Source organism: Dicentrarchus labrax, unplaced genomic scaffold, assembly GCF_905237075.1.
Source record: "Dicentrarchus labrax unplaced genomic scaffold, dlabrax2021, whole genome shotgun sequence".
NCBI lineage: Eukaryota > Metazoa > Chordata > Actinopteri > Moronidae > Dicentrarchus > Dicentrarchus labrax.
Window position 1 is genome coordinate 2,218,717 of NW_026136717.1, and position 511,002 is coordinate 2,729,718.

A 511,002-nucleotide genomic window follows, 5' to 3' on the forward strand; every position below is an offset into this window, starting at 1 on the left:
AGACCGATTTCTAACCTCCCGTTCCTCTCTAAGATTCTGGAGAAAGTAGTCGCCAAAGAGTTGTGTGACTTTCTACATAACAATAGTTTATTTGAGGATTTTCAGTCAGGATTTAGAGTTCATCATAGCACAGAGACAGCTCTGGTTAAAGTTAATAATGACCTTCTGACTGCTTCTGACAATGGACTTGTCTCTGTACTTGTATTATTAGATCTTAGTGCTGCATTTGACACCATTGACCATGATATTCTTTTACAGAGACTTGAGCATCAAATTGGCATTAAAGGAACTGCCCTAACCTGGTTTAAGTCATACTTATCAGATCGTTCTCGTTTGTACATGTTAACGATGAATCCTCCATAAATACTAAGTTAGTCATGGGTTCAAGGTTCTGTACTTGGACCATACTATTTACTTTTATATGTCCCTTTAGGCAACATTATTAGGATCACTCCATTAACTTTCACTGTTATGCAGATGATACGCAGTTATATCTATCAATCAAACCCAATGAAATTAATCAATTATCTAAATTACAACATGTCTTAAGGACATAAATCCTGGATGACCTGCATTTTCTGATGTTAAACTCGAAAAAGATTCTTGTTCTTGGCCCAAAACCTTAGAGACTCATTGTCTAAAGATATAGTCACTCTAGATGGCATTAACTTGGCCTTAGACCACTGTGGAATCTTGGAGTTTCTTTGATCGGATTTGTCTTTAACTCCCATAAAGCGACCTCTAGGACTGCCTTCTTTCATTACGTAATATTAGAAAATTAGCCATACTTCCGACAGATGCGAAAATAATCCATGATTTGTTACTCAGGCTGGATTACTGCAACTCTTTATTATCAGGTTGCCCCAATAAGTCCATTAAAACGCTCCATTAATTCAGGTGCGCGGTACTGACAGGAACTGAAAGAGATCCATCTCTCCTGTACTGCTCTCTGCCTGGCTCCCTATAAATGTAGAATTGAATTTAAAATCCTCCTCCTCACCTTAAAGCTCTTCTGGTGGCCCCTTCTTCTTAAGGCTCATGTCCCTTTACCCCACTGACACTACGTTTCTGAATGCTGGGCTACTTGTGGTTCCTTAGTCTCTAAGTAGACGGGCCGGCCTTCGTTACCAGCTCCTCTCCTTGGACCGTTCCGTTGTGGTTCGGGGCGACACCCTCCCTTCGGTGGCTTAAGACATTCCTCTTTGTAAAGCTTATAGTTGGGCTGGATCGGTGAGTCCTGAACCATCCTTAGTTTGTGCTATAGGCCTGACTTCGGGGATTTCCATGGTGCACTGAGCTACTCTCTTCTTTGCACTTTCTCCTTTAATGCATGTTACTACTCCACTTCTCCGGGTTCTGTGCTTTCGTCGGGTTTCTCGTCCTGGTGGGCCTCCTGCCTGGTCTGCTTGTGCCATTGCCATACTGTTGTTGCTGTGCACCTGTCTGTGTCTGTGCCTCTTCTCCCCCAACTGGTGGACAGCGCCACCCACTGGCCGGTCTGTCCTGTTTCTGCCTTTTAACAGGCTTTTCCTGCCTTGTGCCGTGCTTGCTTGGTGGTACTGTGGGTCTCTGTATTATGTTGGTTCGGTCTGACCTGCTCTATTTGAAAGTGTCCTGAGATAACTTCTGTTATGAATTGGCGCTATACAAATTAAATTGAATTGAATTGAATTGAATTGTATTATTTTATATTCCCTGCAGAAATGTAGTGTAGTATAAAAGTATAAAGTAAATAAAATATTTAGATTGAGTACCATAGACATATGGTAAATGGATCCTTTCTAGTCTTCCGACCACTCAAAGCACTTTTACACCACATTCACCCTTTCACTCAGTGATGGTGTCCATCAAACAGAAACTAACTCATTCATACACAGATGCACAGCATCAGCAGCAATTTGGGTTGTTCAGTATCTTGCTCAAGGATACTTCCACATGTGGCACCAGGGGCTGGGGATTGAACCCACAGCCTTCCGGTTAGAGGACAACCTGCTTTGCCTCTGAGCCACCCGCCCCTATCATACAGAGACACACACATTTAGAAATACATCATTCTTTATTGGCACAAGAAGTTAACAACAGGTAAAAGTGCTCACACACACTGTGGTTAACTGTACATACAGTAAGGTCCCTCATTTCTGTCCATTTCTAACTTCACAGCATCACCTGATGGACAAAACCTGGAACTGTAGCCATGACCAACTGGTCTGATCCTTCATCGATTCAACAAGTCCGACCTCTACAGCTACTGAGCACTAAGAGGTTTGGCTTGTCCAGAACAGCTACTAAGTTTAAGCTTTTACAAAAATAACTTTTTGTCATATGTTCTGAAACTTTCACTATATCCTGACAGTAGTACATGAGACATTTAATCTGTGAAAATGTCAGGTTCCTCTGGCTCTTCCTAGTGCTGCTAATGGTATTTGCAAGAACCTACCGGGACTGAACGAAAGCAACCAATCAGAGCAGAGAAAGATGGAAAGACGCTGGCTTGAAAATAGTTGATCGTTGAGTCTCATTCCCAGCTTCAATATTTGATGTCATGGGCATGAGACTCAACAGTCAACTATCTTTCTTGGCTCTGATTGGTTGTTTTCCTACAGACCCGGTGGATTCTTGCAAATACCATTTGGAGCACCAGGAGGAGCCAGAGGAACCTGAATGTTTAGTGTAGTTTAAGTTTCAGCAAATGTGACAAAAAGTTATTTTTTAAAAATGTTTTAAGGCATGGCACAGTCCGCCTGTCAGCATATTTAAAGGACCAGTTTGACATTTTAGGAAATTTGTTTGCTTTAGATGAGACCACTTTAATTTTATAAATGCAGCTAAAGCCAGGAGACAGTCAGGTTAGCTTAGCATAAACACTGGAAACAAGATAAACTGCTAGAAAGTGGTTTAGCGTTTTTCCAAAAATGTCAAACTATTAATTTTAATAGAGAAGACATGGCGGTAGAGGAGAGATGGACTCCATTACAAATCTAATCAGGATCAGACTAGAATCATTACTGACCCACATAGACGGCCCCTCCCTTAATTTCTACCAAAACACAGCATTGGCTACACATAGTATGATAAAGACAGCAATCAGTGCAAGTATTGTTGACCAGGGAGAAATATTTCCTGACAAACGTCCTGCAAATGTTCCCTTTCTGCTGATTCATAATGCAAACACACTCAGTGTAATCACCTGTAAAGTGAGCAATTGGATAACTTCCCTTCTTTTTAAATTCCTGTATGACAGAATACACAAGATCTGATTCATTAAAAAACAAAGGAATAAAAAAACATGTAAACACATCATCCCAATACAAAGAAGAAAACTTTAAATGAAATTTATTGTGTATTTGCTGAGACAAGCTGTATATAATTTAGATGAAAAAGTTGTTAAAATCTGACTTCATTTGATTTTACGTTGTGATTCCACTGCTGTAATGTATGATGTGGGGTTAGACTGATTAAAGGAGCCAATGTTAGGTATTAAAACTGTCTGTCCATGGGAAAAAATAACCTCAACTGATTCTAATGAAATATTTTGGTCAGTTTTATCTCTGAAGATGTCAGTTTGTATAGTCCGTCATTATTAACATCAAGATTTTTAGTGTCTCAGCACAGAGATGGTATTTCACAGTCCACCCTGATGAGAATACATTTCTGGGGTCAAACACTCTCACCTATAATGACTGGCTATTGGCATGTTGAAAATAAAACATTTTGTTTTAAATTGGAGTCCAGAGTATGCCACAGGAATAATAAAACAAAGGGGATTATAAAATGATTAATTCATTTAGTATTTAAGTGATGGATTATTAAACTCAACAGAAATGAGAATTTCCTCAATCTCTCTATAAATGATGAATTAATAATTGTTTTCTTCATTAATTGTGTTCATTTGTTATGTTTCTTAAACCATATTTTCTCACACAATTAATTTGTGTCACACAGTTTAAATATTTTCATTTAAATGTAATTTAGTTTTAACATCTTGAGTTGGGATCAATTTAAGCATCGCTTATGTCTTTGTGTGTCAACTTCAAGTTTATCTGAAGTTAATTAAATTGAAGAAAAAAATGGTGACTCCACTTTAAAATTAAATGACTAATTCAGTATTTGAAGATGGAATAGAAGAATTAATAATTATTTATTTTTTTACTTTAGATTTATCAGTGCAACTTCTAATTGTTGTGCTAATTTGTTTAATCATTTTATAATAGCATTTAAATGGATCAATTTATTAATTGATTATGATAAAACACTTTTCAGTTCTACAACTATTCTAGTGTCACACTAAAGCCTCCATACATAGGACCCCTAATTAAAACAACTGTTAATACAGTAAATTGGGTAAACCACAGACAAAAGGACAGAAAAATGGCAGGTTAGCATTTAGTTGAAGTGCCCTTTAGCTCCTGAGAAAGATCACAGCCTCACTGACCCTTGTTTATAATGGGAGTGACCCCTGATTGACTTCTGCCCAGCCTCCCTCACAGAGACTGGTAGCCATCGGCCCTCTTCCTGCGGCTCAGCAGGTAGACCACCACCACCACCACAATAAGCACCAGCAATGTCACTCCCACCCCAATGGCAACACTGTAGTTGGGCAGGTCAGCAGGACACGGGTCAGCTGGAAAACACACACACACACACACACACACACACACATAAACACATCAGATTTGCATCTAATATCACTAACAGGAAACATCAAAATACAAAATACTTAATGTAAAAATGAAGTCAGTGTCAATTAAAATTGTTTTACCAAGATTGTTTGTTAATTCACAAAATGTTGTTAGTTTTACTTAAAATTTCAGTTCCAACAACTCTTTGTCATGGGTGACAGAATACAAATATTAATACATTATATTAATAACATTTTCATTTTTTTATTTGAAGACACATAATTACTACCAAAATAAAAACTCCTATGAAATTCTCATAGGTCTTTTGCAAGAAGGCCGGCCATATAAATGTTGACTGTTGTAAAAAGGATCATGAAAAGGCTATTGCAATTTTATTTTCAATAAAATGAGCTCAAATCAAGTTGGAATCCAAAAGTTGCAAAAATTCAATTTCATTTTCAAGTTTAGGTTGCATGTTGTTAAACATCCCGGTGCTTTGGGAGTGAGACTCAATGATCAACTATCTTTAAGCCACAAATCTAAATGAACAGCACTCTGATTGGTTCTTTTCTTTTTTTAGGCCCTTTGGATTGCTGTAAATACCATTAGGAGCACTAGGAGGAGTCAGAGGAACAAGATTTTTGTTCTACTGTCAGGATATAGTGAAAGTTTCAGCAAATATGACAAAAAGTTATTTTTTAAGCAGCTTTAAGTCAGTAATTCTGAAAACTCCTCCATGATTGATTGTACCATCCCAATATGGGCAAAAAATAATATCTAGTTATTTTTGGGGATTTTGGTGATAACAATAATCAGTCAATATCCTTTAAAATGTGATTGGAATTGTCTGAGTTAGGGCTTGTGTCCACCAAACGCGTTTTTTAGCGCTGAGAGCTCAAAAACTCATTTTCCGAGCGCCCAGCAGTGTTAAAAGTTGAACAGATTTCAACTTGAAGCGCTCTGAGCGCTGCGCTAAAAAAGTCTTTTCGAAACTAAACCATTTCCATGCCAGAGAGGTAGACCCACGTCTCGGCACTAAATCATCTGAAGTACCGGTAGCTTCAGGGACTGGAGGTGTTTGCATTTTCTCTCTACCATCACAACGCGCTGCTAAACTGTTGCAAGGAGGATGCTAGCGAGAGGTCATGTGATCACGTAGGCCCACTAGTGGTGTGACTGAATCCTGCCATGCTGTAGAGAGCGTTAATGCACCGTGTATTAAGTGGATGTGAGGAGTTTCCGCGTGCGTTTCAACATTTAAATACTGGATAATGGAAATTTGCACATCGTCAAAACAACAACGATATTATCGCAAACGATATATATCGCCAACCTCTAGTTCAAAGTCTGTAAGATTTGAAAGACACATAAGAGTGGGGTTTTCTGTAACTCTTCCTCTATTATGTAAAGTAGACTTATTAATTATTAGAGTTATTACACATTATTCTAAAGATGTCAGGGTGAGGTCGGCAATCACAGTTTAATCAGTTATCAGTTGGGTAAGACGCTTGTCCATGACCTCCGTAGCACTGATCACGAGCCACCTGCAGACCAGGAATAGCAGGTCTGACTGCAGTCTAACTGCACCAGCAGTCTGTCGTTGGTTGGTTGTTTACATAAAAAAGAGCTTGCGCATGCTTTAGCCTTGAGCTTTTTTTTTTTTGCACTGATAATAAGTGTCACTTTACAGCATGTCGCTCATGATAGACTGGCATGTAATTCATCATGATGCTGCAGTGTGTGACAGTTGTGAGGGTATATGCACAATTGCTCACAGCATGTATTTTTAAATAATTTATCAGACAACAGTATACAGCAGTCACAGAAAATATTGATCTTAGTTTTGCACACAAGTGGACAGGCTTCTACTGTTGTTGCACAATTTTTATGTAATACTGTGGGTCTTTAAAAGGACGAGTGTATTCTGCTGATGACACTTATATTTCACTTAATACTTTTAGTGAAATATAATGTTGAATGCAGGACTTTTATTTCTAATGTGAGTATTTTCACATTGCAGAATATTGTGTTGCTTACATGAATGGATCTAACAATGCATTTAAGAGACAGCTACATGTATTGATAATGAGTTCTTATTGCTCCCTGAGGAATTTCTCTACATGGAGACACTTACGCAAGCCGAACTCGTTGCTCTTGGTCAGATTGAAGGCCTGCATCCGGTCTTGAGTGACTTCCAGGTACAGTCCATTGCCCATGTAGAGTGACTGATTCTTGCAGGAGTAGGAGTGTCCGATCTTTGTAGGGAAGAGCTGCATTGACTTGTTGTTGGCAGAGTACTCGCCATTACCTGCAACAGTTAGACAAAGCAATGCTCACTTCTTTCCAGGTTAAAAGATAGTTCCCAAAAAAACACATACTGATGATCAGAAATAGACTGAACTTGTCAGACCACATTCTACTGAAAGCAGGTCGGTTGTTCCCGGCACCACGCGCTCAACAGTAGTTTCACAGATTATTTTTACACCACACAAACAAGGAAGTTGTTGGCTCTTGAACACTTGTTGTCTGTTAATATTTGCCAGTCTTGCACAAGCCCCACCTGGAGCTCGGAGCAGTGCACACGCAGTGACCTAATTAGAGGAGCCTAAAGTTGAATCAATAAGGTGATGGTAAATCATATGTAGCTTGACTGGAATCAAATGTGAGTATTTCTGACTTACCTCCTTTGCTGAAGGGGTAGGAGAGGCTAAAAGACAGGGTGTCAACGTAGACGGTGTTATTAGCAACACTCTGAGGACATAAAAGAAATACAGGAACATTTTTTACCAAAGTTGTTATCCAGAGCTGCTACATGGAGTAATACACACTTCACACTTGTGGACATGCAACAGGGAGAGAGAGATGGTGGAGTGATGGGTGCCTGTGAGCAGTTTTTTGGGGTTAGGTTGCCTTGCACAAGGGCACCTCGGCAGTGCACAGGAGGTGAAACTGGCACCTCTCAAGCTACCTGTCCACACTCCATATTGTGGTCTGCGGGATTTGAACAGCCCCCAAATTTCCAAGAAATTGACCCTTCTTAAGTCCCATCCTTTTGGAAACATGGTCAACTTCCTCCTTTCCTGTTCTTAGATATGCTATGTGCTAGGCTAGTCAATGTTGAAAAGACAACATTTTGTGGATGGTTAATAAAATAAATAAATAAAAATGTAGTATGTCCCTTTGTTGTATTTGCCGAAGTATGTTTTCTAATTAATGTTTCGCTTTTTAAAAAATCTACATGCTTGCTTTGGCAATATGTACAGTGTTATGTCACGCCACTAAAGCCATCTGAATTTGAATTGATAAAGTATATGTTGTTGAAATATATACTGTACACATACTGTATATAGTCACATCTTAAGTTAGCTAATGTTAGAAAAGGTTAGTTAAGTGGCTAACAAACAATGTATGTAAATTAGCTAGCTAATGATTGATGTAGATTAACTAGCTAATTAGCTAGTGTTTTGCTGACATTAGCTAAATTAAGATGTGACTATATAGCTATATGTCGCTTATAACTTTTAACTTTTAACTATCTTCAAAATGTGGTTGTCTTTTCAACAAAGGCGAGTAATTGTGCATTGAGCAGGATTTTAGAAGGACTTTCTACCATACTGGAAGTTATGCTTGTAACATAACTGAATAGATTGATACACACAATGTACAACTATATTTTTAGGTTATCTCGTCTCTATACAGGTTCTTGTATATTTCAACATTATTTGTTCACAGTAGGGTTGGGGTTTTAATCACAATCTTTCCTTTCACTTACTGAACCAGTGGTTGTTGGGCCTTTGCAAATATAATCAGTGTGAGATAATGGTACTATGCTGATACACTGGTGTTAAGCTTAACATTCACAACCTGTTCATCTGGATTGCAACTTGGAAAACCATAATCATCATAGTGTTGTGGCATGAGGCGGTGTGAGGCAGTCATCCTGTCACATGCTCTTAGAACAGGCTTGTCAACTAAACTTCCTGTTATTTAGAAATTCTCCTCTGATCCCATTTTCTATGTGAAATTAGCCAAGACGTTTCGTAAAATGCCAAATCAAAGACAAAGGTTTGAAGATTATACTTCCACGTTTGTGATGAATAGGAAATCAAAATACCTTGTTGAACGTGAAGGTGATGAAACCCTCTTTGAATGCGAGGGTAAGGTTAACTTTGGTGTCCTGACAGGTTCCCTTTGTTTTGACCATGTTCGGCTGAACAATGAAGGTTCCATTGGCCTGAGAGATGAACAGAGAGAACTTGTTTCAGAAGGTACCACGTCAACTGCATTGTTACTTAGAGAAACGTTATTGTTTTGTCATGTAGGAAAAGCAATTGTCACGTGCCACACAGATGACACAAATCTAACCTTCCACAAACCCACCGGAATGAGGAAATCAAAAGTTGCATGAAAACCTTTTCTCAATTCCTAAAAATAGGATGCTGACAATGCGTTGCTGAAAGCTGAGTCAGAGGTCCGTGCAGGAAGTTCTTTCCATGCTAACGAATTTCTACATGGCTTAATGAATCCCTAAATGCACATTCAAGATTCAAATTTGCTCAAGCCAGACCACGGAACTCTTTCCTGGGGCTCTTGTATCTATTTTGACTAATGAAGTGTACCTTTGGTGTTGCCAGTCGGATCTGTAGCGCCATCTGAGCCATCACGCACATCACTTTCTTGTCGTCAAGCAGAGTGTAGTTTCCTACACTCACGTTGGCCGCGGCAGTAGGTGTAGGAGAAGGTGTGGTTGTAGGCTTGGGAGTGGTGGTTGTAGGCTTGGGTAGTTGTAGTTGTAGGCTTGGGAGTTGTGGTTGTAGGCTTGGGAGTTGTAGTTGTAGGCTTGGGAGTTGTGGTTGTAGGCTTGGGAGTTGTGGTTGTAGGCTTGGGAGTTGTGGTTGTAGGCTTGGGAGTTGTGGTTGTAGGCTTGGGAGTTGTAGTTGTAGGCTTGGGAGTTGTGGTTGTAGGCTTGGGAGTTGTGGTTGTAGGCTTGGGAGTTGTGGTTGTAGGCTTGGGAGTTGTAGTTGTAGGCTTGGGAGTTGTGGTTGTAGGCTTGGGAGTTGTGGTTGTAGGCTTGGGAGTTGTGGTTGTAGTTATCGCTGAAAACTCACCCGCAGGGGAAACGGTTGCAGAAGGTTTGGATTTCTTTAGGTCTTCAGCCAATGACAGTGCTTCAGTCAAAAAAACAAAGGGAGAAACAAGTAATTATCTTCAATGTAGATGCTAGATCTTCTTACCCAGCTAGTCGCTGACTCTGTCTGCCTGCTGCTGCTGGAAATGTATCTGATGATAGCACAATTTAGCCTAATTTGATTAAACTTGTGAGGCAGCTGAAATCATGCAAGAATCCATTTGGTGGACCAAATCAGCGTCCTGTGAGGAACCACTGGCGGTTACTTTTTGAGCTACGGACGTGGTTTAACACTAGCTGTGTGTGAGAAATGACTGATCACTCGAATACGACAATGGTGGCTGCTAAAGAGGTTAGTGTAGATGCTGCTAGTGTCAGTTATATCAGAAATGGAGAGTATTTCTTCATTGAAAGAAGAACAAAGAAGAACGTTTTCTCCATGGAAAAGATGTTTTCTCTCTCCCCCCGACTATAACTGGAGTTTGACTACGTTATAACAACGAATCCAAACAAAACTCTCTCACTCTAGGGTGTTTTTCAGCCTGTTTTAGCATGGTTCAGTGATAATTCTCTGGGGGTTTATTAGTACAAGTAACCCCTTTCACATTACACGGTCGTTTAATTCACTGTTAATATAAAAGAAATACACTTTAGTGCAGCTTTACTGGTTGTTGACTAGAACTATTGATCTTTGAACTGTGAGCAACTTCATACAAACAGTAAAACAGCACACTCATTTAGTTTAATAGCGGCTGCTTTCCATGTTGACGTCAGACACTGCCAGCACATTTATGACTCTGCAGGTTCAGTGGTTATTTAAATGTTTCATTTTAGGATTCAGATAGAACTGGTGACTGGGCTTTATACACAGAGGGTTCACTTTAAATAAATATATTTTCATTAATTTGTCGATTATGTTCTCCATTAATGATTAGTTGTTTCGACCAAAAAATTAAAAGTTAAAAATGTTCTCCAAAGCCCAAGGAGACATCTTCAAATGTCTTGTTTTGTCTACAACCTTCATATATTCCGTTTACTGTCATAGAGGACTTAAGAAATCAGAAAGAAATTCACTCAGAGAAAATTGTTCTCGCTTTCATGCTACTGATTGTGTTGAGCTTGGGCCAGCTGTCAAACACAGGGATAAAAGAGTAAATACAAACTATGACCCACAGTCAGTGGTGAGCATTAACTAAACAACAACCAAAGCACAAATTAATCTTTTTTCAAAAAAGCACAATTCTAAACCATATGATTTGATATCTTATTAGTAATTAAACATACTTAAAGCTGCAGAAAGTAACTTAGTAAAAATAACTTTCTGTTATACGTTCTGAACCTTTCACTATATCCTGACAGTAGAACATGAGACAGATAATCTGTGAAACAATCAGGTTCCTGTGGCTCCTCCTAGTGCTCCTAATGGTATTTGTGAGAATCCACCGGGCCTGGACAAAAACAACCAATCAGAGCCAAGAAAGACACTCTGGGCTGTTGTCTTAAAGATAGTTGATTGTTGAGTCTCGTTCCCAGCATCGATACTTGACAGCTTAGGAATGAGAAACTATCTTTCTTGGAGGAACCTGATGTTTTCACAGATTATCTGTCTCATGTACTACTGTCAGGGTATAGTGAACGTTTGAGTGAACATGACAAAAATATATTTTTATAAAAATATAAAGTTATTTGTTTACTAATAAGAATTGTAATAAATGTATTTTTGTATATATGTATATTTATATGTATATTTCATTCACTGGAGTTTGGGCTTCAACAAGTTGCAGACTCATCTTCGAAAAAAAAAGAAAGGCCTACACTGCCAGCAGACATGTGACTCAAACCTGAAACACTATCGAAAGACTGCGGAAATTTCTGTTCCTTAAACAATCCAGGAAGTGACCACAGGGCTCATAAAAACATGAAGGCCTAATGTCTCATTAAAAAAAAATTGCTTGCAAGACTTTCTGATGAACGCATAATAAAGGCTGGACATGATAATTAACAGAATCCTAGTTCTGATATTTGTCACTAAATAAAGCAACACAACTGGTCTACTGTTAAATATTGAATACTTATTCATGCGCAGGAGCAAAACTTTTTTTGTTCTTCACTAAAGTGCTGAAGCAGATTGTTTTTGCCTTCAGTGTGTCCCAGTGGAAACAGAAGGGTCTTACCTGACAGAACACAGAGGCCAATAAAAGCGAACACAACAGCGGTCTTCATGGTGACAAGTTTCTGCTCTTCTCCTCACACTGGTTCACTGTGCGGCTGCCGCGCTGCGCCTCCGCTGATAAACAAGCGCCAAGCGCGAAGCTGCCGCAGGCACAAACCTGACCGGAAACGCTGGATTTATAAAAATAAAAGCATCTCTAATTGTCAAATAAAGTTGCAACAAGTAGCCTGTTAGACTACTATGTTATGTACAGTAAAGGGAAAAAATCGTATTTTTAAAGATCTAAATTACTATGTTAAATTTGACAGCATTTTACGCCAAACTGAGGTGGCCAGGTTTTTTTTTTTAAGGCTGGCAGATGCCGTCCCATACCAGCCCTCCAGGCCCTGAGTCCATGGTAAAAAGGGGAGCCAAAAATAAAAATTCTAAATACTTTTTGATACATGCATAACTAAAAATATCTATCTTTTTATATGCAGAGCTGTATTACCCTACTTAAACAAAAGTTATCTCAGGACACTTTTCAAATAGAGCAGATCTAGTACTCCTTATAAAATTGTTTACTGTATATTTCTTATAAATTCATGGATAATACTGTTTTTTCTTAATATATCAATATCTAAGTTAATAATAATAGTTAAATGATAATTATATTATGATATTAAATTATTAGGCTACCGTAATCTGGAGTATTTTTGAAGACACGCTGTAGACATATTATTTTGAAAGCACTAACCGGAAGCAGTAGTGTTACTTCTTAAGGGCTACTTGTTGTAAACTGTCCAAATGATATCAGTGTTCGGGGAAACGAAACTATTGAGACAGCAGGCAGGGGGCCTGTTGCTTAAAATGGGAGATAAATGTCACATGTTGTTTGAGAGCAGAATGAAACGAAACTGTGTGAAACAGGACTGACAGCTGCACTGGCCCCATGGTGATTTAGGACTACATTTACCATGATCATATCTCAACTACCTACATTGCATACAGTTTACTGGAGGAAGAAATTGGCTTTAGGCTTCCCTGTAGCCTACAGTACATGGGAACACACTCTTAACTGCAATAAGTCCTAACAGCACCAGCAGTAGACTTAGAACTAGTAGTGGTGGTAGCAACTGTAATTAAAGTAGTAGGAGTAACAGTAACAGTAACAGTAATAGTAGTAGGAGTAATAGTAGTACTGTCATAGTCTCGATAGTAGTAGTTATCGTTATGGTGTGGTAGGCCCAATAGTAGTGTAGGAATTATAGTCCTTCATACTGGTAGTTAGTTGTAGTAGTAGTAGTAGTAGTAGTAGTAAATGACTGGTAGTGGTAGGCTGGTAGCAATTATAGTAGCAATAGTAGAATTAGTATTGAGAATAGCAGTGTGATGGTAGTAGTAGGAAATGTTGGTTGTCACACTTTCACTTTCATTTGAAAGTCTTAAAAACTGGACCTTTAATAGATTCCCTTTCAATGAGGCTACTGGGCTACTGTAGCAACATGGCAGTTCAACATGGTGCACTCATTCTAAGGTAACAAAAACAATTCTTATTTTCAGGTGATTATACACTAATGAAAACATACCTATGCATATTTAACATATAATATTATATTTTACACATGAACTGTCAAATACGTCTTGACAGTTTGTTATTTCAAAAGTTTAATAGAAACAACACATCTCCTGCATGGAAAGAACATAAACATGACAAATCATTCCTATAAGTGCATTATTTATCCTTATATAACAACGTAAAGAACAATAACACTCATCCTTATGTCAGTCACAGAGGCAGAGGCAGTGGGGGTTGTTCCTTAATCAGAAGGTTGTGGGTTCGATCCCCGGCTCCTGGTGCCACATGTCAAAGTATCCTTGAGCAAGATACTGAACCCCAAAGTTGCTCCCAATGCCTTGCATCGGTGTGTGAAAAGATGGATGTTGTGTCGCCACTTCTAAAGGCTAAAATATCCCGAAAACAGCCGCTGCCATCTTGGCTTGTAACTTGATTTGGAGCCAGACTCTGCAGGATTGGCGCCTTTTCATAGCTTAAAATAAGTAATTAAAATGACATAAAACATCTTTGGGAAAAACGTATTTGACATGTACTTTGATTTTTTTGTTTGGCCCATGCGATGTCCCATCTGTTGTTATTTACTGCAGTCAGACACCAGAGGATGATCGACACGTTTTGGTTTCACTGTGGGAAGCTGTCATGTCGTCCATCTTTTATGTTAGTGTTATAAACCCATGATGTAAAAGCCTTGAGTGTCAATCTGAATACAAACTCAAATGCATCTTCTTTATATAAATGGTACCACCAAGTTGAATTTTCCTTTATTGCAAGAATTTCCTTTATTTTACATCATCTGTCAAAACAGCTGATGTAAAATAAAACAATTTATTATTAAATCATTATTAAAATGGTAGCCAATTCATTTTCTGTGTTTTTTCTATTTGACAAACATCAAATCTTTACACTTTACTGGCAGTAAACAGGTAGATGTACTGTAATGTTGCTGTTGCCATCAACAGACAATAGACAGGACACTGAGAATATTTCCTGACATGTGACAGAAAGAGGAAATAAGATATTTCCCAAATACGCACACACACTCGCGAGCATGTGGTTGACAGTGACACTGTTTTAATTATGAGCTTGTCTGAAGGAGGAACTTGCATATTATCATAGTCAGGCCTATTCTCACCTCAACCTTGTGACTCTGTGTTCAGCCTTTGAAGTGCTTTGGATAGAGCCATGTGTGTGCTGTCAGCTCGGTTCCTGGCTGATCTCATTATTTACTGGCATTAACAGCCAGTTCACTCCAGCTAATGCCACAGAAACATCCAAATTTTACTGGAAACGAAGTGGATCAGCATTATTAGAGCAGGGTTAGGGTGAGGCTGAATTGACTGTGGTAGTAAAGGTAACTTTCTTAGTCATATAGAGTACTAGAGGAGACTGGGAATGGTTGCAACACAATCAAGGGCTACATGTTAAAAATACATTCAATTTCCCGAATTAACTTTTGTTAAATTGTCTTTTGCACTATTATCATATTATTTGTTTACATGGTAATATTTACAAAATAACAGTTACTTTATGAGGTTTTTTTTATGTGTAGAATATCTTTGAGGCAACCTACCTTGAGTCAATGAGCAGATGTTACACTTGCACATATACTTTAGCGTGCGACAGGAAGAATGTAATCACTTACAATGCAAACTGGGTGAACTTGACCTCACTTCATGTTCAAAAATACTGTTGTGATTTCTGTTTTGATATGGCTGCTTAGTTTGCAACAACTTGTTGCAACCATCCCCACCCCATAAGCCATGACAAAACATCATGTGGCAGCTAGACACGCTGACCTTGACACATACGAGTCAAAAAACACAATGATTCAAACTAAGTTTTGATTCTTTCATACAAAAAGTCAGAAGAGTATGACAAAAATACTGCTCATGAAAAAATTACTTTCATACCTCCAAAATCTAGATATTTTCGAATAAATGCAGAAGCACATGTTTTTTTCCCCTGTTTTCCTGATAGGGTCTAAATGAATATGTGCAGTATGAGTGTCATCACGCTAGCATGTTTCTGATTAGAGGAATAAGACTAGTTGCAATCGCTCTGTTGCAAACGTCACCCATCTCCCCATCTCTGCCTGAAAAACTGTAGTAGAATGTCTTCTGTGGCTCTGGAGGGACAGTCTGAGGAAAATAAACCCTAAATTTAAAAAAAAGAGAGTTTTCTACTGAAAGGCACTATCCAGTTGCAATATAGCAGCAGTAGTAGTAGAAGTAAGGTACAGGATTTTCCCCCCAAAATCTGTCTGTCAAGTACTTCAATGTGAAAAATAAATATTTAGAACACTTTTAATACATATAGTTAGAGAATTTATTGTTGACATTTATAGTTTAAGGCCAAATTTATGTACAAAATGTAGAAGAAATATCAACAACAGCAAAAATCGAAATCTTAATTCTTATGTTGTTAAAAATGTTGGTACAATAATAATATACGTAAACCAAGGTTATAATATTTTAAAAAATGTTCAACAAAAGAAACCCACTCTGGAAACTACCTGAAACTTAACTACACTTAATTAAAACTAATGAAAAATGCAGAACTATACTGCAGTAAAACTGGTTTTTATTTTTCAATTATGACAAAATTTCAATTTGACTAATTTCTGTCTCGGAAACACAACTTGATGATTAATTATCAAATATATTCATAATGTCTGTATGCCAAAACAAGACTTTAAGGTTTAAAGTTGCTGCTGCGCTCTAATATGAAACAAAAACACAAGGTCAAATTTGGTCTCCGTCTAAACTACGGTAGATATGTGTTTTCAATTTCCCCATTGGTTTAATTTCCCGGGAAAATGTTATGATAATGAGGTCACTGTCCACCAATCCTGAGGCCGCAAACTTAACTGGCCCCGCCTTTCATGACGACAAACGAGAGGAAACTGTACAATCCCATAAAAGGAAAATACTCCCGCATGCGCAGTGGCTTGAGTTTTGTTTGAAGTGAACTGCTGCCTGGGACTGCCCTACAAGCTGCAAAGTCGCCAAGCATTTTGATTTTAACAGTATATTTTTCACATTTCGTCCATATTGTTTCAGTGCCTCTATGCATCGTAGAGACGATGTTAGGCCACCACTACCCAAATGCCGACAAGTCGCAACAACTGGTCAACTATGTGGAGGATTATCTGGAATGTGTGGAGTCCCTGCCTTTGGACATACAAAGAAATGTTTCTCTGCTTCGAGAAATTGATGCAAAGTATCAAGGTATTGTGTTTTCGTGTTTTTACCGGCAATTACAAGTGCGTGTGTAGAAGTGGCAAACATTAACGGCAGTGTGACAGGGTGTGCTCGAATGGTGGAGCAGGCGCGAGCCTTGTGTTCCCATTTAGCAAAAAAAGCCGAGCTAACCGAACCATATGTACTCCGACATACACACAGCGGCTGGCTCAAAGGTGGATAATGGCACTGACGAGACGAGTGTTAAAATAACAAGTCAGTCATCCGTCAGTTAGCGTAGCCCGGATACACTCCGTCCTGTTTTGTGTCTGCCACCAACCTCAATGAGGAAAATCCTGAAATGTGATATTTCTTTCTCTCGACAAGCGTACATATACATTATGACCTCACACACGCTCTGTTATGAATACATTGTGTTCAATGGCATATTCGGCATCAATATAGTGTGAAAACTATTCCTGGGTAATCATAAAATCGCAACTTTTTCAGTACACACTGCCGCCCACTACGGTGTTTCCGCGGTGGATTATTGTGCGAATACCGGGGAAAACAATGACTAAACTTGGGCATTTATTTGCTGCTTGGTGCATGTAATGTATGCCGAAGCCCAGAGCGTTGTGTGGAGGGGTATGAGATCATAAATTGTGATCACTGAGGTGTGAACCCTTGACCGGTGAGCACGGCTAACATACACTGGCGTTTTTTAACGTAACAACAATCCTCATTGTTGCTTTATGTTGACGCAGGGTGAGCGGAGGCTTACAGCCAGCCTCTGTTAACAATACGTTCCACGGCACCATCGACACATTATGTGACACACAGCGATAGAATGACCGACGCGTTAAATTTAGGTTGTTTTAAATCGAGATTACACATCTCCGAGGGCTGGTACGGTATCTGCCTGCACTCTGCTCCGTCGAGTGTGAGCCGCAGAGCCGGATGGCTCTTCTTCTAGGCAACCCCCTTCAACATCTGACTGCCGTCATTTCCTGTAGGCAGGGACTGACTGCAGCTCAGCCCTCCCTCCTTCTTCTTCTTCTTCTTCATTACGGTTTTACGGCAGTTGGCATTCTTAACGTTGCATGACCGCCCCCTCTACATAGATACAGTCTAATTGTTCAATGTTTACATTTTAAAGCTCCCCTCCAGTCAGGAATCAGTGTTTCTCCCTGTTCCTACAGTGTGCTGTTTGAATGCTGTCTGTGCAGTTTGACTCTAGAAGGATGTTTTCACATTCATCTGCTGAAAGTGGAAAGTTTCTCTGTGATCATTGAACATCTGATTTTAAGGGGCGGGGCCTACCAGCATGATTTGTGACATCACAAAAAGTTAGGAAGTCAGTCCTGGTCCAGTATCAACTTGTACAGTGTGATGTAGAAACTTGAAGCCACCAGTGAAATGAATGTGTCAAACAGACATCATTCAAACGTCACACTGTAGGAACAAGAAGAACTTTTTTGACATATTTCTTAAAAACCTCAGTGATTCTTGGGTACATTACTTAATAAAAACCTGTTTGTACCCTACTTTGCAGAGGTGCTAAAGGAGGTGGATGAAGTCTTTGAGAAGTACAAAGCTGAGCAGGATTCGGCTCAGAGAAAGCGGCTGCAGATCCAGCTGCAGAGAGCGCTCATCATCAGCCAGGAGCTGGGTGACGAGAAGATCCACGTAGTGACCCAGATGACAGAGCTGGTTGAGAACCGCTCCCGCCAGATGGACTCCCACTCCCTCTGCCTCCAGGAGCCAAGCGAGGCAGAGCGTCTCACTACGGAACGGCGCTCCAGTGTCCAAGACTCCCCGGCGCCCGAACGCACCTCGGCCCGTCGCCCGCGACGCCAGCGCAACAGCGAGAGCCGAGACTCGAGCCACCCGTCGGCCAACGGCTCCCTGGTGGACGACCCCGCGGAAGAGCTGTCCATCCCCCCGCCCCGGGAGAAGAAGTCCAAGTCTGCGAAGAAGAAAAAACGCAAGGCCAAACAGGAGCGAGACGCCTCGCCGGTCGACTTCGCCATCGACCCCAACGAGCCCACATACTGCCTCTGCGAGCAGGTGTCGTACGGCGAGATGATCGGCTGCGACAACGACCAGTGCCCCATCGAGTGGTTCCACTTCTCCTGTGTGGGGCTGACCTACAAGCCCAAGGGCAAGTGGTACTGCCCCAAATGCAGAGGGGACAACGAAAAGACCATGGACAAAAGCCTAGACAAAAACAGAAAAGACCGCAGATCCAGGTAGTGACCAGTCTCCTCGTCTGGAAGCCTGAGGGTTCAGATCAGCTGTAGTTGATAACAGTACTCGTGATGTTGTAAGAGCACAATGGAACACCATTAGTAGCAGTGCTTATTATTAATCAAGGACAAGTTGTGATTGAACTTGTGCTGTTACATCACTGACTCTTCCCACTGGCTATAAGTGTACTTTAGCCAGTGGGGCGTCCAGCTGCTGCAAGAATCATCAGCTCGGAGCGGCCATCTTCCTCAAGTTCTGCTTTTTGTGAGACCTTTCTTTTTCTTTTGACTTTTAAGAGAAAGTGAAAGCATCTTTTGGTTTATTGCCCCTTTTCATTCTGGACAATTAAAAAAAAAAAGAGGTATTCCTGCTAATGGTCATTATTTTCTTCAGTTTTGGCCAGTTCTTATTTTAACTTTCTTAATTGTACTCAATGATTTGAAATCAGTGTCTGTCTCTATACAATAATGGCTTGTAGAGAATAACCAACACATGTTATATGTTTACAAGAGGTTAATATTTAATTGAGGAGATGATTGTTGATGGGACACTGGAATAGGACGTCATGCTTGTGGACATAATGTTTTCACTGGTTCACTATTGTGTACATTTCTTTTTATATTCATTAAAACAAAGTATAGTCACTCAGTTCTCTTTTGTCCTTCTGCGTGAAGTGTGTAGCAACGTCTCTGTACAGCCTGAAACAAGCCCGTACAGTGTCCTGTGCCTTAGCAGAGACTTCATCGTTTCCTTTCATCAGCTCTGCTCCTTTTGGAACATCTGTCAACTTTCTCCTTTCCTATACTTACATATGCTGTGTGCATGTAAAACTACTCCATAACAATTAAGTCCTGCATTGGTCCTGGAGACATCAGAGCCTGTACCCCTTCCCTCTGGAGATTAAAAACCTGCAGTTTGTTGACATTCATGAAAAATCAAAGACACAATTAAATTTGTCACATCCAGATAATTTCCACATAACATTCCATCTTTTCCCCCTTCTCACTCCATGTGCCATGCTAAGGATTTAGTTTGCTCTTGTTCTTTCATGTTGCATTCTCTGATGTGTGCCCTACAAGTCCTACGAGTCCTCCTCCTCCTCGCTGCTGCTGGACTCTCCAAACAGGTCCTCGTCTTTGGGAGCTCGAGTTGCTGAGCTGACAGGATGACTGGACGTTGACCTGGTGCTGATGAGGGTGGGGCTGTGGCTGAGGCCGAGCAGAACGGAGGTCTCGCATCCACGGAGCAGCTTCATGCAGCGGACGCGTGCATCAAGAGAGAGCACCGACAGGACGCTGCTCGCCTCCAGGTCCCACAGGCTCAGCTGTCCTGGATTATTGTAGCGACATAAGAAGTCACATGAAGACATTGTGCTGCGTTTGATATGACAAATCAATGTATTTCATAAGATAGCAGTGTGCACAGTATGGAAGCCCGTTTCCACCAATGTGACAAAAAGAGAAGATTCTGTAAGTCGTTTGTGGGTGATGTGTTATAATCCCCATGTTTTCACTTCTTCATGATTTAGCGACAGCAAGTGCATTTTTTTCCCCAAGTGCGTTTTAACAATAAAGGTCCCACAGTTCTGTTAGAAGTCACACAGCTATAGACCTTTTCCACAGCAGCCATTTTGACATGAAATAGTAGGGTATAGTCTACTTGCCAACAAATTTAACACAGAATTTGTTGGAACCCGTGTTCGAAATGTACAGTATGCTGCTAGATGCTAATTTGCATATGTTGGCAATTGGAATCATTGGCATAATCACCCATATGAACAATATTTCAGCAATTGCTTGGCTGATTTGGACAATGTATGCATGGTTTTGGGGGTTATTGAGGATGCTGAATCCATGTTACATAGAGTTTGGGGACCTCAAATAATTCTCAGCATAGCTCTGTCCACCTTCAACAGGAGCATAGTTCTAATCAGGCAGAATAAGTCCAAACATCTGTGCCAGTGTGCAGGACCTTTAAGCTCTGTGTGTAGAGTATTTTAACAGTTTATCAGTTCAAATTCAACAACTGATGACTGAACACCACTGTGGTTCAGGTTCACAGCAGCTGTGATATCCAAACATCTTGGTTTGGATATGTTCATGAATTGTTATATATAGTCTCTAGATACACATATTAAACATCTACAGACACAACAGAACAGTTGAAATGATACAAACCCTCCCATCCAAATAAAGTGTTAATTAAGTTTTTTTTGGCAACCGTTGATTAACCCCCTTTAATGTCAGCTGTCATCTGCAAATGGGCTCATTTGAAGTTAATTAACGCTAATTCTGTCTGTTGTCCAAACGATAGGAAGAAGACTCTTGGCTGTTGCCTGGATACTATGCACTATGAATGTGAGTCTGTAGTATTTACAACTGTTAACCATGGAGCAATTTGTAACAATGAATGTAATATCTTAAAGCACTTAATATGGACAAAGCTGGGCAAAACCTTTTCTATAGAAAAGTAACTAAATTTAGAAGTTGACTTTTGAACCCAAGCAACTGTATTAACGAGAGGTATTTACAATTATGTTTGGTACAAATGTGTCTTCTTTAAAAACTATGTAGTCCACAAATACAGGCCTGGAAATTCATTTCTAGAAAATAATCACAATTTAAATCACCTGTTGGAGAGACGGACTCTGCTGGTAACAAAACAAATCGCTTAATACTTATTTGTAATTTGTTTTGCACAATAGTTCACCCAAATTACAATACACGTATAATTCACATAAGATTTCTAATGATTTTTTCTATATTTAAAAATATGGGTCAATCAACCCCTTAATGTGGTCAATTTTAAATATGATAAATCATAACAACAGCAAATGGGCATTATATAAAAATAACTGTATATATCAGCCTGGGAAGGATTTCACTTGCTTGGAAGTGTGAAAACATGATGCAATATGCCACCTTCATGTGAAACAGCCTTGAGGAAACAGTTGTTTTTTAGCAGCAGAGTGTGAAGACAAACACAGTCATATGACTGAGGCCCTAATAAGCCTTTCGATTCTTTTATAGGAGCTTTTAATAACTTGCAGTTGTGTTTCCTACCTGACAGCAGAATGGCTCTGGTTCCTCCTTCTGTCATGTAAAGCTCACTGGAGACTTCTATCGTCAGGTTCCCATAGCCACAGATGCTCCTGTAGTTCCTCCTGAAGGGATCCCACACTTTAAGCCTGTCAAAGCCAACATAGGCAACGCTAATGAATATATAAGAAAACATTTTCACATCAAAACATGTAAACGTGAGTACAGATAATACTGGATTTGCTTGTCAGCAAAATGCTAGTGGAACACAATGGCAGGACGATTAGCATCATTATCATCTCATTGAGTATTGACTGACGTGTGAAACATTTATGTTAGCATGTGAAGGCTGACAGCAGGACTGGATCAACCCAATAGGGGGCCCTGGGGGGGCAAATCCACTGTAGGTCCTTATTCAACCCCCTCATGTTCTCCAAAATAGTTTATTTTTGGGGGGTTTTTTACACTCTTTATTTGTGACCCCTTACTGTAGTTACTTTTCATAAAAGTAAAACAAAGCATTTGTATGAGAATAACTACTGTAAATTCCTTCCCACCACATCCCAACCTTTCAAAATAATAGCAATAATAATAATGGTAGCAGTAGTAATAATTGTAATTATAATAAAGTTACCAAATAAGTTAATAAGTAAAATAAGGTCAATAAAAAAAGGGTTAGCTCAGTAAAGAAAGTATTTATATTTTAATTTTATACGTCAAATTTGTTAAAGGTTGATTAAATGTATTAAATAATGTATTTATGAATCTGCACTCTGTTAGGGATAATGCCTGACAAGGTGTCCATTATCAGGAATTAATGAACACCTCACTTCAGAGGACTCATTTATATTTTCATGCGTTTTCAATCAAACTCTAAAGTTTTTTACAAGCCATAACTCTGTTTCCATGGTAACGCCTCAGAGTTTGATTAATACCTGAAAGAATCATCAATAAGGTTCTTTTGCAATGGAAAAATTATTCACGACTCCAGTAAATAGGACGGACCATAGTCAATAATATTTTTTCAGCAAACTCACAAAAATAAACAACGTCTCACTGTCTTTGTTAGCGAATAGAGTTTGCTTACTTTTCCTGAAGATAGGTCAGCTGTTATCACATGACCATGATAAAACCACTGATGAAGACTATGAGATGCTCCAGAAAAAACTTTAAGATTGTTTAAAAAATAATGGTTCCATGCTGAAGAATGAACTTTCATTCGCTCAAAACATCCTCCAGTTTTGTGGAGTGTGGTAGACCTCTGCTTCCCCTGCAGCAGCTGTGAACACACATCAGCTGCTGTGTGGAATTCATTATCTGAGTAAATGTTGCTGTCGAGCACAGTGTCACCCTGAAGAACTACAGTAGCATACAAAGTGGAGCTGGATGTTCCCCTGATGTATTAGAGCACTCTGAAGAAGAGGAGCTAAAGACAAGGCATCTTAGGTACAGTATAGATGACTAGTGTGGTGAAGGGGGCTCAATCTTATATTTAGTTTTTATTACAAAGCCAGAGCCTTCTCGACCTTATTTGTATCTGGCCTCAGACATAAAGAGCTAAACAGTTTTACAGATACTACAGGCTCCAGCTCTGTGGCTGCTACTGCAATACTTACACCTTGAATTACAACAAATAGATCAGATGCTGTCGGAGGCTGACGTGTGTGAGACCCGTTGTCTGACTGTCACAATCGAAGTGATAACATGATGCTAACGCGTGTTGAAGACCCTTTGTCCAGACGGCTGTTCCAAATAGCACACTGTTAAATATCAACATGCACGTCAATACTGTCGATAAATAAAGTTCAGTGCTCGCTGACGTTACAGACAGAGCTGTGTGCAGCATTCTGTACCGCTGTAACTGAAGGGGCAAAATACACACAGACGAGCTTTGTTGCCTCAATCTGGATTCAAAATCTTACAAATAAACATGAATTACACCAGATTATATTGTAATGTTTATGAGATCAGTTATCTGGATGTCATACACCAATTTGACAGTGCCTGAAATGCATAACCAGGCGTGTTGGAGACTTCAAGTTAAATAAGGCTGCACAGTTATCTTAAAGGGCAATACTAATGTGTAATAGTAATGTTTCCTCCCCTTTTTCATTACACCGGCCATGTCAGTGTCCAACTGACACACAAGCACAAATTCAAAGCACCACAAATTGACCCTTTCTAAGCCCCGCCCCTTTTTGCTTTGTGCTCCAATGACAGTTGAGCAAGCCTCGGTCAGAACCTTTCCTGTACTTAGATATGCTATGTGCTAGGTTAATCTATGTTGAAAAGATATTTTGAAAAAGGTTAAAAGATAAAAGATATATATATATATAGTTACATCTTAAATTAGCTTAAGTTAGCAAAACACTAGCTAACTACTGAGTTAATCTATATAAATTGTTAACTGGCTAGTTTGTTACAGTTTTGTTGCAGAGTAAAAACAGTCACTAACTAGCTAGCTAATCTACATTATTAACTAGCAAAGTAGCTAATTAATGATTGATGTAAATCTATTGAGCTAGCTAGTGTTTTGCTAATATTAGCCTTCAGTTAGCCAACCACTGATGTAGTTTTACATGAAGACAATTATTTTCTGTATTTAGTTTTCTTTCAATGTTATGTTTAAATATGCAAAGGAGGCATTATTTAATGATAACTTTTGGTCAAATCTACAGACACAAACAAAGATAAAATAATAAACACCTGATATGCATTTTAGTCTGAAAGAAGACATGTTATGGAAGCTAAATAGTGCAAAATCTCAGAATTGACCACTGCATGAAAAGTGTCTCGCCTTAAGAAAGCCGAACACATACCTGTTGCTTCCTTTGACCCCAAAGACAACTCTGTCTCCACCGTCTGTGATAGCTACGCAGCAAACTCCAGCCTCATTCCGCAGTTTTTTCTTCACCTAAAGGAATTTGTACCAAAAATAACCTCATGTCAATAAGACATCTCAAATCATCCACATGGCAATAACAAATGACCTATTTTGGTCATCAGACAAACACAAAGAATAATTGTTGAAAGAGTTCAATAAAGTTTAAACATTGCACAGTGACAACACACGGTTCCTGTGTGCAGGTCCCACAGGGTGATATAGGGGGTCTTCTGGTCTTGGTTGTAGTTGGTCAGCACCAGGTGGCTGCCAGTGTAGGTAAGGGCTGCAGTGTGGAGGCTCAGCAGTGATGATTTATCCTCCAGGGTGTGGAGGTGTTCCTGGGAAACCATGCTGAAGACGTTGAGGTGGTGAGCAAAATAGGAGCACACCGCCACCTATGAAAACAAACAAACATTAATGGTTTTGTTTTGAAGGAGGAAGTTACTTAAGAAAAAGACAACCAACTAGAATATCTAGTGGCCAAGTCTGAGAGAAAATAGCGACAAATCAGAGATCGGACTTGAGTATTAAACATAAACATTATCTTGTCCTGTCGCTGTGTTGCTCTGCTGCTGTGTACCTGTTCATCTCCACTGAGGACGTACTGCTCTATAGAGTTGTATTTCTCTCCATCCAGCCTCCGTTTCACCTCCCTCTCCCTCTGTGCCTCTCTCCCCAGCCTTTTCTTCTTTGCAGACTGGCTCTCGGTCCGAACGTCCCATGGCATCACTGTGACAAGGCAAGAGTTACTGTTCAGACCAGATATTAATGAAGACTGATCTAACAGGAAGTTTTCATGGTAGCAGAGCATCTATTATTTAGGCTATTTTTTATTGAGGGTCGATTGTTTTTATAGCTGCACAACTTCAAAAACAACCAAATCTGTGAGATATCTGTTAGAGGTTTAAAGGGCTACTCACACCTGCAGGACGTCTGCTGTCATTTTCTCCCATTATAACATCCAAATATACTAATAAACAAATATGAGTGGACATTTTGCCTATGTTCACAACTTTAAAGCCACTAAGTGAAGAATCCAGAGTAGGCAAAAGTACACACATTCCTTACTACAATAACCACAGCCTCTGAAATGTAGTACACTCTTTCTCTGAAAGACATTTTATACCAGCTGTTTCTGTGCAAAGCTAACTGAAATTTCAAACAGGGTCAAGTCTCCCTCTCTCATCTGTTTTGTCATGTTACGTCTGTAATGCGTGATATGTACTGGTCTTGGTGTTGGAACTGCAGGCAAGGATGCAAAAAAATACAAATAATTTCCCTCAAATGCATCAATAGTAAAGTAAGAAGCATGTTTTGAAAAAGAAAAGTAAGGAGCAGAAAGTACAGATAAGTGTGTAAAACTGTAGGGGGCAAAGAAAACCTGAAAAAACTACTACAGTAACAAAAGTACAGTAGAGGGGTTAGGGTTACTTCCCACCTTTTGTAGAATTTTGAAAAACTTTGTCACTGATATGGTGCTCTATTGGGTTTCAAATTAAAGCTGCAGTAGGTCATTTTTATAAAAAATATCCTTTCAGTACATAAAACAGGTAATCTGTGAAAAAATCAGGTTCCTCTGGCTCCGCCTAGTGCTCCTAATGGCATTTACAAGAATCCACCGGACCTGGATGAGAAACGACTGTAAGGATAGTGTTTCAGTAAATATGACAAAAAATATTTTTATATAAATGACCTACTGCAGCTTTAATACTCACAGTAAACGTGAATGTTGTTAAAGAGGCTGTTCACAGAGAGAGTAACAGGCAGCTCACATGTTGCATCCCTGAGTGCTGTCACATCAGGCTGCAGGTCTGGGACTGTGCTGCTACACAGGATCGACTCCCTGTGGGATGCTTTGATCTCATGTTTGATAGAGCCAAAGTCCAGATCCCAGAGGATCAGATGATCTCTGCAATGACACCAAAGAGACAGAACCTTAACTGGGCCATATGATATACTAATATACAGTAAGAATAGCTTTATTAAAATGTTTGATTTTTTTTTGTTTTTGTTTGAATTTCCAGGCCTGTATTTGTGGACTACATAGTTTTTTGTTGTTTTTTTTTCAACATACATTTCACATATTACATACATTTTTAAGCCATTCTCTACTCTTATGTGGTGTAGGGTATCCCTAATCATTGCAGACTTTGCCTGTATTTCCCAGATGAACTCCCACCTGGTCTCTGATAGGCCCAGAAGGGTCCGCCCATCCTCCAGAAGACGGTACTCGTGCTGGAGACAGGGAATCACCGCGATCCCAGTCTGTCTCCTCACGTAGCTCCGCTTGATCAAATCATACACCAGAAGAGTCTGGGAAGTCACACATGACATGTCAGTGTTTCTGAACAGGTGTTCCCAAAATGAGATGTCGAGATGAGAGTCTGACCTGGAATCGACATGGGGGGGCTTCCACGCTGCTGATAGTGCTCCTGTCTGTAAAGATGTAAAGTTTGAAGTTGTGGGCAAGGACTGTGTCGGTGCTGCTGTAGAGGCCGTGCTCTACTCGAACCGGTCGGCAGACGAAACGCCGTCTGCCCAGGTTCCACACATACACCGTCCCAGCTCTGATGGAGCGGCACACAGCATACCTGCCAGCAGAGGGAGCCAGAGTCCAGCAAAAAGAAGAAAATGCAAATAGGGACTGGACATTAGGTGCCAGGTTGGTGGAAAGTGCCGATCCTGATACCTATACTTCATATTTCCTGAATTTTTCATTCTCCTATGGTTGGAAAAATTCCAAAAGAAAACAGAAAATTCATTTATATCATGGCCTCCTGACTAAATATTGAGAAAACGTTTCCTGAATTCCCTCTTGGAACATCATTAAAGATTAAACTGGTCATCACATCAATCTTCCATTATAGTGGTTCCATTATGGCATTAACTTACTAAAATTAACATTTTATTCATGCTTGATTCTAGTGACTTAACGAAATATATAACGCACATGTGGCAACCTATACATTCAAATACAGGCATTTAATATGACTTTTTGAGTACAGTCAGTAGAGGCCCTAACTGTCACTAAACCTGACATTAGCTGAATATAAAACTGGCACAGTGAACCCTGGGTGCCCCAGTCCAGCTGAGAGCATGTTAACATCAAAGAGCCTTTAATTATAGGCCAATCACCTGCAACATGAGTGGAGTACTGAAAGGGTAATATCAGGAAGAAGGAAGCTGGCTTCTTAACGTAGGAGAAAGTGATCTTCAGGTAAAATATATTCAATATATTAAGAAATAAAGTAGAATAAGAAGATAGAAAATATGACATTTGTGCTTTTTTGTCTCATGATGGACAATTAATTAACTACTGATTAGTCTGCTGATCTGTAACATAGTCTATGGTTCTTTGTCCAACAGAAAAAATATATTTTGTCTTTGTCGTCTCCATCTCAGTATGTACCTCAGGGTTTTCCCCATTGGGATGACCTCCTCTGTGCCGTCACTCCGGGGCTTGTGGATGTTATAGGTCAGAGTCTGGTCGCTGATCCTGCAGGTCAGATCCCACAGGTGGAGGTACTTCTCTCCGCTGCAGATCCCCAGGCAGAAGCGCAGATCAAAACACAGACCTGAGGGGAAATTAGAATTACCGCACTGACCTCTACAGGCTGAATGGTAGCTCCAACAGACTATTGTGGGTGTAGTAACTCTTTAAGGAAAGTAAAGGAATGTGTGTCACTTTATTAATCCCAGAGTGGGAAATTCTTTTTTCACTCCATTTGCTTTTAAACACATACAGGCCCGAAATACGATCACACACAGGGCTTACAGCAAACGTGGAGTGATGGGCTGTCACGTAAGTGGCACCCTGGGAGCAGTTAAGCGTTTAGTGCATTACTCAAGGGCACCTCGGCATAACTGCCACCTCTGCTACCAGCTACCAGTCCAGACTCTATACTCCCAAGCCAAGTCCCTATGGACTGAGTTACAGCCATCTCATTATTTCAGTGCTCCCAAAAACAGATTTGTCCTTTCAGCTGACCCTTCTCATTTTCAGTCATACGTTGATTTGGCTGGCTATAATGACGACTGTCACTACGAGATTTAATCAGCAATCAGTCATGGAACCCATGAGCTAACAATGTGGACTCTGGGGACATTGGTCAATGTTCCGCAGCTTCCAGTGTAGCCAGCAGATATCTGGATACAGATAACGGATAATGTATATCAGGGCCAAGACTTCCTCTGCTGTCCGCTTAGCAACTTGATACAAAAGACTGACACATTTTGACAAATTCTGCATTCATATGCAGATATCTGTTTATAGAGAAGCTGGGTAATAAACATCTGTCGCCAGCAGCCTTCTTATTGTTTCCGTTTGACTTGAAATGAGAAATCTGGTCTTAAATATGCATTTGATGACTACATACATCAGGCTAACTATTGCTGTGTAATGACGCGAAAAAGATGCTAAAGCTGCACGTGTCCCAGGAAAAAGTCAGCATCATCACTAGTTGATGATCCATATAGAGGACATGGAGATAATGGAGCAGCATTTTTCTTCTAGATAGCCTTACTGTAAGTACAGTAAAAAATCATACATAACTCCATTGTGTGTGTGTGTGTGTGTGAAGAATTGCACAAGTTCCATAGACAAGAAACGCGAAAGTCAGCCTTTTTGAATGTTTTTCACCTTTACATGAGAAAACACTTGAGGAAGAGAACTAACCAATGATATGAAAACACTATTTTGGGAAAATGTGGGTAAGTGACCTGTAACCCCATCAAATAATCTAGTTAACTAATGAAATGCTAACTCTTAGCCTTGGAAGAGTTACTAACATAAATGGCAAGCTAGTTAGCCTGGCATGCTAATGTTAGCAGCTGACAAGAGAGCAGACAACAAACCCTTGAACCCCTTCTTTACACTTTTGCTCTTGTGTTTGACAGACCTGCAATGTCTAATCACGGTTGCTAAGCTATGATTGGAGAGCAAATGGTTAATGAATCATTCTGTGTGTGAGCAGCCCTGTGAGCACACACCTTTGGTCAGCACTGCGGGGAAACGAGTGATGTGTTTGTGGTCCTCTGTCTCCAGGTTCCAGGTGACCAGCTCGGTGATGCCGGTATGAGGGGAGGGGCAAAAGGCCACAACATGAGTCCCCGCCCGATTGACGGTGACCTGGGAAATGAAGTCCTGGCTGCAGCCCAGTATAGCGCGCTGGTAGAGGAAGGAGTCTGTGCTGAAGAGTTCGATGTGAATGATTTCACTGCCGCTCTTGTACGGGTATCTGTTTCAGACAAAGTACAAAGCCAGTACTTACTATCCTACAGGATTTAAGTTTTGATACAATACATTTTATTATAACTTAAAGCTGCAGTAGGAAATTTGATATTGTTTGTATTGATTATTGACATATTTGCTGAAAGTTTCAGTGTATTCTGATGTACATGAGACAAATAATCTGTGAAAAAAAATCAGGTTTCTTTGCTCTGATTGGTTGTTTCCGTTCAGATCTGGTGGATTCTTGCAAATGCCATTAGGTGCACTAGGAGGAGCCAGAGGAACCTGATTATCTGTCTCATGTTCTACTGTCAGGGTATAGTGAAAGTTTCAGCAAATATGACAAAAAGTTATATTTATAAAAGTTACCTACTGCAGCTTTAATCATCCTTACAATCCTACAAAATAGTAAATTTTTCCTTCTTAGCATTTTTTTCTCCAAAAAAATGTTTTGTTAGAGCTCCAAGCCATTCAATTCCTTGCACCCCATCCACTCCGTAATTTAACTTTTTCTATGATATATATATATTTTACAAATATGTACAAGACCCAGTGCAGACACAAACAAATTCACACAGAGCTGCTGGATGTTATGACATATACAGAAATTGCCCCTGTATTTTCAGTCTGTCTCTGGCGTTAGAGTACCTGCAGAAGAGCAGCAGGTAGTCTTCAGTCATCTCCACAGCTTGTATAGAGGCAGCACCATGCTGAGCAGACAGGACAGACAGCACAGCTCCCCCTCTGGCACTGAATACTGCTGCCTCATCACCAGACCTCCAACACAGAGAAGAACAAGTATCAAATGTCCCTATTCCAAATGATATACTAGCCATACACTACCAATTGACAGTGCAGCATTTTAGCACGTAGAATGATTTATTACACAATTTATTATTTATTTTGTGGTGTTCTGAGATGTTACTGGAGACTTGCAGACCCTGTTTATTTTTTCACTTTTTATCAACTGTGAGTGACTCTATATTTGTGTTATATGTTGTAACATGGGACAATACACATACATACATCCATGAAAAGTGTCCTGAGATAACTTGAATTGAAACTGAACTGAAAATGGAATATAATATCTATGGGTATGTTTTCATTGGTGTATAATTACCCAAAAGTAAGAATGGCTGTGTTTTCCATGTCATGTTGAACCACAATGTTTCTACAGCAGCTCACAAGGGATACAAACACTGGCTCTAGATAGGGCTGTTTCCCAAGTTTTGCAGCCAGGAAAGAAGGAGAGTGAGAGAGGGGATGGTATGCAACAAAGGGCCACAGGCTGGAATTGAACCACTGCAGCAAGGACTCAGCCTTAGTACATGGGGTGCCAGCTCTACCAGGTGAGCAGTCAGAGTGCCCCCTCTTTGGTTCTTCTTAAGCATAGCAAATATAAAGAAATCAGATTTTACTGATGCAAAAGATCTATCTGATGCACACTTTTTTAATCGTGGCGATCGCTTCTTTAACATTTATGTTGGTGCACCAGTGCTACCACCTCTAGCAATTACAGGTTAATGGTAAAAGTTATGATGTAGAGAGGATTTGTTAAGTCAGTGAACTGACTCAGTAATGTCATTTGCTGCCATTTGGATCACAAATTGTGCTTTAAGATATATTTTATTTGTGTTGTTTTCCTAGTTTAAATAGAACACAAAATATGGCTAGAATTAGTATACTGTATGCAAAATAGTTGCCTGAGAAGTAGCTGCAGTTAGCTACAGTGGCTAATGCAGGGCTACTGCCACTTGGGCTTGTGCTGCTTGTCCCAATATACACTGTTTTGCCAGATCCTACTTGATCCAGATCAACAAAGTTAGTGAGATCCAGATTGAAAATCATAATTTTCCTGTAAATAACCTCAGGAAAGAGATTTCTGTAAAAAAAATAATCATTGGAACATTGTAGGTTATTTACTACGAAGCACTTCCTTTTTCCGTTACCGTTCAAGATTAAGGCTTTAACACTGACACACTGAAGTGAGCCAAGTGTAAATGAGCCGATGCTCTGTCCCCGTCGTCTTGTATTTCTAACAACCTTGTGTATCTGATACCTCCTCCTGTCAGGTGTCAAGGTATGGCTTCTGTGCTAATTACTCTGAAAGCATTTCACCGTTTTAATTAGACGGTAACAGAATGAGAAACTCTTTTATGATCTTGCTGTTATCCCCTGCTCATCAGATTCAGAGTCACCCATCTATGTGACAGGAGCTGTGGCGTGAAGGCATCACTGCAGTGCTACGTTACACTGGTGAGGCACATGAGTAGTGGCCTGTCTTAATAATTCAGAACTGTTTTCAAAGCCAGTGGTGAAATTTGTGTGGGTACTATGGAGGCCTGATTTCACAGCTTGTTAACAAAGGGATATGTGATATTATTTAAGACCATGGTCAATCGCAGTGACACTTGTGACTCCTGCATTGTGAATGTGAGGTCACCATCATTTGATATTCATAGTGACCTACTGGGCTGCTGTGTAGGTGGGGGGTTTAAAGGCGTAGTCCGCCACCAAGATACATATTTCCTCTTACCTGTAGTGCGATTCATCTATCTAGATTGTTTTGGTGTGAGTTGTTGAGTTTTGGAGATATCATCACAATATATTCAACACATGCCAAAAGACAAGGCTATGGCCTGGTCTAACCTGATGCTGTCTGACCTGTAGGCAAAGAGGACGTAGTCTCTGATGCAGTTGTTGGACAGCAGAACAGAGCGGTTTCTGTGGATTGCCTCACGCTCCATGGAAATGTTCACACAGTGCAGCAGAGAGCAGGAGGCAGCCAGGTCAAAAACCTAACAAACACACCAGCGACACAACCTATATGAACCTTTTATAAACTTTATTTTAATACAAGGCGCTCTTTCCAAAGTTCCTAACAATCACTATGGACTCTCTTTCACACTTAGTGGCAGCAGAACACAATGTTATTGTAGTTAAGGGTTGAGCAGACATGTGCCTAGTCACACATCCAGCAGGAACAGAGCAACATTAGCATTCCAACATTCACTCTTTTAGCTCTCTTCTGGTCTTCACCAACTCCTGAGAGAAATATGTGGCTCTTTAGCAGCTAAATGCTCCACTGTGTTTATCAGCTAGTCTCTAACTGTGTCTGTGTGCTGTTTGATGCTCAGCAGGTAGCATCTAGCTGTTGTTACCTTTACTAGATGACTCCCATCATAGAAGACCACCAGCAGCTGTCCTTCACAAGTCGTGGTGACTATGGGACGGTCCACTGAATCACTCTCTGAATACACAACTCGCCCGGATTCAACCTCTCTCACCTGAAACACAGCAACATATATAACTCTTGGTGTTTTATTTTTTTCCTTTCCCACAGTGCTTCGTATCCAAATTATATTAATCATGTTAGAATATAAGAATATGTTTGAATACTTAAAGCTAGCAAGTTGTTTTTATAATGTGGTTGTCCAACCTGCAGACTTTGTCCCATGCAGACTATAAGCATTTTATCATTCAGACCGAGTGTGATGGAATCTGCCACCACTCCCTCCACCGCATCCAGGCTCCTGATGATCCGCCTCTGCTCCAGATCCCAAAACCTCAAGCTTCCATCAGATTCACTGGTGACACCCAAGGGTCCTCTCTGCCCTCCTCCCAGGGCAATCACACTGGTCAAGTGACCTGGTTAGTAAACACACCATCTTTCAATTAATTAATTATACAGTTAGTTATAGCAAGCAGCTACCCTTAGACTAATATTCACATAAATAATGTAGCAACATAATGTAGTACTTTGGTAGTAGTAGGTGTGGAGTGGACTAGCACGTACCTTAAGTGCTCTGTGTATTGATCAAGTCAAGTCCATTTCATTTATATTGGCCAATATCAGCAATCACAAATTTGCGTCAAGAGGCTTTATAATCTGTACAGGTATGGCACAGTATGACAAACTCCTGCAGAAACCTCTTTAACTGGGAAAAAGCAAGAATGATGCACCCGCTGTTAAAGTCAGGTGATGTAGTATAAAGAGCGAGAGAGTCTGCATATAGAGGTGGTGGGGTGGATAGATGGCCCAAACAAGCAAAACTTTAACCCATTAGACTGCTGTCCGTGTCCTGTGTGAAACCAAAAGTCTACTTCTTCTTATTTGTTTTAAGTAACGTAGGTAACTTATAATCTTTTCGAAAACTAAGGAAGTAGTTTTTGTGCCTATACCTAACCAAACTGGGACTGTTTTACGTTAACCACACAAGCTTTATTTCTTTTAGTTAAGTCCAACCGGATGCCACATATTTATAATTACTAACTTGACTGGAAGTTGCAGACATTGCATATTTATTCTTGCTAACTTGACCACGGAGCCCTGCACATCCAGAAATGATGCAAGAGGGAAACCTACAGCCTCACATTTTGAAGTGGAGGGCTACTGACCAAGAAGTAGTATTTGACAAGTTGAGAGTGGGAACATGCTAAAAATGACAGTAAAGACAATCATGATGACAACTCTGTAAAGCAAGGCGGTATATGTGTGATATGTTACCTGCTAGGAGGATGTGTTGGAGGCCTCCTGGGGGCAGCAAACAGGTGGAGGAGGGCAGCAACACAGGCAGGGAGGACTGTGTACACTGAGCCATTAGAGCATGGAGGTAGCTGAACTTCAGCGGGTCACCTGGGTCAGACACATGTTATGTAGCACAATACAATCTTAATTAATCCTAATGTCCCGCAAAAATACTTTAATTTATTGTTCCCCTGGCACAATTAGCATATTGGTATGACCCGCCTTTGAAAATATAAAATTGTTGGATTAGTCAATCTTTAAGGCAGCCAATGCAGGTTTCATTGCATATTTTACAGACGAACACCTCATACTAGTGATTATAAATATAAGCCCATTTTAATATATATTTATATTTATATATAATATACAACCATCATTAGTTCTGACTATTTTCCAAAGCTGACCAAAGTGTTTTTTTAATCTCTCTGAAAGGACCTATGTGTGGCCATAGGCAACTGTAAATCCTCCTCTACCCTTTGAAGTACCTCATGGGTCAGTCCTTGGACCTATATTATTCTCCATCTACATGTTTCCTCAGGTCACTCAGTGTACAGTTTCCTTTGATTTAACATTACCATCCATGCATTTGAGCACATCCATGACTCTATTACGGAAGTTTAAAACTGGCCATTTCAAAATGCCTGCAAATTCTAATAAATTTGGAAACTTTTTTTATAAATGACTATATAAATAATGTTATATTATTTATTTTGTTAATATATTGTTTTGGGGCTTTTTGCTTTTATAGAATAGTGACAGCTGAAGATAGACAGGAAAGGAGAAGAGAGAGAGAGGGAATGACATGCAGCAAATAATCCATGTGGTACCAGCTGACCTATCAGTGCACCCCATATTATCTTTTTTTTTTTCAAATTAAAAAGTCTAGTGGTCTAGAATCCTCATTCAGATTTATACAACTCCACCTCTTTCACCTGATATACATATGACATATACCGTCAATAAATAGTGACACTCACAAGATTCTGACAAATTATACCTTTAGCAACGGGGCGGTCCTCAATAATAAGTTTTCCCAGTCGACCCATAAGCTGGGAGGCCAACTGACAGGGGTCCTGCAGCAGCACCACTGTAGACATTTCAAGAGCACCCGACAACACCTCGACATCCACCAGCACCCTAGGTATTTATACAGATAAAGTAAAGGAGGGATATACTGCAACAAATAAGTCTGAATGCGTACGCCCCTTTCCTCATGTGTATGATTCAGTGCTTTGAGGCAACAAAGATGCAAAAGACAAAATTCTGTGATGCAGCCCAAGAGCAGGCTATGAAAGTCGGCATTTTAAGTATCGCCATTCAGAACAGGTAGCTATATAGCCTACATTTAGCCTTTTCACATGGTCGGGCAACAACAAGTTTTTATTCTTGTGAACAATGTGTATCTTGCTATATACTGTATCATCAATGTTAAGTACAGTTTAAGACAAAAAGACAGCCTTCTGTCTGTCCTCTGATATGACCTACTTGTCTGGCAGCACAGCCTTGTTCAGGTCCTCCTTGATGTCCAGGACAGACAAACCCCAGGCCTTATGCAGCAGGAACTCATAGTTGAAAATGCATTCAGACAGGAAAGGCAGGATTTGGTCTGAGTGGACCAGGTGGTAGGGCAACCCATGAAGCTTCCTCAAATTGAATTTATAACTTTTAGTCGTACCTTCACCATCCTCTCCCTCATTCAATGTCCATGCCAGTGGCTGGAATATGTGTGTGCGTTGCGACTTGTCTTGGTAATAGTCAGCGTAGTCTGCATGTAAAGCCATACGACAATCAACTGTTTTTATATAGTGGTTCATGCACACATGGCTCAGCTCAGAATGAGTCCAACGGTACACCCACGTCCCATCTGTCCTGACCTCAGTTAGGTGACGGCCGAGGCCACGTCTCAGTCGAGCCCACGAGACATAAGGCACCCTTGGGTTGCTGGAAGAGGAGTGACATGAGGTCACTTCCTGGAGCACCTTCCCATCTCGGGTCAGTAGGTCCAGTAACTCCTGAAGATAGACATAAAACATAAACTGAATCAGAATTTCAAATTGAGCCTGGATCCTTGTAGCTGGATACTGCTACTTGAATAATCCAGGTTTTGGAAACTATATTGCCTCATGACTGTAGGGTTTGAAGCTAGGACATTGTTAGCTTACCTTAGCACAAACACTGGAAGTAGGTGCCAGCTACATATGCCAGTTAACCTGGAAGTTTAAAAATACACCTGCCAACACCTCTAAAGCTTAATAATGAACACATTGGTGATAAATGTAGTTTTAAGGTCAATAATAGAAATGCCTTCCAGGCAGTATCTAGCCATTATTCAACCAATGCTGGGTGTCCAAGCCAGGATGGCCAACCTGTGATCACTGGCACAGGCTTTACCCATATCTGCATGTTGATTTCCAGTGTGCGCTAAGGAGATGCTAAACTGCTTGTAGGAAATGAATCTAAAAACACTAAGTGATTAGTGATAATGTGTATGTGCAGCTTGTGGTTAAATGTAGTTTTCCCCACCTGTTCAGTGACACCCCAACGTGAGATGGATATCAGAGACGCAGCCCGTCTCACCAGCTGCCTACCCAGCTCTCTCTCCAGGCGAGCCAACACACCAAGGTAGAGGCCCTCCAGGCTAGGTGGAAGGCTGAGGCTGGCCTGGGGGGAGTAGGAGGTCCAGAGCATGCTCTCAGAGTAAGCTGTTTCCAGGTACAGAGGACAGGGGCAGGACAGGCAGGCATTGACCAGCAGCTGCCACTGCTGCTCCTGCAGACACCGCTGGTCAGTCCGCAGCTTGGTCTCTAATGCAGCTGTGATATCCTCAGGACTGAGTGGGGGGATGGACAGGACTGTGGGAAGGGCTGACTGTTGGTTGGTGAGAAAGAGAAAACTATAAATCAAAGAAAGATGGAAATCATACAGGAAGTTGAGGCAAGTTGTTGGTAGGACCTGTGTGGTGTCATGTTTGGGGCCGCGCTGCTGCTAACGTTAGCTCAGCTTGTTTCTCTGATAACTTAAGATCCAGATGTCCGATAACTAAAATCCTTCATCCGGTTCAATCTAGAGTTAAAAAGCACCAAGATCTAAACAGTGGATGGTAAAAATGTGGCTTCAGGCCTACTGACCTGCAGAGTGCAGGGGGAGTCCGTGGTTGCAGATAGGATGAGGTGGACGTTTTGAGGTAGAGATGCTGAGATCCAGGAGAGGTCTGCACCATGATCCTCAGACAGCTCATCCAACCCGTCCAGCAGGATCACCAGGGGCCTCTCCGTTCCCACCAGACCCAACAGAGAGTGGAACTCATTGATCAGCTGTGGGAGGCCCTGGAGGAGACAAATACCCTTTCATACCTAGAACCAACATGTCTAATCTGAATCAAAACATTGTTAATTCAGGAATAAATGCACACAGTTCACAGGCAGACTGATGTCAAACATATGTGGTTAAATTATTTGTTTTTATTTTGGCTTTATTTTTATAGAGACAGGAAAGGTGGGTGGAGAGAGAGGGGATGACACTCAGCAAAGGGCAGCAGGTCGGATTCGAACCCAGGCCACTGCAGCAACTCTGTATATATGGGTCGCCAGCTCTACCGACTGAGCTAACTGGGCGCCTGTGGTTAAGTTATTTTAATCAAAATAATCTTGGTCAGTCAGGTGAGATATGATGAAGCTGTGTTTACTAGAGATGGTCCAGTACCTCTGACAGCTGTGTGTGGGGACAGTAAGCTTCAGCTAGCTGGACACAAAGACTCTGCAGGACCAGACGAATATTCCTGCTCTCTCCAGTGAGGCCAATAAAGTGCACCAATATCTTCACAGCCCTGAACCAACGAGACATACATATCTAACAGTCAGTGTCTGCAAATCTGTATATCGATTGCCACAAAACCAAAATACGGATTGTCTTCTCTACCAGAATCTCACCCAGGTAGCCACGAGGGTGCTAGCTGTGCTACTGCAGCCATGGTGGTGCTCTTTCCCCAGCCTGGTGGTCCCAGCAGGAGGATGGGTCTGGTTCTTGACTGCTCCACTGCCTTCTTCACATCAGCTAAGAAAGTCTGCCTCAAAGTACAACCCTTCCCCCTGAGGGATGGAGGGACATCTCCAATTAAATTAGAACTTTAGCATGTGTGGAAATAAACATCTATTCTGTTAGACAGGTTGGATAGTTGTAGATTAGTTGCTCTATAAGCTCTTAAAGGTCCATTGTGTAACATTTAGGAGGATCTATTGGCTGAAATGAAATATAATATTCATTCATGGAGTCCGCCGTGTTGAACCACCATGTTTCTACAATATCCCAGACAAACCAAGACTTGTTCTAGATAGGGGCATTCACGTTTCTCGCACATTTTGCAGCCACCATGGTTTCTCCTACACACTTAGGAGTGGTATTGAGTTGATTGCAAACTGCAACTTCACTGTTAGATGCCACTAAATCCTTCACACTAGTCCATTTAAGTAACATTTCTACGAGTGATAGGGGAGTGATAGGGGCACAGAAGCCCTTTACACTGATCATCTCTTTACAAACTAAACATCGTGCCATTCTGCTACAATCACTAAACAATTCTACACATAGTGACTTTGAATGAGACATTTCTACAACTACTTGAAGTTGCACTTGGAAAGATTTGAAAAATTAAAAATACAGCTGTCTTCTCAGCCTATGGAGGACGTGTGGATACAACAGAGAACTGTGAGTCACTGTGTCTCCAGCTCTAGAGAGGCAATGACCCACTCACAGATGGAGTCCATAGTTAACATGGCGCTGTATCTCCTCCTGTATCTGCTCTCTGACAGCTTCTCTCCTCACAGTGTCAAAGGGGCTGTGAGTTTTGGTGACCTTCATGTCTCTGGAAAAGTAAAAGCACATAGTATCGTAATAGTTAACTCATACAGAACAGAGACATTTACTAGTTTATAAAAAGCTTCCTCATGTGTGTACTTGTTGAGGGAGTTGATGACAGTCCGTTGAAAGTGGGAGGAGATTCGCTCGGTGTAGAACCGGTGGGACTGATTGTGTTTAGAGTTCAGGCCTCTCTTTCCCCATCCCATGTTACGCTCATAGATGTTGGTGTGGCGCAGCTTGTTGATGTAGACAAAGTAATGAATAAAACAAAAAAAAATTAAAAAACTGGCACTCAAGACATCTGAATGAAATGGGATCTGTTGGTACCCACAAGTCTCCCCTTTGCAGACATGCCAACTTCATGCTAATCTCACACAGTTTTTTGCAAGTGGTATAAATGTGTTTTTTTTTCCTAGTGTATACTGGGGTCCATGTACAGTTCTGGAATTGCATAAATTGGGAATTACTGGAAAACTGAGACACACACAATGATGCCATCCCGTCATAAGTCAGTGCCCCACTGAGCAGGGGAGGAGGAGACAACTTTGAATGGTGCATTTAAACACAACAATAGAAAATCCTGCAAGGTATGCATTTAACAAGCTACCAAACATCCACGGAACTTTGCAGGCTACATAACGAATTGTCTAGTCAGCTGTAGCAAAAAAAATAGTAGATGCTAAATTGTGGGGTCCTAGTTCTTTAACATCACTTCTAACAAAACACTGTCTGCCCTTAGTTTGTACTGTAAGCTACAGTTACCAGGGAAAGGTTTGATTTCGTTGTCTGTCTCTGCCAGCTCAACTATCAGTCAGACATGTACACCAGCCTGTCCTCTCAGAGCTTCAGTAAAGGAGCCTTTCTGATTCATCTCAAAATTCTTTTTAGCAACACAAAATCCTAACAATAACAAAAAGACATAACCAAATATGATTTCAGTTGGAGTTAATATAGCCACAGCAGCTTGCCCTAACAGTGAAAATACCTTTCTATGGAGACGGTCCATAAATTGCTGGTGAGCCGCGGTGAGGACGGGATCGAGTCGAGCTCTTCCCTTCAGGAGGTCAGCGTACTGAGCAACGTGTTCATTCTTCAGGTTGTAGTGAAGGTCTGGGATGAGTCTCTTATAGCAGTGGCAGTGCTCCTCTGGTGGAGCCCCATCCACAGACTGCAGACCTGTCTCCACCTCCCAGTCAAGAACTACACATAAAGAAATGAGAGATAATGCTGACAGCTCAGTCATTGTCTTGACATAAGAAAGTTTCATGTTAGAAATGTATCAACATAATGTCTCTACACTGACTGCACAGCAGTTTTTCACACCACAGAGGAAAGGAGAAACCTCTTTCCTAGGAAAGATGGACAAAACCAACAGAACCCCACCTGTTCTGAGTAACAGCGATGCCTCCTCTCGTCCTAGTGCCTTCCCAGTGCTGCGTTGAAGAACTCCCAATAATGTGAGGCAGGTAGCGCTCCAGTCCTTCCTGGCCTGCCTCCTGCGCTCCCTGTCCACGCTCAACACGTCAGGATGGTGAGAGCTGTCGATGTCACCAAGAGATAACGAATGGGTCTGTTAAACCTATGCTCATACTCCCCAGATGTTGAGCTGATTGTTGTGACAAAAGAAAGATGGAGTGATAGAGATTTCCTCTAAGCTAAGCTCATCTATGGCTGGATTGTTTTGAAAGTTGGATTTTCCTTACACCAAAAATGGTTGACAATGGCGACAGGCTGCCATGTAGGGCTGTAAGAAAAGATGAAAAATATTGTCTTGTGTATTGTTGTCTTGTGATACTGTATTAATTCTCGATTTTAGTGTTTAAACCCCCAACAGCTAGAGAGCAGGGTTGTAAACATACACCGGTCGGTAATGTCTGATACTATACGGACTACGACCATCTTCTTAAATTAGGGTAAGAGAAAAAGATTGCAATATATCGCCTTGCTTTCAGTATTCGGCATATATTAAATCATAACCCTGTAATGTACTGACATGGTATATTCTGTGTACATTCAATGTTTCCAAAAGGAAGAATTGTTTAGATTTGGTGAGGTGATGACCTGTTCTGTAATGAAGTAGCCGTTCTACTATTAGCCTATCATCTTCAGGAATCTAAATATACAGGGAAATATAAATGTGTACATAAAACACAAAAATTACCACATTTTAGAGCTCCTGCTAAATTTCTCAAATGACGGTTACTGGCTATCTTGTGTCTCTGTCAGGGAGCCGAGTCCGTATTTCAAACCCCGATTAAAACAAAACATAAAGCGCAGTTGAGGTCAGTGAGTAATTTGGATGGTATTTGTTCATAAGCTAAAGTATTTGACATAATCAAATTCTGACCTGATGATGGCACAAGATAAAAATTCAAGTTTACAATTACAAGTCCTTCTGTGGGGAACATGAATGTCTGAAACAAATTTAAATTTTAATCCATCTGCTAGGTGTTGAGATATTGCACTGGATTATGGAAAAACATGACCTGCTGGTGTTTGTTTTCACCTAATGGGCAGTAAGCGGTACACAGGAGGAAGGCAGTTCTCGTCCAGCTTGTAGCACATCTGGAGCAATGTTAGGTCTTTGTCCACATCCGCCCGGCCCCTAGTGCCCACTGGGCTGAGTCTGGCCTCCTCTCCATCTGAAAATGAGTCGTGGGAGCTCTGGCTCAGTAAACCTGAGTTTGTGGCCTGTTCTCCAAAATTCAGATAATGCCCGTAAATGGAATCCTGAGTGAAGCTGTCAGAGCTGCTGTCTGTAGTGATGCTGGACTGGGAGCCGGAGGCAGCGAGGTCCACCAATGGTTTGTCCCTGGACATCTGCTGTCGGTCTCTATCCAACACTCTAACTATGGCCTCAAAGGCCTCTCTCGTGATGGTAGAGGGAAGGCTCCGGACCTCATGCTTCTGTCCTACAAAGACCTGACCAACAGAACAGAGAATCATATGTGAAGATGTAGAAAAGCTGCACTTGCTGTCCAATAATAGTACAGGGCGATATCTTACAATCAAGTTGGGGCCCTTGGTTGTCTGACATCGCTGGAGATTCTCCACATGCAGCTCTACGGTGTCGTGGCGTTCAGCAAAAGGTGTTCCAATCCCCCAGCGGAGGTCGACCATGCTGAAGTCGTAGCCTCTCTGCTTACAGTACAGATACAGTCTGGGATAAACGTTCTCCATGAGCGCACTTCTCTCTGCAACTGTGTCTGGATCGAACACATATACACACAGAAAAATAACGGTTACATCTTCCTTTTACAGCATCTAAATAACGAGTGATTTTACTTTGTACTTTGTTCCCGACCAATTCTGAATCGAAAATACTGTTTTACTGCATTTTTAATCTCAACCCTTAAAACACCATTAATTAAGTAATTTATTTTGAAAGGCTAGTTAAAAAAAGAAAAAAGACATACAACTGGTATGTTAAAATCATCCTCTGTTTTTTTGAATGTGTTTGTAACACTAATTAATTGACCCTTCCTAAGTCCCGCCCCATTTTGCTCTGTTGCTCCAATAACATTTGAGCAAGCCGTCAACTTCCTCCTTACCTGTACTTAGATATGCTATGTGCTAGGCTAGTCTGATGTTGAAAAGACAACCACATTTGGAAGAGGCTTAAAAGATAAAAGCAACATATATACATATATATACAGTACATAGTGACATCTGAAGTTACCTAATGTTAGCAAAACACTAGCTAACTAGCCAGCTAACCTGAATCGTTAGGTAGCTAATTAGCTGGTTAGTTATTGTTATTCATAGATTCAGGGTTATTTTATTGTAATTTACCATATTATCTATTGTCAGAAATAGAAGATAATATCCATAGGTATGTTTTCATTAGTGTATAATCACCTGAAAATAACACTTTTGTTACCTTAGAATGAGCTGTTTTTATCTACAGACACAGCGGGTCACCTTCCATAGAGTCCGCCATGTTGAACCACCATGTTTCTACAGTAGCCCAGAAGGGACAAACCAAACACTGGCTCTAGACAGGGCCTTTTTGCAACCATCATAGTTTCTCCCACACATTCACAGCCCGTTCTCATTCCTAGGCTGTCACATATAGACGCCAATGGTGTTCAGCTCACACTAGATGCCAATAAATCCTACACACTGGACCTTTAATTGTTAGCTAGCTAGTTAGAGCTGATAGCTAATGTTAGCTAAAAGCTAGTTCCTGCTGAAATTTCCAGCTATACAGACCCAGAGAGGTTTCAGTCTCTCATCTGACCCCACACCAGAAAGCAAATAAGCACATTTCCCAAAATGTCACTATATTAACTATTCAATTAATATACCATAAAGACAGGCTTTAACCAAGAGTTGGGTTAGTATCATCTTGTTGAACACCTGCCAGTCATTGAGAGAGAGTCTCTCCCATGGTATAACCCTGGCACTCCTACCTTTGTATCCACCACATATGTACACCATGAATCTCCTCTCTTCCACAAGAGGAGACTCCTCCGTTCTTTGAACCTCACTGCTCGCCGTACAACACAACAAGTCTGTCCCTGGGAGTTTGTGTTCACTTTCTCTGTCCACATCTATGTTTGAGCTGACAGACAGATGAGTCCCACTGTCTGTCTCTCTGACGTCCACGATAACATCTTTGTCCTCTCCCTCTCTGTCCTCTTCGTCCTCCTCTTCTCCAGCCAGGGCCTCCATGCTCTTTAGTAACTGTGTTGAATCGTCGATTGTTCTCCTGTATTCGTGCAGGTTCAGTAAGGTGGTGGCAGCCTTAACCTGTTAAAAAACATAGTATAAAGAATCTGTCTCAGGTTTACAGCTTTATCTTCTTTTTATTATATTTTCAGCATTGAATGGTCACATTCTGTACAGGTCTATAAATGAGGTACCTTGAAAAACTGGCCTTGGTGCAGTATGTCAGTTATTCTGTCCTCTAAGTGAGGCTCATTTTGGGTTTTGCCTGTTCGCTGTACTTGATACTGGAGACAGACAGGATGATTCAGCTGTAAAAACTGACTTTGGGTTAGTCAAAAAAAATACATCTGCAAGGCATTCAGTGCTTCAGTGTTGGCCTCGGGCACTTACTCTGAGGTGATCTGTAATATTGGACTCCACATGCAGTTTGCCGTCATGCCCCTTCCTGTTTGTCCCCTGCAAATTAAGAGCATCAGAGAAGACAAAGAGATGGGTACTATAATACTTTTATACACAAATCCTGTTCCTGTTCAGTTTTCACTGAATGCATCCTGAATGTCTGTACATAATATTACCAATCCATCTAATAGTGGTTGAGACATTTTAGTAATGGTAAATGGTAAATGGTAAAATCACCTGACATAGTGAAGTTGGACCATTGTGTATAGCTGGAAGTGTTACAGCCTCTTTGTCCTCCTGCAAGACATAAATTGAACAATACCTCATTGTTACCACAGAGACTGAAATTCAGCTTCTATAAAATACTACAATTATAAAAATAGCCTACATAAAAAAATATTTGTATACAATATCTTAAAGATCCCCTCCAGACAAAGGTAGGTATGTAATTTCTGCCTCTCACATCAAAACAATAACAAAAGACTAAGATGACGTCATGAAACGCAGAATAACCTGAATAAAATGACAGATAACTCTGAGTTTGAACATTATTGGAAACATTTGGGATAGTGGAAGTACACAACTCAACTACATATAGAACATAGAGCTAGAGTTTATAGACAGTTTAATGAGAAGATGTTACATATAGCTATACTTATTCAATACTGAGTTTAACAAACAGTTTTTATTTTTGGTACAATTATTTCGAATTGCTTAAAGCTGTAGTGTTGCTGAATAGAAGCTTCAATAAAATTAACTGTATAGAGTTTTCAACACACAAAAGCCAGTATGAATAAAAACTATATCACTGGTTTGAAAAAAACACTTACTTTCTTCTTCTTTCTGGGAAAAAGCCCGTCTCTGTAGTAGCTCCACATTCTGTCACCTGCCGCCGATACTGGAGACATCCATCTGTCAAGCTTGAAACAATGAAATGACCAACTTCCGCTCGCAGATTTCAAAATAAAACGCAGACTAGGCCAACATTTAGATTTGGTCACTAATTACTGTCAATGGTCAGTACAGATATGCTGTTGTATGTGACTATTGTAATGTTAAACATTAGATGGTCTCCTACATGTGGTGTTTATTTCAGCTACCAGGACATTTCCTGCTGCCTTCTCTCATAATGCATTTCTGACAAATAAAAATAATGATAATTATTAACTTCTTTTATAAAGCACTTTTCAAAATAAAGTGCCTTACGTAAAAAAATAAACAAAACAAATGAAATATATAGCAATGGTGAACGGTGGCAAATAAATGTAGACAATTACAATTTTTACGAGATTAAAAGAATAATAGCTAATATATCATTAAATCATAATAATAATAACATAGATGAGACATAATGGTATTAGACCCTCGGGCAGGGAGTTCCAGAGCATCCCAGACTAGAAAGGACTGAAATCTTGTCTTTGTTTTATTTATTCACTTACCATTTCAATAAAATCTTCTGTTTCTATTCTGTTCCAGAAACATTCAAATGTGAAAATATCTAGTCTGTAAAGACACTTAAGTGTCATTTGTACTTAAGAGGAAACACTACAGGTCAATAGGGTGAAAATGTAACTAATAGATACAACCATGAACATTCCCAAGTTGATTACTTACATCAAGACAATTTCTGAAATGTTATCTTTAAATATGAAAAGTACTATCTAATTAAAATTATTATTATTATTATTAATTTCTGGAAAATGTTGAAAAAAATGCTGAAAGATTAGGCATTGTCTAAATGAAATCTGCAGATATATGTTTCTGTTTATAGAATTTTCTCATTCAAAAGCCTTCAGAAGAAGTCATTTATTGCCAAGGCTTTCTTCTCTTAATATGTCTCAACATTTTGCATAAATACGATGAACTAATAGATGGAAAAAGTGACTCATAGAAATCACAGCATTCATATTCATATCAGAGTGAATCAGAACTCATAGTATTATGATAATATTATCATAATATATAGTCTAAATCTCCCACACATCTGGCGCCATTAAAGAATCATCACTAACAAAGTATTTATTACCACATATTCCACTTTAAGTGTCCATAGATGCCCTAACATCTCAGTTGGGGAAGACTTACATATTACATTATGTTATGTTTTTTTGTGTTGTGTTGAATATGTGTTGTGTTATATTGTATATTATATCAATGTAATACTTAATAATCACTTTTTCTGTAAATAATTGTTGTAAACATATTTCTTTTGTTTTAAGAGTAGTACTATAAAGGGAACTACAACCTTCATTATACAACCCTGCCTTGTACTATGACAATTAAATAACCTTGATTGAATGAGATGCAAATGCATCTTGTTAATGTTTGTAGTCATATTTCAAAAAGTCATATTATTCAAAAAACTACACCGCTCCTATGAAATAGTTTTCTATTATTTATGATATATCATGAACCTGCATCCACTAATGATGCGGTTCAAAGTTCACCTAGAGTGTCTAAGTGCGCATGCGTGTACTATCATGGTGGCACTGGCTGTACCAGCTGGGGAAGTTGTGGAGATATTACATAGTAAAGTTTTAATGGTAGAAATGGGTTGTTAACTGTAGGATTTGAATAGGTTTGGAACTCCACACAGAGAGTACATCGCACCGAAACAGACGGAACACCATGACAGCTAACGAGGATCAAGAGGTATGAATGAATGATGATGCAGTGGCAGGCTAGCAGCTAGCTATTAGCGGCTAAATGCTAACTACAGGACACTAGCGTGACTGCTAGCATGTTAGTTCGGATTGAGGAGCTCAGCTCACAGCGTTTGTGTCCCTTAACGTTACACAGCAAAACAAGTCAATGTTTATTCAATGTGAAAGAGTTCAGTTTAGCTAAAACAGCAGTCAGGCAGTAGTGTCAAATGTCTTTCTAGCTGTTTTGGAGCCCTGAGAAGCGTCTTTCAGAACGAAGAAAACTCCATTCAATAATCTGCCACATTAAGGGTTTTGATCCTAGGGAAGGCAGTGCGACCCGTAAACCAAAGGTTAGGACCGTTTCTGAATACAAAACGTCCTCGAAACCATTCGGTGTATGTTCTATCCATGAAACAGCAACATTATACTAATTAAATATGAGTGTTTTACTGAAGCCAGCTGCCACCATACACCGTTAATAGGGAGCAGTGGTCCCAGGAAGTTAGAGGTTGAATTTAGTGCAAGTCCTTTAATGTCCAGAGGATTAAATTTGTGATTTAAAAAAATAGGTTATTGAGTCATGTTCTGTGTTTCATACTCTTGTGGAGTGTAATGTCCCATATTTCTGAGTGGATTCAGGACAAGCTGCTGTTGACTAACCGCCTGTCCCTCCCCCCTGTCCCTCCCTGTCTCCTCCAATCACAGATGGAGCTGGAGGCTCTTCGCTCCATCTACGAGGGCGATGAGTGTTTCAAGGAAATCAGTCCGGTTTCCTTTCAGTTTAGGGTGAGTGCTGTCCTCTGAACTGTCCAAGCCTGCTTTAAAAAAGACCCCCCCCCCGTTTCTATATATTGTTATATACTGTAATATGATGTATACTGTATGTACTTTTACACTCTCTTATTTTATATTTTTATATTTCCTATATATATTGTTGTTATATGTTGTAATTTGTTGCTCATTTAACATGCTCATTACTATTTCTATTTCTTATAATGTCTTGCTTAGCAACTTGAGCAGCTGTAATGCAACCAGTTTCCCCCGGGGGATCAATAAAGTATTTCTGTTTCTGATTCTGATTCAGATAGGAGACCTCGAGGACACCAAAGCGTTCATCTTGGACATCACATGGCCAGAGACGTACCCTGAGGCGGCCCCTCAAATCTGCCTTGATGCCTTTTTCAACAACAGAATGTAAGTTCCAAGCAATAGTAGCAATATCTATATGCAGAATCTTTCACGAGTGAGTGCGTACGTCTTTTTTCTTTCCAATAATTCTGATGGGATTCATTTTTGTTTGGAAATCGGTGCAGTGTATCAGGGCAGGAACCAGGATATCAGGAATACTGAGGTCATGAGTAATGTAACCCCCACCCCCCCATGAAGTTTTGACCAGACACCAGAAAAAAGCTTTTTAAACACATTCAACAGTCCAGTGTGTAGGACTTAGTGGAATATCGAGTTGGACACGTCCCTTGTGTGACGGTCGTGTTGTTTCTAACAGCTCTGCAGAGACGAAGCAGCTGATCCTGTCAAAGCTGGAGGAGCAGGTGGAGGCTAACCTGGGCACTGCCATGATGTACACTCTGTTCGAGTGGGCCAAGGATAACCAGGAGGCCCTCATGGAGAACCACAAGCCTGTAGTCACTGCAGTGGTCAGTATGTTTCAGTACATCAGTGCAGTTTCAGAGCAGAGGGCCATGTCTTGGCTCCATTTTTGGTACTAAGCGCTGATCGCTGTGGTATCCCGACCCCAGAGCTCTTGTCAGTCAAGCATTGTGTGATATCATCTTCCTTCAACTGGCTTCTCTTTGTTTCTCCCTACATTACAAATGTCAAAGACTTGCTGGAAACACTGTAGACCAGTTTCTGTTGCCACTGGAAGAAGGTTTAAAGATGTAAAAATCACAGCACTATGGCTAGATAAATCACAATAACTGCACCAAAGACCATACAATTACATATGGAACGTCACTTGTATAAAGTTGCAAGTTTCTCTAGTCTTGCTTTTAAATATGTTTTTGGGAAAATGAATATCGATCATGCTCTAACAAACTGATCCGGAACCAATACAGATTTTCCTTCATATCCTTTGTACTTTTTTTGCCAGGATGGATGTAAAATAGCTCTTAAATTGCATTCATAATGGTCTTAAAAAGTCTTAAATTGAATCCGGCAGAAACCCTGAAGTCAGCCACTGATTATTTCTTGTTGTTGCAGACATTGACATCCAGCAGTGATATGACGAGCACCACCTCAGCGGCGAAGAAGAAGGAGAAGAAGGAGCAGCTGACCAAAGCTCAGAAGAGGAGGATCATCAGCAGAACAGGTACATCAGTCAGACATATTCCATTATTAAGGACCATATTAGTGGCTTTCTATGTTTTAGCTAATAAACTACAAATACCATACATTAGCAGTAACAAAGAGCAGCTAGCAGCTCGTCATGTGTCACTGGTCTCTCCTACAAGTTCCTGATGGTTGCGCAGATTAAGTTGAAGGAACCCTCACAAAGATATGTCCACTGTAAAGCTCCAGCTCTCTGTGATCACTGCTGTGTGCCACAGTGGAGGAAACAACATAAACTCAGTTAATGCTGTGATTAACCATCACTGGGAAATCATCTCCATAAATGAGATGAGGCAGACTTTCTCAACAGTGCTCATATAGCTAAGTTACTAGCCATGCTTCCATCAGCGCATTTCTGTGTGCATTTTGAAGTATGGCGTTAGAAAAGGTTGATGGTTTTGTCCCTTTTCTAAAAAGCATTAATGCTCCTAATGGGAGATGAATCAATTTTTTTCTGGATAAGTTCTGACGTAGTGAACATTTAACTCATGGCTGATGAGCTGGTTCCTCTCTGACAGTCTCCTCTTCACTCCCATGGCTCTGTAAAACATCCATGATCTCTCCACACAGATCTGATGGAACCTTCTTCACATTAATGCGTGAAACTAACAGAAATGTCATCTTTCCAGTTTCTCATCGTTTTTTCACCATTTGAGCTTCGACTGGAGCATCAATGAATAGCCTGGGCTTTTATTTGCTTCAATCACTGAACTCAACCTGCCTTTATTTGGACCGGGCCTCTATATGGGACAGGCCTTTAATTCCTAATGCACAAAACTCTTGCTCAGCAAAGATAGGAAATACTCTCTGTTCATTTAAACCAATATGAATGTTACTTCTATCAGATAACGGATCAATTAAGATTCATTCATTTGATCATTCGATACTTTGGTGCTCATGGTTTCTGTAAAATGAACTGAAGGCTTGAATTGTGGAGAATCTGACTGATCTAACAATGTGTAGCATACTGACAAAAGTTTGAACATTACAACCACCTACTGCTTATCTCCTGAATAAACTCCTAATAATCACTAGTGGAAGGAAAACAAGCAGTCATTCGCATTCTCTTTTGCCGATTTACTCGACCTGTGGTTCAAATTTCCAACACATTTGGATGGAAACACTATATAATGCTAACAGATAACAGTGCCTGTCATTATGTGTTTCTCTTTCAGATAACAAAGGGGAACTACCAAGAGGTTGGAACTGGGTTGATGTTATCAAAGTAGGTACATTTAACCTTTTTTTCCCTTTACCTGCACTCAATCAAACCTGAAGTGTCATCCATCATTAACCTCTCCATGTTCTTTTTCTCCTTTGCCATCGTCGCTTCCCGATCCTCCAGCATGTAAGTGAAAACCACCTTAGTTAAAGCATATTTCAAATCCTTCACGCGCTGCCATGCCTTACTGTTTTCTTGTGTTGCAGCTGAGTAAAACTGGAGGGAAAGACGACGAGTAGGCCCGAGGGCAGCGACCCGGTTCTGCTTTATCCAAGGAAGTGAAGTCTGAACTCACTGATGCTGCTGCTCCTGTCTAGATGCCTTCACATCCTTCAACATTTAACACTCAAACATGGCTGCTTCCACCCTGAGAACCAAAGCGGGCTGGGGTAACTGTGGACGCCACCAGCTGAACTGAGCCACCGTGTCTTACGCGTTTTGTGGAACGCGGCCAGACATGTCGCTCAGAATCTTCATCGGGGTGGAGCGTGCTCGAGATACTTGCTGTCACTGCCATGTTTTCAGTCTGTGAGATTAGGCCCAGCTGCCAGGCGCTGGAGCCATTAATGTTGGAGTGCGGTTCTAAGTGGATGTGTCAAAGTGTCAAGTAGCTTCCCGCTGTTACTTTAAGGTATCATGTGACTTTGTGAAAGCAGAGACATTTTTAATAACACACAAAATGTTACTCCTTTCCCCTCGTTTTTCTTATTTTGACAAATGTTTCTTTCCCCCATGAATTGAAAACCTCAAAATTTTTATATGTAAATAAAACCAAAATTTGGTCTACTGCTTGTCTTATGTTATCTTATGTGAATAACTAGTTCCTCCTCTGCCAACTTCCCTATAAACACATCAGCACTGACCTTTTTCACAGCAGCCATTTTGACATGAAATGTTCTATAAACATAGGTGATATCAATGATACTAGTTCTGTTCCATTCAGGCCAAACAGGCTCACTGTAAAGGCTCTGCTACCCCAAATGGAACAGAACCATAAATAAATAAAATTGCTAGCACCTTACAAAAAACCTTTAATATGTAAAAACACAAACCTCTATTGCACATGTGTATTTAATGTTTAATTTATATTGAACTATGTATGTTGGCAACCACTGCAACATACAACACTGTAAAACCATTTAATTTAATTTAACTAAGAAAATTGTTGAAACTGATTACATCCAACTTTTTAAGTAACACAAACTCAGTTTGTTAGGTTAAAAAAGATTGTTTATTAGGCTGCTTTTGCTAGTAATTTTGAGTGACACTAACTTGGTTTGTAACTTATAAAAACATTCCTGATTAACAACTTTTTAGAAATAAAAATGACAAAATTAAGTCAAAATGAAGTATTAATATTTATTACTGTAAAAACAGTTTCAACAACTTTTTGAGTTAAATTAACTTTTCTGGTTTTAAAGTGAAACGTTTATGTAACAAATACTGGGATCCTTCTATTGGTCTGTCTTGTATTCATTTATTGAAAGAAAGAAAGAAATGGTCTCAGAAGGGAGCACATCACTGTTATTGACAATGTTATAGTTGTCAGAGATTCATTAGGTTAAATCCTTACACAAAAACAACACTGCCACAGCATATATAAAGTGCTGTGTGCTTTGTGAATTTGTGCTGATAACTAAATTGTATAATATATAAATTCTTATTACTGTACTTTTGCTGAAGTTTGTATCTTGTCATTTGGAAAGAGCTGTAAATGGAGTGATAGAGCAGGTTGTGGTGGATGTACTGCAATAATATTCTGTAACACTACAAACATACATTGTGTGTTAACAGCATCCAACCCACTCTGACAAACGGCTGGTGCAACTCTCACATAAAGTTACAGTAAGTCTGCTTAATTAAAGCCGCAGTGTAAAAGTGAATTAGCTTTGATGTACTAAACCAACAGTACAGGGACTGATGAGGGTGTAATGTTAAATGCCAGCAGCGCCATTCTGTGTGGGGGAAGCAGTGATAATTTCCACTGTGCAGCTGAGAATGACACATGGTATTTGACTTGTGATTATTCTGATCCTCTCAGTTATTCCCCTCAGGTGAAGAAGGCAGCCACGGAGGAGGAGGATCAAGAGAGATGAAGACAGAGCAGGTTGCTGAGAAGGTTCTGGCTTTCTGGTGAATTGAATTCAGTTATTGCACTCCTCCTAAGTCTGGGAAACTGAAGTGAGTGTTCTCTTATTACTGTTAGTAATGGACAAGGCTGGTAGTTATTAAAATATTTTTCTTATTGTCGGCAAGTCCCACATAAAGTCTATCAACTGTCTGATACACACAGGCTGCCACAAAACCTTTTTTTTTTCATTGCTTATTAAGGTTAATAAATCCTTTATTACGTACTTATCAATACTTAATGAAGCTCTTTAGGGGTGCCGGATCATATGTGGGATCAGTGCTTATCGAGGTTAATAAATCCTTTATTATGCATGCATATAATAAATCCTTTATAATTGACATACCTAAACTGTCATTGCTGGACCTTTATTAAGCTTTTGTTGTTGCTTTACTGGGATTTCTACACACTTTATTATGCACTTATTAACAGATAACTATAATGCACTTTCTAAGAATGTTCTCTTTGTGGCTACATGTGGCTGCCATTCATGTGAAACTGATGGAAGATGTTTTTTCACCACTAAAACATTGTATTTTAAGTTTTTTTGGCCTTTTATTGCTTTTATTTGATAGTGACAGCTGAAGATAGACAGGAAAGGGGGACAGAGAGAGAGGGGATGACACGCAGCAAAGGGTCGCAGGTCAGATTCAAACCCTGGGCTGCTGCAGCAAGGACTCAGCCTCAGTACATGGGTCGCCAGCTCTACCCACTGAGCTAACCGGGCACCCTAAAACATTGTATTTATCTGTAATATTGTTCACTTTTCATCAACCTTGACAACATGCTCATGATGGGGGAGCAGCAAAAAACAAACAACTGTGTATGTGCATAACAAAGTATTTACGAGGCATTGTTCTCACTAGAGATCCAGTAGCTGCAAGAAGCATGGGGTGCTGTGGTAGCTCACCCAGTAGAGGAACTAAGTCCTCACCACAGAGGCCTGGGTTTGAATCCAGCCCTTTAATGCATGTCATTATATGTCAATATAATAATAATAATAATAATAATAATAATAATAATAATAAAAAATGTCACCATCTCCTCCCCCCTCCTCTTTCCACTTACCACAAACACTCTCCATGTTTACTGTCTGATTGCAAATGTTAAAAGCGCATAAACTCTCTTCTGCTGCCAAGGATTAATGGAATCTGTGCTTATTTGCTTTTCCCAAATTCCTGAAATCTCAGAAACCTGACTCGACTGTGAATATGAAGTGCATTGTAGCAGCACAAAGTCAGCTGGAGGTTTGCTTTGTAACTTTGTTCACGCTGTATCAGAGTGCTGCTGACTGCACTCTGCTGTCAGTTCTGAGGCTGCAGGTTGTAGTGCGGTTGTGTTGTATGTATTTGGTATGTTTGCAGGCACTGGCTCTAGAACTGAATGGATGCCATCCCCTGTCTTAATAAGAAAGTACCTTTTAGTGACACAAGGGGGCACCTGGAGCTTACTTTTCATATGGTTTACACAGGACTGGAGGACTGGCTGCCTGATCTTGCAGTTTTATGTCTGCTGAATATTTTCATGCAAACAAAAATCATTACAAATTGGTGTGTACAAGCATTGCTACAACCCACTAAAGTTTATTTTAAATTTCAATAGATACCTAGTATATTTCAGTTTTCTGCGATGGCGTGGATGGGCTGATGTCGATGCTGGACCAAAAGGATAAGGTAGATTTTTCACAAGTGCTAGTCAAGTCGATGTTCTTTATATAACCCAATACCACAAATCACAGTTTGCCTGAGGGGGCAACAGCTGTGACACAGAAAACAGTCTTGGTTTATCAGAGCATTTTCTCTCTGTCAATAGGGGTGACTAACACAAATGTAATAATTGGATACTTGAAAAATGAAAATATTTTTGGTGCAGCTTTAAAGCTCCCCTCCAGTCAAAACATTTTCTCCCTGTTCCTACAGTGTGCTGTTTGAATGCTGTCTGTGCAGTCTGACTCTAGAAGGTTGTTTTCACATTCATCTGCTGAAAGTGGAAAGTTTCTCTGTGATCTTGAAAATCAGATTTTAGGGGGCGGGGCCTACCACCATTATTTGTATTATCAGAATTAGTTAGGAAGTCAGTCCTGGTCCAGTATGCAACCTGTACAGTGTGATGTAGAAACTTGAAGCCACCAGTGCACATCCACTGAGAATGGACTTTACAGTGAAGGAGGAGACATCTTGTGTCCAGCAGGAAAACTTTAGAAATTTAGGGAAAAAAATGCATATTCAGGGATTCTGGAAGTTTTAATGATAATAATAATATTTTTGCATTATGTCATTAACTATCTCTGTTTTAAAGGGCCAGTGTGAGGATATAATGGCCTCCAGCAGTGAAGTTGCAGACTGCAACCAGATGAATACAGCTCAGCTTTCCAAGCCTGTATATGAAACTACTGTGGCCACTGTTCTGGGCTACTGTAAAAACATGGCGGTTCAACATGGCAGACTCCTTTCGCTACATAACAGTAATTAACAACCTAACTGTCTACGTAATGATTTACGAAGGTTGGAGAGCTAATTAGTTTGATAGGGGATCATATATTAATGAAAACATACCTATGAATATTATGTTCCATTTCTGACAATAGATTCAATTCAGTTCAATTTTATTTGTATAGCGCCAATTCATAACAGAAGTTATCTCAAGACACTTTTCTCAGGCTCCTTCTAAATGTTACACACTGGACTCTAATCATACCGCCTTTGGTAAATAACACTGAGCTAAGGATCCATACTGTTGTGATGGCCTATGAGTGATCTTTTCTGACGTTGGGGGTGCAGTCTCTATTACTGTGGATTTTGCCGGACAGAAAAGCATAACCAGCTGAATCCAGTCACTGCCGCTACCCCCTAAGTTGAGATCGATTGGTTTGGTCAGAGCAATTCAACCTCAGCAAGCCTGAGTGCCTCGCTTTACTCCTCAATATTAACATTTACATGAGAGAAGATATGGAGCAGGCTTTTATGTCAATTTCAGTCAGATTGGATTCACTGGAAGAGGTAATTGAAGAGAAAGCCAGTGTTTGTTGTTTTGTTTTTTTGCTGAAGCAGATAGTGAGAGAAAATAGCTTCTGTTCTCCATCCTCTCCATACTAATGTGTTTCACTGTTAATATCAATGAAAGCTCAGGGCTGAATACACGTTGATTTCCATAATAGGATCTGTCCTCTACAAAACCGAAGTAGATGTGTGTCAATATTTTTGTATTGTACATGCTGATAAGAAGTATTTTGTAACAGCGTTTTTTTATACTTGACTCTTAAATGCCATCCAGATATCCAGTGTTTCCTTGTATTCTTCTTATCCTGTGTAAAATAATTCATACAAATATGGGGCTTTGGGGATCCAGTGTGTAACATTTAGGAGGATCTATGGCAGAAATGGAATATAATATTCATAGGTATGTTTTCATTAGTGTATAATTACCTGAAAATAGGAATAGTTATGTTTCTGGTGCCTTAGAATGAGCTGTTTCTATCTACAGGTCACCTTTCATGGAGTACTGCCATATTTCTACAAACAGTAGCCTATAAGGTACAAACTAAACACTGGCTGTAGATAGGGCTTTTTGCGTTTTTCAGGGCCACCATAGTTTCTTCTTCATTCTTGGTTGACTCAAGGGGGTTTTAGTTAGTTACGATCTTCGACTTTACCACTAGATGCCCATAAATCCTACACACTGGTCCCTTAAATGAATAATTTCTTACTTTCTTAGGTTTATTGTCATTACCATATGCAGTGATGATTGTTGGGTAGCCCTTATATATCTATATGATCTATGATGTTGTCCAATGTCAAGTCTATTTGATCATTTCACGAGACAATATGATATTCAGTAGCTAGGGACCATCACAATAGCTTGCATTAGGGTCTTGCACTGTTGTGACTTCAGGTGAGGCAAGGAAGTTGCGATCTACAACTACGCTACTAGATGCCACTAAATCCTACACACTGGTCCCTTAAGTCTACATTTGAACTGAAGTGAACACAAGCGCAGAGATTGAAGCCGGGCAAGATGGATTTTCCCACGATCTTGCGAGTCCAGCTCCTCCACAAGATTGAAATGTTTTCTCAACTACTGCTTAATGGATTGCCATGAATTTATGAACAGACATTCATGGTCCCCAGAGGATGAATCCTCTCCCTGACTTTTTCTTTAGTGCCACCATGAGGTTCTATTTGATGGTTTTGCAATATGTCTTCACAATTATTTGATGGATTGTGAGCATACCCTGATTTCTAGCACCACCAGCAAATCCATTTTGTCCACCACTTCAATGCTTACACTACATTTACTACTACTACTTTACTTGGCCTCATTTGGATGAAAATTCTGCTATTGGCATAGTGGCAAGAACGGCCATAGAAGGCCACAGCACAGCTGGAACGCAACAATGCTTTGAATGGTGAACATTGAATGTTAGGGAGGAGGTGGATGGTTGTTCTTACAGAGTGTCAGACTTTGACATTGGGGATTGGTATTTGCAGCTCGTCTCCTATTAGCTATCAATTTTGGCTCTTTTTAACCATGACAACAGTCTTTCCTAACCAAGCAGTTCTTGTGCCTGAAGTCAACCAAACCTAAACCGGAGGGTGAAGTTAAAAAACAATCACATGAGTGGTTTTTGTTGCAGTCATTTGTAACAGTTTCAGAAGGCACTGACAAACAATGTTGTCCTGCCAATAGGGCCAGAACAGAAAACTCTCTTATGGGTCTTTTTGGAAAGCAGTGACAAATAACCTTTTTATTGTTTAGGTTGGAGGGCTTATTGTAACCATTTCACCCCTTCCCTAACAGGGTTAAGGGCACTGTAACCTCATTTTACCTCTGCCACAGACTCAGATAAATGAGTCTCTAAACAATTCGCTCAATAGAGACTGAGGACTTTATCCCAGCTTTTGTTGCTTAAAACTGAGTGGAAACAATAAGATAGTTTAAATAAAACCTGCATTGCAGAACCAATTCAAAGTCTTTAGGGTGGGGAAATGGTTTGTGTGCTTGTAAACACTTTCGTACTATATAACGTTGCTCGGGACATACATTTTCAGTGTTTTAATAAGCTGATTTGTTATATCTGCAGTTTGGTTCACTGTGGAGGAAAATTGGGGTAGACCTTTGTTTCAGGTAAGGCCTGTCCTTTAAGTAGGGGATGTATGTTTGTTAACAGCCGTCCTTGCCAAGTGTGAACGTATCGTGACTTCACCCATTGGTTTGTGGAGGACCGTTTTGAAGCCTCGAGTGGCATTATGGTGTCGCTATATAATTTTTTCCAGCAGAGGTGGACTAGTGCCAGTTGAGCTGCTCTCTTTGGCTGCTCTTGGTTTCAGCTTGTCCGTAGCAGGAAACAATGGCTGCTTGCCTGGTAAAACATATTCTCGTATTATAGATTAAGCAAGAAACAGTCAACACAGTAACAGAATCTTGATTCACATTTGATCAGAATTGTCTAGTTTTTTTTTTTTAAAAACTTTATTTTGCAGTTTTTCAATTACAAACATACAGCTTACAAACATAAACATGAAAAGAAATATACCCCCCCCCCAGCTAAATTAAATAAACAGGAAAAACAAAAACAAATACAGAAATAGTCAGACAGGAATTGGGTGAATTGATAGTTTGAGCATGTTATAAAGTAGTAGTAGTTCAATATAACTAGTGTTAAGGTGTATCCAGTGACGGCTGGTGGAGATTTTGGGTGGGGGGGCTAACAAATGCATTACACTCATCAATACGTCACACAGCAGCAACAGCAGCAACAGCAGCATCAAATCAAGTTACAGCAACAACATTGTATACTTTGTTATAGCAAGGGCTCTACGGCAACACTGGGGAGACAAACCCAAAAGAATGACCTGATGCCAATAAAAAATCTCTCTCTCTCCTACACATCAGCACGTGCCAATTGCGCTACAACAACATTATAGAAAAGTACCAGCAACAATTTGCAACACCATGTACCAAAAATAAAACTATAAATCCAAAGCAAAAATAACAGTATTTGTAATAGAGAGAGTTGTTTGGGAGCTTGGGCATACCTTATTTAAAACGCCACTCACATCGACGGCCTTTCTGTGACGAAAAACAGGTTAATCACCATGTCAAACTCCACGCTGCTGTACCTCACCATCAGCTCACCTTTCAGTGTCTCCCTGCAGATCATTGGGTAATGTGCACATGCAAAGACAACAAGTGCTTGGCTTTCTCAAAGCGAGCCTTTGTTTTCTCCAGGCCCTGTCTCCTTTTGAGAGAATCTGTGGTCTTAGACGTGTACTTGGCAACCTGTGTGTTTGACAGGTGATCGGCTGATTGACTGTCTAAAAAACTGCTCCTGCTGGAGTGAAGTGGGAGATTCCTGGGACCCCCGCAGGGCGAGCTTGTGTCCCCACAAAATGTAATACAGTCCACAGTCCGTGATAGTGAATGCCTGTGTTTCTTTACCAGCTCGTTGTGTCTCTGTACAGCGGTGCGGTGACCCTCATTAAGCTGACAGCCGATGTTCACTTTACCCAGCAATGACAACTTTACGCTATTTCCAGTGTGGCTCTTGCTGCATTCATGTTTCCTAATATTGTCGGATAAATGTTTTAAATCCACAATTCCTTGTTGGGTCTAAGCCGTGTCTCCTCCAAAAAGCAAACATGGGAAACAGAAAAAAAAAACAGGAAAGTGAATTCCTAGCTACACTTGTTGTTAGCCAGTCCTTTAGCTGAAACCACGTAACACAAATCTACGATTTTGTCGTTTGTCCTTTTGTGTTATTTGAACATGGTTTGGATGATGTGTTCCCAATCTCTGTACTTCATTTTTTCCTCCAAACACTTAAAAGAAAATTGATTATTATATTATTATTATGGCCTGAGTCATGATTTGTGGCAATTTCTGTTGTTCAAAAATGTCCTGATACAACTGGCTAAGTATCGGTGCTAGCTTATCAGCAAATTCCTTATATATCTCAATTGAAAACCCATCAGGCCCCCCGGCCTAACCACTCTGCATTGATTTAATTGCCTGCGTTACTTCTCCCGCTGTAATCTCTCTATCTATCAGTAAACTGTCCTCTGGGGTTATCGTTGGGATGGTCAGCCCCTCTAAGAATGTAATAATATCTGACGGGTCGTCCGACCTGTAGATGGTCATATAGAATTGTTTAAACTCATCATTTATTGTATTAGGGTTAGTGGTATTCTCCCCCAGCTCTATTCGGATTTCAGGAATACTGCTTACAGCTGCAAACTGTCTAATTTGGTGGGCTAAAAGCTTTCCAGCCTTCTCCCGTGTTTGTAAAATTTTTGTTTTGATTTAAAAAATAACTATTCGGTTTGTTTAATAGAGAGGTTATCGAATTCAGTTTTTAACAATCATTTTTCTCTGTAGAGCTTGGGCGTTGGAGCGTCAGCATATTTACGGTCCACCTCTGCTATGCTGTAAGATAGGTCGCTCAAGCATTGACTGCATTTCTTTCTCTCATAGGCTGTATAAGATATTATCTGGCCCCTGAGATATGCCTTAAGAGCCTCCCACACAGTGGTTAGTGGCATATCAGGAGTGCGATGAATTCCAAAAAACTATCAATTTGTTGGGAGATGAATTTCTACAAGAGTCCCTAGATAGCAACAGAGGATCAAACCGCCATATGCAGCGTGGTCTATGCAAACATATATCCAGCTGTACCTGACCATGGTCAGAAATGACAATGCTATTATACTGACTATCCTTGACCATCGGGAGAGTTCTGCTATCTACAAGGAAGAAGTCGATCCTGGAAAAAGAGTGGTGAACGGGGGAGAAGAAGGAGTATTGCCTAGTAGCTGGATTGTTTCTCCTCCATGGGTCAAAAAGTGCGTATGTGTCCATAAGTGATTGGATAACTACATCTGAGTTTGAGATCTTACTATTAGGTCTTGGATTTGATCTGTCTAGTTTTGGGTGTAAAACACTGTTGAAATCGCCCCTATCAATGAAGTTGCCCTATCCAAGCTTTCTTTAGCTTTGTACATTCACTTGATCGTAGGTGAGTCTCCTGTAAAAACCCTATATCACTTCTTAATGTTTTCATATGCGCAAACACCCTACCAACAACAGAAAACAAACCAAGGTACCTATATATGACCCGTCCCTCTGGTTTAAATCATTCTCCAGGTACTTCATGTTAACAAACATCCCTCTGCTATACATCTGTATGTCTAATAAAAATTAAAAGTCTCACAATGTTATAAATACCCTTTCAAATGTACTTTAAGAAAATAAAAAGCCACTCTATATAGCAGGCGTTGGGTTTCAAACATTCATAATGGGTGGCAAGATTCCCTGAGGATATCGAGTTTTAAATTTAGCAAAAAATAAATAGCTATAAATAAGAACAACTTAAGAGGTTTATGTTATATTCGTGTGGCGCTAATCCTGGTACGAACAGCTATTATGGTGTTTACGTTTTACACATAAGGGCGCCATATTGGTAATAAATAGATGGTATGCATATGTATACACACACGCATGCGTACACAAAAAAAAGAATAGAATAGGAGAGAGGTAAAGCTAATAGAACAAGATGTTTCAATCCCTTTAGATGGAAACTCTTGACAGTAGCAGTCGGTGTGGAGTGGTGAAAAGGAGGGTAAGCTATGTCATTGGGGTCATCAGGTGGGCACCCTGCTTCATCAACATTTAATTGATTGAAGCCCACAACGTCTCCAGAAGGCTCAACGGTGTACCCAGCGTCCCAGGTACACCCCCCTCCATGCCATACCCTCCATATCCCTAATGGGCTCTGCATGGCAGGAGCGTCCTTTTCCCTGAGTCGGGCCTAAGATTGACCGCATACCATGTGTCTCTACCTTGCTGCCCAGTTGGGGTCCTTACACTTGATCCAGAGCCAGTTACAGCTTTTTTTCAGCAGCACTTGACATGGACTTGATGGCCTGTTGGAGAGAGCGACCCTTCACCCTTATTTTTCTCAGCAGACTGGTGGTAGATGTGGCAACAAATCCCCTGCATCCCACCTCTACTGGGAAGATGCCGTTCTGGGATGCTTTAGCTACCAGATCGGAATATTTGTTCTTTTTCCTCTTATAAGCCTCTTCAACCCCATCTTCCCATGGTACTGTTAATTCCACAACATATGCCAGCTTTGTTGTTGGAGACCACAGGACCATGTCTGGCCGGAGTGTGGTAGCCACTATTTCTGGGGGAAACACAAGCTTCTTATCAAGGTCCACTTCCAATTTCCAATCCCGCTGATTGCCGGATGCTTGTATACTTAGGTGTTGTGTAATGCTCTTGATGTTTGCCAGCTGGTACAAAATTTGTGAAGTTGACCTGAGTACTTGGTTATGCCACCAAGTATAGCGCCCTTGAGTGAGACTTGTAGTGCACCCTGATAGAATGTGCCTTAGGGATGCAGGTACTTGACACAGGGAACAGGTGGGATCTTCTCCATACCGCGCTTTCAGATTTTGGGGGGAGGGTAGCAGATCTAAACTCAGCCGCACTCCCTCCATCTGCCAGATGTCACACCAGCTGAGCTTTTTCTTCTCCAGGCCCTACCATTTAGTCCATCTCCCTTGCTTGGCCATTGAGACGGCTTTGGCATATCGCTCTCTCTCCTCCTGTCTCCGGACTTCTTCTACCACTAGCTGTCTCTTCTGCACTGATGTTGCTTTGTGCCACAGAGGAGTTTTTGGAATGAGTCTGAACCCTGCCCTCCCATGCTGTACTTGTCCAACCACATCTCTGAAGTGAAGCGCAGACTTTGCACTCTGAACAGCTTCTGATGGAATCCACTTCCTTCCCGCTACCACACAGGGGGTTGAGTGACTGCATCCTCGGATTCAGTTAGGGTCATGACGAGCCTTGCTTTGGTGCATTTGAACTCTTCCACGAGCCCTGTGATTGGTAATTCCAACTTGCCATGTCCATAAAGTCCGACGGAACTTAAACAACATGGAATTCCAAGCCATTGCTTCAGCTGTGTGCTTATCAGCCGTTCCAACTTTTCAACCTTGGTGATGGGGATCTCATACACAGTTAATGGCCAGTTAATGGTGTCTTTGAGCTTCGCATCATACCATCTTCCCAAGCTCTTTACTGGCATTTCTGAGACAGTTGGGACAGGTATTCCGCCAACATGAAATCTTTGGTCTGTGACTTGGCCTTTCACGATGGAGATGCTTCTGCACTTACTGGGCTTTAACTTCATCCTCGCCCATGTTATATTTTGATGAAGTTTCTCCAGCAGTCTCTGCAGGGGACGGTTGTTGTGAGTGTTGCTAGATCATCCATATAGGCTCGAATTGGTGGTAACCTCTGATTACCTTGTCGTCGTTCTCCTCCCACGATCCATTTCGAGGCTCTGATAATGATCTCCATTGCCATCGTGAAGGCCAATGGGGAGATGGTGCACCCCCCCATGATGCCTACTTCCAGCGGTTGCCAACTTGTGGTGAAGCCTGATGTTGTGAGGCAAAACTGTAGATCCTGGAAGTAGTGTTTCACTAGATTTGTGATTGTAGTCAGCACCTGGAAGAAATCAAAGGCAGCCCACAGAAATGATGAGGGACTGAACCATAGGCATTGGCCAGACTGAGGAACAAGACGTGGAGATCTTTCCCTTCTTTCTTTGCAGTCTGGATTTGATGCCATATAATGCTGTTATGTTCAAGGCATCCCGAGAAGCCTGCAATGCCAGCCTTTTGGATTGATGTGTCAATGAAGGTGGTGGTTTTGTTTTAAATATTGTGTCAGTCGTTGTGCCAACACACTGAAAAAGATCTTGCCTTCGATGTTCAGAAGGTTTATCTGGCAGAACTGTTCAATGGTGATTGAGTTATTTTCCTTTGGGATGAGCACCCCTCCCGCTCTTCGCCAGGCTTTCGGGATGATTTGCTTGTCCCACGCCACTCTCATGTTTTTCCACAGGATTTTCAAAACGTCTGGAGAGTTTTTGTAGACACTATACGGTACGCCGTTAGGGCCTGGTGCAGACGCCGATCTTGCCTTTTTCACTGCCTGCTTCACCTCGCACAGCTTGGATGGGCTGATATCAAACTGATGTTGTGGGGGTGATATTGGAGGGATGTCAGTGGGGACAACGATCGGTTCATCGTTTTTTTCGTCAGTATAGATGGTTCTCAGATGCTCTTCAACCTGATCTTTTGATGTTTTCAAGGATCCACTCTTCTCCTTTGTGAATATGCCTTTCACAAATTTAAAAGGGTCTTTATAGAAATCAGTTCTGGCTTTTTCTTTCTTCTTCCAGCGCATCCATAGGCTTTCTGCTCAGCAGAGTTTTGAGAGCCTGTGCTTCAGGTTGTCTTGAAGGAGGTTGATGCCTTCCCTTTCTTCTGCTGTCGCCTTTCTCCACAACTTTCTTAGCCGTCGCCTCTCTTTCACAAGTTGTTGGATGTCCATGGGTTGATGTTACTTTCGCCCATCCACACACGCAAGTCTGAAGAACATGTCCAGCTGCTGCTTTCTCAAGAGTCTTGCCACGTCCTTCATTCGTTGTCATGTCTATTCCAAGGGTCATTACCGGGAGGTCAGTCTGTGAGTCTTCTTGTGCCCCTGCTCTCGCAGACTCTAGGGCTATTCTACTTTTTGAATTTTTCGTCGCCAGATAAGGTGGCTCTTGTACCCTAAAGTGTGATGGAGCCTGCTGCTATACGTAGCTAGGCCATAACAGCCCTGTTGGGGTCTGTTTCCTCCTGTCAGCTGTCTCTCCATGCTGTCACACGGTCTTTCCCTTGTCGTGAACTGCACTTTCACAACAGTCACTGGGTTTTCTTCCAGAATAAAGTTTATGTATTTTAGCTTAAACACCAGGCATTAAGCCTCCATGAACTAGAAAATGTCAATATTATCTGAGAGCTTCATTGTTATGGGCATTGTAAAAAAGGAAAGTAAGTAAGCAAATAGGTGAAAAAATAAAGCCTGGTGTTCAGTCCTTTCACATTGGACTCACCAGTTTGTTATTAGTGTATGTGGGCGGCTGTGGCTGGTGCCACATGTCGAAGTATCCTTGAGCAAGATACTGAACCCCAAATTGCTCCCGATGTGTGTGATGATGCATCGGTGTGTGAAAGTGTATGAATGTTAGTTTCTGTTCGATGGACTTTGCCATCACTGTGTGAATGTGTGTGAAAGGGTGAATGTGGCACGTAGTGTAAAAAGCGCTTTGAGTGGTCGGAAGACTAGAAAGGCGCTATACAAGTACAGGTCCATTACCATTACCATTTGTTATTAACATCTAGTCTCCATTGTCCAATTGGTTAAATCAACTTACAGTGTGCTTGGGCTTCAAGCTCTTTTTAATATATTCCATCGCTGCTGGGTCCTCAAACCACCTCTCCTGACCAGTCGACCGGACACCAAACTTGACATTCTGGCAGCTCTGGAGTAGACGCATAGCTTCAGCGAAGGCCACTCTCTTCTTCGCCACCGCCACAGTGTATATGAAAAAGATGAAGCTATCAGTATGATACACTGGTGTTATTAAGTTGTCAGGGGAAAGCACGGGCTGTCTGAAGTTGTTTTACAAAAGTATTATTTTTTTAAAAGTTGCCACCGGTCGGTGGCTCTGTACAAACACGTCCTCACATGTCGCTGCTCGCTAGCGCCCCCCAGCGCTGTCTAGTTTGACAGTTTGATTTGAGTTTGGTACGTTGAGCTAGACGGACTCTATGGGAATGACCTGTCAATCACAAGGTAGCCACGCCCTAAAGCATACCCTGCTTTATGGTCTATTTTACTCTAAATGGGACCATAATTTACTAAATGAACATCATGCTGTATGGAGGAAGACTAAAACTAGAGACTGAGACCATAAACTCATTAGGAAACTGTTTACTGAGCTCATAAATCAAGTAAGAAGTCCGCTCATTTCTCCATTAGGCTCAATTCTATTGGACTTCTTTGCCTCCTGCAGGCCATTAGCAAAAGTGCAGGTTTAAGACAATTTCTGATCGTCTGGTATCCGCCTTTCATCATGATGATTTGCATGACCAGAAGGGGCCACTTGTCAGAAAAAGACACTTTGTTTGAAGTCTTTCAACAAATGATAAATTCTGTGCTTTTATGGATGAGGACAGAATCCCCAAGATCACCCTTCAGCTTCAGTTATTTGAAAATCATTCATGTACATTTGGGGGTTGTTTTGAGTATAAAGTGAAAAATCAGGTATAATTAAAAGCAAACGCAAACAGGTAGAAAAAAAGGTTTGTGGGGTTGTGTAATGCCTTTCTACATTCGGCATAAAAATCAATAGGTATTAAGTGGAGTCTCTGGGGTGCATTAGACTTTTAAATGAAGCATTAACCTATAAAACCTGCAAAAGCACAACTGAAACATTGCCTGTTGAATAAAACACTCAAATAAAAATTATTTTAAAATTTCATGCACTTGGGCTGTATTTAAACTCCAAAATCATAGCAATAGAAGCCTCATTCTGCTGTGATTTAAAACAGACAGTATTGATTGATTGATCGTCCATTAGCCTCTCTCGTGACATTTCTGTCAAAGCAGCCGATAAACATTGGGACCATCTGCTTCAGAGGCAGAGATTTGTCAGTCAGTTGGCTCCATTCCACTCTTCTCTTGTACAATAATGAGGTGTTTTTATCTTCTTAGAGTGCGGTCCTCCGATACACAATGACCCCCTGCCACAAATAGTGAGCATGAAATGCAATTATTGTACAGCGGGAGCAGAATACAAGGCCGTTATCATCCCCTCACTGTTCTTAATTAACTTATCCACTCTGCAAAAGATTTCTGGCCTATAGGGCAAATTCTAAATTGGCTGAGGGAGGCATGCTTCCCTTTCGAGATGTGATAATCCAAATAAACATCTCTCTCACCAGGATACCTTAGAATAACTCCGGGTTTTTTTGTGCTCCAGCGGAGAAAAGCGTAAGTAGGAGAGCTTTGTTCTTGTGTTTTAGCAGAGGAGGGGTAAACTTTAGGCAGACTTTCTGTCATTTGGGGATCCAACTAAGCCCTGATTGATAAAACTGGGCCTGTGTTGTGAGAAGTGTGTCACACTCCCCAGACAGGTCTGCTAATAACATTAGAAGGAAACATTTGACTCTATCTTCCACACACAGGATGTCACTCGCACATTTGATTCCTCTTCAGAGACAAGAAAGCAAATACACACAACACTGTGAAACCATATGGCGAGTATAAATAAGTTATTTGGTGGAGAGAAAGCATTTTCTCCAGGCTTCATTCAGCTAACAGCTTTGTGTTAGTAGTATTGAACTGGCAACCCTGTCATGAGATGGTGCCTACAGCTTACATCAGATGTTTTCTTTCTGCTGGCAACAACAGCTGAGAAACCATGTGCTTTGAAACAACCTTGTTGTCCCAACCGCTGGGGTTTACAGAGGCTGATACAATGTGAAAGTTTGCAACACATGGGACAAAACTCCTGCTGTTTTATTAAGGAAATAGTTTAAGTTAGTTTAATTTAGGTGGAAATAGCTTGCTAGCTTTCTTTCTGATGTAGTGAGGTGAGAAGACTAATTCAATTCAATTTCAATTTAATTCAATTTTATTTGTATAGCGCCAATTCATAACAGAAGTTATCTCAGGACACTTTTCAAATAGAGCAGGTCTAGACCGAACTCCTCAAACTTAACTAATATCAGTCTCATTCTGTGTGTGAAGTACAGAGCGTAAATACAGACAGTGCAGGCAGTGTAGTTGCACTGGAGCTTGTGTCTCTGGGGGGCACTTCCAATAATGTGCTGCGAGGCGAGGGACCCTTTTGGTGTGCCACAGGGTTTGGTTCTTGGCCCACTTCTGTTTATCCTCTGGTTTTGATACGTTTTCCCTTGCTTATTATCATTAGTCAAGGGGTTTCAGTTGGTAGCAACTTTGATGCCACTAAATCCTACACAGTCATTTAAATCAATCACTTTATTTTCATTGGTGTTTTTGTCATACAGATATAATTGCTGGCTAGCCTAATATTTATGATTTCCAAGTCTATTTGATGAGTTGATATGATATACGGTAGCAAGGGCCCATCATAATAGAATGCATTGGGGTCCGTCATGACTACCTTGCTGTTACTGTACCACTGTTAGCTTAGCTCAGCATAAAGACAAAACATGGGGAAATAGGTAGCCTGGCTGTGTTGAAAGCAAAACAGTACCACCTCTTAAGTTTACCAATTAACACATTATGTCTGATTCCTGTAAGCTGTACACAAACATAAATGTTAAAATGGCAAATATGTGCTAGAATTGTTATATTGTTTAACTTTGAAAAGAGCTAGGTTTTTTTTTTTTTTACCCACCCCAAACCAATTTAACCCCCACAGAAAAAGAAAACCAACAAACCCAACCCTTTTGGAAAAAAAGAAAAATAACAACAATTTAAAAAAAAACAACCAACCCCCCCCCCCCCCCCCTATCAAAACCAACCAACAAAAAAAAAAATTTAGGGATTTCAAAGACAAAAAAAAAAAAAAAAAAAAAAAAAAAAAAAAAAAAAAAAAAAAAAAAAAAAAAAAAAAGAACACCACCAAAAACAAACACAAAAAAAAAAAAAAACCCCCCCCAAAAAAAACAAAAAAAAAAAAAAAAAAAAAAAAAAAAAAAAAAAAAAAGGGGGGGGGGGGGCCCCAAAAAAAAATAATAAAAAACTAACCCCGGACGGGACGGCGGCGCCGCCCCCCCCCCCCCCCCCCCCCCCCCAAAAAAGAAAAGAGGAGAAGAGGAGCGGGGCAGCCAAAAGCCCAAACCCCCACCCCCCCCCCCCCCCCCCCCCCCCCCCCCCCCCCCCCCCCCCCCCCCCCCCCCCCCCCCCCCCCCACCCCCCCCCCCCCCCCCCCCCCCCCCACCCCCCCCCCCCCCCCCCCCCCCCCCCCCAGAGAAGAAAAAAAAAAAAAAAAAAAAAAATTAAAATTTTTAAAAAAAATTTTTTAAATTTTTATTTTTAATTTTTTTTATAAAAAAAAAAAAAAAAAAAAAAAAAAAAAAAAAAAAAAAAAAAAAAAAAAAAAAGAAATGTACAAGCCTTTCTGTGTTTTGGGCTCACTCTCACTGAATCACAAGGTTATGAATGATGGTATATTTTTTTTACAACCCACCTGAAACTACTTTTTAGCCACTATAGATGATGCACTCTTCTTCAAATCACTTCCCCCCCCTTTTTTGGGGTTTTTGGAAATGGCATCGGCACATGCAGTTCAACATCACGTCTCCTGAAGTCCTGTAATATTTCCTCATTTATGTCATCAACAATCCGTCATTACTACAATTAGCCTGAATATTTTGGGTAACTGTGTACGCTAGATTTATGCCTATTTTTTCACATCTTCATGGACACCACAATGATTTCCCTCGTGTGGTAATATTTTTCCTTGTAATTATGTATGGTTTGCAAAAATGGGAACTGCTTCCTTGTAGATGAGAGAAGCAAAGTGTATGCACGTTGTGCACACCCTACATTATGGCCAAGCATGCACCCTTAAAATAGCATCTGAATAAGGGCCACTGACTTTAGACTAGGTTTTTCCTGGTCTGTTGCGGAATGGTTTTCTGAAACAGCAAAATAGCACCAGGGAATGTTTGCGCCGGAACAGCCTCCTCTTTTCGCTGAACCGCTCCCGGGAGTGCAAGTTCATTCCCTAATGTAAGGACGTGCGTCTGTGGAGGGAAAATTCCAATGTGTGTCGAATGCAAAATAGGAATTATACAAGCGCCAGTGTACAAAGTCAATTGTGCTTGAGTGCAAGATAGAGCCCACAGACTCATAAGATGACATTTTACCTAATGTTTTAGGATACAGTGATCTGCGACTTAAAACAAATGTGAGCCAGGGTGTAAAGTGGGGACACCTTCCTTGACCCCTTTCCTACTTCCTGTCCCCTACTTCTGGCGCCCTTGCTTCAGCTACACACTTGGTGGTGTTTCAGGACTGCATCTTGCTTGGTTTTCATGCTATCGTACTGAGAAAATCAAAATCTGTCCACAGACAACACACACAGCTCCCAGATGCAATTTTTAATGAAGTTTTCTCACTTCTAGAACAGAAACTGAAAGTTCTGTATCAGTTCCACTCTCAACACTGAGCTACTGAGTGCTAAAGACATTAATAAGTCATTAAATGCACCCACAGCCCCAACCCATGAGGAAATCCGAAAACAACCCATGAGGAAATCTGAATACTAATCAAGGCTATGCAAAAAGCTTAACTTTGGTTGGTTGGTTTACTTGTTATTGTCTTGTCGTTTGGGAAGTGGACATAGTAGCCTAGGATGTAAAATCAGCACCCCTACTTCCTGTTCCTCTTCTACCCCCAGCTAGCTGCTAACTAAGCATGAATGGAGTTCTGCAGAGGTCCGTGGTAAACAGCTTGAGGACTTTCAGTGAAACAGATGCTACTTATCTCATGTAAAAAAACCAGCTCAGAGCAGTGTTGTGTAATGGCAGCGTGCCTATCCACCCCACAGGCCTCCTGATAGCTTCATCCTCTTCCCCATGTACCCCTCTTAATGAAACTGGCTGTATTCCACCCAACCCACTACCTTCTGAAGACAAGTATTTTGCTTTTTTAAGTATATGCACATTCCTTTCACAAGCAAATAAACATGCAGCCGCCCCCATTTTTCTTTGGGTGCTTTTGTCTTATTGTATTTTTGCAGTTGTATCTTTTTGTTTCTGAGGACTGTTAGTGTTATATTCTGTTTGATGAAGAGCTTCAGGCTTTCCTTTGCAGTTTGTTCTTTTCAAGAGGAAAGAATTCAGCAAAATGGACTTTAAAGCTTTAAAGTTGAAAAACTCGGGGGGAGAGAAAAATGAGAATATGTAATTATGTTGAAAACTTAAGCTACAATTTTGCATTTGAAGATTGTAATTTTTTTAAGATTGTAATTGTACTTTTTTAAACAGTTTTTCAGAGACATAGCTGCACTGAAGCCAAAGGCTATCATTGAATAAGTTTAGACTCAGAGGGTAAAGCCAAAGAAACACAGACTGAGGTAGGAGAGGGGCGACGCTATTATGAAGCATTTGGCACGCCCGCTACTTACTGAAAAACAAGTCTAAGAGGCTAAAGCCCTGCTAGCTGACTCCAGAGCTTCAGTGTTATTGATGATAAAAAAAGTGTTGAATTAAGTAAATGATATTGGTAGTTGAGGAAAAGGCAACGTGGTCATTAAAATTGGTTTGTCCCACTGGGAACATGAATGCACTCAACAAGTTTCATTAGATTATATGTTATTGCAAAGACAGCTTGTCCTGATGGTGGCGCTAAAGGTAAGACCAGTGGAAGCTTGGGTACATGGTTAAGTCACATGCTCCTGCTATGTGCTGGAGACAGATAAATCGCAGTACGAATATTAAATTTATTCTGCATGCTCTAATCTGGCTAGTAGATATTTTAAAGACCAACCAACCCTTCTGCTTACAGGACATCTGACCATACTACATGATGTACATTTTGGTTAACTAGTTAGCTAAGATGACCTCAGGAAATGTTTAGAATCAAATGTCTAATTCCACAGTTGTTCGTGTACAACTGTTGCCCCCATGTTTGAAAAAGTGCCCTCTTAGATGCCCCTATAGTAGATAAAACATGATAAAGGGTGCTCTTCATACGGACAAATCACGGTGCTCTCTAGGGTACTCTTCCAGTGGAGAAAACATGATAAAATGCCCTCTAAGATGCCCTTCTATTGGAGAAAACGTGGTAAAGTGTCCTTTAGGGTGCCCTTTCAGTAGACGTAAAAACAATAGTGACCTCTAGAGTGCTAATCCCTTCCGTGACCAAGCTATTTCTCAATAAATGCATCCCAACTTTCTGCTGTTTGATATTTTACGCACCTGTGCTGAAGAATAACTAAAAAAGAGAGTCTTCCACAAACTATTGAAATGAATTAATCAGAGTTAGGGTGCTAACTGTATGTTGTTATGGCTTTGAGCCCAACTTCCTGCATCCTGCCTTCTTTTTCCTTCTAACCTCTCTGCATCTCTGAACCATAGCATTAAAAACTTTAGAAACCTTTTTTAACTTTCTTGTGTGCTCCTACTTGAGTTAGCAATACCTGAATGATGAAATCTGCTATTTTGTTTTTCCTTTTTTTGAAGATAGCTGGTTCATTTCTGACAACAGCAACACAAAAAGGGGAGCTCAGCCTTTAAGTTTTTCAGCTGAAATATGACAGGCAACTTTGGGTGAATTTTGATTTCTTACCGATGTTGAAACACGAGGGTAGGCTTTAAAGTTTTAGAGCATAAAGTGATGGAACATATTCAACAGTCATATAAATGTCACTGCAGAGGGAAACAATTTAGCCACAGAAAGCCTCGCTCTGATCTTTCAAGCACTAGGATGCTCTCAAGTACATGCAAAACTGCAGGAGCGGGGTTATTTTTAATCCTCTGAGTCTCACCTCCTGTGCAACCCAAAGCCAAGTGAAGCAGATATGACACAAGGAGGAGGACTGCCTCCTTCTGCGCGTCCTTGATATTAACATTTGAAAAGCGGTGGAGGGAAACTTCTCATACACCACTAGTCCCCCCGTGTGTGATCAATTAAATGAGCATCATAACATTACAGGCAGAATTATCTGCAGCCAGCCACTAAAAAGCACCAAGAAACAAGAGACTACAGAAAAGCATCTGAAGAGAGCACAGATAATGAGACAATGCTTTGAACAAATGAGGACCTCATGGCCTGTAAAACAAAGAGGTGACTGGTTAACCACGTGATTAGAGCATCTGCTCTGCTCAAGAGTACTTGAGCAAAACACTGTGGTCTACATTCAGGATGAATGAACTTCAAGGGTAGTCTGATTATTTTTCTGCTCTTCATTAAGTCATGTTCAATAAGAGATTCATGCTAATTAAATTGTGACCCAAACAAGCCCATTTAAAAAGTGCAGTGCGAACTAAATAGCCCCTTCATCACTAATTTCAAGCACATATTACATCAGACTTAGCTGCTGAGGTTGACACTCTGGTGTCCTCCTAGCCTAGCACTGTAGGAATTACGCTCATATTGCACAAATCCACACTTCACACATTTACATATAATGCCAATGTTCACTGGCAGTGCAGGGGGGAGGGGGTGTTATATACATAACTACATATACATGTCCAGCTTTCATGTGGGAATCTGGGAATTGCATCCTGTAACAGACCAACCCGGTATCATGCCAAAGCATGTATTAAAATACCATGGCAGTGTCACATTTTGCCTCGCATAGGCACATTCATGTTATCAATAATAACTATGCAACATCTGGTTTGCACTTTCAAAAGTTGAGTTTGCAGTTTGATTAGGCTTAGATACCAAAAACTACTTGGTTAGGTTTAGGAATAGATCATACCTGACAAAATCAGGATTGACTTTTGGTTGTAAACAGGGGACCTGGGTCTCCTGGGTGAGAATCCTTTGAGCAGCCATCCACCCCAACCTCCTCCAAACGAACACTTTGGGTTAGGGTTAGGGTTTGTTATAATACTGCTGGTACTGCACCTTCATACACTTTTGACGTCTACAAAACATGACACTAACACAGTCCTCTAGTGCTGTGGCTCTGTTTGCTTTTTTTGTTTCAATTTCTTTTGTGTATTTTTTAAACTGAAACCAAGATCTTTACCTAACCATACCATAAATGCTTTTTACAGACATTCACATTAGAAATTACTAAAAATTAAAAAAAAAAAAAGTTGTTGGCATTGATCATTGAAAACAACGTTGGCTCTGAATGCAACCTGGGTTTTCCAGAATTGTCCAATATCTATGTGACTTAGACAGTGGTGTAGTGTGGGAGAACTGCATGCTGCTGCATTCTGGATGAGCTGCGGAGGTCAGATGTAGGCACACCAGCCAGAGGCGAGTTGCAGTAGCCTTGACACATGATGACATCAGCCTGGAGAAGAACCTGCCTTCCGGGATGAGGAACAGACGTATCCTCCTGGTGTTGAGGAGAATGAATCTGCAGGAGCAGGTTGTTGCAGCCATGTTGGCAGTGAAGGACAGCTCATCATGAGCATCATCAAGCCAGGGACACCACAGAGTTGTCAGTGGTAATGGAGACCTCCAAATAAAGTGCTTTAGATGATCTGGTGTTACTGTTGGCTGATCATCTGACTGCTTGTGTATCTTGCACTGTCAGCATGCTCACAGAGATCAGCAAAACCTGACTATAGTGGTGGCCTATTAGACACGATCATTTGAATAATTTTTGGGCAATCAGACCAGAAAATGCTCTAATGGCATTTTGGAAGGTCATAACATGTGATCAATTCTGTCATTTTTTTTCACAGTGCATTAGAAGCTAACTTGGATGTGGACAAAATCAGGGATTAAACTGATGGGATGTTGATAAGACAGACCTGACAATGACAAAAGTCATGGGAATTGATAGCACTGGAAGAAATAGATCAGGATTGGGCTTGGCTTCAGTGTTGCATTTGTGATGGGTCAGAATTGTTCCCTTTTGGTGTCCCACATGGTTTGGTTCTTGAGTTTATGGTTATTGAGCGGTATTCAGATGGCTGTAATCTGCAACTTCACCACCAGATGCCACTTAATCCTACACACTAGTCCTTAAAGCAAATATCAGTACATTTCTCTGCAAACAACACGAACCAAGGTTGAGAAGCTCAAGGCCTTCTTTGACATTTATTAATTCATAACAGCGTTTTGTGTCAGTGTCTTGAGAGCAATCTGCAATATAAGTCTCCTACAAATAAGCATTATGTGGGAAAAATATTAGGATTTATATTTAGGATATATTTATATATATACATGACAGCTGCAAAGAGGCTTTATGACCATCAATGTTTGACAAATAGCTCTAATTGTACATGGATAATGAATAGTATGCTTTCTGGTGTATAATTATGGTGACACAACAATTCTTTCCTGTTCAAATCATCTTAAACTGAATCTGGCCTGAATTTCTTCCTCTTCAGTTCAAAAATCGTATTCATATATTAACTGCAGTTTCTCTGGGTCTCCCTGTGACCCAGTGGTCTACCATGTAATCACAGCGTCCCTTGTTTGATTGCACCAAGGAACCTTTTTTGCATTCTCTCTCTCCCTGTTTCCTGTCTTTCACTGCCGTCAACTATCCAATAAAGGCAAAATGTCAAAAGAAAAAACAGCTTGTACTAGCTGCTTAAATTCGAAATGCCTATGATTATCCACTGCATCCTTTCAACTACTTTTATGACTCACGCTAATCAATAGGGTGTTTTCATATTATATGGACAGTAATGCCTACTGCCAGCAATAGTCTGGAAGGAATAAATGAGAATGCGTCTGACGTCAATAGCAGCTCTGTAAGCACACAACTCCCTCTCCCCAAAACCCCTGATCTGAATCACATCAATGACTTAAGGCAACAAAATCACTGTGCTATTTTCAAATATTAAATCCAGTTATGAAACCATAGCTGTCTATAGTCTATAGCAGTGATTCCCAACTAGGGGTGCTTGTACCCCAGGGGGCACTTCTGTAGCAGGGCACTTGGAAAGACTGAAGAGAAGCTCATTTATATCCACTTACTGAGTCAGCTGTAACACCTGAACACTAACATTACATAGAGCAAGCAGAGAAATGATTAAATGGTTGAGATGAATGGATAATAATCAACGTACTGTATCTATCTTTAGATAGCTACAGGTAATGGATAAATGGTTGACAATGTTAGCTGCAAGTATTAGAAGAAGTCACGAAATCCCTAAAGTAGTGGACAAATTACTGGAGATTGCTTTAAAGGGCCAGTGTCAGAAATAGAATATAATATTCATAGGTATGTTTTTATTAGTGTATGATCACCTGAAAATAAGAATTGTTGTGTTTTTGTTACCTTAGAATGAGCCATGTTAAACTGCCATGTTTCTACAGTAGCCCAGAACGGACAAACCAAACTTTGGCTGTAGATAGGGCTGTTGGCGTTTTTGACACGTATCGTGGCCACTGTAGTTGCTCATTCACACTTGAACTGGGAGGGTGAAGTGGACAAATTGCAATCTGCAACTACACTGCTAGATGATGCTAGATCCTACACACTGCACATTTAAGTAAAGAATAAGCCATTACAATAAGGCTAAAAGCTTTCGAAAAATTACCAGTTTATTATGCATACATGGACTAGAAGCCAGTCTTTACTTTCAGTATCACATTCTGGTGTATATTTCTCTCTGTTCAACACAATCTAAGCTTTCTTGGACCATCAGCTGTGCAAAATCAACCTGGAACCACCCAGTCCTCACTATAAGATCTTTAAACCCGATATTATCTTCTCCCCTCTGTCAACCAAAGGCATGATGTCTTTGGTTGACACAATGCTTTTCTCTCCCTGTGCAGTGTGAATGGGATGATGGATTTGAACGTGTCTGGGTCTAAGCTTTTGACCTTTCAGTGTAACAAGTAGCGGTGACAATATCCCCCCAAACGGAGCTGAGCAACAACAAAAAAAGCAAGCCATTTGTGCCACGGCTCAGTGAACGAGTGCAATGTCCACTCTCCCACTGGCAGGATAAAGAGTCACTGAAGTGGTCATATGGCAGAGGAGACATTTTCCAGATGAGGTGAAATAAATCCGTCTTATCCAGCATCCCCTCCTGCCAGCTAAGTCTAAATCCTCGCCATAATTCCAAAGTCAAAGAGAGTGAGCATGACACCAGTGTGCCGCTGTAGCAGGGGAATGGATAGACAATGACTCTGGGTTTCATCCTGGCCCGCCGGCATGCTCTGAGTGCTACACATCCACTCATTATAGAGTAAGCAGCTCGCCAGCACATGATCTGAGTCCTCTGGAAGAAACAGATAGCTTTTCTGAACTAGACCAAGCTGTGGATGTCATTTTGTGCCGGGCCAGATACAGCAGAGCGGAGGGCAATACAGCCAGTGAGCTGATGTGAGAGCTGGAACTGTTCAGATTGTTTGATTTTGCACAGGCCTGGGAGATGGAGAGGGCAGAAGGGGGAAAAAACACCACTGAGAGGAAGGAAGATATGTCTTATATTATATGTCTATATATGATATGTCTTATATTGCACAAAATGTTTATATTCAGTGTATATCAGTGCCTGTATACAGGCATAAAGCTCAGTGTTTGAATTTATATTGAACGGGTCCACTTACTCTGGTGGTAACTCAGGCAAAAGAAAACATGATGTAGTCTACTTAACAAGACCCAAACCCTTCCACATATTGTACAACTGAAGTTCATAAATTGCAAAAAATGTGTAAAAACTGGTGGAAAGAGTATTACAAGGCAGAATAATATCTCAAAGCAACAAAGGAGGAATTAGTATGGAGTTCCTGAGGTTGGAAAAATACATTTCATGTGCTAAGCAAGTTGTTAACTCGTTTGCACAATTCATCATCTTGTCCGCAAATCCTTTTTTTCTTGTCCACTCAAGTTGTCCTCTTGTTTGCACAACTTCTTATTGTCACAGGTTTTTGATCAGTTGCCAAGCTTCAAGAAGGCTGGTCTTATCTAACGTTAGAGGGCAGTAGAACGAGGGTAGAAGAGAGTAGCGATACAAGATACAAGCACATGAGATTGGCGTGCTGCTGAGGAACCTAAATAAAATGAAACCAGCACAGAGCTCAGAGCACAGCTGGCATCACTCACCCAGTCGAGTGAGTGGGGCAGAGGGACAAGTGGAGTGAACATGGAAAGTGAGTGAAGCTCACAGGGGTTCAGGTAAGACCTGCATCCTTTCTAGTTGTTGGCAGTCATGGTGTTCAGGTTCTGTTGTGGCCTGTCAGTACCTGGTACAGCTGAAAGGCTTGGTGGTAAATGGCAACTGAATTAAAAATGGAACCGCAAGTGGTGCCCTGCGATGCATTATTCATTCTGCCTCATTTTCATAACTTTATGCAAATTGATAAGTAATAATTTAAACACATTAGAGCAGAGGGAGGCTGTGCTGTGTTTCAGACATCCCACAATCCCACCTCTCACATTGTGGTGTCTCCCTGCTTTAAACCAACGCACCTTCCAACAGCTGATAGGGTCTTCAGCACTCAAATATTTGCATATTTGGAATTAAAATAGAGCTCCAGCTGCTTATATGATATATATCGTTTGCGATAATATCGTCATTGTTATTTTGACGATGTGCAAATTTCCATTATGGAGTATTTAAATTACTTCGCCAAAAATATTGAAACGCACGCGGAAACTCCTCACATCCACTTAATACACGGTGCATTAACGCTCTCTATAGCATGGCAGGATTCAGCCACACCACTAGTGGGCCTACGTGATCACGTCATGTGACCTCTCGCTAGCATCCTCCTTGCAACAGTTTAGCAGCGTTGTGATGGTAGAGAGAAAATGCAAACACCTCCAGTCCCTGAAGCTACCGGTACTTCAGATGATTTAGTGCCGAGACGTGGGTCTACCTCTCAAGTTGAAGTTTAACTTTTAACACCGCTGGGCGCTCGTAAAATGAGTTTGGTGGACACAAGCCCTAACTCAGACAATTCCAATCACATTTTAAAGGATATCGACTGATTATCGTTATCGCCAAAATCCCCAAAAATAACAAGATATTATTTTTTGCCCATATCGCCCACCCCTAATATGTATCAAGCTACAAATTGTGTCATGTGGTAATTTGACTGTTTGTTATTTCGGGTTTGTCTGATACAGGTTTTTGAAAGATGTTTCGATTATGTTCATGAAGATGCTGAGGACACATTTTATTTTGAGTTTATCTTTCTCTCCAGTACTTTTGTGAAGTGTCTCCGGCTATAAACAGATACGGTCTTTGAGCGGAGGTTCTGGTCTCTGTACAGGCATGATGGTACAAACCCTGGCAAACCTCACTGTGACAACAAGACTCTGGGAAGCTGCACACAGTCACTGCACCAGGCAGCTGTTTGCCAAGAGAAAGTTCCAACATGTGACTTCCCCTAACACAGAAAATGGTTTTAACACTTCTGTTTGTGTACAGATTAAACAAATTATATATGCAGTATTACTGAGCTGTAGAGCTATTGGTGTTTGTGAACTTTGGACAGAACCATACAAGTTGTTTCCCCCTGCTTACATTCTTTTTGCTAAGCTACGCTAACCACCAATGTTCATTTTATTGACTGATAATTTTTGTCATAGTTTTTGTCAACGCCATTTTTTTCAGTGGGGAAAATTAAATGATAACTTCATAAAAACTAATTTATGATGACCAAAACTAGGTGTAAATCTACTGACATTTTCATCAACAGCTAAAACTGGACAAATGTGTTAGGGAGGGACGAGATCGAGGAAGAGTTCATATCGGGGCAGATCTAGAGAAATATTAATGGGGTGTGCATGGAGACTTTAAGTCGTGCAGAAATATATTCGGATTTAATAAAAAACAATCACATATATCAATATTTGCTTAGAAAAGCCCCCAAACATTATTGTGGCACATTAGTAAAACATTGAATAGAAATATCTAAAGGTTGCATTAGAAATCTATACACGTTTCCAAATACATTACTTTTTTCATTGAACTTAAGCCTAAGAGTCTAAAATGTGGCCATAACATAGCATTCAATTATGTGTTTGTTTATATGGCTAAGATATGTTTTGCAGCTTCATAGAGAGTTTTATTTTAAGGGACGTTTTGCCCAAAATTAGCTTTCTCAATAGGAAAGGTTGTTGCATTAACTAAACTTGTAAACCCATTTTAGTTAAATTTACCGTATTTAGTTAAAATCCCATATTTAAATCTATACATAATATATATAAAAAATATACATATAAAACAATTCAGATGACTAAAACTAAATAAAAAATTGCTGTCAAAATTAACACTGCTGCTCACCACATGTATACATGAGACTGATATCCATCTTCTCATCTCAGTCTTGGAAAGAAAATAAATAGTATTCTCCATAATGTTAAATTTGCCTAATTAAGCCAATTATTTCAAACAGTATTACTATAATTACTGTATTTTAAAACTAAATGTGCTTAACAGTTTCAAATGAGACAAATCAATCAATCTACACTCATATAAACCCTACTGGAATGAACTTGACTAAACTACAGGATTAAATGGCTTTCTTTCAGGATCAGTAATTATGTTGGCCCAACTTAATTTAATGGGGTTGATTTTCACAAATTTTTGAATTGTAAAATTAGACTAGTAAATAAATAAAGTTGATCCAACCCAAGGAGATTAAGCTGGCCCAACAAAATAGCTTCAACCTGAAAGAAAGCCATTTCATCACATGGAAATACATTTTCAGGAAATTGTCTTTGAATCATGTCTAATAAATATGAAGCAATAATTTAACACTGACACACAGCAAAGGGCCACAGGTCGGATTCAAACCCATGGTCGCTGCAGCAAGGACTCCACCAGGTGAACTATCAGAGCACCCCGAAACCAGCACTTTATATTTATATATATTTTATATTTGTTAGCATTTGTAAACAAAGTTGACTCTTGAGAATTCTTTCTGCCACTTCCGAATTTGGATGAAGGAGTTTACAAGGAAACCTGAAAGCAACATTAATCAAATCCATGCCTTGTTTTCTGGAGCGCCAAGTCCCATCAAGTTCAACACAGTGAGATTACCACAGGATGGTAGTTGGTTTTGACTTCAAAATAAAAGTCTAAAAAACACTGTGGCATACAGTAGTCAGTGTGTGTCACTTGTGTAGTGTAATCATTTTAAATGAGATCAGACACTAGTTAGGAGGTAGACATAAATCGTGTAAATATCACAGTCAATGGTATTTGAGTGCCCCTTTAGTTTCTGTGGCTGAGGAGCTGCAGCTGTGGCCTGCAGCAGCTATTAGCAGCAGGCGGGACAGCTGCGGGTTATCAGGCTGATTAGCTCGCTGATAAATAGGCCAGGAAACAGGTGTTTACGCTCTCGAGCTTTGCAGAGAGGTTAGAAGAATGCATGGTGAAAGGACAGAGAGAACAGAGTGCGAGTTAAACTGCAGACTGTTCAGCTCGACGTTCATTTTGTGCACGCGAAAATAGTTGAATAAAGCGAATGTGTGTGCACTATCCAGCCAACTCCAGCTTTTCAAAGTCTTGTAACGTTTAAGGGACTCTGTTCAATGTCACTCGTACATTTAAAGTAACTCCCCACAGAATGAGCTTTTGAATTCACCCAGTGTCACATCTCTAACAGATTAAACTGTTAAATTCAAGTTTGATACTGTTAATACATTTCTAAAATTACCTAAACTTAGTGACAGTTACAGTAAAATTAATATTGGTTCTGTTATTTTACAGTATTTTCTAGCACCCCAGCTGCTCCCCAATATTAAAAAAACACTGGACAGCTGTATTATATATATTTGACGTGTTTTTGCAATTATGATTTTTTAAGAAAAGAAAAATGTGTTTGTTTTTTGTTTTTTTTGTTTTTTTATGTCTGTTGATGTGGTGCATTTACTTGAATCTGTGATATCTGATTCTTTCAGCAAGAATCCCCCAGACATGGCACCGGTTGTTATATTGCAGCAATTAAGACCGACATGTTAATCCCACTTCAGTAATGAAATGCATACATTATTTTACTGAACCGTTTTTGCAGTTGGTATACCAAAAATCAACATATTGACTTAAGACTTAAGTCACAATCGACTTGCGACTTCAGGAATTCCACTGCTAATTAAACTACCGTATATATAACATAATACGTCAAATGTAATATCTTAATGATATAAGATAAAAGTTATTTTAAAACAAAAAGCTTAAAATTGTAGCTGGTAATGACAGCTGGCATTTTCTACTTCTCTTGTGATATTTTCAGTCCTTTCAGGCCCATTCTATGGTGACATTGAAGTGCAACTTGCAATGGCAAATAGGAAAACACAAAAACAAATCACAAAAAGCAACAACAAATAACAAAACACAACATTTTTTTGTTTATTCAATTTGCTGTTGTGATTGGCACTTCAAGGCCAATTTTAACTGCTGTGTTTTTTTTTTCTTTTTTTTTCTTTTAGCATTTTGAGAGAGGCTTGTGATTTAAAGCTCCAGTGTGTGGGATTTAGTGGCATCTAGTAGTGTAGTTTTAGATTGCAACTTCCTCGCTTCACCCTCCCCTTCGAAGCACGAAGGAGAAACAACGGTGATGGCGACATGGGCGAAAAATGCCTATATAGGTTTGATTGAACTAATTTTACTGTTGTAAAATTACACTAAGGAGATTAAGTTGGCCCAGCAGAATGGCTTAATCCTAAAAGAAAGCCATTTCATCACATGGAAATACATTCCATGATTTCATTAAATAAACTGAAAGAATGACCATTCTAAATAAATAAATAAATAATATTATATGATGCCCAGTGTTTGCTGAAATGTTCACTCCTCGTCATGGCACTTCTGTTTCCATGCGTATTATTTTGACAGTTCGGTCCGGAAGTGGACTATTTTACTCTCCCGTGTTTGACGCTCGGAGGAGTCAGGCAGGGAGACAGAGTTGAACAACGGCGAGGAAAGGGAGGACGGTCGGCGCTACCGAGGGTCACAGGGATGTACAGTAAACACAGGCAGAAAAATGCCCAAATTTCACCGGCAAAATGCGGACGTTTGCTCGTTTTTCTTTCTTTTCTGTTGCTGAACGGCGCACTGGAACGAGCCAGCGGAAACACCGGAGAACAAGGTAAAAGAAAGGAGCGAACGTGCTGTGAAACTTCTTCTCGCATCTACAGGTTGCGTGTTAAATCTCAGCAGATACACTGTGAACGCTTTAAAGTGTGTCGTGTGATGTAAGTGGGTGTCAGCCGAAGCGGGAAATGTGTGGTGTGCTAGCGCTGAAACTTTTCTTAAGAGTAATTAACTCAGCCTTTCCGTAAATAGGAGCCACATTCCATTTAGAAATCTGCCAATTTAACGGCGCGTCGCTAGTCAGGCAAAGGCAAGGCACACATGACCCACAAGACCTTTCGTGAACAGGATGGATTCATTGTTCAAACTGCCATAGCCTGCATCCATAACACCGCTAAACATTACTGTGGTAACAGTGGTAGCATTTTACCAGCGGGTCTGTCTGCGGTTACTCCCTCATTCAGATTGGTTTGAGGGGGTAAATAAGGTGAAACCATTGTTAAAGTTGACCTTACTGAGTTGTGGCTTCCATGCCGAAATGAACACGGGACTTTACTTGTTCTAAATCAACTGAGTGATATATTTTCTAACGCGTTAGTATCTCGGTGTATGTGAGGCAACGTTAAATTGTGAGAGTTTTCAAGCGTGCTTCGGATGAGCGTGTCTTGATCTGAGCGCGTATCAGAGCGAGCGGCTTCCCGTTAGCCACATCTTTTTTTTTTTTCTTTTTCATTTAAGTTTAAGTAGCAGTTTGGCTATATTGGAAGAACGGTTTAAAGTGTGTTTAGTCTTGACAAATAATTGTTTCTAGTAAAGATATTGAAAGTATTCTTTTGTTCCAGCCAAACTACAGAATCAGCCCTGTCCTCTGAGGGTTGTCCATAAAAGGCAGCAGTAGAGAAATAGAGCAGAGCGGTACAGTAGAGCAGCCCACACTGAAGCCAATAATGAGCAGTCTCATTTTTATAGACTTTTTTTTTGTGTGAAAACACCACTATGTGTATTTCTAATTGGAATCTATTCTATGTAGTCTATATTCAGTGTTAAGATTCTGTCTGGTGGCACTCTGACATGACATGAAATTAACTTTTAAAATTAAGTTCAATGTATTCAGCACCTCCCTGCTCTCAGCCAGCCAGATAAAGGTCAGCCTGTGTGACAGTGGCCTGCCTGGTCATGTGGACTGAACTTCCCCAGGGCGAAGTAAGACTCAAAAACAATACCCCCCATTCAAAAAAATGGTTCCAAGTTAATGTAGTTAACAAACCGTGCGCGTGCGTTTGGCTGACTTCCACACAGTCCAGTTTTCAGTGAGAGAGCACAAATGTAGCTTGGATTAAAATGTCCAATAACATTGTCGGACTGTCAGATGCAATCTAACACAGCAGGCCTGCAGTCAGTCCGCTCCCTGTAACTGAACTGTGGTCAGTTTTGAGGCGGTGTTGCATTCCTACTGTTTGTGTATTGTATTGATAATTTGATTATCAAACCTGGTAGGTTTGGCATACATAACAGATTCATTTGAGTCAGTGTGGCCAAAGTAGCATATAAAATGTGAAGTTTATCATTTATTAGTTAACAAATGTATGATGATTATCATGAACACTTCCTGAGGACATATTGTCACTGCAGCCACTCTCGCCTCACCCCCACACAGGTCAGAGGTCACAGGTTAGCTACAGAGCTGCTAGGTATTAAGTGGCTTGCTAAAACACACTTGAGCAAATGTATGTGGGTGGTTGAACCTGGTTGTGTGTGAACTACCTGCTGCTTTGTATATCATACATGAGTCCTGAGAGGATAAGTGGATTAGTCAATCAGAAGAAATTCAGATAATGTTTAAGGCATTTATTTAATATTTACTGGTAACAGCTTCTTAAATGCCGTCTGTTGTTCATCAGTGTAACTGTGGGAATATGAGGGAAACACATTTTGGTGAGTTTATTGTGCGTCTGTCCATTTTGAATGTTATAGTGATCTGCAACCTAAAATTAGCGTTTTTGTCTATGGAGTCTGGTGGAGAGCGATAGCGTATAATCTGTTTCTGGTGAAACAAAAGTTCTATCTCTGTAGGGATCCTTTCCACAATGCTGTCAGACACTGACAATAACAATCTGAGTCTGTCAGTGGCAAAAACAGCAACTTTTAGTGGAAGCACTTTGACCGGTGCATTTGTCCCCAAGGATTAGCTAATGTTACATGTCAGCAGTTGTAGCCCGTTTTGTTGCTATTTTCTGATTTACCTTGCTGAATTAAGTGTTTATTTTGTCCAAACTAGCGCTGGTGATTGTTGGAAAGACAAAAAAAGATGGTCTTGGTTCTGTCCAGTTTGCGGTGTGTTTTAGTGCAATTTTCTCCTTGGCAAAATTACTGGTTTTGTCAGTGGAGCCTGGTCAGCCGTAAGCCCATTGTTTTGGTCTGAGATGCTGGTGTTCTCGTAGTACATCTAGCGGCAAGTGAATTTAGTATAAATAACCTTTTAAAGGGATGCCCTGGTAGTTAAGCTGGTTGTGTGTGGGCCACTATGTACCAGTCCTTACCGCAGTGGTTTGATTCCATTCCAGCCCTTTGCTGCGTGTCATTCCCTCCACCTCACTTTCCTGTCACACGTCAGCTGCTCTGTCAAATTAAGCCCCAAAATATAATCTAAAAAACACAAAATTTATAATGCAGTTCACAGCAACATGTAAATCATTTTCTTTTTTTAAGGAGTTGCATATGAACACAGTGACTAGTAAGCACTTAATTTGTGCTACTTGTCATATTTAATTTAACTACATGTCCCACACTTGTTTCCCACTGCTGGAAACTGGCAGCTGGTCCAACAGAAAAGGATTGTGCCACTTTTCCTCTCTGCTCCCCAACCAGTCTGTCCTCCTCCTCCATTTTACCATATTGTTTCATTTTTTTGTGTGTCAACCTAGTACTTTGTATCAGCATTTTCTTCTGCAGTGTGGTGCCAACCTGTAATGCACCAGTTAATTGGACGTACATCATAACTGGCCAAAACCCACTCTAGATAGAACAGTGATAATTGGCCGTACCTCTGTTCCAACTGCCTGCTTAAAAAAACCCTCCAAAATCACAATACGGCCATCAGGAGGTGGAGCTGATTTGCAGCCGTCAGCGGAACCACAGTCATCAGCCAATCGCATCATCCATCTGCCATCATCAGTTCATCTCTGAGCAGCGCCTCGGATCGTCTGAAGACAAGAGAATAAGCTGCACAGTGCAAACCTCAGCTACAGCGCTGACAGTTATTAGCAACACTGTAACATGTAGTGTAGGTCGATTCAGGGCACAAAATTAGCCCTGAAATATGCAAGTGGCTGGTAGAATTGCTCCACTCAGCAGTAAAAAAAAAACTTAACAATGGTAATGTAATGAGTGACTTGTCAGAAATGGAATATAATATTCATAGGTATGTGTTGAGTTAGTGTATAATCACCTGAAAATAAGAATTGTTTTTGTTACCTTAGAATGAGCTGTTTTTATCTACAGAGGGAGCGGGTTCCCTTCTGGCGTAGTCCGCCACGTTTAATCTGCCATGTTCGCTATAGTAGTCCAAAACAGACAAAACTGACACTGACTGTAGTAGGGGTGTTTTTGTTTTTCGTGGCCACCATAGTTTCTCCTACACACTTCACAGCCGTTCTTTTAATTTGATTTATCAAATGCAGACACGAGCGGCCACTAAATCCTACATACTGGTCCTTTTTTAATGAATGGTATTAAGATAAGTACTGTGCCAGATGTTTTACAAAGAAGAAATTATGAATATAAAAGATAAGCTTGTATGTTGATCACACTATATAATTATGTGACTTCTTTACAGGGTGCCTACAGGGTCTTAAAATGTCATGTGATTTTGACAGGTCTTAACATTTTATTGGACCAGTGAAGTTATTGTTACTTGTATGAAGTTATATTTTTCAGTCTCACTTGAAATGGGAAAAAATATTGATCCCGATTTTCCTTCATATCCTTCGTAGATTTTTGCCTAGTATGGATGTAAAATAGGTCTTAAATTGAATTCTTAATGGTCTTAAAAAGTCTTGAATTTAACTTGCACAAACCTGAAGGAACCCAGAAAGGACAGTACCAGAAAGTATTGAGATATTGAGGTTCAGTAACCAGCCCTAGTAATAATTGCACCATGATGTATTTACTCATTAACAGCCTTTAGTAGAATGTCATTCATTTAAATGTCAAATTCAGCTATTTGAATTGTTCCTAGAAATCGGATGAATTCTTCCCGCTGCGTAACACCAGCTTTGCAGCAATTTGTTTAACATTATACATCTGTGTACACCTATTTTGTATTAACCATATGTGTTTTTGCACATATATAAAATGTTAATACACATATCTTTAAAATATAGCCTTAAATATGAACAGACACATCTTGCTTACAAGGGCCATAGCTTATTGATTGTGGTGTGACGTGTAGGCTTGCTGGACAACCATGTGTGTGTTTGGCTCATCACTGCTGAATGTAGGATGCAAACCCATAAAAAATGTATTGTTTCAATATCTTTCCTCTTGTGTTCCTGTGCGGCTTTCTGTATGCTCCCCTGAGCACTACCTTTCTTTATGAACAGCAGAGGTTATGATGGTATTCCTGGATGAAAACATTTTATCTGCACAGTGATATTTGGTTGGACTAACCATGCTCACCCATCAGCACGGGGAGATGTGGGAGCTGAGCAGCCGTGGTTGCTGATGAGCTTTTAGGACCTGAGATCCTGCCTTAATTACCTCATTATGTGAAGATGACAAATGGTGTCCATATTTAGATTTTTAAGCCTGCTGTCCCGATCTAATGATGTAATTACACCGTTGTTCTGACATATCAAACATTGTTTTCTCGTAATCACTTATTAAACGTCTTAGCATGTCATTATTTTGAGATAATTATGGTCTGTCCAAGACATTGTGTGTCCGCAAGACAAACTTTGGTGTGGTCCAGAAGAGTTCAGAGCAGAATAGATTGTATAACATGAAAAAAGCTCCACAGTAAGACCAAAAGACAAGGTTTCTTCTCTTGACAAAATGCTAGAATTAAGCTGTCATCACTAGATGTACACCTATGTGTACAAGGCAGGCTTTTTGAAAATTGGTGCAGTCTGTGTTGTTTTCAGATGGCTTGCAATTGCCCACAAGGACTCCGTTGCAGCCCGTTTTGCGGCTGCAGGCTGCTCTCACTCAGAGCTGGACTAGATTCAGAACTTGTTGTCCCCATTAGTCACTTTGACACAAAAACATGAGAAAATAAGGTCCAGGCAGAAAAATACCACTGTTACCCTTTAAGCAATAACAGGGTTCCCACGTGTCCTGGAAAATCTGGAACACTAGTTTTCCAGTCATGGAAACATCTGGAAATTGATTTGAAATGACCAAATGTCCTGGAAATGATCTATGTTGTCCTTGAAATTATCAATTGTATTTTATCCACTCAAAATAGTATCGAAATCACAGTATGGCAGTAGTGCAAAATGTAAATTGCAAAAACAGCAATTTATTGATAAAGGTAAAATGTGACCAACAGCATTATAATGAAGTGCTGCAGAGATGCCCTGCACTACAAATCTTGTTATCCAGATGCCAGAAACTGATGTTTGTTTGGTACTAACCCATACAAAATTCATCATGATTTAAACATTTTTTCATTCAAATTCATTCAATCTGTGATGGAAAAATGATCATTCCCACACTAACCGTGAATCATATCGTAATATCTGTCAAAATAATCGCAATGTTTTTACCGTATCGTGCAGCCCGACCTTTTAAGACCAATGCATTGGCTGCTATATCAGCGATTATTTGACTTATCGCAGCTACACCTTGTTTGTGCATATGTTGCCTGTGTATAAAAAATTGCAGTATAGAAATGGTAAATGTACCTGTATGTTTTTAAGTTATTCAAGAACAATGATGATGTTACATAGTTTGTCCACCAGAGAGCACTGACATTGTTATTTTTTACTACATATCTTATCACAGTTCTTTTATGGTGGGGTAAGCGAATCTGGAGAGATCCAATACCATGACAGATACTGTGATATAGTGGGGTCAACGACACAGCCAGTAATGTAACTAACATTAGATATGTTGTGGGTTAGCTAACTGTCGCTAAAGTTGCCACTTTCAGTGGAAAACGTCTGATAAACCCACTGGATGTGTGTGTGTGTGTGTGTGTGTGTGTGTGTGTGTGTGTGTGTGTGTGTATATGTTTCTTCTGTTGCCAAATTGAATTTAATGCAGCTTTAACTTGAAGGAATCCTTAAGGAACGTGTTTGCCCATGTTCTGTGAAACTAATTAACGTCAGGTTACAAAGTTCTCAAACTTTTCTGAAAATGTAGAGGTGAGGCCTATGAGTGAATGTTCTTGTTGTCAATATCTGTACAAAAAAAGAGTGCAGCAACATTTCTGCATGAGTCTGCCCAGTAGTCCAGTCATGCAGGTCCAGCAGTTCCAGCTCTTGTATTCTATATGCGAGTCTGCACAGGTAGCTGAGAGGAGGATGGAGTCAAGGACTCTTAAAGTTTTGTTCCCTTCTCTCATAGGCTTTACCTAATGCATTTTAAAATCTGAAACTCTCTGATATTATCAAGCAGATCTCTGTGACCCTTTCACAGAAACAGTACAGATTCCTACTTCTCTGTTTCTTCTGTCAGTCGCAGCTACTTTGCGCACATTGTGTTTTGGTCAAGCACACGCTGACTACTCCCGCCTTGCCCACAAATTGAACCAAATGTATCCCTTTGAAATGTTTTACACCCGTGTTTCCAGCCTCAAGGTAAATACAGTACATGTCAGTGGGCAGCATGTTGTACCAGAGCAGAACTGGCAAGAGTTTTAATTCAGTCAGAGTGTTTGTTTGGACCCCAGATGTGTGGGTGGAGTTTGCAATGTAGACATGTTTCAGTTGAGTTCATTCTGAGTGGTATTCTCAACCAGTCACTGATGCAGCTGAAAGGTTTTTGTATCGCTGCAATTCCAGTGACAGCCTGTATTTACAGTATTCAGCATTTACATCAAGTGACTCATTAATGCTTCTGTGCTGCTCCTGACATCTTTACATAAAGTCCCAGCACCACAGCCCAGTGTCAGGACCTTCCAGTTAGCTGGCTCATCTCAACCTGATGACATCATAACCCAATGTCGTGGTGACATCATGGCCTGATGTTGGGACTCATATATGAATGGTGCTGCCTCCTGGTCCCGATACACTCTCTGATGTCAGCTTTAGTCACATGTTGGGTCAGTGTGTATTTGTACGAGTTCTCACCCTGCAGCTCAAAGGACTGGTACCTCTCTCCACATTGCTCCCTGTTATCAACGTGCCCTGCCCCGTCCTGATTTCTCTCCTTGTCAGTTTTCTCACACTCTCAATCTCAGACATGTCATCAAAAGGTTAAAAAAACCCTCAAAACTCCTAATGCACTTTTGCTCTGCCGGGATTCAAATAAACTCCGCGCTCAGCAGTTTCCCTACAATATCATCCAGCAACACGGCCCATTTACCAGGCTGTGTGAGCAGCCTGCCCAGGGCCTGTGCTCCATATGCTTTTGCAATGCAACGCCTGTTCTCGGAGCCCAGAGGAATCTGTAAGGAATGATTTGAGAGCTCTTGAAAGCGTGGGCTGTTATTTCCAGGGGGGGAAGCAGGGACCGGCAGCGCAGTCGGCAGAACTGTTGTGGCTCGACCTCCAAACAGGCAAACTTTCATTAGCGACACGTTCGCCGACAATACCCAGCTCACCTTTTCACACTGCCTCATTTTCTAACTGCAAACACCAGGCCGGCGTGACGGAAAGGTCGCACCCTTGAAGAATATTTTGTTTGAAATCTAACAAGATTACGTCGTCGTTATTTGAAACACCCACAGAAATAGCGCGCAAGGTCCTTTCTGGTCTGCTGTGTGGGCTTCTTTAGTCATTATTCATTTTCCAAGTGTTATGTTTATGCTTTGTGGGTCTGCAGTGTGTAGGTGAGGGTCTGCCAGAGAGTGCTGTGTTTCAGTCTAATGCTATCAGACTCATGCCAGGATGGAGCGTAATGTAGTTCTACATGTGAAGTTTGTAACCCCTTTTATGATGAACTGAGAAAAGAGCCCCTCTTTCACAACAGATAACTGAGCTGTCTCTAAGTTGAGAGCATGTGTCAGAGGCTATTTAAATAATTACATAACATAAAAGAACATCAGCACTGTTCAGTTTGATATCTCTATCTAGTATACATTTCTCTAAATGTTTGTGCAACAAGTGTCGACTTATTTTCTGTTGTTTTTAAAGACTAATTAGACACCAACTTTTAAACCTGATATTATTTAACACTGACAGTGGATCATTTTTTTCAATATGTTTTTCATACAGGACATAGGGATCCTGGGCTTGTCAGTGTATAGGCGTGGTCTCTTCTACAGTTTTCTTTAGCAATGTGTTTCTGTGTCTCTGCTCACATGTGAACTAGTTTTCCTGCTCTCTGTATCGCAACATGTGGTGTTGAGATGTTTACAACCGGCTCAGGTTGGTGGAAGATTGTCCTGTGTGGTCAGCTTATTATAACTGGTCGTTCATTGGTTATTGGGTCAAAACAAATGTTCTGAAGATCAACCTTACACCAACGTGCAGTCCTGTTTGTGCTTTTATTTTATTTATAGATTCAGCGGATGTATCTTTTAAATCCACCAACTTGTATTTAATAAAATCTCTAAAGTTGTTTTTAAAAGTAAAGGAGACTGTTAGCGCTCATGCACATAAGACATAGAAGCACCTCTGAGCAGATCAGTTTAAAGTTTAAATATTGTGGGGCGATTCCTCCCTCATGAAGACATGAATGGTTTGATTATATCTCTTCCCTGAAGGAAGAGCGCCAGGTCGACACACATTCAATACAAACACAACATCAGTGAACTTTAGCTCAGCCCAGGGGAACGCTGTTTGCATCCAACTCTGTTGTCACACTTACAAGTCACTAATCCACGAGTACTGGCCCGCTCTTCCTTCTGTGTAGAGAAAGACAGTTGGCAGGTGTACTTGAGCAGAAAGGAGCTGTCAATGAAACTGCACAGTGAGAACTGTGGATTATTCTTTCTTTGTGATTTCCAAGTGCAGTTACACACCAAATGTCATTGAGCTTCGTTGTGCGTCGATGATGGCAGACATTTCAAAATGTCTGCAACTAACCATTATTGAATGAATCAATGACTCGTTTAGTCTTTTAAAATGTCAGAAAATAATAAAAATGGCCGTCACATTTCCTCATAACAAAAGCTGATATTTTAAAATAGCTTGTTTTGTCAGAGAATAGCAATAAGTCCTCACATTTGAGGACTTACAATAATCAAATATTTGTCTTTTTGCTTGATAAATGATTTAAACGGGCAACGTTGGGTTCAGATAGGAGGTTCCATTTTTGCTATAATGGAACATTTGGGTGTTTTGTGGTTGAGGTGAGATGGTTTCCATGTCTGTGGTCACAAGGGTCCTTGCTACGTAAATTACATCATCTGCCCAAGTCGGTGGAGCCCTATGTGGACATCCACGCTCTGAATGGACTGACTGCATCTACAGGCTGCCTTGTCAGTGTGGCTACTGTAGAAGGATGTTAGTGCTCCCCTTTGTGAGTTTTGGGAACGTGGTGAAAAAGTTGGTTTCAAGCCCTGTACTATAACTCTCAATGTCCTGTCAAATAGAACAGAATTATACATGACTTTTCTTTGTTTTGATATAGGCATTACATATTGGCCATCAGCAGCCCTGTTCTTTAAATATTGGCCATTGAAAAACCCATATCAGTCAACCACTAACCTTGGTCATACCATTTTCTTTCTTTTTCTGAACATTTCCATGGTGTTCAGCCATCAGATTTTCTAGTATGTGAGTGTGTGCCTATATACAAACTCATGATTGGTTTGGGAAGTGCGAGCGCATCCGCAGCCATACTGAAGTTTGATAAAAAACTAAGTGGACTGTGTAGTTGTAGTTCTACAAGTAGAGATGTTCCCTTACCATTTGTCCTTTATATATAACAAGCACATACGGAGCCTGTGTAACTGCTGTCATTGTTGTATGGCCTGGATCAGGTTAAACCCTTTGTCAGAGTCAGGGTGGGGCGGGTCATGCTTGGACACTGCTTGCAAGTAGCAGGTTTTAGGGCTAATGAATTACATGGTATCGGATACCTGATACTGCATTTTAGTTGGTATTGGAGGACTTTCCAATACTTACTTACTACTTACTTACATATCAGTGTTAGAAAAACTCTATCAACAAGACCATTCCCTCTGAAATACTAATGAGCAGCGTATGACTTTCAGGACAGTATCCCAGTTAAAAATGAATACCATCATTAACTGACATATACATTTTTTTAAGACTATCAGCTTCATAGTTCTGACTCAGAACCTTTGGATATTTGGAGCAAGACACTTGTGAAAGATGAGGTGTAAAAGTAGGCAGGCTGTATGCTGTATTATTTCATCGTGTTGATACATATTTAAACGTGTCCTTTTGTTGCACATATCATTTCAGCTTGCCCCTACAAGTTAATGAACAATAATTGCGACTCAAAACTCTAACTCAGCCTTCTCAACCAACAAAATCTGATTAGAAATCTTTGAATCTTGCAAATGTTAAACCTAAATATATTTGTAAAGGCATTTGATGCTTGTTCAGAATAATTGTCAAATTGTTTCAGGCTGATATCCGATTTTCGACAAATCACATTCATGCTGACCATTGAATTCTTCTTTTAGTTTCTAATAAACCAGATACATAAAACTTACCACTTCCTGTGCTCCAGAGGCTTTTTCCTGATGTTCTGCCAAGATTTGACTCCCCTCAAGAAATTATCAAGGGACATTATTTAATAAATAACAAGCACACTGCAGCCTCACAGCTTCAATGACACATGGTTTAAGGGTATTAAACATACAGTAAGCAATTTCTGCCACTCACATCAAAACATTACCAAAAGATGAAGCTTGATGCTGTTGTGAAGTAGCGTGGGATCACCATTGCCATCATTGCAGTCAGTTCTCCCTGTTAGGATTCCTTCTGCGTTTATTGTTCCAGATGCTGCTAATGTTAGCTCAGCTTGGTTGTCTGATAACTTAAGATCCAGACATCTGATAACTAAAATCCTTCATCTGGAGTTAAAAAGCACCAAGATCTAGAACAGTGGATGGTAAAAATGTGGCTTCAGACTGGATAAAAAGTCAGTGTATGGCAGCTTCTGGCAGACAGCCACAACTACATATACGTAAGTGCACAACTCAAGTACATATAGAACATATCTCTAGTTTATAGAATTTTAAATGTGAAAATGTTACAGTTTAGAGCTTTAAATATCGTTGTTTTGTGATGGTTATCATTCATTCCATGTTAAAAGTTTACAATAGCACAACTCTGAAAATGCTTTTGTTATTTTCCTCTTTGACATGAAATTAAAATGAAAACATACAACCAAAGAGAGACAATTTTTAATAACACTGGGAAACAGCTTGTCTAAAGTAGGTGTTCATAGCACGTTTGAATGACTGCTGTGTCGAATCACTTGGTGATAAAGATGAGCAAAACCCACACTTATTTATATGTAAATGTTACAGCTTTTCAGGAATTGCAGGAATAATTTGTGGCGTATCCTTGGATCTGGTTATCATTCTGTCTCACACACTCAAAAAGGTGGCTCTCATTCTGCCAGCTGTGAGGAAAGGTGAACAGAGCCTGTAACAATCATCAGTGCAGACAGGGAACCACTTTCCCCTCGGAGAGTACTCAGACTGATGCGTCCCACCGCTTCACTTCTGTGGAAAAACTAGGAAGGAAGAGAGAAGGGAAGGAGACTCCTTCACTGCACGTCTCCTTAAGAATGGGACGAGCTCAGGAATCCATGAACTGGGAGAGAAAGAGATAAAGACTGAGGGGAAGAGATGATGTCTGTGGGGATTTAGGATATAGGAAATGTAAGAGTAAGCTGTTTATAGGGGGGATTGGGTTGTGATGACACTTATGTGGAGAGTGCTAGTTCATCATTGGCAGGTCCTACTGCCTGTATTTGTCACATGGCCCCAAGGGATTTTTTAAACCTAGTGTCCTTTTGATTTGGGTCAGATAAGCTTGCTGCATTCACACATTGGTATAGTTAAACGTCCTGCTCTTATTTATCTCTGATTTAACTCTGATTTTAAAAAGAAACAGTTGTTGTTTCTGCAAATAAGCCGAGAGAGCAGAAAATTGCTAATCGACTCAATGCACTCTCAATGCCTCCTGCTTATATCTAATGTGACAACTGCACATTGTATTGTACATTGAGCTCTTGAACTTGATACAACATATCAACAACATCATTCTCTGACAGTGTCCCATAATAAAGATACTGGATTTTGGCTAAATCAAAGTTAAATTAATTTTATGGATTTTAATATTATCCATGATACATACTAACAGACGAATCAATTGTCTGATCGGTGAATTAGCTGCAATGCCAGCAGTCTAAAACGGACTTGGCAGCAAATCAGGGCCAAGCATAAAAACATCCCTGTAGCTGCTGTCCCTTCATTGTTCTTTTAATTTCATTGCAAAAAATGCCTAAAAACATTGCAACATGCATGCAATTTTTTAGAAAAGCATTTTAGGCCGTAACAATTACAAAAAAGTCTGCAAAACCCTGGAGGGACTGCATAGACTTTACTTGGACGGGTCACCGAGGTATATTTGTCATGATGTCTGCAAGGGTGTCTGATTACTTAAGCCTTAAGGATAGGCCCACCATAGTGCCACACCTTTGATGTCACAGGAGAACTGACTTGGAGAAGCACTGTGCTACACTAGATGCCATTTGGGCCAAAGAGACACTCCCTGAATTTGTTATAATGACCATCAGTGCTCCGGAAGTGCAGAACGAATGCCACGCATAAACTATGGTGACTATAATGTCTGGAATTTCAGTTCAGCCCTGGTGCTTTTTACACTCTGTCAGTCTATTTCTTTGCATACGGTTCATGTATAATGCAAAACACGTACATTGACTGCTGGCATCTTGAGTCCATTACGAAAAATACAATTTAGTGCTAAATTAAATGTGCATTATTAACATTACAGAAAAGGTGTATTTGTCAACCGTAGTGGAAATATTAGTCCATAGCAGCCTTGGGCTAGTGCAACAGAGGATAACCTTGAAGCCTCTCTGTATTCTCATCAGTATTTACTATTTCCCTGTGAAGCAGCTTTTTCTGTTTGTTGATTGAGGGTTGAATTCCCATTTGAGGCATTTTGACTCAATACATTGGATTTAATCTTATAATCAAGTCTGTCTGTGTCATTCTTGTCCCATTGCCCTACCTACCACCTTTTCATTTTCACCATAACTTTCAAGTCTAATTCCCTACCTAATTCCCTACTTCACTGAAACTGCATAAAACCCCTTGTACATTTGTAATTTACTTTCTTTGATACCACAGACATTAAGTGAACAACATACAGTAGACTCTGTCATGAATTTTTTATGATGAAATCACAGACAGAGTGCATTTTTACTGAAGTAACCAGCAAAGTGAATGTGAGTGCCTCGCTTTTTGGAATAGTTAAGCAGTCATTTTGCTTTTAAATGAGAATGGTGCTTTGGGAAAACAGCCATGAACCAACAGTACAGGAGCACGAGCTGGAGCACGAGCTGGAGGCATTACTTAGACATGTTGATAGCATAACTGATGTATTCAGGGAACTATTGATTCATATGGTGTGTTTACAGTTCAGTGTTGGCTGCAGTAGTGTAATGGAACTTTAAGAAGTGGATATATTTTCACTGTATGTCCCATCACAATCCATAGAGAGGGACACTATAATTGTAAATGCTGCTCTCCCTGTTTGTAGTGGTTTGGATCAATGGGAGCAGTTATTGACAGAAATCATCAACTATTTTCAATTGACTTCAGTTGAGCTTTATTATAATTTTTGCATTCAACAAAAATAGTCTGGTCTTCAAGATTTTTACTTTATTAATCCCCTATTGGAGAAATTTTTCTTTTCACTCTTTTTTTAATGTTTTTATTCACGCTGTAATGCACACTCATGGCTTGTGGACATGCAAACACGGAGAGATGGGCTGCCACGTTAGCAGCGCCCCATGAGCAGTTTTTTTTAGGTGACTTGCTCAAGGACACCTCGGCAGTGCACAGGACGTGAAACTGGCACCTCCAGCTACCAGTCCACACTCCATACTGTGGTCTGTGATTGAACCGGCGACCCTCCGGTCCGTAAGCCAAGTCCAGTCACACTGAGCTACTGCAGCCCTTCCATGATAGTGAAGTAATTAAAATAATCAACATTTTAGTCATTTTTCAAATGGATGTGCAAACGTATCTCTGGTTCCAGCTTCTCCAGTGTGAGGATATCTGGTTTTCTCTGTTTTAGAAATTGTATAACTTTGGGATTTGTACTGTTATTTTGATGCCTTTTTAACAAATTATAAAAATTTTCACAATTTTGTAACATTTTCTTCCAATCAATAATTGAAAAGGAAAAAAAGAAAAGATAATTTTCAGATTGATTAAGTTAATTGATTAATTAACAAAGATATTAGTTGCAATACTAGAATGTAGTTGAAAGAGTAAGGTTAATTTGGTTGTTATGCATAATTATAGTAAGTGTTTTGTTGTTGTTTGTTTTTTTTGTTCTTTGCCCAATAAAAGCATGGAAAAGTTAAAAAAGAGAGGCCCAAGGAATAACCCATGGGGTAAGGCTGCTCAATTAATCAAAATTTTATCATGATTACGATTTTGGGGCCAAACGATCTCAAAACTAATAAAATCGGGGGGAAACGATTTTCTTTTCATTTTCTGTTGTGAAACGATTTTTTTTTCATTTTCTGTTGTGAAACATTGTATATAGAAAAAAGCCCAATTCAGGGATGCAGCCCCTGAATTGGGACACAGCCACAGTCTGCGTATTTCGCACATGCGTATTTCCGTCCCTCCCCCACCGCATGCACTGCACATGAGTCATGCGCTCGGTATACTCGCCGTTCCCGACCTGTTGCGCGACAATGTGAAGTCACGGGAGCGCCTTAACTATTTATACTTGCGCCGGTGGTCGCGACACTAGTTGCTGTCTTCTCCTGTCACGTTGTTTTCGTTTGAACAGGTAACGCGGAGACTTACAAATATTTATGGGGAAAGGAAAGTGTAACTGAGGACTTCCTTGCAAAGTGTTTTTGACAAATGTCCACTAAATGCAGCATGTTTCTGAAGTTTAAAAAAAGAATCGTTTGAATAATCGTGATTTCAGTTTTGACCCAAATAATCGTGATTATGATTTTTTCCATAATCGAGCAGCCCTACCATGGGGAACTCCTTGCACCATGTTGGTCTGTTTGGACCACTTTAGTACTGTGTCTGAGAGCCCAACCTGGTTTTCCAGTCTTGCTTGTCAAATTTTATGGACCACCATATCACAGGCAGCACAAAGATCCAGTAGGACTGACATTTTGCTTGAATATAGACAAATATTATTATGAACCTTAATGAGGACGGCCTCAGCACTGCTCTCATTAATCCAGATACTAAGCCAGTCATCCTGAAATCATGACCTGAGCATCTCTGCTATTTTTGTGACTCTCATCATGTTTATGACTTTCAGATATATTGACCTTTTAGATAGGTATTCATGCACAATGATGATGCATAATTCATGATGATAATTAAAACGGTAAAGTTTGGTCAGTAATAACAGAATCCAATAAAAAGCAAAGTTAGACTTTTATTAAAACTCATTTAAATATCTATTTTAAACATCAAATATAAATACACACACGCACAGCGTATTACACAATGAAGTTATGAAAGACTCGGACAGTTGGTGATTGGATGGGACAGGAGAGTTAGATGATTGGCTCTCTCCACGACTGTTGTCATTCCACAAGCCCCTTGGCTCATGCTTCAGAAGCCAGAGATCACAAAAATGAGTTTCTACTTTGTGGCGGATTTTTCTTTTAATGAGGCTGTTGGCTGCAATAGAAGTAAGTGTCCTCAATGCTCAGTGAAAAGGAAGCGGCTGCTCTAGTGTACACCGCCAGCCTTTTGGACTTGATGTTTGTACTGCAGGAGCTTTTGAATATATTTGAATACAGTGTTCAATCTCAGTTTGGGGAAAACCGACACCCTTCCCCGTCTATCCATCTAACTTTGTCTGTCCTACAAACTTTCCACCACCATTCCCAGTTCCATAAAAAGTCCCCAAAGTAGGTCAAAGCACATAAAAAGTCACATTCAATCTGGCACTGGATGGCAGAGAAAGCGTATGCTGTGCCATCTCAGTTCTCTGTAGTTCCACACTGGGCATTAACCCGAGGGGGAAGAAGAAGAAGAAGAAAAAGAAGAAGGAATTCCGCAGTTGAGTAGGACTGGGCATGCATGATATGAAACCGTAAAGCAGCAGCATCGCAAACAGTCCAGAGCTGTCGATAAAGGTGGTGTCTGTTGTCAGAGAGGGCACAAGGATAGATGGTAATAGGCCAAACAGAGGTGGGTTTGAATCCGATTACATAAAGCAGCTGATTGCCCCCCTCCATTGAAATTACCAACTTTATCTCTTCCCATTTTTGTCTCCCTAGAGAACCCTCTCCACTCGCTTTTACAAAGTGAATCCACACAGTCATTTCTCAAGAAGATAAAGTATTTGCCGTGTATTATTCCTCCCTTTTCTGCCCACCCCTCTTCCCCCACCATCCCCCCTTCTTTCTATCTTTCAGCTGCTGGAGTAGCTGTCAGATATAGATCACGCCTCTCATTGTTTTTCCCCAGCACCCAGCAGTGATAGCTCGCCGGGCGAGTGCCGGGCGCGAGCGTGGATCATCCGGCTTTTTCTCTTGATGTCGGCTGTGAGTCCCTCAGGGTTCACGGGTAAAAAGAGAGGGAGTACAGAGAAAATAAATAAGATGAGTGTGAAATGTGTGTGTGTATGAGGCATGGAGAAGCACAGGGTGTTAGTACTTGAATGAATAAGAGTGTAAAACAAGGACAGTTTTTTGAACAGGATGTGTTTGTACTTTGTGATTTTTTGAAAGCAACTGAATATGCACTTGAACAATAAGGGTTTCCAGGGCTGATGTTAATTAGACTACACCTGCCAGTGGGCTACATTCTGTACTGGTATTTATATCCTGATAGATTTTTAGCCATGGTCGTAAAGTAGTGTGGCTGTAGTGATTGCAGTGTTGGTTGGTTTGTTTGTTAAGAGTGAAACATCTCAGTGACTACTGGATGAAATTCATCATCCATAGTAGCAAGAGGATGAATCCTACCGACTTTGGCGATCCCCTGACTGTAGCGTCAGAGTAGGGCTGGGCGATATATCGATATAAAAAATACATCGATATATTTTAAAATGTGATATGGAATTAGACCATATTGCATATATCGATCTAGTTCAAATTTGCAATGTGATCCTTTCTCCAAGCAAGCTGCTGACCCGGAGCTCTCTGCACTGCTCCCCGCGCCCCCGCCACCACCTCCCCTCTTTCAATAACCTAACGTAATGTTTGTGTTCAAATCCATAATTTAGACTGTAACGTTGTCAGACTGTTAGGTTAGCTAACTGCTGAGTAATTCACTGATGTTACAGGTAACTTAACGTTAGCTAGCTTTAGCTTGTTAAGGTCGCATGATTCATGTCAGCAAAACCCAACGTTAATATTGAGTGTGGTTTTAGTCGGGATGGGTTGTTCTGTTTACAGGCAGCAAATCTTTATCATACCATTAATGTCCTGTTACTAACGTTACAGACACTTGTTGCTGAGTCAACCTAACGTACAGCTCAGTAATAACGTTAACTTACGTTACGTTGTTTTAACGTAATTGTACTTGCTTGTGTAATAACGGTAGCAGTTTAGTTGAGTGCTAACAGCCTTACTGCCTTCTGGAAATATTAATTTAAAAGTTATAATGCAGCCTAACTTCTGGTCACAACGTGTGTGTGTGTGTAGGTGTGTCTCTGTGTGTGTGACAGAGACAGACAGAGACAGACAGAGACAGAGACACAGAGAGAGACACAGAGAGAGACACAGAAAGACAGACAGAGAGAGACACAGAGAGAGACGGACAGAGAGAGAGAGAGAGAGAGAGAGAGACAGAGACAGACTGAACATTTGCTCTCACTTTGTGGAAAAAATATTGGGATATATATCGTATATCGATATTCAGCTTAAATATATCGGGATATGACTTTTGGTCCATATCGCCCAGCCCTACGTCAGAGTGAGATTTTGTGACAACTGTCGGATGGATTGCCATAAAATTTGGTACAGACATTAATGCTCCCCACAGAATGAAATGCGAGGAACGTGCTTTGGCATGTACCTTGGTGATGATGAACATACTCTCACAAGAAGCTTTGTATATTGCAGTTTCTGAGTGCACCATCTTCACACAAAATATACCAATAACTACTAACTAAAAAAATGGTGGTCTATGGTGAAAATGCTTGGTTTTTATGTTGCATTACCATGACTAACCACTGGGGCAAGTTGGCAGCAAGGCTGAGTGGCAGCACTAAATCCAGCTCTCTTAATGCACCCATGTGGGTGATGTATGTCAACCACTGTCCTATTTCCCAGCATCGACATCAATCAAATCAAGGAAAAGCACCATTATCTCATTTGCTCCCTGGATCGGCCCACCCTGGCCACCATACCTCGACTGCTGTAGTATTTATGTCTGTATGATGCATTGAATGTGTGCTACGGGTGTTAATTATCCACAGTAACAAGGACATTGTTTTTGAAAAAAGACGCTGCTCTTCGATTATTTTTTTTTATGTAATTTTTCCAGTGCCATGAATGAAATTATGTTGAAGGCAGATATCTCAGAGACAGGTATCTATAAACACTGGCAAATAAAACCAACACTATCTGCCTGCTAGATACAACCAGAGCTACGTCAGAAGGTATATCTTTGTGTAATTTAGTGAAACAACAGGTCACTGTCAAACTGAGATGCCTGTTGATTTTCCGTGTGAGAGAAAAGCCTCTCATGTGCTCCAGTAATGCATGGTCACATCTGGAGTGGTGAGCACAGCAGTCCAGGCTGCAGCAGCTGCTCTGTCTGCCCATTTCATGCTTCCTAAAACTAGATCTTACAGTTAACAGCATTGTCCAGGTCCATTCAGTCAGCACAAAGCAATGATGTTTTCCTCAGGGATTTGCATTAGGTTGTGTCCTTCCCAGACTTATTTATGCTATTTATAATTCTATTTGCTTATTTTTCTAAATCTAGCACTGCAGGGAATAATCTCTGCTATTGATGAATGCTTTACACGCACAAACCTCATTTGTCGTGGCCTGGACAACATAGTCTTCAGTTCTAAAACGCAGCTTGTTCATTTGTCCCTTGCAGTGTTCACAAGCATTACCATATGGCCATAATTGATCTGTATTTAGCCTATTTAGCAAAATCAAGGCAATTTGGGCCCTTTGAAATGTAAATGACTTCCACCTCATTTTGTGTTCTCTAATCCTTGTCCACTATTACGCTTCCAACTAACACAGAAAGCCTGGATGCAACTGATTTTGCGCTTAAGCGTCTTAGAATTGGGATAATCACATGGACTGAGTTCCCATAGAATGAATGGCAGGCAAAACGCCAGCCGGGAGAACCAGTTCAAACAACGTGAAAGCCTCTGTATAGAAATAATGGCTTTCTTCTCGGAGCATTTCACTCTGTGGAGTTATTAGAAGTTTCACAATTTTCTCACGGGTCACTGAGGTGTCTAATCTACTGTAGGTGGAGAAAATGAGTCCTAACCCCTGCTGCAATTAAAGGCAGATTCCACAATTAAGCATCAAATAAGACATGCTAGGACTGTCTATACAGCAGTGATGGCACATTTCTCCTTACCCTTCATTCAGATATATACATATAACGTGAAACGTCAGGACTGTGAAACTATGTGATTTAGTCACTTACTCAACTTAAAACTCTAATCTGTAATATTCCCTCATTAAACTGTCTATAAACTCTGGCTCTATGTTCTATATGTAGTTGAATTGTGTACTTCCATTATCCTAAATGTTTCCAACAATGTTGAAACTCAGAGAAATCTGTCATTTTATTCAGGTAACGCTGCGTTTCACTGGTCGCCTGTCAATGGAGTCATATCCCCTTTGTCCCTGCAGCAGCGTTGTGGTTGTCTGCCAGAAGCTGTCATACATTGACTTTTTAAAAAAAAGTATATTTTTGGGGGCTTTTATTGCTTTTATTATAGTGACAGCTGAAGACAGACAGGGAAGGGGGGCAGAGAGAGGGGATGAGACGCAGCAAAGGGCCGCAGGTCGGATTTGAACCCTGGGCCGCTGCAGCAAGTACTCAGCCTCGGTACATGGGTCGCCAGCTCTACCCACTGAGCTATCCGGGCGCCCATACATTGACTGTTTATCCAGTTTGAAGCCACATTGTTACCATCCACTGTTTAGATCTTGGTGCTTTTTAACTCTAGATTTGAACCAGATGAAGGATTTTAGTTATAGGATGTCTGGATCTTAAGTTATCAGAGAAACAAGCTGAGCTAACGTTAGCAGCAGCAAACAGAAAATGTCGAAAGGTTGACAATGAAAACAAGTAATTCCCTGAAAAATGGATGGATGACTTTGCCTTTATACCTCATACCTAAACCACTGTGCCAAATGACAGTTGCTCTATGAAAAGTTGCTCATATCAGGCTCCATCCCGAGTTTAACCATGCTAGCTTCCATGCAGCGTTCCCACCTGGTAGCACAGAGAGAAAAGAGAACGCAACAGCGTTGAAGTTCAATCCTTAAGTTTATTCATTTTATCTGATAAATATAATTTTTTTTATTTTTTATTAAGTGGCCTCCTGTCATTTTACAAGTGAACCACCTGCCATTCCTGTATATAAATGATACAATTGCCCTTTTCCTCCATGCGCTGCGTTGGCATATTTGTTGACATGGCCAGAATAAGTTGGTGAAATTGAGATTAGTCAATTTTGTCCTGAAAATCTGCGTGTATGCTAGCTTTTTACCTTTGGGTATTCAATGTTGGAACCTGTTTGACTTCAGTTTAGCACCACAAACAAAATACTGGAAAGGCACATTCCTTTCAAAGATCTAACACCGTCATTTTCCATATTTGCTGCCATGCTGTTCTACTCTAATTGCCTTCTCTACCATCACTTCTCTATAAGTCATATTCTTATCTATATGCTATTGTCTGCTGCTGCAATTACCCACTTTGCTCATGGGGATATTCATCTAATTTACAGGAACTTAACATTTTTCCCGCTCTGAGCTAAAAACTCTGCATTATGTAATATACTCCAATTACATAAATACCTTGTGCCTACTCTTGCAGACAAAAGACAAAACACATTGTTCCTAAATTATTCATTATTCCAAGATATTTCGGTGTATTTATTTAAATAAATGTATTCTCCCAAAGCAAACTGATAATTACTCAACCTAAATTTCACATTGGTAGGAAAATAAAATCTCTTTTTGACTTTCCACCCAAAATGGTAAAAGCCATTTAAAATCATCTCATGTGGTTGCATAGAATTCAAGTAGCATACAGAAAGAAAATGCCTGATTATGAACAAAGACCACGCTGTGTTATATTACCTTGATTTTCGGACTTCCATTGAATTTGCATCGTTTCATTAATATCAGTCATGGAAACACCTGGACACTGATCAAAATGAAGTTGAGTTGAAATGCTGCAGAGGTTCATATCAACATGCATTCAATCAAATTTACATTTACCTTACACAGCATTTTTGGCAGTATTGGAGAATTTGGGGGAACCAGAATACTGGTATCTGTATCTGGTAGCACCATCTTTAGCAAACCGTCACTTCTCACACACGTCGCCACACTGTTAAACCACGGCCGTAGCTCATGCCGTAGCTGCCATTAGTTCCTTGGGGGTGCTGATTGTTCTGAACCACTGCTGTTGGACACAAACCCATAGTTTGAGGCATGGCAAGATGGATTCTTGCATGATCTTGTGAATCCACCTGCCTCATATGGTAAATGGACCTGTACTTGTATAGCGCCTTTCTAGTCTTCCAACCACTCAAAGCGCTTTTACACTACGTGAGACATTCACCCTTTCACACACATTCACTCAGCGATGGCAAAGTCCATTGAACAGAAACTAACATTCATACACATTCACACACCAATGCACGGCATCAGGAGCAATTTGGGGTTCAGTATCTTGCTCAAGGATACTTCGACATGTGGCACCAGGATCGAACCCACAACCTTCCGATTAAGGAACGACCCGCTCTGCCTCTGAGCCACAGCCGCCTGGACATGGTTAAAAATAGCGAAAACAGAAAATCCCTGGGTAAATGTCAGAGGAAGCACAGTGTAGAAACGCCACCAGTTTGGAGTAAGATGGAAAAGGAGAGGTCAAAGACTTATGATGATGACGAAGGAATAACTTCTACCTTCGTTCACTTCACAGTTTAAGTATAAAATGGAAAAGAGATTCCCCCTAATCAGTGGCACACTTCCTTTAATGACTCCCAAAGTCCAATGATGGATTACGTCACATAAAACAATTTGTCACAGCCCTCTGGTTTTGTCAGTGTTTTGACTTTAAGTTGGGTTCAGAGCCTACTCTACTAATAATGTGGATTTTAAATCCAGCAAAGTGGGCTGCTGTTCTTTAGGGAGCTGCGAGAGGCTGAGCTTCACCTCTTAACCCCCTTCCATCAAGAGATTTTCCCTTTATGGAGCTACCAACTTGTAGAAGAGCTGGAAAAAACTCAGTGTATATGGAGTATAACACCTTCTTAAACATAAATTGATTTTCTTTGCACCCTGGGGCAGCCGTTTTGGAAGACGTGCTGAACTGCCTCTCTCAAACTTTGTCCAACTCATCATTCTCCTCCTGCCTCAGAGTGGTTGCAGAGGTCAGAATGCTGTGAAACTTTGAAGCTACTCGGTGCTCTGCAGCCTCCGCTTTTCTAACACAAGCAGACGTAAAACCATCCAATGCTACTAACAGAGCTCTAATGGGAGACACAACGAAGAGGAGGATGAGGAACAAGACATGAAAGGAAAACATTTAAAAGATCATTTACCATAGAGAGCTCTATCTTTGTCACTGAGTGTGAACGGATGCCCCGAGGTTGGCGTTTGAGCAGGCGGATAAGACAGTGTATCCAATGAGCTCTCTGCTAAACTGGGGAATGAGGTTTAGGATCTTGGTTAGAGGAGCGGCCCATCTCATCCTTTTGCCTTTCCTTATCCTCTTCCGTCCACCGGTCCATCCATTGGTCCATCTGTCCATCCGCTGCCGCTTTATTCTCCCCCTGCAGAATGGGGGAGATCGGCTTACCCGGCACACATGTACCACCTGACAGACACGCTCACACACGCTGTCACACAAAGTGATTTTGTAATTGAAAAGCTCCACCGGAGACTGGAAGTGTTACAGCCAGGAGAGGTGAAGCAAGGAGCGGCAGTGATTTGTTGAGTCGGAGGTTGGGTATCGCATCTGCCTGGTGTTTATTAAGCGCCCCGAAGCCTCGTCGAGCCGCAGTCGATCATTCAGGGAGGAGCGCTGTGATGGAGAGCCTCATCTCCTCCAACCTCTAATGCCTCTGCAGAAGCTATTAGCCAGCCTTAATGTTTTCTGCAGAGAGGATACCATAATGACACGAGACTCCAGACCAATGTGTCATTTGTTGATTCTGGCAGTGAATGAATATTGAATGCAGATGTTCATGTTTTCTGGGCCACATCTTGGGCTCCACCCCAAACACTGTCCCTGACTGTAGTTGAAAAATGAAGCTAAGACCAAGTGAGCTGTGAAAGCTCGGAAAATATGTGAAAATCTGCAAGCTCTTAGTGTGTTACTTGGTAACGTACTGTATCCTTTCACTAGGGATGAAAAGCAAAGTTGTGCAACAGCTGCTGTATGGAACTAGTGTAGACCACTTTATGTGAACAAAGCTGCTTTATTTTCTTGTCTCAGATCAATACCATATCTCTACTATTAGAGTGCTTTTATAAGCTCAAAGGCAAGGCCGCAATAATTATTTTCCATATAAACTCAAATGGAATGAGTAGGTGTCCTTATTCTCCCAGATATATGCAGAGGTGGGGGCTCAGGGGAGGACTGCATTGTGGGATGATAGTGGAGCTCAAGTGCATTTACAACTGTTTAAATTCCATTATATAGTATCTGTATTTACTGTGCTGCAATGTACGCAGCCATGATCAGAGCTTTGCATGATGTGAGGACAACTCAAGCATTTCTGTACAGGAACAAGATGGAGATTACCGTGATGGCATGTTGGCAGTTTGAATTCACCCAAACTGTATACAGTACTCCACCAATGTAGCATTGTACTCCTATAATATTGTCAGACTCACAATGGACAGTTAAAGCTGCAGTAGGTAACTTTTTTAAAATAACTTTTTGTCATATTTGCTGAAACTTTCACTATATCCTGACAGTAGAAAATAATCAGGTTCCTCTGGCTCCTCTTAGTGCTCCTAATGGCATTTGCAAGAATCTACTGGGCCTGGAAGAAATCAACCAATCAGAACCGAGAAAAATATAAAGACGCTTTGGGTTGAAAGCTTAATGATAGTACTGTTGAGGCCGATTCCTAGAGTCCCAAAGCATCTGTGACTATCTGGGAATGTGACAACAATCAACAATCTTTTTTTTGGCTCTGATTGGTTGTTTTCATTCAGGCCCGGTGGATTCTTGCAAATACCATTAGGAGCTCTAGGAGAAGCCAGAGGAATCTACCTTTTTCACAGATTGTCTGTCTCATGTACTACTGTCAGGAGAATTTCGGGAAATATTAAGTTATTTTTACAAGAGTTACCTGCTGCAGCTTTAAATAAAAGGTCAAAATCAATTCAGCAGAACCAAAGATATCTTTTTTTTTTTTTTTTCTTGCATTCTTTCTGCTCCCAAAAGTGTGGTCTAAGTTTTGGGTGGTATGCTAATAGCAGCTAATGTAGCCTGGCCTCTAGCCTGCTGCAGAGATGATCAGCACCACTTCCTTCTAACTACAACATGTTTTTGTCTTTTTCAAGCTTGTAGTCTTCGAACCCCAACTGATGCTGACTCAAGTGACATCACTTGAGGACGCTTATCAGACTTCACACAGGTGACACAAAATATGTACTTGCTGCAGTGCACGGATAGCTGGCCTGGTAGAGCAGAACAGATAAAAGCATGGATGGATGGATGGATAGATGGACAGATAGATAAAAATAAAATAAAATTTACTTATAACACAGTAGCCACAGTAAACAGTGCAAAATGACGAAGGATAATTCTACAAAAAATAAATAATAAATTAAAAGAGTTAAATTGGGCAGCCCTGTGACACCACGTATTATCTAAAATATGACGTAGTTATGAACAACAGCACTATCAAATTTGCTGCTTTCCCCGCTATTCCTCTTGTGCTGTTGCTCTTTGCTGAAAAACCCCCACAGAAACAAGTACCCAGATCTATATGCAGAAATTGTTTTATTGAATGAGCAGTTGGCAGGCGGTGGCTAATTTCTGTGACTAAGTCAACACCCTCTGTAGCTGCTTCATGAGTTGTTTACCAGATGAACAATTATATTGTGCAGCAGTAGTAGGACTTGTTGAGTCTGCATTAACAGCAGCAGTTGTTGTAGTGGTAGCAGTAGCGGTAAGACAGCAAAGGATCTGATCACAGTTCTGCACTGTATCTGTAAAAGGAAGAAAATTGAAGGAAAGGTTGAGTAAAATGGTATGATTTCTGCTTTTCACTGGAGGTATGAAACCGTGTAAAGCTACTGAAAGCATAGTTAGTGGGCAGCTGCAACGAGATGTGTTGCTAGTAAACTTATTGCCAGCAAAACCATGGTTTTCCTATGCCGTGCATTCCTCTCTCACATCATGTTTTTTCTGGCCGTTTTTACTTCTCAGGGGCCAGTACATGTGATAGAAACAGAGATGGGGAAAGGGGAAATTTATAGCTAATTTTGTAATTTTGTGTACTTAGGTTTGGGGTAATTACTCTTAATTAATTATGCATTTCACTTTGTAATCTTCTAAGTTACTTTTAAACTCAAAATTCACTACTGAGTAGACTTACAAATTCCAAATCTCCATCTACACTTTTACAGCCAATACCCCAGGGACGCAGAGCTCCGCAGCCGGCTCGTGATCTGCAGCGTCCGACCTCTGTTCCACGCACTGCAACCTGGGCAGCACACGGGGCCAATGAAAACCATGAAAAGAAACGCTGTGACAGGCGCAGGGTTTGGAGAGGCGACTGCACTGACCTAGAACAGCACAGGAGTTGGGAGTATTTTAGGGACTGACGTTTTGGAGAAACTAGCTGTTTGCACTGGGAGAAATGTATTCTAACTACATGTTATAACAGGTTCAAAAACACTTTCAGTAGCTTTTAACAGACAAAATTACTGCTTTATCTGTCTATTTGTTTAGAAGACAAACCTACCTTTTTATTATCAGAGGAATGAGTTGATAGTAGATATTTTCTACATGAATCTCCAATTTCCATTGAATGCCTGCTACTGCCTGCGCATTAAACAGCAATGGTTAAAAATTACCAAACACCCTACCTTTTTTAACACCGTTACTTCACTTGTAGCTGAGTAATATTCTACCACTGTAGGTTACTTCTTTTTGACAGTGAGGGCAATGGCAAGAGCTCGTGCATCAGCTGTTTTGCCTGACACACCTTGCCAAAGAGTTTTTGAAGCGGCTGCACCTGTAGCGTTGTGTCTCTGTCCTTTTAGTCTTTTGAAAATCTCTTCATTTGCCTGCATGAACACATTATGGCACAGCACGGTTGAGGACAGTCACAAGCCCTGCTCCGTCCTATCATTGTGGGTCAGCATGGTTGCCTTCTGATGTGTGATGGAAATACAAATGAGCACAGCATGCCACGCTATGGATGACGCGTGCTGTGCCTCACCAGAGGGGGAAAAAATGCTTGAGAAAACAGGATCTCCATCTGAGGCAACCACAGTCATCCACTTCTTTCCATTCCATTCCGCTCAACTCATTATTTTGCTTGCGCCTTTTTTGAAATCTTCAAATGTCACAGAAATGTTTCCCCCTCCCTGTCTGTAGCAATTCCAGGCCAAGTGCTGCTGACATTTTATGGATTCCCTTCACTGTTATCAGCGATTAATTGTGACCTTTGCTTGGGGGGCTAGAGCATTTGATCTTCCCCAACCTGAAGAAACAAGGCTATCGGCATTTGATTTCAGAAGTGAAATTGGGTAATTTTTTTTTATATCGAGCGACAGATTCTGTGGCTTACCACATACCCTTTTGTGGAGGTTTTATTTAACTATGCAGATTGCACAATACACAAAGCGCACTTGACAGTGAGAGAGCTTAATGGATTACTGTACAAACAGAGAGAGTGACAAAGTGCCTTTTAGGGCCCCGTGGGGATTCTACGCTTTTTAGGAGCATATGTGACAGGAACATGGCAGAGGCCCTGTGGTGACTAGTGAGGCGCCCTTGCTGAGCTCTATTGTTAAAGCAGTGTGATGGGCTTTCTCAGTGGGCTCTTAGCCCAGTTAGATGCTAGCTTAAAGGGTAAATTGCTAAGAGAGCAGTCTTGCTCAGCAGGGAGTTTGGTTGTGTGTTCTACGATTTGGCACCATTGATTCTCACGGCCACTTAATTGTATCAAACCTAGACATTTTCCACCAATAGTCTATTTCTGACCAGCTTTAAGACTTTGTAAGAACAATATAGACTGTATGTATGCATCAGTAATGGCATGTTTAATACCAATAGAATAAGGGTTTGTTTATTTCATTTGAATCCAGTGTTGAATCTGCTTTTGAATGGAACATATTTCAAACTTAAAGCTGCAGTAGGTAATTTTATACCTACCTTTTAATATATATTTACCTACCATAATCACTGAAACTTTCACTACATCCTGACAGTAGTACATGAGACAGATAATCTGTGAAAAAATCAGGTTCCTCCTAGTGTTCCTAATGGTATTTGCAAGAATCCACCGGGCCTGAACAAAAACAACCAATCAGATGCAAGAAAGATGGGGAGGGGTACTCATTCCTAGGTCCTCAATCCCAGGTCCTCAAATACAGACACTTTGGGACCCTGGAAATGAGACTCTATAATTAACTGTCTAACAATTCTCCAGCCCAAACCGTCTTTACATCTTTTATTGGTTGTTTTCGTTCAGGCCCGGTGGATTCTTGCAACCTACCATCTACCATTAGGAGCACTAGGAGGAGCCAGAGGAATTTGATTTGTTTTTTTCACATATCTGCAGATTCTTTTTTTCACAGATGGATGTCAGAACACAGTGAAAATGTCAGCAATAATAACAAAAACTTTGAAAAAAGTTACCTACTGCAGCTTCAACACTTTTACTGAAGAAAAATGGTAAGATGTTCCAAGCTGATCGTAAGCATCGGTATCAGGGCTGATCCAGGTATATTTGAATGGCTCTGTAAACTTAAGTTCTTGTTCTATCCACCTCAACCTGCTCGTTTTGCAGCTCTGCTGTCTTTCACCACAGTGTGAATCAAGTGAAAATTTGTGTGTGAATGTGAAGAATGATTTGGGCTCACCTCAAGTGAGAGTGTGTCCAGACACTGAGGTTGGCAAAATGCCTGGATTTGCTTAACTACACTAATTCTCGTATCATTAGCAAAGAGCAAACATTCAGCTAGTGGCTTCCTATTTTTAGCTGGTACTGATGGAATTTGGCTGAAGAAGCTTCTGAAAAATAAGGTTTGTCAGATTTAGCAGCTACAGCTGTTATATTAATGTTTCAGATTCATGTTTAATCAACACTTAATGGTGCAGTGTGTAGGATTAAGTGCCAAACTACAGTGGGCATGAAACATGCAAAAAACATGAACACCCCAATCTAAAGCCAGTGTGATTTGTTCCTTCTGGGCTCCTGTAGACACATGGTGGCCTCTGTAGATAAAAATTGCTCAGTCTAAGGTAACAAAAACCCAACGATTCTTATAATGAAAACGTACCTATGAATATTATATCCCATTCCTGCCTATAGATCCTCCTAAATGTTACACACTGGACCTTTTAAAGAACTAAAACTCAAGAATGACATTCAAAGAACCAACACTAGCAAAGTGTCTAATACAATGACTTTTGCTAACAAAGAGAGTGAGAGATTAAAAGAAACCCACGTTCAGTGATGTTGAAGGGGTTGTTATCTAATAAAAGCTTTGTAATTAACTGAACCTATGCAATAAATAGAATCAGTCTGACACTGACCTGACTGTATGTCAGCACTCCTGTCTTTAGTCTCTTACCCTATGCCAGCATGTCTTTATCTGGTTTGGAAACAATTCCTTGTTTCATAGTAGCGATTATCTCTCTGATCAACACTCTTTGTGCTATTTGGGTACATGATCAAACCTTCATCATGTTGTTGACCCCCCCCCGCAGTATCTCTCAAGTACCTGACAGCCTGCAGTCACAATCATTCATTTCACCATCAGTGTCGTGCAGAGCGCAGATCATTCCCATGTTTCTGTGAGTCATTAGCTGCTCTGGGCGGGTTGATTGGGTCCTGTGTGGACGTCAGAAGTTGGGAGATGGGAGGATACACTCTTCCAGGGAGAAATAATGAAGACATTTACAACACACATGCTACTACCGCTGTCCTCGTGCTGATGGGTAAATAACCGTTTTTGTAGTCCAAGCTGATTATTGATTCTCTTCATTGGCTTTGGGAAAGTAAACTCAGACAGTTTGTTCTCCTCGTTTCCCAGATGCCCTTTGTTAGCTCCTGGCTTAAAAAGTGTTTCTGTTCATTGGGTAAACATGGAGATCATTACAAAACACTGTCTTCTTCTTCTTGTGTGTTTGATTCAAATGCTTGATAAACCACAGACTGAGGTCTTTAGACGTCTGGTTCTGTTTTCAAGATGATATCAGCTAAATGTTCCACAGTGTTGAAATGAAAGTTCTAAAACCCCCGCCTTTGTTCTGCTGTGATCATTGCCACTCTGTTAAATATAAAACGCTGATGTTCCAATGCTATCTGTGACAGAATGTATAGCCGGCCAGGGCCGACGTATATGAATTACTCTCTTTTAAATTCAACGTCCCGAGAAGTGTTTTTGTCAATTTGAAGTGAGCTCATGATTCATCTGAGCTAATCTAGTCATCCTGTTGAGATCCTTGCTGGGTGAAAATGGGAGCCATTATTCCACAGAACAGCACCGGTGCATTGACTTAAATCAAAGTGGCAAGATAAACGCTGAAACAGAACCTGAGAAAATAGTTTTCCAATGATTGTGGCGTATTTATTTTGAGATTTTAATTAGCTTTTATGAAGATTGTTGGTGAAGGGCCATTGTTGTGCGTAGTCATAGGAGATTTGACTTGAATGATGTAGTTTTCTGCACTCGCAGCACCTGACACAACAGTGAGTCTAACAGTTGTAGATGTAGATGTATAAACAGGCTTCCCACACGTGCTGGAAATGTAGAGACTAGTTTTCCAGTCATGGAAATTGATTAAAATGACCAAATATCTTAGAAATGTTAGAATTTTTAGATCTCCTATGTAAACCTTGGTGTGTTTTCTGTTTGAACATCGACTGCTGGAAGGATAAGCTGTATGACGCTCCAAAGTAGGTTTACCAGATGTAAAGTGGAACTGACAGCAGTGATCTTTTCGGCATCAAGTCTGTTTTTTCCAGAGCTACAAGTGACATTCTCATATCTCCATGCATATACAGCCTGTTAATGATCACATTTCTTGTTGCTGTGATAAATAGATGCACATTGTACTGTGTGATAGTTTCTGTGGAATAAAATCCATTCTACTTGATTTGAACTCTTAGGGGCTTTGGCCAAATTAATGCAGTCAATTTGCCCATAACCTTAGCTTATATGACCGTTTGCTCCTGGAAATGATTTGTTAGAAAGAGTGGGAACTGGTAAAAAAGTGTGCATACAAATGTATGTGCATGTGGAGAACACAAGCATAGATGATGATAAAAGGGAGAGATGGTAAATTAAATAAGATATATAGAATTCCTGTTGCACAGATTATTCACTATTTTTTACAGTCTGACAATGGATAATATATATTTTTATAATAACACTGTCAAATGACAATGTGAAAGGTATGTCTGGTACTTCCAGAGAATAATTAGCTGAATCTGCAGCTCCCCTCAGCTTTACAGAGCTTTATAGTGAGGTCATTGTTCAGCTGTACGACCACAACTTGACTGTCTCATAGCGCTGTTTTATCCATATCTTGGAATATGTTTTGGTTATATGATCGATATATGACAATACAAGGAGGTTTGCCGCTATGTTTTTTTTTTTTAACCCAAATAAAAACCAAGAAAAAACTCTCAAAGCTCACACAGCTGTAGTTGTCAACTATTAAATGAATCTACAACTATTTTGATAATCCGTTTTGAGTCATTTTTTTAAGAAAACATTTCCAAATTCTCTGATTTTGTCTTCTCAAATGTGAATATTCTCTGCTTTCTTTATTGCTCTATGGCAGTAAACTGAATATCTTTGGGTTGTGGACAAAACGAGACATTAAAGGACGTCACCTTGGGTTTTGGGAAACATTGACACAAACACATTTTTCACCATTTTATGGACAAAACAACAAATCAACTAATCGAGAAAGTGACCAACAGATTAATCGATAAGGAAAATAATTGTTAGTTTCAGCCCTAATCCCTAGCGTGGGCACTCGGGACTAACACATGCCAATGTACCCGTGCAAATATATCGTCAGTCACTGGTTAATGGGATGGGATGACTTTGGGGCTGTTTTTGACATATTGTCTGCATCTGTGTATCAAAAACTGTGGGTTTTGGAATTAGGCCTGTGCAATAATAATTGAGATTTGAACGTACAGCCGCATAACTGATGAAAATAATGCAGTGCATATTTCTGTCTTAGTCATGTGTATACACATGGTTATATGTGTCTAACCACAGGAAACCAAGGTCATTGGTTAGCATAGGTGGTAATACAGGTGATTTTCAAAACAACTTTGTCTGTAGCTGACTGACTGGTATGTTTATTTCTACTTCTTCCAAGTCTGAAGCTTTGCAACGACATACATACATACGTATGTATGTATGTATGTACGTACGTACATACATACATACATACATACATACATACATACATACATACATACATACGTATCTCAGAAGCGTTCACGGACACTGTGCAGTAAGTTGACCCTGATGATTTCACTGCTCTTTCTAACCTGTTATTAACTCGCCTCACATGTAATGATGCAGTCTGTCCACACGGCCATACATCCAGTTAATCTCCTTCCTAATTTGTGTCCTTTAGGGCTGCGGGGGGGAAGGACCGTGGCGGCGCAGTGGCTTTCTCAAGGCCGGACCAAGAGGGAGGCAGAGGCCTCCACACAGGTCAGATATCTCATCAGCCTTTCTCTGTTTGTTCCACCCACTCTGACCCTGCTGCATCAAAAGCGGCTAAACACTCCGACCGCCTCGCCTTTGTCCATTGGTTTAAGCATGTATGATTAGATCGATACATCGGGCCTTCTAAAGTTTCAAGAGTTTGCAGTGATTATTACATTTAACAAGATTAAAATGTTGTACACAGCCAGCAACACAGTCCTTTTCCTATTGCTGGAGCCTCACTGGTGCTGGGAGCTGACATGTAAAGCTGCGGAAAGGCCATGGGTTCATCCGTACTCGGATGAAAATGTGGGCACACAATGGCACAAATTTGTAATTACAACATCTCTCAGAGCTTCTGTGCCGCCGTACATATTTAATAATCACAGACGACCTTAGATGCAAGGTGCTTTTTTTTTAAAATTTGGCTTAACGGATGAGTGAAGGTCGTCTGTTCTCGTGGTTCTTCGCTTGTATCCTGAGGGGAAACTTGACTCGGTGGTGTGATTATTGATAAGGAGGCTTTTTATTGCCCTCAGTAAAAAAAAAAATATAAAAAATCAGCCCACAGACCAGGCCTCATCGTCCGCAACCACTTCACTGGTCCACATGCAGTTGCAGGTGCACACATACATACTGCTGTACTGTACATACACATACACAGACAGGTGGGAGGACAAGCGCATTAAAGACTATGTGCCCTTTGGAAAAATGATGAGGAGGAAAGGATTTCCTCCAAAGAACAGTCAGAAGAACAGATAGTTTCAACTGAGCGCAGCATATTCCGGAAAGATTAACAGCGGGACATTTACAGTAGAAGGCTTAGTTTGTAAAACTGGAAATGGTCGAGTTGGAATAGTGGGGTTGTTGCTTGTTGCACAACACAAGTGTAAGTGTTGTAGTGTGCAAACAGTTGTGATGAATGTTGCTGATGAAAGCATTAGGAAACACAAAAGCAGCACTGATGCCAACTAGTGCTGGGCAGTATGACCAAAAACTCCAATCACAGGATTTTTTGAGATTCTGGCGGTTTCACAAAGGCTTATAACAAATATGCACCGATTGATTGCCTTTATAAAAAATAAAGCTTGCTGAGGTCGCAGTTTGGTTAGGTTCAGGCAACAGAGCTACTTAGTTAAGTAGTTTAGGAAAAGATCTTACATTGGACTGGAATGGTGGGCTACTGGGTGAAAGTCCCATGTTTTTTGCTCTTTATACTACTGCTGCTACTGCACCTTGGTACTTTTCATGTCTAGGTGAGGCAAAACGCGACACTGACACAATATCCTCTAGAGGATCACCGGGTCTGGCATATACGTAGAAAAAGATATAACTGAAATAAGATAATACTGGCTGATGTTTTAGCCTGTCCAATTTATCTATTGGGTTTTCATAACTTTCTTAGAAAGTTGCTAGCTTCATTTTAACATTTTACACTGCCTAACACATGTCAGCTCTCAGAATAGCTGGCTTCTCCTTCCTAATTCTTGAGGCATGTGTAGCAGATGTGCAGATGAGTAACTGTGGCTGGGCAGCTCAGGTCCAGGGCTGAGGGACTGACAACTCATTATGTCAGTGCTATCTCTTGTTGTTGACATGGAATTGGCTGGATTCATCCAGCTAAGCATGGAAAGGCCTGAGCCTTGTTGTACTGATGCCCCTGCTGGGTCTGCGGTCGCCTTTGCAAGAGAGAAAGCGTTGGGGGTGTGTTCGGAGAGGAAAAGCTTGAGGCTTGACCCCTTCAGTCTTATCGAGGCCCTCTGCTCGACAAGAAAAAGAGAACCAAATCATACTTCAGATAGCGAGACCAATATATGCTGTTTATTCATCTCTATGGTCAATTTTGAAGCTGAACCTGGGTTTATTGTCAACCAACAGTCTGAAACACAAAGATACTCCGTCTACAAAGATATATAAAAGCAGAAAATCCTTACGTTTCAGATAGTGAAACCTTTGGCCTTTTTGCTTGGAGCATAAGTAATTTCTTACCAAAATTGTTGCATATTGACAATGCACATGTAGTTTTATGGTGCAAAAGAAGATTATAAAATACATGGGGTGTGTTCTCCTCTGGTGTAACTTCTAAGTTAAGGCTTTTAAATAATTAGGTTAAACTGGGGATTTGTGTAAAGCCAGTCTGGTTGTCTGACAGCTCATGTTCCTGCCTAATCAGAATCTGCCTTTACTTTGTGAAGCAGATTCACTGTGTCCCCAGAAAAAGTAAAAAACTAATAAAGTAAGATCCAGTTTCTAAGAAACTGCTGTGGCTTTTAGGGCCACACTTAAATTAATGAATCCTCGGTTTGCATTGAATTTTTTATTTGGTTTTTTTTCAATTTAATTTGATTTCAAATCTGCCACAGGAAGGACAGAAAATTACTGGAGCTTTGGGTTGAAGCACAAACCTGAAATCGTCTAACTATAGCTGCACGTTCGGCCTTTGTCATTTCATCCTCACACATGCTGTTGATGATTCGCTGACAGGCTCAGGCCGGCTCCCCCGGCGGGCACCATGTAATTGATGGTGATCACTGTAGGCATCTGACTGCCTCTTGTGCATCTTAATGCTTACGATAATGAGAAAGTGGAGCCCTGCTGAGAAACAAGGATTCAGATCCACACGTTCATCTGCATGCCACAGTTCTGGCATGCTAACCGGCATGCTAACGAGTGGATATTGATACTCGACTGGCCGGTGTCCTCATTAGAGGAAATGAAGAGGGTTAGCATCAGTACAGTAGAGATCAATGCAATGAACAATGAGAAAGCAAGGTTGAGGATTAACGATGGTTGGAGACTTTTCCTTTACATGAGGAGAGTTTGCATAATGTCTTCCCTCCCTCCATCTGGTTGAATGGTTATCATCATCGTCATCATCATCATCATCTCATCGTCATTTAATAATAATTTTTCTCAGAGGGTCTGAATTTCAAACTCTGTGCCTTCTTAAAGGTCCAGTGTGTAGGATTTAGTGGCATCTAGCAGTGTAGTTGCAGATTATAGCATCCTCGCCTCACCCTCTCGTTCAAGGCATGTAGCAGAATCTATGGTGGCCACAAAACTCTTGGCGATGAAGATGTTTTCTGACTCGCTTCGGTTAGAATTTGACTACAGTATATGGTTCATTGATCTGATTGGTTGAAGTTCAGCCATGATAGATGGCGACGGACAGATGGTTCATCTGAGTTCTTGGCCTTTTCCAAGCAGTTTCCGACGCTGACTTCCCAGGTGTTTCTGTGTTACAAACCATCTGGCACAGCCCGGTTAGGTGTCATTGCTCTAGGATACTCTGACACATATGGCTACATGGGGGAATCAACCGCACCCCTCCCATTAGGGTTGATCGTACTAATTGCATGTCCAAAAAGTAAAGGTGTGACAGTCATTAAGTGGACATCTGTTAGGGTAGCATTCACCTTCGTTCACCTTTTTCCATTTTCTCATCCAGAGAAGAAACTGCCCAGTGTCAGAGGTTCCGTCTATCACCATTTGTTGTTGCAGCTTCATACTCTGCCTTATGTCCTTCAATTATTTGTTAGGGGAGTTGAAAGATTCGCTGTGGCCTCTGTCCTCCACCGCCTCGTTTTTTATCTCCCAGTCCTCTCAGTGCTCTGTGACATCTCCCAACCTACCCCACATCTACTTTCTGTCTCCCTAGTGATTAGATTATCTCTCACCTCGAGAGCGCGCAAGAGATGGCAATGACATTCACCCTGGCAAGATTAGAGAGCGCACACATGGATCCATGCCTGAGGAAGGGGGGGTTGTCTACAGTAGCTTTTATGCAGAGGAGCTTTTGCATGCACATCACACAGTCACACTGATAATACCCAGTAGGATTCACCTGATATGGTTTTAACAAAGCTGCCCAATGAAACCCAGCATACTAAAATCTAAGAGTTTCCTTTTAATCAGTTAAAGCTAAAGGCTTCCATTAGACAACTGTGTTAGTATTGATCAGTTCATGCTTGTAATATTTCACCGATCAGTTACTGTTATTGTATTTCCCTGGCGTGTATCCAGCCATATATTGATAAGACACTGACAAACCGAATGTGTGCAAACACTCTGCTGCCTAACGGGGACTGCCTAACCATGACAGGTTCATCTGTGGATTGTTTCATAATACGGAATTATAGATAGATTTTACATAACTGCCTCAGAGAACGTTTTTCTTAATTTTTTCAGTATGGTCTGGCATTTCTCCCCTTGAGGCATTTGTAGAGGAAGTTCTAAGGCACATTGAGCTGTCAAATGTAGCTGGATGGATTGATAAGTGTTAAGAGCAAAGGCGCATTCAAGAGACCCAAGGCCACTTAAAAGAGCAAAGTGACAAAGAGGAGAGGAGCCATGTTCGGGAGTTTTTGTGCACACATTTCTGCATGTTTCAGCAAACATTTCCCTGACACTGTGTGCTTCAATGTCTGGATTATTAACCTATATTTATTCTTACCGGCAAAATAAATGCATTTTGAATATTTATATTTTTGGCCATGATTCATCACAGTGGACTTTGCTGTCAAGCCCAGTTTTCCTCATGAAATGCATTTTAAGACATTCATTCTCAATAGATGGTTGTCAAGCTGCTGATTTTGGCAAATTTTCCAGTATATGTATGTCACCTCAGTCATTCTGGCAGAAACCTTTTGTATGTACACCAGCCACATTGCTGTCTAAAAAAGCTGAGAAGAGCATACAAGTTCAGAAATAATAAATAATTATAATTGATATTAATAATTATTAATTAATGTTTTTAAAATGGTTCTGGTGAACCTGGACACCTTGATTTTCCTCCTTGCTACAGTAAATAAAGACCACACTGATATCATGTGATTTCATTTAATGTAAATGGCACTGCTGAATTCTCCAATATGGACATAATTCTATCAGTCTGATTTGTGGACTAAAAGTGGTGTACTTCATAGAGAGGAACATCAGATAGTTCTTTCTGTCAACACTTTCTATACACCCTAGCAGGTGTACGGAGCATTTTGGAAAATGTTTCTGGTAATCTTGGCCAGATGGCTGTCTTTTTTGAATAGTTCAATCTCTTGTGATATAAGTTGCCCATTCCCTCCTATTTCTTCCAGTTCTCTGCAGTGGGAAATGCTTAGAGACACTGATTAGAAAGTCAGCCATATCTGTTATAGCTGAGGGAATTGCTCCTTTGCTCCGTATGTACATGGTTTGATATTTCCATTCAGTCATCACTTTACCTTTCTCTTTTTTCATGACCAAATAAGTGTGGAATTTAAAGGGGTATAACTTGGAAGTGTCTGGACATGACTCATCATCATGCTATTTACCCGTTGCCTTTTCTGACCAAAAGTATTCTGCTGCTTTTACGGGTCCTGGTTGTGGGGGCAGTAGCCTTAGCAAAGAAGCCCTGATGTCCTCCCCCGTTTCCCAGGCCAGATAGGATGGGTAATCTGTGTTCTGGGTTCTCCTCCCGGTTGGTGGTGTCAGTAAACCGTCTTAACGGAGGTGTCCATGAGGCATCCTTACAAGATGCCCGAGGCAATTCGGCTTGCGTCTTTTTGATGTGAAGGAGCAGTGGCTCTACCGTGAGCACCTTCAAGATGTCTGAGCTCCTAACCCTAACTGCTTGATTCTACCGGACATGGCTACAACGAGTTTTGACTGTGACACTGCCGCCAGAGCTGATAGTGGAATTGTTTCCACCAGAAGTAAGAAAACCTGAGACAGTTGTTGCATGTCAACTTCAACCATTCCCATCTTTGCTGCCTTGTCTAAAGTAAAAATTGCACCGGACTACACTGATTGCAATGTGTTTCTCTGGATTTCATTGAGACAGTGAAATACTATCCAGGAATGTGTGCTTGCCGGATGAGATTCCATTGATTTCCAGCAAAATTTGAGGCAGACCCAACCTTTTTGCTGGACCAACCTTTGTTTTGTGATCTCCTGCACCACCAACCCCTTGGTCTCATTGAAATAATTCAGTTGGTACTGTTAGTCTAAACATGGCTTGTCTTTGCTGTAGTAAGTATATAATTTAACAGGAATATATAAAATAACTGTCAGTATATTTACAAAGACCAAATCATCAATTGATTAATTAGAACTAAAATATCTCAGCAAAATCAAGGACCCTTTTTCTGTACAAACTAGTTAGTTATTTTAATAAGATTTTTGTTAATCGAAGTATTTTGCGAAGAAAGAGCTCACGCATTGGGAGTTTGCCTCCCAACCTTTCCTTTTCTCTCCTCGAACAAACAAAAAACAGCTGGCTCAGCTGTGGTACTGTGTAAAATAGTGTCAGAGAAACACAGTGGTGGTGAATTGAAGGCGAGAGACAGAGGCCCCAAATGTCTCTGGGGTGCTGCTGTAATTCTGGACTGCTATCCTACAGTTCCTCGCCGTTTGGACCTGACCTCACTGCCGGTCACTGCTGCCTCAGGCACTGACCCAAGATGTTAGTGAGGTGGGAGCAGAGGTGAGAAAATGTAGTTTATGGGAGGTTTGTCGAGGTGTCAACCTTTTTAAAATGTTAAACTTAAAATATTAAGTTTTTTTGGTGTAAAGATGTCCATTTTCTTTTTTTTTCTGACATGTTTGCTTGTTGTGAATGCTGTTCATCACATTGTCCTGGACTGTCGCTGACAGGAAGTAGCTGCGCTCCAGTCTGTTCACTGTTGCTACGTCCACCTTTTCCTCCCTCTTCCTTTGTGTACATCTGGCATTTGTACGCTCCCATGCCTTTCTGTTTTGTGTGTATTGCGCAAAGTCAGCAATAAGCTGCAATCTGTATTCCTGCCAAGCCCACCTCCCCACTGCTGTGTGCTGTGGTTTGGCTTCAGCTCAGAGCGATGTACTTAAATTGATACTTGGTGCTGATATCTTTGCATGTTTGAATCTAAGCATTTCAGGCCTCAAAAATATTATTTTCCTCCACAGTGTATTCTTTAAGGATGGTAAAACCCCTGAAAAAACATCACAAGATTATGGCTGTAGCCAGGAATTTCTACCATCACGGTCACCCCTCACCCTCTTACCCAACCCACCAGTTCAATTATTTGAGTTGGAGTTCTTCCAAGGGAAATCTAACTAACTATACCCTATTTTTTTCTTTTCCTGTTCATATAATTAGTATCAGGTTAAACAGTTATTTCCTGGAAACTTCCTAGAAATTATTGGGAAACTACAGACGCCTAAAGTAAGGCATTACAGTTTCCAATACGATGGTCAAATTAGGTTTCTAAATCTTTCTGCACACTGTCAGAAATACATTTCTTGTGGAAATTTGTTGTATTGTTCCAAAGCCACTCCAAATTCTCCCCCAAAACACAGAAACCCCAGTGTCCTCAATGGTAGCCACAGTCCTGCATGGGACACTTGAAGTTAAGGGCGTATTATATATAATACATAATATAGGGCTCGATCTTTAAATTGCTGTTTTTACATACATTTGACTGCTGGAATATTTTGTCAGTGTCTATCAGCCACAGACAGCCAGTGGATGTGTTCCCTGTCTGATAGTACAGAAATCTGCTGTCACAACATGCACCAACCGTGTAAGACAGTGTATACTTCTACTCAGATTCCAAAAGTCAGCAGAAACTCCAGCTGTTTCTCTTATTTTCCACCAGCGAGGTCTCCTTTTTACTTTGTATCTTTACCCCTTAAAGGGTTGGTTCACCCACATTACACAACCTAGTGGTATCTAGCCATACCAGTGCTTTTAGTTTCATTCGTCTAGGCTTTGAGATATTTGTCTTTACCCTTTTATATATATTTTTTTGTGGTGATCAGTTTGACAGATTAATCAACAAATACAACCCTTAATTTTACTTGTATTTGTACAAACCTCATAACTCCACTGAAAGCCAGAGGCCCAAAATAAATGCACAAACCTCTACATATAGCTCTGTGTGCTTTTGGTTTAGGCCCCTTAGTTCCTATGAAGGGAAGTCTTAATGATCCGGCATACAATGGTATTTTAGACAGAACAGTGTTTTTCCAAAAGTTTGTGTTTGTTTCGGGTTTTCCCAGTTTGGTGTGGAAGACCTTGACTGGCCTGCACAAAGCCCTGACCTCAACCCCCATCCTTCAACTTTGGGATAAACTGGAACTCCAACTGTGAGCCAGACCTTCACCCAAAACCAGTATTGGACCTTACTAATGGTCTTGTGGCTGAGTTGGAGCAAATCCCTGCAGCCAGGTTCTGGTGGAAACACTAAAACCACAAGAGTGGAGGTGTAAAGTTAGGTTGTTAAAGCGCGTGTACTAGTTAGTGCTGTACATGACTCAGAATTTTGTCAGTAGAATTGGATTTGGCTGTACACTAAACTCCTATCAGGAGTTCCTGCAGTGGAAACATGCAATTTTTGATATGAAAACAAAAGGTTTCTACACAGTCAGAAAAGAAAAGCCTGCTCAAGGTCTTCTGGACTGATGATTTAAATCATTGAGTTTTCGGGGGCAGTCGTAGTATTAATATTGGCCTAGGAGCTCCATTTATGGACCCTTTTCACTTTTAAAATAAGAGGGAGGTAGGAAGGAAGGAAGGAAGGAAGGAAGGAAGGAAGGAAAGCAGAAGCATGGAAGTGTCAGCAGTGAGCTTTCATCACTTTCTACCACCCCTCTCTTTCCCTCTCCCTGTATCATCTGAGTTCAGGCAGGATGTGTGTGTGTCTGTTGTGTGTTTTTTTTCCCCTCCTAAATCCAGATATTGTCCCAATCTTGGCATTCTACAAACCAGACAAAATTGAAACTGTCACTTCTGCAAGCAAATCCAAGCTGTCAGTCTTAATTTGAAATGTTGCAGCACAATAATGTAGGCTGTGTGGGGGCGGAAGAGCACTGGAAAATATTCAGGGGGAGGAATTACATTTCTAGAAAAAAAAAAAAAAAAGCAAAAGTCTGCAGCACTTCAAAGAACCAGATTGTGTTATACAAATCTAAATTAATTTACCGCTCATGTCAGGGAGGGTGGACTATTGTTTGATTCTTCGGTGGCTTAACATTTTGAAGAACCTCCGACGACAATGGAAGTCTTCACTGCACAACCCGATCAAAAGGATTCCTGCTGTTGCTTGAATAACACAGCAGATAATTGATTATTGTGTTATCTATTCATGCTATATAAAAGTGTCCAGTATTGCATGAGGAAATGTAAAAATTTCATTACTGCCCTATCATGAATACTTGTGCAGCTGCAGCTCTGCATTAAAAGGTAAATTATAGTTGTGGGTTGATTAAATATAAATTCACTTGCAATATCCAGTTTAAAATGCATGCTGAAGGTGTATTTCATGTTTTTCTTTATTATTGAGCTGCACATCTTGACTTAAAGTGCAGTCTTATGACCTGGGGCAATAAGTACCGGGCCGGGGTAAAATCTCAGCAAACAATTTATGACTTAAACTGTACCTTAAAGGTGCAATAATCAATATTTTTATTTGAACAAATTACTTTTGTGAAATGTGTGTTGCTCATAGTGAGTCTGAGACAGTGATCACCTAGCTCTGCATTTATACTTTCTTTTACTTTCTAAGCTCATAGTTTATTTTCCAGCTTCTCATTTTTCTGCTTTGGTTTTCTTTCACCCTGTTTCAAGCTAAAAAGCTCTGACAGACTGTAAACTACCTGCCTATCCAATCCAATCCAACTTTATTTGTTAAGCACTTTAAAACAACCAAAGTTGACCAAAGTGCTGTACAGGAGAATAAATAAGACATCATAAATAAAAGACATAACAGCTCACATGAGGTGCAAAATTACATATAAAATACAACAATAAAATGAAAAGACATATAAAACATGAGTAAAAATAATATACGCAATAAAAAGCAATCAAAATAAGAAATTAAATCAAGTAAATATAGTCGACATCTTACTAGGTGTCAAAGGCCACAGAGAAGAGATGAGTTTTAAGACGGGTTTTAAAAACAGACAGAGAAGAGGCCTGTTTAACGTGCAGAGGCAGATCATTCCATAATTTAGGAGCAGACACAGCAAGGCACGGTCCCCTCTGAGCTTCCACTTAGTTTTAGGCACACCAGGAGCAGCTGATCATCTGACCTGAGGGGGCGGACGGGTATATAGGGGTGTGAGCTCGAGAGGTAGGGGGGGCAAGACCATTCAGGGATTTAAAAGCAAATAAAAGAATTTTAAAATGGATCCTAAATTGAATAGGCAGCCAGTGGAGTGAGGCTAAAATGGGGGAAATGTGCTCATGTTTATGTGTGCCGTTAAAGACGGCAGCAGCATTCTGTACCATCTGGAGACGGGCGATGGAGGACCCACTAATCCCCACACACAGTGCATTACAGTAATCCAGCCGAGTGGTAACAAAGGCGTCGAATACCGTCTCAAAGTGCTGCCTTGATAGAATTGGCTTTATTTTGGCCAGCTGCCTCAAATGGAAAAAGCTTGATTTGACAACAGCCTTGATCTGACTGTCAAACTTAAGCTCAGGGTCCACTTTAACCCCTAGATTTGTGATGCTAGGTTGAATATACTGGGCCAAGAAACCCAGATCTACAGGGGGGGGGTCCCAGTTGTGCCACCAAAAACCATCACTTCCGTATTTTTTCCATCATTGAAATTTAAAAAGTTCAGAGCCATCCAGGCCTTTATGTCGTTGAAGCACTTAAGTAGCAGTCTGACAGAGTATTCATTTTTCTTTTTAAGAGGCACATAAATCTGACTGTCGTCTGCATAACAGTGGAATGAAAAGCCGTGCTTCGTAAGTATGGAACCAAGTGGGAACAAATAGAGAGAGAAAATGAGAGGGCCAAGAACTGAGCCCTGTGGGACCCCAAATGAGAGAGAAGCAGAGGAGGATACAGAGTCACCTTGGCTGACACAGAAAGTTCGATCAGCCAAGTACGACCTGAACCACTCCAGTGCTATGCCCCTGATGCCCACCCACTGCTTCACATGTGAGATCAATATTTCATGATCCACTGTGTCAAATGCAGCAGTTAAATCTAAAAGCACAAGGATAACACAGTCACCAGTCAGTAGCTAAAAAGATATCATTAAAAACTCTTAAGAGAGCTGATTCGGTGCTGTGCAGGGTTTTAAAACCGGATTGGAAAACCTCTAGGACCTTATCAATAAAAAAGTGAAGGAAGTTTTCACACACAGCAGGGGACGCCTCCATACAGGCAGTCTGTGGGGCATTCAGAAGTGAGTCAGTAGTGTTAAACAAGACACGAGGCTTGCGACAGTTTGACAGGATAATATCCGAGAAATGTTTTCTTTTAGCATCTTTCACAGTTTTTTGATAATGACGCCAGCAGTCCCTTAACATTTGAAAAGACACCTGCAGTTTGTCCTTCTTACACTTGCGCTAAGCTCTACGGCACTCACGTCTGACCGCATGAGTCGTGTCATTTAGCCAGGGCTACAGTTGTTAGTTTTAGGCTGCCTGGATTTTAATGGAGCCACAGTGTCTAAAACAGTTTGGCAGGTGGAGTGAAACCATGAGCTCAGCTCCTCTGTATTGCACACAGACTCAGGAAAGATGGAGTTCTGACTTAAAGCAACCGAGAACTGAACAGCAGTGGAAGGGTTAATAATGCAACAGCGCCGAGCAGCAGCGCGAGGTTTAACTGTATGACAGGCAAGCAGCTGCGTCACAAATCTCTAGGTTAAAAACAGGCAAACCATATGATAAGACAAGATCAAGTGTGTGTCCGTGTTCTTGTGTGGGACCAGACACAGATTGCACAAGATTAAAAGAATCAAAGAGGTTTAAAAAACCCTTTTACCATTGGCTTATCAGGACAACACACATGAACATTAAAATCCCCAACAATAGCATGAAACAACAGATAAGCTAATGCCCTATACACTAACATTCATTTGGAGTCATGTTTGTGTCAACTATGGATGGACCTCACGTTAGCGACCACAGTAGCTGGTGTAGAAAGTTGAACATTAAGACTAAAGTGCTAGATATTTTTCTCAGAGGTTGGCAAAGAAGAAACCAGCGCTAAAAGGACATTGAATATTGGAGTTCCATTCATCAGGTGGACACCACCATGGCTCCAAATGATTGATTGTGTTACTCTGTGTCAGACAAAAGTGTAAATAAGCAGCTGCTTACTGAGACATTTGCCATATAAACTTTATAAGGTCATGATATATCAAACGTGTGATATTCAGCTTGCTGCAGAGTTCTGTCTCCCCAAAAACTGATTAGTGCTGCTCTCACTGAACCGTTTCTAACCTAATCACTGAAACTTTTGGGGGTCATGTGGGAGCAATGGCCTCATAAATGTTTTTTTTTTTCTAAGAATTTTAAGGCATTACCTCTCTCAAATTCTGTATGATTTTTACCAAATCCTGACCATGACTGCAGTTGAAATAAAAAATACCACAGTATCAAGAGTGTTTTGTTTATTCCACCATTGCCAACTTTACCAACGACACACAGAAAAATAGCATAGCCTTATGTTAGCTAAGCACAACTGTTCTGTCGCATATTGAATGTAAAAAAGCATTAGCAATTAGGACTAGTTACAGTACTAATTATTTGGTCACAAAACAGCTTCTGTATAAACAGCAAAGCCAGATTAGCTTGTGAAAACTGTATGCATGCAGTTCATAGAGCGAATTCTCACTATTTAATATTTTGCCCATAAGCACCAAAGAGAAAACGGACAAATTCTTGTATAATGAAAGTCAATACTACTACTACTAACTGTATCAACCAACTAACAACTATCTTTCTGGTACTGTGTGTATTGTGTTTAAGTACCATCTGCTTTGGATCTCATTTGTTTAACAGATGAGGTGGAGTGTAAATGCTTTTCTTTGTAAAATGTATTGTTTGAGTTGGTCTTGAAACAGGCTTTTGTTATAAATTAAAAACTACATTGATAATTTATTTATAATTCTACATTTACAAGATTATCTCGCTTTTGGCAGATAATGTAGGTGTGATCCAGGTCGCCATTGTTGAGTTACCTCCTTTTCCTTAGTTTGTGTCAGGAAAAGATAGATAGATAGATAGATAGATAGATAGATAGATAGATAGATACTTTATTTATCCCGAGGGAAATCCTTTGTAGACATTTGGACTTGTCATTGCAGAGACAATATTCCATTTACTGTAGGTGTAGCAACAAAGCAGTCCAGTGACCACGGTACCAGTACCACTGGCATAGCTAAATGTAATGAAGACATTATTAATTCTACTAGTTACACCTGTGTTTGACAAATGAAAATGTCCGCCATTAGAGAGGTCTGTTCAGGGGAAGAACAGACAACTCAGTGTGCCACTCACCAAAACAAACTCAAACAGAGAATCAAAGGGAGAAAACATCCCAGTGCTGCCTACACTGTTTGATTGACAGCTGATCAAAATACAAAAGCAGAATAGCAGTGAGCTCCTGGTATGAAAGATGCAAATTAGATTTAAAAAAAAGGAAGATTCTAGCAATTATCACGTTAACTATTTACTTTACTAACTGTTTTGTTTTTCTTCTGTCTGATTAAAGAGCATTGATTGTAACTGAGATTGCAGTAGTCTATAATACACATTTTCTGTCTCTCAGAGTCTTACATTTGTATTGCATGGAGGTACTGAATTAAATTAATCTAAATGGAATTGACCCTCAGTGCTTCCTGTCGCCAACTGCTGGAGACACAGCTGTGCTGAAACTCTGTTTGTTTTCCTGCCTGATTGACAATGAGATGTTAAGCAATGCTGGAACTGCTCATTCCCAGTGTACATCTGGTTCCTTCCCCATATGACTATTGTTGAGCAATAAATTGGCAAACCATCTACACTAAACCTCCATCTGGACACAAACACATGACACCAGTAGCCAGATGCACAAATGACTGTGTGACAATTTACTTTTCAACTCAAGTCTGAAGCTCTGCTAGCGGCCCTTACAGGCAGAACATTTTATTACACTCTGCATTGGAACCAACAAAATACTATTTTATTATTCTTGGAGCCTAAAATGCAAAGTTCTGTCCTGAGGGTGCTAGAGGAAAAGCAGTGGATCCATTAGATAGAAATAGGTTTGTATACTTTATCCCTTTGGGAGGATTAATATGCTCAGCCAATTGTATGATAATTTGTATTTAGATATTGATATTTATATGTGATACAATTGGGGATTTTGCTCTGACATTTGTATTAGAGGAAAGATCCATTCTTTGGGCACAATGAATATCCAGCCATTTTCCCAGAAATACTGCCATTAGAATTGTGCAAAGGTGGCAGGTTGGATTAAGGGTTGCACCAGAAAAAAAAGTCTGGCAATTACAGTAGTTCTCAGGGTAACTTGTTAAGGAACAAAGAATTTGTCATGGGAAAAATTTGGCATAGGCTGATGAAGACCTCCGTGAGATTGAGATGTTGCTCACAACATGTACAGTGTCTTTGAGTATTCAGAAAAGCGCTTTTTAAATAAAATGTATTATTATTATTATTATTATTATTATTATTATTATTATTATAAAAAATGTATTGGTAGCTGTCTTAAATAAAGTGTTTGATGGATCGCTTCAGGTTTTATTCAGACTGACTTTAGCCTAGGGAGCAAAAACACGACCTGCTCTTTCAGTTGAAAGAGTGCTCTTCATTGTCGCAGCAGGGATACCAGTATAGAGGGCTCTGGCAAATAAATGCATGGTCATCCAGGAAAGAAGTTCAACCTGGCTCACCTTTTGCTGGATCGCAGTGCAGCGTCATGCTGCAGATGAAGTAGAATCCTCTGTGCAGTGTTTCAGTGTCCGATAGAGAAAGGGATCCTCCACCATGTTAAACACTGCAGACCCTAAACCAAGCACCGCCCAACTAGCAGTTTCCTCACCCACCAGCCAGAGTGTTCTGTGGTCCGGTGCCTCGAGATACGCTGTATTCTGTGTGTCTGCACCATTACTTGGCAAAATATGTTACTGTGGCCAAAAAGTTTTGAGACATAGAGACCTTCATGTGATTTGTGGTTATTTTCCTGTGTGGGTTAACTGATAATGAACATGTAATGGCCACATGCTGGATCAATACCCTTTTCTGTTAAAATTAATATAGGCTATCGTCCTTGACTGAGTCATCCATCTGCATAGTGCTCATCAGTAAATCTGCCAGCAGCAGATGCATCTCAGAAATGACATTTATTTTTACATTGTTTTCACTGTCATCCAGTTCCAATCATTTGTCACCAGTTGTTTATCAGATCAACCAACAATGAGCTCTGGTCATGAGTTTAGGAACAACACGGCTGTATTATAGTTAGAGGCGTGCAACTGCAGCTGTCTGTGCAGTATCCAAAAATCCTCTGTTTTTTTAAACATTGAGATAATATCTTTTAAATCCCTTGTGCTTGTTCACATCTTGCTGAAGGTTGGGCTTGTGGGTCTGATTCTCAGAAGAGATGCTGTAAAAGAGATCAGTGATACTCAAAATTGGGTCCAGAGGGCTCCTGGTCTAATTTAATTCTTTACAAAAATGATCTCACTCAGACAACATATAAGATAACTGTTGTAATCATATTGTAGGTTTTACTGTCTAATCTATTCAAATAGAATCTTTCCACTCTGTCCAAAGACAAATCTTATAAATAGGTGGCTTGTGTCCGTGTGTGTATCTGTGAGTTAATGACATGAGAACATTTAAGAATGCCTCTGTAAATGGTAACATATGTCATATATGGGCCATTCTGTTAGCATTGCTATTTTAATAATCAATTAATTTATAAAGCAGTATAAGTTCTCAATGAAAAAATAATTTGCTGCTTTTCTTAGTCTTACATTATAGTAAATTAAATATTTTAATGTTTAGGACTGTTTGTCAGACAAACAAAATATTTAAATACACAATGTGATGAGGACTTTTCTGGTGTTTTATGGACCACTTCATAATCAATCAATTAATTGAGAAAATAATCTGTAGATTAATGAATAGTGGGGAAAAAAGTTAGTTGCAGCCCTAAATGTAATCTAATGAATGAAATTAAAAATGGTAAATGGACCTGTCAAAGCGCTACATGCCCTTTCACACACAGCGATGGCAAAGCCCATCGAGCAGAAACGCATTCATACACATTCACACACCAATGCACGGCATCAGGAGCAATTTGGGGTTCAGTATCTTGCTCAAGGATACTTTGACATGTGGCAGGAGGAGCCGGGGATCGAACCAACAACCTTCTGATTAGGGGACGACCCGCTCTGCCTCTGCCCCACAGCCGCCCACAAATGCAATAAAGCACAGAATAAAAATGAAGAAAATGCAGTTCTGGAAAAATGTGTGATCTCTGATCAGCCTTGTTAGTGCCCCTACCCTCGGCCTATTGGATGTCAATATTTAGCCCGTCTCATCTAATTTTATAGATTTATTTTTCTTAAACATGTTTACAGAGGCTTTCACAAGAGGTTCTTGAAGTATCTACTTCTCTTCAAGTGTCAACCATGTTATTTTCTATTTTTGACTGACTGCTTCAAAATATTATTATTCCTCTATACTTATTTTTGCTCATTTCAAAATCATAGTTTATTTTACTGGGAGCAGTGCTTCATTACATCTTGTCATAATCAATTAGGCCCTTGAAAAGTGTTTCCCTCTTACCTTCAAAGTTCTGGACAGTTCTACTTTGTCCACATAATGAACACTCCGGGTAGCTTGAAAAGTTTCTTCGATATACCGGGTGAAGCTGAGACATGGCGTTTCCTCATCCGGTCTGTCCAACATTAGTGCCAGTCCAGTCCCATCACAGTCATCACAGGTTTTTGTGTCATAATATTGTTTCCATATGGCATGAAGTGGCGGCTCAAAATGTAGAAATAAGAGATATTGTTTATGGATTATAGATCAGGGGTCTCAAACTCAAATTTTATATCATCTTCTGAACAACAAATGGGTAAGGCCATTGCCATTTTTTGCTCAGACGTAATCTATATTACAAGCTATTATTTGTATTTAACTTGTAGCTAAATATATCCAGCATCATGTCCCTCTGATCAAAAAGAAACATGTGGGAAAAACTAAATATAGCGTGTCAAAGTATAAAGAATGCCTTCAAGGTCTTAAACTAAGCTTTTAAAAGCAATCATTGCTATTTATTTTGCTGGTGCTTATGTTCCTGCCATTCAAATCAGAAATTGAAGCTAGCTCAGAGGATAAAAGGATTTACAGTTTATATATAATGAAGTGTTTTGGGTGGAGAAAGGTAGGGGGAGAGAGACATTAACAGATGTACCATGGCAGCAAAAGAGAGCATGGATAGATCCGTTGGGAGTCTTGTTTTGATCGCAGCGGGGTCGGCTTTCTGAACGGCATGGAGGGTGAGTCTACAGCTGTGCTGTTCCAATAGGAGGCTCCTTTGATCAGGCTCTCTTTAGAATACAGAGACATCTTCGACAATGAGCAGGGAGATGTCAGTCTGCTGGGGTTTAGGGATATTTCAAGGAGCACAAATGGGATATGACTTGTTTTCAAAGCATATTTTCAGTTTGAATGGTGAGCAGTGCTTCTTTTTCTCTTTAAGCAGATGCCAACATGCACACAACTGTGACTCATAAAAAACAGATAAAGACATGGAGAATGACACCAGCATACCAGAACACAAAACACACACAAACATTCACTTAAAAAAACACTTCATTGTTACGTTCACCATGGCAACCAGCGGATATCCAATCCATTTTCTCAGGATAAGCACCTTCCTAAATCATCTATCTTGTCCTTCGAGATAAGGGTGCTGGCTTCCCGTGAACAAACAGGCAGCACATTAAAACACTGTCAGCATGAACAAGAATCAAAATTATGAAGAACCTTCCTTTGTTTCCTCTTGCCCATTCATCTTTATCAATGCTGACTTTTGGATGAGCTTTCTTAGTGATATTGTGAGGGAACTCTTGCCTTAAAGTAATTTACCACAAATTTGCATTAGCAAATACATTTTGATGGAAACATAATGCTGCATGGATTGTGTCTTTTATCAACATAATGTGGAAATTCATATTGAATGTGTCTTAACTGTTTACTACCAACCAAAATGTTAATACTAAGCATATCTCCAAAACGTTTTCTCTGTGTGTTCCTGACAACTACTTCTGGTTACATTTCAAATACAGCACTTGGTGCAGGTTAGGGATATAGGGTGGTTTTTGCAATCGTCATCGCAGCTTTGAGACAATGGGATGCACGATGCATTGATTTTTTCCCCCTAATATTTAACCAAAACCGCCAAATCTCTCTAAACTTGAGTGCTTTGAGTTTCCTAACGATAGCCATAAAAATGTTGATGAGGATGTATCATAGAGCAAACAAATGAACCTTGCAGATAATTTTTACCTGGTGGTCTTCTGTTACCGTACATTTAATCTCCCACATATGAGCCAGAAGCATCATCTTTTTCTTATGTAGCCTGTTCTTCACAATTAAAATCCAGGGTTTTTTGTTAAAATAAAAGTAATGGAATATTTTCACTGAATTGTCAACGTTTCCATCTTCCAATTTAGCTTCTGTCAGTACTCGTGCTGCAGTGTCTGAATTAATTGGAGCGTCTTAATGGACTAATTGGGGCAGCCTGATAATAAGAAGTTGCAGTAATCCAACCTAGAAGAAACAAATGTGTGGACTAGATTTTCTGCATCCATCTGTGACAGGATGTGTCTGATTTTGTTATGTAAATGAAAAAAGGCAGTCCTAGAGGTTTGCTTTATGTGGGAATTAAAGGACATATCCTGATTGAAGATAACTCCAAGATTCCTGACAGTGGTGCTGGAGGCCAAAGTAATACCGTACCAAGTAACTATATCTTTAGACAGTGAGTCTCAAAGGTGTTTGGGGCCAATTTTAAGAACTTCAGTTTTTTCTGAGTTTAGCATCAGAAAATTGCAGCTCATCCAGGTTTTTATGTCGTGAAGACATGTTTGTAATTCAGATAACTGATTAATTTCATCGGGCTTGATTGATAGATATAACTGGGTATCATCTGCATAACAGTAAAAGTTAATGGAGTGATTCCTAATAATGTTGCCTAAGGGAAGCATATATAAAGTGAATAGAATTGGTCCAAGCACAAAACCTTGTGGAACTCCATGACTAACTTTACTGTTTATGGAGGATTCATCGTTAACATGTACCAACTGAGAACGATCTGATAAATAGTATTTAAACCAGCGTAGTGCATTTACTTTAATGCCAATTAGATGCTCAAGTCTCTGTAATAGGATATGATGGTCAATGGTGTCAAATGCAGCACTAAGATCTAATAATACAAGTACAGAGACAAGTCCAGTTGGAAGCAATTGAAAGGTTGTTATTAACTTTAACCAGTGCTGTCTCTGTGCTGTGATGAACTCTAAATCCTGACTGAAAATACTCAAATAAGCTGTTGCTATGTAGAAAGTCACACAAATGTTTTTGGCGACTACTTTCTCCCGGAAGGGGAGGTTAGAAATCAGTCTATAGTTTCGCTAAAACTCCTGGGTCAAGAGTGGGCTTTTTAAGAAGGGGTTTAATTACAGCTACTTTAAAGGACTGTGGTACATATCCTGACAATAAAGAAAGATTGATCATATCCAGTAAAGAAGTGCCAATTAAGGGTACGACTTCTTTAAGCAGCCTAGTCGGGATGGGGTCTAAAAGACAGGTTGATGGCTTCAATGTAGAAATGATTGTAAGTTAGTTGATGCTCTCGATAGCAGAAAAACTAAATATATAAATATATATCTGATTTTACATTTGTCAAAATTCCTGAACTAGGAGATACAGTAATACCTATTTGGTGATTAATTCTGTCTCTAATAGTAATAATTTTATCATAAAAGAAGCTCATAAAGTCATTACTGCTGAGGTTTATGGTGATACATGGCTCAATAGAGCTGTTACTCTTTGTCAGCCTGGCTACAGTGCTGAAGAGGAACCTGGGGTTGCATTACGTTTCTTCAAAACATAAATTTGCTGATGCAAATTAGTTCTAAATGTAATTTCTAGGTGACAGGATTTGACAGTGATCAGAGCTGATGGCGAGGCTCTCCAGATACAGTTAGTAGACATATTGACACAATCTGCAGCATATATAATGGAACTCCATACCTTACTAGACTAAAAATGAATTGGACCTTGCCCAACTCGAGCCCTGGGTCAGGTCTTAGTTCCAAGAGTGTGGACACCTCCACTCTCAACCCAACCGTCTACACCTCCACCCTAGGACCCTATTATTTTACCCCCTTGATACACATCAATTGATGCACCTAACACATACAGACAGTGAATATGATAAACTGGCTGCTTTTTGAGAGTTGAAGCAATTTGATGCTTGGAAATGGGACATGGAGGTGGCATGACAAGTTTGGGTATGTTGGCTTTTAGAACGTCTCACTTACTGGATTGGAAAAGATGTTGCTAGTGGAGTCAATTCCAGCAGCAATTGCATATCCTCCTAAGCATATTTGCCTAAGCACATTAGTATGGAGTTGTGTTTTATAGGAGACAAGGTTGCATGAGGTTCAGTAAGCAGTCTTGACATTCAGTATTGAAGCAGTGCTAACTGAGGGACTGTGAGACCTCGTCAGTAAACAGCTTTGGTGAAGAGAGAGTTCCCAGGACCTGCAAGCAACAAAGTTAAGCAGGAGGGAGATTTCTCATATCCCTTTTCCAAGAAGTCGGCCAACTGCACAGAGAGCTCAGAGTCTGTCACACCGGGGTCCTTCCTGCTTCCAAATTCTGCTCTCTAGTCACTTTCCTGAAAACTGAGAAACATTTGGAGCGCACACGGAGCCAGCCAGAAACTGAATTTGCAGATAGCCTGCGCTGGCTCCGGCCTGATAATCCTGTCATGTCGTATTTGGGCTCAGTTATATCGACCAAGCTTGGGCTTTGTCCCAGTCCCTCAGCAAGAACCGGAAGCAGTGATCAGACAGCATGAGTACTCAACAGATGTAAAAAGGATTGTGATTCCTTTCAAATGTCTTGTTAGCCAGAAATGATGCCCTGATTTGCTCCTCCTTCTCCAGAGTACTGCAGATAGTTCAGTGCTACATCTTAATTCAAGCCATGCTCTTGGACTGCATTGTTTGAAAATGAAATGGACAGCCCCCAAAGGTCTTTTGTATGATAGGAAATTGATTGCCATTGGTATTGTGTGGTTGGTATTCAACTGTAGAATACAGAATTGGAAGAAAAAAAGAAGAAAAGGTAAGGAAGAGTGATGTCAATGCTGGCCCTTGTTAGAGCAAACTGAGTTGGAGGTAATTACAATAGGCCTCTCTTTCCACGGAATGGATTAGATAAAGATTGATACTGTAATAGTGCTTTCATTTCAATTTCATTCCAACGGTCTTTGTGTATGGACGTGTGTGTGTGCCGGTTCTGCTATTGTTTGTTTGAAAGTGATTTTGTGTATGAATTGTCTGATGTGGAGAATGAGCGTGCACATATGGAAGCGTGTGAATCGGTTAATGGTCTCACGGTGAAACTCGGTGAAAAGGAAGCATCAGAGAATCTATCATAACGATGAAATGAGGTGAGGAGAGAGACGGAAGCAGCACATTTGGCTGAGAGTCTCTGAGAAATGAATAGCACTGTATTTAATTTTGGGACGGTGCTCTATCAAAGTCTGAGTCAGTGACAGAATGTTGGACAGAGGTCGACTCTTCTCTGCGTTCACACGGGATGGAGGTGGGGGAGGATGGAACTTACTGAGTGTGGGTCATTTACTGGCCCATATGTGCACCATTATGCAAGGATTTCATCTTTTGAATACTGCCGATCACTTTGCTCTACGTTTCATTTTTGACACAGAATGTACATTTTAAGCCTGTTGAATTAGCCGTTTGTATGCTCAAAGCTAGTTAAGTGTTTACTATCTTAAAATGAACCCACTCTCTGTTGAGGTGTAGCCATTACTGTATGTCACTGACTGGGCCAGTTGGTAAACTAGTTTCTTAAAATATAGGCTGCTGACATCACAATGTTGTTCAATAATGATTTTACGTACTTCTCACACGGGCAGTGTGACTGCTCTAATCTGTTACCATGGGAGAAATAAAAATCAAGGCGTTCCGCCACGCAGACACGGGCGGTGTGAACGAGCTGTTAGTGTATGAGAAGTTCATCAGAGGCATTCAAAGTCAGTTTTTCTGCAATTGTTTATAAAAGATGACAAGAATAAACAACACTGCTTGGAGAAATGAGTCATTTAGGGTTGATAAGTTATGAAGATGCATTATTGAGATTTTACATCTCTTCACAACAGTGCGTAATATCTGAGACTTTTAAGCAATTTCATTTTCTTGAGAATAAATTAATCATGAACAATATACAATAGAAACCTAATACTTCAAATCCACAGGTGGCCCGATCATGGAACGTGGATCTCCTGGCTGTAATAATTACGTTTACGGGCAAAAATGGCAGGACATAAATGCAACACAAGGGCATCATTTAATTACATTTTTTTAATTATCTACAGCACCTAAGCTAAAACATTTACTGCTAGTAGTCTGGGTGAAAACTGCACAAGCAGACCACTACACACTGCAAATGCAGTTGCCCATAGCACTCCCTCACATTGTTTGCGCTGCCATGTGGACAAGTGAAACCTGAATCTCATGAACCCATCTGCAGCCCTCAGCAGCCTAATGCCAGTCCGTGATTAATGCCCTGCCACACAATAAGATAGGCTTGTAAGTGCTCTGCCTAGGATGGCAATAAAACAGCACAACTGTATTTGGGAGTGGGAGAAACAAGTTTTCCCATTGCTTTTAATTAGCTTGAGGGGGGCTAGGTTGACGCAGGCACTTAAAGCATTTAAAGGATGGGCAACACAGACCCCCGGATGGGCCCCCTGTAGCCCGCTGGAGGCTGGATACAGGATTTGTGCTGAGAGCCAGCTCTGGGCATGGAGAGCATGCTGGAGATATCTATTTAATTCAGAAACAGTTTTTAAGTGAATGCAATGCGCTTACGTACCACCATTCAAATATAAAAGTTGAGGTCCTTGACATTGGTGGTCTATGTTGGCCAGCGATCTGCTAGATTCTGTCCTCAACCATATAAGTGTGCGTTTACGCATCTAGCACACCGATAGGAGGCCGGTGTGCTGTAAGGCCAGTATATATAATAACTGACCCTTTAGTGCATCAGATGTCAAGCAGATATGATAACAAATATTTCCAGAGCTACAAACATAAAACCCAAGCATAGATTTGCTTTAAGACTGATGGCTACAATATAACCTATATGATGGTTAAAATATCCAGGCGATTTCTTGTTTCATTGTTGAGGAACATTGAGGATATCATTAAAGGAAATCTTTCATTCAATTCAAATCCTAACAGAACCTCCTAATGTTATGAAGTCAAAAGTCAAAAGACATGGTCTAGTCTGCAGCTTTATCAGCCCACCCACCCATGATTAAGCAACTAGTGTATTAAGACATAAACACTGGTAATGTAACATGAGTACGAAGATACATGTAGGTAGAAGTGCTTCATAAATGCACTGTGGGGATGATTAGTGTGTTTATGTGCTAATCACCACTGTCGAGCTTTGTTATTGTCAGCCATGTCCCAGCTGAAGGTTAATGAGGTGTTACATATTTAACAACCGCCATGATTAGCCATGTGTGGAAGCACAATGGATCACCAAATCCCTACTGAGTTGGGAAATGGTTTTGAAATAAGCCTACGACAAATGAACCATAGAAATATCCGATTGTATAGAGCAGTGCCTTTTATATCCATTTCCAAGGATAACACATTTAATAAAACCTGTTGTTGCAGCTGTGTTGCTGATCATCAGAAGGAGCTGATGGTGCCACTAAAGGAAGATACTGAAGCCTTTAAACAACATACCGTGTAAAAACAGGAAAATACCGTTTCCCACAGATTGACAGAAAATACTTGAAAGAATACATGTCCCTTTTTTTAGGAGATTATTTCTTATCACACCATTATAATGCTATTTAATTCTCCTATTTTAGTTGCTGGTCTTACTGGTTTTAACAGACAACGTCACATCACCCCAATCCTGGCTTCTCTCCATTGACTCCCTGTTGGTTTTAGAATTGATTTTACTGATCACTTCAAAAGCATGTCTGGGTCTGGCCCAAAGCTACATAGCAGAAATGTTGACCCCTTATTAGCCAGTTTGCAGCTTTAGGTCCTTAGATGGAGCCTTTCTGGGTCAGTGTACTGGCCAATGGATTTTCGTGTTTAAATGAGAAAACCAAAATCAGAAAACAGAAGGCCATTACCAAAGGAAAGAGTGTTTCCTGACTACCATTTATAAATAGGGCAACAAAAACAAAAAAACTACCTATTTTCTTTTTTTGTTTATTTTTAAAACAAAAAAATGGAAAATGGGTCGATCTTTGGTTTTTGTTCCCCTGCTTATAAATGGTAGTCAGGAAACAGAAATAAGAGAACCCGATTTTTGTTTTATCACTTCAAAACGAAAATCCGTACACTGACTCTGACTGCGTACACTGACTGAGATCTTTTTGGCGTTGAGTTTATCTCTTACAGAGCTGTGAGTGCAATTCTCAGAAAAGCCCAGTGGAGAGGCTGTAAACGGTCATATCTGCATGCAGACAGCCTTTTAATGATCACACGTTTGGTTGATGTTATTTGTACATGAGGACTTAAATGTGTCAGTCCTAGGCCTAAGTTTAAATTATATGACCGTTTTGGCAAGTGCTGTCCTATATGGGAAAAACTCATGAAAAATGACTTCTTAAAATAAAACTGGGAATCCTGATAAAGGTAATATATTAGTTTAGTGGTATATATTTTCCATAATTGATGTAATACATAATTACACCACTGAAAAGTTGCAGTTACATAAGTTCGTACATGTTTTCCTAACCTCTTCACCCACACAGAGGGACAGAGCTTTACATGTTGAGAAGATGTAAGATTATATGGTTGTTGTTACATTATCCATATCCACAGGCGCCCTCTTCTCCCCACTGCAACCCCTCCACGCTTCTCTCCGAACTCTGGAGGTCTGTGTTGGGGATTAGTGGCTTTTTAGGAGCTGAGCGCTCGCAGCAAGGTAACAATTCACCATGCAATCCGCAGGAAACACACAGAGGACATGTTTTAATTTGTCACCTCACCGGCTCTCCGCCCGCCGTCAGCACAGGGAGCAGCCAAAGCTACTTCGGAAGAAACTCCTTTACCCTCTCTTCCATTTCACAGGCTTTTATGTTCTAATCCACTGTCAGCTTCACTCATACATCTGATCTGGGCTCAGGGTTCAGGAATGTGTGTAAAGCTGTGTGTGTGGTTGTTCTTGTGCTTGGACTGAACGTTCTCATAAGGATGGAAAGATGATGAAAATCCTCCAGAGCGAGAGTATTTTACCATTGCTCATTTCTTCCTCATAACTAGTTTAGGATTAGTACTAGGGTTTCAGATTTACATGAAAATAATGGTGAAGATCACATTTCTTGTGCATTTTGCTGCCACCATAGTTTCTCCTTTACTCTGCTAGAAGCCACTCAGTTCTTTTTTTTTTTTTTTTTGGCCTTTTATTGGCTTTATTAGACAGTGACAGCTGTAGAATGACAGGAAAGGTGGGTAGAGAGAGGGGATGACACGCAGCAAAGGGCCGCAGGCCGGACCCGAACCTGGGCCGCTGCAGCAACTCTGCACATGGGTCGCCAGCTCCACCGACTGAGCCAACCGGGCGCCCCGCCACTCAGTTCTTTAAGCCTGTGTTGTCTAGAAAGATGTGCTTCCACCCTTACTTGAAATGATCATTTTAAAGACATTACAGCTAGTACTGTTGTTGTTCTTTGTGAAATGAAGCCACACTTTGGACAGTTTCTTACTCTCCATGACTCCTCCCTGTTGCAAGTTTCCAAGAATTCCTAAGAATGATATTTACAATGTGCAGGATAGAAAAACCATTGAAAGTGCATACAGGGTGGGTATTAAGTGTCAGTGGGGGTTCCGGGCCTTGTTAATGAGACCAGCTGCAGACGGAAAGAAACTGTTCTTGTGGCGTGAGGTTTTGGTCCTGATGGACCGCAGCCTCCTACCAGAGGGAAGTGTTTTCAAAGAGTTTGTGACCAGGCAGGGAGGGGTCAGCAACAATCTTGCCTGCACGCCTCAGGGTCCTAGAAGCGTACAAGTCCTGGAGGGATGGCAGATTGCAGCCGATCACCTTCTCAGCAGATCAATGCACAACTGTCAGATAAATCGATAATCGTATCAGTATCAGCCATGAGAAGCTGGCAATTATTGGTTATCGAATCGCTGATGATAATTGATGTGTGCTTTCAATTGTTCTGCATGATTCCCTAAACTACTCAGAAAGGAAAAAAACATTCATATTGAATCGCATTGTTACATCTCCAGTGTGTGTGTACATACTGGACATGTGTGTGTATTGCAGCAGTCAGCTCTAATGTGAGTCCAAGCCCAGCCTGGTATAACTGCTCATCAGAACTGCGGCTCATTAGTGGAGAATCCGCCGATGTAATATGACACCTGAAACAGCGTGGTCATTTGTACCTGGAAAGAAGCTCTGGAAGGAGAGTCATTAAAATCATCATTAATGGATTTTAACCATGAAAAACTCACACCTTTATCATAGGCAGCAGGTAATGACACAGAATACTAATAAAGCAGAGAGATACCCATCTCTCTCTAGAGTTACATGTAGTGACTGAAGGATCTTACAAGTGTAGTAAACACTCTCTCTCTCACACACACACACACGCACACACGCACACACAGTCATGACTCATCCCTTTTATCCCTGGTGTTAACACAGTGAGGCCTATTTGACACGTCCAAGGCCAAAGCACCGCAGCCAAACACCGATTTGAGTTTCCCTCATTTAGCTGCTCGACAAAGGCCAGGCCTGTGTGTGTGCGGGAGGGGCGTTCATGTGTGTTTAATTAGCACACAACACCTGCCTCCATTACAGGGCAATTAGACTCCACATCACATCCACACACATCACTGGTAAGCTTTCCACTCAGACGTCTCTGTCTCTTTAGTGCTCTGTATTCCACGTAGCTCTGTGTGGGTTGTTCTGCATTTATGCCATTACGGCTCTGTTTATTTCTCCCTTTATCAGACCTTTTCACTCTTTTCAATGTCTCCTGTTTTTTGTTTCATTGCCAATTTATCTTCAGCCTTCCACGCATTTCTGTTTTTTCACACACAGCGCTGCTTTGGCCTCGGCTCTAGTCGCCGTCATTTACCGTCTCTGGCTGGCTTGAAAATGAGAACCTGCAAGTGAATTAGCATAAAACATCAAACCGAGAGAATGAGAGAACACAGAATGATTTAATAGACAAAGCAAGACATGCAAAAAATTGAGAAGATGAATGGAGTTGCTTCAGCAGGTGCTCCAGATGTTCAGTCTGTTCTCGGAGGGTTGATTCAGTCAACATTCAGTTTGCTTTGTGTTAAACCAGCTGAAGAATTCCACGCAGGCTGTAGTCAGCAGCGTCTGAACAGTAATTAAAATAGGACAGACACAGACTCATCTTGTTATTCTGTGTTTCATGTTGTGTGTATTTTTAATTATGAACATGTTAAAGTGACACTGCTACTATGAGCTTTTTAGCTTTCGTACAGTAGCACACACTGGACACAGCGTACATAGGCAAGGCACAGTAGCCGGGATGTGCCAATCTGGGGAGTGAAAGTGACAAAATGAATGCTTTTCTGGAGACTTCTCTGGCGTATTGTGACACATTAACATTCGTCATGAAGATGCCACTGATGTGTAGGATCGGACTGGGCAGTATGTTAAAATTGGCCACCGTCAGCCCCCCTGTTGTTTCAGCTGAGTTTGCTACGTGCCACAAACTCTCTTAGCCTTAATAAACTAAATACACTCACAGAATGTCAAGAAAGGAAATGTTCTAACACATATTTCACTTACTAAACAGGAAATTGCAACCATACACCTTCTTCTGAATTCAAGTTTCTCTAGATATAATATAGTGACAAATTGGCCCAAAAAACCCCCACTGTTGATGGGCTCGCTGATAGCCGATATAGTCGTCCAATATGACACAGAAGAAAGTGCTTTACAGTTTTGCCTCTCATTCCCCAAAATCCCCACCGATGGCAGCAAGATTTCTTTTTTTTTTTTTTACCATATTGTGCAGCCCTACATTTATTACTACATATTGCAATTCTTTTTTTTTTTTTGGGGGGGGGGCTTTTATTGCCTTTTATTGATAGTGATGGCTGAAGATAGACAGGAAAGGGGGGCAGAGAGGGGATGACATGCAGCAGAGGGCCGCAGGTCGGATTCGAACCCTGGGCCGCTGCAGCAAGGACTCGGTACATGGGACGCCAGCTCTACCAACTGAGCTAACCAGGCGCCCCCATATTGCAATTTTGATAATATTTAATAATTGTTCAGCCCTACTACTATGCACTGTGCTGTTCTGACCACTGGGAGCAATTTGGAGAAACAATATTGTAAAAGGAAATTTCATAATAACGAGCTTTGTTTTACAAATGTATTCGATTATTCTGTCTGTATTCACTCATGTGATTATGTGTCTCATAGTGTCTGATTTATGTATTGAATGAGTCTCAATATGGCTTTAGTATCCCATTTGTATTGAAAAAGGCCAGTAGTGTGTATGTAGTGCTAGTCCAGGCTTTGTAGTGATCTTGCATGTTTATGGTAATTGCTCTAATGCTGGCGTTTTGCAAAAGATCTAACAAAAGAACTGTAAAACGTTCCAAAAACATGCTGCGAATTCAATTCCTTCTCCTGCTTCTCTTTCTGCGCTGTATTAACTTCTCTCTTTATTTTACACCCTAACTCCCCGCTTTCTCTCTCCCACAGTCTTGCGGTAGCTCACAACGCACTTTTCCAATCAGGAAGCTCTCCACATGTTCCCCTTCCCGCCCATGCTCATCTATTATTGGTAGGGCGTCAGCCGAGCGGCAGGATGGATGTACCCATTCTGCCCAGACTAACCTCCTAGGGTACATTCATGGGCAAATACATCCATTCCCTCACCTCATGCCTTCTCTTATTTTGAAGAATATCTCCACTGTAGAATATGTTGTTTTCTTCTCTTTTTTGGGCTTACCAATCCATATCAGCAGGAAGACGACAGAGTAGAAAAATGCGATGATGCAGAAGGACATTTTTGCATTTGTGTGCTTTCTTTGGTTTTCCTTTGTCCTTGCTCCATAAGTATAGGTTTCTCAAGTGGGCACAAGAGCGTCTTGTTAAGTGTCCTTTCTGTGGACAGGAATGATAGTGATTTTAACCCTGGCTTACACACACACACACACACACACACACACACACACACACACACACACACACACACACACTCTAACCAAAACTGCCACCAAATCTTCTTTCAGCTTACACTCAAAAACACTGCTCCTTCTTCTTCTTCTTCTTCTTCTTCTTCTTTTTCTTTTTGCTCCTCCTTTAACTTGTGTCAAATCACTGTAATTTCCCAGCCAAACCACACAGTGCTGGTTTTTTTATCGTTCTCTGAGGAGGTGGGGGTGGGGAGGGAAGGGAAGAAGAAGAGGAGGAAAAGAGGGGAAAAGCCAGCCACCGTTGACCTAAATGTGGCTCTCATTAAGATGGCCTGCACACGAGGGGAGGAGTACGAGCCAAGAACTGTTCTCTTTCTCTCTCTCTCTCTTATGTTGTACAGGTCTGCTTTTGCTGCTCTCCGTCATCCATCTTCCCCCTTTGTCCTCACCCTTTTATCTTTTCTTTATGTCTCTAATTCCCCCCCCGCTCTTCTCTTCCTCTTTCTATTTTCTTTCTATGTCTGAAGAGGCCCAGTGTTTATGTGTAAAAGTTAGAATAGGGGGAGGTTTGCAGCCGGCCGATGAGGAAAACAAGGTTACAGCACAGAAATGAAAAAAACGTAATAAATAAAAATTCCTCCTTTGCTGGCGCTGGAGATTGCTATACATCATGTTCTTTCTCTTTTTTGTGTGTCTGTTCTGCAAAATTGAGGTTGTAACTTTTTACCATTTTACCTGCTGCCTAATGTAGTGCTCCCCCCCCACCCAAGCCGCAGAATGTGATTTGCCATTAACATGAATATTAAAGTCGCCTGACCTACTTTGTTTCAGCCTCAGTGGCAAAAAAATCTATACAAAACAACAGTAGAATAATGAAAGCGGCGACAATGTGGTCCCCCGCCTCTGAGCCCGGATAATAACGTGACGAGCAGAAAGCAAGATGGAGCGGAGGCAAATAAAAAGAAAGGGCCATAACAATCTTGCGTTCGGCTTGAAGTCTTATAAGGTCCTGGCAGACAGAATACCCAAACAGCCTATTAACATTAGCGAGCGATGCATGTAGTGTGCAGACAGAGCAGGGTGGGTGGAGGAGCAACATAAGTACAAAAACATGCCTCTCTTTTGTCTGCCTGTTACAGAGCACAATGTAAACGGATGGTGTATGAGTGTCTCAGGTTACAGTCTGATGTATGTATTAACCAAGAACAGAAACAGGGCGGTGTCCACAGCAAAATGTCTAATGTACCATGGCTATTGCATCTGGAGACGGTATTCATAAGTTAGTGTTTATGCTGTCTGATAGCCTCTCTCTCTCTCTCTCTCTCTCTCTCTCTCTCTCTCTCTCTCTCTCTCTCTCTCTCTCTCTCTCTCTCTCTCTCTCTCTCTCTGCTGGGAGATGACTGAGTCTTTGTGCTCAGTCAGGGTCAGAGTCGGAGGCACGAAAGAGCTCAGCATCAAGCAGTAATGAACATTTTAATCTACATCCACACCGAACGCTGCGAGGAACCAATGATTATTTTCATTCCCACTTTATCTACTGATTATTTTCTCTAATTTAATGCATTAATTGTTTGGTGTTTAAAATGTCAGCAAATTGTCAAAAATGCCCAGGGCACAAAGGGACATATCTGAGTGACTTGTTTTGTGCAGTCCAAAGCCCAAATATATTCTCTTTACTAGCAGAGAAAAGCAGAAAATATTCACATTTGAGGCACATTTTGCCACGTTGCTTGGACTGTTACTGAGGTTTCTTCCATTTTCTGCCTGATTTGTAATGGGCTATATAATAAAACCTGATTTTACGTCTAGTCTAATCAAGACAAAAGTCCAGTGTGTAGGATTTAGTGGCATCTAGTTGTGTAGTTACAGATTGCAACACCCTTGCTTAACCCTCCTGTTACAAGCATGAAGGAGAAAACTGCCCCTATCTAGAGCCAGTGTTTGGTTTGTCCGTTCTGGGCTACTGTAGAAATATCTTAGTTTAGCTTGTAAGCATGCTAACATTTGGTTACCTGAGGCTGTTGGGAAGGGTATTAGTTTTGCAGGTATTTGGTCATAACCCACAGTATTGCACACATTAAAATGTTGACCTGATTCATCCAACAGTTGTTTCAACATTTCACTACAAAACAAAAATGCCATCATCATATTACAAGTCTGTAGGATTCATTCTCTGAGGACCTTGAATGTCGATTTTTCATGACAGTCCATCCAGTCCAGATATTTTAGTCTGGACCAAAGTGGTGGACAAACAGACTGATCAAAATTGCAATCCATAGAGCCTTGTTGCTAGCTTGGTAAAAATCTCTCCCGTGACTAATTGATTATCAAAATTGCTAACAATTTATTTTCTGACATCAACTAATTGATTATCACGAGATTTCTTCACAGTATTGTTCAAAAATGAACTTGCTTCTACTTTTTATCGCCTGTGTGTCCCCCCTGTTCCATGCGAGGTGAAAATTACACAGTCTACGCTGACGTTGTGTACTCTACTGATGGAAAATGTACCGATATGTTCAAGTGGTCCCTCCCCTTCCGCTACATAGTGAAAATGGCAACCACTGAGGGTAAGAAGTGTCCAATGTTCCGCAGTAATTCTTTTGACCGTCATGAGTGCACCATCCGGGTCCTTGCAGTGCACTCCATCTTGCCAAAAGGTTTGAGTTATCCAGTCTGGAAATATTTTGAAATAGATACAATTTTGTGTGTGGAAAAATCTGGGTTTACTGTGAATGAAATGCTAAAACAAAGAGGGAAAGATTAGTTTTCATATTTAACTGGCTTAGAGAAGCAGAACTGGGGTTGTTGGCACAGTCGTACATTCACCCCACTGATATTTTGCATGTTATTAACTTCGAGCAGTGTGCATTTTGAAATTTAGCTCTGCTCAAGGACCACTGTCATCCTCATAATGATTTAAAAGACACACAGAAATCATTCCGTAAACACTGCTCAGTTGCTAATGAATAGACTGCGGTGTCGAGGAAAGAAAGGGCAAGGTCTTTGACATTTAATGCAAATCACTTCACTCGTGTGTATTAACAAACTGTAATGCGTTCAGAGAATTAGTGGCCTAGTTTTGACCACGGGGCCACTCATAATCAACTGTTGCTTTTCAAACCACTTAATGTTGTCAATTCAAGCATACGTTGTCTTTAATAATCATTGTCTGGGCCAGGTGCCACAGCAAAATCAGATTATATCAGGGACAGGGAAGCCTAAGTGTAGCATAGAACCATAACAGGCATGGCTAAGGCTATAGAGGACCTGATAATGGAGAACCGTAATTTTCCTGAAATACTGACCATTTTTAGAAAGAAAAACAGCTCTGTTTACTCCTATGTGCTTATCGTGGCCTGCTTTCATGCTGCAAAGTTTCAAATTATTGTGAGATCAGATTTGCCATCATTTAAAGCTGGTCCCAGATCACATTCCTAAACTACATACATGAACAAAAGAACTACAAAAACAGCCAGAATGATAATGCACAAGTACACATATATAACAAACACCAAAGTGTTTAGATTAGATTAGATTATACTTTATTCATCCCACAATGGGGAAATTCAGTCGTCACAGCAGCAAGTAAGTAATTGGAGTGAAAAAAATAAATATAGTTATTGTAATGTGTTTAGTGTTGTTTAATGTGCGGTGAATCCTGTGAATTTGTTACAAAAATGATAATGAGGATGAAAGAGAGCCAAGGCTTTAACTCTGGCTTTTTATGGTGCAGTGACAGCTACTTCTGTGCAGAGGGATTCTTGGATGGGAGATCCAGGAACAGTGAGTGGTGGCTTTGTTACCTGGAAGAGTCTCAGAATTCATACAGGATTTCCAACCCGGCCTCACTCCCAAGTTGCCAAATACTGCTGCTCGCCCTCCTCTTCAAGCTCTAGCGTCATTTCTAAATGCGCCCGCCACCAAAGCCAGGCCGCAAAAGTGCCTTCTTGGATGCCCCTATGTGGATAAAACATGAGAAAGTGCCCTCTATGGTGCCATTCCAGTATTTTTTTTGCCCCTGCCCCTCAACCTCTCACCTAAAGTGATGTATAAAGAGCCAGTCCACATATTGAGGTAGAGGGCTGGATGGATGGCTCAAACAAACACAGGACTTTAACCCAGTAGAGTGCTGTTTGTGTTCTGTCTAGAAGTTAACAATTTATTTTAAGTAACGCAAGTTACTATTGTCATGTCCTTGAGTTACGTCAGGTACGTAATGTTCTTACAATCTTTTCCTAATCCTGTGTAAAGTGTAAGCAGACGTTGCATATTTATTGTTGCTAACTTGACCGAGGAGCCCTGTGCGTCCGAAAATGGCGCTAGATGGGGTACCTACAGCGTCATACACCGATTATCACACAGATTATGATCACCAGGGTGCCCAGGTGGTCACAATGTTGTGGCTGATATGTGTGTATTATAGCGGGGGGCTACTGATCAAAGCGGCAGTAATTGATAAGTTGTGAGTGAGAACTTGTTGGGATTTCAGGCTGCTGTCAGCAACTCTGTATAATGTTGTTGGAAAGACACTCACTTATAATGACCCATATCGCAGAGAAAGCATGCAGGCCCAGATTTGAATTATACTGCATGATTTCCACCATGCAATAAATCAGACACACAAGTATTTGGACAGCAACACATTTTCGGTCGTGTTACTCCTCCACAGTGGATGTGAACTGAAATAATGACTGTGTGGTTTAAGTGCTAACTCTCAGCTGATATTGTATTGTGTATTATTGGGTGCACCTCAGTTATGTGATTGTGGACCTACCAGTGTAAAAAGTTAGTCTGTAGCAGCGGTTGCATCTTGCTGCATTGTCCCAGAGTTGGGGAACACTGTGTATAAAGACAACTACAATGTTTCTGTTCTCCCAATATGAATGTAAACACCTTTTAAACATCCTTTAATCTGAAAGTGATTGACATCTTTTAAATGTAATGCACCCGAGTATAGCTAAACACAGGAATAATACACTTCCAGTGTTAAAACAAGACTCATATAGAAGTTTAACTCAAAAATTTAGCTTTGTCCCATGACCTTATATTTTAAATCCTTTTTAAATTAGGTTAGTTTCACAGGACTCCTTTTATACTAATCATTATCTTCTACATCCAAGCTACAAGCCATAATTTCAGAGAGCTCCTTTAAGCCTGACCAAAAGTTCTCTAGAACAACACACACACTGCCAAAACTAATTCAGCTCCAATTGGGGGAAAGGAGCGGTAGAAATCCAGGCTTCTGCTATGGACAGACAGAGAGAGTATAGGGCTTTCATGTGTCTGAGTGTGTGTTTGTTGCATGTCTAAATTGAAACACTAAATCCATTTTCATCCTCTCTCTGTCTTCCACCTGCGCTTTGGGAGTTTATATGTGTAACCCTATTTTTGGGGTTTTGGATACTTGTAGGAGGGTGTAATTGCTGGTCAGAGCCTGTTGGACGTCAAGTTCTCAATTAGAGAGCTGAGGGTTGTGTACTTCATCCAGCTGGACACGATGCAAAGTGACTGGGATGGAGATGGAGATGGACTTCCTCGTGCCCCCAAAAGCAATCTGTGCACTGGGTTCCTCGCTTTCACATGCCACAATGTCAGCACCTGGGAATTGAGCCTGCCACTCTCTGATAAGGGCTCAGCTGACTCCTTAACCACACCAGCGCTCATTACCTCATGCTAGATCAAATCCCTGAGGGCCTTCGGTTCCCCTCTGAATCCCTCTTTACAGCCCTCCGGCGACTCATTTAGAAATAAAAGTGGAAAGGCTCACCAGTGAAGGGAAGCTGCAGGTGGAAGGAATGGATGGGTTGCTGTCCCATCTTCACTCGTCCGGTATCTCAGGCCCTCATTGTGCAATTTTTTAATGTGCTTTCTCACAGTATCCTTTTTATCTCTCTCTCTCTCTTTATTCAGCACCTCTGCTCTTTTCTTTTGGTATATTCAATTCTAGTGGGGGAACACGTTTAAAGATTTCATATGGCAACTCTTGCCTGGAAATCCTGACCCTAAAGGGAAGGAGCTTTGAAGCTATGTCCACATCCTGTAGGTCAGCTCTGTATTTTAAACCACACATAAATTGTACTTTAAACTTCTGACTTCTCAATGAAGATATGAAGCCCTCTGTAGATGTCAAGAAAATTGTCTGTTTCCCTTAGGGAGCAAGAATTTTTAGCACATGAATTGAGTCGGTTTTTTTCTGCCTCTTACTAGCAACTTTTGCTGCTGCACACTGTATCAGTTTTAACTTGATGCACTGCCGTAACGAGGAATCATATTACTGCGTGTAATGAGGAAATGGTTGCTTAAAGTGATGAACTCACTAGAGGTCTTCTCAACCCAAAGTCAAACCCAGGACACCCAGTCACCCACTGTACCCACTGTACACTACCTGCTCAGCGCTAACTAGCAACTAGCTGGTGAACATATTGGAGCATTTAGCAGCTAAAGCGTTTTCTCCGGAGTTAGTGGAGCCCAAAGCAGAGCAGAAAGGGGAATGGATATTGTGGAACAAACACGACTTCAGACGAATGTTTCTCTGTCTGTGTATAAAGAGGCAGTTCTCTAACCCTTTGTGGGGTGCACAGTAGCTCATCTGGTGGAGCTGGCTCCCCATGAGTCCTTATCACAGCCACCTGGGTTTGATTCCAACCTGCAGCCCCTTGCTCCATGTCGTCCCCTCCTCTCTCTATCCTAGAAAAATAAAGGCATAAAAAGCCCAAAAAAGTAACCCTTTAAAAAAACAGGTGTGAATTTTGTCACAAATTGTGTTAATTTAGTTCAGGGTCATAAATTGGGCAATATTGAACAAATAGAGCTTCACTGTCCAAGAAAAAAAAACATTAGAAGTAATAGTATTCATTAAAGTAAACTTGGTTTTGCTTTACACTACCTCTAATTTTAAGACTTAGAACATCCTGTTGTCATGATTTGTTTATTCCTGGAACCTTCTCCTCTATCCCACCATATACAGATATATGTGTGCTGTTTTGTCCAGGCAGAAATCTCAATGATATGAAATTGTGTAAGAACACTACATCTAGTACCAGTGACATGCCAACAGACCTTTTTTTCCTTAGGTTTTAGGGCTTTTTATGCCTTTTATTTGATAGGACAGGTGAAGATATAAAGGAAAGGGGGGCGGCGACATGGATGGAATCAAATCGGGTAGCTGTTGTAAGGACTCAGCCTCAATGGGGCACTCGCTCTACCACATGAGCTACCATCCGCCCCCCAAAAGCCATTTTTCACAGGAGCCATTTTGACATGAAATAGTAGGTTAAACACAGAAGTTCCCAATTAATGTTTAATTCATTTTTCCATTCAATCAGGGTGCTGCCTTTGTACATGTTGTCTCTGGATACGCTCCTTAAAAGAACCGTAATTAGTGTCATTGGTAACACCTGTGTTTACCCTACTATTTTATGTCAGAATGGCTGCTGGGAAAAGGTCTATTGGCGTAATTTTCAAGCAGTCCAACTTCCTGAAAGTTGGGCAGTCCTGAAAATAACTATATATGGCATGCCTACCTAAGACATGTAGTGACTGCGCCATAAACCTGTCAATATAGCGAATGACTACCAAGCAAAAAAAGGTTTCAAGGGTTAAAGCGAAAGATGATCAAGCATCGGCTTCCCAACCAATCAACCATAAGCCAAGCTTGCTGCTTCCTCACTTAAGACCACTGCCTGCTGTCGACTAAATGGAAAACCTGTCTGTCTTTGGGGTTTTGGTAGCAGCTGGTAATATAGTTCACCGTAAGTAGGACAAATTATTGATCGGCAGATTTGTTCAAGGCAAAAGTAGAGAGATGTCTTAGGATAAAGTAAACAGGACAAAGGACAGCTCAGATATTTTCATATTAGCCTGAATGCTGCACGCTCTATCAATTGCCCACACTTAGTTCTCCTAACAGGCTTTTTATTTTTAAATGGCTTTGGAGGAGCGCTGTTTATGGTGCCTGGCTCCAGGTGAATATTAAATAGGTAAACACTGGAGCTTTTCAGCAAAGATAAAGTACCAAAGTTGCAAACGAGAGCCCTCCATTTCTCATATCAGCATTCATCCAGCCACCCACGTCCATTTCCAAAAACATTTCATGCTGCTTAAGAGTGAAGCAAGATGCTAAGCACTATGAGTGGGGAGCGACTCACTTCTTAGCAGATAAATTACCCTTAAGGAGTTCATCTTACCTTCTTTTTCATTGTGCTTAAGTATCCGACTACACATACACAAACAACTGAGGTCTTTATAGAAGAGATGATGCACTTTGCAAGATTTTCTTTTTTGCTTTGTATATTAGATTCTGTCTGTATTTTCTTAGTGTATGCAGAACTCCCAAACACCAAGGTGCCTCAATCCCATCCTTCCAGAATCTTTCAGTAGTGTGGTGAAGTTCTGTGGCCTAAAGTACAGGTTTAGATGATTAGTCACAAGTTAAACAAAAAATTGGAACTGTCTGGTTACTTTGTCCTTAGATGACTCAAACAGCTTTAATTGGGCATATGTGTTGCTTCTTTGGAGGTGGGTTTGTTTTCACAGGGCCATTAGTAGTGTAAAAGGGATTTTCATTTTCCTTAAAAGAGCTATCATGCTGTGAAGTTGCCCCATGAAATATTACGTACTGAGCCACAGACGGAGTAGGGTATCCAAGGGAAGAGGCAAGAAAACGTATGCCTTCCTTCGGCTCCAGCAGATTTGATTTGTATGGAAATGATTTAGTGTAAAATTATACTTCTGACTCCCCTGTTTTGAAGTAAAGTTGTTTTGACGATCGAGGCTTGAACTTATACAATGCTGGCACGATAAACTGACTTTACAATGGAGCTGCAAATCACAGATCTGGTCACAAGAAGTCCTTGCTGCAGCGGCCCAGGGTTTGAATCCGACCTGTGGCCCTTTGCTGCGTGTCATCCCCTCTCTCTGACCCCCTTTCCTGTCTATCTTCAGCTGTCTCTATAATAAAGGCAATAAAAGCCCAAAAAATATACGTAAAAAAAAAAAAGAAAATTGATATATTCTCAAAGGTCATTGAACATGCATGCGCTGTGTGCAAATGCTCATTGTTCCAGAGATTGGTCTGTCCACAGTCAAGATGTGGAATTGCAGTGAAGGAAACGATGGAAATAATCCCAATAGAGAGATCCAAAACAATGGCACAATGAGCTGATTAAAACCCCTGGTACTGTTTCTACAACAACAGAAATGGAGAGGGTTAATTCCTTCTACCAATCAAGGAACAGAGAGATTACTGTCTTGTAGCTAGAGATGGCTATGGGTTAGGAGGTGAATGTGTGTCTGCTGGGTTGGTGATCTTTAATACTAAGTAACTCCTTTCGTTAAGAATCTTGTCCAATTTGTTACGTTCAAAAGTAGACCAACTTAGTATAGTCCATTGCATTGTATTTTAAACTCCATTTGGTCCACTCCCTCTTGGCCATTTATTTAGAACATCAAAATTTACCTAAAACTACAAGTACTGGTGATTTATTCTGTATGTTTTTGGCCAGATTACAGTGGTACTGGACCAGTCCAGCGTCCCCTTAGGAAGTACTGGTAGCTACAGGGTTGGGCCCTAGCTAGGACGTAGTGAAAAGATACTGTTTGTGAAAAAATGCCGGCTGTTTAAGAGGTTAGCGTAGTTGCTGCTAGCATCAGTTACATCAGAACAGGAGAGAATTACTTCATTGAAAGAAGAGCAAAGAGTGGCACTGAAGGCATTCTGTGTAACAAACCGTCTAGCCAGAGAGGTGACTTTGCTGCGTCCTTGCCGAGCCATTCTGGGGTCTTGCTGGGTCATTTCTGCCTGGCCTTTATGTATAGAGTTTCCATGTTCCACATGTTGGCGTGGATTGTCACAGTAAGTAAATTAGCTACCCTAAAAGTGAACATTGGTCTCCCTTTGATATATTGGCTTCCTGTTTAGGGTGTACCTTAAATTTTGCCCAACTGTGATAGGCTCCGGATGCCTCTGACCTCCACACATGATAAGAGTGTGTAGATAAGGGATGGATGGAAGTTTGGCATACAGGAAGTAGCAGTTAACAGATATCTTTTTAATATTATTCTTAGAGCTTTTTGAATGAAATTGAAGCTGTACAGATTTGGGAAGTGCCTGTGCAACTGATTCGGAGGATGGATTTCTTTCCAAGTTGTCTAAAATTGATTAATCTCTGTCCTTCTAGACCAATAATTCTCAAGCTGGGGTCCTTGTGAATGTTCCAGGGGGTCAACAAAAAAATTGGGAATATTTTCACTGGCTAAATGTTAACCCAGTGAGATAATGTATAAGAATGACTCTTCTGTTTCACACTCTTCACTGGTAATCTACTACACAGTTACGGAATAACAAAATCTTATCAGACAGAGATCCCTGAGACTACATCAGGTACAGGTCCATGGCCTGAATCGTATCAATTTTGGGGTTGAGAACCACTGACCTAGCCAGAGTTGAATTAATATAGTTACAGCAGGTAAACTGGAAATGTGTTATGTGTAAGTCAACACACAAACCCAATTCTTAACACAAAATGTTGTTGACCAGTAGCAGGCACTGGTGCGTGTTGAAGGAGAAAGTGTGTACATTCTGACAGTTCGTACCAGATGATTGTGCACACTACAGCAGTGGCCATATTGGCTGTGAGAGCTCACCACTTTGGTTTTGTGACTGTAATATACTGTGGGCCTTGTTGTGAATGGAGTGTGTAGCCTCCCCAGGTGGCTTGTATTGCTGTCCAGGAGGAGAGCAGCATCACAAAAGCTCTTTCACATCTTCCTCATAGACGTTCCTTTGATTGTAAATTGTTCTGTCGAGAGTGAAGGTGCTGTGTGGGTATGTCAGTCTCCCCAGCAATGCAGGTGCAATCTCACTGCCAGACAGACTGGACTGCAGTTATGTACAGTCACGGTCAGAGCCTAGGCAAAGAATGGACTTATCAAAAGAAGTGAAACTGTGTGTGAAGTTTCTCTTCTTGGAATGTATTCTAATCTTCATTCCATCATGGCTTTGTGAGGATTTAATCAGTGATAAATTCTCTTTCAGAGCAGTTTGCAGGGACGTGCAGGGACGTGTCCCTGAACCCTCCTTTCTTCAATCACTGATTATGGCTTCGTCTTCTTCTTTCCTGTCTCCTGCATCGATGTCATCTGTGTGGCAGAAAGTGAGACAAAACGGAAAGCTTGGGCTGTCACCAGAGGCCAAATTAATGTTCATTACAAATGCTGATGATAAGTTTTCATTGGAAGTAATTGCAATCCAAAAGCAGAGTGCTTGTTGGCATCAGAATCAAAAAGCCTTCCAAAAATACAGTGTTGCCCAGACCTAAAAAAGAAAACTCTGCTGTATGGCCCTTTTTGTTTGACACAAATATCCAGCTGTGCGATCACAATAACATGCATTTCTGGATTCTGTCTAAGATAGATTTGGCAGTGATTAGGCAGGCCATTAGTTTTTGTTGTTGTTTGTTGCGTGAAAGATTCTACGATGTGAATTCATTGAGTGGATCTGGGTTGTGTGATGCATGTAATTAGCCTGGATACCATGTCTGTCACAGCATGCGGTAGAATCAGAGCCAGGAGATCCTGACAAACATCAACACACCCTCACACAAGCTGGAATCAGAACAACCACAGCTGTTGTAACAGAAACTGATATCTGGTGTCTGTTTGTTGGACAAGAAGTAAGGATGCGTTATTGTTTTTGCTCAAACGTGGAGTTCAACCTTTTCTTTGGTCTAGGGGAACCAAGTGAGGCCTTTTTAAATAGTATATCACTGGTAAATCAACTGATATATTATTATAAGTATAGAGAAATGAGAGCATAATTGAGAAACTTAGAAGGTAGGTAGGTTGGTCCGTGTATGTTTTGGTCATTGGATTTTCCTTTCAGAAAGGGGTAATAAAAAACAGAAAACGAGTGGTTATTTGATTTTCGTTTTAAAATACAAAAATGAAAATTGAAATACAAGGCGTTTTTCTTTTCATGGTCAAAAAGGGATGAGAGAAATTTTAAAAATGATTCGATTTTCATTTTCTATTTCATATAACAAAAATAAAATCACTAGAAAACAGAAACGGAAAAAGGCCTGTTTTTTATTCTGAGACCGGATGTTGTCATTTACAGGACGGTGCTGTGGAGAAGAAACAGTAGGCGTAGACTGGGTCAATCCAGCCGTGAGTCCGATCTGTGGTCAAATCAGCCGCACTTAAATTTAGAGTGTACAGTATTCTCAGCATTATGGTAAATGCGGAGAAACGCCGTATTTACTTCCGGTTTTCAAAATAAAGGTATTTAGAGCCGTAAGCTATAATTAAAATATGTTACATTAAAGTGTTGTGTGCCCCTGGTGAATAAAAAACACTTTGTATCAAGTATCTTTACTGCACCAGTGTGGAGAAATACCAAAATAAAAGTCCATATTTGTATCTCCAGTGGTATTTTCATATATTTGGCTACTGTAAAACACTTTGCTCAATAATTCCTGGCTATGGAAGATATATTTGACTTCTACACATCTAAGACTACAAGTATACTTAATATCAAGCATTTTTACTGTACCAATGTGGAGAAATTGAAGAATAAAAGTCCCATATTTATACTTCCAGATTCCATATTTTCTTATATTTGAGCTACTGTAAAAATGTAAACTGTATGTGGAACCACCTGCAACAGCTGTCACACTGAATAATATAAAAAATAATATGTGAGGAAGAGACAGTAGGTACAATGGTGTTTTGAAGTTAAAACTAATTATTTTTCCCTTTTACCTACAAATGTACACAGCAGAGCTGCAAAATAAGAAGAATGTGAACTGGCATTGCATTTTGTGTGAAAAGTAAACAAATTAGAATTGTGTAGGATTTTGTGTTTAGTGTTTAGTGTTTATATTATCAAGATGTTATTAAACATTTGTGTGAAATTTTGTCATTATTACTGCAGCATTATTGAAGTATAATGAAAATGCTTCACCCATAGCCAGGAAATATTGAGCAATATGTTTTTACAGTAGCTCAAATATATGAAAATACCACTTGGAGGTACAAATATGGACTTTTATTGTTGAATTTCTCCAAATTGGTACAGTAAAAATGCTTGATATTAAGTATGTTTGTAGTCTCATATGTGTAAAAGTCAAATATACCATCAGTAGCCAGGAAACACTGAGCAATATGTTTTTACAGTTCCTCAAATACTGTCAAATATGCAATCTCTGGAGGCATAAATATGAGGCTTTTATTTTGGTATTTCTCCACACTGGTGCAGTAAAGATACTTGAAGTGTTTTTTTATTCATCAGGGGCGCATGAAACACTTTAATGTAACATATTTTAATTATAGCTTACGGCTCTAAATACCTTTATTTTGAAAAGTGGAAGTAAATCGCTGTTTCTCCGCATTTACCATAATGCTGAGAATACTTGTACACTCTAAATTTAAGTGCGGCTGATTTGACCACGGAGATCGGACTCACGGCTGGATTGACCGTAGTCTACTAGCCTACTGTTTCTTCTACACAGCACCGTCCTTAAATGACAACATCCGGTCTCGAATATGAAACAACAGGCCTTTTTCTGTTTCTGTTTTCTAGTGATTTTATTTTTAGTTATATGAAATAGAAAATGAAGATCGAATAATTTTTAATTTGCTGGCCCTTTTGACCATGAAAAGAAAACGCCTTGTATTTCAATTTTCATTTTTGTATTTTAAAACGAAAATCAAATAACCACTGTTTTCTTTTTTTAATACCGTTTCTGAAAGGAAAATCCAATGACCAAAACATCGGACCTAGGTTTGTGGATCGTAGTGGTCATGTATGTGAATGGTTGATGATCCAGGATTCATTTGTAACAACCATACAGTGTGGTTCAAAGCAGTTTAGATACAATTCAGTTTAGTTCAGATTAAATAGGATAAGAAGTTTTTACTCAATAAATAAATATGTATTAAATCTTAGTAACAAAATACAGTCTATTAATATTTGCTCAATTCTAAATACAAAATGCCCCCAAAAGTTTAGAATTAAAGTTTAAGCTGCTTTTACCAAACGCCATTTCCCACAAACCTTAGACCCTAGTAGGTTAAATGTCATTATCTCAATATCTGTATAGTATATGTGCCATCCTGCCATGTTTTAACAGTAATACATTTAAAACTTAACTATAGCCCAACCAATACTGGATATTTTTGGTTGATGCTGATATTTGGGATCTTAAAAAATCATATAAAGATAGATCAGTTGATTGTCATTCTTTCAACATAAACACATAACATAAATAGGCATTTCTTTACAAGATACATGAGTTTTTCATGGTATTAATTTCAGTCTTTCTTTCCCTATTGGAATTATTTTAAGCGCAATTAATTATTTAATTGCTAGCTGGCAGTAGAGCCACAGAAGCACACAAAAATGAGTTTTTGATGAAGGTTACACAGAATTCGGTCTGAATCTGTTATGTGTCAATAGGTGAATCTTGTATTGGTTTTCCAATATCTATATTGGTGGATCTTTTGAAAGATAAATATATAAAATCACTTTTAAACCTACTTTCCATCGGTAAAATTAGTCTTTCGTGTGTTTGTAACAAATGATGGTACCATCTCAAAAATGGCAGGACCGTCTGTTATCACACAAAGACACCAAAATGGAAGTGATGGGTATTCTGTTGAAATACTGATACCTTGCTCCAGTTGCTTTTTTGGCTTGACAGATCATTGGAGGCTGTCGACACCCCACTTTGGCTCAGCGGGGGATTGAAGAGAACAGTAATAAGTACCTCAGTGTGTGTGCCCTTACCCATCCACCCCCTGCCTCCACCTCTCCACGCTGTGCTCCTCTGCCTCTCAGAACAAGACTTGTTTAATTTTAGCAGCTTTGACGCACATTTGACATAGATTAATTATAGAGGCTGTTCATGTCATTTGGCAAGTCACACACTCACAGTTCCAGAGGAAAACGGTTATTCAGTGCACCCTTTCTTCTACAACAAATCGACTTCACCCTCAGCAAACGGCAGCAGCCGCCCTTGCCTTGGCTCTGACACCTCTTCCACCGTCCTCAGCATCACTCCGTCGACCTCCTCCGCCCTCTCTCTCCAAGCCCTCTTGGGTCTCAGACGTGATTGCCTCCTCCTGTAAAGCTCCATCCACTCACACCTTTCCTGGCCCTTCTCCACGCTGCTTGACTGATCGGGAGAAATTGCACCGGAGACGACTGTAGCTTCTTCAACAATTTCATGGCCTAGTTTCACTCAGATAAGAAAAAACAGTCAAAAAAGGAAGGAAGAAGGGAACAGTTCACAGACAGACAGTCCCTCAGTCATCACTGCAACTGGAAAACTCCATCCTGGAACGCTCAACTTCTTTTATTATAGGTGTTGAGGTTGTTATACCTATTGCGCATTACTACAATTCAAAGATTAACCCTGATAATCAGACCGAATTGCTATTTTGTTTCACTTCATCATTCAGTCTGATATTGTGTTCATGTTAGCCATTTGTTGTTGGTGGTTGTGGGCGTTTTATTTTGCCCTTACCAATCATCATATTTAATCAACATGGAAGCTGCGGTAACTGTTGCTGGGAGCAGGCAGATCAACATTTTCCATGAAGATTGAAGAAATATGTTGATTTAAAAGATATCCTGTATGCCATTGTCAGTCTTTTCCACACTTGCCATTTTTCTGTTACTAATTTCCGTGGATGGAATTAGGTTGCAAGCTAGCTATGCAGGAACATGGCAACCTCATTTGTTATTCCTACAACATTCTGATTGGTTGATTGTCTTTAATGGGGGAAAATGGCTGTCAATGAGCACCAAGCCACACCTATTTGAATTGCTGAACAAATTAATGTGCTGTTCTTTGCTCTTCTTTCAATGTAGACATACTCTCCAGTTCTGATATAACTGATGCTTGCATCATCTATGCTAACCTCTTAAGGAGCTGCTGTTGTTACTGCATCACTCTTAGCAGTAAACTATGACCGTAGCTGCCAGTAGTTCCTCAACAAAACAAAAAAGCGGGCTAAAATTATCACCCAAATTGTCTGTTTTTATCAAATTCATTACAGTTTATACATCCACTTCTTGCTTCATGTTTAACCTGCCGTAGTGTTTAACCTGCCATAATGCAACTGCACACAATAATAATTTCAAGTGCTCACCTTCAGTTATACCTTTCAAATCAAGTGGTGAAAAACCTCTGGATAAACTGTTGGCTTGTTTCCAACCTGTCTGACCATCTGACTGCTCGTTTCTTGTCTTATCTGACTTTAGACAAGGCAAGAAACAGACTCAAAGATTTTGAGTTCAGTGTCACCATGTTCTCAGATCTCAGGTATTACTTTGGTCACTGCAGTAATAACCAATAGAGATAATGGATAAACTTATGAAAATAAGACCTGTGCTGTAATAAAGTCTCATGGTGCCATTTTGGGGCACCCATTGTGCAGAATTGCAGCTTAAAGTGCATTCTTGTGTCATTAAATGAACACACATTAGTGTTGCCTGGAATCTTGTATTGCATGGGATGAGCCTTAATAGAGCATAGTTATTGTCACTGTGGCAACCCACAGTCACATCAAAGATCTGAATAGCTCATACATCATCACATCTTTGTATGTTTACTGTTCATAACCCTGTATGATAATCACTGCCTCTCAGGAGGAATGGGAGGATTGTCAGGGCCCTCTCATCATATTCTTAGCATGTAGATTAGACAAGCTTTGATCCATCTAATAAGCCGTCCTCTGGCACAGTGTTTGCTCTGCCTCACTGGAGCACATAAGGACCCAGGCTTGGAGTTCCATCTGATGCATGGATGCTGCTGTCTTCATCACTCTCCAAGTCTTTCCACAGCCCCAAGCTGATGAGCATGGACCAAATTCAACAACTGTCCTTTCTTGTGTGGTGTCTTGGCCTTTTCTCTTTAAAAAAAAAAAAAAAAAATTTCTGATGTTTCTCACCATCGATTTGTCTTTTCCTGTTTCTTTGTTGTCTCGCTTTCTGTTTTTCATTCAGCGTCTGTTAGTGTCTCTCCAACTGTCTCTTTTCATCAAGTGTGCCTCTTGAACAGGACTTTTCTAACTTCTTATCCAGTGACTCCTCAAACTCTCCGTCCCTCTTAATCACCCCAGCCCGTTCTTCCTCCTCCTCTTACCCTTCAGGATGTGATATACTAGCAAAATCCAAATTGACTGGCATTGAAACATGTCACTACAGTTTAAATTTGCGTATACTTGATGCAGCTTTACGTTGTACATTTATTTGCTCTTTAAGCCAGTGGGGGTGCAGCATGAAGATTAAAGCTGTATAACCGTAACCTCAAGAAATCAGCAGTCACAGCCCAAATCACTCAGAGCACAAACACCAATGGCTGCTGTGAAAGATCGACAAATGTGGCTGAGGGAATGTGAGGATTTGGAAGCCCTTTGATCACTAAATGTGCAGATACCTCACATCAAACTCAGTAAGCAGAGCGTCTGAACCAATCATTTTAGAGAATTGACCCTGAGATGTTAGCCTGGAGATATGAAGTGAGGCAGCCAAGTGGAAAAGGAAATGGGGATGCTTTTCATAACTCAAAGAAACATTTTATATTTTGAGCAAGAAGGATGAAGTCTAATAAAGAGCTATGTATCTTAAACCCTTCCACAATGTGGTTCCATAGCGGGAACCTCTGTCTAAAGGCCTCAGCATGCTTCAAACCTTTGACAAGGGCCACATTGTGATGGCTAGGTCAGAGCATCTCTAAAACTGCAGCTCTTGTGGGGTGTTCCCGGTCTGCAGTGGTCAGTAGCTATCAGAGTCATTGCTTTTTGACATTCTACACTTCCCCAACTCCCTCCCTCCTTTATTTAAATGATCACACTCTTACTACTGGCTGTCACCAGTGCTCACCCTTCTCACCTTGTCCCACCGTATCACACCTCCCACTCACAACTAAAGAGCTGAAAATTATGCAAGAGAAGTGGAAGTGCGTCTGCTGAGCATGTGTCACTTGATGTTGGATGACAAGTTTAATGATTTGGAAAAGAATGGTCTTAAATTCAGAATGGGTTGTTTTCTTTGGAACTTGTATGTAGTAAATCATATCTCTATGCTCAGACTTAGAAAGAGGTGACTTTTTTAAACTGTATTATGTTATAGGGTTATACTTGCCCCTTAGTCCTTGGGACTGTTTTTCTTTTCAAAACACTGAAGATTGGGCCCTCATTTATCAAAATGTACATAAAGAAAGTTCTGAATTGGTGTGTAAGAAGTCTCCATATGATCAAGAAAGTTGGTATTAAAAGTGCATTTAGACACGCGTGCACAATGATAAATCCTTATCTATTCTAAATTCTACATAACCTTTGGCCTGGCAAAAACAATTCAGCAAAACTCTGCCTACGTTCACTGCCATTGCTTTCCATAATATCTGGGTATTGCAACTGCAGTATCTGTTAGATAATGATAGTGGATGTGGCAGTTAAACCAAGGTACAGTAAGGTACACTTAGAGTTGAATAAAACACTATTAAAATTAGGCAAAATTCATGGTCATGTTCAATTGAAAACATAAATGTTGATTGCAAGTCTGTCAAAGAATACAAACTATATTTCTCCTGCATAAAAAACAGAAATACTATATGCCCATCCACCTCCCTGAACTCCACAACCCTTCTTCTCTCCTCGCTACTTAAGGGACACATCACTTCCTGCGTTGATGCTGAATGTTGGCATTGAACGTTAATCAAGGTGGGAATTATCCAGTATGGAATTGTGGGCTAGTTTGTGCACAAACAGGCTATTTCACATAAAGAGACACCCCTAAAAAAGGCTTAGTACACAAACATTGCAAACAGTGAGGTTAATAAACTGCTAAATGAGGTTCAGTTAAACCAAAATGTTTTGACAGTGGATATTGGGCACAGAACCGCATCACTGTCTTTCATAGATAACAAAATAGTGTCTGTATGGAGCTGCTCAGTGATGCAGTTCTTTGAAAAACAAGATGAAAAAGAGGCATTCCTGGGTTAGGGAGGAACAGCAGTAACTCAGTGCATATTTAAAATTATTGAATTTCAGCTGAAAATGTTTGATTATCCAATGTCATTTGTACTGCAGCAATATTGGGTATAGGATCAGGTATGTCTTCATACAGCCACAGTGTGTTTCATAGACAGTCTGGTAACTTGGGTGATATACAAATTGCGTTGATGATTTCGTAGTAATGATTTTTCATAATAGAGTTTGAGGGCCATGCAAATTACAATCAGTGGTTCCCAACCTTTTTCCTTAAGGGAGTCCTTTTCTATCATTGAGTAAACTGAGTGTCATATTTTAAAGACATTTCCTATTATATTGAATGCATAACAGTGACAGTACGGAACAACTGACTGTACAAGGAACCCAAATAATGAACACAGTAACTGCAGGAAGGGTACATTTTGAGCAGATGTTTCCTGATAATTTTTAGGAACCTTTTGTGCAATTCTGTTTGTTTTTATGTTTGTTTTTAAACAATCATACAAACTTAATAGGCTTCTTCTTTTTAAAAAAAAAAAATAAGTTTTCTTGTCCTTGACACTTGGCTATTGTTCTACTAGCTCTGTGGTTGTTTTAACTACTTTTCTGATGCAGGTCGAGGCTGTTTATCACAGACTGAAGGCTCTGTGAGTATAGCTTGTGTTCAGCTTTTTTTTTTTCATTTAGTTTTCACAGAAATGAACCAAATGCTGACACATAGACCTACTGTGAATATTTCTTTAATTTTCTTACACCTCTTGTAGATCAAGAAGGCCTTGCGACCTGACATGAAACTTTGGCGACACCCAGTATGGGAACCACTGCCTTAGAATACGGGAGAAACCTGGGAAAAACAAGAGTGTTAGAAGATATGCCATAGAGAGCCTAGCACATAGCATATCTACATACAGGAAAGGAGGATGTTGACCGTGGCTTGCTCAGCAGTTATTGGACTGCAGAAGAAACTATGAGAGATTCTGACATTTAAAGCTGACAAGTCAGTTGCTGTACAGACTGACAGCACGCAGTGTGGGACCTGCAGTTCAAGCACGAAGGCCACATGCCTGTAACGGCATCAAACGCACCACCCCAACTCTGAGCTGCATGTTATAACAATGTATCGGTTAGGAAACAGTCTCTTTGATACAGTTGTGGGACTGGCAGGCATGCAGTGTGTCACTTCAGAGCACTCTGACAGAGACACACTGTTGCACTCAGACAAGTGTAACGATTTCACGGTGCTTGTAAAGAGTTTATGGCATTACAGACTCTTGTCAGCTCTGCTGCCGCAAACTTCCTTAAAGCAAACCCGTCTGTGGAAAAGCAGAATCACAGATAATTTTGTCGAAGTCTTGAATTTGCTTTGGACAGTTTTACCTTGGAATGTATTTCATTGCTAATTGTTCCTAGTGCACCATTTATTTTCTTTGTGTAGACACAAAAGGGTTTTGTGAGTGTGGAACAAAGTCTTTATCCTCCTCAGCTTCTTGCTTGTGGGATTTCACACCTTTCTTTGGATCCGTATTATTCTGCACAGCTGCTGTCAGTCAGCAAAAAACTGCAGAATTCAAAAAGATTTCATCATTCAAACATGATTTCCTCTAGTCGTACTCATGTCTATATTACATAAGATTCATTACAGTGTGTGATAAGAGAGAGTTGGTCTCATTTGCTACCATCATAGCATATCATAAAGTGTTGATACAAGATAATTTATTTGCCTAAAGCAGTTGCTGCACAGTTTATTGCTGACTGAATGTAGGGCTCAAGGTAGCAATTATTTTCACTATCCATTGATCTGCCAGCTACCACCTCAATCAGTTGATCACATGTTTGGTGTACAAAATGTCAGATAATAGTGAGAAATGCCCATCACAGTTTCCTGAATGCCAAGTTAATGTCATCAAATGTCTTGTTTTGTCCAACCAGTAGTCCAAATGTATGCTATCAGCTGTTACGTAAGAGAGACAACAAATGCTCACAGCTGAGAAGCTGTTTTTCCCTTTCCCTTTTGGAATTTGTGCATGAAAAATAACCTTAAACGATTAATCAAATATGAAATAGGCTTATATTCTTTTGGTTTTGGACATTTGCAGGGACCATCACCTTTGGCTCTGAGGAATTGTGATGGGTTTTGTTTCACTATTTTTTGACATTTCGCCAAAAAATAAATCAAATAATTGAGAGAACCCGTTTCTCTGAAATATATGCCAGAACAGCATTTATTCTGAAATACGTTTTAGGCAATAGATGTGTCTGTATTTATTTTCCTCTCAGGTTCCATGGCTCTACAGCTTGAAATTAACTCCCTCCAGGCAACTTGTTGACTGTTACCTGCAGGCTGAACACTCAGTCAAAACCGTGCCGTAAATGCACTTTAATGCTTTTAAATGCGCTTTAAGCAAAGCGTTTCTGGTGGGTACTGCTATGACCTGACCTGATCTCTCTTCTCAACCCGACAGGAAGAGTACCCAGTCAGAGGGGAAATAGTGCTCTCGTCCAATGACCTCCAGCTGGTGCTACAAGTGGAACGCAATCAGTGAGTATTCCGTCTCTCGTACTGTCCTTACAGCCATGACGCCTTTAACAACCTCCTCTGTCTTCCACCTGGGAAAGAGGAATTAATTGGCAGACAGAGAATGTAGAGTGAGGTGATAATAGGAGTATATCAAAAATCCCCAACCATTCTCTCTCAGCGCTGTCTTGACTTTTTGGTCAGTCTGTGCTTCACTACAGAAGCTCAAGGTTATAAAATGTTTCCACATCTTGAAAGCTTTTTAAAGATTGAATGGATGGCCCTAAGATATGGACGTGCTAGTACAAATAGCAGTTGGTAGCTGAATAACTGTAAAGCTACAAGTCAGTGCCCTTTTTTTAAAAGAATATATTGAGAACACAGAATTGTGTGTTGTCAGGTGTCTGAATCACTGATGCTGAAAAAGACAGCTAATGTTCCATTAGGCACATTATTTGATGGTAATGGAAAATTGCAGTCCATGACCTTAAAAGTGAAGTCACAGTTTCAACCAATAGCATTTGGAGCTTTTCATCTTCATCTCGAGAGAGATACATACGACATGCTCTTGAATCACGGCTCTAGCTGCTTATTTGCTTCTTTGTAATGAGAGCAGGAATTGTGTAACTGACACACCTCGGGGGCGCGAAGAGAAGCAAGGCTAATCGGGATGGGCGGTGAGTTCCACGGAGGGCATGTGGAACAGGGTTCAAGGCGAGCAGAAGTTGTGATGTTCCTGTGATAACATCGAGGGGGAGCTCCGGCTGGTGCGTGCACATTAGCTGGAGACGTGCCGAGACTCCCAAAGTGGACCACTTAACATGCTCATAAAGCCTGAACACCTCCCCTTTGTGCATCAGAGCAAGGATAACTGACCTAACAAATAGATCCTCATTAGGCTACGGACATGACGATTTCATTTTGTGCTCGCTCGTGGTGGGAACTGTTGGGTCTCTGTGGGGAATTTTATAAGGAGTGCGGTCTAGATCTGCTCTGTTTGAAAAGTGTCGTGGGAAAACTATTATGTTTTGGCGCTTTACAAATAAAATTGAATTGAAGATTCATAAGATCCAGCTGGAATAGAAATATTGCATACTTAAATAATTTAGTGGTTTGGAGTCAGTGTGTCAGTGTTTCATCAATGCTGTTTTCCAACAGCCTGGAACCCTACATATAATGTGCATATAATTATGTTCTTTTTAGATTATGTCATTAGCCAGCACATTACAAACTTAGATTCTCAGACAATGCAACAATCTCCATCTTATCAAGTAAGAAATGGGTGAAATGATTATTATGATGTATTCGTCCAAATTATCTCACAGCATTGAAATATTTCTGTCACTTAACTTTAAAGTAATTTCCAGTTTGGAATGTTTTGAATTTATTATTTTCCTGCTGCTTAGAAATATGACAGTAATCAATCGAGCTACATATGTAGCAATACATTATGTATTAACACTGCATTGTGTAATAACTTACAACAAAATGTAATACATTTTCACTTAATTATGTAATTACACCAGCATTTTGTAATAATCTGCCACATTTTGTGTTAAACAGCCTGAGCCATTTTGAAAAAAATTATGTCATATTATTATATTATCAAATGTGGAAGCGTGTGATTTGATAAGTTGCACTTCCAATTTAGTGAAAAAACATTCACTGAGGATTCTTGGTGGCAGGGAGGTAACTGCTGTAAAAGTTTTTCAAACTGCAGTTGACAGTTAACCGCATTTAACAATTGCATTGAAAATAGGAATATTGAATATGAAATTCATCAGAAGTTATATTTACATTTTTATTATTGGAATTATGCATGGCTGAAAATTAAAATAGAAAAAGGAATGTCATGTGCCCCCTGCAGTACTCAAAGTACCCTTAGGGGTAACTGGCTCAAAGCAAAGAAGTAGTAGACTTACCTTTTATTGGTAACCGTTACTGTTCATTCTTTCTGAAATAAGAGGCTGGGTTGAGCCTCTGGTGAATAAAGAGCAGTAGCCTGACTGCTATGTTCAAAGCAAACTTGAGAAAAGTATTAAGCCATGGTTTAACTGCACTATAGGCTGAGTCCTAGTTTACCTTACATTTGCACTTTGTAATTTGATTTTGTATCGCCCTGTTTTGATCCCTTAGAAAGGGCTGTTGAAGGGGCTGTTTGTGTGACAGAGTATTTTTTTCACCCTTTTATTGATGGACAGTGTTACATTGTGTGAGAGATTATTTGCTCCAAGTGAGAATGTTAGTGTGAAATTGAACACTACAGTATATTCCAATGTTGTTTTCAATAAAAACAACATTTGCACAAAGCAAGCCGATCCACTTTTCCATGGTGATAAGAGCATTAAAATGAGAAAAAATAATGGGACAAAAAGAAATCAAGGGACATTTAGAATAGATCAAAATGTGCGATTTATTGCGATTAATTGCGAGTTAACTATGACATTAATGCGATTAATCGCGATTAAATATTTTAATCGTTTGACAGCACTAATTGTATATAATAATATAACGTTTTGGTTGTTTATTACATAATGCACCTTATTATAATAATAATAATAATAATATTATTATTTTCACACAACTCCAGCATTTCGTAATAAGGACCACGATATGCAATAATTTATGACAAAACTGTATTGTGTTCATGCTGTTTATTATAAAAGGCTGGTGTTTATTACATAATGAAGTGAAAGTGTATTACATTTGGTCGAGTTATTGCATACATACATATGTTGCATCATGTTATTTTTGCCCCATTGTGGGACAAATAAAGGAATATCTTATCTTATCTCTTATCTTATTTCACACATAGGATCATACTTTTCAAAGAGCTATGTTTCCCTCGCAGCTGTCTGCTACAAGCTGGCTGTGTCATTGTAAAGCAGACTGTTGCATTCAAATTTGAACTGTGTTTTTGTCACAGTGATTGGTTGGTTGTTGTGAAGGAATGTGGGGGAGCACTGCAGGTGTGTGACTTCAGAAGGTACGAGCGTGTGCGAGATGCCTTGATGAGTGGCACATCGAGGATTTCAGCATTTGTAGCATTTCAGTTGCTTGGAATCAGATTGATGACTCGGAGTAAGAGGAGACAAATGGAGGAAGTGACACAGACGGTTAGGCAGAAAAAGAAAAAGCCCTGAGACAATGGTGGCATACATGAAACAGACAGGCAGTGATGAATGAGATGGAGGGAAGACGCACAGAGAGCTGACTGGTGATGGGCCAGAGAGCCGCAGTGTGTAATACAGGACAGAGTCTGGCAGGGTCTGTGCTTATTTTAAACCAGCAGTTGAGTCCCAGCGAAGCTCTCAAGTTTGGTCTGGACCCGCGAATGTAGGTCAGAGAAAGAGGGGCACATTCTGGGGAAGCGGTCGCTCTGTTGATGGAGGAGTCACTGGGAATGTTACTGGAAACTGAGTTTATTTTATCTACTGGGCCTCTTCCACTGGGACAGGACTGGAACGCGGCCAGGAAAGAGCAGGGTGTTTGAAGGCCGAGATCATTACTTTTACACTTAATCTCTCATATCTGGTTGTAATAAAACAAGATATATATATTAGACAAAGATAACGGTAAAAGTGTGCTATCACAGCAAAGAATTTGGTCATAAGGATGAAAGTCTCTATCTTACAACAAAGCATGCCAATAAAAAGAAAAAATACTTTTTTTAAACATATGTCATTATCAGAATCTTGTTACAAAGGAGAAAATATTTTATTATGACAAAATCTTGTTTTCACTACAAAGCAGCTCATAATTAGAGAATTATAACCTGTTATAATGTAAAAAGACCCTTGTTAGCACATATATCATTGTAGAAGCATTATCACAACAATTAAGTTGTCAGGAGAACATTTAATTTTGTTATGATGGAAAAAAAACACTCAAATCAAGAAAAGAGAGGAGAGATCAGGAGAAAAAATATCTCATAATGTTAAAGTATATTGTTATAAGGAGAAAGATCCATTTTCATAGTGATGAAAGTTTCTGGTTTTCACAAAGTATCCAGTCATTATGGAAAGAAATATCACCACAAAAGATCCCCTTATAAGGTAAAACCCATGACATAATGATATTACACTGAAGTCTGTTATTAGGAGAAAAGGCATCTTGTTATAATATTGACTTTAACTATCTTATTAAAACGAAGTATCTAATTAGAAGGAGAAAGGGACTGTATTTTATTACAATGACAAAAGTATCATGCTATGACAACAAAGCATCACTTCATTATTAGGGGAAAAACTTCTTTATTATGACAAATGTATCATGTTATAACAACAGAGTGTGTTCTTATTAGGAGAAAAAGTATATCTTTGTAATGAAAACAGTACCTAATTGTAACAGAAAATTAATTAATAGAGTAGATATTCTTTTCTATTAATTAATATCTCTTTAATTGTCCAGTATGCAATTTCTACCACTAGGGGGTCTAGTCTAAGTAGTGTGGGATTGTAAGAGCTGTTCTGAAGTCAGCTTCTCCTGGCTAGGAATCCTTAAGTGTTCATGGTTCAGGAGGTTTCTACCGGGAGCCCAATGATCCACAGAGGTCTCCTCCTCTCCAAAACAAACAGACCCGCTGATTAAAACCACTAAAAACACTGAATAAAGCAGTTCCACCTTAACAATCACTGTTTCTCCCACACTGTTGGACAGACAAAGGACGTCCCGGAGGGGCTGCGAGCCGAGCTGCTGCTAACGTTAGCTCAGCTTGTTTCTCTGATAACTTAAGATCCAGACGTCCGATGACTCAAGACCTTCATCCGGTTCAAATCTAGAGTTAAAAAGCACCAAGATCTAAACAGTGGATGGTAACAATGTGGCTTCAGACTGGATAAACAGTCAATGTATGACAGCTTCTGGCAGACAAAGGGGATATGACGCCAGTGACAGGCGACCGGTGAAACACAGCGTTACCTGAATAAAATGACATTGTTGGAAACATTTGGGATAATGTCTGTACACATCTCAACTACATATAGAACATAGAGCTAGAGTTTATAGACAGTTTAATGTCGAAATGTTACGGATTATAGCTTTAAACTGAAGCAGCATTAAATCGGGAAAAGAGCATCTCACCATTTACAGAAAAAATGTCTCCTCATACCAACAAACCATCTTGCTACAAATAGCAATAGATATCTTCTTTTAATGACACAATTATCTCTACAAAGCACCTTGTTATGAGGAGGAAGAATATCTCATTATAATGAAATATCTTGTTATTGCAACAGAATGTTTCCTTATATTTAGTTCTAAAGATAAAACATCCTTAAGCCTAACCCTTTTTATCACACAAAATGATGTCCCTTTAAGGATGACAAAATATCACATTATTATAAATATCTCCTTATAATGACTCTAATACAGACACAAATCTTGACATTGCTCATATTGTGAAGGGTTTCTCATTATAATGAAAATGTCCTGAAACACAATGGAGTAGTGTTAGTGTTGTTAAACTAACTGGATCGTAATAATTCGACAATGAGGGAAGCTGTCATCTTTTGTTCATCCTCTAACTCTTAGCCATCAGCATATTCTGCTGTCCATCCTCCACACTTTCCTCTCTCCAGCAGGGGAAACGTTCAGGTGAATGCTAAATCAGACTGATAGACTGGTCTTACAAAGTGTGACTCATTCACTTCGAGTGGTTTAAACAGACATGAGAGGAGGAGGAGGAGGAGGAGGAGGAGGAGGAGCAGAGACGGACGGAATGAGAATGAGACGGGAATGTGCCGAGGGGGGAGCTGACCTACACACAGATCCTGAGAATAGACTGAGCATGAGAGTGGGGAAGCCTGTGTGTGTGTGTGTGTGTGTGTGTGTGTGTGTGTGTGTGTGTGTGTGTGTGTGTGTGTGTGTGTGTGTGTGTGTGTGTGTGTGTGTGTGTGTGTGTGTGTGTGTGTGTGTGTGTGTGTGTGTGTGTGTGTGTGTGGGGGGGTGTGTGTGTGGGGGTGTGTGGGGGGTGTGTGTGTGGGGGGTGTGGGGGTGTGTGTGTGTGGGGGTTGTGTGGGTGGGGTTGTGTGTGTGTGGGGTTGTGGGGTTGTGGTGGGTCCTGGAATGCCAGCTGACGTAAGGCTGGACATGCCTGTGCTGGCTGAAGTACCCTGAACAGACAGATGACATAGGATGTGCTGGCAGTTAGTCTGTGACTCACATGTTTGTCAATCTTTAACAAACTGATGGAATGAGTAATTCATCAAAACAATCACTTGCATGCTTGCAGGAAATACTAACACTGTCCAAGTTCTCTACTACAAACCTTCAGCAGGTTCTGAGCATAGACTGACTAATTAAAAATGTGATGTCACCCATAGGTTTCTGAAAGAGCCGTTGTGAAGCTCAGCGTGGTCGGCTCTGGTCGTTGCCATCCTGACTCTGTCGGCTCCAGGCTAATCCGAAAATGGGCAAAGAGATGGATTGTGGATGGATTGTGGATAGATGTAGCTCAATGAAACCTGGTTACTGAAGCTGCCTGTGGCTTAAAGCGTCTGTCAGAGCAATTTGAACCTCTGCTTTTGAGCCAAGGGGTGTTAAAAAAGAAAACAATTAAAAAATATTTGGGGACGCCATGGTAGCTCACCTGGTAGAGCTGACGCCCCATGTACCGAGGCTGAGCCCTTGCTGCAGTGGCCATGGGTTAAAATCCGACCTGTGCCCACTTTCCTGTCTATCCTTAGCTGTCGGTTACCCAACCCTACTAACAATTCATGTAGTTTAGCTAGATAACAATGATAAATTAGCAATATATAGTATATATAGTGTTTTTATATTATACTTAATATATATATATATATATATATTGCTTTTATCTTTTAAGCATCTTCAGAATGTAGATGTGGCTTTTCAACATAGATTAGCCGAGCATATCTATGTACAGGAAAGGAGGAAGTTGACTGAAGGACTCACCAGTGCCTGTCTTGGACCAAAAAAGTGCCAATACCCTAATTCAGCATAACCCTAATCCAAATTATTTTGGTGTTTCTTACCATTTTTAACAAAGATACTTCAGTGCTTTATTGTTGGCGTAAAGCTAGCTATATGTTTACACAAAGACAGCTACGCAGGTGTTTAGAAGTACCTCACCAGCAATTATTTTATTTTTAGAAATACAGAAACTGAACTCACTAGGTGGGTTTGGGGCATTAAAGCAGCAAATATTTTTAGGTAATTATTTCACGACTTTTATTGTATACCAGTCAAAAAAATCCCTCAGTGGTGGATACAGCCATGCTGATCAGAGGGGGTGGTACACAATAAGAAGTAAGAGAAAATGCTGATACTGGTGAGTACCAGCCCATTGAAGACACTGGTTCTGACCGAGGATTCCTCAACTGTCATTGGATCATGGAACGAAAAGGGGCGGGGCTTAGGAAGGGTCAATTGCACACTCTGGATCAAACTCTGAGATCTGTTCCCCATCAATAATTATTTAATGGAAAGTAGTGCAGTGAAGAAAGCAATTTCCTTATGCAGTAGGACATAACAGCAAAACAAATTCTTAAACAGGGAGAATGGAGCTGCTTTCTAGGAAAAAATACAATAAATGGAGGAAATCATTTGTTTAGAAACTGACACAATTTCAATTTATTAAATCAAGAAAAGCTGCTTCACATAGAAAGTCAGAAAATAATGTTTTCTAATGTTACAGGTGACACTGTTTACCCAGCTGCATATCAGTGTGTACATTGAGCTTGTACAAGCAAGGAAAAAGAATTAAGCAAACATGTACGTTATCAAAGAAGTGCCAGCAGGGTAATCATCATGTATTAAATATTAATAGTATCAAAACAATTGGCCATATCATTCAATTAGTCTGCTGGTAGTGCTCAGCAGCTTTATCTCCTCGACGCGGTATATCTCGCACACACAGCTCGGGATGTTGGCATTGCACTTAAAGACCACATTTAATTGTAATTGCAAATTTCCTGTTAAGGGTTGCTAGATGAAGTGTAAGCTCTCTCTGCGTTAATGAAAGCCTTGATTACACTGCCACCCTGGGATGATACGTAATGAAATGGGCATCGCACACCATCCATTGTACATAATGATGAGGCGGACCCTTGCAAATGTGTCGAGTTGAGCTAAATGTATTGCTGTACTCCAGGCGGCAGACCTGACAAGGTGTTAATTAGTACTCGAGTCCTCCGAGAGTCTGACTTCACAAAGACGAGTTTAGAGGGAGCGGCACTTTTTAAGCACTCTCCTGGCAACGGCTTTTTATTATCCCAGTTCCTTCATCGATTTTCCCCAGGACACAGTTTGTTTGAACTTGGCTACGGCCCCACAGTGTCTCCACTTTAATAGTGATTAAAATCAATAATGAGCTTTGTTCTGTTAATCTGCTCTAATCCAGCTCAGGATGTCAGCTCAGACGATGACTGGCAGCTCCGAGCTGGCCGCGCCCGCCTCCCTTTTTTTTTTGCATAGGAAAATCCAAAGAAAAACTGCTCCGATTTGGAGCCTCTTCAGCTGGCGGGATAAAGGGATGAAAGGAGGGCGGTGGGAGGAGGAGGCGGGGGATGACGTATGAGTACCAGGAAACAGAATTGTCCTTCAAAGTCTCTGCGGAGTGTGGGAAAGACAGAGACACTGCGGAGGGTTAGAGAAGATCGCAGGAAACAGAATAAACCTTCAGTGAAAGTGTTCGGTGCTAGTCCTGAAGGTCACGGAGGGTAAGGATCTGGAAGAGGAGACGTAAATGTAAAAACTGAGTGAGACAGAGAACAGGTGGTGCTGTTTGGGTGATGTGAGCCTGGGCCTGCCAGACCTGAATACCCTGCAGACTCTGTAGTGCTTCCTGTTTGGCATGTGCTGAGGAAGTCCTGTTAGAGCAGCTGTGCAGCCTTGAAACATCATATATTTACTTCACATTTCTACACACACACACACACACACTCTCTTTCTCTCTCTTCTGACATGATGATGCGTGCACAGTACAGTCCCGTTCACTATTGTGTTTGCATCCCTAAAGACAGCGTAGCCTCATCTGTCAAAGTATGACCTTCTGAAACTGAATGTCTGAGACAGACCACGACCGAGGCTCAGTCCTGCAGGGCTTTGTTGCCATCTCTCATTTCACTTTACGCCTTAAGTCCTGGATGACTGATGGCCGGCACAAATCACACTTCACACACCTTTTCCACGTCCTCAGACAGCAAAATCACACACAGCAGAGCAACTATACACAGTCAGGAGGTTCTTGAAACTATTAAAGTGTCTTCAGTTTTAATCTTTGCTCAAAACTTTTAAAGGTTTTAATTACAATACAGCACGCAGTTGTTTGAGAAATTCATTATTTTATCTCTGAGTGTTACTTGGTGGATGTTTAACATGCTAATTAACACCCAGCATTTTAGGCTAATCGTTGCCATGAAAATGATCATGAACTGGGACCAGAAAAGCTGAATCACACTCAATTGATGTCTCCTTTATTTGAAATTTCAGATTTCACAAGGTCCCAGCATGGCATCTCCCAGATCCAATTTCTATACAAGCCTGTCTTGTTAGATATGAATTTAGCTGGCCTTCTTTTGAACTCCGCAGATGGGTTGGCCTTTCTCGGGTTAACATGTGATTACTGTATGTTTGAGTCTATGCAATTCTCTGAGATATCGTCCTTACTGCTGACTGTAATGATGCTGCTGAATGCTACGGAATGCACACTCAAGCTGACTTCAAACAGGAAAGTAAGCGGGGGATCACACCAAGATGCATTGCTACAAGCGCGGGCATTTCAAAAACGCCTTTGCAACACTAGTGCGCCCGTGGAGCACGGCAGCATGCATAACTGGGCGAACAAATATGATTAACAGAATAAAAATGGATTCAAGCAGACATTGACCTCTAGATGAACTTTCAGCCTCATTTCAAAGAGGGGGATGAACTGAGTTTACTTGGGTTTACCCCCCACTACGTCCTGCTCCGTAGACTAACAGCTAACTAGCTAGCAAACCTATTTACAGGGCTTAGTAAATGCCATTAAAACCAAAGGAAGTAAAGCCCGCCTCTTGCTTGATTTGACTGGCTGCCAGTACCACGTTTGACATATATGAGGGATCTTTGGCTCAGGAGGTAGAGTGGGTTTGATCCCCGGCTCCTCTCACAGCATGTAGAAGTATCCTTGAGCAAGATACTGAACCCCAAATTGCTCCCGATGCTGTGTCATTGGTGTTTGAATGTGAGAATGTGACTTAATGTGACACTGAAAAGTTGAGAATATTTTATCTTTTATGCACTTCTAATACCAGCTAGGAAAAAAATGCTGAGCACAAGAGAAGAGCACACGCCAGGTACGCTGTACCATTGGCAAAACAATGGTTCTGCTGGCAGTGCGTTTCTCTGTGTGATCGGCCCCTGAGGTGATCAGTCCAGCTGCAAGGGTTTCAGGCTTCAGTGGTAAGTCTGAAGATACAAGCGACAGTTCGCTGCACTTATAAACTGTCAATTTTGAATTTGAATGGGTCATTGTACATTGGAAATTAGCCACATTTGAAGTAATTTTTGAATTTCAAGTAAAAAGTGACAGCCCAAACACACATACCTGCAGAAAGCTGGGGTACAGCCCCCAGATGCAGTATCCCAATCGACAGGTGGCTACGAGATAAGATATTTTGTCTGTTGTGTTGCACCCATCTTTTCCCTCTCACCTCTGATATCTTATTTTCCAATTATAATGGTCATCAAGGTGAGTAAGTTGGATAAAATAGAGGAAGATCGCTTTGACAGTACATCAAGACAGAATATCTTGTGGCACAGCTACCCCAGCTGTGTTATTCATTCACTCCTTGGCACAACCCAACTGCATCACCTTGACTATTACTACTGTCTACTCAGCTCATCCAGTGTGTGCTATGGCATTTAATTGCGTTCTTCAAATGACTCACTGCTACGAGACGTGACCAATGCTTGTTGCACTTCACGTGTTCTCTGCTCCTCTCACAAGGCTCTTTCATGAGCCTCTCAGGAAAAGCACAGAGCTTCGCTTAAACTTGTTATTCTCCGATAAACATAGTGCCTACAGACTTGCATTCCTCCTGCCTCGTGCAATAACTTGTAGAAATCAGAAGTTGCGATGCAGGTGTTATAGAAGTTGATGCTATTTCTTTAGGTCATTACAGCACCTTAAATTAAACTGTGCATGACACCACTGGCAAGTTAAGACCAAGGTCTTTTTCCTTCCATTTTCTGCCACCAACATATATTTGCCCCGAGCAATCATAGCTCCTTTTGTTTTCAACAGAAGCCATTAACCTTGATCCTGGGACTGGGGCTCAGGGAGCTGACAGCATACTTCACAGATGGGTGACGGGCCATGAACAGGCGTTAGGGCCAATTAGAGCCAGTGTGACAAACGTGGAGGTTGCTGGTTGTCCTAGTTAAAGATTGTGACCACTGCATGTTGTCAGGTTGAGGTTAGCTATGAAGTGTGCCTGTCAGCTCACCCCTGACTTTGCTAGATGTGTGTTAAATAACCTTGTATCCTTGTTACTGAAAAGGACAAGATAACAGAGCTTCTTCATTCCTCTCCACCGGCGATAGCCTCGGTTGGTGGCATTATGTTTTCAGCGTGTTCGTCTATCCGTTCCATTCATGTGATAGAAATATCTCAGGAACGCCTTGGAGGAATTTCTTCAAATTTGGCACAAATATGGCCCCTAAATGGCTTCATTATCCCTGAGGGGCAATTTGTTGGCATATTTACACAATCAGCATCACCAGACAACAAACCAATGAGACAATAAGTAGGTGCCCTAAATACAATACAAATAACACATACAGTTATTTAAAAGACCAATTACTGCACAACTGCTGCTGCATGTCGCCATTACCAGCAAACGAAGGATGAATGTTAGTTTCTGTTTGTGATGGCCTTTGCTTTTTACTGTATGAATGTATGTGAATTTGGCTATAGTGTAAAAGCGGTTTGAGTGGTCCGAAGACTAGAAAAGCGCAATGCAAGTACACAGTCAATTTACCTTTTACCATTTGTACCTGTTGAGCCAATACATCTATGATAATCCTTCATCAATCAGTTCAAACATGTAAATTCACTGGAATCATACATATCAATCATATCAATATAGTGATAACTTCCATTTAGCCAAGAAATACTCTTTATACTGTCACATAATTCCTTTAAAGTCTTCACTACATATATATTATGAGTCTGGAAAGACATGGATGTAAACTGCAACTTTACTGGTTGGCAAAGGCATACGACCGTGCTTCATGTTGTCTTCATACTCGCTTCATCAGAGAGCCCATGGTGACCAATTTCCCTTCTCATTTACATATCTAGCGGACACATTAGCATCCAAAATATCTGTCTCTTTCTGCTCTTTTTAGCTGCTAAATGCTCTGCTATGTTACCAGCTAGTCTCTAACTATGTCTGTCTGCTGTTGGGTGCTGGAAGTAGTAGGTAGTGTACAGTGTCTTTTTTAGAGCATTTTCTCTGAGAACATCTGCCTGCTGGAACTGGAGAACAGGTTGCTACGAGCAGAGTTTATGGGCTGTAAAACCAAAATAATGAGCTGAAAGAGTCTAAAAAGCTAGAGAGTTGCGAGGAACTGCAGAGTTGAAGATAATTCTCTGTGTTTGTCGCTATTACACTACACATAGTCATTGGATCCGTTCTTAATATAAAAGTATTGATTAGTGCAGCTTTAATAAATATTCATACATCAACCCAATGCTCTGTATGAGTAATCATTTAACTTTCCTCTCTGCCACTTGTCTCTTGTCTCATAGCAGTCATGTGTTTTATTGATTGAGTTAGGTTGTCTGCTGTAGTGTGTAATCGCAGCCCCTCATCGGGCCCCAGATGCTAGCTCTGTTTTTCCAGATGTGTCTTAGAGGACTAGGGAGGACCAGGTAATTACATTAACTGCGACTCTGCCATTGATTTTTTTTTTCAGACGCCATTAAATCTACCTCAGGCCCATGAACACTGTAATTACGATGAAAGTATTTACATTCTCCGTACAGTGCACAATAAAAGGGCTAGCAATTTTTTGATGTAGCTTCGGGAAACAGCACCTGAAACCTGGTTGCTATCATTTCTTTGTTGCCGTCACCGTCCCCTCTCCCAGCAGCCCTTCCTACCAACATGATGAATGTCCCCTTGCAGCCCTCCTGTGTTTCTGTCTTTGAGGCTCAGCACAATAAGCTCAATTCAGACACACACAAATGTTCAATAACCCCTTCTTTTGCTTTTCTGTTGGCCTGTTGGTCATTTTTCTTCTGATAAAAGTGTTTGCATACATTAAGCCCTCTATAGCAAAACACAATTTATGGTGGCTTTAATGTAATTTAGGTCATGGTAGGTATGTTGTGTGTCGGTATAATCCATTATATGATATGATTATGCAAGCAAAAGAGGCTGTTTTTTTTTTTCTCTTCAGTGGTTGCTGTAAACAGGAGAGGAGCAAAGAGAGGGCAGCTCCCTCCCCATCATGTCAGACATTTATCAGCCCATCTCAATGCTGCTGGTGTTGTGAAGGCTCCCTGGGGGGGTTGGAGCTGTCCAGTAAAGTCTGAAGGAGTTCTTTGAATATGCGGTCAGCAGGAGGAGTTATTCTTAAACTACTTTGGTCTGGGTATGTGTAAATAATGATGGGTAAATAAAGAGAGAACATCAGATTAACAACAGATGGCAATACTTAATGCATGTTTTCTTTGTGTTTCTTCATGTCTTTTTCTGTCAGTAGGGCAATGGGTCACTGTCTTTGTCTCCCTCCCCCTCCCTAGCGTGTTACCTACCAGTATCTCTCTGCCAACTCTTGGCAGTAGTTCATTTGTAGACATAACTAACAGCTGGCTGGGCTCTCTGGCTTGTTGTGTTGTTTCAGCTGGCCAATAAATACTCTCTACAACAGAGCTAAAAGACATTAAGGCGTGCAATCAGTGTGTAGCATTGAATAGTGTAAAAGTCTGCCTCTGTGTATTGCAAATGAGCACATTATTGGTAAATCTCTGGTGAATTTCCCCATAGTTCAATATAAGGTTGAATGAATGAGCCCCACGAAAGAAGATCAAGTGAAACAAACAGAAAAACGACAGCATTAGTTTTGTGGTCTTGCACTTAAACTGACCTGTATTTACATTTTCCTGACCTGTATTTACATTTTCCTGACAAGCAGCCTCTTGTGGCGGTGCAAATAATTACTAAGTCTTTTAAAGGCAAAGGCTGAAGTAGTCTGACATTGTTATTCACCTACTGCATTTCAACATAAAGCACAAACCGGTGTGAGGTCCATATTGGCCTCTTAAAGAGCAGCCCCCACAGCACCAATGTATGAAAATCAGTAGGCACATCTATCATGACCAGACATAGACAAAAGCCTCTTGGAGCCATACCCCAAACCCAAGAGGTAATTTTTGCAATTTCCACGTGCTGTACTATAACAAAGTCCATCCTTCATTGGATCGACTTGAAATTGGATCAGTGCAATCTAAAGGCCATCGCAACAAAATGTATCAAAAGTTTGAGTTTTTGTTGAACAGTGTGTCTGAGACGTGGTGTTGAATTCCGATGTTTCACTGTAAAACTGGAAGTTGTTGAAATTTGAGTGGTGTTGAATTCCGATGTTTCACTGTAATCACATTTCACATCTATATGTCAATACTCATAGTCACACTGCCACCTACTGTCAACAGAAAGTACCATATTTTTTCCGTATTACCGTATTTTCCAGACTATAGGTCGCACTTTTTTTCATAGTTTGGCTGGTCCTGCGACTTATAGTCAGGTGTGACTTATATATGAAATTTAAAATGTTTTTGAATAATAATTCCGACATGAAACGAGGAGTAGCCTAAACATTACCGTCCACAGCCGCGAGAAGGCGCTCTAGGCTTGTGACAACCAGAGCCGTTATATATACAACTATGTAGGCCTACCCCTGAAATAATTAACTGAAACATTAACTTAAAGACAACTGGACTGGAAAGATTAGTCACAAACAAAATGCCCCAAAAAAGAAAGTCATACTCTGCAGATTACAAACTGATGGTAGCAAAATATGCAGCCGAAAACAGTGACAGCGACGAAGAGGACGAAGAATTGAATGGATGGTGAACTTGCTACCGGTAACATGCCTGTTGGACTGGCGTGTTAGGTTAATTTCTGTGTGCTATTGTGTTTAACTTGCATTTCCTGATTTAATGTCTGTTCTTGGTCTTGGATGCTGTAAAATAAATTTCTAAATAAGGTAGCCTCCCAGGTATTTGCTCTGCTGCCGGCGTTTGCCTAGACATCGCCCAACATGCTTCATTGCATTGCATTCTCCACATTTTTAGCAACATTTTCATGTACCACATCAGCATTTTTGTTCAGTGAATCTTTTATAAATTGGCCGCCTTCATATCGCCCAGCTCACCTCAGTTCACTCCTTCGCATTCATTAACATCCCCGGTAGAATTCTCAATCTTTTTGGCCTCTATTTGTCCAGTTACATAGTCTCTGTCTGTTCTTGGTCATGGATTTTGTGAAATACATTTCTAAATAAATGCGACTTATAGTCCGGTGCGACTTATATGTTTTTGTCCTCTTCATGAGGCATTTTTTGACTGATGCAACTTACTCCGGGGCGACTTATAGTCCGGAAAACACAGTAAGACTTCAAATTTTCATGTTGTGCGCTACACTTGATTTGCTGCAACATAACGCATAATTACTGGGGTAGTGCAACAGTGACATTAAGCTCCTTTGTGCAGTGTACAAAACGCCTGAGCTTTGTTGACAGACTGGCATGTTTGCATCTCGTCTCCTAACAACCTTCAGTGGTTTTGGTTTCCTTCCAAACTAAACCTCAACCTCAGAGGTGGCAGATCAGAAAACAGTCAAATTAATCTTTTTTGTAATGCTCACAGGTTTTGGAAGGCACTGACAAACAATGTTATCCTGACAATAGAGGTCCCACATTAGAAAACACTTATATGAATCATTTTGATAGACCGTAACAAAACTACCTGTTTTGTCGTTAAGGTTAGAGGACTGCTTGACAGAAACAGACCCCATAAAGTTATAAATCTGTTTGTAACACCTTAAAATTGAGAACATGATGTACAGCTTCCCGTTCTACAAATTCAAGAGGAACAGAAATTGTGTGTTCTGCCAAAATAGACAACATATTCAAAGATTATATCAGAAACAGCTACTGTCAAAGCAAGAACATGCTGTACAAATCCTGTAGATCAGATGCACTGCAGGTAGCAATATCAATATGCGAATACCACTGTAATGACGAAGGCATAACGAAGAAGAAGGATGTTGGATTGTTGGGTTAATTTCAAGGGCGGTCCAACCAGCCTCACAGAGCTAAATAAAAAGCAGGTTGAATGAACAGCATTAGAACAGAGATGCTAAAACACAGAAGGCTACTTTCCCAACATGGGGAATAAAGGCACTAAAATACAGATATATAAAAGATGAGACAATATGGAACCCAGCAGTTCCATGGTTGGAATTTTCATAAGCACACAAGGACAGAAAAAGAAGCATTTTGTAGATTTCTAAATAAAAATAAATACCTAAGTAGATTCAAAACGTCTCCCTTAATACAGAACAGTATATATATACAAAAAACTACTCTCCACACGTACAAAAATGTGTTCAGGAAACAAACAGGGGTCCAATTTTTATTTATTCTATTGCCTAATCAATTACAATAAAGCATTTGACTAATTGACACAAGAGTTTTGGAGTTTTTTTAAGTGGTTTTCAAAAAGATGCAAAGTCATCATTAAAGCTGTTCATAACGAAGACAAATGCTGCCTTCAAATGGATAATAAAAACAAACGCTTTAGTCAGAACAGAGGCCGTCTGAGCCCCGCATAATTCAACATTTATATTAATGAGTTGGCAGCAACAACTCTGCAGTCGTCTGCATCACCTGGGCTCACTGGAGGGGACCACGAGAAAAAATGACTTCTATATATGGACAACCTTGTCATGGTGTCCCCTACAGCACAAGGACTGCAACAATATCTGTCCTTGATGAAGGAAACGGCAAAGATTGGAAATGATCAATAAGAGCAGACAAGAAAAGCTTCAGTTTCACATTTGAGGAAGAAAGACTCCCACACACCATAGGTAACCTATTGTGCATTGTTATTTCTTGTTTTGTTTGTGAATTCAGTTTTCACACACTGGGCCTCTATGACCACGTCATGGTCCACCGGATTCCTACATACAGGCAGAAATTAAAGCTCTGTAAACCTGTTGTTAGGACATCATAACAGTGGACCAGTGAAGCTGCCGAGGTGTTCACAGACATCTTCAACACCTCACTGGAGACATGTCATGTGCCAGCCTGCTTCAAAGTATCCACCATCATCCCTGTCCCCCAAAAAACAAGGTCCACAGGAATCAATGACTACAGACTAGGGCTGGCTTAAAAAATAAAATAGATTTTTTCTTCCTTCTTGAAAACACACTACAAATGACAAAGAAATTATTCAAAACAAGTTTTGCTTTTATTTTGTTTAGATTTTCCCTTCTGGGATTTGAACAAAATTTCCCCTTAGGGCTAAAGTGCAACAAAACGCAAGTCTTGAAACAAGCTTGCAAACAAGATGGCAGCCCTGCCATTGTAAACAGCTGTGTAAATGGGAACCATATCTTTTGCAATATGCAACGCGACTGCATCAGTAATAGCTTTCCACTGGGTCCCTTTCTTATCATATGGGACACAATGTGAAAATGAAGGGGGGAGGGTCAGCGCACTGTGACCTACGGGAGCCCAAAGAGAGTGCTGGTGTCGTGGAAGTTCAAGAGAAAACCGATTTTAACTAAAAATAAATCGTGTTTAACTACAAATTCGAATTAATCAATAAAATCGATTTATCGCCCAGCCCTACTACAGACCTGTTGCCCTCACCTCTGTGGTCATGAAGTCTTTTGAGCGCCTTGTGCTTTCCCACCTCAAAGCCATTACGGACCCATTCCTGGATCCCCTGCAGTTCGCCTACAGTGCCAACAGGTCTGTAGACAATGCAGTAAATGGCCCTGCAAACAGGATCTTGTTTGTGGACTTCAGCTCTGCTTTCAACACCATCATCCCAGCTCTGTTACAGGACAAGCTCTCCCAGCTCACTGTACCTGACTCCACCTGCAGGTGGATCACAGACTTCCTGTCTGACAGGAAACAGCACGTGAAGCTGGGGGAAAAGTGCTGGAGACTAGTGAGAAAGATCTGTTATTTACTCTTTGCCACCAAATTAGCTCTTGTCCTTGAACCAGTTCTGTTCAAGATTCTTGAAACCTTGGTGCTCTCTAGCCACTGATCCCAAGTTTCCACCAGTTACGAGCCGAACCATTGTAGGATGTAAGGATGTGTCATCAACAGAGGGCGCTGCACAATGCACAACAACCTGTAGAATATGATACGCCTACTTTGGTTTCCAAACCTGCTATTTTTTGGTTCCAGTTCGGAACCAATTTATTTTTAGTGGAAAGGCTCCAAATTGAAACTATACTTAAGATGGGAAATAATCGTTTTAAAAAATCTATTATTGGAAGTTGTGAATCGCTTCAGAATCATAGAAGGTAAGAGTCTTAAGAACAAGAATTCTTACAAGAATCCTGTAATCTTACAAGTACCTGTGCTTCTGTACTTGTACATTTTCATGGGAGCTGTAGTGCTTTGTTTACTCAGAAAGTAATCTTTGTTTAGCTTAACATCATGAAGGCCTTCTTGTTCTGGAGCTTTTGACCATATCACACAGTCTTTATCAACAGTTATTAGATTTAAATAGTGCTCATTGATATAATCTTTTTTTACTGCCATGCTATCATGGCATAGCCTAAGCACATGCTGCCGCAGGAACCTGGAAATTGAGCTAAATTATTCTGACGGAATAGCTATCTGAAGCTAATAGCTATGTCAGAGTTGCCAGAAGTCTTACCAAGGCACTGCAGGGTGAATAATAATGTATAAAGTCTGATGTGACGACCTAATGGGCTTCAAAGTTAGTTTTGGGTTATAAAGAAAAAATATTTAGAAAATATGACTACTCTTAAACCCATTTTCAAAACTATTGCTTTACTTCTTCTTTCCCCACAAACCCTAAGGCCCAAACAAAGGACACAGCAGGAAAAAACAAACACTCTCCCCACAACTGTAATCTGCGCCTCCAAGAGCACCATAAAATCCCATCAGCCGTCATCATGACTTAAAGTGTTCCCAAACCTCAGCTGCACTGAAAGTACAGGATCACTTCTATAGTGGAGAAAGACAAAAATACTCAACCAAAGGACAGGCACACACAGGAAGAGCAAGAGGAGGCGACATTCTTCCCAAAGCTCTTGTCCACCTTTCCCCACCGCCCCCTCAAACATGCTTCAGCTGGTTTAACAAGGATCTGCTTTTGTTCCGGTTTTTAAAGGACCAGAAATGGACCCTTTTATTACAAAGTCAATGACTCACATGGGCTGATAACCAGTGATATGTCACCTTGACCAGATCCTGATCATGATTTGGTTGTAAAGGTGGCCTCTGAAAAGAAATGCTGCTAGCCCCATTTACACACATTTTTGTGCTTTCTCTTTGTATGACTATTGATTAGCCTTGCGAGATTAATTTTTTTTTTTTACTAATTACTGCTTGTCAGTTCACTATGGGGGATTTCAAAGCAGTTTCTGGGACAACTGTGCAGTTTTTGTTTTGTTGAAGCCACATAAAAAGATTTAATATAGTCCCTGGCTAAGCAGAAAACAGCTTGGTGATTGAACAGCCATCATGACTAACTCGTCTCATGAAAAACACAAAGAAAAGAGGCCAATTACTTTTTTTCAGCGGGAGCTATAGTCAGGTATGCTTCACTATCATCAGTGGAACGCTTTGAATTGTTGTAAAATTAAACAAGTCAAACACCTCTTCTCCAACATGCCCCCCAAAATGTCTTGCCTTGATCAGGGTGGTTTCTGAGCTTTTATAGTTTTTAGCTATGAAATATCTAAACCAATGGTTTCCAACCTTTTTCCTTAAGGCAGCCCTTTTCTGTCATTGAGTAAACTGGCAACCCCTGACTCAGTGACGTATTTTATTTCATATTATGTTGAATGCATAAAAATAACAGTACAGAACAACTGATAAACTGTACAAAGAACTAAACACAACAACTGCACAGTTTGTGTAATGAATTTTGAGCAGATTATATCCTGTGAGTATTGATCAGAGATGATTTTTCCTGATTGTGTTTTTTTAACAATCATATCACTTCAAAGTCTTCTTTTTTGACAAATGTATTTTCTAATGCAGGACAAGGCTGTTTATTAGACAGTGTGTGAATTCATTCTGTGAATATAGTTTGTGTTCAAGTCTTCAAAGTTTGGAAACAATTCAATTCAATTCAATTACATTTTATTTGTGAGGTGCCAATTCATAACAGATGGACACTTTTCAAATAGAGCAGGTCTAGGCCATACTCTTTTTTTATTGGAACAGACATTTATGGTGCCCATAAGAAGAATGATAATGTCTCTAGTGATAACTTTGAATAGAATATCACCAGCAGGTCACATTTTTTCACTTATCCAGTGAAATGTCACATCAACCAAAGATAACGTTTATAAAATATTTTTTTGTTATATTTGTTGAAACTACTACTAAAATAGTTGATTGTTGACTCTCATTCCCAGGGCGTCAAACATCGACACTAGGAATGACAACCAACTATCTTCAGTTTCCATCTTTCTTGGCTCTGAATGGTTGTTTACGTCCAAGCCTGGTGGATTCTTCCAAATTCCATTAGGATCACTAGGAGGAGCCAGAGGAACCAGATTTTTTCACAGATTATCTGTCTCATGTTCTACTGTCAGGATATAGTGAAAGTTTCAACAAATATAAGAAAAAGTTACTTTTATAAGAATACCTAATGCAGCTTTAAGCTGAATGCTTTAACAACTATTAGATGGATTGCCATGAAATTTGGAACAGACATTTATGTTCCCCTCTGGATGAATTGTAGGAATTTTGGTGATATGAAGATTACCCCATGGCCAAGCATTACTAACAGCACCATGGAAGTGACCAGCCGCAAAGCAGTAGGTGTAGTGGCACAGACTTAGAAATGTACTATCACTGGACAAAGTGTCCAGTTCTTCTATTCATGCTGGACTCGTAATGGCTCTTAACTTGAACATCCAAAATGTTTTTCTTTGTAACAGTTTCTTTAGTTTACCTCCTCCACTCTGAGACATTTCTATGGCCTCTGTACCGACTGCTTTGAGTGAGGCTGGTTACATCAATTGTGCTATTTATAATGCTTGGCCATGGGGTAGTCATTTCCTGTGTGAATGGCTCAGTGACTCTTTCAGTTATCTTTTTGTCCTCCCCACATAAAAATAACCACACGGACATTGTAGGTGGTGTACTACATTGGTTGTACTCCAGTAAATTAATCCTTTTATAGTAAAGGTTTCATTTGAGTGTACATCCTTAAAGTTGTTAGTAAGACTACACCTGTGACAATTATCTAGTGCTACTCTGATTGCCGGGCAGCTGACACAAGCCTTGGTGTATCTGTGAAGTGCCATTTGTTTTTACATGCCCTGAAGAAGACTGAGTTCAAACATGTAGGCGTTAAGCCCATTTATGAGAGGATTTTTTAGTCTTCGCAAAGCAGTGTGTCTTGATATGTTTGGGTTAAAACTTATTGATCAAAAAGCAAAATACAAGTCTAACCTCCTTTTCTTTTTTGGTCTCATGATACGTCCTTGGATCCAAAGAGCACCTGCTTTTTAATACCTGAATTTGTGAAGTAGCACTCCTCAGCCAATCTACTGGCACTTAATCTCTACAAATAATTAAGTCAGTTTTTTAATCAAAAATGGCACTGTTTGGTTCACTCCTTCCAGCTCCTAAAAATTATCTTGTAAGTGAAATGAAATGGCAAAGATGTGTTTGAGTTCATTTAAAAACTGTCTCCATTATTTGACTTGTCCACCAGAGATTAGTACATTTAATTTTACATTATAAAATATCCTGCTCAGTACTATTGGTATCTTGGTCTCAGTTCTTAACCACATTTAAATGGTGTTATTAAAATTTGTATGTGTTTATTTAAACAAACAGATATTGCTCGATCAGCCTCAAAAATTCATTATTGGACGGACTCTAAAATATAAATATGTCAAAAAGAGACTATATAGGTGGAAGCTGTGGCTTATTACACCTACACCTTAAACATGCAAAATGTTTCTAACCCTGAACCCTAACCCTACATGATAGCAAGTGCCATGGCCAGAATAAACTGGTAAAATTGAGATTAGTCAACTGTGTCCTGGAAATCAGTGTGTTTGCAACCTTTTTTGCCTTTGGGTATTTAACATTGGTACACCTACACCCTCTTACAATACAAACATTCATATATATGTATATATGCACACATGTGCAGTACATACACATTTATATACAAACTGTATATACATGCACCCGCATAGCAATATACAATTCTTAACCTCTATGGGAAAGGGGCTTTTTTTAAGTACAAAAAAGTTAATTCTATTGTCTTTGAGCACAACATTTTAACACAGAGTATAGGCAAATGCCTGTAACATACCTGAGTAGCTCAAGCTAATCTGTAAGTAAGTCTACAATTGGTCTCATCACATCCGTCTTACTAAATTAATATTCATTAATATTATTCTCAGAGAAGAATAAATAGAAAGAAGAAGGTTTTTTGAGAGCTAAAGTAATCCACTGAACTCTTCAAATTTAGTTTCTCTACTTGGAATAACGCATATTGTTTTTTCCAGAGTTGTGTTCAGTCTTGATGGACTGTATTGAAGCCCACTGTTGGCATGTTGCTGTGTTTGCAAATTTAAAGCCTGCAGTTAGAGGCTGTGGTTTACAGTGATTATAATAACAGCTTACACTAACATAAAAAGGTCCCAAAGCAAGTCTGTAGTCACTGGTTGCATTCATGAAAAGTTGGAAATACACCATCTTTCATCTTTTAAATAGTCATCATTAAATGTATTTTCAGCTTGCATAAGCAAACTGGTTGCTTATTGACACAAACTGTACACAATGGTGTTAAGTGGTGATTACCCATTTGCACTTGATAACAGTTTCATGGCAGTTGTCCTTAAGACACATCAGTGCTTGTGGTTAACCTCATCCTTGCTGAGATAGTGTCACACCTAAACCAGACTGACACAGCTGCTGTGTTTCAGAGAAGTGAGGCATCGCTTCAAAGCACCAAAGCGCAGCTATTAAAGATGTTCTAACACATATTGGTGAACACGTTGACACTCACTGTAACTCGGCATCTACACATATTCAAAACACAATAGCAACTCAACGGCAAAGTCAGTTAGAAGAAGGAACAACATCCTTCAGCCTTTCAGTTCTCACTTCCTCCATGCTTTAGCAGCATGATTTCATGGTCCGCTGCTAACATCAGTTACTTCTGCTTTGAGTTGTTGTTCTTCTAAATCAGTTCCTTAAGGTCCAGTGTGTGACATTTAAGAGAAGGTGCCACTAAATCCTACACACTGGAACTTTAAAGATACATGTAAAGTAAATCAAAACCATGAATGCATATGACCGGGAGCTTAGGGTGAAATGTGTTAAAATGTATCAAGACAAGCAAGAATGCTTCTTTGCCTCATATATGAACGTAAATGAAATGTTCTTGGGTTTTAAACTTGAGAACATATAGAATCCATGGAGGGCATTGTTGTCATTGCTAACTGCCTGTGTTGAACATAGCAGTTCTAACCCTAACCCTATGAGGATCATCTTCCATTTCTGCCAATAGATCCTTCTAAATGTTACACACTGGACCTTACACACTGAAAGTTAAGGTGTTCAGGACATCATCAGTCAGTGATATACTGTAGATATATGGTTTACTGTTGGCAGTTCATTGGATGGAGGTCAGACTTCTGGGACAAACTGTTTGCTTCTATATGCCACTGTGAAGCTTTCATTTGATGCCTGTATGTATTTCATGCTGCCACAAAGCAGTGATAAGGCAAGGCCAAGAGACAGATAAAGACATATTTCTTTAGGTTACAAAGTTTGACTACAGAGTTCATGTAGGGTTTAAATGTATTATGTTTTAGTTGATTTTTCACTGTGGTCTTGTTTTTGTTCAATGGACCTGTGTCAAATTAGGGGTTTTATTGTATCCTGAGTAACCTGTTCCTGATTGAGGTGAACTGCTCAGCTTTGTTTGGGCTGAAAGGGAGACCCAGGCCACCCTTTATACATTTGGCCTTTTATTGCCTTTATGATAGTAACAGCTGAAGATAGACAGAGAGAGGGGGATGACACGCAGCAAAGGGCCGCAGGCTGGATTCGAACCCTCGGCCACTGCAGCAAGTAGGTAAATGGGTCACCAGCTCTACCAACTGAGCTAACCAGGCACCCATGAATCAGTGCTTTTATACCAGCTAACTGAGAACTGAACAATAAAAGGTGTCCCTTGAATATGAACACTTGCATTCAGCTGACACTGCTGTGCCACATCTTAAAGCTACTAGGTAACAACCAATCAGAGCCAACAAAGATGGTTGATTTGTTATCAAATATCAACTATGGCTCAGCAAATATGACAAAAAGTTATTTTTATGAAAGTTACCCACTGCAGCTTTCACATCTAATGTACAACTGAAATATAATAGAATAATGACTGAAATCATATAACGATCATATAACCTACTTCTACAAACATTTTAAAGTTTTTGTTTCTATCATCACTTTACTAATAATGAACTGTTGAAAAATCATCACAGAGATTTGTGGTTCTGCTCTGCACCATCCAAACAACAAAATGATTTTCTGGAGAAGCTGATTCTTCAGTTTTCAAGCTGTCGTCAGGCGTCGCTGTGATTGGCTCAGCTGTTTCAGAGTGATGAGACCAGTGATGTGATTGACTACACACCTAGCCCTTTTGCACTTTGCACTGCTGCACGTACTTCTCTCTTCCTCTGTAAGTTGACATTTAGTAGCGAGGGCTTTCAGTCCACAAATATAAATGTCAGTGGTGTCATATATTTTTCACAGTATTCCTGACCCCATTTTGTGTGCGTGCGTGCGTGCGTGCGTGCTGCCAGAGAGAGAGATCGTTCTAAAATGTCTGTAAGCTTTGTTACTGACCGGTACTGTAGGCCTACATCAGTCCTTATAGAGTACTTATAAGCTGTTCTAAAAATCTGGTGTGGGACAACTGATGAAACTTTGCCTTCTAAGGTAACTCTGGTTCATTTGCGGTGTCTTGCTGGATATGGGCGAATATAATATATGATCTAATATATAAATATATGTGTTGTAATTTACATACACAGCTCAGATTGGGCAGTTGTTTTGTCACATTGCCATTATGCTGGTGCACAAACTTTTTCATATTCAAGTCCCAATAAAAGTTACTGAATACCACAGAATTGGGATGAGAGGTAGACTCTAGAGTTGGTGATTGTTGGAACAGTGGAAAGACTAAAAAAAGACGCTTTTGGTGAGTTTTATTTTGTTTCTGTCAAGTCTGAAGTCTGTTTTACAATGAGTTAACAAGACAATTAGGCTGGTCTTAATTTGATAAAAGAGGGTTGTATCTCCCTATTCCACAAAGAAAACAGGTGTTTGAATATTTTTTCCTTTTTTTTTTCATTTTGTGTGTTATTTTGTGTAATAAGGCTAAGATAGCTAAGTGCAAATGCATGCTGGAATATATTTGCAATCGTCAGTTGTTGCACTGATGGTAGCTGACTGGAAAACTTTAACATATTGCCCAACCCCAGTTTTCCAAGGTTCAGTTCACAATGAAAGGAATTCTCTCACATCTCCAGTGTTTAAGTGTGAACAGGGTGTTATAGTGTTGGCTTTATTAGTGTTCAATCAATACTGTTGTCAGTTTTGAGGCTCTTTTTATGTGTTAAGTATTAAGTAATTGTGTTTTATTAGGGTCAGGGTTATGGGGTCAGATGTAAAAACATACTACATTTTATCTTAACACTTGGTGGTACTTAATACATTTCCTACTTTTTGTAGAATTGCCTATGAACATGATTTTGAACGGATGACACCCTTCAGAAGTCAGCCACAGAAAAGGACATGTCGCTTGTGTTTGGGTACAACTATAAAACATGGTTAGATATATGTACTAATACCTTTTCATTTCTTCAGTTGGAGATTTGCATGATTTAGACATTTCTACAATCTGTCTGCTAAAGGACCTAAACACACCCACATAATAAATACTTCATTCTGAAGCTGAAAACACCTCAGTTCCTGCAACTCGTCCATTGCAGAAACACACCTGACAGCAGAGATAGTAGATGGTCCTTGGAGACTGTGATCTCTGTTGTCAGCCAGGAATGTTTAACTCATCCTTGTGCATTTATCAGCGAACCAGAGAGTGTAGCCTGATCCCTGGGATATCACCATGGATAATATCAAAGACGCATCTTCCTTCTCCATCCTTTAAATCTATTCTCTCCGGTCTAGAGCAGTGGTTCCCCAACATTTTTCCTTAAGGGATCCTCTTTCTATCACTGAGTAAACTGATGGCCTCTGACTGAAAAAACAACTACAAATAACAGTACAAAACAACAATATATATATATATATAATATTTTTAGGAACTTTTTATAAAATTATCTGCCTGTATTTTTTATGTAAGTACCACTATTTGGAAGATTGTTTTTTGCTGACTGTTGTCGAATCCTAAACAGAACTGGTTTAAGAACCAGAGCTAATTTGGTGGAAAAGAGGTCCTCCTGGTCCACACTTCTATTCCCATCATCTTCATTTTGTTTGGAACCACGATTGAGGTGTTTTTGAACCATTCATTTTACTTCCGCTAACTATCTTGCCATCACATTCTCATTACTAATAATGGATGTATGCATGTACTAGATATTCCACTAGAGGCAGCTCCATAGTTTGAGAACCAGTGGTCCAGAGACCAACAAGCAACCTCACATGCTGTAAACCGAAGTAAGAAGTTGCATCTCAATGCTTTCTGGGTGTATTAGGAAAAAGTCAGCACGTAGTATCTCTTTCTGGCTAAAGCTAAGCTACAGTAGCAATTCTGTATAGTGTTAACAGACAGCGTGTCTTTGTTGTGAGTAACCCTCCAGAAAGCTTCATTTATGAGCAACTATGCCTCAAGCACTTACTGTATTTAATAATCAGCATGTGATAGTTTCATTCAGCAACCCCGTACAATAATGAAGAGCTTTACTTGAATGGAGCCATTCACTGACTCTGGTATTCCCTGTTTTCCTATTAGTCCCAGCAGCCCCTTAGGCATGACTGTTAAATAAGACCTTCTCAGACAGCACAATGTTTTAGTCATTAACTATTAGTCATTTCCATGTGATGTGTTTGTTTAGACGGCTGTAACACTGGCAGCATTCGGTTGCGTTTGCTCATGAAGTCTGGTGATAGTTAGGAGTCTGTTTGTCTCACATTTCAAATGGTGAGCTCTGTGTGTCGTTGACTGTTGACATTTGGGTCTATCTTCTGCAGGATATGCAGTGCCACCCTTCCTGTCGGCTTCAAATGAGAGCACACCCAAGTAAACACCTGCAGCCTGTTGCTTTTAAAGTGGTACTTGCACAAGTTAGCGCTTATCTGCATTTTTTTTTTTTTTAAAGATTGGTATCTTCTCGACAGTAGATGAGTGAGTTCTGTTTTTTTCTGATGTGTCACATTAAATGTCACAAAAATGCTGGAAAACAGGGTTGGTAAACAGTAGAAATACTTGCCTTCGGCTCTTTCACTCAGCATTTGCAATATGTTGTTGTATATCACAGTTCCTGTGGTCTGGCATAGGCAGACCTATCTCCACAGCACTGTTCTGTACTCTTCCCCTCCAATCAGGAGGCATTCTCCCAACTTGCTGTCTTGCTGGCATTGCGTCTTGCATGATACGAACAAGAAATTTGCTATTGCATGTTGTTCCCATGGACTGTAAGAAACAATAAATAATGTAAAGCTTCAATGAGTGTCAGCAAAAGGGGCAAATATTAGTGTGTCCATCCATTCTAGTCACCTAACCATGGAATGAATGCTGATTGTACCCTTTCCCACTTAACACAAAAGCCAGACATTAATGGGTTTAAGTGGGTTTTTGGACTAGTGTAAAAAGGGCTTTGCTCAGCATGTAGCACTGAAGAATAAAATAATTTTTTAAACAACCTATCTAGAATGGCACCAGCATTAGGATTTTATTGAGAATACTACATTTATCAGTACTGCTTACTGATTCCTTTCGATTACTGTGCAAGAAAAAGAATTGAAGAACACAATTAAACATATATGACAAGGGATTTACGATCGGGCAGTCAAGGGTTGCTGGTCTCAGCCTGGAAGTTTCTAAGAATTTGCTAAAATCCTTAAGACACGTGGTTAATTAGGTCAAACACTTGCAAATGATTTAAATTCTAGCTGCTCAAATAAATAGTTTTTGCTGCTTTTTCCCCCTGTTTTATGTCATTGTTAATTGTAGAAAACATACAATTTGAGGACCTCACCTTGGGCTCCAGAGCTTTTCATTTATTTATTTTTATTATTCATTGTCTCAATCAACAAATATAAACAAGAGACAGAGTGCAAATAAAATAAGGGTTAGATAGAACAGTAATAATAGCGACTAAAGTGAAATAAAATATACGATTGGGAATAATGATGGTAATTTTCAACCATGGTCATCACAGTACATGTCTCTTTTCTACATAGAATCAAAACCAATCAAGCTGGGCTGGGTGGAGGTCAATAAGAGAGTCCCATGTTCTCAGAAAGATATCCCCTTTATTATTAAAGGTATAAGTGAGCTGTTCCAGTTGTAGTGTTTCCTTCAGAATTTGTCTGAACAAATAAAAATTTCTCTATATATGCAAGTCCTCTTTGCAGACTAGGTTTTAGTGTCCTGTCCAGTTTCCTGCCAAAGAGGTACCGGATTTGTGTAATGTTCAAATTTGGCAGGGTTCTAGAACATTTAACAGGGTTTTTGTTTTTAGTATTTCCTGACATTATAGATTACATGACTCAAACCCTAAATGTGTCTGTACTTCTTTTTGGAAAACAGTATTGTCTTCAGCATCTGATATCCATGTGGGGGATTTCTGCAGCAACATGTTTGTAGCGGAGATCTGAGAGACAGCATCCCTGCTGGTTTTTCATGTACCTCTGACAGTAACATCCTTCCTCTCACACATCATACAGCAATCGCTTCTGTGTGATTTCTCCTATAGCTTGTTTGACCAGCATATAGGAGCGTAGCTAACCAGTTGGAACCAAAAGGAGAAAAGATCATAAGTATAAAAACACAGTATGTGTACAGTATGTTCATACACGCACACACACGGCTGTGTCCAACTGTTTATCCTATCGGCCTGCTCATTAGAGCAAATTTTATCAACACACCAAAGCAAGGCTGCCTGTCTGCTTTCTTTCTGCCGCGAAGAGAACCCATTACTTTTATTCTTGGAAGTAGCACAGCGGTTTGACCCCAGCTACACTGTGTGGCTTTGCAGCATATGCTCTGAGGGGGAGAAAAAGGCTGGGTGTGTTTGTGTAATTATTCAGTATCAGGGCTGCTGATGAGTTGTTCCACATCCACTGGCACTTTTTTAATGAGCATTCATGGTAAACGATAGTGCTCAACACAGTATGTGGCAGAGTAAGATCTGCACACTTCCTCCCTTATAGAGGTTTGTAGAGAAAGAAATATCAGCTACAAGAATAACATGAGGTTGCTAAACTCGAATTGAAATGTGATGAAATCATCACATTTTCTGGAGAATGGTAACTCAACTTGAAACCAACTATAACTGGTCAGGGGAGAAGCCTTCCATTTGTGTTCTGTTCATTCAAGCAATGTGACATTTCAAAGTGGGCTGGAGAAATGGTCTGTTGTGTTGCCCCAAAGTAGCCACTATAAATATAAGATATCATTTACATTTCAGTTTTCTCATTCTCAGTCTCACTCTATCTCACTTCAACCAAAGGTCATTTGTTTTGGTACAAATGAAGTACAAAAATGACTTTGGTCAGCGGGACTGGAAACAAATCTTCTCTACAAAATCAAATACATCACCTGTGACCCTGATTCATTCAGGTACAACTGGGAAAATTTGCTCTTTAGAAACAGACACTGATAGATTGATCATAGTAGATGAACTGAATTTAAATGCGGCACCCAAAAAGCACAAGAAATCTTCGCAGTACTGAGGCTCCTGTTGACCATTTTATTCTGTAATCAAACAGTTGCACCTATTTTGTGAAGCACTGGCCATGCGCTCGGATATGTTGATTTCTCTCTCACACTTCTTCTTTCAATCATCCTCTTTCACTGAATGCAGCAACCTAAGAGGGACAAGGAGTCAAGAACAAGCCGTCAGACAGGTTGCAAGCAAACCACTAGGGTACTCAAACTTATTTGGAAGGATAAACGAAGCCGAACAGTAAATCGGTCACCCACACCATCTATTTGAAACATACATCACTCAACTTTGCTCACTTTGGTTCGCACTGTGCTGTCATAACTTAAAGAGCCAATGGCCAGAGCTACAAAAGTAAAACCCAGGTTGTAATAAACAGTTTTTCTTAAAAAAAAAATACTCAGCAGGTGATTGGATTCAACCAATCAGATCAACAAACCTTATGACATAGTCAAACTCTTACTGAAGCCAGTCGGGAGAAGAGAGAAAACATCTTTTCCATTGAGAAAAGCCTTCAGTGCCATTCTTTGCTCTTCTTTCAATGAAGATGTCATGGTTTTGGGTTTAGTTATTTCCTGTTTTACTTTGCAGTTCTAATCCTCTTGTGTGTTCTTTAAATTCACTTCACACTTGTTTGATAATCTGTCCCGGTCTGATTATTTTCACCTGTGTCTTATTATCCCTCTCCCTCACCTGCGTATTCACTGTTTGTTTTCACCTGTTTCAGTGTCAGTTCATCTTGCTTTTGTCCCTGGCTACTTTGATCCTGGTTGTTTTTTCCCTGTGTTGCTTTATTGGATTTTTTTACTTTTGCTTTGGACTAGTATATGTTGCCCAACCTGCCTGCCTGTACTGTACCTGCCATTAAGTTACATTAAATCACTAACGTTATCCATGTCAGTGCTGTCTTACTTTTGGGTCCAGTCCTGATTTTTCTGAGTCATGACAGAAGTTCTAACATAAGCGATTCTTGCAGCGTCTACACTAATCTCTTTGGGAGCTACCATTGTTGATTTTAAGCAAACACACGTTGTGACACACACCTTGCATTAAATCTAGCTCATGGTTTACTTGGCAGTAGTTTTATCATATGATACTGATTGGGCCCAGACCACTGTGGTTGAGACATAAGAACATAGTTTGAAACAGTGAATGATTCTCGCATGATCTTGTGATTCCAGCTGTCTCGCAAGGTAATCAGTCAACCAGAATCTATAAATCTTTGCTAAACAACTACATTCTCAAAGAGCAGAAGTTCCAGGACTTGGGGAAGTTCTCCATTACCTTTTTAATTCTCTGCTTTCTGTGAATCACGATCTGTCAACGCAGTTGGCTAGCCAGCAAGTGGCTTGATGCAGCTCCTTTGTTCTATAGTTAAACCTTAATACTAATATTTTTTATTGTAACCATACTATTAACACCTGAAGTATGCAGGTGATCGTTGCCTAAACCTAGCCTGACAATCAAGCTTGGGCAGCTAAACTCGCAGACCTCCACGCTGATCACACAAACCGATGAATGCCTGTTGTGTTTCTCCAGGAACGTTAAAGGTCATTTGTCATATACGGTAGGTGATCTCTGTAGGTGAACATTTCATCAATGTTTGCTAAGCTTCAAGGTTTTCAGACTTAATCACACCCTTTGCCAGTTTTTAATTAAGCCATAGGAGATATTTGACTGTGATCTTTGTCTCTACACCATCCTTCCAGCTTGAAAGACCGTCACCTGCCATGAAAAGCAATCAGCTTTTTATTCTTTCTCACTTTGATGAAAATGCTGTGTAAATACTGTCCTGAATAAGATGGAGTTGAATTTCGCACACTGCTGTCTGTGTACCAGCTTCAATCGAATTAACTTTAGAGGACTGCGACGTAAGACAGTCTTTTTATATTGCAGAGCAAATTGTCTGCAGTAAAAGGGGTGAGAAAGCTGGATTATGTTCCATTACGATCCCCCTCAATGAATAATACAATAGGGCCCCCGGGACCAAATGGAGATTGGGCTCATCTTTTCATATCCGTCTTCCATTTGCCCATTTCTGCTCAGGGATCTGCCGCCAGAGTGCGTCTCCTGCCTGGTCAGTAATTCAGCCACACACAGAGGCAGAATAAGGCCAGAAGTCCTCATGGAACCACTGATCATCCGTAACACTGAAGCGTTCGTCCAGGGACGTCTTGGCATTTGACAACCAACTCCATCGTCCCCAGACATGACAAATGTCACCTTTTCCTCTCGCAGGCTAAAATGGAGCCAATGCATTTTTGCTGTAAGGTGACCTTTCAGGAGACATCAAACAATAATCTCTTATTCTTTTGCTGCACTCTGCAAGCCGTCTGTCAGCAGAGCAGTAACGAAAGTGCAGATAAAGAGAAGTTTGGTTGCACCAGATAAGAATTTGCATGAGATAAGTAACTAGATGAATCAAGTTTGATACAATCACATTGAAGGCATTGGGATATTTTTTCCTTCTGTCTCTTTTTGTTATCAATGCCCAACTCCATCAACATGAAAGACTCCGGTCCTGCTGATCCAACATTTAATTTGGAGGAGATTATGCTTTTTGCAATCAAGCTTGGCAATATCAAAAAAATAATACAGGGATGTCAGCAAGTGAAGAAAGAAGTTATGAATATCATTGGCGCTTTATCTGACTTTGCACTTTCTTCAAAGTAGATGTTCAGTAGGCAAGTGTAGTATGAGATAGAATGGAGTCTCACATATCAGGCAATTGCTGTCATTACTCTCTGAAGTGTGGTAATGGTGAATGAGTTTACCAGTCAGACATATTTATAGAAACTGTATGTTGTCTGTTTATTGTGCTCATGAGCACCTGCTGTGATTATTTTGAAACATGAAATCAATCAGTTAACTTTAGAGACACTCCACCTCTTTTATAGCTGGGAGCCGGCAGAGTCAGGACTTCCAAGATGGCGATGGCCAGAGCTGACCACACTGAGCTTCACAATGGCTCTTCACAAACCTATGTCACAGAGATTTCCTCCACTTTTATTTATACGGGCTATGTTCTTCAAGCGCATCTGCTGTTTTGATTCATGTATGTGCAACAGCATAAAGTGCGAAAGGGCTGGTTTAAGTGGATTATAGATCAGAAGGTGTGCTGATTAATAAATACTCTCAGCCAATCACATCACTGGTCTTGTCACTCTGAAACAGCTGAGCCAACCAACAGCTTGACGACTGAAGAATCTCCAGGACTGCTGACAGCAGCATTTGCATCAACTAAAAGGCAGCAGTTTCCAGCTCTGATTTAAATTAATGAATTTAAGTGTTTATTTTATAATATGTATTCTGAACAAATACTGGTAGGTCTAGAGCATCTACTAGAGGGTGACTGGTTACCGCAGTTCAGGAAGACGGCCTTTGATCAATCTGCTTTCTCTGTGACAGTAGTAGCTTTGCCTTGTATGTATTGTGTTGTTTTATGCAAATTAGGTGTTAGCTAATTCAGGTACTGTTACTTTTAATTGTACAACAAACAAAATGAAAAAAATAAATATAGGGTTAAAATATGATATGAAATATAAAATGTCTGGTGATAAGTGCCAAGAAATGAGCAAATTTAAGAAAGCATAAAAAACCTCATTAGGTGAACTTTTATAAAAATAAGTTTTGTCATATTTGCTCGAACTGTCCCTTTTTTCTGACAGTAGTACATGAAACACATCAGAAGAATTGCAAGAACCCACCGTGCCTGAATGCAAGCAGCCAATCACAGCTGAGAGAAGATAGAAAGACGCTTTGGGTTGGAGGCTTGAAGGTAGTTGATTGTTGACTCTCATTTCCAGCGTTGGTATATGATGACCTGGGTAGACTCAACAATCTTTCTTGGCTCTGACTGGTTGTTTTTAGTGGATTCTTGCAAATGCCATTAGGAGCACTAGGAGGAGTCAGAGGAACCTGATTTTGTTCACATATTATATGTCTCATGTTCTACTGTCAGGATATAGTGAAAGTTTCAGTGAATATGACAAAAAATATTTTTTATAAAGCAGCTTTGACTTCGTAATGTCGCAGTAATTAATTGTGGTGTATCACAGCATACCATTTATATAATATCCCCTGTTCCCCTAATTATTATTCTAAGGAGTGGGGGTGAACCACACTGCCTTGACTGTCAGACTTCTGCTCAAGAAGCAGCTCAGGAAACATCTTCTGTTATTGCTAGGCAACTGCACAGTCAGCTGCTGTCAATCACTTAGCTATTGTAGCTAATGACATTAGCAAGTGTCATCAGCTAATATCATTAGCTGACTAAAGAAGAAAAAACTTTCCTCTTTCATTTCCATTCCTCATTCCCAGCCTGATGCTGTTTATTATATCGTGACTTTATCTAATGATGAAATAAGTTTGAGCAGACACAATTACTGCCACCTTTATTTTCTCCATTTGGTTACGGTTGATATAATGGCACTTTCACCCAAGCTAAAACCAAGATGTTCCAAATAGATAAACACAAGGTTCCCTGGAGTGTAAAGTAAAAATTGCTAAAACCTATGTGGTCCTAGCTCCAGACTGTGTTTTTCTTTGTTCTGTCTTATTTCTGCCCGCTGCTGCTAAGACCTAAATTACACAGGGATCATTAAAGTTAAATCTTGTCTAATCACCTGCCACTTTTCTCTCCCCTCTTCTCTTTTTGTTCCCAGGGAGCTTTTAGGTCCAGACTTTACAGAGACCTACTACACAGAAGATGGGCAGCCGGTGACTGTGGCTAATAACAATTACACTGTAAGTAAAACAGGTTTAACTAAGTATGTATTTCTTCTCACTCTCTTTTTAAACAGCTGCTTACCAGCACATTCCTTCATTAAGGGTTTTATTCCTATTAACTTAATTCTCTTATGAGGACTTGAGTTGATTCTAGTCATTCCTTAACACTAAACCAATGTCCTAATTCTAAAACACCCTAAACCATTAACTTAAATCCAATCCCAATTCCAAACTCTTCTTCAACGTACAGCAGTGTTTTTAAAGGACCAGTGTGTAGGGTTTTAGTGGTATCTAGCAGTGAAGTTGCAGATTGCTACAATTTGTATATAGTTCAATTTTCTAAGGGTATAGGAGACACTACAGAGGCTGCAAAAACCCCCAAAGCCCTATTAGAGGGGGGGGAAAAAAATTTTTTAATATATTATTTTTTTTTTTTTTTAAAATGTGCAAATTTCCATTATCAGTATTTATAATTACTTCGACAAAACAATGAAACCCCCCCGGAAACTCCTCACATCCATTAATACACCGTAATACAATGGGGTTCGTCACACAACTAGGGCCTACGTGATCACATGGCGGATCAGTCCTTGCTCTCCTTGCAACAGTTTAGCAGCGTTTGTGGTGGAAAAAAAAAAAAAAAAACCCCCCCTTTGTACTTCAGTTGATTTAGTGCGGGGAAACAAATCAGAGATATGGAAAAACTGTTCAACTTTTAACACCGCTGGGGCTGGAAAATGAGTTTTTGAGCGCTGTAAAGGCGTTTGGTGGACACAAGTCCAGCTCAGACAATTTATCTAATTTTGTAAAGGATATTTTATTTAAGTCCAAAACCCAAAAAAAATAGATATTTTTTTCCCATATCCCCCCCCCAGCCCTATCTATAAGCTGTATTTTATTCTTGATTTACAAATCAGAATATGGAAAAAGTATTTTGTTATTTCGTTATTCATTTATAAAACCAACAGATTTTTTATTTTTTATTTTCCAAAATGATTTTGTTTGGCAAAAAACACTGTTCAAGCTCATGTTCATACATTAAATGTATCGCCATTGGCCAAGTGTATTTAGACATAAAGAAGTCAGCATTAAATTACATACATTACATACATTAAATATCAAAATTAAATTCAGTCCGTGGTTAATTTTTTAATTTTCTATTTTTGACTTGAGCATAAATTCGAAAGTATGAAAAGCACTTTTTTGTGTTGGAATCAAAATGTATAACCGATTTTTAATTGAATCCAATTTTGGATTCTACATTGAATTAGAAGGAACAAGGGGTAAATGGATTTATCTAGAGACAGTGTTTGGTTTGTCCGTTCTGGGCTACTGTAAAAACATGGTAGTTCAACGTGGCAGACTCTGTAGAAGAGGACCCGCTCCCTCTGTAGATAAAAACGGCTCATTCTAAGGTAACAAAAACATATATTCAGGTAATTATACATTAATGAAAACATACCTATGAATATTATATTCCATTTCTGACAATAGATCCTCCTAAATGTTACACGCTGGACCTTGGATCCAACTTACTGTATCCTCAGGCAGCCCAAGATAAAAACCTTTAATTTATGTATGAGGTCTGGCATTTCATGTGGAGAACAAAGAACAAAGGATTTCTGCACATCATTTAGGATTTACATCTGAAACAATCTCTCTATGATTACATTATTGTTGTGTTTTTTTTTCATACATCATGCATACATCACACAAATAAAATTTTAATCTTAATATTGGCAGTCACAGTCGTCCATAGTAACTGGCAGTTGTTAACTCATTTCATCAATCTGTGATTTTCTAATCCTACAGTAAGCATCTTCAAAGAAAGCAGTGGGTTTAGTCTGGTAGCTGTAGGTATTTCAATTACATTTCACATTTCATAAGAGAACAATGAGGAAAAACAGGACTGCCAAAATCTTCCCTTCAGGATCACTATGGCTCCACTGCTCCTCTCCATTGTTCCATGTGCTCCTGCATATAATGTAGGGATAAGTTATACAGTGCATTAACATCACTTTATCTTCATATATCAAGAAAATGCCCAGTACAGCTTTAATTCATATTAGTTTAAACTTCAGTAAATGTGTGGTGTGACAAAGTATTGGCCGATGGAATTTTGTCCAACACCTTTATTAATAGATCAGCAATGAAAATCCAACCCCTGCTGAGTTTTCTTTACATTATGTAAAGGTTATGGATATGTTAAAGGAGGAGGAGGAGGAATATGTCTCACTTTGTCAAAACTGAGTTATCAAAAATTAACCAAGAGGAGTAAATATGAAGTCCATACAGGGGATCCCTTTTTCTTGGGGCTGCTGAAAGGCTTTTTTGGAAATGTTGGAACTAAAGTGCAGCTTGATAGAACAGATTGAAGGAAGGGGAATTCACAAAGTAAGAAAATTCCAGCAGTTCATAACAAAAGAGTGCTTTGAACACTGCAGATTAAAATCCTACGCTGTAGAACGGTGGATTTTCTTTTTAATCATATTTCTTATGACCACACAGGAGACGTCACAGTGGCACGGGTCCTCTGCTAAAAGGGATGCATAAATTATGAAGCACTTTATTAATGCTCTCGGCCATGTGTCAGACAGGTTGTGTGTGGTAGCTTTGGGAGCGGGGCTTGTCAGCCAGGTTGAAAGTGTGTTAAAGGAAATAGAAGCTAAATAAAAAAGACTGAGAGCTGCTGCTGGATCTCCAAACCAGTATCAACATGCACACACCTGCATAGCAACATGATGACCAGCTGCAATATAGATATGCAAATCAGCAGACACAAATGTATGTAAATACGTGTAACAGATATGTGCAATAGTGCAAACACTATAATTTCACACACTTTAATACAGACTGATAAATGTTCTGTGTCCATAAAAATACATTAACATATGCACAAGCACAAACAGACCTGGTCACACATGCCCAAACACACAAAATTCAAACAAACATAATATTATACATAAATATAATAAAGAACATAAAGAGGCTGCCATTCTTTAACCACAAATGGACATAAAATCCTCAGAGGTTTCTGACAGAGGCAGAAGGATATGCTTTTATTAATACCTCCACGAAGTTTAAATTATTATTTTTTTTTTTATGTTAACACATATAATGGAAAATGTGATAAAAAAGAATCAGTTATAGGTGCCAGTTTCATCTCCTGTACACTGCTGAGGTGCCCTTGAGCAAGGCACCTAACCCCAAAAAACTGCTAATGGGGCGCTGCTAATGTGGCAGCCCATCACTCCTCTCTCTCCCTGTTTGCATGTCCACAAGCCCTGCGTGTGCATAAGCGTGCATTTCAGCCTGTATGTATATAAAAATAAAAATAAAAAAGAGTGAAAAAAGGAATTTCTCCAATAGGGGATTAATAAAAAGTAAATCTTAAATCTTAAGGCTATTAAGTATTTAATACAAAGGTAGCCAATATATTGATATAATATATATATAGATATAGATATAGATATAGATAGATAGATAGATAGATAGATAGATAGATAGATAGATAAAATATATGATAAAAAAAAAATTATCCTATGACAGGTAACCAAGCGCTGCTGCCCCAAATAATTCTTAGTAAATGGAATCATAGCTATTGGTTAATGTTCCCGTCAGTTGTTGTTGGGACACTTATCATTGTAACATCATATCAAGCCGATAATTGAGCATAGCGTTAGTTCAGGCAGAGCACGAAGTCAGGCTTAGCTTTCAGTTACAGCTATATCATATGATCACAGCTAGTCATAAACATACATCAGCTGATTCCTCTAAGCTTCCCATTGGATACCATACACAGTCAGCTGACAGCTCACCTGATTTCCTCAAGCATCCAATTGGCTAACATCTACATGGCGCCTTATTTAAGCTGCTTTAGCCTGCCTGCCTATCTCTGCTGCTCCTCTACAAGCCTTTTTGCACCCACCTCCACCCCAGCTCCTCCTTTTTATATTTCTAATTAATCAATGTCATTTTCTGATTGCCATTGATGCTTGCTCTGTTCTGTACCCTGGGGGGTCTCTGCTGCCGCTCTCCTTGTCTTAAACTTTTCCATGTATGCACATGGAAGGGCAGGGAGGTGTGCTCTCCCTGCCTTAAGGTTTTCCACGTAGGCACGCGGAAGGACAAGGAGGTCCCAGAACAGAGCCATACCGCCAAATGTAATTCTGCTTGGAATATAAGATATTTTGACGAAAGTGGTCCTGACTGAAATAACATTTCACTTTAGCCAGGATGTGCATGATAAGGTAACATTAACGTCAGTTGTGTGGAAACACACCTTTTTGGTGAAAACGGGCTGATTGTTAATCAATCACCCATCAGTAATGTTAGCTATGATAGTTATCTGTAGTTAATTAGTCATACGTTCACTCTGCAATCAACATTGGTGCTATTCAGCTAATGTTAATGTTTTTATTACGTTATGTTTGTTAGATATCCCTCATGAAGTCTGAGTGTCAATCATTTATGTTGCCCTGGATGTCATTTATGTAGTCAGTAGTGGCTTTCATTTATTGTATATTCATAGTAGCATGGTATACTTGCTTATGATAAATAGCATCATTAGTGTGTGTTTGATTATAGTGCAAGCTGTTTTATTACAGTCTGTTCATTCACAGTGAGTGTCTTATGAGTAAGAGAAAGGGTGGCATTTGTCAGTTTTTGGGCAGCCTCATAAAAGAAAAAAGTAAGTTGAGAGCAGTGAGAAAATGAGAACTTATAGAAGTATGATAGAAGTAGGACGAGAGATGAGTCAAGGTTTCTTGATATAATAATCACTGGTTAGTAATCCATTCCTGAACGTCATGGCAGGAAACACCATTTAATAATAATATGTCTTCCATGTTCACTCTGGTGCGTTCAGAGTAAGTAACGAGAGAGCACAAGGAAGCCGACAGGGCAGGGAGAGGTGACATGGAGATGGGTGAGAAAAGAAGCAAATATTTATGGTTAAGGCCAAATAATGACATTGCAACAGTCTAATACTGTACAGCTTGGCTTGAACAAAGCACCTCTGTAGTATCTTTTTAAACCACAGAAACTATTTGTGATAAATTTAACTTAAAATCAGCATAATTACCCCAATATCTGTGAGGTCATTGTCCTCCCTCTTGCTTTTACTAATGTGTAGATGATTGCCTCTATCAAAGTCACTTGATTTCTATCTTTAAAGACTCATGTTATCAGGATCTTTGCAGACGTCTCACATCTCAATAGTTTTTGATGAACAGAGGTAGTTGAGCTGATTGGCCCTTTGATCAACGTAGTTGAATGCTACATCACAGGAAGCAAATCACCCATTTGTCCTCAGTAGACTTTTGACTGCAGTGCTGCCTGTCCAATTATGTATGCTTAGTTAAATGCTGAATACTTTATTCAAACAAATAAAAGTAGATTACAATTAGTGGTTGGTTTAGTTTTTGAGCTGCAACTGGCTCTCAGTTTCTCTTTTTTGAGGTAATGCATGTGGAGCCAGTCATCCAGTACAGTACAAGCCACTGTCACTTGCTTTGGAAGTAGTACAAGTAGTTCCTTGTAGACTAGTAAGAAACACTGAGATTTAGCTTACTAATAATGCTAAAGGCTGTCTCTGAACAGTGCATGCTGAAGCGTTAGCACACCCCTATCTCCTCAAATACTGCAGCTTGCATAATGGCCCTACGCAACCCCTCTCATGTTTCTGGATGCACCCATTGGGTGTAACGTCCCCACATGGAGGTGGAGGTGAAGGGATGGATGGATGGATCAAACAAACACAAGACTTTGATCAAGGAGACTGCTATTTGTGTCCCGTGTGGAACCAAAAGTTAACATTGACTTCTTTTTCACTTATGTAGGTTATGTAACTTGTGTGTAATGAAATGTATGGCACTTGGAAGCATAAAACCGAGTTTACCATATTACAACAAGTCGGAAAACCAAGCTCTAGCCAGGTTAGCCATTGTTAGCAATACCAGTTGGTAACAACGGTTACGCCGTATTTTGTGGTAAGTGGTAAATGGACCTGTATTTGTATAGCCTTTCTAGTCTTCTGCGGGGAATGATGAGGTTGGAGCCTAGACGTCTAAATATGCTTTATTGCTCTACCAACCATTAGGTGATGCGTGTTGTTGTCGTTGTTTTTGGCTCTTGTGCTGTTGATGGATAGATGGCATGACAAGTTAAAAGACCAAGCGATGGGACCACTTTCAGAATGAAACAAAGAGCTCAAGGGAGAGGGGTGCAGAGATATCAGCAAAAAGAAAGATGCGTTTTGTGAAACACAGTGCCTGTGTTGCAACATCTGCCTGAAGTTAAGATCAGTTTGCATGACGTGAACGTTCCCGAGTTGAATTCTGCTTGTGCTGTGATTCATAGAGCCTGACCGTCTTGCCTCACTAGCCCTGTCCAGACTACAGGGAATAAATTGAGGCTTTGCTCTGTGGTTAAGGTCGTAGCAAAACATATTTCTGTCCCTTTCATCAGAATATAAACAGAAAAAGACAGTCTTTCCCTTTTTTTTGTTCCAAACTCTTAAAAGAAACCAAAAAATAATACCTTTTTAGTTCGCTCAGTTTTTCTGCAATTCTGATCAAACCAGAGCTGGTCCAAACACTCACTTAGCTTCTTTATCGGACGTGGTTTGGTAAGCGTTTATGCCACAATCCACCAGATTTAAAGACTTTGATTTCAGGTCAGTCCTAAAGAACTCGATTAGGTGGGCTGCCCATATAAATTATTTTAAAGGGAGTCACTGAGAGCGGTTTCCTTAACAGACCCCTTGCATTTTGGGTCTGAGCTAGAAGTGGTTGAGATTATACTGTACCCCATGTTCCAACTTGCATTCGTGGGGAGTTCAAACTTGGCAAGTTTAACCCAGGAGTTCAGTCTCCTGAGAACAGGACAACAGTTCATACAATTTGCAATTGAGACAACGAATGTCATTCATAGCATACACCAGAGCTGAGTACGAAGATAATTCAGATCCACTTGGATGTTAGATATATTGACACCAACAACCTGAGACCTGACCTGAACCAACTAGAGTGAGTATAGAATGGACCTGGTCCAATTCAGGTACCGGGTCGGGTCTTAGCTCCTCAGAAGCAAGTGGACCTGTGAAAACCTTATTTTAATGAACTTTTTTTTAAGCTTTCAGCAGCATGTGCAGGCAGACCTCCTAATTAACAGCTAGGAGGATATCTTTTTTTCACATCCTCTACATGCAACCGGACTAATTGCAGAGGGTTGGCAGGGAGAGTTCTCACTGACAATTGATTTGTATGTTGGCTCAAACGGGGCACTCACCGCCACTGCTGCTTCAAATGAAAGGGCTCATTTTACTCTCTGATGAGCTGACAGACACTTTTGAATAGTCCAAAATCGACATGCAGGCACAATTTGAACCTTGTGGTGATAAATGTCTTTCAACATTAACTGTAGGTCCTTAGGCCCATAGACATCGTTGCTTTTAAAATCAAAGGTGTAATACCTTTGTTCTTTCAAGGTTGAAATTGTTCATTTTGTATGTCTTTTTTTTCTTTATTTTTTTAGCCTTTTGTACAAGTGTAGTGAGAAGAATGACTCGGGTGATCTGGCAGCTTTTCTGATTTTAATTTAAGGATATTAAAAAGTTTTTTTCCTCAGCCTTATTATTTTATTATTTCTCCAAGGAAAGTGAACTGAATTCTAAGGTTCCAGTTTACTGCTGCCCTTGTGTTAACAGGTCATTAAAAGTGTGTAATGGTACCCAAAACGTTACATACTAGGGTTGAGCAAGAGTATCCCGTACACTGTTTAAGAGTACGAGCATTAGGGTAATTGTGTCAATATCCTCAAATATAGCAACTTTATTTAAAAAAAAACCTTGTCTACATGGTCAGTAAGAAAATAACATATACACAAATATCAGCAGCAGTCCTGTTCACAAATTTTGCATAGTAAAGCAATGGATAATTCCTGGACAACCACAACTTGTATTTCTTTATATAGGTAAGTGGACAATTCCTGGTTCATTGCAGTTTGTGTTCAGTTAAAGGTTATATATTCTAAATGAATTTGTCACTAAATGTGAAATTAGAACACCAGTATCTCAGACTGAAACAAATGGGCACCACAGCCCACCAGACTCCATTGACAAAACCTGTAATTCTACACTTCAAACTGGCCAGAACCAAGTATAAAACTTATCAAAACCATCTTTGTTAGTCTTTCCACAGTCTTTCCAACTATCATCAACACTGGTATGGTTGAAATAAACCCTTAATTCAGCAATTTGTTTGTGAAAATATCCATGGAAACAACCTCAATGGCCACAACGCAAGCTAATCTAAATCCATGGGGACAAATGCGACCATCAAAGAGCGTCTACTAACAGTGCTTGTCTTTGCCAATGACAGGTTCAGATTGTTATTGTAAGTGTCTGACAGCATTATGGGAAGGATCCCTACAGAGATAAACCTTTTAGTTTAACCAGTAACAGACATAATATTGCCACCTGACACCATAGAATTATTTTTTATTTTGACCTCATATATCATCAACATTGTAACTTAATTGTGGACAGAAACAAAATAAAAGTCAGTTGCACACGGCTAGACTCGCATTCACTAATATACACATGCAGTCGGGCCTTGTAAACAAACCACAGAGAGGCTGGGATAGCAACTCAAGCACAGGACGTCATTCTCTGCTCAGGATGCCATGACTCTGTAGTAGAAGTGTTTATTTCACTCCACTATATCTTTACATATACTATATTAATGTTTTAAATCTCATATATAATCTTTAAATGTAGATAGAGCTCATTAATCATTTCTTGATGACTGCTGCTTGTTAAACAGAGGAATGGATCATTCTTTATTGGACATGGTTCGATAAGCTTTTATCCCACCATCCAGGTTAAAGAGTTTAGGTCTGCGATGTGCTAAGAATGTATTTGCAGTGGTTGACCCTGAGGGCTTGGGAAGCTGAAACATCTGGCTTTTCACACCCAAATTCTATGCAGACATTGGGTGTAAACAAATTCCTGGAACTCCAGATTGCGCTTGTTTATACAGGGTAGTAGATAATTGCAGGATGACTGACTCAGATGTGCTTGTGAATAAACATAATAGTTGAACTTAAGCCCTGTAATAGGGTGTCTTTGTTGATTGTGTTGTAAATGGTTTAACTGTCGTATGTGTGTTCGTGTTTGTAGGAACACCGCCAAACAATCGTTCTAAATCACATGAGACGGTCTTTGTTTTCCATAACATTCAGTCATTATGAGTTCTACATGTAGAGCGTCTAAAGAATGTGTCCAACCAGCCTGGGTTTCTAGCTGTTTTGAGTGGAACCATTGTAATTCGATGCATCGTCAACAACTTGTAGAATATGACACGCCTAAACTACTATTTTTTGGTTCCAGCTGGGAACCAACTTTTCAGGTTCTGAACCAATTTATTTTTGGTTGAAATGCTCCAAATGGTTTTAGAGTAGGTGCTTGAACCGGAACAGGGCCGGTTCCCCGTTGGTGGAAAAGGCCCGAGAGAGAGCAACATGATGTGTAACTTTAGATGCTAATGTGAGGGGATTCCACAGAGGTTATTTCTGTACACATGCCCCTGCTTACCTGGCCCGTAAATTGATTAAAATGTTTTAAGATGGCCCCTTCAGTGACTCCTGACTTCAGTCTGACACCCCTGATTTAGAGGCTAACTCAACTAGGAAGGTTTAGCTAATAAACAACAGCTGCTCCACCACTAAAGCTTTACAGGTGGAACACTTAAGATTTTATGTTGATGCACATGCAGACATTTAATCAGAGTGTATTCAACAGTGGTTGGTGTAGAGAACCAAAAAAAGTTAGGTACAAACCAAAAGTTCTGTACCGAATGGTTTGGGATGGGTACGTAAATCGTTACACTCTCAGTTCATCAAGTCTTTGTCGTTAGTTGAAAAAAAGACTACAAATTATTGTATATTTTACTGTATGCTTTGCATCTTTTGTGTTTTATAATATCAGCTTTAAATTCACACACGTTTATATGAACCTCCCGATCAACCTGTCATCTCATTATTAAAGTTCTTTAAAATATGCTTCTTTTGTGTCTGGTAAGTTCATTTCAAATCCAGGATGTTTGAGTGGCCAAGCTCCAACCTTCATTCATTCACAATGCCAGAGGAGCCTATTATTCAGCACTGATAGAAGAAAATAAGAACAACCCTAGGTTCCTCTTCAGCACTGTAGCCAGGCTGACAGAGAGTCACAGCTCTATTGAGCCACATATCCCCATAAACTTAAGTAGCAATGACTTCATGAGCTTCTTTTATAATAAAATTATTACTATTAGAGAAAAAAATAGTCACCAAATGCCCTCAACAGGTATCACTGGCTCTCCAAGTTCAGGAACTTTAACTAATGTAAAATCAGATATATATCTAGAATTTTCTGCTATCAATCTTCATCAGTTAACTTCAATAATTTCTTCATCGAAGCCATCAATCTGTCTATTAGACCCGATCCCAATTAGGCTGCTTAAAGAAGTCGTACCCTTAATTGGCACTTCTTTACTGGATATGATTAATCTTTCTTTATTATCAGGATATGTACCACAGTCCTTTAAAGTAGCTGTAATTAAACCCCTTCTTAAAAAGCCCACTCTTGACCCAGGGGTTTTAGCCAACTATAGACCAATTTCTAACCTCCCCTTCCTCTCTAAAATTCTGGAGAAAGTAGTCGCCAAAAACGGTTGTGTGACTTTCTACATAACAATAGTTTATTTGAGGATTTAGAGTTCATCACAGCACAGAGACAGTTCTGGTTAAAGTTAATAATGACCTTTTGATTGCTTCCGACAATGGACTTAGAATGATCTTAGTGCTGCATTTGACACCATTGACCATAATATTCTTTTACAGAGACTTGAGCATCAAATTGGCATTAAAGGAACTGCACTAAGCTGGTTTAAGTCATACTTATCAGATCGTTCGCAGTTTGTACATGTTAACGATGAATCTTCAATAAATACTAAAGTTAGTCATGGAGTTCCCCAAGGTTCTGTACTTGGACCAGTACTATTTACTTTATATATGCTCCCTTTAGGCAACATTATTAGGAATCACTCCATTAACTTTCATTGCTATGCAGATGATACGCAGTTATATCTATCCAAGCCCGATGAAATGAATCAATTATCTAAATTACAAACATGTCTTAAGGACAATCCTGGATGAGCTGCAATTTTCTGATGTTAAACTCTTGTACTCTTGTACTTGGCCCCAAAAACCTTAGAGACTCACTGTCTAAAGATATAGCTACTCTAGATGGCATTACCTTGGCCTCTAGCACCGCTGTCAGGAATCTTGGCGTTATCTTTGATCAGGACATGTCATTTAATTCCCACATAAAGCAAATCTCCAGGACTGCCTTCTTTCATTTAGGTAATATTACAAAACTGAGACACATCCTATCACAGACAGATGCAGAAAAACTAATCCATGCATTTGTTACTTCTAGGCTGGATTACTGCAACTCTTTATTATCAGGCTGCCCCAATAAGTCCATTAAGACGCTCCAATTAATTCAAAACGCTGCAGCACGAGTACTGACAGGAACTAGGAAAATAGATCACATCTCTCCTGTACTAGCTTCTCTGCACTGGCTCCCTGTAAAATGTAGAATATCATTTAAAATCCTCCTCCTTACCTATAAAGCTCTTCATGGTCAGGCCCCTTCATATCTTAAAGAGCTCATAGTACCCTATTACCCCACTAGAACACTGCGTTCTCTAAATGCAGGGCTAGTTGTGGTTCCTATAGTCTCAGAAAGTAGAACAGGAGCCAGAGCCTTCAGTTACCAAGCTCCTCTCCTGTGGAACCAGCTTCCAGTTGTGGTTCGGGAGGCAGACACCCTCACCACATTCAAGAGTAGGCTTAAGACATTCCTCTTTGATAAAGCTTATAGTTAGGGCTGGATCAGGTGAGTCCTGAACCATCCCTTAGTTATGCTGCTATAGGCCTAGACTATCGGGGGATTTCCCATGGTGCACTGAGCTCCTCTCTTCCTCTCTCTCTCTCTTTCTGCACTCATTCATGTCCCATTTATGCATTTTGCTAACTTTACTTCTTCCCCGGAGTTCTTGTGCTTTCTCGTCTCGCAGGTTCTCATGGATCCTGGTTGAGCCTCCTGCCATGGTCCTGCTTGATTACCATTGCTAATATCACTGATATTATTGTTATTATTAATATTATTATTACTACGGTTACTATTATTACTATTGTCACTGCTCATTGTCCCTCATCGTTGCTGTTGTCGTCATCATCTTCTTAATGTTCATCATCATCAGTCACTACTATTACTGTAGTTGTCGCTACTGTTGTTGCTGTGCAACTGTCTATCTGTCTGTCTGTGTGTGTCTCTCTCTTTTTCTCTTTCTCTCTCTCTCTCTCTCTCTCTCTCTCTCTCTCTCTCTCTCTCTCTCTCTCTCTCTCTCTCTTTCTGTCTCTCTCTCACCCCAACTGGTCGAGACAGACGACCACCCACCTAGAGCCGAAGGATCTGTCCTAGGTTTCTGCCTTTTAACAGGCAGTTTTTCCTTGCCCCCGTCGCCAAGTGCTTGCTCATGGTGGTACTGTTGGGTCTCTGTAAATGTTATAAGGAGTTCGGTCTAGACCTGCTCCATTTGAAAAGTGTCCTGAGATGACTTCTGTTATGAATTGGGGCTATACAATTAAAATTGAATTGAACTGAATTGAATTGAATTGAATTGAATATGAACACCATCACTGTTAGCAGCTTTGCCTATATATTATTGATTTGTCAGACTCATTGTTCAGATTGAGTAGGTGGTATTTTTACCAGCAGCTGTTGTCCTGAAACGGGAGCATGTGGCCGGCTTTAGGGACACTTGCTCTAACCGAGTCGATCCATCAGATTGATTCATCTGCATAAACATTATCGTAGTTCTTTAGAGCTTTCCACCAGATGAAATATAAAGTATTGATTGCAATCCTTTTTTTTTTCTTTCAGGATCACTGCTTTTACCACGGCCATGTAAGTGGACATCCCGAGTCCTGGGTGGCTCTCAGCACATGTTCCGGAGTCAGGTACATGAAACGGCTCAAGACTCATCACAGTTAAACTGTGTTCGTGTTATTTATGTTACCAGTTTGAGTTAGCCTGCACGGACTTGACCCAGAACAAATGCAGTAGGTTACATACTGTATTTAGTTAAAGTAATTTAGATGCTGTATGTGACCTATGTATGTGAACTAGTTGAATAAGCAGACACTTGCAAAAACAAACATTTAGAAAAAAAATCGATTTTAGCTGCTTTTGGTAATCAGGTATGAGGGATTAGAGAAATCTCATTGCCCCAACTAGATTTCTACTGGAGATTGCAGATTTATGCAGAAATACATTATTTTCGATTGTTTCACAGTGGTTATATTCTTAAACACCTCCAGGCCTCCACACAACCCTGCAGGAAGGAGCCATATTTCTGGATTTTGGGTGAATGCAGCCAAAGTGTAGCTACGACCCTCTTCCCTCAGTCAAACAGAAACTGATACACAGACCAGCAGCTGGTTGTGCATCCATGAAACTGACAGGAAGCAGAGGAGAGAGATATGTGGAGACACCAATGTAACGTTTTTGGGAGTCCCAAACTCACACCCCGCACCCAGAAATGTCCAAGCACAACAAAAAAGACAGGCAGAGCACTGCAGGGTCTTTGCAAATACAGACACCACCACATCCTTGAAGAAAAAATCCCACCTAGTATGCCTTTAAATGTTAGCCACTGAGCCCAGAAGTTGCCCTCAACACAAGTGGATAAAGTTTTGTCCAAATACAGAAAGTTCAGCTTGTCAGAACTCTCCTTTATTTCTTTAGATTGTCATGAAATGACTAATTTGATCCTCTTTGGGGATCCAGGCAGGAGTTTTAAAGTCTTAAATTTTCACAGCCTCAGACAGATTTTTGAATGTGGAACGCCTTGAATATTGAAGGCTCAGATTGAAGCTTTCTCCTGGCAAAGATGCCGCACGTCCTGAGGATGTGTGTCCCAAAAAATATATTCATGAATTTGATCCAATAAAAGAGACATCAAGTTATAGCTCAGCGGGGCTTTAGTGGGAATTAATTCCGGTAAATCTAAACCGATAAGAGTTTTTTCATTACGTTGTAAGAAAAAAAAATGTTTTTCTATCTGATAGAGGCTAGTTCAGTGCTGACACGTCCGTCGGCAATCTTCAGTCCCTCTGTCCTGATCTGGGAAGGTAGCCAGATGCTGCTTGTTGACAGCAGCTTTGATGGGAACAGAGCAGACGTGGGGGAGAATAGAGATCTGTAAGCCAGCAGAATGTAAATGCTTTCTAAATGTCCAGTCATTCACAGAGCTGTCCAAATATGAGCTGACCAACACCAGTTTGTTCTTGGACTGAAAACAAAGTGAGGTTAAATGAAACATTTTTGAAACATTCAGGGACATATTAACAGACGGCTCAATTATATCCTGCAGTTCATGGAGAACATATTTTAAGGCAATTTCTTTTTTTCATTTAAAGGTGCAGTGTGTAACATTTAGGAGGATCTATTGTCAATAATGGAATATAATATTCATAGGTTTGTTTTCATTAGTGTATAATCACCTGAAAATAAGAATCATTTGGTTTTTGTTACCTTAGAATGAGCTGTTTTTATCCCCACGTCACGGTTCCGCTTCCATGGAGTCCGCCATGTTGAACCATCATGTTTCTACAGTAGCCCAGAACAGACAAACCAAACACTGTCTGTAGATGGGGACTTTCATGTTTTTTCACACGTTTTGTTGACGCCATAGTTTCTCCTTCCGTGATTGGAAGGGGAGAGTGAAGCAAGACTCGCGAGATCATAAAATCATGCGAGAATCCATCTCGTCAGACTTCAGTCACTTCACACACACACACACACACACACACACACACACACACACACACACACTGTCACTTAAACAACATTCATAGCTCATGATGTTGCTGCCAATGGTTACTCAAAGGACTCCGATTGATCTGTGGATAAACACAAGCTCATAGCTTTAAGCCTGGCTACATGGATTCTCGCGTGATCTTGTGATTTTGTACTATTCAACATGTGTAAAAACACTGTAATGTGTAAAATTGGTGGAACTCCCCTTCAAAGTTATTTTGTCACTGTTCCCAATGTCAAAAATAAATTTCCATGCTCAGAAAAAGATTAAACAGCAAAACACTGCTGTTAATGCTGCAACTCAACCAAAGCATTAAACAGGTAAAACGTTTTTAATGTTTATTATATCAACTTTATACTGATATTCTATATTAATTTGCATAATTTTCAAAAAGCCTAATTCCCAAGCTCTAAATACAAGTTACTGTTTAGGTTTTAAGATTTATTAATAGTAGAATAAGCTTTAAATCCTACATCAGGAATGATGATGTGTTGTTGAACAGTTTCTCCTCAATCAACTTATTTATAATAAAATAAATTCATCTATTCTATGTCTTCTCTCGTTCTGTGTTCTTCTTAGACTCATAAATGATTATCACTTAATCACTCATTTTGAAGTGCTCACTGACCTTTACAATCCTTATTATTTTTGATGGTCATATAATCAAATCGTACTCTACTATTAACCTCATTATGAATCACGTTGGACCTCAACTAAATCCCCAAAAGTGTAAATGTTATTTTAAGAGGCAGAATAATAGCATAACACGATAATGTCAGAAAGATGTGGAAGGAAACAAATAAAATCAGCAGAAAGATGAAGGAGGTTTGGTGTGATTCAGTGGGGAAAAGGGCGATGTGTTCTTCCAGAAGCCATAATGAAAGCGTTCTGTCAAGGGTCACCTTTTATGCTCTGACATCTTTGAACATTTCCTCTGCTAGGCAACAGTGCTATCATAAGCTATGAATCAACAACATCTTTCACAAAATAACAGTGTGACTCCAGTGTCCGTCCCTATTGCTCTCATTACGAGATCATGATTACAGCACAAACAATGCCCTGGATTTTAACAAGGAGTTGTGAGGATGACAATGTTTTCTGATTTAATTCCTGATATATGCGTAGGATGTGTTCATAAGGATAAAAGAGTTTTAAAAAGTACCTTGATGAGACAATTTATTGTGCTCCAGCTGCAGCGCTTTATGAAATACCCTCGTCATTTTCTCTGTGGATTTGAGGCTTTTCTTTGGAATGGCCAAACTGCATGACCCCGCAGTACTCGCAGGGAACTGATGATTATGCAAAAGAAAAGTCTCATGATTGCAAAAAAATTGCCAGTTACCAGAGGCCCCCGCTGCCAGTATAACAAAGTTTTTCTGATCAGAACTTTTGTTCAGGTTTCAGCATTGACCTTCTCTGTTCTTATCTGCAGTCCTCCAGCAGTTCTGTGTTTTCATTTTCACTCCTGCCCCACAGTTCTCTGCTCATTTTCCCTGCCAGCAACTTTCATGCCATAACAAAGTGCTTTGTATTGACTCAGGATGAATTACATGGTTTTAAGAGAAATTGTTAAACAGCACTGGACACATAATTACTTAAGAAAAAAAGAAGAAAACCCACTGTATTTTCTCAAAAAGCGTGGCTCCGAGTTCAGCCATGCCCATATGGTCAGCAGAGTTGATGAACACAATAGCCGGTACAACTGCTTTCACAAAAAACAATTTGATTCCCTTCGTGCCTATTTTGTCTGCTGTGAAATAAATAGTAACTCTGACAAAATGTTCACAGACAAGGTGAAATAGTTTTTATACAAACTTCAAATGCATATTAAACCACTGCGAGCAAAGCCTGCATTAATCATTACTTCTCAACGTCAATCAGGACAGAGATGGATATTCACGAAAGGCATATGCTCTTAGGTATTACTTAGAATCTGTTTGGTTCCACAGCAGCACTTTATTATCTAAATAAAAAGAATCTTTAGTTTTCTACATTTTCTATCATTTTGAAGTTTCAAAAGCATTTACCAAGTGATACGGATACAAATGTCTTCTCTAGTTTAATAGTTTTTAATGTCCTTATATGGATTTAAAGTTTTTAATAAATGTATGATTAACCAAGTATAAAATATCTATACTGTTTGTATTAGACTGATATGAATATATGAGTCTATGATATATTGTTAGTAATATGAGCAGCTATGGCTCAGGAGGCAGAGCGGGTTGTCTACTAATCAGAAGGTTGGCGGTTTGATCCCCGGCTCCTCCTGCTGCATGTCGAAGTGTTGAGCAGTGTTGACCTTGAGCAAGATACTGAACCCCAAATTGATGCTGTGGATGAATGTGTGATGTGTGATTGATGATAGGTCATCAATCACTGTATGAAAGTGTGTGAATGGGTGAATGTGGCATGTAGTGTAAAAGCTTAGAGTGATCGTAAGACTAGAGAGCTGTTCAAGTTGGACTCTGTGTTGTGGTGGTTGACGGTCAATTTATAAGCCATCGTAAGCTAGTTAGCATTGCACACTGTAAGGAAGCGGAGAGAGAAGTCACTCGGGAGTGTGGATAAATGTCACATCCTTTGTATTTTTCCAGAAAATCAGTGCCAAAACCTTGCATAGAAATCAGTCCAAAGGCAGTTATTGGCAACTGAGAAAGTCAGGGTTTTGAGTTACAACCTGGCAATGAAAAGTGATTAATAAATCAAAATAATACGATATTTACATACCTTTTTAAAACGCTCTTTATTCTTTAACATGAAAACATATGAACTTATTTTTGATGGAGATCTTTAATATTTTGTTACTTTCTACAGCCACTTTTCAGGTCCACAGAGTTTGCATGATAGTAAAAAGACAGATTTTGGGTGGGACTGTGATTTTGGGTCTAACTTGGTTTTATAATTAAATTAAAATTTGATTTTGGCTGGTGAAAACAGTCTCTTAAAAGCCCTAAAAGGAAATGAGAGATGGATGGACACGGGTCATACTAAATATATATATATCCTCCTATAATATCCTCCCTCACTTAAGTGGTCAGGGGAGTTTAGATGTCAGGATAGTTATCTTCAGTTAGTAGTTCTTTTTCTTCAGGAGTCTGATAGAGAGTTAGGGTTATGGGTCAAAGGTGTGGAGTCACCTTTCAGAGTTCAGATGCCATCCTCTGGGACTGAGGCAGTCCAATTGGATGAGGGTTCAGAGAGGAATTGGGTCAGTAGAAAATCTTCAAAAGAACAGAAGTACAAGTATGTGTCGGAGAGTCTGTGGATTCCCAGTTACGTCTAACTTACAAACATAATACTTCTTCTCAGAGTTATACCTCAATCACATCTGAACACACCGACGTGAAGCACATATATACATAGTTTAAATGTGACTTGCACTTTCTGAGGATCTTTAAACTTCTGTTTAGAAATCATAGAAATAAGACACTCCTTAATAGTAAACATTGATTCACATAAGAATTTAATCGATTTGCAATTTCCATTTTTAAATTTCTCCTTGCTGCTGAAGACAATGTTGACTTCCCGTGTGCCTTTTCTGGCTTACATAAAACACAGATGCAGTAGGGAGTATGGCTACCAGCCAGTCAGCCGCTGCTAACATTAGCTCCTGTTGCAATCATTCAATATGCAAGGCTTTCTTAGCGCACTGGATTTAATCCTTAAATTGTACAAATGTACAGAATGGAGAATCTAATTTGAATCAGGAATATTTTTGAATTGAAATCTGACCCCAAGACTCAAAACAGAATCGTGTGGTACTAAAAGATATACAATCCTACTCCTTAGAACTCATTATAGTGTTTTATACTACAGTATCAAAGTAATCCAGTACACTTGTCTGTACATCCATGAATATAAGGCAAACAGGAACTGCTAATAGATAATTCAGCATACTTTTAATGGTGCCAATTGGCCAAAATGTAAACAACTACAGGCAAGTAGCCCATGGCAAGAAAGACAATTGGAGTTAAAAACAAAACATGAATATGAACTTTTTTCTTGTTGCGCTGTTGATATTGTTTTGACCTTGCTAAGGCTCAGAATGACCCTCTTGTCTATCCATTCATATAGAGATGTTTACCCCATGTTAAAGTTCTGTGTCTGTCTTGATTCTGCCCACAGTGTGATTTGATTTCAGTATGGAATTTGAGTAGCTGGCAGACTTGTCAACAAATATAGTGTTAAGAGAAGTAGTCAGATTACACACAGGGGACTGTTAAAGCAAGGGTCAACTTTTTAGTAGTCTCGCGAACAAGGTTAAATGCCTGTATATGTTTGAGTCAAACTAGTTTGTACAAAGTTCGAAGAGGTATAAATACTTTTGGCCTTCAATGTGGTCAGACCACATTCTAAGGTGGTGCAAAATGTGTCATAGGGGGCGGGACGGAATTAACTGTACACTTTTAATTTGGCCTTCATTCAGAGGTCACATCATGGTTAAAGAATGCATGTTTAAGGTTCTGCGTTCTCCAACAGCAAATACAGCAACAAATAACAGACAGCATTGTTCAGTGTTTCCGACCTTCTGAAGGTCATGATCCCATTTTGGTGTCTTCAACAAGCTCACCAGCATTAGTTCTCTTCTTTCTGTCTTCACACAGGGGCCTGATATCCATGAATTCTACTGACACCTACTACCTGGAGCCAATCAGCGGGGTGGATCCTCTCCACCATTCACTGTTGAGTGCAGAGGAACTGCCAGTTAAAGGTGGAAACTGCGGCCATGGCCATCACACCACACAGTCCAACCACATCTCCAACCTGCTCAGTTCATTTCATTCTAGGGTGAGTCTCCCATACACCGTTCATTTGCTACAAGTTGTGGTTTTGACAATATTAGTTTGTTTTCCTGATATGAACATAAGTAGTGTGACAATACTAGAATTTTGTCTTCAACACTAACTTTAGAGAAATAATCATCTATTTTGGAAAATACACTTGTTTGCTGTCTTGCACCAACACAGACAAGAAGATCAATAACAATTTCATCTCTGTGCGTCCAAAGATAAACAAGTGAATTCCCCAAAATATCGGTCTGTCCCAGAAACCTCTGAAAAATTATTACTATGGCAAAACCCCAGCAGAAATCAAAAGTAGCCTTGTAACAAGTTTTGCTCAAGGATTCATGTTTGATCACAATTGCCTTGTAATACAGTTTGATTTGAGTTTTGTGAGCCTGCTGCATTACACTGGATAGGCTTAATTAGCATAAAGTTGAGTTGTGTTAATGCAGCAGGAAAAAGCTGCTCACCCTGGCTCAGACCAAATGACAGTCATGTGGAGCACCTTGGTACTGAGGTCGTGGATCCAACTGTTGACAAAAAAGGCCTCCATACTTTTGTTTGCTTTCATCCGTTTTCTTGAGTAAAAGGATTTCTGAAGGACAAGGTTGTTGCTTATATCTTCTGCCTCATTTGCAGTCGTTCAAATCAGTTGAAAAAAATTGCTCTTCTTCATAACATAAGGATCACTTCCAACATAGTTGTGATGTTCTGTTTATACCTTTCTCTCATAAAAACATCTAAATTTGCACAATACAGACTTTCCTCCACCTGATTCTTTTTTCAGTTCCTGCCCTCCGTCTGAATTTCTGCAATGCATTGAACTTTTAATTTGTAAGAGGAAGATGGTAGTTACACAGTCAAACCAACCATATAAGACAACTTCATAACTTTACTCGAACACTTGAAATTCCTTGCTGTCCCCATACAAAACAACAAAAGTTTGAAACAAAATTGAGGGAAATCTGTAAGCCAATTCATGCAGACAGCTCAAGTCAGTGCTACATTCACATGGCATCTTCTGCCGGAAAGATGTACACCGATCAGCCATAACATTGTGACCACCTGGGCACCCTGGTGGTCACAATGTTCTGCAGCTCCATACCAACAAACTGTGATGCTCTGTGTGTTCTGACACCTTTCTATCAGAACCAGCATTAACTGTTTCAGCAGTTTGAGCTACAGTAGCTCGTCTGTTGGATCGGACCACACGGGCCAGCCTTCGCTCCCCACGTGCATCATTGAGCCATGACCCTGTCTCAGGTTCTTTTCCTTCCTTGGACAACTTCTGATAGGTATTGACCACTGCAGACCGGAAACACCCCACAAGAGCTGCAGTTTTGGAGATGCTCTGACCCAGTCGTCTAGCCATCACAATGTGGCCCTTGTCAAAATCGCTCAAATCCTTACGCTGCCCATGGCGGATTGGTGTATGCAATAGGCCTCCACGTCAGCATCCACCTGTAGGCTCTAATTGCATTTTCCTGTGAAGTGGAGGTACAGGTTAGTCAACGTCCTTTTAAAGGAGCTCTTAGTAGGGAGTGATGAATTCGCACATCAATAACACTGTGCCATTTGAGTTGGATGACTGAAATGAGCTCTATGCTATGGTTAGACACAAATTTTCCCTCCTCATCAGCTATATCATCCAGCCATGATGCAGCACATACAGTTAAACAGTACCCAACAGCCTAGTGCTCAGTATCTCTGGAATCTTCACAAGTCATCCCAACCTTTCAGCAGGACCATTCAAGCATTGTTTTGTTTGTTTGAAGCTGAATTTCACAGTGGGTACATTGAAAAGGACACAAAAGTATTTGTGATTCATTTACCACCTCTTATGTGATGGATCTAGTCATAATTTTCTTTTGGTTTGGTTTATTACGTAGTGAACTGAAATCACCATCCACATGGGGACACTTTGTCATATGGAAACACAATATTGAATAGGTCTCGATGCCATTTTAGGGCCCAGTATTGCTCTCGCACCACCTGGAAATGGAGGGAATTATGGCTTTGACTCAGCTCTTCAGGTCTGTTAAGGCCATGGCTTCCAGTCAATTTCCTGAGCCTTTATAAAGAAAGAGAACTAAACACAAGCCTAGTTTGCTCATCCGCAGTTATAAATGATAAAAAGGCTCCTCAGTGGGCCATTTTGCCTTCATCTGTCTCCACTGCTGGGACAAACAGTCATTCTTTGGTTTTCATATTTCTTCCCATATTTATCATTTTCCCATTTACGTTCTCAATCACTTTAAACTGTTCTCATCTTCCTCCACTCCTCATGTGCTAAAGCCCTCTTAGCTCTCCACCAGGGCCTTATCCTTTCCCCCTATTTCTTTATCTTCCTCCCTCCTGCACCATACCCCTTGGCTCTCCCAATTCCCTCCACTGCCACCCATTAATCCTGGGTTGTTATGCAGAAATGCCAGCCACAGCAGACTCCAGGCTCCAGTCCCAAGGCTTTTGCCACTATTTGCCTCTCAAATAAACAATGCAATGTGTTAATGCGTTAGTGTGGATATATGTATGTGCGCGTGTGTGTGTGTGTCTGAGCTCCACAGGCTGCCATCACAGCACCACAGATTCCCCACCAATCCGCAATATTGGTGCTAAGTCCAGACCAAGCCGAGGCAGCAGTCTCCCCGCACGTAAATCAATGAGTTTTAATTACAGCGGAGCCCTTCCCTAATGGCTGTAATCAAGAATTAGGGGAGTGGAAACTTAATGATGGATGGATGTAAGGAGTCGTAAAGCTTTGTAAACACAACAGCATGCATGGCTAGGAGGCTACTCATACATATTAGGTTTTTCACCTCTTTATGCACCACTTTCAGACTGTGTAACTGCAAGATTTTAACCAGTTTTATAAGGTTGAATAATCAGGTCTGGTTTCTTGTTCTAGTCCTATACTGACACCAGTACCTATTGACCTGCATAATTTTTTTTTCATGTTTTGCTACAATTCATAATACTGGGTTCACAATATGATTTTGTCATGATTTAAAGAAAACAGAGATAGAAGAGAAATTATGACTGAAAAAAATTCCATTCTAAAATTTATTTTTTAGACAAAAATCTACAAAATATATATTCTTTTATGTTCTTTAAACAAGATGGTGCATCCTCATTTTTAAAGTCTTCACCAGCAGCCAGCCACCATCATCTTTCATATTATATATCACTCCTAAGTTTCTCAATCATAACTCTATAGTTCAGTTTATAAAGCAAGTCTGATTGTTTGGGAACAGTGGCTCCCATGTACTTAATGTGCTAAGTAACTTTAACTGGAAGATTACTGAGAAACTCAGGATCTGGATATGGTATATTCTAACTTTTTTGTAAGGTCCAGTTGTGGTTAATCAGGTTCCTCAGAATGTAGGTGAAACACAATTATGTCATCAGCATACAGAGTTGTGCAATTATTATTTTAGGGTTATTTCTGATGTTGATAGCCAGGGGTTCTATGCATGTGGCAAACAGCAGGGGGCTCAGTGGGCAGCCTTGCTGAAAACCACGGTGTAGGCTACAAAGGGAAAATCTCTGAGCTGGTATGGACTGATGCAGTTGGATAGGCATAGAGCCTCTCTATATCAAGTGCAAGGACTGCAAGTTTCGACTCGTTCTGATTACTGTATACAATATTCAATAGTCTACAAACATCAAAAAGGGAAATCTTCATACTTCATACATTCTTGAATGTTTGTTTTACAGTAAGATAAACTGCTGTATCTTTGTTAGTACTTATTAATGTGAAAAATGACATCTTCACTTGGATACACGCCTAAAAGGTTTCATAAATGAATTGCACTCTTAAATGAATTTAAATTGATTAATTGATCTGTTACAGTCAGAAAACCTGGCAGCGTCAATACAATTTAAATTTATTCAATTTAAAAATATACTAGAATCAAAGTTTATTAACTAAAAATAAAGTAGAAGAAATAGTATAATACAGTACAGTATAGTATAATGTAGTATTGTATAGAATAGTATTGTATATTATAGTATAGAATAGTATTGTATATTATAGTATAGAATAGTATTGTATATTATAGTACAGTATAGTATAGAATAGTATTGTATATTATAGTACAGTATAGTATAGAATAGTATTGTATATTATAGTACAGTATAGTATAGAATAGTATTGTATATTATAGTACAGTATAGTATAGAATAGTATTGTACATTATAGTACAGTATAGTATAGAACAGTATTGTATATTATAGTACAAGCAAACCAATTAGACCTGTGAATAATCCTGTTCCCATCTGTTTTTGTCATCACGGTCAGGTTAAAAGGAACGCCTGGGGTACCACCAAGTACATGGAGCTGTACATAGTGGCTGATAACACACTGGTAAGCTAACAGTAAATCTCTCTATTCCTGTATCAGTGTGAATGCCACATTTGTCCACTGACGTCAAAAAAAAACATCAGTGACACACGAGGACGGAAACAGGGTCCACATCTTAAACAATTATCTCATAGCAGCTAATGGAGGTCTTTCAGACTGAGAGCACGGATCAGACATGGGAAAAAGCATGTGGAGACGAGGTGGAAGGAATTGTCTGCTTAATGAGGGAGTATATTTAGGTGAAATCTAAAGGTGGAAGGACATTCAGATGGACACTAAGCTGCAGTGATGAGACGCTAGATCTTCATAAAAGTCCGTTTAGGCTTCTGCCTACTGCATTAATGCCATGGTAACAGCACATGGTGACCAATAAGAGTGTGGTCCTCTCCCTCTGTAATTGGTATAATTATGATGATGATGGACCGGGGTGGAAGTGGTAAAGCAGCACTGGTTGGGTTATAGTGTTGTTTTCATGGGTCATTAGTCTCTGTAGAGACTTTAAAATGGATTGTCTCTAACATTTGATTTATTTCGCTGACCGCTGACCTCATTCATGTTGCTAATACTCCGCCATCTTCTCTTTTCTGCAGTTCAGAAGGCAGAATAAGGACTATGAAAAGACCAAGACGAGGATAATGGAAATTGCCAATTACGTGGATAAGGTAAGGCTGATGGGTTCTCCTGCTGCGGACTGCAGTTCTCCAGAACACAAACAACTCCATTCAGCAACTAATAGATATTGTCAAACACTCATTGCATATCTCATTGCCATCTTTTACTACTCTACTTTGAAGTTTGTTGTTTTTGAGGTTCCAAATAAATAATGAGTGATTGAAAAGTGTACACAAATATTTGCTGTCGTATAAAACCTCATCAGGATTTAATCAATAGTGTCCTTCAACAACCCTTAAGGGGAGATTGGGGAGGAATTGCCTTGTGTGACCAGACTGTGTTATAGGAGCTTATGACAAGATTGTGGACAAACCTCTGTTTGTGTGTGTGTGTGTGTGTGTACAGGTACATATGTGTTGTTGTTTCTCTCTGTGTTCAGTTCTATAGGGCCCTAAACATCCGTGTGCCTTTGATTGGCCTGGAGGTTTGGACTGACAGGGATCAGTGTATTGTCACCGAGGAGCCAAACGCCACCCTCTGGTCCTTCCTCCAGTGGAGGCAGAAGCTGAAATCCCGGAAGAAACATGACAACGCCCAGCTGTTGACGTGAGTATTGGACGCGCGCACACACACACACACACACACACACACACACTCTTAAACCTAGGGACTGAATATTTAGCAAAGCTCATGAGTCTTCTGTCAGTGTGTACACTCTATCGGCTGTGTACTCAGAAGCATTTTTGCAGCACTCACAGACCAAAACACAATGAATGTACACATATATACTGTAAGTTGGAAAAAAATAGTAATTGTTGCTTATTACTTCAGGTCACACCTTTTCAGATAGTCATCTTCTGGTTAGTTAGTCTACACCAGAGTTCAAGTCACAGTGTTCACAGCAGTCTGTATGGACCCAGGCAAATGCATCAGAGTTTGTACCAAGTTAGGCATGAAAGATCCCCAAAACACAATGAGCCGATTTTCATGGGTACTGTAAAACATAATCCATTAGGCTGACAGCGTTGTTCATAAAAAGTTATTGTATCTGTCCCATCAGATGATGTTTCAGCCATATCTTTTGTCATCCATGTCACATGCACATTTGACAAAGTAGATCATATTTATCACATTACATTTCCGCTTTTATCCAGCTTTTATTATGTGTTTTTGGTGAGGGATTGTGGACTGACGATGATCGTGTCTGATCGACTGTCGGCAATCATGGATGGATGTCATCTTCCTCAAACTGAGGAAGATGACATCCATCTATGATTGGATAAGGAGGCAGAGAAAGAAGAGTCAGACAACCACGGAGCTGGAGAGCTCGAATGAGCCTGCTGAGAGGTTAGAGGACCAAGGGAGTCCAGGGAGGAGGACAATGTAGAGAGGGGAGTGTCTGTGGCAGAGTTCTCTGCCAAACCTAGAGATAGAGCACCTTCTAGTTACCAGATGTATTTTAGAATCAAGAGCTATAACCAAATCACACATCCATTGTACAAATGGTCTGTAGGTCTCACTGTACAGCAGTAATTCCTTAACTGTAGCAGGCTGGACTGAAAACAAGGTAAAACCTCTTTCCTGCCACAAATACCAGTGTATTCCATGTGTAAATCCAACTAATAAAGGAGAAAGTCATTATACTTTTATCATTTTTAGGGGGTGCTGCATCCAGTTTTATAAGTCTGAGCTTTTTAGGTGGGGTTCGGAGAAATAACAGCAATCAATACTGTGTCATTTCACTTTACTTTGTTGTAAAGTTAGGCAGGACCAAAACTAGGAGTGATCATCTAATATTGACAAAAACACTGATACTTACAACAAAAACTAAGGATGTGCAAGGATCAGCTTACCAGGTTTTGTTTACAGTGTTCTACTACAGCGAGGAGAGAGGCAGAATAAGAGATCAACTAAGAGACAGAAACCGAGAAATGGGAGATGAGGAGAGTTTCTTTTCAGCTGCACAAAACACACCTCACCACGACAGCCAGCAACGTTCCTTTTCTTTTAGGAGAACAGTGGACTCAAGGTCCTGACAGGCCCGAACTTTTTGCAGCCTGCATAAACAGAATTCATTGGAAAATGTGGGGGAAAAAACTGTGAAACTTAAACTAGAACTAGCAAAAAAAAAAAAAAAAAAAAGATGTCAGGACAAGTATATGACAGCTGCCCAGGCTGACTACCACCTGCTACTGCAAAGTGTGCTGCAGGGATACCACCACCTTGAGTGATGTCATCTGATGCAACTCAGAGCTCTGAGCAACTTTTTCTGCCATTATGGCTTATAAAACATATATCATATTTTTTGTTTTCAGATTTCACAGAGAAATTCGCTATATAGCTCCTTAAAATGCAATGCAATACAATCTGAGTGTACAGCGCTGGGGCTGAACAGATCCAGTGTTGACACTGATGGGGGGGCTGCAGCTGTTACTACAGCTGGCTACCCCACCCGCTTAACTGCTCATGCTTCACATGTTTATCTGTGGCTGTAAATCACACTTCAATGTTTATTTATTCATGATTTAACCTAACTATGTGACCTGTGTAGACAAGGTGATCAGAAACATAAACCCTGCCCCTGCAGAAGAATTGGTAAATGGTAAATGGACCTGTACTTGTATAGCGTCTTTCTAGTCTTCCGACCACTCAAAGCGCTTTTACACTACGTGCCACATTCACCCTTTCACACACATTCACTCACTGATGCACAGCATCAGGAACAATTTGGGGTTCAGTATCTTACTCAAGGATGCTTCGACACATGGCGGGAGGAGCCGGGGATCGAACCAACAACCTTCTGATTAGGAGACAACCTGCTCTGCCTCTGAGCCACAGCCGCCCTTGGGCCCTCTATTACCATTTGCAAATAATGGATGGTGTAACAGAATAGGTCAATTGCCAAGAACTCCCAAAACGACTAAAAGGACCCGTAGAGAGTGCCAGTGACGGATGTACCGGAACTTAAGGAAAGTTGTGAAACTGCCACAGTTTGGTTAGGTTTAGGCAACAAAGGTACATGGTTAGTTTTTGGAAAAGATCAGGTTTGGGTTAAAATAAGCATGTTAGTACACACAAATGTACTCGTATACATATGAAACATAAATAAAGTAACTCAAAGATACAGTTTGTAGGATTTAGTAGCATTTAGCAGTGTTGTTGCAGATTGAAATTCACTCGTTTCACCCTCCCCTTCCAAGTGCGTAGAAAAAACTACTGTGGCTGCGAAATGCACGAAAAATGAGAATGCCCCTAGCTAAAACCAGTGTTGGTTTGTCCCCTCCTAGGCTACTGTAGAAACATGGCGGTTTAACATGGAAGGTGACCCACGACAGCTGTAGATATAAAAGGGTAATTCTAAGGTTTTTATAGCGCTCCAGTCATAGTTACTAAGGACACTAGAGGTTACCGTCTAACAATAAACGTGTATATGGGTTGAAATAAGCTGCTTGAACAATCAACCTATTCTGCTGTTTTTCTATCGAGGAAGGAGTGGCTGGTATAGAAGTCAGCAGCAGCTCTCAATCAATCCTGTCTTACATGCAAATGATTTAAAAAAAGACTGGGCTTAAAGTCTGGACTTCTAGGAAGATTTGAAGTATGATATACTTCAGGATATCAAAGAAGTAGCAGAAGTAACAAAAACAGTTCAAACAGCACAGCAGTCCACAGAACACAGATGATACAGTCACCTGGGAAAATGAACATCTGTGTGCCTTAATTGATCATGCGACATTAAGCACAGCGTCCATCTGAAACTGTAAAGGTGTCTGTTCTCACTTTCCTGACAAGATTGGGAACAACATTCTCTACTAATACCAGAGGTGGGTAGTAAAAAGTTACATTTACTCTGGTACATGTACTTAAGTCACTTTTTTTGAGTAGATTGTAACTGTTGGAGTAGTTTTCATGCAGCATACTTTTTACTGGAGTAGGTTTTTAGAGAAAAATCGTGGTCTGCTGATCCCAGGTCCGTTATCCTATCACAGCAACTTCCCCCAATAACTTAGTTCATAGTAGATTAATGGAGATTCACTGGAGACAAAACATCCTTCAGTGTTTTTCTTTTTTCCACTGTTGGATGACTTTCAAACAGCAGCTAGCAGCTAATGGTAACAGACCACAACACAAGAGCTCCAGTTATAAACAGTTATGTGTTGTTAATGCAAATAAGCTTAATACTAATGCAGGCATGTGACTCAAGTCATATGGTCCAAGTCCATAGCCCACGTCACTTCCTTGATATATGGTTGATTAGTGATATCAGTCGTTATCAGACTAACTTTCTAGCTAATGTTAGCGAACATCAAGTCACAAGTCTTTAAGTCCAAGGTGTGATTAAAAATGGCCATAGTCTCCATTACGCCACCCATAAGTTTGTGAAGAGCTGTTGTGAAGCACAGTGGCCCTCGCCATCTGGGCTGTCCTGACTATGCCGGCTCCTGGCTAATCCAAAACTGGGCAAAGAGGTGGAGCGTGGGTGGAGCTGATAGCATATAACTAAGGTCTGAGCCACGTTGGCTCAGAGTAGGCGGCTGTGGCTAAGAGGCTCAGAGGTAGAGTGGGTCGTCCACTAATGTCTCACTACATGTTGAAGTGTGTTGAAATGTCTTGAGATACTGAACCCTGAATGTATGACTGTGTGTGAATGCTTAGTTTCCGTCCTGGTGAGCAGTTGGCACCATGGCAGCCACTGCCATCAGTGTGTGAATGTGCCAATGGGCTGACCATGAGAGTGTAGTGTACAGCGCATTGAGTGGTCCAAAGACTAGAAAAGCACTATATAAGTTCAGTCCATTTAATATAATTTAAACAGATGAGTTGTATATGTCATGAATGGGGAAATTATCTATAGAGACCAAAACAGTTTTTGTACGAGACTGACTCACTGCTGGAGCCAGCCTCAAGTGGCTGTTAGAGGAACAGCCTAACAGTGTTGGCTTAATTTGCAGCCACAGTCAGGTCTCAAGTCATAATCAGGTTACAAGCCATCAAAGCATTGACTTGACGTCAGTTAATTAAATTAATTAATTAATTTTCAGTGTTTAAGAACACTGTAACATGATGTATTTAATACAGGTGTACATTCACTTCCTTAACTGAGGCCTATGCACATCGAATAGAAGAAGTGGCGAAAAGAGCTTCAAGTTACTTGCCGCTGACGTTGTGTTTTTCAGTAAATATTTTTGTACTCTAACTCAAGTAGTTTCATTTACTATTTGAGTACAATTTCTAGCTACCCTGCCCACCTCAACACTCATTCTCTGTCATTCTTCCACTGATATTCGCCGCAGGAGGAACTAATCAGTAAAATTAGCTGCTTTAGTTTTTGTTTGCAGTGAGAACCTGCAGACTCTGTGCCCTCCTGATGTTAATACACGGGTTCATAATCACCATTGTACCTCAGCTAATAAGAAAACTGATTAACTCCACATCCTCCCTCATACACCTCCTATCCCCTGTCGAGCTTCTGTGTGGCTCTAATGACAGAAACAGCCCCCAGCCTTGGGTCAGATAATTTCATATTTCGTTAGTGTTTAAATTGTCAGGTGATTAGTTAAACAGGGATTTTATTAAGCAAAAGATCTCGCCTTGGTCGGCTGTAATTGGGCTGAACAGCTCAGCACGCCGTCAGCAACAGCATCGCAGCTTGACTGCCGGTGTACACACAAACACACACAAGCAATAAATTGTTGGCCCCTCTTGCTCCATAATTAGCTACGATGATACCAAAGGGCCTATTTTGTTTTGATTCATCAAACGGAGCTTGATTTTGTTTTTGGATGCTAAGTGACAACTGCCAGGAGACCACATGGTGGATTGAGGCTCCTCGCACGCCCTCTCCCACATCTGACAGGCTTGTCATGTCTGCCAGTGTGCACTGCTCTTGCATCTGCAATCAATGTGCATCCACCATGGAGCCCGTAAGTGAGCAGGGTGGAGATTAAGGTTAACTGAGTTTTTCGTTATGTGTGTGTATGTGTGTGTGTGTATTTGTGTATTTGTGTGTTTGTTTGTTTGTTTGTTTGTTTGTGTGGCTGTGATAGCGGTGTGATTTTCAAGGGAACAACTATCGGGATGGCACCGCTGGAGGGGATGTGTAGCCTGGAAAACTCTGGAGGCATCAACGTGGTACGTAGAATACACTTCTCTTTTCTCACTTTATACTTTCCTTCCACTCTGTCTGTCTTTCCCCTCCCTGTGCTCTTTTCTCTTCACTTATGAAAACTCAATCCCTTTTCGCTTCAGTCTTTTCTCCCTGCTTGATGTCATCTGCTATTGATTGTTTAAGCTTTTCTGTGTGCAGAACTTCGTCCAAAATGTACTTTTATTGAAGCAGATAAGTCAGTTGAGAACCAATTGTTATTTATAGTGACCACCTGGCCAAGAGGCAGCAACGGGAGGCAAGTTGATACAATTACAACATAGACACAGCTAGTGCAAGAAAACAGTATTAGACAGAGTTAAAGCTGCAGTAGGTAACTTAAAAATCATAAAAATAAGTTTTTGTCATATTTGAGAGATCTATGTACTGTGTGCCAGAGAAGCAAATTCAAGAGCAGGAGCAGTGATCAGAAGCTATTGCATGTAATGAGTTATTAAAGGAGGGGAACGGAATGAGAGTGTGTACTTTCAGCCTCTTTTGCAACTCATTCCCATCACTAGGACCGAAAAACTGGAATGAGTGATGGCCAAAAGAGGGACAGAGTGACCATACTGAGTTTGCCAGAATGTAAACTGCGGTTACTTCTTGAGATATTGAGTAGAGATGAGAGATATGGAGGGGGTTTTGCCAATGATAGTTTTCAGCTGTTTTCAGTGGAAAAGCTCTGATAAACCCACTGTTGAGTGTTGATTACCTGCCAAGCTGCAGATAGTAAACAGACACATATTAGTGGAGCATTTAGCAACTAAAGATCCAGATATTTTTATCGGGAGTTAGTGGAGACCAAAACAGATATTCATCAGGTGGACACAAACATAACTCCAAATGAATGCTAATGTTGTTCTGTGTCTGCTGGATATATAAATGTGCAACTATAAAGTAGCTAAAACTACTTTATAAGGTGATAATAAATCAGATGATGTGTTTACAGGTTCTTCTGGTGCCCCCATGTAGCAAAAAAATCAATGGGAGCAGCTTTAAAGGTTCTTTAATACTCATTGTAAACTTTCATTTATTCAGTTTTATTTTATATTATATATGGTATTCTTCCATAGTTTTAGTTTTATTTATGCAAATTTTAATTTAATTTTTCAAAGTTTTATGCCTCCAATCCTGTGCAATAGGGTTCAATTATTTATTTTGTATTTCTGAAGATTCTAAACTTTTGAATGTACATTGTGTACATTCAATGTACATTCAAATTCAACCTTCTTAATCAGCAAAACAAACTTTACAATCATGCTATTATATCAGAGTTGTAGGGCTACAACTAATAGGTACCAATTAATCTGTCAGTTATTTTCTTGATGAATTGTTTGGTTAATCAAATATCAGCAAATGATCCACTGATCCCTGTGTAGCCAAAATACCAGACCTTTTACAGCAGCCATTTGGTGTTACCAGTGAGATTATTAAGTTTCAGATTCAGGTCAAACAGAGTCAGGGTGCTGCTGTTGTGCATGTTGGCTCACTGGAAAGGTTCTGCTACACTAAATGGAGCAGAACCTTAATTAGTGTCATTGCTAGTACATGTGTTTACCCTACTATTCCATGTTAAAATGGCTGCTGTGAAAAAGGTCTATTTACTCTTAAAGTTTTAACTATTTTGGTTATTTCTCATGGGGATTTCTTCTGCCTGTGCTATTTTATCTGAGCTCTAGTTGTTCTTAAGTTGGAAAAATTTTACATATTCAGTCCAACAATCAGTATTTAGTTAAGTTGTGGCTTTGTCTGCTTATGTTGCCAGGGCTGTCAATCAAATTCCATTAGACCACACCCACACAGTCCTGATAAAGTTGATTTACTATGTTTGTGAACTGTTAAACTCTTAATGAATATTATTACAGTGCATTTATTCACCTTTAACTTTAACTGTTGAACATTTAGTCATGACTACTCAATAGTATGAAGAAATACTTGAGCACATATACACACAACAGACACACAATATATTCTTGCTGATACTGAGCACAGGGGTCTTTAGTATTGTGTGTCTTATCAGGCAACAGGTACAGTACATCTTAAATGTAATGGAGTGATCTGATTGTTCACTGTGTCTCTATCTCTGTGTCACGTCTCTGTTCTCTCTCTACCTTTTGTTAGCATTTCAAATACATGCTAATCTAACCTGAATACAGTATGTGTGCATAATACATTCACTAATATTCAGATAAGACTTCAGCGCATTGTTCAGCCATACTGCACCTGACATAGTGAGTTAGGATCACTTACTCTCCTCCTCCCCTGCAGTACTGCCCAACGGTGTCTAATTTGGTCCCATTTGATGCTTCAAAGTGTTTATTGTAATATTCAGCTTCATTTTTTATCTGCCCAGTTTAGACTGTTTGGAGAGATGGCAGCTCTGTGCTGCATCTGTAAAGAGGCAGAAACAATGGTGGAGGAAAAAATTCAATCCATACTGAATTGAGCCACTGATGCCACAGCTAGAGCATGAATACTGTATCCAGCTGAGTCAGTGGGGCTCTCTACATGGTCTCCATGGTGCTTGAGTCTGTGCACTCTCTCTGCTTATGTGCAGTCTACTGCCAGTTGCTCTCTGGTTTTCTCCTTTTGTGTTGTTGTCATAATATACCTGTGCAGGTCTTATGAATATGCAGTTAGCTTGCCAAAATAACATAACATAGTGCAGGGTACCAGTTACTGTACAGTTGAACTGGGGAGAATCAAACGATGTGTACCATGTCCATATTAAACATTTAATTTTGTGTAGGCGATCTAAGCAACTTAGAAATTGCTCAAGCTAGCAACTGGGTGGGCTTTAAGAGGTTTTATACATCCAGAAAATTGATATAAAATCACGACCTGGCCTTTTAATTTAGACTTGCCTTTATTTGTCAATACGTGTAGCCACACCAGGCTAGTAAAGTGGACCTGCCTCTAATTGAGACCCTGCTTTTAATTGAAGTGTTACTTCAAGGATGGGACACTTGCTGCAGTCACATGGTTCATGGACGCTTTTGGCATTCAAACCTTGCCTGGTGCTTTAAAATACCCACTGTATATTATTGTTCAGTGTGTGTAACCGTATGACTTCATATATGTGTGCAGCAGTGGAGTAAATGGACGCTGCCGAAGAGATCGATAGCTTTTCCAAGCTTGATTAGCTTCTAATAGGCTGTTAGCTGTCCTGTGGGCCGAGGTGGTCTGTAGAATCCAAATGTCCTGTGGCTGACCGAGCTGCGGAGTCACCACTCACCACCACAGAACCAGCACTCGCGTTCCCTCCGTGGTTTGGCCCCCAGAGCGCTAAATAGCATGTGAAGGATTTCACTGGAGAACATCAGCGCTTCCAGACAGTTAACACATTCCTATTTTATACAGTATGCATAATTCAGAAGCAGAGCTAAGAGTGAATGACAGCTTTCAGTGGATCAAAGAGAAGCTAAATTCATCTGAATACTGTCACTGGTGTGTGAGCTCATGCAGCTCTAGTCCTGTGGGTTTGACTTCTTTACCTTTGGAACGAGGACATTGTAGCTGTTTCTTACTTGCTCAACTATACATCATCTAACCAACTCACAGCCTGCTGATTATGGAGCTGACTTTTTTTGGAGTGTGTTCCACTGAATACTTCATATCAACTAACCATTAAACAAGTGGTTCTACACTGATCAAATCTCCATCTTATCACACCACTTTGGTCCAGACAGAGACATTTTGACAAATAATAGGTGTGCTGTGAAATTTTGTAGACATTTATGGTTCCCAGAGGAGGATTCCTAATGACTTTAGTGATTAACTTTTCATTTACTGCCATCAGGTAAAAATGTGTCCAATACTTTGGTCTATGACCAAATCTGCAGTCAAGTTAGCAATAATAAATATGCAACGTCCTGTTAGACTTTCAAAAAATGTGATCGTTATGTATATACCTGCTGAACATCAACATGTTAGCATTGTCATTGTGAAAATGTTAGCGTACTGATATTAGCCACAGCTGCAACAGTGAGAGTTCGACTACGTCTACACTGCACCTTCTAATCTTTTAAATAGTGTTTGTGTGAACCCAACTTACTCAGATTTTATGCATATGTAATACATCGCAATATACTGAATCATAATTATGTGGCGGCTGTACCTCAGAGATAGAGCGGGTCATCCACCAATTGGAAGGTGGTTGGATCTATCCCCTGCGCATGTCAAAGTATCCTTGAGCAAGATACTGAACCCCAAATTGCTCTTGCGCATCGGTGTGTGACTGTGAATGAATGAATGAATGAATGAGTTTGTTTCAGTTGGATGGGCTTTGCCATATGTGTGTGAATGTAGTGTAAAAGCGCTTTGAGTAGTACAATACGAGTACAGTCCATGTACCATTTAACATAACATGTTTTATATCGTCAGATTCTTGCCAATACACATCCCTAAATACTACATCATCTGACAAAATCAACATAAATACAGGTTAATGACAACAGCTGTATTGGATCATCGGCTAGATCAGTGTTTACAGTGAGTGATCCCAGAGAAAGCTAGAGATGATAGACAGTCCTCCTTAACGTATAGGGACCCTTTCTGGGTAGTTTACATCATTGTTTTACCTCGTACACAGAGTCAGCGTAAGGATTTATACACTCTGTAGGCTGTTTTTCTTCAACCGGTTAGAGGGCGGGGGGGGAGAGAAGAGAGAGAGAGAGACAAAGACAAAGAATCTTCCCTGCAAACTATCACAAACCATGTGACCTTAGTAAATCTTAGTGGAATACATAATCAGCCTCTGTTAACACACCTTGTCTTATGTGCGTTCCCTTAACTGCACCACATGGGTGTCGGGTATCTGTTTGGGTTTGACTGTTAAAAACCCAGAGGGTAATAAATGCATGTCAAGAAAATTTAAAAACAATATGAAAACACAAAAAGATACACAAAAGTGTCCCTGTAGGCTCCAGGTTCACTATGTGGCAATTATGGTAATTTCATAATTACACAACACTGTATGCACCACTAAATCACAATATAAACTGAAATAACAGGGGTCATAAGGTGACACTGGAATTATTACATATTATCGTGAGGCCCGTCTTCATGGCCTTTATTATTTAACTTATTATGGGTAGATGGTGAATATTCCTAAATAGATTTATGCTTGCTGAAGTTACCTCAACCTGTTTGCCATTTGCTATTTGCTGATGACAACAGGAAGCAGGGAGGTCAGCAGCTCATCTATCTCCTGGCAGGTATGAAAACAGGCTGTTGCTGTGCTTTGAATCCTAACTGGATGTTTACATTAACGCATGTTAGCCTGCACATGATGTTGTCTGAGTCACACAAATGACACCTCCTTCTAACTCACCCACAGGACCACTCAGAGCTGTCCATCGGCGCCGCCGCCACCATGGCCCACGAGATTGGCCACAACTTCGGCATGAGCCATGACCATGATGGCTGCTGTGTGGAGGCCACCGCCGAGCAGGGGGGCTGCGTAATGGCCGCTGCCACGGGGTGAGCCTCGGGCGCTGCATCAACACTCAGCTGTTGTCGCTAACAGTTTTGGCATATGAATAACACTTTAATCAGCTGAAAGCAAAAACTAATTCCATATTAATGCGTCTGCCTGAAGAACTTGTCTTGTCACTTGAGATTTTCTCTCGGATATAAAAACCCAAACTATTAGTATGATCACAGTAGATTCTTAATCGCCAGTTTGCATTGATATTGTTTTGTTGTCTTTTACATTAGCTATAACATTATGGCCAAAAAACATCATGAAAGAAAACATTTCCCTGTAGTGAAAGCCTTAAATAGCCTTGTATACTGTCCTGCACTCCCATTACACAGAAACACAAGGAACTACTGCTACATCTTCGCAAAGCGAGAAAGTTTTGTGTGATATATTTTTTGAAAGATTTTGCTCCTGAAATATGAAATGGAAATGTCCCCGTACAGGCATCCATTCCCACGTGTCTTCAGTCGCTGCAGCAAACGGGACCTGGACAGCTACTTCCAGAAGGGAGGGGGCATGTGTCTCTACAACATGCCCAACATGAAGGACCTGGTGGGGGGCAAGAAGTGCGGTAATGGCTTTGTGGAGGACGGAGAAGAGTGCGATTGTGGAGAACCTGATGTGAGCACATTTTGTTCATTGATAGTTACTCCACACTGTGGTGTTTAAGATCTCCAAATGTGGTTTTCAATACTTCTGAACAGTGTTTGGTTTCCATTTGTTGCCATGTGGTATGATGGAATCAACTTACAGAGACTTTAAAGTTGTTGTGACTGCATTACTGTGCAGTGTATCATAACTCTGACAGGGATCACAGGTTTTAGTCAACTGATTTTAACATTATTCTGCGATAATTAGTATTACCATAGTATGTCCATTTAATGACCTTTAACACTACTACTCCAGCACTGGGTTGCACCAGCTATGTGTAAGTTCTTGTTCTTGTTCTGGTGTAAAGTCGACTCGAGAAGCTCAGTAACAACTACGTCTACTAATTCACTTTTAATTCTTAAGAATATTCAGACACTGGAATTGGAACGTGAAAAAATAAATAAATATCCTAAATAAATAAAACATAAATAAAACCGTGCAACCAAATTTCTGTGAACTTGGCTCTGTTAACAAAAGTTGCACTTTATTCACAATATTCAACATCTGGCACAGGGCTAAGCTATAGAGTAATTAAGTCCTTAACGGGCAATAAAGTAATGGTATGGAAAAACCCTGCTGTTTATTCTGGCATCATGTTGGCTAAAATGCTCTTAAACAATAAGCCGATATTGTGACAAGCGATAATTACATATCATATATATATCGATAACGTAATTGTTACAGCCCTGCTTTTAATTAGTAGTTTCTAGGTACTTCGCGTATTAGATTTTGCTTAGAAAAAAAAGATCCCTTTATTTTTATTGTTGGAATAGTTCATCATTTTAATTACGTTTTTTTTCTGAGAATGTTGGCAAAGCTTCAGAAAGATGCACACCGTCACTGTGCCCAGCTGTTGTTTGTCAAGAAATAGTAACCTCATGTAATTTATATTTCTGTTTTTGTAAGGATTAAACAAACAAAATAAATACAAGATAAGAACACATCTATCATATTGCCAACAATGAGCTTTAGAGGTGTTGGTAGATGTAGATGACAGATTCAGGCTAGCTGTTACTCCTCGCCTCCAGTGTTTATCCATCTGCATAACACGCAGAACACAAACGCACAAAATAATCTCAACTCAGGCTCCAGTTAGTAGCTTATTCCAGAGTTTGCAAACTGACTGAAAAAGCTAGTAAGTGGACCTTAAGTTAAAAATTTATTTTTGAATACCTCCTGTTTGCCTCGCCCTAAGCATGATGGGATCTGTAGTACCAAAACCTGGACCATGTTTATCCCAAAAAGAAATAAGTAAAAGGAGTTAAAGAATAACTGAACTATGAACTTTTTTCCACACTTTGTCTTGTTATCTTTTATTAATGACTTAGTAACATTCAAAACTGATGACTCGATGGTTTATAGAAAGTAAGTAGTTGATGCTTTATTGATTACTTACAAACGTTTATAACAGCTGACTCGGTCTTTTTACCCCTCATCACCCAAAACATGATGGAACCTGTAGTACCAACTTGGACTGTGTTTATCCCAAATGAAAATAAGAAAAATGAGTTTATAATATAAAGTGAAGTCATTTTTAGATGCCACTTGTGGAAAAAGCAAAAAGTTTCTCCCTTTTTTCCTTCAGGTTTTACCCCGTGCAGCGTGGCATCATCGCGGCCTCATTATTAATGCGCTCCGTGTTACATTTGTGCAACACAGCTGAAAGATTGCTGAAAGTTTCCTCCAATCGGGATGGAGTGTTTGCGCTCAATAAACCCAGAGGTTAAGTAAACCTTCTTTGGTTCAAGCAGCAGAGCAAATTGAAAACAGAGGAAGCAAATTGGTAGCTGACAGCAGCAGCGCCGCTGACGGGGCTGTTTGTTATGACTCCCACTCAGAGCCGAGTTGTCAGTCGAGCTCAGGCTGCTGACAAGCCACCTGTTCTTAGCATTGCAAATGAGACGAGCTACAGAATGCTGCTTAATGGTCTTACCTTGTGATTTCCCCCGCAGAGACAAATGTTTAATACACGTGACATACATATGGGTGTTGAGTTCCAGATTGTAAACTAAATGCAGTCCTCTTCGTGTTGTTTCTAAAGAAGGGAAGTCAGAATCCTTTCGAAACCAAATCTTTTAAAGTAAAGTTAGAAAGGCAGTTTTTTTATTTTCAAACTCGAGTAAGATTGCGTCGTACAGAAGGTGGGTATGTGGGATGTCACGGGGAGACATTTCAGCTTTAAGAATCCAAACAACATTGACTCCGTCTTGTTGTTCGAGTGAAAATTACACTACAAACAAGTCGGTGTTTTTTTGTTGTTGTTGTTGTGTTCACCCATAATCCTCTCCGTTCCTTCCCGCCAGTATAATTGGCTTTTTTTTTCCTTCAGTTGAATCAACTCCCACATTTGTTTTTAGGGTAACCATGGCTTGGTGGAGAGCACCATGGCAACGGGAGATGTTGTCTTTGTGTACGCGGTATGACACAAGAGCTGCAGAAAAGTCGAGAAGGTTCCAGCTGCGGCTTGGGCGTTCCCGTCATGACACAGAATGCCTATTGGGCGTTCCTGGTAGCGCTTCATCGACCAATCGCAATTCATACTTTGTAGTCACGTGGTTACCATGGATACCTGGCGGGCAAGAAAAGCTGACTTCATCTGTCTATTATAGTACATTTCGAGTGAAGTAGATTTAATAGACGTAATTGAAGACAGAAAACAATCACAGTGATCTTGATTTTGGATATGGACGTTTATTTAGTTTGACAAATTCCATACCAGAACTTGAATTACAGCGTGAAATCACATGAGGAAATTATTGCCTTGGTTTTTCCGTTCAGTACGTAGTACGACATTACGACGTACAAAAGAATAAAGGTATTTATTTTGATGGGTGGGCCATGTTGCAAAACCTCGTAGATAATTATAACACCAGAACATTGAATTAAACAATGCAATTGTAGTTAGTTTTAATTTACTTGGGTGAAAGCATGCGCAGCGCTGTTTCTCCGCCTTCGCTGAATGAATGCCAGGGGAAACACCGACGTCCTGGCAAGATCCTTGATTAGTTTACTGGGTTTCGTTGCTGGAGAACGATGTTCTTGCCCGCCAGCCAGTAGTTGTGACGTCACGTGCAAAGTATGAATTGTCCTCAACAACTAAAAATAGAAATATAGACTAGTCCTACACATAAATGTAAGCATATTAAGATGTAATTGGACTAACGCTCTGTAGATGGCTTAGCTTGCTAATGTTAGTTTTATAATACTATAATACTATAATAATTCTATAATACATTTACATTTACTAGATCTTATTTTGAAACCTCTGTTGAGAAACACTAACTAGCGAATGTTATATTAAACCGGATGTTGACAGTTACAGTTCAGCAAGAAAGACGAAGAAGAAGTTCCAGTCAGCGAAAACAGGAACCCCCACCAGCACGAGAACGCCCATTTGTGGCTGCAGTTGGATGATATTGGAGAAGTCACTTCTCTAGATTTTAAGTTCTTCCTGCCAGCATCTGTTGAAATTGTGATTTTTCAGTCACAGTTGTCAATCGTCTGTCACCTTGGAACTGCTACTCAGAAGTGTCTGATGAGTGTGTGTATGTATGTGTGTGTGTGTGTGTGTGTGTGTGTGTGTGTGTGTGTGTGTGTGTGTGTGTGTGTGTGTGTGTGTGTGTGTGTGTGTGTGTGTGTGTGTGTATGACTGTGTGTGTGTGGGGGGGTCTGTGTGAAGAGGAGAAATTACTTCATTAATCCCCAAGGGGGAAATTCAATTTTTTCGCTTTTTTCTTGGCGCCCCGCAGCAGTTAGGGGTTCAGGACCTTGCTCAAAGGCACCTTGGCAGTGTCCAGGTAGTTGGCTAACACCTGCTGTTTGATGCACACATGTTGGAGTGGAGATGAACTAAGATAGGGTTGTGAGTTGGATATAGTGACGGTGTGTTTAGGGAATTCTGGGTTAAAGCTGTGTTGACTTAGTGTGTTTGTGTGACTGTTTTACAGGAGTGCACCAATGACTGCTGCAATGCCAATAACTGCACCTTGAAAGAGGAGGCACAGTGTGCCCATGGAGTGTGCTGCGAGGGCTGCAAAGTAAGAAAAAAACACAAAACACACACACACACACGCACACACATGCAGGCAGAACAGCGTAGGAGGGAGCTCACCTCGTTTGCAGTAGAACCTCAGTATCATTAGTTCACTGTCAGTCATCATGTCAGTGGGTTGACGTACTGTACCCTGAACAAGTGTCAGCTCCCATCACAACAGGGCTCTTCGACTTCACATTGCACCTACACTTTTCATCTCTCTTCTCATCTCACTGTTCAGATGCACATCCTGACATCCCACGGTCATACCCACAACTGTGAACCCATATTCTATTGAGCCTAAACCTGACAGAAGAGACAAAATACTGAAGATGGCAATGACATATGTACTCTGTAAAAGAGGAGCAATTCTTCCTCTCATTCTGTTTGTGTTCTTCTCTTGGCAATATGCTTAGCATGCTTTTCAGCTGCTGTTCTTTCACACATTACTACGTTTTATGTTTTTATCCGTTTATTTTTACTTAGCCTCTTTTTTAATTACTTTAAAAATTTCCCTCAAAGCTACACTTATGAAACCTTTTTTTAGATAAATAATGGATCAAATGACTACATGCAGTGTTTCCTTAACTGTTTTGGTATTCCAGTCCACAAACTCTGCCCTTATCAACAGCAGCAGTCAGCTGTTTCCAGCCAAACAGCTCAGATAAAGCCACTTCACACTAGCTGCCCAGCACCAAACAGCAGACACACACTTAGAGGCTAGCTGGTGAACATAGTGGAGCATATGAAGCCAGAAGTTTTTCTCATGAGTTGGTGGAGACCAAAACAGAGCTAAAAGAGAGTGAATGTTAAGTCTAAACATTCATCAGGTGGACACAAACACAACTGCAAATGAATGCTGATGTTCCTCTGAGTCTGCTGGATGTTTGATGAGTCATATTCCTTATTAACACAAACAAGTTTAGTAAAACGTTGTTCATACTGTACAGTATAGCAATAACATATAATGTATATACTCATGACTCCATATTTGCATGAGTGCACTGAGATGTTTGAAAATTCAGCCTGACATATTTAGTATCTTTTGAAACTTTGTCTCTTCACTGGAATTTAGAGTTATGTTCTGCAGTTTTGCCCATTTTCACCATTTAAACGCTCTTTAAACTGAAATAATAAACTCGATTTTTTTATAACTACATTTTGGTCTATCTACTGGAAACGGTCCACAATGCATCATTCTGTGATCTTCATTATGTTTTAGATGTTTTATGCTCTCCCCTCCCTCCCCCTCTCCCCTCTCGTTGCTTGTTCCCTGTCTCTGCCAGTTGAAGCAGGCAGGTACCATGTGCAGGGGCCCAGCAGGTGCATGTGACCTGCCAGAGTACTGCACCGGGGCCTCGCCTTACTGTCCTGCCAACGTCTACCTGCTGGACGGCTCCTCCTGTCAGTACGGAGTGGCCTACTGCTACAACGGCATGTGCCTCACCCACGAACAGCAGTGCCTGCAGCTCTGGGGCTACGGTAATGAAAAGTCTATTAGCACACGATACAGAGCATACGCCGATCCACTCAATATAACAGGGTTATACATGCACTCAGCCAGTGTTAAGCCTTTGTTTAATGGTTATATAAGAAATTTACTTGCCACTAAATGTCATACTAGAGCACCAGAATCTCAGAACCTGCTGACATAAAATATTTTATTCAGCAAATCGTCACACACGTCCAACACACAATTACCGAATTGGAAAAAGCCAAAATATAACACCTGCTTACAATAATGCATCCATAATTCACTGAGTTAGATCTGAAAATATTTTCTGCAATGGCCACAACGTTGATCCTTGAGGACAAATGTGACCATCAGAATACGTCCACTAGAAGTTGTTTTACCCCTGACACAAGAAAAGCAGAAACAAATTACAACTCAACAAAAAATTCTTTGTTAGTCTTTCCAACAGTGGTTGGAATAAATTCTTAATTTGCAGAATTAGAGAAAAATGGCAGTTTCAGTCGCTCAGACTCAAGTGCACACAGGACTTCACTTTATTTTACATAGCTAAAAGTTGCTGCTATATTCATGTTTTAAACACTCCACATTATTGTGGATTTTAAGCAGTGGAGGTTCACTTAGTGCTTTTTTTTTTTTTAAACAGTATTAGTAATGGTTAACACTGCTTAAAACGACAGTGTAACTGCCAACAGATTTGACAGTAATTATACTGTAGTGTATGTGTATGAATGCAATGAAAAAGATGAGCTGGGACCAGTCTGTCAAAATAAACACTCATCAGAGCAAGACATATTTGTTCCTTTTCCCTCTTGCAACACTTTGAATTTTAATGTGTGTCATACTATTTTATTGTTCTGCATTATTTCTTTTATTTCTATTTACAAAGACTAAAAGCAATACTTTTCTTTGACAGTTTTAGTACAACTGTGAGAAAGCTGAGAGTTTGAAAATAGAATTTTTATAATGACAAAGTTGTAATATTGAGAGAAAAGTCATAGCGTTATGAGGATGAAGTTGTAATTTTACAGAATTAAATTAAAGGTCCAGTGTGTATCACTGAGGAGGATCTATTGTCAGAAATGGAATATAATATTCATAGGTATGTTTTCATTATGTAGCTGCTGACTGCGTTATACAGAGAGGCACTATTTAGTCTAGTCTATTTAAAGGACCAGTGTGTGGGATTCAGTGGCATCTAGTGGTGAAGTTGAAGACTGCAACTAACAGAACACCATTCGTGTCTGTATTTGACAACCTGGGAATAAGAATGGGCTGTAAGGTGTGTAGGAGAAAAATGTGAAAAGCCCTATCCAGAGCCAGAGACACATTTGTATATTCAGGTGATTATAGAGTAATGAAAACATACATATGAATATACTATTCCATTTCTGCTGATAGATCCTCCTTAATGTTAGTGGACCCTTAATCTACCCTCATTAATATAACTATGCCCTACTTTTATGAAGGGAGGATTGTAGTTAACAAACTGGTAACTGAGTGTACAGTATGTGTTTAGCCTATCTTAGCACAAAGACTGTAGGCAGAAATTGCTAGCTTAGCGTCATCAAAAGTCACACACTTCCATCTTCCACCATCTACAAATCTGTCTTATTTACACATTTATGTTGCTTAGTGAACTCTTGTAGAAACAGAAATCATGAAAAGTGACTTTGTGGTTGCAGAAAAAGCTAGAGTTTGAGCTGTTCCTGACAAGCAGCTGGGTGCGATGACAGAACACAGCTTCTGAAAAGTCCTGTTCTTATAGGGGGGTTCCCATGTTTTTACTCCGTTGGAACTTCACCGTGAGCAAAAGCCATCCGGCTCTTGATTCTATGTGCAGTGGATGAAATTCATATTGATCTTTTCATCTGACTCTTGCTTTGACACCAAACAAGCATATTTCCCAAAACGTCTGGCTGTTCTCTGAATCTCATATTTGCCACAGGTCTCAGTGTCTCTTATTGTATCTGAGGGAGAGTTTGTACTGTGTGTACAGTGGGCACTGTGATCTGTAAGAGACAAGCAGGTGGGTGAGATCAGCATTAGCTGTGTCTCTCTGTTGCCAAGAGCTTTGTGAGTCAGCACATTAACATTTGTTTTCTGTGGAGGAGTGCATAGCTGATATTGTTAGCCACAGTAAATACAAGTAAACAGGGTTAGGGTTACTGGGGTTAGTACAGAGGGCTGATGGGATATGTGTTTCCAGGAGCCCGACCGGCCCATGATGCCTGCTTTGAAGATGTCAACGCAGCAGGGAACGCTTTTGGGAACTGTGGGAAAGATGAACATGGCAACTACATGAAGTGTGAGAAAAGGTAAGATTTGTATACATTTTTCTGTTGTTTTTGTCATACATAAATATCTTCAAATTTGTATTTTCTCGTTAAAGATCTCTCAAACTAGACAATGTGGAGATTTCTCCACTAAATGTGACAGGTATATAGATAGAGTCTGGTCATACAGGTATGTATGGAAGTCCATTTATGCCAGGAAAAGAAATTACTATACATGAAATAAAACACAGTGTGCCAAAATCATTAGGTACATTAGCTTATATTTTTGTTTTTTTTTACCATTTTACCATTTTTTTCCCCCTTGGCATAAATGGGCTTCTATTGGTATGTGACAAAATATATACACATGGACTAGATTTACCAAACATAATCACAAAATACTTTTTTTTCTCCTTTCACTTCTGCCTTTTTCTCATCAAAATAAAATTTGAACCAAAGCAAAATAATGCCTTAGCTTACACAATACACAATAAGACTATTGACTGGGAAAACAAATATTGTTCCTCCTCCACCCTTCGCTTTGAGTGGGAGTCTGTGGCCCCTTTTCCACCAAATTATGAACTGATTTCATTCAAGATTCTTGAAATCTTGGTGCCATCTAGCAATCCAGCCCACATTTCCATCAGTTTTGAGTGGAACCATAATAATCAGATGCATTATCAACAGAGGGCGATGTACATTGCACAACAACGTATAGAATATAACACGCCTACTTTAGTTCCTAAGGAAAACCTGCTATTTTTTTTGGTTCTGTTCTTGCTACGCTGCTGTGGTCAGTCTGTCAATCACTCTGGTTGATGTAGAGTCCACACCCCCTTAAGTCATGCCCGGTGCAAGTCTCTGATGCATTTTTTTAATTTGCTGAGAGGGTGGGAACTAGCAGAATTTCCAGTTGTAGTTACACTTCAAGTAACAATAATATACATTGAATAAGCAGATTGTAGGTTTTGGTTCTCCAGCCTGCAACTTTACTCTTTTGGTTCATATTTTTCTCACTAGATGATGGAAAAGATTGACCATGTTGTTATAGTGTAACTAGGCTGTTTGCTAACATGTTAGCTCTGACAACTTTATAAGGTCATATTCTGTCAGACTTTGTGTTCTGAGCTTGTTCTGCTGCAGCTTTTATGAAATGATAACAATAGTCCTGGTTTCTTACTATCACAGATCACTTCAATTATCATGAAGTTATCACAGGAACATTTGGTTCTTTTCAAATCTCTGCATGTAATCATTCACCCTAACACACACACACTCTCACACATAGTAAGGCCCTCTGTACACTGTCAACACAGGCCTCTGAGATACAGTTTCCCTGGCACAGTGCCAGAGCTAATTAATGGAGCCAAATTAGCGACTTAGCCATGTAAATGAGGCTGTGGATTAAGGTGGTTGACGGCTGCCTCATATGATCCACCACTGCCCAAATCCATTATGCAGTCCCACAGGAGTCATTAGAGTGTTTTCTTGCCACTGTGAGTCAGAGAGCTGATTAGATGTAAATGCACTATCTGCCTGTTATTAAGACATGTGAATAATCTTCACACAGCCGCTATCTGTCCATCATTCTGTAATCCTCTTCGTTTGTTTTCCTTGTGATAGTCTGTGTGTGTGTGTGTGTGTGTGTGTGTGTGTGTGTGTGTGTGTGTGTGTGTGTGTGTGTGTGTGTGTGTGTGTGTGTGTGTGTGTGTGTGTGTGTGTTCCATATGAATCAGGAAGATGTGGCTGTTGACAAAAAATGAAAAAGACTCTCTTCTCCCTCGAAATTGTTGCTGAGGCACCTCCAGTATTCAGGTTTACAACATCACTACAATATAGATATTCAGATATTTCAATAATATATGGTTATATATTGTAGTGATTAAAGAAAATTAGGAAAAAAGCAATTCGTTTTTCAGAGTTTTGTTTTACATGCGTTCTAAAACTATGGTTTGTCTACCACTGCTAGTAAATTCTCTGAAATAATAAATATATGAAATATTTTTTTTTAAATAAATAAAATAATTTAAAAACATATATATAAAATACTATAAAACAAATTAAATGTGTAATTTAAAATTTTTCTGCATTTCCTGTAATATTTTGTACCAATATCCGCCTGTTACATAGTCACGTTCATGCACGTAGCACGCACGTACATTCATAATCAGTTAGGAGCTAAAATGCGATGGTAAGATAGTAAGCATAGGTCAAATGAATGGTTCCAAAACACTGCAATCTTATTAGCAATAAAGCTGCCTCCTGTGTGAACTGTAGCTGAACAGGGTCGGCCTTCGCAGCTGTATTTTAACGTTAGTGATAATGGTGGTACTTGGAGAGCCTAATATTTTCTGAGGTTGAACACACTATAAGTTTGAGAAACAGTGCTGTAGTAGCTCAGAAACTCCTAAAGGGATAGTTCAAGTTTTTGCAGTGGGGTATAAGGTCCTAGGATAGTCTGTGTATTACCTGCAGTTATACGCCACCAGTTTGGAGAAGCAGACAGGAAGTACTGACATGGAAGCTAAGAAATGTACTACTGTGGACCGGGACTGCAACAAAACATATTTTAGCCACATAAAAAATAAGGCCAACCAAAAAAATCAATATGTACGCTATATTTAGAATATTTTCACTGCTTTACCTCGGCGTCAGACAGCCCTTTCCTACGGGGAACTGAAGCGTTTATATCTGGTTCAGTCTGGTGGTTTTGGAGAGAACATAGATGGATATAACAGCTTTAGTTTCCCCTCAGGGCAGACTAGAGGGTCATTCTTGACAAAGTATGAATAACAGCTTTTCCACTCTGTAGCAAAAACACAATCACACTTAAGATAAGATAAGCAAGTGTACTCAGGTACGGAACAACATTACTAATGTGAAAGCTGAGCGTTAACGGACGCAGTTGTACCCAATATAATAACGCTCATAGTTTGCAGCTAACATCTGTACTGTGGCTCATTGATTTGTTATTAATAATTTTTGGACAACAATGGAGCTCTGAGGCGTGGAGGAACAGGCTTTGGATACATTCATTGTTGGTTTGCACATTAATTAGAAAAACAAAATATTCGCAGACTTGAATGATGTATTATGGTTTGTGTGGCTCTTTTCGATTAACACAAATATAGAAGATTCACAGACAGAAGTCAGACTTTACCTGATAAATAAAATAAACAGATAATGGAGATAGACAGATAATAGTCTATCCCTGCTGCTCCACTGGAGCCACTCATTAGCTACCCAGGTTCAGTGTGACTGTGTGGAGCAGTTTGAGTTGCTAAAATGTACATGGAGCTCTGTTGACTTGCCCTTAAAAAGTTGAGGCTAAATGTTTCCTTGCATGTGCTTGTATCCCTGCACAGTGACGCCAAATGTGGTAAGATCCAGTGCCACAGCGCTGCCAAGAAGCCCAAAGGCACCAATGCCGTGTCCATCGACACCACCATCAAGACGGGCGGCATCGAAGTGAAGTGCCGTGGCACCTACGTCTACAGCACCCAGGATGGCCAGGGCGACCTGCCCGACCCCGGCCTTGTCATGACCGGCACGAAGTGTGGAGAGGGCAAGGTGGGTCCATAATATGAGTCAGTATTCTAGTCCACATGAACACTAAATCAGTTAATAAAGCTTAAATCAGGCCTGTTCTTCCAGGCCTTCTGAGTAAGTAGGATTTTTCCTGCACCACAGCATGGAATGACCGTAAGGTTAACAGGGTTTTTGATCAATACCAGCACTTCACTCAACAAATGCTGTGTCTGGCCACCTGCCGAGAACATGAACACCTGCCTGGTGTTTTGTACCAGCCTGCAATTGAAGAGGGTGCAGGGAGAAGGCAACTGGCAGCGCAAAACATTTCAGTCACAAAGGATTTAAAGCCCTGTTCTCAAGCCAAAAAAACAAAAGCCTGAGCAGTGTGTGTGCTCTGCGGTCTGCACACTGACGTACCTCTTCACTGTCTTTGGGATCTCTGCTCAAATTTGTTGGCTTACTACTCTCTACTGTGATCCTGTTTGAACAGGCTACCTTAGCTCATGGTTGAGGAGACAGTCAGACTAAAGTTTTTGTGATGGTGATGGGGAAAAGTGTGTTCTGACATATGTAGCTGCATAATAGCCGCATTTACACCAAACACTTTCGGTATATTACGCTTGACCCCAAGATCTGTTTTGAGTTTCCACTCTTAAATGTAGGCGAGGTTGTTACCAGGACTTCACTATCACAGAAAGACCTTTCTTGGTCTTGAGAAGCTGCAGCATTTAACTGACTCAGTGTAACCTCCACTACACATTTAATTGACAATATAATAGTGATTCTATTGGCACCAACCACAACCTTTGACAGTGGAAAAAGCAAAAATAACCCTTCTAATGTGTAATAAACTAAACCAAACTGCTTGGTGAACACGTTGCTAATGTGTGCTGTAGCTGAGGGCACAGGTTGGGAAAAATATCTGGAAGTTCAAAGGCAAACAAATCTATAATTAAATCTTTTATCTCTCCTCATTTTATTAGCAAAAAGCAGTGTACAAAATATTCAGGCTGATAATTTAAAGTAAAAACCTAGATCTAAAAAGCAGTAAAGTTGTCTTCTCCTTCACTGTGAAGTCCATTCTCAGTGGATGTGCACTGGTGGCTTCAAGTTTCTACATCACACCGTACAAGTTGCATACTGGACCAGGACTAATAACTAACTAATTGTGATCATGCTGGTAGGCCCCGCCCCTTAAAATCAGATTTTCAATGAAGACAGAGAAACTTTCCACTTTCAGCAGATGAATGTGAAAACATCCTTCTAGAGTCAAACTCTGCACAGACACCATTCAAACAGCACACTGTAGGAGAAATCACTGATTTTTGACAGGAGGGGAAGCTTTAAGTTATTAGAAACATGTATAGCAACAATGTTCTTAGTAGAAAAATATATTTTCCTTAATTTTCCACTTTTTTCCCCTAGTTCAAACCTGCAAAGACTGGACAACAATGCCCACTGACTATTTAGAAAAACACAGATTGTTAGTTTTCGCAGTCAGGAAGGAGAACATACTGAACAACAGGGTAAACACGGAGACAACACAGTGTAATCACAGGTAGGCTATGATTACAGTCCCATTGCTAGGAAAATGCCAGAACTTTGTGAGAACACAGGGATTTTCGTGTGTTCCTGTACCCAAACAGAAACAGAAATCAATCAAAACTGCTCATTTATACTGCAATCCACAGGGAAAGGAGAAATAATCAGCGTGTAGTGGTGAAGGATTCTAAATTAATTTGATTTTATCTGCCGACTGTCAACAACCCAGACTGGAACAGACTTGGTCAGACAAATATAATGATACAACTACAAGAGTGCATTCAGTAGAGTGCAGATCTGTGCTAGGTGTGACTGGGGTTATGTGGGTGGGGAACACGAGTTCAGGGCAGGCTGTGTGTCTTACCTTGGTTTGGAAATCTGGAAAGGAACAACTCCAAAACACCAGTGATGTAAAATGTCAGTTTCATAGTGAAAATACCAACCAAATAATCCACCAACACTAACTTGACCACCATGTATGTTGTCCTGAGCGGAAATACAATTGCAAACTGATGTTGATCACTGTGGTCCCTACTAGCTGGTTAAGAGGATTGAGGAGAAAGAGCAGTCAATAAAATACTTTAATAACATTTTGAGTCATCCCAACCATGAGAGGTCCTTGAGAATACAGTCACAAATGTGCCCAAAAATATGAGGCTGATTGGTCCAGTAGTATGCGAGATTAGCTGCAGACAGATACACACGACCAAAAGCCTGGCCGAGATGATAATGTGTGTTCCCACCTCAACTTGCTAAAATGAAACTTGTAAATGTAATGGCAGAATAATAGCGCTTGTGGAGCTTCTCAGATCCAAAAACGCTGGAGCACATTTTCAATTTGCATCAATGTCCAACAGCTGATTTTTCTCTGTAAAAATCCTCAGAAGTGAATTTAGTGAGTTGTTTACCTGACCATTTATCGTGATCAATGTGGGACACAGTAGGTGAGGCAGACTGGTCCAGTGCATACTGGAGATATTTTTCCAAATCAGTACGACATGCTGGTATTTTCGGCATACCAGAAATTTTGCTTTGTATGCATGCTACGTTCTACATTTTGGCCAAATCAGTACATGGTGCTACTATAGAAGGCCTTGCTCTTCACACTTTCTCTAAGAGGATGAACCTGTGTAGAAAGGTCATTACATATATGCCAAGTGAAGATAGTAGTCAGTATTCTGTATTCCCATTAGTCACTAATATTCTCCTCCTGAATAAATTATCTGTGTTTTATATCGGCCCACTTCATACAGACTATATGCCACGGGCAACCAGGAGGTCTGTTCTGTGTCAGGTGTTTCTTTTAGGAAATCTGGTTGGGTTGGGGGATGCTAAATGGAATATAAATTTCCAAGTAAACCCACCTCCAGACCCACACAAAAGAAGGGCTGAATTATGCATGTGAAATACATATATATGAAAATCACTCTGAGTAATATCTGCAGTCTCCTCCATTCCACCAGTAAATTCTATTTCTCTGTCTGTCTATATTGCTTTGCCTCTGCAGCACATTCCAGCCACTTGAATTCCATTTCAGCTATTGTGCTGGCCGCACTGAAAGCACTGAATAGCGCTGCATGAGTAATATATTATAAATAGGCAGCAGAGAATATTGTCTGCCATCCAGCATGATGAATTTTGAGTCATCATATCGAACAGGCCTTTTCTCAGCAATAAATGCACACGTAGCACAAAGCTGCTGCTTCTAATCACACAGTCACACATTCACCTACACTAAATTGATTCCCCCGCCAACAATAGTACAGCAACAACAACATTCAGAGCAGGAGATACAGTACTAATGCAGATACTAATGTTAGTGCTAATAACAACTCAGTGATGGAATAAAAATGTGATGAATTGTGACCTGCAATTGGTAAAAGAAGCTTCCAGCAAGACTTAAAGGTAACATTTATTAGTTTTTGTCATATTTGTAGAAATGTTCACTGTGTTTTGACAGTAGTACATGAGACAGATAATCTGTCTGAACATCAGGTTCCTAGCCAAGAAAGATATAAAGCCACTTTGCGTTGGAGGCTTCTTGTTGAGTCTCATTCCCAGACTCCCAAAGCGTCTGTATTTGACAAGCTGGGAATGAGACTCACGATCAACTGTCTTTCTTGGTTCTGATTGGTTGTTTTCGTTCAAGTCCCGTAGATTCTTGCAAATTCCATTAGGAACACTAGGAGGAGCCAGAGGAACCTGATTTTTTCACAGATTATCTGTCTCATATACTACTGTCAGAATATAGTCAAAGTTTCAGTGAATATGGCAAAAAAATATATTTTTTTCAAATATTACGTACTGCAGCTTTAAAAACACACCTAGTAAGACAAATAGTCTGGAAGTCAACCCTGGTCCTGTTCTCAGTGGATGTGCACTGGTGGCTTCAAGTTTCTACATCACACTTGCAGATGAACTTTACAGTGAAATAGGAGACATCTTGTGTCCAGCAGGAAAACTTTAGAAATGAACAACATTTGTATATTCAGAGATTCTGGAAGTTTTAATGAGATAGGAGGGGTAGATGACTTTTTATGCATTTTAATGTGGAAATTATTTTTTGCAGAAAGACACACATTTATTGTTCATAACTGATTATTTGATATTTGTCATAATAATGGCATGTCTGAAGAGGATCTTTAGGAACAGAGCTGGGGTCAGGATATGGTTAGCCTAGCTTAGCATAAATACTGAAAGCAGAGGGAAACAGAAGCTGTCTCTTTCCAAAGTTCACACATACACCTACCAACGCATCTGAAGGAAACTTCTGTTGTGTTATATCACTCATGCTTTGTTCTTTACACTTGTAGCAGAGGTATTGGCTCCAGTCACAGGACTGACACTCGAGTCAGACTTGGGTCATGAATCTGTTGACTTTATTTGACTTGACTGAATCAAAAATGACTTGCAACTAGAGTTTGTCTTTATAATAAGAATGATAATAAGAAAAAAAACAATGTTACAAAGTTGCTTTACACACAGCAATTAAAAACAAATATACAGGAATGAAACCAGAGAACCAGACATAAAATAATAATAAATAAAATATGCATTAAAAAAATAAAATAGAGGGAAAGGTGTGTCTGTCAGTGGAGAGCAGCAGACAGCAGATGGTTAGTCAGATTATCACACTCAGATATAAAGACTGTGAAACATTCACTCAGAATGACAAAAGACTAGCTGTGCCATGGGAGTACACACCTGATCAGACGGCTGTGGCTCAGAGGAAGAGCGACAAGGAAAAAAGTGTTGGTTCGATCTCCTGCTCCTGGTGCCACTTGTGGAAGTATCCTTGAGCAAGATACTGAAACCCGAATTGCTCCTGATGCCGTGCATCGGTGTGGGAATGTGTATGAAAGAGTTAGTTTCTGTTTGATGGCCTTCACCATCACTGAGTGAATGTGTGTGAAAGTGTGAATGTGGCACGTAGTGTAAAAGCGTGATGCCTCTGACTTGCAGCATCTCTGTATTTTCTTATTTTCTATGTATATGTGTCTTCCAATCTCTAAATCTGTCTCCATTTCCTTATTTTGTTTATTTTCATGCATTTTCTGCCGTTGCCGTTTTTTTTAGTAATCTTGGCTGCCATAAGACACACACTCATCCACCTCTGCCTCCTTTCCACCCTTTCAACATCCTTTAATTGGAGTTTTATTTTGGTGGTTTGCTCACATGTATTGTCGGCGGTTTGGGTGGAGTTCTTTTCATAGATGGTGTTTTTTCAGCAGGCTCTACAATTTGTGTTTTTAACACCTCCATCCAACCTCCTCTTCACACAGCTGAAATGTAGAAACAAAGAGCTCCAGTCCCTTTCCATCCTATTAGTCTCTGGCCCCAGATCAGTGTCACACCTCTGTAGTCTGCTTGTACCTGTTCCCTGTGTGTCTGTTCTAACACAGTAAAGATAGTTACGTATAAAACAAAACAGCAATAATGTGAATGCTTATTAAAATGAGTATTAGAGTAGCAGTGGAGATAAATGTGTTTGGTAAAAGTAGCTCAATAAACATCATTATAGGCCGTAAACGTCTGTCTATAAAGGTGGTGATTCTGGAAGTGATTTAAAACAGGATACTGATGCTGCTTCCCCAATCTCCTCAGGCAGCCAGGTTGTTCCAAAGCCCAAGGGCACTGGCAGAAGGCCGATCAAAGTGTGTGTCTGTGTGTGTGTGTGTGTGTGTGTGTGTGTGTGTGTGTGTGTGTGTGTGTGTGTGTGTGCGTGCGTGTGCGCGTGCGCACACTGTAATCTTTAACACGGTATGTGATCATTCTGGTTGTGTTGCCACAGGTGTGCAGAGACCGACGGTGCCAAAATGCCTCTTTTACCGAGCTGGAGACTTGCATCGCACGCTGCCACGGCAACGGGGTAGGCACACACGCACACACACACACACACTCATAGGCACGCAGAGTCATGCAACAGACTCAACTCACTTAGCTGCCGGGCACGGCTCCCTAATCTTATTGTCACACTGTGTCCTTGGGCAAAGGTAGCGCTTTGCAGCGCTGTCACCGAGTCTGTCGTAAAAAGGCAGGAAAATAGATGGCTGGAATACAACAGCAACTGAAGTGATGAACTATTTATTGGAGCAGTACAAGCAAGCCTGAGGCTGATAAGGAGGAATCATACATACTTTATGAGTCAGTAACCAAGCTTTGGAGTGGAGTGTTTGGGGCTTAAACACTTGTTACTTTAGGAGAAGATGGGGATGTAGATAGGGGTTATTTATCAGACTTTGACCTCTGAAATCATTGTTGAGTTTAATGATACGGTGTTGATTCTATGAATGATGGAAACATGACAAACATACTGTAACCTGAGACCTACCAAAGATAATCTGCATTGGATAAGCAGGTACAGAACATGAATCGATGAATGTGTGGATGGATACCTAAAATAAATTCATAAATACAAAGATAGACGCATCTCCACTTCCTCCCAGGAAGCCAAAATATCCCACCGCTGCCATCTTTTGACCACTCAGAGATGTTTTGGCTTCAATTTTGAAGAGCTGTCATGTTGTGCATCTTTATTTATGTTGATGCTAAAACTATGCAAACACAGCCTCCCTCTTTCATTTGTTCAACCACCTTACTGAAAAGGTTGTCGTCATGATATTTGCGCACATCCACAAACCTGCTGATATTCAAGTCCTTCATAATGTTTAACAGTAGGTGGGTTTCTCCTCTGCGAACTGTTGGCTAGTTAACGTACAGAGCTCACTGTAAACAGACACACTGCGGTAACAAAAACCCAAATAGGATGAGTATCATGAATGCGCTGTTTACATGTCCAAAGACAGCTCCTAAAACGTGAATAATATCAGCATATCCCACATGTCTTAATCTAAAAATACTCCATTCAGAATAATCCAAACAGACTATGCTGTTTACATGACCCTTATTAAATGTGGTATATCATCATATTTGGAATAATAGGTGAGCAAATGAGCATGAGAATAGGTCACTGTAGGGTTTCATCATTTAAGAGCATATAGTATGCTTTCAGGCGTTTCCCCTTTGCTAAGTGTGTTTTTATATATTTTTTGTCCATATAAATGTGTGAAAACCAACCTAACAAGTAGTAAAGAGAGTCACTTCCCCAGATACTGCGCCTGCACTGCTTCACTCGCCTTGTTTGTATTATTTTCTTCCGTTACAATGTGATATAATATTGTAATGGAAGAAGGCACCACCTATAGGCTAGGTGACATTCAGTCTCACCCACTGAAGCCTAGTGAATCTCCACGGTGGGCGGTGCTTGCTCGGGCTTACGGAAACTGACTAAACAGACAGTGGGGTGCTGCAGAGATAGCCAGTATGAGAAAAAGAATGTCTTTTTAGAACACTGAAGCATGTAAACCTATTATAGCAGACCACCCACTCACTAGTTTGAACCTGAAAATGAACATAATACGACTTCTTTATAACACCAGTCACCAGCAGGAGTCACAAGTGCAGTGACGAGGGCATGATCCCTCCCTGGCTTCCCACTGAGGGAGACACTGCGTCTTCTGGAACTCAGTGCGTACCACAACAGGAAATAGAATTACCGGCTTACTCTTGTGGCATCTTTTTTAGCGTGATTGCCATTGTGTTAATTTTGCTTAGTAATGCTTAACCAGTGGTTAAAGATGAACTTTGTCAATTCACACCTCAAAGTGTGTGTATTACTCCATATGTGGAAAAATGTTTAAATCTTTAGTGTCTCCAGAGGGAGCTGTGTGAAGTCAGATAAATGGCCTCAAACAATGTTTTCTTTCTCACTACTCTGCCTGGGAAATTTTTCCTATGAGTCACTGCCAGTCACAAGAGGTCGGGATTTTAGGCGTTTTTTGGAAAATTATATATTATTTTTGTAGATTTTATCCCAATTCTTTCCTGTTTAGAAGGCCCAGTTCTGTCTGCACTGCAATACTTGCCACGGCTAAATCTATAGCCAGTTGGCTGTTGGGTTGTAACAAGGAATAGAAAAGCAGGATGGGAAATAGAACAGTGGCATGCTAACTCAGAAAGCATTGTTTGTATTTACTTTCATTTGTGCTCTACGTGCTTCAATCTTAGGATGATTTTTATCCCAGCATCAGGTATTAATTAGCAGCAGTGCATAGAAATGAACTTTAGCTGTGTTCATTATTGGTAAATGCCCCTTTAAATGATTAAAGGAAATTAGACTAAATATTCTCCTCTGGCAGTAACTTGCAATAAACCTTATACATCTGCTGTCAGGTGTTTCCAAGAGCAAATACAGAAGCTGTCATAAACTGTGTGTAGGTTGAATAGATACACAGTTATAGACTCAGTTTGATGCTGTAAACAATATACTGAGTTTATTAGGTATGCTTGTCAATAGCTCTGCAATTATATGAAATTTAATGATCTCATTTTGATCTTAGGAGCCACGGTGACAGAGCAAGCCTCTGATTTATTTTGTCATTTTTCTATATGGTTCCACTGGGCTCAGGAAAGAACACAGCAATATAATGCGATATGGCAGCTGCCATTAATGTTCCACCAGTATGGCTTTTTGATAGCTGAGGGCTTTCAAAGCAAAGCCTCTGACATGCTTTTGTCTGCAGTGTAATATTTGTAAAGCCACAGGAAAATTAAAACTGCGTTATTTTCTCTAACACGTGATAGTTTTCCCCTCAGTCCCCTGTCTTTCTCCTGACCTCCGTTTTTCCAGTTGGGTTTTCAGTTTCAAAAATATAAAGTTATGACTTTATTAGCCCGTTGAGCAATGATATTCAGCTGTGTCAAATATAGGCCACGGCTTTCCAAACTTTTCAATGTTTGTCAAGGACCCCCACAATAGATGCACATTACACCTCAAACCCCCACTTTGAGGGGATTTTGTCTTAAGGAATCCCATCTGGGTATTTTTTTTTTATTGTTATTTTAGGTTTGAAGATAATAGTGTTTGGTTTGTAGTCAATCAATAATCAAACTAGGATGACTATAAATTATAATCTAGTTGATTTGTAAAAAACAGCTTTAATCTTCTCTTCAGCTTCATTTGTTGATACTGTCTCCATCCTTCTAGTGGGCGCAAGCTAAAGGTCCCGCAGTTTATTTTTTCACCGGCCACTCCCGTGAGATTTGCTTTGGGTACTGCGGGACTCCGTTTCCACTGCCGTCCACTGTTACAATCATTCGAACTGGCCAACCCAGTTTCTGCCCTTGCTGTTCCAACTTCCTTTTGCTGGGGACCCAAGACCCCAGTTTGAAAACCCCAGTTTGAAAACCACTCATATAGCCTATAGTCTTAAAGTCTGTCAAAAATCAGGATTTATTGTGTTGTGTTTTTTTGAGAGTAAAAAAAAAAAGGCTCTTAAAGGGGTCCTCCCTCTAAGGGTTATACACTGGGCCTTTAATTATTACTGTATCACTCAGTTTGCCACCATGCCACTACTGCTAGTGCGTTCCCGGCTGGTTTGCGTGTTAGCAGTTAGCTCAACAGCAGTTCACTAGTAGTCACTACACCACCAGGCCCTTAGCACCATCTCTAACCCCAGCCGGTTGAGGCTGACAGCCTAGAGCCGGGGTCTACTTGAGTTTTCTGCCTCTAAAAAGGACTTTTTTCCTTGCCGCTGTCACCAAGTGCTTGCTCGTGGTGGAAACTGTTGGGTAAATAATTTTATAAGGAGTACGGTATACACCTACTCTATTTGAAAAGTAATTGAAATTGAATAATCAAACTAGGATCACTATAAATTACAATCTAGAGTCCTGTGCTGGACTGTTTTCTCAACCAGGCTCCCGGTGGATTTCTGACCATTATCGCCCGCTCAAACAAACCTTCTGACCACCTGCACAACAGAGATTTTATGTGGGCGGCTGTGGCTCAGAGGCAGAGCAGGTCGTTCCTCAATCGGAAGGTTGTGGGTTCGATCCCCGGCTCCTGGTGCCACATGTCGAAGTATCCTTGAGCAAGATACTGAACCCCGATTGCTCCCGATGCCGTGCATCGGTGTGTGAGTGTGTATGAATGTTAGTTTCTGTTCGATGGACTTTGCCATCACTGAGTGAATGTGTGTGAAAGGGTGAATGTGGCACGTAGTGTAAAAAGCGCTTTGAGTGGTCGGAAGACTAGAAAGGCGCTATACAAGTACAGGTCCATTTACCATTTACCATGTCTTCTCCAGGTTAAAAAAAACATACTCCAAATGTCAGACTTGCCTTGCTTTTGTTGTTGTTTTGTAAAAACTAGCTTTATTCTTCTTTTCAACTTGAATGAAACCCCTGTTGATCCCTGGATCCCAGTTTGGAAACTATTGATTTAGCCTATAGTGTGTGTTAGTGGTTAGCTCAACAGCAGTCCACCTCTATTCTCAAGGAAGTTTTTCCTCCTCCATGAGCCACTGTCGCCAAGTGCTCACTCATGGTGGGAACTGTTGGGTCTCTTGCAAAAATTCTATAAGGAGTATGGTCTAGACCTTCTCAATATAAAAAGTGTCCTGAGATAACTTCTGTTATGGGCGGCTGTGGTGCAGAGGCAGAGCGGGTCGTCCACTAATCGGAAGGTTGTTGGTTTGATCCCCGGCTCCTGGTGCCACATCTGGAAGTATCCTTGAGCAAGATACTGAACCCCAAATTGCTCCTGATGCCGTGCATCGGTGTGTGAATGTGTATGAATGTTAGTTTCATCACTGTGTGAATGTGTGTGAAAGGGTGAATGTGGCACGTAGTGTAAAAGCGCTTTGAGTGGTTGAAGACTAGAAAGGCGCTATACAAGTACAGGTCCATTTACCATTTATGATTTGGTGCTATACAAATAAAATTCAATTGAATTAAAAATTGAATTATTTTGCTACGTCATTGCTGTCCCAGTTTCCAGTGTGACCAAACCCTAAAGTTTTTACTGAAGGCCAGTTTCGTACATACATGAGTCTATTTGGCCTGGCCTGCTTGGTGTTTTGAACTGCTCTGTCGCTTCTTTTGACCCTGAGCGTTTGAAGTGAACCCAGCCACGGCTGAAATTTCACACCTCATAAGTCTTTAAAAACTAATGTCTCCCCATCTACTGTATAAAGAATGGGCTTACCTCTCACCAGCCATTGTTATTTGATTAGGATTTGACATATTATGAGAAAAAACACTTGACATATCCTCTCCTCCTTTAATCCCCTTCTCTTCTACCTTCACTTTGTTGTCCACTCCCCTCAGTGTAACAGCAGATGGATAACGGAAGTGGCTTTGAGTCAGGATTATTCTAAATAAAACATTTTGCATTCATCCCAGCTTAGGGTCTCCCCCCGTGTTAAGATGTATTTTTTTTTTTATTCAACATTATCATTTGATTTATATTGATCCTCAGGCTTTTGGAGCGCGCTGGATGTTCATGCAAATAAGTGGGAATAATGAGTAGGAGGTACTACTGGTTTGCATCTTTTCAAAAGCACACAGATTTTCATTAAAACATATTAGTAGTCGTGGAGTCGTGGATCTAGAAGGCTGAAAGATAAGTAATATATCAATGCTGATGTGTTTAAATCCAGGTCATGGTATTTCATTTCATACAGCTTTTCCCCTCTTATCTTTATATGATGTAGAAATGCCTTTTTAAAATATGCTCTTCAAAAACAGCATAAGAGATTTTCACAAAGAAAGCACACCAGGCCTGCTGAATCCAAAGCAAAAGAGCGATAAGAATCTGCAAACAACTGCGCGCCCTTCATGTCGACCGAGTGCTAATGGGGTAAATAGGCATGTTAATCACTGATAGGATAATTACATCTCAATGTAATTGGAGCATGGCAGTATTTTCTCCTCCATTCAGGGGCGGGGAATTACACAAGATGTCTGGAGATATTAATCAAGCTTAAATGCTAATGTCTAGATAAAAGTTTCTTTTCACAAGTTTGAGACAAGTTAATTAAAAACTTTTAGAGGTAATTTACCGCCAAATGTGGAGAAGGCAAGGGAGTTGTTTCCAGTTCAAGTCACACTCTGACTCAGAGTCTCAAAGGTTGCAGATTACTGGTGATCATTCAGAAGTAAGTTTTGGTGAAATGAGCAGCAGTCACTTTATTCTTAGGGACTGTATGAAAATTATTGGTGTGGGGAGAAGATAAACCTTATGTTTCACCACAATTATTCAATCAAAAAATCAAATTATTCCATTTTCTTTTATTCGACACTCTCCCCTTAGGGAAATTGTAACACATAGCCCATTTTTTCATTTTTTTTCCACTAATGTGAACTTTTACTCCTTTATTTATGTGGTTTTTACTATGTGTAGTTATGCACGTGTAGCTTTTTTATCCTTTATCTGTCTCTCACACTGTGTTTTTTATTGCTGCTGCAGCAGAACCAATTGCCCCTCAGGGACAAATAAAGGTCTTGAACTTGAACACCCTTCCCCCAGTATCTAAAATAACAATACCATTTTGTACCAATTGGTACAATTCATTTACCATTAATAACAAATGTAATTGTAGTAATGTGTTATATTTTCTGGAAATTAAATTGATGCAGTGTTTCATTGATGCAAAAATCATATAAAAATCCAATATTGCTGTAAATTCAGCATTCCACGAAGACCCACCCTACTCTGCCTCTGATTGGCTAGTGTTCGTTAGGGTCAGAGCCAATCAGAAGGATAGTATGGGAGGGACTTTACGGAATACTAAAAATAACACCCACTCAACTGTTGTGTAAAGAAGTTGCAAGCTCAACACTAGGAAAACAGCACTGAAAATGCCCTTGTTGAAATGGATAAAAAACAACTACATCTCCAACCATTTATGTGTTATGAGTTATATTGTGGTTAAGGGTGTGCTGAATCGGTGTACTGGCACCTTTTTTGGTCCAATAGACCTTTTTCAAAGCAGCAATTATGACATGAAATAGTAGGATAAACACAGATGTTACCAATGATTCTAATTAGTGCTGTCAAACGATTAAAATATTTAATCGCGATTAATCGCATTCATGTCATAGTTAACTCGCAATTTATCGCACATTTTTATCTATTCTAAATGTCCCTTGATTTCTTTTTGTCCCATTATTTTTTCTCATTTTAATGCTCCTATCAACATGGAAAAGTGGATCGGCCTGCTTTGTGCAAATGTTGTCTTTATTGAAAACAACATTGGCATATAGTGTAGTGTTCAATTTCACACTAACATCATCCATTGTCACCTGGCTTTGACCAGGGGGCGGAGAATTCGCATCAGCTGTGTGCTTGGCCATCAAGTGGTATTTCAGACTGGACGTGCTGCGATGATAGCTCAGTTCACAACGACAAAACACACAGATCACTTTGGTCTTGTCAATGGAACCATTTGGCAACTTCTTAAAAGTAAACTTTCCATTCCGGCGTCTCGCGCTCGCCATCCACTCAAAACGTAACGTCTACTACTCTTAAACAAGTGTGTGTGGCGTGCCTGTTGTTTTGTTTCCGGTCTAGCTAGATCCGGTGTGGTGTTGTAGTTTTTCTAACGTTACTAGTTGTTGCAACAGCATGTGAAAAAAACAACAAAGTGTGCTAGGCCAAAATGAACGTTAAAATCGCGATAAAAAAAATTGACGCCGTTTGTGTTAACGCCGTTTGTGTTAACGCCGTTAATAACGCGTTTAACTGACAGCACTAATTCTAATTAAGGTTCTGTTCCATGACCACCAGCTAGAAATGACCAGTTGCCTACCTCTGCTGGAAGTCATTATTTCAAAAATTACTTTTTTTCAGTGCTGCATATGTGCCCTGGCTTTGCATCAATGACATTGTGCTTCATTGTTCATTTTTATAAGTCAGAAACAAAGAAATTAAAATCCAACATACAAAGGTACAACATTAAACACGAATAATGGAAACAGTTGACGCAAATGTGAGATGTCATTGCTTGAGTTGAGCAGTCTGTTCCATTTCTAAGGTGAATATCTAAAGGTAGAGGAAGGAAAATCCCATTAAAGCACCTACAGTGCCAGTCTGTAGTAAACCAGAAATGAGCGCTTCTAATTTGGCAGGTATACACCTCCAGGCAGACTGAGACCAAACAGCAAATCACATTAACAAATGTCCTGTGTGTGTGTGTGTGTGCGTGTGCGTGTGCGTGTGTGTACATAGGTGTGTAACAGCAATGGGAACTGCCACTGTAATGGTAACTGGGCACCACCCTTCTGTGAGAAACCAGGACTTGGCGGCAGCGTGGACAGTGGACCAGTCCAGTATGACAGTGAGTTCACACACTCACTCACACACAAACACACACACACACACACATTATGCCAAGCTGTCCCTCCATCTGCACACTAATGAGATACATTTGTAAATGTGTATCGTATTGCAGGTTTTCCCTCCACAATATTGTCTTCAGATTAATTACTAACACATTGCTTCCTCACTGACACACCAGATGTGCAGACCACTAGAGCCAGCAGCTTTTTGCCGTCCCTTCGAAAAAAAAATGTATGTGAGTGAATAATGTCATCCTGATGTCATCAGGGTCATGTCAGAATTGGCTTGGAGAGTGCGAACAGAGAGAGTCAGTGTTACACACTTGGGATGTGGAGTTTGAAAGATATGGATGTTTTTTAGGCAGGGAGTGTCCCTTTCATGACCCTGGCATGTTGCATCATGGGAAGTGTAGGATCTCATAAGTAACTTATTTAAGATCTTGTTAACATCACATTGTGTTAACAGAAATCTGACAACGCTTGGTTTCATAGAACTGATATATACGATATATTCAATATGTACAATATACATAATAAGGCAAGCTGTTGAAAACTATGAATGTCTGAGAATATAATGTACCCCGCCCTACCGTAGACCCATGTTTGTTTTTTATAAGGGGTGACAGGAGATCTTCGTTGGGATAGCAGGTCAACAGTATAAGCCACTCAGAAGTGGAATATGTCTTCTGAAAGCTAGGGACCTTATTTGAAATGCAGTTTTTCTAGTCATAAATCTGTAATAAAGTTTGTGTTTTGTTTAGGCACCTATTCAAATATTGAAAGTTTAGAGTGTATAAGTAACATTATGGTTAATTAGTTGCTGCAGCCATTTTTGGGTTGATACTATTGTTAAATTTGTCACATATCCCTCAAGAATACCACATTAAGACACCAAGACCTTGAGGAACACCATAAAAAACGCATGCTATTATTTTGAAAACTTTTCACATTTAGAGATTTCTGTTAGAATTGTAATTTTCAGCAATTGGATGATGAACACTTCTGTTCTGGAAATTGCTCAGAAACCTGCCTATTGTCAATATATCTAGGAAAGCTATCCATCTTGTGGATGCTCTTGGTCTCTAGTTTGTGGTTGTGCAGTTTCATAAAGCTGTGATTATCATAGAGGTCACAATAGGTCATTTTAATACAGTGAGGTCCAGTTTCAAAAAATGGTCTCACTGCAATGACATGGCCACTGTGGGGATGAAAGGTACACATAGAACCCAATTTCATTCAGACATCTTGAAGTTAGAGGTCATGGGATCCCTTTGAAAATGGTCTTGCCAGTTTCTCCCTCACCAAAATGTAGCCTAACTTGTGTTATTTAGCCCCCTTCTAGACACAACTGAGCCCACTACAGCCTCTGATAATGTTCTTATTTAATGTTTGTTGCATATTTACTTTGATCAATATTCAGACTAATTTTGTTGTCTCAGATTTTCATTTTATGTTCTCAGGTCTTTAAAATTGTCCATATTTATTTCCATATATATAAAGAGAGGTGTTTTAAGATGCCTCATTTCTTAAGCTTAATAAGATAATGCAGCCATAATTCACTATAATGTTGTCCTCTATTGAGTTAACACTCTCTGTATGCCTGTAGAAGTGACAGTCGGTGGGATATTTTTCACTATTTTTCAACAATAATTCCATGATTTGTTTACCTATTGTCCTTGTTTTTAGCTGTATATGTATTTCTATCTTCCTGACAATTGTTCTTGAGTTTGTGTGTAAGTACACTGATTCAAATTCCTTGTATGTGTACAAGTACCTGGCCAATGAAGCAGATTCTGATATGGATGGGTCAAAGACACACCTGCACGGACAGTTACTGGAAACCTGATGACATGATATGAGAATACTCCCAAGACCTGACATTCAAATCTAATCAAAAACAGGATATGACTCACATCAGGGACACTAGTGTAAATGTAAACACACTCTGTGTGTGTGTGTGTGTGTGTGTGTGTGTGTGTGTGTGTGTGTGTGTGTGTGTGTGTGTGTGTGTGTGTGTGTGTGTGTGTGTGTGTGTGTGTGTGTGTGTTTGTGTGTGTGTGTGTCCGTGTGTATCCACAGGTCAGGTGGGGCTGGTGGTGGGGCTGCTGTTTGCCTTCCTGGTGGTCTTGCCTGCAGTGCTGCTGGTCTTCTATTGCTACAGGATCAAGACTTCATATTACCATAAGTGGCTTTCCCAGAGAGAAAAGAACAAGACCAACAAGTACTGTGTCCTAAATGTCTATGTGTCCTAAATGTCTGTTTGTCTGTCTGCTAAAAACACATCACACACACGTTACTGGAACTACATCCAGCACAGAGGGGAAAGCATGGAATTACATATACTGTACAGGACACCATTGTGTTATTGAAGTTTATTGTTTATTATGTCATTATGTACTCATTGCAGGGGGGCTGTAGCTCAGGAGGTAGAGCGAACCATCCACTAATCTCTCGCTCCTCCTGTCCACATGCCTAAGTGTCCTTGGGCAATACACTGAACCCTAAGCTGCTCCCAATGGACAGACCAGCGCCTTGCATGGCAGATCCGTCGTCAATGCATGAGCGTGAATTAGGGTAGAAAAACGCTAGAAAGTTCAGTCCATTTACCATTAAACATTCCAGTTATTATTCATTAAACGTTCTATATGTAACTTTCAGAAAACCGTTAATAGTGACACTAGTGGCTGTAAAGTGAACTGCAGTCAGTGTCCAATTCATCCTTGGCATCAGCCAGAAGTGACATACACGAGACTAAACCCTGGAAAATAACAGTCACATTTTGTGTGTGAAAGGGTGAATGTGGCACGTAGTGTAAAAGCGCTTTGAGTGGTCGGAAGACTAGAAAGGAGCTATACAAGTACAGGTCCATTTAACATTTACCATTTAGAACAAGGTCACTATCTGCAGTGTTCCTATATTTTATTTGGACCATTGACTCTATGATGCTAACTAGCTTGCAGTTTACAAATCAGCCAACATTACGTAGCAACGAGCACCAGACCCACACCACGCAGGCAGCCAGCAAAGCCTAGCTTAGCTTAGGCTACAGTTAGCTAGTTAAATGCAAATGCTTTGCATTGCTTTTGGCTAGAAGAAGCAATTGTTAGTTTTGTACAGTTACATAATTTATTGTTGGCTTAAATCAACTCTGTTTAATGCAAAAGTTATTATCATGGTTCACATTAGCTGATGAAGCAATTTTTGCTATTTAACATATAGTAGCCACCCAGATAGTATTTTGCCATAAATAATATTAGCCAGCCGCCAAGGTAACCTGAAAACAAGAAACTAGTCAGTTAACCAGTCAGATTATCCCCCGGGCGTCTGGATAAATTAGCTGATGTTATCTACTCAAGACAGTGTTTTGCTACGTAAGCTAGCTAGCAATTTGCCCGTGTTAGCAAAGGGAGAAAATATTTCAGGAAAAGGAAAGAGAAAGCAAAGGAATGAAGGGGTGGAAGGCAAGCGAGGTGGGGAAAATGTGGCAGCAGAATGGATTAAAGGAGGGTCATTGTTGACATAAACGAGACAGGGAAAGACGGAGGGCAAGGAGGAAAGGAAGTGTCAAATCCCAAGAAAAACAGAAGGAAGGGAGGTGTGCATCGCCATGTCTGCCAGCGCTCTGAGCAGATCGATGAGCGCCGGAACTTTACACCTCTACATCAGCATAAACGGCAGCATGTTGTGCTGCAGCTCACCTCCATCACAACCAAACAAAATGCATGTCCTCATAAACCCCGGAGCTTCCTTTATGAGCGCTGCCATATACTTCACCCAGAGAGACAGCCTCGTCATAACACTGGCTGAGTTAGTGCCCCTGAAAATACTCAGGTCTTCCATGGTGATTTACAGAACAGAAATGTGTCTGGAAAGGATCCAGCACTACAGCAGCCTTTTAAAGACCCTGACCTTCCCAATGAAGACAGAGAGAGAGGCTAAATAGTGGTGATATTGGGTCTCAGCAGGATTTTACGGCAACTGCAGCTAAAGGGAGACAGAGGGGAGACAACGGAATGAATAACTAACGATATGGAAAATTGAGACACTACGATGATTAAAAAGACTCTTAACAGCACCTGCTGCAATGAAAAGCCCTCTGCTTTTTTTGGTTTTGTTCCATGGCCAATAGTTTGAGTTCATTTACAGTTCAGCAGCAGGACGGTGGGTGGCTCGAGCTGATTAAAGGCCTTTCTAAGCATATATACAGTACATTCAGTGTGCTTGGAAAACATTCTAATCAGCTAAGAGCCTGCAGTATATACATACACTCACTTATAAGTTTATTATACAAATATACCTCTGCGGTCTAATTCAATCCAATGCAACAACCCTACAGTAAATCCATCCTTTATGAAGCCATGTTGTACTGCATTGCATGCTATATGTTGCTATACAAGGAGATTTAAAGCAGCAGTAGGTAACTTTTTATTTGCTGAAACTTTCACTATAATCAGATAATCTGTGAAAAAAAATGGTTCTAAACAACCAATCAGAGCCAAGAAAAATAGTAAGACACCCTAGGTTGGTGGCTTGAAGATAATTGATCATCTCAGATGCTGAACCTGGTAATGAGACTAAACAATCAACTTTCGATCAGATAGATATAAGGATCTGTCCAGTGTGTATTCAGTGTATTTTACCCTTTTTCAGTGCCTTGTTTTGGTGTTATGGCCCATAGCTTTACTGTTTTGACTCACTCACACTCACACCACTCTCATTAACCGTTATTTCCAACAGCAGCAGGCAGCTACTTTCAGTGAAAAAGCTCTGATCAACCTGCTGTAAACAGCATACAGACACAGTTTGAAACTATCTTGTGAACATAGTGGAGCATTTAGCAGCTTAAGAGAAAATATTTCTTTCAGTAGTTGGAGACCAAAACTGAGCTAAAGACAGTGAATACTGGACTAAAATTGATCAGGTGGACAAAAAGACTTAATGCTTAAGAGCTAATATCGCTCTGTGTGTAGTGTGTACTGGTTGTTTAAATATGTAGTTGTTTGCTAAGACCATTAACCATACTCGCTGTATAAGATGATATGTCAGTGTTGTGTTTTGGCTTTATCCTTAACCTCCTCATTCCCTCTCACATCATGCTGGATGAGAAACTTCATGTTGACTCCTCTTCAGTCTCTTTTCCCACCTGGGGCCTGAAAATCAATGCCAGATTGAGAAGAGTGATGTAGCAGGACAGCTTTCAGGCATCAGACTCCGGTTTATTTTTGTCTGTCCTCATTTCTCTGCTCAGGATGGAGGCATCGGCAGAGAAAGGGAAGAATGGCCATCTGAATCCTGCTTTCCACCTGAAGGTGGTCGGACCAATCAACAAAGCTAGCGGCCACAAGGGGGTGAGTGGTGTGTGTGTGTGTGTGTGTGTTAGTGTGTGTGTGTGTGTGTGTGTGTGTTAGTGTGTGTGTGTGTGCGTGCGTGCGTGCGTGTGTTAAAGAAAGAAAAAAAGGAATAAATGTGAAAGAGCGAGTGACTGTTTCTCTTGCTGTGTTTTAGTGAATAATGGACCATCCATGTGGTTGACCTTCATATTAAATTGCCTCATTTTACAGCAGCTTGTTATATTGTGTGACCACTTAGAGTCTGCCTCCTCCCACATCCACAACACTCCTCTCCACTAGTGCCTTCAGCATCATTTCATCATGTCGTTATTTCCTCGTTTTTAATAGCATTTATTTAATTGGATGGGTGAGCAGCTCCAGGTCAGGGTACATTTGTCATTGGCAAGGAAAGTGATACAAAAGGAACAAGAAGGGAGACAAAAACAAGAATGGAAGGAAAAAGAGAAGGGCACCAATGAGTCTTAATAATAATTATAAAAATAATAATCATAATAATAATATAATAATAAATATAATTCATATAGCATCTTTTATACACACAATGCCAATGGTATTTACATTAACAGTAACAGCTACAATTGATGACTAATGATAAGCATTCAAAAAATATATAAAAATGAGAGCTGTCACTATTAAGCTCCAGGAAGTGATTGCAGTTAGAATTATATTAATAATACATGAAAACGCTATTACGATGAATTGGGAAAAGTCACTGCCCTGAATCAATGGCGAGTAATTAAGAAAACTTTTCATAAGTATTAGAAGTATTTTTCTAACATTAAATCATCTCTAACAATTCATCAGTAAAGTTAAAAAAATAAAAATAAACCAAAAAAAACCTTTAAGAATTATTTATTAACACACTGGCTAGTTCTGCTGCATTAGGACTATCGTCAGATTTGATTAAAGGTGATCAAACAACCTACCAATTGAGGCTTTTTACAAATAAGAAAAAATGGGTGATAGATCAGAGTTGATGGTAACACTTACAATTTTGTCTGTGTTATTGTCAAGATAGTGTTGTACATTTCAGGTACAGTTTCTCTATTTACTTGTTTGAATCAGTAACTATGATCTCTGCTTTCAGATTCAGTTTTTTGAGGCAGTAAAAGGCTCTGAGGTCATCAGTATCAATAGCTATTATATTAGGATCATCTGCATAGAAATGAAAATCAATACTGCACTTGTCAATGATCACCCTAGTGGTAACATATTAATAGTGAAAAGTAGTGGACCCAGGTAAGAGCCTTGGGGTGCTCCATAAGGAATGTTGTTATGAGAAGCTTTGAATTCCGAAAGAAATCCGATAGTTAAGACTGAAACAAGCATAAGATCCATTTTCCAATCTATCAATTAGAACAGTGGTCCTCAACCTGCGGGTCGAGACATCCATAGGGGTTGCGAGATCATTTCTGGGGGTCACCAAATGGTTGAGGGGAATAAAATAAAATAACATATTGTGGCAAGTAGCACGGAATGAGAGACTGGAAGTAGTTCTCAGTGATGTCATCCCTTAAATGACATTGAACACAGTGGACAAGAACTCAAAAACACAATACCAAACAAACCAACCTGATTTCTGGCATGTTGTGACTTAAAGGTGAAGAACCACTGAATTAGAATGTTGTGATCAAACAATATCAGAGGCTATGCTGAGGTCCAAAAATATGAAAAAAACCCTTTTTTTTTTCACAATTCTCCATTCTCAGGTTGTTCAATTCTACTTTCACCAGAACAGTTTCAGTTCTGATTTTCTTTGTTCTGATCCTAGCTTCCTCACACCAGCAAAGAGGTCCTGCCTCTCAGACCAGGCCCTGCACCCAATGGCACCCAGCCAGTCAACATTGTGCGACCTCTGAGACCCGCCCCGTCTCCGCAGAGTGGTCCCCGGGACATCAAGGTGGTCCGCCCACCTCTGCCAGCTGGAAAGCCCCCAACAGCTCCGCCCAAATCTCCCCCTACCCCACAGAGACTCAGCCCGCCCAAGAAACCTCTGCCCCTCAACCCCACACGATCTCCACTGGTAAGATCCTTTTTGACCCTCTTCTGAACTGTAATGGAATATAATTTTAATGTAACCTTAAAGGCATACCACAGAATGTAAAAGCCAGAATGGACTTGAGGAATGTGGCGCACCATCCAGGCAGGGAGCCACAAAGGACATAAACTTTAGGAAAGCAGAAACCAATACTTACCTCTTTTCACATTAAGCAAGGGACAGAAATTTGATCTGATAATAAGGTGTCTCGGAATGTCACTACTCTATAGTCATCTCCATTTAAAATGTAATCTAGTGATTTAATGTGAGAAAAACAAGCACAGTCTTATTCCCATAATTCTAGTCACCAACAGGGCATAAAACGCCAGCTGCCAGGCAACGAGACAGTTGTTAAAGGATTCCCCATCTTAACCATATTTTATATGTTATGTATAACATATTTTAGCTTCATAAAACTAAACTAAACTTCTGTGAGCTCGGGTACTGCCACTCTGGAATTGATTCAGCCAGGCCAGATTCATACTAGACAAATCAGAGCATATTTAGAGGATGACGTAAGCCCCATTCAGACAGGATTAACATTACAGGGGAAAGTGGTGACAGGTGACAATTTAGTGTTTTACAGATATTTGTCAGGATTTGTGCTATCCAGCTTGAAACCAGGACAATCCCGGTCAAACAAGGACCTCAGGTCACCATACCCCAGGGGAGTGTGGGAGAGGTGGAGGGTGTCCTCGGAGAGAGAGACGTTCGGCAAGGATACTATGTGAGTTGAAAGGGACAGGTGTAAAACAAGAGCAAGCTGGAGTGGCAGCAGTGACACACAGCTCACCAAGCTTATTAAAGTGCTTTTAAACCCCTAGTGCCCAACTGTTGCGATTTGCCTCAAAAACGCTCTCCTTCAGTCATTACTCTTACTGAACACATGATGCACATATTTTTACAAAGAAAAAAGACACTCCTTGGTAACATTAAACATCCTGTTTACGAGGAAGCGTGTGGAGGGACGCAGATGTGCCAGTTTAGTCTGAGGGGGGACCACAGTGTCTTCTTCATATTGCTCCTGACTGCAGCTAAATGCAGAATGTGTGAATGTAATTTAGAGCTGTTGCCAAATACACAGAGCTAATGAGAGAACTGTGAGAGTACTTTGTAGATGAATTGCTTGAGATTTCTTCTGAACCCAGAAGAAATAATGAATAAAACCGCAGAATGTTTCTTATCTGATTGCTTTCTTATTGATTTATCCTCCAAAACGGCTCTCATCACTGCGTCTCTGTGAAGTGTAAAATGCCTTTAAATTAGATCAACTTTTGAATGTCATATTGCTTTTTTCTTGTTTGTATCGAAATAACCAATATTTCATAAAGTGTACTTGTGATCTGATCTCAGAGCTGTGCTGTAGTTGGAATTTTAATCTACTACCTGTGTGAAGTGGGACAGAAGTTCCTTTTATCAGCCATCTGAACAGATACCAGAGACAACCTGGATCCAGTCCAGTACAGAACCTGGAATGAAGTTGTCCTCCCTGCTGTGTTCACCTGTGTTGTGTTCCAAACTGGCCTTTTTGATAACCCCCTCTTTTCCCTCTTCGCTTTCTAAACTTTTCTTTCTACGTTGTATATTTGTATTCTACAGCAGTTTGCAAAATAATACTAATTGTTGGTTACGAGGGCTGTAATCTGGTTGCAATGTCTCAGTATCGGCTGAATGTTGAATAATCAATAATGAAATAAGTCAATAATCAATATTTCTGCTTGTTCTCTTTCAGTTAGTGTCTGAGCTGCAGCCCAGACCGTCCCCTTTCCCTCCTCAGAGGCCTCTCCCTCTCAGCCCAGCCAGAGGAGCCTCCCCCACGGTGAGTCCAGCCCGGACCCAGGTCTCCAAATCCTCGCCGGGCCTTCTGGTCATGATGCCTCCAGCAGTGGGACCAAAACCTGTGGGCAAAGTCTCAGCCATCCCCCCTCTCAGAGCTCTCAGGTGGGCAAACACTCACAGTACTGTAGCGTAGTGTATTTTCAGGCGGGTAAGGTCGCTTTCACTAATTGAAAATCAAATGTAGGTCAACTTGAAAGGAGCTAATAATTTAACTACAACCGTTGTAATGATGGCAGAAAGTTCACAGCCCAACGCAGCCACACAGAGAGTGACTTGAACTCCGAAACAATATAAACATTCAACAATGCCGAATCATAACAGGAGCTACATCGGCTACTAACCACAGCCGCTAATGAGCGCACCTCCAATTCCAGCCTCTCATCCAGCATGGGACAAAAACTAGTTATTACATGTACCATTATCACTAAAGGAGCCAGAGGAATAGTGAAACAGTTAACACAGAGAGAGGAGCTAACTGCTAAGCTTAAGCACTGTAGCTAGCAAGACTGAATAGCTGTAAACGAAGTTGCTAAAAGAGAGAGCTGGGAGTGCTTGAGCAGAACTAATGTATGATAAATGTATAGCAGGTAGTTATCCAATGGCAGCAGCCACTGGCTAGTCTAGGCTCATCTCATAAACTACCAGCGGGCAGTCTACAAGCGAGAATACGTTTGTTCAGTCTGAAGTTAGAGCCGTCAGCCATTGGTGGAGTACTGTTTTGAAGCCTCAAATGTGGCGTTACTGTCGATGTACGCTACTATAGAAAAGTGCTATTTTGTTTCAGTTGCATTCATTTTATGTGGAGTATTTCCATTTGAATGGCTCTCCTAAGCTAACTGTTGATGATTTGATACACACACACACACACACACACACACACACACACACACAGTGAGGGCGGTGCACCGGCATTATCTCCTCCACCTACTCAGTGCAGCTGTGCTGTACGTACTGTATTGAATAACTTGCTTTACAGTTCTATGCACTGCATGTGGAAACCCCATCACAGCACCTTCTAAGGTTCACTCTGACTGTGTGTAACTACTCTGACTTTAACTTGACCTCAACTTTTTCTTTCATGATGCTTTCTAAAAGATATTTAATGGAAAAAATCATGTTCGTAAAGCAGCTATTGTATGCTGAGAAGGCCTTTTATCACCCAGCGATAAAAGGCTTTATTTTTAAGAAATACTGCCTCTCTTTCCATTTCATGCTGTTTTTCTGTTCAGGGTGGGCGTGAGCACATAAACACTCCCAAGTTTACAAACCATGCAATCCACTGACTCCGGTCCTCATCAGCAATCAATTCTCAGTTTTTATAAGTGACAGCCCCCCCAGTCTAAAGCTTTGTACTCACTTTCTTCAGATGCAGAGTCATGATTTTAGTTGGGTGCAGTTTATCTGTGAATGTAGTAAAAGTCGGGCAGGGAAACCTCAAGGCGGTTGTTCCTCAGGTTTTACGGTTCCTCCGCTCCTCTAATGTAGCAGATGGATCAGAATGCCTCCACATCTGGTTCTTCCTGGCAGCACTGAGATCTGAGCCCACATTAGGTTTCACGCCTTACACCAGCTGCTGGTGTAAGTGTAAGAGCAGGAGCAGCACGCATCAGACTTTACAAATCCCCAGAGGAACGTGTGTTTTTGTCCTCAAAGTAGGGTTCAGATGCACAAGGAAAGCAATAGAACAGGTTCAGAATCAATATCTTTGGAGCACACTCACTGATGCCTGCTTTTTGTGCCGATAATTGCTGTTCTTACGATAATGGATAGTTTTGCGCCAAGACATTTCTGCCTGATTTTAATCCCATTACGGTTAGAATGGCACTCACATCCTGTCTGTTCTTGGAAATAAAAACATTCATACACGTAATCTCATCAGAACAGAATTAGATACTTGATTCTGTTCTGATGAGATAACAATAATAATAATAATGCCATGGAAAAACCCTGTTTTGGCCATCATTCAACACCATAACCCAGGAACAGAAGGGGAGGTTGTGACCATATGACACTGAACTGGTGATCCAAAGGTCAAAGCTCACTGCAGCCTCAAAATCGATTTTTAGCCATCTTTCCATTTCATCCATTTGTTTAACGCTGATTATCAAATGTGAGCCTGCTAACACGTCAAACTGCTTCCCCATTGCACTTTAGAATCTTGTAATGTTATAGAACCAGCCTTATTCTAAAATATAAGCCACTGTATCAGTTAAAGCCTAACCTAGAATCTCTTGTTTTTTTTCCTTCTACTTCCAGACCGGTCCCAGGTGCCAAACCAAACACAGCCTCGCCTCTGCAACGAAAATGACCTTCCCCTGCCCCCTCCGCCCTTCGAGGAGGCAGCAGCTGACAGCTTATTTGCACTAAAGAGACTTTGGCTGGTGGAGCTGTCGCACAGACCAGAGGAGGACCGACACAAAGTTAAAACCGGAGAAGCAAAAGAACAAACAGGACTCGCACCAGTTCAGACTTCAAAATGAATCCTTACCCACCCACCCCCAGACTCCTCCCCTCAATCCCGCCCCCCTCGCCCTCCTCCTCCCAGCGCGCTAACATTAACCCAACGACGCGGTTTTGCACGGAGGCCTTGCAGACTGAGACAAGTGTTATCGCTGGGGACGGTCACATTTGCCAAATCAATTTTTTTAGGATTATCGTTTGTGTTTTTTTAATCTGTTAATGTCGTCTGCGTTTAAAAAAAAAAAAAACATTTTGTAATAATCGTCGTCTTGTTTACAGTTTGTCACGTTTTATGATTTGTGTTATGTGCCAAAGAGGTCTCTTCATACCTGGGGTGTGTCCAGAATGCTTGAAAATCTCCTTAAGTCACATTAAGTTTACCACAAAGTCAACTCCTCCATCTCTTTTAGGTTTTATAATTTATTGTTATTGTATGAGGAATGTCGAAAAATACAAATCTGGAGATACAAGAGGCCTACCAGGAGGAAGGAGAGCCAATCATACAGCAGCTTCTTTTCAACACTGTTTACATGGTGGAGGATTTGATGCTTGTAAGGGGCTTGCAGGACACACCCCGGTCGTCCACTCATGTTGATTTGAATGTCTTTTGCTGTGTGTTATGACTTTTAAATTGTTACATAAAATATTTTTACAAAACTATCATCAAGTTTCTTTCCTTCTGTGTTTTTTTTTTTTTTTTTGTCATTCCAGCTTGAACAGTATTTAATTAAAATTTCTATGCACTTATGTGACACCGTGGATGCATATGAATGAGCTACTGAAAGTCAGGTACTGTCTCGACTCGTAAAAATCTGTCAGGCAATCATGAGGCCAAAGACTTTTCAAAATAAGAAGAAGAAAAGAGTTAATAATTTAGACATTATGACTGGATAATGTGTAATGTCTGTAGTATGATGTCTTCTGTTTCGCTGAAGGAGCTTGATCAAGTCTGAGAACATAGCCCTGATGATGTCGTAGTGATGTCATCAGGGTTACCTCAGTTTGGGTTTGCTGAATGCACATTTATAACCAGAAACCTGTTAGACACTGAACTGTGGGAATAGAGTTTGAAATGTGTGGGTGTTTATAAAGCACAGAGGGTTTTCAAAAGATACTATAAGGTGCATTATGGGAAATGTAGGATCCAGTGTTTTTGGAGCTTGCCCCCAACAGTACGATGAACTAAAAGTCAGCATATCTCAGGGCCTGTCCTCACGAATACGCGGCCTCACCCAATACGATGTTGCTTCGGAAAAAATCTCCGTAAACACGGCGTCGTTTCCAGAAATATCTGCGTCCACACGGATTCACTGAAACGACCCAAAACGTTGTAGTACATATGCCAGGCCTGTATGTGGCGCTGTGACGCCGCCACACCAATACACTAAAACCGGAAGAGAAGCCATGGAGCATGCGCTGTTTACAAACAAGTAGTAGTAGTCCGCCATTGTTGTTGTTGTTATGACGCCTCTAGCGGCGGCGGCTGAGGTTAAAGGCTAGAGAGGCGGCGCTAATCTGTTTTTGCCGTCCAGACAAACGCCGTATCCGTGTGGACGCGAGGCCGATACGATAAAGTATTTATCCGGATTCGAGAAAAACGTGTTCGTGAGGACAGGCCCTCAGTTACTGCTGCCTCGATTTTGAACATTCTTTTTTTAATCTGTCTTTTGTGAATCCTTCAACTTCATGGAAGTGCAACACTAACTTGCAACAAAATGCTTACAGTATCATAATATTATGAATCATAGCCCCTAGATCAAGATACATATGATATCACCAGATTCCAAAACACAGCCCTAGTGGAGTTTGTTGAATGAACAAGCTGTTCCGAGAGTTTTCACTCAGGTTCTTCTTGTCCCATTGGTCCCACCAGTGGAAAAAAAGGTTTGAACCAGGTCCTGTGGTTTAAGACCTCCAGCCTGCTCCCTCACGACTTACAACTGTATGATGAATGGATGTATAAGAGACTGCTGTGGGATGGAAGGCTGACAAATGCCTCCTTTTAAATCAGTGCTCCTTCTTGTCTTAGTGCCAGTGTTCCTTTTGAAAACAAAGACTCATTTCTTCCCACAGTGGTGTCGTGATGATCTTATAGTTCCTGGCTGATGAGCAAGTATGAAGGCTTTACATCGTGGGTAGTCTCCACTCTCACCTGCTCTTAATGGATTCCACTCTGTTGGAAATGAGATATCTGCGAGAGGCGGCTCTCTCCTCCCTGGAGACTAATGCGTTCGGCGAGTCCATGGTTCGAGTGGAACGCTATCGGACAGCGAGGAGGAATGGCCTCGTGGGGAGATATATCGATGTAGACGTTTTCCTAGCCCATTACCAGGGCGCCCGGTGCCCAAACAAACCTGTGGGGTGGATTCCGCGCCAGACAGCAGACGTGATCTAAATGAAAAGAGCTGAGTTTTTCCAGCTCCACTATCTATAAATCACGCTCTGTGCAGCCACAGCCCTGAAGGAGGTGAATAAATACGCTAATGTCTTTCCTCAGGCTAGCCCTCGGTTGGTGAGCCTCATAAATGAGGTGTGGGGTTTATAAAAACAGCAGCCAGACAGGTTTTGTTGCCTCTACAGTGCATTCAGGGTAACGGCAATAGAGAGTCCAAGTCCTGATGGGACATCCAAGCTAGCCACTGCTCCGCTAGCCATTTTTTTTCATTAGGTTTTTCATTGTTTCCTTTACAGACAGCCAAAGAGTAAAAAAGAAATAGAATAAATACATTTAACTAAAAGCACAAAAAAACAGCAGCAGGTACAAATAAAAACCACTAGCCTTTTATTGGAATAATAAAAAGTTTCTACATGAGTACGTACAAGACCGCACTGACTTTTAAAATAACCTGCCTTGTGATTTTAACAATGAACAACCTTTAATTGAGCACAGTCACCAACCAATGTTTCTTATTGCTTTTAAAAATGACTGATATTAGCAGTGTACCATTAGCAGAAGTTACACAACAGTTCTCAGTTGTGGGCGACTGTGGCTCAGAGGCAGAGCGGGTCGTTCTTTAATCGGAAGGCTGTGGGTTCGATCCCTGGCTCCTCCCGCCACATGTCGAAGTATCCTTGGGCAAGATACTGAACCCCGAATTGCTCCTGATGCTGTGAATGTGTATGAATGAGTTAGTTTCTGTTTGATGGACTTTGGGTGAATGTGGCACGTAGTATAAAAGCACTTTGAGTGGTCAGAAGACTAGAAAGGCGCTGTACAGGTCCGTTTACCATTTACCATTCTCTCCGAGACCGTTGTGCCAGACTCCATCAGCACGTACAGAACGCAACACTGACCAGAACCACCAATTACGTGGTTACATCATACTCATAAAGCCTTTTTGGACCACAGTAAGTAAATTCACTTGAGAGAGATTTTTTTTAATGACAAGTTGTGTTCATTGTTTTCTTGTGTCATATTTATGATCATTTGACAGATTATATTATATATAATATATATTATATATTATATTATATTTAGTACTTTAACACATCCTGAAGTTTGCCATGTCAGACATGTTCAGTACAAGTTAGATCAAACTGTTAAGAGTCATTCTCAAGAAAAAACATAAGAAGGTGTTTCTTCAGCCCCTCTACAGCAATATTGGTGTCTTTTTACCTCTCCCTACTCCATAATTACGGAAGAGGATAAGGGCCATGTGAATTTTTTATTTGAGTTCTGAGTTTAATAGTATTTAAATTATTTATGGTCACAGCATCAAACAAAAGTCAAAACTACTACAGACTTCTCCCTCTTTTTTGCCACAAGGCTGTAGCCTGCAGTGTCACCACCTCTGAGCGGTCGACCCAAGGCTGATCTGGACTGACACATCAGAGTGCAGTTGCCTTAGATGTCTCTGACTCCCCTTCAGCTAATGCACTGAACTCACACTCACACACGCACACAGCCAGACAACATCCAGCAGGTTATTAAAACTGGTGGGACCTGATTTGAAAGCACAAGTCCAATAAGAACCCTTTAGTGACAGAAAAATGAATGAGTTATCAGTGAACTGAAAATAAGACTTTATTTGAAAGGAAAGGTCTGACGTTTGGAGAATATTGAGACAGTTCTCATGTCTGTACTGTAAAGATGAACCTATAGCTAGCAGCAGGTTGTCTTAGCTTTGCATTAGGCCGAGTAGCTGCCTGTAGTCGCCTTCACAAGCTGTGCAATAAATCTGAAAATGACCAAAAAAGATGAACATGTTGATTAGTGAGCTGGAGCTGTGCTGGTAGGCTGGTTTTGTTCCAGTCTTTTGAATCTTTGTGCTAAACTAAGCTAAGCTAGTGTCGTGTATCAGAATGATCTTTCGGACATATGACAAACAACTTCTCTCAGTTAAGAAGTTTATTTAGAATTGTAGAATTCAAATCATACTTACAAGGATCTTTTTGGATTGAGAAGCCACAGTCAGCAGAATGCTGTTACTGTCTTTTCTCGCCCCAAAAACAGTAATGACCAAAGGTTACAAGAGGTTATATCTGTTTTACATAAGATGGGAAGCAACCGTGGTTTAGACTTGGTGCATCCTTGTTGGTGCTCAGACTGGTCCCAGTCTCTTACCACACCACCCAAGCAATTCTGAGAGACAGCGCCCTAAAAGAAAATGAATTATTATACCAACTGAATATCACACAAACCAGAGCCACGGTCAGATCTGGGTGCCGCAGGCTTTCACATCTATGTGTATTCAAATATATTAAAATGACTGATCCCTAACACTAGCTGGCTTGAAGCTTCATAGTTACAGAAATAAGAATGATGTCAATCTATCCATCTAACTTCTTTCAAGAAACCGAATAGGCTTAGCATATTTCCCAATTATTTTTTGGGAAATATTCCTTTAATTGTAAAATTGGGACAATAAATTCAGTTGTTGTGCAAAGCTAAAATGGCCGCTGGCTTGTAGCTTTATATTTACGGTAAAAGTACGACAGTGGTATCAATCTTCTCGTCTTAAGTTTTGTCAATACATCAAATAGACTTAGCATATTTCCCAGAAATGAGGACAATAAATTCAGGACTAGCTAGCTTTGAGGTAATGTCCTCTAATGTATTTTATCTGAGAATCTGGAAACACAGAAAGTTTATACTAAAATGAGCTGGCTATTTGTATGTTTATAGACTCATCTTAGACCAAAGGGAATTATTTAACGAGCAGTTTTTCTTATAGTCGTGTGGTTACGACTTTGAAAACTACATTTAGATCCTAAAAGAGAACTTTACAGATACCAGAACTACCCAGTAGCCTCCATACCTTTAAAGAGCTGCCCACATGTTGCTCACTCTTTATTCACTGGTCCTATTAACAGGAAACATTTTCACATTTTTGTAAAATCCAAATAATGAAAAATGTTGACTTTAATTCAGACTGTAAAATCAAAATGTCAAATTAGTGTTTGGTGTTCAAAAAAAGGGGGTGTGTCTAAAGTACACCGGAAATATCTTTTACAGTAACTGGAGCGAACTTGAATCGTAGCCCTAGCGGCCACGGACGGCATTGCACTAAAAGATTAACCAGAGGGCGTGGAGGTAAGGAGGAAGTAGTTAACGTTAGATTGTATGAACGAACAGCAGTTCCTGTACTGTCTGTGTGTGTGTGTGTGTACTGTCTGTGTGTACTGACTGACTGTCTGTGTGTACTGTCTGTGTGTACTGACTGTGTGTACTGTCTGTGTGTACTGACTGTGTGTACTGTCTGTGTGTACTGTCTGTCTGTGTGTGTGTACTGACTGTGTGTACTGACTGTGTGTACTGACTGTCTGTGTGTACTGACTGTGTGTACTGACTGTGTGTACTGACTGACTGTCTGTGTGTACTGTCTGTGTGTACTGTCTGTGTGTACTGTCTGTCTGTGTGTGTTGACTGTGTGTACTGTGTGTGTGTACTACTGTGTGTACTGTCTGTGTGTACTGTCTGTCTGTGTGTGTGTACTGACTGTGTGTATGCTGTGTGTACTTGTGCTGTGTGTACTGACTGTGTGTGTGTACTGACTGTGTGTACTGACCGTGCTAACTGGTTCAGGTGCAGCTCATTAGGACTGCAGTCACAGGAGAGTGACACCTCCCGCCACTACGGTGAGACGAATGTGTTTTACTACTTAACCTGAATTACATTTAAAGCTATAGAAAGGCGACATAACTTCTACACTTTCCGTAAATTAATAACAGCCACACATTTCTTAAATTCGGCGTTCATTTATTAAAGGATTATTTCGAAATTATTTCGACAGTTAGTTCAGTTGTCCGACAAATATTTGAATGTGTTGTATGTTAATTGACACATTTTTAAACGGAGTTTGGTTGAGTTGACGCTCACAAAGTAACGTGCGACAAGGTTGAGAAAGTGAGCAGCAGCGAGGAGCACCACTGAAACTAAGCTAGTTGCTGCTTGGTGAATTCTCAATAAGCACAATTCTGCAGGGTTCAGATCTGACTGATCTATGTCAGCCTCCAGTGTATTTTTTAGCACAGTTTGTGTTATCTTTTAGAAACAACTAAGGATGAAGCACTTTTAACATTTCTATATTTTGATACTTTTAAATAAAAGTGCTACTGAATTATCAATAGGCATAAAAATACTTTGTACAGTATATCAGAACTAATATGTTTTAGGTGATGCTGTGTGTATTGCTGTCATTTTTTGATAAAGATCAAATGTGTGTTAAAACAGTATTATAATGAAATACTGTATTCCATCAGAGATCCCCTGGCCCACAAGATGTAAAGAAACATGCTTGTTTCATACAGACCTCAAAAAATGTCACATCATCACGATTTTAATAGTTTTTGTTTTCAGTGAAAATTCAAATTGTTGTGCAAAAATGAGCATTCCCACTAATCACAAATCGTATCTATCAGTCTAGATAATCACAATATGCAGAGGCACACAAAAAGCCATTGAAACCATCTTATTTATGTCAAATGATGAAAGAGGGGTTAGAGAATGTAAACTGTATATTATTACTCACTCAGACAGGCTCCTCTCTTCCCATTCCAACATCAGACCGCTGTGCAGCTATGAGGGCGTTTGTAAGCCGGAGACAAGCCAGGGAGCTTCTGCACAACAAGTTTGTGGTGGTTCTTGGTGGATCAGGTGAGAGACATGAACAAAACATTTGACATTAATGTAAATTTCTACTCTGTCAGAGCCTAAAGTTATAGGCAGGAATTTTTGCTTTAAAAAAATCTTTATACTAAAATGTTTCCTGAACTATTTTAGGATTAAATTCTTGAACAGAGAGAAGGTGCCAGCTTGGATTCAATATCCCATGTAGCCTACAGTATTTACCAGACACAGAATCTTATATTTCTAAAAGTACCACTTCACATCTTAGCACCCTAGAAATTCCCCACTGCTCTGTTCCTTTTCAAGTTCTTATTTTTCATCGAAGTTGATTGACATCTTTGAGTTTTTTCTCCTACTTGATGCGAGTAAAGCCTGTTGCGTTTGTTCTTTGATTTCAGTGCAGCGCTCCATGTACAAAGACCTGGTTCTGCTGCTTCAGAGGGATCAGTACTTGACTCTGTCTCAGCTTAAGTCCAAAGTAAATCTTTCCACAAGCTTTCTCATTCACACTCAATTGTACCTGTAGAACACACTTAAGAACCTGTCTCAACACACATCTTTGTGTTGAATTCAAAGCCTTCAGGAACAGGTTTTAATATTGTGGCATACCTAGTGATATAGTGGCAATTAAGGTGGAGGATAAATTGTCCTCAGGGTGGTGATCATAAGGCAAATAGTTACCAATAGGAACAAAAAACAGGCTTAATTCTTGCTTTCTACCTTTTAAAATAGATGCCAATGTGTTTAGGTATAGAGTTGTTTTATATTGTCTATTGCAGGGGTGTCAAGATATATCTGAGTGGTTGCGAGATGATTAACAGGCTGTGTAAACATGGTGAAAGATTTACATTTGTCCGTAATGAGGCTTATCACATAAGGGTTAAAACGAAGATCAACCCTAAAAACAAGGCTCTTTGTCTCATTTGTAAGGGTATTTTGTTGGGCTGCACAATTAATCGAAATATTATCAAATCATCGCAATATAGCAAAATGGCAAAGTGCATAATGCAAATCTCAAAAGCTGCAGTTTTTTGTTAAAGGTGAAATGTGTGACGAACAGCATTATACTGAATAATGAAGTATTCGGATGTCCTGGATTACAAATCTTGTCCAGATTTAAGAAAACATGTTTGTTTGGTACAGACCCCAACAGATGTCACATCATCAGGATTTTAATAGTTTTTGTCTCTGAAATTTATAATGGTGACCATTCCCACACTAATTGTGAATCATATCACAATTGCAATATCTGTCACAATAATCACAATATGATGTTTTTACCATTTTGTGCAGCCCTATTTCTTTTCATTGTTAACAGCTCCACAAGCTCTTCTACAAATTGATGTAATTCAGTAACTCTTTGTAACCTGGACACAAAAATGTAGTTATGCTACACTGATTAACTACTAAAATTACTCTTCAAACCATCCTCCTCCTCAGACCAGCAATGTAAAAACGACGATGTTAATAAGTGTGTCTGGTAGTGATGAACCTACAGAGAATTAGCATCTGAATCTGCAGCTCCTCTCCCCTCTGTCCCAGCCACAACTTTACTGGTTCACTGTCGCAGCGCTGTTTTCAGAGAAAAAGCTTTATAAACCCACTGTACTCTATCTGCTCAGCAACAAACAGCAGACAGACACAGTGAGAGCTGGTGAACACAGTGGAGCATTTAGCAGCTAAAGAGAGAGATCATTTTTCTCAGGAGTTGGTGAAGACCAAAGGTGAACACAAACACAACTCCAAATGAATGCTAATGTCGCTCTGTAACTGCTGGATGTCTAAATTAGCAACAATTTGCTAACAAGTTCACCAAATTAACTTGAATGGTAACAATATGTCAATGTTGATGTTCATTTTTATTTAAATATATTTTTTTGGGGGGGGGGGGTTTATTGCCTTTATGATAGTGACAGCTGAAGACAGACAGGAAAGGGGGGCAGAGAGAGAGGATGACATGCAGCAAAGGGCCGCAGGTTGGATTCGAACCCTTGGCCGCTGCAGCAAGCAGGAGCGTTGTGCCATAGGTCTTAAAAGGAATCTCTTTGCTAGGAACTTATAATGCCTTTCTAGTGGTAAAGTGAGATTGTTTAGGAGTACAGCCACAGGCCTTTAAATGTTATTCAACTGCAACAAAAGCCACTGACCTTTTGTTACATGAACTATGAAATGCACTTGTGTTGATGAAGAAGAGACTCTGGTTCCCTGTGCTGGGACACTGGCATTTAACTCTCTCCCTGTCTGTGCTCCAGGGGGAGTTTTCCTTTGAGCAGGATGTCCTGGTGGAGGGAGGCCGATTAGGTCTCTTGACTAACGGCACCGAGTACAGAGAGGTCCGACAGTACTGCTCCAACCACCACCTGCTGCGTTTCTACTTCCTGACGCGGATCTACTCACCGTACATGGAGAGCATCCTGGAAGACTTCAGGAAAGGACTTGAACCTGATGTCATTATCGTCAGCTCCTGTGTTTGGGACATCACCAGGTGACGTAGCTTCATACACTTTGTGTTCTGTTAATTAACACTTTGGTCAGGAAATATGGAACGCCAGGCAGGTGGTAACGGGTGGTTGCATGTGGAAGTCTCAGCAGGAAACGAGTAGTGAATTTGCAGCGAGTTCACAGCCCCAAACTCTCTGAGCTTTAATAAACAAAGTAAACTCCCAAATAAAAATGAAATATTCTGTCTCTTATTTCACTTAATAAACAGACAAATGCAACCATACACATTCTGAATTCAAGTTTCTATCTTCCACTGAACTAAGACCAGCCTAATTGCGTTGTTAAGTCATTGTAAAGCACCTGTTATTCAAACTCAACTGAAACGAAATAAAACTCAGCAAAACTGTCTTGGTTAGTCTTTCCACTGTGTTTTGGTCGAAATAAACCCTTAATTCACAGACATAGATGAGAAAATATTCTGGCTGTACAGCTGTTTTTCCTCTCGTGCAGTGTGTGTACTGTGCCTCTGAACAACGTCGCTGAGCAGCTCCAACTCGTTCATGGGAGGCAGACCATTAAATCAGCCACTAACAGATACTATCATGCTGACCTTTATTTCACTAAAATTCAGCATCCTTTTTTATTAGCAGCTCCCCCTGTCATTGATAATGAATCTGGGATTGGGGGGGCAGCGTCTGAGTTTTCGAACCCAGCACTATTGCATGTATGTTTCTAAGGCTGTCACAGAAGCAACAGGCCTTTAAAGATTAAGCAGAAAAGCATTTTACTGAAGAGTAAGGACCGCATCAGCATCTAACTGGAGCCAAATTACATTTGCACGTTTACATTTAATTTGTTTAATGTGCTGTAGCTGAAAAGCTAATTAGCTATATAGCCTGCAAACTGACGTTAGCAGTGCACTTTTCCCCGGTGAATGTTTGTATGTTGCAGGACAAGCTGTGTTCATGGGGCGGCTGTGGCTCAAAGGCAGAGCGGGTCGTTCCTAAATCGGAAGGTTGTGGGTTCGATCCCCAGCCCCTGGTGCCACATGTCGAAGTATCCCTGAGCAAGATACTGAACCCCAAATTGCTCCCGATGCTGTGCATCGGTGTGTGAATGTGTATGAATGTTAGTTTCTGTTCGATGGACTTTGCCATCACTGAATGTGTGTGGAAGGGTGAATGTGGCACGTAGTGTAAAAGCGCTTTGAGTGGTCGGAAGACTAGAAAGGCGCTATACAAGTACAGGTCCATTTACCATTTACCATTGTAATTAATAGATAATGAAGACTTTAGCAGGAAAGTGTGGCACTCTGCTGTTTGGCTCCGTCTGACCGTCTGCTCTGCCTGATAGAACGCTGATGTTACTGCTGTACAAGAGATTTTCTGGGCTGTATGTATCTGTCTATGTAGACGGATACCGGAACAGTATTCCATCAAAGTAATGCAAACCTAGAGTCCACCATCATGAAACCAAATATATTAGATATACAGTTCTCCCTTGTGGGATTCTCAAAGGAGAACACAGGACAAATGATTTACAGAGGAGATATGTATGCTGTAGCAGACAAACATTCAATTTAATTTCAGTCTGACTTCATGAGAGTCCCACTGGGATGCACCTGGAGGTCCCTGTTGAATCTTTCTTGGTCTTTAGTAGGGAAAGGATTCTCATCCTTTACCTGCTGCACCTCCCTCTGTCTATCCTCGTCACTGACAGAAGCTGTCTGTGTAGGAGGCTCCTCACCTCTGATTTTTAGGTTGTAAGTGGTGGTTCGAGCCAATTAAGATATTGGTCTGTGTGATTGGATTACCTATACACTGTTCTTCATGCTCGGAGCTCACCATCCTCTCACTGTTCACTAGTAAACTTGATGTGTGTGTTAATGTGGATTAAGCTGTCGATACTTGAGCAGTGCAGGATCCTCATGGTGGGATCACAAGCTTACCATGAGCGGAAAAGTAAACTGATGTTAAATAATATTTAGTTGTGATAAAGCTTAGACTATCAGCAGTGTACAGTGGCCTCCTGTGCTACAGGAGGATCATTTATTTTGACTGAGTGCGTCATAATCACCGGCCAAGGGTCTGACCCTGGGACCTGATGCAGGAAATTGCTGGCCATCCATTTGTCTTGTGATAGACAGAGTTCCCGTTACTACTCGAAGGAGATGCAGTTATGATGGCTGTCTGACTAGATTTGTCATTCAAATCAGTATTACATTAGTAGGTTACCTTGGCCTGTGCTGATATCAGACTGTGGCTCTGTTGAAACTGTGCCTGACTGTCAATTGGACAAAGAGACTCTAACACATTTCAAAATGAAAAAATGCATTACTATTAATAAAAAATTAAGAGACCAGTGTGAAGGATTTAGTGGCACCTACTGGTGAAGCTACAGATTGCAACCAACTGAATACCGCTCCCTTCCACGCGTGCACATGGAACCACCACGAAACGTGTGAAAAAATGAAAGGCCCCACGTAGAGCCAGTGTTTTGTTTGTGTTTTGTTTTTAAGAAAGCACCACTTAGATTTGGATCCCCATCCAGCCACTCATCCATCCAACTATTGGGTGGGGGTAACATAAAGCAGGGGTTCTCAAACTTTTTGGAGCCAAGGACCCCTTACAGGGGAGAACATTTTCCAAGGACCCCCTTATAATCCTCATGCCGATTAAACATATGTTTACTGACATTTGTACTAGATGCTGTAGGAATATTTATATTTTAAACTTTTCAACCTAAATACTTAAGGCGAGTTTCATAGAAATGAACTTAAACAAATTAAATTTGAATAAATAAATGTTAATACCATTTCTGTACTTTTAAACACAGGGTCATTTTTATTCAGATTACATTTTGACCTCACAGCATTTCTAATTTTCAAGTAACAGATCTTAAGCTTTCAGAAAATGAACAGTAACAAGACTGGCAAAGTCTTATGAATACAGTTAAGTTTTCAAGTTTCATGGCTAAAGCGCTTTGAGGGATTATATAAAACCAACAATTGAAAAATCAACACATTCTCGAGGAAAGGAACAAATATTTACATGGTAGGGCCATTCGAGCCTTATAAGGAAGACATATTTTCAAATGACTATAGATATGGACATTACAAACCTTTACTACTGGTTGTCTCTAACCTGAAAAATCAACAGTTTATGAGGTAGCTTCTGTCCATCTATCACAAGAGAATGTGAAACACTGAAAAGGGAATGTCAACATAAAGATACTGTTTATGACCACCTTTAGATCCGCTGGTGCTCTTACCGTCGCTGTTCTGAATGAAACCAAGCTCGAGATAACTGTCGACATATCTTCTCAGTTTAGCTGGTTTGGGCTTCACATCACTTGATGAAGTGGACGGTCTTAAATAGGCATCCATCGCCACTAGCTAGCTAAACATCAGCAGGAGCTGTACGCTAAGTGTGTCCTGAGCAAAGTGATGCGAGCGAGTGATGTGTGTCAGATTTACGTGATACAATCCTTTGGGAGTTTTGATTGGCCCAAAGCTAACGTAAGTGGGAGTAATTGGATCAGTATTTACGTTTTATTGGCGCAGTGGTTCCCATGTGTACTTACACAGTTTTTAATGATACGGCATAACTTTAATAAGTTATTGCAAATAATTTTGCGGACAAGCTATGGCTTGCGGACCCCCGGGGGGGACCCTATACAAAGTGAACCCTCGCGATGTTCCATTTCGAACCATACTGCTCCGCCCCCTTCAGAGGATGCAATCTGAGTTTTTCTATTTCAATCAATCCCCTACGCCTCTTTGATCAATCATCTGATCACATGTGGATTCCAGCTCCAAAACGCATTACCTCTGGTTTAGGCTATTTTAATTGTCTTTAAGCTGACTCATAGCTGCTAACCAGCTAACTAGCTGTCCACAGTCTTGACCAACTCAGTTGTGAAGTGAAATTATTTTCTGTAGCAGCAAACACAACACACAGACAATCAGTAACTGTTATACTGCAACCTTTGCTCATCTATACACTTTGGGGCTGACTAAAGTAACACAACTACCCCTCACACACACCGGGAAAGACTCACTTCCCACAACAGACTCTCTAGACTTGTCTTTCCTTGAAGGGGAAGGCTCGGCTGGTAACACACAGTGCGGTTAGGCTGTGGGTGGAGAAATCCGATCCTTTACTTAAGTAAAAGTACTAATACCACAGTTTGAAAATACTCCACTACCAGTACAGTGAGGGTACAACAGAAGCTTTTCCTCCTCTGCTGTAAGAAACCCTAGAGGAAACACTGAAACCAATCTAAAAGTCTTATTTTCTATATCGTAGTAAGTATGTAAGTATTTTTCATCCAATTACTAGTTTAATTAATGGAATAATTGGTAGAATACTGGATTAATTAATCAATAAGTAGCTGCTTTACTGTGTGATAGGTTGCTGTGTGAGCTGCTATGTAGTAAGTATTTTTTTGCAAAAAGATTCTGAAAATGCTGTAACTTCTGTGCTCCCAGGAATGAAGCCACTAATCGGCAAAGCGTTAAACTCCAGAATCATTTAATGGAGTTTTTGTCACACTGTCTGCTGTACAAGTCTCCACCTATAGACTATTCATTCCCTGTCCTCTCTGGCTCCTGACAAGCTCTTAAAACAGCAGAGCACCATGAGCTGTCACTGTCTGACTGCTTCAGCCTCCGCAAAAAACTTCACTCTGCTGACTATAAATGATTTCCTGTACAGTGTCTGCATTGAATATGAGAGTGATCTCTTGAGAGGTATGTTTCATAAGTTATCGTGATGAGACTAGGTTTTTGTTCTCCCACTTGCTGGAACTCCTGTCTGCCTCTGCACATCCTGGTCCTCCTCTCATTTGTTTGGTATGAATTTCATTAAAGTTGAGCCTTGTTCGGGCTCAGTTGTAGTGAGAGGGAGATGAGTGTGTGATTAATTATGTACAGAGTACATGTACACTGAATGGAACCGCTCAAGCAGCCGCCACCAGAGAAAAATCCAGTAGCAGCTCCATCCTGTTGTTTTCCTGTCCTAATACACATTTGTGCTCCAGAAAATTCCCTCTGCTGCCTAGGAGGAGGAAATCTTGAACTATATGTCAAGCAACAAAGCAGAACATCAGAACGTGTACAGTAATGATAGACTAAAGCTCTTTCAATTCACTCACTGCCTGCTGTGATGTACTTAATGCTTCATTCATTTCATGTGGGAGTTACCGTTAAGTGCCACTTTGTTGGCGTTCACAGCAGGAGGGGCTCTGACAGGGTCCCCACTGGCCCAAGTCCCACTTCCTGTTTACATAGGATCACAATATGACAACAGATTGATAATATTTACAAGCTGTCTACTAAGCTGAGGATGATGTTTCTCTTTGCCACTGGCCAATGAAAAGAAGCAGCTGGTGACACAGTGGTTGTGTTTGATTTAGCTCGTAATGCTTCCTGGCATCTTCATTCATCTGACCTCTGGTCTGTGACCCAGAAATCAATTGGGGTCCACCATGTTGTAAGTGTTTCACATGAGAAGGTCTTTTACTAGACGGTTACATCCTATCAATGGGATTTATTTATCGGTGACAGCAGCTAATCAGGTGGCACAGCAGACTGCTTCGGAAACTCACTTTTTCTAAAAGCCAGCTCCCTACCCTTCTGCTCTTACTTTCCTTGTCATGTGCATCGTGGCTCATTCATTCAGTCATTGTCACTGTGTGTGTGTGTGTGTGTGTGTGTGTGTGTGTGTGTGTGTGTGTGTGTGTGTGTGTGTGTGTGTGTGTGTGTGCAGGTGCATTGAGGACCCAACAGAGTGCTGAGTGTGAAGTCAATTGGATGAACATTTCTTAACATATTCAAAGGACAGACTGACATTCAGACAGATTCCTTATTTTATAGTTAAATAGTACAATACAGGATTTGACTGTTTGAATGAAATGCAGCTCTAATGGTATAATGTAAATGAAGATCAATGTTAATTTCACAAATGTAGTGCAGTTTAATCTTTCTTCAATCTAGGACAGGTATTACATGTAGAGCTGATGTTTATGAGAAGTCTGGAGGTGAATACTTCTGTAGTGCTTGCCAGATGCAGACTGGGTAACGGCAGCAGATGAACAGGCTGTGGCTGGGTGGGTTTTGTCTTTCAGTATCCTTTGGACTCTGCGCAAGCACCTCACTTCACCGATATCACTGATGCTCGTTGGATTGGTGCCAATGATGTTCTGGGCGCTGTAGAGCCTTTCGGTTCTGTGTCGTGAACATCCCATGCCAAGTTTGTTTCCACTCTGGATGTTTTCTATCGCTCCTTGATAAGAGTTAACAAGAACTTGGCATGGGAATTTTGCCATAACTTTATAACTTGACACTGGCAATAGATCTACCATATAAAACTTACTGCTGACCAACAAATGAATGGGGTCAGCAGCCTGTATGTGGAGAGAGGCGGGGTGGGGCAAGCCGGTGTGTATTAGAGTTGTAGTTGTGTGTGTGTGTGTGCGTACACTATAAACACAATGCTTTAAATAGACGCAGTCATCGGTATCAGCTGATACTGCTTCTAGTGATCAGTGATAGGCCTCAAAAACCCTGATCGGAGCACCCTTAAAATCATCCCATCTGTCATGAGTTGTGGGAGGACATTATAAAGTCAGTGGACATCCAAATCCAGGACACATAATAAAACTCATAATAACTCATAATACAATAAGACATTTCTAGTATTGCCAAAGTATGTATGGTGGCTTCATTTTCACTAATGTGGTTTTCTAAATGTTTTCTATGTCAGGTATGGCCTGGGGGGTCTCCAACAGTACAAAGAGAACCTTCACAAGTTCTTTGGCCAGATTAAAACCATTGTTCGCCATGACTGTCTCATCCTGTGGAGTCTGGCCATGCCGCTTGGCAAGAAGATCAAGGGTGGATTCTTGGTGCCTGAAGTGAGTATCACAACTATGGGCCTGCAGGTTTTCTTTCCAACTATACAATACACCAACTGATTTCACTTATTAGCCCCTTCATCCAGAGAGCAGGGAAATGAGCAGCTGCATATTGGCATTGTGGAATTAGAAGAGCTGCAGAGATAAAGCAAATAAAGAGACTGGCTTATGTAATGTTCTCACATTGGCTTGGACCTTTGCTCTTTGTGAGAGACCATAGCAACATTGTCAGAACTGTGGGTTTTGCTTTGTAGAGTTTCCTATCTGTAAAGATAACACTAAACACTGGCCTTGAGGAATTAATGAGTTTTCGGCTGCTGAATGAGGTGTTCACCTTTTCTTAAACATCATCATTTTGTGTTCTGACTATATACATACAAAATAGAAATAACAATCTATAGACTTCTCCAGGAAAGCAAAGAGAGGCTGATAGAACACAATACTGCAGCACCTCTTAAAGAGACCTCAGTATCCTGATCATTTGATGCAGGGGCAGTTACATTATCGGCATGCCATTCTAACTTACCATACTCTGAGTAGTTTCTTTTCGATGCCAGCTCCACCATTCTCTTTCCCCTCACTAGTGCCATCTCTAACCATCTCTGAGGCTAGATGGGTAGAGAGTAAAATAAGCTGGTTGAATCCCAAAGCAGACCGCAGTAACCAAATGTTAGGACTACAGTGGGACAAAGATGACTCTTAAAACCAGTGGCATTAGTGCTAGTGCAGCGACAAGTGGGATTAGCAACGTGTAACCGACTAGTCGACTAATCGCGCTCATCCCTACCAAATTTTATATATAATGTATTAATAAAACCTCAGGCCTAAATATTTTAATATTTGCCTCTGGTCCATGTACTCAAACTGTAACATTACAGCATTAAACCTGACACTTGGGCCACCAAATAGATACATACCATTAAACATGTAAAATACATATACAAATTAAAAAAAACATCAAAACATTTACTTCACAATCACAAACATACTTTGGCTTTCATAGAACATGAAGCCTATCACACGTGCATAAGAATTCAAAATAAATTAGTATTATTATGGATCAATAATATGATGGCTATAATTTAATTTTCCTGATACTTCATAATCAATTCATAATTCCCATTATCAGCTGATAATTTATCTGCCCCCATAATTATTGTGTATACCTAGCTTTTATGTGCAAATTTAAGATGCACATAGATGCACATTGACAGACAATCAATGTTATAGAATTATTAACAAGAATTACTACCGAACACAAATGTTAAATTGTTAATGAACTGTGTATTATTGAATCACAACAGGTGAGCCACTTGGGCCCCTCGCTGTGTTATGACATCATTGAGGCCAACTTCTACAGCGGTCGGTTGGCAGAGGCCTACGGCTTGGACGTCCTCGACCTCCACTTCCACTTCCGCCTCAGCCTGCAGCACCGCATGCCCGACGGCGTCCACTGGGACGCACTGGCCCATCGACACATCAGCAGCCTGCTGCTGCAGCACATCGCTGACGCCTGGGGAGTTGACCTGCAGGACCCCCCTCCCCCCCAGGACAAGGTCAATGCACCCACAGCTGTTCCACTGATATACTGAGTGCTGACATGTTATTGGCCTGCCATTTCAAATGGAGCATGGTTCAGTCCAGTGACTGCTGCACCTCTGTTATGATGTGGTTTATTGACTCTATATTTACTGTGCTGTTCAACTGATCACTACTTCAGGGGTTGTCTATAGGAAGACCATCCCTGAACTGATTGATTCTGCATATATAAGTAGGCACACAACATGTGCTCCATTTATGTACCTCAGATGAATATTGATATTACCACCCTGGACATCATTGGAAGCTTTTTATGTCTCTGGACCAAAATACTGTTTGAGAGGCTTTCACAGCCATAATACTGTGTAGGAAAACGTAATCCTTTGATTTCTTGGAAACTGTCTGTAAAGTGTAAAGATTAGATGAAGTAAGTTAATAAGAGCCAAAATAGTTTTTCTTCTTCAAAAACCCTGTCAGTTTGACTCAAATGACAAAATGGGCTCTTAACGATAAAGATGTCCTCTATTCCTGGAAGAGCAACACACACAAAATGAAAGAAACACATCTAAAAGGAAGACGACAACTGCTGCAAAAATGCTTTTAGTTAGGTGGTGAAATTTATCAAAAAAGAAGACAAGGAAGTCAAGAGACTACAATCAGCACTTCATCAGCACATAAGCCATTTTGAAGGTCATCTTCAATTTCTAGGCAAAATAAGCAAGCCTCTTATAACATGCAGTATTGAATATCTTACTGCTTTCAAAGTCAGTTAAGAGTGAAGGTTGTATCGTACAATAGTTTATTGGTAAAATAATTTCTGGTATTTCAGGAATCTAATCAAAAACCCATTAAAAAAAAAAGTTTCTTCGAGGAGAGAGAACCAAAAGTGCAAAAAAGTAAACTAATTTCCATGATTTTGGGACTCATTCCTGCAGCACTCTATATTGGCCGTCAAGTATGAAATTTGGTGCATGAAGCAGTTCTATGACAGAGGTGTTAATGATGTCTGAATGTTTAGTACTTCAGGGTGGCAGAGAGGAGTTTGGACACCACTATATCAGACCCGAGTGGCCCCGTCCGAGGCCCCGGCTGAACTCAGGTTAGTAAAATCAAGTTTCCCTTATTTTTAGTCACTCAGACATTAGGACTCACTGGCATCCGTTTGATTCATTTGCATCATTTATTCCTATGCTGTCATTTTATCTCAGTACCCCTCCAGAGACATGGCCTGGTCCGATACCAGCAGAGTCACTTCAGGTCAGAAGGATTACAGCTGGTCCCTCCAAATTCAGGTAAGAGGTAAGTCTGTTGTCTTGTTGCCCTTAAAATGTGTGTGTGTGTTACTCTTTGTGAATATACATCAAATAAACAATCTTTTGATTTAAATCCATACTACATGTAGAACTTGAAAATGTCCCTCTTAGGTGCGGTTAGACTGTAGAGATCCGTTTTCACTTTGACAAAAGCAAATGACCGAACCAATCAGAGTGTCATCTCCCGTTCCCAGGGAGTGCTTACACCTTACACATTGCTATTTAAACGGTGGATTCTGAAAGTTGGAGAAGTGACCGGTTTTCTCCTGAGGAAAGGGGGCTGCTCGTGTGCTTATCCCACCAGGCATTAACATACATTTGTAATCTCCGGTCAGATGGAGACTAATGCCAGCTGCCCCTATGCATTCATACCTTCAATAGAACTCTGGCTGGTCACTTGCAAAGAAACTCAGTGCAGAAGTGACTTTGACAACAACTAGGAGTGCATAGGGACATCTGGAATTATTCACCAAATCATCTGACAGGAGATTACAGATGTATGTTACTGCCTGGTGGGATAAGTGAAGTTTGCAGCTGCACTCATCTTTGTGTCTTTGTAATGTTAGCTAATCCTTGGGGACAAATGTGCCCGTCAAAGTACATCCACTATAACAGTTCTTATTTTTGCCACACTGTAAGGGATCCCTACAGAGAAAGACCTTCTGTTTAATCAGAAATGGCCATAATATTTGCCAACAGCATAACAGAAACAGTAAATTTACCTCACTGATCATTGTAACATCATAACTTCATTCAAGGTGAACAGAAACAAAATAAAACTCATCAAAACCATCTTTGTTAGTCCACTGTTCCAACAATCACCAACTCTGGTTTGGTGGAAATAAATGCTTAATTCACCGACAGTTGAGAAAAAACAGCCAGTACAAGCAAAGGGAGTACAATGATAGAGGTTTAATTGTCTGCATGCCAAATGACTGTACCGTTTTGGAAAGAGACCAATAGACTCGTCTTAAAACAATGAGCAAGCCAGACGCTCTTAACACTTCCATAAGAAAAAGTTTCTGTTCAAAAAGGTTTTTGTGAAGTGTTGGGACTTAATCAATAAGAGTAAACCTTGCATATTGTTTTGTGCGAGCTCTTGAGACAGTAATTATGTGAAGTTGATTAAATAACACTAGTACTGCATTAGCGATAACAAATGTATGAAGACTGATTTGTGTCTCTTGTTTTTATAACTGCCTTAATCTGTTTTTCTTTACACAAGGCAATTAATAATATATTTTTTTATATAGTTCAACCTAAAGATTGCTGTTTTTGTCTTATATGTGGATGGAAGACAGGGCAGTGAACATCAGACCCCTGCTGCTGCCAACACAGCTTGCCAATCAGCCTGCACAGCCTGCTGATGACCACTATGGAGGTAAAGCTACAACCTGTCTACCTGTAGTGGAATTACTCTATGCCTGGAGAATTACTGGGCTTGATGAACACTATTCCCACCTATTCTTCATCATTCTCTCCAAAACTTGCCTGCTTTTGCATACTTGCAACTACAAACTTTCCAATTTTAAAATATGAAATAAGTTTAGGAGATGTGCTGATGTGTTCAAATTGGTGCCATTGTGCATACTAAAAGTTAAAAAATGTAGTTTTATTAACCAAGGCACATAAATAACAAAAACAAATAGCAGACTGTGAGTAACACTTCACTTTTTATCATTTCTAGCTGTCTTTTCAGCCACACATTTATTATTTTCCGTCTTCGGTACATCCCAAGTTAATTCTTATCATATGTAAGAAACACACCAGCATTGTGTATTTTGCCTTCATAGTAGTTTATTTTGTAGAAGTAGTGACATCAGTACACATCCAACCACTTTAATCTAATAGTCCTTTTCCATACACGTGTTGGCTTGGCTTGACTCTGTGTCACTCGGCGCACCAGCCCAGGGTGGCAGGGATTTGCATCTCTGTTAGGACAGGGCTACCCACTTGAAGGTGCATCTGTATAGGGAAGAGAGAGCAGCAATGATCAAGAGAGCTCAATATTGAATAAAGAGAAGGAGAACAAAGCAGTGAATCAAATAAATAAAACATAATTTTCTGATTATTTCACTGCGGTTACGTTCTATAGCACATGTAAATTTGTTTTCATTGAAGAATAGCCGCTAATTTGGTAATAAACACATTTTACTTCCTATAAATTCTTAAAAGTCCCTGGTTATATTAGAACATGTTGGGTTTTCATCAGCAGTAACTTAACACGATACTTATACAGCATAGAACAGGAAACAGTTAAATAAAGCCGATATCTGAAAGTACAAACAGGGACCACTTAAAACCACAAAGATTCAGGTAGAAGCTACAAAAGTACTGAGAGCTCAACGCTCAGAGGCTTCTAAAAGTGTCTCTCTCTCTCTGCTCTCCTGTACAGACAGGAATCTCAGAACATACTAAAGTTTGAGGGTGAGAAGGGGGGTTGTCAGGGGTTTGTCGACAAGATGTCACTGCAGCCTGCTTGTAGGGGATCAGGCGTATTTTGGCCCTACTCTGAAGATACTCCTCCTCGAGCGCGGCTTGGCACACCGCGTTTAAAATGGTAGTGGAAACGATTTGACTCGTGCTAAAGTGCTAATGGAAATGCCCTGATGATGATGATGATTTATGTCAAAGTAATGGACTCGCTTATTTTCCCTGAGGCAACTTCAAAATGTGGTTCACAAGTTAAGCTAATTGAATGTGATTTAGAGAGTAACACACTGGTTGGTATGTAGTCGCACAGTTCACAGGGAATGTCTGAGCAAAAGTTAAGAAGTCAAATAAACTCTCTATAGTTGTCTAGACAGACCTGTGAGCTTCAGAGGTTCAGTTATGGCCTAAAGGTTAGAAAAGCAGGCTTGTGACTGGTCGTTCGATCCTCAAACCAGCATGATACATTGAGGTGGGGAAAGAAACAGCAGCACTTTCACCACTCCCTCATTACCACCTACGAGGTGCATAATACTGGTGCTCAGTGGCCATTAGATCAGGCTGTGGTTGTACTTGACAGGTTTCATGTAGGGCTGCAACATACAATTATTTTAATTGTCAATTAACCTTTGATTATTTTCTTGAGTAATAAATTAGTTGTTTGGTTCATAAAATGTCAGAAAATGGTGAAAAATTCAATTCAATTTTATTTGTATAGCGCCAATTCATAACAGAAGTTATCTCAGGACACTTTTCAAATAGAGCAGGTCTAGACTGAACTCTTTAAAACATTAATTACAGAGACCCAACAGTACCACCATGAGCAAGACCTTGGCGACAAGGGCAAGGAAAAACTGCCTGTTAAAAGGCAGAAACCTAGGACAGATCCTCCGGCTCTAGGTGGGTGGTCGTCTGTCTCGACCAGTTGGGGTGAGAGAGAGAGAGAGAGAGAGAGAGAGAGAGAGAGAGAGAGAGAGAGAGAGAGAGAGATATGCAGAGAGAGAGAGAGAGAGAGATGCAGAGAGAGAGAGAGAGAGAGATGCAGAGAGAGATGCAGAGAGAGAGATAGAGATGCAGAGAGAGAGAGAGCGAGAGACAGACAGACAGGTGCACAGCAACAACAGTATTAGCAATAGCAATCTAGCAGGACCATGGCAGGAGGCTCTGCCAGGATCGATAAGAACCTGCGAGACGAGAAAGCACAAGAACTCCGGGGAAGAAGTGAAGTTAGTAACATGCATTAATGGAACATGAATGAGTGCAGAAAGAGAGAGGAAGGGAGGAGCTCAGTGCACCATGGGAAATCCCCCGATAGTCTAGGCCTATAGCAGCATAACTAAGGGATGGTTCAGGACTCACCTGATCCAGCCCTAACTATAAGCTTTATCAAAGAGGAATGTCTTAAGCCTACTCTTGAATGTGGTGAGGGTGTCTGCCTCCCGAACCACAAATGGAAGCTGGTTCCAAAAAAAAATGTTGATCATTGTTTCACAAAGTCCAAAGCGATGTCCTCAAATGTATTTTCTTGTCCACAACCCAAAGATATTCAGTTTATGGACCAAAGAAACCAGAAAATATTCACATTTAAAAAGCTGGAATCCTTTCCTAAAAACTCAACACAATCAATTATTAAAATAGTTGGCAATTAATTTAATAGTTGACAACTAATTAATTAATTGTTGCAGTTCTAATTCCAGGTGTGAATGTGTGTAACAGGATCAGAGATTTACTGAACAAGAGAGCTTGGCTCTCAACTGAAACACCCTGAATAAATAATGGTAAGGTTTAAAAAAATATATAATGTGAGCAAATTTCCCAAATCCAGGTAAGAAACGCTGGTAGACTCAAAACTGTAATCACAGCCAATGGTAAAGCCACAAAGAACAGGTTATTACTGAAAACATAGAGCCATACTGCAACACGCTGCAACAGTCATGGAAGCAAACAGTAGACTGTGCTGGATTGAAAAAGACGACTTGATTGTAAGAGGCATCGGCTGCACCTTCAGGCTTCCAAAGGCTGGAATCATCCTTCTGTGAAGATACACGTCTCGCCGAGTATTTGTCTCCACAGATTCACTTTAGTCCTGATTACTTCTCTTCTTTTGCTGTAGGTCTTAGAGCTGAAAGTTCTGCTTTTGTTAGCATTTGTTGAGAGTAGGAAGCAAAACTAAATGTTGACCACAGTGTGACACTCACTAAACACAGGATGACTAATTACTAGCAGTCTAAGGTTTATGTGATTTGAAATGTAAGCATGTTGGATTGATACAAATCTGTGATCAGTGATCTATCCGTATTGGCCCCTGTCACTAATTCTGATCAAAAAGGGATGTGTGGGCCTTATGTGGATCAGGTATCCTTTATCTAATGATGAAGAACAGCCATTTTAAAATACACTCTCCTCCCAGGACCAAAGGGAGCTTGAAGGATGAAATGCAAGCAGTGTGAACAAGCGGATAAATCCCAGTGAAGTGTGGATGAGCACTGTCTCACCTCATTACACCAGGTTTGAGCATGACAGTCAGCAGGCTACCTCTGAACTTCCCTTCTCCAACAAAAACCACTGATGCATGCTTTGCATTCTTCCAATTTAGTTTGAATGAGCTCTGTGGAGTCCTAGCTAAAGCTGAAGTGAACACTTGTACCAAAGGAAGCCAGAGAGAGAAGCAAAAGACTAGGATAGAGTCATTGACAGAGCTCTATAGATCTTTTTTTACCCTTAGAAGACAAGGCGTCTTTTTTTGTCTTAATGCAACATTAAGGCTTGTCCAGTACAGGTGGATTTTTTTGTAAGGCACTTGGAAGGAAAATTTACTTGACCACTGGACTTCACGCTGGTTGTTTCGGGGTGGATTTGGCATTGTACTTACCCACTCTTGTTGTCATGCCTGCTGTACTGTGCTTTGAATGGCTGGCATCTGCTCCTCACTACAGTATACTGGACCCTTTACAGTTTGCCTACCGTGCCAACCGACCAGTGGAAGATGCCATAGTACACATCTTCTACACGGCCATATCGGAGATCTGAGACTGCTGTTCATTGACTACAATTCAGCATTTAAACCATAGTTCCATCCAGGCTTGTCACAAAGCTGTGATTAAAGACCTCACTGTGCAAGTAGATTCTTGGCTTGGCCTGATGGGCAGACCCTAGAAGTAAGGGTGGGCGGACACAGCTCTTCCACCCTCATCCATAACACCGGAGCACCTCAGGGCTGCATCTTGAGCCCCCTGCTGTACTCCCTGTGTACACACACGATTGTATAGCCACTTTTAACTCCAATACCATCATCAAGTTCACTGATGACACAACTGTGGTGGGCCTGATCACAGATAACAATGAAAAGAAAGGAAAACAACCTACTTGTGAATGCCAGCAAGACTAAGGCTACGTTTACATTGCAGGCAAAAGTGCCCCAAATCTGAATTTCTGCCCATATGTGACCCATATCAGATTTTATTTTAAGACAGTCTCAACAGCACAAATCCGATTTTTTTTCGAATCAGATCCAGGCCACTTAAAATCATTCTGAATCGGATACATATCCGATATTTATCAAAGCGACCTCAGCAGTCAACAGTCATGTCGCGTTTCAATCGACTTTTACTTGAAGTGAGACAGGCATCTCAATTCTGCAGGAGGCGGGACACGACAATCATAATAATCACAATCATCATCATAATTTTGTCTGCTCCGATTGCACAACAACTTAAAAATTGATACACACACGCTGACATGTGTAGCATCCATATTTACTTTCGTGAACGGAGCGTGCTGCATGTAAGATCACTTCTTATCCGCGCATGCGGGTCACTTAGAGGCTGTAGACTGTTCACACTGGAGTCTGATGGTGGTTGCATTTAAATTATAATGTGAACAACCATGCAAAAAATCATAATCCAGCATTAAGAACTATAGTGTAAACGTAGCCTTATGGACTCTGGGAAGAAGCATAGAAGGAACCCCTTACTTACAATGGGTCTTCGACAGCTTCAAGTACCTTGGTCTCCTCATCATTAAGAGCCTGACGCGGCATATTAATCCAGTCATGAGAAAGGCAAGGCAGATACTGTTTCACCTTGAGGAAATTCCAGGTATCCCCTCAAATACTGAAGAATTTATACTCTTGCACCATTGAGAGTGTCCTGATGGGGAACATCACTGACTGGTACAGAAACAGCACCAAACAGGGCCACATGGCCCTGCAAAGAGTGGTTAGTTCGGCTTAACATACAAGAGGCGGTGCTCTACCCTGCATAAAGAAGGCTAGAAGAATGATGATGATCCCAACCACCTGGATAACTGCTGCGGTAGGAAACTGGATACACCAGGCCATCCCTGAGAGGCTCAGGAAGTGCTTTTAAGAATTTTCCTGTGAGTCTTAGACCCCCTGCCTCTGCCCCCAATCATACACATATATTTATTATTATTCCTATTCTACTAAATGGCTCAAATTGGCAGGATTACATGTGATTGTACTTTTTATATGATTACACGTGACAAATAAGCTTGATTGATGGAAATAGACTTGATTGATTGATTTAAAATTCCCACAAGCCCTGTGTCCACTGTTTTCCCTCAGGCATTTTATATTTTTCATGGCCATCAGACAAGTCGGCCCACTTAGCAGGGTCCATTGATTGCATCAGTACAGCAATCAGCCCTCATTCAGAGGAGAGCCTTCAGCTGTTTGCCAATTCACAATAGCTAATAAAGAGCCTTTTGAGAGTTATAAAAGCCCCCTGCCCACCTTTAATCAGCCAGAAAGAATAATCACCAAGTCATGCTCTGGTTTCTCTGCTGCTGTTTGTAATTCAACTAACTTCAACATGGCTATATTCAATTTCAGATGGAGACTGGTTCAATCGAAAATTGCCCTTATTTTCTCATTTCTGTTTAGTATTTTCTCAAATCTTTTCATAAATGCTACTGCTGCTTTTTTAATAAATGGTAAATGGTAAATGGACCTGTACTTGTATAGGGCCTTTCTAGTCTTCCGACCACTCAAAGCGCTTTTACACTACGTGCCACATTCACCCTTTTACACACATTCACTCAGTGATGGCAAAGTCCATCGAACAGAAACTAACGCATTCATACACATTCACACACCAATGTAAATCGGGGTTCAGTATCTTGCTCAAAGATACTTCGACATGTTTTGGGAGGAGCCGGGGATCGAACCAACAGCCTTCCAATTAGTGGGCAACCCGCTTTTCTTCTGAGCCACAGCCGTCCCTAATACACCCTACCAACACTGTGTAGCAGTAAATACTTGCGTTCCTATGTGTTTTGTACTCTACCTAGTGTCAGATTTGTTGCTTTTTCCTGATTGACCCAATTTCTGCTTCTCACTCCTTTTTATTTTTCTTTCCTGCATCCTCTTTTTTGTAGTTTCAAAAACTGCATCAAGAAAAGTGGGTGTGGTTTGATCAAATTTGAGTGACAGTGCTGGCAATAAAAACCAACCCACAACTGCCCAACATTCTGATTCAAGTGCTGCTAAATCCTGATTCTGGTAAACGGAACTCCCGCCCAGTTGAAATCAGTGAGAAGAGTCTCCATCACCATTTGGCACAAACAATTTTCCATTAGTTTCTTGTTCTGATCAAAACATCTTGTTAAAAGTAAAGGTTTTTCTATTGACAACTAGTCAATGATCAGTGATGACGTATCTTAGTCTAACCCTAACCTTGTTATTCTGTTTTTCTGTATGTCCCAGCTGTAGATTTACCCATGCAGCGCCCTCTCTATTGGCAGCAGAGTTCAGCCACTGTTGGAGTTGGTCAGTGTCACCTCCCGGTGCAGAGTCATGCTCCTCTTGCTGCTCGAAACTGGACTGTCTACAGACAGTGTAAGTTCAACAGAGTCAGTCACCTTGCCTCCATGCAGTCAGAGTTTTTTGGCAGTATGGCATTGTTGTGACTGTGTTCTCTCCTCCGTTGCTGACAGATTATAAGCCTTTGCCACCAGCCAACCTTTGGCCAAGGCAGCACGTTCACCGTCCAATCAGAGCCACCTGCTCGCTGATAGACTCCAGGTTCGGTGCAGGTATGGTGCTTTCTCTCTTTTATATTTATAGTATCATCTCTAGTTTTACCGAAGCACTGACTCTTTTACATTAAGCAGAGATGATGCCTTCTCCAATTCATCTATTGACTCAAGACATGTATTTGCTTTGAATTGATCAAGTAAACTTAATCAAAATAAAATACTTAGAACCAGAGTAACTTAGCTTTGTTCTAACAGCAGGCATTCACATTAACTAATGAAAGGAAAGAAAAGTCAAATTAAAAACATTAAATTGCCTAATATTATCCAAGTACCAATTAAAACTGATAAACAGACTATCCCAAGGGAAATTAATTTATTTCCTTGTACCCCGCCACTCCAATAAGCACCTCTCCAAGAATTCTGACAATATATAGATATATCTGGCAGAACTCCAAAAACCTATAATTATCCAATTTGCTTTGTTTAAAGTCCTTTCAAGAGTCCCCAAACGCTGGGCGGTATCTGGCTTACTGACTGGAACACTGGTCTCATAAAGCCGGTTACCCACTCTGCTCTGTTAACTCTTGACTTTACCAGTTCAACTGTGCACTTGTGTACATTTAAGAACTGTTTGTAACAAACAGCTGTGATTTAATTGATTAATTCCTATGGGGAAATGTATATATTTCAGCATTAATTTATTTTTAGAAGATCAAAGTTACAAAACCCAAGCACAGAACTAGAATTTAAAAAGCATCGACAATAATAAAACCCATCGGACGCCACAAAACCAAACCAGTTCCAAACAACCAACGACACTTTGCCTTTTTTGGGGACGAGCTCATCCTGGCTTGCTGCCATGTTGTGTGTATCTGTTGAGAGGCGAGGGGAGGGGTCAGCGCACTGTGACCTATGGGAGCCCAAAGGGAGCGCTGGTGTTGTGGAAGTTCAAGAGAAAACCGATTTTAACTAAAAATAAATCGTGTTTAATTACAAATTCGAATTAATTGATAAAATCGATTTATCGCCCAGCCCTATAGTCATATGAATTAAATAATAATAATAATAATAATAATAATACATTAAATTATTAGAGGCGCCTCTCTGGGCACTCAAGGACACCGTACAACACAAAAAAAAAAAAAAAAAACAGCAAGAAATAAGAAACAGATAAGAAAAGAGCGGCTGAAAGCCCTGCTCCCCATGGTGACGAGGCGGGCGGGAGGGACAGAGAGGTGGACAGAGGAGGCAGATCTGAGGGAACGGGAAGGGTTGGCGATGTGGAGGAGTTCGGACAGATAAGGCGGGGAGAGGTTGTGGATGGCCTTGAACGTGAATAGGAGGATTTTGAAGTCAATGCGGAGTTTTACCGGGAGCCAGTGGAGTTGCTGTAGAACAGGGGTGATGTGGTGGATGGAGGGGGTTCTGGTGATAATTCGAGCTGCAGAGTTCTGAACCAGTTGAAGTTTATGGAGGTATTTGTGAGGTAGACCGAAGAGAAGGGAGTTGCAGTAGTCGATGCGGGAGGTGACAAGGCTGTGTACAAGGATGGCAGTGGAGTGGGGAGAAAGGGAGGGGCGGAGTCGATTAATATTGCGTAGGTGGAAATATGCAGACCGGGTGATGTTATTGATATGGGATTGGAAAGATAATGTGCTGTCGAGGATGACACCCAGACTCTTAACCTGGGGGGAAGGGGAGACAGAGGAGTGGTCGATGGTGAGGGAAAAACTGTTAGCTTTTGAGAGGGTTGATTTAGTGCCAATAAAAAGAAATTCGGTTTTATCACTGTGGAGTTTGAGGAAGTTGGAGGAGAACCAGGATTTGAGCTCGGTGAAGCAGTCAGTGAGGGAGGAAGGTGGGAGAGTGGAATTTGGTTTGCTGGAGAGGTAGAGCTGGGTGTCATCCGCGTAGCAATGAAAGTGGATGTTATATTTACGGAAGATATTGCCAAGGGGAAGGAGGTAGATGATGAAGAGAAGGGGCCCCAGGACAGAGCCCTGGGGCACGCCAGTGGTAACGGGGGACGGGTGGGAACTGAAGGATTGGAGTTGGATGAACTGAGTGCGGCCTGAGAGGTAGGAATTAAACCAGTCAAGGGCTGTGTGTGAAATACCAATGGAAATTAATCTGTTGAGGAGGATAGTGTGAGAGATGGTGTCGAAGGCCGCACTCAGATCGAGGAGGATGAGAATAGTGAGTAAATAAAGCCTTGATGCAAAGAATTTGTTGTAATGGGAAAAGGCGAAAGCAACACAAATCCTAGATAAACCAATAGTTCCAAACACCAACTTGTTCACGTATTGAACGCTGTTAATTTTCACAATCTCTGGTAAATTGATGACATTACTGCATTTTGGGGCAGAAATCAAAGTGTGTTGCAACTCTCCTATTCAACAGCAGTGGGTTATATACTAATGTGAATATATTTTATGTGCTTTAAGATGCAGTTGATATTGAATATGTTAAGTAGCCTGGAGGCCATATTTATAACCAGAGTGGGATAGACATTGAATGACAATATTTCAAATAAAGTAGTATGCAAAGTAAGTATAATAGTAAGACTAGTGGGTTTTTTGGTTCCTCACAGCTTGATTAGTAAGGAGGAAGTTCTTTCATATGCTTTGATCAATAAGCCTCAACAAAAGCTTTGGCCTGCAGCGTTAGATACCATGGCAACTGAACTGAAAGTTAAACCTTCAATAACATTGTTTTGGCTACTTGGGGGCAGCAGAAAAAAGTTGTGAATACAACATTGACACATCATAAGTTGTAAATTACACATCCAGCAGTTACAGAGCTGCTTTAGCATTCATTTGGAGTTGTTTTTGTGTCTACATAAAAAATGTTGCTCCAATGTTCACTCTTTTAGCTCTGTTTTGGCCTCTTACCAGCTCCTGATAAAAATATGGCTGTTGTCATTTGTTATGATAAATATTTCCATTCTAGCTTCCCTAACTCAAGCTATCTTTGTGAAACTGAGAAGCCATGGTTAACCCTTTGTGAGTCTGGCCCCCTTGCAGATTTATAAGTTATTATTAGTTATTAACGGCGTTAACGCAAACCCATTTTAACAGCGTCAATTTTTTTAGCGCGAGATTAACGCCTAGCACACTTTGTAGTTTTTTTCACATGCTGTTGCCACAACTAGTAACGTTAGAAAAACTACAACACCACACCGGATCTAGCTAGACCGGAAACAAAACAACAGGCACGCCGCACACACTTGTTGAAGAGTAGTAGACGTTACGTTTTGAGTGGATGGCGAGTGCGAGATGCCAAAATGGATGGATTCCTTGTTGTCTGAAAATGTCAACAGGCTTGTCTGTTTGAGTAACTGGCTCAAAGCAAAGAAGTAGTAGACTTACCTTTTATTGGTAGCCGTTACTGTTCATTCTTTCTGAAATAAGAGGCTGGGTTGAGCCTCTGGTGAATAAAGAGCAGTAGCCTGACTGCTATGTTCAAAGCAAACTTGAGAAAAGTATTAAGCCATGGTTTAACTGCACTATAGACTGAGTCCTAGTTTACCTTACATTTGCACTTTGTAATTTGATTTTGTATCGCCCTGTTTTGATCCCTTAGAAAGGGCTGTTGAAGGGGCTGTTTGTGTGACAGAGTATTTTTTTCACCCTTTTATTGATGGACAGTGTTACATTGTGTGAGAGATTATTTGCTCCAAGTGAGAATGTTAGTGTGAAATGGAACACTACAGTATATTCCAATGTTGTTTTCAATAAAAACAACATTTGCACAAAGCAAGCCGATCCACTTTTCCATGGTGATAAGAGCATTAAAATGAGAAAAAATAATGGGACAAAAAGAAATCAAGGGACATTTAGAATAGATCAAAATGTGCGATTTATTGCGATTAATTGCGAGTTAACTATGACATTAATGTGATTAATCGCGATTAAATATTTTAATCGTTTGACAGCACTAATTATTATCAGAAGATGCCAGATAAACCACATTGTGTTCTTGCTTTTTAAAGATGTTTTTGGGGCTTTCTATGCCTTTTATTTGATAGGACAGGTAAAGATAGATGGGAAAGTGGGTAGAGAGAGAGGGTGCAACATGCAGCAAAGGGCCGCATGTTGGAATCAAACCCAGGCCGCTGTGGTAAGGACTCTACCAGGTGAGCTCCAACCGCACTGTGTTAACTTAGTTAGGATGCAAAGTGTGTCAGTTGGGTTCAAGATGTTTATGTCAAGTGTCTGAACCTGCATTTAGGACAGTAAATGTGTCCACTGAATAAGAGGATTATTATTATGGATGGGAAAATCCACCAGTTTGAATAGCTACAATGGGCTTAGTAAGTCAGATCCAGATGGATTCAAACAGTGTGAATTAGGCCAAAGTTAGAAAGAAATCTCTGCGGAAACTTTTCTGTATTGAAAAGACACAAATGTCCTGTGTCATTCTCTCCGTGAGTTTCTCCCTGTAAGGTCCTACATGCTAGTGAACGTCCTCTCCAAACACCTGCTTGCTTTGGGTTTAAAACGCACTACTCTACTCTAATAGACTCTAATAGTAGTAAAAGAGTCCCTGCTTTTAGTACTAAAACAATGGGTGGGATCGATCAACAGAAATGATTGTGTTTCTTGACATTTTTTGAGAGGTATTGTATGACTTTATGAGGGAGCACCTGTAGAGAGATGAAACAAGGGAGAGAGAGGCTGGACCCAAACTGGGTCATTGCGGTTCAAGGTCAGCATCTTATCCCCTAAGCCACAGTTGTGCCCATAAAAAACAATGCTGATAATCAAATAGTTGTTTTTTTCATTTGTGAAACAAAAGGTTGAGCATGATCTGGTTTTAGCTTCTCTACTTTTCTCTGATTCATATCACTGTAAAGTGGATGTCTTTGGGTTTGGGGCTGCTGGTCAGGCCCCTCTGGGCTCTGCAATTGTGACTATTCACTATTTCCTAACTTTTTATTGACAAAATGATCCATCAATTCACAAAAGCCTGAATTGATAATTAACAATGATATATTCTCGCCTTCATCATCAGCAGGGACAGAATTAATTACTAAAGCGACAGCATGCACAGCAGCAAGGAGTTCTTACTTAACAGTTAGTCTTACTCTATGAATCAACTTTATTAGGAGACTGAGCACTACACGTGTTGGCACCCAACTGTTATTGTTTTCTTTCTTTTTTGATTGCAGTCTGTGGCAGCTAATAGAACATTAGAGCATGCAGAAGCTGAGCCCTTTCTATGCTTTTTCTGTTTTCAGAATGATTATTAAATGAAAAAGACCCCTGAATGCATTTTAGGCACACTTTGAAAACTTCCCCTAGCTCCAACATTAGTTTAACATTTGTGCATGTAGCTGTAGTTAATTCAGGTCCACTGTCTGCGTGTAAATCAGCAACTCAATATTGCAGTATGCACAAGATTTCAGAGTATGGAAGGTGGACTAGGCATACATATCACATCGTGATTAGAGACCATTTTTTTCTTCCCAATAGTGTTTCCAATACCTGAACTTAGTGGATTGGCAAAATGTATAATGTTGTTATGTGTCTGCTCGATGTGTAAATAGGCCACTATTTGCTAGCACATTCACAAAAATATCTTTTTAGGGTGATAATATGTCAGATGTTGCGTTTACAGCTTGTTGTGCTGCCCCCAAGTGGCAAACAAATCAATTATTGCAGCTTTAAAATGGAGATCTTTGAATTTGATTAAGCCAACAAGTTGCAAAGTAACTATATATCATTGATTCTGATCAAGATGCTTGTTAAATCTTAATTCTGTCCGGGAGAGATGCAAAGTCTTATTTACATTGTGTAATATTTTTATGCTTTTTGGATGCTTATGCAATAAAATAAGAAACGCTTGTATGATCACAGCCCTCTCTCAATAGAAAAAAAGCCAACTGTCTGAGTTGCGTTGTTGTTTCTGTCCAGGTGGAGGTTTCAGTTTCCGTCCTCACGCAGATGGTCCCTGTATGAGGAGGAGGAGGCCTAACTTCAGGACTCACCCATACCCCCCTCACCTTCCACCGGGGACACCCAGACACCCTGCATGTGGATGGTGAGCTGCAGACACCGTAACCAATTACAACAGAGACTCTGGATTCAACATTAACTGAGTGATTTTCAAAAAGAAACTATTCACAGAAGATGAGTCACCGTCAGCATTGAGAAAACTTGTTAGGAAGATAAGGAGAACGGAAGTTAAGTGAATTTGAAGTCACAGGCTGTTTCTGAATGTTCATTAGATTAGTAATTATGGTTTGGTCGGAAGCACAATGGCACTTACAATACCTGCATTAAAATACACTGATCAGTGTATCGAAATGTTCCCGAATCCAATCTACTGTCATTTAGATTTTAGAGGATGTTTTTTGACACAAAATTGGTGATGATAAAAAGATTTTCCGCTCCTTGTCTGTCCTGCCTTAATGGAAAGACTCTGTGAGACCCTTACATACAATAACCGTGTTCTTTCTTTCACTTCATCCCACACAACTATGAATCCCATCATCTGTACTGAGGGGTTCATGTCTACCAAACCTAATCCACCGCTCCCCTCATCTAATGCCTTGATCTCTAGCCTCAGGCAGTCGGCCACCCACAGTTGCACTGTGTTCACACTGCGAGCAACACAGTCCAGCCAGTCAGCGTTTGACCCAGAAATGTGGACAATGTGCTTTCACCAGTCAAATCAGGCTTTAGTGTTTGCAAGTTCACAATTTGACATATTTTTTTTAACTAAGTTTGTTTGAGAAGATGATTTCAGCCATTCTCAGTTCTCTACAACTTGAATTTAAATGAGGAAGTTTCAGTTTCAGTGGTAAGGCTCTTTCTATATTTCTGTTTTTTTTTTTCTTGAGTTAATCTTGGTTGTACAGTATAGTAGGCACTTTGTTATGGAGTCCCAAAGTGTTTAGAACATGATAATCATATGAATAAATTGTGTAAAATGAATAAAATAATACATTTTCAAATAATTAAAGAAATTAACTCTAGTTATTTTATATAGGACTTTATTTCATAATAGAAACTCTTAAACAAGCCTAGTCAACGACTGCTATAAAGCCAATTTTCCTTTTTTAAAAAAAAAAAAAAAATTTTTTTTTATTTTAAAGGTCCAGTGTGGAAATTTTAGGGAAATATAAAATTATTTTTGAGATTGTGCATTAAAACAGCTCATTCTAAGGTAACGAAAACATAATGATTCTTTTTTTCTGATGATTATACGCTAATGAAAGCATACCTAGGAATATTATGTCAGGACAGGAAGCTGCGGGTCTTCTGAGTTTTTCCCACAACAGCGAACAGCAACCTAACTAAACCTTACGGAGGTCAAGAGTATTATAGCAAATTGTGCAGTAAAATGACCCCTGTCAGTGTTTCAATAATATATATGATGTTTTTAGATTTATATTACTGTTTTGTTTTACTGCTGTATTAAGGTTTGAACTATTTCTTTAAAATATCCTATATATACTGCTCTGTAGTTTTAGCCTTATATTTTGGCAATGCCAAATATATACACACAAAGTAACTGTATGCCACAGTATGTGACCAACAGAAATGAAATGAGTAATAGTGATTTTGTAGTTTTACAAAAGTTATAAATTCTTTATACAGAAGGACAGAATAAGCCTGAGTATTGCACCCTAATCAAATTATTGCACATAAACTAGAGACATTTCAATCACCAGTTTAATTCCAGGCCTGTTATATTCCATTTCTGCCAACAGATCCTCCTCAATGTTACACACTGGACCTTTAAAAGTCTGCACATCCTACCTAGCTCGTTTATTTTATTTGGAACAAATTACTATTCTGAAGAAACGTATACAACCTCTAGCAGTCACATGGCGGCTGTGGCTCAGAGGCAGAGCGGGTCGTCCACTAATCGGAAGGTTGTTGGTTCGATCCCCGGCTCCTGGTGCCAAATATCGAAGTATCCTTGAGCAAGATACTGAACCCCAAATTGCTCCTGATGCCGTGCATCAGTGTGTGAATGTGTATGAATGTTAGTTCCTGTTGATGGGCTTTACCATCACTGAGTGAATGTGTGTGAGAGGGTGAATTACACATAGTGTAAAAGCGCTTTGAGTGCTCGGAAGACTAGAAAGGCGCTATATAGGTCCATTTACCATTTACATACTTTTAATTTGTACTAAACGTATGCAAATAGTATGCCATTTTTCATATTTAAAGTTTTCATAGCAGACACAGTGCCCCAAATTTAGAATTTTGCTTCACTTAGGATGTAATCTAAGATCTATAAACTGTGTTGAGTGTCAAAATGACAAAATGATAGCACCTGATTTTCATCTTTGCTGTTGGTTCACAGGCTCTATCACAGTCTTCAGCTACAGACACATCACGGATATGACAGGCGCCCGTGGTCCTGCCCACAGTGAGTCACAGCAGACTGACTCAGACCAAGCAGTGTGGAAACAGACTCAGATCCCCAAGTATGAGCTGCTGTTTTATCAGCAGCTTCCCCATTTAAAAGTCACCTTCTTCACCTCTTCTCAGCCTCGCCTCCTCTTCTCAGCCTCGTCTCACCTCAGGCTGATGAAGCAGGACAGCAGATCTACTGCTGGCTGATATCCATCTATGTTGGAGCGTGGGGGTTCATACCCATCTTCAATTACGTCCCATAAATGTCAGGCTGCCTCTCGAGTCCCTGCCTTGGTTAGTGCTAGGCCTCGCGGGGGCATCCGCTCTGACGTGAGAAGAATCGGACCGACGCCATTTCCATACACAAGTGTGAGCGTTCATTAAGTGTGTGTCTTATCGAGAAGTGAGACGATAAGCTGGCAGCAGACGGTCCTCCAAGGCGGAGCGTGATGGAGCAATTAAGATGATAGTCAATTAGACCACGCTGCTAATTGACTCATGATTAAAGCCAGAGCTGATTAATAAAGTGAAGGCAGCTCTCTTCTTCTTGGCCTTGATAGGGAGGGGGTGTGATAGAGAGCCTGTATGTGGTGATGCATAGAAACAAACAGAAGAACAGCTGGACCCTTTTGTCACACTGTATGCTGGATAGCTTAGCACTTAGCAGTGTTCAAGTACAGCTGCCAAACTGCCTTTTTAATTTGTGTTTTTTCAACAGTCTGTCTGTGTAACTAAAGATGAAGTTCTTAAAGGGAAACAACTGCCCAATTTTGAACTAGTTTGTATTATTACAGCAGGGGTCTCACATTTAAATTGTCTTGGGGCCTCTACTGGTATTGTCATCTCATACGAGTTAAAGTACCACAAAAGAATCACATTCTAATTCGATTACTAACATCATACTTAACAAAAAAGTGCAAACAGCAGTTTCTTTACATGTTTATATAATTGATATTATTTCATCATTGTTGTTATATAATAATTATATAGTATATATAATGGACAGAGGTTCCAGGTCTGCGAAGTGAAGCCAACACGGAAGTGTCTTAAAACTTGCATTCTATGTAAAGGCCAGCAGGGGGAGCTCCATTGGCCGTAATAAAAAACAATACCATGCAGTCTTATGGAGAAATGAGCTGACTTCTCACTTCATTTATGAGCTCAGTAAACAGTTTCCTAACAAATGTATGGTCTCAATATCTATTCTTTCAGCCTTCTTCTATACAGCATATAGCATGATCATTTAGTAAATGATGGCCGCATTTAGCTTTAGTGCAATGTCAAAAGAACACGCATTACAAACATGGTAATCAAAGGTGTCAGCACTGTGTACCAGTGTATTCTTTCATCCTCCTGTGGTCCGTCAGGCCCAAATGCTCCATCCTTCAGGAGCCTGAGAGTGCTTGCTTTTCTCTTCTGGAAGTTATTATGGTGAGAAACAATATTTGTCATGTTATCTGAAATGTTCTCCAGGATCTGGGTTCCATCGCTGATCCCTCATAGGGTGACACAGCTTTACTCTGCACGTCACTTTGCGTGATGCTACTGCATACCCAGACATGTTTGTCTCGGGTGGGAAAGCTGGTAGCACCTCCCTTTTTGCCCTTTCTTGGGTGGCTGTTGGATAAAATTGTCTGTTTCGTTCTGATCAAGGTGTCTCAGGTAGTGGCAACAGTGGCAGGACAATGGTGGCAATGAGCAGAAACATAGAGCCCAGTTATCTCCATCTGCCGCCTCTCCAATGCCACAGGTTATTTGTTGGCATCACCGTATCAGCAGTGTGACCTCATACTTTCCCCCGTATTCAGTGTAGGGGTGGGCGATATGGGCAAAAAATAATAACTAGTTATTTTGGGGGATTTTGGTGATAACGATAATCAGTCGATATCCTTTAAAATGTGATTGGAATTGTCTGAGTTAGGGCTTGTGTCCACCAAACGCGTTTTTTAGCGCTGAGAGCTCAAAAACTAATTTTCCGAACAGATTTCAACTTGAAGCGCTCTGAGCGCTGCGCTAAAAAAGTATTTTTGAAACCAAACCATTTCCATGCCAGAGAGGTAGACCCACGTCTCGGCACTAAATCATCTCAAGTACCGGTAGCTTCAGGGACTGGAGGTGTTTGCATTTTCTCTCTACCATCACAACGCGCTGCTAAACTGTTGCAAGGAGGATGCTAGCGAGAGGTCATGTGATCACGTAGGCCCACTAGTGGTGTGACTGAATCCTGCCATGCTGTAGAGAGCGTTAATGCACCGTGTATTAATGGATGTGAGGAGTTTCTGCGTGCGTTTCAATATTTTTGGCGAAGTAATTTAAATACTCCATAATGGAAATTTGCACATGGTCAAAACAACAACGACGATATTATCGCAGACGATATATATCGCCCACCTCTAATTCAGTGTGCTGCCTCTTCATGAGTTTGAGAAGTGTGTGGTCCTAGAGATATCGACACCCCTCTCTCCCTCGCAAACACAAGACAGGGTAAAGCTTTGGCTCACTTACTGATGTTGATGCACGCTTGATGAGAAGTGTCGATAAACTCCAGGACTCGTCTGCAGTGGCTGGGATGGATCCAGGTCGCCCTCTGCAACTTTTTCCATTGTGAGGAGTATCTTCACCACAGTCCCATCGCCTAGTGTTGGTTATATAATTTTCCTAGCAGCCTTTGGTATGGCTTCTTTCACCTGCTTGTGGATCACAGGGGACATGTTTGCACAATAACGCAGCATTTCATCTTCCCATTGACCGGTTTCAGGGAGTTTACTTTTAAACAGGACCAATCCCAGTGTTTAGTGGTCTCCCAAATAGGATTTCAAATGGGCTGAGACCACTTCTGTTCCTTACTCTGGCCCTTGTGTGCATTAAAACAATTAGCAGTGCTTTTTGTCCATGTCAAACCTGTTCCTATGCAACATTTCGCAAATTTGTTTTCCAATGTGCCGTTGTCTCTGTCCACTGTGCTTCAGTGCTGACCTTGTGAATTCAATTCAATTCAATTCAATTTTATTTGTATAGTGCCAATTCATAACAGAAGTTATCTCAGGACACTTTTCAAATAGAGCAGGTCTAGACCGAAAGGTGTACCATTATCCCTGTCCCCTGTCCCCGTCTTTGCAACTGCTGGTGCATCTTAAAAACATCAACAATGATGAGACAATATTTCTTTCCCCCACTAGGTGTTAGTTCAATGAAATTAATTTGTTAGATATACACAAACAACACAGCTTTGACAAAATTTATGGGAGAAATTAGAGAACCTTTGTGAATCCATATTTCTGTATTTCCTTCACCATACACCCCTCTGACACATGGTCCTGCCCGTTAATGGTGAGTTAGTAAATGCAACACATCGAACTGTCTGTCTTTGTTCAGCTGCAGCCTTCACAGCTACGTCAGCGCTGGCATTGCCCTGTGAGATAGAATCAAGGTTGTTGTGTGTGCCTTATATTTGCAGTCAGTAATTTGTTTGGGTAACAACACAGCATCAAGAAGTTCAGCAACAAGGGTGTGATGAGCAATAGGTTTATCTGTGGATGTTAGGAATTTTCATTTGCCCAAAGGCGGCCAAAATCAAGTGCCACTCCGCACACATATCTGCTCTCTATGAAAATGTTCAGTTTTGTCTTTTGCATATTTACATGCTTCTGACAGTACGACTAACTCTGCTGTCTGTGCAGAGTAATTTGTGGGAGTGGGTTTGCCATAATTGTGTCATGCAAGGCTATGATTGCAAAACCTGCTAGATTTTTACCAGTTGCTGGGTTTCTTGAGGCTGAGCTGTCCACAAACAGTTCCAGATCTGCATTGGTCAAAAGTGTAACTTTTAAATCTGGCCTGGGAGAGCAAGCTTCAGTTATTACTGCAACACAGTCATGCAGCTTTCCATCATTTGGAGTTGGGAGGAGAGTAGCAGAGTTAATGACAATGCATCTTTTAACTGTGATGTTTGCCATGTCAAGGCGCACAGTGCTGTACCTCAGCCACCTTGCTGCTGAAAGATTGGATGTTTTTTGTTCGAGCAGAATCATTGACACTTAATGTGGAAGTCAGGTCAGCGGAACCAACAATGTCACGCCTTTTCTGCAGCTGCTCTACGGCAGTTTGGAGGTTTTACTGCTACAGAGTCAAGTTTTGTTGAGAGGTAGGCTACGGGTCTTTGTCGTCCCCCATGGTCCTGGATTAGTTCTGAAGTCAACTAACCCCTGTTAGTAACTAATTTGGATCCACTGCAGTAGGATGTCATTCCCAAAAAACTCTTTACCTGTTTCTTTGTTGCAGGCTGTGGAATGGTCTGAATTGCTTCAATTTGTTTGGGTGAGAGCGTTTGAGAGAGCCAGAAAGATGACCTTTTCAGAGACAAGCTGCAGTTTAGATGAGCTCACTGTATGGCTGTTAGATTGAGTGATTCAGAATATTTCTTTAATGCTGCATAAAAGATGGAATAAATGGCTAAACATCTTGCTTTCGAAGGATAAGGCAAACCACTACTGACCGTCAGGGTCGACTGGGATGCTGAAGAAATGCAAGCTTTGCAACATTTGGTGCATGGGTTGCAGCATTTACTGCTTGCAAATCCTGAACCACACCCAACAAACACTCCAGCTTTTAGGAGAGTGTCAAAACTACTTAAAGTTCAATGCCTTCAACTTCCTTTTTCTTTTTCTTTTCTTTTTTCTTGTTAAAGGATATTGATTTGGACAAGGCCTGTATGAAGATTATTTGGTGTTATTATAACAGGCACTGCACCTTTAATTAGACCTACATCATACTTTTTGTGTCCACTAGCATGATGGCACCTGACTTTGAATGAACCTGACTTTTGAATTTCAGAAACGTCTTTCACAAAAATGTGTTTGTCATGACATGGTTCAGAGTCAGTTGTTACCAGTTACCAGTCTGAAATGAGCTCATGAGCTTTATCCCCATGTTCACTACAGCAGAAAATCTTTTATAGTATACCTTCAATTGTTTGTGAAAATCAACTTTGAACATTTTGTGGTTAATGTCGTGAAACAGCTGCACTTTGGTAAGGTTAGGTACAAAAACTTCTTGGTTAGGCTAAGGAAAAGATTGTTAGTTGCATTACATACCTGACATAACTTGTAGCGTTGTGTAAGTTAACTTACGTAGCCTTTTTAACAATAAAGAAAGTTAACCTTTCCTTTTGGTTTTATGCAGGACACAAAGAGCTCCTGATCCATCCATCCACCCCACCTCATCTATATGCAGACTTTTTCACTCTTTATACCACCTGACCTGACTGACATCACATCAAACCATTAAGCTGCTGGGGTGCGTCCAGGCGTGATGCTAGAGGGGTTCCTAGAGGCAGTATTTGGCGAGTTGGGATGGAGAACGGGCTGGAACTGCACATTGTACTTCAGATTTTTCCATGCCCGCCTTCACGGACAGTCAGATTAAGACAGAGGAGGCTCCCCATACTCCGATCAAACCGTCTGCTTGGCAGTGCTGCTCAAATATTAAACAAGATTCTGTTCCTGCATTGCCTATTTCTCGCCTAAAATGTTTTCAGAAACACATAAATGTGTGAACAGGGTGCCATTTTTTCCTTCTTGAAAGTGAAAAGCCAAAATCAGGAATTGCCCAACTCACAGTACGTCACCTACCAGTTACCTAGTGCATTTTGGTTGTTGTAGGTTTTCAGCAGAAGAGAATACCACAGCTTTTTCTTTTTTTTGCTCTGGTCATGTACCACCAATTTAAAAATGATTTCCGTCTTTGTCTTTCTACTGCATAGACAGATAGATAGTTTTATGAAGAGCATTTTTCCAGCAGGGAAATACCCCTCTAACTGTCATACAGCACAGAATGACCACAACATACAGCATCTGAGGAGCTTGATAGATTTGTTGCTTTGGCCAGATGCTGAGACTTCTGGCTTACAGACTGATGCTGCTGGTTACCTATAGAGTGATAGAAAAAAGAAGCATTTTCTCACTTCTAGTGGTATCTGTCCATGCAGGCAGTTTTGGTTTTATTTGTTCAAGTTTTGCGATTGCCTCCACCCCAATTCAGCGGAGGTCAGCAGAATTTTATTTGTGGTGCTCACAGCATTCACAGGTTACATTTAAAAAAATTCAACAGTAATGTTTCTTTCAGAAAAATAGTGCCCAAAGCAGGTAGCTAAAGACATTTTAAAATATTTTATTTACCAAGTGTGTCAAGGTTTTTAGAATTATATAATTGTACTCTTATTCTTACCAACCCAGAATGTAACTGACTACAAATACTGTGTTTGGTAATGAACAGTGTGCTCTGAGAAGGAAACTGCTTCTGAATTTGTGCAGTTCATTTTTTTTTATTTTTTTTTCACACATTGACAGCAATTTGTGTCTTCCTATGACAATCCTTATATCTTAAGGCTTCTTGTCCAATTTTGGTGAGCCTGTGTGAACTGTAGCCTGTTTCCTGTTCTTAGCTGACAGGAGTGGCACCTGGTGTTGTCTTCTGCTGCTGTAGCCCATCAGCTTCAAGAGTTACTTTAGCTTCTTTTATACAAAGCTTTTAAGCCATTCTTAACACCACTGCTTATAGGTTTCATAGATATTGGCCAATTACTCTGGATAATCCAAAGACCTCACTTTAAACACTTTTCACTGGATATGAAAATCCTTGGGGATGTGTTACATGTAGGATCTGTGTGGACAGTCTGCGTGGTCACAACAAATTGGCGGTACGCGGATGTCAGCATGGCCACTACAACATAGCTGTGGTGCCCGTGTAAGTGCCTGCTGGGGAGTATTTCAGGCCTTTGGACTAGATTCGGGGACATTTGAGACTAAAGATCATTTAACTGGGCACAGTTTGTGTAGTTGAGGACAAAAGCCGTGTCCCAGATTTAGAAAGAGCTAATTTTATTTAAAGTATTTTTGGGGGCTTTATTTAATAGTTACAGCTGAAGACAGACAGGAAAGGGGGGCAGAGAGAGGGGATGACACGCAGCAAAGGGTCGCAGGTCGGATTCTAATCCTGGGCCGCTACAGCAAGGACTCAGCCTCAGTACATGGAACAGCAGCTCTACCCACTGAACTAACGGGGCACCCAAGAAAGAGCAAATTTTTGAGTCAGTGGTTAGAGTTACGCTTAAGGTTAGATCTAGTCTCCAGGAAATGAATTTAGGTCTATCTAATATCCCCAAAAATGACATAAATAAACGTGTTGTTTGAATGAGTGAATAAGAGGCCAGTTGTAAAGTGCTTTATCCGTTAAGGTAGAAAGCTGTCTCAGAGACAGATATCTGAGAACCTGGACAAAGAATCCAAAACTGTATGTCTAGATGCCACAGGAGGTAAGTACGGGTGAAGTCACCATTTTAGAGAAAAAAAATAAGATTTGTTGCGTTAGACAAAATGTTAAAAGGGGAAAGAAACTCAGGGGATAGTTGCACCAGTTCCATCACCAGTCTCCTGGTTCGCAGCATGCATGTTAAAAAAAAAATAAAGCTGGAGCAGTGCGTTTCACCCTTCCTAACTGTGTAACACTGTGCAACAGTCTTGCAACAGATCTGTTTACTCGTGTTGGATGAATGAGTCAGAGGTAAAAAGTGTTTCAACAGAAACCAACGCACCTTGGATTGGAGCATTTTGCAACGCTAATTAAACCTTCGCTGTCAGTGTTATGATAAGTGCCAAAGAGGAGCCCACACACACACACACACACACACACACACACACACACACACACACACACACACACACACACACAGAGCTGTATCCATTCACTGCTGCAGTAGTGACTGTAACTGGTGCTTTAAGGCAGGATGTTCAGATCAACACCCTGTATATTTAGGACGTTTTGTTACGCTTGGGCAGCACAGAACGAGACCCAGGCTCACTCGTTCGCAGGTTTTTCAGAAATAAATCGGCCGCTCACCATGTCCAAGGTGATCGCATGTCTCTCATGTGCCTTTTTGTCTGCTGCTGCTGATAACTGCTGCCATTTTACATGCTGTTAAAAGTAGTATCCAGACATTTATGCACATTTCCATTGATGTTTCGGAGTTGTACCTCTCATTCATACCCTGTTTTTCTTTGGTACAGACCATGTGCAATTCCACTTTACCATGGATTAAAGGAATAGTTTTAACATTTTGGGAAATGTTACCTCTGCCCTCTATAATCTGTCTCACAGTTTTATAAGAGGATTGATATTACATTTATTCCTGTGGACTCCACCAATTTGCACTGAACAGTTTTTCAAATGATAAGATCTATACTGATGCAGCAGAATCAGAAACATCCTATTTTTTTATTCCACACATCCCTCTGTTGAGCTCAGTTCTTTCCAACTCCACACCCCCAGATTCTTTTCATTTTCAAACTTGTCTTCAACTCCAGCTGTTCCCCATGCTTACAGTCTTTATGCTAAGCTAAGCTAACCATGCACTGACTTTAGCACTGTACTTTCCAGACATGAGATTGATATTGATCTTTTTTCCTCTCAGAAAGAAAGTGTATACTGACCTATTCCTTTATGTTATTCAATCTTTTCGAGGCATGAAAAAAGACACAGCAAGGCTTTGAAGTCATTTACACAAGTCTTTTTATTGTTACAATGTTTTTGATGTTTGGTGGTCAAATATGAAACATGTTTAAAACAGACCCTGGCCCTGAGATGGATCTCTTTGGTGTGAAACTGTTAAATCTGCTAAATTTGCAGATGCAGCTACGCGGTGTTAGCATTGTGTTGCGTTAGCAGCCCCTGACGCTTCCTGTTTGGGGCCCCGCTGGGAGCCGTCGGCCTGCTCGACCAACACCTGGACAGTGTGGGCCAGTCGACTCAGCCCCTCGTCCTCCATGATGAGTTGGGGGGAACACAGGGAATCCTGGGAGGGAGGAAGAAAAGAGTGAGCAGCTGCAGGTAAGATACTAATGTTGTTGCCATGAATTAAACACTTTTCTATGTAATATATATCTGACTATTGGCTCTGTTACTGGAGCTGTAATAATAATAATAATGATAATAATCTCCAGTGAGCTCTATGTTACCGTCTATAAACTGCTTCTTTTCTGGGGTGTAAGCCTAATTTAGCATTATATGTAACTCCCCCAAAAACAATGTGTTGTTTGCACAGTTGTGTATGTGTACAAATGAGATACAGTGTGTTGGTTGGAGAGCTTCAGAGGCCATGTTGGTAGTTGGATTAACCTGTTAGGGGCAAGCCCCTGGAAGTGCCCCGGGCTTTGAAGCCAGTTTGACATAGTGGCCAAACCGTGTAATGACAGCAGTGGTGTCCATCACTTTTCCCTTAAGCTTACATTGTGAAAGGAGCAGCTGTTTTTGAGCGTCACAACCCCCCAAAATGACTCCTCTGCCCCTGCAACCCAAATCCTGCCTCCTGTGAACTGTCAGATTGAGATTAACACATCAGACCATACATGACAGCTTCATTTTATGCCCAAAGACCCAGAAACCAGTAACCTCTACTGCTTAGCTATAATACCTGCCATTTGATGAAATACACATTTTGTACCAAAATAATGAAGGTTTTAAAAAATAGAATAAAATAGATAATCATTTTTAAATAAGACAAGGCCACAAGAAGAAATGATGCAGGACCTGCTTCACTGCTGAAAACTAAAGAAACTAATTAATAAAATGTCAAATGCCAAAATACAAAAAAAAAAAGGGACCTCTTTATCTGCTTGGTAATTAAGCCTTAGATGGTCGGCAACACAGAGATAGATATCAATTTTATCTGACCCTCAAAAAGAAAGCAAATAGAGAGATTTGAACTGTAATCTTCAGGCTCAGGCAGGTAATAGTTGTATTGTCTTCTCTTCTAAACTGTGACGTGTGAATGTAAAGGCCAACCTGGTGGTGAAAGAGTTAACACATTTATGAGACGGGCTCAATGACATTCTGTACCAAAGCATGTCATTTCAATCTCATGCAGTGGATATCAGAACCATCCACACCCTGTCGATGTCGGAGTGTATTTCCTCCAGGCTTGAAATGAAAATCCATTAAGTCAGACTTACAGTGCTTCCACTTTCCCTTGGAACGGGCAACCAGGCCAATCCCGCTGACAACAACCACATGTACTCAGTTGTTGTGAAATGGAGTATTTGTCTTTGGACACGTATAGTAATGTATAATGGAAAAGATCTGGTCGGACTTATAATAATGATAATGAAGTGTTTCTATCATTCCAACCATGGCATTCATGAATTCTGTATGTCGGTTAGGTGTTTGGGTAGCTGTAGCCGAGGAATGCCTTAAACAAATTTCAACTACACCGTAAACCTATCAGAATGTAATCTCTATAAACTGACACCTGAATATGATTGTAGGGATTGGCTGAATCAGTCTTGTCATTCTCGTGCATCGAGTTGCTAATCGGACTGCACAGGAAGTTTTGGCCCCGATGTCTGCTGGCTACACTGGAAGCCCCAAAACACTGGCTGTTGCCCCCAGGGCCTAAATCATCTCAGACTACAGCCAATGGGTTTCGAGATTGATCAGAATGTAAAGTAGATTCAACTCTGGAGATTAAATTGTATAACAGTATATTATTATTATTATTATTATATTAATATTTTCAGCAAACATAGGTTAACAATCTTATCGTAAATCACCTATAATTTATGACACTGACTCAGATTTAACCAAAGGAATTGTTTCAGTCCAACACATGATGCACGTTTAGTAGATATATATATTTCTATGTACGTGTAGTGGGTCTGACTCTGCGTCGTGCTGTGTAGAAAGCAAGGGCACGCTTCCTCGGACAGCCTGAGCACTTAATATGCCACGTGATGACTGTAGAGAAACACGGGTTTCACAGGGTTTCTCTGGCATACACACTCTCACCGCCTTCTTGAGGACAGTCCCGAAACAAAGAGGAAGCAGAGACTACGGTGCGACAAGGGCAGTTTGTAAAATCAAATCAAATGCTACTAAACGTTTTCTGGATATTTTTAGCAACTTTTTTTGCAATACTGTCTGTATTACGTATTTCACATTTTTTAACAATCATGCAGACTTATTAGGCTTCCTTTTTGACAAAGTCAGTGTTCTTTGGTCTTGCACTTTGCCTCTTTGGTTGTTTTAGCTGTGTACGTTTCTAATGCAGGCCAAGGTGTTTAATTTTAGATCTTAAATAATAATCAGAACTTTAAAAAATAACAATTTCATTGAGGTCTCTCCACAGAAATGAACAAAATGCTCAGATATAGGCCTACATATTTATATATGTAGGAGGAGCCAGAGGAACCTTTTTCACAGATTATCTGTCTCATGTACTGCTGTCAGGATATAGTGAACGTTTCAGAACATATGACCATATAACACATACCAAAGAAAATACAGCACCAAAACACGTTTCTCTAGCATCGAATAACGTCTAAACTCAACTCAGAACCGCTCCCACACTCCAGCACAAGGGATTTAAGTGATAATAATAATAATAAATGTCGTCAGTGTCCAGCTCTAACCGATGACCCCTGTCCTACTCTCTGACTCTGTACATCAGTTCAGTCTGTCGGAGGTCCTATACAAACTGTCCCAGTGTCCCCGCTGTATCTCTCTCTCCTCTGCACACTTCATTTCACACAACACCTCACACCGCTGATGTTAGCGGCTGTAACTGTGGCTGAGGAGGCTATAATACTTTAAGACACAACTATATTATCAACCAAATATTGGCTCGACCTGTTAGCATAACACAGGGAAATGCCGTTTCCTTGTGTAATAAAATAAAATATGACATGAATATGGGCTGATAAAACTCCCTCATTACTGTCAAATCTAACAGAGGAGAGACAAAGAATGAATGATGGGGAGTATTGTGTACATCATAGGACACACATTTGTGATATGTACCTGCGAATTGCCAAAATATGACATCAGTTATCAATATTGCTCATCACTGTGGCCCCTGTCCCCATCTGCCCCCTGTATTTCTCACTCCGTTGGTTTCTTATTTGAGGCCTCTCCTTGATCGACTGCCTGTCACCACTTTCACTTTCCTCCTTCACATTTAAGAGTATACTGTAACAACCCACACACCACTGCCGCGGCACATTCACTGTTCACTGCAACACTACATCATCAGCTGGTTCTTTCATTGATCATCACAATTAATGTTGTACCTGCTCCACTTAACTGTGGACTTAACTGATGATTTAACTGATGATATTAAGTAACTCAGGTTGTAGAAGGGGAGGTGGGCACTGCCCTAGGGCCCCCAAAACCCCCAGTTCACTGTGTGTAAACCAAGGTTGTTATAGTTCACTAAAACCAAACTAAAAACTAAAACTAGATGTGAAAAATAATTTAAGTGAAATAAAAATAAAAAACTAGACATTGGAAAAACAAAAACAAACAAACAATTTAGTCAAATTTGTCATCAATCAAGAGTGGGTTTTGGTTCCTATGTTTGGACTGGGATGTCTGCATGACTTTAAGTCAATGTGTTTGTTTTATACCTATTCTGAACCGAAATCTTGCCCTTGACAAATAACCCCATATTATAGTAAAAAAAATTTTAAAGAATTAAAACTAAACCAAAACAAGCAAACCCACTCTGGAAACTAACTGAAACTAAACTGAACTAAAACCAAATATGAATAAAAACTAATAGGAATACAGAACGATAATAACACAGTGGGTCCCACATTGTCATCTTATCATATAGGCTGTCAGAAAATATTGAAAAATATCGTATCGGGAAATTTTGTTATGTGATATTTTATCAGTCCTCAAAAACACTGTATTGACATTTGTGTTTAAACCCCCAACAGCCAGACAGCAGTGTTGAGGGCTATGATGTTGGATGTTACAGCGACTGTGATACATACAAATACATATCCCACCATGTTGTTCCTACAGGAGCCCAGAACGGACAAACCAAACACTGGCTATGAATATTATATTCCATTACTGACAATAGATCCTCCTCAATGTTACACAATGCACCTTTAAAAAGGCTGCACATGCTGCCTACCTAGATCTCTTTTTTTTATATCGGAACAAATTACTATTCTAAACAAAGGTATGCAAACTATAACAGCCACATACTTTTTTTTTTCTTAACAAAAAATAAATAAATTACACACTGCACCTTTTAACTCTTGAGTGTGAAACTGACTTGAACTTGAAAGCTCCAGAAAAAGCAAGGAGTAGTAACTGAACTAACTAACTAACTGAAACTAAACAAACATGGGCCAAAATAAAACAAAATGTGCTCATTTGTTTCTGGGAATGTAACAAAGCTACCATGTATATGTGGACTTGGAAACAGGGCAGAAACTGGAGTGACCATACTGAAAATGAATATCATCCAATGAAGAGATACAGAAATAAAGGATTGGATAGAGGTTTATCTGTGAGCTAACCCTGTTTCTATTCTTACATTTAACTCTCCAGTTGTTGTTTTTTGTCAAAAATGAAGCCTATTGAGTTTGATTGTTAAAAATAAAAAAATACATAATACAAAGTCATAAAAAAGGGCTCCTTGAAGAAAAGTGGTGCCACTGGTTTAGAACAATAATGACCTACTATTGTATATGGATTATTGTTTAAATGTTCCCCTGGAAATGATGTATTTGGCACCTACACAACAGTATAGAGGGCAAGAGTAAGGGGGGTCCTGCGCCTGGGCCTCTAATTAAAGCCCGTATAAAGAACTTGTATTTTGTGTTGATTCTGGCGGTCCCTGTGGACAAAAGCGGTAGTGTTTCTCCCACTTTGTTTCATTGATTTCAAGGGGAATCTGAAGTGGTAGTAGACATAAGAATAACTATTTAAAGGTAGCCATTCTTCTCTCTGTTGGCCTTGGTCTTGTAGCTCATATAGAGGCATCAGTATTAAACTGACTGTTTCATAACCAGTTAAAACTCCTTGTTGCAGGTTTAATGTCGTGTCTGTAGTGAAGTTTCTTTTGTTACTTTCATTATGCATTGCCGTTACTTGGATTTAGATAGTAGACAAAGACATGGATTAACCTTCTCATCTTGCCGAGATGATTGACTCTGCTGTACTTTGTTGGGAACTCTTTTGACAGTCGTGCTTAAAGGCCTCCGTAGCTCTACAATGATCGTCTAACGCTGCCCGTTATTGAATGCTTGTAGCCGTTGCATCAAATCTCAGACTTGAAAGTGGATGGATTTGTAGTCCCTCCTGCACGGCTAATGTCTGCCTCAGTGATTCTCAAGCTTTTTGCATTTCACAGACCGTCAAGATGGGCACCCCGGATCGTCCTCAGTGACCCCTGAAACCCCCCCAGAGGAACTCACCCACCCACAAAGACGGTACGTCTGAGAAATGATTCAATCTACATAATCAGAGCTGCTGACTGTAGTGATTACTTGATTAACTGGTGAACCTTAAAGTCCGACTGTACGCAGGAATTGTAGACAATCTGGAGCTCAACAGAACTGTGTGTGTGTGTGTGTGTGTCTGTGTGTCTGTGTGTGTGTGTGTGTGTGAGCAGCAGCAGGCAGACTGAAGTGATGCAGAGAGGGGAAATCAGAAAGACGACAGCGCTGTTTATCGCGTCTCCTCCCTTCAGAGTTAAAATGCCTTCGCTCTGACCTCGGATCAGACACACTCACCTGCTCCGACACGGGCCAGCTGGAATTTATGATGGTAAACCTGCTGTTTTGGAGAGCACACAGGAGCTTTTTGAAGAGGTTAAAAGCACAGGGCACAGTGGATTCACGTCAGGATATCTGCAGGCCCCCTCACAATTTTACCACTCTGAATGTGTCACGAAACAGACTTCAATTCAAAACCAACATGAAAGAAGCGAGCTGGTAAAATCCCCGTCCTGTAATGGTCTGAGAGTGGATGGTTCCAGGATTCCAGCTCCACCAGTTACTGAACATTGTGTACTTAAAGAAAGAGTCTGGTGATCTTCTATATTTCATACTGTCAACAAATCCCATGAAAGCCAACACTGTTAGTCCTGTCTTACAGTGGTTTCACACCTAACCTGTTTGGTTCAGTTAAAACGGAGCCCACTGCAGTTAGTGTGGTTCTTTACGGCTGTTGATAGACCCCCGTGGGCCGAGACAACCTTTTAAGTAGTCTTGGTCTGCATCCAATCGATTCCGGAACGGTTTGTGGTTTGAAAGCAAATGAACCAATCAGCATTCCCACAGTAATAAGCTCTGAATCATTACTTTTTGGGCCCGTCTACCTTTTTAAGCCCTGAATATACTCCCAATTTGCTCCTTTGTCTTCACCACAACCCACATCTTGAAAGGGGTTTTCTCTCAGCTGAGTAGCGCCTCTGTTAGGCAGTGCTTTGCATGGTGGGATCAATTTAAAAGTTTTACCATTTAATCTGATACACGTTTTAAAATTTAAAAGTGGATGTTGACAGTGTTTTTCATGTTGTCTACAGGGGGCAGTAATGAGCCCATTCTGGCTAAATGGACCAGATTGAAGATGCCGTGCTTGGTCTGGCAAATCAAACGTATGTCGGGTTAACTTCCCCAGAGAAAGAACACAACGGTCCCTAACCAGCCACTGGTTCCTCCTGCAGACGTCCATCTTTAAAAATGCTTCACAGATGTACAGTTTTATTGTTGAAAGGGTCTAACTTCCTAGAACAGCTGGTCACTGTAGCAAATGCAATTGTTGGGGTCTGTTTAATCTAAGCTCCAGTGAGAATTTGAGGCAGCCGGAAAGCAATTCAGCTTGGATCAGGACTTGGGATTTGCTAAGAAGAATATAGAAAATCACCAGAATGCTTCCATCAAAATAAATCTGAAAAAAAAAAAGTATCTGAACAATATATAATGTCATACCTTCATACAGGTCATGTGACACAGACTCCATTCTCTGAAGAAAAGAAGCTAGTGAGTGACCCTTGAGTCGAGCAGCTGCAGATACCCTGATCACATTCTCGGCTGATGAAGCAAAAGCACGACAGCAGGCGAGCAGACAAACAGCACGTGGTCAAAGTTCATTTTTAATCATTTCTTTACAGCGGCAGGGAAAAGAACTTTACATATAGATTTATATAAACTCAAAAATGATTCTTAATAATACAAGGGTATCATATAAATATAAAATACAAGTCTTTCTGTTCCGCTAACATATTTAAGAATATAGCCAGTGAATGAATTACTGTATGTTGCTTATCCAGTTCCATTTATAAAATATACATTTGAATTGAAACAGTATAAATTTCATCTTAACAGCAGGCTAATAAAAAACTGGAGCCATGGGAGGGGTTTTACAGTGGACGTTCTGACCTCTAGACAACAGCAGAGAAGTGGACAGGAAATGGACGGTGGACTAAAACAACCAGTGTGCTGTGCACTTTGTTAAATAAGGAAATCAAGTTATAAAACTAGATTGCAAATTCCACAGAATGGCTTGTTTAAAACGTGGGGCCCCAAAGAGTTCAATATTGAACAGGAAAAAAAAGCAGAAATAATGAAACGTATTCCTATGGTTCTGTGATTCTTTTATCCACAGTTTGAATGGAGTTCTGTTATTACACTGTAGAACTGTATTTCATAAGTCTGTTTAATTATTTGGTGTTTTCCAGTGATACAACCGGCTCCTGTTAGTTAGAGCAATAAGGATGCTAAGGTCATTCTGAATCAACCAACTGTAGGCTGGTTCCACAAGGCTACACGTGCCACCAAGCTAGGCAGCTAATAAGCTAGGTTGGTTTACCAGCTTACAATATCACTGGGCCCAAAGAGAGCTGGTGCTAATAGCAGCTAACTGGCTAATCCTCAGTTGTCTTCTCTGTGGTCACTCAAACCAACAGGAGCTAGCTAACACTGCTAACTCCGTCTCTTCACTTTGATGCTGTGTAGTAATCCTAGCCGACAACCCAGCTTTGCCTGTTAGCGTGCTAGAAGGTAGCATATGTAGCCTTTCTAAGCTAAATAAAAGGAGGTTCATTAGTGACTGTGTACTGTGTTGGCACACTGGGTAGCAGTCACAGAGGCAGGGGGTGCTGACACAAGACACATTAGAAAAGCCTCATTAAATAAGTGTCATTGCAAAAAACCTTCCATGACCTCCAATAAATATATTATAATTATAATGGCTTCAATTATTTATTTAACACAAATGATTCATGTTTATATTTTAGGAGAATCAGTCCTGATACTTAATAGCAGAGTTAGACCAACACAGTCTGCAGATACTGCTATCCTCTGATAGTATGTTTCACAGTAGCAGAAAAAAGCCTCAAGAAGATATTTTAGCTTATTTCTTCAGTGACAAAATGTTAGAGGAAGATTGACTGGAGTATTCCCTATGAACAAGTTAAGTTGGTCCCCTGCTTCTACTTCATTACTTAGTTTCAGTAGAGAGTTTTAATGTGTTGTTCTGCTTTTAATGTTGTTTCAGAGGCCTAGATAAAAGTCAAACAGTAAATGATGTGAGTTTGTGGGCTTTAGCAGCATAATCCAAAAAATCTCACTATTGACATTAGCTCTCAAACAGTCAATTAAGCATTCTAATCAGATTCCAATCAGTGTTTAGTCTCAGACATTGACCTCCTACGAGCAAAAAGCCAAACGCAGCGTGACAGAAACAGCAGAGGCCGTTTGATGCTCTGTTCAATGTGCAGCCTCGAGGGAATCAATTATTTCCCAATCCAATAAAAGGGAAAACTTTTAAGCAATCAATGTTATTTTAACTCTGAATAATTGAATATTGATTACCTTTAATTGACCTGTTTGTGTGTTTTAAAGCATACGGATTGATTTCACAAAGCTTTATGAGGCTTCAAAACTATCTCTGCTGTTTCACCTCAGAAACTAAAGTAACCAAGAACAGAATCCAAAATAAATAAAAAAGCAATAATTTAATAACCTGTTTACATTTATACAAACATGAGTCGGCTGGTCAAAGGGACCAGTGACAACCACAAAAAAGACTTACACACAACCTCCTGGAGGGGTTTGTACCGTCAGTTTGGGGATCGATGCAGCGACATCGCCCCCTGCTGCTCACAGTTACCATAGCAGACATAAAAGAGCCTCTCAGTCAGTGTTCAGTAAGAGGCACTATATCATCTGTCTCACTGTCACATTGTTGTATCAGAAATAATGTCACCTAACATCCAGATTCCACATTTCCCCAACCGTCAGTCTCAAGGCTAATAGTCACATTCACAGTTCAGCTTACTTGAACAGTTTCTCTCTCAGGATGAGCGCTCTGCCCACAAACTGGAGGCATTCTCAGAGGTAGAGCTGCTCCAAACACAGAAAACATCCCGAGTTAAAACTTGGTGAGCAGAGCTAAAGAACCACACCCAGTGATGCTGACAAACAAGCAGGAACAATAAGTCAATCCAGCCATATAACAAGGACATCTGGGTAGCCAACTGAACCAGTCGGCTGACCTCCTGACATTTATCGCTATAGACACTAAAACGCTTACACTACGGACTCATGACAGGGAAGAGTCTGTCCATCACAGTTTACAGTCTGGACAATCATTTTGCTTTCTCTTCCAGATACATTTGACTAGCTCCCAGGAGTTGGAGATTAAAGGAGAGTCAATTTATGGACTCATGTATCAGGTAAACACAAAAACTAATCAATTGGCTTTTAACTATATTTTGATAATCGCTTAATTGTTTTAGGTTTCTTTAGTCCTCAGACAGTGTATCGACCAAACACCTAATCAATTAATCGATAATTCAAATAACTGTTAGTCGTAACCATAACTACACCTTCATATGCACTTGATGGCTACCCTGGCTGTAGAGCGTTGGTTGTGCGCATTCTCAAAATGTAACACTGTACATTGGCCAGTTATAATGTATACATCCAATTATTGATAGCCATCGGACATGGATTATGGAAAAACTTTCATTTTGTTGTCAACAAAAGGTTTGATACGCATTTTGTTCAGCAAGATAATCTTCACAAATCACCATCACTTTTATCATTTTTTAGCACTCTATAGTCAATGGTCAGTGAGATGTAACTAAAGTTGTGGTTCCTTTGCTCCGCCCCTCCATGTCTCAACCAATGAGAGAGTTTGTTACTGTGGAGCAGCTCTGCCTCACAGTTAAACTCATCTCCTGCAAACACACTGTGCATTACAGAGTGAAGGCTAAACTAGGCTAAGGCATATCTCTGTTCATCTGCTCTCATACAGTATTTGTCCATGTAGTGCTTTCTGTTTTGCTAAATGAAGAGCTGTAGTGTATTCTGTTTGTTTCATAAAAGCTGTATGCTCAACTGTTGGCTCTATATGGCTCGAACATCCAACCAGCTGTGGAGAGCGCGCGCACACACACACACGCACACACAGCAGAGTATTGTCTGAGATGACAACTGTGGGAGCAGCTGTGTGTGTTGGCCTCAAACTCTACAACTGTGACTGTGTGTGTGTGTTGTAGTGTGTAATGTAGAGCAGGACAGCAGTCATGTAAATAAGTACTGTGTGTTTGTCCTCTAGGTGAGCAGGTAGCAGTAGAGGATGTAGAGCAGAGCCATGACGGCGCAGTAGAAGAGCAGGAAATCTGTGGACAGCGGCGAGGACGACGACGATGGCGAAGGTGAGGAGTGGCGAGGGGAGTGGTCCTCCGCCGTCTCCCCCCCCTCCGCGGCCAGCAGCGCCGTCACACAGCGTAACACAGCGGGCAGCTTACATAGAAGCACATCAGAGCACACACACACGTCCGTCTGGACACACACACAGGAGGAAAATACAAGTAGTTATATTGTTAAAACTAAGAGACAACAGAAGACAAACAGAGTGTAGAGTTACACAAAGCAGAGTTAGGGTTGGACTGATATGGGCCAGTGATGTGATTGAAAACGTAATTGATTTAGGACAAAAGCCCTCAACCACCCTCACAGTCCAACCCTGACCGGAATAATGTAGCAACACAACTGAGCTTAAAGCACGTAGAGAATTGTGTTTCATCTACTTTTTAAACAGACTCAATGGGATGCTTTTAAGAAGCGTCACATTTCGATGTATCGGAGTAGTTTTGCTGTAAGGACAGGGAATCATAGTGACACATGGACTGTACCTCAGGGACTCCCAGCTTGCGACACGCAGCAATGAAGTTCTCCACGTTGAGTCGACACTTCGCTGAGCTCAGTTTAGGCTGAAAATAACATCGGACATTTAGATCTCTTTATGTTGGACTGAAATGATTGCTTTGTTTTATGAACAGTGTTGGGCAGTAACCATAGGCGGCGCTATTAACAGGATAATATTAATAATATTAAATATTTTAATAATCAGATCGTTCAAGAAACTGCTGACTGTCGTGTTTTGTGTGTCCTCGGCTGTGTTCCACTCTCTCTCTTTAAATTGTATATCTGATGTGCTGCTGATGTAATGTGGTCTGTGTAGCGCCTCCTGTGTCCAACGATGTGGGCTCAATAATAAATATTAATAAAGGCTTTACTGTCTGATAGATACTTGTCGTGGTGGAAAAAGCTATGAATCATGTCTGTGTTGGTCAAATCTAATTATGGGGTTGAGATTCTCTGACAGCTTATACACACGCAAACACCTTTTTCATTCATGTGAGATGTGTGACTGTGATTCTCTGAACTCAGGATAAATCAATGTTCATTTGTGTGAAGAATGAGAATATGACTTGATTGTAGTTTAGAGTCAAATGCTCACAGTTGTGTAGGTTCATGATGAAATGTAGTTATTATATCTTTGATCATATAATTATAGTCATAATTAATGATACATTTCTGACAGGGACTGGATTCAGCAGTTTACGAGACTCACCACTGCTGGAGAGGGAATGTGGATTATTGACACGGAGCGTGGTCGAATGTGATTGACCAGCTGGCAGAGGATGGTGCCATTGGATAAGGCCTCACCCAGATCCTCCGGCAGAGTGATCTTCAGCCGAGACTCCAGAGTCTGAGGAGGGCGTCAGAAAGAGAAGATTATGTCAGATCTCCATTTTAGACAGCATTCACATCACAGGACACCAACTATTAAAACCCAGGATTACCATGATGATGTTTATGTCAATTATAAGCATCTTCAATACAGTGAGAAGAAGCTGAGACACAACATGTGTGGTAGAAGGTATTTCAAAGACCCTTGAAAATGATTTATGCCACAGGAGGATTTGAGGTGATGCAAAGATGTAAAAATAACTCCCACACACTATGAAGAGTTCTGGTATATTTATTGAGAGGTACATTTCAGTCAGGCAACCTCTTAGTCACTTGTCCTCTAATGTACCATTCAATAAACCTACTGAGTTCTGATGGTGTGAAATAATAAATATATTCACACATTTTTGTAAAATCTCGCCAGAATCACTTGAATCTGCCTTCATTTTACAATAAATACTACTGTACTATATGTGACTAAGCAAACTTCCATTCAACATTTTTTTAAATGTGTAATGCATCTTGTGGTTTACCTTGCGTAGCTGTGTGATGTCTGGTCTCTCCTCTTTAGGGGATCGCAGCATCGTGCGAGACTCACTTCTGCCAGACTCACCCAGAGTAAAGACTGCGGGTTTGACGTTGCTGCGGGAGGAGGTGCGGAACAGGAAACTGTTGGGTTTCTGGGCCTGGCCGGGTGGAGGGGACGTCTTCGGGGAGGACGGGACATCTGAAACAAACAAGGTCAGTGTTCCACATGTCAGAAACATGTACTGACAAGACAATTTATTTCAGCCTTCCTCAGCAGATGCAGTTTACTGTTACAATGCAGGTTGAAAGCTTAGGAAGGAGCAACTAGGTGAGCTTTCAATCTCATCATTATCTGTGTGTGTGCGTGAGTGCGTGCAGTCAGGGTTTCTTCAGGTTTCAACAGGTTACAAGAAGACTTGTAGAACTTTTTAAGACTTTTTAAAACCATGACAAGACCTATTTCATGCCCATACTGGGAAAAAGAAGTGCAAAAGTCATGATGGAAATCAGTAATGGTTCCATATCACTAAAGTGCACATTAACGTCATTAATTCAATCAATTTTTAAGGCCTAAAATTCTGATTGTTGGATTGGATATTGAAGCCTTTTAAAATACCCTGCCAGTAAGGTTGTGTCCATGGTTAGTAGTGTTGCTATGGTTACCCACAGTTTAACCTTCCTTGGGAACCCATTCATACTTTGGAAATATCAGTGGATCTATATTTGAGGTGTCCTATATAAAATTTGAAGCAGTCAGCCAATCAGAAACCAGTATCTTCTGGTATATATAATATCTCCTCATAATACAGCAGTTCCTGTACGCTTACAAACATTCAATTAAAGTCATCTTACTTTTAAAACCGAGTGAGTGTGTAGTACCTATTCTGCTGCTGGAGCGATGTAGAATTGTTGAAGGAGACATCTGGTCAGCACTCTAATAAAAAAAAAGGAACAAACTTCCCATTATCAATAATGAAATCAGTCACAGTGCAGCTGTGTGAACCTTTCAGCTCTATTTTCTGAAGGAATGAGAAGCACGACTCACTGCACATCGCTGCCGGAGGCCTGACTGGGGGTTGTTCTCTGGAGATGCACCACTAGGGGGAGACATACACCACAGTTTGTTGGCTACAGAAAACCAACACTTCCCACACCCTTAAGCTTCCCCCTATGTTTAAATTCAGCATAAAGCAAGGAAATGTGAGAATGAATGGAAGTGAGTATAACTTGGACAGCCACTCAAAATCATGAGTGTCTCAGCTGTTGCTCTGCTGTGTGTTTATCTGTTCAACAAGCTTTACTTACGCCGAGACACTTCCTGTCTGTGGTGGTGCAGCAGCCACATGACTTCCTGTTTTGGTGGATGACTTCAGCAAACTGCAAAATTAGAGTTTGGACATGGAGAGCGTATAATTAGAGATTAGTCAGGCAGTAGGGAGCAGCCTCTGACTGAGAGTTGTATGTGTGGAACTGCTACACACAAGTTCATATTCACACTGTGTTCCAGTAAGAGCAGGAAATAGTTTAATTTCTGCTAACATCATGTGTTGTCTGCATCCAATCCATTCATATGCTTTTTATTGTCAAATGCTTCGTCCTCTGTCAGAAGTAAACTCATGTCAATGAGTAGTTACCTGGCCTTTTCTCTCTGCTGATGCTGACGCTCTCTCTCCTGCCAGATCAGCAGGGTGCCCGGCCTCCTCCGCTCCTCCAGGGTGGGGCTGGAGGGGGACAGGGGAGCGGAGGGAGGCGACGTTGCGGGGCCCACATCTATATGGAGGCTGGTCCTGAGAGTTTGAGAATGGCAATGAGGCAAAAAAGAATTCAATAATTTGATCTGAATATATCTAAAACACTTTTTGTACATTTAGACTGGCTACAATCCCTGTACTGCAGTCCCCATTGCTGTAAACTCCACTGTTGGCCCAAGGACCTTGTTGCATCCACTAGGAGCGAGGGAGTGAAGTTTCTGTTGCCAGATTTGACAGACAGCAAATAGCCCAATCAGTGCCACAAACTCAACTACTTGTCATTAAAAGTACCCCAATTATTTGCTTGTCTTTGGAAATGATACAGAAAGGAACCCAACAGAAAACCACGTTCACCAGTGCAGTAAAAGTAAAAAGTGAAGCAATGAGATGGAAACACAAAGTTGGTTCAGAGCACAACAGGATCACGGAAGTTATGGTTGTTTTTGTGAAATGGGCCCAACCATTCGAACACTGACTTTCAAAATCCAAATGTACTGTGTGCTACACTGGGCGGAGATTGTACATGGGCTGGATTCAGGCCCAGAGCAGTTTAACAGCTACAAGAGAGAGAAGCAGAAAAAAAAGACACCAGATTAACTAAAGGCTATTGAAGGGATTCGACAGACTTGCAACTTTTTTCTGAAGGCTGGTTTGTGTAAATCATTCCAATGTGAAAGTCTGTTTAGAAACCGTTGAGTTTCCATTTTGAGTCTCTGTATTCTATTTTTAGAAGTCCCAAAGGAAGCGTTGGAAGCCAAGATCTGGAACATCCGTTTGTCCAAGCTACAATATGACTGTAAATTGTCTGTACAGGAGATACAGGACTGTGAAACAGCTAAAGTAAACCTTCCTCTGTCAGAAGGAACAAACTAGCAGTCTAGTGACCAGACTGAAATCATGTACAGTATCTGAGGCTTAATGAGGTGTTTGAGCACTGTTAGTCATTTGGCCTGAGGACAGTTTATAAATCTCAGACATTTGGAACAATGGAGCATGCTGCTTGTTGCTCCAGAGGCTGAGAACAATGGCCCTGCATCACATATTAATATGTAGCCAATGGACTGCTGGACACTAAATCTCAACGATGTTGTTATCTTGGTTACAGAACAACAGGGCAGCATGATAAAAGCTGCCTGCTGGGCTTCAGCACAAACAGGGCATGAATGTGGCTGCTGTCAATAACAATGCATGGGCAAAATATGGATATTAAGGATCCCTGACAAACAGTGTTAATATAGGAGCTTGTGTCCAATCCCAATGTGACAGGAAATGTTACAGGAAATATGTATGTATGTTTATTAAAGAAATGCAGCAATTCTTATGTTTTAGTCTGATAATCAAACTACCAGTTTGTTCCACTTCTTTCCTTTAGACGGATTTCATGCTTGTGTTAGCAAACTTCTGATGGGAGTGGGCTTATTCTGTTGCAGATTTATTTTAAACTTACAACAACCTGTAGGGAAGCTATATCCATCCCATCCATGCTTGCCACAGTTTTTGTGAGGAGTACCTCATTGGAGCCTGCAGAATGGGGCGGGGTTCAGCAATGGTTGGTTTAACTGTTTAATTTGGGTGGGGTTAAACGTTGATTGTGATTGGATTCTAGCTGTTGATCTCCCTGTGATTTTAATTGGCAGGCAATGCTGTTGCGGAGCGAGCAGACAACGGAACTGGACTCAGCTAATAGTATACCCAACTTAGCTATTGGCAGCTACTGTTAGCAACAGTTAGCAGTTACTTTAGCAACAACTATTGTACATCAGGAAACCCTGTAAATCACAGTTGTTTCACACAATGTCAGAGGGAAAACTATAAACTATTTTCTCCATGAAATATGATCCAGTGTCACCAAAATCAGTGAATAAAGTTGTTTTTGTACAGTAATTAAGTGCGCCCGTCCCCAGAAACCCAACGCTTTGGCTGTCTATTGTTTTTCCAGCCTAATTCTTATCTCATTTGTGGTCTAATAAATAGTACATTCATTAAATTCACTGCCTCATATCAATAGTTTCATTAAATTAGTGAATAAAGTTATTAAGTTGTGTTTTTGTACGGTAAGGCCTGGCTGCCTTTTCTACCACAAGTGGACTAACTTTTGCTGCACGGCTAACTGAGACAAAAGGAAGTGCTGCTCAAAAAGTAGGAAAACAAGGAAATTGATGTTTAACCGTGCCACAGTGAGTGGGATTAAACATTCAACTTTAAATCCTGACACATTCTACAGACTGCAGCCAGGTTTACTTTGTTTTTGTGGCCATAGCTGTCACCGTTTTTCATGGATGTCGCCATTTGTCCTGCCGAGGCACAGAAAGATGACAACTCCATTTTTAGCCCTGGCTACAAAATTTTGAGTGGTTGTGGTATTTCCAATAGGAGCAGGAGGTAGAGATGCTGTGAGCAACTTTAGCAATTTAATCTTTCAGCACATATAGCTTCTACTGGAATCTCATTCTGCTCAAACACACACATTCTTTGTTATTCATCGGTTTTCAAGATACATGAGCATTTAGACAATGCTTTTATGTTGCCACAGTGTAGTAAATGTGAGGACTGGGCGACTCAGACTGTTAACTTTCCAAGATAACAGCAGCCACAGGCACTCGATATGCAGAGTTTGAGGGACAGTGAGTGACTAACACTGTAAGTAATGGGAACTGCAGTCTATTGACTTTTCCCAGCTCTTCAAATAGCCTGTAAAGTGACCTTGTAAAACAAGGGAGGAAAAGAGAGAGAAAAAGTGATAAAACCTTGTCCATCTTTGTCACTTGGAGTGACTGAGTACACGGTTTCCAACCAGAAGAACCAACACACTGCTGAGTTTAGATGAAGAACTGTCGCACAAACAGGCTGAGCAGAATTAAAGGCAATATGTAAATGCTTTTCAAATAAAAAACGCCACAAGAACTGTAAACAAATGAGACCTTGGTTGAGGTCATTATGGAGACACTTCCCATAAAGCCTTTTGCTTCTCGTCGTTCCTCGCCCCTCCCTGAAGAGGATAAATAAACTTGCAGTAATATTTTTCGATCGCTTTTTACTCCATCTGCCATCTGAAAGAACAGTGGCTTCTTCCACAATATACTCCTTTTTTGTGCTACAATGAATATTGTTTTGCGCTTTAAAGATTATAATCATAAGATTGAAAACATGAATATAGTAGCAAACAACTATTCGCTATGTAAACATATATTGGAGTCAGGCAAAGGGAGTGACGTCATTCTCTGCACAGGACACCATGTTGTTATCGCAGCCACTTGGTGGTTTGTTTACAAATCTGGTCTGGCCGCATGTACACATTAGTGCATGTGAGTTCCATTTCCAACTAAGTAGAGCAACTGAAACTGTTGTTTTTCTTTGTCTGTGATTAAATTATCATCCAGCGTTAGTGATTGTTGAAACAGTGGAAAGACAAAACAAAGACAGTTTTGGTGAGTTTTAGTTTGTCCACTTTGAAGGAGTTCTGATATCAAGACAATTGCAAAATAGAATTACCATTTTTGTGTCTGGTGGCGAGCAGTACTACGGCTGTTTGTGGTTAAACAAAAGGTCTATCTCTGTAAAATACTTTTAGTGGATGTGCTTTGAAGGAATTAGCTAATGTTATATGGCAGTCAGAGCAGCCTGTTTTGCAGCTGTTATCTCATCTCATTCTGTGAATTAAAGGAGACATATTATGCCCCTTTTCAGGTCCATAATTGTATTTTGTGGCTCTACTACAAAAGGTTTAGATGTTTTAATGTTCAAAAAACACATTATTTTTCTTATACTGCCTATAGTTGATCAGCTCTTTTCAGCCTCTGTCTGAAACGCTCTGTTTTAGCTCCTGTCTCTTTAAGGCCCCCCTCCCGAAAAAGCCCAGTCTGCTCTGATTGGTTGGCATTATGACGCGGCTCACGTGGATGACACTCCGGCCCCTCCCACTTCCGCCTCAGCATTGCCAGCAGTTAGCTCCTCACTGCTACTGAGTTTAGCTGCATTTCTACCGTCGATATTAATTCTATAACTGCTTCTAAACCGAAAACTTCACCACCGGACATGTTAGAGCGGGAGTCTGACCTGAAATCACGGAGAAATGAACAACATCAACAATCAGGATTACAGCTTTCTGTGACGTTTTCCTCAGGTAAATACTGCTATATTAATTATATATATTAACCTCTATCTATCACATAATGTTAGTGTTTATACTTTAACTATGAGAACCAACACTGTGTTTTATGCTTGTCTTTACAGGTACAGCAGTGAGCAGTGACCTACAGTCTACACAGCCCAGTGAAGTTAAACATATTATATGCCCGCAATACTTTATCCTGTATGTTGTATGTATGTCAACATAACTGAAGGAATTACTCATCTAATAAAGTAACTTGTTTATGTGGTTTAAAAACTGCGAAGTAACTAACTGTACTGTGTCCATATTTCATAGTCTGATATTTTAACTTGAAAGTATTACTACCAAAGTTAACCTTCAGATATGTGTAAAAGCTGCAATTATGTTTGAACCCCATTAAAAATACTGTATATATACTGAATATTCTATCATTTATATTATATATTGTCATGTCATTTATCTTCCAACATAATAAAGTTTGAATGTGAGACAGTAATGTATTGTGTTGCTTACAGTCATTAATACAGGTTTAACATTTTCATATTGATGTTACACGAACCAGGTTTTCAAATCTTCATAAAACCTCTGTGAAATAACATGTTATTTATATAAAACCACACTTATTACTGAATTTAAAAAATGACCAAAACTCTTCTTAAAAGTAAAACACTTTATTCATGTTTCATTCATATTCCAATTACACATGTTGTAAGTAACAAAGCTATAACTTTTATGTAAACTGTTGTCCTCTGATGGGTCCAGGAACACCTGAGCTTCATCAGGTCACCTGTAAAACAAGGCAGATTCAGTGTTACTTGTAAGACAGCAGAAACAGACATTTAGCAGTGAGCCTCAGTGTTGTTTATAATACAATACGAGATGATATGAGGATGAGATGTTACACTGGACCTACACTTATATCGTCAGTAATAGCAGTACTGCAGTAACGCTAAATATATGAATCAGAAAACTTTTATTCGTCGCGGTTTGACTCCACAAAAAGCCTAGTGAGCAACCCCAGCTGCTGGGTGCTGCTCAAAGTTACAGAATATTACTAGACTAATGAATCCCTGCAGTTTGACTATTTCTCTCTCACAGTAGCTCTATTGTTAACTTTGGTGCATGTTGATCAAGTTAATTTACATACAGCAGCACACACACACACACACACCTGAACGAAGCAGAAGAACGGCTTCAGAGAAACAACAAAGCTAACGCTAGCTGAGTTAACGTTAGCACGTCAGTCGAAAGTTACACAAGAAGCATCATGAACAATAATCACCATAACTTACTCTCTGTATTTTGTTAGCTTCTAAGGAGGCTTGATCACAGTTTGACTATTTCTCTCTCACGGTAGCTCTATCTTTACCTCCGGTACATTTACATACAGCAGCACACACACACACACACACACACACACACACACACACACACACCTGAGCGCTAGCGCTAGCTGAAGTAACGTTAGCACATACAAGAAATCACAGAGCTGCTGTGTGCTAATCAAAGCTACAATCCTACCAAACAAATGACCTCCGCTGCTGAATTTATACACAGTACAGTGTCTTCTCCTGAGAACAGCTGTATTGATCCACACGGTGAACAGATACTTAGCTACCCAGCAGATATGTAAGTTACCAGGTTAAAGACAATCAAACCTAACGTTAACTAACGTTATCTTCCCTGTTCTATGCTGCTCGACGAGCTAACAGCTGATGAGCGGCTACAGTTTGTTAGCTTGGAGGTTCTCTGCTCTTTCTAACAGCGACACAAACATATTACTGACTGAGCACGTTTAACAAAATACAGACCAACATAAAGCCAATTTAACCCCGGTCACAAAACCCACAACAGTTACGGAGTTACGGAGTTACGGAGCCCCCCGACACGAAGCTTGGTGCTTCTCGGCATAAACTTTGTGTGAATCTCAGCAGAAAAATATCAGCAGGGGAGAATATGGAGACATCTGCACCAGCTGGCTTAATAAATTAACTTCACCTTATAAGTTTCATGTTCATGTTGCACACATTTAACAAACATTTAACAAACAATAACTACATTAGCATCACTGAGGCTCCTGTAGCTAACAACGGTTAGCATGTGCTAGCGTTACACAACAATGAAAAACAAAGCATAAATTCTTAAAAATACTTACAGTTACTTCCTCTGCCGTCTCTCCACAGACAGTTGGTACAATCCCTCTTTCAGGAACAGTTTTCAGCCAGTCCAGTGTTGTACTGAGCGAGGTTGTTCAAACAGTCCGACACGAAGTGGTTCACACACATTCCGTTTTTTCCGACGGACATTGCCGTCAAAAATAAAAATAAATCCAGTGGCTCATACGTATTTAAATTAGTGTTGGGCTGTGCAGACAATGACTGAACGGTTTGCCTGCTGAAAGCCTTTGCCCAGACATTAGGCTGCAGGCTGCTGGCTGGGCTCGCTTGCTTGTTCTCCGCTAGCTTGCTCTTTTATAGTAACAATGGCGGAGCTCCGATTGTCAAAACTTCCTGGAAGGGGTGGCAACATTCGCGGTCAAAGGTCGCAAACCAAAGTGTGACATCACAGTTGGTGCGAAGTCTACATTGCGTGTTTTATCTCCTGTATTTTGACTGAGGCAGCCCACAAAAACATGACTGAGTCATTTTTCTTCACACTTTGCCTGCTGATAGGCCCTCCAGAGTCCCAAATGTACATAATCAAATGATTAAAAAGTTGGTTTTGCATAATATGTTCCCTTTAAGGGTTTTATTTAGACCAAGTGATGGTTGAACAGACTGAAAAAGATTATTTTATTTCTGTCCAGTTTGGTGCGTTTTACGATTTTCTACTAGGGAAAATGACTGTCTGGTCGGCAGTAGCGGCTATTGTTTGGGTATGAGATGCTGCTGCTCTACTGTGACATCTAGTGGCAAATTAAATTAGAAAATATAACCGTGGGCTTGCCCTGCTTTATAACTATGACAACAAGCTTTTTTTCACACCCTGTGCAATTGTTTTTGGGTGTGGTAAGAGGTTCTACATACATTTACCTTTAAGCCATAGAGGCCATTGCAGCTAGGTTTTTCCTCCTTTCAAACTAAAATGGGGATAACCTTTTTAAAAAAAATAAAATTTTTTTTTTTAACCAATTTTTTAAAAAATATTATAAAAAAATTTTTTTTTTTTTTTTTAAAAAAAAATTTTTTTTTTTTTGTGTATACATCAATATTCCAAATTAGCTGTTAACTATTTTTCCTGGTTTGCGCTTTAAAAATCGATCAGGACATGTCCTTTAATTCCCACATAGGGAATTTCCCCATGACTTTTTCATTTACGTAACATTACAAAAATTAGACACATCCTGTTACAGGCGGATGCAGAAAAACTAATCCATGCATTTGTTACTTCTAGGCTGGATTACTGCAACTCTTTATTATCAAGCTGACCCAATAAGTCCATTAAGACGCTCCAATTAATTCAAAACGCTGCAGCACGAGTACTGACAGGAACTAGGAAAATAGATCACATCTCTCCTGTACTAGCTTCTCTGCACTGGCTCCCTGTAAAATTCTCTCTCTCTCTAAAAAAATAATGTTATAAGAAGTACAGTCTAGACCTGCTCTATTTTCTGTTATGAATTGGTGCTATACAAACACAATTGAATTGAATTAAATAAAACCAATATTCCTGTTGAGCTTTATACCAATATTTCAGTCCTGTGCCACAAACCAATATTCCTGTTTTGTGTTGTAAACTTACTTTAGTTTATTCTGCTAGAAACTAAGCAGTGCCATGCAAAGTCTTACCTGCATACTGTTGAGTCCTGTGGTGGTGAAGAGTTCTCCTTCTGCTCCTAAGAAATCAGTGACGTAATCAATTACTTCCCTGTTCTAAGAGAAGATACAAGGCAAGATGTTGAGCAACAAGAGGATCTGACACAACTGCTGATCAGTGTGTGAATGAGTACCAGAGGAGGGGCTGTGAGAGTAGGCGTGGGTGGATCTATCCTGATCTCCTCCTCCTCTTCCTCCGTCACAATGCTGTCAATGAAGTCGACATGCTCGGCCTCTCCGTTTACTGCAAAGAGCAGGGAGAGGACATTTTCTCTAAATGTGCAAACAATTCTACTTTTTCAGGAACGTTTCTGGCTGGAAAACACAGATTTTCCGGTGTGCTTCCTCACCCTTGCTAGCTTCCAGAGGAGATCCATCCTCCTCATCCTCCTCCTCCAGGTTCCTCTGGTCTCTGCTGACCTCAGCCAGGCGTAGGGAACGCTCTGAGAAGTCATCTGCTGACTGAACACAGAGACAAGACAGGCAGTCATTGAGTTATTGATCAGTAGTTGATTGCCAACAATGCAGATAGATAGGCTGTATTTGTATTGTTGTTTTCACCTAAAATAAAGCAATAGATATTGTTTCAGGTTGACTGACATCAGTGTGAACAAGTTCAATGACATTAACCTGGTTTATAATATTACTCAGCTTCCCAATCACCTATACATTTCATCATACATACATTTTTTCCTCAAATCTGATATTTCGATGCAGCATCATTATACACAGTTCTGTTTGATTAATATAATGTAGTTACTCAGGACATGTTAGGGCAGTGTATAAATGGCCGTGTGCGTTCAGTAATACCTCATTCCCAGACCACCGTTTGCTGCCGCTATCCACACTGTTAAAGCCAGAGTCCAGCCCCCCGAACTGGCCTGTAAACAGCTCCTGCTCTGACAGGCTGCAGGGAAACATGTAGAGCACACATTAAGTTAAACACACACACACACACACACACACACACACACACACACACACACACACACACACACACACACACACACACACACACACACACACACACACACACACACACACACACACACACACACACACACACACACACAGAAGTAAATACACAGCAGCAGTCTTGTTGACAGACTGTTAGATTGTGGTTTATTAGTCTAAAGGGCAGTGACTCATGTTTTCTCCTCCAGATCAGACTCAGAGCTCTATTGTCAAATGTTCTCTTATCTCTGTCCTTGGTGCTGTCTATTTCATGGAAATGGCTCACTAGGCAGCTAAACGGGTTCCATTCCGAGTTTATAAATATTTGATAAACCCTGCTTCCTCTTAGTTATCATACCCTTTCATTGTCATCCATTTCCCTTTTCTATATTCACTGTACCTCCTGCCATCTTACCTCATGTTCACATCGTTCATTTTTTGGCATAAGAGCCCAATGTGCCTATTGTGGTTGCAAAAATATATTTATTTCCATAAGTCCATTATCCTATAATGAATAGGTGCAGTAGCTGCCACTATCGGTAAACAATACTTATTCATGACTAGAAGACTACAAAGTGTGGCTCCATGAAACACTCTTTCCTACTGGTTTGTTAAAGGAATAGTCCAACATTTTGGGAGAGATTATTTGCTTTCAAATGCTAATTTAGAATTTGAATGTCAACATTATGAATGATTCAGACTTTTTGGTACAGCCCTAAAAATACACCTACAAACACATCTAAAGCCCATCAAAATAATATTCTACTATCTGGTATTCATAGTCTGAAATATACTTAAAATTGTCAGGATATTCTATCAAATTTGACCAGTGCAAATGTGCTTGTTCTTTCATCCTTTCTGCTACTCCCTGAGCATCTCTTCCTCCCTTTAGTTCCTTGCTTCCTCCCTCCAGTTCTCCTCACCAGCTGTTAAATCCAGTGGGTCTCAGGTGTCTCTCCATCTCCTCCTGGCTCCTCTTGCAGGCCTCCATGTTGAGGTACTTGAAGATGTGGTATTTGCCCTTGGAGCAGATCTGCGCAGGTGGCATTTGCAGCGGGTTGTTGTCCAGTGAGATGCTCTGGAGATGGCGGAGGTGGCGGTAGCACAAGGGCACGTGGGAAATACGGTTGCAGGACACGTCGAGCCGGACAAGGGGTAGCTCGGATATTTCTGAATGATGCAAAGAGAGGGGAATATGTTATATAGTGTCATTTGGGCCTCTAATTGTTGGTACTCACCTATATCTTCATTTATTTTCATATACATAGTTCAGTTTCAGTGCTGGCTTGGTTAATTAAAGTCATTGTTGACACTTATTATAGTTCTAATAGTTATTTCTGTAGTTTCTGAGCTGACAGCTATACTCTTGTCAATTCCTACACTTTAGCTGACACTTCAAACCATTTCAGGTATCAGTTCTTTGCGACTGAACAAAAACTCTCACAATGCAGTATACTCCTCCTGGCTTTCAGCGATTACACTTCAGTAGACTTTAAGTGATACACTTATCTTGAATTTTTTCTGTGATTACACTTAAAAGGTGCCCTGTGGAGAACAAAAGTTCGGTTTACATTCAGTCTTTCTCCCCAAAATGCATTGTGTGTATCCTTGACGTTGTTTTTCCTCCACTTCAAATATTTGCAAAGCTGATTTAAAAAAGATTTTGAATTCTAGATAGGCTATATCCATGTGTACTGGCTTGCAGTCATCTTCTCTACTTGCTGATCAGTGGAATAGTGTATAACTGGAGGAAGGAATGTCTGTCCCGTTACCTGGAACTGGAAAATGGAGGCAATTGGATGTAATTGGTGAATGCCTGATGTTAGAGAACAGAGTATGACATACAGACCTGCCAACCTCAGGAAAATATTTTGAGTACCACAATAGTGTAACACATGCTATCGCACCTTTTGCAGATGGTAATTTCCCAACTCAATGCCATATCAGTAAGTTATTCAACATATAAATCAACTATGAAGAAAACTATTATTTCCATTTTTGTGTAAAAAGGGACAGTTTGCCCAATGAGTATGTTTACTTTGAGTAAGTTAAAGTACATAAGTGTTGGCAGAAAAGTAAGATATCAAATGCAGGACTTGTCTATCTATAAGAACTATCTTTTTACTTTTTTCAACCGTTTATAGACACAGTACACACACACACACACGCACACGCACACGGTCTGTTCCTCTCATTATGGTTACAGGTTTGACAGCAATTATTATTATTAATAAAACTATGAAAAGTCACGTTTAACAATCTGCAACAATATACTGTAACATTACTTTTAACTTCATTACGGTAAACAAGCAAGCTAGTGGTGTAAGATCCATTAGGCTGAAGACTAATAGGCAGAAGCAGTTCAATACTTTTACATGTAAACAATCGATAGCTCACAGTAATGATGCAATTACTGTGTGACTTGTTGAGATTCTACATTACAATCCATGGTAAACAGAGAGCTAGTATTGCTTCGGGTGTTAGTTATATTTTGCAGGCTTAACAAAGCTCAGTATTAGTAAGATATCTTTATCTTTTTGTATAGTTATAGATGCACTCAATATCAATTGAAGAATCACTGGACAAAGACATTGCTGAGGATTCTGGGGTTACTCGGGTTCATCAAAGAGCACTAAAAAATGTGCTGGATGGAAGGAATATGAGCAGAGGAGAGGAGGTTTGAGGTCAATGGATGGGGTCAAGTGTGTCGATACCTTCAGGCAAAGTGGTGAGCTGGTTTCTCCTCAGGTTTAGGTCCCTCAGACACTCTAGCTGGCCGAGCTCTGCTGGCAAACACTGCAGCTCATTGCAGCTTACATCCTGAGAGAGAGACAGAATTTGAAACTGCAGACAACTGATAAGACCACTGACATGTTTTATTATATCACAAATGGATCTTTAGACCCTCTTGCTTTTCATTTTTAAAACCGTAAGTATGAACTTCTGACTACAACCCAAAGGGACAGAAATCGGCTGGCTTGTGTTTAAACTCTGTGAATCTAAGTGTGTGTATCATACCAGCTGACGGAGGTGTGTGAGGGAGTATATGGAGGCAGGCAGTGAACACAGCTTGTTGTTGCTGACGATGAGCACTCGCAGGAGGGGGAGCTGAAACACCGATGGGGGTAAACTGGACAGAAGATTACGACTGTGGAGACAAGCACACACACAGTAAAGTCATTGAAGTGGCATTTCATATGTTGTTCTACTGAAAATTGAATTACCTTTTCTGTGTGTGTAGCATGAAGGGACTGTCAACTTTCACTTCATTGTACAATCTATTATGATAAATACACTTCCTTGACATCCATCTGGGCCTGGTGCAAGGGTGAATTGGATTTCAAAATATATACTCTTGTTTAAAACCTTCATAAAAGTGAAATGTTTTATGTATTTTCTTGTAGTTGGTAGCTAACTAGCTAGCCTGTCACAATGTTCAGCTACACTTTGTCTTTGTTATTTCTTGTTATAGAGTATATTTGCTTTGAGCTTACACTTTTGCTGCCTGTATTACCAGCCACCTGGAGGTTTGTTCTGGTCTCCTAGCAACAGTAAAAATGACAGTGTGGAGGAGAGAGGAGTGTCAGTGTGGTTCTGTTGTTCTAAGAAGGTTTGGACAGGATTTGGACGGCCTCTCTTCATCTCCAGCATAAACAAACACTGAAGTTCAAATGAAGTTTTCAGACAGCAGCTGTGCTTTAGAGGCGTTGTGCACCTGCAAACTGCTAACTGTGAAATGGATGCAACGAGTCCACTGCTGCAGTGTGCTAAAGTGCAACTTTTAAAGGATAATTGCAATTGATTGATTGGTTCAACTTTATACCAGCAAGCTTTGAACCCAAGACTTTCATACATACCAGTGTTGTGCGTGCCCTCGGCTGCACAATTGATCCAAAATGATTGAGATTGCAATATGGCTAAGTTACAAAAGCTGAGAAAAAATCTCAGAAGCTGCTATTTTTTTAATTAAAAAAAAGGTCAAATGTGTGACACACAGCATTATAATGAAATACTGTAGTTCTGCAGAGATGCCTCCGTCTACAAATCTTGTTTTCCAGATGTTTGTTCAGTACAGGCCCCTACAAATGTCACAGCAATGATTTTTTTAAGTGAAAATGAAAACTGATGCAAAAATGAGCATTCCTGCTAAAAGAATCATCAGAATCATATCGTAATCATAGTAACTGTCAAAATAATTGCATGATATTTTTTACCCCATTGTGCCGCCCCACACAGTGTTTATACTTTAGTTGCACTCATTTTTAGATTTTCCAAATAAAGTGATACATTTGTTGTTGCCAACCACCAGGCTGCAGACTGGTCTGGGCTATGAAACTTGGCTACAGAGCCACGAGGAAACATTATTCAGCTAAAAAGTGCTGAACAATATATTCCATAACTTTATAGCCTGTTATTGGTTGTTTTGGTCTTAATTACCCTTAACTTGGCAGCCTGTGTGTGTCATTTTTCCTCATCTCCCCCAAACAGATTTTGAACTAAAGCTCTGTAGGATCAGTACTCCAGATAACCTGTCAACATTCAGCAGAACATGCAATCTGTGAAAGGAAACTGCTGGAATGTTGCTGAGACATTACTCTGTAGTTTTTTAACCACAACAAAATACAGAGCAAATGAAGTCAACATTCTGTTTCTGTGTAGATTTCTTTTTCTCTTGTACGCTGTGTTTGGTAATGGGAGACCACATGTCATACTTTTATCTCACAGTGTTGAATATTAACACACCATATGAATACGGTCTGCAGTCCAAGATCTCAGCAATTACTTAAGTCCTTTTGAGTACAATGTGACCATAACTGACAGAAATATAATGGCCAAAACGTTGAAAACAAGTTGTAACAAATCTTTGATAGCAGAAGTGAGGAGACTAAGGAAATGGAACTGTCAGAGTTCTTTGAAGTTTTAGTGCATTCCGACTTTTCAAAAAGGGATATGTCTATCTTTGAACTTTTTAAGACCTGTTAAACTAGTTAGAATGAAACACAAGCTATAATAGAACAAGCGGGGTGGACCCGGATCAATTTTCCTTAGACAGAATCATTTCGCTCACACTGAATTTAACAATTGCATGTTGTGTTTTATTCTGAGGAGTCAAGATGTCATTGCAGTGAACCAGTCCAGTCAGGACCTGCAGATACCTTTTGTTTGATTTTACTTGGACCACCAAAGGCTTTTGTTTAAGTAACACTTTTACTAATTAAATGTTTAAGTTGCAGTTTAATGACAACTAGCTAACTGGCTCAGATGGCAGCATGTGTATGTTGTAGTTACCTGAGGTTGAGGTAGGTGAGGGCCTGGAGGTTGCCCAGGCTGGAGGACAGTGAACGCATCCCATTGTGGTAAAGGCTCAGTGTCTCCAGAGAGATGAACTGACAGAGCTCCTCCGGCAGCTCACATAGACGATTCTTAGACAGATCTGAAAACACACAAAATGACCAAACATTAGACTGATCCATCAGAGGTGCTCTGGTATTTATATGCCAAGGGAAAGTACTGTATTTGCTTGTGGAAACTAGGAACGCATGGATGCATGAGCATACGTAGTCACAGCTATTGTGGTTTCGTGCTATTGAAAAACGTTTTTGCTTTAAAAAGGTCAACGTAAGATCCTGTTAAGAAGAGAACTTTGGTGCATCCAGGTGATCAAGTAACGGCAACATCCCCATTTTGAACCCAGTTGTAAACTTATCTTCCACGTCATTCACCTCTCTCTCCCCTCACATTTTCTGTCAACTGTCCAATAATGGCAATATGCCATAAGAAAATAACAAGACTAAGAAGGAGAACTTTCATTAAATCCTTTAAGTCCTCGTGAGCAAACTTGTGTTTATGAATTTAAAAGGGATACTCATGTGAGTTAGTATTGTACTTCCATAAAGTTGGAGTGTTCACAAGAGACAAATAAGTAAAAAAGAAAGGGCCAAATCAAAACAGCAGAGGCTGAGATACCCTGACTTTTAGTTCCAAGAATGGGTCATGCAGAATCGTACAATTCCCCTGATGCCACTAGATAGCATCTTTTGTTACAAATCTCTTGCCCTCAGCCTGTAATGCAAGCTTTAGGTTCTAAATTTGTAGTCTCCAAAACCAAATGGAGATCATAACCCCATTGACATCAATCAAGTTCATACTTTGGTTTTATGTTTGATGTATCCTTGTGCCATATGACAGGATCCACACCATTTTCCAAAACCACCAGCCTCAAGCAGGGAACCCACACTGCTGTGACAGAATCTTGGCAAGGCCAAACACTCGTCCACTTCTGACCAAACTGGGTGAGCATTTCCAAAAATAGCTGCTATTGGCTGCTTCCCGCTTTCTGTTTCCAGAGTTACTGTACAGTATGTAGGCCATTCTCACCCACCTATAAAGGGATGCAATGAATACCAGTCAGTTCTAATGTACATTAAGAATCCAATTGAGCACAGCGCACATGGACTATTTCACAGCTTTTTCGCTGCAGAAATTTCAAACATTTTCTGATCCCAGCTTCTTGAATGTCTTTAAGAACTTTTGGGAGTGTTGGTTGGACAAAAAAAACTATTTGTAGATGTTGTTTTGGGCTCTGGGAAATTCTTATGAGCATTGATATTGAAAACAATCTGGATATTAATTGATAATGAAAATAATCCATAGTTGCAGCACTACCTATGCCACAAGAGAATTGATCATTGATCATTATTTAAATATATACCTTTCTAATTTAGAAACATTTTTCTCAGAAATACTAGGATTTGAAGTTATAATTGTGACATAATTGGTATAAATAATAGTGAAATGATTCCAGTTTTAGTAGAGGTGTTAAATCATGATTGGGGAAAATCTTTGTTCTTTGGTAAATTAAACGCACTTCCTAATTGAAAATCAATTGACAGGAAATTAATCAGTAACTCTTACAGATTTAACTTTAAGTAAAAATGGGAAACAATGTAAGTTGTTGCTGCTGCTTTTCTCTAATTCATATCACTGTAGATTTAATATCTTGTGTTATGGACTGCTGGTTTCTCTGTCCTTATTTTCTTCCCTGTCTCTTCCCCCCAAAAATCCTCTACCCTCCAAGCATCGCCTCTACTTCCCAAACCTCCTCCTTTCCCAATGACAGTATTTTACAGGGCGCGCTCAGTATTGACCCCATCCTCTTCTCTACACAAATATCTGTATCACTGGGATAAAAGGAATGTGAGCAACACAATAAAGCATCAATAGATTGCCTATAGAGCTGCAGTGATTCCAAAAAGCACCATTAGCAGTGAGCTTTCACTGGCAGCAGGACGAGACAGACGTCTGTCAATGGCAGACAGCCCAATGGCTCTTTATTGATCGCTGTTGGAAGCAGCAGGGCAGCAGGAGGCGGCAGTTCCGCTCTTTGTTAGGGCTTCTATGGGGACTTTTATTTTGGAGGACTATAACTGAAAAAAATCTGTAAGAAGGAAAACATAATGTGTGACTTTTGCTTCTATACAGTTAAACAGGTTAATAACAATGGGATATGGTCCACTGAGCATCATTTACTGATGTGACAGACATTATGTAGCTTCATTCTTAAAATATGTATCGTACAGCTGAGTAAGCATCAATAGTTTTTCCATTATCACAATTTTTAGTATCCGGGATTTACTGTAGGGCAGAGTTATAGCTGCCCATTACATTTTGAAGTGTTCAATCCTCTGTTCTTTATCTCTCTATATCAAGATTTACACTGGGGCAGAAAGCTTTTAAGACTTTCCTTGGGAGTCATTTTTCTTCATCAATCTTTTTTACTCAAAAAGAAATTAAAGAATTAGCAGGTTTTCTTTGTCTTATGTGATAAAGTAAATATGTGGGGGTTTTGTTAGAAAAGCAATTTCAAGATTTTTTTCAAGAAGATTTCTTCTTGAAATCTTCTTGAAAAGTCTTTGATACCAAACTGTTAATCAAAAAAGATTTATCAATAATGGAAATAATTGTTGGTTGCAATCAAGCTACAGACAAACTATTGACTACTTCAACAAACAAAAGAAAAAAAGAGGCTAAAACCAACCTATTCCTGATCTCTTAAATCTAATTATAAATGGACAGAATAAGAACAGTAGTAAACAAAGGGAAGTGAGGTCTGACTATGTGTTCAATAAAGTGGATAGACACATAATACTAAGCCATGTTCCACGTTAAACGAAGTGTTTCATTATCAGGATCATTTCACATGATCTTAATGAATACAGCCATGTAGTTCAATGTGTGTATTTTCTATATATACACACAGTAAATGTGAGAGTGGCTAGATTCTGTACAGTAGCTCTAAAGCCTGATCTCTCCCCGTCTTCACTGTCCCATAGCTGGAGGGGAGCTGTTTGAACAATAGGTGGGGGTGGAAATCGCTCTCTCTCTCTGTGTGTGTGTGTGTGTGTGTGTGTGTGTGTGTGTGTGTGTGTGTGTGTGTGTGTGTGTGTGTGTGTGTACGCTCTGGGGGATGGAGAGGTTATCTAGTCTCTGTATCTGTTGTTATAAAAGACAAGCAGATATCTGGGAGCTCCAGTTTGGTTTGTGAGTGATGGTTTGGTACTTTTTAATGCAAAAATAAAAGTAGCACATTTGTGCTTCATTTGCGAGCACCTTGCAATGACTACATTCATTCCTTACCTAAACCTGTATTCTAAACATAATCCAGTTCTTATCTTAACCTTAAACTCATGCATTCATACAGAAATTGCCCATATTTGGTCTTATATAGTATCGAGTATTGAGAATATGCACACAAATCCTAAAAGCTGAAAAGTCCAAGACAGCATTCCCCTGCTCTCTTTTTTTTTCCCAGGAGGCATTTCTGCCCAAATGTCCTGGTAGCTGTTGAAACAAAGCCAGACTCACTCACTATGAGCATCATGGGAAAAGCATGTGCTGTGGAATGGGCAGTGAAATGTCCAGCAGTCTTTCACTGGCCTGCCATGGTTCAGACAGCAGGACGCTGGCTTTAACCAGACTTGCTGTATGGTCCAGGGCCAACTCTGTCAGCCCGACAAAGCTGCATAAAGAGGAGGAGGAGGGTTGATGACAAGAGCTGAGATCTTTCCGGTTAAAGAGCTGACTCACACTGGCCCATGAAATATGTTTCCAGATTGTCTGGATCCAGCTGAGACAATTCACAGCTGGCATTATAGTGCCATAGTGTCATAAGAGACCATTTGTGATTGGTCTTCAATGCTCCGTGATTTGACTTCCCTGCCTGACTGTGGCTATTGTTACCTCACCTCAGGTACACACTTTAAAGCCTGGTTTGATTTGTTTTAGGCAAATTTACTGTGGTTGAAAGTTTGTCTTTTGGCTGGGAAATACAATATATTGACCAGTTGTTACTGGCTGAATTTATGGCAAATAAGCGGCAATAGAAATTTGGCAAATTGACTTTTATGGCTGATTTAAATTACCAAAAAAAGTGCTAATACACATTTAGCTTTGGTAGTAAATTAGCAATGAAAAGATTTGGAAAAAAAGTACTCAACTAGAAAGTTAATTCTTGTCCTTAGAAATAGTTGGACAAATAATCTTAACTCAAGGTCCACTTGGTAGCCTTTTTTTGAAATTTGACGCCGATGAAAACAGTAAGATGCTTCTAGCTTCCATGTCATATGAAAATGAGAATGGTGGAAAGAGTAAATCACTCACTACTGAACAAAAAAATATCCCTCCAAAACATGTCAGGCTGGATGACTTACGTGAAACAAAACAGCAATTCAGTCTGATTATATGACTGTATCCTTGGTTCCACTGAGTTTTCACCCACTTTCAAAGCAAGAGACAAAAATATCTAGCACAATGAGAGATCACAGAACATTTTTTGTTATGGCTGCCCCTAAAACACGAGAAGACCCCAAGTCAACACATTTTGTCAGATCACTGCACTTTTTCTTTTTAGCTTGCGTTACTGTACACAGCAATGCAGGAGCCCCAGTATGGCAGAATGAAAACTTTACAAACCAAGTTGTCAGCTTAAAATGACATGACAGAACAAACTGTGATGGAAACAGGGAAGGGAGATGGAAACGGAGGGCGGCGTGAAAAGACATCAGTAATGATGTTGAGCATTTATGAATCTGAAAATATCTATAATTAAAAGCATGAACCAATGAACCACAAGCACATGCACTCTCCATTCCCTCCCAAGTCGACTGTGAAAATCCTGATTTAGGGACAACCCTAGTAGTTTTTAGATAAAAAAGGAAAGTAATCAACATGACATAACTTTACCAAAAAATGTCTACGACTTGCAGTGACACACACAACAGGCCATGCAGTGTCACCCCATCTGACAGGATTAAAATCGATACTAGCCACTTGAAGGTCTCTGTTGACCTGGGTTGACCCCTTCGGAGTTACCATGGTGATCATGCAGATTTTGCAGCACGCTTAAGAACAGGGTCACCCTATCATTAGCCTGGATAAATGAGCTTGGTTGAAAAAAGAAAGCCTCCAAAGCAAATGCATGTAGGCAAGAACATGCATGTTTCGAAGAGTACCTGGGGCTTTCATAAAGCCCTCAACCTCAACTGTCATGGTCTTGTGTCATACTTTCATATTTGTGTCTGTCCTGCATCTGTCTAACTGCGAGATTAAAGCCACAGTGCACTCTGTTTTTCAGTACCAAGTCCGCCAACCTAAGAGTTTTAGTGCATGCTCTCCAGATAGGCTCTTTGACAGCTAATAGAAAACACCTGCTATGAAATCACTGATTGCAGTGTTGCCAAAAGTGCTACATGCTTAAAAAGTTTCAACCCACACAGCAGTCCAGCAGCAGTCTCCAGCAGTCAGCCTCTTCTAAACATTACTAAGTGAAAAAAAATGTTGTCATCACCATTAAGTGACGATATAGCTTTATCAAAATGAAACTTGAACATCAAAGCTCAGTAAGTCTTTATCTCAGAAACAGGTGGTTTATCAAAAAGACCTTTCAAGTGCGTCACAGTCTTCATCTGCTCTGTTGTCACGAAGATGGACCTGTTGACAAAAAGTGCTATGGGTGATATATTAACAGCTACTGAGTTTGCATATCTAGAGATCAGTCTCCATGACAACTGAGCAAGTTTTATCTGCTGATGAAAACCATGTGACAGGAAAAAAAAAGAATATCTTGAGTTAGGATTGTTTTGTCAGGATAAAATTGAAATTGAAATGATTATTAGATCTCTTATAAAGGCAGTTGAGGCAAACTTCAATTACTGTAAACGTTCAACCTTTACAAACTTTTAAACAAAAGGAGAAGGGAAGGTGTATTAACTGCAACTATGAGACCAGCTCACACAGCCCTGAACAGTGTGTAAACAGGATTTCAAAGGATCAGCAGAACAAGTAGGATTGGCTTCAGAGCAGAGCACTATGTCTAATTACAGGTCAGGATGTGATGGAGGAGGATCCACTTCAGACCCTTACATCACAGCTGACCCAATGACCTCTAGAACTTATGACACACTGGTGAGCAGGACTTTTGTAAAGTCTCTTAACACACAAGGAAAACTCCATCAGTACATTGTACATGCAAATTCATTCTAAAAAAACAAACAAAGAGGTAACAACAGTCTCATATTCCAGTATTGCATAACCAAGGGCCTCACTTAGGCCTCAAGTCTTTACACTGCTGTTCCAAAGTCTAGCTTCATTTTACAACTGAGACCATTTTTTAAAAAGGTTTGTGGATTCTTTGTATACTATTCTCCCAGTTAGACATCATGCAGACTGATAGTACAGCACTTGCTTCAATGATAAGACAGATTTGCCATTCTAAAAGGAGGCGTTAAAAAGGTCTTCAAGTCTTCATTATAAGGCAGTAGAACTTCCACGCCTGCACAAACTGCTGTGTACTGTCCAAGTCAGTTAAAACACTAATCTGTTTGCAAATCTCATTACCTTTTCAAGCCACAAGACTGCCCCTGTAAACTGTCAGTACCATAAGAAGCTAGTCCTCACCTTATGTGATGTTCAATGACCCTTATGTGTTTTTGAAGACCAATAAAGACATTAAACTGATCAAATTCTTGTTGCTATGGTGAAAACCAGGTGTGGTTTGTGATTGGGTGTGGTTTGATGCATCAGCAGCTCACCAGCATAATGTGGACAACAAAGTCACATAGGAGATTGCATCACTGACACATTTTGGTGCTAGTAGAGGCACGTTAAGAATCAAGCTCTGCGCACCAGAAAATCTTTGTGATTCAGAAGCATCCAATACCTGGATACACCTGACAGTCCTCTGTCCGAACCTGACTACGCCAGATTATTTGTTACACAGATCCATCTGGGGATTCCAGGTGATTGAAAAAGGGTAGGCACTTTAAAAAAAATACAAAGCAGGTTATAGGATGAACCATTTTTCTATCACCGTCCATCAGGGGCAAGGTTTTCCATCAGATCAAAGAACCTTATAACATAGTCAAACTCTTACTGAAGCCGGTCGGAGAAGAGAGAAAACATCTTTTCCATGGAGAAATGCCTTCAGTGCTGTTCTTTACTCTTCTTTCAATTAAGAAATGCTCTCCTGTCCTAACATAACTGATACTACTGTAGCAGCATTGAAGCTTACCTCTTTAGCAGCCAGCATTGTTGTTTCCAAGCAGTCCTACGCACGCAGGCACGCACGCACGCATGCACGCACGCACGCACGCACGCACGCACACTATAGCTGCCAGTACTTTAAATCAACTCCTTTAACACAAACTTAAAAAATAGTGACAATTGTAAGCCTAAAATAGGTTGTATTTACTGTGGGGCTATTGCATTCTATTGTGTTCCGTCACCCTTACCCAAGAAATACCTTAAGAAATGAGAGGATATCAGGTTTCCAAATGGCTCACCTGCTTAAGGGTGGCGCATGATGAAGGCATTAGGAGTCAGTATTTTTCCATGAGAGACAAAGTGAAAAGAAAAAGAAAAAGTGATCTATGTGACAGCTGATGAACGTGAACATAACTGGAGAAAGACAAAAAAAAAGTTTCTTGCTCAACCCTAGTAATCAGGAGAAAATAGCCTTTAACATCCTGGTGAGGTACAACACAGCAGCTTCTAAAAGTCACCCTCTACTCTGATTTTACGGATATCTGATATAAATTTGAAAGTTTTCCTAATTAGTGCACGTTTATTGAAGTTGTTTCTCCATCTCATCTCACAAGCTGTGTTGATGAAGCATCAACGAAGCCAATTTCAAAAGCAGCAAGCTTGAAAAATTATTCCAGATCACTCAGCCAAGAAACACACAGACTCCCCTCAGCGTGACACTGAAATGGAAGAAAGGGGGGACCCTGGGCCTCCCTGCATGTACAGAGGCATGTTTTGTGTGTTCTCAAAATGAGGCTCTACTCATATCACATTCTGAAGAAGGAGGAGAGGTTCATAAAAAAAAAAAATAGGTATAGAAGGGCGGGTGGGGTGAATGAGTAAGAGGCATATAATACCAGCAGGAGAGCATGGACAAAGGAGCTGAGAAGCAGCCAGAAAGGGGATGAGAAAAAACAAAGAGGCTGACCATGTAGATGCCAAGACAACACCCCCCCCGAGAGGTGTGACTCAACAAAAAGGGAAGCTCTTGACTGGTTTAAATCCACAGGGCTGAAAGGACTGCTGGGAAAGATCTGTCTCTGCAAACCAGAAATCACTGACTCACTCACAGGGAGCGCACAATGGGTGGAACCCAAATACCGCCATTTACAAAAAAATCATTTCTATATCTAAAAAGGTACCAGAAGGAGTTTTTAACAAACTTCATGATGCCTCTATATGACCTACATGAACAAACAAGACCATCAGAGAGAAGATTGGCTATTTCTATATAGTTATTCCTAATGCCTGCCACCCAGTCAGATTTACTCAGATTCACATAAATCTGATGAAACAGGGCAGTGGAAACACTACTGCTTGTGTCCACAGCACAATCAAATCAGCACAGAAAAGTTCCATGTAGAGGCTTTAAATTTGAATACCTTCTAATGTATCTCTAATAATATTATGGTTACAATACCACAATCTCCACCAGTATTATGCCTATATTGTAGGGGTGGGCGATATGGGCAAAAAAAAATTTCTGGGATTTTAGCGATAACACTTTCAGTCAATATCCTTTAAAATGTGATTGGAATTGTCTGAGTTAGGGTTCAAAGGCGTTTTTTAGCGCTGAGAGCTCAAAAACTCATTTTCCGAGCGCCCAGCGGTGTTAAAAGTTGAACAGATTTCAACTTGAAGCGCTCTGAGCACTGCGCTAAAAAAGTCTTTTTGAAACTAAACCATTTCCATGCCAGAGAGGTAGACCCACGTCTCGGCACTAAACCATCTGAAGTACCGGTAGCTTCAGGGACTGGAGGTGTTTGCATTTTCTCTCTACCATCACAACGCGCTGCTAAACTGTTGCAAGGAGGATGCTAGCGAGAGGTCATGTGATCACGTAGGCCCACTAGTGGTGTGGCTGAATCCTGCCATGCTGTAGAGAGCGTTAATGCACCGTGTATTAAGTGGGTGTGAGGAGTTTCCGCGTGCGTTTCAATGTTTTTGGCGAAGTAATTTAAATACTCCATAATGGAAATTTGCACATTGTCAAAACAACAATGACGATATTATCGAAAACGATATATATCGCCGACCTCTACTCTATTGTATACAATAAAACAACAGCAATGTATATCGGCAGTAGACACTTCACTAAAATGCATTAAATACAAAATGTCTAGAAAGCACATAACAAATACACTCGTGGCATCCTATAACTGAATCACTGCAGTCAGTCACAGCCTCTGTTACATCTCAAGAAACAATCCACAGGCAGTCCACTACGGAGAGGTACTCAGCAACAATACTGTATGACAAAATAAAGTGGTTAAATTCAACCTTCTCAGAGGTCATTCCAAATTATCAATAATTATCGATATTCACTGAAATGAAACATCCTATTGTAATAAATTTTACAGCTATATCTCCCAGCCCCACTTTAAAGGCATTGGTAATCAACTCGATACGCTCAGGGGCTTTGAAAGTCTTACTTGGTATGACTAGTAGCTTATGGTGGCTAATTTTAGCAAACATTAGATGTTGTGTCTACCTGATAATTGTAAATCCAATATTCACTTTTATTTAGCTCTGTTTTAATCTCCACCACATTTAGGAGTTGCACCTTACCCTCACTATGGCTTATTTAATATGCGCCCGCCATTCGATCTAATGCTGTTTGGGTTTGTTTCACAACGTTGCCAATGACAACACAACTCGGTGTCTGCTTTGAGACAGGATGTGGCGGTGTTGATTCCTGTTACAGTGTTAGTTACAGCAGGTTGAGGAGCGGCACTGTAGACAGAAGTAGTGCATGTGTGTATGGGTGAGACTGTTGTGTGACAGTGGAGAGAACCACACGATGTTCTGTAGTGGAGTAGGTAATGGAGACACAACTGGTACTGGATACTGTGAGTAAATTATAATCCGAATCAGGGAAATACATTTTGGTCACTATCAGCTTCATTTCAACATGGATGTTCATTCTTTCCCCACCAATCTGTTTATTGATTTTTTAGAGTTGTTCAGCAGTCAGTATAGTACAAACAGTACAAAACAAAACATACGCTCATGCCCTTACCCCTCACCCAGCTCAGCTCATGAACAGGGCTGCACAATGAATCCAAATCGCAATATGGCCAAGTGCAATATGCAAATCACACGACACTGCAGTTTTTTGATAAAGGTAAAATGTGTGACAACAGCATTATAATTAAGTACTATAATTAATAAGTACTGCAGTTCTGCAGAGATGACCTGGCCTACAAACCTTGTTATCCAGATTTTTAAAAAAAATGTTTGTTTGGTACTTAAAAACCCTGAAACAATTCACATTATCATGATTGTAATAGTTTCTGTGAAAATTTAATTTGTGAAGCAAAATTAATCATTCCCATTCATTTACACACATTACTGTTCCAGTTAGGTCATTAGGTCATTTATATATTATTATATATATACATTTTCTAATTGGAACAATAATGTGTGGCTGTTTTTTGTATATATGTCTTAATACGAGTCTAGAGGGGATCTGTAATGTTTTTAAACATGTTAAATATACAAATGAATACTATAGTGTTGGAAGCTTTTTAGATGTTTTTTAGCCATTTTAGGACCAACAACTGCCTGGTGCAGGGACTGTGTGCAGCTCCTAAGAAGTCTTGTATGGTTACATATACTGTTGTGACTAAGAGAAAACTCAGGTGACACAGCTAGATAACAAGATACAACATGTAAATAAGATTGTTTTGGATTTGTCTGAAGGCAGTTCTTTCAGTTGTGGTGGAGCTACACAAGCAGATTCCAGCTATTATGTTTGTTCATAATTTGTTATTAATTATTGTATTATTCTCAACACCTTTGTTTGCAATGCCTCGTTTTCCCCCAGACTCTGAATGTAGAGACCAGGGGGATGTTTTTTCTTCGCACAGCAGGTCAAGTGCGTAAAGATGGTTTTGTTAGACACTTCACTCCTTTTCTGATGTATTATGCTTGGCAAATCAAGTCAGACCTGATTCACTCCCTCCCCTCTGTCGGTCAGTCTGTCTCCTTCCTCTTACACCAGCTCCTCTCCCCATCTATCTTTCACATTTACTTCCTTCTACCTCTCCCTTCTTTCCCTTCTTTCCCTCCTGCAGACTGCTGCTTTTGCTTTAATATGCAAAGCTCAAACCTTCATGCAAAAGGGGGAAATTACACTACGAGCACACTCAGAACTCCCGACAACAACAGAACTCCCGACAACAACAGAACTCCCGACAACAAGTAACAAGTAAGTAAGTACACAAAAAATGAAAAATCACGAGTAACTAGTCATTTAGGCAGTGCAATGTACCCAAAATAGAATGGAATAGGTTTAAGTAAGCTCACACAAAACAACATAACCTTTTTCCGTTAATTATAGCTTTTTCAATTTCCAACATGCACTCAAGGCAGAGGAATCATGTCCGTAGATGAAACTTCTCCAACTCTGACTGCAACAGATTGAGAAGTGACAAACAGGCCAACAGATGAAGCAGACGGTGGAAGTGTAAAAGCGTTGCAATTGTCATGGCAACGGCATGCACACTGCAGGAGTGTCAAAACCAGTTACACCACAGAAAAGAAAATACATCAAGTATTTACGCAATTTCAGTTTGTATTCACTTCTTCCTTGGACTTCTTGTGCTTTCTCGTCTTCTCGTGGATCCTGGTGGAGCCTCCTGGTCCTGCTTGACTACCATTGCTATTATTATTATTATTATTATAATAAGTATTATTATTGCTAGGGTTACTGTTGTTGCTGTTGTCACTGCTCATTGTCCCCCATCGTTGCTGTTGTCGTCTTCATCTTCATCAGTCACTACTATTAGTGTAGTGTCTGTCTGTCTGTCTGTCTGTCTGTCTGTCTGTCTGTCTGTCTCTCTCTCTCTCTCACCCCAACTGGTCGAGACAGACGACCACCAACCTAGAGCCGAAGGGTCTGTCCTAGGTTTCTGCCTTTTAACAGGCAGTTTTCCTTGCCCTTGTCGCCAAGGTCTTGCTCATGGTGGTACTGTTGGGTCTCTGTAAATAATGTTATAAAGAGTTCGGTCTAGACCTGCTCTATTTGAAAAGTGTCCTGAGATAACTTCTGTTATGAATTGGCGCTATACAAATAAAACTGAATTGAATTGAATGATCCCAGAAACTGGAAGACTGGTATTAGACATCAGATCAGATTGAGTACAGGAAGTGAGATGATTTAGTTAAAAGGTACAATTGATCTTCCCTAAGCCCCGCCCCTTTTTGCTCTGCGCTCCAATAACATATGAGCAAGCCTCAGTCAAAGACCTTCACACTTCAACCATCTTTAAGCATTTTTGTCATTTAAGGAATGGAATGTTTGTAGTTAATACTACTACAGTAACCCAAGAGCAAGTTCCACTTAATACAACTTGCACACACAATGTAGGATAATGAACATGCATTCAACCCTCATTTGACCCACTTTAGCCAGACTACGGTCATGGGTTAATCCCTGGTCATCACAGTTCCCATAAGACTCCAGTCTACAACTGTAATTCCCTACACATCACTGCTCAATGACAGACGTATACTATACCTAGTATAGATCTGTCACACAAGTCTCAGTTCATTAAAAATGGTCGCCAAACTTCCTTTATTTGGTGTCCTAATGAAAGGTTACACCAACACTCTTCTCTCTACAATCACATCTTGTGAGACTGAAAAGATCAGATTATATTAACTAAAATCTTACACTAATCCTGTAATAACTGTATGTGCATACACAAACTTTTCCATTTCAACCCCTCCTAGGCCCCATGCCTTCTCTATCATGCACCAACTTCCTCAGTGAATCAGCCATCTGGACACCAAACACAGTGGGAGTTAATGGATCTGCTGGGTTACATAAGACAGGCAGTGCCTCAGCTTTCATTATTCACCAAGCAGTCCACTCCACGCCATTAGATTATTTACACACACTCTTATAGTGTTACATTGTGTTGCAGGACAAACACAGAGCCAGGAGGAACGGGACTGAGGCCCATTAACTAAATGGCTGCCTGCTGAGCCTGGAGGAGACAGCAGCTACAACACAACAGATAAAGGAAATACAGAAAGTAGACCCTTGCATGGAACACATGATGTCCTGGTTTCAAATCAAGCCCTGGGACCTTTGCTGTGAGTCAGCCAATCTATCATCTTGTATGTCTATGAACTGTAAGTTTAAAACAAGAGTGTGTTGCTTGGCTTGGTTCCCCGTAGTAGCTTTACAGATGCCTTGAGAAAGATGGGATGTCAGTGTAGAGAAATAAAACTGAGTGACAAGAGATGGTGGAACTATGACACACTCCCTTTAATTCCTTTAAAATGCCTGCTCGAAAATATATTTAAAGTATAATGTTAATAATATCCCATAGTTTTCTTTCCAAACACAGATAAATAATAAATGTATCTACCATCAAGTAATGTGTATCTTTTTCCTCTGTGCCATAGAGCTCCATTATTGTCCAAAAACTATTAAAAACACATCAATGAGCCACACTGTTGCACTGGAGGACATGTTCCTTCATTACCATGAACACACACTGTAATTTATTTGGACTCAATCCCATATACCGTCCTGCTGCCACAAATAATCACTAGAGCACCAAATGTGGATTAATCCAGTGCAGAAAATAGTCCCCAACATGAGCTCCATTTCCTACTGCGAGTAAAATTGGATAATTTGATTATATGTAGTTTAATAAAAGCAGCAGTTTTATTACCCTGTTTTCATTATCAAGCCTTTATAATGATTTTAATTAGAGCTGCAATGTTTAGTTGATCAACAGAAAATGAATGGAAATAATTAAATGTAAAATGTTATATATATAAAAATTAACCTAATATACATTGATGGTAGGGGAAACCAGAAACCCACACAAACACGGGGAGAACATGCAAACTTCCCATAGAAAGGTCCTGCCCCACAATGCTGGCCTTTTACAGACCAAACATTAAGAAATGAGTCCGTATTAGTTGATTATGAATATAACTGCAGCCCTACTTTAAACGTGGTTGGCGTTTACACCTATCCAGGTGTACATGCCCATTACTCAGTGTGAGCTGAGACTGGCTCCAGCTCCCCACAACCGTGAACAGAATAAGCAGGTGAGAAAACTGATGGGAATAAAATTGAGTGGGTGTAAATTTAGCCCATGCGTGAGGGTGACATAACATAGACAGTAGGAAAATACTGCTTTAACACTTGATGCAGTTTAATAAAGAACAACAAAAAACCATATACAGGCTGGGATTAAGGACTTCCCTATTTAGAGGTTAGCTTATGAATGCAATCTCACTCAAGAGTCTGATGTGATGCAACATATGCAATTTCCCATACGGATCAGTGCTGTGTCAATAAGCTGATAGCTGGTTGTGCATGGAGACCTTCACACCTTAAACTAGCTCAATGCTACGAACATCCAGTTCCCTGACAACATGGTTTCCATCTCATTACTCAGTACCTAAGGAACAATGGCTATGGTAACAGTGGCCTGAACAATGCCACACACACACACACACACACACACACACACACACACACACACACACACACACACACACACACACACACACACACACACACACACACACACACACACACACACACACACACACACACACACACACACACACACACACACACACACACACGTATGGCACAGTATATGTATGTTGCCAGACTGGTAGTGTTGTCATACAGCCTCCCTGTCTGTGTCTTTGCCTTTACTCTGGTTACCTCCCATGGGACTGAGGAAGGATTCCCCCTCCCCACCAGCTGCTGTGCTCTGAGAGAGAAAACACACCAGCAGGTTTCAGAGGGAGAGAAATGTTGAGAAATGAAACTGAATATACTGTAAATTAAAGCAAAAGAATAAAGCATACTGCAGCCTCATCTACCCTCAGTTGGAAAGAAGAACTTACTTCTGGTCTCTGTTAATGGAACAATGCATGAGGATGTGCTCTGTGCTAGGGGAGCTTCATTCTATAATTATACAAGCCATGCCATTCATTAGCCGACACCAACAACGTGTCCAGTATTTATCAGTTAATGAAAGACTCCTTCCAGTTTCCCCATGAATATCTTTTTTGAGGAAAAGATCCATCTGGCTTTTTTTTTTCTGTGACATTTCCAACAAAAGTCCTTTAAAAAGTGGCTTGATGGCTGGATGGAAACATGTTGGCTGACAGAAAGTGTGGGGCAATCAGAAGGGCACAGCAGTGAGGACACAGAGAAGACGACAGACAAAGCAGAAGTGAAGACTGAGTGAACAAGCAGCCCACATCCGCAGAGCGCAGAGGAAATAAACACACACACGCACACACGCACGCACGCACGCACGCAACACGCACACAGTCTCATTTAATGACACAGAACAGATGTAAACAACTGACAGAGAAGGCTATAGCCATATGTTCAAACTGCACACACACACACAAAATCAGGGCTTGCTCAACCCGACCAATAACCCACAGTACAGTGTAGTTTTTAACTTTCTAGCAGCTTAGCAAGAGAGCTTTTCAGCAACAGACTAAAAACCAGGCCATTTGTTTAAGGGGGGTAGGGTACTGCTCTTTATAACTATATATCATTACACTGAATTTTAAAAACAAACCAACAACACTGAGTTTTTCATCCGAAGACTGACTGGAAACTTTTAGTGGTTTATTTCTTCGCCCTTTAGCTTTTTAAGGTTTTTACTAATATCCAGTTAAAAGTGTTAAACCATAAAAACTGTTCAAATTCAAAAAGCAATGAAATGCTATGTGTAGAACAAGATGAAATAAGATGAAGTAACACTGCTGAGCAGGAAGTCTGACCTACTTGGTTTCAAAACATTACAAATTACTCAAACATTTAAAGGCGGGAAGATAGAAAACCAAACTAAGGCGGTATTCAGACCAAATCAGGCGCTGCAGGCTGGTGCAGGGGTTTGTATATGTGGGGCATGTTTACTTGCGCTTTAGAACGTAACCGCTGTGAAACAATCAGAAAATAACATCTTATTTCTAGGGATGCACAATTAATCAAAAGTAAAATGTGTGACAAAAGAATCATTATAATGAAGCACTGAAGTGTTGCAGGAGGCCCAGATTTATAGACAACAAGATTCCACATTATCATGATCAGTGAGAGTTCAAAAATCATCGGTCCCACTCTAAGTACTAAGTCTATTGCCATCACAATATCTGTCCACATAATCGCAATATGATGTTTTTACCATATTGTGCAGCCCTATTCATTTTCCTGATCATTTTTGGAAATAGTTTTTTGGTACCCCCTGCAGAGGGCTGGGCCCCCACCACCACCACAGCCTAACCAACTGTCCCCATTCCAAATGAATGGGACGAGGGGTGTTTTCACCACAGCCCCTGATTTGGTCTCTAGCATGCCAACATGCTCACAATTAGTTAGGTTACAACTTAATTTAGCATGTTAGCATCCTGTAAGCAGCACTTAACACAGGCTTGGTTTGCAGGTATGTGATCGTAAGTGACCTGATGACACCAAATGAAAAATTAAGGGATCTTAATTCTGTGATGGACATAACTAACTTTGGTCTAAACCAAATCTGAAGGCAATTCATCCAATATTACTTTGCACAGGAATAAACTCTAGTCCAAGCCATAATGTACAGAGCTGGAGCCAGGACTTTTTTTGCCATGAGACTGGTTCACAGTCTGAAACCAAGCTAACCCCAGCTGTTGTCTTTCAGAACGGAGAAAGTCTTCCGAGCCACCTTTAACCTATATGGGTTGAGTTCCTGCAAAGACTCAGCTGAGGCAGTCCTTAGAAACAGCTTGACTTTTCCTAGGTATTTGTGCCTGAAAAGCAACAGGAAATAAACAGGAATTTAGGGTGTTTGACTGCAGACACTGGGTTTTACTGGGTTTTTTTAAACTGTCTGGATAATGAAAATGACAGAGCTACCGTCATGACCTTAAAACTGCTCAACCTAAACAACACAAACACACACAAGCCAGACTAAATGACTTTAAATCACCCTGGACAATGAGCTATTTCACTTCCATTTGCTGGCAAGAAATGTTTTTCAGAATGAACCCCTGGCTGAGTAGACTGATAGAGAATAATTAAGCCTTTCTAAATTGAATCCATGAAATAGCACAATGTGGGAAAAGAGAAGGAGTTCGATATTTGATGAAAGGCCAACATCGGTTCTGTGAGCCACTTTATAGGAACATGGCATGGAAATATCCCTCCCCCTTAGACACACACATACACATACCCCTCCTTCATTCATTCATTATTTCTCTAAAGTCAGCTGCTGGCCTTCTCAGTTGTGGCATGAGTGCGAGTGCTGGCTGTCCAGCTCCCCTCCAGCTCTCAACAACAAGCTCTTGTCTCTTACATCCCCAGAGGTCATACGAGACTGGAGGTCAATTTATTAACTTTGTGCCCATGCAACAACATTTCCATTGCTTCTGCTACACAACAAATTAAAAACTGCACTTACATGAGCTTTTGTGGGTCCCAACAATCCCTTTTTAATAAAGTAAGAATTCAATATATAGTTTATTACTAACAAGTATGTCCCAATCCCAACCTGAGTTTTTTTTCTACAGAGCTCACTTAGCTTTAGGTAGGTAGAAATGTAGTGTGGATGTGCTGTGGCAGTAAAGTCTGGATTTGGATATGGACAGCATGACCACAATGCTTAAATTCAAATGCAGTTTTCACCTACCTAAATACAAGGTGTGGTGCAGCTGCAAAATGTTACTGAAATACAAGCAAAGGATCCTTCTTTTATCGCTTTTTAACCCAATCTCTGCCTGTATGACTTGCAGGCCTGCGGGCTCTATTCTTTTCTCATTTCATTTTGTGTGTTGTTTTAATGGAGAGCAATGAGGCATTTTTAAAACGGAAATTCCTAGAGCAAATACATAAAGGATCAGAAATGGACAGGGTATTATATAACAAGCTGGCAACATGTTGACCAAATGACCACACACAGCCTACTCGTATTCTGCTGTTTGAGAGTGGGTTTTTTAGATGCTAGTAGATGATCTGACAAGCACTTCAACTGAAGCATTTAATAAATGTTACCACACATCATCTATCACTTGATGGATTTGAACCTGATTTGACTCTAAACAGGTCTCTGATCAGCAGCAGCCAGATAAACCTCCTGAATTTGCAGACAAAATGCTAATTGAAGCTCTCAATCATTTCCACTGCAGGCTCATCATTTTCCACTCAGAGAACAAAGTACAGAAAAATGGAGGAATCCCAGTCAAAACAAAGAAGGCAAAATACTGTACTGTAGGTCATTTACAGTTAAATACATTTTCAGATTTAGAGCTGACCGTTTAACCAATTCATTGTCAACTCTGCTTACGTCAAGCAAAGACACCAAACATTTGCTGCTTCCAGCTTCTAAAATGATGCTTTTCCTTGTCATATATCATGATATAGGTAAAAAGCTTTAGGTTTTGGACTGTTGGATGGATAAAATGAGCATGTTAACGGGTTAGGGGTGGGCTCTAGGATATAATAAGTGTTGTTATATAGACTAAACGATTAATCAGTTAATTGAGAAAATCGGATAATCAGTTAGTTACAGCCATATGTCACTGAAAAAACCTCATTGTGGTACCCTGACATGAGCATTTTGGAATGACAGCTGTATTAAACAATGCATCTCCATCTCAGTAATGCTCTTGAAAGCATGGAACATGTCTTCTTTACCAGCAAGCTTTATACATACTGTAGGAACTTCAAAGCAACAGCAACAATACAATACAAAAGTAGGGCTGCACAATATGGTGGAAACATCCTACTGCGATTATTGCGAGATATTGCAATTGTCATATGACTCCCGATTAGTGTGGGAATTATCATTTTTGCGTCACAAATTTTATTTAAAATTTTAAATCTCTTATTTGACAGCTTCAACACCAGTAACACAAATATCATCATTTCAAAACCCATACTCTGTAAAGCCTAATTAGAAAAGCATTTGCCCAAGGGTGGGCTGTGTATATTCACTCTGCAGCAACACACAGACTTGTGGGTCCTCAAGGTGCACACAACATACAATGGCTGGGCTTTGTTCCCTTCAACCGCTCTGAGCTACCGGGAAACACTCTGGGGGAGGCAAGCCAAGTCTCCTTCTTTGTGTGTACGTGTGTGTACGTGTGTGTGTGTGTGTGTGTGTGTGTGTGTGTGTGTGTGTGTGTGTGTGTGTGTGTGTGAACCTTTGACCTTCCTGAGGGAAGCTGCTCCAGTGGGGCAGAAGGGGGGCTGATGTTATCATAAACACTGCTGGGCTTCCACAGCCCAGTCTTCTTATCCCAGTTCAACCACCTTATTCATCTCTTTTTATCACAACATAGCTCCACTGATATCCTGCCCACAGCTGCGTCTTCACTCATGCAACCGCCCACTTCAAACTCCTAATTACTGACTGTATGACCAGTGAACTTTGGGATGACTGCTTGGTTCAACTTCTGGTTAGCTTACATTGGCAAGTGTAGCTACTCTCAGTATAATTATATATTATTGTGTATTTAAGATTACCATATGTACTTTTAAAAAGATTCATAATATTGATCATTTGACAAATGGGGTTTATTGTCCAGTAAATGCAAGAGTTTGATGGGTTCTGTACTGTTTGGTCAAACAACGCAACACATCTGAAGATCTCATGAAATATTCCATTGCTTAAGACACCTGATGATCCCACAGTGTTTTCCACACAGACTCCACTCGGTTAGGCCGCCCAGGTACCTGTGCCCGACCACAGAGAGAGACGTTATCTGGTATTCATTAAAAGACCCGGACACGGTGGATATTTTACAAGCACAGACCAGGCAAAGCATTCGGTACCACATTGGTTTCAAACATTTCACTGGGCTACGTCAACACACACGCGGCTCACCTGCAATTGTGAAAACAGAATCGTGGAAAAATCCAAAACTATAGTTGTGGGTTGTTTTTTTTTGGGGGGGGCGGACACAGAAAGAGGCAAGGCTAGAGGTTCCACCAGTGTAAAAGCAAACCATTAAACAATGCTATATACATAAAGCTCATCATTAAACCTTGATTTATGTCTGGCTGCTATGTTCTAAGATGATGCCATGTACCACAGATCACAGAGTTTTTCTTGAAACCTTAATGCAAAATGTTCTCTTGTCCTTTTGTTATTTCACGTTAACTAGCAAAAGCTTGGTGGGTATGAGCTGGATGTTCATTAGCACTAAAAGGCAACTGTATATGAATATCAAACTGAATCCAGTCCATCCAAAGAAAAGCTTATTTATGCTTCTAAGGAACTTACAATGTGCTTGTAATGCATCAGATCCCGCTCAAGTATCTTCCCTCCTTCACTTAACAGGGGGAGATCTATGGCGAGACCATACCTGACAACAATCATGACAGTTCGGTGAATCAGAGAGGACTGTCGCCACCTGCAACACCCACCCACCCACCCACCCACACACCCACACACACCCACCCACACACACACACAGACGGTGCAGGGGCAGGACTCTCAGACAGGTTCCCTGTACATCAGAGCTGATATAGTGTCTGCCTGAGATAACTACCAGGTATTTCAGTGAAACTGAGAGCACCTCATTACTCAGATACGAGACATTACCACAAAGATAGCCTAGGTGCTGCAAAAACATGTATTCAAGACTAAGTGTCTACAATCCGGCCTATAGAAGAGCACGACCCTTGAATTAGAGCTGAATGAATAACAAATGAGTCACCATGAGCCAGTGTGGATGGTGTGGATGGCAGTGAGGTCAGCAGCTGCCTGGTTCAATGTGGAGGTAAAGCCCACTGAAATGATGATGAACAGGAGGAGTTCGGTCTAGACCTGCTCTATTTGAAAAGTGTCCTGTGATAACTTCTGTTATGAATTGGCGCTATACAAATAAAATTGAACTGAACACATCCTATTTGGAAATGTATTGAGTGATACTTCCAATTATGACACTCCTCTGGAATTTATTACATTTCCTGATATTCACTATTTTGACTTGACACAAAAATCTAGCCCTGGGTTTTGCTTGAGGTTTTTTGGATCCAATGCAAAAGTTTCAGCATCAATACCAAAACATACTTACGTACCTTGCTTTGAGGAATATAATCTTCTTTTTAAAATATAAAATCCTTTCTTACATTTGGCAAAAGAAGCTAAAGTTGTCAAATATTAAATGTTGTTTCTTATGGATAGGCATTCAATAATTGACATATTCGCTTACTTGCATTATTATTGAGTGCTCGCAAAAAAATATTTAAAAAATAGTGTCCAAAATAAAAAGCCTAACTAACGACAGACATTAAGATGTTGTAATATTGCAATACTTTGGCCTGTGGTTTATTTGTTCCTCTGCAGTTCATTTGTAGCTCTTTGTTGTTGTTGCTAGCTTGTCCTCCGACTCACCAAACGCCATCAGCTCACAGAAGCCTCCTCCTTCCACAAAGTTTAATGGAAGCATGTCTCTAACACTGCTAACATTAGCAAAGGAGGGGATGACATTGCCTGTTGTCCATCTCCGCTGCTCAACAATTAACTGATTATTCAAAAATAAGAATAATAATTACTTGACAATGAACTCAGATACTTGGTGCCACCGACCTTTTCATTTGGTACCCAGAGTACAACTGGAACACCTACAGGGAAATCCGGCCTCCCTCAATTAATGGAATTAATAACACCTGCTATGACATGTAATAATGCCTGCCATGGAAAATATCTATAGACAGCCCTAGGAAGCACAGCAGGTTGAACTAATAATGCTAATAAAGGCTCTGTTCCATACAAGTACAACAGTAGGTGCCAGTATGCATAATACCAGAAAACTCAGATGACATCACTATGACATCATCTAGGTTATTTTGTCACACTTGATAAAGCTCCTTTAGAGCCACATCAGAGATTATGCAATGGCTTTCACAGGCTGACTCACTGAGTAAACTAGAGCTACAGCAATTAGTCCATTAGTTGTCAACTATTAAATTACCAACTACTTTTTTATCAGTTCATTGTTTTCAGTGATTTTGTAAGAAAGAAAAAGTCCCAATTGTCCGATTTTAGTTTCTCAAATGTGAATATTTTTTGCTTTCTTTAGTCCTCTATGAGAGTAAACTGAATATCTTTGGGTTGTGGACAAGTGGCCAGTAGGTATGGGATATATTCATCACTAACCCAGTCATTAGGCTTGGGTTGCTCCAGTGGCAGGTGCCTGAGTGTGTGTGTGTGTGTGTGTGTGTGTGTTCAAGGCTTCCTCCTCATCCCACAGGGCCTAGACCTGGATTGTTATGAGCAGATGGTCATAATTACCAAAGCACAGAAAGCAGCAGCAGAGGACTGGGGGGGGGGTGTTGCTTTAAATTGCTGTGTAGCCAGATTGATTTCAGCAACCTGGATGGGGTAATCCTCTTTTCAACAAGGCGAGGCCAAGGTAGTTCCCTTTAATCCACAGTGTCACCCACACCTACTTCACTGTCAGGTTTTACTCTCTGTTGTTGCCTGCAATAGCCTTCTACAATGTCCTGTGAAACTTAGCTCAATGAGGTAAAGTGACACACATTCAGAGAGAGTCCAGGAGGATGGGGAGTAAAAGGCTCCATCACTCAAAAGAGAAAACACTACTACCAAAGCCACTGTTAAAGCCAAAGTAAAGTTATGAACAACACGAAACCCAGTGAATGGCAATGTAGAAGGCCGCTTACAAGAGGATATGTTGAGGAAGAGGAACTTGCTTTTTTTCCTTTTAATTCCACTTTAAGACAACAACACGGTAATCTTCTGTTTAAAAGGCTAGAACTTCATGTGGCTTCACTTAAAGAGAGCAGAAAAATAATAAACCTGAACTTTCATGTAGCTAGTCCATCATGCAGGGACTAAAAACATTCGATTGTGGAGCACGTTGCATGCTAACGGCAACAGAGCGCAAAACTAAACGCAACGTGCCAGTTTTTTAAATTCTTATCGAGTAAACAGCAGTTTGGTGAAATATACATGAGCCGAAGTCGGAGGCATGAGCTGGTGATTTGAAATAAGCCTTAAAATTCATAATATGAAAGGGGGTACAGTTTTGACAGTCAGCGGGACATCATACTGCGGAGTTATTTGAACAGAGTCTTGTGAAACGTGTCGGGGTGGAGGAAAGATGTGCCTTCCCCGTTAGAAGAAAGAAGCAGGTGGCGATAAAACAAAAGGCGGTTCTCGTGATAACTGCTAGCTCGCACGCTCGAGCTGCTTTGTAAGTTCAAGGAAAGCAGTGAAAAAGCAAACTGACCTGCATGAGTAATGTCGGACAGGTCGTAGTTCCTGGCGCTCCGGGGAAACTCCTTCAATTTTCGGTTGGACAAGTTAAGAGCCCCGCTCGCGGCAGCCTCCTCGAGTGCTTTCTCCACGCTCCGACTGGCCGCTACTGTGGCCGGCAGCTGGGCTCCATCCCCAGCAGCCATCAAACGTACAGGTCTACCTCCTCTTTTACTTTGTTTGAGGCGTCCGCTCCACTTTCATACCCCGTACAGTCTTGTGAAGTCCAAACTGAGTGCCCTTCTTGCAAACTTTCGTTAAAAGTACGAAATTAAATCCGAGCAAAAGCAGTTGGCGATGTGAGTTGTGAATGCGTCCCTCACACAACGGGAGCTATCGTTTCCACTACCGAAAGAGAGCGGCGTAAGCTGTCAATCTTTCAGGAAGTTGCGACAAGCTCGCACAATTTCGCAACGAGATCGCAGGAAGACTGTTGTCTCTCCTTCAAAATAAAAACACAAAATCTACCACTTCCTGAAAACAATAAAGCATCCCGGCTTTCTTCACACTATCCTCGTATCCTCTATGACTACAGTTGCATGGCTCGCTTTTAGGCAGAGCAAAAAATATAGTATAATATAGTATATTGTAACATTAGATTTTTCATATTGTAACCCAATAGCTAAACATCAGGGAAGGGATCTCTTCACAGCTAGTTGTAAACTAACCAAGTACTCTACTTTTACTGTATAGTACAATTTTGAGGTATTTGAGGTAAATTTTATGTTCATACCCCACTCCACTACATTTCAGAGGGAAATATTTTTACTTTTCACATTATTAATACAAAATATTAGCAACAAATATATGATATATCATTGTAGAGTAGCACAGCAGTATACGAAGTAATGAGCACAATAATGCATCTATACTTACTTTTACTTTTGGTACTTTAAGTATATTTTGATGCTAATACTTTTGTACTTTTACCTAAGTAAAATTTGAATGCTACTTTTATTTAAGTAAATGGTCCGAGAACTTCTTCCACCGCTGTTCACAGCCAGTATGGACAGGAGGAATAATTACAGCAAGGCTGCTCCTTCAATTGACACATTGTCATTTAATGGACTAAAACATGCCAAACCACGTGTATGATCCTTTAAATACAACAACAATGATGAAAATGTAGAAAATATACACGAAAGCAATGTGGTTGTGCTGGAAATGTAGAAAAGTATCAGTACAGTTTGATATTTTAGACAGACAGCACTGATGTTTGATGGAAGTAGTTGCAATCTGATGTCAAAAAACCTTTAAACTGTATGTTCAATAAACATAATCCACTCAGAATGTGTTTCCTTACTCTCTCCTCACGGCATTGTCCTCTAATATAAATTTTATTTTGAAAGTTACAACCGGAAGTCTGCGGCACAGTTTTTCTGTCCACCTGGCTTTTTTTTTTTTGGGGGGGCGCTAGGATGGGTGGTGGGCGTGGTCACAGCGTGAGTATTTTTGACTGACACCGGCGGGGGCGTGGCCTCTGGTCACACAATTAAATTATAAACCAATCAGAAAGCTGTGTGCAGGTAGCAGCCAGGTGATCCAATTAATGGCCCATTTAAAAAAGCTCACTTTAAGTCATTTTGACTTCTTATTCTGAGAAAACATTAGTAGTAGTACAGTAGTGTATGTGCAGTGTATGTGCAGTGTGTGTGTGTGTGTGTGTGTGTGTGTGTGTGAAAACACACACTCATTTAAACATTCACATAAGTGCAAATGCAGCATCAGCAGGACTGCATGGTCCCCCCTCGCCTCCCGTGAGGTTTATAGCCTTTATTCTTCCATTCTTTGAGGAACAGATGACTCCCCTCCTGCACACACACACACACACACACACACACACACACACACACACTTCTGCATCCATTAGCATTGTCCCCTCCTCTCCATCCTCCATCCATCCTTCTCTTTAGCCCTTGTGTCCTCCCTCCCTCCTTACTCCAGCGTCCCATTGGACCATCTGTCAAAATCCTGTCCTGGACTAGTCGCCCAGCTGCAACCAGGAAAGTCTGTGTGTGGGGGGGGGGTTGAACTTTCACTGCATGCTCTTGTAAAAATCCATTAAGAGTCACTGGTTACCTCATTCTGCTGTATTTCTATGAGATTATAATAAAAGCATAATACCCCCCCCGAGTTTTCCTTTGTTTTTTATCATCATATGGAAGTATAGGGAGGAGCAATATAGGCCCCATGAATGAAAGGTTCTCTGCTTTATGTCATGTTAACATATGATGCATATTAATCACATAAATTAATAATTAACACCATGTCCATAGGGTCTTAAATAATCCAAATTTTAGGCCTTATAATGTCTTTAACTGATTTTGACAAGTCTTAAAAATTGATTGAATTAGTGAAATTAACATTACATGCATGCTGCATGTCTTAAATTGCATTTATAATGGTCTTGAAAAGGTCTTAAAAAATCTTAAATTGAATTTACATGCAGGAACTGAATTGACAAATCAATCAGTGCATATATTTTTGCCATAAATGACAATACTGCGATGAATTCTGAAGAAAATATGTTTGCAGCAAAGTGCATGGGCTTTTCTGTCATAGTGGTCAAGACATATTGAAATTTCAATCACTCAACCATATCATGGGTCACTTATAGAGGCGACCTATTCTGCTTATTTCCAGCTATATCCTCTTAGTCCCAGACTCTAGCAGATTTTCATGATTTACAAAAACACCCTTATTTATCTCATAGTGGCCCTTCATGAAGCGCCTCATGTCTGAAAGAAGCAGTCTCTTTAAGAGGGCAGTATTTCTTAAGAAACAATTTGAATGACTGCATGACCATACTTCTGGTAAGGCTTTAAGAATGGCGAAGCTTTCCTTTGCAGTTCTTTCCATCCAACACTTCAGTACTGTAGGGTGTAGTGAACATCATGTGGGGCCTTTACATTGTTATCTTTTCTCTATGATGAGTCTTTTGCAGCTTCAGAGATCCAACCTCCCCATGTGGATAATCTTGTTTTAATACAAACACACAGGAGGAGACAAGAGGTCAGGCGATGACCTGAAACACACACACACACACACACACACACACACACACACATCATCCTGTCTAACATGAGCTGGCAATAAAAGAAGCAGCGACATAAACTCCTGCTAATGAGTGTGAATACTCACGCTCTTCATTGACCCACATGCTTTTGGAATGATGTCATGTTTATAACCAGAATGTCTATCTGGGTTGGTTTTCATATTAACTTAAATTTACAATAAATTACAATAAATGGCCTATGTTGTCCTAAAATGCCTTCCCACCTCATATATTATTCAATTCAACTGATCACATCATGTGTTTATTAAAGAACCAAAATTATTTCTGAGGTCTTTGCCAACCAGTGACCCAGTAAACCAGTCTCCAGTTGTACAGCTCTGGAGACTTTTCCCACCAAACTTTTTTTTTCTGTTTTCTTTTTGTTTCTATTTGGGTCCCAGCAGGCGGAGTGACATCACACTTTCTCACGCTCCTTGTCCATCCTGTCTTCCTCCGAGCACTCCATCTCTTCCTCTCCCGTCCTCCCAAGTGGGTCATAGACATTGTTGGTTTCCTGTTACTTCTGTTCAACTCTTCCAACAACTGCATTACGAGCTGTCATTAGCATTAAATGCATAATATAATATTCAAACTGAAGTGTACTTCCTATAAATGTATAACAGGAACATGTAGAGTGGTTGATTTAGACCGATGCAGGAGTGTGTCTAACGGGTGGCAGAAGTCAGGCCTAACATTTGACCAGCTAAAAAAAAAGTATTATTAAGTGAAACAACATATAACAGGTGAGACAATGCAGAACCAGGCTTGGGGAGTTAGTTATGTAATCAGGATACAAAAAAAGGTAATTGTAATACATTACAGTTACAGAAAAAAGACATAATCAGATGACAGTCACATTAAGCAAAATGGGATTAGCAGGACTGCAATTTTAAAATTATTTTTAAAATAAAGAACAACATATTAGCATGCACATGTGCAGTGTGCACATTACAGCACCTCTGGTCTTGAGTTAAACTGTAGCTAATCTTACAGTTACCAATTCATTATCATGGCCTCAATGGGTGGAAACCATTATTTTGCAGAAAAGGTAACAGAGAGCAACATCACAGAACAGTGCAAATTCTGCCCTCCAGCTGTGAAAATCATCTGTAGGCTACTGCTTCAATTTGCTTCATGAAAAGCAAGTTTGTCTAACATATACTCTGAGCAGAGGACATATTTTTGATGCAGAACATCTTGGATTCTCCTTTTTCCTTCCTAAGGTTAAATTGTTATGTTGTCTTACAGAGTAAGTAAAACTCACCTGATTTGCAAGTGTAGAGGAGCAGTGTGGGGGGAGTGGTTTGAAAAAACAACTTGTGGAGAAGTTGAGTTTTTGTACGAGATCAGCACTTTAAGAGAAAAGCAAAAAAGGCAATCTTCAATATGACATCAAGTGTCCCTCCGCTCAAAAAACATGTTTTGCTTATTGTTCCCATATTCACACCCATCTGCTGTAGGGGGAAAGTCTCTCTGAGCTCAACTTAAATCTCAGTTTAACACTGGGACGAGGATTTCCTGAAAGTTCTGGGACATCCAGTCATATGTAAAGTTGGGTATCCTCTGCATAAATATGATATTAAAGGTGCAGTGTGTATAGGATTTAGTTGGCCCTATCTACAGCCAGTGTTTGGCTTGTCTGTTCTGGGCTACTGTAGAAACATGGCAGTAAAACATGGTGGACCTGCTCCCTCTGTAGATAAATCAGCTCATTCTAAGGTAACAAAAACACAACGATTCTTATTTTCAGGTGATTATAGATCCTCCTCAATGTTAAATGCTGGACCTTTATATTTTTTATTGTTAAATAAAATAAGATAAAGAATTGAACCCTGTGGAACCCCATATTAAGTTTTGTGGACTCAAAAAAGTTCCCGTAAATATGATTAGTCCCAACAAATTTTCCTTTCTATCCAACAATATTTCTTGATCCACTTTATCAAATCCAACACTGAGGTCAAGAAGAAGAATTACAACTTATATCATATTTAATAAGATTTGCCAGCCATATGTCAGAATACCAGTGGGTGTTTCATTTCTGCAGCGGGTGTGTCACTTTTGCTTCCTGGTTCACTCACACCAGAGTTTTTTCTCCAAAATGAAACTTTCGACCAATGACAAACTTCCTGTAGAAAGCTCTCAGTCGTCTCTGACCTACAGGAAGAAAGGCTACAAGTGGAGGAACTCAGGGTGCGAGCTGAGACAGATGGACGGATGGCGAAGGACACATGGAGAAAGAGTCTTCAAAACTTTCAGAAATAGACGGCTCAGTGACAGAGGCAGGGGAGACTGGGGGAGGTGATTGACAGTGACTGAGGGAAAGAAGGGGAGGAGAATGAGCGAACGAGGTAGAGGTCAGGGGAGAGAGTGAGTGAGTGCTGAAAGGGGAGTTTGCCTCGGAATGAATGGTATGAGAGTTAGACGTGACCAGCCCACCACCAGCTGTGCACGTTGTCCCAGAAACACACACACACACACACACAGATTGTCTTATCAAGTCCCGAAACACACACACCCTGACTGGAGCCTGTTATACATTAACACTGCAGTAACAGGATTAAAAGGAGACGAAAATCTCTCTGGTTTCATGACTCTGCCAGTCACTGTGCCTCCATCAAGCTGCTGAATACTAAATCTTGCAGTGCAATAGAGCCGTGTGCAATAAATATACCAACACTTAGCCCTTTAATTCTTATTCTTAAAGAAATAGATGAAGGAAGTGTTGAGTTTGCATTATTCCAACAATTTAGTATTGATTTGGGGGTTTTAAACATATTAAACATGGTATCTCCAAGGAGCCCCCCCAAAAGATTCTGCTTGGGGCCACAAAAGAGCTTTGTCCAGCCCTGCAACTCTGGAAATAGGACCTATTCTTTTTGATTGTTCGGCATTACTATACGAGGTTCCATTATTCATTAGATGTTTTTTATTTGAGCACAAGATTGCAATGACTATGGAGCTACAGTACAAATAAAAGGCTAATATCTTAAGCACTACTGATAAAATTATTAAAATGTCTTAATGAAACTAGACTTCTGTAGCAACAATGACATTTTCTGCATCAAAAACATGACATTTATCTCTATAACTTGTGATTATAAGTAAGGAGTAGGGTTGATGGCGGTTGATTGAGTTTATTTAGAGCGAAGTCTGCATGTAGAATCATGAGCATTCATTGCCCCCATGTGGCCAGAGTAAGAAACTACAACACAATAATAAACTGTGAAACCACAGTTAATGTAGTCAGGAACACCTTCCTGTCTTCAGTTAAGAGAATGAATGAATGAATGAATGGATGGATTGATGGATTGATGGATTGATGGATGGATGGATGGATGGATGGAGCATGACCCTGTAAAAAGAGGAAGGTTTGCAGACGGTATAAGAGTAAACAGGTACTATAATGATGTGACAGCAGTACATCAAATTACTTCTTTTAGCCTTCGGCAAACAAAGTTTTAAATAGAAGATTTCGCAAAACAGGAAAAGCACCCCCCTGAAACCAAACGCAGGAAATCATGTGTACATATGCAAATACATTTCTGGTAAGGACATTGCGTATTTGACAAGGAAACTTAATTTTTAGTCATAGTCAAAAGTGGGATACTTTGATACTAGTGGGATAATTATAAGGACCTGCTCTATTTGAAAAGTGTCCTGAGATAACTTCTGTTATGAATTGGCGCTATACAAATAAAACTGAATTGAAATTGAAATTGAATTAAATAAAATGGACCACATGTTGACAGTCCACTGTGTCATTTAGATTGTTCAGTGAGCATTTTTCCAGTCATGGTTCCTACAGTATAATAATAAATGGAAGCTTTCCAAACAAACAAATTTTGCCCATATTCTCAGTCAACATAATAATTTGACCTGATGATTCAAAACTTCAGATTCTATTTATTTTTCCAATCCAAATTAAATAAAGGAATATTGTTAGAAAACTACTACTACTAACTAACTTATCTAATACTATCTTGTTCTTTTATAAGAGAATGAGACAATAGGAATTCACCATCTAAATGTCGGAACTACATTACCCATCATTACTTTGAACGGAAATGTACCACTTTTCCCGCAAAGTGAGTTCTGTTCTCATTCATTGGCCGAACGCCGAGGCAGGAAACGCATGACGAAATATGATTGGCTGGTGCTCTACCTGCTGTTACCCGGATAGACATTGGCTATATATTACGGACAATTGGAGGCGGGGGTTGTAGTTCAAACCAAGAGTCGGTACTAGGCGATAAGAAACTCCTTTCTGTGCTGCAGCGTCAGAAATTATTTGTGTATTTTAAATATGGTATGTATGTCATGTCGTCTTAGCGGCATATAAGAACGATAAACCGTGTATGATAGTGGTTCGTTGGCAATAAATGTAGCAACCAGTGCGTTTCAGTTATCGGCTAACTGTTAGCCGCTAGCGGTAGCTGTTGTAGTAGCATAGCAGACTAGCTAACCGTTATTGGCTGCGAGAGAATGGTAACAATGCTAAAATAGGCGGTTAAATTGCCCACCCTTAATCAATGTTATTTCGCAGTGATACACAACATGGCGGCTGCAAACTCATTAACAGTATTGGTGTTTTCCAGGCTGGTGGTAAGGCAGGTAAAGACTCCGGGAAGACCAAGACGAAAGCCATTTCGCGCTCGCAGAGAGCAGGGCTGCAGGTTCGTCCCATTGAGATTCATTCATTTACTCGGCTGTGCTAACGCAAGCTAACAAGCAGCCGTAGCAGAGGTTACACAGCTGGCCGCCGTCTCTCACCGACAGGCCACTGAACCCCGTTATTCATCCGCGCTAATGTCGTCTCTCTGTTGTCGCTTCAGTTCCCGGTGGGTCGTATCCACAGACACCTTAAGTCCAGAACCACCAGCCACGGCAGAGTGGGAGCCACTGCAGCGGTGTACAGCGCGGCTATTTTGGAGTACCTCACGGCTGAGGTTAGTCCATTTATCTCGCACCTTGTCCCTACATATAGTCCCTGTATTGTGGCCTATGTAAATGTGTAAAAGCTTGGCCCTCTTTCAGGTACTGGAGTTGGCAGGAAATGCATCAAAGGATCTTAAGGTGAAGCGTATTACCCCACGCCACTTGCAGCTGGCCATTAGAGGAGATGAAGAGCTGGATTCACTTATCAAAGCGACTATTGCTGGTGGAGGTAAGGAAACTGTTTGCATGAATGTTGTAAATAACAGATCAGTTGATTTTCAAATAATCAATGAGAAACTGGCAAATGGCATCCCTGAGGCCAAGGTGACAACACTAACCGCACACACTTATTTTACCATTAGAGCCATACAGTTTACTTGATCACAATTAACCTGCAATAAAAAATGTTCATATTGTTGACCAACTTAAACGGCAAGTGTTTTGTTTTTGTTGTGACTTCACGGCTCATCCACTGTCCTTTGTTTCCCAGGTGTGATCCCTCACATCCACAAGTCTCTGATTGGAAAGAAGGGCCAGCAGAAGACTGTATAACCTGAAGTGCTCTGAAGTCTGCATCAAGAAGTGTTTAAATGTCTTTAGATTAGAACACCTTTTAGGATTGATTTGTATTGAGCTTGCATCTACTCACCTGGGGTATTTTTTTAAAAGTGGCTTCAGAGAAGCTCATTTTGTGTTATTTTATTTTATTTTTTTTTTCCTGGTGCTGCAGTTTTTGTGTTGAAACTTGCTTTTGTGGCGTTCTATGTTTAAAAGTGGTGTTTTAATAAAGCTCTTATCGGGCGTTTGCAGTTTGTTCTTTCAGTTCATACGTTTTCATGGGCCTTGTTTGCTGTTTCATTTCTACGCTGTAAGTATTCAGTTGATTACTCCAGTGTGGCGTACATGTGTTTGGCTTTAATGGTTGGAATGAATCCCACCTTGGGTCCACAAAAACCTAAATGACAACCACAGCTTAGGAGTCATGGCATGCTTAGAACTAACTTAAGCATGTTAACCATCAGTTTCAGCCTCATGTAGTTGCATGGTTTGCAAAGCATGTTTTATATCAGTTTACCAGTGGACTGAAATGAACTGGGGGGGAACCGTGTAGTAACTTTTGGATTCCTGAATAAAGACTGGACTGGCACGGTCAGAACATTTTCCATATTGTGTATGGATGGCTTATTGCATGAAGGCAGTTTGACTGCATTCTGGTTTTAAGAGTAAACAAACTGTACCATGAACAGTGTAGGGATATAGTTGCATTTTCAATATGTTAAATTAGTGATTTATTGATCTGTTTATTGAAACAGCATTTAGAAATGCAGTAGTTAAAGTATTAACGGCAATCAAAAGATGCTTTAATCAAAGATTAGAGATTAGAAATTCTGGGTATAGTGCTTAAATATAAAACTCTATCATCCAGTGTTAAGGAACTTTTATCGGTTAAATATAACCTGAATAATTGGATAATTTTACTAAGAAGTTCTATTTGATATCAACTGAAAAGAGTTTTGTATACAGATTTTAAAGCTGCAGTAGGTAACTTATAAAAATAACTGTCATATGTTCTGAAACTTTCACTACGTCCTGGCTAGGTTGAGAATTTAAAGCTGCACTTTTCACATTTGCTGAAATCATTATATCCTGACAGTAGAACATGAGATTAATAATCTGTGAATCTGCATTTGCACGAATCCACCGGGCCTGGACGAAAACAACCAATCAGAGCCAAGAAAGATATGAAGATGCTTTGGGTTGGAGGCTTGAAGATAGCTGAGTGTCATTCCCAGGATCCCAAAGCCTCTGTATTTGACATCCTGGGAATGAGACTCAACAATCAACTACATTCCATGGCTCTGATTGGTTGTTTTCGTTCAGGCTGGGTGGGTCTTCTGCAGCTTTAAGATGTGCTCATGGACCAAAATTCATTAAAGAACACCATTTAAAGGACACAAATCTCATTCACCCATGGGTCCAGACAGAGAAGGTTTGTGAGTACAATCTTAAACTTCCTCTTCAGCCATTGTTGAACCATAACAGTTTCTATAACCACTAGATGGCACTATAACACCACCACCAGCCTCCAGCCATGGCCTCTGTTATTCTGATATATGGAACCTATATAACTTAAAGTCAGCGCCTGTATTTATCACTCAACAGACTCATTCTTGGGAAGGTCTCCTCTGTGAAGGAATGGCATCAGTAACCACACCCTAAACAATGACGAGCCATTTCTTTCACAGGTAAATGTTCAGGTTGATCCCAGACAGAGGAGTGATATGGGATGGACATCTGCAGTGTGTGTGTGTGTGTGTGTGTGTGTGTGTGTGTGTGTGTGTGTGTGTGTGTGTGTGTGTGTCCAGCAGTGGCGTGCACAGACCTTTTGGCAGGGGCGGAAAGAAAAAAAAAGGGCACATATAGCCGCGTCCTCACCACTGTAGAGGGCACACCACTGGTGTCCAGGCAGATTTATGGGGACAACACCATCTCCAACTTATTATAAACTAGATGGCAAACCGGAAGCTGCACTTCAGATAGACATACACACTCATATGACTCATACACATGGAATTAACCAATGTTGCACTTTATAAAAAGAAAGTATTTATTGGACTTCATTAACCAGAAATCCACTGTAGTTTCAGTAGTCAGTTACAGTACAATGGATAGATGCCGTCTTGTTGTAGACTCACTTTGTGGGTGCTTTATATGACATACGCACTATAAAAAACTAACGCATACCGATCTTTATTACCCACAATACAACCTGATCACAGACAGTTCAGGATATTCAGGTATGCTACACTGTAAAACCATATAAGTTAATTTAACTCTGAATACATAATTTCTTTTAAGGAAAACAAACTCAATTCTGTAATTTAAAAAAGGAGAAACATTCCTGATTAAGAGCTTCTTACTGTGTATTTTGTTTTCACAGTACAAATAAAAATGACAAAATTAAGTCAGTGTCAATTAAAATTACTAAAGCTACTTGATCAAGAATGTTTTTTTTTTTTTTACTTACAAAATGGAGTTTGGTTTACCTAAAAATTTGAAATCTGGTTTTACAGTATATGTTTATAGCGGGTAATGTAGCCATGAGCTGCTAGCCAGCAGCAGAGATGAGCAGCAGGCTGCGGAGGTCAGGTAAGCTCACTTCTTTCTAACTTCACACAAACTAATAAACTTCTCCAGCCACAACCGACACTGACTCAAGTGACGTCACTTGAGGGCATTTATCAGACTTCACAGCTCCCACTGGAGACACCAAGGCTTTATGCAGAGATACACGTTGTGCTTTAACAGCCCTTGGTGGCAGCAGCACAAGACTACACATTTTCTACAAAACTACTACAAAAGCTAACTGTTTCCCCATGTTTCCAGTCTTTATGTCTAAGCTAATCAGGTCCTGATTCCAGCTCAGTACTCAACACACAAACATGATGTCTTCTGATTTTGCTCTCAGAAAGAAAGCATTCTGGCTGTTCCATGAGTTTTATATGTCCTTTTATTTTAACTTAAAGCTGCAGTATAGAAAAACTATATCCTGACAGTAGTACATGAGACAGATAATCTGTGAAACAATCAGGTTCCTCTGACTCCTCCTAGTGCTCCTAATGGTATTTGCAAGAATCCACCATGTCTGAATGAAAACAACCAATCAGAACCAAGAAAGATAGTTCAACGTTGAGTTTCATTCATAGGGAGTTTAATGCGGACACTTTGGGACCCTGGGAATGAGGCTCAACAATCAACCATCTTCTTTGGCATCCAACCAAAAGTGTCTTTATATCTTTCTCGACTCTGATTGGTTGTTTTTGTTCAGAACCTGATTTTTTCCACAGATTATCTGTCTCGCGTACTACTGTCAGGATATAGTGAAAGTTTCAGAGAATATGAGAGAAAGTTATTTTGTGCAACTTTAAATTCTGAGGCTATAATGTAAATCTGCTCGTTGTAAGTCTTCAAAATCTTGAGACAAATTGGAAGGAAATCACAGATTCCTTGTTAATTATGTGTCAGCACAAAAGCTTAAGGACTTTGCAAAATAAAAATTGTTTTCTTTCCACCCTTTGTGTAAGTGAAATCAGATGTGACATTTAAAAATAATTAAGAAAACTTTTCAGCGTGACACAGACTTGGCTTGCACGCAGCACTGGAGCTGCTCTTTGCTGGCTTGTCCAAACTAATCAAACATGCAGGAGAGACTGAAGTCCTTAACTGGACAAATGAGTCCAAACACTACCTGGGTGCACTGCTCACTGTGCCTCATTTATGAGGAAATAATGAGAGGAATAATTAGTAAACTGATCCCATATGCGACAGCACCGAAACCCACAGCGGCTGAAAGTCAGTCGTATTTAATCATGAGAAGGGGTCAGCTCAGTTTACTTTTTTTTAATTCCAAAAGGTGGTGTAACATCTTTATTTGTCTTATTGAGGGTTCCATGATGCTAGAACTCTTCCCAGCATGCACTGGGTGCAGTGGTGGAAATTACCATGTTTTTACTGGGGGTTCCTGTACACCCTCTTAATTCAATTCAGTTTTATTTGTATAGTGCCAATTCATGACAGAAGTTATCTCAGGACACTTTTCAAATAGAGCAGGTCTAGACCGATCCGATGCAACACATGACATTCATTTTAGTATAAGTTTAAATGTATAACTGGTAGTTTGCCACTGTAATGAAGAATATAACTAAATTATCTGGGTTGAGCAATAGCAGCAAAAATACATTACAAGCAAAAATGACACCGCCAGTAGTGAGCGCTTTCCCAACCAGAATAATATCAGTTGGCAGGCAGATGTAAAAGTAGAACTGTTGACTTTTATTTTTTTATTTTTTTATGATAGGCCCTGACGGTGTCCTGAGACAGAAGGGAGGAAGGAAGGGGAATGTAGATTACAGTGAACACCACTGACAGTGCCATGGATTTATCAATGTGAGGTACAATAACCAGCAGAAATGGCGGGATACAACACAAGCAGCAACAAACAACACTGTTTTTGAAAGAGGTTAGAGAGCCAGCATCTACAGTTAGGCCCAGAAATATTTGGACAGTGACACCATTTTCATGATTTGGCCTCGCATGCCACCACATTGGATTTGAAATTAAACAACTGAGATGCAATTGAAGTGCAGACTTTCAGGTTTAATTCAAGGGGTTGAACAAAAATATCCTATCAAACGTTTAGAAATTGCAACCATTTTTAAACAAAGTCTCCTCATTTCAAGGGCTCAAAAATAATTGGACAAATTAACATTACCATAAATAAAATTTTCATTTTAATACTTTGTTGAGAATCCTTTGCAGGCAACGACTGCCTGAAGTCTGGAAACCATGAATATTACCAAACGCTGGGTTTCCTACTTTGTGATGCTGTGCCAGGCCTTTATTGCAGCTGTCTTCAGTTGTTGCTTGTTTGTGGGTCTTTCTGCTTTAACTTTTGTCTTAAGCAAATGAAATGCATGCTCGATCGGGTTGAGGTCTGGTGATTGACTCGGCCATTGCAGAATATTCCACTTCTTTGCTTTAAAAAACTTACAGAAGATGTGGTGTGCTTTGGATCATGAGCCGTTCCAAGCCTTCTCCATACTTTCTTCTTCCCATCATTCTGGTACAGGTTGGTCTTAGTTTCATCTGTCCAAAGAACGCTATTCCAGAACTGGGCTGGCTCCTTTAGATGTTTTTTTAGCAAAATCTAATCTGGCCTTTCTACTTTTGAGGCTGATTAATGGTTTGCACCTTGTGGTGAACTCTCTGTATTTGCTCTCATGAAGTCTTCTCTTTATCGTAGACTTAGATACTGATACACCTACTTCCTGGAGAGTGTTCTTCACTTGGGTGGATGTTGTGAAGGGGTTTTTCTTCACCATAGAAAGGATCCTGCGATCATCCACCACTGTTGTTTTCTGTGGACGTCCAGGCTTTTTTGAGTTCCTGAGCTCACCAGTGCGCTCTTTTTTTCTCAGGATGTACCAAACTGTTGATTTGGCCACTCCTAACATTTCCGCTATCTCTCTGATGGATCTCTTCTTTTTTTGCAGCCTAAGGTTTCTCTCTGTTTCACTTCCATTGAGAGCGCCTTTGACCGCATGTTGTGGGTTCACAGCAACAGCTTCCAAATGCAAATGCCACAACTGGAATCAACTCCAGAACCTTTTACCTGCTTAATTGATGATGGGTTAACGAGGGACTAGCCCATGCAGCCCATGAAATAGCTTTTGAGTTAATTACCTTTATTTACCTTTGGTCCCTTGAAAAAGAGATGGCTACATATTAAAGAGCTGTAATTCCTAAACCTTTCCTCCAATCTGGATGTGAATACCCTCAAATTAAAGCTGAGAGTCTGCACTTTAATTATATATATATTTTTATATTATATAACTGTATCTTGAATATGTTTTGGTAAACAGCTAAAATAACAGAACTTGTGTCCTCATTGTCCAAATATATATGGACCTAACTATATAATAGCCTATGTCATCCAGGGGCAGATCTAGAGGCCTTGCCACCCCAGTTTGGTGTCAAATGCTGTCAAACTTTAATTTAGTTTTTTTTAATTACTTGTTAAGCAAGGGAAATTGATTATTAAATTAATTTAATGCTGTGTTATGGCCACATTTTAGACTCAGTGACAGGCTTAAGTTCTATTTAAAAAGACATGTATTTGGAAAATGCCTGAAGAGCTGGAAATAAAACAATGTATTTCTAATGCCACCTTTAGATATTTCTATTCAATGCTATACTAATGTGTCACAATAATGTAATGTTTGTGAGATCAAATATCTTTATTTGGGAGCATTCACGGGCAAATATTGATATATGTGATTGTTTCTGATTAAATCAGCATATAGTGCTCCCAACTTGTATTTTCCCCATTTTAACACTTACACATTGCACTAATCAGAGACAACACACACCTGCACTTAGAATGACACACACACACACACACACACACACACACACACACACACACACACACACACATAGATGCACACATGATTTTAAAATGATTTCAGAAACGCTCTGACACTTTTATTGCTACAAAAAAGCTGTAAGGTAAACATAAATACAACATCAGCTTTTAAAATTCCCAGTGTTGCCTGTTCAACAGCCAAATACAGTGCTACTGTGGGCCCCATTAGGGGGTACTAAGGGGTGGAATCAATGACAATACAAACAGGCCACAGTGAGTCTGGGGACTCCGTAGAAGAGAACCTGCTCCCAGATAAAAACAGCTCAGTATAAGCCTTTTTTGGATAAGTTGCACTTAGTGAGAAACATGTGCTTGTGCTTCACTGAGGCAACTGCAGGTGTTACAGCAGTTTACGACAGTAAGATAAGAGAAGATAAGATAACTTTATTGATTCCACATTGAGGAAATGTGCTTGTTACAGTAGCTCAAAATACAACACAACAGATAAGAAAAAGTAATAGAATAGAAAATAAGAGTGTGCACTATATACAGTTGAAACCAGAAGTTTACATACACTGTATAAAAAGACACATACGCTTTTTTTTCTCACTGTCTGACATGAAATCAGACAATCACTTTTCCTGTTTTAGGTCCTTTAAGATTACCAAAATTATTTCTATTTGCTAAATGCCAGAATAATGAGAGATTTTTTCTAGACAATTTTGTATTACTTTCTTCAAAGTCAGAAGTTTACATACACTAAGATTACTATGCCTTTAAACAATTTGGGAAAGCCCAGATGATGATGTCATGTCTGATGTCAGGAAGAGAATTGTGGACTTGCACAAGTCTGGTTCATCCTTGGGTGCAATTTCCAGATGCCTGAAGGTGCCACGTTCATCTGTTCAAACAATTATATGCAAGTATAAACACCATGGGAATGTCCTGCCATCATACCGCTCAGGAAGGACACGGGTTCTGTGTCCCAGAGTTGAACGTGCTTTGGTCCGAAATGTGCATATCAACCCAAGAACAAAAGCAAAAGACCTCGTGAAGATGCTGGCTGAAGCTGGTAAGAGTGTGTCATTATCCACAGTGAAACAAGTACTGTACCAACATGGGCTGAAAGGCCACTCTGCCAGGAAGAAGCCATTACTCCAAAGGAAACATAAATAAGCCAGATTACAGTTTGCAATGCACACAGGGACAAAGACCTTAATTTTTGGAGACATGTCCTTTGGTCTTACGAAACAAAAAATCGAACTGTTTGGCCATAATGACCATCGTTACGTTTGGAGGAAAAAGGGGGAAGCTTGCAAGCCTGAGAACACCATCCCAACTGTGAAATACGGGGGTGGCAGCATCATGTTGAGGGGTTGTTTTGCTGCAGGAGAGACTGGTGCACTTCACAAAATAGACAGTATCATGAGGAAAGAACATTATGTGGAAATACTGAAGCAACATCTCAAGACATCAGCCAGGATGTTAAAGCTTGGGCGCAAATGGGTCTTCCAAATGGACAATGACCCGAAGCATACTGCCAAACTGGTTACAAAGTGGCTTAAGGACAACAAAGTCAATGTTTTGGAGTGGCCATCACAAAGCCCTGATCTCAGTCCTATTGAACATTTATGGGCAGAGCTGAAATGGCATGTGCGAGCAAGGCGGCCTACAAACTTGGCTCAGTTACACCAGTTCTGTCTGGAGGAATGGGCCAAAATTCCTGCCAACTATTGTGAGAAGCTTGTGGAAGGATATCCAAAACGTTTGACCCAAGTCATACAGTTTAAAGGCAATGGTACTAATGAAAATGTAATACTAATGAAATGTATGTAAACTTCTGACTTTCAAGAAAGTAATAAAAACATTGTCTAAAAAAATTCTCTCTCTCATTATTCTGGCATTTAGCAAATAGAAATAATTTTGGTAATCCTAATTGACCTAAAACAGGAAAAGTTTAATCTGATTTAATGTCAGACAGAGAGAAAAAAGAGATTGTGTCTTTTTATACAGTGTATGTAAACTTCTGGTTTCAACTGTACACCTTTTTATATATGCAGATATGATTGATGGAACATTGCATAGAGATAATTAACAATATTGCAATGAAAATAGGAATATTGAATGTTTTTATTGAACTAATTATTTTAGGAATTATGCATAACTAATATTTTTTAAATGAACATTAAAAAAATGAAAACGTACCTCCTGCAGTACTCCAAAGTACCACTAGGGGTACTAGTACCCCCATTTTGTTCTAACAGTTATTCTTATTTTCAGCTGATTATACACTAATGAGAACATACCTATGAATATTATATTCCATTTCTGCCAATAGATCCTCCTGAATGTAACACACTGTACCTTTCAATAAACTTTTGTCAAAAAGTCTCCAAATTTAGCACATTTTTTTTTATCTTCTGTAGATCTCTGCACCAGATTTTTTCTACCCAAACTGTGGACTAACTGTCTGTATGGGGACTAGAACGGATCTAAAACCTCTCCAAAAGTCTAAATAGGCATAATGAACTTCAAAATGTGGTCGGCTGATCCATAATTAACCTTTGGAGTCTTTAACAAGCACATCTGTCCGCTCAGCTATTGATGATTTGTTTTGTAGGCTTGGTGAAAAGCGGAGTGCTAATGAGGCCCCCCCCCCTCCAGCTCCAGCCAGGCAGGGCACCACTCAACCATTAAGTCAATTTAGAGTAGACTGGGAGGTGGGGTGGGGGTGGGGGTGGGGGTGCTCCTTTTAATTTGGTTCTAATTAAAGTGCAGGAAGTGAAACAGCGGCGTTCACCTACCTACCTTCAGGCTGGACGGTCTCTGTGGTGCTCTCTGGAAACCATTAGCACATCTGGCCTCACTGGATGGATTGAACGTTTATGGGTTTTACAGAGCTCATAACAGCGTGTCATCACAAGTTAGATGAAGAATTTACCGTCTGTGAAGAAGAGCGCTGTCTCTGAAAAGCCTCTCCATAGCTGGGCTTGTGTACAGACAATGACGCTGCTGGCAGGTATGTGAATCAAATGTCCCATATTGTTCTGTATGTACAGGAAATGATGAGGCCACTGATTTTAAAGGACTATACCAAAGGTTTGCATGTTTTAGCCCCATCACACATGCACTTTACTCGTATCTGGTCTATATCTTTCTGACACACACCTTGATACATAATGTCTTTTCAGTTTTACGTCAGTGTCATGTTTCAGAGTCAGGTCCCCGAGTGATGGCCAGACCTAGACACAATTCCAGTGCTGTAGTCAAGACCACCTTTGTCCAGTCCAAGACCAGAAATGGTTGAGACCGAGTCAAGACCAAGTCCAAAGACGTGGGAGTCCAAGTCAAGTCCGAGTCCACACAAGAAAGACAGAGTGAAGAATGCATTTGCCGTTGCCAGTGAGATGAGTTTTGGCAGTTATTTCTTTTATAAAAAATGACCTACTGCAGCTTTAAGATGTGACTAAATGTATGTTGCTTTTATCTTTGAACCATTTTAAAAGTTTTTTCAACATAGACGAGCCTAGCACATAGCATATCTAAGTGCAAGCAAGGAGAAGGTTAAGCGATGTTCTGACCGAGGCTTGCTCAACTGGTATTGGAGCTCAGAGCAAAAAGGGGCGGGACTTAGGAAGGTTTCAGTGTGTTTTGGTTTAGTGTCAGTGCTATTCAACATCAGCAGGCAGCTGTTTTCAGTAAAAAAGCTCTAAAAGCAGCAAACCCCAAACTGACACTTAGAGACTAGCTGGTGGACACAGTGGAGCATGGATGCTGGATGTGTAAATAAGATAGCAAATCTAAAAGATATGTAATTATTCAGTTTTGCTGCCCAATGAGGCAAAAAAAAAATCCATTACATCAGTTTAGCATTACAGTATCTTATTTTTGTAGTTTCATCCATCATTTCTGTCAGTAATAATTACATTGTGTTCACCCAGTTAACAGCTGAGCTCTGGGACTGCAGTGATGGTGCTAAAAAGAAGTCGATGGACCATGAGCAGTCATACAACCAGACCCGAGGTTAGTCGAGCTTATTTGGAGGAGGAAACAAAGAAACTGTCCATCACTGTTTAGAAAGGGCAACTTTCTGTTTCAAGTTGACCTACTGTCCTTACTATAACTGTGCACACAGTTTTCTACACTGTACAATGAGGGAGTATTAACGCTGGTGCACTCACTGTTTCGTTCACTTTTGACCCCAATAAAGAGGTTTAGATAATCTGTATGATTGTCTGACTGCACAAATTTTCGCACTTAGTTTGGTGAGTGAAACTGTTAGAAATGACGGCCAAAATGATGGGAATAGTTGTAATAAATGAGAATTAATATCAATGGCATACATTTGATTAGTGGATCCCAACCTGAGGGTCTAACCCCCACTAGGGGTCGCCAAAGCTTCATAGGTGGTTGCGAGGCCTTCTTGACTTTAAGATGTGCTAGAAAACAGCATGTTGTTTACTTCTGTGAAGCAAAGTAAACTGTCTAATAGAAGAATGGCCTAGCATCAGGGACAAGAAAACACAGAATTTGTCAACTATGCATCAGTATCAGGGCATTTTATAAAGCATGACATGACAGATTTCTCAGTGATTTCCTGTAGCCTCAGCACACAAAAAGTTCCCAGCATGAAATATTCCGCAGCGAGCGACTGTAAAAGCTCGTCAACTCAGCGCCGACCACACTACAAAGCAGATACAGCGCTGGGTTTGATAACACAGTTAGAGAGAAAATGAGGCGGCTGCCGGGAGGGCTGGGAATTGAAGTGTTTTTTTTCCCCCTCTCTTCCTTGTTCAAGTTCACACTCGGGTCCATCTGGTGGCAGGTGGTTCAGAGCAGCTGAATAGGCAGCGGTCCAGACTCTCCTCCTCGCCCATCACACATGGCTAACTTATCAGAACAGACACAATGAAAGCAGCAACGACACTCACCGCGCCTGTAATCTCTGTCAGGGATGAGACTTTGATTCACAGACGCTTTCAGCACATTTGTCGACATTTTTTTTCTCCTCTATTCTCCCCTCCTTTCCTGTTGGGCTCTGTGGCGGCTTGGCATTGTCTGTTGGTGTGTGTGTGTGTGTGTGTGTGTGTGTGTGCGCTCACACAGACGGGGTGGGCTGGCAGGGGTCACGGTTCGCCGGCCCGCCTAGATCCATCAAGAGGAACAAAGCAGGGGGAGAAGGAGCAGTGCCAAACCCCCTGAAATCAAAGACCAGGTTTGGGATTGGGATTCGCTCCAAAAGGCTGGACCCATTTTGGTGGTGCAGGGGGTCTCTGGGAGCCAGGGGGAGGAGGAGGAGGAGGAGGCGGAGGAGGAGAGGAGTTAAAAACAATAATCAAATCCACCACAGCGTCTGAGGACGGGGCCGGTTGAGAGCGCTGGCTGAAGCCTCTGCGTGCAGCATCCCTCCTCGTCCCTCCTCGTCCCTCCCCTTTGAAGTCTGCTTGCTTTTGTTCTTTACATAACTTGATCTGATATTTGAAAGGCTAATTTGTATGCATTCTGTGAGGGGGGGAGGGGGAAGGGGAGGAAGGCACCGCCACCCAGAATTCCACAGGGGAGCTGACAGGAAGGTCAACACGATTGGCCACAGGGGGAAACGGGGGACACAAGCAAGCCAAAAGCATATGATAAGTGTCTTTGAATTATTGCAGCTCTGTGCAAATTTGATGACAATGGCCAAGTGGTCAGGGGGCTGAAATCTCTTTGCAGACAGGCTTTGGTGGTCTTCATGCTGTCAGCTTCCCCACCGGACGAGACAGCAATAGGCTGCGAAGGAAAATATGAATAAACACTTCAAAGGAGTTCTGATACAGCTGATGTACATGAGCTGGAGCCTCCAAATGTTGTAAATCTGCACTTTATTTCTTCTTTAAAAGTGCTGTAAGTGATATTTTTTGTTAAAATAAATGTTCAGTAGCTCTACATTCTGACAGACATCATTAATATAGCGTGTTCAGTGAGTATCATGGGTCTGCCAGTCCCTCCTATCTGCAGTAAACAGAGAATACATTTTTTTCTATCCTGTTCACACTTTATCCAATCAGGAGACAAAGAGGCTGTCTTAAGGGCAGGCAGCAGAATGTTAGTGTGTTGACCAAGCAGAAACCTCGATGGCTGCAAATGAAGCCAACAACTGAGTGATTGTGAATTTTCTTAGCCAATTGTTCAGATATTTCGAGCCCATTACAATTAAACTATTCGACAGTTAATACTACATCTTTTACCCACTGACAAACTCACCACTTTGTTGGTGTTTTGAGAAATGAAGCCAACGTGGAAGTAACAAAAACTGCAGTTCCTCTAACAGCCACTTGAGGCTGGCTCCAGCAGTGAGTCAATCTCTATAACGCCACATATTAAAATGCCCAACAAAATAAACATGTTTACAGCCTGGCACAAAACACTTTTTGGTCAGTTTTTGGTCTATATAGATAATTTCCCTGTTCGTGAGAGGGGGTGAACCTTTTTAAATTATATCAAGACTTAAAGTTCAGCTGAAGCTGATGGGAAAGTAGTTGTGCAAGTATTTGGTTATGAACCAAACTATTTGACAATAGTTATTATGGCTAATGCTGAGGAGAACATGAATGTCTGAAATTTTGTGGCAATATATTCAATAACTGTTGAGATATACCTCATATGTGAACCTCATAGTGGAGCTAGAGGAAAAGTCAGAGGATCGCCAAAGTCATTATGATTGTCTGGGCACCACAGATGTCTACCAAATTTCTGTACTTATTATTCGGAAGAGAAAAAGGAGTTGAACGGTAAAATGATTACCCATATTACCCTAATTTCCTGGTGTAACTTTGACTTTAAGGTAGGGTCAGTTATTCTGGAGAGAGATAGTTGGTTGGTGAGTCTTATTCCCAGGTCATCAAATACCAACACTTTGTCAATCCAAACTTTATTTGAAGTGGACACAATCAAAATAAAACTCACCAAAACTTTGTCTTTGTTAATCTTTCTGTCGCTTGCCTGGTGACAATTTTTTTTTACCCAGGATGCCGAAGTCATGATCCACCCTACTCCCTACTGAGATTCTTACCCTAACCCTTATCAAGCTCACTACTTGTGCCTAACCCTAAACAACCAAACCAATGAAGGCAACGAGTACTAGCCAGTCAGAGGAAGATGACACCGTGACTCCACTATATCTTCACATAGCTAATGGTTGTAGAGCACATACCACATATCAAGACTGAGTCCTTACTGCAGCAGCCTGGATTAGAATCCGACCCCGGGTCCTTTCTCCCTGCCTTTCCTGTCACTTTCTACTGTCACTATCCAAATAAAGTGAAATGCCAATATATATATATATATATATATCTCCATCATGTGTCCCTGGAAGCTACACCTGCTTCTGTGCAAATAATTCTAAAGCGTAGAAGGCGTTTTTCTCGGAGCAGCATGCCTTCAGACAGCGCAGGGAGGTGAGATGCAGGAGGAAGGAGAGACTTTTCATCAACCTTGAGCTTTAATGACTTCCTCGAGGTGCTTTTTGACTGCTGTCCAGAGGCTCGGCAGGAGGGAAGCCTTCCTCCTCAGCCTTGGCCTCGTGCCAGGGTGACAATCAATGTCTCTGTGTCTCTTCTGTGGGAGATTATTTCGAAGGTCTCCCCCTTTTTATTGGAGGAAATGGTATTTGGAAGCTCAAACAGGATGTCCTGCTGACTGGCCTGGACTCTGAACCATTCCCCCCACCCCCCCGGGCTCCATTCTTCCTCTATAACCCCCCTCCTCCCCTCCCCTCCCTCAGCTCCATTCTCTCAGAGGAAAATAGCTTAAATTAATCCAGGAGTCTAAGCAGCCACTTCTCTTTTTCTTGTCTCCATTTGGAACGGCAGTGAAGTCATTCACAGATGAAACTGTCCTGGTTGTGCAGAAGCCTTTGGTAGGTCTGCTGTCTGCTGGAGATGATGCCACATGAACAAATGAATCCAGTGTGGATCCATTTAAAGGTGCAGATACTGTTCCATACCACAAAATGACAACAATTTCCAAAACTGAACTTTTCCAGGATGCTGTCCAGGTTGGCTCATTTTAAAAACGGCAGTCTTGCGTTTTTTGATCTTGATCTTTTTGAAAAACGTGAGAAGCATTAGAGAGCTCAGTAAAAAGATCACAATGACTTTGTAAAACCAAAACAGTGATCACAGAGAAAGGTGACAGATGACCAATTAGATATCTAATAAACTGCAAACCAAGGAAGAAATTACTTTAAAGGTCCAGTGTGTAACATTCAGGAGGATCTGTTGCCAGAAATGGAAAATAATATTCACAGAATGTTTTTAGATTTGGTTTTTGGAGAAAAAACACTGGTGCGAGTGAAGCAAAAGCAACACACCCATTGCAGAAATTAAACACCCACTGGTTTTCTGAAACTGAATAAACTAAATAGAACTCTTTTACAATTTTACAATTACAACGCATATCTTATTAAATAGGATATAAGTTGTAATTCTTCTTCTTGACCTCAGTGCTGCATTTTATACAGTGGATCACAAACTATTGTTTGTTAAACTGGAAAATTCCACAGGGTTCAATTCTTGGTCCTCTTTTATTTAACAATAAAACAATTTAACAGATGGGTGCAGTGACTGTGCAGCCTCAGTTGCCATGTTTACACCCACTGTATCTGCACAGAGAGAAAAAAACTATTTTGTGCCGTTGTTGGAAAGATATTTTATTTTTCATGTTCACCTGACTGAAAAGGAACAATGGGATAAGCTTTTATCAGAATCTTTCCTATAATTATCTGTTCTGTGCAGATGAATTCTTAAATGTCACAGACAATATGTTCCAACTTTGGCTAATCTCAGGGGGAAAATATACAGCAGAGCCACATGGCGAGACGCAGGTTTTAGTTTGATAAGGGAATGCAGTTCTGACCTCTGAACCAATAGAAATATTTGATCATTCTTAAGAGTTTTTGTATCACAGCACATATACAGTAATTAGCTGTTCATGGCATGTGTGGGGTTCATGCTTGGCCTCCCCTGCTATTAGCCTTGACCTCATGACCTTTAAAGAAGCAGTTTTGGCTCAGTAAAACATTAGAGGAGTGGGGGGTGTGTTGAGCTATGGATCATCCAAACAGTGTAGAAGGAAAAAAAAAAAGATATAAAAACAATCAAAAGGGTCTGAACCCAGAACTGTGGCATGTGGACAAAACCCAGCTGGAGCAGTGCAGCCAGTGTGCTGCAGAGCTCAGGCTGCAGAGCGGTTTCCGTTTAAAGGAAGGACAATTCATGAAGGAACGAAGAGGTGTCTGATGGGAGGTGGAAGCATGATGTGATTAAAGCATGATACATTACTTGAGTTGTGTCCAACTGTCTGTCTGGCAATCTTTTATTTTCACAGCCAGTGTTCTCCAGCTCTGATATAATGGAGGTTCCTCCCTGGCAGTCTACAAACAACATGAAATTCCCTGAGGTCTACAGCTATTCCAACAGCTCTGATAGTTTGTTAAGCCCCTAGGAAGAGCGCTCTGCTTTGAAACCAATTTGACGTAGTGGCCAAACCATGTAACGACAGGAATAGCTTCCGTCACATGACTTTTTCCATAAACTGACATTGTGGAAGAAGCTATAAAACAGTTGATACATTTTTTTCAGTGTCACAAACCCCACGAAATAAGTCCTTGTCCTATCAGAATTTGATCCATTCAGTCTGATTCTTAAAGTCCCTATTTTATCCCCATTCAAGTTCACGGAGGGATAAACCGCAAGTCCTGCCTCCAACACTGTATCCAGATCTCCCTACATCCCTGCAGTCTGTACTTACACTGCACGCACAACATGCATTGTCAGATTAACGGAGACCAGAACTCATTCATTCCAATGGAGGGTGAATAATAAACAGTAACAGACTAGCGCCCCCTTGTGGCTATTGGCTCCCCTGGCCATTGCACCACAGCAGGTTATCTGGATACTCAGATACGGCGGTTCCAGTTCTGTCAAGTAAAGAGCTCTGCTGGGTTGTTTCCGGGGCAGAGGTCATGTCAACAAATCCGTCCACCAAAATAGCATACGTAAAGCATGTGTAATCAGACGCAGTGGCGCTCTGAGCTAAAAGCTAATGTCAGCATGTCTTTGATGTTCAATATCTTACATTAGCCAAATTAGCATGCTAAAATTCTGTAATTAGCACTAAACACAACAGCTGAAGCTGATTGTAATGTTGTTAGTTTTGCAGGTATTTGTCCAAAATGTGTGTGAAATGTGTGAAAAGCACTCGATAAAGTACTGAAATAAATTCTGACCTGATGATGGCACTAAAGCAAAGCAATCCATCCAGTGGTTGTCGTGATATTTTAGTCCAGGTAGTGTTTCTACCACTTAATTTCCACTAATTTCGAGGGGAATCCAATCGAATTCAAACCTACAGCAGGAGTTGGTTGCATTGAGAATAACTATATAGATATAGCCATGGTCTTGTTTGTTTATGTAGTTTCATATAGAGCCATCGGTATTAAATTGAGAATGTTTTATAACCAGTTAAAACTACTGTGTGCAACAGTTTTCCTACCAGCTAAATCAGTGGAATGAAATATAAAAAATTTAAATATAATAATTAAAAAATCATCAGTGAAATAAGAGCTTTTCTTTTACACAATGAACAACTTTACAAACAGAGAATCTGGCAGTTACACCCACTTTATTCAGGGATTGGTCAGATGTACGGGGGTGAGAGAGTGAGCAGGGTTGGACTGGGTTAACTACTCCTGTCACTTTTGTGTGTGTGTACATTTATCTCAATTTGTAAGATTCTCCCTTTGAGACTACAAAGACACAATGAACACACAGCTGGCACATGATCATAAGAAACATGCTGAGGCTTTTATTTAAAAATGTGGAAACTTGTCCTGAAGGGGGTTGCAGGAGGAATCAAAAGGAACACAAACCTACTGAGGAAACTTCATTTTAGATATTTATTGTGCACAATTGGAAATGTTCACCTGATGGTGGCGCTACCTGGTGATGCTGCCATAAGGCCCTGCTGCTAGTCAAACACATTATGTGTGTATAAAAATCCACAGTATGAAAATGGACTGGAACAGCACAGATCTGCACCATTACTAAATATAGGAGAACACCTACCAACTCCTCCACACAGACATTTTTAACATTTAGCCTGCAGTCAGCAGGAACAGGTTGTTCCAGTGCAGGCCTGGTAAGATGTTTGACATGAAAACATGTGTGAGTCTTCCTCGCCCACAATAAATGGGGAAACTGGATGACTTCCAACTTTTCCTTCTATCAGACCACCCACTTAGACTGACAAAAAAAGAACGCGCACGGCACAGTTTTTGTCTCGCTAGAGGAGGGAGATCAACATTTTCATCCCAGAATCCAATAATTCACTCAGTTACTGACCTTTTATCCCATTTACACTTTGATTATGGTTGATTAAAGTTTAATCAGCCCTTCTGGCATGAGAGATAAATATCAGTTTTGTTTCTGGTTTCTCTGGATCCTCACTGCACAACCAACACTACACACACCAAGCTCTCCAAGACCTTTTCTGCACTCCAGTTTCATTTCGTTTTGACAGCTGAGGGCTCAGTGTCGGTACAATATGGTAGTGAATTTATTATTTTAAAGTCTATATTTGACAGAGACAGTGTTGGGATTGAAGTGGAAGAAAGAACAAGAGAGCAGTAACAATAGCTGACACCATGCAACCAGAATTATTAGTTTTATTATTAATAATGTGAATTCATTATTATTATTTGTATGTATGTAATTATTGCAAAAAGCAAAGCCAATGCGGAAGTGTCTTTCTAATGGCCTCCAGGGGGCGACTGCACATGTTGCAAAAAAAAAAGTCTGATTGTATGTAATGTTATGGAGAAATGATCCGACTTCTAACTTGATTTATTAGCTCAGTAAAGAGTTTCCTAATGAGTTTATGGTCTCTAGTTTTAGTCTTCTTCCATACAGCATGATGTTCTTTTAGTAAATTATGGTCCCATTCAGAGTAAAATAGGCGATAAAGCAGGGTATGCTTTAGGGCCTTGCGACTTGTGATTGACAAGTTGCTACCACGGCGTGTCCCTTGATTCTCAGTCAGATCAGGATAAAGACGCGGCAATGCACATCCTCCTCAGCTCCACATTCTGCACCCAACGATTAACTCTTCGATAAACTGCTAAAAAAAAGGTTTATCTGTTGTCCAAGCTGACATCCTGAAATGTCTTGTTTTGTCCACAACCCAAAAATATATTCAGTTTACTGTCACAGAGGACCAAAGAAACCAGAATATTCACAATTTTTCTTAAAAAATTACTCAAAACGATTAATTGATCTGGGAAAAGTTGCAGATTAAGTTGATATTAGACAACTAATAGATCAATCAACCAACTGTTGCAGTTCTAGTCACTTCTGAATAAAAAAACTGACTGCCATAGCCACACTAGAGGCTTTAAACCACAAACCAATGTGTGACTCCATGCTGGCTCCATCCACTGCAGTCCTTTGCAGATTTAGATAGATACAAGCTTCTGTGGAAGGCAATAGTCTACCAATATAATAATAGAATATTAATCAAAGATAAGACCACTATTCTAAAATGGTTTAAAAGTTATGTTTTACGCACCTAAAATATTTGTTTGTGCAGCAGAATAAAATATATACAGCCAGAATATATACACTGAATGAAAATCTGACAAAAAAAGCTCATTCACAAGGTATTTAATAACTCATCTGTACATCATACAGAATATTTATTGTATGTCCTCAAAATACACAGGAAACCATAAGACAAAACGGAGGGTAAGAAAACCCCTTTAAGGTCATTTGGAAAGGACCACCACGGTTCACCATCCTGATACAAATCAAACAAAGGCCCTTTGAAAATGGATGCTTAGCTTTGATTTAACAACTTAAATTCCCACAAAATAAATAAAATAACTTTTTTTTTTTCTTTTTTCTAACACCCATAACAGTACCGGTCAGCCAAAATTCCTATTGGCTTTGTTTTTTGTGTTAAATTTACTCAAAAACATTTCACACATTTCAGAATTGCAGAACAGTCTCCTTCCTGACATTGTAAAGGGAGTTGGTTGTCCCCCTCTCCTACAAATCCATGTCCCCGATGGCAAAGACACAACACCGTCCTTATCATATTCTGTAGACTTACATTTGTAGTATCCTAAACCAGCTGAATCTATTAACTATGCTTTTGGCATGTTCCGTTGGCCCTGTAGCAGAAAATGAGCAGACACAACAAAGCTTTCATTAGGTCGTAGCCAATGAGCAGGCTGGCAGGACCTGCTGTGGCACACTATTCCTGGAAGTGATAAAAAAATAAAAATAAAAATGTATTTTTTGATTGTATCGTTAGAACTTAGTGATTTGTGCTCAGCTCACTCCAGCAGTCGCCTATGTCTTACTTTTTACAGTGTGAGAATATGGGAATAAAAAACTGCCAAATGATGCTTCACCTATCTGTGTGTGCGCAGGGTCATTTAAAGTCTTAATGCATGTGGAATACAGATGTATCAGTCTGATGAGTTTGCAAGTCATGTTAAAGCTGCAGTATGTAATTTTTTGAAAAATGTTTGTCATATTTGCTGAAACTTTCACTATACCCTGACAGTACTACATGAACTGGCTCCTCCTAGTGATTATCTGTCTCATGTACAACTGTCAGGATATGATGAAAGTTTCAGTAAATATAACTAAAAGTTATTTTTATAAAAGTTACCTACTGTAGCTTTTAACATGAGCTTTCTTTAAGAGGACAAAAGCAAAATGTGGGGATTTAAAGCCACTTTATGTAGAATTTTTATGTTGTGATACTCACCTTTTTTAATTTTTTGCAAGAGGATATTTCTAGTTTGTTTTGTAAAATTGTTACAGTTGGTCAGATTCATGAGGTGGAGGAAGGGAGATAATGACTTTCTTTGCGGTCTTCCCTACTGTCTTTATTTCACCACTGGGGGCAGCAAAACTGAATATTTTAAAATTCTGCACATATGGGCTTTAAGTAGTCACTGGAGAATTGCTATTTGTAGCTCAAACAGATGCAGTCTTGCAAAGCTAGAGTAATGTCTGCACACCGAAGGCCTCATTAGGCTTCTAACAACATGCCTTTTGGATTGTCTAAGAGATCTAAAACAATATTTCAGACAATCCGACAATCACAGACACTTTATGTATTTAGCCATTTAGTATTGGCCAGGTGTGTGGAGGTGTGAAGGTGAACAGCAGGGTTTGTGTACAACTGAGTCTTCAGGGTCCAAAATTAACACTAAGCAAGTGCCAAATGTGGGTTAATTTTGGGTTTGGTGGAAAAATAAATTGGGCTCAGTGGCTGATAAATAATTTGCAATCACAGAGTTCACATCACCGTGCTGAGACTAATGCAACCCTCACTGTCCACTATGTTCTTGCATAATATGCATTACATATTCTTAGAGATATGGCAACACATTCCCACTGATAAGCCACAAAAAAGAAAACATGACGACAAAGAGACAGAAGAGAAAAGTCCTGGAGGCAGTAGAAACAGCAGCCCTGAGATTCTGGCTAAAATAAGTAAAGGTTTTTGTTAAAGGTCCAGTGTGTAACATTTAGGAGGATCTATTGGCAGAAATGGAATAGAATATTCATAGGTAATTTCATTAGTGTATAATCACTAGAAAATAAGAATCATTGTGTTTTTGTCACCTTAGAATAAGCTGTTTTTATCTATAGAGGGAGTGGGTTCTCTTTTGGCGGAGTCCGCCATGTTAAACCACCCAGCCCAGAACGGACAAACCAAACAATGACTAGATTTTTGTGTCCACCGCTCCGAAGGGGACGGCGAATCAAGGGAATTTTAACTTCACTACTAGATGGTACTAAATACTACACACTGGTCCTTTAAATAATGCATAAATGGCTGGTTAATTTTCTCTGTTTACCTGCCATTAGATGAGCCAAAAAGTTAATTTTGGACCCTGAATGTCTTTGAGGAGAGATGTTTGAAATTGTGCGACTTTGTCCACGGGCCAGACACATGTACTGTTTTGACATTCCAATTGAATCATTATCTTCTAACACTGGCCCTTTAAATAAATGTGTGGTTCCTGGTAAGTGTGTGTGTGAGCACCTCTTTATTGATGCGGTTTCTAAACCGCACTGAACACTTTTTCTATTATCTCGCAAAATGCAGCCAACAAACACAACCTTCATCTTGTGGTATCTGCTTGCATCGTGGATGTTTTCTACGGCTAAAACCTGTCTGCAAATGACTGGAAAGACTTCAGCCAGTCAGAACCAAAAACCACAGTTTCCCTTTCAAAAGACAAGGTTACAATTGGATCGGGATTTGACCCAATCCAGTCCAAACCCCATTTTATTTTGAAAATACAGCACTTGCTTGTGGTTATCTAAACCACTACCCTTTGCGTCTGGCTGGATCCACACAAAAACTGACCTCGCAAGATTTAGGAGTGCTTCTGCGAGGCTGCTGAAAGTAGTTTTTGCACAATGTGAATAGCATTTCCTAAAACAAAACAGATTACACATTTCCAACAGTGTCGCACACATGTAGCATGTCTTTTATGATTTGTAATAGAAATCTATCAGCATCACATTCACACCTTCTGTGGCAGTGTTTTGTTCCCATTGTAATGATTCAGTATGACATTCAACTTCAGTTCAAGTCAGCGACATAAAGAGTGTCGTAGGATTCAAAGATACGCCTGTTGTGAAGTGCTTCAACAAAGTCTCATTCTGCTGTTTTTCTTTTTTTGCCATTTCAATCACTCACACACACACACACACACGCACGCACGCACGCACACACGCACACACACGCACACCTGCAAATTAAATTCAATAAATAAGACTTACAATGTTGTAAGGCAATGTTGACCATGCATTTGTCACAATGAACAACAAATCAAGAAACATACATGGTAACAATATGCACATTCATTAAGAGCAACAAGGTCGCCACTCTCCACTTTAATCCTATAAATCAAGTGAAGTCTTCAAGGCTTTCCGGGTGATCTCCTGATCGACAGGGCTCACCCCTCACAACACCTGGCTCTGGTTTCTGTAGTGGGACCGCCTCTTCATTCAGAAAGCCCAGTCCAACCAGCAGGCTGGACACACAGCAACTGGACCCAGCCACAGTGGGGGAGGAGGGGGGCGGGGGGGGCTTTTGCATTGCATCCAAAGGTGGGAGTTTGTATTCAAGAAAAATCAAAAGTCTGTGTGGAGACGAGATCCAGCAGCCAGCTGCTCAGAGCCTCAGGACAGTCCGGAGGTTTCCAGGTAACTCTGGAGTTTTCTGACTGTACTTCTGTCCAAGGAGCAAAGGTCGAAGTCAAAAGTAGTGTTTGTGATGTGGAAGTGTCCCGTCTCTTCAATCAGGTTCACAATCTGGAGGACAGAGAGTACAACTATTCATGTCTGAACATTTAACCTGCGTATGCAAGTAAAAGATCTGCCCAATTTAAGATCCCTTAAATAAGAAACCAAAGTAGTGAAATAACATCAGCACACAGTCAGCCTCTTTCAATGCGAACCATTCATTATCTACTGATAGATACATGTAATGTTTGTACTGACATTACTTCCTGCATGCACTAGTAGAAACTACCACAGGAAGCATTAACCATGTTAGCACTGTTAGCTAAATGAATCTTAATTTTTCAGCACTTCCTGTTGGGAGGACAATTTGAAACATTAAATGGATGACATGGATCATTATTAAATCTCTGACTAAGCATGCTGAAGGTGAGTACGTCAGAACCAGGGTTCACACTTTTTTCCGAGACCTTTCCAGGAAATTTTCTTGACAATACAGATCGTTTAAGGGACACTGTTTGCTCACTTTGGTGGCATGCTTGCTTTTTACCTCAGCTCTAAAAAATGACTTCAGTTTGGCTACAGCTCAGATGTTACTCTGAGCTTTTCCAGGACAACATAGATTATTTTATTTGGTCAAACTAATCAATTCCCAGATGTTTTTGTGACTAGAAAATGTCCAGGTTTCCCAGGACATATGGGAACCCTGTAGAAAACGCAGAGCAGAGTGGTTCAGACGAAAGAAGAAAACAGGGGTCCATACACATTTGATCTGGTTAGCTGCGGAGTACAAGAGTTCTACAGTTTGGGCAAAGCTTGCAGTGTAATAAAAATGAGCGAGGCCTCCTCCTTCATGTACCTTTCCTGTGTATTACTGGTTTTAGACTTTGTACCCAGTGGGGAAAAAGAAGCTTGTGGTTGGGAGAAGGAACACCATAATATGTGTAGGTAGAGTTCTTAAAAATGTGGGGGAAATAACAGCCAGCTTTTATGACAGGGTAGATCTAAGTCAGATGCTCAGGCGTCACCTCTCTCACTCTCGCACTGTGGTGCACATTTTCATTGCAGTTTGGGATTCATTTCAACAGCTACCAAACTCATGTTGTGTTCCACTGTCTGAAGAGGCGCCATGTGCATTACAGTGCTCTCTGTGATACAATATGTGGTTCCCGCCAGTGTGCAGGAGAGGCTGCGAGTTAATCATTTCCATCTCTTGTAACAGGAAGTGGAGCCAGTTGGTGAACTCGGCTAGATTAGCTTGATTACGGCGCGAGTTAAAGCTGTTTTGGATGAGATTTCTTCTTTCCTCAGAGCCAGACGTCTCGTTAGGAGAGCGAGGCAGAACCTGGCAGCCGCAGCCGGGAAGATCCACTAATACCGTTATATGATAGGGCCCGGGAATATAAGCAAGAAACATGCAATCTCTTAGGTGGAGAGAGGTTAACCAAATAATTCATTGCTTCCAGATGAAGCTGCAGATTGCAGAGGATCTGTAACAGATCACAGCTCCTCTTCTAATCCGACGCAACAATACAGCTGACCAATAGCACTGGCAGGTAGTGGTATTATGCTGAGATCAGGGAAAACTGTGGGAAGGCAGCCACTGCACTTTTCCCTTTTTATCTGGAGCTCGGCAGTTCAGTGTAAGTTTTCCACAGAAGATAATAATGCAGGAATGTAAGTGATAATATCAAACCTCCACTACATTAAATGTTTTCTTATTGCCAATGGAATCTGATACTTTTAAGATTATGAGTGCAGATTCATTTAAATAGTAGTTTATTTTATTTTCTAGATGTATATGTATATTAATTGTGTTTTTAAGAGTTCAGACTGAATTGAGTCAGCAGTGCTAGGTGGGGCTGAAGACTTACAACATGTCAGACAAAGCTGAAAATATTAGCTCGCTGTCTCACTTTGGCTGTTAAGCTAACTAACTAACTAACTAATGTTAGCTAATGTTACATAATGTTATAACTGAGTGATTGTGAATTTTCTTAGTCGACTGTGGAGATATTTCAAGCCCATTGCTTTTTAAACTGTTCGACAGTTAATGCTACATCTTTTACCCACTGACAAACTCACCGCTCTGAGAAATGAAGCCAACGTGGAAATAACAAAAACTGCAGTTCCTCTAACAGCCACTTGAGGCTGGCTCCAGCAGTGAGTCAGTCTCCATAAGGCCTTTACAGTAGAAGTAAACATATTTACTGCCTGGTACAAAAACTGTTCTGGTCTCTATAGCTAATTTCCCCGTAAATGAGAACTGTATGGGGGGTGAATGTTTATATAACTCACCCCTTTAAATGATATATGTATGTGTTTATATATATATATATCATTACAATGTATTTTACTACCTTTAATTGATAGTGACAGAAGAGTGACAGGAAAGGGGATAAGAGAGGAGATGATGAGATTTGAACCCTGGGCCGCTGCAGCAAAGACTCAGCTTTTGTACGCGTGACACCAGCTCTATCAGGTGAGCTATCGGGGCTAATCAAATTAAATTGTATTAAGGCTTAAAGTTGTGTATAACTATGGGCATGGCCACTTTGACTGACAGGTGGGTGCTGTCACAGGCTGCTGTTTTCAGTAACTAGGCTTCATTCAGCCCACCAGAGCTCCACCCACACTCCAAGATGGCCACGGACAGAGCCGCTCACACTGTGCTTCACAGCGGCTCTTCACAAACCCATAGGTGGTGTAACGGAGACTACAGACATTTTGATTTACACAGTCTATGGTTTTGAACAACAAAAACACACAAACTGCTTGCTATTAAAATAAGTGTTATTTTGTGCACACAGACACTGGGGGAAGGTTGTAGTGATGGGACATTTTCAGGTCTGCAAACGTTACAACCCTGAACCCAAATAACAAGGTTTTAACATGTAACTGAAGCAGTCTGGTGCACTCTAATTAAAACAGAGGGAAAAGATATATTGTTCTTTTTTTTAAAGGAATAAAAAGTGTTCAAGTATAAGAGTCAGAAAACACTGCAGTGGTACAATCCCTGGCCAATCCATGCACCCTGCTGAGCACACTGAGTAATTCAGTTCAACTGCATAATGTAGGAGGTGATAGGAAAAATATTCTCAGCTCATCTTAAAAATGATGTTGTCCTTCAGCATTGAGACCAAGTTATTCCCTCTGGACCTCATCATTTGAGACTTTAACAGTTTTTCTGGGAGAAATCCAGCACAGCAGAGGCAGAGGAGGCAGCTTCAACCAACAGATGACTGCAGTGCAGCTACACAACTTACTGAATCCACAGAAACAACCATGACGTCCAACATAAACACATCACAGTGTTCACTAATACTATCCATAAGCCCACCTTTGTCTGAAGTGTGCGCCTGGGGTTTTTAAACATGTTAAATGCATTGTGGGAGACGTGTAGCTGAATGAGAGGAGGCAGACGGAGTGAAAAATGGTACAACAGAAAGGAAATGATAATAATCACCTTCAGTTAACAGAGTGTTACACAGTGACGCTACCTGACAGTGTACCATCATACATACCTGTTGCAGTATATGACCTTCTCTTAGTGTCATCAGTCTCTTGTGCAGTTCCACCAGCTCGTCCAGGTAAGCCTGGGAAACACACAGCAACGTGTTGTTAGCTTTATGGCTTTCATATGCCACTTTTACACACAAACCTGCTGTGAGGCAATGAACACACGCTCAACCCACATTTAACCCCTTCATACCAGAGTCGTCGTTTCGCACAAGACCCAAATAACTGCTGCACACACAGCGGGGTACAGCTAGAATTCTTACAGACATTTTTAAACTTTTATAAATTATCTATTATCTACCCCCCTTTTTTTTTAATGTAAGGGCAAATTGACTACATTAATGTGGCCACAGCTCATAAGTAAGTGAGTTCAAATCCAGTAGAATTGATTTTATTATTTTACTACAGAAAATTCATCTTCTAGAAAGTCTTTGTTGCATGTACAGTTAACATCACTGTGCCTGTATTCGTTGACCACTGCAACAAGAAACTTGATGCTGCATGATGCAGATATGAGAACTGATCACTGCTGTCAGTTCCTCTTTGCATCTGGTAAAGCTACTTTGAAGTATCATACAGCTTATCCTTCCAACAGTCGAGTTCCAAACAAAATACACACCAAGGTTTACGTAGGTGATCTGTGTGAGGGGCTAAAATACAAACATGTCCAGGATATTTGGTCATTATAATCAATTTCCAGGTGTTTCCATTACTGTAAAAACTAGTCTATAAATGTCCAGGTTTTCCAGGGTGTGTGGGAACCCTGCTTGTATCAGAAGGTACGCTGGTCCTCGTTCTCTGTCAGGTGAGATCAGCACTTTCATCTATTCACCGATAATAAAGGACGACTTAATTAGTAACTATATTCCATTCTTAAAATAACCCTCCCAATCCTGCTTTTAAAAAGATCTGGCTCTCAACGTGACTTTCTGGTTAAATCAATATATAGTATATTAGTCCACATCTGGTATAATTGTATTTTCTAGCAGAGCTGTCAACTGCTGCAACACCTACACTGGTTTATTTTGTTGTCACCTTTTAACTTAACAAGCCAGTTTCCCCCCTAGGTTTCCTCTTAAGTAGCTTTAAGATTGGAAATGGAATGTGGAAATGACGGTATCGCATAATGTATATATTCCTCGTCATTGCAGCTCTTCATTGAAGCCATATGGTGTTTATACTGAGTGAAGTATTCAGACCTGATTTTGGTATCTTTTTTAACTCCACTTAAACACAGCATGAGTTAGTTAAGAGCTCTCTGCCAAAATCAACTATGAAGTTACATCAACTCTATAATAACTATAGCAACCCATCAAGTATTTCTACAGGTGTTGTACCAAAACCATGTTCAGGGTTCCCACACTTAAGAAATCAATTTCCAGGACCTTTCCAGAACATTTTCCAGGACACTACAGGATAGCACGTAGTCACATACAGTGGTCAGCGTTTAAGGGACACTCTGTGTTAGCTCGCTTTTGTGGCGCACTTGGCTAGCCTATTTTTCCACTTTCCGAATTGACAACAGCTTTCCTACAACCATAACATTAATTTGGCAACAGTACAGGCTAAAATACAATAAAGATTTTCCATACATAAATTATTTCCAGGATATTTGGTCATATTAATTAATTTCCCAGTGTGTCCACGTCTGGAACACTACTCTCTAAATGTCCAGGTGTTCCAGATTTTCCAGGACTCGTGGGAACCCTGATAAACACACATACAGGTCAAGAGCAAATATGTTAACCCATTCAAAGCAACAGTTAACACACATCAACCCTGCATCACTGCCTGTCTGAATAGAAGTGCTGTCAAACGATTAAAATATTTAATCGCGATTAATCGCATTAATGTCATAGTTAACTCGCAATTAATCGCACATTTTTATCTATTCTAAATGTCCCTTGATTTCTTTTTGTCCCATTATTTTTCTCATTTTAATGCTCTTATCAACATGGAAAAGTGGATCGGCTTGCTTTGTGCAAATGTTGTTTTTATTGAAAAATCATCCATTGTCGCCTGGCTTTGACGAGGGGGCGGAGAATTCACGTCAGCTGTGTGCTTGGCCATCAAGTGGTATTTCAGACTCAACAACTTCACAACGACAAAACACACAGATCACTGTGGTCTTGTCAATGGAACCATTTGGCAACTTCTTAAAAGTAAACTTTCCATTCAGAATATTATTGGCATCCATTTCGATGTCTCGCGCTCGCCATCCACTCAAAACGTAACGTCTACTACTCTTCAACAAGTGTGTGTGGCGCGCCTGTTGTTTTGTTTCCGGTCTAGCTAGATCCGGTGTGGTGTTGTAGTTTTTCTAACGTTACTAGTTGTTGCAACAGCATGTGAAAAAAACTACAAAGTGTGCTAGGCGTTAATCTTGCGATAAAAACATTGACGCCGTTAAAATGGGTTTGCGTTAACGCCGTTAATAACACGTTTAACTGACAGCACTACTGAATAGTGTAACATACGGTCCCAGACTCTTCTGAAGTCAAGTGCTGAACATGCACAGCTCCCATATGTTACTGGTAATATACAATCTATTTCATACGGGCTGCTTTCTACTGAAAAACAAAACAAAAGAAGCTTTGTGTACCTTGTCACAATCTAGGTTTTTGTTCTTGTCCTGCTTGCTCTGCTTGGTGGGACTCTTCACTTCCAGTATCTGACAGAGGACAGAGTAAACACATTGAATCAAATTCACTCTGCGTGTATTGATGCTACATACATTAAAGGCATACTATATAAGATTTTTCAAAGTTGGCCCCTCCCCCCCGGTTCAACTGAGAGCAGCGATGATAGAACAAGGTAGACACAGCTGACACAGAGAACAAAGCAGTGAATCAGAGAAATAAATAATAACATTATTTTCTGATTGTTTCACAGTGGTCCCGTTCTAAAGCATCTCCACTCCTCCGCATAATCCTGCTGAAGCTGCACTGTCTGCTGTGTGTAGCAGTGTGTGTAGCCCAATCCCTTGGTCATAGCCTTGCATAGATCTCCATTAGTGCTATGCCAGAGCTGGAGAGCAGAAGAGAGTGACCGAGACATCGATGTAACCTAGTAGCTATGATTTTATTTTAGTCCTGACCTCAGATCTTGCGCGGTGCACAAAGGTTGACACCCAGAAACGACCCATACACAGAAAAATAAGAAGGCAGAGGGCTGCAGGGTCTGCAGATACAGACACTGAAACATGCTTCATAAGGGTCATAAATGATGACTGACAGGGATTATGTTTGTACGAGTCTATATATTGTTTGTTAGGAAAATCCTACGTAGTATGCCTTTAATACCTGATTTCCCCTTACACCGACAGAATTACACTGACAAAATACCTGATACATAGTATACTATTATCTTACCTGGTTATTAGTAGTCTTAAGTAAGGGTGGGGCGTCGTTGCGGGGTGGGGGTGAGGGTGAGGAGCTGTCACTCTCACTGCCATCACTCAGACTGACCCTGGGTAGTAAGTTGCAGGAGAAAAGACAAAGAATAAATGCTTCAGTAGATCAAAAGACGCATTATACCTTTCAGTGCGGCTGCCTGGGTCTAACTGAGACAAACCTGAGACTGTTACCGCCTCCACACGTTTTCAAAAAGATTTTGGGCCTTGTACTGCATAAAGCTGCATTCATTGATTTTTTTGGCCACTTGAGGACAGCAGAACAAGCTGTAAACTCAACATCTGACATATTATCACCTTATGAAGCTGATATATTTAATGTATTAGCAAAAGCTATTTACAAATCCTGCCTGCTAGGGTTTCACATTGTTTGGGTTTTTTCAGATACTGGTGTGAAAATGAGAATTTTAAAGAGGTGCCCGAACCAATGCTTTTTTTAAAAACCAAGCACAAAATGATGGTTGATGACATTCAAGTACGGCTTTTCTTTTATTGCTAAGGAAAACTTTAATCAATATATTATCTGCTAAGAGTTTAATGTATACTTAAATATATTAGTGTAAATACCTTATAATATAAATGTGTAGAACAAACTCACTCTAATTTAATACTAAACAACAGTTACAGTAAGAGCTGTTATTCTAAGTCCAGCTATCAAACTTTTTGCTAACCTGAGGAATGGCTGCTGTCCTCATCATCAATGGTCTCCCCATCATAGATATAAATGGAAAGTCATATATATCATATATCAGTATAATATATGCAACTTGTCATTTACATATTGTTTTTACATCAATGTGCCACATCTCCGGGGCTAGAGACGCCCACAGTGCTGGCTGATGTGCCTGGTATGGGGTCACACAGCCAGTCAAGCACGGTGAATCCCTCTGATTTAAAGTGTACGCCCCCTTTAAACACAATTTTTTTTTGTTGCATGTCCTGTCCAGAATCCTTTTGAATGAAATACAGCCACACTTTACGCCATGTAGCTTGGCATTTAAATTGTCTTTAAGGTAGCTACCAGCTAGCGGCAAGCTACGTGCTGCCAGGGCCATGTAGAGAGAAAAGAGGTTTCTTTCTCTCTATCTGTCTCTTGCAAAATGCTTCACTATTTAACAATGCTGCCTATACTGCAGTGGTATAGACAACCTGAAAACATATTTACTGCTACTCAGGGGAACCCGGAAACTGAGTGTAAAGTGTAAATTCAGACAAGTTCTGACTGGAGTCTTGCACAAATGTGGTGATCAGAATCCTGTGCCAAACCCAAGCTTGTTTTTAAGTGCAAGCTCACCATTCTGCATGTGAGAACATGCCAAAATTCACTCCAGTGAGAGGTTACACAGAAAATCACAAACCTGCCCCTCAACAACCCAAACTGCAATAGTCTAGTTAAACAGTGTCTGTATCATGTTAGTATGTGCTGCCTGTCTATGATTACACTTTAATGACACAAGCTGGCCCGTTGTGATTGTGACCATTTACTGACCTGCGTTGATGGTGTGTAAGGTGTGTGTGTGCAGGTCGCTCCACGTCAGAGTCCATGTCATTGTCATCGTCATCCTCTGAATCTTCATCGTTGTCGTCTGAGTGCAGATCCTGCATGACTGACTGCAGCGGGCCCAGCACTGTGCGTGAGAGAGACAGAACACAAGAGACCACACTGCAATTGAGTCTTTTTATTATTATTGTTATTATTTACAATTAAGCATGAGTACAAACATGCATGAGGCAGTGGATCATGCTGCGAGGTGGAGGGATGGCAGGATGATCCAGTGGAGCTCATGGCTCCAGAACAGATGCTGGTTTGATCCCAGTAAGAGCAGGGACACATTTATACTTGATAAGGCTGTCTGTTTTTATATATTTTGTCAGCAAATCCCACAAAAAGACCAACAATGTGTTAGTCTCCCCTGACTCCCCTACTCTGTCTGTGGCTCTCAGCTCTGAGCCCACTGGTTCCTACTGAAGTCTAAAACTTTAAAAATAGGGGCAGGCCTGGTAGCTCACCTGGTAGGGCTGATGAAGAGCTGACTGTGTGTCATCTCCCTCTTTGCTGTCACTGTCCATTAAAGGCAATAAAATACAATACATTTTGCCGGTTTGGCCACCTGTGACACCAGGGTACTCAGTCGCAATTCTACATTGACACCTTTGTAAAGCTGCAGTAGGTACTTTCATATAAATACCTTTCTGTCATATTCACTGAAACCTTCACTGTATCCTGACAGTAGAACAAGAGACAGATAATCTGTGGAAAAAACAGCTTCCCATTATTGGCTTTTTTTTAAAAATCATCCCTGATAATTTTTTCCCATCACCTGAACAGTAGGACACCCTTAAGTAAGAGCCCTGATAGCTCACAAATATAGTTTCATTTCATTTTTCAAGTAACTAATAAACTTCAATTAAAGTACAGTGTGTGTTCATGGTGATGAAGGAACACCCAGTGCAACAGTGTCTCTCATTGACGTGTGGACAGTCAGTGGAGATGAATAGTGTGTCTCCTCTCTCAGGGTGCAGGAGGACATTCTATATGTGCACATGTTGCTGGATCAGCAGTGATGGGTGATCTGGAGGGTGGTATCATATCCCTGATATAATACCAAACCCTACTAACATGACTGCCAGGAAATGCATGAGTTTTCATGCATGTGGACAAGCTGGAAACATGTTCTCCATGCAGATGTGAAAAGGGTGTGGGGGGAGGGGCTCACAGGTCTCAGAGGGACTGTTACCTGTGTGGGTGGTGGCAGGAATAGCCACCCTTTTCCTGATGATGAAGTCCACCACTGCATCCAGAGAAAATTAAACACAAAGGCAGAGGTCACCAAACAATACATTCTAGACTCACCTGGCTCTCTTACTGACCGACAGCATACTATCACTGTTTGCCTTTGTTTTCACTTTCAAATAAGGGGTTCTGATAAGTGGGTTACACTGGAAAATAGTTTCAACAGGTCTGGTGATTCATGTCGAGCTCTACCACCAAATATTATGCCAACTGTCAGACAAAAAGATTCTGAGAATAACGTCATTCCATTATATAATAATATTACAACTATTTCAAGTGAAATAATCCTGTAATCAAGAATTATTATAATTGTCTCTTATAAATGATGGCTTTACCTCATAATAACGTGGCCTTTTCTCAACATTTCATCTTTTTTCCTGGAACATTTTCAAAATATATTTACTTTATTGATTTAGTGCAGGAGTTTCAAACTCAGATTGTCTTGGAGCCACTGCTGGTCTTGTCATTACGTAGGATGGCCACTTCAACGTTCAAGTACCACAAGAAAGCTCAATATTTTGAACATATTTCCATTACTAACATCTACAAAAATTGCAAACAGCAGTTTCCTGCTCTCTTCTTATCAACCCTTTGCACTTATTTACAGGCACCCTTGACCTTTGCCATTATTTTGCACAAAACTAAATACATTATAAAAAATCTCTGATTTAGTCTCCCCTTCCCAGTGCGAAGGAGAAACTATGGTGGCTGCGGAACGTGCAAAAAAATGCAAAAGGTCCTATCTACAGCCAGTGTTTGGTTTGTCTGTTCTGGGCTACTGTACAAAAATGGCAGTTCAACATGATGGACTCCATAAAAACAACTCATTCTAAAGATTACTAATGAAAACATACCTATGAATATTATATTCCATTTCTGACAATAGATCCTCCTAAATGTTACACACTGGACCTCTAATCCTCAAAACTTTCTAATTTTGCATTTTCCAACAGTGGCCCTGATACTGAAATTGGCCTGTAAAATGATACCAAAGCAAACAGGCTCCTTGTCTCTGAAAAAGAATTCAGTGTTATGTTCAGTTTGAAAGGAAATGCCAGCGTGGTTTAAGTCTCTGACACTGACTGAGCTCCTTTTTATTTCTACTAAAACGCATTATACACATCAGTTCTGACTTAATGAGACAATAAACATGAGATCAGCTGTATGTATGTTCCAGAAAATTACCTTGTCGTTTGTGGTGTGTGGGAGCAAAGCCTGAACTGGAGCTGGAACTGGCTGGACTGGGCTGTTCGGACTGGGAGGAAGAAGAGAAAACAAAAGTGTTAAATAAAATACAATACCGCTTTTTACATCAATATTCTGTGACATTTGACCATTTTGATGCCATAATACATTCACCATTTCCTCTGCTACTTTTTCCAATTTAATAAAAGAGTTCCAATACAATACTGCAAATGAAATGCATAAAACTGTTCCACGTTCTGTCCAGCAAAAATCCTCACAGATAATGGAGTGGACATGGAGTATGAAAGACATGAGTGTTAAGCAGACAGCATTCTCTTTATCAGATCCTCCCTATCTATTTGCATTATGGGAATTGTAGGCTCTAGCTTTTTTTTTAAAGCTTGATCCATATTAGAGACTAAAAGTCAGGATATCTCCGTCCCTGCTGCTTCAATTTTAACCTTTTATGTATATTTTATGGAAAACATATATTCAAACACTGGAGTACTCCTTTAAACTTGAGTTACGCTACATTGTTTTTAAAATGCAGCCCATATCAGGTTCCAGTGTGAACACGGTCCTGTAGAGACGTGCATGATGAATATTGATCTGAGGGACATTAAACAGTGACACTGCAAAGAATCAGACCTGTATCGGATTTAGGACCACGTATAAAAGTGGCCCAAATCAGAATTGAGAAGATCAGATTGCATTTGACTTGTGCCACTTGTAGTGTGAACGTAGCTTTAGTGACACTAGGGTTGGGGCATAGATTAAATACAACTTTTGTTTTTGCATGATATAAAATGTATACATTGTGAAAATCATTGTTATAACATGCAGAAAAGGTTACTTTTAGTCCTGCCCCCTTTAAGTATGGCCGTTTGGAACAGTCACAAACACATCGGTCTTCGGACGTGGTTGAACAACATGTCTAGTGTATTTTTGAATATGCACAATGATAACAGCCTTGCAAGTAGGACAGGTATTTTATTATTCTTGCACATTAAATTCAAAATGTTTCAGATGTTTAATTATGTTGTTGTTAACAAACAAACAAAAGCTTTTACTTTTTGGCCATATTGCCCAGCCCCAGTGTTTTTATCAGATTCACAGTTGTGGAATAAGTTGCCAGTTTGTTTTCAGTGATGTACAGAAGTAAGGTCTACAGCATGTCAGCAGCCAGCTGGTCACTGACTGTAGCCTTTGAGGTGAGTTTAAGTGCTGCTTTTAACAAGACATGAGGTGGCACATTAGTCAGCACTAATTCTTTGAAGTCATCCTAGTGTGTCAGGGCCCAAAGCCAACATCCATCCAACAAATCCACGTGGAGCTGGCTTCATCTGAAAAGAGCCAGGCTTGAGCCTCAGGTCTACATGTAGCTTCATAAATCACAGTCTAATGATTCACCACACACGTGCACAAAACACACACAAGCAGTGCTGGAACAGAAGAGTGCTCATGATAATGACTATGACTTATTGTAGAATACATATTATATATTATGTAATTTCCCCCTGGGATTATTAAAGTATTTCTGATATTGTATATATGGATTTCCCCCATTCAGGAAATCAATATATGACTACGTTAGAGAGCTGGACAGCTTGTTCAAGTCCCTCATATGAGGATAGGCACAATTATCCTGATTCATTCCAATAACGTAAATTTACCACATTAAATTTCATCATGATAATACTGTATATCATCCGATCCCTAGTGTGGTGTTCAGCATTGTGTATATGACTGCACTCAAACAAACATGTCAGTCTGCTACAAATAAGATACGAGTATGTGGAGCCTATTTCATGTCGGGGACAGAGAAACTTACATTTGGGGGTAGAGAGGAGGAGCAGGAGTGTCCACCACCACAGTGACCTGGGGTTTGATTCCTGCTACCTCTGGCTCAGCTGTAGGTTCGGATACCAGAATTGCTGGTTCCATTTTCTTCTTTTCTGCTTCCATTTAAGTCATTGTTTGGTTCTACTCATTTTTTATGATATAGTATACAACTGTTCCGTTTTTGGCCATTAGTACACATTTAATAAAAAGCAGAATTTATTATAATATTAGCATGCTTTTTATATTATACTGTTAAATTCCACTATATATGCTTGTCAAAGAATGAGTTTATTTCATGGCTGTGTTCTTCAAATGTCTAATGCCTAACAAATATATCAGTATTAAAAGAACGAAGAGTGAGCCGAGACTTTGAATCAGAAAGACTCTCCTTCAGAAGGCGGTGAAAAACTCCTTTCAGATGTTCTGACAGAGGAGTCAACATCACCGCTTTTGGAACCGACCGGTCAGCCACGTGTGCTCTCTGCAGGGATTCCAGGTGTGCACAGGTGAGAGACTGGGCAGTGCTCCGAGCACTGTGCGGATTCTTTTACTCCACATTCCTGACATCTTGCCACTGCGTAGCTGTACAAACTGCCTCTTGACTGTGATGTGCACTTTTACAGAAGAGATGAGAGAATGCTACAGAAACAGGGATTAAGTTCCAAGAAAATATCTGAGCCAATATAGTCCATTGTTATCAAAGCACCTGCAAACCGCATGGACACTCTGGCCGACATCAGAAGACAATCACACCCCCATAATATGAGACTTCCTCTGATGAAACATCTAGTGGCCACCTGACTTAAGCCTCAGTGTGGCAAATGTACAGCATAGAACTGTAGCAAGTCATCGAACAATTCATTTGTACGCACTGGATCCATTTCAACTTCACCCCATCAGTGTTACATGAGCAACTCGTGATTTTAAAAGGACAGGGAAAACTTCCCTGTCAGTCAGTTAATTCAATTTGGTCACAATTGCAAATTTAAAGAAGCCATTAGAGTTAATCATGATCCTCTTTAATGAATTCAAATGTGACAGAGTGCCAGAGGAATTTTCATCAGGGTCAAAGCGTTCTAGTTTTCTTTCTAAAAAGACACAGACTCAGGACTATTGAGGACACAAATAAATGCCAATAAAAGGGTTTATGTATGACTTTTAAATACTATATAGAATCAAATTGAATACACTTTTAAATAGTCATACCTGTTAGAATGATTCAAATCCAGTAGGGCCAAAAGGACCACAATTATTCATTGAATGCATGAAATTATCAACATTTATGTCATATTTTTGTCAGTAATTTTCTGTTCACCGGAACTGGTGGCAGGCATTAAGAATAACTATATAAAAAGAGCCACTATTTTCTAAGATGGTCTTATTTGTTTACATTGATCATATAGAGGCATCTGTATTAGACTGAGATAGTTTCATACCCAGTTAAAAACATTCATTTAAAAAGGTCCAGTGTGTAACATTTAGGAGGCTCTATTGGAAATGGAACATAATATCCACTAGTCCTTTAAGATTTGCACTGGTCCTTTTAGTTTTTGCTAATATCAACACTTGCCCATTATGGGTTGATGAGCTTCCTAGCTACCGTAGCAGCAGTGACAGTGTTTGCTACAGGTCCTACAGTGCTGACTCCACAAAAATGATGAAACAGCCTCCTGCAGCACAATCCACTGTCGCACCAGCCTCATTTAGTTTATAGCTGTATAACATTTCCTGACAACCTGCCTGCAACCACATACAAAAAAAGTTATAACTAATGTTAATCTCTGCAACAGGCAAAAAGAAAAAGTCAAAATTGTTAATTAAATATGAGACGTTTAATACCTTCTACTGCAAGGGCTTTTTTGGGGGGGAACCGAATTCCATACTTTGAGACTTTTCAAGCCCTGCAGATACCCTGACAGTTTTCCAGCATCACCATGGCACACTACAGGCACATCCATGTACACTCACTATAGCTTGAAGACAGATTGTTTCATGACCTGATCAGATACACATGTACATACAAGTGCACAAATCTCTCAACCTGATTAATCTAAGAAATGAACTGAGAACACAATACCAAAGATCGAATTACCATGTGTGTTCCAACAATGACAAGCCACCAGAAACACACTATGTATGTGACACTGTCAGAAGTAGTATTATTAGAGTATTATGGCAGTTTTTATTGGCATGTTTCATACATGTTCTTTGTATGAGAGGGGTATTACAGCTATGGACACATTACTATGGACAGAAAACCTACACATTTCTATTCATAATTCAGGGTAAAAATAGAAACTCTTTTACCGGAGGAGATAAAGTTAGCTTTAAAGTGAGCAGCTGTGTAGTGTGTTCTACACCGTCTAGCTCTAATCACCTTGATACAGAGTCATTAGTTGCTCTCCGTCCTCTTCCAACAGAACTTTTAGAAGTGTGGACAGCTCATGTATTTCAACAAGAGTACAGTGTGAGTGCTCAGGGGAAGAAAGAGCTCACACCCTCGCAGACTTGGCTGCAGATGAAATAGACACATCCAGATAGTCAGACATGATTATCTGGCCCCTGATTTGTCGACAGCTCTGAAAACCCTCGAAACTGAAGTATTGTGTTTTGGGATATCAAATACAGTGTTTCCTCTAGGATTTTTTTTAGCAGTGGCTACATCGTGCGTCTGCCCCATTTCTGATACCGTGGCGGCAGAAACTTAACAGCGGTGGGCAGCCGCTCCAAAATCAACATAGAGGAAACACTGCAAATATGTCCAAAGTTTCTGGAATCACTACGAGGTCAATTAATCTACTAATTAAGTGCAGTTTTTCTGTATCTTAAAGTTAACCAATAATTTGCATATCATCACAGCACAACAATGATGTGTTTGCATGGACAACTGAGTCATGAAACCGCCACCTCACTGGGGTTAATGGTTAAAACTATAAACCAACCAACCAATTACCATCATAAACCACAATGTTCTGAACATATAATTACAAACACAAACAAAAAGTAACATTGGCACACTAGGCTAATGCATGATGGGAAAAATGGGCTGTCGCCTAGCAGTTACCTCTGTGGCTGGCTAACATGGACATGCCAAAAACTGCAGTTCCTCTAACAGCCACTTGAGGCTGGCTCCAGCAGTGAGTCAGTCTCCATAAGGCCCCATCTTAAAATGCCCACCTTTACAGCAGAAATAAACATGTTTACAGCCTGGTACTAAACACACTTCTGGTCTCTATAGCTAATTTCACCATTCATGAACTTTTTTATATAACTCACCTGTTTAAATTATGTTAAGGCTGAAAGTTATGCATAATTAAGGGGGTGGATGCTTTGAGTGACAGGTGGGTCAGTAACCAGGCTCCATTCAGCCCCTCTTAGTTCCACCAACGCTCCACCTATTTACCCATTTTTTTTTTAGGAAGATAAGGATGGTTCCTAAACCGCCTTATTTGAAAAGGTTTTGGTGAACAGGCATATGGAGAACGGAGATGCGGCGTGTCAGATCAATGGAAAAGTGATGCAAACAGGTTTGTAATCAAGGATTTAAAATGTTAAAGAATGCTATAAAATGCACAGTATAGCACATATTCTAGAGCTTATTTAACATCTTAGTTTTGATAGTAAGTTAATTAATATCGCCTTAATATCAGCATAGGACGACCAACCGTCGATATAAGATTTGATTGCCAACTGGCATCACCTATGAAGCCCCACGTACCTGCAGTTAAGCTGGAAAAGGACTCCTAGAGACAAATACTGTGGTATAAACAGCCTCCCAAACCTCTGACAGCTGACAAATTTATATTTTCCCATAATAGATACATTTATTATAATAGGTCTCCTATTTTTTAAAATTAAAAGTCAACATTATTAAACAAAATTCCAACCTTGACAGAAAGCCCTGTTTGCCAAAGCCAAGCAGCATCTAACCACACCAACTGGAGATGTGGTTTTAAATGTGCCAGTCTAAAGGGAGTTTTAAATGCACTTTGATGTTAGTGTACAAACCCAAATTTATCATTTAAAAAAGGAGGCTGCTGCTGCTGCTGCAAACCAGAGCTGCCCAAAAAACAAAGTGGTGAGAAGAAGAAACATGGGAGAATGAGAGAGAAGTGAGGACAAAAGGCAGAGCGACATCAATGGTTGTCACCTCCTACAAACAACACACAGCTGGTCTGTTGGTTTATGGGACAGCTTCTTCAGAGTGCCATAAATCTTGCTACCGCTCCTTCTTTTAGGGCTTTTGTCCTGCTTCACTCAGAGCCACCAAAGCTGCCCTCTTCAAAGAAAATAAATAGTCTTCAATCTGAGTTTGCTGGCATCAATCTGGCTTCTTCTCTTAACTCTTGGCACAGTTTAGGACAGCCAAAAAAAGAAATGCCAGCAAACAAGACCAAACTGACCAAGGCTATTTGGTTTGCTTGTCTAATTCAGCAGGGGCTGTCCAAACAGAACTGTTTTAATGTGAATTAAGAAGCCTTTCAGTTTGACACTGTGGATTCATTCGAACAAAGCCAACTCGTTATACTGAAATGTTGTGGTTCGCAACACAAATGTACTAGAACTCTATCAGCTCATTTTCAATCTGGCTGCAGTTATCCCTTAATGGTTTCCTCAACTGTTTGGTAGTTGCAGTATCTTTCTGAAAAGTTTAATGAGTTTAATAAACCTGATAGAGCAATCTCTAGCACTGAAGTAAGGCCCACACCCAAAGAAATTCCAGGGTCTGATGGGACTTTCAAACAAGACAGGTGGTTTCCTTCTTGGTAATTAGTGGCAGAAAAAAAAATCCACTCTTGATGTGGTATGCTTAGGGAGAAGTTTTGAAAGGTTATCACATTAATTTAATTGAATAATGTAAATACATCCCCTCTAGTCTGTTGGTTTTATAATTAAAACAAAATAAATACATGTCTAAATTATGGTACAGTATCATATAGGTTTTTTGTCTTTTTTGAGAGGTTTTCAATAACAATATTATTTTTTGATCTTCTAAAGAACACTACCAATTTAGTATTGCACTCCTATAACACTGTTACACTGACAATGGACAATGTTTCTTTTTTTGTTGTTAAAAATCGATGTAGCAGTACCAGAGAAATAGTCTTCTTAAATCCAAAACCTGGTGCCTACTTTATTCACAATGCATTTTATGCTGGTAGTAGTGTTTGGTAGCAGATGTTTTTCATTTTCAAATGTGTAGCCTTCAGCCCCAATTCATGCTGACTCAAGTGACGTCACATGAAGACATTTATCAGATTTCACACAGCTCCCTCTAGAGACAACTTTACTTCTACTGTAGGAACATGGAGGTTTAACATGGCAGCCTGTAATGAAGGCGACTGGTGGCATATTCCTCTATGTTTTTGGGGTTTTTTTTCGGGGGGGGTGCCTTTAATGGATAATAACAGCTGAAGATAGGAAGATAGACAGGAAATGGGGGAGAGAGGGGATGACATGCAGCAAAGGGCTACAGGTTGGATTCGAACTCTGGGCCGCTGCAGCGAGGACTCAGCCTTTTGTACCGGGTGAACTATCTGGGCACCACACACACACACAGACACACACACAGACACACACAGACACACACAGACACACACAGACACACACACACACACACACACACACACACACACACACACACACACACACACACACACACACACACACACACACACACACACAGAACTTTGGAGTTATTTCTCAAACCACAAAGCAAGTGTTAGAGTTTTGCGTATGTTGACAACATGAATCAATCATTCTACATGGTAGTGTTTTTTCTCCTTTATGGGAGATAAATGTACACATCGGTAAAAGTGCAAATTTACAATCATTTAACGATTTGGCAGAGGTTACTGTCTAAAGGCTCTGAGAATCGCACATTATTAAATCATAATCTAACTAATAACAGCAATGTCAGACAGCCTTATCATACGTACAGTTACACAGTGTTTCTGTAGTGGTGAAAAACCTTATAAAATGTACATATTAGCAGTTTGAATTCAACTAAAAGCTCCCATTAAAGGGTTAAGTTTTCTCAAGAAGGTTCCAGATTTTAAACTAGTCTTAATCCTTCACCAATTTTGCTAGAGTGTCAATAATAATAATATTAAATCACTCATTCTATAATATCACATAAAAATATTTAAACAGAAAGCTATCTACAACACATGTCTCTGTGCTGATGTGTGCTTTACACCAACTGCAGGTGACAAATCACTCAGCCTGCGCCCACATCCAGCGTGCTAAAAACAAGGTTCTCATGCTAACACGCCAGCCTGCTTTCCCTTCATGTCATCACCTACTCCACATTTCCTCCTCTCTGCTGTTTCTGGCCCGGCGTTCAGTAGAAAAGGCTGAGATCAAACAAGTTGTCACATGAGAAATGAGAGCGGCGCTCTGTGTCGGCCCCAGTGCTCGGCCACCGGGGTTGCTAGCCTGGGGAGAATCAAACACCTGGCATTTGTCACCCCACATCCCCTTTACAACTGCGCCGACCCCCCAGTCCCTGTATGGGAGGACTTAAAAGGCAGTTGCGTACGGCACAGACAAAAACACAAGTTCTGCTAGTGCTAAGTAATAACTCCCCTGGCTAAACAAGCTGCCCCTACAGAGAAAGGTACATAAAGAGCCACGCTTTATACAAGCATTTGAGAATAGAAATGAAAACACCGTCACATAAAAGAAAACTGCTCAAAAGCACAGGGATTTAGACCTTTCTTCCGCAAACGCTCACCCTTTTTCTTCTTTCAAAAGCTAAAAGGATTAAAAGGGGAACTCTACGCTATTCACTGCCGTGTCTCCCCTTTCTCCTCAGGTGTTGTAAAACCATAAATCTTTCTTGTCTACTGTTTGGCTTTAAAACAGCCCTTCTTTATGAGGAGGTTCTCCACCAAATGTGCGTGGACCAGGCAACCCAGTCCTGCCTATTCATGAAAGGAGCCACTATAGACCTGAAGTTTCTCTAATCCTGCTCTTGAGGTGGAGTATGGAGGAATACTTTAAGTTTGTAAGCAAGCACATTCGATACCCATATTCTATTACTTTTGATAGAAACATAATTTAGGTGTACAAAATCAGTCCTTCGCTGTCAGTAAGGACAAAAAACTTCATCTTGTAAATATCTTCAGTTTTGTCCACTTCTCGTTTGGCCACCCAGATGAATGCATCTGATCTCCCACTAGGTTTATTGGTGCCCACCCCTTCTTCCAATCCCCCCTGGCCAACCTCCTGGGGGCCACCAGACCACCATTAAAGAAGATTCTCTCGCTGTTAGTTGTTTGATTATATAGCCCCTCCACGCAGAGGAAGAGCTGACCACCAACAAATCCTCCCCCTAAAGCTTTGGAAGAATTGGACACCTTTCCACAACCCCTCCCTTCACCACTTTTTCCAGTAAAGTGGCCTGAAAGCTCAAAGCAGTGAGTCTAACGTGCTGGACATGGAGTATATCAATTAAATCAGCTGCTTTACTATTAAGACAGATCAAGAACTCTTGTACTGGTTTTGATAACATTTAAAAGTCCAAAAAGATTCAAAAAAGGTGTTCCACTTACATCCGATTTGGTAGACTGGTCCTCCATATCAGAGTCATTGGGGTCCACCAGGTCCTGGAATGGAGGAAGTGTTGACACCTTCCTGCGCTCCACCTCATCACCGTCTGGCCGTGATTTACTTGTCCGCATCTGCGATCTGTCCTTCAAGAGTTTCTTATCCAAATGTTGGGCGTCTAACCCTGACGTCTGTTTCCCTGATGAATCCAGAAATCCCTTTTTACGTTTTTTGGTCAGGTGATCATCACCGTCGGGGGTGGACAGACGCTTGTTTAGTCCGGACCCGTGGTTCATTCCCTCAGTCCGATGCTCCTTGGACAAAGACTTGGGTTCCTTGAAGCCCATCTTAGGATTGATATCTCTAAGTGGCTGGTTCTCTTTGGGTTTCCTGGAAGGTTCTTTGGGGGCTTTGCTGGGTTCCCAGCCAGAGTCTCTGAAGGCACTTTTGGGCTCTTTCAAGTCTTTTGGAGGCTTGTCTTTATGGTCCTTGGAGGGTTTGTGGAGTTTGGAGAAGCTGCTGCTGTTGGTGCTGGTGGTTGTGGCGGTGGTGAGCAGGGTAGTGCCGCTTCCTTTGGAGCCATCCTGTGGATTAAAGCCAGCAAATGAGAAAGATCCTGTATTGTATGAACACATCCTACAGAACAAAAGACTGAAAATTAAGCAATAGGTTTAGCTTTCTTGGCTACTGGCAGTCTAAATTGTGACGTACAAACTGCATGATGGCAAGTTAAGTCATGAACGAAAAAACACCAAGAAATTCTATCCAACATTCAGGGTGTTGGAGCAGAATTACACAGAATCATCTAAGCTTCAAAAGAAAAACGTCAGCTCTTAGGATTATGGAGCAGGGTAAAGGGAAATCCCACTTTAGGTCACTGGGCAAACATAATAGGGCAAGGCCTTAATTTACCACAGAGAAATACTGTTGTCTGAGGATAGTACGGGCTTACATTGCTGTAATAATAACTGAAAAGAACTGCCACTGAAAATAATAAAGATATAAAGTTAATAAAGAACCCAAAATATTAAAAACAGGGGGGTGTTTTTGGTTTAAATCACATCTTTTCCAATCTCCTGTAATTATGTTGTCTTCTTGCTGTTCGTATTCTGTCAACTTTGGACTGCACTCAAGACTTCTACAACGCATAGTACCAAACAACAAAGTGAGCAAAAACCAGGCAGCTAGGTCAAATGAAGATTAATCCTCTGCCTTTTACACAAGAGGAAACATGCATGCCACCCTGCAGTTTGGCATTACCATCTGTGAAAAGAAGTCTATTCTTAAAAGAAAATCAAAAGGGTCTTCTTAGTCCCCATCTATGGGCTTTAAGAGCAAACTCAGGACTTCTTTTGAACAGTGCTGTTCAGTGGGGTGGAGGGGCCTTTTCAGCCGCCACACATGCGCAACTTTAAAAGTGGAGCAAAGAGCAATGTGGAGAAAGGAGGAAATGCATTCCTTCTAACGACGGGGGCCATTTGTCCCTGGGTCTCACCTCCAGCCCCCTTGTCAATATTTCATCAATGCAGTAAACCCATTAAAGCAGTCTAGACGACGGGGTGTGTTACAACTCTGCCCAATCACCTCTAAAACCTTTCATTTTGTCTATCTGCTGGTGACCCCGGGACCTCAGGATGTAAAGCTGCCGGCTCATTCTAAACTGCTGCATGCTTCTCCTCTGCAGTGAACCCATTTCCCTCCCAGGGCAGCACAACATAAAAACTGGTTTAGTGCTCTGGAAGGGACACACAGAGATTCTCTGCCATCAGCATTGAAGAGATCACTAAAGTGGCACTTTTTAACAAACCTTTCAGCACCGTGACATTGACAGGTTAGCAGGTGACCTAAGTTGATATAAATCACTGAAGGGAGTATGACAATAATACTGTCAGACTGGAATTGAAAGCACATCATAATTACAAACAGATACTAAATGCATTTTGCTTTATATGAATTGCATTATACTCCAGATTTCAGCAGGTTTCAGCAAATTCAATTAAAACTTTTAAGACATTTTTAGTATCACACCAAATGCAGTTGAATGCCTGTTTAACAGCCTTACTGGCTAAAATATAACTTTATGATGGAAAACCAGTAGGAACAATGACAACTAGAATTGTTTATTATTACATCACAGAAGATATAATCAATAGAATTAAAGAATCAATTAATTATGAATAACATACTGGCTAACAGTAGTGACAGTAGTGTTTGCTACAGGCCTTATGGTGCTTTTAAAGACGTCACCAAAAAAAAGAAGTTTGGACAGCTTTCTGCAGCACAATCCACCGTCACAACAACTGTCACTTTTAGTTTATAGGTGTGTAACATCACCTGACAGCCTGAACCTTATCCATAAACATTTACGAACTAACATGACTGCCTGCAGCAGGTGAGAAGTTTTATTCAAATAGGATTGCATTATATGATAAAACATTTGAACAGATATTACAGTTGAGATATGATTCAAATTTAATAGGAATGAGCATCACAATTTTCATAGTCACTGAAGAAATGATTAAAATTAGGGATGCAAGATAATTATCGGGGCTGTTAAATTATCAGCAGATAATGGGAAATTGATATTGTTTAGTATTATAATTAAATTAGAGCCAATGAATTATAGGTTGAAAATAATAACAATTTATTTTTATTTCTAATGCAAAACATATATTTATAGGCTCTTCATCATAATGCTTCTCCCTCACACATTTTACCTTATCTTATCAAACAATTACTTCTGAGTAGTTTTATTAATTCTTTATTTTCTCAGTGCTTATTTCTAGAATTGGTTGACAATGTAGCCTATATGTTAAATTATTTAACAATTAACAACTATTATTTGCTTAAGAAAGCAGCCTTCTGTGTATCTTTAAATAGTCATATTGATGCAAAATTGCTCTATTTTCATTACAATTCAAATCACTATAACAGCTTTAATATCGGTAATTAGAGAATTTTTTCAAGAGAAAAATACCCATTTTGCTCGAGCTCTACTTCTGAGATTTGAATATTGCACTTGGCATCTCTCCATCTGTACATTTCATACTATGTTAATATTATAGTGTGTATATTAGATATATTGTGTTTTGTATTCATTTTGTAATTTTCCTAACCTAATACACTGTTCTTATTTGGAATATATCAGATGTGGCAGTATCATACGAGGAATTACATAAGTAATGGAGGGAAACTTAAGTATTTAGGTCCTTGTCAAATTAGTTACGATTAATTACAAAAATATCCAATGTGCTATAATACCTGAGCAATAATTCTCAGGACATGATGGAGAGAGAGAGAGAGGGAGAGAGAGAGAGGGGAGAGGGAGAGACAGAGTGTGAGTGTGAGTGTGAGTGTGAGTGTGTGTGTGTGTGTGTGTGTGTGTGACCTCCTGCTCCACAAGTAATTCATCACACACACTGTGTTTAGACTGGAAACTGTTTCCATGTGAAATGGGCCTCTCCTAACCTGGCTCTTAAATGACACTATTTAAAGTGACTAAAAATAACACATAATGGAAACAACATGCCAGCTTATTGACATACATGATTTAGTGCTGCACAAGATAATGTCTCAAATCGCACGTGTAGCTTCTAAGGGCATATATGCATTTTCGCCATCTTCAATGTTGTTCACTATCTTACGTTATTGTCTAAAACGTCTGTGTGTAATACATTTTTAAAGGACATTAGAGCATAATGGCCATTCCAAAACCCACAGGTTGTCAAAAGATTCACAGCACGTCTCTGAGTCAGTGAAGTAAGTGCTTATGGCTGAGCTGCAGCCAAGATATAGTTTGCTTAAGCCAAAGTTGGATGTCTTTGAAATCCCTGAGTTTAAATATATTGGACGTCTTTGAACCTGCCAAATATGTGGGGGATTAGGGCTTGGAGACTTTGAAGGGGTAAAAAGCTTCAGAGTCGGGTGGGGCCGAAAGCAGAGGCAGAGGAAGGCTGTTTAGCTCCAGGCTGGGCCTGGAAACACCACTGACCTTTGACCCATGGAAGCTTTTGCTCTTCTTTGGGTCGGAGAAGGAGGATGTCAGCGAGCTGTTAGGAAGCGTGGGCAGCTTCAGGTGCTGGCCGAACAGGGAGGTGGAGCCCTCCTGCATTACCATCACCTGCCAGAGGAATAGCAACAAACCAAAATCATCAGAGGCTTCTCAACTTTCAAAGATTTTGCTTTGGGTTAGTTATAAAATTGAAAAGTAGGGCTGTGTATCAAACTAAAATCCTTTTGGGCGTTGACATGAAAGACCAAAAACCTTGCTGGCATTGAATACTTGGTCAGATTCTTGGTCTTGTTTACTGATTTTATATATATATATATATATATAGCACCAAACATCTATTTGCTATGTAATGATACAGTGGAGTCATGGTGTCACACTCCCTCTGCCTGTGTTGTATCGCAGCCTCTCCGTGGTTTGTTTCCATAGCTGGTCTCCTCCGTGTGCAGCTGAGTAGAACGACTGAAACTGCTGTTTTTATCTTCTACGGCGGTGAATTAAGGATTTATTTGGACCAAAGCAGAGTTGGTGATTGTTGGAACAGTGGAAAGAAAGATTGTTTTGAGGAGTTTTATTTAGTTTTTGAATAAAGTTACGATTATATGATGATATGCAAGGTAAAATTACTGTTTTTGTCTATGGAGTCTGGTGGCATAAGCAATATTATGGCCGTTTCTGTTTAAACAAAAGCTCTATCTCTGTAGGACTGCTTTCCATAATGTTGTCAGTCACTTAGAATAACAATCTGAGCCCACAGTGACAAGCTTTTTAGTGGACGTACTTTGACTGGTGCATTTGTCCCCAAGGTTTAGCTAGCATTACAGATGGCATAGCAAAACTTATTTTCTCATCTAATTTAATCTTAATTTATTTTGGACAAAGCCAGGCTAGTTGTTCTTTCTTGCTTCCAGTCTTAATGCTAAGCTAAGCTAACCCTTTACTGACTCCAGCTCTGTGCACAGACATTGAATGTGAGTATATTTCCCAAAATGTTAAACCACTTCTTTAAAAAATATAACCAGTGTAATCAATCTGTTTGAAAAGTACATTAACTCCTGGTTACTTCTAAGGGATCCAGTATGAACTAAGAGAAGGCTTATTATGCTGAAGGAAGAATTAAGGATCATGAGTAAATGTGTTAGCATCCCTAATGCCAAGAGCCTCGATGTCTACACAGCACACATTCAAACATCTAAAAGCTGCCTGTTTTATCTGGAATATCTAGCAGCCGTTACAGGGCTAGAACCATGGCCAGAATATGCAAGTAAAGACAACACAGCTGCTTCAGTGTGTCTATACCGGAGTGCTGAGGCACACTGACGGTAAATCTCCCAGCCAGGAGAATAAAAGTACTGGTATCATTACACAAAAAGTTATTCAAAGCCACTGTATAGGAGGTGTTCAGATCTTTAGACAAGCCTGTTTCATCCATGACCCCCGAAGCATGTTGGAAACCTTACTTTTGAGTCTTCTGTACTTCGTTTGTGAGGATCCCGTTGCTGTCAAAGAGAGGGAGAACAAAGGAGACGCATAATTATCATCTACAGCTTAATCCTATAAGAATTTAAGCTAACATTATTGTTATTTATTAATGTCCAAATCTGTGGAACAGGGTGTAGTAAAGTAACTTTGAACAGAGTAATGACATTGAAGACTCTTCAGTTGTGAGCCCTGACAATAGTGAATGTGAGTTTCGACATGGTCTGTGTCAGCACTTGAGCCCTTTCTGAGGCTAAGAAGGGGGTGCAGGGCAAAGTAAATAGAGAGCACTTAGCTCCAGTCATAAAACCTCCAGACTACAGGGGTCCTCTGGCTGGGGGCCAACAGACTGACTGCACCCGACACTGAGGAAGCAACTAGGGATGTCCCGAGCTGATCCTAAGGATTGGTATCAGGGCAGATCTGGCCATATTGTAATGGATCGTATCGGTTTCAATAAAGAACTCTACAGTGTTTTGCCTATGTGAGTCTGCTAGTGTTGCAGTGCTGTCCTCCTTAATGACAGCTGGGCTCTACAATGCAAGCATTTTGCTCTGTATGCAAGTGAAAAATAGAGTAACGTGATATGGTTGCACTGGTGAATGACACCCGAGTTGGCAAAATACTCAGATTTGCTAAACTCTGATGGTAACAAAGCTGTTATCTCTCCTGTTGTATTAGCAAAAAGCAACATATAACACACTCAGCTAGCACCTTCTCATCTTTCGCTTTCACCTGTTAAAATGGCAAACAACGCTGGCGGCAGGTCTCGATGGCAGGCCAAACTAAAACTGTTGGATTTTGTGCTCTCTGCAAGCTGGAATCTGTACTCAGCCAAAGATTGTTTGGCTGTACAACAGGGAGTATTTCTGTAGTTCCTGCTCTCTCTCTCTTTCTCTTTGTTTCTCTCTTTCTCTCTCTCTCTCACCCTTTCATCATATCATTAATGTAAGTGACTTTATAGGTTTTGAAACAGGGCCTTTAGCATTTGGATATAACAGCTCGTGAAAAGTAAGGTTGGCCAAATTGAGTAGCTACAACTGTTATTCCAATGTGTCAGATGCTTATTTAATCAACCTTTAGGTAAATATTAATATTGGATTGGTATTGGCACATACTCTGGATCGGGATCATGGCCAAAAACACTTGATGGGGACATCCCTCAGAGCAACTAAAAGGTAAACTGATGCCAGTTTATCACAACTCTAACCACTACAGACAGCTTTAATGACTAGAACAGCTGATCTGGTGAAATTTAAAGTCATTCTGCATTGTATAGGTTTCATAAAACAATACTAAAGCAAGAGAATCTCTGACATCTGTATGTTTAAGCAAACTGTATGTTGCAGATTGATTCTAAAGAGATAAAGCACACAGACAATAACTGGTCAAACAATAAAGCAGCCTCTTGAGAGGAGAACAGATAATGGGAGTGGTTAGGTTACACCTCATATACTGTAACAGAATGACATTCGGCGTGCACAGTCACACTCCTCTTGTGAACAACAGCTGCGATGCCTAAGAGTTAAACAAAGAGCAGTTTTCTCAGGTTTTTACACCTAACAGAAAAAAATGTGACTGTGGCACTAACATACAGACATTACGGAAGCCTTTTTAGTCCATTGGAATATTTGGAATCCAGAATTCATTCATGGTGTAAGGCCCTGTCATCATTTGTCTGCTTCTACTTCTCCAATATAAAATAGCTATGGAATTGAAAACTGGTTTTAACAGAAAAAACAAAATAAAAAGATAATTCTGGTTATTTACTGTCAACAAATCCCATGTGTACAGGCAAACCAACAGTGAACATACCCTTCTAATAAGTAATGTGTGTGTATCTTCCTCCTTTGTGCCATAGAGCTCCATTGTTGTCAATCATTACTCATATTTGGAACAGGAATCATACTGCTAGCCCAAATCCAATCCAATCAATTTGTTTGGCCCATCTAGATTGTATCCAAAAAACCACATGAAACACGATTTTTGGAAATCAGATCCAAGCCACATTATGGGGCTTTTTTCCCTTTATTGGATAGGACAGCTGAAGACTGACAGGAAAAGGGGGAGAGAGGGGATGACACGCAGCAAAGGGCCACAGGTCGGAGTTCAACCCATGGCCGCTGCAGCAAGGACTCAGCCTTGGTACATGGGGCACCAGCTCTACCAGGTGAGCTATCAGGGCTCCCGTCCAATCTGATTTCTACAGATGTGTCTCTGTCTGGACGCTCATAATCGGATTTCAAAGTGTCTTTTTGTCACTTGCAACATGACAGACAAAAACAATATCAAATTCAGAGTGAGAGAAGTGCAGAAGAGCGGTTGAGTGGATTCCATGCTGCTTAGAAACGGAGCGGTATGGAGGACAACTACAGTCCAAAAACAGACAACGGAGGAAATTGTGGATCTCCATTTCTCCTGCTTCTGCTTTGGAAAGTGGTGTTAAATAAATCTGACCTGATTACTTCCAGTGCGGGCACTCAGTCTTAAAGATCTGATTCAAAGAATGAATGGCTTGTCTCAAACACTAAGGCATCCTCAGCAAGGCACCTGACCTCAGTGACCATCACTTTAAGACTGCACATCTTTTCCCTGCGGCTGAAGAAAGGCAGGTTGATTGTGTGAGTGTTTCTGCAAAAAACTGCACTGAACTCCATCAACTTTCCCTGGAAAAATAGAGATAAAGTTTTTCCTGCTAGGCTGGCAGCTGCAGTAGAAGTAGCTGTATCACATTAAGAGATGTCACTCAAGCCCCAGCCTCTCCCTCGCACTCCTACCCCTCCGGCTTTCAGCAGCTTCCTACGAAACTCCTCTGTCGGGTTGTTGAAGGTGAGCTTCTCACAGCGGAGGTGATTGACAGGCGGGTGGCCCTCCAGGTGGAGGAACAGGTCGTAATCAAAGCGAACTTTCTTCGGTTCTTCCTGAGGAAAAGCGGCAATCCACCCAGAGAGGGGAAAGAGTAGAACCGTCACAATCAGTCCATCAGGACTTGGCCAATATTATGCTCAGTTTGCTTGTGAGTAACATTGTTAAACATACCTTGTTTTTGAAGTAGACTTCAATGGGCAAGATAAAGCCTGCGTATCCAGACTCCTCCACTTTGTACGGTGGATCCTTACACACTGAAATGAAAGATACATTTGTTATTAGAGAGACCATCAACCTTCAACGCAAGGTGACTAACAAAACATTTAGTTCTAGAAAATGCAAAGCAGCTGCCCTCATCCATTCACTGTTGAGGGTACATCAGCAATGTATTATGACATTTAGTTCTTTTTAATCATTAAATTATATAAATCAGGCAATGTCTCATTAAATATGTGCTAACCTGCATATCAGAAGAAACTATTTGCGGGCCCAACAGATATCTTTTTTCTTGCTCGTGATCAGTGACTAAATAGCCAGTAATGGACAGAAGCTTATGTCAATATTTTGTTTTAAAAATATTTTTATAATGGAAATGTAATTTAATGTTCAGCTATTGCTATTAAATGTTCATGCATTTCATGAATACATTCATTCATAGTGCACCCTTTTCTGCCATCAATAGGTACCACTGCAAAACAAATCAATACATTTGGATATGATATGTTTACTCAGAAGAAAAGGCTTTCCAAACTTACTTATCAGTGTTAAAGAAAATATGTTATAAGAGCAAAATAACCAGAAATCTCACTGTTAATGAGAGGGTCCAAATATAGGTCTTAAGGATGCAGGCTACCTAGGCGACACAGCTGTATATTTTAGCTAGGAACGCCTATGAGAGCAAAACAAGCAATAACGCAGCACAGCCATCAGCTTATTGCTGTAGCTGGTACGCAGAGAAATAGATGAAAGCTCAGAAGGGTATCAAGCTTAATCCAGATGTATAAAAAGGATCAAACTCAGGTATTCTGGTAAGATAAATCCTAGCAATTTTAAGGAGTGCATCATTGCTTGGTAAGTCCAAGCATGTTCAAGGTGTACTTTCCAGACCCGTGGTGATCCAGGGTGAAGGACTGGATGAAAACCTATGCAACTAATGCAAGTGTGTCGCTGAACGTACCGAGGCACTAAACCTGCAGCTCAATTCTCATGAGATCTCATTAACTCTTATTTCCATTGGCTGCACTGATATCAATACAAAAACTGTGGCTTAAATTATAACCGGGGCCTTTAAAAGCTTGTGAATCCGCCCAGCTTAGGACAAGGTGAAGCCTCTCCCCCTCGTCCCAGTGGGCCTGTAAAGACAAACACACTCTACTAGAGCTCAGGTGTTCTTCCCTGGAGGTGTGCGTGTGTTTGTCAGCCACTCTCCCAGTGGACACTGCAGAAAAAGCACCAATTAGATCCATGTATTTGGAGACCTTAGTGTGTTTACCCAAAGTACACGTAAAAGGAGCTCTTAGCTTCGGTCCGTCTTCAGATAGTGGCGCTCTGATGCAAAATCACGATTGGAGGCTTTTTAAGATATCACAAGTCTGTAGCAACCAGAGCAAAATGTGAAAAGGATTCAGGCTTTTTTGTCGATTCATTGACTAAATGGTTAATCAACTAATCTTTACTGTTCTTGTGGCGCTTAAAAACTACTGTTGATCAAGACAATTCATTCTTGACCTTGGAAATAGTTGTAAAACAGTAGGAAAAAAGAAACTTAACTAAAAGGTCAGTACTTACTAGCTTTTTCTACAACTTTCATCCATATCTCAATCTTTTCCTCAACAGTCAGAGTTTGCTCATTAAATCAAAATCAACCAATTTGTTTTGGTAAATTAAAACTACTTATTACTGAATATTAACACCACAATTATTGCCATTGTTATATTATTATTACCATTATCATCATTATCATAATAATATCAACAACAATATGTCTATTGCTTGTTTACGGGAGATTTCTGCTGGAAAAATCTGATCAGAAACCAGAAATCCAAATTACCGGTAAGTAAGCAGACCATTTTCATAGTTTGTTCTTGGTATATGCTGAGCCTTTTGGGAAAGGAGGGGATCATTTAGTCTCAGAAATTCTGGACCCGGAATCTGATTTCTCTTTTAATCTTTTTGTACCTGGGAATTATTCCTAAAAGGTCTGGCTCCTGAGGAACCATCGTAACATTGCCCTTCTTATCAACATCTTATCAACTCCATTTGCTCTGTGGAGAAAATGACTTTCAGTCTTCGATTGCATTCTTTCATCTGAATCTTTTATATGCATTATTAACTGGACCCGTGTCTTCTTCTATGTTCATGCAAATCAATCAAAAAAAACAAAAACAACAACAAACAACTTATATAAGGCTGGGTATTGTTAAGAACCTCACAATTTGATTTTGATTCTTTAGGTCACAATTCGATATCGATTCGACACCGATTTAAATGCTTCGATATCGTTTAAGTGCCGACTTCAACGACTCCAAAACCGCTGTCTTTGCCTCTGATTGGCTGTGGTCCTGTTCACTGTGCTAAGTTGTGTGTGTTAAAAATTGCGCGCGACCTGAGCACCAGAATAGCTGACTAACTGAAACGGAAAAATGAAATAAACGCGACAAAATGAGGGAAAATGAAGAGAGGCACAAATATTGAAAGTTTTTTCATTAAGAAAACCAAGCCTACAACCAGCCCTACTACTATAATCCCATCCATCCCCACTACTGAGAGTCCATCCCGTCAAGACACGGAGCGTGAGTTTGAAATGTTCAATTTCAGTTCAGTGAAGCAATTTAAGCACAAGCACTTTCATTTGGAAATGTTTTATTTTGCTTAGTGTTTTAGTTTGAAATGTTCAATTTCATCTCAGTGAAGCACTTTAAACACTTTATTTTTCTTTTTATATATAATTGTGCTTCAAATAAAGACAAGTTATGGAGAGCAATAAAAAGGTGACCTTATGGCGTTAAAGGCGACGCAATGAAAAATTTGGGTGCACCTACATTTTGCACTGGTGCGCCTAACTTTTATTAGGCGCACCAGTGCAACCAATGTCTGGAGCCCGAAAGGTGTTGCTCACCACGCCCCCACTGGCCAGGGGCTTGAATCGATTCAGAGGATTTAATGAATCGATATTGAATTGGGAAAAAATATATTGCAATGCATTGATGAATCGATATTTTTACCCACTCCTACTATTATAGTCTTATTATCATCATCATTATTAGATTGTAAACATCAATGAATGTCCCACAAAAGTTCATAACCGTATAAAATTAAAAAGAATCTGACCAAGTCTCAGGTGTCAAACTATTTGACAGGCATTGAGAAGTTTTGGTCCCACACCCGATCTTAAAGTGGACACAGCAGACTGCTGGAGAACCAACACAGATTACAAAAGAAAACTCAAAGGAAAAACGTTACGGGTTCCTAAGCACACAACTGACAGCTTGGCTTTCAGGGGACCTTGGAAATACCTTGAGTCATCCCCAGCGCCGACCACGCTTTGGCACCAATCAAATCACCACTGTGCCTCTTGTTTCTTTTTAGAGACCCGCCCCTTCAGGGAGCAGCAGTGATTGATGGCTCGGCTGACTATGCCGAGGTCGACCTCACCGCTGGGGCCGGGCCATCCAAAACCCAATACCACTGAGCAAATATTATGGGTTAGAGTTAATTGTGCATGTGGGTCAGGTTCAATTACACCGAGCTAAAAGAGTCCATTCACCGGTGCACCTTTACATAAACCAAGGTGGAGGAGGAGATGAGCTGAGCCCGCTCAAAATGGAAAGAAAAATTCACACTCAAGTAAATAAACTCTGTACATGTGTCAGTATATTTTTCTTATTTGCAAGGATAACTGGGCAGACGTGATGTCATGCCAAGATATTTTCACTGCAGCTACAGTGAACATACACTCACAATTAGAGCCCGACCTATACTGGGTTACTGAGGCCAATGCTGATATCAATAAATGACAATTAAATAATCTGATAACAGTAGACTACAGTTAGTAGATATTCCTATTAAAACAAAAATGTACATAGATAAATATACGTGATAAGACTTCCTTAAGTTTGGTTATCAGAGAACGGTACTGAGTTGGACAGTTCATTTTTAAAAGATAATCTTGTGAGGACTCTGATAGAGATAATGCTTCTAAATGACCTCAATGAGACATGTGTGTATATATATATATATATATACATACATACATACATACATATACATACACACACACACACAGTATGTTTGACATTTCTGTGCTGACATTTCCGACATTACTCGTTGGCCAAATGCAGAGAGACATATTAAGATAAGATAAAAAAATAGGGTTTCTGCAGGTTTCAATTTAAGATTTTTCAAGAACTTTTTGAGACCATTCTGAATGTAATTTGAGACCTATTTCACGTTCATACCAGCAAAAAAAGTCAGAGGAATATGAAGGAAAGAAAAGGTATTGGTCAAAGTGCAACTTTATGCACATAAGTTAACTTCATTTATCAAATACATTTTTAAGAACTGTCAAAATCATATTTAAGACCAAAATTAAGATTTTTATATTTTAGACTCCAGTAGGTTGTTAATGTAAAGTACGGTTATATGCTATTTCACCATTTTTTACATTTTTGTATTTCATGCATGTGAAAAAAATTTGTAAAGTATGCATATTAGTAGCATGATCATGACAACTACTAGGCTATTAATTACGAGTCTTCCCTCAACAGCCTCCTATTTACTACGCATTCATAGTAAGGAAGTTGTTGTACATGAATTACAATCTATTGGTCTATTCTTATATAACAAAATACAAGAAAAATACTGGATCATAATCAAGCAAGACAGTAAAGATAGCTTGTGATAATTTTAAATAAAGGGGTAGAAGCAATACATTTCATGAGTTTGGTTAATCTGTAAAAAATATTAGATATGAAACTAAATCTTGAGATGAGATTCAGTAGACAAATTCCTCATGTTCTAGTGGCAACACTTCTCTGACCTACCTTTTATTAATATGTTAAAAAAATGAACATAATCTTTCCCTCTCTGCAGATTTCAAGTAACAGGTCACGTTATGTTTAAAATGAGAGTAAAACCTTGAGGCTACATGAATACACAAGATAAACCCAACTACTGTGAAGTCAGCTCAGCATCTTGGCTCGGGTTCAGTAGTTCAGGTTGAAAAGGTTAATATTATCTGAAGGAGCGTCTGAGTGGCAGAGATGCACAAAGCAACCACTGACCTGTAACAGAAAACTTGCCAGTGGTCGCAGAAGCTTTCAAAGAGGAACAGGGCTGTGTCGTTTATTAACACGGCCTTGGTTTAAACCCAGATGCCAATCACAGAACAATGCCAGTCACTACGTATTTGCCCTTTCTACGCAGACTGCTTTGTAATGAGGCCAGGCTAGACTGCAGACCTGACCGTAAAACAAAAGACAAGACTGGCAAATAAGAAATTCTTTAGTGAGGCTTGTGGCTCGTATATGAGCTCCTTCCGCTCGCTGATTTACTGTTAATCCCTCTTCTCCCTAATGCAGCCATTCATCTCAGCATCGGTTGTGCAGGAAATGCCCGGCATTTGGGCGGCAGGTGTCCACATGTGCGGTGTCGAGAAATAGAAAAAGAACAGCTATTTGTATCAAGCAGGGAACACAGTTTGTATCTCAACTGTAACATTCCTCACTTATCTTGGGCGCAAGTCTTTAATAACCAAATTCTATCAAGACTGATCAACCAGGAAGTAATTTTTAGAAGAGGCTGCAACAGTATGAAATCTCAGAAAATATCACGATTTCAGTGTACAGTATCACATTATTATCAGTTCCAATGAACCTGAAATAAATTAAAGAAGAAATATTGATATATAGATATTAAATATTGAAGAACTATGTCACAAGATATTATGTAGTATATTTTTTAATTACACCAATACAGTAGATTTCAATATGGTAACATGATAACTGCCAATTTTCATATCATGGAATACCGCTGCAAACCTTTTATGGGTTGGGTTCTAACTGGAAGTCTGTAAACAGCACTTAGGACTGTTACACACCTACTCTTTCCTGCCAAATCAAATCATTTGAGCTCTGCTACCAGAGGAGCATTTTAAGCGTTGCATTTCATTCAGTAATCAATACTTATATGGTGAACAATAGATCAAATGACCTGGTGTTAACTTAAAAATCAGTGTTTCTTCTTGTTGCTACAGCGTGCTGTTTGAATGATGTCTGAATGGTGTCTGTGCAGAGTTTGACACTAGAAGGATGTTTTCACATTCATCTGCTGAAAGTGAATGTTTCTCTGTTACAATGACGTCATTCAAATGTGCCTCGAATCAGGCGAGCGAGACACAAGCAGACTAGCAGCCTCTCACTTCAGATGCGAATCACACCAAAGTCATAACTAATGGTATATAACTGTGGATATGCCACCATACTTGTGCCTTCAGGTGTGCATTTTAATTTACATGCTGCTCTGTATAACAAGTGCAAGCTGCTGTGGTTCAGGAATTATCAACAGGTCAGACTCTTACGATGGAGCATACTGACATTTGTGTAGTTTATTTTTACAGAACTAATGTTCTGCTGTTACTTTTCTACATTTTTTGAATTCCCGTAATGTGAATTTTGTGTTCCGTTACACCCCCTACTGAGCACAACCTCACACTATAGTCTCCTCCACAGTCCTGCTGACCCAAACGACCCCACACTAATCTGCTAACAAGAAGACCCTAGGTCAAACGGGGTCAAAATTAATCTGCGAAGATTAAAGACCAGAAGGCAAGAAAAGTAAAAGTTAGTGTTGTAAGCCAATTCACTAGATCAGTGGCCCAACAGGTGAAAAAAACTAACTGCAAACACTGCTCACTTCTCACATGTGAAGTATCTACTTTGAAATTACAAACCGGGAGCACCAGCAGCAAATAAAGCATGGAAAAACACAGACAGAAGCATGCTTGTCAAAACAGAAACAGAGGTTGGCTGACAAGAAATAATACATAAACAACACCATATGCACATTGTAGACTAAAACCACAAAGGTGTGAAGGCACACCCACCTCAGGGGACCAAACACAGATGGAAAGGAGAACTTGGAGGATTGAAGTGAGGGGTGGGGGTTGGGGTCAAAATCATGGGGATGCTCCTGATCCCAGACAAACAACACACACAGTGGGGCGAGGTGCTGCCACCAGACTCCCGTACCTCCCCTGAGAACCATTATGTGTGACGTTTGATGCTGCATCTTCAAGGGGTCTTTCAGAGTCACACTGCTTTCAAGATGTAACTGTGCAATTAGAAATGACATAGCTCAACCTGGTAACCCTCCAGTTGTCCACTGAGCACTGGTGGCCAACCAGCACCCATTTAGCACCCATCTGACACTGACTACCAGCTACCCAAATCCTCCAAATCAGTCTTGTGATGACATCCTTCTTGCTTTGGCCATACTTACTCAGAGCAGACATTGCCATACTGATGCTGCTTGGAAGTAAGCATAGGAAATTAAAGCCCTATATCTTGGTATGTGAATCTATATTGGAATAGTGATATATATATTATATATATATATATATATATATATATATATATATATATATATATATATGAATAAAACAAAGGAACAGGAATGTCTGTTTTGGCTAATCCAGCAATTTCAATACTAAAGCCAGGTTAAAACATGCAGCTGCTCGCTGTATGGGCCATTCATTAAACTCAGAGAAACACTGTTTAAACTCAGACCTTTATTTGAAATTCTAGCAGAAATCTCAAAATTTCTAATGATGCCAAATGAGTTGACTGAATGAGGCGTCTATATTTCTGTTTAACTGGATGGTGCAGCCAGCATGATGGGTTTTAATATTTAACTCAGTGTAAACAACACACTGTCAGACAGTGTGGAATGAAATGAATGTAACAACATTAAAGCTACTCAAGGGACACAAACTGGTAATAAACTGAGTTTTAAGACACATGTAACAAAGTCATGTCGCAGCACGTTTTTCTTGTAATTTGTTGGCCAACATACTCACCAATGCAATACATCTGTGATAAACTGATATCTGCCGATATATATGTGCCCTGCTCAATCAGATACCAGACAAAATGAAGAACTCTTATAAAAATTGATTTGCAACATGATTTCCACATTAGCCTTTGTTAAAGGGATAGTTTGTCTAAGTGCCTTATACACCCCAAGTGCCCAACTTTAAAATACCCAGTGTATTAGATCAGATAAACAGCTGATCTGCAGTATAACAGTGCGCGACACAGTTGGGCTTAAGCGTAGGAAAAAGGACTTTGTACAGTTAGTGCCAAAGAAATAGGCCATCTGCAGTGATGTAAAGTGCTGGAAATATTCTTAAAATAGCATACACTTAATCTGACTTTTTCGGCCTTTTTAATGTGGCAAAACAATTTCTACAGCCCCTATCCATTACCAATACCCTAAATAATGGTTAAGGGTAGGCGTCATCATACAGTCCAACCCTGCTTGGAAGCCTCTGTAACCATCCTGTGTGGCAAACAACCAAACTCGCCTTTATCTCTGCAGTCCTGACACTTTCCTTATTTGTTCCTTTTTGGCAGCCCACCTCCAACATCACACAATGTGAGTTCCACCATAGTTTCTGACTGACTGGTAACCGCTAGAGCTAGGCCGATAAATTAGGCAGCCCTTAATTGTATAGGTAGGCAATAATTAAATAAAATATATTAGTATATTAGTGTATTAAGATATAGTGAAAATCTTAAAAATATGCCAAGAAAGTTATTTTTATAAAAGTTACCTACTGCAGCTTTAAACTCCCAAATATTGATGCACCAGTGGTGCGAGGCTGCCTCAGACCTCACATGCACAGACATGCTGGTGTGGGGAGGCTATCAACATACAGCTGTGCTCAATCTACACACTGTTGATTTAACTAACTATTCTTAGATCCTTGTAAATAGAAAGGTTAGGGCACTATTAAAATCAAAAGGGGTCATCTCTTTAGGAAGTTCAGGAAATTTTCATGGCAAACTTCCAGTAGATTATGAGATATTCTGCGTGCAAAGTTGACATTTAGGCCTCAGGATGGTGCAAAAGTAAAAGCCATAAATGGTACCCATTCATGCTCTTTTGAGTTTGGACTGTTGGCCAGCAAAAAAAAGATGTTGCACCTTGGGGTTTAGGAAATTTTAACAGGCATTTTAAACAATTTTCTGACATTTGATAGACTTAATTCAATTAATTAATGGAAACAAATATTTATTTAGTAGTATTTATCCTCTGGGAACAACAAATACCCACAGAAAACTTCTAAATCCAGCCATTAGCTGAGATACTAGAATGTTGGTCGAGAGGCAATACTGACATTGGCACTAGATAAAAAGGTCAGGATCTGGAATCGTCCTCTTACCACCGTGACTATCCATACTAAACTACATTTTGTTTAACAGTCTGGCCAGTGTTGTTCATGATATCTTGCTGTAGAGCTAAAGGTTGAATATACAGATAGATGATCAGCTGATGGACTGAGACAGTCATTATTAAGCAAAGCTACTAAAATGAAGACACTTAAATAATCGGTGGCATTTTTATTTCAATACATGTTAAAATGTATAATTTTGCCACTCTCCATGATAGTCTTAGCATACTACCTGTTGATAAAAGCTTTTACGTTGGTCTGGAAAAACTGAATTGGGAAGACTTGGCTGGCCTGACCTTGCAGGGTGAAACACTGCTTTGATACTCAAAAGCTTGTAAAACTCAATGGGCAGAATTTGTCCCTAACCCTAAGCCTAAAAAACAACTCCACCACTTTTGTGCAATGTAGTTGACTTGTGCAAAGCTGCTCCCAACAGATTAATCTTTTCTCCTGTTAATACAGTAGAAGCACAGTAAGTGTAGTTCAGCCAAATCAGGCAGATAATGGTCAAACAGACAAAAACCTGATGCATTACAAAGACACACGTCCGTTGACAGAAGTCCTAGATGTTCTGATCATTTGACGTTTATGTCTCCTGATATGTTAGGAGTTAAAATGACATTCCACTGATTTTATGCATGAAGATCAGTTTAGTAGTCATGAGGCATACTGCTCAGCCTGTGAAGTTATACAGTGTGTTCTGTGGCTCTGAAGGTGCTCTGTCAAATCAAAAATTGGGCCAAACCTAAAATGTGGGATTCATTGCTCACAGAGCTATCACCAGCACCATTTCAAAGCTACGAAACATTGACAACTGCCTCTGCCAGCCACAGACAAACCATCCACAGTGCACAATGGTATAGCTTAGAGGTCAGAGGAATCACCTAATTCAACAGATGCAAATGTGACGAGATGAAAAAGTAAGCTGATCTTTTGGAGAAAAAATAAAAAAACAGTGCTCAAGTGATAAGTTATTTGTTCCTTTCCCTTTTAGCGTTTTGTATTTTTGACGTATTTTATGTCATAAAACAAAATGTCTCTTAAGCTTCTGTTAACCACAGACCTTATTTCAGGCATCTAACCAAAAACCATTAAAAAACCCCATTGACTTCAAGAAAAAGTGCTAAAATGCTAACTAATTCTTGGGTTTTAGGACTCATTCCTGCAGCACTCTTTTTAGTTAGGGCTGGATTGCATATTATCGATTGATCTACTTTTTTTTCTTCATGAATCAATAAAATACTAAAAAATTAATTCTTAGAATCCTTGACCAACGGTACAAACCCAAAGACTGAATTATGTAAAACAGAGAAAAGCAGCATATGCTCTCATTTGAGAAGCTGGAAGCACAGAATATTTGTCGTTTTGCTTGATAAATGAATTTTGATTTATTTTCTGTTGACTGACTGATAGATTGAACGAAACCACTGTAACAAAATAGTGCAGTAAGGACTGATGTTACTTGTGGTAAATAATTTCACCTTTTGGCTCCATTTATTTCATTGATGAAAAGGGGGAGACCACAGCTCCTTTAGTGATTCCTGACTCAAATCTTCCAGCTTTGGTGTGCGGAGGTGCTGTAAATAAAGACAAATGTTTTATGGCAGGGGCGAGTGAGAAAGGAGTGAAAGAGCTGCCAACAGACAGCCCATATAAACCATGCTTCAATAAACCACTTCCTGCAACCTCCTTTCATTGACTGAACCGAGGGAAAGCCGGCATTTACAGCTCAGTTCCTGTTATTTGGTGGTGGCTGCCCCGTCTATCTGCACCTCCCACCCCCCCTTTCCCCGTCCTTTCATGCCAGCAGCAGCAGCCAGCCTGCAGCTTTCATGGCTCTTGCTTTCTTTGTGTTCACCTATACAAGTAGGTATGATTTCTGAGGAATCGTAAAACAATTACTGGCAAATTCCTGCAGCTCTTTGATTCCTGCCAGACATTGGGAGAGGGGGGGGCGGGGAGGGGGTCTCAGGACCCTTTGCACACAAACTTATTTGGTATTCTCGGACAAAAAACACTGCACATACGACCTGCCGTTTAGTCCCTAATGTGCACACCAACTCAGCAAACGGCTGTCTTGAACTTGTGTCAACTGTAGACAAAGTTCCAGCTGCTGGATCAGTGTGGTTCTTTTTCATGTGCGTTCTGTGGGTTTTAACTCAACTCTTGACATCCTAAAGTAGCATTTCTGCAGATCCGGTATCCTCAAGTGAAATACTCCCAGCTCCTGACTAACCTTCATTAATGTAGCTTTTTTGATTGTTTTATTACCTCTGTGATAATGTTCCTACTTTTATTTTATCTGCCTTGTCTGGTTTTTATTTTTCAAATCGGTCAATGTCTGAGACTACAGCGGAAGTTTTTGTTAATATCCTTTTTTTTGTCGTTAGTGTCTAGGGGATGCATTTTTTATTTTCCAGGAAAACCCCTCTATAATGTTAGGAATTTCAGATCTTCAGAATGTTTGATACACACACATTCTTGACTTACAATACAGAATAATTGTGTGAAGACCTTTTTGACTCAATATAGAATAATACAGAAATTGCTGTATCTCAAAAACTGTAAGGAATGCTTGGTACCACTGGATTCAGAATAATTCTTTTTGGATTGTTTTTAAAATAAAAATCAACTCTGTTTACCAATTAAGGCATAATCAATGTGTGGGAACTACCGACCCCCTCGCGGTTGTACAGTGGAGTAACAGAATGGAGGTTCTTCTTTCACCAAACAATCTTTGTGAAGATTCTTATGAACTATAATATTAGGTTGATGCTTAAGAGTTTCCAACACAACTATTTCTACTGTGCACATATGCAGGTTATTTATTGCCTAATTTAAAAAAAATGAATGAATTTAAAAAGCATTCCAGTACATTCCTTATAGAACAGTAGAGCGACCAACAGAAGGGGAGCGTATATTATGGAAAAAGCAGTATTTTACCAAATGAAAAGTATGATGATGTCATTATCTGCAGTTTGAAACTTCATTCACACAGTCAGAAGACAAAAGAAACCACACATGCACACATGCAGAGGAAAGCATCCTTGGTCTCCTGCGAGGATATCAATGCTGGTATCATCAGAGCTCGGAGAGATCACATTAGCGAAGCCACAGCAAAGAGGAAAGGAATGCACTGCAGCTTCTGGGACATATTTCAGCCCGAGGATCTGTATCTTATGTATAGGTCACTGCAATGACTTGACTTATGTGGTATGTGCACACAAGCCACAAATTAAGCCTGAGCGGAGGATGAGGGGAGTTAAAAGGTTTCATGCGAGTGTTCCACAGAGCCCAGGAGATGGCCAGAGGCTAACATATTGGCCCAATCATTAAAGCATCAATCTGTGTGTGTGTGTGTGTGTGTGTGTGTGTGTGTGTGTGTGTGTACACGTGTACACACTGTAAGGGGCTTATACTGTTGCCAATCTGGCTAACAGAACAGAACGCTCTTTCTTTACGGAAAGAAGATACTCCTTCACCCTCAGCTATTGTTGTGCAGTTTGACTTCAGGGATTTTCTTTCTTTTTGTAAAGACAGGAGGCGTAAACTTGCTAGCTTCCAAATGTAAACTTGATGAAACTCGAAGGAGCAGTAATGAGCCCATTACATCTGTGTGGCAATTAAGACAACACGTAGTTGGCCAAGCTTCACACAGAGAGGACTTTTTCTTTTGCTTTACAGGAGGTATTTTCAGACAACAGCTCTTTTTACACAAAAAAAAAGCAACAGCGCTGCAAGGAGTACCAGCCATTACACCAGCTTTGCCTTTTTTAAGGAATCATGAATATTCATTTATCATTGTACAAGATTGTAGATCTTTCATGCTATACATACTGAAAAAAATAAATCAATTCATATAATAAAATAAAATCAATCAATCCAGTTATTTTATATACATATATACATACACCCAGGAAATAATTCTGCAGTTCTTTTGAATTTAGGTCTGGGTGAATGTAAACAGCAGTAACAACACAGTGATGATGACATGGATTCATCTTCACACAAAAAGAAAAGAGGCGGTTTTGGGACCTTGACTTCAGTACTCCCTCAACGTAGGCGGAGCTGATTGTCATAGCGACGCTATTTTAGAAGTAGGGAAACAACAAATGGGAGCTTTACATTGTTCTGGAGAAGCTGCAGCCTTTCTTCACTGACAAACTGTACATTTACAGCCAGACTGATACCCCCACAGCTCTCTTTTCCTCTGCCACACACTGAACACGTGTCCAGTCATGGTATCTCATCCGTGTACACAAGCGTCGATTCGGCTCTGTCACTACCGCTGCTGCTGCTGCCCCCCCCCAAATTCTGTCTTCGTACCTTTTATACAGAACGGCGAGGCAGAATAACAGTGCAAAATTCCCGCCGTGAACAGGCTGTGTAACAGGGGCTAATAGGTTTCACATTGTTGAGAGAAAAGGTTTTCAGGATGAAGACTACGCTATGAGTTGTGTCTCACCATAGGAAAAGCAGCACACAGCCGGTTCCTTAAAATCTTTCAATGAGATACAGGCCGGGCTGTCATAGCATGTCATAAAATAAAGCACACATTAAATTAAAGACAATTACATTCATTTTAATGGTATCACATAATGAGACCACAGCCACTTACAAACTTTCCTAATGGGACCAAATGAGGTGATGAGTTACTGCTGTTAAACAGATGTGCCTGTGCTCATCCTCAAGATAGGAGAGGCTGAATTTCTAATATTCAGTTAGGCTTGGTTTGGTTTGGTACGCCCTGGAAATTAAATATTTACTGTAGAATTAGCTTCAAGCACTCCAATTATGTCTACATTCTGGCACTAGTGGAGGATACATTCTAAAGTTCCACTGGGACAGCTTTGGCAGTGGGACAGTTGTGATCTGATCCAAACCATGTTGGGTTAGCTCCTGGATGTACAGCTCAAATAAAAATGTCTAAAACACCAGTTGGAAGAGCTTCTATCGTTTGGGGGACGTTCTGGTTTTCCAGTAAGTTTCAGTGACGCTGAGCAAACAGGGTGAATTGGACTTAATGATATCGACAAACACACAGGGCTATTTCTTAATCTCAATCCTTTGAGACAGCGTCACCCAAAATTAGAAAAGCTCTTTTTGGAAAGAATTCAACAGCGCCAAATCATAACTAGAGCTGCATTGGCTGAACTACATTTACCATGTGCCATTATCACTAAAGGAGCCAGAGGAATAGCTAAACATTTGATAGGGGAGAGAGAGGGAAGCCATAGCTAACTGCTAAGCTAACGTACTACAGCTAGCAGAACTGAACAGCGTGTTAACAACTGTAGGATTAGTGATTAAAGAGCTGTGAGTGCTCAAGCAGAACTAGTGTACGTTAAATGTATAGTGGGTAATTATCCGCTGTGATGAAGAATATAACACATTTGACAGGGTTGAGGTAGAGCAGCAAAAATACGCTACCAGCAACACAGAAGCTCTCAACAGGAAACGGTACCGCAGCACATCACAGAGGGTCAGAGCTATGGTATGTGCTGGTTTATTGACATAATACTCAAAAATAAATATGCCAATAGGTCAATTTTTTTTGTTAAAATGAATAATCAAATGTCATTTTTGGCCAATTTTGACAGCACTAATACATGAGACCAAGCTACATTCCCAGAATTATCCACTGCCCCAGCAGTAGCTCTGGTGGATTTATTTTTCAAAATAAATGAGAAAATATGTGATCTTCTGCCTCTCTTTTCTTTCTACTGCTGTACCAAAGAAAACTGAGATACATAAAACCAAACGTGGATTTTGTGTACCATAACATAATTTAATGCTAAATTTATCATTTCTAAATGAGCAGAATATATTATGTATGCCAAGGCTGGTGCTTTGAAAAGCATAACACTGCAGGGTTGGTTTGGTTGCACTGTCCTCGATTACAGAGCCAAGCGGAGACACCACCACACCCCCCTTTTCAACCAGGAAAAATCTGTGTTTCAAGTGGTTTTTTTCCTGCAACAGAAAGCACCTTGGTCTTAAAGAACACAAAAAGACCCTCAGCTCTTGTGTATCTTTCTTGCACTGCACAGACCACAAATCTCAAACTCTTTTCACCCAGCTTGCCCATTTCTTTCCCATTACACTGTCTTACATCTTTCCATAAAAGTGACAATCTTCTGAAATATCACAAACACCTTTGAAGAGATGCCATCTCCAGAGTAGATTAAATGGCAGCCGAGGCTCCAAATGAGGTGCTTAAGCAGCATGAGCCGCTGCCGCCTATTGCCAAAATAGCACCCCCTTCACTGGTTCCAAAGAGCTTCTTTACCTCCATTTGTTCAGATGGCATTGCCATTAGGCCGTCTCCATGGCAACGCCTCAACGCTGGCCCGTTAACCGCATGGCAATAATGAAGCGCAGTGGCAGCTTTACTGACTGATTCGTCATTAATCTAAATGTGTGTCTGGCAGCTTCTCTGAGCTGCACAACAAATCACTGAGAGTGTGGGAGGACTGGCGGGAGGAAGTTACCCTCACTTTCTCATCCTAACTGCTTTCTATGTTTTGACTGCCACACCTTGTGTGTGCATGTGTGTGTGTGTGTATGAGTGTGTGTAAATTCATAAAGCTGATGACATGTTGATAAGGACAGTCTTGAGTGCAATAAAGAAACAGCTGATGTGGAAGAGCTGTTTGAAACCCTATCAGCGTGCTATATGAGCCTACCTGTCGTCAGAACCTTTAAGAGCAAATAAAGCACGGCTGACACAAATCTACACAATACACGTCTCTTAAATTAAAGCTGCAGTAGGTCGTTTTTATGAAAATCTTTTTTTTGTCATATTTGCTGAAACTTTCACTACATCCTGACAGTAGTGCATGAGAGATAATCTGTTATTTATTCAGAGAAGATTCACTGAGAGGAAGCCTCTGTTTAGCAGGTACGTCCTGATCACATTCACACAGTTACACCTGGAAGCTTCCCAGTACAACCACAGTCTGTTCTGCTGGCCACTGAGCAGCTCTACTGGAGTGGCAGGGGTTAAGAGCCTTGCTCAAAGGCACCTCAGTGGTGGTAATAAGGGACGGGCAGGTCCTGATTCTTTCCCCACCACATATAAAACAGGGTTCCCATTGCTGCCCACAGTCTAATCCACTGTATCCATGGCAACATTATACTTTCTGTGTCTTGACTTTAAACGTTTTCCAAAATAATTTTAAAAGACACTTACATTGATGTTCAAGCTCATATTCATTACATTAAGTCAGATAGAGCCATCGACCAAGAAGTGGAGAAGATTTGTGTAGCTTCCAGGTCACACAAATTGGACACATTAAATATCAAAATCAGATCTGGTTTATGGTATGATAAATAAGCCGTTATTAGTTTTTTTGTTGTTGTTCATAAGCAAATAACAAAACAGCAAATTGTTTCATTTTCCGAATTTTGGATTCTATATTGAATGTGATAAGAAGGAATGATACATGGATTTGAGCAATGACAGATTTTATTGCATTTTTAAACTTGCACGGGACTCTTTGAAAACCTGACAGGCCGTTGGGTGTCCCTGGTCCACATAACAAACGTTTTCCTGCTGCCAGCCCTCTCACAGAATCACGAAGCCAAGTTCACACACCCAACCTCCATTTATCAAATGCTGCTGTCAGTTATGTAAGGGAAGATCCAGGTGGAGGTATCTCAGCACACAGGGCTTGCATTCAAATGTATCAGGTGAAAAACATTTAACGATTGAGTTTTGTATTCAAAAACTATGAAGTGAAAAAAAATAAACCCAGGCATCGTGCTGTCTTTGACAAAGCAGGTGAAACAGGCAGAAGTAAAAATGATGATCCAGTCCATTTAGCTTGAGATGGGCTCTTTTCCTCCCAGCACTGTCCCACTCCTCACACTAAATATCCGGTTTCCAAGGCTACACAGCGTGTAGCCAGTAATAGCTACTTTCCCAACAATGCACACATATTCCTGCTGTCCATGCAAGTAAAATAACGTATAGACGCCGAACATAGGTTTGAAAGTTGGCGCTCAATTCCTTCTGACAGGTTTACTTTGTGCTTACGACTTGTTTAAATGCCTCCCGTTTTATTTTAGAGTGGATGGCGAGTCGCCGCGTGAGGCACACAGGTGAGGAAAAGGCTTCCTTCTAAAGCGAGGAGAGTGTAACCTTCAACAGATGCAGAAATTGGACTAAATTATTGGCCACAAAGAGAAAAAAAAAAGAAAAAGGGAAAAGTGGGTTTCCTTGGCGTTGACCCCAAAACTTCCTCCATGTGTGCAGCCAGCTGTGGCCCAGCTGGACCACTTAGTAGGACTTAGCACTGACAGTCAGACACAAGTCAACACCATCTACAAACTGGACTTGGGTTGGGTCTTTCATCTTGAGAAATTGATGAAACAATGAATGGATTATCAAACAGCTGCTAAGTAATATGGAATTGATATGAAGCACTTGTTGTCCATTTTCATTCAAATCCAAAATGGCTCCAGAGCTACAATTTAACCTGGACAGCTGGTTCTAAATCTCTGAATCACTATCCTCCATCTTTGTTGCTTTTCATTTTTCCCTAAAGGAAAGAAATTGAACTCTTCTCTCCTGTATGTGTTCAGCAGAGAGAACTCACAAACTGGAGGTTGTCAAACTCCAGGTAGAAACAGCTCCAATTACCACACTTCATGATCATTTTTGCATCACAAGTTCCACTTTCAAAACTATGTGACATTTGTTGGGGTCTGTACCAAACAAACATGTTTTCTTGCATGTGGGAAACAAGATTTGTAGTCCAGGGCATCTCAGCAGAACTACAGTACTTCATTATAATGCTGTTTGTCACACATTTTACCTTTATCAAAAAACTGCAGCTTCTGTGATTTGCATATTTTACTTGGCCATATTGTGATTTTGATAATATTTTGACTAATGCTAGTGATATGTAGAGAGAACACTCCAACATTTTAAGTGTTCCAATCAAGTCCACAGTTAGTTCATATAAAATCCAAGATCACAAAGTCTGCGATATCACGATATGTAGCGTGTGACAATAGAAAAATGCCTTCTTTCATATTATTATATTATATTATTATTATATTATTATATTATTTATTTTGTCAAATGGCACTCTTCGCAGCACTAGTTTTCGGGATTTAGACAACACTGATTTTTTTGCTCGTATGTGACTCATCTTTTTTTCATGACAGTGTGAACAGCACAAATCACAGGGAATCTGATCTCTTTAAACAAAAACGGATCGCTAAAGCTTGCAGTGCGAACGCAGCCTTTGTGTTCTTCCGGTTAGAATGGATGCAGGCAGAAAACTTGCATGAAGGCAACACAAACAAACATGGAGGATAGTGAACGTGACACAGAACGGGGTATTTCCGAAGATGAGGAGCAAACTCCTCGAGGTCCAGCTTGTATCTAAAAAAAGGTCTGTCGCATGGACCAGACGGACCTCTCTGTACATTGATGCAGCTATAGTTAAAAGTAAGGATGCATGATAATTATCAGGGCTAATAATTGGGAAATGTATATATTACAGTTAGATCTGGTTAGATCAGAGCTATAGGATATTAAATCATCCATCTTTGCTCACTACATCCTTTCTTACCAGGTGTGTAAAAACTACATGTTATGAACTTCTTTTAAAATACAAAAATGTGAAATTACCGGTTATCTTATCGGTATCCACCATGAGAAGCAGCTAATTATCAGCTATTGTATTGGCTGAAAAAAAATCCATATCGTGCATCCCTAGTTGAAAGTTGTTGTTCTTTTGTTGAGTATATCATTAAAAATGTAAGAAGAAACAGGTCTTCCCATGTGGAAACTATTCATGAATTTAAAGAACATGTGCTATATCGTGATGTATATCATTCACTAAATGTTTGACCAGATGGAGAAAGAGTTGTGGGTGTAACACAACGCTACATTCACCTGAGCGCTCTGATTTATTGCACCTGGGCTGCGTTTCAACTGGAACCACTCGAGAACGGATCAGGAAGCACTTTGCCTCCCAATTTGTCACCGCGTTAAAAAACAGACCGGCCCCAAAAGCTTCACAGCCACTGGAAAGATCTCACGGCATGCGTCATCACGTGAGAATTGTTGGAGTTGAAGTATTCTCCTGCTGGGCTTTAGGTCTTCCAGCCGCAGATCACATCTATCAAGATCGGGCTGGAGCAGGAAAAGTGTAGGGAGGAGGATGCGATGCGCAGCAGCCAGATCTCATGTGGTACTCCGTAATCAAAGGCCTTTTACGAGAAACTTAAGCTTTGAGTTCCATATCAGCAGATAGGAATTTGATTTATAGACAGCTTGGAGGCACTGGGGGAAATGAATACAGTACACTCTTGCTGTGTGCATGTGGCCCGTCTTAAAACACGTCTTCTATCAGAACTTTTGACAGCTTTGAAGTCCATCAGTTTCTAAGCTGGTTATTTATCAAGGAGATGCACATGTATGTGCCATATTAGACTCAGACCCCTCAGCTGGTCCCAGCCGCTCAGAATGATCATTTTCACATGTCGGAAAAATACTGCTTTGAACATTTCAGCTAGGGCTGCACAATTAATGGAAGTATTATCAAAATCCCAGTAAGTGCAATATGCAAATTGTTTTTTTGATAAAGGTAAAATGTGTGTCAAACAGCATTATAATGAAGCACTGTAGTGCTGCTGAGATGCCTGATCATTCCCACACTAATCAGGAATCCCAGCAATCGCAATATGATGGTTTTACCGTATCATGCAGCACTTGAAATAAAGTCCAGGAACTATTGCAGACACTTAAAAGTTTACTTCAAAATGTTTTAAAGGGCACAAATTGACAGACCAATATACTGATCCTAACATCAATACCAGGGAAATATCGGAAGGAAACAAGTTGCCATTACTGCAGTGGCGTCTCCCTACGGCGTGTTTGAATGCACGCTGTTCTGAGAAGTGAACAATTTTCTACTTTTCTCGACTTTCTATGTAATGTTACTTTCTACAACAATGTCTATGAAATCAGGAAGAACCGGTGCAGTTCTCAGCTGCTCCAACAGTAGTGGAAAACTTTCCCTCATGAAGAATGACCATTCACTGTACATAGATTCCCTGTGCAGAAATGCTCGCATGGCACGCCACTCATTGAATCATCATGAATACCAATGAAAAAACAAATATAACTGGTTTAAAGCAACTCTTGATTAAATAAGCTAGCTATCTAGTACAGTAGTATTACATTACCCAGTAAGGAAGGGTTACAGTGTTTTTGAGAACCGATACAATCTCACAAAACAATATACCGCAATACGATAGTTTCCGATATTTACACCCCTACTTGAAATGTGGCGGATGGTCAAGTGGTCATTTTTCCCCCTCTATATCGGGCTACTGTCGTCAACAAATGTCTCACTAATATGTATCATTTTTCATCCATATAAAAAGGTACCTTTATTAGTGACTGGGGGCTGCTGCCTAATGTTGTCAATCCGGCGACCGATGCTGCTGCTGTCATAGAATCTATACGATAGATGGCGGAACACACAAACGGATGACCGGATTCATGTATATGAAGAAGGAGAAAAAGAGAATTTGCTACAATATTGAAGACTGTAGGTCAAATGTTGCCGAGCAGCCTGCATGATGTGTAATTACACGAGGAACAACAAGAGGAATCAACATCGATGATGACCAGCGTCAGTCTCGGCGTCGGTCATAAGGACTAAAGGCCCTGACACACTGGCTGTCCGAGAAGACACAAAGACGACAATAACGACAGAAACGCTGGTAATGAAGCCCAAAGAGTGAAATCCAAGATCACAGTGAGATAACACCAGATTCAGCCCGTCACAAATTCACACCATGTGACTGCTGCTGCCACACACGTCCACCAACCAACCAATCAGAACACAGCATGAGAGCTTACACAGAATACACTGGTCGATCCAACACTGGAGGTGCCCACAGACGTTTTCATGCAGACGCTTGCACAGAAACAGTCAACATTTCACTGTAGTGGTGAGATTCACTGTGGATTCACCGAACAATCTAGAGCTACAAAAATTAGTGACAATGTTGCAACAAAATGAATCGAGAAATAACAGACAGATTATTGATTATTGATTGATTAATGAGCCAAGCAAATGAAAATGTATCTATATAGATCAATTGCAATTAAATTAAAAAATTCAATGCTTTTCTTTGCGTCATGTGATTGTCAACTGGAAATTGCCTGATAAAAACATCCACTTTGTGCTCTGGGAAACAGACATTTTTCACATTTTCTGACATTTTAAAGACAAAATGATTAGTTGAGACAATAATCGTGCACAATTTGACATGGCAGTGCATCCATTTGCGATGGTGAATAGCAATTATCAGTCTAGTCTCGACTTTAAAGACTTTTTGCCTCACTTGTGTTTGAGGCTCACTGGCAGCTAAGTGCCTGCAGGGCTGCAACCAACACGAGTTACACCTGTCACTGCTTTACCTTTACAATTCCCAAATGGAGCAGCTCTGCACACACACACACACACACACACACACACACACACACACACACGGCGACATTTGGAAGACGAAACACTAAATCGCTCCGAGCAGACTTGAACACACTGTTAAACGCATTTTGCATCATTAAACATTATTTCCAGCCCTTCCAGTCTGCCTTCTGAGAATTACAGAGAAAGGACACACATCGCTTGTTTCATTTGCCAATATATAGTTAGTATGTGCTACTGCTACTGCTCACAGAACCAAAACCCGCTGCTTTTTCTCCACAATACAACAAAACACAAGGAAATTCATTGTCAGAGGTCAGAGTCGGCTGCAGGGACTTAACAGCCCACATATAAGCACTGTGAATGCTTGCACATATAAGGGTTTGAACCCTGCTCACTTGTTTGAAGGCTTCCCCCCTCTCACAACACAGGCAAACTCAGCAGTTTGAAGACATAGTGTCAAAGAAAACATGAAACAAAGGGCTAAAGGTAAAGCAGGAGCAGCAGGTCTCCTACCTCTTTTTGGTTTGGGGAAGCTTTCGTGCAGGTGAAAAACTACTTTCTCCACAAAGTGCTGGATGTTGCTGTGCTCTGGTCCTCGGACAAACACCATCCAGTCGTGGGTGAAGCCTTCCACAGTGGGTTTCTTTCTGACCTGGGCACGGTGACCAAGTTCTAGTTTCACCTGAACAGCACCCTGTGGGATAGAATGATGCTGGGTTACTGCTCCAATTAAAACAAGTTTTTAAAAAATCATTTTAAAAAGACAAACAAATACATTTCTGGTTCAAGATTTTTACACTCAAAAAATAAAACCTTTTATTGGTTTTGACATGTTCCATTTACTGCATTTTTTTCCCTCCACCCGGCCCGTTATCTTCCTGCACTGAGAACTCCATTCAAAAATCTGCCAATTTAATGAAATATTGCTTTCCGTGAACCCTTACACACCTGCAAGAACCTGACTTACGACTTTTATCTATTGGCTAAGGTCGACAGGTAAATTCTGAATATATACTACGCATGAAGCAGCGAACATTTCCACCAACTTTATACTATTGAAATTTGCCCCTGCTTTCAACCACTTGGTAACGGTCCGCGCCTATTAAACGATAATGTAATAAAAATAACAAGGAGCCCCCTCGGGAAAGTTGAAATTTTACCCGAATTACGTGATACTTTATGCATTGCGTATAACATAACGCCGAATTGAAGAACAGACTGTCATCACTCTAAACCGCCTTAAATTGTCCCTTTGCAAACGCGTTTTTTGACGGTAAGCGGAGAAATTGTAAAACTGTTAGGTTTTTGAACTGAGTTTTGCATTACGCTGTTCATTCAGGAGGTAGCTGCACGTATCGGTTCTAGCTAGCTGTGCGGCTTGAAAATCCTCGTTACGGAGTAAAAACCACCGACTCCACCGGTGTGACAAAACAGCAAAATGTCCAAATATACCCCTTCACACCGGACTGGCAAGCAAATCCTCCAAGTGGCTACTCACCGAGTTGGCCATCCTTGAGGCCCCGCGTTACTGTTATTTCATGGAGAATTAGTTTTGAATGAGAGCAGAGGTGAGCACAGTTTGCCTATGACGGCGGACATGGTCTCTCCTGGACTGAAGTCACACTCAAGACTTTCAAAGGCTCGCCGGCTGTCAATCATCCGTAATGACCTAGAGAAATTCCGCCGCGGACTTTCAAAATAATACCCGCTGCGGCGCGACCCCTCGAAAGCAATGCCATTCCCAATCGGAGAATTAGGTGATTTGCTTTGAAATGCCAAGGTACATGCATTTTGTATACTACAGAGCATGTTACTATGCTTCAGCCACAGCCAGGATTTGAGAAATAGCCCCTTCCTTAAATTGGACTAGGTATATCCAATACAAGCTCTAAAATTGTTTAGAAAATATTTTACTTTTTCATTTTTTATTTCTTATATTGTTATTTATTCAGTTGCCTAAGATGTTACAATGCAGGTTTCTTAATGCATGCCTGTGTTCCCAATATTGAATTACCAGCATGGTTGAATTAAGACCTCCATGGGCCCCTAATCGTGTAATGACAAAGGGCCCAAACCTGAAACAACACAATGTATTTTCTGACTTGGCTTGGAGGAAATACACTCAGTCTGTCTGTACAGTCAATTGATATTAAATTCTACTGATACTGTAGAGCCCATATCCATTAATAGATAAGTCATTGCTCTCATGTTCCTTTAAAACATTTTTTAAGCTTAATCTGCCAATCAATTTGTATATGGGATGTTTGTGCTGTGCCATGTGTACCTGCAGCAGTTAGTAATACATCTTTGCCTTCAGAGAAATTAAGATAAAGTATACCGTATTCTTTTCTGCTTATCTACGATTTTCCATTATTTTATTTTGAATGTCAAATTCTCCCGTTTCCGTTACTTCTCCGCATCAATGCTGCTAATTTAACGACGTTGAGGGGCAAAGCGCACGCGCAGCTTGGTGTACCCGCTGGGGCTGCAGACAGAGCACGAGACCCAAAGAGCCAATAAGAGAACAGCAGATATATGGACCTCCAATCAGGTGGCCGCAACCGTCCTGTAATTATGTTGCCTTCAGGTCCCAGGGGAAAACCGGCGAATACAGCATGCTTTAACAGTTTATATGAAACGTTCAAGTTCGGTTAAAGCAGTCAAACGCCAACATTCAAATACGATTAGTGTGATTAAAATTGTTATTGTGACTGTAATACATCGCCCACATCTGACTTTCAACAAAGACATCTGAAATACAACTTTTACGATGTGTTTTGAGGTAAAGACTGTATTTTTTATGGATACCATTGTTTTATATTTGTTGTCTGCATGCATAGTTACAGGATATGGACCTCTACAGGCATGGCTATGATCACAATGTCAAAACACATAATATATGCAATTTTGCATGTTACCATGATGGAAGTCTGTTATTACCAATATCAATAATAATAATAATAATATAATAATAATTCAAGCAAACGTTTTATTTCACATTCGTAAGTTCAAATATACAACTTTAAACTGTTGAAATGACATAAAAAACTTGAAATCCAATAATTTTAATTGACGTAATTCATTTTAAAAATAGTTAAATAACTAAACTAAACTAATTTTCATGTTTGAAAATGTATAATTTCAGATTATTTTTTTTGCACAATCACTGCATCACACCTGCTACTCCCAACAATATTTTATTCTAATGTAGCTAACGTTATATTATTCTTCATCAGTATTCTATATTATTGGTATAATGACATGTCAATCTCAATGGGACTTACCTTATTTAATAAATGTCAAACTAGTAATAAGTTCATTTTAATGTGGGCAGCCATAGACTCTCTTGTATTATATGAGGGAATTATTAACCCATTCAAAAGCTCTGGTATATATCTGTACATGTTAACATGCTCTTTAATTAACACATTAATGACACAGAGAGCTTTACACCATGATTACAGTGAAAATGAAGGAGAACGGTAGTCCCGGTGTGTGACAGCTCGGTCACTGTCACTTTTGGTCCTCGGTACTCGCCGTACTTACATGCGGGTTATGCAGGCGGCTGGATGAATGAGGTAAAGTTGAGGCAACAACATGATAAAGTTGAACTAACTTTGAACTGAGAGGCTTATGTGTTACTCAGTCTACTGCAGCTGTAAATACACTCCTACTTCTTCCGAATGCACTTCCGGTTGAATAGCATTAGCATTTGTGTTGATAACTGCAGTGTAGCTGTTATTAGCTTCTTCAGCTAACTTCACCTGTTAGCTTGTTGTTATGTGTTATATTGGTAGAATTACTAAGGCTCTGGGTGTAGGTTAGTAGCCTTTTGTCCACCAATGGTTTGTGCTAAAGTTCTTACGTGACTTGTTTGGTATGTACGACACGTAGGCAGCATCAGGACCACGACTAGCTGAGACAGAGCTAAACCCCACTGAAAAACCCGTCCACTTTATCTTCAATTACGTATAGCAAACGTTTTTAATGCGCTAAAACACCGCTGGAAGCATTTTCTGACAAAGCAGAAATAATAACTTAATTCGGCAGGAATATAATCTACCAAAGGGCATAGTTTAAAAAACAACAACTACAACTTGCTGCCAAAATACATACCACGACTAGCTGAGACAGAACTAAACCCCACTGAAATCCTGTCCACTTTATCTTCAATTACGTATAGTAAAAGCTTTTAATGCATTAAAACGTTACTGGAAGCATTGTCTGGGAAAGCAGGAAGCAACCTTTAATTCGGCATAAATATAATTACCAAAGGGCACAACAACAACAACAATAACAACAACAACAACTGGCTGCCTAAATACTCCACCGTGTAAAACAGCAGCATCATTGTGCTCATTCCAACACCTGCCGGGTGGAATAGTAAAGTAGCAATAGTGTAATGTAATGTAATGTGTGGGGTAAGTCAGGTCTTATAATAGAGACATACTCTGCCCCAACTATCAACACGTGTTGATGTTTATCACAATACTAATGATTATACTGTTCTATGCTCCAGTATACCATAGTATAAATATATATAATAGTGCCAGCAGTATAAAGACCACAGTACTCTATGGTCAAAGGACTTGTTTGGTCAGAATTTCCCATGAGGGTTTGTTGTAAAGGCTTTCTGCTGGGTTGGCAGGAGGCCATGTTGGAGGCCCTCAGCTCTTTGGTAAAATGACCTCTGATGCATTTTAACAGTTTGACCAGACTATTTAGTGTGCCACATACATCTGAATCAGAGTCAGTCAATCATACTGTCTTACAGTGCATGTGCAGTCCTTGTTTATTGTGTTTGGTTGTTTGAAAGTGCCCAGCTCTCCCGGACACCTACCACCTACCTAAAGGATACTTTATCTTGTGTAGTGGGGAAAGTACCTTTCACATTGCATTGTCAGTAGAGGTGAATATTGTACTAACAAACAATGCCTTTGCTTTACAGGGACCTGTTTTATAGCTCATGGTTCTGTACCTGAATGTAATGTGACGTCTATAGTTTTTTTGTTTTTTTCAAGGCCGATACAGATATTAATGATATTTGGAACAGATCTACATTTGCAGTAAAAATTAAACTCTACAATAAAGCAGTGGAGTTTAACGAGGTACTTTTACTCAAATACTATATTGCAGTACAATTTCCATTTCCCTGTGGTACAGCAACATTCACTGTTGATGAGCTATTTCCCGTGAGGTGTAACCAATCAGATAGTGCTGTGGGCGGGACATTGAACTAAACTACAAAATAGTGATACAAGACTAGACGGACAGAGGCTGCGGCGTCAGAGCCAAAGTACGTTTTTGAATTAATATATTTAATCGGCAAGAAGATTTAAAAGAAAGAAAAATTCACTTAATATGAAAAATAATAATCTGATCTGATAATCGTCCAGGACAATAATCGGTCTGTACCTAGTATCGTGATACGTATTCTATCTCTAGATTTTTGCCAATGCAAAGCCCTAATTATATTATATATATTATATATTATAATTATATATAAATTCATTAAAGCCTGTTGAGACAGCCGTAATTTGACGACCCTCCAACAGGGCTGTGAAAGCCTGTGTGTGTCCACCTGAAAGGCCGTCAGAAATCCCATGCGCCTGTCCGGTGTGTGCAGACTGTAGCGGCGGGTGTCGCACAGTAAAGCCTCACTGGTGTCATTTCTAAAGCACTGTTGGCTCAACACAGTTGGTGCATTGTCCTCCCTTCTATTGCTAATGCAGACCTAGCAGTACAGGCCAGCCTATATTGTTTTGCTGTAAGGTAAATATGCTGTAGAAAACACTGGAATAGTCTGCTGCACAAACTTGCTTTTTTTAGGTTTAGCTGACCATTGAAAGCCTTTAAATTAGAGAAGAAGCCAGTTACTTCTAAATGATAGTATCACTGAACACAGGACAGTTCTTATTAGTTTGACTGACAAATGAACCACCCATATTCTTCAACCTCCTCAAATGGATAACTCAGTTTAAAGACTTTTAAGCTAAAGTATGCTAGCTATACAGATAGTGACATGTAAATATTTCATGACCAACAGCCACACTGTCTACAAACAGTAATAAAGTGCCAGTGTAGAGTCAGCGTGGAGTATAGCTGTGTAGCAGGTGCTGCTGACTTACCTGTTGATGTGGCCGTGGAGCTGACTGGCAGTGGGAGCCGGTGTGCAGCGAGCAGGAGGGAGCAGGGTGGTGGACAGTACAGAGAAGCAGGCTGGTTTATCAGTTAGATAACAGCGGAGGGGGGGGGGGTTGGCTGTGTTTGGGGAGGGGGTGGCAGTGTTAGGCTACACACAGCTCGTGTTCCCTGTGCTTATAGTAATGCTAAACCAATATATCGGTTTACAGATTCACAAGGAAAAGTTGGAGGAAAAGGGAGCAAAAGGGTTCCCAGTTCGGACTGAAAACCTTTTTGCATTGTGTATATATATAGATCCATTTTTGTTTCTTTCTATAGACTCAATGCGCCCACTAAATATCTTTTTGTTTTTGTTTATTGTCTCTTTTTTGTTATAATTTTCTGTCTGGAAAAAGCATTGTAGTGTGGTTTATGAGACTGTGACTATTATGTCATTCATCATGAATTTGTCAGTTCAATTATTCTGCCATATTAAGTGCCATAAAGTAGTGATAAATGCTCATCTAAATTCCCAAATTGTTACTTTACATCCAGAAAACAGTTCTACAAGGACAATATGATGTCTTCAGATGTCTTCAAACAGTCCAAGCCCAAACATGTTCCATTTGCAATGACATAAAGCAGAGGAAAACAAATTCTCACGCTGGAGCAGCTGGAAGCAGCTGGAAGCAGCTGGAAGCAGCAATTGTTGGGCCTTAAATGACTTAAATGACTCATTGATTATCACAGTAGTTGTCAGCACAAGGGTGTCCGTAGGGTCTTAAGAAGTCTAACATAATCAAAATTTTAGGCCTTAAAATGTCTTAGATCATTTCATTTTTCAGTCTTGCTTTTAAATGTGTTTTTTGGGTAAAATCTGAATTAATCACAGTGTAGCAACTACAAAACCAAACTGACATAAAACCAATACCAATTTTCATTCATATATTTCATACTTGCAAACATGCATTTTACATTGCATTCACAAAGGTCTTAAAAAGGTGTTAAGTTTAACCCATTGAAACTAGAGCTTTGATTCTCTGTCCAAACCCAATTGGACCCAACCACAGCCGGGTCCGGCCCAAAACTGCAGCCGTAGGTTGGGTTTGGGTCAGACAGCATAGGATTTCTTGTTAAATATTAATTTAATATAGTTAATTTAATATAGTCTAGTTTTGATGATCGGAGTAGTTTTATGATTACAAGTACGGGTACATGAGTATAGTATCAGACCCAATACCCAGTACCTTATTATAAACCTTAGTTTGAGCAGTATAAACATGTTCTTCAGAACTGTCTATCTTTGTCTAAATAAAGGAGCAAGTTAAAGGGAAAGTGTTCCATATTTTCTGTGGATCTCCAAATGATGGTGACTGTGGTTAATTCAAGCAATAAATTCCTCATTGTGTGCTATATTGACTGACAAAGTTGAGTTCTCCTGCTCACTCAACCAGGATGCATTGCGCGCAAGCTTCTTATGCCCATGGCTATTGTGCACGCTAAGCTAGCAGCTGGGTGCTAATCAGAGTTACACAACATTGCCAAGTAAATGAATTCCTGCAGTCTGTTTCACACGTAGCTTCAGTCCGTTCAAGCGCCGAGCTGACACAGCCTGTAGTTCTTCCTTCACACCAACTGCATCACATGAAGAAGGACAGATTTTGCAGCTATTTTTCGGTCACCATCAACACTTGATTGGACTTCCACATAAAACATGGCTATTGTTTTCCTTTAACTAATTTAACTAGTTTGTGGAATGAGTTGTCTTTCCAAAATTGGTCCAATTTTATTTGAATTTAAAGATCCCCTCCAGACATGTATTAACAAATATATATTCAAATTCCATCTACTCCTTCTATGTCATTAATAATCTCTGAATATGCAAATGTTCATTTCTGAAGTTTTCCTGCTGCACACAAGATGTCTCCTCCTTCACTGGTGATGTGCACTGGTGGCTTCAAGTTTCTACATCACACTGTACAAGTTGATACGGGACCAGGACTGACTTCCTAACTTTCTGTGATGTCACAAATCATGCTGGTAGGCCCCGCCCCTTAAAATCAGATGTTCAATGATCACAGAGAAACTTTCCACTTTCAGCAGATGAATGTGAAAACCTCCTTCTAGAGTCAGACTGCACAGACAGCATTCAAACAGCACACTGTAGGGACAGGGAGAAACACTGATTCCTGACTGGAGGGGAGCTTTAATTTGAGAATCATCTGAAATAAGTAAACCAGATTGCAATCTGACAGTCAGGGCTGATTTTCAATGCTAGTTTTAAAAAAAGTTCTAAAATATTCTATCCCCAGTCCTATTTAAAACAGTCAAATCTTCCTTTCTGAAGCAGCAGCTGGGGTCTATAGGCCTCAGACAGCTGGTGGTCAGCACCTGTACAGCATATTGTCGGGACTAATGAGACAACCTGAGATGGGCCGCTCGTCTGCTTAGCAACCTGTGAGTTAGCGAGCGGGGCGGTGTCCCGATGACTTGTGAATAATTTAATGCAAAATTATGTCATGGCTGCAGGCCAATAATTTGATAACACATGGCAGGGATCAGCTTTCAAAGGGTCAGTCCCTGAATACCTCCAAGCAGTGCTTCTTCCTTGAACGAAGCAACAGGTGGCTGCATCACTTAGCTTTTGTTTCAAAGGCTGAATTCAGCACCACTGATATGTGATATTCTTGAGTTAAAAAGAAGGCTAGCACCAGGTTTTCTCCCTGGAAATGTTCTCTTTTGTGGTGTTGTCTGACAAAACATTGAATTCTCGGAAGAGAGGACAGAAATGATAACACTGTTTACTGTCATTAAGTTTTGTTCACTTATTCTAATGGAGCTTCCTTCTGCTTTCAGGCATGACCGGCAGATATGACGGAGAGTTTGAAAATACGCTTTGATTTCCCCAGCCCTGTTATACAAGCCCAGGTAAGCTACTGATTCAATGATTGAAATGTTTCTCCCCTTCTTTTGTGTTGCTCATTCCCATCTCCACTCATGTGACTGTTGTTGTTTCTAATCCCTCTTTAGTCTCAGTGTAGTTACCCTACGGGAATTCCACTGATTGGGTAAGGTTCCGATACCTGGTTCCATTTTCAAGTGGGTGGTTTCACTCTTAGTTTAAGTTCTTAGTTAAAACTAAAACGTTTAATAATGTGTTCAAGGGTTCAGTTCAGAGTTTGTTAAAGGAGTTGGCAGGATTTAAGCCTATCTTAGCATAAAGAAGGGAAGCAGGGAAACAGCTGGCCTGCTCCTGTCCAAAGTTCAAACTACACCTACCAACACCTGTAAAGCTCACTATGAACACCTTGTATCTTAGTTTCTGTGCACAAACACCTCTGTGCAGTGTCACAGTTTGCCAGATATGGCAGATGACCATAGGTTTTTGGTTCTGATCCCTGTACAGGCACTACTGTGCCAAACCTGCCAACATCACTATGACACAAGAGTTCAAGAAGCAGCTCACTGTCTGTTGTTTGTCAAGAAATTGTTCCACCATTTAATTCACCCTAAAACCACGAATTGTCATTTATGCGTTATGATAAATCCCATTGCTTTTCACACCAAGACACTGTCATAACCCGGCTCTTAGGCTATGACAAATACGGCATAGGACACAATAGATGGCAAGAAATTAGTGAATTTATTATATTAATTTAAAAAGCTGAGGTTATAAGTACAAATGTGACGTGTGTCAGTCAGTAACATCAGTAATGTAAATGTGGATGTGTGAGCAATATGAAGTGTAAATGTTGTAAAGTGAAAACAAAGCAGAAACCAAACAAAGAGAATGTGCTGCTGCTGGCGGGGATGCAGCCGAATGCGAGAGAGAGACCAGAGCAGAGTTGAGACAGGGTTTTTATCCTTTTAGGAGCGCCTGAACCAGGTACTCTGCTGATGGTACCTTCAAGGACACATAGGAAAAACAATAACTGGTCAACCACATCAGCACATCAACACTAGACAGGGACTGTCACAACACGCCCTGTGTAGCATTTGAGTGCTACGAATGGACAGGCACCAGAAAGGATCTATTTGAACCCAACCCATGTTATTTTGCTAAACCTAACCAAGCAAGTTTGGTGCTGAAACCTAATCAAAAAGCACCTGAAAAGTGAATATTTGACAAATAATGAGTCAACTAAGTCTAAAAACAGTGTCTCACCGGGGAGTGTCCTTGGTACAAGTTCTGTGATAAACCCATTCATCTTCCACTACTTCCTTGCCAAGCATGGACTTTGTGCGCCACATGTCGTAAGAAAAGCAGTGATGCATGATTACGTGTCATTTATAGATTTCTGTTTGTGTACAAGCTAAACAAACAAGATAATCAGTTAATCGTTGGGCTTTGGAGGTGTTGGTAAGTGTTCCAAACTCGGTGCTTGTGTTCATCGTTTGACGCTTCCACCCAAAATCTTTTTGTGTGTTAAATATCTCTGCGACTTGAAGCTGGCTGTAGTTTGCTCCATTACAAAATGGTGAGCAACACCAGTTTTCAAAACCCACAGAAAGTTTGATGCTAAAAAGACCTGATAACCAAACCAATAGTAATATCTCTAAAACATTACCTTTCTTAAGTTTTTAACTGGTTATGAAACAGTCTCTATATGACCTACAATAATAAACAAGATAATCAGATTGGCTACAGTGTTTCCTCTAGGATTTTTTTTAGCAGTGGGGGCAGGCCTGTCCGAACAACCCCCCAGTCCCGTCCCGTCCCGTCCCGCCAGCAAATGTTTTAAGTATGAAACAGAAGTGACACTTCGCTGAGACACAAACAAATATATTTACCGTTTTAATGTTTCCAGGTGTTTGATATCAGGACGTTGAGCTGAGAACTGACAAGTTGAACGTTGTCCAATTAAAACGGACCCACCGCGGTGACGTTTTTGGTGGAGCTGTTGAAGAAAGCGAACGTTTTGACAATAAGCTACATCAACACAACAGTATGTGGAGTTAAACTGGACAGCCCCAATAACCTCTGAATAGTTCTACTTGTTGTTAAATTGCAATGTGAGCGGCAGCCAACGGGGGTGCATTATGTCGGCAGGATCATTTAAAAGGCAACCGGGACTACATTGTGCGTCTGCCCCATTTCTGATACCGTGGCGGCAGAAATTTAACAGCGCCGGGCCGCCGCTCCAAAATCAACATAGAGGGAACACTGGGCTATATCTGTATAGTTTTTCTTAATGCCTGGCACTGGGTTGGATTTGGTAGAAACACTACCGCTTTGGTCCACAATGGACACCAGAATCAACCCAAAATGAAAGTTCCTTGTAGGGGCTTTGAAATTAAAAGTTTACATGTTTGTGTGCTCTTTGTCTTCCAGACGGTGAGAAATCTTGTTGCTGCCGTGCTAAAGGAGAAGGGGCCAAATGGGCAAATCACACAGTCTTCCACCCAGGTTAGTTACTCATCAAAATAATTCTTTTTGTGGCTTAAAAGCTTTGAAGTATTTCCTGTTTTAACAAGATGTTTCAGCATGATCTAATACAGTAAGGGCTTATTCAAGTTTAAACCAAATGGATATGAAAGGTGACTAGTATTTGATTAGAGGAGTGGCATTGGTCATCGTTCTTATTTAGACCTACTTGTTTGACATTTCCACATTTTTCAAACCCGAACCAACAAAGGCAATAAACACTAGCCCATTAGAGGCAGAGTAGGGCAGGTTTTCACAGAATGCCAGTGGGGGGAAATCTTTTATTTTCAAGAAGTACCCATTTCTTTTAACAACAGGTTGCTTTGCAGCACCAGTCACTTGCTTGTAATGAGAGCCAAGTTGTTTAAAATACGTTTCCAACCCTGAATATGAACTGTAAAGTATGAAGGACGGTATCTTCTTTATCTACAGAATAACTATATTGGTCCCTTTTAAGCTGAATCTGTATTCCAATCTTGAGTTGTGTGTGTTGTTGGTGTGTGTCAGGGTCCGGCATTGGAGACTCTGTGGCAGCAGTGCTGCAGCGACTGCGCTCTGGTGCGGTCAGCCTGCTGCAATGCCGTGGTGCTGCTGGTGGAGCAAGGCCACGCAGAGCTGCACTACGTCCTAAACAGCGTTCTCAACCTCCTGCCCTCTTCCAGGTACACACACACACACACCTGGTCTCATCTGCAGCGTCATTCCTATAAAGTCAGTCAATGGGTTCATCGGTAGAGCCCTGCGTGTTTTAAAGGACAACTACAGCGGTTAAAGTAGAGCTGATTCCTGTTGCAGATCCAAAGACTTCTGAGTCTAATATTACATGCGTACCTCTCTGCAAAAAAAGATTTTGGGACCTCCACTAGGGGTCGCCAAAGCTTCACAGGGAGTCACTACGCCTTCTTGATTTTGATTTTGTGTAAGAAAACTTAAATATACACAGTAATAGGCCTATATCTCAGCATTCTGGTTATTTCTGTGAAGAAAATTAAATAAATAGACATTTTTAGATAATTATGTAAGATATAAAGTAAAAAGAAGACAGCAAAGACCTAAACACAAGCCTTCACTCTCTGATAAACAGCCTTGTCCTGCGTTAGAAAAGTAGTTAAAACAACCACAGAGTTAATAAAACAGTGTTTTAGGTGGGAGAAAACTCTAAATTAGTAAAAAAAAAAGGAGCCTATGAAGTATGTTAGAAATAAAAATCATTCTCAGATGAGACAATGCTTTTGTTCATGTCTACTGTGGTGCATCAAAACTCAAACAGGCCCTCAGTTTACACAAAAGAATGAGTTCATATTCCCTGTAAATTACCCAAAGTTTTTCCATGGGTGTGCTCCTACGGTTTGCGTGCACCTTTCTGGTAAGCCTCTGAAGAACAAGCTTTCCCGGAACAGGCAACAGTGTTCATTCTGGTAATGAAAACTGAGACAGAATATATTCGTCAAACAACCTTTGTCTCTGTGACAAAGGCAACACATTGACGGGGCCAAACAGACTTTATGGAGCAAAAACTGTGAGTAAGTCTCCATGTAATATCGCTGACAAAACGAGATCACTTCAGTAAAATTTTGAGATGAAATTCTAGGTATTCTTCTTGATGAATAAAGAGGAACTGAAATTACAGACTTATGACGACAGCTAGACTAAACTGTGTCCAAGTGCTTCAGTCAAGTGTTTTCACCGTCTAAAAATGGACTAATAATAAGATAGATGATGACAAAAGCTCACATCTTATGTTTAGGCTAATTGAAACACTGACTAAAGTCAGCAAGCCTAAAGCAAGAGCATGTTCTGTAGGTAACGCTGCAGAAACATAACAGAGCTTTTAGTAACAGGACACTGCCACGTTGTCGTTGCCCCCTCTGCTGACTTGGATCCATAAATTCTTCCCATGTGCCGCCCATCAGTCTAACTGCAGAGTGACCTTCTCTGTTCAACATGATATGACTCATCACATATGGAAAATGTTGAGTCAGCATTTTGAATGACCTTTTTGCCGATGTTTGATGAGACAAAAATTCATGGCAATATTTTTATATGAACAATAGATCTAATGAGTGTGTGTAATGTGGAAGGAGTCACTCGTAGTGACGAATCCACAGAGATAATTATCATAAACTTTGCACTCCCCTCAGCTCCGTAGACGTTTTTTAGCATTTTTTTACTTTTATGGCCAAAAATGTTACTTTTATATCAACCTTGTTTCCAGCACCAGTCTGCTGTTTTTAGTGAAAAAGCTCTAAAGACTCACTGTACACTACCTGCTCAGCAGAAAACAGCAGGCAGACACAGTTAGAGACTAGCTGGTGGACTTTTTCTTTGTTGACACTGTCTGTTTCTTACATGAACTGTGAACAGAAATGTCCAGGGGCTGATAAAGGTCATTGGACAGCTGCTACAGATGCAGGCAGACCAGAGAGACAGAGGGAAACCCTTCACCTGTCCTTACTCTATCAGGTCAGTTTCATATACGCTGTGTCTTAGTGTGTGTATTGTCTCTGTGTGTCTATTTGTATCATTGTTTCTGACTGTGGTTTTGTATAAGATATGGTTGTGATGGTATGATATATGATATTATTACTGGAATATTCTCACCTGAGTGACTAGAAAAAGCAGTCTTCCTTGTTAATGTACAGTATATTGATTTCCTGATTTATTTTTGAATTTACACAAGGGGGATTTTGGAAAAATCTTTTCAGAATCCTAAGCCTGTCACCATGGCCTAAAGCTCAGTTTACTCATTGTATGTATGCGAGCTGTTTCACTTTGATTTAGATCATCTGGATCTGGATAGACTACAGACCTTTGTCACATTGTGACCTCACACAGTAGGGTAAACACAGGCGTTATCAGTGATATTATTTAAGGTTCAATTTCATTCAGGTCAAACAGAGTCAGGGTGCTGCTAAGGTGCATGTTGGCTCACTGGAAAGGTTCTGCTACACTAAATGGAACTGAGCCTTAATTAGTATCATTGGTAACACCTGTGTTTACCCTACTATATTAGGGCTCATGGCGTTTTCCTAGGACAGAGAAAACAGTGTAAACTGAAGGCAAGACTGGCTGAACATAAACCTGCCATTCCAACTGGCAACCACCAATACCCCAGAGCAGTTGCAGGTTATTAAAGATGTCAGGCATAGATCATATAGAAAACTCAATAAGGGGTGGAAACATTGAAAGATACACAATATCTTGGTTTGAATGGGGACCAGAGCATGTGAGCGGAGCGGACCGGGTGAAAATTTCCACTCCTCGCTCACAGACCTGTCAATTTGTGCCGCTCGTCAGCTCCGCCTGGTTCTGCGCATTCTCCACTCGGCTCCACTCCATCATAAATTTTATCCCGCTCCATTCGCTCACCACTCTGCTCAAAAAAAAAAACCTGCATCGTACAACCCTCACCTGCAATCTTCTATTCACAAATAAAACATGAGCTTGGCTGTTTTTCCCCAGGCTACGTATTTTCATTTCATTTAAAAAATACTTACCACAACCCAACTCAACTAAGACATAAGGATAATGTTTCGTTTTTAAGCCGACAAAAACAGTGAGACCACAAGTTATTAATTTAAATAGAATCCAAAACGACTCTTTACTGACTGCAACAATGTCGCAGCATCCTTTTCTTGTTCCACATTATCCCCATCTGTTACTTTTACAGGAATAGGAACTTGTACGACTTCTCATTTTCTTTTCTGAAGTACACATTAAACTCCATAGTATTGAAAAAAAATAGTGTGGGTGTGCGTGCAGGTGCAAAGATGCATTCTGGGTGGGGCATGAGCGACCGGAGCGAAATTGGAGCGAGAGATAAGGCTCTGCTCCACCTTTTAAAAAAATTGCTGCTCCTTGCTCAACACAAAATCCTTCCACTCCCCGCTCCGCTCCGCTCATATGCTCTGATTGGGACCTTTTTTCCTTTTCTTTAACTGTCCTTATGTTATTTGTTTTTTCCGGCATCTGAGTCTTTGAAAACGTCATGTGTCTTTTTGCCTGTATGTAGTGAAAAATGTTGGTTTTGAGGACATTGTATGAGACATTATGTGGGAGTTTTTATGTGTGGTGTCCTCTGCTGAACATGGTCTTTAATGAGATTTCACCTGTCTACTCTAATAATGTAACTTGCCAACAGATATAAGAAACAGTCCGAAGGCAACCACTTTGTATTTGCCCTGATGAAGGCCTGCATGGCTGAAACACGTTGGCATGGTTTTTAACTGTAACTACGAGTAAATAGCCGTGAGAAAATAAAGGCTTTTTAAATCACTTTTTAAACCCCTTTTCAGTGCTCTAGATTTCTTCAATAGTTCTAAACTAGCAGGATCTCCTAACTGAAGAGGGTCACCTTTCTTTACACCCAAGCAGCACTCCATGCAGTTTGTTTTGTGACTGTAATACAGCATTTTCCTTGAGAATGTCGCCACCCAGTTCGTAACACTGCAAATATATAAATATTCCAATGCTTGCATCAGTGGGCCATAGGCTCAATCACCATTATGTGACCTAATTCACTGATAGACAGTGACATTCATTTAAATGAAAATCAGCAGCATCACTTTCATTTACCAGGTTAAACGTGGAGACTTCCTGTTGTTGCGTTTTTAATAAATGAAAACAGACCTTTCATTGGAAGCTTTTGTTAAGAGAACAGTGTAGATTTGATAATGCAGTTATTCTTCAGAGTCATGCTAGTTCTCTGTGCTACAGGTCAGTCTAACTGGTTGAATATCCCCAGGCAGATAGAGCATAGTGTAGTGCTGTGCTCCTGCTGGAGGGTGGATGGAGCCCCCGTTCCTCCTCCTCCCTCCTCCTCCTCCTCCTCCTCCAGTCTTAGATCTGCACCTCTGCCAAGATCCTGGGGCCTCCTTAATCAGTTACAGCGGGTGATAAAAAGACTCTGCTTCTTTGTCTCTTTTCTTTTCCTTCATGTTTCCCTTCCTCCCTCCTTCTCTCCATGTTTGTCTCTCTACCTCTGACAACCTGACGCTTTTTTTCCCCTTAACCTCTCTTCCTCCACATCTCTATCCCCTCTTCCTGTCTCTCCTACAGTCTTCTCCTCCTTCCCATTGTCCTTTCTCTTTCTCATTCTGTCTTCATCGCTGTCTCTGCTGTCTGCTCCTGTCTGGCGGCCTGAACCTCCCCGGTGGGAAGATGAATGTGTCGAGGGCAGCAGGGTGGCGCCGTTGGCCTGTCAGTCTGGCCCGCCATTGGTCGCTGGGTCTGGCACTGCTGGGTAACTGTAAATGCTGCGGGATTAATGGAGGATGCATACTGGTGCCCATTGTTGACCGTCTGCTCGCCGCTGCCCCGTGCAATCTGCCACCGAGACTCTGAGCCACTTCAGCCCCCAGCAGGATCGGGGAAGGTTCAGTCCGCCACACCACCTCATTTCTCATGTGCTGTTAGTCTGGCTGTGGTTGTGTAGTCTGTCCTGACTGTCCCCTGCAGGCTTTCCCACATACTCAATGTATCTGGCCTGTCTGTTCAGGTGTGGGGGGAAATTTAATCCACACATTTATATAAATATGTGTCTGTCTTACAATTGTACTGTGGACTGATATAACCACCTGTCTTTGTGTTTTGGTTTGTTTACAATACATCTGGGCATTTAGCACGAGCATGAGCTGAATTGTCAAATGTCCCCAACAGAAACTCAGTGTTAACACAACATCACTATAGCCGATATTTAATAGATGCACCAATCCACTTTTTTTCAGTTCTGATCCGATTCTGGTTCCTGAATTGACCTTCCTAAATTCCACCCATTTTTTTCAAGGTTGTACAATGAAATTGGGATTTATTCCCTTTATGCTACTTTTAAATACAAATGAACAAATAAAAATTGATTCAGGAGTCATAAAAATAAAAGATTCTAATTTTCATGATGAATTGTTGAGGAGTCATTTGGAACCTCGGTCAACTTTCTCCTTTCCTGTACGTAGATATGCTATGTGCTAGGCTTGTCTGGAAAATGTGAAGCTAGTGGAAGATAAAAGCGGCAGATTTATATATAGTCACATATATATTTATCACTGTTAACTCATTTTAGCAAAACGCTAGCTAACCAGCTAGCTAATCTAGATCAGTTGTAAGCTAGCTAGTTAATTAGCTTTTTGCAAACATGAGCTATCAGACTCTACTAGCTAGCTACGATTAATGTTGATTAGCTACCTAGTTACTAGTGTTTTGCTAACTTAATATGTTGCTTTTATCTTTAAACCTTCTTTAAAATGTGGTTGTCTTTTCAGGATAGATTAACCTAGCATATAGCATAACTAAGAACAGGAAAGGAGGAAGTTGACTGAGGTTCTGAACGAGGCTATTATTGGAGTAACAAGCAAAAATTAGTAGAATTATACAACACAGAACATCTCTGAATACAGGCTTTACACACATTATAAGTTGCTGACTTGCTTTTCTGTGTTTGGAGATTAAAATATCTCCAAACTAAGGACGTGTTAAGTTAGCCAACTATTAAGCTCACTCAGTTACAGACTGTCTCAGGTTCATGGTCCAGTGCAATATCCACCTGTACATCTAACTCATAGAATTCTGGGAGACAAAACAATATGGGGACTACTGGATATCTTTGTAGAGCTATTTAATTACTAATGAACTTCCTAAAATCCCATATTCATAAAATATGTACCGGTATGTAATTCATAAAACCATCATGGAACTGACTGGAATCTGGATTGGTAAGTGGATAGTTGATGTCAGTCTGATAGCCGTTCTGTGTGTTACTCTCTGATGGACAGCTATGTACCAGTCGGTACCAATAAAAAGTACTTAGTAAGTTATTAAGCCAGCCTTAGTCAATGGGAAGAACTGGCATCAATTTGATTCTTGAGGAGGAGTGACATTTTTAGCTTCAGGAACTAAAGCTTCTTGGTTTCAGTAAACTTTCTATAGTTTAATATAGTTATAGTTAATAGTTTAAATAGTCTGTGCTTGTTTGTGAGACATATTGTATTTGTGCTACCATTGTTAGCACACAGATGAGCTCATTGTTTTTGTTAGAATACCATTGCATTTTCAGGATGAGTACTTTAGCCAGATACCGTCTAACTGCTGAGTGAGGAGTGCTCACTGTATATTGGTCATTTGTAAGGAAGTTGTCGTGCGTTGTCTGTTACAGATTGCTCAAAGATAGCATACAGATTAAAGACAGCTGCCAGAGATTTGTGAAGGGTAATGTTTTAGTGACTGCTGTCCTGCTTTCAGATAGTAAATCAGGTCTTTACCTGAGAGGTTGGTGTAACCTGCAGACATCTCCAGGAAGCTGGGCGTTGCAGCAGACACATGCTACCTGGCCCATTTGTCTGCCAGCACTCTGATTCAGCTGTGAACTTGGAGTTGAACTAAAAGGAAGGAAGGCCCCTGCCTTGACTTCCTGCCTCCTCCTTTGTGTGGCAGCTGAAAAGTAGTCAACGGCATGAGAGGGCTGATGGATGGGAGCTGCATTGAAGCTGAGGGTTTGGAGACGGCCACGGGGGAACCTGAGGAGGCGGGGGAAGAGATGGGCAGGCAGATTACGCCATGTGAAGAGTAGGAGGAGGGGAGGAACTCGGCCTCTGAGTAGTCCATGTCTGAGCCACACTGCAGGCTGTCACAGGCACAGACATGCTCAGTCACTGAACTTCCTTCCTACGCTTAGATACGTGGTGATTGATGGAACGCATTGGTTAAGTGGACCTGATGGAGGTGTTTGCCCCACACACACACACACACGCACACACCAACCCTGTTGTGTTAACCTCTGGCCTGTCTGTGGGCTGGAACCTTGACAATACACAGAGGCATCACCTTGGATTTGACCTCAGTGTTTTGTCTGGACTTAATGGGTTTGCAAATTCAAGAGTAATTGAGGCTGTCTGACGGGACAGGTCTAGAATGGGAAAACTTGGCAATGGTGGTATTGAGAAACACCTGATTTTAAATGATTGTTTTATCACAAATAGTAAGAAAACATAAGTAGTGATAGGCCGATTAATCAGGCTGACCGAAGCCTGTGCTCACAATGTCAGTGCTGCCTCTTGTGAGTTTTGGGAAGATGGTGAAAAAGTTAGTCTGGAGTCCTGTCCTATAACTCTCATGCATCCTGCTGTAAACATTTGTGTAAATTCTCTTAGTCATCATCTTTTCTCCCATCCTAAATGACAGTAGATCTAATCTAAAAGCATTACTGGCTAGCATTATGTATAGAATAATGCAGCTGAATTTCCCCTGACATACTGTACTGTCACGTCCTGAAATCTAAAGCATATTTTATTTATTAATAAAAAAGATCCTAGTGTTGCAGTGCTGCTGTCCTTAATGACTTCTGAGTGGCTCTAAGCTCAGACACTGAGGTTAACCACAAAATGCACAGATTCACGAAACTCCATTGTACAAAACATTCATGTAGGCTAGCAGCTGCTCGTTTGTTTAGCCGGTGCTAACCGTCGCTTTCACAGCCTGAGTGGACAACCTACTCTGCCACCTGAGCCACAGCCTACTCCTGGTGGTCCCATAACTTGATGTCCAATGATATCTCTTAGGATACAAAAAGGAATTTGCAAACCAAACAGGAAGTAGCCTGTGGTAAAAGTTAGCGAGGTCCAGAGCTAGGGGACCTCAGTGGCAGCTCTGGCGGTGACTTTCCTTTGACTTTTTCTCTTGCTCCTCCAGCAGTTTTTCCCATATATCTGCTTTAATATGTTGCTGTGGCTCAGGTGGGAGAGAAGGTTTTCTATTGAACAGGGTTGGCGGTTCAATCCCCACCTCCTCCTGTCCACATTTCGAAGTGTCCTTGGGTAAGACACTGATCCCCAGTTTGCTGTCCAGCCACTGGGGATGCACGAGTCAGTGCATTCCTAATTGCCGGTCCCAAACCCAGATAAATGGTTTCGTCAGTAAGGGCATCCAGAGTAAAAAGCCTATGCCAAATAAATATGCGGATACAGATGATACGCTGCAGCGACCCTTACAGGGAGCAAGCTGAAAAGCAAAAGAACATCAACTTAAATATCTACTGGTTACACTATACCTTCTACAATATTTCATTACAAAATTATTGGTTGGATTGCCATTCATGTTGGTACAGATACTCATGGTCCCCAGGCGATGCCACAATGAGGTTTACAGTTTGGATCTTACGTGAAATGACAATTATTGAAAGGATCACTATGACATTTGCTGCAGAGACTCATGTTCCCCACAAGATGATTTGTAATTACTTTGGAGATGCTTTTCATCTAGCAAATAAGTATGCGCCACATGCATGAGATTAAAATCAGAACTGTGAGACTAGCTTCTGTGATGTGAATGTGGCCTTTTGCTCCTTCCCGTTGTTTTGCAGGAGCAGCCCTCATCCATACATCACGGCCCTGGAGAACCGAGTGGACTGCTGGCCGGCTCTGCTGCTGGAGATTGATGACTTCATCCAGCAGGCTGCCGACAGGTTAGCATGGCCGCGACGGAGGCCTTGAACCCTCCCATCCAATCACTTCCCTCCTTCACTGCACGAATTTCATAGCCATCTGTGAAGAGCAGCCCATGCCAAACAACTCATCACTGCCACTGTCAGCTGTTATTATGCAGCATTGACAAACACATAGACACACACCACGGCCCATAACAATTAAGCGTGTACACATGTGTTCAAGTGGTAGACAGCATGATGTGGTGTCACTGGATTGTATTTTTGAAAGGTGTGTGTATGTTTACTGCAGGAACGAACCAGCCTACATCACCATGCTGGCCCCCTTCCTGCGCTACCTGTACTGTGAACCTCAGAGGCAACCCCAGCATGCTCTCCTGCGACACAGTCTCCTCAGAGCGCTGCTGCCCGTCCGTCCAGGAGCCGGATCACACCTCCAGAAGAAGGACCAGAGAGGGACGTCCCCAGTGTCTGACAGCCTCCTGCACTGCCTCTGTCAGCTGGTGCCACACATGCAGGTGAAACACTGGTGTTCAGTGCGTTTAGGCAATTTAATATCTTTGACTTGTGCTGTTACACTGTATGTGGTACCACTTATAAAACAGTTTTCACCACCGCAACCTTTTTAATATTTCATTTAATGTGTTTTTTTTGATAATCATAAAAGATCTGTGCTCCCCTTAAAGCCTCATTAGCTAGGTTTACATGTAGCCTAATATTCTGATTATAATCAGTTTAAAAGTCGAAACAGATTAAAAATGCTCCATATAAACACGTCAAACAGAGTAACCAGGCCCAAACCGATTGAAGTTTCAACTGGTTTCAGAGGGTTAGTTTAAACCTTTTCATAAACTTATTTTTTTTAATTCTACCATGTAAACATTTAACTTCATTCTGTTCTGGCTGCATGGGGAGGTACATTTTCAAAGAAAATGTCAGCGCCCAAGATGAACTTGAACTCAAAGTCCTGAACATTATTGGAAAAAATAACGACCTGTTCAAACAAGTGCACAAAAAATTGACAAAGCCGGGATACACTGCTCAACAGATTGAAAACCGCTGGAAAACTTTGAAGACCACTTATTAAAAGGCTAAACCTCAAATCTCCGACCCCATTTACAAACGCATGGGCAAATTCATCACTTTTTGACACTTCACACAGCTGCTGAATTTATGTCTCAACAATATGTTGTGAGTGAAAGTATGGTCTATTACTTGTTGGGGGAACAAATCAAAGCATTCAGAGGTGATGGTGTTGTCCTCTGTGCTGACAGGTGGACTGCGTGGAGGCGTTGCTGGAGCTGTGTGGATTCGCGGACGCTCTGCTTCAGGGTCTCGTCCCGGCCTCTGAGAAGCGTTGGAGGACCGAGAGCGTCGGGCTGCTCCTGCAGCTGCTCTGTGCCTGCCAGCGCTGCCTCCAGCTGAATGGAGACTGTCGGCCTCTTCTCAGCTTAATACAGCAGCTTCTTCCTGCCTGCCAACAGGTGATCTAATAACATTTTAGATTGTTTTCTCTTAACTGGATTACTCTGCACAAACTCGCCATTTTTGCCATTATGACCTCATTATCAACATGAACACACACCACAGTAGATTGTGTGTATTGTCATTATCTGTGCTGTGTCTAACCTTTGTTGTTATATACAGGAGCTTCCATTGGACGAGCTGTTGATGGGCGTGGCCCTGCTCCTGCTAGAGGCCCCTGCAGGTCAGCAGAGTGGCCTGCTCAGTCTGGGTAAATACCCTCTATAATAAATGGGGTCTAGTATTGGGCAGATGAGGGTGAGACATCCAGTACCAGTACCGCAAAGTCTTATGAGTTAGTTAGTTGTCACTACATATCCCATAATCTGGGGGACTGGGTTGTATTAGGACTATTGTTATATATTGTATGAGATTTCAAAAATAAAGTCAAAATATTTAAAGAAAAAAGGGGCAGTGTTATGATGATAAATTCAAAATTACAGTAATGAGTATTTGGAGATGTTTGTTTTAATAGTCCAGTGATAGTAAACAGGTGATCGGCATTATGACGTGTGAGTCTGTGACAGGACATGTTTTGAAGCCATGGCGTAAACAGTTTGTAACTTGGAAATGAATGACATTTAGTTTTTGAACTATAAGGAGCATTTTACTTTTTCCTGTTTTTAAATCTTTGATTTTATTCTCATAATACCATCACTTTCTTTTGTAATATGTAGACTATAACCTCATATAATTACTACTTTATTCTCTTATTATCACTTTTCTCAAGGAATTATCCATCCTCTAACAGTGAACAGCAGTATGTAGCTTCTCTTTTTTGATAAACCAACACATTTTGTTATATTTCCACCTAAAGGTTGTATATTTAAAATTCACTAGCCACTGGATGTCACACTAGAGCCCAGGCATCCAAAACAAAATAAATCCTTAATGATTAAAACAACAGTCACTCTACTCAGCTGCACACAGAGCAGACCAGCTATGGAAACAAACCACAGAGAGGCTGCGATACAACACAGGCTAACCACTATATCTTTTGAAGTCCAAATCAAATGATTCAAGGGAAACCAAAGACTCTCATCTTTAAAAACCCCACCCATGTCTCTCCAAATTGTCTCATTTACAGTATTTTATCTATAATTGTTTTAGTAATGACTATCATACCCATGTGCATAAGAAACCCTGATATGAAACTCATTATAGGCTATTATATCAGTGTTGTTATGGCTGCACCACATGCATGTTTTAATACAGCAGATCTACATGAAAAATGTAATTTTACACACCATTAGCAAGCTGTCAGAGCCCAGAGGAAAAATATGTTTTTTTAATTCCTAAAAGAACCTGAAAAGTATATACACACACACACACACACACACCATGAATACACATCAAGAGAATTAAAAAACTTGTGAAAAGGATGAAGCACTTTGTAAAGCAAATAGTTCTCTGTCCTCCTGTGTAGCTTCAAAAAGAAATATTAGGTACTTAACGCTGCACTAATTAATGTTATTATACTTGCAATGTCTATGACTATATGTTATGTGAGAGGTGTTGCTCATAGTGACAAACCCACTGAGATTATCACCAACTCTGTAGTTCCATCTGTCTATGCCATTCTTGTCCACGCCATATCTCAGGAACACCTCGAGGGAAGTTCTACAAACTTGGCACAAACGTCCATTTGGACTCGAGGATGGACTGATCTGATTTTGGTGGTCAAAAGTCAAAGGTCAAGGTCACTGTGACATCACAAAACACATCTTTAGCCATTACTTAACCCTTTGAATAAAAATGGTCCGCTACTGCCTACATTGGTATTTTTGCTTATTGGAATGTAATTTCTTTCAGTACCTTGAAATTATTCATATCCCTAAAATCTGTACAACCTAAGCTGAAAGGTTATATAAGTCAATAAATCATAATAGTTGATACAATTTTTGAAAGTGAGTCATAAATAAATCTAAAAAATGATCTGTTTTTTCTTCTTCTATTTAATTTTATTAAATAAAAACAAGAAACAGTGATTCAAATATTTTTAAATATAGAAACATGAACAAAATATTTCTTGATGCTTCATAAGTTATTTGAATTCAGTATATTTTTTAGTTTTTGAGATATGCAATTTTTTTTTTTTTTTTTTAAATGCAATTTTTTTTTCTGAATGTGGAGCCTGCAGACAACACTGCACTGAGCTAATGGTTATCCTGTGAGTTTCACCTGCAGCTCATAGAGGGGCTTCACATCGAGAAATGCCAGGAGAAAGCAAAAGCAGCACATTTAGTAAAGCTATACTCTTCGAGAATCCATCTTTACATTTACAATCAAGCACATGTGTGATGTATATGCACTGGAATCATACCATCAATATAGTGATAACTTCCATTTAGCCAAAAAATACACTTAATTAATTACTTATTATACACTTATTTACTTATTGTAGTTATATAATTCTTTCAAAGTCTTCACCACATGTATTATATGAATCTGGATAGACATGGATCAACTCCAACTTGACTGGTTGGTGGAGGCATATGACAGCAGTGCAGTAATTCTAGTTGATCTCAGTAATTTCCCAGATAGGAACTGTAATTTCATACAGAGGTTCCTGGAAACGACTATACAGTTTGCTACTACTCTTATAAGCTTGAAAATGTGTTCAATGTCCATTGAATGAATTCTTCTTGATTGTAAAACTTGAGAGTTTTAGTTATCTGAACATGCAAAAATGTTACATTTGTCTACAGAGAGGCGTGAATGCAAAATAAGGTTTCCAGTAATAAATCATATCTAGGTTTAAGTGGATCTATGGCTGGGGTGACTACCAAATCACTTCCTGGTTCCTTCTTCATTGCATTAGTGCTTATGTGTACTGTCTCATAGCGTTGTCTCTATTTTTTCTATAATTAGTGCCAGAACACATAGTTTTTCCATCTTCTAGGAAATCATTTAGAAATCACAAGACCTGCAAAATAAAGTTTTAGCATGCATCATTGCATTAAAAGATGTAAATAAAGTGTGATTATAAAGTGTGATACATTATAAATCACAATTAAAGCTACCATAATCCTTCCTTGCTATATAGTTTCCCCTGATGCCATGTTTAAGTCCCCCTCTGTTGCTCCTTTAAATCTTCTTTTAATTCTTTTTTTTCTCCTTCTTTCTCCCACTTTACAACCTAATGTGTCCATATGGATTCTTTAACCTTCATGGGATTTTTGTCTTATTCTCCTCCCCCTCCATCTCTCTCACAGCACTGAGTTTAGTCCCTGAGCAGGCCGAGCTGTGTCCGTGGTTGAGCCCAGTCCTGGTTCTACCTGTGCTGCAGCTCCTGTCCTGCTCGGGCCTTACTGAAGCGCTGACTGACCGGCGGACACACAGCCTCAACCAAGACTTGGCCCACAGCCTGCTCCGCAGCATCAGCAAAGAGACGGATAAACCCAGACAGGTATTTGTTCATTAATTGTTACAACATACAATTTAGCAAGTAACAGATAAACGTTTTGTGATTTCATTTCTTTATCCCTCTCCTTTTAATCAGCCTGGTCCACCGTTGGCACTTCCTCTCAGTCCCTGGTACGACAAGCTCAGCGTGACTCTGTCCGTACTGCGGAAATTGGCAAAAGATCCAGCAGCCGCAGCTGATTGGCTGCTGTCCGTCACCTCCGCCCTGACGTCCAGCCAGCACCAGCTCCGCTCTCACACCCTCATTGTGACCCATCTCATCATCACGGGTCAGGAAGACGTCTGCCAGCTGGCTCTGAAGGCGAGCCAGGCCGTCGCTGCAGCCGACCCCTGCCAGGTACATAATCCACAAGGCTTAGATCAACACACAGAGAGGCCTAGTTAAAGCACTTTTCTCTCAAGTTTTTAAAAAATTACTTGAATGTTTGAATAAGGTGCTTAGTTAAAACTGAAATATGCACATTTCACCTCAAGGCAAAACAAGTAATGCGAGTCCAGACAGTTTTTTTTTCTCCTGCCAAAAACTCACCTGGAAAAACAAGAATTTTGTGTCCTCCTCAGAAGAATATTCATGGATATTTATTGAGGGATGGAACTAGTCATACTCACCACTGTGCTGCTCTCACTTGTCTTTATAACACTGTAATCATTTACAGTTTCTTCCACTTTTTTGGTTTTGTTTTTGCTGTTAAGCTACACTTCACAAACATATGAGACTTCCTGCAGATTTCTTACATTGAAAGCCTTCCGTTTCTGTGGGTTGACTCATAGCAACCTGTACAGTCCATCTTATCCACACTTGCCATTTTAGTGGCCTTTTTTCATGACAGCCCCCCTCATAGGCCCACCTACAATGCTCAGATTGGTCAGCTATTTGTACAGCCTAGGTAAACAGCTGTCAGTGGGCATAACATTAGACCTATTAGAACCACCCATATTGTCTTTGTGACTTTATTTTCATGGCAGTCTGTATGGGTTGGAACCTTGAATTATTATGTCATTTACAATATGTTATTTTTTACACCTTTTGGACATGATGTGTCATTGGCATTGGCTTTGAAATCCATTCCCTACCCAGCTGAAGACAGGTAGGGTACCTGTCTGCTGGATTTCCTGCAACTGTATAAAGAGAGAGATTTAATCTGACAGACCTCCGTCTGACCCTCTGGGACTGTAAATGGAGTCACTAGCTCCTGAAGATGATGTGAAAGATCACGTGGTGCTATAGGATCCTCATTACTCGGGCTCGTTAGACACCTCAGAGTATTCCCCTGATTGTCTAATTGCTCCCAGAGTGCCACTTGTGCTGGTCGTTTGATGCATTGGTAGAAGGTTATTGGCGTATTTGAATCCATTGTATTTCCCTCCTCGCAGTATCACATCACCTCACATCTGCCTGCTTACCATAACAAACAGTTGAAGCTCCTTGAAGGCTTGCAGCTTTGTTGCAAGAGATGAGGCAAACAAGAAAACATTGTGTGTAGATGATTTATCTATATCTATTTAATATGATTTATTGGAGTAGTGTTCTATTGATTTGAAGTTTGTGGTTAAGCAACAGAGCTTTAAGGGCTTCAACTTGAAGGAAAACCTCCATTCTCCCCTTCTCTTCCCATGAAGCAGGTGAAGTGGTTGCTATGCAACGGCCAAGGTGCAGGGCCGCAGTAAGTGCTTTATGTTAATTAAAGGCTGTTACACTGCAGTGCTGTTGACTACATGCGTCCAAGGACCCTGACTGGTTCCTATTTTTGACCTCAGCAGTAAAGGGAATGATAAACTGTTAACCCTGCATTGTCCTTCATTCTACTCTAACTTGTATCCATGAGGCTTTAATTGAGCAGTGTGGATTAGAGTGGAAATGAGCTCAGACGTCCATGACCGTGGGTCAGACCATGAGGAGACTGGCAGCCTATAACCTGGAGTGGTTCATGTGTACGTCTGGATACTGTCACCACAGCTCTCCCTGCTGGGGTTCTGTGCATATGTACAGGTTTGGTTATGGTTCTGTTCAGGACAAGTAACTGGTCCCTGAGGCTTGAAGCATACCAAACTTATATTTTACTAGGATACAGTAGTCAAATAATTTAAACCTACAATAACTGATTGCAGCAGAAACAAGCTGTTAACATGACATTGATGTATTAGCACCTTATAAAGTTGATACTGCAAACATGTTAGCAAACTGTTTCTTATTTTCACATCCAGCAGTTATGGAGCAACATTAGCATATATTTAGAGTTATGTTTTATGTGATTTAATCGAATCACTGTGTTCACAGCTAACTGTGTCCGTCTGTGGTTGAGGACTGTAAAACCTAAACAGTGAGCTAAAAGAGGCACGTTTGTCTGGTCTATTATTGATGCCTATTATTACAATTATAATGACACAATGGCAGAAATCACACTGAACTACTACACTTTTAATAGAAACGCAGCATTTAATGTCCAGCTGAATCAGATTGTCATTATGTGTCATAATGAGAACACTCAAAACAAAGGTGCGCCTGTACAAAAAGCCCCAAGATGAGTTTCTGTCTGTTTGGAACATTGCAGTGTTTCCATACATCACTGCTCCAGCGTTTGATCCTGGGTCTCTGCAGGGACAGCACATGTTTTTCTGTGCCTCACCCACAGCTTATTGTCACCCATCCTTCCCACAACATCTGTACAATATCTCTGCCTGAAAACCATCTCATAGTGACTCCTAACAGGCGAGGACACCTCTGGAGCTCTCTTAAATATCTGCACACATTCTAGTCTTAGAAGCAGTACCAAAAATGCGTCACTGTGAGAATCTTTGAACTCATTTCTTCCTCTGAGATGCTTGATAATTATGGTCCCTTGTTTCACTTGGGTGTTCTTTCATTCAAACTCATGTGTGTCTGCAGGTCCCCTCCCTGATTCCTGTTCTGTTGTTCAAACTGGGGAAGGAGAAGAATCCAGGCCTGGCTCATGCTGTGTTGAACTGCCTGCCAAACCTCGGGACTCACAAGGTACTGAGCACCTCTGGCCTCTACTCCGTTTATACCCTGAACATATAAAACTCTGTATGTGGAGAGAACTCGGGTAGAATATGCTGAAAGCTCATTTCAGATTATCTAAGCCATTAACACACACCTTTGTGCTTTAATGTTCCAGCTCTGTGTCCCCATGGTGCTGCAGACTATCCACATGCTGGCCAGCACCCCCAAGCTGAGAGCAGTGGCAATGCGCCTCATGACTGCTCTTTGGAAGAAACAGGTCTGTAATAATAAATGGACAATAGAATAATAATATAAATATACTCCTTAATATTTGTAACAACTGACTCTCTTCCTTCCTGTAAGGATCGAATCTACCCGGAGCTGCAGCGTCTGCTGGGCCAGCAGGACAGTCGGGTGGTGGTGGGGAGGGACACCCAGTGGGAACAGATCCTGGCCAGGGCGGCCTGCCTCAGGGACATCTGCAGAGAGAGGTCAGACCACCACACCGTGGACGTAGTAAAACGTTTTTTGAGAGATGCATGTAATGAGGATTGGACTGATTGAATACGATGGGTACTGACAAAGAATTGAGTGAAAGGAAATCATCCGTCTGATGTTTGTTCTTTGGTCATTTCTGTACATGTGCACACTGCACTGTTCTGGTGTGTTCAGTGGCACCTGTAGTTATTTGACTCATTTGGAAAAAAATGCACATGTACATGTTTTGTGTGTTTAAACACACATTTTGTTTAGAAAAGTTCTGAAAAATTTAAAACCTCATTGTGCAATGAACAAAGAGATAGAAATAGAGATAATGATTTGTCTTATTGTTTTCTACCTCTGTTGCCTATATGAGATAAAAATGTATATATATTGTACATTTTATTGTTGGCCCAGTTTAATATTCAACAAAGTATTTGTAGCAGGGGGTCCCTGCTCCGGCTCTTAGCTACAGGGTCCTTGGCCTGAAAAACGCAGAAGACCCCTCATTTAGAAGATTGTCATATATCATGTAAAATAGAATTACCTTTTTGTGTGTGTGTGTGTGTGTGTGTCTGTGTGTGTGTCTGTGTGTGTGTGTGTGTGTGTGTCTTGTGTGTGTCTGTGTGTGTCTGTGTGTGTGTGTGTGTGTGTCTCTCAGGCCTTACCAGCACGGAGGTGACATGTTAGCTGCGATCACACTCACTTTCAACCAGTGCACCAGACCAGACATGGCAACCCCCGCTGCTCTGGCTCTGCAAGGACTACAGGAGCTGTGCCGGGCAGAGGTCTCACACACACAAACACGTAGCCAATGTTTACATGTAAAGTAAACGTAGCCACAGAGTTTTACAAGGCTTGTTTTGCAGGTAGTGGACATCATCTCAACGTGGAGGAGTCTGGGGCCCCAGCTGAGCTGTGACTCTCGGCCACTGATGGTCAAAGCCACAGCTGAACTTCTGGCTCTGGTTCCCCAGCTCACTGTCAAGTCAGAGGAGTACGAGGTATCTGATCCGCTTTAGGAAAGCCTCTGTTTGATGCACTGTTGGAGCTTTGTCATAATGTTTTTGTGTCTTCCTGTCTGTTTCTAACTTTGGCTCCCCCTAGTGGTAGCATCAAAAATATATTAAATAATTCCACAACAATCGAAAACGTATGCCTTCAAAACAATTTGAACAATAAAGAGAATCTACACATTGTGGCCATTTCTGTGCCTGCCTCTGAATAAAGGTGGATGAGCTTGGCTTCTTAAGCCAATTATCATACAGGGAGCCATGCAGCCACAGGACATGTTGCGACATACCCCAACATACATAAATTAGCTGACTATGCAGCTACGGTTAAATATTCATATGTAGCCAGCTATCTTTACATGCCAATTCGCCTACTTTTGATTGATTACGACAAGTTTATGTATTTATTCTACAAGTTTGTAATTTGAAAATGCAGGATATAATACCATTTAAGCCTCTGTTCGCAGCTATAATCAAGATGTGGTTAGCCTAGCTTAGCATGAAGACTGGAAGCAGTGGGAAGCAGCTAGCTTGGCTCTGTCCAAAGTTCAAAAATACACCTACAAACAGCTCTAAAGCTCACTGAATAACATGCTATAATTTTAATATTTTATATTTTAACAACACCTCCTGGATCTATTTGAGATTACACGCTCTTTTGTGTTTCTGTGGACAGAATCTATTCATATGTTAACAGGGCCTTTATTGGACTGTATTTATCAAAGGCAAACTCAGTATAGAAAGAAATAAGTTAAAACATGTTCATCTTTGAGCTTTAGTGGTGTTGGAAGGTGTGTTTTTAAAGTTTGGACAGAGCAAGGCTAACTGTTTTCCCCTGCTTCAAGTCTTTATGCTAAGCTAGGCTAACCACAGCCTGATTACAGCTCTGTTAATTATTTATCTACTTTTTGATTTTTTCTCATCTCAACTTGACCATCTCACTTTTAAAAAAAAAAAGCATATTTCCACAAATGTTGAACTGTTTCTGTAAAGCGTGGAGCTGGAAGAACAGGGTGGGTGCTATAACACAAGTCGATGTATCTCTGACTGATGGTTTCACTACACAGTGGTGCACTCATTTGGCTGTCTTGTTCAGTGTGAATCTAGGACTACTGAAAAGTGCAAACAGAAATGATATATGAGAAACTAACAGGAATGAAAGCTCCCTAGCTTCTAATTTTGATAATCTCTGTTAAAAGAAAATTAGTTAGAAATCCTTCCGCTAGTGATGAGCACTGGGGGGCTGAAACTCATTTTATCAATGGCTAAATGGAATAACAGCTTATCTTTGGTGAGCCTTTAAAATATATATATGTTGTTACATATTAATATGATATCAGACTTTTCAGACAGCCACAATTTGTAGCAGGATTTTCTGAAACGTGAAAGTTACTGCTGTTGCTTTCAAAAAATATTTTTATCTCTGTTTTTCCAGAAACTAAAAGACGAGGTGGTCAGCTTTCTTTGGAATTATGCTGTGAGCAAGGTCTGTGTACTGAAGATATCTGCACGCTGTGTGTGTGTGTGTGTGTGTGTGTGTGTGTGTGTGTGTGTGTGTGTGTGTGTGTGTGTGTGTGTGTGTGTGTGTGTGTGTGTGTGTGTGTGTGTGTGTGTGTGTGTGTGTGTGTGAATTGCAGAATTGCCAAAGCTTTAATGTATAATTTGAAATACTTTCTGTTATACTACTGACTGATAAAACTTTGCTGGTGCTGCTAATTGTTTCTCAAATATCACCTATAAATTAGACAGAATGAAATAAAATGTCAGATGACTAACTGACAGACAATTAACTTCAGAGGGTTAGAGAAAGCATCTGCTGAACTGAACACCCAGCACACTCTTGAAGCTGCACTTATAGTTATTTCTATTTCAACAATGGATCAATTGACTATAGCTTTTGAGTGTTTTTGTAAGTCAGTGTTTTGCTTTTATGACCCCAAAAGTCTGCTCAAAATTCCGTCATCTGTGTAAAAACAACCTTTACATATCCTACAGTGTGCTTATATGTCAAATGTTGACTCAGCAATGCATGTATAAAACTCAAAAGTAACTGTGTGTTTGCTGTAACAGGATCCAGAGGTGGCCAGCTGTGGCTACAGGGCTTTGGCAGATTTTCCTGAAGAGGTCCACACAGTAAATCTCCTTCCTGAGGCAGTAAGTCCTGCTGCACTCTTCTAACAGTTTTTACTTTTACGTGTACATTGAACAGTATTTTCTCCACATACAACTTTATTTTATTAGCTGATTTCCTCGCAAGAATTTCCACATTATATGATAAAGGAGATTTAATATTATATCTTCAGTGTTACAATAAAAGTAAAGCATAATTTACTGCCTTAATGTGTCCTTCTCTTGTCTGTTTTTATCTTGCTCTGTCTGCTCTGTAGGCCAGACCAGTCACAAAGCTCCCTGAACATGAGGAGGACGAACAGGAGGAGAAAGAGGAAGAAGAGAAGGATCTCTCCGTCCCAGCCTCATCTTATGTGAAGCTGATGGCTCTCACCCCCACATCTGTTCTACCAGGTAAGTTACACTCATGTTGTGCTCAAAGGTCATGCTGCATTATGCTGCTATAGTGCTTCCAGCTAGGCCACGCACGCCATCAAACACAATTGACCCGCCCCTTTTTGCTCTGTGCTCCAATTACAGTTAAGCAAGCCTCGATCAGAACCTTGTTTCTGTACTTCGATACGTGCTTGGCTTGTCTATGTTGAAAAAACAAATTCTGCAACTCCCTCGCTTCAACCTCCCCTTCCAAGCACGAAGGAGAAACTTCTAAATACTAACAATTGATGTAAATTAGCTACCTAGCAAGTGTTTGGCTCTGTAGCAAAATGCAAGCTAACTGCTTAGCTAATTTACATGAACCATTAGTTAGCTAACTTTTGCTAACATCAGCTAACTTACTAGCTGATGTTAGTACTCTAAGTGCAAGAAGGGTCAGTTGGCAGTGTTCGTGGTGGGAAGCCAGTGAGGGATCATGTCAGAGGCTATTTTGGATTTGGGACAATAGGGTGAACCCTTGTACTGTTCATCATTATCATTCTGTCGTACCTTACACTCCTCCGTACAGACACTTATCTTGATGCTCTTTTTCTTCTCAGCATTTGAGCTCTTCCTAACCTCACTGGTTAAGCAGGAGATGAGCCAGATGCCTCGTGGGGTATACTTCTCTGCCCTGAGGGGGGGGAACCTGCGTTCAGACCAGGGAAAAACTGTAGCAGGAATTCCATCATTCATGCTGAAAACCTACGAGAAAAACAAGCAGCCTGGGCTGAAGCCTGGACTAGCAGGTAATTCTTCCCCTGGCTGTGTGAAGCTTAAGATGTTACATTTTTCATTATTGCATTGTAGAGATATTTGTGTTGGATTGCAATTTATTTTGCAGATGTTTATGCTATTGTGTCCACCATCAGCTGCTGTGCCCCCTTATATATTGGCCTCTGGCTCCAAGTGGCTAAAAAACAAATAAATTAAAGGGTTTCTTTACTATTTGCTCACAGACAGTGTGTTGCAAACTTTCTATAGTTGATGATTTTGTGTGTGTGTGTGTGTGTGTGTGTGTGTGTGTGTGTGTGTGTGTGTGTGTGTGTTGTAGCCGGACTACTGCTCTGTTATGAGCTGCCTGTGCAGACAGATCGTGATGGCAGACCAATCGATCGTTTCCTCGTAAGCCGCAGCCGCAGCTACCAGCAGGTTTTGGCAGCCCTCATTCATGAAGTACGTGTAAACCTGTTCTTTCTCTCCTCTCAGACTCCTCTTTGGTTTCAACAATTAATAACAAAACTCCCGCTTATTGTTTTTTTGATGTGCAGGTGAACATTCAGCCGTCTGAATGGCATCGTGCTCTCCTCCTGCCCCAGGCCTGGCGAGGCTTCATGAGCCGAGCTTTCCACGCTGTCCTACAGGTTTGTGCTTCTGGCAACTGATAGATTGATTACATATTAATTGAAGAATGGATTAGAACTGTATGTGGTTCTTGAAAGGAAATGTTCGTCAAGGAGAGAAGGTATATTAAAAAGCAGACTGGTTTCAATCTCAGAGGCAATGAAAAACAGATTAAGAGCCCCTGTTTCCATAATTGAAAATCTTATCATGACAGTCAACACTTGACAAGCCATAAACTGCTTTCACAGCAGGAATTACAAGATATCTATCTATGGAAGCCTGTGGCTTCCAATATTGAAATAAAATTAAATAACTGAATCAAATGTAAATTTAATTTTCAGTTTTTGTGTGCATGATGTATGACATCACATTAAGGAACCATTCCATACATTAATCATGAAGTCCTGGGTCTGAATATGGCCAGAGACCACTTATTGCATAATGTCCAGTTTGCTGTTATACATTTTCTGTTGTTTCTAAAAAAAAAAAAAAATTTATTTGAGTTAATTTCACATTCAATTTTGATCTTTTGTTTGTTGAGTTTTAATATTCATTTTGGCAGTATTTATGCATTTTATGCACAAAAATCTAAGTGTTTTTTTTTTGCACAGGCTCACATGAAAAGGCTCTGCTACACTAAATGGAACAGAACCTTAGTTAGTATCAATGCTAACACCTGTGTTTACCCTACTAATTCATAACAATATGGCTGATGTAAAAAAAGGTCTATAGTCATAATGTAATTTCAAGGTTTTTCCATTGTATTGGCCTTCAAAAACCCTTTTCTTGAGTTTGGCAGAATGATGCCCTGCGTGGTAAAGTTAACTCTGGTTTTCTGTGCGTGTCTTCAGGGTCGACGTGCTGATTTGGAGATACAGCAGAAACAAGGCAAAGAGAACCCACAGGAGCTACAGTACAAACAACACTGTGCCTGGCTGTGGTGAGAATCACTTAGACACATAAACTGCTACCTGTATGTCTACACACACACGCACTAAAATATTTTACTCATAAAGGGGTTCAGTGGTATCTAGTATGTGGTACCATTTTACAGGCTGTCAAAATAATGATACTTTTATTATTACTTTATTGATTCTTTTCTCTAAACTCAATTTTCAGGACATTGTAGCTCAAAATGAGCAAGCCTGATGGATGTGTATGTGAAAAAAATGTTACTAAATTAGTTTTTACATGGATATTTTCTAAAGCACCTAAGATATACATTAATTCAAGACAGGTAGCGACATTTCCTCAGCCAAGGCAGAGGCTCCAGAAACAACTGCGTAGGGTGGCTGCTGAATCCCAGTCTGCTGACCAGTGAAGAGCACGCTGCCCCAGACACCTCCACTTATCTAAAGTACTCAGACAAGATTGGCATTTTTTCTTGTCCATATTTGGCACATTGTCATGGCAACTTGGACCCAAACAAAAAACACAAATGCTCAGCCTTGCCGCACTATGGATCATAGAGATGTGAAACTTGCTGAATATGAATTTTCTGAAGGCATTCTGGGTTTTACATTTCAGTGACAAATTTAAATGACATTTAGAAATCCTCAGATGGAGCACAGATAAATAAAAAACAAAAAACATGGGAATGTAAAACAAAAACTATTTTTCTTTTTTTAGTTTTGTTGAAAATGCAAAGTTGCTTATATTTGCTCATGCAAGTTTATATGTCACACTGACCTGTTCATGTTTGCTAGCAGCTATGATTAGCTCCACTGTAGCACTTTGCTCATGTCCAAATTTTTCCTTGGTATACATTGTAGAATAGTTTAAACATATATATTATATATATCAGACAGTCAACACCCACTGAGCCCTTTAACATTGTAACCTTATGATTAAAGCTTAACTACAGATGTTTTTTCTAATCAGAGGATCTGCTGTAGGGCGGAAAGCAAGGAAAGGCCGAGTGAGTAGTTAAGGACGGGCAGGGAATGTGCTTAAATGTGCCCAAAAATAGAAATATCAAATATAGATAGATATAAAATAAAGTATTTGAAAAAAATTCTACTACCTTTTATAGGAGTAGCCCGTAACACGAAGCCCCCATCTCCCCCGGCATCATCATAATGCCAGTTTGGTAAACATTGCCTAACCCTAATATATATCGACACATTTATACAGACCATGATGGAAGTATCAGCAGGCAACAAATCTTAAAATACACACACATCTTAGCACATCAAACATCTGCTGCCAGGTGGAACCAGGTGACTGATGCAGCAGTCTGAGATGAAAGGAGAGAGTGTGTGTGTTTGTTCATACATCATTGCATTAGCAGAGGAAAGATCCTCCTTTTATGCAGCGATGACGTTGAAATCACTGTTTCTCTTTCATCCTTTCTTCCTCATCTTTATTTCTCTCTCCATCTTTTCCTTCTCAACCCTCTCAGGGCCAGAGATCAGCTGGCAGACGTCATCCAAGCTGCTACAAAGTGAGTCCCCTGCTTGTGATCACTACATTTAAACATCCACAGGAAACAACACAGCTGGTTACAAAGACAATGTATTGAGTTTGATCAGAGGTGTGATCACTGACCTGTGCTATGCTCCTGGTGTTCCTCAGGGACAGTCCTGTCATTCAGGGAAACTCCATCCTGGCTCTGAGCGGCCTTGCAGCCGTCCTTGCTAAATATGAGAGCAACCTGCCTGCTGATAGTGATGGCAGCCTCGGGGTAACACTTAATATTTGAACTCTGTGAGATTTACTATATAGTATCACTGTCATTGCAAAAGTTCAACTTTGGTTGCTCTTCATCAAAGTGATGTTAAGTTTATTGTGTAAATATAAATTATTTGAGTTATAATAAATCATCTAATTTAAAGTGATTTAATACAGTTATTATTAGATTATCATGATGAAGATCATGGTAGGATTACAAGTGTAGGGAATTACAGCTAATGTATAAAACTATAATCTTGATTGGTCACTGTAGGCCGGACCAGAGTTTGTGCCCACAGCCAGCTGGTTGGCTATGGTTCTCAACACCCTGCTCAGCATCAGCAGCAGCGGCTACAAGGCCAGAGGACAAGTCTTCCCATGGTTCCTACATGTAAGAATTTTTTTGCTTGATTTTTTTTTTTTTTTTTGTGTATTTGTCTGCCCATTATAGCAATGTCAAACATTTCACCTCTATCAAAACATTGCAGCTCTTGCGATTTGCATATTGCACTAGGCCATACTGCGATTTCGATTCATTGTGCAGCCCTACAGTACATCCATCAAATTACATTAAACACAAATGTGAAAACCTAAGCCAAACATATAGAGCTGAAACAGACTTTAATGCGTAAAGTCAGTGGCGTTCTTCTTTACAGCCAGTATGCCACCAAAAAGTTGTTTATATATATATATTTATATATATATATATATATATATATATAACATATTGATTTAACCTGTCCTTTAAGTTGCAGCCACATAATTTGCCCATTTGAGGAACTAGCTGACAGCATACATGGGCTTTACTGTATGTCCTTAATAAAATGGCTATTGAGTGAATGACTGTAATGAGCCTTCATCTTCTACAGTTGTCCTTGTTTCTTTGCTGCAAATGTCACAATACAGCAGCACCTCACTGCTCTGCTCACTGACTAACAATGTATGGGTTCATGGAACTTGAAATCAGCTGATGTGTCAGTCTATACAACCAATCAAACACAGCTGACCTCTCCTCCTTCCCTCCAAGCGCTCCTACTCAGGTGAGAACACAGCGAGTGCCATAGCCCGCTCCTGTGCCAGCCTGGCGTTGTCACTGTTGGTCCCGGTGCTGGTGGTGTGGCAGCGGGACGGCCTGGTCCAGGTCCTGTCGGCCCTGCAGGCCGGCCTGCCAGGTTCCCCCACAGCTGATGACTCCCAGGCTGTCCAGTTCCATTCTGGCCTTGCGCTAGGCATGGTGCTGTCCAGCCTGCACCACCAACGCCTCAGGTAGGGCCTTATGTCTGAGGTAATGCCTCAAACACACAGTGTAACCCATAATTTACTGTCGAGCTGGTGGTCTGTGGTTTCCAAATGTCTGTCTCTCTTTGTCATCCAGTGATGTCTCTGTTCAGAAGGACGCTGATCTCCTCCTCAGCTCTCTGGACGCTCTGGAAAGTTGCTCCTTCAACCCCAACCTGGAATACAAGTCAGTAGAAGTGTAGTGAATTTCTGGCATCACACTTTTATTTTGAAAGATAATTTCCATGTGCAGAATGAGTAATAAAGTTACAGAATGCAACTTCACAATAGAAGTTACTTTTCTTAAGTCCCGCCCATTTTGGTTCCACGTTCAAGTAACAGTTGATTAAGCATTAAATGTTTATGTAATTTGTTAGTTAGCTAGTTGGCTACCGTTTTGCCAACATTAGTTAATTTAATCTCATCATCTTCAAAATTTCAACATAGATTAGCTTAGCACATAGCATATCTAAGTACAGGAAAGAAGAAAGTTGACCGAGGTTGCTCAATTGTTATTGGAACACAGAACAAAAAGGGGCGGGACATAGGAAAGCTGGGTCAGTTAGCCTTGCAATGCCAGCTCTATTGGTCATGTGACCTCCGCCCTGCGCATTGGTACTTAGTTTTCTTCTTCCTGGCCTCTTCCTCCTCTGTCCTCTCCCTCAGAACTGGCTGTATGTTGGGTCTGGCTCTGGTGCTTGCAGCTCTCTGCAGTAGTGGACAGACAGACCACCATGTCCGTGTCACCCAAACACTGGACAAACTACTGTCTAACCTGCAGGACAGCAGTGGGCAGGGACGCATGCTGCAGGAGGTACGAACCACCTTGCGCAACACTAGTTTTACTTCTATACAGTTTTAGAGGTCTCCAAAATATTTGCTGGATTCTTTTGAGACATTTGCCCTGTCACGCTAACCCTAACATTAACCCTAACCCAAAAAATAACGGTTGGTAGAAAATGTTTTGTAATACTTGAACAGTATTTAAAGGAGGGGTTTTTCTTTTGTACAGGTCATGGCGTACTCTGTGGCGTGTGTGGGTGTCTCAGCCTTCAGCGGAGGCCTTATTGATGCTGCCAAGGCCGAGGAGGTCATGAACACTCTGCGCACCCTGACCGAGGAGAGCCAGCAGGTCAGCAGGAGAGTTTCTAGTCAGTGAAATTGTTTCAGGAGAAGTTAGCAGCTGCTTCATGCATCCTGATGTTACCACACTAACCTCTCAGAACATAAAAAGAATAAGACCTTGTTTAGCCATACTGATTTGAATTTTGATTTTTAAAAGCAGTTTTTATTCTTATCTTCTTACCCTTTCTAGACCAAGAAACTTTGAAGTCAATTTACAAACCGTGGTTTTCATGTTACTACAGAAAAGTTATTTTGTGTGTAAATTTGTACTGTACTGTACTGTACTGGCATTCTCTACAGTCTAACCCCAGTTTTCCATGCTTATGTATTGTTTATGTTCAGACTCCAGGCTTCTCCCTGGCTCTCGGGTTGGTAGTCCACGGCCTGTCAATGTCCGGCCACGGCAAAGCAGAGGACATCCATCCTCGTCTGCTGGCTGCTTGGATCAAGATCTTACTGGCTGAGGTACCACATCTACCTCTTCTCTCCTACTTATAGCTGTGTTAGACTATTTATGTCACATCTGCCTGACTTGTCAGCCTGAGCGTTCTGCCCAAACACCGGTAGACTCAATAACACAAAACCTGTTTTCTCTCGTATCCCTTTAAGACAAATCAGACTTAAACTGGTTAAAATTAAAATAAATGGAAGCTTTTTGTGTTATAACCTCTGTTAGGTTCATTGTTGGTTCAGATGAGCAAGTTCAACCACTTTTGGTCCATTATTGACATTATTGATTCTAACCCGGCCAGGACAGAATTGCAGGGTGACAGGAAGACAGACACACACTCTTACTTATTTGAAATGTATTTAAATATGAACAAGCCTTAACTTTTATGACACCAAGCAACTGTAACTGGGATGTGTGTTCAGTAAAGGAGTTGTTTTCGTGTTTCAGGGTTGTCCCACCATGCAGCGACTGGCTGCCGTCAACGGCCTGGTGGCTTTAGTCGGATCTGAGAGTTACCTGGTTCAGGTGAGAAATCCGCTCCTCTGCTGGGATCAGTTTCATCACTATGTTTAGAGATAGACAGGAATCATGGGGAGAGAAGAAAAGAGCCCTTTTTTTCATATTTTTTATTGGTGCAGAAATCAGAGATACATATGAGAAAACAAAGACAAACAAAGTAGAAACAAAGGACAAAAATGAAAATGACATATGTAAAGAAAATAATTTGTTTACTCAATGGCTGCTGCATCACTAGCACAACACACCTTAGCACACAATGAGAGAGGTGGACAGCCCACTATGGATTTTGTTGCTGCACTTTGAGCAAGGTGATGCAGAAACGGCTGCCACATATCAGAAAATGAATTAAGACCCATGTCCATTACGCAATATCAAACTTTATACTGTATGTAATGTACCAGTGAGCTCTGTTAACCAGGTATTGAACTGAGTATCTCAGTATCTCGTAGAGACAACCCACATCTCATCTCAATCTCCTACATGTCAGAGACCCACTTGAATATGTCACACCAAAAATAATAAATGTCCGAAAGAATGTGTGACGTTGGGCACCAGACATTATTTATTGATTTATTTTTTATTCTAAAATATCATGTGTTTGAGCCCGAAGATATGAGTGGATTACAGAGACCTGAACTGTGCTGCAAGAGCTCTTCATGCGTAGTGAGATGAGCGGTCACTGTTCTACTCATAACAAGAAGTTGTCCTGTGTTACAGCTAACCAGTGAGTCGGAGCTTTCCTCCCAGCAGCAGAGCAGGCTGAATGAGGTTATACGAGCCATCTCTCAGGTATGTAGACACATTTTAGTCTTAATAAAGTTTTTTCATTTGTGAAAATGTGACCTCCTTTCTGTATTATTATTATTACTAAGATGTCTCATGTAATGTCCATTACAGTTATACCTCATCACTGTACCAGTGTTTAAATATAATCTTTCAGTATATATTCCTGCTCCCCAGAGGAAGAACTTTTTCTTTCTAAAGCCTTTTTTTACACATTATTATCCTAGTTATACACTGGGAAATTTCAGGAACTGCTAGTGATTTTCACTGTTCACACATGCAGCTTTATTCAGGAACATTTCAGTCGTGCAGCTTTTTACACATGCCATGGTAATGCTGGAATAAATGGGGCAAGAGACAGTCCAGCAGAGGCCGTTAATGCACTTATGGATGCCCACCACCATGACACTCAACAGAAAAAGAAGAATAAAATGCACAAAGAGAAGAAAACAAACAAACAATACAAAAGATGATGTGCAGAACTTGACCTGGTAGATATATGAAAACAGGACAGTCATAATAAATGTAATAATAATAATAATGCAGTTTAAATGGGTGTTTCAGGAGGGATTTATTATGACACATTGGTTTTGTATTGTTTGTTTGGGATGATAATAATTTATGTATTTTTGATTTATAATATTAATAATAATAATAATAATAATGGAAACAGTAAAAACATCAACAATGATAATAATAGCAATATTAAACATAAGAATATGAATGATACATGTTGTAGAGAATCCACAGGCTGTCCTCTACTGCCACCCTCAGGACAACATTTTGGTACAGGGTAGCTAATGCTCAGATTGGAATCTTACACCAAATGTTTTGCTCTTTTGTTCATTGTGTTTTGGCTCTCTTTTGCAGATCATCACATTCTCAGGAGCCCTGGGTTTGCAGTCCAACAGTGCTTGTTTGGTGGGTCATTTGCATTTGGCCCATATGTCCACCAGCCACAGTCACACAGCAGGTAGGGTAGGTCCCAGTGTGAACCTCCATGTTACCGGTAGACTGGCAAACAAAATAAGTAGCAGTGTGATATCTGTTTCATCTTCTCAGTTCCTCAGGATTTCAGTTACCTCTCAGAGAAAAGTGTCATCAGGTCTATCATTGACTTCCTCACAGAGGCTGGAAAAAAAGGTGAGTTGACTTGTTTTTAAATTAATTGTCTCTGCATCAGTTTCATCTCTATCCCAAATGTAGCCCTCCCTCTCAGGAGAAGCACCACTTATAACTTTATTTTCAACATTATACCGCAAATTTGAACATAAAATACTTTTGGGAACATCCTTTCCTCCTTTGGACCCAGGTCCAGAGTTTGCCCATCCAGCTCTGGTTAAGACCACTCTGACCCCGCTGGCATCAGTTGGAGCCAGTTTCCAGTACCCGCCTATCAACTGGAGTGCTGTCCTGTCCCCTCTGATGAGGCTCAGCTTCGGTAAGAGTTCTCACACATTTGCCTCTTTGTACCCGGGGGCCAGCAGAGCCGAAGCTCAGCATGATTTTTTTCTCCCTCTGTCAGGAGAGGATGTTCAGCACCAGTGTGTGGTGCTGGCAGTGTGTCAAGCTCAGTCTTCACAGAGTGCCTCTCTCTTTCTGGGCTCCTGGCTGTCACCGCCCCTTGTGCACAGTCTCAGTGTAAGTTCCTTAAGTACTGAGCCAAATATCAGCATTGATTGTGATAAAGTGTCAGTGGAGAGCCTGTGTTTCTGTTCCAGTACCTGACTCGGGCTCACCTGTACGAGAACTTGGGCTTATGGATGAAGCACGTCGCTGAGGACAAGCTACAGGTCCATGTGGAGAGCCTGGGCCTGCAGCAGTTCCAGGACGACCTTCGACCGCAGCGTCTGTCCTTGTGCCACTCCCTGCTGCAGGGCCTCGCTCAGGCCATGGCCCTCCCAAACCCCCCCAACAACTGCTGGACCATCCTCCGCTCCACCACTGAGAAGATCTTCACCCTGCTGCCCAACCAAATCCAGGTACAAATGCTGGAAGGAAATGAGGGTTTCAAATAGTACTCTTTACCACTAACGTATTCATTTTTACTCTTCACTTGTTCAGACACTTAGTGTTTACTTCTGTCAACAGAAATTTCAACTACTTTTGGCTTCTGGCAAACAGACACTGACTGCAGTTTACAGTGCTTGAAATAAACTGCAACTCCTGAAAACAGTTACAACATGTAATGGCATATTAACATGAGTTGCTTTAAATGTAATAGTAATTTCACCAGACCATTCACCTGAGAATGTCCACCTGTTTCCAGTAAATGTCTTCTGCTGATGATACATTTTTTTGTTTAGGATAATGAAGTAGATTTGTACGTGGGAATCGCCAAATGTCTGTCTGAGATGTCTGATACAGAGATTGACCGAATTGCTCAAGTCACAGAGGTACAGTATGAGTGACAGGTACAAAATGGTATAGAGAAAAAAAGCTTGTGCTAAATTATGAAAATTGCCACCTGCAGTGCAGTTGTCTACCACATATGTTGGAAAATATCATGTGTCTTTCAGAGTGAAATGAGAATATAGGTATCAGTCTCATGCCTGTGTGTTAGGTACAGAGCTGGAGTCAGGACGTGGGTTAGCCTAGCTTAGCATTAAGGCTGGAAACCAGGGGAAACAGCTAGCCCGCTAGCTCTGTCCAAAGTTCGCAGATTAACAGGTTGTCTTTAATCACAAACAGAAATCTAAAAATGACCATTTCTGGTGTTAGGGGGAGTTGAAAATATCTTGAAATAGCTCAAGGTTCCAATGCATCCTGGAAAACCAGGCAAACCTAGATATTTAGAGACTTTTCCAGTCATGGAAACACCTGTAAAATTGCATTTTAGCCCCTCACTCAGATCGCCTGCTGTTTTAAGAAGCTCGAGGTTAAAAATACTACGACAATCTGTATAAGTGTAAATTCAATTCAATTCAATTCAATTTTATTTGTATAGCACCAATTCATAACATTAGTTATCTCAGGACACTTTTTAAATAGAGCAGGTCTAGACTGTACTCCTTATATTTAAATTAGAAATGAAAACAGCAGAAAATAAAGCTCTGTACTCTGTACTGTTTAGGCTCAGATGGAGAAGACCTGTTTCATCCTGGCTTATTTGACCGCCCAAGGCAGAGTTCCCCTCCTGGGTCTCAATGACATCATTGCTGGCGTGCTTCGTGGTTGGCCAAGCTGCAGAGTTGGCTGGCTCCTCATGCAGACTTTTTACCAGTGTCGCCTGGCCGCCAGCTCCAATACAGGTTAGGAAACAAGTTAAGCCATTCTTGCTGCACATCTTATATTAAAGTGTGCAGTGTCTAGGTGGACATCATTGAAGTTGTACATAAATACTGTGCTAATTCAAATTCTATACATTGTTTTTATTATCATTTTTATTTTGAAAAAGCATTAATTTCACATGCAGCATTTTACAGTATGTAAGTAAGTGTTACTGCAAGTAGATTCACATGCATTGTGCAGATTTTTGCAGTACTTTTGATGACCATAGCTCTTTCATAGATTTTCTTTTTTAAAGGGGAACTTGGCAACTCTAGCCATTTCTTCGCTGGTTTTTAATTTTGTCGTCACATGTTTTCTCAATGAGCTCCCCCTACAGCTCTGGGACGTATATTTCAAAACACTGTCGTAAAAAAAACTCACTTGCGGCACCCTCCTCCCCCTTTCTACCGCTGCTGATGTGCATTTGTTGCCGGGCAACTTTTTGGTGTGGAGCAATGTCTACCGAGGTGGGTAATACATTCATCGTTGCTTGTTCTTATAGCCGGCGTGGCTAACCGGTATTGAGGGGGGCGTGTGCGTTTATGTGGAATTGCCGTAAAGCAGTTTGTGTTTCTCGCTCGTTCTCGCTTCTCACGATACTTCCTATTTCCAACTTAACGGGACGGTAGTCCCAAAGTTGCAAGGTTGGTTTTCCGCCTTGGGACGCTAGGGGGAGCGGGGAAAGTCACTATTACCACTGGAACAGGCCATTTAACCATCCAAATGATTTCTAAACGGGTTTATTAAGTTGAAATATTATTGAAATAGTTGCCAAGTTCCCCTTTAACATTAGCTTTAATTATATACAAGTTGACCCTTCCTAAGGCCCGCCCCTTTTTGCTCTGTGCTCCAGTAAGAGTTGAGCAAGCCTCACAGAACCTTGGTCCACTTTCTCCTTACCTGTACTAGTCTATGTTCAAAATGGTTGAAAGTGGTTAGAAGATAAAAGTGACAGTTAGCTAATGTTAGCAAAATGTTAGCTAACTAGCTAGCTAATCTATATCAGTAGTTAGCTGGCTAGTTACATCTGATAGCTGATGTTAGCAAAATGGAAACAAATTGGATAACTAACAATTAATGTAGATTAGATAACTAATTAGCTAGTGTTTTGCTAACATTAGCTAGCTTAAGATATGACCATACACTCTATATTATATATATTTTATCTTTTAACCATCTTCAATATGTGGTTGCCTTTTCACCATTGACAAGCTTACACATATGTACAGTAAAGGAGGAAGGTTCAATTGAACGGCTTTCACCTTATACACAAAATTGTTTTAATGATCGATTTTGAGTCCATATGAGATGGTTTGTTCTTTGCTATAGGCGTTTCAAAACGAATGGAGTGGCTCCTGGAGCTGATGGGACACATCCGAAACGTTGCTTACGGCGCAACCTCCGTCCCATGTGGAGACACCAAACTGGTATGTTTCTGAGCCACGCTGTCAAACTGCAGCACAGTATTTCTAGAGGCGTGTGTTGTCACATGCCACAGATGATAAAAGCTGTTTCAGCATGTGGGTGAGACTCAAGGGCTGCTCAGAAATAACTGTCATTCCTTCCAGTCTTGTTGGGTGTGTCCACTAAAATAACATAAAATGAACTGTCGTACTGTTGGCGATATAAGTTCCCAAAATGTACCTGAACGTTTACTCAATGTTTTTTACCTGAAACTCAATTTGTGTAACTCAATAAACACCCTGGAGTCTTTTTGCATAGTCTCTGCTGCAAATATCTGTAATAAATGTCCTGGACAATTCTGGTCAAACTCCACAGACAGTATTTTATATATTCTTTAAGATATCCCTTTTTTTGCAGGCCACAGACTTCCTGTTCCAGGTTTTTGCTGCCGCTGTCGTTTCCTGGGGTGACCACTTCATGCCCCTCCTCCTCGGCATTAGGGCCCAGTGGTTCCCATGGCAACCCGGCTCCAAGCCCCAAACTCTACGACACAGTCTGTACGGCGGTGAGGAGTCACTCACTGACTGCATCCTGCCACAGTGCCTGCTGGGAATCTCCCACAGCCTGGCTCTGCTTCTGGACAAAGAGCCCTGGAGCAGCCAGACACACAAGGTCAGTGTGTTTGATACAGTGTATTTAATTTGGAAAACAATGAGTAAGCTATAGATCAGTTTGTTAGAGCCAAACAAGATGATGACAGAGGTGTGTGTGTGTGTGTGTGTGTGTGTGTGTGTGTGTGTGTGTGTGTGTGTGTGTGTGTGTGTGTGTGTCTCAGTTCATAGACTGGCTTCTCAGCATCACAGAAGGTCCTGAACAGAGTCTGTCAGCCACAACCATCAGCACAGCCAAAGGTAAAACACACTAACACAACAGCACATACAACACACAGTACTTTATGTCACAGTATTTATGTATTACATGGAAGTTCATATTCATGGATTTTGGCATTATTATTATTTGTCTTACTTCTATTAGGTGGTTCCCATAATGCTATGGGGGATATAAACAGGATGCTGTGGTCTTCTGCTTGACCCTGTTTTTTAAGCTAAGATAGATAGAAACTATAGAAAAGTATGCCGTGCTGCGTTGGAATGAATGGATGTCAGTTCTCATCATCAGTCATCCATGATGTTAGACCATGTACGTTTCAGAATACACAAAAATTGCACTGTGTAAATGTTTTACGAGGAGGGACATGCATCCAGTGTGTTTGTTAGGCATCCAACATACACAGTGGGTTTTTGTGAGAAACTGAATGCAAACATGTTTGAAGATTTTCACAGGGGGGTAACACTGATGTTGGTATTGTTATGGCAGCATAGTAAGACTACATAAACATCAGTATTGGCTGTAGCTAGTTGAACACACACAGGCGCAACGTGAAACACACAGCCTGTCTTTCCTCTTACTGACATCACACTGACATTCTCACGAGCAAACAACATTCTTGGCAGAAATAAAAAATGTCCTTGTTTGATTATAAACTGGAAATGTTCAGATTGGTTTATCTGATGGTCCTTGTGTGTTTCAGCCACCCTGTTAGCCCTGAGGTCCTCTGCTGAGTTCAAGAAGAAAGCCGTATGGACCAGAGCATACGGCTGGTAGCCCTGAGGAGCCACTGCACTGCCATTGTTGCTCTGCTTCAACCACATATGAGAACGGCAACATCAAGAGGAATGTGCTATGTCAGAACAATATATGCCCATTAAAAGTTCATCAAATACAGGAAACATTTAATGGTGTTGGATTACATTTTGTGGCTCTTGAGTTCAAGATCTGTTCTTAAATATAGATTTTATTGATGACATCAAACTCAGCTCGTTAAAGGTTATATATACAAAACTGCTACTAGATGTTGCAATAGAAAACTGCATCAAAACAAATGGCCAACCAGACTTCATAGACAGGGCCATGCTATGTAAACAAACCACAGAGAGGCTGTGATAACAACACAGGTAAAGGGAGTGTGTCATTATTCTCTGCTCAGGACTCCACTATACCTTTATATACATAATAGTTGTTTGCTGCTTCATTAATCTTTAAAATCTCATATATATCACTTTTCAAGTCTCCATTATCTTTTCAAAAACCTTTCAAAAGAAAAAAAGAACATCAAAACATTCACTCTTTTGATTTGAGGTGTCATTTCCTCTTCATCTTCTTGTTCCATTTCTCCAGGTGATGTTGTTTCTCCTTCAGCAGCTGCCAGACTGTTACAGAGGCCCCTAAATAGACAACACTGGTGTTAGAAAGTCAGGAGAAACTGAACGGTGTGCAAACTGTTGTTTTGTCTATCGTCATTTTGTATAAAAAGATAGGTTTACTTCCAAATGTACTGGTTATAAATAAATGTTGAGGCTTGACAAACCACAGCTCAATTATCCTAAACACACAGCTGAGTTCTGCCTTCATTTATCTGTGAGCACACAAAGCTTCCAGTCTGACTACACCCTGACTTACCACTAACTTCACTCAGTAAGCTCTTAATCAAGTCCTAACATTACGACTGCAGGGTCAAACACGCATTCCGGGTAGAGGGGTTTGCAAAATGATCATTATCTCTACAGGTTATCTGGCAGTCATCATGACAAAAGATAACATAAGAATATAGCTGACAGCAGCACTGATGGCAACCAGGAAGTATGGTTTACATACTTTACACCTTCTCACAAGTTGAGGCTTGACATCTTTTAATTTTAGATTTGTTGTACTGGTGTAGTCCCGCCCTTCAATCAGTCATTACAAAATGTCATCAAATAAGTCATGACCCTAGATTGTGAAAACTCATACAAAAAATTCATACAGTGCATTGTAATCCATGTAGCCGCTTATGACACATTAACTTTTAGCATTTGTAGCAACCCCTAGTGGCTGAATATCCCAGGGAAGCTCAGGCTCATCTAAATACATGCACTGAATTTGATTGTAATAGCTTAATCCAATTTTGATTTAGAAGCATTTATGTTAAACTGAGCCTAAAGGTCCAGTGTGTAACATTTAGGAGGATCTTTTGTAGAAATGGAATATAATATTCATAGCTATGTTTTCATTACTGTATAAAAGATTTTTCTTTCTGAGACTGAGGTTGAAAATGTATGCCAAAATATACAATTTGTTGTTATAGCACCACCATCTAGCCAGTCACATTTTTGTCTGGGAACTGTAGCTGTTACGGTTTAGGGCAGAAGAAGAAGCAGAAGAATGATCCTTACATATACAGTAGGGTTCCACCTGCTTGGACTCCTACTAATTGCCACAGTGATGAGTTTTGTCATTTGAAAAGCCTTCATACTCTCAGATGTGTTCCTCAAACTGTCCTCACTCGCTCTTTCCAGGCTGAACACCAGCTAAATCATCTTACCGAGAGCGAGAACAGGCAGGTAGAGCATCGGGAGGAAGGGGAGGTGAATGTGTGCCGAGGTTGGTGCTGTTGGCTCAACGTAAGACAGGGCCTGGTATATAGTGACACCTGGGGAACACAAAGAAACAGTCAGCAGCAGCAGAAATGTAGCACGTTCAAGAGAGAATTATTCCTTTAAAGTTTTCATAATGAACATGGGATGTTCTATACTGCCCCATTGAGAACCTGACTAAAAGAGTCCAATAAAGAACATTTATAGGGCAGAAACACTGGATCTGGTCAGTGGTGAGAAGTTATCTGACTGCCTGTGTGTGACTGATACACTGGAGCTTCAGGTCTGTCCGTAGTGTGTGTGTGTGTGTGTGTGTGTGTGTGTGTGTGTGTGTGTGTGTGTGTGTGTGTGTGTGTGTGTGTGTGTGTGTGTGTGTGTGTGTGTGTGTGTGTTGTGCTCTGTCAAACACACTCTTAAGCAGAGGCTGGAGTGTACTTTACTCACACACTTCCTGACATTTTATCATTGACCCTGCTTTGCCAACTCGTTTCCTGTATGCTGACACTACTTCCCTTATGTGTTTGACACGTTACAGCAGCTCATATTGTTCAGCATGTGTGACAGCAGCTACAGTATCACTGACAGTTCATGATCCTATGGTAGTCAGATGCAGTTTGAGGCCATTTGTCTTTTTTAAAGCTGCCGGTTCTGCAGTTTGATAGTAAAAGTGAAGTCAACGAAATGATTTAGTCACCTTCATTGGCCACTGACAGGACATATAATGGGATCCAGAGTGTGTAGCGAATCCACAGCATGGTGATGGAGGGTTTGTCCATAACACACAGCAGCTCATGTGGGTACCTGTCATTAAACAGCACACATCAAAGTGTTAGTGAAGGGCATACTGGCATATGATTACACAATAACTGACAGTAAGTTGGATCATAAGCTGTAAGCCTCTGTTCATTACTAGCACACCTGGCAGCTCTCTCTGTATGTCGTAGAAAAACTATTCCTCAACACTCCATCTCACTATAATCTGATACTGCTGCAACTCTCCATATACCTGCCACTTTATATAAATTCAACAAGACATGAACATACAGTTTTGACCAAATATTTATACTTCACAGCGAATGTAATTAAAAACTACATGTTTGTCAAGATATCTTGCTTTAGACCATTGATCGTTTATAATTAGTGGACAGAGCTTCCAGGTCTGTGAAGTGAAAACAAACTTGGAAGTCTTAAACCTGCATTGTTTCTAAGGGCCAGCAGGGGGCAGCTCCATGGGCTGCAAAAAAGAAGCAAAGATATTGAGTCTTAGGGATAAATGAGTTGATTTCTGACTTGATTTATGAGCTCAGAGAACAGTTTCCTAATGCGTTTATGGTCTTAATCTCTAGTTTCAGTCTTCTTCCATACAGCATGATGTTCATTTAGTAACTGATGGTCCCATTTAGGCCCATTAGACCATAAAGCAGGGTATGCTTTAGCCCGGGGCTACCTTGTGATTGACAGCTCATTCTCAGTGAGTCTGTCCAGCTCAACGCACCAAACTCAGATCAAACTGTCAAACTAGGCTGAGCTGATCAAATATGAATCAAGATTCTGTTACTGTGTTGCCTGTTTCTCACCTCACATCTTTTCAGAAACATATTTTAGTGTACTGTATCTGAAATTCGAGATTGTGTGTGACTAGACGAGACCTGAAATTTGCTATCTTTCCCAAAAAGTGGAAACAGAATGAAGTGTAATGAAAAGATATGCCGTTAAGTGGTGTGCATACCGTAGGAGGTCCAGAATGTTCCACAAGAAGAACTGTACACATACGACTGGTTTACTCTGGATCTCCTCCAGCATGATGACCATGATCAGCAGGAGGTTCTTCTCCATAACCTGAAAAACAGACAGCTCACAGTCCACCAAGCAACTCACATTGATAAAGAACTCCATTTGAGTGTCTTATAGCATCCATGTGATCAGTGATAACATTCCATTGAGAGGTTGAGCTGTGATACACACTTGGATGAAGCGAGGAAGGAGTCTGGCTTTCTCAATCCCATCAGCGATGTGGAAAAGCTCCAGGATGGAGAGCAGCTGGCACAGACTCATCACAAAGCCAACAGAGTAAAATGTGTCCGCTAAGGCATCTGCAAATTCAGAGATTTTGTCACACTAACATACACCATTTGGTGGAGACCTATCCTATTTATGCTATTCTGAGTTAAAACCAATTAAAATTTGAGAGCTGCTCTTTCATATTTAGCCCAAAAAGCTTCAAATATTTCACAGTATTGCATAATTTTGGTTCCACTGGGCTGTTTATTCTGATTTGATGGAATCTGAAACTGATAAGCTTACCATGGCCAAAGGTGAGAAACCTGGCTATGATATTAGCCAGTATCCATGTGTGTCCACAGAACTGGAACAGGTTGTATGAGAAAATGTAGACGAGCCTGAAGCTAAACCTGTAAGACAAAAAAGTGCACGGACCAGTTTAGCAAAATTGGCTTTTTTTTTTTTTTTTTTTGTCAATTTGTCATGGGCAGGCCTCCTGGCACGGTGAATGGAAAATATGAATGTTATTAGTTATACTAGTGCTTTTCCTGTTAGGACATGTCAGAAGGATCTGTTTACTACAAAGCTGCTAAGGTTAATGCCCTTTAATTAGAATTTCATAAATCACCTAACTGGAACTATTTTGAGTAAATTAAATTACATGGAAACACAGACAGAAAATATATGTATTGTAAGTACTGTAGAACTTCAAGATATTTCCATTACATATTTGCAATTTGTTAGATTTCTGAGGAATATAGAGTTTTCCTGATACTTTTAGATAACTTTTCATACAATTATCTGTCTGTTTTATGTTTTTTTCATACATACTAATGAGGTTTCTTTTAGGACAAATTCAGTGTTCAGAGAGTAAAGGAATATAGCTGGTGTTCACGTCTTCAAAGTTTACATCTTAAGTAATAATCTAAATCTTAAAAATAACAATTTAATTTGGTTTTCACATAACTGAAGGAAATGCTGAGATCTAGACCTACTGTGTGTTTTCTTACCCTTAAAATTAACAACGTCTTGCAATCCAGTGAAGCTTTGGCGATCCCTAGTGGGGGTCCTGACCCCCAGGTTAGGAACCAATGCTCTAAGTCACCCATAAAACCTCCTCAGAGAACTCTAGTACCAACTCAAGCCCCTATGATATATTCATTAGGATGTGAAAGCCCTCAAACCCTCTTGTAACCAATGTCTTAGTTAATTTGACCTTTAAGAATTTGCATAAGCCCTCAATGAAACCCTCATTAGAACCAGGGAATCCCTTTATACAGTATACCTTGGAATAAAGCATAAATACATAGGCATACTTATACTGGTATTATATTAGTTAATTTGTTATAGAATCTTTCCAGCACAAATAAAGATTTAATGGGGGAAAAAATATTAGATAGATTTTCATTACTGACATGTTAATAAAAATAATAATGTTAGGAAATAACCCTGTGTAGCTTTATAACTCAGTGAATATGTTTTATGTATAAAACTTGCAATATAAGTTCCAGTCTTTCAGATACATTTGAACTCTAAAGTACTTTAGCTGTAATGCCTGGAAAAATGTAAATAGTAAATGAAGCTGTGTGTGTGATCGGCCTGACATTCCTCAGCACGCCCTGGAAATACAGAGCATTCCTCCCACAGCCAGAGCTCAGACACCGCTGTAAAACCCTCACAGTACTCACTCACATTCTCCTTCTGAAGTTTCCCTTTGTCCCTTTGTTGCAGGTAAGAGGATCTGCTCATACTCCCTGTGTGAGTCTGAAGGGGATCATTTCTCCAGGTGCAGTTTGTGGCTCCTCACAGTGGTTTTTCTCCCAGCAAACCGAGACCCGCCTCTTTTACTTCGGCCTCCTTCACAACTGGAAGCAGAGAAATGCTGCAATATCTGTGCTTTGTGCTGCTTCCTCAGGCTGATTGTTGCAGTTTTTACTTTACAGCGAGTAGGAAGTGGACATTTCATGTGCGAGTGTGACGCCAGACAGTCCCAGCCCCCTTGAAGGAAACCATGAAGTGTCTGCCAAGAACACACAGGCTCAGGAGAGAGAGGAGAGAAGGAGCAGCAGGAGAACAATGAGCGCCACACACACACACACACACACACACACACACACACACACACACACACACACACACACACACACACACACACACACACAGCATATGTAGAATGGCAGGATTAGCGGCAGGGACGAGTCAAACACTAAGAATACTACTATACTAAAATTGAAAGTGAATGTAAGGGAAGGTACTGCTTTCCTACTCTGCGTGTCTCAGCACACACATTGGTTTCTAGGGAAGATGTAAAAACACCTCATAAATATATAGTTTCATTTTTAAAATGGCTTTAGTAATTTCTATTTGGACTTGTTGGGGACTATTTTCTGCACTGGATTAATCCACATTTGGCGCTTTAGTGATTATTTGTGGCAGCAGGATGGTGTATGTGAGATTGAATCAAAATAAATGACAGTGTGTGTTCATGGTAATGAAGGAACATGTCCTCCAGTGTAGTGTGGCTCATTGATGTGTTTTTAATAGTTTTTGGACAATAATGGAGCTCTATGGCACAGAGGAAGAAGATATTGTAAATATTCATTGTCGGTTAGTCTGGGATTTGTTGACTACAAGAAAAATATAGACTGTCACCAAATTTATCCTTTAATCAAAAAGTAAATATAAAACTATACAAAAACACATTAATGCTAAACTTTAATCACTATAATAACTATTAAAAGATATAAAAGGATTTAGTGACATTTAGCAATGAGATTGCAGATCACCACCAAGACCGCTGCTGATTGGCATTTACATTTTAGTATTAACAAACAAAAGTAGCAACAGCCACCTTAATTCAGTATGTAACATACACCATATGGTCCCAGACTAAAATGGCCGTTTGAGCTGTCTTAACTCAAAGCGCCTTGCACAATCTTAAAAAAGTCCTTGGGAGGATTCAAGGCAATTCAAGGACTAACTTGAAGCCTAAATTAATCCTAAAGCAGGTTTAACTTCTGTTTTACTGTTTGTGAGGGAGTCTATACGCTGTTTAGAATTTCAGACATGCACTACCAGGCCAGCCAGATGAGAACTTGTTAATCCATTCAACTACTTTTATGAAATAACTTTTTGAGACCACTTCTGTATGTACTAATGCATTGGAGATAATTCAGCCTGGACTTTCCTTTCTGTCTCAAAGAAGTAGGCCTTTACCCACATTTCTGCAAGTTCTGATCACTTTGACATTTTTGATGCGTTCCCTGATGCTGCTGGGCAAGCCATATGTGAGTATGGGTCCTTCAGTGATTGGCTGCATAGATGGATGCATCCATCAAGTGTCAATCAGTACCTGATGCTGAGGAGTTGATGGACACTTGACTTCTTATCGACCCTGGTGGAGCCTCCTGCCATGGTCCTGCTAGATTGCCATTGCCAATACTGCTGTTGCTGTGCACCTGTCTGTCTGTCTGTCTGTCTGTCTGTCTGTCTGTCTGTCTGTCTCTCTCTCTCTCTCTCTCTCTTGAATTGGAATTGGAAGATCAGGATCAGCAGATGTGCCTAAGCAATGACCAACGGGGACTTGCACACAGAGATGCTTTCACATTGCACCACTTCAACCAGATAAGATGCATTTAGTAGAATTAAGGCCTAGTTTTTGCTTTTAATGTTTGTTCTGTACAAAGTTTAAATAGTGTGCAGCAAAATTAAATGAGAGACTAAAGCAGGGCTGGTTTAAAATGTCGTTTATGATTATTTAAATTCTCACACTCATAAATATACAAATAACAACATATTCATTTTTTATTGTTCACCGTGGCTGCTATTCACAATTGTCACATTACTTTATCATTTTTAATCATAGCTTTCTCTTCCAACTTCATATCCAGTTCAACCTATAGAATTCACATCATTTTGTGCTCATGAAATTCTTTTTGTTTTCTGAATTCATGCAGCCAAACCACTCTTTCTTTTGTTCAGCAGCAGTACTGTGGTGTTCACTTTCAATAACTGGACGGTTATTTGCTTTAGTAGTGTTTTTCCACACTTACTTAATACTACTTTTACTACTTTTTGAGCAGATTCTTTTTGCCTCTGCTGTTGTTTTGTCTCCAGATCCACACCAGGGCCGGATTATCTATTCCATTCTGGGTTTTATGAGCACCATTAGACCAACAGCATGTGCCCGTACCCAGTGTAATGAGGCTTAACACAGGTGTTCTCCTTTAATCTTATCTTAACTCCAGGACTCCATTGTCTAACTAAACTCTACTATTTTTTTAAAGATATTTTTTTATGCCTTTATTTTGATAGGACAGGTGAATAAAGACAGGGAAGGAGGGACAGAGAGGGGGGATGACAAAGGGCCTGCAGGTTGGAATCGATCCCGACACCATGTGGGCCCCTCATGGAAGCTACTTAAATGTTCTAATTTAACATTGAACAACATGAATACCTACTCCTGGCTTAATCTAACCCCTGTCTGAAACTGGCCCTATGTGTTGGTGTGTGTGTGTGTGTGTGTGTGTGTGTGTGTGTGTGTGTGTGTGTGTGTCTGTGTTACATTATACTTTATGCTTGAAACGTGCTATGGAAAAAAAGAGATGCAGCCTTAACGTGTCTATATCATGGACAGACACATAATGGTCTTAGGTGCTGCTTTCAATAGAGTAGTGTGCACTGCTCTCTAGTGGTGGAAAGAATAAGTTAATCCTGCAGACATCAGGTACAATATAAATTAATGTAGGTCTTGACATTATAGAGATTATGAACTTTCTCTTTTAATATCAGTCGCTTCAACCTTTCCTCCCGCAGCTCTTCTGAGTGTTAACTGCAACAGAAAAGACTGCATGTAAGAGCTGAACTCAGCCTGCTTTACAAACATAGCTGCAATATGTTCAGAACACACTGTTGTCCCTCAGTGTGGGTGGCAGAAAAAGTTACAATACCAGGGTCAAAGGCCATGGTCAGGGCAAAGAGGAGGGATATTACATGTCTGCTCTGGTTAACAGTATGGATGATAACTTACCTCCCATATTATACTTCAATTAAAGGCCCAGTGTGTACATTTAGGAGAATCTATTGGCAGAAATGGAATAAAAGTGGGTCCTCTTCTACAGAGTCTGCCATGTTGAACTGCCATATTTCTACAGTAGCCCAGTAGCCACTAAATCTTACACACTGCTCCTTTAAGATTATAAAATATAAAAAATACAATGAAAGTGTCTGTTGCTCTCTGCAAAAACATTATCAACTCTATTCATTTTCACCCCCTTTTATGTACTGTTACTTATTTTTAGGTTATAATTCAGTTTCAATACTTTTGTCTGTAAAAGTGTTTCTTGAACTAAAGAGTAAAACATGATTTCTTACGCTATTTTATTAGGAAGAAAAATATAAAAACAGTTTGTGGTTTTCAGGGGAGTTATGTGCTTAAACTATTGTCTGTGCAGCATCTGTGGCTGTAGCTTTGGTTGCAGCAGTCAGTGAGCACTAGTTTTTGGTCTTATTGAGGTACGATGGTATCAAACCTGACAACCTCAGTGATGAGAAGACTCAGGAAGCTGCGCCCAAAATAAAAAATATTCCCCCCACAAATTGTTGTTTTTACATTTCTGTTTGTGTACAGATATGTCTTCTAGAGGACTGCAGCCTATCCCAGCATGCATTTAGAGAAGGGCAGGGAGTACCAAATGGACAGGGCTTACACTCATTGCAGTTAAGTTTGGAGCACATGATGGATATCCCTGCCCCCTGTCTGTGCTGATGAAAGGTGACAGATGGGAAACAGATTAGTGTGGTTCTGAGGTCCCAGGACCTCGGCTAGTTGTTAGCACTATCATATCCTCTCTGAAATTACAGCTCATTTTCTGGATCAAGTGCTGCGCTGCACTCAAGAACCCTGCACTAGAGTGTACATGGTGCAAGTTATGACCTTTCTGCTACTGCTGTGGAGTAAATTCTCATTCTGCTTCTGATACTCGTCTATGTTTCAGGCAGAAGGAGTCTAATTAGTTAAGGTTATTTTGTCCACTCATTTATGAACATGGAAGCTCAGCAGGTTAGTTCTGTAAGCAGCTGTCGGCTTTCTTGGCTTCCTTGTTTGAATTCAGATGGTCATGTAGGCTAATTAGCTCAGAAATAACTTCTACAGCTGCATTACACTTTTACAAGTGTTTAGCAATAAACAATCTCAACAGCCAACAGTGAGTATTAGGTATTTATGTAATTGGTTATTTTTAACTTATTGTTTTGTCCTACAAATGATGTCCACAGTGGTTCTGACCAATCAGCAACCTTACTGGCAGCTACAGCGCGAGCTACTGCATGGATTAATGCCAGTTGTGTGACCAAAAGAACAATGGCGG

The 511,002-nt window shown here is 40.4% G+C and overlaps 11 protein-coding genes and 3 long non-coding RNA genes across 43 annotated transcripts; 8 read left to right on the top strand and 6 right to left on the bottom strand.

Moving 5' to 3' along the window:
- Nucleotides 1-2,037: 2,037 nt before the first annotated feature.
- cd68 (CD68 molecule) lies at nt 2,038-12,080 on the bottom strand. Of its 23 annotated transcripts, none has more exons than XM_051428586.1 (9): nt 11,922-12,080; nt 9,714-9,787; nt 9,563-9,605; nt 9,425-9,520; nt 9,239-9,360; nt 8,734-8,853; nt 7,301-7,370; nt 6,754-6,927; nt 2,038-4,621 (listed from the first exon to the last, which is right to left on the bottom strand). In XM_051428586.1, exons 1-9 carry the CDS (start codon nt 11,968-11,970, stop codon nt 4,482-4,484), a joined length of 888 nt encoding a protein of 295 aa, XP_051284546.1. In that variant the 5' UTR covers nt 11,971-12,080; the 3' UTR covers nt 2,038-4,481. The 23 variants fall into 23 exon arrangements, with proteins under 23 accessions (XP_051284546.1, XP_051284544.1, XP_051284545.1 ...); XM_051428584.1 differs by having other exon boundaries at nt 9,563-9,626; XM_051428585.1 differs by lacking the exon at nt 9,563-9,605 and adding an exon at nt 9,647-9,668 and having other exon boundaries at nt 9,425-9,541.
- Nucleotides 12,081-16,410: 4,330 nt separating this feature from the next.
- On the top strand, nt 16,411-19,551 carry ing2 (inhibitor of growth family, member 2). Its single transcript, XM_051428599.1, has 2 exons — nt 16,411-16,705; nt 18,213-19,551. Exons 1-2 carry the CDS (start codon nt 16,561-16,563, stop codon nt 18,911-18,913), a joined length of 846 nt encoding a protein of 281 aa, XP_051284559.1. The 5' UTR covers nt 16,411-16,560; the 3' UTR covers nt 18,914-19,551.
- LOC127349591 (uncharacterized) lies at nt 19,403-45,392 on the bottom strand. The gene is made up of 32 exons (XM_051375456.1): nt 45,345-45,392; nt 44,752-44,811; nt 44,506-44,571; nt 44,310-44,399; nt 43,857-44,196; nt 42,451-42,650; nt 41,951-42,366; nt 40,828-40,982; nt 40,430-40,644; nt 39,541-39,680; nt 39,338-39,448; nt 38,517-38,675; nt 38,290-38,413; nt 37,716-37,913; nt 37,111-37,455; nt 36,073-36,599; nt 35,585-35,724; nt 34,567-34,695; nt 33,499-33,707; nt 33,221-33,346; nt 32,724-32,857; nt 30,708-30,836; nt 29,819-30,066; nt 28,239-28,404; nt 27,219-27,420; nt 27,009-27,142; nt 26,545-26,738; nt 25,410-25,558; nt 25,018-25,224; nt 24,765-24,859; nt 21,970-22,094; nt 19,403-20,236 (listed from the first exon to the last, which is right to left on the bottom strand). Exons 1-32 carry the CDS (start codon nt 45,390-45,392, stop codon nt 19,989-19,991), a joined length of 5,829 nt encoding a protein of 1,942 aa, XP_051231416.1. The 3' UTR covers nt 19,403-19,988.
- A 1,576-nt stretch (nt 45,393-46,968) lies between these two features.
- On the top strand, nt 46,969-51,516 carry rwdd (RWD domain containing 4). The gene is made up of 6 exons (XM_051428603.1): nt 46,969-47,166; nt 47,865-47,945; nt 48,244-48,353; nt 48,664-48,814; nt 49,380-49,488; nt 50,684-51,516. Exons 1-6 carry the CDS (start codon nt 47,143-47,145, stop codon nt 50,782-50,784), a joined length of 576 nt encoding a protein of 191 aa, XP_051284563.1. The 5' UTR covers nt 46,969-47,142; the 3' UTR covers nt 50,785-51,516.
- A 30,727-nt stretch (nt 51,517-82,243) lies between these two features.
- adam19a (ADAM metallopeptidase domain 19a) lies at nt 82,244-275,333 on the top strand. Its single transcript, XM_051428536.1, has 23 exons — nt 82,244-82,456; nt 114,770-114,849; nt 165,516-165,592; nt 200,418-200,499; nt 213,476-213,552; nt 220,019-220,202; nt 224,496-224,561; nt 225,149-225,220; nt 225,610-225,776; nt 231,218-231,302; nt 236,657-236,799; nt 237,244-237,421; nt 241,399-241,488; nt 242,771-242,966; nt 245,165-245,273; nt 248,597-248,801; nt 254,596-254,673; nt 262,876-262,984; nt 265,065-265,206; nt 268,234-268,333; nt 270,108-270,359; nt 272,107-272,315; nt 274,470-275,333. The coding sequence occupies exons 1-23, from the start codon at nt 82,327-82,329 to the stop codon at nt 274,519-274,521; spliced, it is 2,883 nt and encodes a 960-aa protein (XP_051284496.1). The 5' UTR covers nt 82,244-82,326; the 3' UTR covers nt 274,522-275,333.
- Nucleotides 275,334-280,651: 5,318 nt separating this feature from the next.
- On the top strand, nt 280,652-316,640 carry LOC127379218 (PC-esterase domain-containing protein 1A-like). Of its 3 annotated transcripts, XM_051428560.1 has the most exons (14): nt 280,652-280,751; nt 281,680-281,769; nt 282,141-282,220; nt 283,995-284,227; nt 290,949-291,099; nt 292,404-292,655; nt 293,665-293,737; nt 293,847-293,930; nt 295,249-295,332; nt 302,107-302,238; nt 302,337-302,435; nt 308,294-308,420; nt 310,698-310,763; nt 315,932-316,640. In XM_051428560.1, the coding sequence occupies exons 2-14, from the start codon at nt 281,694-281,696 to the stop codon at nt 316,011-316,013; spliced, it is 1,539 nt and encodes a 512-aa protein (XP_051284520.1). In that variant the 5' UTR covers nt 280,652-280,751; nt 281,680-281,693; the 3' UTR covers nt 316,014-316,640. The 3 variants fall into 3 exon arrangements, with proteins under 3 accessions (XP_051284520.1, XP_051284521.1, XP_051284522.1); XM_051428561.1 differs by lacking the exon at nt 310,698-310,763 and having other exon boundaries at nt 281,649-281,769; nt 315,932-316,638; XM_051428562.1 differs by lacking the exon at nt 315,932-316,640 and having other exon boundaries at nt 281,649-281,769; nt 310,698-311,934.
- A 2,658-nt stretch (nt 316,641-319,298) lies between these two features.
- On the bottom strand, nt 319,299-371,963 carry lrch4 (leucine-rich repeats and calponin homology (CH) domain containing 4). Of its 2 annotated transcripts, none has more exons than XM_051428543.1 (17): nt 371,565-371,962; nt 348,033-348,177; nt 345,762-345,891; nt 345,458-345,563; nt 343,667-343,913; nt 342,600-342,696; nt 342,140-342,251; nt 341,924-342,033; nt 341,763-341,809; nt 333,747-333,899; nt 333,418-333,489; nt 333,158-333,209; nt 332,992-333,046; nt 332,118-332,311; nt 331,466-331,603; nt 330,744-330,821; nt 319,299-319,598 (listed from the first exon to the last, which is right to left on the bottom strand). In XM_051428543.1, the coding sequence occupies exons 1-17, from the start codon at nt 371,734-371,736 to the stop codon at nt 319,449-319,451; spliced, it is 2,058 nt and encodes a 685-aa protein (XP_051284503.1). In that variant the 5' UTR covers nt 371,737-371,962; the 3' UTR covers nt 319,299-319,448. The 2 variants fall into 2 exon arrangements, with proteins under 2 accessions (XP_051284503.1, XP_051284502.1); XM_051428542.1 differs by lacking the exon at nt 319,299-319,598 and adding an exon at nt 326,676-330,390 and having other exon boundaries at nt 371,565-371,963.
- On the top strand, nt 324,945-326,576 carry LOC127379240 (uncharacterized). Its single transcript, XR_007888275.1, has 3 exons — nt 324,945-325,026; nt 325,209-325,363; nt 326,124-326,576. It is a non-coding gene; the product is annotated as an uncharacterized LOC127379240 (long non-coding RNA).
- On the top strand, nt 337,644-338,462 carry LOC127379238 (uncharacterized). The gene is made up of 2 exons (XR_007888273.1): nt 337,644-337,986; nt 338,097-338,462. It is a non-coding gene; the product is annotated as an uncharacterized LOC127379238 (long non-coding RNA).
- LOC127379241 (uncharacterized) lies at nt 338,627-341,047 on the bottom strand. The gene is made up of 2 exons (XR_007888276.1): nt 340,130-341,047; nt 338,627-338,761 (listed from the first exon to the last, which is right to left on the bottom strand). It is a non-coding gene; the product is annotated as an uncharacterized LOC127379241 (long non-coding RNA).
- A 6,858-nt stretch (nt 371,964-378,821) lies between the features above and the next one.
- LOC127379235 (histone H2A.Z) lies at nt 378,822-380,743 on the top strand. Its single transcript, XM_051428604.1, has 5 exons — nt 378,822-378,951; nt 379,241-379,318; nt 379,478-379,591; nt 379,680-379,809; nt 380,071-380,743. Exons 1-5 carry the CDS (start codon nt 378,949-378,951, stop codon nt 380,130-380,132), a joined length of 387 nt encoding a protein of 128 aa, XP_051284564.1. The 5' UTR covers nt 378,822-378,948; the 3' UTR covers nt 380,133-380,743.
- An 18,444-nt stretch (nt 380,744-399,187) lies between these two features.
- On the bottom strand, nt 399,188-455,018 carry mllt3 (MLLT3 super elongation complex subunit). 3 transcript variants are annotated; one of them, XM_051428557.1, is made up of 14 exons: nt 454,888-455,018; nt 453,903-454,083; nt 431,646-431,728; nt 431,384-431,527; nt 428,588-428,626; nt 427,110-427,238; nt 423,124-423,702; nt 413,726-413,795; nt 412,485-412,538; nt 411,236-411,374; nt 409,706-409,802; nt 408,937-409,005; nt 406,340-406,411; nt 399,188-402,887 (listed from the first exon to the last, which is right to left on the bottom strand). In XM_051428557.1, exons 1-14 carry the CDS (start codon nt 454,897-454,899, stop codon nt 402,756-402,758), a joined length of 1,800 nt encoding a protein of 599 aa, XP_051284517.1. In that variant the 5' UTR covers nt 454,900-455,018; the 3' UTR covers nt 399,188-402,755. The 3 variants fall into 3 exon arrangements, 2 of the variants coding, with proteins under 2 accessions (XP_051284517.1, XP_051284518.1); XM_051428558.1 differs by lacking the exon at nt 412,485-412,538; XR_007888272.1 differs by lacking the exons at nt 399,188-402,887; nt 406,340-406,411; nt 408,937-409,005 and having other exon boundaries at nt 410,418-411,374.
- Nucleotides 455,019-456,052: 1,034 nt separating this feature from the next.
- On the top strand, nt 456,053-500,952 carry focad (focadhesin). 3 transcript variants are annotated; one of them, XM_051428525.1, is made up of 45 exons: nt 456,874-456,967; nt 461,414-461,552; nt 462,369-462,440; nt 464,845-464,919; nt 465,445-465,599; nt 467,302-467,400; nt 474,287-474,388; nt 474,660-474,885; nt 475,642-475,851; nt 476,015-476,102; nt 479,107-479,300; nt 479,394-479,654; nt 482,205-482,309; nt 482,455-482,556; nt 482,643-482,770; nt 483,421-483,547; nt 483,629-483,763; nt 485,208-485,258; nt 485,843-485,926; nt 486,160-486,295; nt 486,877-487,065; nt 487,371-487,492; nt 487,588-487,680; nt 488,512-488,600; nt 490,062-490,103; nt 490,235-490,343; nt 490,605-490,721; nt 491,358-491,596; nt 491,706-491,795; nt 492,275-492,422; nt 492,621-492,740; nt 493,076-493,198; nt 493,632-493,709; nt 494,421-494,492; nt 495,357-495,459; nt 495,549-495,629; nt 495,799-495,927; nt 496,012-496,127; nt 496,208-496,468; nt 496,793-496,882; nt 497,560-497,737; nt 499,086-499,183; nt 499,578-499,832; nt 499,996-500,071; nt 500,752-500,952. In XM_051428525.1, exons 3-45 carry the CDS (start codon nt 462,384-462,386, stop codon nt 500,823-500,825), a joined length of 5,427 nt encoding a protein of 1,808 aa, XP_051284485.1. In that variant the 5' UTR covers nt 456,874-456,967; nt 461,414-461,552; nt 462,369-462,383; the 3' UTR covers nt 500,826-500,952. The 3 variants fall into 3 exon arrangements, with proteins under 3 accessions (XP_051284487.1, XP_051284486.1, XP_051284485.1); XM_051428527.1 differs by lacking the exons at nt 456,874-456,967; nt 461,414-461,552 and adding an exon at nt 456,053-456,171; XM_051428526.1 differs by lacking the exon at nt 461,414-461,552 and having other exon boundaries at nt 456,862-456,967.
- On the bottom strand, nt 500,098-506,701 carry hacd4 (3-hydroxyacyl-CoA dehydratase 4). The gene is made up of 7 exons (XM_051428601.1): nt 506,327-506,701; nt 504,938-505,044; nt 504,599-504,726; nt 504,363-504,472; nt 503,328-503,434; nt 502,582-502,689; nt 500,098-501,445 (listed from the first exon to the last, which is right to left on the bottom strand). Coding segments are annotated over exons 1-7 (645 nt in total). The 5' UTR covers nt 506,329-506,701; the 3' UTR covers nt 500,098-501,362.
- Between the last annotated feature and the right edge of the window lie 4,301 nt (nt 506,702-511,002).

Excerpts from the sequence above, each read along its gene's own strand:
- cd68 (XM_051428571.1), bottom strand. The coding sequence starts at position 11,970 with ATGAAGACCGCTGTTGTGTTCGCTTTTATTGGCCTCTGTGTTCTGTCA. Across the intron at positions 9,403-9,466 it reads TCCCAAGCCTACAACCACAA|TACCCAAGCCTACAACCACC; the intron begins CTCCCAAGCCTA and ends TACAACTACAAC. Across the intron at positions 4,622-6,753 it reads GAGCAACGAGTTCGGCTTGC|CTGACCCGTGTCCTGCTGAC; the intron begins GTAAGTGTCTCC and ends TGTGTTTTCCAG.
- ing2 (XM_051428599.1), top strand. The coding sequence starts at position 16,561 with ATGTTAGGCCACCACTACCCAAATGCCGACAAGTCGCAACAACTGGTC. Across the intron at positions 16,706-18,212 it reads AATTGATGCAAAGTATCAAG|AGGTGCTAAAGGAGGTGGAT; the intron begins GTATTGTGTTTT and ends CCTACTTTGCAG.
- LOC127349591 (XM_051375456.1), bottom strand. The coding sequence starts at position 45,392 with ATGTGGAGCTACTACAGAGACGGGCTTTTTCCCAGAAAGAAGAAGAAA. Across the intron at positions 44,572-44,751 it reads GTCCAACTTCACTATGTCAG|GGGACAAACAGGAAGGGGCA; the intron begins GTGATTTTACCA and ends CTTAATTTGCAG. Across the intron at positions 44,400-44,505 it reads ATATTACAGATCACCTCAGA|TATCAAGTACAGCGAACAGG; the intron begins GTAAGTGCCCGA and ends GTCTGTCTCCAG.
- rwdd (XM_051428603.1), top strand. The coding sequence starts at position 47,143 with ATGACAGCTAACGAGGATCAAGAG. Across the intron at positions 48,815-49,379 it reads AGCCTGTAGTCACTGCAGTG|ACATTGACATCCAGCAGTGA; the intron begins GTCAGTATGTTT and ends TTGTTGTTGCAG. Across the intron at positions 49,489-50,683 it reads GAGGATCATCAGCAGAACAG|ATAACAAAGGGGAACTACCA; the intron begins GTACATCAGTCA and ends TTTCTCTTTCAG.
- adam19a (XM_051428536.1), top strand. The coding sequence starts at position 82,327 with ATGTACAGTAAACACAGGCAGAAAAATGCCCAAATTTCACCGGCAAAA. Across the intron at positions 241,489-242,770 it reads TGTGCTGCGAGGGCTGCAAA|TTGAAGCAGGCAGGTACCAT; the intron begins GTAAGAAAAAAA and ends TGTCTCTGCCAG. Across the intron at positions 265,207-268,233 it reads GAAAAGAACAAGACCAACAA|GATGGAGGCATCGGCAGAGA; the intron begins GTACTGTGTCCT and ends TTCTCTGCTCAG.
- LOC127379218 (XM_051428560.1), top strand. The coding sequence starts at position 281,694 with ATGAGGGCGTTTGTAAGCCGGAGACAAGCCAGGGAGCTTCTGCACAAC. Across the intron at positions 302,436-308,293 it reads AGACTCCAGGTTCGGTGCAG|GTGGAGGTTTCAGTTTCCGT; the intron begins GTATGGTGCTTT and ends GTTTCTGTCCAG. Across the intron at positions 310,764-315,931 it reads CGCCCGTGGTCCTGCCCACA|GACACAAAGAGCTCCTGATC; the intron begins GTGAGTCACAGC and ends GGTTTTATGCAG.
- lrch4 (XM_051428542.1), bottom strand. The coding sequence starts at position 371,736 with ATGGCTGCTGGGGATGGAGCCCAGCTGCCGGCCACAGTAGCGGCCAGT. Across the intron at positions 342,697-343,666 it reads CCCACTGGATTTAACAGCTG|CCTGTCAGAGCAGGAGCTGT; the intron begins GTGAGGAGAACT and ends GTTTCCCTGCAG. Across the intron at positions 341,810-341,923 it reads CTCTCACAGCCCCTCCTCTG|GAGCAGAAGGAGAACTCTTC; the intron begins GTACTCATTCAC and ends CTGATTTCTTAG.
- LOC127379235 (XM_051428604.1), top strand. Across the intron at positions 379,319-379,477 it reads CGCAGAGAGCAGGGCTGCAG|TTCCCGGTGGGTCGTATCCA; the intron begins GTTCGTCCCATT and ends TTGTCGCTTCAG. Across the intron at positions 379,592-379,679 it reads TGGAGTACCTCACGGCTGAG|GTACTGGAGTTGGCAGGAAA; the intron begins GTTAGTCCATTT and ends GCCCTCTTTCAG.
- mllt3 (XM_051428557.1), bottom strand. Across the intron at positions 431,729-453,902 it reads CTTCCCCAAACCAAAAAGAG|TGTGTAAGGATCCACCGTAC; the intron begins GTAGGAGACCTG and ends CTTTCATTTCAG. Across the intron at positions 431,528-431,645 it reads AAGTCTACTTCAAAAACAAG|GAAGAACCGAAGAAAGTTCG; the intron begins GTATGTTTAACA and ends GCTTTTCCTCAG.
- focad (XM_051428527.1), top strand. The coding sequence starts at position 462,384 with ATGACGGAGAGTTTGAAAATACGCTTTGATTTCCCCAGCCCTGTTATA. Across the intron at positions 474,389-474,659 it reads ATCCAGCAGGCTGCCGACAG|GAACGAACCAGCCTACATCA; the intron begins GTTAGCATGGCC and ends TGTTTACTGCAG. Across the intron at positions 496,128-496,207 it reads CCCTTGTGCACAGTCTCAGT|TACCTGACTCGGGCTCACCT; the intron begins GTAAGTTCCTTA and ends TTTCTGTTCCAG.
- hacd4 (XM_051428601.1), bottom strand. Across the intron at positions 504,473-504,598 it reads TCCTTCCTCGCTTCATCCAA|GTTATGGAGAAGAACCTCCT; the intron begins GTGTGTATCACA and ends TCTGTTTTTCAG. Across the intron at positions 502,690-503,327 it reads CCTGTCAGTGGCCAATGAAG|GTGTCACTATATACCAGGCC; the intron begins GTGACTAAATCA and ends TGTGTTCCCCAG.